The following is a 409010-nucleotide window of genomic DNA, read 5'->3' on the forward strand; positions in this document are numbered from 1 at the left end:
GGCGAGGGGGGAGGGGGGAGGGGGAGGGGGGAGCCCCGGCCCGCAGGCCCCTCCCCGCCGCGCCCCTGCAGAGGCTTGCGCAACAGGCGGCGGCCCCGGCGGGCGGAGGGCGGAGGGCGGGGAGGGGGAGCGGGAGGGGTGTGTCCCCGCGGTGTGCGGGCGCCGGGGGCGGGGCGGGGCGGGGCGGGGCGGGGCGGGGCGGGCGCGGGGGCGGGGCCGCGGCGCCTATAAAGCCTCCGGCCGCCGGGGCATAAACAAACCTCGCCTGGCCCCGCGCCGCCGCCTCGGAGCGCGCCCCGCCTCGCCCGCAGCCCGGCTCCGGCCCCGCTCGCCCGTGCGCCCGGCACCTTCGGTAAGCGCGGCCCCGCCGGGCGGCCGGGCGGGGAGGAGTCGATTTCCACCGCCCGTGGGTGCTGCTGCAGCCCCTGGACCGCCCTTTGTGGCCCTCGGAGCTGCAAGTGCGGGGCGCCCCTGCGGCGGGGCGCGAGGAGGGGCTTTGGGGGCGCGGCCGGAGTGGAGAGGGGAGAGGGCGGGGGCTCAAGCGGAGGAAGCGCAGGTCCCCGCTCACCTTTCCGCAGCCGGGAAGGCGGGATCCGGGGAGCGGGGTGCAGAGCCGGCGGGGGAACACCTCCAGACACACCCCTGGAGTCACAGCTGGCGCCTGGGGCCCGAGAGCGCCTGGAAGCGGGAGCCCCGGGGAGGGCCTGGGAGCGCGCGCGCGCGTGTGTGTGTGCGTGTGTGTGTGCACGCGTGTGTGTGCGTGTGTGTGTGCGTGTGTGTGTGCGTGTGTGTGTGCACGCGTGTGTGTGTGCGTGTGTGTGTGCACGCGTGTGTGTGTGTGTGTGCACGCGTGTGTGTGTGTGCACGCGTGTGTGTGTGCGTGTGTGTGTGCGTGTGTGTGTGCACGCGTGTCGGGTCGGGTGTATCCCCGGCGGCGCGGGCTGCGTGGGGAAGGCGGGCGTGAGCGCGCGTGTGTAGAAAGGAGGTGGGCAGGAGAGCGCGGCGAGCTGAGGCTGGAGAAAGGCGCGTGGGTGTGTCCGCTTCCCACCCCCAGCGATACGCATCTCAGGGGCGGGGGCCGCCTCAGCCTGGAAGCGGGGTGGGGTGTGTGTGTGTGTGTGTAAGGGGGAGGGTCCCCCCGCGCGTGCCATCCGCGCGCGCCCCTGCGCAGGGTGCGCCCCCCGACTGGCCCGGTCCCCAGGGCTCGCGCGGGCAAGTGCCGGCCCAGCGCTGGCCCCCGCCGCCAGTGGCGTCATTCCGGCCTCCGCCCACCTCCCCCGCTCGCCGGTCTCCCTGCCTCCGGGGCCCGCCTCTCCTGCCCTCCCGGGGGAACAGCAGCTGGAATTGCTGCGCCCTGCCCGGGCCCTCCGCCGTCTCCGATTCAGCCCCCGGGCGGCGGGGTGGGGAGTGGAGGGCCGCGGTGGGGAGGGAGCGCGCGGGCACCAACGCTGTCACTTTAGGGGCTGAAGCTGGGATTTAGTGGATCTGCGCCTTAACCGCACCCGCCCCCGCCCCCCAGCCACTCTCCCGTCTGTCGCCTCTGCTGTCAGATGTCCCTGTGGGTCAGGGGCAGCACCTGGGCTGTGGCTGGGGAGGGGGAAGGTGCCTGGTAGCCAGTGGGGGGGGGGATCTGGCTGGGGGACATTCAGGCTCAGGTCTTCTTCACCGTTGGGCCAGGACTTCAGTTTCTTTGCTTCCTTTAAGTTACTGGGAAAAGGTTGAAGACGGGAAGCCAGTGCAGCCCCTGGCGGCACAGGGGAGCCCTAGTCTCTTCCTAATGTCCACCGGCCGCCCTTCCCGTTCTCAGCCACCTCCAATGAACCAAATACTGAAATGTAAACGGAGCTCCTGCTGTGAAAATGCGATTTGAAAGCAACCCCGCCAGCCCCGCCTGCTGTACCGAAATTCTGAGTCTTTACTGACTTTGGCAAATGTGTATTGAAATAAGCAAGGTGCAGAGAGTGCACACCCCAGCCTCTGCCTTTGGGGGTTCACCAGCTCAGGGAAGAAATGCAGGCGAAGGTGGTGAGTGCTGGTGCGGGCCTCGGGGTGAGGGCCGAGGGGTGGGGGGTAGGGGATGTAGTGATGATGCGGAACAGTGGCCTGGTGTAAGCCGTGAAACCCAGGGTGTCCCCTGACCTGTGACCTCTTAGTTTTGTGGGATCTTGTCCCCCACAAGAGGGTGAGAAGGAAGGCTTTGCTTGCCTCACCCCGTTACCTGGTACTTGGCCCAGGGCCTGACACTTGAGAGGAGTTAAACACATGCATTGAATGAATGGAAAGGGAAAGGCTCCTTCCCTCTGCCCCCCATTACCCTATAATCTCTTGAGTGGAGTTGACCGTTGGGGTGGTATGTTTGATTTGGCTTTCCAGGGAGACCTTCCAACACCTTTTCTGGGGTCTTCTCGCCCCATAGGGGGATCCCCTGGATCAGCAAGCAAATCCAGGATTATTAGCAATTGGTCTGATCACTTGGAATAGAATTAAAAACTCACAGAAGTTCTGAATGCACCTTCTTCCCCATTTTACGGATGGAAACTGAGGCCCAGAGACAGGGTGTGACTTGCCAAGGCTGAGCCAGAGCTGGAACTTGGCCCTCCAGACCCCTCTGGTTGGCATTGAAGGTGGTCAAGGGGCTTCTTGGTCTTGACTCTTGGCCCTGACTGTGGCTTTGAGAAGGGCAAACACACATTGGCTCTTCGCTGAGTTTCTCGGTGAGGCCACTTTCCAGGCAGGACGTGGTGACTATTTAGGGTCAATGAGGTGTTCTTGAGAACTTAGCAGGGTCAGTCCAGTAAGCAAGGGCTGTAGGCCTGCTGAGGGGTGGTTGGCTGGACTCTGGCTGCCCTCACCAGGTTGGAGCTTAGATCCCAACAGAGTGGGGGGCTCCCCACCGGGCTCGCTGAACCCGTCCTGGCCTGAGCTTGCCCTGGCATGGATGGGGAAGAAAGATCTCATTGTGTGTTTTCTTGGTGGCCTGAAGCTGCAGTTCTTCCTTGAGACCCAACTCCAGAGAATCTCGTCCAAGGCGTGACTCAAAGTCCCTGTGCCTCAGAAAGGAAGCCAGGGTGATGAGTCAGCATCTAAGACTCTGGCGGGCAGGAGGCCTGACTCAGGCTGGGAGGGGGCAGGGAGGGGCAGGACACCCTCCCTCCTAGTCAGCTGCTGCATCCCCCACCCCCTGTCATCCTGGCCAGAGCTCTGCCAGAATTGTGTTGGCTCCATTGGATAGATGGAAAAAACGAGGCCGAGGGAGTTGAAGAGACTTGCTCGTGGCCGTGTGGCTAAAGATGGGAGAGCCAGGCTCTGAAACCCGAGAGTCAGACACCCAAGCCTTTGTTCCTTTTCCTGATGGTGAGAAAAGCCCAGAGAGGCTATCGGGGGCGCCGTGCCTCAGTTTCCTCTCCAGTAAAGTGGGAATAACAGATACTGGCTCACGGGGACATGCAAATATTAACTGAGTTAATTCCTGCAAAGAGCGGAGAACAGTGCCTGGCACGTGGGAACACCGCCTAGGTGTTTGCTGTCCATGATTCCCACGAATTGCATTTCTCAAGGCATTCCCTTGGCAGTCAGTGTCACGGACTTCTATCCTAAGTGCGCACATGCCGGTGAAAGCCCCTGCCAGGGCTGGGCTCCAGTTTTGCTTCTTGAAGTTCTTCCAAAAGGCTAAGCCTATGCAGACCGCCTAAAAATGTAATGAGAACCTTGTCTGAAATGCAGGTTTCCAGCCCCAGGAGGTCCGGGGTGGGGGATCCTGGGAATCTGTACCATTTCGGAGCTTTCTGGGGTGGATCAGGGCAGATAGCGTTGAGGTCATCCTCTCCAGATTGATGGGGGAGAGGGAAAGGACAGGAGAGGCCAGAGTAGCCCATGCTCCTATATTACCAGAACCTGGTGCTCTGTAAGCGGCTCTTCCGTGGCTAAGATGCCTTGTGGTTTCAGAGCATCACTTCCTGCAGTGGAGATAGGAGACCTTCTTGCCATTTCCCAGCTCAGAAAACTGAGTCATGGGCAGGTGACTTGCTTGTCTAGAATCAGGTGAATGGGGTCCTGTTCCAGGTGAGCCACCCTGGACCTTTCCCTCTAGTGTCAACCTTTGAGGCCTCCCAGACCCTTTTGGACCTGTCTTTGAAGCAAGAACTTGGTTTCCTGGATGCGTTTCATGCCGCCCTTCTACCTCCCTGGCCCCAGTCTGGTCCCAGGCCTGCCATTCTATTTTCTCTTTCTGTCTGGAGACAAGAGATGGATGGAAGGCAGAGTCTGCTGCGGAGCCGGAGGTGAGTTTCCTAACACCCTCTTGGCCTCCTGCCCAGCCAGCCCAGGCTTGTTGGAGGTGGTGTCCTGAGGGATGAGATGTGCTCCCCTCGGGGAGATTCGGGGCAGGCTCTGTATCTAGGCTTCCCCAGTCCAATGGTGTTCCTTCAGCTGAGGTGGTGGGAGGTGAAGCTCGTTCGCATCTGGGGTTCATCTCTTATTTTACAGTTTTTCTCCTTTTAAATCTGTGGCGACCTCAGTCCAAGTGTGAATTTTACACCTCCGTGCAGCTCTGCCTGAAGGGGCAGATGGGGACCAGGGCTTCATCCTGTTCTCTGTCTCAAGCCCAGCTTCACTCCCTTGGCTTTGAGAAGATTCTGGGCCACTCTCTGGGCACCACCCAGATGTGGGTATGAGCTTCAGACGTACGCGGTTCTGAGGACCCCCAGCTGGGAACCCTGGTCTCCTCTGCGCTCTCCTTTCCAAGCACTGAACTGGCCTCCTTTCTGCACAAAGCCCTCTCTGGCTCTTCTTTCCAGGCTGGCCTGCCAGGGTGAGTGCCCTCCTTAGATCATTCTGGGTTGAATCTCTGTTTACCCTTTTCCTGTAGACCAGAGGGCCTGGCACTCAGTAGGTGCTCAATTAATGTTGCTCAGAAGACACCCTCCATTTATTAAGTTATTTCCTTAATAGGAAAACGATCGGAAGGCCATCCAGAGGGTGGAAGCAGCCAGGCGAGGATCCTGTCAGTGTGGCAGTCGTCCCATCTCTGGGACAAAGGGTTTTGTAGGAAGAATCTATTTCCATGTCCCGCGCTAACACTGGCTCCATTTGTATGCTTTCAACAAATTATCTCACAGACCATCCAGTGCAGCTCATGCTTGCCCTGCAGATTTGCAGAAACATCCTTGAATCCCACCAGTGCCCTCCTTCGGACTCCCCATTATTCCGCTTGTCCCCTCAGATGGTCTTCTGTCTGCCAAACAAATTGATTGGGCTGCCAGAACTGCACTGAGAACCTTCAGGAAGCTCCCTGAGTGGCGTTGCAGAGAGAGGGTGGGCGGCCCTTCCCTCTTCCTGCTCTGTGTCCTGGACCCCCTGGCGAGTTCAGTGCTCTGCTTGGCCACAGAGATGTCCCATTTCAGCTCCGGCCCTGTACCCAGGGAATGAGCGCAGCTGGGGTTCGCTTTCTTTTGGGAGGTTCCTTTTCCATTCTTTTGGCTTCAAGCAATTCCTTGAATGCTGCTGAGTAGCAGGCTCCAGGCAAAGCAGGAAGGGGGCCCTCCGGGAATTTTCTAGTCTGGCTGGCCCCTCTGGAGGCATTTGTACCATTTTATTGACCATTTATCTCTCCAAGAGGGCTCTGTTCTCCACTTCCATTCCCCTGAACCGGAGAACTTTCTTGACAGTCCAGTAGGTTCATCCATATTGTTTACTAGGTTGATTACAGAAGGAAAATAGGGAGATAAGACCACCAGCTTCTTCACCCTCCCCAGCGCCTTGAGTTTCAAAAGGTCCAGAAGACATCAAGAGACCCCATGAACTGTCTTGTAGCTTGACATCACAATGTCCTTGACGAAAAAAAAAAAGGCAGAAGCAAGTATGTGGAGTAAGGCAGGGGGGTATCCAAGGCATACATACCCCATGGCCACTGTCCTTGAGGTTAATGCAGACATGGGGCTGTTCTGGAACCTTCCGGGATTGCTGTATCCCGGGATGATGCTATGCCAATCAGCAGCAGCACACATTGATTTCAACTCCCCTCTTCCGCCACCCCCCTCCCCCCTTTTAAATTCTGTTCTATAAAGAGCCCAGTGTGCTGGAAAGAACACCACTTTCATGTGGCTTTGAAACCAGGCGTGCTATGGAGGGGACAAAATCTGGGCCAGTTGCTGACAATCGCAATCGATGAAGCTTGTCCACAATGCCTCCTGGTCAGCCTCTTCCTCCGCCGTCTGCCCGCCGCCTCTCTCCACACTCGTAGTACCCACATCGAAGGAGTGGGACTCGGCCTCGAAGGTGTCATGTGGGTCTTTGCTTTTAACCCTCAGGTTACCGTCTGCTCGCTGGGATGCTAATACCCACCTCCTGCTGGGGATCCTGGCAAGGGACAAATAGCAGGATGCGGTCAACACTTTTTTCGAAGCCTAGAAACTGCTGTATTAGGAAGGTGTCTGAGGGCACCTGGGTGGCTCAGTTAAGTGTCTGACTCTCGATCCCAGCTCAGGTCTTGATCTCATGGTGGTGGGTTTGAGCCCCGCAATAGGTGTGGAGCCTACTTTAAAAAAAGAAGAAGGAAAATTAAAAAAAAAGGAAGGGGCTTTGCAGGGAGAGCTAAAAACAGAAGCCTTTGTGGGCACTATGAGGGAGAGTAGGAAAGAGTAGGACATGGACTCTGTGCAGAGCTTGGGGACCCTGTGGGACTGTGTGAGGGAGACGAAGAGCATGTGCCTCCCTCCGCTGACCCACACAGGACAAGCCTCCTGGTCACAGGCAGCTCATCCCTAGAACGTCCTACATGGACAAAGGGTGTGCGTACATGTAGACTGAGCTGATTTCATGGTCAGCTAAGGTTGCTTGAACCCGTGCTACCTCGATGCTTGGTGACTTGGGGCACATTTCTTCCCTGTGCCTCAGTTTCCCTGTCTATCAAGTGGTGAACATGATGGTGCCTGCCTCTGGGTCCTGTGAAGCTCAGAGGATGAATGGAATTTGGAGTCCAATAAATGCCAGAACTGCACTGAGAACCTTCATTGTCGTGGTGGGTCTGTGTGGGGTCTCATTGCGGCCTGCCCTTGGCCACTTGGGCCGGGCTGGGTGCATCCCGGAGCCCCCAGGACACATCATGGATGTTTCAAGGCTGTACACCCCCGCTGCCCCACCTCCTGGCAGTTTGGAGGGCTCAGGAGAACTTGCTCACTAGTGTGTGCAGACCCTGGGTGGAGAGCCAGAGCCGGAGGGAGGCTCTCGGTCTTCCAGACAGGGAGAGATCTGAGACTTCTCAGTTCCCTGGGTGGATCCGCACAGGCCGGAGATGGGTAGGAGGACCCTTTCATCTTTGGGTCCAGCACGTTCCCCCCGGGCTCCCATCTGCCCCACGTTGCTCGTGGATCATGTGATGTCCACGCAGTGCATGCCGCATCTTTTGCAGATGGGGAAACCAAGGCCTCCAGGGTGGAGATGGATGACTTGGTCAAAGCCACGTGACAGCAGAGTGGCAGGCCTTCCCCGCTCTGACTCCTCAGCCAGCGTTACTGTTGCTCCATCAAGGCTTTTGAGAGTCCCAGACTCTGAGTGTCCCTTCCCTGTCCCCGTGACTGGTTAACAATTTTCTAGAGGCTTCACATGCCCAACATACCTCTACCCACTGCACTCCCAGATCCCTGGGGTCACGTTCTTCCCTTCTCTGGGCAAATACCAGTGTTGGTTTCCCTTGGAAGCCAGGAGGTCCAGCTAATTGCTGACTGTCTCCTGGGTCTGTCTGTTGAACTGGAAAGGTATTTGCCCAACTCTCCTTGGGCCCTCGTTACTCATTGACCGACGCTGCTAACGGCAGGAAGACCCGACCCCCATGGTGGCACATTGGGTCCGATCTCTGGAAACCCCGGTGGCACTTGCTGAACTTCTATGAGCATCCCCCCTCCTTGCTGGGCTGACTCTGACGCTCATGGTGTATATAAAACACCGTCTGTGTCCTCACATCTGTCCCTGGGTCTCTCTGAGGCCACCAGGGAAGGACAATGCACTGATTACTTAGACAGCTACCCCTGTGAATCCGCGGTTTCAGTTCCCCTTGGTCAACCAAGGTCCAGAAGCAGATGATCCTCCCTCTGACACGTCGTCAGAAGGTCATCAGTAGCCTGCCACCATGACACATGCCTGGGCACGTCACCTCGCATCCTCCCAGGAAGGGTGAGCACAGCACAGTGAGATACTTTGAGAGAAGGAGAGACCACACTCACGTAGCTTCGGTTACAGCGTGTTGTGATAACTGCTCTATTTTATTACGAGTTATTGTCATTCATCTCTTGCTGTGCCTTTAGTACAGGTGTGTGTGTGTGTGTGTGTGTGTGTGTGTGTGTGTGTAGGAGCAAAGGGTGTGTATGGTGTTTGGAACTATCTCAGTTCCAGGCATCTACTGAGGGTCTTGGAACATATTCCTGGTGGCTAAGGTGCACGGGGACCATGCTTTGTGCCAGATTCTGTGTTCCAGGCTTTAATTTAAGCCATGCGGCTGCTTACTGGGAGCAGGAGTTGTGCCCATTTTACAGATGAGCAAACCGAATATAAGGCTATGAGGCTAGATAACTCGGTAGGGGGTGCGGAGCTCATAAATGATGATGCCCCCACCTGACCCTCAAGCCTTCCCCCAGCTCCAGGTGACCTTCTACTTTTCTGCCATGAGTTTCCTCTGAATTCCTTCTGCAGAGAGCAGGTGGGAAAAGAGGAGGTGGTGCTGTGAACCGGTCTGGCAGCTGGAATTGGGACCCGGAGCCCAGTTTTGGCCCTGGTTGGAGTTTTAGCCGGTCCTGTCCTGCCCCAGTTCCCTGTCTGGAGGAACTTTGGTCTGTGCTTCTTAGAGACGCGGTTGGCAGATACTGCACATCCATCGTCATGTGACGTGGCGCCAGAGGGCTCCCACCCACTATGCCCGGTGTGTCCTTGCCCTGTCACTCTGTCCCACTGAAAGGTCACCTTGGCCCTTTGCAACCTGATGTTCTGTGTTGGGACTTTCCAGGAGGTGGCCTCAAGCCCAGGGAGAGGATCTGCTGAGCCAAGTTGGGACCTGGGGTAGAGGACCCCCGATCTTGGGCCCTGAGTGGTGAGCAGCTCCTGGTGGGTGGGCAGGAGTGAGGGCACCAGCCAGAGCTCCCCAAACCCGGCTACCCCCCCACCCGTCCCTCCCTCCTGGTGAAGGAAATCACGGTCGCCTACAGAGCAGCGTGCCCAGTGCTGCTGGAACTGCTTCCTTGAATGAGCTGTGTGGTCTTGCTGCTGTGGATCTGAAACCCACAGAAAAAACTTTTTAAGGAAAAGTGTGATAAAGAAGTAACTGTGAGCATCGGAGCCCTCTCCATCCCTGACACTCCATCTGCGCTGGCTCTGGGTCATTTCAGGATGGTCCCTCAACCCCTGGGGCTTCCACTTCCTCCTTGATAGAGTGATGGTGGTGGCGGTGCTGGTACCTGGGGCTGTGTGACTCCCGGAGAGTGCGGCCTGGTGGGGGAGACGGGGCGGCCGTGACTGGGCCTAGTGGGCAAGCGGGTCTGCAAGCTCAATGGGCCAGGGCTGGGTCTGCTCATGACCAGGTCCCCAACTTGCTACCTAGTGAGGTCTGGTCAGCAGAGCTGTTCCAGGTACTGTCACACTTGGCTTGGTGCTGGGCAGGAGAACCTAGTACAGGAAGCAACCTCTGAATGAATCACTGTTTCAGTCTGTGCTTCTAGGAACTCAGAAGGGGTTTGAGGGTGGGCATGGAGGCAGGGGCGGTGGGGGCCCGTGGTGGGGTGGGGAGGACGAGGGGCTGCTGGGGGATCCAGCCGTTCGGCCCTTTCCCTGGCTTCGTCCAAAGCATGTGAGCTTTTTGGATTTTTTTGTTTGTTTGTTTTTGTTTTTGTTTTTTTGTAAATTTGTTCTTCTATATTGAGCTTCCTTCTAAGATTTCTTTTAGACAAACAGGTTCTAAGAGAAAAGTTTGCAACGTGTTTTGATTCAGGCAAGGGAGAGCAAACAGGGCGAGGGCTGGCCCTGGACTGGCCCAAGTCAGCAGAATTGGGCTGGAAGCAGTCAACTGTCTTCCAGGCCCTGGCAGGCTGACCACCAGCGGTCGGGGGTGGGGGGGGGTGGGGGGTAGGGTTCAAAGTGCAAGGAGCATCTCAGCAGCCTTGGTTAGCGAAGGGCAGTGACCCGGCTGGAGGTCCTGGCGGAGTCCTCCCTTGCCGGGCAGTTTGCATCCATTAACCACAGGCTGCCCTGGACCCCCAGCACCCCCACTCTCCCGGGGGACAAATAGTACAGAAGCTTCTTCTGCTCTATCCAATCTCTCTGCAGACCTCAGAGTCCCAGGACGCTTATGGAAGCTTCTCGGTCTACACCAGTGTGTCTCAGCCTCGGCGCTATTGATGATTGTGCTCTGGGTACCATCCCGTGCGGTGTAGGAAGATTTGCAGCCTACCTGCCCCCTCCCCCCACGAGATACCAGTAGCATCCCCCAGTCATGACCATCACAGACGTCTCTGGACATAGCTGTATGTCCCCCGGGGACAGAATCACCTGTTTGTCCAGAGAAACACTGCCATAGTTCTCGGGGGCCTCACCTGAGTCTCCTCATGGCCCTCCAGGGCTTCCAAAAAAAAAAAAAAATCAGTGATTCTCAAGTATTTGATATTTAAGAGAGAGACTGGCCAGTGTTTGGCCTGCTGCCCCATGTGGGCTGGGAAGCTGGGTTGCAGGGAGGAAGAGGAGGTGTGTGTGTGTGTGGGGGGGGTGGTAAGAGGCTTCAGAAAAGAGATCAAACTCTTTTCTGTTCTGAAGGAGAATGGGGGAGCCGGGGGAGGCTGCGATGCTAGCGTGATCGTGATCCCGGCGGCGGCGGGGAGCCAGGAGGGACCCCACCGGGCTGAACCATGGCGTGTGCTTGCGTCCGTGTAAACCTAACCCCATTTAAGGCCCTTTCACTCTTGTGGTTTAGTGATGATTTAAGAGTGAATTCAAACACAAGCATTGCTGTTCAGCTGCTTAAAACCCGTTGATGTGTTCCGCAAGCCAGCCGTGGCCCAACTTGCGGAGCAAGACAGATGGGCTCCCTGTCCCGGGGAGCCTGCAGGTGGGGCTGCCCTCCCTGTGGGGACCCCCACCCACCTTCCATCCCCAGCGTGAAGGGCGGCGTTGCCGGAGCCCTGGGCTTCTGGAAGGCTCCTTAGGCTGTGTAGGCGAGGTGTCCCACGGCCAGGGTCTCGGGACCATGAACACGCTGAGTTAGCAAGGCCGACAGACCTCTGCTTTTCATGCCTCCTGCCTCCGAGCTGGCAGCTGCCCAGGAATGCTCACAAACATAAAACCGACTTTGTTTTCAGAATGTTCTCGAGCATAGACTCCAAAGGCTGCATAAAGGCATTCTTGTGGGGCTAGTTATCTACCGGGGAAAATCGTGCTGGGGCCCCAGACCAGAGCATCCCAGGGGATCTGCCCACGGAATGCCATGTGTTGGCACCGGCGGGGGTGGGGGCGGTTTCAGGGTGGCCCCAGGTCTGTTGTCCGCTCACCTCTGAGAGGTGCCTCACCACGAGGATTCTCCCAGGTTCCAGGGGCTGCGTCTCCAGAGGGCCCTGGGCTGGAATTTTAACAGGCTCCGGAGAGTTCCACATCGCGGGGCCACCATCCCGCCCTGGAAAGTAGTCATGTGAGGGGTTTAGTTTAGTCAGGCTCTTTTTCACCAAATTTCCTGATTCTGAAGGCCTGTGTCTTTGATCTGGTGCCTCTTCTGGGGGGGCTTTGCCCCCCACTCTGGCTTCGGTGGGCACATCATTCTTCTAGTTTGATTATCAGGCTCTGAGAATAAATGATGGCAACTCCCGCTTCCAGATTAAGTTCCCAGGAGCAGGCTCAGTACATGTCACCCCCGAAGCTTCCCCCGCTCCAGAGCTCTGCTCCTGCCCGGCTCTGTGGCCCATCCCTGCTCACAGTCCTGCTTCCCCACCACTGCTGTCACCCTCCATCCCTGTCACCCCTGCCCCCTGCCCTCCTCCCACCTCCCCTGCTCCCCATCATTGCTCTTACCTCCCTCCCCCTGGCCCCACTCCTGCTCCCCAGCCTTCCCCACCACTGCTGTCACCCTCCATCCCTGTCACCCCTGCCCCCTGCCCTCCTCCCACCTCCCTTGCTCCCTCTCACTGCTCTTACCTCCCTCCCCCTGACCCCACACCTGCTCTCCCACTCCTGCTCTTCATCCTGCTTCCCCATCACTGCTCTCACCCTCCATCCCCCTCACTCCTGCCCCCCTCCCACCACTCCTGCTTCCCCATCCCCATTCTCACCTTCTATCCCCTCACCTTTCACCTCCCCCCCACCTTGCTCTTCCCACACCCTCTCGCCCACCCCCTGCTGCCTTGAAAATCCTTTTATTTTCAGAATCCCTCTGAGTGTTTAGTCCTATCAGACCTCTTGAGCTTGAGGTATCCCCTCTCCTGGCCTGGTCCTTACGAGCACCAGCACGGAGCAGGGAGCCCTGCACACAGGCAGACGTGGGGTATCTGTATGATCACCCCTCTGTTAGGGCTACTTTGAGGACCAAGGGGGATGAAGCTCGTGCCAAGCCTGTGCATGGGGAGCCTCCTGTAACTTTCCATCCCCTCTGGTTGTCAACCTGGGACTGCCTGACTTTAGGATCAGTGGTGTGGATCTCCTAAAATGCAGCTAGATATAGTCTTGTTTATTTTTGCTTTTGTTGCCCTTGCCTGAGAAGACACCCCAAAATATTGCTTAGATCATCATCACAGGGCTTACTGCCTACGTTTTCTATAGCAGCACAGGGACAGGTCAGTAGTATTGTAATCACTTGGTATGGTGGCCAAACCTGCTGTGGTGATGGTGATCATTTCATTTTTTTTTTTTAAAGATTTTATTTATTCATGAAAGACACACACAGAGAGAGGCAGAGACATAGGCCGAGGGAGAAGCAGGCTCCCTGCAGGGAACCTGATGTTGGACTTGATCCCAGGACCTCGGGATCACAACCTGAGCCAAAGGCAGATGCTCTCCCACTTAGCCACCCACATCATTTCATAATGTGTAAAACCATCCACCCGCCCTCCTACTGTATACCTGAAACAAATGGAATATTGTATGCCAATTATAATTTAATTAAAAAAATGCCATGAGGAACATCCTGGATGTGGCGGTTGGGCCTGGGGACTGTGTGAGGACCTGCTTTGAATGTTCATCAGAAAGGTAGTTGTGTCCGTGAGCCTTGGTTTCCTCTTCCAGAAAATCTACCTCTTGCCCTCCCAACCTCCGATCCAAGAATGGCCAGTGGGATGGGGGGGCCTTGTACTGTAATATGCTGCCCACAGAGGGGGGATCATCCCCGGGCCTCAGATTTGCTTCCTTGGGGCAACATCTCTCATTGGGAAGTGCTGACCTGTGGCCTTTGTCCCTTCGCAGGCAGGTGACAGCAGGGACATGTCTCGGGAGCTGCAGGACGTGGACCTCGCCGAGGTGAAGCCTTTGGTGGAGAAAGGGGAGGTGAGTGGACAACACTCCTGGCTCCCTCCGCTCACGTGCACGCTCGTAGGCAGACACATGCGTACACACTTGCACGTGTCCACTGCTTCCTAATTTCCAAGAATGCAGAAGGACAAGAGGTTCCTTGTCCTTGTGGTCAGAACTTCCATGCCAAGGAGGCCTCCCTGTGGGAAACAGAGGTGCCTGTCCTCCAGCTGGGGCTGGCCTGGAGAAAGCCTTCACGTTTGCGCCCTCGGCATTGTGTTTTAAACCACATTCACCTCCTGGTTCTTACTGGGCTGTGTAACTGCCTGTGACGATACATCTTGTTGAAAACGGAAGGCTCAGCCTCAAAAGTGAAGTTATTCGAAGGCCAACCGGATGCTTTCAAAAATAAGGATTAACAGGCCTGAAGCGCGTCGTCGCGCCTGCTTGCCGCTGGGCTGTATCTCAGGGTTAGGACGTGCCGAACGACGGAATAAGACTGTGACTGGTTAGGTGCTGGGTTCTGTGATTGTTCCCATTTTACAGAAGGGAAAGTGAAGCCTCCGGAAGTTAATTTGTCCTCCGTCACATAGTTGCAAAACATGAGGCATGGGGCCAAACCCAGGCCAGCCAGCTGCCTTCGGTCAATGGACTGTTCTTCTGGTTCTTTTGTGGCCTCGCCTGTCGCTGCTGCATCTTAGGCCCATTATTTCATGGGCTTCTCATTATGAATGTGTGAGGCCATCATCTCTGTCCCCATCGTGCAGATACAGACACTGGTCTGTGATGGGAAGGGGATCACCCAAGTTCATTCAGATCAGTGGCCCAACGAGGAGTAGAAGCCAGGCCCGGGGCGGGTGGCGCTTTAGAATCCCTGTTACCGTTCTGCTCTGGGGCTCTGCCCATGTTCTCTGTAAAGGGCCAACTATGAATAGGGCAGGCTTTGCCCGCCGTTCAGTCTGTTGCAACCACTCAGCTTTACGGTTACGACACGCGAGCGGCCAGCGACAGTCTGTGAGCAAACGGGTTTGTCATGTTCCAATAAAACTTTATTTACAAAGATCGGGGAGGGCCGTCCTTCGCCGATCCACACTGTGGGCTGCACAGGCTCCGAATCCAGTTCCTCTTCCAGTTGGGCTCTGTGACAGAGTCTTCAAAAACAAACAAGGAAACAAACTCCGGGGGATACAAATACACGTTCTTATTTCTTGCTTTTAAAGGCCGTGAGAAGTAGCATCGCACGCTTTGCTTTACTCACTTTAGCGAACTCTCTTGGAGACCTCTATCCAGCAGCAGTCTGCAGCATGCTCTTCCCTTCCAGCTTCACAGCATCCCACCAGGTTTCCTTTCTAAAATTTTATTTTTTAAGATTTTATTTATTTATTCATGAGACAGAGAGAGAGAGAGAGAGAGAGAGAGAGAGAGGCAGAGACACAGGCAGAGGGAGAAGCAGGCTCCCTGCAAGGAGCTCGATGTGGGACTCGATCCCAGGACCCCGGGATCACGCCCTAAGCCAAAGGCAGACAGACGCTCAGCCACTGAGCCACTCAGGCATCTCTCCCATCGGGTTTAATCGAGCAGCGCCTTGTCTGTGGACGTGTGGGTCATGCCAGCCCTTCACAATTGCCAACAGCGCTTCAGCGTATTTGCACCATTTGGACCTTGGATGTACGTCATTCGTACATTTGCAGGTGCAACTCCAGCGTAAATTCTCAGGAGCGGCATCTCTGGGTCCAAGGGTAAATGTGTTTTTAAACATAGTATTTATACTTTTCAGGCAGCCTGCTGGTATCTTTGGAAAATTTTGTTTTCGAAACCCAACACCTAAGAGATTATCAGTTGCAGGTTGCATGTCTATCTCAAAGTGAATATTTGCCTTTTCCTTCCAAGGTTTTCTATGGTAATAAACCTTCCAATTCCTTACACTGACTCCACAGAGCATTTTTAATCAGACTTCCCTCGGACAGTTCCTCCTGACGTCTGTTCTCAATCCCCCCATCCGGCTGCCACGGCACTTTGAAGATTGGGCTTGTGCAGAATGGATTTTCCGCTCCTTCCTACCAACACACTCATGCACAGTGGGCATCGGCCACCTTTGCTTCTCCCAGAATTTACCACACTCCCTGATGTCCTTAACGCAGTCCAGGATGCGTGAAGCCATTTCAACCTCCAGCAGCAGGGCCTCTGTGGCAATCTGGTCTTCCAGCTCTGGCTGTCCCAAGGGGCTTCCCTGCACACTTCCTTCCCCTCGTTTGCATTTTGCTCGGCGGCGGAGCTGTCTTCTCTCCTGGTGCTTGGTGATGGGGTCTGGCTGGGGCTTAGTTTTCAGAGGACTTTGGACTCCCATGCCAGCAACATCTCTTGGGAATGTTGCAGCTCCTCCCCAGAGCCACATTTCCAGTGCTTACCCCGCCCTGTCCCCAGTGACCGGGACCCCTCATGATGGACAACCAAGGCAGAAATGTAAGGCGAGTGACAGGATCAGGTTTGAGTTGAAAAGTGGGCAGAGGCAGGGAAACTGGTTAATAGGCAATTACATTCCTGTATCTTTCAAGCTTGTGGTCAGCTTAGACCTTCAGATCTTTTTTTTCACCAAGGCTATACGCAAAAATAAACAAACAAACAAATAAACAAACAAATAAATAAATAAAATAAAAATAAAAATGTCTAGCTAATGTGTCTACTTTTCTGCTGGACGGCTATTCTTCAAGACAAAAAATAAAAGTCTTTTTTTTTGTAGGAAATTAGAGAGGCCCCACAGAGGAGGGAGGGTAGGTATAAACTAGACTCAGGTCTTGGGGAGAGACCCATGTGTTCCAGTATTTTTTTTTTTTTCTCCAAGAAACTGACACAATTGACCATCTTTCTCGTCTCTCCACAGACCATCACCGGCCTCCTGCAAGAGTTTGATGTTCAGGCAAGTAGAGGGGGTGACTTCCCTTCCCCCTTCCCTGCTCTGTCTTCTCTCATTCCTCTTCTTTCCACTGGTTGAAGATCATTGTTCGGACATGGGGGGGGGCGGGGGGCAAGGGGAGGGAAGGAAGTTGAGCCAGCTGGTTCTCCACATTCCGCTCCTTCTCCCCGGAAAGAAGCTGGTTTGAGTGGGGGCCAAAGAAGCAAGAGCCCATCGCTCCCTGCAAAGGCGGGAAGGGGATGCTGAGGTGTGGGGCGTGTGCGGGGGAGGGAAATGGGGAGACGTTGGGTGGGCTTGGGACCCTGTGATGGGTGGCCGCCGAGCAAAGGCGTGATGTTCTTGGCTCTGCTTGGGAACGTGGGCCCAGCCTTCTCTGTGGTTTCCTGGCTTCATCTCCGCTCAGGATTGGCGCGGGCGAGGGGGTGGTGTGTGTCTGGAGCTTTGTCCAAGAACAAGTTTTCAGAAGAGCGGGCTGGCTGGTCCTGGCGGAGGGCAGGGTCAGAACCTCAGGAACCGTAAGGCCTGGACTCATTATCTCAAAGCTGGCACGGCTCCCACGCTGTGGGGGACCCTGATGTGATGTGTCCCGGGCAGTGTTGGGTCAGTAACACACCCTGACTCGCGAGCGAGGCTTTTTTTTACCCCCAATTTTTTTTTTGGTGGCGAAATACACATTACATAAAATTTACCACCCTAACCATTTTTACTGCATGCTTCATTGGCATGAAGTACATTTCTGTTGTTGTGCAACCATCTCCACAACGCTTTCGTCTTGCAAAACTGAAACCCTGCCCCCAGTAAATGCAAATTCCCCCATTGTTGCCTCCCCAGGGCCCCTGTGGCCACCACTGTCCCGCCTTCTGTCCCTGAATCTGACGAGGACTCGATGGACCTCACATAAGTGGCATCGGGCAGCGTTTGTCTTTGTCATTAGCTTCTTTCACTGAACGCAGTATCCTCAAGGCTCCCCCGTGCTGCAGCAGGTGTCGGAATTCCCTTTTTCTTCTCTAAGGCTGAAGACTCTTCCACTGTAGGCACAGACCACGTTTTGTTTATTCGTTCGTGTCTCCGTGGGCGCCTGGGGCTGCTTCCACGTTTTGGCTCTCGTGCAGAGTGCTGCTGTGAACATGGGTGTGCGGGGATCTGTTCGGGAACCCCTGCTTTCCATCCTTTTGCGTACGCGGCCAGAAACAGAATTGTTGGATCACAGGATTACTGTAGATTTTTTTCTTAAATATTTATTTATTTGTTCATGAGAGACATACAGAGAGAGGCAGAGACACAGGCAGAGGGAGAAGCAGGCTCCCTGCGGGGAGCCCGGTGTGGGATTCGACCCCACGACCCTGGGATCACGCCCTGAGCTGAAGCAGACGCTCAACTGCTGAGCCACCCAGAGGCCCCCATTGTAGATCTTTTAAACCTTCGTTATTAATTCAGAGAGACCTTGAGAGCGTAGTTTATCTGTTTCCCGTGAAGATAACTCCCCCCGTTTGCATCGCTCTTGGCAGCTGGCAAAGCACTGTTAGGTGCTCCGACCTCCAGGCGGAGGTAGCTGGGAGAGCAGAGAACAGCACCTCGGGCCCCACCTGCCTGCCCAGACCCCCCACCTAGCCTTGAAGTTTGCCCAGGCTGGACTGGGCAGGGGTGCTGCATCCCCAGGACGTCAGCCTAGCGGGGACCACGAAGGGAAGCTGGACCAGGGCCTGGGAGGGATGGGGTGAGGCCTACCACGGTGTGCCCCCCCAGCCGGGCTGGGCCCTTGGGACTAATCCCAGAGCTGTCCCGTGAGGTGGGAACCTTTTTCTGACCGTGCATCCCTTTATTCGGAGCCTTTTTCTGATTATGCATCCCTTTATTCCTTTAACAAATGCCTGCTTTGTGCCTGGCATTGTCTTAGGTGCTGGGCACACAGTGGGGAGCGTGACAGGCAGTGATCCTTGTTTTCAGGGACTCAGATTCCAAACCGATCGCTCAGCACTATGGAGCACTGAATATGTGCCAGGCATCGCTCTGAGTGCGGCGCGTGTTTTGCTCAGGGCGTGCTCACAGCCATCCCTTCCACTGTGTTGCAGCCGGAGACCCCGCAGCACAGAGAAACTGAGTAACTTGCCTGAAGTCTCAGGGCCGGAAGGGGGTCAGGAGGGGGTTTGAACTCACCCAGTGTGTTTCCACAGCCCCTGTTTGGAACCACTGCTTCTGACTCCCTAGCAGTGGGGGGAATGGGATCAAGCCAGCACGCCAGTGCCAGCTACTGGAGGGGCTCTGAGGACAGCAGCTCCCACTGTGGGGGTGGGACACTGTCTTAGGCTGAGGGGTCCGGGATGGCTGTCGGAGCAGGTGACATGACGCTGAACTGGGACCCGAAGGACAGATGGAGCCGGTCATGTGGCCACGGGAAGCTTAGGGACCTATCATGCCACGCAGAGGCAACATCACAGGCACTGGCCCCTCTGACTTGGATTCTGAGCCTTCCGAGGGGAGCTGAGATCTTCTCAAAGCTAATAGGCTCGATCTTAACCATCGAATCCCAACGTTTGAGCCGACGCTGAGTGCTGAGTGACGCTCTGGCAAGGTTGTTTGCAAGAATCTATCTGTTTGTGTGAAACTATAATGATCTGGACTTGGCTCCTAGGCCTGATTGGCTCATGATGTTTATGAAGGTTTCCCTCCGATCTCTAGCAGTCTCCACCAAAATCGTGGCTGTGGGCTGCTGTCAGATGTTCCTTCAGAAGATGCGCTGCAGGGTGATGCTGTCTGTGTCCTGAAGAGTTACTGACCACAGGGCCAGAGGCGGAGAATGACAGAGCCTTGGTCAAGGGTCGCTGCAGGGCGTCCCTGTACCAGCACTCCCTGACCTCAGGCAAAGTGTCTCCTGCCTGCTGCCGGCACCTTGTCCTCTGTGGGTCCAGGCCAGGGCCCCCGGGCTTCCCATGCGACCTTGCTGATTCCTCCGGGGACTTTTATCATCATCCCTACTTGGCAGATTGGGACACTGAGGCTTTCCCGTGGCTTTCCTAAGGGGCCGCATCCAACCTGGTCTGACCCCGACCAGGGGTCTCACCCACAGTGTATTACTGCAGTGACAGCCTAGAAGAGCCAATCCAGACACGATGCCAGCATATCTTTGCGATTCCCGTCGGAAAACAATTTCCCTGGGCAAATAATCCAAACAGTACCGTGGTGGGCCAACGTTTAGCCCGTCGAGGGTAAGCGGAGGCGGGGCTCAGGAGCCCGTGTGCCTCGGTGGCAAACTGCTTTCGTCTCTCCATTTAGTTGGTTCCTTGCTACTCATTGAAATGGGGCCCCAGCTGGGCCGTTCCTTGGGGGTCACATCTAAGGACTCCGAGCAGCCTTACTGTGTGTGTCCGAAAGCAGCCAGTGTTATTTCTTGAAAAATATTTGGTGCTTCAGCGTTTTGAGTAACTCAAGCAGATGCTTTGTTCTTTTCCCAAAGAAGTCAAGAGTTTTTGTTTTTTTTTTTTTTTTTTTTTTTTTCCCCCCTTTCTGAATCAAAACACTCACCGTAGCCCAGGGCTCAGCGGTAAGAAGCTGCTGGAGGGTCTGGTGCCCAAGCCGCCGGGCTGCCTGCCTTAGGAGACAGCTCAGCTGCCAGAGCGGATGGCATCGTGGCTTTATCTCTTCCTGGCTCACACTGCCTTAGGCCGGGCGGTTTGTTTTGGCCTGGGTGATGTTTTTGGGCCAGTGACTTGGTACCCAGGCATGGGAGGTTCTGTGACTTGCTCTTGGGACATTTCTTTACATGCCTTTTCTGGAGACCCTCTGGGACCCTCCGAGCACAGGGCTGGGTGGGCTTGCTTGGCTGAGGTGCCGTGGCTGCAGGAAGGATGTGGTTTGATAGCTTTGCAGAGAAGGTTCTGGCATCAGGAACTAGGCAGTTGTATTTTGCAAATTTGATGAGTGGGGTTGGTGGGGGGGAAGTATTTTGGGTTCCAGCTTACTTTCTTTGGCTACAATCCTAGAATCCAAGAATATCCGACCTGGCAGGTGCTTTGTGATCTAGCCCTTCCTCTTCTGCTCCAGGTGGGGAGGCTTCCTGGAAGGCCACAAGAGGGGAGGAGGGTTAGGGAGAAGGTAGCAAATGCATATTTGCACACCCACTTAATCATCGCAGGGCTTCCGTGCCTGGGTGGGAATGTGACTCCCTTTTGCAGAGGAGAAACCAGTCTGGAGATTTTTTTAAAAAAATTATTTATTTATTCATATGAGAGGGTGGGGGGCAGAGAGAGGCAGAGACACAGGCAGAGGGAGAAGCAGGCTCCATGCAGGGAGCCCGATGTGGGACTCGATCCCGGGACTCCAGGTGCTCAACTGCTGAGCCACCCAGGTGTCCCAGGCTGGAGATGTTAAGAAACTCCCCAAAGGTTACTATAAAGATACCCCTACATTTTGGCCCATGTGACTCTGAGATATGTGATAATCACAAGGGTCATAATCACCAACGTCCTGAATACTAACTACCCCGGAAACTGCGCTGGCCTCTTCTGCATGATGCCCTCAATCCTCACATCAGCCCTTTAGGAGAGGGGCTAGTTCCACCCTTGTTTCGTAGTTGAGGAGACAAGGCCCAGAGAAGGTTTAAGGGATTTGCCCTGCACGGCTCAGTGATGAGCTACATGACCAAGCCTGACCCAGTCCCCACATTCTGGAGCTTTAGGTCCATGTCACCGGTGGGAGGGGTTGGGTCTGCAGAGTCGCGCACTGCCCCTCGCTCCACCTGCCCTGAGGTGGGACACCTGCTCTGGCCCCAAATGGCCTCTCCTGTTGGATTGGCTATTTCTCATCTCTTCCACCTGGATCTTTAGTGATTCAGATGATTTGATTTGATTCGGTTTCCATGGGAATCTGCATCTGTGTGCTTACCAGGGCTCCCTGGGCTGTGAGCTAATGTCACCCTCCCACCCCGACCCTGGGGTCTCTGGGTGCGGGTGTGGGTCTGGGGCGGCGGGAACTGGGGCACAGGAGGCAGTGGGCAGCGTCTCCTGGGGTCCGGCTCCCACTCTGGAGCCCAGTCTGATCCTGAGGGAGGGCGAGGGTGTGGGCAGAGGTGATGATATTTCCCCTTTCCTTGGAAGCAGATCAACTTCTAGGGAAAATGGAAACAGTGACCTTTTGCTAATTTCTTTCTTTCCACACATTGCTGCTTGTTTTCATGCTCCCCGACTGAAGGTGGGCGGAACTCAGAGGCTTGGAAGTCCTCGACCCACCATTTCCCATCCTCGAGCTTCCCCGGCCCCACCTCCCAGCAAGGCCACTGGGGCTTAGAGGCAACCCTGAGTGACAGATGGCAGGAGCGCTCATCTGGGTCACGGAGAAATGAGGCTTGCCTCCTGTGTCTCCTCTGTGGGTTTCCTGGGAGTGCCCTCCTGGGCGTGGGGGGCACCTCGCCCATGCAGCACCCCCCGTGGTGGGCCTCAGCTCCCCTTCGGTCTGCGCAGCCCAGGCTGTCAGGCTCACCGAGTGTAGACCCCCATCTCCTGGTGTCACAGGGTGGGTGCAGGGGACTGAATCAGGTTCCAATCAGCTCAGTCTTTGCTAGCTGTGTGTCCTTGGCCTGTGGCCCGACCTCCCAGGGGCTGAGTCTTCTGATCTGTAATCTGGGGGAGTATCGCCATCCCCGAGGGTGTTGTGAACGTGATAAACACAGCATAGGCCTCAGCACACAAGCCTCCCACTTCTGCTCCATGGATGGACGGCCCGTTGGATGGATGGCCGGCCCTCCTCCTCCTCTTTTCTCTGATTCCGACAAAGACTTTCCTCCTAATTCTTTCTTCCTCCGAGAATTGCGGTCTTTGGTGTGGGTTCCGGCTTCACTCTGTATTCCCAGGCTGACGCCCGTCTGCCCACAGCAGCTGGTTTCCTAACTCTGGAGCTTTTCTCTTCCATGATGTGATGACAGCGTTAAAGAAACCAGCGGAATGGGAGCAGCCGCAGGTTCAGCTGGGCCTCCTTGAGGTCTTCTTATCTTTGAGGGGGGCCTGGTGTGCCTCCTGCAGCCCTGGGGTTTGGCCAGCAGTCAGGACACAGGGGGGCCCAAGGGCTTGTCCTGGATCTTGACTCGTCCGGCCACCTGTGGGTGTGTGTGCTGGTGTGCACGGATGCTGGCGTTTCCCATCTGTGAAATGGCTGTCATATAGTGTTTGCTCAGTAAACAGATGACTGTCCTTATTTTTTTTTTTTTAAGATTTTATTTATTTATTCATGAGAGGCACAGAGAGAGAGGCAGAGACATAGGCAGAGGGAGAAGCAGGCTCCATGCAGGAAGCCTGATGTAGGACTCGATCCTGGGACTCCGGGATCACTCCCTGAGCCCAAGGCAGATGCTTAACCACCGAGCCACCCAGATGTCCCAAGATGACTGTCCTTAAATGCAAATCAACTGTTTCTTGCACACACGCACCCTTCCCTGGCCTCCCTCATTCCTTATCTGCTTCTTAATGGAAAGGAGATGGGTGGCCTAGCTGGGCCCCCCCCCCCCCCCGCCCCACCGCTGGGGGCACTGGAGATGAATCAGGAGGATGCGGGGGTGGGGGGTGGGGGTGTTATTTACAAAAAGATGGTGGTGGGGCAAGCCCTTGCCATTTCCTCCCAAGCCCTTGTCACGATTTGCCTTTCTTGACACAACAAGGCTGGACTTAATGCTGCGTCTGGCCAGCCCTAAATCAGGTTTCTTTGCCTCTTGTTCCACAGAGCGCCCTCCGCCCTTGGCCATGCCTGGACCAAGGCTCGCTAGACTGAGGGGAGGGGCAGCCCAGCGCACCAGCTGACTTGGTGTCTGGCTAACTGTGTCATCCTTTAGAGTCCAGATCATTCAGTGTCTCCCCAGGGCCCACTGGAAAGGAGGGGATTACGGAGGAGGGCGGCAGCTGGTCTCAGAGCTCCCCTGGATCATTCAGCCAGTTGACTTAAGCCATTGGGACCCCCTTGTGGCTTCATAGGGATTCTCTTTGGGATAGGCCTCCTTAACAGCCAGCATGGAGCCAAATGCTACAGTTTGCAAAGCACTTCCCGGTGCATACCACGGATTTAGGCTTGGGAGCAGCTCCATGCGCAGATGGACTTATTACTGCCCTCGGTTTACAGCTGAAGGGATTCCCAGTCTAGTCTGATAACTTGGCCAACGGCACATGATAAATGCAGCATTAGGGTTAATATCTCTCAACAGATAACTGCTCTAAATGAGGAAATGTCTGTTGTTCTACTGACCTGGAGGACCTATGAATGTCACCCAGTCCCAGACCCCTTCCAGCGTCCTGAGCATATCGTTTTTTTGTCCTCATGCTCATGAGATGGCTCCTGCACCTCCAAGCACCTCATTCATATTCCAGGGAGGAAGCAGGTGGAAGGGTGAAAGGAAAACAAATCAAAAGGCAAATTTTGAGCCTTACAACAACAGCAACAGCAACAACACCTCTCCTCAAAGCTCCAGCAAGTTCTGCTGACATCTCATGAGCCAGAAAAGACTCTCTGGACCACCTTCGGCTACCAGGGAGATGGGGGAGGGGAGGATTTTATCAGGCGCAGTGCTGGGAATTCTTCCTAAGGGAGGCCGTAACAAATGTTTGAGGGGCCAACCAACACAGGCAGCCAGAGTTTATAAAGCTCGGAAGCCAGGATTGGCGGCCAAAATGAAATCTTTAAGGAATGCTGAGTGGTAGCTGCTGCTTTCACCACCTGCCGTCTCGCAAGCCAGCGCGTAGGCAGTAGGAATAGGATGGGGGCCGTTTCTGCCCCTTACCAGCTTACAGGTGGTGTGGACTATGTGAATCTCGGTGTCCTTTTGGGGCCGGACCATGTCTGGGGCAGAGCCGGCCTTTCCCTCTGGGAATTGGCTGGCAGGTGGGAGGTGGCGATTAAGCATCTTTGCCCTGCGGTGGGTGATACAGATAAAAGAACCGTCGTGAGGCCAGAGGGCCAGCCTGGGACGGTGATGTCTATGCGGAGGCCCTTCCAGGTGGGGTCCTGGTCCAGCCATCAGTGTGGAGACAGGCGCATGCCCGGGGAAGGATGGGAGGAGCCGGTTATTCCTCTATTCCACACTCCAGGGTAGCCTAGCAGGTGGCTGCGGATGGCGGGTCCCTGCAGATGCTGGGGAGATGGAAAGCCATCTGCAGTCACACATCAGTGGGCGGGCTGATGTAGAGTCACTGTGCACGTTCTGTGTTAAAGGTTTCTATTCTTCATGTAACATCTGGTACACAGAGAGACTAAAAGAGATGTCACTGAGCACACACGGGCCTTGGGACTCGGGCTGTCTTGGGTTCCCTTCCAGCTGGGTGACCTCGGGTAGATTGCTTGCCCTCTCTTAGCCTGTCTCCACTTCTGTAAAAGAGCACGGTTGTTACCCGGTAGGGTTGTGTGCATCCCACGAGAGGACACTTGTAAATGCTCAGGCAGGGCCTGAGTGCGGTCGGAGGGCTGACTTGATGCTTGTTGCACCGTATTGCCATCTCCTCTATACCCTGAGAGAGTGGCTGTCTACCTTTTCCAGAGGAGGGGAGAGGAGAACTCCTGCAGCCTGGGTTTTTCTCAGTTGCATGCCCCTGGCTGGGTCAGACCCCCATGTGCAGGGACTTCTGAGGTCCGGCTCTGAACTGGGGTAGAGCTGAGGTTGGAGAGCTGGCTGATGGAGGAATCGTGCGTGGCTTTCCGGACACCGTCGTAGCCAGAGAGAGGAACCTTAGTGAGCCCCAGGACAGGGGACTTCCCCCCGTCAGGCAAGGGGACATGAAGTGCGCTGGGCACTGGCTTTCTTTGGGAGCATGTGGGGGATGGGAGGTAGGTCCGTCCCTACAGGATACTGCATAGTGATTCATCCCCATGGAGACAGGAGGACAGAATGTTCCTGTGGGTCCAAAGAGGACAAAGGCATGTGTTTGTGAGTGATTTCCTCCATCCAGTCTCAGGTATGGTCTTGATTTTGGCTGGTGGAGAGAGAGCACCAGGGCTGGGGGGGTTGGGTATGTGTGTGTGTGTGCAGATGTGTGTGAGTATATGTGCACATCTGTGTGCACGTGTGTGCATGCATATGCATGTATGCACCTGTACTTGCGTGTGTGGGGGTGTGTGCATGCATCTGTGAGGTAAAGGAATGGGGCTCGCACGAGAAAGGTCACACTTGCCTTTCCTCCTCCTCCTACCTGTGTGGGCTGGTGGGCACAGAAGTCAGCGGACGCCTTCTGGGGGCCCCTGCACCAGCGTGAGGACCCAGAAGCTCCGGTTCTGATCCTGCTTCTACCGCTACAAGCTGTGTGACCTTGGGGAGGTCTCCGCAGTTTCTTCATCTGTGAGATGAGGGTAGAGAGGCTTGCCTGGGGCCGCGGGGGTCGGGCGCCCTGCCTGACGCTTGGCGGGCGCTTAGCACGCCTTAATTCCTCACCTGAGCACCCCCAGCCCCGGGAGACAAGTGCCTGAGCACCTTGGCTGCGTGGCTTCCACTTTCTCAGACTGGAGGCCTTATCCTTCCTAGTAAGGCGAGCCACGGCTAATACCGCTCCTGGCTGCGCTGAAGTTCGGGCCAGGGGTGAGGCGGCGGGCCTCGGGCACCACGCCTGCCTGGGTCCTCCAGAGGCTGAAGCTCAGTGGGGCTCATGCCATCCTGGGAGGTTTGACCCCACTCCTGGGAAATTTCACGCCCATCCTGGAATTTTCCGAGAGGAGCTGGCCAAGAATCTTATAACCAATTAAGGGACGGAGTAGAGCCTGAACCCAGAATAGTTGGTGGACTCCCTAGAGAAGTTGTGGGACTCTGATCATTTATTCTGAGGTCTTCATCCAACAGCTCAGGAGGACCTACTGTGAGCACTGAGGCCTGGGGGTAGGAAAGTAAGTGACGCAGGAGCAGCCCCTTCCTTCGTGGACGCGTGTAGCCCTGGTTCCGTGGTTATATAACGTGAAGGCCTCCACAAAGATGAGTCAGCGTCTGTCACACATGCCCCGCCCCTGGGGGCTGCCAGGGACACCCTAGGTGCCAGCCAGGGCTGGGCATCCCGTAGACTCTGCCACCGAGGTGGTGCCTGGGCACCGTGTCGAAACGCTCCGCTCCCTGTACCCAGGATCCCCTTTCCTCCTGGCGCTGTGTTTCGGACCACAGGGTGGCCTCCTCTCCTGTCTTCCAGGTAGTGACCCAGGGCTCGAGGGCTTGGGGAAGGGCAGAGCTGGGATTTGGAGCCTGGTGACCCCAGGCTGGGGGGGGCTGCTGCCTGGCCTGGCCTATTTTTAGAGGGCGCCTTGTGGGTCAGCAGGCGAGACAATGGAGACTGTGGCCCTCTCAATGAGCTATTGTTCCCAGTTGGCTCCAAGGCCTGGGCTGGGCCCAGCAGATGACCGTGGCCCCCACTGGGGGGCCAGGCCGTTGCTTCATCGTCTGTGGATTTTTCCAGTGTTTGTACAGGCAGCCGCGGAGTGCCGGGTGCGGAGGGGAAAAGAGATGGTGGCCTCCGTGTTGGGGGGTGATGAGGCACGTGGCTTCGAAGGACCCTTGTGATGGGGGGTGGGCCTGGGGCTGATGGGGAGTGGGGGTCCCTTCCATGCTGTGGCCTGTTTGGGCGCATCCACCTCACCTGGCAAGCACGCACACGCCCTTGTGAGGCTCCACGGTTCTCCCCATTCCGCAGGTGTGATGGCAGCCTGGGACCCCCCTCCGGTAGGCAGCACCCCACCTGCTTGCTTCAGGGGTCTTCAGAGCGAGGGCTGGAAGCCCTGCGTCGCTCTGCTTGGGATGGGGAGGGGAGCAACTTCTTGCTATAAACGTGCAAACACTGTGCTCCCCTGTTCTGGAGGCAGAGGCTGAAAATTGGGGTGTATTTCTTTATTCGTGAGCCAAGTTTCTCAGATTGATAACCATTGACTTCAGAGGATGGGGTGCCTACCCTGCTCCCCCTTTCCCCCTGCCCCTGCTGCCCAGTGGGTGAAATCCTCTTTTCTTTTTTCCTTTCCTTTCCTTTCCTTTCCTTTCCTTTCCTTTCCTTTCCTTTCCTTTCTTTCCTTTCTTTCTTTTCTTTTTTTCCTTTTCTTTTTCTCTTTTCTTTTCTCTTCTTTTCTTTTTTCTTTTCTCTTCTTTTCCTTTTCTTTTCTTTTCTTTTCTTTTCTTTTCTTTTCTTTTCTTTTTTCTTTTCCTTTCCTTTCTTTTTTCTTTTCTTTTCTTTTCTTTTCTTTTCTTTTCTTTTCTTTTTTCTTTTCTTTTCCTCTCCTTTTCTTTCCTTTTCTTTCCTTTCCTTTCCTTTCCTTTCCTTTCCTTTCCTTTCCTTTCCTTTCCTTTCCTTTCCTTCTTTTCTTTTTTTAAAGATTTTATTTATTTTTTCATGAGACACACAGAGAGAGGCAGAGACATAGGCAGAGGGAGAAGCAGCCTCCCTATGGGGAGCCGGATGCAGGACTCGATCCCAAGACCCCAGGATCATGCCCGGAGCCGAAGGCAGATGCTCAACCACTGAGGCTCCCAGGCATCCCTTAAATCCTCCTTCTTGCTGTTCCCAGAATCCCTACAGCATGTCTACAGCAAGCTCTTGGGGCCCACCCCACCACCCCACTGCTAGCTTATGAGTTCTTACTTCCTCTTTTCTGTATATGCATATTGTAGGTGCTTAATAAATGTTTTTGGCTAAAGTTGAACTGACTTCAGTGGAGAAGGAGCTGTGGTGGGATTTGGTCCCCTGCCTGGTAGACAGTATGCATGTGGCTGCATCACACTGCCTCAGGAGCGACCCTTCACAGGTCTGGGATGGAGGGGCTACAGGCACGGTCCCTCCTGCTGTGTCCTAGGGGCCTCCTGGCATCCCTGGAGCCCACGGGTCCTAGGTCTGTTGCCACTGTGCAAGTTGGGGGAAGGGACAGCTTGCCCAGGTCCACAAGGCTCCTAACTAGGGGTTCCGGCCTGTTTCTTCTTCTTGTCCCTGAGGGGTATATATCGACCTCCTCCCTCCTGCCATTAGTGAGTGACCAGTAGGGTTCACATTTAGGCTGGCGTTTGGGAGCAGGTGTAGATTGGCATCTGGAGTGTTCCCTCTTGGGAAATAAATGTCAAGTGCCAACCTAAGGTGGCCTCCTGCGGCCTGAACGTGGTTTGACTCTTGGAGCTTCTCGGAGTGTGAGGGAGTGAGAAGCATGTGGGGAACCCAAAGTTGTGTCTCTCGGTGGGTCCTGAGTGTGACTCGGGGCAGCTGGATTGGTTTCCCTGAGCCAGAGTGTCACCGGCCACCAGCTCAGGAGTGCGCTGACGAGGATGTGGAGGCGGGTCGTTCAAGAGGTGAAGGCTTTGATCACCTCAGTTTCCCGGATGGGGAAAACCAGGTCCTGTGCAGAGCGGGGCTGGGGCCAGTGCCTTCCCCAAGGTTAATGCAGTGGGTGGCACAGTATGAGCCCAGGATTCTGTCCTCTGCCTCCCAACTGGCTTCCCCTTCCCTCCCTGGTCCTTGGAGTGGTTTCTCTGGCCGGAGAGATCTGCTGCCCAAAGGCCAGGGCTCTCCTGACCAAGTGAGGAACAGACTCGGAGCCTCCTTAAAACACAGCTGGAAACACACTGTGCACCTGCAGTCAGTAGTCGTGGCCGCCCCCATCACAGGCCCCTCTGTCTCCTGTCTGTCCTCAGGAGCAGGACATCGAGACCGTGCATGGCTCCATCCACGTCACGCTGTGCGGGACCCCCAAGGGCAACCGGCCCGTCATCCTCACCTACCACGACATTGGCATGAACCGTAAGTTTCCGCAGGGGGTGGGGGTGGGAGAGGACGGGGAGGAAGGGCTGGTGGGGGCGAGTCCAGCTGTTTCTCTTCCGCTGGCACTTCCTGGAGCTGTTGTGGGAAGAGCACTTGCCCCAGACTGGAATGCACTAGGCAGGGCACAGAGCTGTGTCTGTGCTGGGTGTGCTGGCTGTGCTGGGAGCGCCACTGTCTGTGTGTGACAGTGACATCTTTTGATTCGTCTGTACCGTTGTTTTTATTATTTTCACTGAGTTGTACAGCCATCAGCACCATCCATGTGAGAACAGCTTCCTCACTCTGTACCCCCATCTCCCTTACCCCCAGCTCAGCCCCCGGCAGCCTCTAGTCCACTTTCCATCTCTAAGGACATGCGTATCCCCGATGTTTTTTTTATAAACGGAATCCTACCATCTGTGGTCTTTTGGGACTGGCTCCTTTCATCACGGCTTCAGAGTTGACGAGTAGGCTCTACTGCGTCCTCCCTCTTGGTGGCTGGCTGGTATTCCATTGAGCGCATCGGCCCCGGTCTGCTCATCTGTTCTTCAGTTGATGAACGTGTGGATGGTTCTTGCTGTGTGGCCCTTGCGAACAGCACTGCCATGAAGGTTTACCCTGTGGTCTCGAGGTTCCCGGGAGTGTCACCCTATGTGGGTTCCCCATATTGCACAGATGGTGAAGGAGTAAGATCTGCTGATGGTAAAATCACAGACGACAGAAGGGGGTCTTCCCGTGGCGACTGTGACAGCCCTTGTGTCCAGTCACCTCCGCAAGCCGGACGATGGCTTGATTTGTGATTGGCAGCCTGCTGCCTTGCGTGTTTTTCCTCCAGCTCATGAGTGCCTTGAGGCAGGGATGTCAGTCACTGGAAACCATTTTCTCCTTTATCTTCCCTTCTCTTTTGTTCCTCTTCCTCACCTGTGTGCTCCCCTCATGTCCAGCAGGTACCAGCTCCCCATGCTAGCTACGTGGAAGTCTGTTACCTTATTTTTTTTTTTAAGATTTTATTTATTTATTTATTTATTTATTTATCCAAGAGAGACACAGAATGAGAGAGAGAGGCAGAGACACAGGCAGAGGGAGAAGCAGGCTCCATGCAGGGAGCCCGATGCGGGACTCGATCCCGGGACTCCAGGATCACGCCCTGGACCAAACCCATTACCAGTTATTTTGGTGCTGCAGGTAGAATAGCATGTGGTGAAAAATACCAAGTATTGGCTTGTCGGGTGACACTTGATGGAAAGGTGCAGTATCTTGTGGAATGGGAAGGAGCAACTGCATCCTGACTGTAGGACTGTACATTATGTTCACTGCACTCTCATTTTTTGTAGGTACAGTTCAAAGCCCTAAAGGATAAAGGAGTCTGGCTTTTACTATCTTTCTTAAAAAAAAAAAAAAAAGTCAAAAAATTTCACAAAAGGAGATGATACTAGCCTTAACATGTACCTGTCAATGTTATGGATATTGTCATAAAAAGATATCTTTTAAAAATCAGAACAGAGACTTAATTTTTTAAAATCTTAAGATTTGTAGAATGTTTCTAGGATAGGGTATTAAAAATGATTCAAATCCATGCATGGTGTTAGATAATTTTTCTAATTATTCCATTGAGTCAGTTTTTGTGATTAGTGGTTATCAGATCAAACAGATCATGTAGATGGATAGCACAGGTATTTGGAGAAGCGTCTGTTTTGTTACCAAAATGTTGGAAAAAATTTATTTCAATACCTTTCAGATTTCATAAAGTGCAGTGTATATAATGCCTCCTAAAAGACTGTAAAATATTGAAATTTTCTTTCAAGCAAAGTGTAAAAAATATATTGAGCTTGTAAAAAAAAAAAAAAAAAAAAACAATGGTGCCAAACCGCTGAGCCACCCTGGGACCCCCCTGTTACCTTATTTTACCAGACTCTGGTGAGGAAGGGAAATGCGTGTGGTGGTGTTACACGCCCCCATTGCAGAGGCTCACTCTTCTAGAAAGCCAGGTCCAGAAACAAAAGATCCCCAGACCTCGGTGGCTGCACACAGTCTACATTTCTCTCACCCTCGTGTAACACGTCTGGGCGTCCTGTAGGAAATCTTGCGCACGGTGATTCCAAGACCCAGGCTCCTGCCAGCTGTGGCTCCTCCATCCCCGGGGCCCTCAGTGCCTTCGACATCTGGCTTATGACAGCAGAGAGAGAAACCTAGAAGAGTGGGTGGCAGGTGTTAACAACAACCTGTGAGCTTCAGGTGCTGTTGGCCAGAACCCGGTCACATAGCTGCCTTGCACTGCAAGGGAGTCTGGGAAATGTAGTCCCGCTGTGTAGCCAGGAAGGAAAGGGGGGGTGCTTTGGTGACCAACTGCCATCTCTTTGCCCCAGACCTGAGCATCTGGGATACTCATCCAAGGCCACATAAGAAGTGAGAGGGTCCATGCTTTATCTCCTATGCTCCTCCTTGGTTGAGAATCGTGTGCCCTGACCATTACTTCCAATGTGGGGGTTCAGGGGACCCACACAGAGAGAGGGCATGAGTGTGGCAAGCTCACTCACGCCGGGGCCATTGCATCCACGATGGATGGAGAAGATGCAGGAGCCGGGACGGGCGTCTCCTCCCAGCGCCGGCTCCAGGTGTGAGCTTCAGCCGCCAGCACGCACAGCAGAGTTGACTGGCCGTTTCCACCTCCGTGCCCGCTGCCTTTTATCACCAGAGGGGAGTGGGATGGGGCAAGAAGGTGGGCGTGCTTTCTCGAATGTTCCTGGGAGTGACATCAACAAAAAGGCATCACGTGCCGCCGAGCACCCAGATGTATTCTTGCCCTACTTGTGCCTCTTCTCTCTCTCTCCCTGGCCTGTTCTCCAGACAAAACCTGCTACAACCCCCTCTTCAACTCCGAGGACATGCAGGAGATCACACAGCACTTCGCCGTCTGCCACGTGGATGCCCCTGGCCAGCAGGACGGTGCTGCCTCCTTCCCCGTGGGGTAAGACCCGGAGCCTTGTGCCCCAGGTGGGGGACGGGAAAGCCACGCGGGTGGACTGGGGGTGGGGGGGGCGAAGGCAGGCATCACACTGGGTTTTTGTTTGTTTAATTGTAGTAAGATATACATAACCTAAGGTTTACCATCTTAACCATTATTGAGTGTGGAGTTGAGTAGCATTAAGTGCATTCACGCTGGTGTGCAGCCGTCCCCACCGCCCATCTCCAGGACTTACTCACCATCCTAAACCAGAACCCCATCCCTGCTAAACACCACGTCCTGATTCCCTGCCACCCAGGGAGCTAGTTCTTTCATAGGTGTGGGTGCCCCTATGCACACCTCTGCGTGGGACTGAGTGGGAGAGGACTTTGACAAGAAAAATCGTTAGGAGAGAGTTCTAGAAAGGTTGGAGGAAAAAGAGAGGGAACAACAGGAAATAATATTGATGGAGTACTTCCTGTGGTCCAGGCTTAGTTTTTTTTTTTTTTTTTTTTAAGGTTTATTTATTAACCTTATTTATTTGAGAGAGAGAGAGACAGAGAGTGAGAGAGAATCTGGAGTGTAGGAGGAGAAGCGGAGGCAGAGGGAGAGACAGTCCAAGCAGACTCACTGCCCAGCACAGAGCCCAAACTGGGGCTCGATCCCATGACCCTGAGATCATGACCTGAGCCGAGATCAAGACTCAAATGGTCGACTGACTCAGCCACCCAGGAGCCCATCACCACTCCCCCCCGCCCCCGCCATCCCCACCTCGGCTTAGTTTTTATGAACACAAGTCACTTGCACTTGTCCGATGGCTAGTATACGTGCCTGGCATTAGAGCTCCATTTCCTGGATGAAGAAACTGAGGGGCAGAGGGCTGAGTAGCTTACCCTTCGAGGTTGCACAGCTGGTTTAACTGGGGGAGTCGGAGAGTGTGCTGGCTCTAAGGATCATGTCCTCTTTAGGGCGTCAGGGTCCCTCGTCTGGGTGTTTAGCTGCATGCTCCTCCTCGGGGTGCAGTCAGGGCAGCCTTCCGGTCTCCCCTGTGAGCCTCAGGACAGGCTACTCTCAGTGTGCCCGGTGCGGAGGGGAGGCCGACCTCTTAGAGGTACCCCCTGCCCCCCATCCCGAGGTTGTCATTAAACCAGGGGGTGGTGGCATCAGGCTCTTGGGTTTCAAGTCTCCCAGATGGGGCCTTCTAGACATTCACAGATAGATTTCCTTTTTTTTTTTTTAATTTCTTAGTTTTTGTTGGTGTTGAGAATTATCCTTAAAAATTAACCTTTATCAGAGAAGGGAAAGGATACGCAGTCCCATGGAGCGACAACCAAACCTTAAAAGCTTCCTAACACAGCAGACACAGTTAACTGTCTACTAGCAGATTAAACCAGATTAAACAAATTCATCTTTGTTTGGGACAACTGTTTGAAAGACTTGAGGTGACCGAGGGGCTCTTAGGTCCCCAGGGGGAGATTTAAGAAAACGTCCTGAGGTTTGGGCCCCGGCTTCTGGAATCTTCACTAAGTTGACCTGGAGGTCACGATGCAGGGTACGTGCTCCCCCAGTTAGCAGGTGATTTCAGTGCGTGGTTGGTGACATCTATGGCATGGATGGCCCCCGCCTTATTTCTGCCTCCTGTAGTTGGGGGGCTCCCAGTCCCTCTAGGGTACACCCCCTCTGTCCCGAGGCTGAGGTAGCAAGGCAGGGATGGGCACCCCAGCTCTGGAGTCGGCTTTCTACAGATGGTGGGGGGCTGGTGATAGAATCTTGTTACCTCTTGGCTATGCACCCAACCCTAGGAACAGCGAGAAAAGATGCCGATGGGTGTTAAGTGGCTTCCCCAGAATCACCTTTTGGAGGCTGCTGGCTGTTAACTGAGTCACGGCCACTGTGAAAGGACACTGGCTCCATTTATGCATAGACATACCACCCAGGGTCTTTCTGGCTCTTTCTGGAGCATTTGTACACGCTGGTTCCCCCCACTTAGAATATGTATCCTATACTCTACGCTCCTCGAACCCCAATGCCCTCCTTCAGTGTCACTGCTCCAGGAAGCCCCCCCTAACCACCTGACCAGAACAGGGCTCCCTGTTTCGGCCGCCCTTCTGCACACGCCCACCTCCCTCGTGGTCACCTTTGTCCTCACTCTCCCTTGTTCCACCCGGCCCGTGTGCTGGACCGGGTCTGCTGTGCTCCCGCGGTCTCCCCGTGGCCTCTCCAGGAGCCTGGCATGAGTGAGCACCAGTCACTCCTTCGCGAAAGAACTCCTTTGTGTGTATTCTGAGTCCTCCTCCCTGAGGCCAGCCTGTGGGTGCCTCCCAGCCAAGGCTGTCCCTGTTTCCCGCAGCACCCTAGCCCATCCGCTGGTCTTGTGAGGCCTCTTGCCAGCTCCCCCAGGGACCTGTCTAGAGTATCATGGGATGCCCAGAGGAGCTTGCTCCTAACACGGTGTGCTGTGTGGACTTGCTTTTGATAAAAAAGGCCAGGCTCTCTGATGGCACCTAAGGTCTTGGTGAAAGGGATGATTCTTGGAGTCCTTCCAGAGAAGACGGGAAAGAAAATGTGCAGAACTCTGGCTGGGGTTGTTAGCTCCTGGTGGGACAGAGGTCCCTGACCTTTCTGGAGATTCCGGGGAGGTGAGCACACAGTCTCTTGCGAGGAGGCAGAGGGAGCAGCAGGTGCAAAGGCCAGGAAGAGAGCACGCCTAGAAATGCTCCAAGAGACACCAGGAGCAGGGTTGCTGTTAGTCGAGAGGAAGGAACCACCCCGGACAGTGTCTGGGGTTGGCAACGGGTACGCTTGGCCCAGCGGGTACCCCATGCGGGCCCTGCTAAGGACTTGGTGACAGGAGACTGTTGTTCCCTACCCTCTGGGAAGGGGAAGCGTCTGCCTGAATGCACAGGCTCAGGGCAGCCTGCAGACTCCATCGTCACCCATCCTGAGTCCTCAGCGCTCCCACTGTCCTCGATACCCGCTGTGGTGATCCAGCTTTGACAGAGGGGAGCCTCCCAGCCCTGCAGTAACAGGAACCAGGGGCCCAGCAGATGTGTGGCATCCCCGTGCCTTAAAATCCCCCTGGGTTCTCTGTCTCCCCAAACCCACTGGGTGCAGCTCTCCGGGGTGGCCCGCCTCTTTGTACCCTCTCCAAGCTCCTTCCAGAGCTTGGGGGCAGCGGGGGGGACTTCCCTGCTGCCAGGAATGTTTTATGGGAGAGCGGCCTGCGGGCCCCCTTCTGGGACGTGACTGAGGAATCCCAGAGCCCAGGTGAGATGCCACACTAAGGGCCTGCCTGGCCACGAAGTCAAGTGGCTCTTCCCGGCGTCAGTGCTGTGTAATCCCACTGGAACCTCGCAGACTTGTTGTAGGGATTAGATGAGCTTCTGATGCTCCTCAGAGGCTTGGTGGGGGACCTGGAGCATAGGAAGCAATCCGTCCAGGGTCAGTTTACAAACAGGGGGAGCATTGGGATGGGGCACGGCCTTGCACCGTGGAGCAGGCTCGTGCTTGCTGCCGGGAAGGAGGGCTGCAGGGGCCTGGGCGGGGATGGGGGCTCGTGATCGGGCATACAGGTCGTGGGTGGGCCCAGCCCATCAAGTGTGTTCCCGTTTGAGGATTCATTTCCTCCGGGGTCTCGCTCTCACTAACGGCCTCTGCGTGGCTTCTCCCGAAGGTACATGTACCCCTCCATGGACCAGCTGGCCGAGATGCTTCCTGGAGTCCTCCACCAGTTTGGGTAAGAGTGAGGGATCTGCTCCCCCAGCAGCCTGCAGAGAAGGGTGGCTTCTAGCTTCCGCCTTCCCCTGGCCTTGATCTAGCCTGTCCCCCCTGCAACGTAGGAGAGAAATTAGCTGTCATGCGTTGTGACCTGTTTTCCCACAGTCTCTAGTCGGGTCCCACTGGGCTCTTCCCTGGATGCAGACACATCACCCATCCTTTCCCTGCCTCCCCTTCTTTCATTGCTTTCTCTTATCGGCGGAACATTCTGGAAGCGGGTAGCCCGAGCCCTCAACTTCTCCCTCTGTGCCCTATTTCCCCAGTGCTCAGGTCTCTCTTACTCAAGCCTTCGGTGTGAAGATAATACCCCAGAGTTCTTGCCCAATTTATCTTCATTCCAAGTTTCAGAGTCTAAAAAAAAAGCTTGAGAGTGGGAAGAATCGGTGCCGTAACGGGCCTGCCCGTAATGGTCAGACGGTCTCTCAGAGCCTGGGCTGCAGTCGGGAGAGAAGTAAGGAAAAGAGACGAGTCTCTCCAAGGTCACGGCCTCCTGTCAGGCTGCAAAGCATGATGCATTTCGGGTCCTCGAGGCACGTCACAGCCGCGTGTCCCCACTGTGTCTAGCTTGCCAGCCACGCTCAGCGATGAGCGGGACCGATGCTGGAGGAGGCGACGTTCCTTAGGGACCAGGACAGGGGCAGGTTTTAAGAGGGTCATTAGGGCCCCCATCGCTCATTCCTTCTGTCACATGAGTTTTCATTTCTGCTTCCAGGCTGAAAAGCATCATTGGCATGGGAACTGGAGCAGGCGCCTACATCCTCACTCGGTTTGCTGTGAGTTCCTTGGCATTTTTTTTTTGTTTGATTTTTAAAACCATGTTTTAAGTAGAATTAAGATTAAGGAAGACAATTGGAAGACCATCAAAAACCCTGAAACAAAGAGAGAAATGATCCATCACTTCATTTCCGAAGGGAGAACCGCAGTTCACACGGGGGGGTGTGGTCTGGGGTCGTGCGTGCGTGTGTGTGTGTGTGCACGTGTGTGTGTTCTCACGTACGTATGAACCACCTTTCTTTTCCTTCAAGGGACACTCTTTGATCATTGGTTTTGCTCACTTTGCACTTGATTGTGGGTGGGTCCTCACGTCCCTGCACGTGTCACGGGCCGTCTTTACGATAACCCCACGCCTTTTGGATCCTGACTGATGCTAAACTAGAATCTGAGACACATATGTCACCATGACATGGGCCCAAGTGCTACTGGATCGTTCGTGTCCTCACCAAGCAATTGTCTTGAAAATGCAGCGGTGCTTGTTTTATTCACACAGTTGTGTATTCTGACTGCCTGTTATTTGCTGGACTTTGTCAGAAGTTAGAAATGCTGGCAGGAATAAAAAACGGCCTGACTGAGGCTCTGAGCAGATAAAGGAAGGTACACACTAGATCTGAGATGGATGCACGGATGACTCTTCCGGGAGGAGTTGCTAAAGAGCATCCACGTGCCCTTCCTGACTCGGAGCGGGCCGTCTGACGTGCCTGCTTGGCAGGTGGGGGAGAGGAGGTGCAGGGAGGAGAAGTGACTTGCCTAAGGCAGGTCTGCCAAGCACGCACGTTCTACGTCTCCTGCTTCCTGTCCCCACTCTGTCAGGGGCTCAGTCCTGTGTCAGCTGAGCTGGAACCTCAGTTCTGCATGGGGGGTGGGGGTTGAAGGCTCTTGAGGGCAGCGGCCTGCTCTGGCCCCCATGCAGGCCCTTCTCTGGCACTTTGCTCAACCTTCAGTTTGGCCTTTGAAGTCTATAGTATCAGATTGTGGGATTGCCTCTCACCTTATGTCTCGAATTGCAGCTGAACAACCCCGAGATGGTGGAGGGCCTCGTCCTTATCAACGTGAACCCTTGTGCAGAAGGCTGGATGGATTGGGCTGCATCCAAGGTGAGGCTGGGGGTCAGGGACAGGGTCATGGCCAGGATCAGAGTCAGGATCAAGAGTCCGGGCCAGATCAGGGTCCAGGGTCAGGGTCCAGGTCAGGGTCCAATGTCAAGATCAGGGCCAGGGTCAGGGCCAGGATCAGAGCCAGGGTCAGAGTCAGGACTTGGACCAGGGCTGGATCAGGGTCCAGGGTCAGGGTCCAGGTCAAGGTCCAAGGTCAAGATCAGGGCCAGGGTCAGGGGCCAGGGTCAGGGCCAGGCTCCAGGATCAGGTTCAGGGCTAGGACCACGGCTGTATCAGGGCCAGGTTCAGAGTCAGGGCCAGATCAGGGTCCAGGGTCAGGGCCAGAATTAGGGTCAGGATCCAGGGTCAGAGTCAGGACCAGGGTCAGGGTCCATGGTCAGGGCCAAAATCAGGGCCAGAATCAGGGTCAGGGCCAGGATCAGGTTCAGGGCCAGAGTCAGATTCAGGGCCAGGATCAGGGTCAGGCAAGTGGAACAGGTGTGCTTGCTGAGACCCCTCCTAACCTCCTATGCCCCACCCCTGCAAAGAAAGCAGGTTTCCTTTGCTTTGCTTAGAATAGTAAACATGACCTCAGCTATTTGCCGTGCAGAAGATTTCAGTAGGACACTGTGGTCTAAACCAGACATCCCATGGGGATGTGCGTCCTCGAGCCAGCTTTGATAAGCGTAGCTTGGGTTAAGACGTGTTTGCTGAGGATCTAACACGTACTGGGCTTTGCCTGAGACACTGGAAATAAAAAGAAGGACAAGACAAAGGCCTCTCATGTCAGGAACCCACATATTATTGATGAAAAAGCAGGGTGTGTTTCGGACCAGCACTGCCACTCAGTTTGATGACAGTAATGATTAGCTAATGTGTCCTGAGGATTTACCAGGCGCTATTTGTACCCTCTGACCACACTTAATCCTCACACTGACTCCAGGGACTGTTAGAGCCATGTTCCAGAAAAGGAATATCCGAGACTGCGAGTGGCGAGGGAAGCTGTCCAGGGTCCCACAAAGCTAGGCAGTGGGGCTGAACACAGATCCCGTGGACTCTGGTCCTTGAGCCTCCCCTCCTGCCTCCCTCCCTAGTCTCATCCAGCAGGTGTTGGACGGCCCCTCGGCCCAAGCAGTGTGGGTCTGGCAATACAGAGGGCGCAGGGCACAGGCCTGCCTGGAGGAGGGGGCGACCCGTGCTGTCTCGGGAATCTCCGCCCTGGCTGGTGTCCTAGGGTTCCTAGTTGACCTTTTAAAAATGATTATTGTGTTTTTTCATAAAGGCGCTCGTATTTGCCAAGGAGCGGGGAGGCCGTTCCAATTGAAACAGGACCAAACCTTTCAAGCCGGGGTGATCCCGGCCTTTCGTTTTGGAAGTATGTTTTTGCCAAGTGTCGGGTGGCGGTCGCAGACGGAGGTTTGAAGGGCTCGTGCCCCTCCCTGCTGCCTCCCACCCCTGTCTCGGCTTCTCTGATGCTGCATTTTCTTGAATGTTCTACTAGAACGCAGGAGTTCATCTCTCCCATCTGCGTGATATTCAGGAGCGGAGAACACTCCCTGTTTTTTATTTTATTTTCCAGGAAAGGAAGTGAGATCCCAGTCAGCCAGTTTGGCTCCTCGGTTAACTATTCTGAGCCAGACGTGGACAGTGACCATTGGCTAAAAAGGAGCCTGAGGAATGTCCGTGTGGCTTTAGTATCTGCACCATATCCTTCCTTTCCAACCCCAAGAGAAAAAAAAAAAAAAAAAACCCTATATCAAGAGTAATCTACTGTGTGTCAGGCACTGGTGTCAGATCCTGTGACATGTGCGGTTGCCTCCTTTATCCGCACCTTGGCCTCATGACTTGGAAGCTCCTGGCACTGCTGCTTATAGATGAAAGGCCTGAGCTTCAGAGGCTCTGCACCCCCCAGGACCACACAGCAGGGGTCCAGAGCTTCTCTGTCCTGCCGGCCCTTGCCTGACACTGAAGTTGGTCAGCACACATGTATGGAGCTCCCGATGGATGCCTAGCATTTATAGAGCTCCTGCTGTGTACCTAGCATTTGTGGAGCTCCTGCTGTATACCTAGCATTTATGGAGCTCCTACGTTATATCCAGCATTATGTCGGGGAGAGGTATTAGAGGAGAAGGTTGGCAGTGTCTTTAGTGACCTCAGTCTATGCAAAGAGAGGATACTGGCTTGAGGGAGGAGATCTAGAGGATGCTATAGGAAGGCTAGTTCAAGGCAAGCAGATCCTTGCTATCCAGGAGATTGCTCCTTCCTGCTTTGGAAAAAGAAAGTTTATTTTATAGATAAAGCACCCATTCGTATTTAATATTAGGAAAAAATATTGCCATTTCCTTCCTCAAATTCTTTTATTAGAAAAAGATTTTGTTTCTTACTTATTTGACAGAGAGAGGAGAGATAGAGATAAAAATAGAGATAGAGATAGAGATAGAGAGAGAGAACAAGCAGGTGAGGTATAGACCGGCCGAGCTCAGCGTGTGTTTAGAAGACACGGATGGGGGCCCCCCTTGTGAGGACCTAGTGTGCTAGGGCACAGGAAAGGCTGGGAGCAGGTCGGGTCTCTGTTCGGCACGTGTTAGCTGTGCATCTTCTGTGCGTGGGGTCTGAGAATAAGCAGTTGACGGAGGCTCAGGCCCCACCTTCTGGGGTGGGGGGAGGCGGGAGCCCCAGGTCCCACAGGCAACTGGAGCAGGCAAGCAAGTTCCCACGAGGAGGCTGCCCGCAGACCTGAGTGCCGGGGAGCCAGCCTGTGTCCCGCGGGCCGGGAGGCTTGGCTGACCTCGCGTCTCTACCGCAAACACCTGTTCTAATCACGCCTCTTCTCGCCGTCCCCAGATCTCCGGGTGGACCCAAGCCCTTCCAGACATGGTGGTGTCCCACCTCTTTGGGAAGGTGAGTAGCGCGGCCTGGCACCTCTGTCATTCACGCTGAGCGACCACGTAGGGCACGGACACGAGTGGGACCCGAGGCAGCAGGGCCGCCTGCGGGTGCCCACCCCGTCCCCAGCGCGATGTGACTGCTTTACCATTAGGTCGCAGCTCGCTCTCCTTTTACTGTCAGCCTTCTTAAACCAGCCTTGTTGCGGTACGAGACCCTGCACGTCCTGGAAATACAACATTTAACAAACGTTGACGCATGCATCCGCCCATAAAACCACACTGAAATTGAGATAATGACCACATCCATTGCCCCCAGGAGCCCACTGTGCCCCGTGCTAACCCTTCCCCTCCCTGCTCCTTGGACAACCTCAGATCTGCTCTCCGTCACTAGAGATTAGTTTGTCTTTCCTAGATTTTTTAAATTTTTTTTTTAATTTTTTATTTATTTATGATAGTCACAGAGAGAGAGAGAGAGGCAGAGACACAGGCGGAGGGAGAAGCAGGCTCCATGCACCGGGAGCCTGATGTGGGATTCGATCCCGGGTCTCCAGGATCGCGCCCTGGGCCAAAGGCAGGCGCCAAACCTTTGCGCCACCCAGGGATCCCCTGTCTTTCCTAGATTTTTATATTAATGGCATCATGTGGTATGGACCCTGCTTAAAAAAAAAAAAAATTAGTAACCTGGCTTCTTTCACTCATCACAGTTGAGATCCACCTCTGTTGTAGGGTTTTTCAGTAGTTCACTCCTTTTTAGCGCTGGCTGGTGTTGTGCGGTGCGGATGATGTGCTACATACAGTTTGTTTTTCCATTCACTCGTTGATGGACATTTGGGTTATTTCCAGTTGCGGCTGTTACCGATCAGACCTACAGGAAACACATCCACGGAGTTTGCTATATGCTCTGCTCGGTCCTAAGGATTTTATAAATATGAAAATATGAATCCCTCCAAGAGCGGTTTGAGCCATGTAAAAAGTGTTTATTCCCAGTTTATGGATGAGACCAGAGAGGTCGATTGATTGCTGTGAGGTTGCACAGTCAGGGCGAGGTGAGGCTGGGATTGGAACCGATGTGTCCGGCTCCAGAGCGTGTTCCCATATCCAGAGCAGGACACTGGCCATCTGTGCTTCTGCTGTGGTCTGTGCTCTCCGACGGGTTATTCTGAAGTCCCCCCAGCCGTCCCCTGGCCGGCCAGCAGGGCCCCCGACTGGCCGACAGCCCCAGGGGAGCGTGTGCAGGGGCTCCTGGCACAGGCCCAGACACCGACCCAGCTCGAGGTGTTTGCTCTGTGTTCTGTGTGGCCCGCTCACCGCTGTCTGTCGCCAAGCAAGAGCGTGACCCTCCAAGATGTGACCAGATGTTGTGCGTTGGGCTTGGCCAGGTGTGCCCACTGTGTTTGGTCCTCGTGTTATTTTCCTGGGGCTGTTCTAACAAGCACCCCACACCGGGCGGCTTAAAACAACAGCAACTCATCTGTCAGGGTGCGGAGGCCAGCACACCCTGGACGTGTCGGCCGGGCCACACTCCCTCCAGTGGCCCAGTGCAGGTGGAGGATCCCTCTTTGCCTTTCCAGCTTCTGGGAGCTTCAGAATCCCTTGGCTTGTGTCTGAGCACTCCAGGCTCTGACTCTATCTTGATGACCCCTCCGTGTGGGCTTCAAACCTCCCTCTGGGGGCACCTGGGTGGCTCAGTCCGTTGAGCATCTGACTCTTGATTTTGGCTCAGGTCCTGATCTCAGGGTTGTGAGATGGAGCCTTGCATGGGCTTCCGAGCTCAGCGTGGAGCCTGCCTCTCCCTCTCCCTCTGCTCCTCCCCTCCCCCACATTCTCTCTAAATAAACAAAATCTTAAAAAAAAAAAAATCTCCTTCAGCCTTTCACCTGCCATTAGATTTAGGACCTACTGGGACAATCTAGAATGATCTCATCTCAGGATGACATCTACAAAGTCCTCTTTTCTGAATAAGTTAGCATTCGCGGTGTCCGGGGGTTTGATATGGGGACGTAGCCTTTGCGGCCACCCTGCAGCCCACAGGAGCCTGTGTCCCCCCGACCTGTGCACCGTCTGGTTTGTGATACGTTTTCTCCATCCCGAGTGTATAATCGAACCTCGAGGAATATGGAAAAAATTAAAGCCAGTTCCTGTATTTCCTTGCAGGAGGGGGTATCAAGTATATAGGGTGAGAGTCTGGCCTGCTTGTACCCCACATTACTTGAGGTATCTCTTGGAGTCCCTAAATCGCTATAGTTTGTGTGTGTTTTCATTTTCGTTTTTGTTTTGATCTGAAACCCCAGCACCATGAATTCCTCACATGGTTTTTTTCTCCCCCCGATTTTCTATTTAACAGCATGTTGGCTTCTTTGTTGCTTCGGTGATCAGGGACTATTTAGACAATCGCTCGGGCCGGACACAGGGCCCCCTTTGCTCCCTCTCTGTCCTGCTCTGGTCGCCACTGATCACATCAGGCCTTTTTGTGGAACCTACACATCCGCTCTCTTACAAATGAGAAACAGAGCAAGCTCGTCACTTGTTTGTTTGTCCCAAATCACATTCAGAAAGGAACCAGGGAGAGGGAGGCTGGAGGCTCCTGCAGGGCTCTGGCTGCCCCCCTCCCCCCGGGGCCCAGAACCTCCCCTGGGAATTGAGATGGCCCTTCTTTCCAGAAACTTCCCGGGAGTTGCATGACTTCGTTTTGTGTTTCCAGCATGAAAAACTTCTCGGCTTCCCCCTTAAAAATATTAATTGCTAGCAGTTGCTTATCAGTTTTTACTGTGTATGTACAAAGGGCTTTTGTGCGCACAGCCCCTGTTAAATCCCACAACCTGACGAAAGAGGTAAGAGCCACCTCCTGCTTTATTTTTGGGAGGACTAAGGCTCAGGGACATTAAGATGCTTGCCCCCAGGAAAGAAAGGGCAGTGCCCGAGCCAAGCTCTAGATTCAGGAGGACTGACTTCAGATAACGACTCCCCCAGTTAGGAGCCCGGAAGGGGCTGCTTTGCCCTTTGCAGGTTTGCATCCTTTCCTGCTATCAGCCCATGTGCAAAATCAGGCTGCATTTTTTGGGGTTTCCTCAGCTCCCCTCCCCACCCCGGCAGTCAAGTGGGTTACGCATGGTTATCTCTGTGCCTGTGTAACCTGAAGAGTGGAGACACTCAGGAGTGGCCCGGGGCGGCGGGCGCAGTGAAGGGTCTCTCTCCCCCCACCCCGAATGCAGGAGGAAATGCAGAACAACGTGGAGGTCGTCCACACTTACCGCCAGCACATCGTGAATGACATGAACCCCGGCAACCTGCACCTGTTCATCAACGCCTACAACAGGTACTGGGCCGCAGCTCGGCCACGCCGAGTTCCTTGTGTTGGTCTGGAGCGTGGGCTAAGGTGGAGGGGGCTCCTCAACTTAGAAGGAGATGCAGCCCCTGACTTGCAGCAGATAGATTACTGGGACAGGGACAAGGTGCCTTGGTGTTTCGGGCACTTTGCAAGGAGCTCAGCTACCGCGCCAGACCACGGGGAAGGGGGCAAGCACGAGGGGGACACGGTGAAGCCCTCACGGGGTTTGGAGTCAGCACTTTGCTCAGGCTGAGCCCCAGGACAGGCCAGGTGGGGGGAGAGCGAAGAGAGCATCCGCAGAGCCCTGGAGGCAGACGGGAGGAGTCCAGGGGGGCTGCTGGGAGGGGAGTCCTGCTGAGGATAAGGAGCCCATCCTGCCAGTCTTTGGTGAGGGCAGAGGTGGGGTGGCCCTCTTGCTGATAGCTAGCTGCTAGCCTGGACCTCAGCTAAGGGAGGGGATAGGGCGGGGACATGGTGTCAGCCGGGGGGCTGTAAACCCCAGTGGATGCAGTCTGCCCTGGCCACGCTCCCATGAGAGGGACGGGAAAGAGCCTCATGGGGTGTCTGGCCTCGCCCTTGATAGCTTCACGAAGGGCATTCCCATCTGTAGCAAGTTCTAGTGTCCATGTCCTCTTAACCGTCCACCCAGCCTCCCGCCGGGAGGGAGAGGTCACATCCCTAGTGGGTAACAGAAGGCCTGGGGCCCAGCAGGGCGTTTCGTTCTCGGAACTCCCCGAGAGCTGGAGCTGTCAGGCTGTCGGCTAAGGCGGTGGGTGGACACACACACAGAGGCCAGGACAGTCCCCAAGCCCCACCCACCACCTTGGCTTCACGATGCCCTTAGGAATCCAGTGATTCCTCTTAAAAATCCTGGACGCCGTTACCATCATCGTTTCCCGCTGAGGAAGCACAGGCACAGAGGGGTTCAGTGTTCTGCCCAAAGTCACACAGCTGGGAAGTCGGAGGGGCGCGTGATCTGAATCCAGTCCATCTGGCTGCAGGCCATACGTCTGGCGGTGGGAGCTGCCGGGAGACGAGGGGCTGGATTGACGTCTGCAGGGGCGAGCCGTGGGGCTGGCCCGGGCCCACGTGGGGCATGACGCAGCACCTGTGGGAAACCGTGGGAGGCTTTGGAACGAGGAGTCCAAAGCCTCCCACGAGGGAGAGGGGTCGGGCCTGAGATCTCAAGGAGATTGTGTAGAGGACTCAGAGTCGGGGGCTAGAGAGACACAGGCCAACAGTGGAGGCCGGTGCTCCGTGGGGGGCGGGGGGATAGGAACCCTCTGTGGTGGAGGACGTGGCTTGTACTCCTATTAAAAATAAATGTTAGGGACAAGGAGGCGGGCCGTACAGGGGAAATGCACGAGTCTTGCTACCCCTGAAACCATTTATATGGACCCCCAGAGGCTGTGATGTCCTGAGAGCCAGGCGGGTTGGGACATGAGTGGTTTTGCCAGCACGGCCAAGGGCAGGACCTCCCGGGGTGTAACCATGCCTTCCTTGTCTGCAGCCGACGGGACCTGGAGATCGAGCGGCCGATGCCCGGAGCCCACACAGTCACCCTGCAGTGAGTGGCTTTTCTCCCCGTCTCGACTGCGTAGCCTTGCTCAGCCACTGGCAGGGCCTTCTTCCCGTGCTTGGCGGGAGGGCCCCTCTGTGCCAGGGCATCGGTGTCGGTGAGCCCCGGGTGCATTCTTCCCAGGAGTCAGGCACTACCCGGTCTCAGTCACCTCCTTATGCAGGTGGTGGGGTTCCTGGGGTGTCCCCGAGACCTGGGTGGGAGCCGTGGATCTCAGAATGCTGCGTGTGCTTCGGATAGAATTGATTAAGCACCTACTCTGTGTTGCATACGGGGTTAGGCTTTGCTTTCACAGAGCCTGGAGATGACTAAGACACAAGTCCCACCCTCAAGTGCCCTAGGGGGGCAAAGACCGTCATGGGGACCACTAGCTGGGTTCCCCCAGTAACGCCTGTCTTCTGTAGTCCCTCAAGCGAACCCGTATTATTTGACACCTGAACTTGGCACATGCCATTTCCTTTGCCGGGCCTGTCCTCTCGGTCTCTGAGCCTGATGGCTGGCAACGTCCTACTTATCCTGCCTTGAAGGAGAGGATGCTTGAAACTAAAAACATCAGGGCACAGAAATTCTCCGGCTGAAATTAATACTAAGGTGTAAATGACTTCCACCCCCCACCTTCCCCGGGGTGTATCCTAAGAACAAAGCAGAGGATGGAAGGAGAAGGAAAAGAAAAACAGCAAAGGGTACTGGGGAAATCAAAATAAAATATTTTCATTTTTTCAAATTTTTTTAGAACTCTGGTCCCAGCCTAGCAGGCCTGGGAGCATGTAAATCTTTAGATGAACTTTGTGTTAACTCTCCCTTCTCTCCCTGCCTCCAGGTGTCCTGCTTTGTTGGTGGTTGGGGACAGTTCTCCTGCTGTGGACGCTGTGGTAGGTAGAAATCGTCCACTCGTTTCTGTGCTTAAGTCAACAGCCCATATCTGGTTGGCCTTGGGGCGGGGGTTGGGGGGACCCCAGACACGAGCCTCTTTCCCTGCCTTTTCTCACTGGCCCCACAGACCACTTCCCATTGGTTGGTTTAGATGGATTTGTCCCCTGGCTTGCTGGTCCAAGAGACTGTCCTCTCCTTTGGGAATTGGGTAGAGTTTTCAGACCCAGTTGGTGCCCGAATGTCTGATGGGGCAGAGAGGCATCTGGGGAGTGAGGCTCAGACAAGGCTCTGTGGGGCATTTCACCCCTTAATTCCCACCTGTGATGTTGGAGAGGAAAAGCTCAGACTCTACCCTTCCATCATCCCTGTAGCTGGAGACAGGGAGACGTAGGGGTGATTGAGCAGAGTCCTAGAGAGGTGACATGCCTTGTGCGGTGGGCTACAGAGTGGGATTTGCAAATGTTCATAGAATAAAGACCTGAAATGTCTTAAGGGGCCGTGAGTTTCCTGTGATCTAACCCACTGGACGTAATCCTAGGATGCATCAGTAGAGATCTCTTATTCACATCAAGGGAGGTGATAGTTCTCCTATAGGCACTTTGAACATCACGGGTCACGTGTGGGTTATTTTGCCCAGACGATTTGAAGAGAGAAACCTGGCTTAGCAAACATCATTTTGTATGAAGAACAGTTGTCTGGACTAGAGATGCTGAGCTTGCACAATCGCTGGCAGCAGCTGGCTACAGAAGGCCATTCATTTAGCAGCTTTCTGGGGCACCCGCTAGATTGGAGCTCATCTCCCTAACAACCCTTTGAGAAAGATATTATTCCCGTCTTATTGATAAAAAAAAAAAAAAAAAAAAAAAACCGAGGCTCAAAGACAGGAAGTACCTCGCCCGAGGTCGCCCGGCTAGCGATGGCAGGGCTGGAATTTATGGCCACGTTGCTTAACCTTGAAGCCCCTGTTCTTTCCTCCAGGCTGGCGGGGGCACTAGTGCTGCTGCCAATGGTGGCCGCGTCACCGGGAAGGGGGAAAAGATGAGGACTTTGGCCCCAGAGAGAAAATTAACAGATTTTTTCCCCTTTCCTTGTGAAGGTGGAGTGCAACTCGAAATTGGACCCAACCAAGACCACTCTCCTCAAGGTACAGGCGAAATGATCCCAGTTTGCATTTGTTCTTTCTCAGAGACCCCTGGTTTGCTGCAGAAAGGAGTAGTCTAGTGCCTGCTTAGAGACCAGAGAAAGAATTATTTTCTTTTTAAAATTATTTTTATTTTTATTTTTAAAGATGTTTATTTATCTATTTAAGAGAGAGACAGCGAGAGAGGCAGGGACACAGGCAGAGGGAGAAGCAGGCTCCCTTCGGGGAGCCCGAGGCAGGACTCGATCCCAGGACCCCAGGATCATGACCTGAGCCAAAAGCAGATGCTCAACCGCTGAGACACCAGGGGCCCAAAAAAGAATTCTTTAATGTTTGCATTAAAGACACAAACGTCTGTGTGTCAGGCCACCGTGGGTCACCCTCAGCCACAAAGATGGAGGGAACCTTCTCTGGGACCCCAAGACCTTGGGGGGCTACTGGCTGTGATGATCTGATGAGGAATGGACCAGGGATGGTGCAAGCAGGGCTCTCCCAGGGGTGGGTGGAGAGTGAGGCGGGGGCTGGGGTGTTCCCCCAAGGGGGCTGTGCCATGGGAAGGCAGGACCATGTCTAGAAGGCTCGTCTGGACACTTGAGATGCTCGCTGTCCCCGAGGCCAGGGTGAGGGTCCGCGCCCTCGCTGACCATGCAATCCGGCCACCCTGGCGTTTGGGGCCGCATTGCCCCAAAGATACAATGGACGTGAAGAATCTTTCTGGCTATTCTCCCGGGAGGGCAGGGGACCCAGGAAGGGCCCATGTGAAATGAGGGGGCATGAGGAGTTGAGGGGCTGTGGGTCGCTGTGAAAGAGGAACACATTTGAAAGGCATCGGGGAGGACGCCTGGGTGACTCAGGGGCTGAGTGTCTGCCTTTGGCTCAGGGCCTGATCCCAGGGTCCTGGGATCGCTCCCTGCATGGAGCCTGCTTCTCCCTCTGCCTCCCTCTCTGCCTCTCTCTCTGCGTCTCTCATGAATAAATGAAAGGCCCCAGGAGGCATCTGACACTTACCCAGGAGGGGTGGCTGGTCCCCAGAACTGGCTCTTTGACCTACATTTTCTTTCAAGATTTCCTTACAAGGAAATTGCGAGACTGGAAGATGCTGGGCTTTGGGCCTGAGGGGGCTGCTGATTGGCCAACCCGGGGGCTCCTTTGTCTCAATCGTCCTAACACATCTGTGTCTGGGCTCCGGCGGCATCGGGGCTGCCGTCCCAGGGGGAAGGTGGACAGGCCACAGTTACTGCTGCTAGGGAGGGGAGGAAGGAGCATTCGGGAAGGGGGTCAGTCCCCTCTTCTCCCTAACAAGCACCCAAGCTGGGTGGCCTAAAGGCACAGGAGTCTGTTTTCTTCACCATCTGGAGGCTGTCAGTCCCAAGTCAGGTGTGGCCAGGGCCACGCTCCCTCTGAAGGCTCCAGGAGCCTCCTTCCTTGCTCTTCCCACTTCTGGTAGTGGCCAGTCCCGAGTTCCCTGGTTTGTGGCCTTATCCCTCCTGTCTCTGCCTCCACGCCACCCAACCTTCTCCCTGGTGTCCCTGAGCCAAAATTACCCTCTAGTTTTAAGTCATTGGACTTAGAATCCAAGTCACTGGATTTAGGGTCCCCACTCATCCAGTACAGGTCTCATCTGAACCCATTACATGTGCAGAGGGTAGGTGATGACCTAAGAGCAAGTGGCTTTGATGGTGGATGGGATCTTACCCATTTCAGCCTGATTCGGGTTGGCCCCTGGAGTGGAATTCTGGCTTCGTGTCACCAGGATCCCAGACCCAGGATGGCCCCGTGAGCGTGGCCCTGAGGCGAGACTCTGGGCCGTGGGATGGCCCGGCCTCAGCTGCTGTCACTCCCGCCTGCCAGTCCCATGTCTCTCCAAGCCATCCTCAGCCCGTCCCAGCCTGCCGCCTGGGGTCTCCCGAGCCCTGGGTCTGGGTCCTAGTCCCATGTGCCTATAGCTGCCCTGACGAAGAAGCAGTGGCCTTAGGGTGGGTGATTCAGTAGGAACTTTGGGAGCTACAGCATTTATACCAGGGTGGCCAGTGAAGAGACCATGAGGCCTGAAGTCTCGGGTGGGGCAGTTTCTGTCTGAGGGGGTGTTTAAAGAAAATGTGTGTGTACAGGGCCTCATGCAGTGAAGGCTTTCTGGTCAGATGGACCCTGCCGGAGGCCTGCAGTTCCTTCAAAGTCTCAGGTCCCTCTTCTGCAGCGGGGGACAGTCACACCCCCTGGTTCCTGAGGAACTGAGGGAAATTTCTTTTAGGGTCTAGCAGAGCACCGAGCATCTGGTTTGTCAAGAAGGCACACATCGGTGCCAAGGTGGGTGGTGACAAGAGCAGCCTTGCTAGGTGGAGATGGGTGATTCCCCACCCATAGGTGCCCACTTCCCCCCAAAGGGGACAGAACAGGGGCAGGGCAGCGGCAGGGCAGTGCCAGGTGGAGGGACGCCTCTGCTGCTGTGTTTGGCACTAACCAGCTTCCCTCTCCCCCAGATGGCAGATTGTGGTGGCCTCCCGCAGATCTCCCAGGTGAGTCCCACCTGTCACCACTCCCCAGCTGGAGGGCAGGTGCCTCTGTGTCCTGTTACCACCTATCCCCCCCCCCTTTCTGCTCCTCCCCTACCTCACTGTGACATCTGATGACACTGCAGACACCTCACCGTTTATGAAAGGTGCTTGCAGGTCAGGACTTGATCACCTAGGAACCCCAGTGGGGTAGATGACACGGGGGTCTTCTGTGTGGGGTCGCAGAGTATTTCACTGGAGGGATCTGAAGAAGAGACCCTCCCGAGAAGCAGATTTCTGCATCAGGTGGATCCTGGACCTTGACTTATTGCTCTGGATCTTTGCTCACTACAGCCTCCCCCTCCAGAGCTCCGTAGAGAGGTGTAGGCACAAGTGGCCTTTGGTGGTCCTAGGCCCTCTGCGGGGTCTCCCTCTGCTCCCACTGGAAAGGGACAAAATCCTTTCAGTGTTTTATCTGCTGTTGTGTTAACGCCCGTTTGACAGGTGGGAGAAGCCAGGGAAGGATGGGATGTCCCAGCCTCTGGGGGGAACAGATGGGCTCCCCGTAGAGCCCTGCTTAGACATAAGCGTGAGCTAATACCTGCACGTTACTGGTGGAGCCTTTATCCATCCATCTCACTCCTGAGACTCCTCCTGAGACAGTAGGACTCCAGAGCCCCCCTCACGGCCTCCCTCCGTCCTCTCCCTCCCCCCCCTTTCCCTTTTCCCTTTTCTGTATTTGGAATGAGAACAGATGCAGCCCTGACCATAATTAAAATGCGTTGTTGATGCGTGGCAGCAGCTGGACTAGCCCAGGCTTCCAGGAGCCCAGTCCAAGGAATCAGTCTCCCCCTTTTGGCCCTTACGGGTAGGGTGTATGTTTACAGAGGGCGTTCCCACCCCTCATTCCATTGGCAAGGGCAGCAGTCCTTAGAGATGAGAAGAGCAAGTGTTTATTGCAGTGTCATAAGGGGAAGAGAGGCTGAAAGATGGTTTCTGCTGTCATGCTGGCAAGGGTGCCCCTGGCTCCCTGCACCCCCAACCGGCAACTCTTTCTTATGATTGTCACAGGAACCCCAGAGGGCAACTTGACGACAGCCTCTATGTCATGTGGCTCTTTGTAGAATAGTGGCAGGAGTTGGTGGGGAAGGGCAGGAACACTGCGTCTGCCGATGACTTCTCACTGGGACAGAAAGAGTATGAGGAGAATAGAGCCAGGGCATTGCTTTTGAGAGTGGCAGTTAATTAGACTGTGGATATGGCCTTTACCTGAGAGCATTCACCTGCCAGGGCAGATTGATTTGAATTTGGGAGGAGTAATTGATAGAACTGGGTGTGTTCCCAGCATTCCCAACTCATTTCACTTAAAGTAGCCCCATTGGTTTGGTTAATTGGCTTATCCAACTATACATATGTCCATCCATCCATCCATCCATCCAACCATCCATCCATCCATCCATCCAACCATCCATCCATCCATCCATCCATCCATTCAACCATCCATCCATCCATCCATCCATCCATCCATCCATCCAACCATCCATCCATCCATCCAACCATCCATCCATCCATCCATCCATCCATCCATCCAACCATCCATCCATCCATCCATCCATCCAACCATCCATCCATCCATCCAACCATCCATCCATCCATCCATCCATCCATCCATCCAACCATCCATCCATCCATCCATCCATCCAACCATCCATCCATCCATCCATGCATACATGCATCTATGCATCCATGCATCCATCCATCCATGCATTCATCCACCCACCATCCATCCATCCATGCTTCTTCTAATTTTTCTTTCCCTCCGTCCACCCTTTATTTTCATCCACCCGTCCATCCTCCTTACTTCTATCCATCCATCTTATTTCCTTTTTATCTGTCCACCATCCTTTCTTCCTTCCATCCATCCAGTCAGCCAGCCTGCTCTTGAGGCTGAGAGTGAATTGTCTTAAAAGCATAGAATTTAGAAAGCCCTGGATTAATCTGTAGGACCCCTCATGAATTAGCTGTATGACCTTGGATGGATTATTTACCTCTCTGTTCAGCAATGAAATGTATGCAGATATAGCACCCACCTCATAAGGTTGTTGTCAAGAGAAAATAAGACAATGCTGCAAAGCCCTTAGCACAATGGGTGGTGCCGTTACATTCTAGATGCGGAGTTGGACACATCACTCTACCAGTATAGTCTTCTTTACAGAAACCCTCAGGAGTTAGCGTGGCTCTCTGTCCATGTTTCACAAGGGGAGGTTATGTAACTTGAACAAACTCACCCAGCTAGGAAGTGAATTTGAATTTTTTCTCTCGAGCCAAAGTGAATTTTGCTCCCGATGGTGACCTCATAGCCTTTCCTTTACTTTTGTGCATTGTCCTGTCAACATGTGGTGCCCTTCTCCCTTGAGCCAAGGTCTTTAGTGAAGGTGACCAAGGGCACAGCTCCACGTGGCCATTCAGGAACTGGACCTCCGACGACTGACCGTACTGTCCTCTTTTTCTCTTGCAGCCAGCCAAGCTTGCCGAGGCCTTCAAGTACTTCGTGCAGGGCATGGGATACAGTAAGTGTGGCCTTTCCAAGCAGGTAGTGGGGCGAGGGGCAGGCGCGGGGCTTGAAAATGCAGTGACCTGAACTGGGCTTGAGTGAGTTATCCTGTATCACCTTGGCCAGCCTCAGCTTTTTGCAAAGTGGGAAGGTCAAGGGAAGAAATACGTAGGTGTGTGGTGGTGGATGGGTGGCAGTGCAAAGGTTCTAGCATCTCCTTTGTACCACGGTGGCTCCCTGCACTGATGAACAGGAGGTGTTTCATACCAGGTAATTTTCTTCAGACTTAGATGAAGACTAATTCTTTAAGCCCCAAAAAGACGATGGCGGAACTATGAAAATCTTTTACATTTTGATTATGTGCTTTCTCTTTTTCACTATCTAATTCAATTTAATTAACATAGAGTGTATTATAAGTTTCAGAGGTAAATTTTAGTGATGCATCAGTTGCATATATAGGATTACGTACTTTCTTAAGAGACTTCCAGTTTCCATGATGCTGGTGGTAGTGGCGGTGATGGTAATGATGGAAGATTATTAGTAAATCCTTCATTTTTTTTTCTCGTTTAACCATCACAATAATCCTATTCTATACTCTTTTTTTTTTTTTTTTGAGAGAGAGCATGAGAGTGCTTATGGATGTGAATGGGGGCAAGCGTAAGCCAGGAGCACAGTGGAGATCTCTGCAAAATTCTTTGAAAACTGTAAAGCTCTGCGTAAGCGGGTGATAAAAAGTCACTTATGTTCAAGACCGTGCGTCTTTGCCAAATCACTGGGTTTGGGAATTGAGGGATAAATAGAAGCATAATTCAAGAACTTAATGCATCCGATGTGATGCTTATAGTTTATTCGTTAGACACCTACGGCCCCTTTTCAGAAATGCAGTCCCATGAGCAGGACAGAGAATGCCAAGTGTAAGCACTCTTGGGTGGCAGCCACAGATGGTACCGGTTGATGTGTGAGCCATGACGTGGTTCTTCTGGCTCTTTCTGCCTACTGCTTAGAATTATAATTTATGTGCCCATCTTAACTAGGAAGTCTGAATGTCTAATCTCTTCTGTTTTTGTTGTGTTTTTTTTCTTTTTTCCTGAGACTGAAACAATTTTCCCACCCATTTAAAATAGTAATGGTATATTTGGTAAACTGACCGCAGTGTTAAGATTGGCCTCAGCCATGGTCAGTTTCTAGAGAGGCCAGGAGAGCCAGGGAGCCTGATTTATGTGCTTCGGGCAGAGTCGGTGGCCCTGGGTGCCCGATTCCAGCAGAAAACATCTGTCTGTGGGTCTGCTGCCTTTTGAGCTGCCTTCCCGATGGGAAAGTGTTCAGCCAGAGGCAGTGGCCGGAGAACACCGATGGGATGGACAGACTTCATTAACCTTGCGGGGCACACGTCATGACTCGTTTGTCTTGGACCTGCCCTGGGTTTGGATTTCTGCCTTGAAAGTGTATTCTGGGGAGTAAGGAAGTAAAAGGCAGGCCTTGTTCCCTCCGACACACACACACACACACACACACACACACACACACGCTTCTATTTCCAGAAAGCTGAAGCATCCGGCAGGTTATAGGGGAAGACAGCAGGAAGAGCCTTAGTCCAGAGGCATGAACCACAGAGAAAGCAAATAGTCCTCTATCGAGCGTCTGTTCAAGCTGGGGCGGGCAGGACTAGCTCTTTGCCTCTGTGACACCATTCTGTGGTCACCAGAGCCCCGAGAGTTCGGTTAAACTCTCAGATCTGAGGTTGAGCAACAGGGGCTCAGAAGAAATAGGTGAGCGACAGATGTGGGAGGGAGGCCGACTCTCTGAGAGAGCTCGTTTAGACACCAGCTCTCCGAGAAGGGAATTCAGTACAGCCAGGGCTTGTTTTGTTGTGTTTGTGGATATGTGTCACAGCCAGCCCGCCCCCGTGCCCCCCAAGCGGAAGGTGTGACCCTGCACATTTGCGTTTCTATGGGCTGGCTCAGATTGTGATGTGGATTGTTCAGGGGGGCCTTGGCGGTGATGCCTGTTTGGGTGGTGGGCTAGTTTCCTGGAGCAGCCGTCACCAGTCTCCACAAACTGGTTGGCTTAAGAAGGAAACTAGAAACCATGGTTCGTTTCTTTGACTGCACTGCGGTTCTAGAAGCTAGAAGTCCAAAGTCAAGATGTATACAAGGTCACGCTCCCCTCAGAGGCTCTCGGAGATCTTTCCTTACCTCATCTCGGCTACTGGTGGGAGCTGGCAATCTGTGGTGTCCCTTGGCTTGCAGCCACATTACGCCCATCTCTGCTCTGTGTTCACGCGGCCTTCTTCCCTGTGTGTGTGTGTGTGTGTCCTATTATGAGCCACCAGCCATTGCATTAGAGCCCACCCTAATCCAGGATGACCTCATCTTAACAAAATATATTGGCAAGCACCCTATGTCCATTGTTAGATTCTGGTGGATATGACTTGGGGCTGGTGGCTCTGAATTTGAGGGTGGGGAGGACAGGATTCAGCCCAGGGCAGCGCGCGGGGGTGGGGTGGGGCAGGCAGGGATTGCTTTGTCTTTATTTCACTTTCTCAGCCGTCTGCTATGTGCAAGGGCGTTTTAAGTCCTGAAGGATGGGCAGGCAGTGCCATTCATAGTTCCTGGGAACTCGCAGGCTTCTCTGGAGGAGATGACAAGTGACCTGGGCCACAGACTTGCTATGTGGCCTCAGTTTCCCCCACTTGTGGCAGGGAGAGATTAGCCCAGCTGATGCCCTCGAGAGCCTGTAGACAGCAGGGGCTTATGCCACTCGGGTGCACACATGGGTGCCAATACTAGGGGATCGGGATTCCCACCTTCTTGACTGGGATGGGGGCTCCGAGAGGGATGCCTCCAGAGTCACACAACAGTTAAGGAAGTTGCAGATGTGGGCTTCAGACCAACCTCTGGTTTCAAGCCACTGTGTGATTGCAAGGCCTTACCCCTTATCGGGGCCTTGTTCTCATCCTCTGGGAGCAGATACAGAGAGGACCGGAAGCCTGGTGGCGGGATGGCCGCAGGGATGGACGGGTCAGGCAGGAGGCACCGTTGCTGGCATGCAGGTGCATCTGGTGCTCTCTGTCTCTAACCGGTGCCTCTTCTCTCCCTCTCTCTCTCTCTCTCTCTCTCCCCACAGTGCCCTCAGCCAGCATGACCCGCCTGATGCGCTCCCGCACGGCCTCTGGCTCCAGTGTCACATCCCTGGAGGGTGCCCGCAGCCGCTCCCACACCAGCGAGGGCGCCCGCAGCCGCTCCCACACCAGTGAGGGTGCTCGCCTGGACATCACCCCCAACTCTGGAGCCACCGGCAACAATGCCGGGCCCAAGTCCATGGAGGTGTCCTGCTAGACGGCCTGCACCTTGGCCGCCCCTGGACTCTGGGCTCACGCAGCTGCCCTTCCTCCGGCCCTTCCCGCCCCCGCCTGCCACACCACACATAACTCGTATTAACCCAAAGCTTATGGTGTAAGAGATCTCTGGGGGGGACACTTAGACTGGGTTTGTCAGGGGCACCTTTCCCAGCAGGGCAGGGTGGGCGGACCAAAGGAAAAGAAGCATCTCGGTGTCCTGTGCTCGTTGACACGTGGCCCACTGGGCCACCCTCTTACCCTCCCTCAGAGACACCAAACTGCCAAAAACAAGACCCGCCGCCCTAAACACTTCCTAAGCCCAGGCCTAGGCTGACCCCGGCATCCTGGTCCTAGAGGGCGTTGTGTCGGGAGCCCAGCCTCTCTACTTCCTGTTTTCCTCTCCAACTAAAGAAGTGACCCAGTTTCTGGAAACAGAATCTGTTCTGATTTGGGGAGGGGGAGACCTGCGGGTTTGGGGGCAGCTCCTTTAGCTCCGCGGCATGGAGAGCGGGGTGCAGGTGGAATTTATGTGGAGGCTGGACTGCCTGGGAAACCAAATCTGCGTAGTTGAGTTGACCCGAAGACATAGATTTTTCAAGTTCGCGTATATAGCCACTTTTTAATGCCGAAACAACACGAGCCTATTTTTTTCTGGCGTCCTTTCAATGGACAGTGAAAGCGGGCAGCAGATTCTCCAGGCTTTCCAGAGATGCGGCCTCAGCCAATGTTGGTTATCATGGCCTTCGAGCCTTGGGCTCTGCAGGCTGTCTCCTCCTCCACGGCCCCGACTTTCTACCCCAAAGATGTGAGCGATGATTCTGTTCATGGGGAAGACCACTGAGGTCCCTGCTTGCTGGCTTTGCAACGGAGGGAAACATTCCAAGCAGCTGTACCTGGCTGTGATGAGTCTCCTTGCAGTGGGGGTGGGGGGTGGGGGTGGGGGACCGGGGGTGGGTGGGGGTGGCGGGGTATCTGGGCTATTCGATGTAAGGGATTTCTGTGGTTGTGATGGGATCCAGTGCAGTCGTGATTTCAGTCCATCCTGAAATTTGGTTCCCAGGAATCTTGTGTGATTGAGTTAAATCCAGCTTCCGATCTTTGACAAGCGGGGTCGAATCTGAACTTGACGGCCGAACGTTTCTGACCCGGTAACGTCGCTGCATCTCTGGGTAGAACTGTTCGCTCTTGCAGGGGGGCGTGGGGGACTCCCACGGGGAGCGTTGGCTGAGAAGATGAAAGGATTCTGGAATATCCCACGGGATTTCCTTCCCTCTCCTGCCTGCCTTCCCCTCTTCCCTGCCCCTCTAACCTTTTGCTGAGTGGGGCCGCACCACTGACATTTCTGGGCAACGTCGGCGTCGCTGTCAAGTTCCTGTACTACTGGCTTTTGATTTTCATTTTGGCTAACCATGGATCTTCTTATAGGAAGTTTGATCTGAGGGGATGAATCATTGTGAATCAGCCGCTGGGGCCTGGTGCTTTCCGGGACCCTCGAGTTGGGAGGAGGACGTAGTCAAGGCTTCCAGGTAGCTGAAGGGGCAGTGACTCAGTTGACTGCTCCTACCACCTGGACGCCTCCCCTGACCCGTGCCAAAGGGTCGGGGGTCAGGGCAGGAGTGGCTGAATCGAGACAGGAAAACTGTTGTGTACAAGTCTTTCCAGAGAAGTTTCTTAATCAGATATTTGTATTTATTTCCAGACCAATAAATTTGTAACTTTGCAGTGGCTTGTGTCTTTTTCCTCCGAGGGGCCGTGCATGCTGCCCCCACAGTCGAGGGAGGGGTCCTTCCTTACCTGGGGCCTCCTGACACCTGCCTTAGAGCACCCCTGTCCCCTAGGAATATGATATGAGCCACCGATGTGAGTCTTCTAACAGCAGTAATTAATTAATTAATTAATTAATTAATTTTTAAAAAGATTTTATGTATTTATTTATTCATGAGAGACACAGAGAGAGAGAGAGAGAGAGAGGCAGAGACACAGGTAGAGAGAGAAGCAGGCTCCATGCAGGGAGCCCGACACGGACTCGATCCCAGGACTCCAGGATCACATCCTGGGCTGAAGGTGGCACTAAACCGCTGAGCCACCGGGGCTGTCCTAACAGCAGTATTTTAAAAGGTAGAAATGACATTCATTTTAATAATCTATCTCCCTTCACCCAACATATCCAAAATATCACCGCTTCAACATAGAATCAATGTCACAGCTATTAAGATAATTCACCTTCTTTTCTTTATGCAAAGAACACCAGTGAGTATTTCACACCAAGGCATGTGAAAATAGGCCTGGGCACCACTAGGCCGGGCAGCAGAGTGACAAAGGGTTAAAGCGTTTCAACCTGTATTTAGAAGGAAACATTTTTTTTTTTTTTTTACATTTTATTTTTATTACAGGAAAGCATGTGATAAAACCACTCCCTTTCTCACACCCAGTGGCAACCACTACAGTGCAGGGTTTCTACTGTACTGAAAATAAGATGTAACATGGCATGTTTTAGTACGACCTCCTAGGATTTCCATTTGGGCCTCCTAGGATTTCAAAATGTAGAGAACAACTGCCAAGAGTTTCTCCTATTAGGACTATCTCATGTTGCTATGGTGTGCTTGGTCACAAGAAGAGGTGAACATCGGTCCATGACTACTAACGAAGCTCCCTACTTTATGAGAATGTCACTAGTTTGTCCCGGGGTCCCATCCAAGATGCCACATTACGCGTGGTCCTCATGTCTCAACTTCCTCTGGCCTATAACGATGTCTCCAACTTTTCTTGCTTTTTTTTTTTTTTTTTTTTTTAATTTATTTATGATAGTCACAGAGAGAGAGAGAGAGGCAGAGACATAGGCAGAGGGAGAAGCAGGCTCCATGCACCAGGAGCCCGATGTGGGATTCGATCCCGGGTCTCCAGGATTGCGCCCTGGGCCAAAGGCAGGCGCCAAACCGCTGCGCCACCCAGGGATCCCCAACTTTTCTTGCTTTTGATGACAAGTTTTGGGAAGCACTAGTCTGGCCTTTTGTAGGATGTCCCCCAATTGAGGTTTCAACCATCCTTACCTCATGGCTCAACTGGCATGATGGGTTTTTGGAAGAAAGATCACGGAGGGGAAGTGCCGTGCCCTAAGCAAGATGGGTCATCGGGAGTTGCCACGGATGCGGTTGACCTTGATCACCTGGCTGGGGCAGGGATTGCCGGGGTTCTCCACCGCCCTGTTACTTTTTCCGCTTTCCCCCATTTGTTCTTTGGAAGGAAGTCACTAAATGCAGCCCCCCACTCAAGCCTGCCCTCCGTTTTAAATAACTCCCGTGCTGTTATTTATACTGGATTTTCTTCGCTTAACACGGAAGAGTTTCTTAGAGCGTGGAATTCGCTGTAACACTTGGGAGTGTGCATTATGGTGCAGCGAGTGGATCTGCTGTAGTTTCAGACATAGATTTGGAAAGGCAAGGGGGGGTGAGCACAGCACAGAAGGGTAGGAAGACCTTCCTAGCCGCGGGGCCAGTGTGGACTCGGTGCGGAGGAGGGATGATGTGCGCCTTTGTGAGGAGCCTGTAGTATAGACGGGGAGGGTGACCCTGAGTGCTGTGAGTGGCAGGCAGTGAGGCAGGAAGTTTTATATGTGTAAAATAAAATACCTATGATTACAAAAAACCCTACTTAGAGTGACACGTAATTATCCAAATGTTGCAACTGTGTGACGTAATAGCTTGTGCCTCTTTTTTAAGTTGGATAACATCGAGGCAGATCTCACCGTAACTTCAGGGTAGTGATAAGCATCCGAATATCTGGAGATGTCCACCGTGATTTCAACTGGTGATAGTGGGTGTGTCGCCTGCACTTAAACGGAAGGGTACGCTAAACAGCAATTAGACATCAGTAAACACAAAGATTCGTTTTACCCTCATCCCGGTAGGCAGGCCCTGAATTCTAAACATGGACCACTGGTTGGAGGACCCCAGGTTAGGGAGACCCGCTTTAGATGCAGGGGGAGGAGCTTTTCCCACACTCACTAGTAAGCACCTTTAGTGTGTCAGGAGCTGTGTGGGGTGCAGAACAAAGGGCACGTGATGAAGAGGCAGGAAGCAAGCCGTTGCAGTGGGTGCATACAGCAGCTTTGGGAGTGGAGGTGTGGCAGATGCCCACTGGACCGGCCACGCTTAGCTCCTTGGGGCTCGGGCTTCCAGCAGACTTTACAGGTGTTTGCACGCACCAGGTGCTATTGAGAGTTAGAGTACCCAGAGGCCTTCTGTTCTCCTAACTGCTTGTTTCGGTTTCTGTCCCCTGACCCTTGGGTTTCAGTGGTAGTCTGGAGAGCAAGCACGGCCTGAGATGAACCATGTGCAGGGCCTGTCGTGACAGCTGGGGCCTTCACATGCCGCCTTCTTCAGTGTCCCTTCCCAGACACAACCTCACTGTTTGTCATCGGATTGGTCCCTTGATGTAGCCTCCCTAATCCATCTGGATACATACTTGTCTTAGGCTACTTAGGCTACATGGAAATCCTTCAACCGTGCCCCACGTGGAACCCAAGGGCAGAAGGGAAAACCTGGCCTTGTGATGTTGGAGACCAGATGCAGGAGGGGACCTGGGGAGTACATCAACTTTGTCCTTTCCAAGGCTGGGTTTCTTTGTATCTCAAAGCATGAAGTGGTGGTCTGAACCCAAAGGCTATGACCTTCAGGGTGTTGGACATGGAGCAAATCAGGTCTTTGTGTCTCCTAAGGGAAAGAATATTACCGACTCAGCTTCACTTAGGTGTTCACTTGCTGTCTAATCAACTACAACTGGGTTCACACCCCCCCCCCCCCGCATAAGTGCATCAGGGGCTCCAAGCAATTGATGCAGTGGTAACAGGTGATTGTGTCCTCTGCATGGTTAAATTCATTTGACAGTTGAACTCACTGTTGCAGGATAGACTCTTCCTCACCCCTGCTCTGAGAAGTGTTTTCTTAATGCCTCACCCTCTGCAGGAAACACCTGCCATGTGACAAGGGTGCCCTGCAGAGCCAGGCCCAGTAGTACCTGCAGTATTTGCAATGTGGATTACCTTAGGCATTGTTTTCTCTGACCCCAGCATTTCTTTTGTATTCCCAGGGCCACCACAGATGCCCAGCACATAACAGGAGGTTTTTGTTAAATAGATAAACACTTCCTGGGACGCCTGGGTGGCTCAGTGGTTGAGCATCTGCCTTTGGCTCAGGTCATGATCCCTGGGTCCTGGAATCGAGTTCTGCGTCAGGCTCCCTGCAGGGAACCTGTTTCTCCCTCTGCCTGTGTCTCTGCCTCTCTCTTTGTGTTTCTCATGAATAATTAAATTTAAATATCTTAAAAAAATAAACACTTCCTCTAATAAGAGTAATATTTAACAATCTTCCTGTTTCTTGCCCCCTTTATATTCTTTATCTGTGAGGATGAGTTATCCTTGCTTCACAGATAAGAAAGTCAAGGCTCAGAGATATTCAATGGCTTGTCCAGTCATTACTAAAATAGACCATGTCCCTTGCTGCCTTTTAAAACAGTTCACTGAGCATATGACTGACCAATGCAACCACTTATTGATGTCTTGGGATTGAAGCTACAAATGCCCTTTAGGCTTTTATTGCTTGTGGGAATGTTTGTCTCTGTTAAATAGTCCCGCCCAGGCTCAGGCGACCTATGTTTTACTGTATCTTCTATCTGGGATTTAATTCCTCTGTATCCTCCGCTGGCCGACTAATGTTTCCTCATTGCTATCAATAAGCCTGCTTTTAGCTGCTTCCTCTCCCTTTAGATGGGACGGACCAAGAAATCCACTTTGTTAGTATTGTGTGAAAACCAAGAGTAGTCCGGTTTAGCATGGAAATCTGGAAACATTCTTTGCAGAATATAATACATCAAAACATACATGGGCTTGGTACCAGCTTTTTCATCTCCTAGGAAGTCATTTTCGGTCAGTTCTATATTGGGAAAGACCCCAGATTCAGCTGGATCTTAGGCTTCTGAATATGTAGGATGCTTTGGCATTTTCATTTCATCAGGGAAGGGATTGGGAACGTTGGCATGTCTGCCATATGCTTTTTTACCTGCATAGTAAAGTGCTCTGGCCATTTTCCCCAAATCTTATTTTCCCCAAATTTCACCCACCTGTTATCATCAGAAATCTCTCCCAAAATCTACACATTTATCTTACTCTGGGGCATTTATAGGACTCCACGATCTAACTTCCAGTTTTGAAAAAGCTATGCTTCAGGATAGAAGTGTTCTTGGAAATAATTCATGTGGCAATTATACTTTTATTGGAATTGACTCGCCCCCTACTTTACTGTAATAGCATAATGTGTTTGGGGGGTAGTGGATGAGGGGGATTTGACCAGAAGGCATCAAACATGTTTTTCACTCCATGCATTTAGCCATATGCACATCTGTTTACTTAGTCGAGTATGTGCTATGTGCTGCACTGGGTTTGAGAGACAGAAGAGTATGGTACCTTTCTTGCCTTAGAGAAGCAGGGTGTTTAATCAAATTATAGCATGTAGCAAAGACATAAAATAAAAAATTTAAGGGATTAAGTAGCATATGATTAAAGTAAAAAAGCATTCAACTGAACATTGATGACACTTTTTCTTTATATTTGCTGCCGTGAAATAATAATCTAAATAAGTAAAATATACTGACACATATGCAGACTCCAATTTTTACTATACTGTTGCTGATTATCCTCCATTCATAAGGACACTGAAAATCAACCAGTAATAACCGGTTTTGTTAAGCACTGGCGGTGTGCCAAGCTCTGTTGTAGAATTTTGCACACCATCTGCATTTTACTCATCCCATCATCACCACCACCAAATAGATATTATCATTTTCTGCAATTCACGGCTGAGGAAATTGAGGCTCTGATGAGTTCAGGGAGGAATTCCAGTAAGGAATAGAGTATAAAAAGATCCACTTGACTCCCAAAGTCAGAGCCGTTTCCATTTTATCCCACAACCTTCCTTACACTCCTCTCTATTCCCACTGGTTCCTAAGGGAGCTGGTAATAGATACCCACCCTATCCATCGCTGGATGCTTATCCAGCCCCTGACATGTGCCACGCACTCTGCTGGGCCCAGGGCATGCAGTCATATTCCCTGACCTCAAGGTACCCACAGTCTAGCTGGAGACGGAGGAAGGCATTGAATCAATGAGTGAATGAACCAACAAACGCGTGAATGCTAAAGTCTCCATTTTATATTTATGGGCGGTGTCTCCCAGCCTGGACCCACTTGTAGTGCTGATCTTCTGTGAATCCCAGAATTCATACTTCTGAGCTCATCTCCACACTTCTAGCTATTTTTATTACCGTACGTAAAATATCTAGGGCCTACTTTCCACCATCTGCACATTGATTGTACGTACTCAACGCCCCATCATCGCGCATCATGACTGAATGTGCGAGAAAATCCACCAAATCCAGGGAGTGATTTTGCTGATGATTTATTGCTTGAAGGAGAAAAGCATAAACAGGGAATTTGAGCAATGAAAATCCTTCACATTGAACAAACATGGTCCACACTACACAAATCATGAGAAAAATGAGGGATGTTGTAAAACACGACAGATTGCCCAAGTGCTCTTTTCCCTCTATTGGGAAATTCCAAGACATTCCTTCTTTTGTATTTTTTTAGTCACTTGCAAAAATGGCTGTAGGAATACTTAAATAGGAAGTCACAGTCTGAAAGTAGATATAGACACACACACACACACACACACACACACACACATACGTATATGTGCAGAGATACACAGTTGACCATTCCGACCATTCATGAGTCCCAGCTGTGCAGGCTTATTGCAGTTACTTTGGATCAAGATAAGTCTTTTAAAAATCAGTGACCTAATTCGATATAATAGTCAGAGGCTACATTGCTTCCCCATTATCTCTAACACAGTACAATGTTAATGAAATTATGTCAATCATGTCATTCAAATGTGCCTTCTTTGCTCACTCTCTGAGTCACTTTGAAATTAACGTTGCAGTTAGTTTATTGTTATTGTTATTGTTTTGTTGTCAGTAAAGCATCTCTTGTACCTTTTGATTGAGGGGGGCATGTTGACTGGGCTTAGGGTCAGGAAAGACGGCTCAGGCGTAAGACTGACCCTGGTTTGCAATCCTGGTCTGCAGTTCACTAGCTGGTAAGACACTGAGCAAATAACCTCACCAAGCCCCAGGGTCTTATCTCTAAAACGGGGAAAGGATTATAATGCCATATCTCACAGGCTTGCTATGAGGAATAAATAAGGCACAGCAGTGAAGCACCTAGCTCTGACCTGGCACTCAGTGATGCTGCCAAAATGCTGAGGGTAAAGGTGCAACAAGAAGCAGTGGTTTGGTGAATGCGGGTTTCCTCTCTCTCCCCATCTAAGCCCGCCAGAGAAATTTCACTCTCAGCACTAACGTGAATTTCTTCACCAAAGGTTAACAAATCTTTGGCATGTCTTTCCCTCGTCTGGGAACATGGAGTTACAGAGCCCTGGAGAGACCATCGATCTCATCTACTCGGTGCCTCTGCCAAGGAGACACTCTGTTGGGGGTCATTCAGGCTCTGCCTGGAGGCCTCCCCAAGAACAAGGCCCAGTGAAGTAAGCTGGGATTTGGGCTCCGACTTGTTTGGGCTCATTTCTGAGCCTCTTCGAATCTCAAAGCTTTCCACATACGAAATGGGGATGAGAGGCTTATTCACAGTTGTCGTGATAATTAATAAGATGGTTTAAAAGTTAGCAAACAGGATGACACCAATCAATAAAGGGACATTTTTGGGACGCCTGGGTGGCTCAGCAGGTTAATTGTCTGCCTTTGGCTCAAGGCGTGGTCCCGGGGTCCTGGGATGGAGTCCCATATTGGGCTCCCTGTGAGGACCCTGCTTCTCCCTCTGCCTGTGTCTCTGCCTCTCTCTCTCTGTGTCTCTCATGAGTAAATAAGTAAAATCTTTTAAAGAAGTAATAAAGGGACATTTTTGCCTTGATTATTATTCTTAACTTTTACAGAAGTAGAGTCACACCACTGCAGAGCGATTGTGGCTGCTAGAAAGATCTTCCTTACATTGGTCCCAAACCTCCTGCCCCTTGACTTCAAAACATGGAGCTAAGACTTCCCCTGCAAAGGACAGGTCCCTTTCTCAAAACGAATACCAACTGGGACCACCCCGGCCCAGTCACTCCCAGGGTAATCCCAGATTCCTCCCACCCGGCTTCCTAGGATCTTGGAAGCTATGCTTCCAAATTGGGATGCAAACTCAGTAAGAACCCAGGAGCTCCTGGGTTTCTGCTGTATATCAAATGCAGTTAGCTGTCATCTGGTCCTCGTCATTTATAGACTTCAGGTAATTTCACTTCTAGGAAATCTAACATAGATCCACACACAGGCTTATAGGAGAGCCTATTCTTGGGCTGAATGCTCTATACACAGGAATTTTTTTTTTCAGTGAAAATATACATTTCTTTAAATATTAAATGTCTCGTTCCCTATGGCACTTAAAATAAGACTTGGCTGATGAGAATTAGATTGGCACCTATCTTTGGAAGAAGAGCGCCTCTGAGTAAAAGTAGGAAACCATACACAGCTTCTTTTATTCATCAAACGCATGTTGAGCACCACTGTATGCCTTGTTCTGGACCAGACACGTGGGAGGATATAGTCAGGAGGGCACATTTCCAATCCTCTTGTCCTATTCTAGAATCCCTTTGCACACCACACAGAATTCCCCCAGGAAGAGCCCACGCATCCCTCATCTGCAGCGTTGGGTAGACAAAAATCATCTTTTAAATGTACGATGAGAGCTGCTTCTGATTTGAGGGAGGGGAGGATCCACAGGAGATTCGTGGGTTTTTGTCTAACCCATATATTTATGGGTGCTGGGGCACCTAAATTATCTGAAAGTCAGATCCTCTTCTCTTGGGAAAGGAGCCAGAGACACAGTAAAAAGAGTGACAAACAAGAGTGGGAAGTCAGTTGTGCGACATTATTTTCCTGCTTGACACGTTTGGAAGCTCTAAGAGTAGGGACCGTACAGTGGGTTAGAAAGTCAGCCCGACTTGGGTTAGAATCCGCACTTGCCCGGTCACCAGCCGAGTGGCTTTGGTCAAGGCTCCATACCGCTCTGAGCTTCCATCGCACATTTGTAAGAACAGAAGTAATAACAGGTGCTTTTCAACATGATTGCAACGTTTCTCCACGAGCTAATGCGTGTAAAGCACTGAGAACGATGTCTGGTACACAAAAGGTACTAAATAAAAGAATTACAACAGTAAATATTTATATGCTACTAATAAGATAAATAATAGCCTCATTTCCACTCATCACAACTTTCTGTTCCTTTTAGGCTCCAACCCCTTTTGTCTTTTAATCCCTGTTAAATATGTTTCTGTTTCTAAACAACTGGTGAGCCTCTATCTTCACACCAGAATTGGGTCGACTGGGTCGACAGACCCGAAGTCTGTAGAAAGGGTCTGAGGTGTCCTGGGCCTGGGATGTGACCCTACCCTGCTGTCCCAGGGTGATGCCGAGTGGATCCACTTCTTGGTTTGACACACATACAGCCTGCAACCTGGTTTGTTATTTCAAGTGGGTCTGGCCCGGACAACAGCTGGGTCTCCAAAGGCTCTGCAAGAGCAGAGGAATGTCCCTGGATGCCATGCTCCGGGGTCAGAGGGACCATCCTAGGGTCTTCACCAACTCCCATGAACCCCCAAGCAGGGGAAGGATCTGGATGAGCGGCAGAGCCGGCCAGTGGCTGGGTGTCCTGTTGGCCCCAGCAGACCCATGCTATGGTCCCTCACTTCTTCTGAAATTTGGCTGACCCTGCTCTGACCCTGGAGTATTGACGGGAAGCTTTTCCCATGAATAAGAATCAAAGTTATCAAATTGCATTTGTGAGCGGAACGAACCCAATTTGTACCCTTTATAGTGCAGGGATGAACCACGAAGCCTGGGCTAATGAACACAATTTTCTACCAAAAATCAAAACCAGGCAACCATTCACCTCACTTGGCAAATATTTGGTGACCTTAGGGTGCACAGATCCTTGGAATCAGAGATGCTTGGGTGTGCTGTGGTCAGAACTGTCGATTAGCGTGCCCCTTGGCACGGCCCAGACTGTTCCAGTATCCTAGATCCCATATGTCCTTCCGAATGGAGCCGAAGAGTCTTGTGGTTTGGCATCTAGAACACGAATGAGTGATACTAAAGGCCTAGCTGATTCTGCTCCTCGGGACTCGGGCGACATCCAGCAGGATTTCCAGTGACTTGGACAGGCGTGGGTTTTGTCCAGAGCAGCTGGAGACAGGCACTTTCTCCGGAGCATATGCAGAATGCTGCTAAGGTGGGGCCTCATAGTCTGGGCCCCAGCAGCACCGTAATGAGTCATTCGGGGGGGTTGGAGACAGGACAGGGGCCAAGGATCTGGATCAGAATGGTTAGAAGTCGGTGGAAAGTGGACAGAGAAGGCTCAGCGGTGGGCCTCGGAGGACTGGCTGCTTTGCAAACGCTGGGCCAGGCCCCACGCCCTGTGTTTTGTGCCTGCCTAATCGGCAATTTCTGAGAAGTCAGGGTAGGATTCTAGGTCAGCGAAGATATCGTTGGGATTCCTACAACTCAGGTTGCAAAAGCAAGCATTAATCCACAGGATCTGGCGGGAGAAGCCGGGCCCATCGGGACACTGGAAGGAGACATCGATGGTCTTGGACTTGTAGGGGATGCAGCACCTGTCGTCCGTGCAGACCCCGCAGTACTTCGGCCGGTAGGAGCGCGTGCTGCTGCAGCCGGCGAGGGTGAAGTTCGTGGGTGCCTCTGGCTGGTACACGGCCAAACACTTCTTCCCTTCCTGCGGGAGAGGAGGTTTCAGTTGGGATGCTCAGAGGGTGAACAGCCACCTCCCCTCCCTCCAAGCCCTCAATTCTCCCTTTGCACTCACCATGCGAGACCACCCCAACTTTCCTTCAGGGCCGTGGCATATTCAAGCTCGGAGGGAGCTCCCCAAACGCGGTGCCCCCCAGCCACACTACGGAGGAGTAATTGCAGACCTCACAGGGCACTGCCCTGCCTAGGTGGTTCCTCGCACCCCGCAAAGTCCTCTTGCCTACATTTTCTGCCTTGACAATGCCCGGGCCTCTGTCCCAGTCTTACCAACACAGATGCCTGGGTGGCTTCTCCAGTCCACCCAGCTAGTGAGTGGCACAGCCATGACGGAGCTCCATGATTGGGAGATGTGCCTTCTCTAACCTGCTCCTCCTTCTCCACCTCCCCTCACCCCAAAACCTCTCACACTCACCCTCCTCATGCAACTTGTTCAATCAGAGTGCATTCTGTAGAGCTAGCTCTGTCTCTCCAGGAGGATACAGGCCCGTCAAGAGCAAGGCCCTTTCTGCAACTCTACAGTCTTTCTGTGCCTGGTACACAGTAGGCACTCACTAAACCCATTGCTCAAATGGCTCTACTATGTACCGGTGCCACCAGCACTGGGGGTAGAGCAGATCCAGGCTACATGGGGCCCGAGGCTCAAACAGTTTGAGGAGCCAGCTCAGGTTCATGAAAACAAACCCAACATTGGAGTGGGAAGCATAGGCCAACAGCCAGGACTTGAGTTGGCTTTGAGGTAGACCCACATCTACCTCGGGTGTCCCGGGCATTCACCCGGCTTAGGACCCTTATGCTCCTATTTCTCCCGCTGCTGGGGACTTTTCCATTCACGCTCTCACATCTGCACCAAGCACCAAGAGGGCCAGCACAGCAGAGGTCACTGATCAGAGAGGGAGCCGAAGAGAGAAGGGAAGAAGGAGAAGGAGGAGGTGGAAGGATCCAGTTGGTTGGGACAGAGATACTCGGAGAAGGGGCAGGGGACAGCAAGCGAGGAGGACTCGTGGGAAGCTGAGATGTCTTGTCTACCAGGCACCCCTCTCCTCAGCAACCCCAAGAAACCATCAGTGCTCCAAAAATGGAGTCAGCACTGAGTTTGTCTTTTCTTTTCTGTGCAAAGCATATGACCGGTGCCGAAACAGAAGCAAGGGGGCCTTGAGACAGGCAACTCGGACCCATTTTTGACTACGATATGCTGGATCCTCTGTTTTATGGCCTTGGACTCCCCGAAGCTGGAGGAGATGTCTGAGACCCAGCCCACATTTTACTGATGGGGGGCCTGGGGCTCAGAGATGTGGAGATTGGCCACTGTCTTGTGCAGTTAGCGGCAGTCGGGCATTTGACGCCAGCTGTCCTGAGCCCTATTTAGAGCTCCCCGACTGGCCAGTGCATCTGTGACCTCTGTACCTGTGGGTGTGGATGGGGACAGGAGCAGACGGGGGTGACAGTCGGTGGGGGGGTCCCTCAGCATCACCACAGGAGAGTGCTTCGTCCCATTTTACAAATGGCCCCAACGGGGACATTCAGGGACCAGGTTTCAAGCTGGGCCTGTCCGTCGGTAAGTCCAACATGCCTACCCCACCCCGGAAGGCAGACTGACCTTGATGTGTAGACGGATGTCCACGTCACAGGGCCGCAGGTTGCAGAGGCGGCTCTCTTGCTCAGGCCAGCACCGGCTGTTGGCGTTGGAGATACGCGTAGAGACCCCCAGGCCGCAAGTGGTGGAGCAGGGGCTCCAGGGGCTCGTGTAGGCTATGCAGTTCCTGTGCCAGGGCTCCACCTCACCGGTGGCCGCTGTGGATAGGGACCAGACTCCCCGTGAGTTTCCAGCCACTGTCAGCCACTCTCTTCCCCACCTTCAGCACACACAGGGTCAGGGATCCTGAAGCTCCAAGAGGAGGCAGGTGGGCTGTCCCCATCCCCAAAAGGGCGGGTTAGCTTCTAAGCAGCATGGGTTCCCCAGGGAGAGGAGGCCTCTACTTCTCCAGAGGAGAGACCATCTTTACAGACAGGTGGACCTGAGTGCAAATCCTGCTCGACCACCTATAAGCTGTATGGTTCCAGATAACTCCCTCCTGGGCCTCAGTGTCCTCGCTGGAACGAAACATCTGTCTTCCACGGCTGGTGTGACAATGAAAGGACCTGTTTATTGAGTATATAACAGGCATCTGCAAAGGTGCTGGGATTTGAAGAGGGGAAGGTACTGTCCCTGCCCCTGTAGAGCTCAAGTTTATTTGGAGAAAATCCGAGGGAGTGTCTATACTCTAGTACCTGATACCTAACCTGGGTGATGCTGAGGGCTTGATGGTTAAGGACACACACAGGCTTTAGGGTCATGTTGCCTGGTTCAACTCTGAGCACCACCATCTAGTAGCTGGGCAACTTCCAATAGCCCCCAGCTCCATGCCTCAGTCTTCCCACCTGCAAGGGGGGTTGGCAAGAGCATCTCCCTCTGAGGGCTGTGGACGGAAGAGATGGGTTCACGCACATGAAAGCCACAAGCCATCCCTGGTGCTTAGTAAGTTCTCGGGCCTTGCATAGTTTCTTGACTGTCAACTAAGCACCAAGTCTTGGATGGTTCTATTACTATACATGTCCCAGCTTCTAGAATGTGGTGAGTGCTCAAGTATTCTCTGAGTAATGGAAACATGGATGGAGCTACAGACAGAGGCAGGTAAAAAGCCAGTAAGACAAGGGACAGATCCCACAGAAAGATGGCACAAGACAGCTAAGGGAAGGATCCGAACAGGACGCCAGGCCTACCCTGACACACATGCACACATGCACGCAGGCAGGCAGGCCGGCAGGCGCACCCGGGAGACAGAGAAAGGAAGAGGGGGAGAGGAGGAGAAACAGATGGTGGGGCAGGGGAGAAGGAAGGGGGGGAGGGAAGTAATGGGGGAGGGGCAGAGAGGAGGAAAGAGTAAAGTAGGAAAGAAGAGACACCTAATAGAATCCAAAGGAGGACGGAAGGGGATGGGTCAGCGCTGGATCGCCTGCGCCCCCAAGTTAGCAGGTGTGCAGGGAACAGGGGTGGATGAAGGCCGAAATGAGTGGGTGGGAGAGGGGAGCTCTGAGAGACAGGAGAAAACAGGGCAGAGGAGAGTGGGGCTGGGATGAGCTGGGGGGAGGGGTGTGAGCGTGGAGGAGGGAGGGATTTGCCTAGGAGGATAAAAGGGCTTTGGTTTCTGGGTCGCCCACTCGCAGGTGGCGGCTCTGCTTATACTGGGTCAGAATGGGGTCACTGGGCCAAGTACAATCTGAGGACAGCCACTGCCCCATCCCCCGTGACCCTCGAGTGGCTTTGCCAGTTGGGGGGTGTGGTGGACCTGCTGCCTTGGGGACAGAGCTTTCCTTGCCACCCCCTCCGTGGACACGGGATTGCTTCTTCATGGGGCCGGCTCAGCCCCTGGGGGCCACCCAAGTGCCTCCGGAGAGGCTGTGCACCCCTGAACTGTGGGGAGGGGCAGGACCACCCTCCTCCCTGGCCTGGGCAGACCCACTGCGGACACAGAGCCTGGGGGCAGGTCTCCTTGCACCCCCTCCTTTCCTGAAACACTTCTTCACTTGGCTTCTGCACAACCTCTTTCTCCTGCTGCCATCCTGCCTCTTGGATTCATCTTTCTCAGCTTTTTTCTCTCCCTCACCTTAAATGGTGGTGTCTCCAGGGCCACACTTGTGGCTCCCGGTGATTCTGTTCCCCCAGGGTACAAATGGCAACGTCTGGGGGTATTTTGGGTTGTTACTACTTGGAGGGCAGGTGCCACTGGCATCTAAGTAGGTAAAGGCCAGGGGTGCCGCTAAACAACCCACAATGCACAGGGCAGCCCTCCCCACAGAGTCCTCTCTGGTTTGAGATGTTGCCTATACCAAGGCCGAGAAACACTGCTCCACAGGGTCTCCCCGAGCAATCTCACACACTTACAATTAAAAAAAAATTACCAGTACCCTTAGAACTCCCAAACTCCATTGCTATCTCTTTACTCCTTCATGTCCACTTTCCCTCTAGAACCATCCTCATTGCTCCTGGTTTTCCTCTTCCATTCCCCACCTTCTGTCTCTGTTACCCCTCAAATGTTAGCCCTCCCGGAACTCTGTTGCACTCTACCTATCATCCCTGGGCCATCCTACTCACCATCAGCAGCCCCAGGTGCATGACTTCCAGACTTCTCTCTGCCCCACCTCCCCCTCCAATGCTGCCCCATTGGATGCTCCTCTGAGTGATGCCAGGGCTGGGCCCCTGACCTCAAACTCAACCTGTTTCAAACAATGCAGATGTCCTTCACCCCCAGCTTGTGCTCCTCTTGTTTTCTCTCCCAGGTCATGATGAGCCCTGGGAATCACTGTCTACCCCTTTCTCTCCTTTACTCTATGCAGTGGATTAATGCTATGACCTCAGTTTTACTCCTCATCCAGTGCCTCTAGCATCTGTCCCTTCCTTGCCACCTCCACTGCCACTTCCCTAGATCAGATCCTTATCGACCCAACCACCCACCCACCCGTCCATCCATCCATCCGCTTATCCATCCATTTGCCCATCCATCCATCCATCCATCCATCCATCCATCCATCCACCAACCATTCATCTGCCCATCCATCATCCATCCATTCATCCATCCATCCATTCATCTGCCCATCCCTATCCACTCATCCATCTATTTGCCCATCCATTCACCTGCCCATCCATCCATCCATCCATCCATCCATCCATCCATCCATCTGCCTATCCATCAATATGACGAGCACTGATTTGGTATCTCCTAAGTGGCTGGCATTGGGCTACTCCAGTAAGCGGAGGTAAAAAACAAATGGGCCTGTCCCTGTCCTCCCTTTCCAGGGCCTGGTTTACCTGGCTATAGCCTCACCTGTCCACCTAACCTCCATAGTAAGGAGGAAAGCACCTACTTCCTCTCCCACCTTGCACCTTGCTTCCCATCCTCTGCGACCTGCACATTCACCCTTCCCGCATCTCCCCACCCCTCCCCCACTGCCTAATCCCTTAAGTAGGATAACAATGAATCCCATGTATCTGGCTTTGTTCTTTATAAAGCTTTTCCTCATTTTATGTTGGGAAGACCTCATAGAACAGTTGGAGTAGATGGAGAAATAGGGTCCCTTAGGGCAGGTAGCTTTGCCGAGGTCACCAGCTAGTTGGTGGTGGTCTGGGGGCTGGGACTCATCGTATGAGGCAATCACAGAGGGTCAAGGCCCTGCCCTCCCCCCTCTCCACCCCATCCCCCACACCCACCGAGAGCACCAGTATGGCGCTGTGCTGTCTTGCGTGGCCTCCTGGCATCGTGGTCACACACCCACTGTTGGCAGCAGCGGCCAGGGATGCTCACTCGTCGGGGGCGATGGCACCAGAGGCGCGGAGGGCGCACACGCAGGCACAGGGGTGTGCAGCCCACCGCACCGTCCACACACGTGCAGTTGTACTTGCAGTTGGGCTGGAAGGACTGGCCATTGGTGTAGCGCACCCCGTCCAGGACGCAGCCCACGCCGACCACCTCTGCAAACACACGCGCCGCTCGGGTCAGGCCCAGGGACATGGTGCCCATGCAGGGACACCTCCCGCCTCTGGACCTGGCCCAGACCCTGGGAGCACCCACCGTGGGGGACAGGGGTGCAGGCAGGACCAAGCAGGGCCCAGCCAGCCTCTGGGAGTGTGGGGACACTTGAGTGTGGGCAGTGTGGGAGTGTGGGGTAGAGCTCAGCCACCACCCATCAAGTGACTCCCAGGCCCAGAGACTGGCAGGGGTGAGAAGATAAAGCGTGTTCAAGCCACTAGTCTTGTCCTACCCCCGGCACATGGCACAGAGCTCAGTACTGACAGATACCCCCAGGGCCATGGTTCTGAGAGGCGCAGCATAAAAGCAATCAGAATACTTAGGAACAAAGATTCCATTCATTCGGTACATATATTTATGGAAGGTTCTAGGCACTGGAGATTCAGTGGTGGACAAGATAGACAAAACTATGCTCTCATGGAGTTTCCATTGTGGGGGGGGGGGAGCAGAGGAAAGATGAACAGATCATAGAGCGGTGAAGGATACCAGTGCCAAGGAGAACCACAAAGAGGAGGGGCTTCCGGGAGGGGGGGCAGTTGGTGATTAAGGCGGGCACCTCACCCAGCTGATGCCACTTCAGCCAAGGTGGAAGGAGGTGAGGAGGTTAGCTAGCACTGGTGTTGAGTGGTGGGGAGGGGGATCTTCCAGGCAGAGAGGGGCTGTGGGTGTAAAGGCCCAGGTGGGAGCAGGCCTGGGAGGTTGGGGGGCGATGGGAGATGAGGGCTTCCTTGGTGGCTCAGAGGAAGGCGCAAAGCTGTTGGCACCTAGACCCACAGTGTGGGCTCAACAAGTAACTGTTGATTCAACTATAGGAATCATGCTTCCCTAGAGCATATGACGTGCTGCACAGAACAGGGGGTAAGACAGTGTCAGGAGGCCACCCCCTGATGCAGGCGAGAGGTGGCCATGCTTGGAGCCTGGAGGGCCCAGGAACCCTGAGGAGGGCTCAGCTTCTGGGTATGTTTGGAAAGATCGGCTGCCTGATGGGACGTGGGGAGCAGAGGAGAGGAGTCAGGAGCGACTCTTCGTTCTATGACCTGAGCCCTGGCAGGGAAGAGATGGCTGCTCTGTCCTCAAGGGAACTGGTTTTGGGGTGAGTGGCCTCAAGAGGTCTTCATCAGACATGAGATCAGGGAGTCACAGGAGGGATCTGAGGCTGCTGGGCCTGACCAGAGCTGGCCCCTGGGTGCCATGTCCTGCCTTGAGGACTGTCTGGAAGCGTAGGCAGAGAGCTCCCAGGCAGCAAGGGTGCCCACCCAAGGAGGGCTAGTTCGGAATCCACAGTCTGCTGATAGCTCCAGCGTCTCTCCTGGATTTGCCAGCATTGATAATAATAATAATCCCAGTATCTAGCAGAAGTGAGGGCTCTCTAAGCGCTGTCACTGTTTTTGGTCACCTGACCTGCTGCGTGCCAGACATCCATGCATTGCTGATTTCATCCTATAGGGAAACACCATCCCATTTTCAAATACAGCAAAACTGAGTCTCAGCGAAGTTAAGTCACGTGCCGAAGGCGACATAGCTGGACGCAGAGTCTCAGCCTCTGGGAATGTTGGCATGACCGCTGTTTTTCCTGGGAGGTGATCGTGCAGGGAGGAGGCGCAGAAAGGAAAGGCGCTACCGCTCACTGGCCATCTGATCTTGTGCCAGGCACCATCTGATATGTTATCTCATTCAGTTCTCCCAGTGACTTCACGAGGAGAGTTTTATTTTCCCCATTTGGCAGCAAGGGAGGTCGAGTGATTCATTAGCTCAAGGTCACCCAGCTGGTGAATGATAGATCTGCACCTCGCTCCCGGGGGATCTCACTCCACAGCCCATTTCCTTCCACCAGACACCAGTAAAGGAGGGGAAATTGGAGAAAAACAAACCAAACCAAAACAAAACAAAGCAGAGGAAGCACTGGGTGAATCACTCATCCTTTCGTCGTGAGTCACCCCCTGACCGCGCCCTTGCTCTGGGAAGGTGTGAGCACGTGTGCGTGCATGTGTGTGCGTGTGCATGCTGATGGAGGAGGAGATGAGAGTGTGCTGAAGCCTGGTGCCTCTCTGCCCCTGTGTGGGGGAACTTTGGATGGACAAGGTGGTACTGGGTGCCTGGGAGCTCTTGGGCACAGTGGCACTACGTGGGGAGCTTTCAAAAATCCTGGTGCCTGCACTGTGCCCCAGAATATGGGACTGGACCCAGGACTTGGTATTTTTGTTACTATTATTTTTTTGGCCTTTGATATTTTTTAAAGTTCCCCAGGTGAATATAGTTTGCAGCAGTGGCAACCACTGCTTCTGAAACCTACTCCCAGTCTCCTGGGAGTTTGGGGCAGGTGGAGGGAACGGTGGTGGTGCTAGTGGCTCTGAGCAGCCTGGCCACCACAGGCTAGAGCGAGAGTCGGGCATATGATAGGCACAATGGCTGGGCCCGCAGCAGAGTCTAACATCCCTTCCTCATTCACTTTCCAACGAATGGAAGGACCGGCTCCTAGTGAAGTTCACCATCTCCAGTCTAATCTCAAACTTCCTCTTACTGAAGGATCTGTAGGAACTCAACTCCTCAGGTCCACCATCCAGATCCTCACTTGCCTCACTCACCTCCCAATGGACTATCAGCTGTGTAGAAGCTATGACAGTGGATCATAGCCTTCTAATAGCCCAACTGTTGCATTGTAGGATGGATGGATGGATGGATGGATGGATGGATGGATGGATGGTTGGATGGATGGGAGGTAAGCTCTCATCTGTATTAGGCTCCCACATCAGGTTCTTGGCATCCCAACCACCCAAAGAAGTAGGTATTATTTGCCACATTTTCCTTGATGACAAAACTGACACTTAAAAGGTTAAGTAGCTTGCCCAAGGCCACCCTATTAGTTAGTTATGGGACTGGGATTCGAACTTAGATTGTCTAGTGCCAAAGACCATACATGACCTGTCTACTCCCTCCCTCTTCACACTGGGGAGTCTGAGCCTGGCAGGAGATTGGCCTCCTCCTCTGAGGATGACCGTGGACAAAGCTGAGATAATTTCTACAAGGGAAAGTTAAAACAAAGCAAGAAAACAATGACCCAGAACAGCCGGTCACATTAGAGTCGTTAATGTGGTCCCTTGTTTATTCTCTACAACTGCTTGGGGTTGGTTTGATCAAGCTCCTTAAGTGATGTGCCCAAGGTCACGTAGCCAGCAAATGGCAGAGCCAGCATTCAAAACCCAGGTTTGTCTGCCTGTAAATTGCACGATCCTTCCAGCAAACCACACTGCTCCCAGGCCTGGCCCAGCTGTATTAAATGCAGAGTAATGTTTGTACAACCAAAATAGCCAAAGAGTGTAATTCAGAGGTCACTCTCTGCCCATAGAAGTATTTAGCTTGGCCCACAGAATGTTTTGAAATACATTCTTGGAACATGTTGCCAACATTTACAAATCATACTCAAATCTGGAATTTTAGATTCTCTTGAAAACTGAGCAGAATGGACAAGACCAAGCTCACTTTTCTGCTTGGCCATGGTGGCTGGTGCCCAGGACCTCTGGTAGCCAAAGCTTGCATTCACTAATTTGCCATAGTTCCACCTTTCCCTGAGTTACATGTGCCAGGGTTGTGGCTGCTCATTTTTATGACCTGTCTTGTCTTGGCCTCATTACATACCCATCTTCAAGGACAGGTTTAACCTTTCTTGGGGGAATATCCAGCAGTTGAGTTGACCATTTGCCACAAGACTGTCTAAAGAGGGTCTCTTCTTTCCCTTTCCCCTGCTGGACCCAAGGTGCCTTCCTCTCTGTGGCCATCAGACCCTAGCCTCTCCTCTTTCTTGCCTTAGAGTCTCATGAACCCATATACCCTGGCAGCATTTCTAGGAAGATGTTTGGTAGGATACCAGTGAGTTGTGTGTTTGTGTGTATGTGTGTACTCACATATGCATGTGGTGTGTGTATCTGTGAGAGTGCACATGTGTGGTGGGGTGGTTGAGTGGTAAAAATCTGCCTGAACAAAACAATTCCCTGTGCAAATAAGTCTCAAAAATAAGAGCTTCTTGTGATATCTCCCATTTTGGAATTTTACGGTGGACGTGAAAATATAAAATCTCACAGAAGTTCTATATACTTGCTTAACTTCGTTTATTCCAGGGTCTGCAAATCTATGGGACCAGGGAACCATCGGCAAGTGTAATACCTATTAATGTCTGTGGACCAGATTTCTTTCCAGATAAAAGGAAAGGGTTTAGTGCCACCTTCAGCCTAGGGCCTGATCCTGGAGACCTGGGATCCTGGAGACCTTCTCTGCATGGAGCCTGCTTCTCCCTCTGCCTGTGTCTCTGCCTCTCTCTCCTTCTGTGTCTCTCATGAATAAATAAATAAAATCTTAAAAAAAAAAAAAAAAAGGAAAGGGAATACACAAGGGCTCATAGTGAGGGGAAGCTAAGAGGCTGGGGCGAGTGAAAGCAGGACCCAAGATACAAAGAGATAAGGGGTGTAGATAGATTGGGAAGGTGGTTTCCCAGGCCTTTGGTGGGGAAGGGCAGGCAGGAGAGGTAGTTTCAGGGTCTGCACAATCTCTGGGTTCATGAGAGAATATCTATAAAGACATGGTGCCAAGCACATAGTAAGATGTCAGTACAGCTTTAGAGATTGACTAGTATGATCACAGTGAACTGAGTTACCTTTTTAATGGCCTTGAAGAACAGCTGTAAAAGGGGAAAGAAATGATGAGACAGTCTCATATAACAAAGGGATTCTAGCGTAGGAAGGCTTAGCCGGATTTCGTCACCTGGGTATGGGGAGAGATTATATGACTACATATATATGTATGCAGTCAGTCTCAAACCTGGGTGTGTGCGTGAGAATCACCTGGGAAGCTTGTTAAAGGTGTAGATACCCACCTTCACTTCTAGAGAATTTTCCTCAGTGAGTCTGGGGTGGGGTTCAAGGATAACATTTTTCACCAACACGTCAGAGGACTCTATGCCGGTGGTGAGGCAAGTTCTCTTTGAGCACACTCTTTTGTGGGGCTAATAGTGAGTCTGAATAAAAGGGAAAAAATAGATGGATGGCAGAGTCAAGGGTGGTTACTTGGAAAGCTAAAGACAGACTTGGTAGGAAAGCTGAAGCATGAATCAATGATTAAAGAGCAGAAAAGTGCTTATGATTAACTGTGAGACACAGGTAGGATTGTCTGACTTGGAATTATGGTCATAACCCTCATCAACCACCCACCTCAGGAGACATAATAGGCCAGCTGAGGATAAGAGACGATGCTCTGTGTGAACATGTCATTGGGTGCATATGGAGTCATAGTTATGGAGAAGTCTTGTCTCAGCACTAGGGGAAGAAAGGCGTTGCTGGGTTTATGAGGCTTTGTGTACTTTTTCAGGAGTTGGGCTACTGTGTCATGAGGCCTCGTTACCTCTCTTTATCATGCTGGGTCATGTATTTTGGGTAAATGCTTAGACGATTCAAGCAAAGTGACTACCATTCCAGATAGAAACACGAGATCAGAAAACCCCTGAAAGGAAGTCTCTGGGAACAAAAAAAGGACATGATAAGGCTCTTGAAGAGCAAAGAAACGATAACAATAGTTGTCCCCCGCAAGCATGAGGATATTATAAAGACTAAGAGTAAAGAAAAAGCAAAGGCAATTGGAACACTTGGAAAAACAAAAAGCTTCATAAGAAAGAAAATTCAGATATACTATCTGATGCTTCGGTAACATTATTTGCATAGTCATATTTTAAGTACTGATTATTGTATAACAAAAAATTATGAAAATAATATTGCAAGTTAGGTGATGTGTCCAGTGGTATTGAGGAGTTAGGTCATCGGCTGTCATATAGGAATACTGATAGATAAAATTGATATTTTAAGCCAATCAAGTTATATTAGAAGACATATATTGTACAGTGATAACTACCAGAAGAAAGGGCTAAAAAAAGTGTCTGTGGTAACTAAAGGAACATGGGAGTGTAGGAAGGGATGATTGTAGCCTGCTGATTTTATTCTTTTAAGGTTACTGGATTAAAAAAAAAAAAAACTATTTTATTTAAATTTAGAATATTACTAAAATATCTGGAGTTCGATGAGTTTTGGTGCCCCTGAAAGGCATAGGCATCCACGCTTAGAATGAATCCGTGCTTAGGTCTTTCCCCAGTCCCTTTTCCCCAGTCAACCATGGATATGCCTCCAGGACGGAGAAGAGAGCAGGAAGCCAGGCTCTGGAGGCAAGAAGAATGTAGGTATCCCTCCCTCTTCGGGAAGTTCTCAGCTTCTGACCTGTAATCATGGACTGGAGTAGGGGAGGGGCAGGAGACCGGCCAGGGGAAGGGCTATGGGTGAGGGCTGGAGCTGGAGGTGCGGGGGCTGGCCAGAAGGTAGGGAGGGTCTCACTTACGTGCACACACTCCTATTGCGTACCTCGGGCGGTCCCCACTGTAATCGCAGTAGAGGCCCCGGTGGGGGTCACAGATGGCTGCCTCTGTGCAGTTGTCCCCCAGCTGCTGAGCACACATTTTACAGCATTCACAACCGTCTGTGATGAGGCTGACCCCCAGCGGGCAGCGGGGTGGGGACGGCGGGCACTCACATGGCCACTTGCAGAATTGGGGGCGTGAAGACGTATCCTCCAGTGGCACGGGGGTGAAGGCCATGGCCGTGGGGGCTGGAGAGAAGGCCTGTGGGGGAACAGCAGAGATAAAGTGCTGCCAGGCAGGGGTTTCAAAGCCCAAAGAGGGCTGGCAATCACCTTCTCATCTTCCTGGTGTTAGGGGTGGACATGAAATTGTTTTCCTATCATGTTTTTGATAACTGGACATCTCCTTTCTCTTCAGTAAAAAGGACCAAGGAGCCAGGAGGTCAGATAAGATAAGCCAATTTCCCCAGTCCCCCTGCTGGAGGTGGCAGGGGCCCAGATTCTCTGTCAGAACCCTGGCCACACTAGGCCTCATGTGTGTTTCCTTCCGTCCTGGAACATCCCACAACGGGGGAGGGCACCGAGGTGGTCCCATTTCACAGATGCGGGAGCTGAGGTTTTGTGCAGCAAATGTCTCCTGATGAGTCATGTTTCGAGGTGTGGTTTGTATCCCATCACCTTTCCTCTGCACGGCCCAGAAGAGCCACCCTCTTCACTCCAGGTCCTCGGGAGCTTGCAGAGCCAGGTGATTCATATTTGGCAGCAGGTTTTAGCCAGCTGACCTATCGTCATCATCATCATCATTATTATTATTGCCATTGTTGTTCTTATTATATCTCCTCTGAGCCCCAGGAAAGGCTGCGGTGGGGTGGCAGCAGGTATACAACCTCAGAGCCCCCTGCCACCGGCTCTCCCTGACCCTGTAAAGGGGAGTTGGGCCTAAAGAGCCATCCCTGCACGGAGGAACAGGTAGACAGAATGGGAGGGTGCTCTGGGGTGTCTGTGAGTTTATGAGTTTCAAGCCACCTGTATCTCTGGGAGCCAGTCACCTTCCCACCCCGTCTGGCTGCCTCCCTGAACCCCTATCCTGGACCCTCGCTTTTTGCTCGGGAGAAATGGAATTGCCTGAGGACAGGGAGTGTGCAGCCCGCTTCCAGCCACTGACTCATCCACAGTGTGGTCCCTGCTGGGGAGCATCCTGTCCAGGGCTTCTCGACCGCGACTCCAGAATTCCAAGGTCAGCAGAGGTGGGGCCAGGGCTTCTCGAGGGCCCAAGGAGGAGCCACCTCCTCCATCTCGAACCTGAGAAGCCCTGCTCCGCGGAGCTCAGAGATCTGCATTTGATCCCTGGAATGACACATGCTGACATATGCTGGTTCTTCTTCCCTTTTGTCTGAGGAGGAAGCTGAGACCCAAGGAGGCAGAGGGACACGTCCAGGATGACACAATATGTGTCAGGACCTCGACACGACGACTCTCGTAACTCTCATTTCTACACCCGTTACCTTCGCCCTCTGTTAGCTGCACAACAAACGATGGCTGGCCTAGCTCAGAGTCTCTCTCAGGTTCTAGGCATTTGACAAAGAGTTTAAAAATTCTCTGATTTTGGAGAACCCACAGCTTATGGGAGAGACAGACCTTTTAAATCAGAATGCAAAAATTACGCAGGGGGCTGGGCATCCCGGGGGAGCCCCTGGAGCTCCCTGAAAGTCAGCGCAGGAATCCCTGTGCCTCAAGGGGAGTAGAGTCCACCCCTGCACACTTGGCAGTGAGGACCAGCAGCCAGGAGGCATGATCCAGGTTGAGGGGTTGGAGTCCTTGGGCTCTCGGTTATGAGTCTGGCACATGATATGCACCGTAAATACTGATTTAACAAATGAAAGGCCCTTGAAAATCAAACAGGCAAACCTTGATTTGAAGCTTTTGTCACCTCTGGGCTTGGTTTCAGGGCTCCATCAGTGCCCACGTCTTTCTTACCGCAGGATCTCTGGCGTGAGATTCTCTGTGGCCAAAATGTCCTTCCCGCGTCCCTTCATCTGGGCAGGGCCACTCAGGCTGCACCTTAGAGACCTCCCCAACCCTCCCAGCCCCGGAGCACATACTCCTGGCTGCTGCCCCGAGAGCACATGGCATGTGCTGGTCACATTCTGCACACTTGGCAATCAGACCTTCGGGAGACTAATGCAGCCCATGGGGATGAGGACGGGGGCGGGGGCCCACACAGTGTCTGGCCCACAGCATGGGGGCCTCTCCCCTCCTTCCCGCCTTACCCTCTCCTCACTGGGGGCTTCTCTGCGAGGCTGGAGTCAGAGACCCGGGCCGGCCAAGGGAATCATGCCTGTGGTCCCTTCCATTGGTCATGGGTGACATGGCTTGGCAAAGCCCTGCTTGTAGGGACCCAAGAGCTCTGGAGTTGGCAGTGCTGGCCCATGTTCACCTGGGGCATGAGCTTCCTGCCCTGCTCGCTTTTCCTCAGATATACAATGCGACGCAACAAAACCCTAGGCCCTTAATCAATAAAACCAGCCCGATGCACACACTCATGCACACCTCTTCCTGACTCTGTGGAGAGAACTTTCCTCATCATTCTGTGACACTAGGAGGCTGAGTTTCCTGAGCACCCATGGACTGTCTCTGACTGGTCCCCGGGCCCTCAGCATATATATATTCTTGGCAGAGGAAATAAAAAAGCCCTGTCCTCCAGGAAGCCTCCCATGCCTGCCCCAGGGTGTGTTAGAGGGGCTCCCTCTCTCTACGTTGTGAACTGTGGAGGCCTTACTTCTGCCTGTGGGCCTGACACACGGCCCCCAGCCCTCACCGGGACTCTGTAAGTGTTTCCTAGTGGAATGGCTGCAGGGGGATTGCCGACTCCAAGGGGCTATGTATGGTGTCACTTGGTACTCAGGACCTCCCATCCTGGAACCTCTCCTCTCAGCTCGGATTGAATTTGAGCGGAAAAAAAAAAAAACCAAAACAAAAAAACATGGGACCTGAGACAGTCAGCGGTGTGTTCCTTCTGTGTGGCCTTAGACAAGCCTCCTAACCTTGCTGGGCCTCGATATCCCCATCTGTGATAGGGCTGCAATAATGTTCCCCTCTAGAAGCTGTGGGCTTCTAGTGATGGGCTCCGTGTGCGGACACACTAGCAGGCCGGGCACATGGCAGGTTCTCCAAAGCATGACTTGTCCCTTGCATTTCTTTGTGTGTGTGTGTGGGGGAGGGGGGTTGGGGGGGTCCTCCTCCACCCCCACAGGGCTCAGCACAGGGCTCTTGGGTTTGGGCCCTTTGAGCTGAGCTGGGATGGGCTGTAACCAGCCAACCCAGCAGGGACCCCGTGGTCACCATCTATCCTGGGGTCTCCAAGTTAAAGCTCCCCAGAAGGAAGCCTCCTTTCCAGCACCTTCTGGGAGCTCCTTAGGGGGAGCTGGGGCAGCCAGGAACCGGCTCTGGGCGGTCAGCGGGGCCTGGCCCTTGCTGTTGCCGCCACCTGCTGGTGGGAAGCCTCCTAGACCTCCGCCCAGAGAAGAAGGCAGTGGGGGCTGGTGCAGGGGGCACCAGGGATTCCTGGGCTTGATGTGAGACCCTTGAATCCTTGCTGCCTTGGCCTGCGTTGTCGCCACGAGGGATAGGACTGCAGCTTATTTCAGGGGCGGACAAGTGTAGTTGGAGAGATGCGCCTCGACTCTTTCATGCATTCTTTGGACAGATGCTTAGTGAACCCCTACCCCGTGCCAGGCTTTGTGCAAGGCTTGGAGGAAGCAAGGGTGCAGGAGATGCAACCAACAGGCCTCGTGAGCATGGTAGTCGTGACTCAGTATGACCAGTGCTATAAGGATGGCGCCGCACATTCATGCAGCCCCTTTCATTTGTTCACTGGGTCCCTCAACACACCTCTAATCAGCTCTCCCTTTGTGCCAGGTGCTTTACTAGGTGCTGGGCAGGCAGTGAGGGGGGGGTAAAGTGGGGAAACGAAGCCAACCTGTAGGAGCACAAAGGAGGGGTGGCCATGTCTGCTGGGATTGGAGACGGCTTCTCAGGAGGGTGCTGTGGGAGGAATAGAATAGTGAAGGGCGAGCAGGAATAGGGCAGCGAGGAAGGGCACAAGCGGAGGGACCAGCAGGTGCAAAGTCCATGAGCAGGGCACACGTGCTTGTGTCTGGGGGCACGGGGAGAATCGTGGTGAGCTGGTGCAGGGTGCAGGCCAGAGGTGGGAGGAGCTGGAGGCTGGAATAGGCCGCAATGAGGCCGTTGGCAGATAGGTCAGAGAGGGCCCGGAATGCCTGGCTGGGGTCTCAGGCTTTGGGCTGGGGTCTGCGGTGATCATTCGTTGAAGGATTTTAGCAGAACGATCAGGGCAGATTTGTGTTTTAGAAACATCACACCGTGTCAAGTGTAGTCGTCGCCACCTACTGTCCAAGTGACTCTGGAAGTTCACTTTCTGAGCCTTGGTTTTCTCTGTCGTGAAGTGGTGTTCCTACTGCTACATACCCCCACCCTGCCAAGGTTCTGGAGCAAGCCCTGAATGAGATCATGGCTACAACTTCTAGCTTGTTCTAGCCAGTTCATTCTGTTGCAGACTGTAGCTCGGGCGTGACCACCAGGCACCAGTCTGAGCTGGATCTCGGTTACCGTGGCCCATCCTGCGTCCTGCCCACAGCCTGTTGGTTGGTATCATGAGCTCCACTTTATAGATGGGCTAACGGGCTTGTTCACGGTCAACGTGTCGTACGTGATAGAATTTGGACACAATCCCAAACCTGTGGGGTTCATGCTTTTCCCACTACTGTACACGAAGGAGAATTTTCTAATGGAGGGGACTGAGTTGTTCGATAGTGAGTGCACCATCAGTGGAGGTAATCAAGGAGTAGCTGGACAATCATCTGGGCTGGGAGCTGTAGAAGGGGTGCCTGGCCTCAAATCCTATCGCATAGCAGGTGTCAAGAAGCATCCGTTAATAGAATGAATGAGGAGCACCTATTCATTCAGTGGTTGAGTATCCTGCCTTTGGCTCAGGGCGTGATCCCAGGGTCCTGGGATCGAGTCTGACATCAGGGTCCCCGCAGGGAGCCTGCTTCTCCCTCTGCCTATGTCTCTACCTCTCTCTGTGTCTCTCATGAATAAATAAATAAAATCTTAAAAAAAATAGAATGAATGAAAGAGTCCAGGGATATTTCCCCCATGACACTGATCCCCCTTGAGGGCAGGAGCCACGTGCCGTGCATTTCCCTGTGCACGTGCACACACACACACGCGCGCGCACACATGCCCTTACATCATGGCTGGCATCTACTCAAGGAGCTAGTTTCCGAAGCTCCTGTGGCTGATATTGGAGTGTTCGTTATATAGGGAGAGCTTTTATGCCCCGTCCCATACAGATCCCGAGCAAATCACAAGGCAGGCCTACTAATTTACCCCAGGGAGGAGGAAACAGAGGTTCAGAGAGGTTGAGTGACGGCGGTACATGGCCACACAGCTAGTCCGGGATGGGGGTGTGTGGGGGTGCACAGCCAGGATGGAACCAAGCTCGGCCTCGTGCACGAGCCTCAGCCCCTAACTCTTCTGCCGTCTCTGGTCACCCTCCCAGGGTGCTCCCATCACACCCGACCAAAGCCAATGTCCAGAGGCCGGGGGGCTCCGGGAGAGGCTGTAGGATCCTTGAGTGTCGTGTGTGCCCCCTCAAGATCACATTTCATGACCGGTGGGGACCGTAGGCACTCAGGTCCCTGCAGAGGCCAAGGCCCAGCAGCCCAGAGCCCCGTTTCGGGGTCCGTCCTCCTCCATAAACTCCGGCCTGAGCTACGGTCCTGGGGTTGAGTGGACGGGAGAGAACAGGAGCCCATGAGTGGGGCGCCTTGTCCTGCGGGGTCCTTGAGTTTTCCAGCTGGGGGGCATCTCAGCCCTCCTCTTGGAACAACCTGCGGGGCCAAGGAGAACGGGAAGCCCGCGGTTTCCCTTCTGCGGAGTATTTGCCGGTGGGCCCCGTGCTGGACGTGCTTGGAGCAGCGGGCCCAGAGGACTCGCCGTCCTCCCAGAGCTCACTCTCGCTGTGCCGCCTTCCCGGGCTCCTCATTCCCAGAACTTGGATTTCCCTTCCAGGAGCTTCTACAGCCGATATGGGGCCGGGCAGGCGGATGTGTTCACTAACGCCACGAAATGTGCCAGATATGGTGCATTCAGGTGATGAATCCTCATACCAAGTCTTGGAATAACCACCCCAGCCCCACTTAAGCAGTGGGGAAACTGAGGCTCGGGCAGTCTAGGAAGTGGCCCAGAGGCCTGGGCTGTGACGGGTAGAAGGATCTGACTCCACGCTCTGTGCTGGAAGCCTCCGGTTTCCCTTCGAATCACCAGCAAAGCCACAGTCGCCCTCCTACTCCACACCAAAGCCATCCCCCGAGGTGCATGGTGCCGATGACGTTTGCACCATGTGGCCGCTCCCCAGGCAGGGGACGCTCGATGACATCAGCTTCTGGTAAAACGGCCCGTCTAGGAAACCCAGAAGGCAGCTGGGATGTGGGGTGGTGATGCTGACTTCCTAGGGGGCCCAGTCGGTCTCGGAGCCTCCTTTCCAGTGTAACCCCTGCACCTGTGTCCCCAAGGGGCCGAGCCAGCCCACTGTGGGTGTCTCTCGTAGGTTCCTCACCGGGGCACCGGCTCCCTGAGAAGCCAGATAAGGCTGCATCTGTTTGTCTGTCTCATGCACATTTTTTTTCTCTTGTATATACTCTTACACACACACACACGCCTGCAGGAGACGGGCCACCTTGAACGTCCAGGTTAGCATGGCATGTCCACCTGCCCTTTGCCATGACGATGCGTGGGCCACTGACATAAAGATATTGGTTCTCCTTTTCCATCCAGAACATGAGTGGGGCAAGTGCCTCAGCCAGAGAGCAGAGGCAAGAGGCTCTCCAGACCTTCTGTTCACTGGCTTCCTGAGGAACTCACCCGCATCCCAGGGCACAGCACCCTTGCCCTTCCCGTGACCGGGGACCGGCCGTCCTCACCGTAGCACCATCCTCATCATGGGTTCGGGGCACAGCAGTAGTGTGTACTCATGCTGAGCTCGAGTGGATGGTCAGGGCTACTTTGGGAGCGCATCCCTGGCCACTCCTGAACACCACGTGTGGCCCGAGGAAACGTCTGGAGCCCCTGTGTCCCAGCTGCGCACTATGGGCCTTTGTCCTGGGCTCTGCTGCCTGACCGGGCTGCGCCCCCGGCCCCCACCAACCCCACCCCATGCCCCAGCCTGTGCTGCTGGACTGAGTGCAGGAACCAGGGAGCTTGGGCCCCTCGCCCGTGTTGGGCCCTTGTCTCTGTGGACAACGAGCACAGGACTTCTGTGATGCTTCATTTTTAAGCTAAAACCTTGTCATTCTGTTCTTACGCCCATTCCCAGCCATAGGTGCTTGGGCAAACCCCACAGAGCACAGAGGGTAGTTCAGGCAACTGGCGAAATGGGAAGGTCTGGAGGCAGCCCTGTGTCTGCCCAGAGAGCCCTCTAGGATCGCTGGAAAGGGACTTTCCTCCTGGGGCCGAGGCTCTTCCGGGAACCCCTGGATGCTTGGCTGACCCTTGGGACACCCTGAGGCTCGTACCAGGCTCCCACTTTCTCTTCTGGTTTTGGAGCCTCTCCCTGCATTCCCCAGCACAGACCGGAGCTGGGCCCAAGCCCTGTCCCCCGCCCCAGGCAGCTCTGCTGGGGTCCTTCCATCCGCCTTGAGCTATCCGAGCCCGGGTGGCTGGGCCCATTCTACAGATGGGAAACTGATCTTTGCCAACGCACTATCATATGGGGCCCATGCTGGGTTTTCTAACAGCGGAAGCTAAGAGGGGAAAACGAAACAACCGTTGTTTTGCTTCCCTAGGTGGGTGCCCAGTGCTCCCTCGGCCACAGCCTGGTCTTGGCCAGTCCCAGCTGCTCAAGCCCTGACACCAGCCTCACCAGCTGAACCCCCACCCAGTGACCTCTGCTGACAACCAGGGCAGCCTCTACAAATAGAACCACTTCCCTTGGGGGTTCCCACATCAGAACCACCTCAAGGCCTTAGTAAACACTGATGTGTGGCAGCGGACCCCAGATAGCCTGACTTCGATGCTTCGGGCAGGGTGTGCAGAGGTCGGGAACAGCTGGCCTACCTGTTAGGACACAGGTTCCCGACCCCCCACTTCGAATACTCGCCTTCGGTTCTTCTGAGAGGGGCTGAGAATCTGTATCGGGGCCTGCACCTCTGGTGAGTCTCTGGAATGGGAAGCCTGTCTTCGAGCGCGGGGCAGGGGAAGGAAAGCTGTGGGGACTCCAGGCTGTCCTCCTCTTCAAACATGTGACTTCCGTGGGTCACCTGCTGACGCCCTGCCCCGCCTCCCACAGCACCATCCACGCGGACCCGCAGGACGCGCGGCATTCCCTGACTTCACACGGATGCTCTGCTGGGGATCCAGGCTTCGTGCAGCTCATTGAACATGATGGCTTTGCCCTTAGTGTTTTATGAAAGTCACTGGAAGACTTGGAGAAGTAAAAAGGGAGCAGCTCCTCATGATAGGTCCCTAAGGGTCTGCTGTGGTCTGCAGGTGTGTGGCTCCCTCTGCCCCCCAAGTTCATGTGTTGAGGTGCTGACCTCTAAAGGTGACCGTCATGGGCGGCGGGACTCTGGGAGGAGGGGAGGCCATGAGGTGCAGCCCTGGTGAATGGTGGGGGATAGAGCCCTTATGAAAGAGACCCCAGAGAGCCCCCGCACCCCTTCCTCCATGTGAGGACACAGGGACAGGACACCAGCTGCGAGCCAGGAAGAGGCTCCTCATCAGAACATGACCACGCGGGCACCACGATCTCCGTCTTCCCGTCTCCAGAATCTGGGAGAAATACATTCCGGTTGTTCATAAGCACCCCTGGGTCTGTGGTATTTCGTTACAGCTGTCCCTAAGCGGATTAAGACAGCGCCAGACACTTGCCCCTCTGGACAGGGACGGTGATCTCGGGGTAAAAGAAACGAATTGATCCCTTCAACTGTACTTCCTAAGAAGCAAGTGAAAATTAGGGGATGGGGGTGGGTGGGAAATTAAAGCCCCTGTAGGAAATGTTGCTAATGTAGTTTGGGAGATGCTGTTTAAAGATGAGCGGTAACTGGATTTTAGGGTGTCTCGCAGCCCCTCGGAAAACGGACCCGGGGACAAGGGAGTTTAACAATTTGACTTGCATTATCGGTTTTCCCAAGAGCACATGGCAGCAGGCAGAGGAGCAGAAAGGGGGAAGCTGGCCGTGGCGGGTAGGGGGCACCCGGGGAACTGAGATGTTGTGCTTGATGATGAAGATGGAGCCCAGCGTGTGGGTGCTTCATCGGGGACAGGGGCGCTCGGGTGAGAGGCGCAGCATCAAGACCACGATGCTGGGTGTCGAGGATTGTAATGGGGTTGAGCCCAAGCTGCCCAGGACCCCGGGAGAGGAGATGGGAACCTTTCAGGGAGGGGGTTGTTTTTAGGGAAAGGCTGTTCCCCCGCCTCCTCGAGGCCTGTACTGAGCATGGTTCGCCCCTGGAGGCAAGTGCTCAGTGCCTGGAACGGATGGTCCTAGAGCCTGGCTCCTCCGCGTTCGGGAGGCCACACCTAGATGCCCCACAAGGGGGCATCCTTGAGACAGAAATGGTCGGCGGGGACCCCGAACTGTGTTCTAGGGCCTGCAGGAAAGAGCTGTCTTGCCTCTTCACCCCGTTACTGAAATGAGGGCCCTGGGGGGAGTGGAAGCATGAGCTCTGGCCCCAGAGCTGTGGGGCCCCCGTGGCCCAGCTGCCTTCCCCACCACTGTGACTCAGGGGAGTCACAGTGTAAGCAGGGGGGGGGACCCATATTTCCTGAGCTCCTCGTAGGACAGCACCCCTAGGGACCTGTACCCGTGATCCCGGTGGGGGCTGCCCTTCAGGCGGGAAGGTCTGAGCTCCCTTACCCCTAAAGTCAGCAGGTCTGAGTGTGGGGAGGACCCAGCACCGCCCAGACCCTTCCCTGTCTGTCTCTGGCCGTCCCCAGGCTGGACTTCCCAGGGACCAGAGGCCCCGCAGCTGACGCAGCGTTGGCCATGGTGCAGGTCATGGGGTGTGCAAGAGTTTTTGGGATTTTCTGCTAATTGGCTTTATAAGCATGCAGTCTTGTGAGCTTCTGGCAGGGGAGGAGGACTCCACTGTAGAGGACAAGGATCGAAGGGTCAGGAAGCCAGACTTCTTTCCAAATAAGGAGAACCTTGTGTGTCTCTTCATTTGCTCATTCGTTCGTTCATTCATTCATTCATTCATTCATTCATCAACTATAGGAAGCATCTCTTCGATTCCAAGTACAAAGCTTCTGGGAGCACCCAGCCTTCTGAGGGGAGTAACTGCATCCCGAGCAAGGGTTGCAATCTGCTGCCCAGCAACCACAACTGGCCCACTGCGTCTTGTAAAAAATGGATTTCCCATTTTCAAAAAGTTGGAAAAAAAAAACAACCACAATAAGGCAGGAGACCCCGTAGCCCACAAAGCCTCTCCTCTCTGCCATCTGATCTTCTATGGTTTGCTATGGGAGGGTTTGCGGGTCCCGGGACAGCGCCAGCCCGGCGTACAACCGCTGACCCCTGCGGCGCCCGCACCAAGCGGCAGGGCTCTGTGCCCGCGCTGCACGTGTCAGCAGCTTCAAGACCTGTTCGCTCTTCCCTCGAGACAGGCGTCATATTCACCGAAGTCCCACCTCTTGCGCCTTTCACCAGCGTCAGCGATCACCCAGCTTCCTGGAGCTTGCTTTATCCGTTACTCCCACCTACTCGCATTTTTTCCTTCCCCTGAGGATTTCAGAGCACATCCCAGACACCGCGCGTGATTGCACCCGAAATTCTGGAGCACGCGCAAAAGCAGGAGAAATTCTTAGAACAGGCCACCCCCATACAACGATTCCCCCCAATGAGATTAGTTACGACATTGTAATTTCCTCCAGTTAGTGCTCAGTCTTTGGTCCTTATTCGAATTTCACAGATTGTCTCCAAGATTTTTTTTTTTTTTTAATCAGATGGTTTTCTCTGAATCAAGATGATGCAAGGTCTACAAGTGGTTCTGTATTTTGCCGTTCGGGCCTCTCTTACTTGTTTTCACTCTACCTAAGTCATTTCATCCTTGTGACAACCCTAAGAGGCAGATGGCTTTTACAATCAGCTTCCCCCCATGTGCAGATGGGTAAACTGAGTCACAGATAATTTGCCCAAGGCCACCAGCATATGGAGGAGGTGGGATTTGAACCCAGTGGCCACTCTGCACAGCGTTTCAGCAGAGTCTAAATAAAGGGCTGTGAGAGCAAGACAAGAAGGCAAGGGCCGGGGCAGAGGAGTGGGGAGTGCTTCTTGGAGGAGGCATCATTTGCCTTGTGTCCTGAGGGGTGATGACTGAGGATTGACCAGAAGGCCAGGAAGAGCATGGGGCAGAGGAACCGCATGAGCAAAGGCAGGCAGGTAGCAGTGATGCAGCACGGCACGGGAGTGACCAGTGCTCAGTGTTGGGGCCTAGGGTTCGGGGTAAGGAGACGGTAGGCTGAGGCCATGGTCAGGAGACCTAAAGGGCCATACCTGGGACATGTGCGTCCCCCGAGTCAGCCAATCCATTGTGCCGGGTGATGATCAAAACCACTCTGTGAGGTCAGCCCTCATGGTCTTGATTTGACAGATGGGGAAACTGAGGCCCCCCCAAGGTTAAGAGACGTAGCAAGAAAATCATGCGCTCTGCTCTTCTGCCTCTGGTCTCCTAAACCTCCGAGGACCTCTAAGGGGCCCTTCTCTTGCCCAATTATCAATACCTTGATATTTATTTGCTCCCCTGCTTGCGGCTGCCCAGTCTCCTGCACACGCGCTCAGCACCTCCTCTGCCCTCTCTCTCTGGGTCACAGGGGCTCTGTGAGCCGGACTTTCAAAGTCCACTTGACAGTCATCATGTAGTTCATCAAAAGGAACTGGGGGCTTTCCATGCACCAGGGCTGGAGGTGGCGGTGGCTATAGGGCGACCAGGCTGGAGCTGGCTCTGGAACAACAGCCAATATAGACAAGGGTGGAAAAAATCACCATCTGCTGAGGTTAGGCCTCTTCTTCCACCAGGGACGAGGGAGCAGCTGCCTGTTGGGGCTGAGAGAACCATCTTCAGCTCCTAGACCCACACCTGGATGTGGGAAGCCTTGGGTCCCAGACCCCTGGGGCTGTGACTGTGGCCTTGATGAGCCACTTGCTCGCCCACTGGGCAGGTTGGGATGAGGCAATCCTCTGGCGCCTCCAGGCACTGCTGGCAGGCTGAGCAGCCTCCGATCGCGCAGGACCTTCCTCCACCATCCTGAGCCTGACCTCAGCCCCCTTCCCTTCTCCTGGATCAAGTCTGACTCAGTCTGCGAGGGTGGATGTGGGCCAGGGCCCAGCACACAAGGACACCCCCAGGGACAGGTCCCATCAGCCATGTATGGAGAACAAGGTGGTGATTTTGATGCTCCGATGGCAAGAAGATCATTGGTAAAACCCTGCCTCAGTTTCCTCCTCTGCAGAATGAGGACGATAAGACCCCCTGCTGCAGACAGCCCTCCTGTTAGACTAAGTGAGGTACGTGTGTCCCCAGCTCACAGTGGGGATCCCACAGTGGGTGGTGCTTCCCGTTGTTTAAAAGCAGGAGTTTGCAAGGGTCAGGATGAGGCTCCCTGGAGCTCAGGGCCGGGAGCAGCTGTCAAGGAAGTCGACAGGTGTGTGCATGTGTGCATGAGTGTGTGTGCACACTCGTGTATGCCAATGTGTGTGTATGCCTGTGTGTGTGCACATGTATGCCTGTGCCTCACTATGTATGCCTGTGTGTGTATGTATGTGTGTGCACATGTATGCCTGTATCTCTCTGTGTGTATGCCTGTGCACACGCATGTGTGTCTGTGTCTCTGCGTGTGTAAGCCTGGGCATGTGCACGTGTATGCCTGTGTCCGTGTGTGTATGCCTGTGTGTGCACATATGTATGCCTGCGTGTGTGCATGTGTGTGTGCACACGTGTATGCCTGTGTCTCTGTGTGTGTGTATATGCCTCGGTGTGTGTGTGTAAGAGGAAGGTTTAAAGGGCAGTGGCCACTGGACAGATAGACAGCTGTAGCCCCCAATCCATGAGGTCCCCCGCCCTCCAGCTTTGCCTCGAAGACAATCCCCTGCTAACACCAGAGCACCTTGATATTTATTTGCTCCCCCGCTTGCGGCTGCCCAGTCTCCTGCACACGCGCTCAGCACCTCCTCTGCCCTCTCTCTCTGGGTCACAGGGGCTCTGTGAGCCGGACTTTCAAAGTCCACTTGACAGACGAAAGGCTGAGGCCCAGCTGGGAGGTGGCTGAGCGGGCTCTGGCCCTGGGCCGTGCGCTCCACCTGCCCTGCCTTGCCACGCCGTCCAGCATGGGCAGGATGGGTTTCCTGCCTGCATTTCAGATGGAGAAACCGGGGCCCAAAGACTGAATCAGGGCCTGACTAGCACGGGGCCTTCGGACCCCTTGTCTGGGCTGTGGAGGGCAGCCCGTGAGTTCCTGCTCACCGTTCAGCCCTCTTAGCCATCAGGCCCGGTCTCTACCGTCAGATCCCCCATCCTCTTCCCTGGCACAACGTCTCCACTAGAAAGGTCAGTGTTGTGCCTTCCCTCCCTCCCCATCCCCTCTACACCCAACCTGCCCTGCCCTTCTGGTTTTGTTCATTCACTCACTCATTCATTCGTTCAGCCAACACCTATAATGTGCACCCACAGTGACTGCTGAGCTGCATATGGCAGGTGTCAGGTCCAGAGGGGGGAAAGCACAAGCAAGGCCAAGGGTAGGGCACAGCAGGTGCCAGGGCCTGGGGCTGTGTCCTTGTGGGAGGTAGGAGTGTGAGGCAGGGTGGCTCATCCATGGGGCGAGGTCAGCGGAGAGCTGCGCAGTGACCTGTGTCCTTCTACCTGGGCAAGAACCAGCACCTGTGGGCACCCGCTGGCAGCTCCTCCTGGTGGAAGCCAAGGGAAGCTTCCTGGACGATTCCAGTTACAGCAGCATGGATTCCATGAGCAGAGAAGTGGGGGAGAAGGCATGGGGCAGAGGAAACAGCGGGAGCATCTGCATCACTGGGAGGACACTTGCATATTTGGGACAACAGCCCTTGTATTGGGAAGAAGGTGACAGAAGACATTTCCAAAGGCTGAGGCTGGAAGGCAGGCTTGGCCAGACTCAGAGCGAGGAGCCTGGTGGGACTTGTGGCGCGCCCAGCTGCCCCGGGCTCTGTGTTGCCCCAGCTCCTTCTCTGGCACGGTGACATTTAGTCAATCCCTGTGTCACAGGAAACTGAGACTCTAATGGGCTAAGTGAGGTGCTCAAGATGATCCCCTTCCTAAATTCAAATTCCTTGGTTTCCTCCCAATCATCCTGTCAGCAGAATTCACGCTCTTCTCTCCAAGCTCCACGCGTGGGCTTGAGCCTCCACGTCGGAGGGCACCTGGAGGGGATCCAGGAGGAGGTGCTGGATGGAGGGCCCTGCTGAAGGTCCCAGTGCTCTCACCGGCAGCTGGGAGGAGTGGGGAGCCCGAGATAAGGGTGGATGATGGCCCCAGGTTTCCGACAGGGGCAGATGGAGCCATTCTCCCCAAGATGGGGAGGCAACTGGGGACTTAAGTGCTCCAAAGGCACCGTTACCTTCAAGGGTGTCTCCCAAACTTGCAAGACCTCAAGGTTCCTCTGTGCTGGGAAGTGTTAAAACTCTGGAGTCCTGGACCCCTGTCCAGCCCGACGCAGTAGGCCTGGGGGTGCCTGAGATTGCTCTTTGGAGGTAGTACTTGAGAACCCTCAGGACCAGGCCTGACTGGGGAAGCCCTCGGACGGTGGGACTCGGTGGAGATTAAGCTGGTGGAGTGCTTTTTGGCTTTATGAGACCTGCGATACACTCTGAGGGCTGAAAGACGAGACAGGAAGTCATCTTTGAACACCTCGAGGGGAGGACGCATGTCTGGAGGGTCATCCAGAGCATGGGACACCCATTTCAGTGCCAGGGCCAGTGATGTGTGCCCGTCCTAGAGCAACAGCATGGGAAGCACAGCCCAGGAGCCCTGCTGCTGGTGCCATGTTGGGTCGCCCAGTGAGTGGGTGAATGGACCCTAGACTCTGGATGCTCCAGTTGGAAGCAAGTTTAGGAGTCAAGTCCAACCTCCTCATTTTTAAAACCAGAAAACAAACACTGAGAAGGCAAGCATCCAGGCCAGTCCACCATCTGCCCCAAGGACAGGGTGGCACGTCCTTGCTCTCTCAGAATATTCCTCCAATCTTCACCCCGTGACCCATCCTGCCCCAGGCAGGCTCATAGCACACACCCCTTTCTATCACTTCCAAGACTCAATGCAAGATTCTGGGAAGGACAGGGCTGGACCCCTCCCTTCCTCTTCTTGGGGCCCCAGGTTCTCATTTCCTCTCCCTCCTCCCGCCCACTCCTATCGGGGTTAACAGATCCACAGTCAGTGTCTCAAGCCTGGACTTGCCTCCAGACCGGGGGCCTTGGGGTGGGTGGGCACAGATGATATCACATCCCCTGGAATGTCCATTATTCATGCTTTGAGAGGCATGGTTCCTTCTCATCTGGTTCTGTCTCCCTTTCCCCTCCACCTCCCCCTTTCACAGAGAGGAGGAACAGGACGACAGTCGGTGGATTAGCAGAATGTCAAGGCTGGGCGAGAGACAGAAGTGATTTTTGAAATCCAGTGTGTGTTAAGAATCACCAGGTTGCCCGCTGACATGCATGTACCTGGGGCCTCTCCCAAGGAATTCAGGCTCAGAGTCTTGGAATTAGTATTTTTTCTCCTGAAGCTCTCTGAGCTTCCTTTTGGATTCCTCAACATGCTCCTCTCTGATAGTGTAAAAATCTACCTCCAACACATGAGCCATTCTTGACAGCGGAACAGAGATGACCATGTATCATCATTTCTCTAGAAATAAGAAGGGCCTGGGTGCACAGCAAGGCTGTCAGCATCCATGGAACGAGCAAGTGGGTGGGCTATGAAACCGCAGATGGCATCAAGGGACTCAGGGTTGTAAGACCCAACTCTCAACTACAAGCACCCTCATTTATCATTACCACCACCACCATCAGCACCATCATCACCACCACTGTCATCTTTACCACCTCACCACCACCACCACCACCACCGCTATCATCATAACCACCACCGCCACCACCATCATTATCACCACCTCCATCATCATCACCTTTATCACAGCACCACTATCATCATCACCATCACCACCATTATCACCACCACCACCATCAGTACCATCATCACTACCACTGTCATGTTTACCACCATCATCACCATCACACCACCACCATCATCACCACTGCCACCAACATCACCACTACCACCATCATCACCACCACCACCACCATCAGCACCATCTTCACCACCACTGTTATCTTTACCACCATCATTACCAACATCACCACCACCACCACCACCACCACTACCACTAATATAATAACCACCACTGCCACCACCATCATTAACACCACCTCCATCATCATCCCCTTTATCACAGCACCACTGTCATCATCACAACCACCACCACCATCATCATCACCACCACCACCATCAGCACCATAATCACCACCATTGTCATCTTTACCACCATCACCACCACCACCACCATCATCATCATCATCACCATCACCACCACCACCACCATCATCATCATCACCACCACCACCATCAGCACCATCACCACCACCACCACCACCATCATTATCACCAGCTTCATCATCACCTTCACAGCACCACCATCATCTTCACCACAGCCACCATCAGTATTTTTCTCTCCTATGTGATAATCCAACCATGTCCATTGACTCCTTCAAAATGTGCTAAGAAGCTGGCAGGATGTAGAAATCTTGGGAGCTTTAGGAGACCAACTCAGCCCTGAGCCCAGCACAGTCCACCAGTAAGTCTACCCCTCCTCTCGCCCACCTGGTGTTGGGTCTGGGGTCTTTTTGAACCCCTGCTCATTTGTTCAGACCTGGCACTTGCCTGCAGCCAGTGCTTCCACTCAAGCTGGGGCCCCCAACCCTGCTATTGGAGTGAAGTGAATCACGTCCCCACTTCCCCTTGGCTACGCTGGGGCTTCCCATGCTATATCTGTGTTTCATTCCTTAATCTTCTCAATAACCCAAGGAAACAAGTACTAATATTACATCTTTTCACAGATGACAAAACTGGCTCAGTGGACGAGCTGGGATTAGAATCCTTAATATCTGGCCCCCTCCACCTATTAAAACCCATCTATGGACACTTGGCGTCTTCCCAGGCCAACACGGTCTAGTAATACACTACGTGAACCAGATATAGAATCTTACATTTCCTAGTAGCCAGAAAACTAGTAAGAAACCAGTGAAAGTCAGTTTCGTGTTCTATTTAAACATATTAAAAATATTCTTATTTCAACACGGAGTCAATAGAAAAATCACAGAGAGCCTGTGGTGCTCCTGTACTCGTACTGAATCTTTGAAATCTGGTTCTACATCTCCCTTGGGACGGAGCCTCATTTCAGGCACCCAGTGGCCTCCTGTGGCACGTGGCCACGAGGGACAGTGCCAGTATGAGGATGCTGGTGGCTTCATAGGTGTGGCCTCCAAGTGAGCTGCTGTACGTAGAGTTCTTGGGATACAGTGAACACTTCATCCGTGTTTACCTTCATTCTCATCAGCGTTACTGAGTCACCGGGAGCTCCAGGGGTGTTGAGTGAATGTACCATGTGCCAAAGCCTCGCTCTTAGACATTCACAGTATTGTATGGTTTGAGCTCGAAACTTCCTTCCTTGCTCTGCTTCCCCGGCTGTGGTTGGCAGGCCTCCCAGCCCCTCCTGGGACTCCAGCCTGGCCCATTGCTGTCTTGCTTCCCTGTCTCCCATGTGGAGCTCACAGTATGTGTAACGGCCCCTCCCTGCTGCCCCGAGAGATGGCCAAGTCTCCTGGGAGGAATCCCAGGCGCAAATCCTCGTACAAAGCCAAAGGCAGCCTCCTGGCATTTGGCTGCTTTGCTGGCCTGGGGCAGGGGCCTCTTCTAAAAGCTGGAGGGGAGGTGAGTCCGCCGTCGGGCCGGAGGTGCGGCCTCACCCACAGTCAGGGTCTGGTTCTCCAAGGAGCCCATCCCAGAGGGTGAAGCTTTGCCAAGAGCCGTGCCAGGTGGAAAGCTCCTGGTGGTGCCGCACTCCCGCCAGCATCCCCCGGACAGACGGCAAGTGGGGCAAGCCGCGGCCCCGAGCCGACCAGCAGAGTGTCTAAGTTGCAGGAAGAGGCTCCAAGCAGGGGCCTGGGGTGGGGTTTGAAATGTTGGCTCAGATCCAAAGCCGTGGACCGGGGGTGTAGAGGAGGCACCGCGTTTATGTTATGTTCTCACATTTTTAAAAGGGCTGCGCCGCACGCCGGGCCACACCACCCCGTGGTCGGTCCCGGGAGCGGAGAATGAGCTTGCATCTCATATACCCTACACGTGCATCCGTGTGCCGTCACACACACCGTGGCGATTTACACACTCAGACGAGCCGCGATCTCTGACACACGTGCGCACGCACGCCCGTGCATATCCCCCCATGCGTTTATATGGCAGACGGGACGTGGGTCTCACCTACACACTGATGACCACAGACCTAACGTGTGCCCGGGGACTTACTGGCACGTAGTTTGCTTCCCCCAGTCCCAGGCTTCTGAGAGCCTTCAGCAGGGAGCTAGTAGGGCCGAGGTGGTGAGCCTCGATGAACGAGAGAAGACGGCGAGACCCAGAGCCCGTAAGGGACCTGCTGAAGCTGGCCCAGCCCTGGCAGAGCTTGCACCCAGCCTCTCTGTCCTGGACACCTCCACCCCCCGCCACCCGTCTTCCCCACGGGCGGGGGTGGCTGTTGTGTCTCTCTGGCCTCTACGTGCTGTAGGAGCAGAAACCATGGGCCTCTCATTTCTATATGGCTACGTGGGCCAGCTAGGCTGCAGGCTGTGCGGCACAGAGCAGCACCTAGGTTCAAAATTGCCAGCTGTGTGACCTCGGGCAAATGACTGAACCTCTCTGACCTTCAAGTTTCTGCATCGGCAAAGAGGGGTCATCACGTCTGCTTCGTAGTATTGCTATGAGGGCTTTAGGGGGTGCTCAGTATATGCTAGTGAGTGTCTGCTGGGTGACCCTAGGAAGGTCTCATATGCACAGGCCCTTGGCCCCGGGCCGTTGGTTGCACCCACTAAATGTAGCCCCTTTCTCCTAGCGCAGGGTGGGTAGTGTCCATGTAGAAGGAACAGAAGAATAAAGAGATGGAAAAACCAGTCAAATCTGTAAAATCCCGTCACGCCTTGATCACAGATCACATTCCCAAGGAGGCTCCGTGGAGTTTCTGAGCTCGCTGCCCTGTCCTGCTCAATTTCTCTCTTCCTGGTTGGCATCTTGCTCCTTCAATTCCAGAACGTTCAGATGGCATTTCACTATCTGATAGGGCAAGTCTTCCCTCAGAACTCCGCTTCCTCAACATGTTTCCCTCGGCACGTCTCACAGGCCGTTCCTTCCATATGAACATCTATAATCATTTTTCCATGAAAATCCCCCGGGGCCCCCGGAGGAGCTTGCATTCCTGTTCTATGTTAGTTAGCAGAGGAAGGCCATGTATGGCGTTTGGCTAGAGAGCAAAGCCCTGGTCGCCATCTGTCTCACAGGCCTCACGGGGGGGCGTTAGGATGCTCCAAGAGCTCTCATGCTGGGCTTTGTCTGGGAGCCTCTGGATCTGGACGCCAATGTGGGCTGGGTCGTGTTGGGGGCCCAGAAAAGGTCCCCGAGTGGGGGCTGCACAGAGGAGAGGAGCCCCACTGCCTCCTAGGAGCCTCCCCTCCATCCTGCTCTTCGAGTCTCTCTGGATTCTGGGGTCCCATGCTGCAGGTTCCCTAGGGATCTAGACCCCTCTCCTCCCCAGCACCCCCCATCCTGGGAGGTAACGGGCTCCAATGTACTTGGACCTGCCTACAGCTTCTTTCCTCCTCGTCACTCAGACTCCTGCGACCCTGCCCCTCTCACCTCTTCTCCATCCACGCCTTGTCCTCCCAACCCTAGTAACCCCCAATAAAGGCTGCTTTGGCTCTCCGTGGTTTGCTCCAGTCTGTAGGAAATGCTCAGTTGCCCCTAAGCTAGGAAATCTCTGGAAGAAAGAGCAGGATTTGGCAGGCGGGGGAAGATCTCAATTTGAGCCCTGGCCACTTACGAATCGTGAGACCCTGGGCAAGTCCCTTGCTTGCCCTAAGCATCTGTTTCTTTCTTCCGTAAAATGAAGTTAGCATCGCTTTTTGCAGCACGGCTTGGCACCAACCATGGGTGGGCCCCATGAAAGCTTTAAAGGATTTCGCAAAAAAATAAATTAATTAAAATAAAGGATTGCACAACCAACCACGCAGATGCACCCCTGCCTCCTCAAACGTACTACGGCGGCGCCTGGAGAAGCATCCATTCCCCCAGCTCCAGAGGCAACTGGGCTGGGTCGGCTCTCAGCCTCAGATCTGGTTAAATCAGAGCCCGGGACTCTGAGCCCGTGGGTGAGTAGCTCTACCTTAAGCCTCAGCTTCCTCATCCACAAATGGGGCACATTGATCACCAAAGAAGCTGCCAGGGCTCGTGGGTAATGAAACCCTTCTTGCCACCTTCCCTCTGTCTCTTGGCGTCACCACGGGCAGCAGACGCTGGCCGGGGCTGTGGGATCTTGGATTCAGGAGCTCTTCCCCGCTGCCCACCTCCTGCCCGCCCTGGGCCTGCGTCTACACCCGCAGCCAGCAGGCTGGCTGTGTGCTGCCACGTGTCTTGCTCCCCTGGCTTCTCAGAGAGACCCTCTTCCTTGGCTTTGAAGGAGAGCCCTGGGGCAGGGAGAGGAGAGAGAGCACGCGCAGGATCCCCCGAAACAGCCGACTTCATGTCCGGGGCCCCAATGTGCATGTGCCCTGCGCTGTAGGTGGCTGTGCCAGCCCGAGGCACCCGAGGTTGGGGTTCGAAAGCGTCCACAGTGTTTGCCCAAAAGCAGCACTTTTGTGGAAAGCTGACCTTCTCGGGTGTCTTCTGACTTCCCTACTTGTAGTATGTCCAGCACCTGGAGCCTTATTTTCCAAACCCAAAACTTGACAAGCCTCCTGCCGACTTCTTTGCTATTCAGGGAGGAGTGACTGGCCCAAGGTCACACAGCCAGCCCGGGCGCAGCTGGGACTGGGGTCCAGGGCCCCGACTCCCCGATCCACCAAGTGCCCCCTTTCTGCTGAGTTTCAGGTGCGAAAGGCGGGGGTGGAGCACCTGTTTGCTTTGTGCACCCCCTGCCCACCCCCGCCCACCCCCCCGCCACCGCGGGGGCTGCCCCCCTCCCCCTGCACAGCCCTGTCCTCCCCCTGGGCTTGGCCCTGGCCCCTCCGTGGGGGCCAGTCACTTCCAGCTCGCCCCCACGCTCCCAGCCCCCCTGGATCTGCCCACCCACGTAGCAGAACCGGTGGGAGAAGGGATCTGGGTTCCTTCTCTGAGCCCCTCCAGGCGGGACTCACCGCGGCGGCTGCTGCTGTCACTGCTGCCAGCGTCCAGGGCAGGAACCACCTCATGCCTGGAAGTCAGCGGCAACGGCATCGACGGAGCAGCCCAGAGGATCCGGCCACCTCTCGGGGGAGCTGGGCAGAGAGACTGGCCTGGCCCATCAGGAGCACCAGATATGCCTCTTCCCACAGCCTTGGGGGGGGTTTTATTAAAGCAAGATCTGACGTCAGAGTTAAGGATAAACCCTGCATTTTCCTCTGAAAAAACTTTTCCTGCCTCTCTCTCTCTCTCTCTCTCTCTCTCTCTCTCTCTTTTTCTCCTTTCTTCCCTCTGTCCCCACCTCCTGCCCAAGCTTGGCCAGCCTCTCTGGCTCTGACAGCTCTTAAAGGGAAAGTCACAGGGCTGTGATTTCACACTGGGGCAGTACATTCTCATGGAAGGGGCTGGGGTCATCCCGCCCAGGTATTTCCCAAAGGTGGGGAGGAGTAAACTAGGGGAGGGTGCCAGGTGGAGGGGGGGATAGGGTTACCCGGCAGGCCAGGGGAGGGGGGCTTTGAACGTGCTCCCAGAGGAGGCGAATAAGCTCCCTCCCATTTCTTCAGGCTGCTCCTACTTCTGGTTTTCATTTGCCATCATTCACTCTTCTCTCCCTGGCTGCGCTCAGAGGAGGATGGCTCTGAGCTGCAGCCATCTAGAAATGATAGGAATTTGCGAATGAACTCAGCTCCGGGGCCCAGGTTCTCATCAGCCCTCCCGACAAGTTAAAGCCACGGTGGCCAGTTTGCAGGCGCTGACTTTCTCTATCATCAGCCCGAGAGGGCCTTCGGGTGCTGGTGCTGTGTCCCCCCCATCCAGGCACTTGTTATCACGGTGGGTTTGGGTGCCTCGCCTTGTCCGTGCCGGATGCCGCCACACGGGGGAGGGTCCCCACTGGGGGCCCCGCCTACCCTCAATCCAGCCTCCTCATCCCTGCGTGGATCTCAGCAACCGCCTCCTGACTGGCCCTGAGCCTCCCCTCTGGACGTCCGTCCTCTGTGTCCTCTACTGCTTCCCAGAGTCATCAGAGCGAACCTCGGAAAACAGAACTGAGATCTCTCCTGGCCACAGCCTCCCAGGAGCCTGCCCACGGACTGAGACCTCCCTGCACGCTTCTCTTACCACTCGGCCTTGCTGCTTCTCTCACATCCCAGTGAGGTCCCATCTCTGGGCCTCAGGGAGGCTCCCTACCCTGCAGTTCCCGTAGCAGTCACTCCCCCTCTTCTCTTTTCCTCCAGCCTATTCAAGGGGACATGGAGCGTGCATGCCTGCTCGGTGGTGGTGTAGGTTTGCGTCATGGAGAGTGACTTTGTGACCATTGACATGACCCCACAAGAGGTGATCCTGACGGTCTTTCCATTTACTGACCTGGGGCGGAGTCTCCTGCCTGATTCAGTCCTGCGACACATAAAGAGAGATCTTCTGGGGGCTCCTAGAGAAGATTGCATCCCTTGAGAGGAGAAAAAAATTTCTCGACTCATTATCTCTCTCTTTTTAAAAAAGATTTTGGAGATTTTATTTATTTATTTGTGAGAGACACAGAGACAGGCAGAGACATAGGCAGACGCAGAAGAAGGCTCCCTGTGGGGAGCCCGATGCGAGACTCGATCCCAGGACCGGGATCATGACCTGAGCCGAAGGCAGATGCTCAACCACAGAGCCACCCAGGTGCTCTACTCATTCTCTTTTTACCTTGTGTGTGACATTGATGGCTGGAGCCGCAGCAGTCATATTGGTTACTTGAGGCACAAGCTGGAGGATGAAAAGTCAACATGCTGAGGATGGTAGAGCAGAAAGAGGAAAAAAGCCTGGTTCTTTAGGCTATGATGGTGATACTGAACCAAACCTGGAACAGCCTTCCTGTCACATTAGCTCACTCAGTGACTTACTGCTTAAGCCGTGGTTAGCTATTTTATTCCTTGGCATCGAACGCATCCTAACTGCTCCATGGGGCTTTATGAAAATCACGCATGTCAAGTGGCCAAGGAGGGGTGGGTATGGTACATGGAGGCTGCTCAGTAAGTGTGAATCCTTGCTTCCTTCTCATGGACTTACTTGCTGCTCTTAAAAATAAGCCCATGAAGCAAGCACTGCCAACAGGTGTCATTAAAGGAGTCACACAAGGTATTAGGTGCCACTCCAGGTCCAATGACCCTTGGATGAACACCAAGTACAGATCAGTCCTGTGCTAAGAGAGATCTGATGACTATAAAGGAGACAGAGTGGAAGCTCAGAGTTGCTTGCTGATTTGGGGACATACATGAAGTTAATGGCAGGCCCAGGGCTCCAACCAAAGACCTTGACAAGGTAGAGTCAGGATCGGACACTTCCAAGCAAGTGAGCTTGACCTCCCAAAGCCTCTCGATATTCTCTGATAGGAGCCAAGCAGAACCCAGAGAGTCCTGGGCCATTTTGGAAAATCTGATGGTGGGACGCCTGGGTGCTTCAGTGGTTGAGCGTCTGCCTTTGGCTCAGGGCATGATTCCGGATTCCCAAGATCGAGTCCCGCCTTAGGCTCCTTGCCTGGAGCCTGCTTCTCCTCCCTCTGCCTGTGTCTCTGCCTCTTTATCTGTGTCTCTCATGAATAAATAAATAAAATCTTAAGAAAAAAAAAAAAGGAAAATCTGATAGCGACGAGCAATGGGAACAAGGTACCCACAGCATGCTACAGTGCTGAGCACTTGCACCTGCTGGTGAAGTCTCAGAGGGCTCAGCTGGTCCCACTGGAAGCCACCGTTCTTCAACACCAATGACACCCCGAGAGAGGTGACGTGGTGACTCAGGAGGCGGACACCCCGGGTGCCACCGCAGTTCTGCTGCCTAGTGGAGGGCCTCGGACATTCAACAGTCTCTCTGTACTTCAGTTTCCTTTGCGTAAAGAAACAGGGTTGCATTAGTGCCAACCCCATGGGGTCGTCAGGAGGCCTGAACGGGACAGGTAGGTATGTCCCAGAATATGAGAAGGGAGGAGTCCGAATGGACCAGTATGACCGTGTCGTCGTCCTCTGTCCATCCTGTCTCAGGGGTTTTGTGTCTTGAAAGAGCTCATGGTGCAGCCTGGGGTGTGGCTGAGGTCAGCCTTGGTGGGTGGGGGTCCAGGACCAGGTGCTTCCCCCACACAAGCTGGACAAACTCTAAGTGACTGGCCAGTGGTGACGGGAACTGTAGCTGCCATTTATGGAGCATCCACCACATTCCAGTGACACCCGCTGTCGCACGGAATCCTCCTCTCAGTTCTGCACACAGCCTCCATCTCTCTGTCCCCATCCCCATCCTGCAGATGAGGAAGCCGAGGCCCCGGAGGATCAAGAACAGCTGGCGCACGGCAGAACCAGGATGGAACTCACAACCGAGTGGCTTCAAAACAGAGCTTTCTTCAAGCAGACCAAGTGTTGAACAAATAAATGATTCAATGCAGGAACGAATGAACACGGGAGACGGACAGATGGCTGGGCAGATGGATGGATGCGTGTGGAGGTGAATCTACTATCTGGAATGTTCCAGTTCCCAGGCCCTCCCAGGCTGGGCTCCACATCTTTGCTTTCTGCATCCACGTGGCCCTTTCCCCTGACCGCCGTGCCCACCTAGGCCCTGGTGGGTCTCCTAGATGGTGAGGTCCAAGGTGAGACCAGCCCACAGCATCCTCTCTGCGCTGAACACACGGCAGCCGCACAGAACCTCATCCCATTGCCCCCAGGAGAGGGGCCCTCATGTGACCCCCAACTCCCGCCCAGGGGGCCCAGACATCATCCATAAGGAATGTTCTCACTTGGTCTCTGCTGAGGGCACAGGCAGGGTCCGGACAAGGTCATCTCTTTGACCTGCACCCACACTTGCTGCACAGGAGGTGCCCAAGGTGCGTGGTGTGTGGCTGAAGGGGAGGCTGCACGGGGCAGCATCTGGCTGGAGCCTCATTTCCAGAAGCCTTGGCTTCCGCCTCCCCCAGGTCCCTGCCTCCAGCTGTTTGCATGTTCTCTCCCAGCCTGAGCACAGCTTCTAGGAGCTTCCTCCAGCAGACCTCCCAGAGGCTGTAAATAAATTCCAAAGAGGGGCTGGAGGAGGGGGTTCAAGAACAGAGGCCACTTGAGAGCATTCCTCTGACAAAGAGTAAGGCCGCCTTGACCAGAACCAGATGCACAGAAGATTCCAGAGACTCTGGGGACCAGGCACCCAGGAGGCCCAGATCTGCTCACGGGCTATTTGTCATTTGTCCTGCGAATGAGCAGCGAGCCATGTTGTGCAGGCTGCACGATGCCAGTTCCTGGGGCCACTGAGACCCACACAGCTCACCCCTGCCTGGCAGACACAGCTGGTCTCCTGGTCCAGCCTGGCCACTTCAGAAGGCAGGGGAGGCGGACGTGGGTCCGCTTCTGCTCTCCTCCTGGGGCCCAAGCAAGGATGGAAGGACCCTTGAAGGGGTGACCCCAGACTCCAGGTCTGCCCGGACTCCAAGGGGTCCAGGTCATGATCCCTCATGCTTGGCGGGACATCTGGGTTCCAGGCAGCCCCTGGATGGCTGCCCTGCTTCCCACTCAGTTCTAGAGCAAAAGAGCACTGCTAGTGTCATCCTTGGCCACACATGGGGACCCTCGGGACCCCTCACTTCTCATCTGGGAAGGTGGAGAGGAAAAGCCAGGGCATTGGGGTCAGGCTGGTCTATATCAAACTCTTCCCTTTGTTACGTACCAGGTGACAGATCTTGGGGAAGCCACTTCTGGTCTCTGAGCCTGTTTTTCTGCCTGTAAATGGGGGTAACGATCATATCCACTTCCTAGGCCGTGATGGTGACTAAACTAGTGCTCAGCTTGTGGTAGATGCTGAATACGTAATTACAATTAATATGCTATTTTGCTCTTCATCACAGAGACTCTGTCTGTGTCCCCTCTGGGTCACCCTGAGCAACCCATGAGTCTCCTCACTCTGGCTGGGGGGTGGTACCCAATGTCCCCACTTCGTCTCTGTCCCTGACTCCTCTAGGGAAACCCCACAGTCCTCCCAGTCCTCAGGGCCTGGGTGTCTGCTGGTCTCTTTGATGAAACTGAGTAGGGGTGGATGCAAACGAGGAAAGAGAAATGGAAAAGTAAGACAGGGACAGGGACCACAGTGCCACTGAGGCTGACTGGCTCCGGACTGTCCCTGGTGGCATTTGGAGGTTTCTCCTAAAGGGGTGGCAGGGTCTCCTCGCCTGAGACCCTTGAATGCAAACGTAAAGGTGCCTGAACTTGTCCACCCCGAGACTCCTTCCAGCCTGGACCCACAGGGTCTCTGGGGGCCCCTGACCTGGAGCATCCGCGGCGTCTCCCACCTTCCAAACCAGGGCACAGGTCCTGCAGGGCTCAGCCTGCCCGATGGGCAGTCCTGGAGACCGGCAGACAGTTAGGCTTATTCTTCTTTTAAAAACTTTTTATTAAAGTAGAGCTTGTGTGAAAATCCACACACCTTTAAGGGTACAGCTTGGCACATTTTATAAAAATTTGGAGAACACCCGGGTGCCCCTCACCCAGACCACTGTAAGAAGGTTCCCTCATGCTTCATCTCCCTAGTTGACACCCATCCGTAAACATCATAATTATGACTCTGTCACTGTGGCTTCATCTTGTCTGTTCTGGAGCTCCACATAAACGGACGTGCACCTGTTCATGGTCTTCTGCATTTGGTTTCTTTGGGTCAACATCGTGTCTCCAAGATTCACCCACGTGGTAGGCTGCTGTTGTTTAGGGGTGCAGGGCTGTGGAGGTGGCCCCTGTGTCCCTGCTGTGCACTCTGGGTCTGTGCACAGCCGCAGAGCCTAGCTTTGGGACCTGGCCCTTGCCTCTGCCCTGCAGGACCCAGCTGGGAAACGCAGTCTCTGGGTCCAGCTTTCACCCCCCCTTGCCCTGGACCCAGGACCTGGGACTCCCCACTGGCTGGGAGGCAGCTGCTGTGGGTGGAAGTAGGGACACTCTCCTGACACCACACCACACCTTTCCCTCTCTGCCCCTTCAGAGCCAACTCTGTGCCTTGCACGCAACACTGATTCCCATAGATGTTGGTGATAAAAATAAACCTCCTTCACCCTCTGCTAAAGGACGATGTTGTCTACCTCGTGGGATTTTAGTGAGTATTAAAGAAAACGTGCACCTCTCTGTGTCGCAGATCCCTGTTAACAGTTGGCGACATGGGTTATTTCTCTGTGCCCAAGCCCTTTCCGTGTTTTTTTTTTTTTTAAGACTAGTGTTTTGTTTTTTAAGATTTTATTTATTTATTCATGAGAGACACGAAGAGAGGCAGAGACACAGGCAGAGGGAGAAGCAGGCTCCATGCAGGGACCCTGATGCGGGACTTGATCCCAAGACCCCAGGATCATGCCCTGAGCCGAAGGCAGATGCTCAACCACTGAGCCACCCAGGCGTCCCAAGACTTTAGTTTTAGGTTTTATTTTTTATTTTTATTTTATTTTATTTTATTTTACGTTTTATTTTTAAAATTTAAGATCTTATTTATTTATTTGAGAGAGAGAGAAAGAGGGTGCACAAGTGGCCGGGGGGGGGCGACGCAGAGGGAGAGAGAGAAACAGGGTGCACAAGTGGCCGGGGGGGGGGGGCGACGCAGAGGGAGAGAGAGAAACAGACTCCCCTCTGAGTAGGAACCTGATGTGGGGCTCGATCCCAGGACCCTGAGATCATAACCTGAGCCGAGGACAGATGCTTACCCGACTGAGCCACCCAGCCACCTCTAGTTTTAGGTTTAAAATAAAGTTGAGAGAAAGGCACTGCGATTTCCCATATGCCCACTGCTCGTACACAGACACAGCCTCCCCACTATCACTGTCACCCACCCAAATCGCACATTTTCTAGCCAGGGGTGATCCTACACTGACTCATGATCATCACCCAGAGTCCACAGGCACATTAGGGCTCATCCTTGGGGTTGTACACTCCATAGTGGACTGTTGTACAATGACACGCATCCGTTAAAATATCATAGAGTATTTCCACTGCCCTAAAACCCTCTGTGCTCCGTCCATTCATCTCCCCTCACTCCAGCCCTCAGCAAGCACTGACCTTTTTACTGTGTCCATGGTTTTGCCTTTTTCAGAGCGATATAGAATTGGAATCGTGCAGGATGTAGCCTTTTCAGATTGGTTCCTTCCACCTGGCGTTATGTTTTCTGAAGCTTCCTCCATGTCTCTTTATGCCTTCACAGCTCGTATCTTGTTAGCGCTGAATAAAATTCCATTTTCTGTATATACCACAGGTTACTTGTCCTTTCACCTCCTGGAGGATGTCTTGGTTGCTTCCAAGTTTGGCAGCTACGAATAAAGCTGCGATGAACGTCTGCATGCGGGTTTCTGTGGGGACATAAGTTCCCTGCTCCTTTGGGTGAATACCAAGGGGCACGATTGTTGGATCTATGGTAAGAGTACATTTATTCTTGTAAGACACCCCCAAATTGTCTGCCACAGTGGCTGCTCTGGTCTGCAGCCTCACCATCAGTGAACGAGAGCTCCTGTTGGTTCACATCCTCACCAGCGTTGGGTGTCGTCAGTGTCCCAGATCTGGGCCCTTCTAGTAGGTGCACAGCCGTCCTTCACTATTGTTTGAATCTTTCCCTGGTTTCATTCATTCTCTCAGAGGCACTGGAGGAAGCTGGTATTGACATCTCCCCCATTTCACTGAAGCAGAAACTCAGGTTCGCAGAGGTGAGTAATGGGGTCAAAGTCATGAGAAAGGGGATCCCTGGGTGGCGCAGCGGTTTAGCACCTGCCTTTGGCCCAGGGCGCGATCCTGGAGACCCGGGATCGAATCCCACGGTGGGCTCCCGGTGCATGGAGCCTGCTTCTCCCTCTGCCTATGTCTCTGCCTCTCTCTCTCTCTCTCTCTCTGTGTGTGTGACTATTATAAATAAATAAAAATTAAAAAAAAAAGTCATGAGAAGGGTGGAGCTGGGGCTCAGACCCCAGAATCCCTAGGGGGCCCTTACCCACGTTTATGCCTCTCTGAGCAAGGGGCACGTAAAGCTCCAGGGTTCTTGCATGTTTTCGAGGAGGAAAGGAGAGTGTGTTCCGGAGTCCTGGGCAAGCTTGGTGGAAAAGGTGGGTGCACGTTGAGTGGTGGAGGCCGTGCGGGTGTGGCTGGCAGTCAGCAGGATGGGTGCAGGGTTCCAGCCCTGGGAGCCATGAGCAACCTGATTATGGAAAGGAGCTTGATATCACCCTGGTCCTCCGCACTGAGGCTTTTCAAAAGACTCATGGGGGGACCCTCAGAGAAGCAGGTTCAAAGCCAGCCTGCAGGAGACACCCCAGCATCTGTGCCGTGCCGGCGGGCTGCATTAGGCCAGCAATGGGCCGGTCTGTCTCCATTTTTGAGCTGCTGGGCGTCTGGCCAGCCTCAGATACAGCCCAGTGTGGCCTGGACATTCTCAAAAGTGATTGTGCATGGAATTCACTTTTAAAATGTACCGATTCCCAGGACTGCAACTCAGAGGTTCTGAGTCAGTGTGTCTGGGAAAGGTTGCAAATTTGCTTTTAAACAAACACTTCCCAGTAAGTGTGAGGGAGGGCTTCCCTGGAGCCTGCTTTGAGTTGTAGGGCAGAGTAAGCAAGCATGTGCCTGTGGTGCAAGCAGGCCTGAATTGGATTCAGTTCCTGCCAGCATTTCATCTTGGAAGAGCTGTTTACACTCTCCGAGCCTCTTATTTCTCATCCATAAAATGGGCTGATGACATGTTGTTGGGTGTTATGAGCTTGGAACGGAATATGTGTGGTACTGTGATAGGCTCCCCTAAAAATGACCATAGCCTGGGTAGCTGAAATCAGCAGATGCTTATCCTGTCCTAGTTCTAGAGGTCAGAAACCAGAAATCAAGGAGTTGGTCAGGCTGTAGTCCCCCCCCCCCAGAGTTTCTAGGGGAGAATCCTTCCTTGCCTCTTCTGGCTTCTGACGGCCTCAGGCATCCCTTGGCTTGTGACTATATAACCTCAATGTGCGCCTCGACATTCGCAGGGCTTCTCCTCTGTCTGTGTCTCTATAGGGATATTTATTTTTGGATTCAGGGCCCACTGAAAGAAAGAGTCCAGGCTGATCTCATCTCAAGATCTTTAACTTAATTTACATTTGTAAAGACCCCTTTCCCAAATAGGGTCACATCCTCAGGCTCTGGAGGTTAGGACATGGACATAGCTTCTTGGCAGTCACTATTCAACCCTGCACAGTGTGTCACTTATGAAAACTAGGTGCGATGCTTAGGACCTAACAGAGGCTCCAAAATCATGGATCTCCTCCTCTCACTCTGTCTTGTCTTTCTCTTGGTAAATCTTGTCATCTCCACCTTCTAGACATTGTGCAACTTGATTTCTCGCCACCACCACAGCCACCACGCTGGTCCTGTAACCAGAGCTCACCAGGGACAGCATCACCTTTGGAGAGTGGCCATCCTGAGAAGCTCTGGGTGACCACTCTGATGGCTGAGGCTGGACACATAGGTGCAGGGCAATGGCCTTGGTGGAACTCAGGGCCTCTCCAGGTATGGTGGTAGTGGTAGGGGTGCCCTGGCTGGTCCTCAGGGGAACTAGGGCTTCCAGAGTCAACCCAGCTGCTAAACATTTCCTGGAGAGTGGTGGGCAGACCAGTTCCCTCTCCATCCCCTTCCAGGAGGCCTCCTATCTGCAGCTTTCAGGCTCCATGGCTTTGTATCCAGCAGCCCATCTCTGCTATGCAGGCTGTTTTTGTTCAAAGGGAAGGGAGATTACCAAGGGCCTCAGCAGAAAGTGGGGTTTTCTAGATGGGAAAGACCAAAGTCCTTGATCTTGTGCTCAGGACTGCCCCTGACTACCTTCCAGCCACATCTTGCACCATACGCCCCTCCCCTTCCCTCAGCTCAGGCCAGGCTGGAAATAATGGGTTCCATTGATTGTACACGGGACTTTTTAAAATGGATTTTTGGGCATTAAGGCTCACACACGCAAGTACTGAGCTGGGCCATGCAGATTTAGGAGGAAAGAGTGGGGAGGAGTCAGAGAATCATCCCTGCTAAGTCCACAAGGTTTTGATTTTGACCCTGCTGCCTGTTATGACAGGCAGGGTGCAGGGTTCCAGCTCTGGGAGCCACGAGCAACCTGATGGTCTCTGGCAGTTGCCACTCTAGATCTTCCTCATCCTCATCGAATTCAGGGAACCCATTTGCTGGCAGCAGCTTCCACTCAGCTGTGGCCTGCAGAAGATATTCACGTGAGGGTCTTTCTCATCACAGCTGCATTTCCAAAGCCTTGGAGAAGTGGGTATCCCAGGGACCCTCCTGGGGGTATAACTCAGGGTAAGTGAGCAGATGTATTAAAAAAACCCATCTCAGTAATCCAGTCCTCCTAAGTCCATTGTAGAACACCAGGAAAGTTCTGGTATGTCAATTTCATTCCATATTGGCCACCTTTGGGTAGGGATTTCAGTAACTCTACCAAACTGACTGTTAGAACAACTCTCAGTTGTCTGAGATGACACATCAACCCCGGAGCTCTGGATCATGAGCTCCTGTTAATAAATAAGACTTGATCCAATATCACATTTCTTTCACTCTAATCCAACATCCTTATGAATCATATAAACACACACATGATTCAAGTACCTGTTGATATAAATTAGCAAAACTTTGTAGGTGACAGATTGTGTCCCCTTGTGCTGTTAGAAGTTGCACGTGGCTGTAGATCTGGAAGCCATGAGAGGCAGTAGAAACAGGTCTTGGGGAGGACCAGCCCTTCCCACATGCAGTTACCTCGGAACATTTCTTAGTGGGTTCTACAGACAGGGGAGATTACCCTCTTGGATGGGGAGGGAGGGTTATTCCAACTGGAAAAGGAAGGTTACAGAATTAGGGAGTCCATGGACCTCAGATTCACTGAAAATGCCCATCTCTCCTCATCTCAATATTGAGGGTACCACTCTCTCTATTCCTCTTCCCTTGAAAGGCTGTGAATTCATTTGCATTATAACTCAGTCACCCCAGGATTTGGTGTTGGGTTTGGCTTTCAGAAATCTCAACCCTTTGACTACAAAAGATAAGGATTCCTTTTTTTTAAAGATTATCTTATTTTATTTGAGAGAGAGAGAGAGAAAGAGCGAGAGAATACAAGCAGGAGGGGCAGAGGGGGAGAGAATCCCAAGAAGACTCTGTACTGAGAGCAGAGACTAGCACGGGGCTCGATCTCATGACCCTGAGATCATGACCTGAGCCGAAATGAAGAGTTAGTCATTTAACCTACTGTGCCACCCAAGCATTCCAAGACAAGGATTTCTTCAGAACCATGACAGAAACCCAGGCATGCGCATGCGCGCGCGCGCACACACACACACACACACACACACACACACACCCCTACTGGTTTATACATCCCGGCTGTAGGGAGAAAAACATTCCAGATGCCTGACTTTCTGCTCACTTTCTTCTCACTTCTCCCAAGCTCCAGCTGGGGAATGGGGGTGTCTGCCCTGGTGGTCTTGTCTGTCAGCTGCTGGATGCTTGAGACCAAGGATTGGGAGTCAATGCCTCCTTAAAGCACATCCACTCACTCCCCCTGCTTCCTGAAAATGATCTGCAGAAGATGAAGCCTGCATGCCCCACACCCCTCCCAGTGTAAGCTGGGGTAGCTGTTCTGCAGAGCAATCTACACTGCTTACTAAAATAAAATGAAACAAGAGTATACCCTATGGCCCTGCAACCCCACTGCTGTGTATAGGCCTTGAGACATCTCCCTGAGGACCATACATGGGATATGAAAAGATACTCATCCAGGATTTGCTTATGGTGATGAAGAGCTAGAGGCAAACTTGTGTCCACCTTGGGGAAATGGAGAGGTGAACTGTTGATGATGCATACTGCCGAGTTCCATGTGGCCATTAGAAGCAATAGACAGATGTGCACAGAGCAACAGGCAGTGAATTGCAGCCTAGAGCTGAAGGAGGGATGTGAGATGGGCATGAGGTGTCCAGGCAGCACCACTGGCGTGAATCAAAGTCAGATGCACAGTCCCTTCCTACAAGTGTATGTATGTGTTCAAGGGTTCTGGCTGGAGATGTTGCCAGTGGCCATGAATGGGTAGCCCTGGGGGAAGGGGAGCAGAACGGACCAGGAGGAGAGTTTTGAGAGTGCTCCTGATGTTGGACCATGGACTGCGAGGTGCAGTTCATTTTCCCCATCTGTACCCAGGCAACCAAATGTATTTAAGGGAAAAACAAGAAGGAGAGGAACAGAAAAATAAGGGAAAGGAGAGCAAGAGGAAGGAGGAGCAGGAGACGGCAGGGGATTGAAGGAGAAGGAGAAGAGGGGAGAGGAAGGAAAACGTGTGTTGGCACAAAAAGAGGTGCAGGCTTGCTCACGTGGCTTTCTTTGTAACAGTCCCGAACTGGGAATAACCAAAGTGTCCTTCAACAGGTGAATGTCTAAACCCACAAGGATGATCGTACTGTGGAATATTATTATGCAATAAAAAAGAACAAAGGAAATTGGTCCCAGAAAGGACAGGGAGGGGAAGTGAATCTCCTATGGTGCAGGTGCTTCTAAGTTCAAGGCTCATTCTATTCCCACAGTAGCCTTGTGACGCCGGGCAGTATAATGCCCACTCACAGCCCAGGGAAGTGAGGCTCGGGGAGATCACACAGTATATTAGGCTGCCCTTAAAAAGTACCATGGCCGGACAGCCCCAGTGGCACAGCGGCTTAGTGCCACCTGCAACTCAGGGTGTGATCCTGGAGACCCGGGATCGAGTCCCACGTCAGGCTCCCTGCATGCAACCTGCTTCTTCTCACTCTGCCTGTGTCTCTGCCTCTCTCTCTCTCTGTGCCTCTCATGAACAAATAAATAAAATCTTTTTAAAAAAGTACCATAGCCTGGGTGGCTTAAAGAATAAAAAAATCATGTTTCTGGAGCCAGAAGCCTGAGATCAGGGTGTGAGCAGGGCTGGCTTCTTTGAGGCCTCTCTCCTGGGCTTGTAGACGGCCGGCTTCCGGGTGTCTTCTCATGATCTTCCCTCTGTGCATGTCTGTGTCCTAATCCCCTCTTCTTACAAGGACACTATTTATACTGGATCAGGGTCCACTCTAGGGACCTCATTTTCCCATAATCACCTCTTTAAAGACCCCCATCTCCAAATGCAGCCACATTCTGAAGTTCTGGGGGGAAGGATTTCAGCATCTGAATTTTGAAAGGAGACACAATTCAGTCCCAGACATACTGCTGGTATTCAACAGAGCTGGACTTGAACCCAGACCTTTCTCCACCCACAGAGGGCCCTGGTCTAGAGCACACAGAGTGAAGCACTCAGCCTGGACTCACACCCTCATAAACTTGTCTGCTTTGACCATGTCTGAGTGGTGGCTGGGCTGGGCTGGGCCCCGGCTCCTGTGTGTGCCCTGGCCCAAATTCTTGAATCCATCATCAGTGAAAATTCTCCAGGGATAGGCAAGTGGACGTGGTGAGAGGCAGGGCCCAGGCCACCACTCTGTGACTCAGCTGAGCAGACTGTGGGCCGAGGTATTGGAAGCCAGCCGCTACCACGTTTACTCTCCCTCCACAGAGCATGGAGATGAACAGCTGGGCTGTGGTGGGGCTGAAGGAATCACTCTCTCCCCGGGAGAGACACTCAGCTTGCTGCAGTAGAGGGCCAGCCAGCTGGAATGTGACCCTATTCCCTGGAGTTTTGAATGCTTGGGAGGTTCTAGGAGTCAGACAACATCCCCTGCTTAGTGCCTTTTTCTGCCAAGACCGTCTGGAACATTTGGAGATGGTGGTGGCTTCTTGCCTCTGCAAAGTGATGCTACTCCCTGAGTGTTGTTGAGTGCTGGATGGTCTCAAAGTTCTTCCGGGTTCTGTGCCCAGCTTCCAAGTCACAGATGGAGACTCAGATATTGCTGTGGTGAAGCAATGTGGCCACTTGTGCTCTGCACCAGTCCAGCTGTCACCCTGTACTGCCGAGTCTCTCCCTGGCAAGGGTAGTTGCTCTGGGTAAAGCAAGCCAAGAGTCTGCAGACCCAACCGTGAGCCAGGCCTATGCTCACAGAGGGACCCCAAGGTGGACAAGGGGACAAGCCAAGGTCCTGGCCACTGCAGGGCCATGACTCCGCATGGCAGGCCCACATGCAGCTTCCCCATGAAGCAGATTAGGGTAGTCTGTGCTATGGACAAGGAGAGCAAACATGGCAAATCCATGGACAGGTCATAAAGGGCACATTGAGGCTGAATAGGATTCTGGTCACCATACAGGGGATAGAGGGGGACTCAAATTGTGAAGGTGATGCACACCTTCACAATGCAATCTAACATTTACTGAGATCTTTGTGCCATTTAAGGCACTTTACACGTATTTACTCATTAATCTTCACTATAAAACAAAACACACCTGTCCTTTCACCCAGCTCTATTTTATATGTGAGTAAACAGAGGCGTGGGTAAATTAAATCACATGCTCCAAATTTCACGGCTAAGTAGCAGAGATGGGATTGGAACCCACAGAGGGTGACTCTTGTTTAACACTGTTGTAGTCTTGCTGTCTATAGTACCAATTGTGATTTCCCAGTGCCAGACACTGGAAGGAGCTAGGGTTATGGTGGTCACCACATCTGTGACCCCAAAGACAATATACAAGAAAATAGTTAAGTTCAATACTATGCGATAGAAACACAATGGGGATAAATGCAAGGAACTATGGAAATGCTGAGGAGACGGATCATTCAGCCTGTGGTGGAGTGGGATGTAGGGCCAGAGGTGGGTGGGAGCTTGCGGGTGGGTGAAGCTGAGATGGGAAAGGCATATTTCCATGAGGTAGAGATAGGGAACGTGGCTTTCTGGGTAGAATGAAGAGCAAGTAGCCCAGTTGTGGTAAAGGCCACTGCATGTTTGTGGGGCTGTGAGTTCAGCCTAGTAGGTCAGAAAACTCTGAGGATGAGTGGTTGGGAGAACCTGCAGAGGGGCCAGATCCCCCAAATCCTTGTGGCCCTGCATGTCCTTTGAAGGCTGTGGGAGCCACTTAAAAAGCGTTACAGGGCAGATGTGGTCAGAACTTCTAGACTGTTCTCTATGACTGCTATAGGGCAGGTGCATGGTGGAAAGAGTGTTGGGGGTGGGGAGTCCAGTTAGGAGTCTGTTGGGCTTTGTGGCAGAGGCAGCTGGGCTCAGGCCACACAAGACAAGTAGCAACAGCAGAGCTTGATGCTGAATGAAGAGCGGTCAAAACAGAAGTGACTTCACCTTCCAGGTAAAGGGAGCTCCCATGGCTGCTGAGCAGGGCTGATGTGATGAGGGATGGGTGAATGGACAAAGGAAGGAAGGAATGGATGGGTTGGTAGTGGCATGGAGAAAGGTGTGAGACCTTTGCCACATCCATATCCCTGGGGCGCTAGGGACTGACTTTAGAATATGAGTTCCCAGCACACCGAGGCTCCACTTTTAGGAGAAAAGCAGGTGTGAGTGGAGGTGACAGGAGGGGTGAGCAGTCCATTCAACCATCCAGCAGCATCCTAGGCTCAGCCTGCCATAGTTCGTGTACATGCAGAATGCACAGTGTTGAAGCAATGATAGAGAGCAGAGAGTCTACACTGCAATCAAAGGCAGAGTTGCAGACCAGATGATACCTATTTAGCCACCATTTCTTCTGCTTTGAATGCTTTTAGGGCTTCCCACCTCAAATGGTCTCCTCCTTGCAGGTTTCCCTAAACCCTCAACTACAGCTCTCTCTCTCTCTCTCTCTCTCTCTCTCTCTCTCTTTCTCTCTCATTTTTGTAACATTTGTTTTTCTCTCTGCAGTTCAAATGACAGTTTTAGATTTTACACATAAAATATATGTGTCCTATGGGTAGTGTAATTATTTGGATATATTTTGAACTCCCTCATCAGATTCTGAGATGTTTATAAAGGGCAGAAGTAGGTCTTCATTTAGCTATGTATGCCCTCGTGTTTGACCTGTGATCAGTTAAGGGTTTACAGGAAGGAAGGGAGGAATGGAAAGAGAAAGAGAGGGAGCAAAGAGAAAAGAAGAAAAGGAAAAGAAAGCATAAAAAATGTAAACAATAGACAAAGATGACTGAATTGGGAAAATGTGGGTGGATGGATGGACAGATGGAAGGGTGGATGGATAGGTATATGAGTGGATGGATAGAGAGATGGACAGAAGAACAGAAGGGTGAATGGAAGTATGGGGCAAGAATGGGTGGATGCATGAAAGGATGAATAGACGGATGGATAGATGAGTGGATAGATGAATGGATGGATGGATGGATGGATGGATGGATGAATGTGTCGATAGATGGATGGATGGATGAATGGGAAAGAAGGATGGATAGATGGATGGAAGGATGGATAGATGTATGGATGGGAGAATGGATGAGTGTATGGGAAGGATGGATAGATGGATGATGGATAGACCTGAATGGATGGATTAAATGGATGACTAATGAACAAAGAAACAGGAAATGTAGGAGAACTGAAGATCAATTTGAGGTTTTGCAAACCATAGGCTGGCACTGCCATCCCTATAGACTATGGCATGGTGGTCTCAGAGAATGGAGGTCTCCGGGATGGTTGTTGGAGGAACAGGACCTAAAGACCTGATCCCCAGCTCTGAATTTAGGGCCGTTTCTGCTTATGAATCTGTGTGTGTGTATAAGCGGTAAGGGAGACCTCAAATATTCCTGCTTAGACGGTCTTGAGGCAAGTTGGTCAATCACTCAGCACTCAGTTTCCCCTTCTGTTACATGGGTATACGGTGCTTATCTCTTGGGTGTGTGACTTCCATGCAGCAGTGAGTTTGCGTACTTTGCCCCCTGCTGCCCTGTGACGGAGGCAGAGTCAGCGTGCCTTCCCTTTGGGTCCAGCTGTGCGGTGTTGGCTCCTACGGCACTCAGGGACTACCTCAGAGTAAGTCCCCAGGCTGGTCCCTCTCCTCTCTGGGCCTCAGTTCCCGACTTTATAGAATGAATGACATCGGAGAGAAACCTCCACCTCTGACTCTCCCTGAGTTGCCCAGAGACCCTCAGTCTCTTCCTCAGGTCGAGGGGAATCGAGGACAGCCCCCTGGCCTGGTCGGCTGGCAGTCCCTGGCCGGGTTGGCACCCAATTCATTTGTGGAATACAGGGGCATCTCTGGCTCTGCGTGGGCAGCCTTGCCCAGAGGGCGCCTGGTCCCATTGTCCTCAGCCTACGGGCCTCTCCGGGGCACAATGCCGCCTCTCTTCTCTCTTCAAGATCTGGGTTAGATAAACCATCTGCTTTCTTCTTTTTTTCCTTCTTTTCTATGAGTCTCAGCAAATTCTGCCTCCGAGAAAGCTGCCAAATCAGTGGGAACCTGGTGTTTGTCAAAAGTGAGCTCAATGTGATCTTCTACAGGAAAAACAGCCCGGACTGGTTTCCAAAACAACTCACCCCAACCCCAGATACAGCAGGTTTCTGGGGTGCGGGGAGGGCACTGGGGCTCAGGGCTCCTTGAAGAAGAACCAATGTGAAACCAAGACTTTGCTGCTCACTTTGCAAGGTATCTTTGAACAAGTCACTTAACCTTCCCACTTAGTCTTCTGCAGATGAAAACTACTAATAATTGACCAGAAGGGCTTTTATAAGAATTAGAATAGAATCTTTATAAAGAATCTGGCCAAATGTCTGGTATGTGGAGAAATGCTGGCTATTTTTAATACCAATTTGTAGGTGTGTGTATCCTTGTGTGTGTGTGTGTGTGTGTGTGTGTGTATACATGTAATTTATATATTTTTACAATAATATTTGTTTATCACATAAACTTTTTTTAAGATTATTTATTTATTTATTCATGAGAGACACACACAGAAAGAGGTAGAGACACAGGCAGAGGGAGAAGCAGGCTCCACGCAGGGAGCCTGATATGGGACTTGATCCCGGGACTCTAGGATCACGCCCTGGGCTGAAGGCAAGCACTCAACCACTGAGCCACAAGGGATCCTCCTAGAATTTTTCTTTTAATAAAGATTTTATTTATTTATTCATGAGAGACACACACAGAGAGAGAGAGAGACAGAGACACAGGCAGAGGGAGAAGCAGGCTCCATGCAGGGAGCCCGACGTGGGACTCGATCCCAGGGTCCCCAGGATCAGGCCCTGGGCTGAAGTCCTCACTAAACCATTGAGCCACCTGGGATAGCCTCACATAGACTTTTTAAAGAAGAAAGTCGAAAGGCACATACAGATTCACTCCCAGAGATAAGCACTGCTACCATTTTGAGTGACTTTCAGTTTTTTTTTTCTATACAGACACATATATTACATGTATGCTTAGAAACTGAAGTCATGCTACTTTTATTTATTTAGCTTTTTTATATATATATTATAAACGAAATTTTTTTGTGCCTTCAGAATCCTGAGGGCCTGGTCTGAAATGGCTGCATGACACCTCTTATACAGACCCACTGTGATTTATGTGAGCAATCCCCTTTCATTGGACACTTAGCTTGTTTCTAGCTTTGTACCACTCTAGCCACACAGGCTCAGGATTTGAACCGGAGTCTACCTGAGACCAAAGCCCAGGATGATTGTGTGACCCATCAGGCCTCCTAGAGGTTGAGGCTGCAATGCCTGCCGATCTCTGAAATTTCAAACCCCATACTGCCTACCTTGTGCTCCTCTTGGCTACCTCCTGGACCTCCCTCCAGAAACCCAGTAGCCTGGCTGCCCCTCACATCTCACTAAGGAGATACAAATGTGCCCCTATTAAAACCTATACCCGTTCACTTATTTTGTGGCCTGCCTGGTGGGGAGGGGGGTGGATAGGAGATTTAAGGGGAAGGGAGGTGAGGAGATACACTGAATGAACATGGACAGGAAGGGTGAAATTTTCTGAGAACGGTTTTGGCTTTTTTGCTTTTGGGGTTTGTTGTTGTTGTTGTTTTGTTTTTGTTTTGTTTTGTCCTTTAGGGCTTGGCCCAAAGCTTCAAAGCACAAGTTCAGAAGTTTTGTAAATCTGTTTTTGTTTTCCCAAGTGCAAGAGACATAGCACCATGTGTTTCTGGTCCTATTTACTCCACCTTAAGACAACATTGCGAGGGGTTGGGAGGAGTGCAAGGTCTAGATGGCAGTGTGTGTTGGATGCAGCCCCTCCTTCCTCCTGTGCATGCACGCATTCCTAAAACACTTCTCAGGAGTAGAGGAGGCACTAGAGGTCAGAGCATCCAACCTCCCACTTTATAGCAAATACCTCTTAGATCTCCCTGCAGCCGTCCTCCCCCACCTCCTCCTCTCCCATCTGCCAGAGCCACTGGCCTAAAATAGAAACCTGACCATTGCATTCTCTTTCCTTTTTTTAAAAAAAAATTTATTTATTTATGATAGTCACACACACACAGAGAGAGACACAAGCAGGCTCCATGCACTGGGAGCCCGACGTGGGATTCGATCCCGGGTCTCCAGGATCGCGCCCTGGGCCAAAGGCAGGTGCTAAGCTGCTGCGCCACCCAGGGATCTGCATTCTCTTTCCTTAATAAAGTTCTGCTTTTGTTCTTAAGGTAAGACCAAGGTCCAGAAGCCTAGGGATGCGTCCTCTCCTGACCCTCCACTCCCATGCCTTCCCACACTCTGCACCCGACCCAAGCAAGTGCCTAGAGTCTTCCAGATTCTCTCTCTTTTGTTCTGGACCTTGCTCATTCCATTCCCTTGGCCAGGAAGACTCATCTTTGATCTTACCTTCTTTCATAAAGCCCTTTATCTGGCCACCCCTGAAGGGGAGATCTCAATAGGGTAGGCTCTATCTAGGTCAGGCAGTCTGGGTTTTAATCCTGGCTCTGCCCCGTGTGGTGTTTGGCAAGTGACTGAATCTCTCTGAGCCCCACTTTTTACAAGTTAAAATGGAGCTAATCATTCTATCTCCTCAGAAGGTCGGGGAGTTGTTACATACACAGTGCTCAGCACAGGACCTGCCATGGAGTATGGGTTCAATAAATGTTAGTGTATCCTTGAGCTTCGGCATCACCACTTTTGGAATATTACTGATGGCTAGAAATTCTTTGATAATCTTTTAGGGGAAAGTAGGGTCAATCCCTACTCCTCTTGAATCTGGACTGATTCTATCACTATTTTGACCAATAAAGTACACTCAGTTTGCAGCCTAAACATTCTTTTTTAAAGATTTTATTTATTTATTCATGAGAGACACACAGAGAGAGACAGAGACACAGGTAGAAGGAGAAGCAGGGTCCATGCAGGGAACCCAATGTGGGACTCGATCCCAGGACCTTGGGATCATGACCTGAGCCAAAGGCAGACGCTCAACCACTGAGCCACCCAGGGACCTTGACTTTACAAGGTTTTAAAGGGAGAGAAACCTCCCCTGTGGTCTCTTGCAGTCTACCAGAGAGACCCTGAGACTACATGGAGAAGCAGAGGTGCCCTCCCAAGCCCAGCCTTCCAGCCATCCCTGCCAAGCAGCCATCTTGGAGGTGGGTGCTCCAGCTCCAGCTGACACCATGTGGCTCAGAGATGACCCACCTAACTGAGTCCTTCTTGTGGTCCCAAATCATAAAATTGTGAGCAAAATAAAATGGTTGTTTAATGGAGCCCAGAGCACTTGTTATGTAGTAATAGATAACTGAAATGTTTTTCCAGGAAGTTTCCTGGATTTTCCACGTTTGGGATTTGCAGGTCTTCTGTGTGCTGGGTCTGCTCACCTACATGAAGCTCAGTCTATGTGCTTTAACAATGTTAACAATTACTGCCGTTTAGCTGAGTGGGTCAGTCTACCTGATTCTGGGGGTGGAATGATCCATGGCATCCACGTGGAGAGCCGTGGGCTCAGAGAAGCAGAAAAGGGTACTTGCTCCACAGGAGGAGGGCTGGGGCTGCACCACTCCTGCTCACCAGGTGGGATGTGTGAGGGGCCGGGAGCACTGGGGAGCACATGCCAGCAGCATCGCTCTGCGCAGCGGGGAAGAGTCAGGAGCTCAGAAAGACTAATCTTCTACCAGAGGTCATCACCCCACTGTCACCACCTCCTGCTGCCTTTGCAGCTGGTCCTGGGTACACTCAGTCTCAGACTCAGCCCTCAGCTTCACATATGCGCATGCGCACACACATACACATGCCTATACACACCCACCCACACATATGTGCACACTCACTCATATACATGCCTACACACACACCCATACACGTCTATACACACACAAGTGCATACATATGTGCACACACATGCACATATGCCCAATACACACCCACACATATGTGCATACACCCATACACATGCCTACCTACACACCCACACATATGTGCACACATCCGTACGCATGCCTATACACACATCCACACATATGTGCACACACACCCATACACATGCCTACCTACACACTCACACACGTGCACACACCCATACACATGCCTATACACACATCCACACATATGTGCACACACCCATACACATGCCTACCCACACATATGTGCACACACCCGTACACATGCCTATACACACATCCACACATATGTGCACACACCCATACATACGCCTATGTGCACACATATGCATAGGTGCACACACAACACATGCACATGCACACGCCCATGCATAGGTGCACACACACAAACACCCATACATATCTGCACACACACACACACACATAGGTGCACACACACACATGCATAGGTGCACACACACATGCACATGCCCATGCATAGGTACACACACACACAGTCCCACACATGGGGCATCTGTATGTAGTAGACCTACCAGAAAGCTTCGAGGACATTCAGGGAAGTTTATTCATGGTAATACTAACAAAATAACCTAGAACTACAGCCATGTCTCATCTTCCTGGGTCCCTAGCTTCTCTGTCATATGGCCTCTCTCTTCTCTTTCTTCCTCACCCTTCCACCCTGAATTCATCTTTATTTCCAATACTTCTTGATTCCTGTCTTTACTCATTTACACCCACAAGGCCTCCCAACCAATCTCAAGCTGTTGATCGAAGTCACTCTCTGAACAAATGTCTGTGCTACAATGTCACCTTCAGAGAGAGACTTTTGGGACCATCTAGTTGAAAATGGCCAAGGCCCCTCCTTTACCAGTTTGCCCATCTTGATTTTATTCAAAGCATCCACCCCTACCTAATACTCTACATATTTTCTGTGTGTTATTGTCTCTGTCCCATCATTGTGTAAATTCAAGGAGGACAGAGACTTTGTTATCTTCACTGTTAAATCCAATCAGTCCAAAAAGGTGCAGGTACAGCGCAGGGGACCCGTAAATATTTTTGCCAGTATGAGTATGAAAAAATGAATCAATTAAGGTGTCAGCTATTCATATCTTTGGATTTTTAATTTTTATTATTTTTCGTTTTTTAAGTAGGCTCCATACCTAGCATGGACCCTAATGTGGGGCTTGAACTCACAACCCTCAGAATCAAGACCTGAACTGAGATCAAGAGTCAGGTGCTTAATTGACCCAGCCAGGGACCCCAGGGACCCCAGGGACCCCCCCCCCAACTATTAGTATCTTAAAAAAAAACTTTGTGCTGCATAATTAATGATCTGGAGCCTATCATTTTAGAAATTGGGTGTCCACAGATTGAGTCGAAAGACAGGTCAGAATTGGCAAGATCAGGCCTGGGCAAGGAACTCGAGTGAGGAGCAGGGCAGCCCATGGTATCCCTGCTTCCCTCAACCCTTTCCCACTGCTCCCCAAATTCTCTGATGAGATTCCCTTTTCTCCTCTCTTGCTGCCTTCCCTGTTTTCAGGCTAACCATGGCCAGTCCTGAGGTTTGGCTGATAATGCTTTAGAGCTAATATTTTCCAGGATTTGGCATCTTTATAACAAACCCATGGTCTAAGGTCATTCCATAGCCCTGGAAGAGGGAAGTTCTCTCTCACGGATAGACAATGTGCTGGAGCAATCTGAGCCAATCCCATGGTTCCCCCACTGCTCACCCACCATGAGTTCACCCGTGAGCTATGCTAGTGCCATAAATGTTGGTTGAGACAAGACTGCCTTAAGCTTGGGGTAGATTTGTGGTTGGTTAGAGGCACCCAAAGCCAGCATTCGACCTCAGACTTAAATCCCCCAACAGCCTCATGTAGTAGAGTTGTTGGTTTTGTTTGCCTGCCATGAGTAACTCTGAAAGAACAACCAGTCATTCTGCAAATGGTGTGAGAACCAGTGTCAGCTCCATGAGTCTGCACAGGTCCTGGGCAGTATCTAGACCATCTATTTATTTCAAATATGGGGAAACTAAGGCCAAGTGAAGCTAAGGTCAAACTAACTCGGAAAACTGGCTTAGGTCTCAGTCCCACAGGCCAAATATAAGATCCAGGCAAGATGAAGAGGAGGCCCAAGTTCTACTGTTAGCACTAGTAGGGTACAGAGTCATGTTCTGCTCTGCCACTTTCTACGTGTGACCTCCAATGAGTCAGTTAGTAGCCATGAGCTTCAACCTTCTGAAAAAATGGAACAAAAACACTTCCTGCGTAGTTAGCGACTGTTGGAAAGAATTGAAAGAACAGGCAGCATAAAAAAAAACTGTTGACCTTCTCAACACCAGTGACCTTTCCATCCTTTCCTCCTGGGAGGAAGGGCTGCTGTTTTCCTATATTGATAGCTCAGAGAGGTTAAGCAACCTAAACAAACCACACAGCTAACATGGACTGGACTCAGAAGTTTGGATTCTTGCAAAAATACCATGTTTCTCTGTACATGTGAGTGGTTGTTAAATTATAGCTCTCATCTTACTGTTAGTAGCCAGTCAACAAAGATTTATCAAGTGCATCCTATGTACCTCTTCACACTGAGGATACAGAAGTGTCAGAGGTGGACAGAGTCTAACCCTCAGCAAGGAAAGGTGAGTAATACATATATACCTAAATAAATAAGAAAATGTCAGATACTGGTAAGCGTTGTGATGGAGAAGAAATAAGGGAATATGGAAGAGAGTGACTTAGAAGCATCAAATTCCTTAGAAGCACCAAGTTCAGGGGAGACAAGAAAGCAACTATTCACTTTAACTGTGACCTGAATGATGAGAAAGAGGCAGAGATGTGACAATTTGGGGGAAGAGTGCTCTGGACAAAGAGAACAGAGAATGCAAAGTCCTCAAAATGAGCATGGGTTGTTTGAGGACAAAAGGGAGGTGGGTGTGGAGAACCACAGTGAAGAGAGGGAACATGGAGGGGGAAAAGAATGGAAAGGAAGGGAGGATCTGACCACAGAGCCCTGCTGGCCCTAGGGCTTGGGCGAAATCAGGGAAATCAGTTAATGGTTTTGTGCAAGGCTAAATGGCACTAATGGTGAGACGTGGTGAACTTGGGTGTATTTTGGAGGCAGAGTTGTTTGCATGTGGGTTAAGAGAGAATGAGAAAGTCATCGGGTCTTGGATTTGGGCCTTATCAGCTGTTGGAGGGAGAGGATACTTGAGGTCAAGAGTATGCTAAGTTTGAGATAGTTTTGGATACTAAAAAAAGGTGTTGAGTAAGAAAGGATGCCTGGTTTACAAATAACATAGGACGTCCTCAGCTTTTGGAGGGCATTTCAAGCCACAAGGAGATGGTGTTGGTAGAGGTGAGGTCCGAACCTGCGGAACAACTGTTACAATGGTGGCTCTTGGTCAACCACAATCCCTGGTCCTCGTGCCTCTGTACCCCTTTGTCACATTGATGCTGGGCTTAGTCATGTGACTAGCTTTGGTCAGTGGGATATTATCAAGCAGGGTACAAGTGAAAGCTTTTTAAGTGTTTGCCCTTTGGTGTTTACTCTCTTGGAATATTCACTCTTGGAACCTAGCTGCTACGCTGTGAGGAAACCCAAAGAGCCACATGGAGAGGTCCCCAACTAGCAATCAACATTGTCTGCCAATCATGTAAGTGAAGCCATTCTGGATCTTTCAAGTGTCCCAGTATCCCCAGGAGACACCACAGGAAGCAGAAAAATATGATGATCAACCAGAGAATTTTAAGATATAATAAACAGTTCTTTTGGGCCACCAAGATTTAGCGGTGGCTCTTATATAGTAGTGGATAATCAAAATATTCGCCCGACATTTATAGGTGTAAGTGGAAGGAGAAGAAGCAGCAAGGTGACTGAGGAGACACCAGTGAGGTAGGAGGGGAGCCAGGGGAGAAGTTATGCAGAAGATTTGTGAAGAAACAGAAGTGTTGAGAGGCTGACTGAGATGACAGTGATGGGCGTCAGTAGTGACCTTGTTCAGAGCCTACTCGTGAGACAATGGGGATAGGCACCCTACTGGAGGAGAGAATGGTGGGACGATGTCTATGCAGAGTTTTGCAATCCTGTCTTGGAATTTTGCTTATCATGGAGAGGAGAAGAATATGGCATTAAAGAGTGACTCAAAGTTAAGAAAGTGGGTTTAAAGTTCAAATGCTGATGGGGACTTTGTTGCTATTGCTACTGTTATAGTTTCCCCTTCTCTCTTTTCACTCTCAATCTTTTTTCTTGCTCTACACTTTTTTAAAATCATAGAACCTCTCACAGAATAAAATCATCTATAACTAGCTTATTCATTCATTCATTCATCTGATTATTATTATTGTCTCCTATTAGACTGGGATCTGGCTTTTTTGTTCCCTGATGTATTCTAAGCACTCAGAACTGTGCCTGGCATAGAGTGGTTGCTTAGTACATAATGAATGAATGATGAATAAATGAATGAGTAAGTGAATATGACTCTGTGTTTATGAGAACAGAATGACTGAAGAGAAGAAGATTCAAGAGTTGGTTAGGAACAAAATAAAGAGAATTGACATGACTTTCCTCTTGCACCACTGACCTAAAGATTCTAGAGCCTGAGTCTTGGATCTCCATTTTTCATATTAACCCCAAGAGGGCAGAAGGACAGGATGGGGCTTTGCAGGAGTTTTCTTCTGGCTATTCCAGTCACTTCAGATTCTCTGGAATTATCTGACTTTCCTACTGGACCCCAGGGATCCTTCTGTCTTAGCTTATTCTGCTTGGCCATATGTGCAGTCAGTAGAGAATGTTCTGTGGGCTTAGCAGGCAGGATCCCCAGAGCCCAGTACCCCATTTGGAGAGGTGCACATCTAGTAGAAACTGAGTGCTGCTTTTTTGAGACCCTTTTGAGGCACAGGTGGTCTCTTTGGGGGAAGTGCATTGTAGGTTATGGAGGTCACCTTCCCAGCATTCGTGGTCTTAGGAAATAAAAGAATGCATTAATTAATGATTTAATTAAGTAACACTTCCTCAATGGCAGGCCTGATTTTTAATTCTGGAGATGTGGCGATGAACTGTACATGGTTTATTAAGGAGCCTACAATCTCATGAGGAGGAGACAAGTAAACGCACAAGAATGACCTGAACCTCCTAATATCCACCAGCTGGTGTACAGCTTTCTCCAGGAGGCTCATCTTTTATGGACTCAGCTCTCAGTCCATCCCAGTAAAACTGTGTCCTCTACTGGCCTCTTTAGCAGAGGTGTGGTAATGTCTGCTGTTGCTTCATCTCTGGTACCTCCACATCCCTTCTTTACAACTCAATCAATTGTCCCTCCAATGATGTCAGTTTCAAGTCTCCTGTGAATGTGCTTTTATGTCCTACAGGGAGCTAGACTGATGCACATGCATGGATCTCGATCATTCTCTTGGGCAATACGCAATTTCCTCCTCTGTGGCAGGAGCTGGAAACACAAAGTCCAATAAGGTCCGGCTTCCATCTTCACAGAGAATGCAGATTGGTCAGGGAAGTAGCTAATGAACTTGAAGAACACAGCACAGTGTCAAGTGTCAAAACAACCTAATAATAGGACCTCAGAGGAAGAGGTTTCTCAGCGAGATGAGGAGAAGCAGGTGTAGGAGGAAGTCAGGAAAGGATGAGAAGGATGTAGGTGGGGGAAAAGGCATAAAGCAAGAGGAACAGAATGTGAGCATTAGAACTTCATGTACTTCGCTAAGACTGAGGCAATAGGTGTGAGAGGAAATTGGGGGAGGTAGATGGGGAGGTTGACAGTGGTCATGCCATTGACGCCATTGGATAGCTAAGGACCTTGGGATTCATCCTGAGGGAATAGGAGGACCCTGGCAGGGTTTTATGCTGGAGAACAAGAATGAGATTTGCAAATTAGATCGAGCAGCATGTGGGAGAGAGATCGTTGTGGTTAGGGGAGAATTAAGGTGGTGAGCCTCCTGGCAAGGAGAGACATGCAAGGATTGCTGGAGTGGATGCGGAGAGGATTGAAGAGCTATGAGCAACACGTCAGGGAGGCAGAGTCCACAAAATTCAGAGACTCCTTGACTGTGTGATGAGGAAAGGGACAGAATCTTGGTTGTTTTATTTTTAATTTCTTGTTCAAACAATTGGATGAATAATGATATCATTGACAGAAATTAGCAAAATTGAATGAGAGTCCGCTTCAGAGAAAAAAACATCAGGGATTTTGTTTTGGGTGTAGTAAATGAGAAGCCTGTAATACAACCTGCATGGAAATACCAAGCAGGCAGTTGGTGATGCAGGGGGAGGTGTCTGTTCTGGACACAAACTCGAGTGTGAAAGCAAGGCAGAAAGGGTTCTGGTTTTCTGCAGCCATATCCTACCTGATAAAGAAGCTCACACCCCTTCCTCCCTCTGCAGCAACCTCTACCTGCCCTGGTACTGGAGCCACCCCGAATTCTAGGTCTACCTTGCTAGACCCATTCATTCTGGTGCTGAGGCCTCCCCCAGACTGAACCCTACAGACCTGGCTTTCTCATATCCGTCCTAGACATGTGTGACTAATCTTAACTGAAGCTGTAGCATGTGAGAAAGAAGGCAAAACCTTGTTGTAAAATCCTTATAACTTTTCCAGAACTCTGAGACCGAAGTCTCATTATCTTGGAGCGGAGAGGGAGTGGAAGGAGTCGGGGGAGACAGAGGAAGTGGGATCACAGGGCCTGGCACCGGGAGAGCTGAAGGACACATGCTTTCCAAGCCGGCTTTGCACTGCGTGGGCCAGCCAAGGACGGGGGCCAGCAACATCAATCCTGCAGCCAAAGATGACTAGTGGAACCAAGCACCACGGAGGAAATCCTTCCAAGTATCATTTATTCTAAAAATCCTGAAGGATATGGGTATTTTGTTTGGAAATAACTGAGGTGGTTTTTGAACTGTTTAAGGGCCTCTTCTCTGTTACACTGTTGATGTCATCTATTCCAGTGCCTTGAAGTGCCAACCATATGCCAACAACCCCCGGATGTATACCTCCAGCCACGTCTTCTCCTCAGGACCCTAGACTCAAATGTCTAATGGAGCTGTCATAGACATCCCAAGGATGGCACGTCCCAAACCAAATTTTTGTGGGGACCTCCTAAATGTTCCTCCACACTCTTCCCACGTTGGGCAAAGTCACCACCATCCCCCCATTTGCTAATGTCAGAAAAATGGGATGTTTCCTTAACTCAGCTCTTAATAAATCCTCTTGATTTTACCACTTAAGTGGATCTTGAGTCTAGGGACTCCCCTCCCCCATTGTCACCGCTCTGGTTCAAGCTTTCTGCTTATGCCCCTGGATGGCGGGAGCAGCCCACTAACTGATCGTCAGAAGAAGGGACGGTGTAGAATCAGTACTTGAGAATTTGCCGAGACTTGGTTAGAAGGGTAGGAACCTCTTTTGAAGTTTATTTGGACCCAGGATGTACTTGATATATGGAATTATATCCCCGTTAATTTCAAATGGCTCTCGAAATATGTACAGTTTGAGTGACGGGCTTTGCAGTTCCAGAATATTGGGGATATGGCATATTCTAGTCATTTGAAAATGCTGGTTAATTAGGAGGTGCAATATTTATCAACTCTTAGATAATGATATCTCTCACCCTTTCTCTTTAAGAAACTAGAAAATTAATTATATAACTTTAAGCAAAAAAAAAAAAAAAAAAAAAAAAAAAGTAGGGCAGCCCAGTCGTTTAGTGCCTGCCTTTGGCCCAGGGGCGTGATCCTGGAAACCCGGGATCGAGTCCCACGTCGGGCTCCCTGCATGGAGCCTGCTTCCCCCTCTGCCTGTGTCTCTGCCTCTCTCTCTCTCTCTCTTTCTGTGTGTGTGTGTGTCTCATGAATAAATAAATAAAATCTTTTTTAAAAAGTAGAATACAGTTTATTTATGTCACATGGTCTCAACGACAGGGAAAAGCCTAGAAACACATCTTAGTCAACAGATGCCAGGTATGGTATGGGATCTTGGCTCAGTTTTTTCATTCTACTTTGTATTTCAAAATTTTCTATAATAAACTTCTATTTCTTTTATAATCATGAAATAAAACAATTTACAAATTATTTTCTAAAATAATAAAACAGTCTGAGCATTGAAACACCCTGGAGCATACCGTGCCATAAGGATTTCAGGATGATGCTTCTGAACATGGACTCGCACTGGCCATTCCTTGGCTGTGGTCATAGAAGATGGAGGAGTGAGCTGAACCAGACACAGCTTTTGGAATCAGTTCTAGAAGATACCCTATCTATTTGCCATTGTTATCATGGCGAATCTTCATGTTTCACTTATTTTCTTTCACTAGTGTTGCTCTGTCCACTTTATAACACATTGATTTATTTTTTTAAAAAAATCTTCAGGAGCATGAATTCACAGGGAGATAAAAATCCAAACCACATAAGAAGCTCACACACTGGAAATCACTCTTCGACTTTTTTGTTCACAGTTCCCATAATAAATAATTCCATAACATTAAGTAATACGTCCATACTCCATACTTAGAAATGTTAAAACGTCTATATCATCTCCTCCCACCTCATCTTTCCCTTCTCTCATTCTACTCTTATCACACTGCCTTCTTGATGATTCTAGAACATTCTGGGCTTTCCAGACTCAGGGCTCACGCACGTGGTGGCTCCTCTGCCTGGACTCTTCTCCTCTCAGGTATCCACAGGGAGTGTGACCTGTCCTCACTCAGCCCCTCCCCACTGTCACCTCCCAAGGAGACTTCCCCACCACATGTTCCATGACAGCTACTCACCTTGCACACTCTGCCCCATCCTTCACTCCCATCACCATGAAGCTTCCTCGCTCATCCGAGTGTGTCATTTGTCTGTCTCCTTCGCGACCATGAAAACCCCACAGATTAGAGCTTTTTAAATTTTTTTTTTTTTGTTTTAATTCTGTACCTTCCCTCCCAGGGCAATGCCTGGCACATGACAGGTGCTAAATAAGTATCGACTGAGTGAATTGTTGAGATCACTAACTCCATAACACCACTCCCCTTCCTCTCCCTCACTTACTTTTTTATTGGTTGTATTTTGCTTCTTAATTATTCCTGATGTTACATTTACATGAGAGCTATTCATTTTCTTCTGTTTGGGATGAGAAAACCACCCACCCTTGAACTCCCTACACTTTCCTTCATTCCTCATGCCTCTCCTGCCTCTGGCATCTCATGACTTCTCTTGACCATTCCACTACACAGGAAAAGGGTATCCCCCTACTGTGATGCTGATGACACCCCTGCTGTCATTTCCCCCATGATCTGCTCTGCTGCCACTCTGGGGCTCATCACTCCAGGCCAGGTGCATGCCATGCACATTTACTTTGCATCTGCTCCTCCTTGGGGGGGACAGTCTCTGCTGCAAGCCACCAAGAGCTCAAGTCCCACTCATTAGTATTCTCACTTTAGTTATTACTTTCAACAATGTACAGGGGCCTTCCGTGAAGTCAGTAGGTTATGCATCTAACAGAACCTTTATTTTTCCTGACTCTCTTGATGCATTTAGACATGCAGACATACACAGGGTCATATTGCATGTGCTTTGGTCCCACAGCCCTGCTCCTTCTTCTTTTCCCTTCTACCTTCCTCGCCCTCCTCCTTACCCCTTGACCCACCGCACCCCCAACCCTGAGCAATTGCTGTTATCAGCCTGGAGTGCACACTGTCTTGCTGTCCACCCTGCTTGTTCAATCATCTGCATTTGGAGGCATCCACGTATGGGCTTTTTCATTTTAATCATGTTTGCTTTACCAAAACGACATAGTATAATATAAACACACCTCCTTGCCTCTTACTTTTATCACTTAATAATATGTCATAGATTCAACTGATACAATTCAAATATATTCTTTAAATAATCCCACAACGTTCCGTGGCCTATCAAGCATTATTTATTTAAACATTCATTTTACTGTGTGTGCGTGTGTGTGATGCTTTCATCTCTATGGAGTTGGATCCTAAAAGTGGGATCACAAGATTAAAGAACATATGGTTCAAAGCTTGAGTAGAAGTTGCCTTGTTGCTTTGTAAAATTGCTACGACAATTTGCATTTCCATCAGTAATGTGTGCAAGCTCTGTTTCCAGGGCATTCCCCCCAGCAAGAGGTGTTACTATTTTTAGACATGCCAATCAGATGGCTGTAGAGTCATGTCTCATCATTATGTTAGCTTTTATCTCCCCGAAGTCTAGTAAATTTAGGGACCCTTTAACTTGTTTATTGTTCATTTAGATTGATTTATTTTATAGTTTTACCCATTTTTAAATTGGGTAGTTTGTGTTTTTTTTCTTACCAGTTTACAGTAGAGATCTCTGTATATTATAGATATTCATCCTCAACCTGTCATCTTTATTCTTGCTGCAGTCAAGTTTTGTGAATTAGATCAAATTAATACTCTAATGGGTATTGGTTAGCCCAAAGAAAAATGCTCTAAGTCTCAAATCTCTAATTCCTTTTCACCTCTCTACCTGCACTGGCTTTATCTTCTCTCATTCTCCAGGAAGTAGCTGGATAGGGAGAAAGGAGGACATAGACATTTAGAAGCATATTCTATCTGCCTTATGCAGCCTACATAATTTGAATGTTACCTTATTTAATTAAATGAGATTTTTAAAAATGTAATCTCCACTTTACTGATAAAGAAACAGAGGGTCAGAGAGGTTAATTCACTTCTCAATGTCATAGAAATGGCAGAGTCGAGATCTGAACCTCTGTCTGTCTGGTTCTACAACCTGTTCTTTCAAGTGTTCTCCAATGACTCCTGGGCTCCTTTGAGGTTCATAGCTGTCGTGTGAGATGGTGAGGCAAGCTCTGGCATCCTCTTTCTCAGATTCAGAGAAGTGGGTTTCTGTTATCAAATCTAGAAGTGCTTCAACTATGGTACCTGCCCACCTCTTTTCTCTGGAGCTGGGAGCATTGGGGCAGGATGGAGGGGCAGCCATTGGGTGATCTAGGGTCTTTCAGTGAATTCTCCATTTTCCAGAGGAGCAGAGGTGTCTCCTGTTTCGCCAAGGTTATAAGAACTCCACCGTCTCTTCAGTAGATCTGAAGGCTCGGTGGCTCGGGTGGCAGGGGCTCAGGTGGGCGGGAGGGAGACAAGAGACGTGCATAAAGGGAGACACCTTGAAATCCCCAGGACAAAAATAACTTCATTTTCCCCCACCTCCACTCCCATCCTCCATCCAAGGGGAGGAACGGCAAAGTTTCAGAAACTCTGAGATGACTAGAAGCAAAAGAAGAGTATTCTGGTTGCCCAGTATTTACATAAGAAGCTGCTTACATTTTCCTTTCCTGTTTTTAACTTATGAGTTGGCCCACAGACATGGACATCCACCCACATGCACACAGGGATGTGTGCCCAGATACACGTGTCTCACACATGCATCCTCAGCATGCATGGGAACCCAGCCCCCCACAGCAAGGATGGCAGCAGCCGCTGGGACACATCTATTTTCCTTCCCAGGCCTGTGTCTTTGTTCTTTGTACAAAGAAGTCTGCATTTGGGTTTCTCCAGAAGCCCCCTGAGATAAGAATTCAAGTGCAAGGGATTTATTTGGAGGGGGAGGGGGTGACTTGGAAACTACCACTATGACAATGGTCAAGTGAGGCAGACACTATGAGGAACATTATCAATCCACAGTGATGACTGGGGCTGACGGGGGCCCAACTCTACTGTAGAATCTGAGAATTATCCCAGAATTCGCTCACCCAAGAGGGAAAAAAGCTCTTGGTTTTTTTCCCAAGATGGGGTGTGTATCCCAGTCAGCTCCCTTTCTGTTGTGGTTGACAGCTACTGTAGCAAGAGAAATGCCAACTTCCCTGTTGGCATGTCTGATGTGCAGGTGAGGACATAGCCAGGCCAAGAAGCTTACCCATACAGCACCCATTAAGAGGCTTCAATCGGGATCCCTGGGTGGCGCAGTGGTTTGGTGCCTGCCTTTGGCCCAGGGCGCGATCCTGGAGACCCGGGATCGAATCCCACATCGGGCTTCCGGTGCATGGAGCCTGCTTCTCCCTCTGCCTGTGTGTCTCTGTCTCTCTCTCTCTCTGTGACTATCATAAATAATAAATAAATAAATTAGTTAAAAAAAAAATAAGAGGCTTCAATCCCAGCTTTGTTCTTCCTTACTCAATACCTGGGACAATTCCTTTCTTCTCTCTGGACCCCAGTTTCCCTCATCTGTAACATGGGGAGAACATGGTTTCTGCAAGATTGGAGTAGAGACTCCAGAATTGACAATCTGCTGAGTGGGCCCCCAAAAGAGATTGGTTTTCTGTCTCACCACCTGCACTCTTAGTCCCTTTCCAACCTCTACTTGTCAAAGCGGCCCGAGGCTCAGGTCCTGGGCCTTGCTCATCTCTAGGTCTCACACAGCCTCTGGGTAATCTTGTCTAACCAGAAAGCCTTAAATATCATCTAGAGCGACACTCAGGGCGCCCCTACTCTTGTGTCCTCTCTGCCTCCTTCAAAACAGATCTGGAATCTGGTACCTCTCACCTTGCCTCCTGTCATCCTGGTCCAACTTTCCACTATCTTTTGATTGGATCCTTGGAATAGCTTCCTACAGCTGCTTTTTAGTTTTTATCCCTCTTCCCTATAAAGTTTTTCTCCACATAAAACCAGAGAAATTCTTTTATAATGTGAGCTGGATTATGTCACTCTGCTCAGAATCTTCTAATGCCTTCCCAACCTGTAAAAAGGAAAAATCCAGTCTTTACATTGGCCTCTAAGAGTGACTGGGACCCTGGCCTCAGATCAAAAATCTCATCTCCTCCCTGTCTCTCCCCTGAGGAGTTTACCTCAGCTGCTCCTCCCCATCGTCCAAGTACCCTCATTTCAGGGACTTTGCACATGCTGCTCCCTTTGCCTGGAAGTTCTCTGGCCCGCTCCTTCACCTCCTTCAACACTTTGCTCAAATATTGTCTCACAGTGAGGTCTACCTTAAGCATCTCATTTCAAATTGCGATGTCATCCCATCTTACCTCCTCTCCCTTCTGCTGTGCTATTCTTCATAGCACTTACAACCATTTACTACACTGCAAAATGTTTGTATTCATTTTATTTGTTGTCCATTTTCAACCCGCTGACCCCCAATAGAATGTGACCCCGCGCAGACTTCACTTTTTGCCCATTTTGATCGTTGAGATTGATCAGATCAATTGAAAGAGTTCATGGTATGATAGCAGATGTAGGAAAACAAACACACAGCAAAAACAGGATGCAAAGTAGATGTAAAGAATTTGCATAATTATGTAACTTTACATATACCCACTCAGGAGACAGAAGACCAGAAGAAAATACCTCAAAATATTTATGATTGTTATTTCTGGGATTCCTGAAGAGATTATGGATGACTTTCAATTTTTTTTTAAATTTATACAATTTTTTTACATTTAAAATGGTTTCCATAATGAATCCATGTGACTTGGGAACTAAAAAAGCAATGAACATTTTAAAAGAAAAAAAAAATGGAAAAAAAATTGGGCCCTCAGTAAAATGTGGTTGTTTTCTCAAGCTCTTTTCAACCCTGATTCATTATCTCAGGCCAGAATGTTTCTTTTTCTTTTTCTTTCTTTTTCTTTCTTTTTTTTTTTTTACAACTTATTTATTTTAGCGAGTGAGAATGTGAGCAGGGATGGAGAGGGGAGAGAAGGGGCAGATGGAGAGAGAGGGAGAGAGAAGTAGACTCCTCACTGAGTGCAGAGCCTGACACAGTTCTTGATCCCAGGACCCAGAGATGATGACCTGAGCTGAAATCAAGAGTCAGGTGCTTAACTGACTGAGCCACCCAGGTGCCCCTTAGGAGACACAGAGAGAGGCAGAGACACAGGCAGAGGGAGAAGCATGCTCCCTGCGGGGAGCCCAATGCGGGATTCGATCCCAAGACCCTGGGATCAGGACCTGAGCCGAAGGCAGATGCTCAACCACTGAGCCACCCAGGGGCCCCAAGGAAGAATGGGCCTGGTCACATTTTAATTTTTGTGTCAGAAAGTTCACCCTTGGGCAGCCCAGGTGGCTCAGCGGTTTAGCGAAGCCTTCAGCCCAGGGTGTGATCCTGGAGACCCGGGATCGAGTCCCACGTCGGGCTCCCTGCATGGAGCCTGCTTCTCCCTCTGCCTGTGTCTCTGTCTTTCTCTCTCTCTGCCTCTCTCATGAGTAAATAAATAAAATCTTAAAAAAAAAAGTTCACCCTCTTATTTGCAAATATACATCTGTCTTGTCTTCTCCAAAGCCCATAGTCCAACTATGTATCAGGGTAGCAGCTTCTATATTTTGAAGCAAAGTCTTCTCCAGTAACTTCCTATAAATTGGCTGTAATACCGTTAGGGATTAAAATGTAGAGCAGCCAAAAATAACATGTAGGGTGTACTCCAAATCAAATGACTGATCACTTTCTTTTCTTACAACAGCCAAAGGATGGCGGGTAAGGCCAGCGAGCTCTGTCTCATGCCTTGAACAAAACTTGCCCTGCCACTGCTTTCCTGAGACTCCGACACCCAAAGACCAAGCCCTGGAGGAGAACCTTTACATCCGGCGGGTGTCCTTAGGGGACATATGGGTACATGAACCAGATGTACAACCCCCACCAACACCTTGAGCCTCAGATGTCACCTGAGAGGAGCGGCGGAAGCATCTTCTGACTGTTCACTCCAGAGACATGGCACATGGACTTGTAGTGACTCAATTTGTTAAGAGATGGCCAACCTGTGTTTTCTGTTCCCTGACAAAACCTGGGGGGCTCAACACAGACTTTAAAGTAAGAAGATGTGGTCTATGTACACAATGGACTATTACTCAGCCATTAGAAACAATGATCCACTTGCTTCAATGTGGTTGGAACTGGAGGGTATGATGCTGAGTGAAGTAAGTCAATCGGAGAAGGACAATCATCATATGGTTTCACTCATATGTAGAATATAAGAAATAGTGAAAGGGATCTTGGCAAAAGGAGAGAAAATGAGTGGGAAAAAATCAGAGAGGGTGACAAACCAGGAGAGACACCTAACTTTGGGAAACGAACAAGGGGTGGTGGAAGGGGAGGTGGGTGGGGGGGATGGGGTGACTGGGTGATGGGCACTGAGGGGGGTACTGGAGGGAATGAGCACTGGGTGTTATGCTATATGTTGGCAAATCGAACTCCAATAAAAAAAATACAAAAAAAATAAAAATAAAAACGAAGTGACATTTTGTTCATCCGCTCTGGTGGCAGTGCAATATGTAATCCACCGAATTAATCACCGGAGGTCTCTTCAGGTGGTAATGAGCTTCCCGTCTGCGGGCTTCTTGAGCGAGAGTGACACAACCAGAAAGCAGTCACATCTGTGTTCTCTGGGCACAGCTTTGCTTTCATGAGGCAGCGTCTTCTGGGGCCACGTGGAGGTCCCTGCACCATGGCCCTGGTCACTCCACAGGGCATCTTTTGAAGCAGGCAGCAAATGGGCTTTCTGCAGAAATCGAGGACAGATAAGGAAAGGAGAGATTAGATAGTGGAAGAGCAGAGGGCCTAGGAGAGGGGATCTGGGGAGATAAGAGGGCTGTGTGGTTTCCCCCGGGCTCTGCTCATGATCTGCTGATTCCTGGGATCTCGGGCGGGGAGGTGGAGGGGTTTGGGCCTACAGGCAGAAACAGGCAAGGTGGCTCACCTGGAAGAAATGGCTAGTCTGGCGGCCAGGTGCTCTTTGGGTGTCTTAAGGGCAGCAGAGGCAGGCAGGTGCGGGTGGGTGGTGGGTGGGAGGGGTTCCCCCGTGGGAGGGGTTCCACCCAGGGGAGAATATTTAACAACAGGCAGGGCAGGAGCACCGACCAGTCGGCAGATGCTGCCCCTTGGCATGCGTGCTGCCTATAAATGCCAGCACTGTGCTGTCCACACATTCCAGCCACCTGCAGGCTGTGCCAGGAGGGCTGGGTGTGAATGTACCAGGCCGGCCTGTCCTGCTGGTGAACGGTGAACCTACTCCACAAATATTCCCAGGCTCGCCCCCTGCCCACCCACCTGGAGTCTCATGCAGAGTGAGGGAAGGTTCTGGAAGGGGGGGAGTGTCTGGGGCGCACATCTGTGGTATGAGAAAGAATGTTTGCATGGGTTCTGTTGGACACAGTGTCAGTGCTCCCTTCTCAGCAGAGACGATGTTGAGTCATGCGGCTGTGGCTCTGGGATGGCAGGTCCCCCCAGGGAGTGCCAGTGGCAGAAGAAGGAAGGGATGGCACAGTAGACCTGGTCACTTGGACCTGGGACTTGGAAGGGCCTCCAGGCGCTCCCGGGAAGAGCAGGGCAGCTGTAGTTGGGGAGACGTTGAACTCAATTCTGCAGAAACAGCAGAGGGGGTGGGCTCTGGGAGAGAGGACGGGTAGGGGGGAAGGCGTTGAGGTGACACAGATGATAAGGCCTTTCATGCAGACCCTCTGAACTCTTGGGAAGGAGCATGGGTCCTCAGGGGCCCCACCTGAAGGCAGGGGTGAGTGGGTCGGACAGAGCGTGAGGGCCTGGTCGTCATGAGCAGCAAGCCCGCAGGCTTTCAGAATGAGTCAGGGATTGGCTGCCGACAGCGATATTTTCCACCCCAGACCATATGGGCTGGTTCTGAGCCTCAGAGGAAACCACTTGGCAAGAAGCAGCCTGAGAAATCTCAAATCATATACAAATTTCTCCCCGTCCCACACCCCACTCGACCTCCGGCTCTAGTATATGCAAGCACCACACCTCACCTCCAGGACCAGCACATGCGTGCTCACGTGTGCACACCTACCCCACCTCCAGCCCCGGCACATGTGTGCACATGCGTGTGCATGCACCCCACCTCCAGCCCCAGCCTCAGTACATGTGTGCTCACATGTGCACACACACACACACACACACACCCCTTCCAGCCCCAACATACTATTTATTTTCCCCATACACATGAACAGAGTGTTTTCTCACTCATCCACACTATGCTAGTGTGGAAGGAAGAAGTCACCCAGACCAGAGCCAGTGGGGGACCCCACTGGACAAGGCAGTTTGTATTCACAGTATGGCTGGGAGGGGCAGCGTGCGAACCCGCTGAAGTGCTTGCTAAGGAACTCCTGTAACTGCAAAGCCTCTAAAATGTCTTAAGGTGGCCAAAGACAGGAAAGACAGAAAGGATGGTGTCACCAGAGATGGCGGGTGGCTCCTGCCTTAGAAAGATGCCATAGGGGGCCTTTTGTGACTAAGAGAACAAGCTTCTCCCCTTCTCCCTGCCCCGGGGCCTCAGGACAGGAGCACAGGCTGGCTATAGATGGAGATGACCTAGCTGGCAACATAAGAGGAATTTCAGAGGTTTTCTGATGGGCAGAGAGAGAATCCAGACTCTAGAAGAACAAAGGCGACAGAAAGCCTTCTCACTAGGCCTGCTACTCACCCCCGAGCAGGCGCCAGCACGGCAAGGGCATAAGCTAGGATTCCACAGATAAACCAGCAGAGAGGGAGGTTCTGAGGGAGAGGAGAGGCCAGAGGCCCCACTGCTGGGGGGCAGGCAGGCTCTGCAGGGAAGGGCCCGGGAGGCAGGTGGAAGGGAGAAGGAACCCATCAGTGACAAGAGAGGAGAGCCTTGCAGACCAAGGAGGACACCCTATGAGCCAAGGCTGGGAGACGTGACCCCACCTGACCCGAGGGCTTGGTTGACCTCCTAGAGCAGCAGCTCCACAACCCTGTTCTTTCCTGACCTTCCCCGCAAGCTCCTGATAGGATGGACAAGTCCACGGATGATTCAGTGGCCTGTGGTCCCCACTGTCTTCTCCAATGTTCCTGGCAGGGTTGAGTTGGGGGTTGCTTAGCCTAGAAGAAAGTCTGCATCTTTAAAGCTTGGACTAGGAATCAAGGAGGAAAACTATGACTCCCACAAACACGTGCCCAGCCAGGGAGTTAGGGATCTGCAGTGATCAGGAGAGAACTGGCTTGAGCCAGCAGGGACAAGCCATCTGGGGACGTGGTGTCCGAGACGATGGCATCAGCTTGGTTCCTGGCGGGCACAGTAGAGGGGCTGAAACCCACCTCTTGTCTGTCCCCAAACCATGAACTGACAGGCGCCTCCCCAGACAGAGATGCTCTATATGGACCCACAAAGGTCCCAAGAACCCAAGCCTGGAGTGAGGAGCTCTGTGTTTCGATCCCACCATGGCTGCTAGTAGGTTCTGCTCCAACCACATCCAGAGAACAGGTTCTCTTTCCCCACGGTCTCATGAAGCAAGGCATGATGCGGTTGTTCAGAGGAGGAACACCGTGATGAAAAGTGCCCTGGAGCTGCTGGTTAGGTAAATGGGTCACCGGAGGCCTCCAGGAACTGGCTCGGTGACCATTCATCTATTCTGAGCCTGAGTTTCTCCTGTGAAATGCAGGTGACAATCTGCCCTCCAGCCTCCTCACCAGATTTGTTGTGAGGATCAGTCAAGTTACACACATCCATGGATGCTGAACACTCATGACGTGATAGTATTAAGTGGAAAAGTTGAGCGTGGAAGTCTGGAACCCACCTGGCCACCAACAGAACGTATATGCCAAGCTATTTGGTAGAGCCATGTGACATGGTCCCCAGGTCCCCGCCAGCCCTGCCAGGAGGCCCTGGTAGCATGTGACCCAGCCACTGTTGACTTGCTGGGGGTCCCTTCCCCTCTCCAAGCCTCAACTTCCACCCAGAAAATGGCAGAGGGGATGGGATGAGTCTAAATGTCCCTTCAAGCTCTGATGCTCCGGAGGCCTGTGGTTCCGGATGGCATCTCTGTGGCAGGACTGTTTGCGACTCTCGGAGTATCTCAGTCCTCAGCGAGGAGGCCAAAGTGGCACTAAGGAATGTCCAGCAGAGTAGAATATGGTAAAGTTGCATCCTGGCTGCATTAGCATCTAAGTCTTTAACTCTATGCCCTGGACCATAATGGTATGGTACAAATTTAAAAAAAATTTTTTTTTTTTAAATCGAGTGTCTCTAAATGGAAGCCATCTACTTCTCTTTTGGGATCAACCCAAGAAACAGAGACCTGATCCCACGTCAGAGAAAATGCTGACCGTTAGACTTACTAGGGCACACTCTATACCACAACCCTCCCTTGTGGGCGTCACTGGAGATTTTGACTGTACATGATTTTTACTCAAGAGCCTAACGTCCCTCCAACAATGCAAGATAGTGGGGTAATACTAAAACCAGTGCCAGCACTAGATTTAGTACTAGTGTAATGTGCCAGGGTTAGAAATTCCTTAGAATAGGGGGCACCTGGGTGGCTCAGTCACTTAAGCATCTGCCTTCGGCTCAGGTCATGATCTCAGGGTCCGGGGATCAAGCCCTGTGTCGGGCTCCCCACCCTCCGTGGGGAATCTGCTTGTTCCTCTGCCTCTGCCCCTACTCATGTTCTCTCTCTCTCTGTGTCTCTCTCAAATAAATAAATATCTTTAAAAAAATTATTTAGAATAACAAATGAGACACTAAATATCCACATTTGATTAAAGTGTTTTTTAGAAAGTGCATGCAAAATAATATGTAATATATGGGATTTTATCATTTAGATGTGCATTATGGGGGCACCTGGGTGGTTCAGTCATTGAGCGTCAGCCTTCGGCTCAGGTTGTGATCCTGGGGTCCCGGGATCGAGTCCCGTGTCAGGCTCCCTGCAGGGAACCTGCTTCTCCCTCTGTTTGTGTCTCTGCCCCTCTCTCTGTGTCTCTCATGAATAAATAAATAAAATCTTTAATAAAACAAAATAAGTAAACGTGCATTATGTTATAGGAATATGTTTCTAAAAGCACAAAGTGGAAGGATATATACTCCAAATGTCACAAAGGACTCTCTGGGTATTGGGGTTGGGGTAATTACATTTCTCTCCCTTTAGCCGGTCTGCTTTTAGTAATGATTTTCATGCCTCTGTAATCAGTCGTAAGGTCTCTAATTGATCCAAGAAGCAGCTGGGAAAGAATCCCCAGAGGGTTTCCAGCAGTGGCTGGCAGTGGAGGCCCATGTGACCCTGCTCGCTTGCTGCTAACACATGTTGGAGCTATTTGGGGCCTGTGATGTCACCCGGCAGGCCAGACCATGGCTGTGGTTATGATGTCATCTGCTGTCTGGCTGGGCGGCTCTGTGGCCGGTGAAGTCACTGGGGATACAGAGTCCCTGGAGGCCGCCTTGTCCCCTACACAGGGAGCCCATCTCCTCTGGACTCAGCCCACAGGAATGTGGCCAGATAGCCCAACAAGTGCTAGCCCTGCAAAAGCGGCAGCTGGCTGGGCCTGGGGGCAGGAGGAGATATTTGCAGCCTTCAGCTCATGTCCTCCAGTCCTGCCCAGCCTGCTCCCCCACTGCCACCCCACTGCTGAGAGCGCCCGTACCGTAACTGTACCTACTGGACTCTGCAGGAGCTTTTCAAGTTCAAGTCCGACTATCTTCGGCCACCCCTGGCACACTGACCGCTAACTTTGCCTCATGGTGGGCCCTCGGCCTGATGGCAGCTCCCCACTGCCCCTGCATGGTTAACATCCACTCACCCTTCAAAGAGCTGGCCTGCCAGTCCCTCCCTGGCACTGCACACAGGCAGTGTGGTGGGACACCTGCGGCTGGACTCCCAAGTCACACTTCCAGATCCAGATCCCTCTTCCTGGGTGTGGCCCCGGGCGGGGTGTCTCAGGCCTCTGGATTTGGGTGGAAGGGATTATTCATCCCTCATTTCATGTGAGAAGGGAATGAGGAATTCTCTGAGCAGCACAGGAAGATGCCTGACGGGGTTGGCCTCCATCAGGGTTATTATACGTGACAAAGAACCGTCCCTGCCCTTGTGTCTCACAGAAGTCTCCTTCCAGACATTTCTGAACACCTGGAAACGCACATAATCCTGCTAAGTTCACTTCCCCATCAGTAAGAGTGGGGTAGCCATAATTCTTCCATCTGCACAGATATCTAATTTGAAAACTGGAGATAAACTCAGAAGGAAACATTCTGGTCTCCCTTGGAGCCCAGACACTCTGGAGATCTTTAAAGAGGAAGTCACCGGCCCAGCTGACTGTGTTTACTACGTCTCTGTCTTAACCATCATGCACCCAAATCTTTGACCCAGTCTCAGTCCCTGTGAGCAAGAAGAGGGGCAAGGAAGGAAAGTGACAGCTTTTATGTTTATTTTTGCCCCGTACATGGGCATGACCAACTTGAGATATTGTGGTTCAAGATGGAAGAAGCAACAAGCTCTCTCTCCAGTAAAGTTTTCTCCACCTGCTCCCTATAGCCCCACCACTCCTCCCATGACCATCAAATCGATGTAAGGTGTTACACAGTTGTGAGGAGATGTCTGCAGTGGGAAGGGATGCAGGGCACGAGTGAAAAGACAGGGCTTATGGAATCTGGGGGGAAGATCTTGACTTCGTTTGGAATATTATTAGATTCCCATTGCATGGGATAGTCCCAAAGGAATTCCCCCAAGATGTTCCCAGCTAAAATTTATTTGTTTTAAATTACCCTGCCTGGCACCCTAGGGGCCAAGGCCTCATGGGTCATGGGCCTAGGAAGCCATACAGTGAGAGATCTTGAAGGTTGGCATGACATTTAGAGAAGAGAAGAATGTGAGAACCACAAGCATGGTGCCTGGCTCTCAGTAAACACCCACAAATGGGGTAATGGTGACACTTCCGCTGTGCTTGGTAAATGTATATATGAGCCAAAGGGCTTGATGGTTCAGACTTCAGAATCTGGAGGCTCTGTGTGTTGGTTGCTTATTGCTAGCGTGACGAGTTGGCTGAAAGCAACACAAATGTATTCGATCACAGATTCTGTGGGTCAGGACTGAGGTCCCATTTCCTTGCTGGCTGTCAGCTCGGGGTCACCTTTAGCTCCTAGAAGCTGCTGTCTGGTCCTTGTAACCCCCACATCGTGGAGTCAGCAACAGCATGATGAATCCTTCTTCTGTTTGGAATCTCCATACCCTCCCTTTCAGCCACATCTCTTCTGCCTCGGCCAGAGAAGGTGCTCCACTTTTAAGGGACCATGTGATGAGATTGGGCCCTCAAGAAGACACTCCAGAAATCTTCTCATATTAAAGACCCTGACTGTAATCTTACCTGCAAAGTCCCTTCTATCATGTGACGGCTTGTCCACAGGTTCTAGGCAGGCACCAGGGCAGAGACATCTTTATGAGGCCATTACACTGTCTACCACACTCCACGGCGAATTCTGTCCCATGATGCAAATGCCATTAATGATTCTGAGAGACTCCAAGCTGGAGAAATCTGAACTCTCCTTCATTCTTTAAAAAAAAGGCCTTCCTTGAGTGCTCGTTGTGTGCCAAGAACTTCCTAAGAACCTGGGATACATACTGGAAAATGATACGCTAAGAGAAAAGAGAAGGAGGAGGAAGAAAAAGAGAAACTGCTTTTGTTGCACATCTCCTATGTGTCAGGTGCACTTCCTGCATCTTCTCTAACGTTCAAGGGCAGCCCACCGAACAGATGCGAAAACTGGGGGCTGGGGGTCTGATCACGTGCCCAAGATCATCCAATTCATTCACTGCACAGTCAAGACACACATCCTCTCTCCCCTCTGCCCCTCCTGGTTTGAGACACCCAAGACACCTCCAGCCCACAGAGGGGAACAGAACACCCTTGGGGACCAAGCCACCAGGGGTCACTGCCCTCTTCCACCAGGAGGTGAGGGACCCCTGGGTGGGGGTTCCTGAGGCAGCTGGAGGGGTCGCTGGCTGACCTGCAGTCCCTGACCTGGATGCTGAGGCTTCTTCTGCAGAAGCCAGGGGAACTGTGATGACTGGGGTGGCTGGGGGGTGGTGGGCAGGGGAAGCTCTGGGCTCTGAAGTCTCCTCCGGCCGAATTTACATGCTCTTGGTTGTCCAGGTGCACTCCTTCCTCTTTTTAATGACATGGTGTATTTACAGCTCATCCCCACAGGGTAATGAGCTGTAGGCTTCAGTCTGCAGACTTGTAGAGAACTGGGAAGAAATTAGGTGCTTCATACATGCTGCTGGGCAAAGCAAGAAGGGCCCTGACAGAGAACCAGAAACCTCTAAGTAAAAAGCGCTGCTTCCCAAGAGAAACTCACCTCCCGTCCTGGAATTGCTCTTAATTATGACAATTCACCTCTTGGACAGTTACAGTGTGCCGGATGCTGTCCTGGCCATCGTTGGGTGTTTATTTATTTACTCCTCACAGCATCCTGGGGAGGTGGGGATATAGCCCTTGCTTCCTAACTCGGGAGGTGCTCAGAGACATGAAGGTGCTCAGAGATGTGAAGTAGCATGGGCCAGGACACCGGCGCTGGCCAGCCTAGGTTCAAAGGCAGGTGTGGCCTCTGCCAACTTGCAGCCAAGTCCCTCCCACCGGCCATGCTCAGAGGCCAGCAGTGCCTCCAAGCCCTTCCATGATTTTGTTGTGCCCACAGCAACTCTGCAGTTGCATGTTTTCTTCTCCTGTTTTCCAGGTAATCAAACCAAGCTTCAGAAAGGCCAAGAGTTGGGAGGGACACCAGAAGGAGGAAGAAACGGTGGCTTGGGAACCTGAGGCCGAGCTCCGGCATTTCCGCGCTGTGTCATCTCACCCTGTTTCATATTGCCCTGGGACCACACAGGTCGGGACACCTGCACTGTTGTGTGAGGTCACACGGACTTGCCACCTAATGGAACGGATCTGGGACTCCCAGGTCTCTGCTCTGTCTGTGGTGCATGGGGGTGGCAAGGTCCTCTTATTTGTCCTTGTTTGCTATTTCTTCTACCCGGAACTCCGTGCCCCCAGGTCTCCCATGACCATCTCCAGCTGATCAATCAGACACACACAGATGTCATCTCCTCCTGAAAGGGATCAGAGTGCCCCTTCTTTCCCTCACCTGCAGCCCGGCATACAACTGGATTCAAGGATGTTCATGACAGCTGGGTGAGGGCTGGGGAGGAAGGTGGCAAAAGTCATTCAGAGGGAGGGAAGACCTCATGAGCCCCAGTTTAAATAAGAAGGAAAAAGGGATATGAAGGGACCCCAGGGTCATGGTGGAAAGGACCAGCAAAGGCCTTAGGTAGACACCAGGCCCCATTTCCCCTTACAAAGGAGACTCTGGCCCAGGCCAGCCGGCACTTTGGGAGAGATGCCTGAGGGTCATGGCCCCAAGTCTGCTGGTTAGATCCCTTGTCTCTTTCTTCATTGTGACCATCGCTCACTTTCCAACATGGAATGGCCCAGAATGTTTGTCTCCCATGGGCACAGTCGGGATGGGGTACCCCGGGCACAGCAGTGGACTTGGTAGTCTTGCTCTGGGGGCAGAACGCAGAGCACCTGGTTGGTTGCAGGCAGGTCCACAGAAAGAAAGGAGAGTGAGCAGGGCCCCAGGAACCCCAGAAGGACGGGGACTGATGGACAGGAACTCAGAAGGGACCTAGCTCCCCCTTCCCCGCCCAGCAAGTGGGGGTGGCCTGGGTATGACCACGGCAGCTCCTGAACATGTGGAGGCTTTCCAGTCTTTATCATACCCTCGGAGCTCCTGTAAGATGCTGGAAACAAGTGTTATTTTCTCTTGTGCAGTAGGGTGGGGGTGGGGGGGCCTAGAATGCCATCTCCACATGACTAAGCTTTCTTTCTTTTTTTTTTAAGATTTATTTTTTTATTCATGAGAGATAAACACACACACACACACACACAGAGAGGCAGAGACATAGGCAGAGGGAAAAGCAGGCTTCTCGCAGGGAGCCTGATGCGGGACTCGATCCCAGATCTCAGGATCACGCCTGAGCCTAAGGCAGACGCCGAACCACTGAGCCACCCAAGTGTCCCCAGATGCCTAAGCTTTCTATGTCATGTTTAGTTTTATTGTCCTTTGTACACAGCTCCGGTCACCTTGTGGAGAACACTCTCTGGTTTGACTTAGGTGCTCCTCATATGGCTCCCGAAACGTCTGCTTTGCCCTCACCACTGCACTTAGTCCACTGCACTGTGACCAGCTTCTTACTTGTTGGAGCAGGATCACTCATCTTTGTACTTTTACCACCAAGTCGAGGGCCTGGCCTGAAGTGGGGAATGAGCTGGATGAAATCTATATTGGCAGAGAAAACATCTAATTATTGTTCATCAAATTCTAATTATGCAGGGCCTTCATTTCTCTTGCCCCATAGGTATTTCACAGCAAAGTGAGGAGAGTGATGAGTTGTCCAGATTTCCAGCCAGAGCTAATGCCCAGATTGGTCAAGGGGTTTGTTCTGGGTCATTCAGTTCGGTGAGTGGCTGAGTCAGAACTCAAACTTCTGTCTGATTCCAAAAACCAAATACTTGAAAACCTCTATCTCGGAAACCTTAAGGCCGTGATTCCCAAACCTGGCTGAGATTGACCAGGGGTGGTGTAAAAACACACATGTTCTCCAAGAGAGGGTGGCAGCATAGAGTTCAAGGGGAAAAGAGGGTGAGAAGGAAGGGAGGGAGAAAGAAAGCAATTATAAATGCTAGATGAAATGAGAAGCTTCACCATAATATTATGGTCTAAACAGAAATTTCTCTAGACTGCAGCATGATCTTAAGCAACTGGTAAAGTATCATACAAGAGAATCTATTTGCTCTTAAGGCTAGACACATGGCTGTGCAAGTGACCTGAGGTTACGTCATGAACCAAGAGAAGAGAGAGCGTGATCCTAGCACACTGCTTGGCCAGTGACATATAAATAAAGTCTTAATATGGTAAATGAAGTTAATAGGTCTTCAGTTGTCAGAATTACCCTATAAAACAAAGCATGGAAGGCTCAGGTGAGGTTGCAGGACAAAGTAAACCCAAGGACAAGGACAGTGAAAACAAAAAGGAAAAGAAGAGGAGGTTTAGGGATGCCAACAGACTCATCAGCCAGAAATTGTTGGGACATTGATGGAATAAGAAAAATACATTAAGAATCATAAAAGTAGGGGCACCTGGGTGGCTCAGTTCATCAAGACTCTGACTTTTGATTTCAGCTCAGGTTGTGATTTCAGAGTCGTGAGATCAAGGCCTGTTTGGGCTTCATGCTGGGCATAGAGTCTACTTTAGATCCTCTCTCTCCCCCTCCCTCGTCCCCTTGCCCACCTCATTCACTGTTTCTCAAAAGAAAGAGGAAGAAGATGAAGACAAAGATGAAGAAGGAGGAAGAGGAGGAGGAGGAGAAGGAGGAGGAAGAAGAAGAAGGGAGGAGGGAGGAAGAGGAAGAGGAGAAGAATTACAAAAGTAACCAAAAAAAAGGAAATAAGAATTATGCTGTCATCTTGCTTTTGGAGATATGTGTGAAGAGCCTGAGTGGGATTAAGTGGGCAAAACCCTCATCTATGTCAGCAGGGAATCAACAGGTCTGGTGTGAAGTTGATAAATCCCAGAAATAGGTAAACTCACACTGTCTGAAGTCATGGGGATGACCGGCAGAGGGGATGATGGCAGATGGAGGTCACGAGAGGTAATTCCTCAGATCCAGGTGTTGTCTATTTGAAAATATAGTTTAACAAACCCTGCCCTAGACCTCTTCATTCTGAAAAGATTGGCATCTCTGATTCCAAAACTGGGAATCTCACATTTTTCACGTGGTCACTCCTGCTTGGAACCACTGCCTGAGGGTCTTGGATGGTCTGAGAGGAGTTGTCCTTGTCTTCTGAGCTCCAGCAGGGACGGTGGGGGACGCTGAGCTCTGGCCACCCGGCGGTGTCTGTGTAGGGCCCTGGGAGGCGGAGGCCCTTGCAGGCTGATGTTATAATTTCCCTTTGAAAAATTCATTGGCCTCCTTCTTTGTCCTTCAGGGTGGCTTCCAGTTCAAGAGGAAGCTGATTCAGATTAATGACTGGATTTAAGGCAAATTTTTTCACTTCCTTTCTTAATTCCTCTTTTAGCTAATCCTTAAGGTCACTCTGGTTCCCACTGTGAGGTGCTGCCCTGTTCACCTCCTGACTTCTCAGTGACCCTGACTTTGGTGCTGGGTGTCCTGTGCCCTTTCTGATCTTTGCCGAAGGAAAAAGAGTTTGTGATGTCTCCTGGCTGCCCTGGTGCCCATCAGGCTGGCCTGTCCCATCTGGGCATGGACAAGGACTTCCAGGGGAATCTCTGTGGTGCAGGAGAGAGTGGTGGTGTGGGAACCTGGGGCCACCCTTCTTTTTTTTTTTAAGATTATATTTATTTATTCATGAGAAACAGAAAGAGAGGCAGAGACATAGGCAGAGGGAGAAGCAGGCTCTCCACAGGGAGCCTGATGCGGGACTTGATTCCTGGACCCCGGGATTACATCCTAAGCTGAAGGAAGATGCTCAATGCTGAGCTACCCAAGTGTTCCTAGGGGCCACCTGAAACCAGTCCTGGCAGGGGCTGGCAGGGGCTGGCTGTGGGAGCCTGGCATGCCCTTCTCCCTGGCTCACTTCTTCATAAGGATATGCATTCAGGCCCCCTTCAGCTCAAACAGTCTAACTATGGTGTGTTGCCTCTTTGGTCACTCTTTTCTGTGAGCTGTTCCAGGCAGGGGCACAGACGGCCTGACCTTTGGGTCCCCCCAGGTTGCCCATCTATAGCTTTCTTGTGCCTTGAAAGGACTGTTAACTATATGGCTTGTGAACACCGCCTCACTGTTTTCTGTTCACATACATTAGCACCCTTCATCAGCAGTGCAGATTTGCAAAGTAGGCATTATTATTATTATAACAGGATGTTAAAATGGGATGTTTTCTAGCTCAATCTTCAAAGGCTGAGAACAAATAGCAGGTGCCATCTGGTACTAGACCTAAGTGTAGTGCAGAGCTGACAAAGGGGGTGACCCAACCTGATTCCACCAACATTAGACCATCATCCACTCCAGCCATGTTAAAGAATGTGGATGATCCATTTTTAGGGCTCCTGGTGTTGGATTGGGGATTTTGATATTGGTCTGGAGCAGATGTTTTATTATTAGGAAAATGATGAGCTATGCCTGAGGTTTGATCCAGGGGTAGGACACACTATGCCTATGAATAAGGATAACAATATATTAGTTTTCTAGGGAGATTGTAACAAATTATCACTAATTTATGGGCTTAAAAATACACATATATTATCTCCCAGTTCTATAGGTCAGAAATCCAACAGAAAGCTCAGTGGGCTAAAATCAAGGTGTAGGAAGACTGCAATCCTTCTTAGAGGTTTGAGGGGAGAGTGCATTTCTTTGCTTTTTCCGCCTTCTAGAGGCCACTCAATCCCTCCTCCATATCCAGCACCAGCAGCTTTGGGCTGAGTCCTTCTCACACTGCATCTCTCCAGTCCCCGCACCTGCCTCCCTCCTCTACTTCCGAGGATCTACCTGGTGATTGTTACTACACTGTTGTTCATCGGACCCATGTGGGTAATCACAGATACTTTCCCTATCCTAAGGTCAGCTCATTAGCAAGTTTAACTTCATCTTTGACCTACTGCCCCCTTTCAGTGTAGCCTCAGTTATTCACAGGTACTAAGAATTGGGGGAGGGCCATTACTCTTCCTATAACAAACGGATACTAGGCCGAAATTAAAAAGCTTCCAGCATACCCCTTGCAAAGCATGCTTCACCCAGTAAACTTAATGGAATCCATTCTACAAGGAAGGAAAAGAAAGATCAGAGAAGAGCAGGATCCATTCTTAACTGTGCATTGGAATTCCCTGATGCCTGGTCCCCACCCACCCCCTCCAGGAGTCCGATCTAATTGATCTGGGATGTGGCATTGGTACTGCAATTTCGTGAAAGGATCCTGATGATTCTAGCCAATGGCCAAGGCTGGGAATCACTGAGCTAAAGGAATTAGTCCAAGTCATCCCACTACCATGAACACCTGGCAGAGCATGGTACCATGCCCAGATCTATCTATTTCAAAGCCCCTGCTAAGGTGTGGTGGATGGAAACTCCTATGCTTCTACCCAGTAAGTGTCTCCCCATTCATCTCTGCTAACTACACTCCAGCTTTGTTGGGACAACAATATGTCTAGGGAATATACTCTAGGGAATAAGTCATGTTTGTCTAATCGGATCATGGTGAGCCCATTCCCTGTTGTCAGTGACTCGTCTAAAAGTAGGGACACAACACCGTTATGGCCAATGAGATGTAAAGGGAATTTTGCCCAGAATTTCTGGGAAAGAGATTTTTCCAAGAAAAGAAGGAGACACTTGAAGGGAAGGCCCTTTGGGCCATGTCCTGGCTTGCTTCAGCACGGATGCCATCAGGAGCAAAGTGATGTCTGGAACTGTGGCGGCCCTATTGTGTCAGCGAAGTGAGGCATCATCCATGTGCTGAAGACAGCAAAGAGGAGGGCCAGAAAGAGGCTGGGACCCTGAGTAATCCTAGGACCACCTCCCTCTTCCATTTAGGCACTTGAGTTGAGTGTTTAGTACTTGTACTGAATAATCTTGGTTGATCCTCTAAGCAGGTGAGAGGTTACCTGAGGTCTTCAGTGCTTACAGTAGGTTCTGCACAACACAGTGTGGCTGTAGACCCATCCGAAGTCCAGGAAGTGCAAGGAAATAGAGAAATCAGAAGACCTGAGTTAAACTCCAATTCTCCCCCTCCTTCCAGTATGAATAGCAGCACATCACAAGCCTTTCTGAGACTGACCTTCCACATCTGCAAATGGGGGTGATGGTCCCAACATATGAACCATCCCTGAGTTTGGTCTGTGCTCAAATCAGGTGATGTGTGTAAACATATCTTCTGACATGCCTTATAAATGACAGACTGTTAATTGGCTCCATCTGCTTTTACTTTGGGTTCAGTGTGTGTGTGTGTGTGTGTGTGTGTGTGTGTGTGTGTGATTGAGGGAGAGAGTTTTAAACAGATTTGCCTTCATAAGTATGTCCCTTAAGGGAGTAAATGATCAAATCTGTTGCTCATCTGGGAACCCAAAGAAACCATAATTGGGATAATAATTCTATCTCCTTGCCCCAACTCCCTCTCACATTCAATCAAGTCCTATCAATTCTGCTTCAAAAGAATCCTTCAGGATCCCTGGGTGGCGCAGTGGTTTAGCGCCTGTCTTTGGCTCAGGGCGCGATCCTGGAGACCCGGGATTGAATCCCACATCGGGCTCCCGGTGCATGGAGTCTGCTTCTTCCTCTGCCTGTGTCTCTGCCTCTCTCTGTGTGTGACTATCATAAATAAATTAAAAAAAAAAAAAAAGAATCCTTCAAAAGAGGTTGGCCTTTGTCAACCTCTCCCCTCATCTCCTGGATTCAGACCTCATTGTCTTTCTTTGAATATCGCACCAGCCTCATTGGTCTCCCACCTCTATTCTGGAACCTTCACAAGAGGATCCTTTCTAACATGCAGGTGGTACTGTATCACTCTGGGGACTTCCCTCAATGCATCCTCATTTCTTGTGTTACTGTTCACGTCTGTTCACCTGCCTTTCTCTCCAGCTAGAGGGCAGGATCTCTGCCTCCCTGGCAATCAGCATAGGGCCTGGTGTACACAGAATGTTCCATAGATGTTGATTGGAAGGAAACAGCAACCTGGGATTCAAGCCTCAGGAAGGTTATTAAGACATAGTTTGGTGTTGGGGTGCCTGGGTGGCTCAGTTGGTTGTGTCTGCCTTCAGCTCAGGTCATGATCCCAGAGTCCTGGGATGGAGCCCCACATTGGGCCCAATGCTTAGCACGGAGTCTGCTTGTCCCTCTCCCTCTGCCTCTGTGTTCTCTCTCTCTCTCAAATAAACAAATAAAATCATTTTTTAAAAAGAGATGTAGTTCATTGTTTCCCAAGGACTGTCTTGAATTTACAAATCTGAGTCACCAATGGTTTACTGCATGAACTTTATTGAAAATTAGTGGCTATTTTAGGGAATAAGATGCCCTTGGTGGCAGGCTGAGGTGGGGCTGGCAGGCTGGGCAGGAGGGTCTTAGGAGATGGTCACTTGCTGTAGCTCTTGGAGCCTGGCTCTCCTATCAGCCCGGAGTCAGCTGGCTCGTCGTCCTCTTCACTCTCTGCTGACAGCTCTTGTTTGGCTTCATCTGAAAGAGGAGGGGCGAGGCTCATCCAGGTGGGTCAGGACTCCTCCCTCATCTCTTCCCCTCTGGCCCTAAGAGACCCCAGCCTCTGAAGGACCTTCCCTGTGAATGCTCAACAGAGGGGCATTTCCAGAGGTCAGGCACCAGGTTCATCACCAGGCTCTCGGGGCATCATAAGGGTACAATAGGACTTGGGTTCAACAGAGAGCCACTTGGCCTTGGAGGCTAAATGCAGTGTTGAGGGTCTCAAAGATGTTGGGCAAGGTGACATTGCTGCTGAATGTTGCACTCCTGTCATTCTGAAAATCTTCAGCCCTGCCATTCACCTCCCCGGAAGCCTTCTCAGACCCTCCCTCCGCTGGGCTCCCACTGGCTTGGGCACAGACTTCCACTGGGCAGGGACAGCTGAGGGTCATTTTGCTGGGTTACATCACTCACTTTCCCCCTCTACTGGAAGCTTCTTAAGGGCATCGTATTATTCTGTATTCCCAGTGCCCTCAGTATGACTCAGTGCCTCTCCTTAACGCTTACTCTGTAGGAAGTGCTCGTAAGAGGTGATGATATTAGCCCACTTCTCTCCTGGCTAGACATCCCACTCCTGGGGCCCTGGGGTCCTCCTTGCCCCATGCCTCTCTCTCTCTCATTTTCCCTCCAGGCGCCCCATCAGAATAGGAGGTCCCCAGACTGGGAGCTCTTCATGAAGAAGGGCCGTGCTGATGACTTTCCATGACTCAGTGGCTCCAGGACGTTCAGCCCAGGCCTGGAGCCACTGAGTTCATTAGATGCTACAGCCGAACTGCCCGCCTGTCCACTTACTGCCTAGCCCCCCCGCCGCTCCTGCTTCCCCACCTGCCGCCGCCTTCAGAGACTGGATGTACTTGGCCCAGAAGGAGCAGTCAGCGCTTTTCAGGCCCTGGCGATTGGGGAGCAGGACACTGAACTCCTTGTAGCTCTCCCCGCCAGCGCGTGGGACGAAGTCAGGCCAGGGGGCTGCGAGCTCAGAGGCTTTCCTTGAGAACTCATGCGGGTAGTTGGGATTTCTGGGAAAACAAGAAGGAAACACCCATGAAAGAAACACGTCTTTCCTTTTATCACTTGGGATCACTTTCCACTTGGGCTTGGTGTCTAAGGTCGTCACGCATCTTTAGGCAGCCAAGCAGGGTTTGGACCTGCCCGATCTCATTTCCTGGGCTGTGTTCTAACCTGTCCCATTACACACCATTACAGGTGGAAAGGCCCGTTTCTGGAAGAGGAAAGACAGGAGGTCATGACTCAGAAGCATTCCTCAGGAGCACACGTTGCCCTTCTGGCTCTTTGAATGCTTATGAGGCCACCGTGTCCCCTTCTATCCTGGTAGCCTTTTATCAGCCAGTGCTTGGAGTGCCTTCATCTGTCCAAGGCCTGGGCAGGAAGGTGGGGCCCCGAGCCAGGCACACTGGCCTGACCCCATAAGCCATCTTCCCTATGAAGTGGATGCCATAACCTGTCATGCCCACGTGCCCCCTCCACATCTGCCACCAGGCCCGCCTCCCAACGCCCACCCCCACCCTGACCTCCTGACATTCACCAAGCAAGGTACATTTCTCATCCCTTCCACCCAAGGGTGCCTTTGCTTATACCCTCCCCTCCTGGGCACCTTCTGCTTGGCACCTTGGGTCTGAATGTCCTGTTGTCCTTCAGAGCCCCTGCTTCGATGTCACTTCCCCAGTGAAACATTTTCTAAATCTGAATGAAAAGAAAGGTCTTTCCATGCAATTCCTACAACTAACTATATAAAGTTCTACTTTGCCCTGCTTTTATTTTTTTTAATTTTTATTTTTTAAAGATTTTATTTATTTATTCATGAGAGACACGGAGAGAAGCAGAGACACAGGCAGAGGGAGAAGCCTCCTCTCCTGCGGGGAGCCTGATAAGGGACTCAATCCCAGGACCCTGGGATCATGATCTGAGCCAAAGGCAGATGCTCAACTGCTAAGCCACCCAGGTGTCCCTTTGTGCTGCTTTTAATTATGGTTGGATTTAATAATTCCGACTGTCAGTAGGTTACGGATGAAACATGATGACTTTTTCTTGAATGTTTTAACTGAATTCTATCCTCTAAGACCATGGTCTCAACTTGGGGTGATTGTGCTTCCTGGGGGGCATCTGGCACCATCTGAGACATTTTGTTCTTACACCTGGAGTGAGGTGCTACTGGCATCTAGTGGGTGGAGACCAGAGAAGCTGCTGAACAGCCAGGGATACACAGGACGCCCTCACCACAAAGACTTTCCTGCCCTCACGTCTGTAGCACTGAGGTTCAGGGAACCTGATCGAGAGCCAGCGAATGGGGCTGAATGAAGGGGTGTGTGGCAGGAGCCTGCCTTTGCCGAGCTGAATCTACACAGAGGTCACTTGGGCCAGAAGAGGGGGCTCAAGACAGGGAGACCGGTGGCAGGTGACCACAGCTTCTAAGAGGGGGATAGGGTGAGTCCATCAACACAACATGTGGCCTCTGCGTTCAGAGGGAGGGCGGCAGGCGTGAGGGTGGCAGCGGGCACACACGTCCACTCACCCAGATCGGATAAAGTTGGAAAAGAACTGCATGATTTTCAACGACAGGCTCTTCTCCTCCAGAGTAAACTGCCCCTCGTAGACAGGATAGAAGGGAAGCCCGAAGGCATACTGAACATCTGCCAGCAATTCCAGGCTGAGGAAACACGTGGAAATAAGAAGAAGCAAATGTTAAAGGAATAATAAACTTCTAGAAAAGCCAAACGAGCCCCGAACCCAATATTTCTTCCCCAAATGAAGACTTTTCTTTCTTTACGTTTAGGATGCTGGTTTAGGGCTTTGTTTGCTTCGTTGAGATTGGGTTTGGCCTTTAATCCAACGGCCCCCTTGGAGCAGATCCGAGACACATCTGTTGGTTGAGGTGTCCCCAGCGTGGAGCACTTACCTCCCTGGAAACAATGCCCACAAGCAACTTTCCAGGAGAATGTTCTTTTGATTGCAACCATGATTCTTGCATTGTCGATGGAACATTGTCGAAATAGCCTGTGTTATGAGCCCTGCTCTGTGTTAGCCCTTGTTCCTACGACTTACACTCTCGCACCTGCTCAAGGGTGGCATTCATCCACATAGTCTGGTGCCCGGCTCATCATTGCTGGTCCATAAACACATGCTATGATTGAACTGAATAGCCGGTAAGCAGCAGGCAGGGGGGTTGGAAATGAGGACTTAGAGGCCAGACAAGTGGTTTGAGTGAACTGGGCTGGAGCTGGTACCAGGGGGACCAGCCCAGGAGTCCCAGGGGCCATGGGGAGGAATGCTGGGAGTGTCACAGCGAAAAAGCTGGAAGGGACTTCACAAATGTGTAGTAAGGAATTTGACTTTTCCCAAACAGAAGCCTGGCCTTTGCACCCTGCAGCTAATACCTTTGTTTAGGGCAGAGGCTCAGCTCGTTGGATTTTCCATAAATGTGGTCACACTCTGGAGCCTTAGAGTGGAGGCTGATCAGGCCAAAAGGCCATGTGACTTAGGGTCACATGGTATCAGTGGGTCTGGAGGCTGAGATTAGCCGTGGGACGATCAATCAACTAATCAGTCATGCCTATGTAGCAGGGCGCTAATAAAACCTCTGACCACCAGGTGTGGGTGAGCCTCCCTGGCTGGTGCTACTCCGCATCTGCTATCACACTCCAGTGCCGACATAGTAACCCCTCCTGAGTCCACAGGGAATGGACTGGGGGGCTCTGCATTGAGAACTCTTTGGGGTCTCTGCTGTGCCACTCTTCCTTTGTCTGGTCTTAATCGACATCCTTTTCTTGTATAACTTTAACCGTGACTATAGCAGCTTTCACTGAGGTCTGTGAGTCTTTCTAGAGGGTGGTCAAGCCTGAGGATGGTTTGGGGAAACCCCTGAATTTGCACTTGCTGTCAGAAGTGAGTGGGGTCTAGTGTGGAGACTGCACTCTCCAACCTTGTGGTTGGCCCCAACTTATGGCAAGAGCCAACTCTAATTGGACAAACGAGGGCAGCAAAGTCCAGAGAGGTTTCCTGACTTACCCAGAGGCGTGCAGGGGGTGGGATCAGGAGCACGGCTCAGGTGACTTAATGGGAGGCGCCCAGCCCAGAGGCACCATCCGGGTCTTAGTGGAGAGGTCCATTTACAAGCTGGTGACCTCTGGCGAGCTATGTGGCCTCCCTGATTCCCTGCTTCACCACCTGTGCAGCAGGTACCTAATTAAATACTGGCTTCTGGTCGTCATGAAGACAAGAATAAGATGGTGAATGTATGTAGCAGGCGCTCATAAGGTAAGGGGAGTGCCCTTTCTCGTCCATCCTTCTACTTCCCATGTAATCAACTGTCACCAGGCTAACAGCAGTGTCTTGGGTCAGGGGTGCTCAGGGGTTGTTGTCTGTGCTGGGACAGAGGGCAGAGACACCAAGGTGCTGGGAAAGGGCACAGGCTAGCTGGATTTCTGAGGGGCACAGGGGCCAAAATCCCTCCTGAGACCATAAGCATGATCACCAGGCAACTGTTAACAGGGCATAGAGGGAGAGGCCTGGGCCTAAGTCATGAGGCTGAGTCAGCTCAGTCACTCACTGCTGGCATAACCCTAGATGAGTCACTTGACTGAGGTCTTAGTTCGTTCATCATGAAACACCGGGCTGAAGCAGCCACGGCATGTGCAAGCTGGTTACGGGTGCTTTTCCTAAGTGCCAGGTGGTATTAGGATCATGGTTATTGTGCGTCGACACGGCTCCACGCTGGGAGGTATCGTAGAAGGAATGGGAGACCGGTGGGAATGGGAGATAAACAGGACTAAAGGCACCGGGTTAGGAGGGGAATTTCAATCACAGATGGTGGCATCTCTTTGCAACCAGTGTCAGGCACCCTGCATCCATTTAGGGAAGGTTTATACTTTATTTCTGAAAGCAGAGCAAGAAGTGGCAGTGGCATTGAAATTTGCACCCGAAGAACTAAGCCCTATGTCCGGTTTGCCAGAAGTATCTGTGGTCAGGCCCAGACAAGAGCCTAAAGGATCCAGAGCTGAGTCCCCCAGACCCCACATCCTGTTCTCTGCTTAGCTGTGGGCAGAGGGCGAGGATCACTTAAAAGGACTAGTGACCCGGCTTCTCAGTGATGTTGTAAGACTCAGAGGGAAAAGGAACACAGAACACAAAACGACAGGAAGATAGAAGTCATAGGGGCAATAAAAATCAGCCCTCACAGACCCGCTCTGTGTGGCTGACAAGCCCCCTTCACCACGGTTATCTCTGGGGCCTGAGAGTAGATATTCTTGGAGGGATCCGTAGAGAATTTACGCTGGAGGAGGGTGGCTCAGAGAGGCCATTTTCTCGCCAAGGCCCCACACCAGGAAGCGGCGACGCCAGACCCACGCCAGGTGTGTGATCCCAAGGCTGGCGGAGCCCCCGGCCTCACCCCACCCCTCGGGGGCTGCGGGGGATCCAGGGCAGCCTGGTCTCCTTCCTCTGCCCACCCCCCAACCCCAGGCCTTGCTCCTTGCTCAGCCGTGTGGAGTTCGAAGGCGGCCCTCCGCTCAGAGTTTTCAGGGCAAGTGACCACATGAGTTTTCCACCGCTGCCCTCAGAAATGACCACAAAATGGCTCATATCAACCCAAACATACTGTCTCACAGTTTCCGGAGTTCAAAGGTCTCCCTGTGCTAAAATCCAGGCGTGAGCAGATGCTGTGCCTTCTGGAGGGAGAATGCGCCTCCTGCTCATGGGTTGTGATAGAACTCGGTTCCTTGACGTGGAGGATCCAGGTTCCTGTTTCCTCCCCAGAAACGTGTGAGCTGAAGGCCGCTGCCCGCTCCCGGAGGCTACTGTTGGTGGCTCCCCTCCTCTGCCCTCAAAGCCAGCACACCGCGGCTCTGACACGCTTCTCTCCCTCCCTCTGGCACTTTGAAGGACTCATGTCCTTAGGTTGGGCCCCCCTGGATAATCCTGAATAATCCCCCATCTCGAGTCTGAACCACATGTGCCAAGTCCCTTTACCACATAAGGTAACCTGTCCCTTCATTGTGGGCTTGGGGGGTTAGGACAGGGACCTTTTGAGGGGCCACCGTTCTGTCTACCACAGTGGTCTTGTCTGCCATTTCTCCCAAAGAAAGAAATGGTGTGGTGAACAGAGTGCAAACCCTAGCTCGATCTCAGTATCTGTTAAGTTGTGGACAAGATGCATAGTCTTCTTGGGCCTCGGTGTTCTCATGTGTGCAAGAGTGACACACTCATGGTTCCAAACAGCGAGCGAGGTGTAGCCATAAAACATGCCAAATCTCTCACTCAGGTTTCCAGCTCATACAAGCATTCCTTTTTCCTCATCACCCATGAGAAACACCTGAAAACTTATGAACGGGGAGGCTGTTCCACTCTCTAATCGAGAGTTCCACTATAGGGTTCCAGAGGGCCAAGAGTTATATGGGAACTTGTATGTGAAATGGTGTGACACTGTGTATCGACACTTTCTTGGGAGAGCCTTCAGAGCTTTTCTCACATTCTCAAGAAGATCTGTGCCAACCGTGTGCCCGTTAATATCATCATTCTGGGGAGCCTGGGAGGCCCAGTTGGTGAAGCATCTGACTCTTGACTTTGGTTCAGGACATGATCTCAAGGTCGGGAGCTTGAGCCCCACGATGGGCTCCACAGTGAGTGGGGAGTCTGCTTGAGATTCTCTCTTTCTCTCCCTCTCCCTCTGTTCCTATTCGTCTCCAATAAATAAATAAATAATAAATAAAACAATTGCCTTTTGCCAATTTCCATGGTGTAAGTTTTCCTGCCACAGAGAATTTCAAACTACCAAGGTGACATCACGGAGCATGGGGTTTGGGGAAAGATAGCTCTTGTGAATGGGTGTGGGTCACCGCCAGCTGTCACAGAGACCCCAGCAGGTCACAGAGCACTGCTTTTGGGAGAAGGCCTGTCCTTCCAGCCCATCCCATCTGTTTAATCTGAGAGCCTGTTGTGTACGAGGACCTCTGCTTTGTTTTTTTCCCTAGCAGGGCTGATCTTTATCAGGATGCTGGAGTTATTTTGAGCAGTTTAAGGCAGACATTTGGAGGAAGGGCAGACAGTGTGAGCCATGGAAGACAGCATGTGGGATCAGAGAACCCTGGGCCCCAGCTGAGAGAGTTCCAGGGCATTTGGATTCGGTGTCAGCAGAGCGAGACGACAAAGAACACTCCAGGGATGGACAAGGTAAAGGGAGAAATTTGGTAGCTGACTGGCCGCGGTGCTGGCAGGTTGGGGCTGATAGTTCACACGTGTCGATTTGGCTTCTTTGTTCTGTGCTGGGGGTGATCACATACATCCAGACCTGCGGTGGTCACGTGGGCATGTGGTCAAGCTGGTGTTACTTAGCTTTTAGTTGTCATTTGCTGCCTTTGGTAAGAACACTCCAGTCAACCTTTCCCTCATCTGACAGCTACTCACTTGTCCCAGGCTGTGGCCGGGTCTGGATCTCCTCATCGTCACAGGTGGACATGGGGATGATGAGAGCTCCCTGCCTGAGCCAGCTCCAACCCCATTCTTGGTTTTCCTGTCTGTAAACACGGTCTGATCACCTCTGTTTAGCCTTCCACATAGCATCCCTGGATGGTCCTCAACTGTTATGAATGGAAATCCCTCTAAAAATGACAAATTGTTATCCCAGGAAGAGCTATTGTTGCTGATGCTGGTGATGCTATGTTGAGCCGGGAAGAGTGGACCAGCCACGTGTCTCAGGGATGACTTTGTGTGTGTGTTTGAATACAGCTCAGTGAGGATAGGGCCAACACACTGGACAGTCAGAGCAAGACCCTACCAAGCCATGTGTGCCCAGGGCCTGCTGCATGTGGTGCTCTGAACAGGTGCTGGGGAGAAGAGAGGTGTAAGCCAGCCATCTAGCACAGCTCTCGGTCTAACAGGCAATGCAGAGAAGCTGATATTTTTTCATTTTTTAAGATGTAGGATAGATAGATATCAAAGGGTGAGATTATTTACAACACCTACAAGAAGAGAGAGAGAAGTGATGCCACCTGTTTCAGGGAAAGGCACGAAGAGGAGTTCAGGGAAAGACAGAGAGAGGAAATCCTCAGGGTTGGCCTGCACCTTGAAAAACAAGTAGAGGTTTAGGGAGTGGGTGAGGCGCGGAAGGGCTTTTCGAGGGGAGTCATGGGGTGGCTTCTATGAGCAAAGCCAGGGAAGTGTGGCAGGGCAGGGACCTGCTGCAGTAGGTAACAGATTCCCAAAGCTCTGGGTCTTGTCTATTGTCCTGAGAAGCACATCACACTGAAAAGTAAAATTGGGATTTTTCCTGGTCCAGGAAATCCCCGAGTTTGGGGTCGACTACACTGCAGGTCCCTCAGGTCCTTCAGCTCAGGTTCTGTGGAAGGTGTGAGTACCGAGGCTGGAGGAATCGAAGGCCACATCTTCAAGGAGATGGGGGGAACATCGGCGGCTTCTAAGCAAGTGAGCTGCAAGCTGTGTTTCTTCTAGAATCATCCCTGGAGTGGCGTGGGGAGAGAGGCTTGAACTGAGATATCATGGGCTTGCTGCATTTGTCCAGGGCAGGCGGCAGGTTAGTTCTGTTTACATCATGCTCCCCAGCCTTCCTGTTTGGCCATCCTCATCATCTGAGATCCCTCTGGTGTGCGCTGCAGGGAGGCCAGGCTGCATTCTGGTCAGCCACTAGCCACATTTCAGAGACAAGCTCCTGACTTGAGCTCTGCTTCTGGCGGAGTCCATGACCATTTGGGGCTGATTAGGGAGCATGAGGAGCTAGGCGGTGTCCCCAGAGGGAATGACCCTGGCTGGGCTCCCTTCAAGGTGAGGAGAGCCAGGGGGTAGGTTGTTCGTGTCACAACCACTGACCACAGGTTGAAGAGGCTTGTGCTGTAGAGAGGCTCCCTGCTCCAGCCCATCTGATCCACTGATATGAGAGCCTGTTTTTCCAGACATCTATCCCCGTTGTCCTATCTGCAGGAGGAAGTTTGTTGACCTCATCCCCATAAAATATACTCCCTTTCTTATCTCTAGCCGGTATCTCTAAATAACTTCCTCCAACGGAAACTCCAAAACTCAGGAGGGAGCAAGAAGGAATGGAAATCCATTTGCTTCCCAGGCTTTTTATTTTTATTTTTATTTTTATTTTATTTTTATTTTTTATTTTAAGGAGTTGAGACAGTGTTAACTAACTTAAAATTAGAAGCCTGGGACTGTGCTTCTCTTGGGGCCAATCTAATATGCAAAAGTTTAGTTCTGCCTATAAATTATCAGGAGGCAATTGCGTACTTTACAAATGGCTTTTGTTTTGCAAAAAGGTTCAGCATGCATTCTTTAAAAAAAAAAAAAAAAGGAGCTCTCTGATTTACTTTAAGTAATACAACCCTACCCTCAGCCCCAAATGAAATACTTGAATATTTTCAGCCCCCAAAGCCCAGCAAAGCTGAGTGATAACACCGGTTTGTGGTAGAGGCAAAGCTTTCGGTGGACCTGGTATGTGAACCTGGACATTTTGTTTGTTTTAAATTATTTTAAAAATAAACTCTACAGCCAATGTGGGGCTCAAACTCATGACCCCAAGATCAAAAGTCTCATGCTTTACTGACTGAGCCAGTCAAGCGCCCCAGAACTTGGACATTTTATCTCCCACATAAAGCATAAAGACCACTGCTCAGAAAAGGCTGAATTTTCCAGGCCCGACGCATTCCTTCTCACCAGGAAGTTCTGTGTTTACCAAGAGCCAACGGTGTTTGTCTCAAACCTGTTTATGCCAGTTGTATTTGTCTTTGTAATTATAGAACTTAATTAATTAAATATCACGTGGGTACCCCATTTTCAAGAAACCAAAGCTGGAAATCATAGGCCATGCATTACGTTCATGGTTTTGCAAGAATTTCAAAGGGAGCACTTTCTGACTCGAGCTTCCCACCCTGCCCTGACAGATTACTAGATGAATCCACTTTTTTGTGCACCGAGAGACAGTAGTGTATTTAAGGTATATCCCTACCTTCACCATTTCTCATCAGTTTTCATCTTAACTGACTTTTCTGATTAACCAACTGATCATCACACTGAACAACAGGATTCCTATTCTATGTTCTATTAAAAAACACACCTGGTTTTCATTGAGCTGTGTTTTCAGTGAGAAAGAAAAGACCAATGTGCACTTCATAGGGCAGTTTTTTGAACTTACTCTGCTTACTGTGTGTGCATTGTCTGTTCTCTGCACCTCATCCCGAGGTGTTCATCAGTCTCACCCCCTAATTATAATGTTCACCCCAAGGGGACAGCCTCTCTCTATCCATCTCTAGGATCTGGGTCACAGGCAAACATTTGTTGAATCCATGTTGAAAAGGACACATGGCACCAGCCCTTCGATATCACCAGGTTGGAGAGGTCAGTTCTAGAAAATGATTTACCTCCATCTTTACTGGTAAACCATCGTGTTAATCACACCAGATGTAGCCAGGCCAATGGACTCAATTCAAGAATCCAGCCACTTAATATTTTCGTTGGTTTGCTAATTCCCGCAAACTCAACAAGACAGTCAACTAAAAAGATAATATTTTGAATCTGGAATGTTAAAGGCCTCTGGAATGCACACACATGTCTAGCATGCAAATGTAGTGGCGTACAAAATGTCTTGAGTCTAGAATTTATGACTTTGTTTTCTAGGGTTGGGACAATTTGTAAAGGAAGAACATTACTGCCTCTTAAGTCATTTTGATTTTTTTTTTTTTCTTCTTAGGGTCTTATTTTTCCAGAGGCAAAAGTAACCTTAATATTGAACATTTAGAATAGGCCAGGTTTTTGACATACATTGACTTGAATCTTCATACTAGGAGGTAGATGTATCTATACCCATTTTGTAGGTGGGGAAACTGAGAAAAATCTTGCTCAAATGCAGGTAGTTAATGAACGAAAGAGATGGAATCAAAACCCCAGTTGATCTAACATCAAAGGATGAGTTCTTCCATTATGCTGAACTGCTTCTCCCCAAGTTAAAGAATTGTCCGGCATCCTACATGGATGTGTAATCCCAAGAGCCCTACCCCATTCCCATTCAAAGAGATGTCAATACCCATCTCTCTGAACTGCCTTCTGCACTGTTAAAGTGTGGGAATGATATCTCGGGACTCTGGGACTAAAGACTTTGAAACAAGGCCTTGACCGCAGCACACAATTCAAGCACGACAGCCCACACACAGCCCCACAGTGAATTTCCATGGAAACTCTGAACTGGCATCAGGGATCTTATGATGAAGGGCCCCCATATGGCCTCTGAAGTGGCCACAGCTCCTCTCTCAGTGGCTGGTACCCAGAAACCACCTCCTCTGTGGTTGTTTTCTCTGGGACCTGTTCATCTGCAATGTGGATTCTTTCAGCATAACCCATTAAACAGTGTTGGAAGTCACCTGACACGAGCACCAAGTTTATGCCGGGCAGTTAGCTGGGCAGTCTGCACACACTGCCTTACTTAATCCTGACACACTCCTACAGTTGTGTTATTACTAGCTCCATCACATAAATGAGGAAGTGGAAGCGTCTAGAGGTTGTTACCAGCCCAGAGGTATGCAGTAAGTGGTGCACCTAGGTAGAGCCATCTAAGGACGGGCAACGTCAGAGAGTCATTCAGGGTCCCCTTGCACACTTGCTGGGACCTGGCTCCCAGAATAGGCTTGTAGGAAGGGTCCCCCAGACCCGGGCTGGCCACGGGGTCTGGAGGTCCTTTGGCCAAGGGCTGCAGAGAATGGAGTGAGGGCTCTTCCTAAGAAGACACTTGGACCACTGTGTCCTTCGGAAGGGGCTGGTTCAAGAGAAGGAAGTCAACTGAGAATCCACAAGTTGGCAAAGCAGGAGACTGGCAGGGAGGGAAGCATCCTAGCTGAGTTCGGGAAGTGGCACCTGGAGACAGAGCCAGCCTGGAGATCCCCCTTGGCCTCTGACTTGGGAGGGGACAGTTCACAGCCCTGCGGGTGTGAACAGGGGAAAGAGGCCTGTCAGCCTTCCAGGTCAGCTGGGTAACAGCAGCACCAGTCACGCTCCATCCCCCTGGTGCACCACGGTCTGCCTGGACGGGCTCCCATGGGGCCAGGGGCAGCGTGTGTGGGTGGATGAGTCCGGCACTGATGAGGGACAAGTCTGGGAAAGGGGCTGCCTCTTCCCTCAGGTGCTGTTAGTAATAACTTCCACTTTGGTGGAATCCACCAGTAGTTTTCCACAGGGAGATTTTGCCTCCCTGGGAGACATCGGCCATGTCTGGGGACATTTTTGGCTGTTCCAACTATGGAGGTGCTTCTGGTATTGAGTGATGGAGGTTGGAGATGCTGCCAAACATCACACACAATGCACAGGATAGCCTGTCCCGACAAATCATTAGCCACCTAAAATGCCAATAGTGCCAGGTCGAGAATTCCCGGATTATAGTCAGCGTTGAAAATCCCTCTTCCTGATACAGAGGGCGCTACAGATAGTAACCATGGAGGAAACTGGCCCCAAATCTCCCCAGTGAACAGAGCTCAGCAAAAGAAAACTGGTAAGTTTTATCCTCATGTCAATAGCCTTGGAAACCAAAGCTGCCCAGTATTCCTTGCACACATACACACAACCATACACAGACACACACACACACACCCTAAATGCAGGCACTGTTCCTCTGAACCCTTCTAGCCATGTTATGGGACAAGAGCTATTACTTTCCCCTTGTATAAGAGAGTATGCATTGAGGCCCAGAGAGGTTAAGCAGCTTACCCAAGGTCACACAGCTAGTAAGTGGACTTAGCCATGGTAGACACTCAAAGGGTATAATTGAAGAAAAAAAACAAACTGGAGAGAGGGCAAGGGACAAGGTTTGGGTCTAGACGGCCACTGACTGGCCCTTTATCTCAAACTTTTTTTGTCTCTTTATCTATAAAACGAAGGAGTCAGGTGAAACCATCTTCCATATTCTGTGATTCTTTGAATCTAACCCTTAAAATGGAACCTTCTCGCACACTACAGGTTTTAGTGTCTTTGCGTCCTCTCCCATCCACTCCACCTACCCTTTCCTCGCAGAGGCTGGCCCTCAATCTCAAGGATGAAAATCTCATCTAGAGTCCAGGTGCAGTGACAGGACCATGCTATCTATGCTGGGATCAATTAACAAGAGTCTTAAGAAAGTGGTAATTTATTGCGTTTTTGTGCACTTGCTATGCCAGGAAAGCTAATATATGCTCACAGAAATGGAGCTACAAGACAGATGGCTGAAAATGTACGGCAGGCACATATATTTTAAGTCCGTAGGTTTGAGCCAGAAATAAATGAGAGGTGTGACAGCTCCAGGGAAGAGTGAGAGAGACGTCTTTTCAGGCAAAAAGGATACACTTGCCAACGATTAAATGGGCTAGTTTCCATGATTCATTCATTGGTTTCAGCGTCTACTATGTGGATGGCATCTTCCCATGACCGTGGTGGGGGAGATGCCATAGACACAGAGGGCCGTCAAGAAGGCGCTCTGAAGGGTCCGGATAATAGGATGACCTCAGTGCTTGCAGTTTGCCAGACCTCATTCTGTGTGCAAATTCATTATCACAGTGACCCTCCGAAGCAGGTGCCATTATCATGCTGGGCGAAGAAACGGGGTCACCAAGGAGGCTAAGTGACTTGCGTTGGGTTTCTAACTGAGTCAGTTGGCCCAGAGAGTCTGCTGTCTCCAGGATACCTCCTGCCTCCAAACACATAGCAACAGCTCTGCCTGAGAAATGTCTGAGTGCCTCTGAGCATCACTGTCCTCCCAAATGGTAGATTGTGACAGCTGCAAGTCACTTACCGGTGACTGAACTTAGTGCGGCTTCATAAACTTGACGCTTTACTTGGAGCTCAGGCTCTAAGGTATAGAGGATGTTGCTCTCCACCTGCCACGGCCCTGGGGCCAGGGTGCCACTGAGCCCAGTGACGAGTTAGTGTTCCTGATCTCGCCTACCTCCCTTGTTCCCATTTTGTAGATGGCAAAACTGATCCCGAAGGAACCTCCAGAGCAGAGTGGAAAGGATTCATTCCTCACCTGCCATATGAGGTGGTTGGATTGGCTTCAGCATGACTTTCTGAGCACCTGCTACTCTGTGCCAGGAGGGTCCTTGGGTCCCCAGGCACAGCGACTGTGAGGACCCAAGAGGCACTTTGGGAGGGTCTGGCTCATGAGTGTGGCTTCTTTTCATGGGGCGGTGGGGGCCGGTGGGGACCCTGGATCGGCACAATGGAGCCGTGTCTGTGGAGCCCCGGAGGAGTGCAAGGATGCTCTTCAGCAGCAGAGAAACCCAAACCAGCCATGAGAGACTGGACACATGATTTGGAGAATGTTCCAGGAGCCCGCTTCCGAGGACCACTCTATTCCCAGGTCTGAGACAGACCACTCTGGGCCCTTGCCATGCACAGGAGCCTCACCAGCAGGACTCTTACTTTAGAGAGAAGGGCGATGCTATGGGTTGAATATCCCTTAAAAAAAAATATGCTGGAGCTCTAACCTTGGGACCTCAGAACATGGCCTTCTTTAAAAATAAGTTAAAATGAGGACTTAGGGTGGGCCTCAATCCAATATCACTGGTGTTGGGATGAAAGGGGGAGATGTGGACACAGACACAGAGGGAAGACGGCCATCCACAAGCCAAGGAGTGCCACAGGCTACCAGAAGCTAGGAGAGCGGCCTGGAACAGGTCCTTCCCTAGGGCCTGCACAGGGAGCATGACCCTGCTGACACCTTGATTTCAGACTTCTGGCCTCCAGAACTGTGAGACAATTCATTCCTGTTGCTCTAAACCACCAGGCAAGGGGTAGGTCACTACGGCAGCCCCAGGAGACTAATACGGGTGGCACATAAAGCATTATTGATCCTGGCTGGAATCACATGGATCCTTCTGTCTTGTTTTGCTTTGATCATTCTTGTCCTCAGGGAGCAGATAGATGCCTTTCCGGGTTTGCCACTGTATACTGTGGAGGCCACCAGCATGTGAACAGTTTTTAAGGCTTTTGAGGGACTTACTACAAGAGCATCAGACCTATTGGAATCTGTGCCTTAAAATGGAGGAAGGGGGAGAACCAGAATCCTGTGCTGGGTGTGAATCCTGGGAGCCCTGGCATTCGGGATACAAGGCTGAGGCTTACTCTACAAACAACTCCCCATGCCGAGCCTCCGGGCCGTGGGTGCCACTGGGTGACTAGGGCTCCTTTCATCTCCACCCAAACCATTGCTCTCTTCACTGTCCCTTCTCTCCAAATACCTTCTTACCAGAACCTTCACCTGTCACTTATTTTCCTTCTGACAATGTGGGGACAGTTGCTTGGATCTGGGAAGTGAATGGGGTTGGAATTAGAAATAGTTCTAAGCAGAGAGACAGAAAGATTGTACGGTTTAGTGGAAAGAGAGTTCGGGGGCTCAGAGAAGGTGTGAGTGGGTCATTGCTCTACAACTAACTGTTGCTCGTCCTTGGGGAAATCACATGGAACTCCTCGAGCCCCAGACTCTTCAACTGTCCCATAGCAATGACCATTTCAAGCCTGCCAACCTCACTAGGGTTCTAGATTTTTTTGTTCTTGCAAGTGTTATATGAACTGATTAATCCATCGGGGGGAACCAGGTAAATACTGGGTGCTGAGGGGCACTAGAATGCCTTAGGACTGTCTTAGTTTGCTATAGCTGCTGTAACAAACTACCACAAACTTGGGGGCTTCAAACCACAGATATTTACTATCTCACACTTCTGGGAGCCAGAAGCCCCAGATCGGTTTCCTGAAGCCTAAACCAAGATGTCGACAGGGCTGTGCTCCCTCGGGAGACTCTATGGGAGAGGCCATTTCTTGCTCCTCTTGTAGATTCTTCTGCGAAATCTGGTGGAGTTAGTGGATTCTTGGCTGGTGTTTCTTGGCTTACGGGTGCATCACTCCAACGTCTGCCTCCATGGTCTTGTGGCCTTCCCCTACTTTTAAGTATATTCCCCAGCTTCTCTCTTGTAGAAACACTTGTGATTGCATTTAGGGCCCACCAGGAGAATCTTCCCGGGTCAAGGTCTTTAATGTAATCACATCCGCAAAGCCCCCTTATTGGTAACATTTATAGACCCCCAGGGTTGGGATGTGGCATCTTAGGCATATTCAGCCCATTATAGGGATGTTGCTCAATTATAATGAGAGGTTATATAGGTTTGCAAGAGTTCCCTTGATGCCATTGCAGAGTAACACAGGCTAAAGCCCTGTAACAGCCAGATAATTTATGTGCCAGATATTATTAATGCCAACCCTGCGAAGGGAAACTATTATCCTCGTTTAGGAGATGAGGAGACTGAGGATCAGAGAGGCAAAGGAGCCTGCCCAACTCTGCACAGCCTGCAGGCAGTGGGGCTCTAAAGTTGGCATTCTCACACCCATCTCCCTGTTGCCCGAAAAACAGACCACACATGTAGGGGATTGATAGTCTTGCTCAACACAACAGGCCTGGCTTCCAGTCTCAGAAACAAGGGAAATAGCTCTGGCATCTTTTGGAGACCTGACCCCTGACCTTCTGTAATCTAAGCATGCTTAACCATCAGGACACCACATAATCTTCCACCCTTGGCTGGGCATTAGGTCTTGCCAAAGGAGCTCCAATCCGAAGTAACTAATCTGATGGGATTTATGGGACTCACACCAGATTATGTGGGAAGTCGCTGGCTCGGCTGGGAAGGGGCCTGGCTCAGGACTGGAAGGTCATGACAAAGTAGAGCACATGATCCCACAGTGCTCTCTAACGGCCCTGACATCCACCTGCCCCACTACCCTCCTGGCCCTGCTCTCCCCCTGTCAGACATCAGACGTGTCCCCCACCACCCAGCCTCTCTGTTTCCATTGTTCTTTATTTTTTACTCTTGTCCTTGGCTTCTGGAACAAGCAGAGCTACCTTCTGTGCCCACTGGCTGCCCCTTTGCTTATCATGGGCTCTCTTTCACTTGCTTATTATTTCTATTTCCATTGTGATTATGTTTTTTGCACCTGAGACTTTTATTGTAAAGCACATAGCGTGTATTTTGGAAGTAGGGATGGTGTATAGATTAGAGGTCAACAAAACTTTCCTTTTGTTGAAAAAAAAAAACCCTTTTATACTTTGAAAAAGCCATTTTCCTAAGTGAAGTGAAGTGCTCAGGTTTTGGAGGCGTAAATATGTAGGATTAATAAAGAAGCCTCCTCCCCGAGCCAGGTCAATCCATTAACAGCTAATGTTAGAATTCCAAAGTGCCCCCTCTATCTGCTATTTTGCCCACCCTCCCAACAACACTGTGAGAGGGGGTGGCTATCACTATTCACCCATTTCTCAGACACTACAGGCCAAGTCCAATGTCACTGAGCCAGCACTTGGACCTCAGTCCTGCCCTCTGTCCTCTGCCTCCCTGAGGGTCACAGAATTCACATGGAGCCCTGCCTGACGCCCTTCGCCTGCCAACACCCGCTGTGGCCACACAGCCACCTTACCTGCGGTGGTCATAGCTTTCGGGAGCATGGTACATGAAGACATTTCCTCGGGCTCTCCTTGCCCAGTGGCTGGCCATGTCGATTACGGGACAGGTGATAAAGTAATCTCTGGTCAAATGAGGACAGAGGAGGGAGTTTTGTTATGCATAGTTCTAGAGACAACTGTCCCGGGTATATGCTTCTTCCAGGCGAGGGTCTCCCGGACCACCAGGCCCCTCCGCACGGGCCTGCAGAGAACACAAACTCCTTGCACTGCCTAGTGTCCCTCTCACCACAGCTGGCTCCGCTGCTGGCACACAGTCCAGTCTGGTTTATGGCCAGCCCAGATCACACAAGAGACCTGTGGAGGCAAGCACCTTCCCAGAACATCAATTTTAAAGACTCGGGAGCAAAACACTTTCTAGTAAAATAATTGCAATGTACCGTGGCGCAGGACATAAAATGATTGTACATTGTGAAGGGAGGCAGAGGAAATACCCTCCAGGATATTTCATGCATATGATGCCTTTAGACCAATGGCTCTCAACTGGGAACACCCCCACCTGCAGCGGACATTTGACAATGGTTATCACAGCTGGAGAGGAAAAGGTTCTTACTGGCATCTAAGGGGGTAGGGACCGGGAGTGCTGCTGAACATCTGACAATGCCCGGGACGGACCCCACCGCAAGGAATTATCTACCTGGAATGTCAATAGTGAGGAGGATGAGATCCCTGTTCTAGATTCTCAAAGCTCCACGTTTGTTCCCCGTCTAGGGGTGACAGGAACACGTTTCAGAAGCACCAGCTTGCAACCGTGGGTCGTGCGTGGGCTGCTGCTGTAGGAGACGCCAGGCCTTGTCAGAACCTCAGGCGGCCTGGAGCCCATCAGGTTCTGGATCCCAGCCAGTGGTCCCCGCATCTCCTTGACCCTCCTTCCCCTCATCTGAGAAATGAGGCCCAGGGGACCCACCCCAGAGGGATTTTGTAACAACTGCGGTTGCTAACAGCTGTGGAGGTCCCTTGGTGAGAGAGACTGTGCACCCCTCTTTTCTGGCTGTTGAGATGAGCTCCTTTGTTGAGTCTGGAGGGCAGCTAGAGTGTTTCTGGGAAGGTCTCTAAGGTGGGGTGGGGCCAGCCACTGGGGTCTGGAAGGGCACATGAGGCCGCCAGGCTTCCTCTCATGAAGAGGAAGGATGGTGAGCAGGACCGGGGTGGGATCAGACCTACAGGGAAGAGTCACGCACTGGCAGCCAGGTGGAGGCAGGGAGGCCACTGTCTGAGCCTGGCTGGGAGGCAATGAGGGCCTGAGCTAAGTGAGGGGGACTGGAGTCCGCCTCCTCGGTGAAGCCTTCCTTGGTTACTTGCCCTCCCTCACACTTCAGCCCTTGCACCCGGGCACAGGTGTCTTCAAAGCCAAAGTTGGGGCACGATGTAGGTTTCTGAACCTCAAACCTACATTCAAACGTCAACCCTGAGCTCTCTCAACAGCTCAGATCTGAGCTAGTCCTTGCTGGGGTATGAGGCTCTCAGGGTCCAGAACTTAGACATCTGTGAGCTCTTAGAGTCCAGTCTGGGGCTGGGCCTCTAGGAATAGCTGTTGTCTGTATGATTACAAACAGCTCTCTGTTCAAGGGAAAATTGAAACCTTTCTGGTCCCCAAGATCCCAGGGGACAGGACCAAGTTTTATTCTGAGTTAGTGACTCTGTGATTGGAAACCACAGATTCTCGGGTGGGGAGACCAAGCCAGGCAGGGGGTGTCTCAATGCCCCTCAGGCCATCATCCCTTCCCGGCACAGGCCAGTGTGCGTCTGTGACCTGAGCCTCACTGTGGCCAGCACCCGTCTGGCCCCGGGAACCTGCACCCTCTCCTGCTTACCGGGTGGCGTTCTCCAGGGCCCGGGAGAAGGAGGCGTAGTCGTCAGTGGAGTGCTCCAGGGAGTAGTACCACGTGGCAGCCGCCCGGACACCTGCGTCTGCGTCCTCACCACCTAGTGAGTTCTGCAGCGCCTGGTAAAAGGCCGTTTTGCTACTGGAACGGCCTTGACTTTCCTCAAATTGCTTAAAAAAAAAAAAAAAAAAGGAAATGCTCAGTCAGATTCTAAAAGGCTGGATTCAGTTATCCCTGAAACCCTTGGTCTAGAAGTTTCTCTCTGGGAAGTGGTGGGATGTGGTGTGAAGCACAGGGGTGCTGGAGCCAGCCAGGCTTCCCCGGGTTTGAATCTCAGCTCCACTTGACTTAGCTGTGTGACCTCCAGCAGGTGGCTGTGCCTAGGAAACCGACACAACAGAGCATCCTCCATGTCGGGACACGGTGAAGACCAAAAGGGCAAACATGGGTCAAGTACCCAAAGCGGTGCCTTGCACTCAGTAGGTGCTCAATAAGTTCGAGCCACCAGGGCCAGTTGGTACAGGTCACATTGTGCTTGGTCCCTTTATTCCCTTGCCAGCTTGTCATCTGGTTTTGTTAGGAGAGCTAACTCCAGTTCCATCCACCGACTGGGGCCATCAACATTCAAATGCTTCCTGCACACATTTCCACTGACGAGCATCCGTGTCGTCCCCAGCCAGCTGCGTGTGGGCCTGGGAAACAGCAGGGCACCTGCTGCCATAGCTCCCTGCTCTCATGGCCTCATGTTCTGACGGGCAGAGGTGGGAAAGGAGCAAATAACTGTACAGTTTACCAGGGTCCACGTGCTACCAAGAGAAATAGAGGCGGTTGACAGGGATAGGGCGGGGGCTAGTTTCTACAGAGTGGTCAGGGAAGGTTCTCGGCTCTCTGGGGATACGTGTCCACGTGGAGCTAGCTAGCTTGCTTGCTTTCCCTCTCTCTCTCTGTCCCTTCCTTCTTCCTTCCCTCCTTCCTTCCCTGTTCCCACATTCCTGCTCTCTGCATCTGGGCATTCTGGGACCACCTGCTTCCCCCAGGACTGTTTCCCCATTTCTGAAGACAAGAGGTAGCAGCAGGTCAGAGAGGTCTCAGGTGTGAGGTCCAGACCCCTGGGCCCTTGCTTGGTCCTGTGATGCATGTTTATATATTTCCAGGCTTATCAAGACACCCTGGCATGTTTAAACCGTTTTCCGAAACATTTCCAAGCATACAGGACCTGCGATTAGAATTCCAGGTGTGGCCACAACCAGGAAGCACCCCTTCCCATCTGAGCCATTCTTTCAGCTGATCTCAGTGGGGCTAACCTCACCCTGGCTCACCCCGGAGAAGCTGGACCGGGTGGGGGAAGAACTGATCAGAGCCTTGTCCATCGTCCATTGACTCAGGAGAGGTGAGGGAAGGAGAGGGGAGAGGCAGGCAAGGCCAGCATCGTTTTAATTCTATCTATAACATGTGTTTCTTGGGAAAAGAACTGAAGCACATATGGCAAGATATTAATATCTGTTAAAAACGAATAGGGAATACAACAGTATTCGTTGTATCAATGACTTTCAAGTATTTTGGACCATGATCTATAGTAAGAAAGACATTTTTTAGATCAGAACACATGCCCACACACACACAGGAGCCTGAAAAAATGTTCGTGAAGGACATTCATGCTCGTGGCTCTTCTTGTATGTGCCAGGGCAGACAGTTTCCATTCTACCCTGTTCTAGTCAAAACTGTAAAACTGTTCAAAATGCTTGCCTGCAATCTCTTGACCTGACTTCACAACCTACTGGTAGTCCAGGGGAGAAACCGTTGCATTATATTATTCTCTGTCCTTTTCTGAGTGTTTGGGATATTTTATAACAGAAATACAAGTAATCATGCACCTACCTCCAATTATTGCCAAACACTTCACACGCCTGTTTCACCGAAGTATCAGAATCACCACTCGAATTGGGAAATTGCATAGAATAAGTGTCAAATTCCAAGACAGCAAACATCGAAAGGGCTTCGCACAGTTCTGGGCACATGGGCAACGGATGCCGAGTACTCTTAACCCCTGTTCCCGGGAGGGCAGGGGGCCCTGCACACCCTCGAGATGCTATGCTCCATCCCACATGCTGTTCATGTTTGCCTGTCGACTGCTCTAGGATGATCATGCAATAGGGGCGTGCAGGGTTCAGTATGGTGCCAGGCACCCAGTCACAGGTGGTGCTCATAAACATGTCGGAGAGATGATTAGTCAAGACACTGGCCTTCATGGAGATGATACAGGCCTGAGGCCACAAGGAGACTCTAGAGTCAAAGCTCTTGGGTTCTGATCCCAGCGTTGAAGAGACCTGGCCTGGATGCTAGCTTTGCCTCCTCATTAGTTGTGTGACCTTGGGCAAGTGACTGAGTCTCCCTTGTGCCTTAATTTCCTCCTCTGTAAAATGGGCACAGTAATCTTACCCTCTTCATAAAAGCATCATGAAGGTAAATGAAATTATATCTACACATTATTCAGCCTGCGTGTTACCATTGCCAGACACTCGTAGACTCGATCCTGTGCCGAGCCCAGAAGCGTGAGGGAAGCCCTGTCCTGGAGCCCTCATCAATGTGGGTCCCATTGGTCATAGGGCCAAACCCTGGGCACCCCTTTTCCCTACCACGGCTGCAAAATGACTGGCCCCACCTAATGGGTAGAGCCCCTACGTGAGCACTTTGGAAACTCTCCACCACGAGGCACCCAGCCCTGGCCCTGCTAGAAGAGGCGCCTCTAACATAGAATAGTCTAAGCAGTTCCCGCAGCCAGGGAGCCAGAGGGAAGGGCCCCAGTTTGTGCTCCCATGAGACTGTGATTGCTTTCACATTTTCAGGGGCTCTGAGCCGGCTGAGACCGGCCGGGGCGAGGCCCTGCTGGCGGGTCAACGTTCTAGACACGGCTGGCGTGTGGTCCCCGGCCCCAGGGAGCACGTGGGAATGTGAAGGGGGCCCGTTTCCAGCAAGAGCCACATCTCTTCATTCTTGGCCAGGACCGAGGCGCAGATGCTGTTGCTGGTTTAATTAGAGTCAGCAGGAGGGACGCGGGCCGCCACGTGACTCCAAGGCCCGACTTCCGCAAGCTGTAATTACAGGCGCGATCCGTACGCCCCGCAGAAAAGTTAGAGCCTGCAGGACACCCCCCAGACCGGGAGGGCTTCACCGTGGCCCGGACCTAGGACCACCGCGGCCTAGTGCATGGAGCTTGGGGTCTGTATTTGAGAGACGCAGGTCTGAGCCTGGCCCTGGTGTGTGACCTCAGGAGACTCAACTGCCGTCAGTAAACTTGCTCAGTGAATATTCCTCTCTGTGGCTGCGGCTGACATGAGAATCCAATGAATGAATGATCGCCAAGTGGCTGACACACAGGTGACCATAGCATATTCCTTCCCGCTCTCCTCTAGCAAGTCAATTATTGGAAATAAATGCCCTTATGTTCCCTGCAGGGTTGACGGTCATGATGAAAAACGCTTTACCTTCAATTCCCTCTTCATGCAACAAATTTTGATCGAGTGTCTACCCCTGCCAGGAGCAAGTCTAGGCATTTGGGATGCATCAGGGAACGATACGAGTTCAATTCTCTGCCCTCTGGGGCTTCCAGTTGAGCTGAGAGCCTGACGGACACATGATGGGTTTTGACATAAAGACAGTTTGGGGCAGCCTGGGTGGCTCAGCGGTTTAGCACCACCTTCAGCCCAGGGCCTGATCCTGGAGACCAGGGATCAAGTCCCACATTGGGCTCCCTGCATGGAGCCTGCTTCTCCCTCTGTCTGTCTATGTTTTTCTGTCTCGTCTCTCTCTCTGTGTGTCTCTCATGAGTAAATAAATAAAATCTAAAAAAAAAAACCAAAAAAAGACAAAAAACAAAAAAAAACCAGTTTGGTGGTGGTAAGGATATGACATGGGCAAGACCAGCAGGGCAGGAACGAGGACTGGGGGTGCTGGTTGGTGAGGGTTGGAATTGTAAATGGGGTCATCGGGGTGGGCCTCATGGAGGCAAGCTGAGCCAAGACTCAGGGACATGAGTGTTAGGGTGTGGGAAGCCGGGTGAAGAGGAGCGGAGGCCTGCATGGCCAGTGCAGTGGGTGAGGATGGAGGAGCCAGAGATGAAGCAGAGGGGATGAAGTGTGGAGAGGCTGGTGTGGTCTCGCCCTGCTTTTGCTTCAGAAACGGCCAGGAGAAGGGTCCTCCACTGTGGCTTGCCAGTGCCACCTGCCAAAGTGGGGGTCCAGGTGGGGGAGAGGCAGAGCAGTCATCTGCCAGGTGTCTTTGAGTTGGCGACCCTGCTCTGGGGCCCCAGTAAAGAGCCCACTAGTCACTGTTTCCTACTGGCTCCTTCTCCTGCCACTCCAACTCCATGATGCGGCTTCAAACCCCAAGGTGATCCTTAGAGCTCTCCCCAAACCCATAGGTCTGGTCCTCTTATTCTTAGGGAAATGCCTATCTGGAGCCCTTCCCAAATCCTCTCCCTCTTCTTGGACTGAGGGACCCTCCTCCTCCCCCTGAGGCCAAGGCCTCACAGCCCAGGCCTCTGGGGACCCTCCCCTCCATGTCTTCACTGGAGTCCCTGGGCAAATCCTCTCTTGTAGGACCGTCAATGTACCATTCTCTAGAACTCCTCCCCCAGCCAGAGCTAAATGCCAATGGGCACACCCCCCATGGATAGTTGCTGTCAGCCTCACCTTGCCGTTGCTGACTCTGGGATGCACACTGAGCAAGCATGTCCCCACAGACGGTCACCCCTCCAGGGTCACTGATGGCATCTCTTGACCCACCCCAGCCAATGCCGGCACTGTCCACCATGCCCATCCTGGCACTCTTCCGCCCTCGGCTCAACGATCCTCCATTTCCTTTTCCCTAACCTGCTCTGCTTCAGGCTCATTTCTGGACCCTTTCTGCTATCTTGCCCACTTTCAAATGCTGAGGTCCCTCAGGTGCCATCCCCGCCCCCTCCCCTTCCTCTTCCATCCAGGCATGCTGATAGGTGGGACCATTTCTTCCCTCTGCTTTGACAATGACTGGTTGGTTAATGATGCCCCAAATCTCTGTCCAGCCTGCACCTCGGACCCGCTTATCCAAGCATCTCCTAGAAACCTCTCAGGTCCCTCAAACTCAACATGAGCACAACTGAACTTCATCGTCTACATGGGTTCTTCCTCACTTTCAGAACCTTCCCCTGCTATTTTCCTATCGTCAATCACTAAGACCAGTAGCCAGTCGCCTGATTGAAAAAGAGATGATTGTGGACCCCTCCTTCTCCCCCATCTTCCTCCACATGCTGTGGTACCCCAGTCCTGAGGCTTCTCCTCCTGGTATGTCCTAACCATGGTCCTATCCACTCCTCCTGCCCTATTCTTGCTCATGCCTTCATCAGCTTCTACCCCATCCTGGGGCAGAAACACCAACACTATCCCTGGCAGGTGGGGATTTGGGGAGAAGTGTACACAGAAGGTCTTAAGGAATTTTTGTACACTGGTTACTCTTGAAGTTGTGCGGCATGGTTATGACATCATAAGTTTGAGAAGAGACCCAGCGGAGAATCCCCAAAGGAAAGCTAGCCGGCCTTTCAGGGTCTCCAGATGCCGGCAAGCCTGTGAATTCATGAATTAATGAATGTCCCCAGGATTCTCTAGAGCTCTGAGATAGGCAGAGACAAACACTCATTTGTTCATTTAATGCACATGAATGAAAGTCCTCCTTGGTCAGCCACTGGGGATCCAATGTGGGCAGGACACAGTTCGTGCCTTGGAACAGAGCTGCTCAACCCAGAGAGGCAACTCATCAGTGAGAAGACTGCCCCACGAAAACCGGTTGAGGATTTGCCTCTGGTGCAGAGGGTGTGGGAGGCACAGCGGCTACTTCCTCACTCCCCAGGCTCCCCAGCCCGATCAGCCTTCCCTCCCCCTCGCTGCACTGAGATGGCCCTCATCATCACCCATGCCCTGGCAGACCCAGTGGCCCCACCTCTGCTCACAGCCACTCTCAATGACATCCCACACTTGACCTCTGCTTGCCTTCAGAAATACGCTTTTCCTGGCTTTTGTGACATCAAATCTTCCTGGTTATCTTCTAGATCTGTATCTATTGCTCTGACCTTTCTCCTGAACTCCCACCATGCTCCTGCCAATCCAAGGTTTATACCAAATCTGGTTATTTCTCACCATTACCATGACTGCAATCCTTCTTTAATGTATCAACTTGCTCCCTGGACCTCCCAATGCAGGGCAGTCTGGTCTCTACATTCTTTGTTATCTCTTCATAGTCAACTCCATGTTGCCAGAATGCTCTTTAAAAAAAAAAAGATAGGGATCCCTGGGTGGCACAGCGGTTTGGCGCCTGCCTTTGGCCCAGGGCGCGATCCTGGAGACCCGGGATCGAATCCCACGTCGGGCTCCCGGTGTATGGAGCCTGCTTCTCCCTCTGCCTGAGTCTCTGCCTCTCTCTCTCTCTCTGTGACTATCATAAATAAAAAAAAAAGATGAATCAGTACAATCACTCTCTAGTGTAAAACATTCCAGTGACTGCCCACTGCAAGTAGAACAGAATCACTCTCCTAATGCTTATGAGATCTCATCTAACATATCCCACTTCCTCTGCTACACCTTCCTCTGTTATCCACAGCATTTCTTAGTCTTCCAGCCTCCTATGTCTCCACAAACAAGCCCTGACACAGGGCCTTTGCACTAGCTCTTTACTCAGATCTCCCCCGAGCCGGCCCCACCTCATCATTCAAGTCTCCGTCCTCCCTGCCAAGATAGCTTGGATTCACATTTCCATTTTATTCAGCACTTTTCAAGATTTGAAAGTCTTTTTTTTTTTTTAAAGATTTATCTATTTATTTGGGGAGGAGGTAGGGAGGGGGAGACTTTCAAGCAGACTCTGCCCTGATCACAAAGCCCTATGCGGGGCTTGATCCTAGGACCCTGAGATCAAAACCAAGAATTGGGCGATTGACCAAATGAGCCACCCATATGCCCTTCAAGATCTAAAATTCTTGGGCATTTCCAGTGGCTTAGCAGTTTAGCGCCTACCTTTAGCCCAGGGCCTGATCCTGGAGACTCAGGATCGGGTCCCATGTCGGGCTCCCTGCATGGAGCCTGCTTCTCCCTCTGCCTGTGTCTCTGCCTCTCTCTCATTCTCTCTCTCTGTGTCTCTCATGCATAGATAAATAAAATCTTAAAAAAAAAAGATCTAAAATTCTTAATTTGCCCACACATCATTGCCTGTGTCCTCTCACTCACACATGAACTCCATAAGCCAGGAGCCTCATCTACTGGGGTTATGACTTTCCCCCTGCAGCCTAGAGGAGAGCCCCTTTGTAAGTATACATTGGACGTGGTCAAGTATTAGTGCATGGACCGTCCCTGCCTCTTCCACCCACTGTAGATGTCCAGGGACAAGGGGCCGCTTCTCCATCAAGCACAGCAGGCCCAGTGCCTAGGGCCCGCCGTGACTTTAGGGCCCACGAGAAAAATGTTCCTTTCAATTTCTTTTAAGACCAGAAGAAAAAAAAAATAAATGGATCATAATGAATATGTAATAACGAATCCAGCACGGCTCACATTCATCTTTACCAGTGCAGTCATAAAATATTTTTACTAGTTTGGGGGGATAAGCCAACCCCGCCGATCTCCAGCTTTCTCTGAACAGAACCTGATAATCCCACCTGGTGGGGATGCTGGCAGGACGGAGGACACTTAGACGAGGTGCCCTGCGTGAGCCCGGGACCCACGGCGTGGGCGTGGAAGGCTTGCAGTGCTGCCCTGCGGCGCAGAGCCTGGGACCCAACAGGGCTCCCTGGTGTTGAGAGCTGTCTCCTTTGCCTGGAAGCCTCTAGATCACACTGCAGGGGACAGGCAGGGCTGGTCTCACTGTGCCCACCGAAGGATAAAGGAACTGAGCTCAGACTGGGTAATCAACTTGCCTGAATTGTGTGACCGAAGCCAAGAACTGAGACCCATTTTTCTGCTTCCAGGTCGTGGGGCTCTCGACAGCGCCCCGCCATGCACCCCGCCATGCACCCCGCCATGCACCCTGCCATGCGGGGGTCGGGTGCAGACTCTAACACCCACCCACTCAAATGCCGCTTTTCAGGAAGTGCTGTGCACCCGTTGGGACTCCTGCATGCTCCTCTGCTATAATCTGTCACCAAAGGCTTGATTTTCCTGTGCTGGGGCTGGTGCCAGCGCCTCGGGCTGCCAGGTGCTGCTTCCAACTCTCAGACGGGCTGCTTTCCCCTCCTCGCTCCCCGAAGGGCCCCCACTCCACCTGCTCCTGGACGGGGCCAGCTCCTGCCCAAGCTCGGGGCACGGTGGCGGCGCTGTTTCTGATTTTTCTCGCCTTCCTTGGAGATGCTTGTGCTTGGAGGGGAAGAGAGAACAGTGCATCTTGGAACAAATCTGCTTTTGATCATGCAAATTAATGCCCGGTTAATGTAGGCAGACTGTCAATTTCACCAGTTAGAGAGAGAGAGAGAGAGAGAGAGAGAGAAGAGGGAAAAAATCCCTACCACAGCGACTGATGAATTTCAACAGAAAGCTGCTACTTCAGAAAATAAGATCATTCTCCGAGAGCGGAGGCTTTCCAGGCATCTCAGGCAGCCGTGATGCTCCACGGGTATGTGTTAACTTTGCTGGTGTCATTAGGACTCTCTGTGTGGCCCATGGCTGGCCTGGGGTGGTAGGTGGGTGAGGGTCTTCACACGGACTTGCTGGCAGCCCTGCCCACCCACCCCTCCATGGTCTGTCGGATTTGGTGGGTCTCTGCTGAAGCGATGGGTGGGTCCAGGGGCTCACTTGGGGTGGGAGGGGTGCCTCCCGCTCCTGTGACTTCCCCCGGGAAGCCGGACCGTGTGGGTTTGTGGGTTGGGCTCTGGATGGTATGAATGCAGGGCTGGCATAAGGAAAAAGCATGTGTGGGTGTCTACCACGATTTGGAAAACTGGCTCGGGTCAGGCGAGGTGATTCAGTGGTTGTGTGTCCTTTGTATTCCTGCTTTCTCTGGAGAATTCTCTGGATCAGGGAAAATAGCTCTGGATACTAATCCTAATCATACAACTGAAGAATTAGGTGAAAAACTAATATTTATTGAGCACGTACTACCTGCAAGATATGGATGCAGAGGTGATTTCATTCAACATCTTAGTGAGGATATTGACTAGTAATCTCCCAGTTTTTACAGATAAGAAAACTATGGCTCAGGTGTTGGGGAACCCAAATGCTCCTCCTGCTGGCCTGGGGGACAGGGTCGTGGTCAGGTCTTTGACATTCCTGCTGGTGACCACTGTGGCTCCAGTGGCCCCCTCCTCCGGCCCCAGCACCTCTTGAGGCCCCGCACTAGGATGTCCATCTCTCTATCTAGTGCGTATCAAACTGGATTTTTGCTATATATTTCTGCTCATTTTCTCTATCTCCTTACTTGACTGTGAGCTCCTTGAGGGCAGGGATTGGATGCATACTTGTACCCCAAACACCCACACAGCATCTGGCACATAGTAAATGGCCTCCCTGAGTGGGGCATGACTAAACAAACAGGTCTCTGTGTTGGGAAAACATGCCTGACACCTGCTCTAGGCTGTGGTGGTTTTCTGCAATGTTCTGCTTCTCAGCCCAGATGGGCGGGAGGAGCTGGGCTGACGTAGAAGGATTCAGGAGAAGGAATTGCTGGGATTGAGGCTCTCGGGAACATGCCAACCTGGGGTTCCCCTCAGCTAATGGTAGCTGGACCCAGGTCCTATGGAACCTTCTGGGTGAAATGGAGAAACCCACAAACTGAAGTCTGAATGAGGGTCATGAGCAGGCTGAGGCAAGGAAAGGCAACCCAGGGGCTTGCGTGAGCAGGATATTTTGAGATAAAAGAGTAACTTATACTGTGTGTAGAGGGCAGCCGGTAGCTGGGTTCCGCTTGTGTGTCCACACTACAGTGTTGCGGTCCTGTTGTTGGTCAGGATTCTGAGGATTCCTCTGGGCTGTGAGTGTCTGGGAGGGTACAGGTGGTGCTGGTGCATTTGCCCTCCCTGCCCTAGAGTTTAGCATACATGGGGTTGGGCACAGAGTTCCCCATTTGGAGCCAGAGATCTGCAGTGGAGACTTGGCTTTTGCAAATGCAAGTTCAATGACCTTGGGACAATCATTAAATCTCTGGAAGCCTTTTTCCTCAGTCAAACCATGTTAAATATCAGTTCGTGGGCCTCTACGTCACAGGGTCTTGGTTGAGGTACAGTGAGAATGGAGGTGGGACTGCGAGGCCCTTTGCACATGGCAGCCCTTGGTCTAGCTGTGTTTGTGTCCATTGGTGGGTGGGGAGCCCTTAGAGGGAGGACCTGGCTTTTCCCAGAGTGCTGTAACAGGAAGGGGATGCCTTTGGACTCAGATCTGGATTTGAATTTTGCTCTCTCTCTGAACTGCTCTCCTGTCTGAAAAGATAACAAATCGTAGATCATAAGGTTGTTAGAAGGTGGATTATTCCCTAGAAGGCTCCTAGGTTAGCTTCTGGCACATTGTCAGGCCTCCCTAATTTCATTCTCTCAATCTAAGGAGGAGTCATTGAGCCCTCACTGTATACCAGGTACTTTCTTAGCACTGGAGATAAAGCAGAAAGCAACACTAATAAAGTTTCAGTGCTCATATTCTAGTTGGGGAAGAAACACAATAGACAAATAAAGTATGTCAAGGGGTGGAAGTGCTGAGGATGGGGAACAGGATAAGAGGGAGAAAGAACGCTGGAGATATGGCTGCCTTTTCCATCTGGGTGGTCAAGCAAGTACTCTGAAGAAGTGAGGAAGTGAGTTATCTGGAGAACATTCTAGAAGAGGGAAGGGCACATGTCAAGACACTAAGATGGGAGCATGCTTGGCATATTTGAGGAACACCAAAGCGATTAGTTGGGATTAAGTGCAGTGAGCAAGGGGAGGCAGCAGGAGGTGGGGTCAGAGAGGAGATGGGGGCCCCATTGGGTTGTGGTCATTGTAAGGACCACGGTTTTCCTCTGCAGGAATTGAGGCCACTAGAAGGCTTTGACTGGGGTTAGGGGGCGGGGATAGGATCTGACATTATGTAGAGGGATGGCTCCGGCCACTGTGGTCCTCACAGATCACAGGGGATGCAGGGAGCTAGTTGGGGGCTATTACAAAAGTCCTGGAGAAAGTTGATGGCATGGTTCAGGATGAGGGCGGAAGAGGTGGTGTGGGGTGGTTGGATCCTGGGTGCACTTGGAAGATAGAGCCAGCTGGGTTTGCTGACGCGGTGCTGGTAGGATGGAGAGGAGCAGAGTCATGATGAATGTTAGCCTGCAGCCCTGCATGCAAAAGCTGGAGTCACTGTTTACTGAGATGCATTCAGCAGCACATGCTCACTGAGGCAGGCCACAGAGGAGTCAGCAGATCCTTCTGGATGTGTTCAGGGCTGGAAGCTATGAGACATCTCAGTGGAGATGGCAAATAGACTCTGGGCCAAACCAATCTCGAGTCCAAAGGAAAAGGCCAGGCTGGAGGTATAAGGCTGGGCTGGAGGGACCCATTCCAGAAACATCAGCACCTAATGGCATCGGAAGGGTGGTGCTGGCCTCAAACCCGACCATCACTATTCCTCACCCTCTCTCAGTTCCCCAGATGAATTCTTGGCAGGACTCAGGCTCACGAAACCACTCAGTGGCCAGATTGGCACATGTTCAGAAGAGAAGGAGCAGAGAAGTGAAGCAAGAGAGGAAGGCTCTGGCCAGGAGTAAATGTGCCCAGGACAGCTCTGGCCCAGGACTGGCTGGGGTTTGGATAATCAATTGTGAAACAGGGCTGCCCGGTGCTTAGCCCTGCCCTCCAGCACCCTCCTTATGCTGGTGCCCGCACATGAGGGCACACTTGCCCAGCCAGGCCCTGTGGGCAGGGAGTTCCTGTTGGCAGACACCATCTTTCTTCGCAAGTGCCCCAAGGAAACATCTTGAAAGCCTCAGTGGGAGAGTCAATGGGAGGGATGGAGATACATTGCTAAGGAGGGATCCCAGTCATCTGGATCCAGACGCCTGGCTGGGGTGGGATCGGGGGCTCAGAGATTCAGGACAGAGCCAGGAGACTCCCAAACATACTGCAGGAGAAGAGGAAGCCAGAGGCGGCCTCATGGCTACACAACCCTCTTACAGTGGCCTGGCATAATCAGATCATCAGACTGGGGCTGCCCTCTGGCCCACCGCAGCCCCAAATCTGCTGGTAAGAGCCCCCCGCCCTCAGACCTGCAGGCAGAGGGGTATAGGAGCTAGCTGCCAGGGCCTGTATCCTCCCACCCGTCTAGAATGATTCCCAGACTCCTGGGCACAGAAAAGTCGTTCTTCTCTCTAGAGTCAGAGACGGCTAAGATAAATTTTCAGGACATGGTCCAAAGAACGAGAGCTGTGAGGATATAGTCTCTTCTGCACAAGGATCCCCACATCCCCATGGGGCAACATAAAATGAGATGTTGCATGGAGAAGGGTCCAGGGAGAGTGGCTATTTCCTTTCCCTGGTGCCCATGCCACAGGGCATCGTCTCCGGCAAGGAGCGCTAGAGGGTGCAGCATACATCTAAAAACATTCATTTCTTTCTCAGGCTTTAAATTTGTTATGTTTTCATGAATCTTTTATAGCAGTTCAGCATACTAGTGCAGCAGTACACATGTATATGATTTATACTTGCATTATAAAGGGGTAGATCAAAAGCCATTCAAAGACCCACTACTGGGGAGAAGAAAGGCCCAGGGCTTGTGGTGGAGAAGGGGCATCTTTTCAATGCTTCCCAAGCGTCAGCCCAGCTCAATAATTAAGTCACAGCCCCTTGAAGTAAGGGCTGTGTTATATGTAGGGTGCTCGGCAGGAAAACGTGGAGATGGAGCAGATGCAAAAGTTCTTTCTCGACTGGACAGGAGCTAATGGTGACTAAGTTCTGGTCTACACCGAGTGCCCCCAGCACACACATACACAAAACACTCTCCCAGCACTCTCTATGTGTCTATACAAACACACAGGGCACCTGGGTGGCTCAGGGGTTGAGCACCTGCCTTTGGCTCAGGTCGTGATCCCGAGCTCCCTGCATGGAGCCTGCTTCTCCCCCTGCCCGTGTCTCTGCCCCTCTCTCTGTGTCTCTCATGAATAAATAGATAAAATCTTATACAAATACACACACACACACATATATTTTACATGTAACACACATGCGTATATGTAGTAATATTAGTAATATTAAATTCATCCTATCCCTTTTCACTCTGCTACACCTCCTGAGGTAACCGATACTAACGCTGGCTGTTTAACTTCCCACACTCCAACCCTCTCACAAAGAAACATAAAATTATGCACATTTACTTATTTACAGATGGATACAGGCTGGTTATTTTAACAGATATGGATGCTACCTTAATTACACAATTCCTCTGCATTCTGGCTTTTTTGTTTTCCATTTAACAACATGTCACTGGCATCCCTCAAGCCAGTAGAGATGAATCTGGTTCATCCCTTTCGCCATCTGCATAATATTTAACAGTTTGCGTGTAGCCTAACTTTGTCCACCATTGCTCTGTTAATGCGCACTTGGGCTGCTTCCAACCTTTTGCAACCATAATTCATGCTGTGATAAATACTCTTGTACATAGAGATCATGTCAAAGTGGTGTTTTTATTGCTGTAAGACAGAGTCCCCCAAGTGAGACATGTTACCGGAGGGAATCGAATAATCCAAGGCAATGCAGGATCCCATGAGGTGGCATGAATGATTTTTTTTTTTTTAATTCCGGTTAGGCTGCCTTATATTCAACGGAGCCAGACACAGCCCCATGCTGAGTGTGTCTGTGTCTGTTCACTGTGTTTCTCACATGGCGACCACCATCCCAGACCTGACAACTTAAAGGATCTTTTCAGAGTGGCCTGGGATGTCTGGGTGGCTCAGTGGTTGGGCATCTGCCTTTGGCTCAGGCCATGATCTCGGGGTCCTGGGATTAAGACCCATGTCAGGATCCCTGTGAGGAGCCTGCTTCTCCCTTTGCCTATGTCTCTCTCTCTCTCTCTCTCTCTCTCTCTCTCTGTGACTCTCGTGAACAGATAAATAAAATCTTAAAAAAAAAAAAAAAAAGCAGCCTGACAAGGATGGGAGGGCAGGCTGGAGGAGAGCATGCTTGGCCTCTTCTAAGGCAAGTCACATCCTAGTGAGGCATGAGGGCATCTGGTCAGAGCAGGAAGTGGGTGTTCAAACAGAAGACTATGACTTTTTCCCACTTCACCATGTCTCCAAGCAGCCAAGCGAAGTCGCCTTTGCCAGGTACATGGTACAACACCCCCCTGCATGCCCAGTTTTCCCAGGGAAGAAAATCAGAAGGGGGTTGGGGCTTTCCTTGCCAGGACTGGGAGAGGGTGCCCTTTTGGCCACCCACCTCTGCTCCTTCAGTTCCTCAGTGGGACAAACCTCCTTCAGGGGGCAGGGGGATCCACCGCCTAGAACCCCGAAGCTCACAGATCTCCTTGGTCAGCCTCTGCTCACTGCTTCCCCCAGTGATTCACTCACAGATGGAATCTGTGAATGTGGGGGTGAAGGTGTCTGTGTTGCTCACAACCCTGCATCTGTCTTAGGTCTGAAACAATTCCCCCCATTATCATCTCCCAAGCTCCTTACAGGGCCTTTGCACAGAGTGGTATTTTAGAGATTATTTCATAAATGAGTGAGTAAGTCAGTGACTCTGGCCCAAAGTCAGACTTTGAGGTCCAGAGCCACGGGGGCACAGCCAACGGGGGACCTCTGAGGCTCCTCTCTGCCTACCTTCACGGCTTTCGCTCTGTTGATGAGCCCGTCATCTTGAGAACTCCCAATTAGCAGATCCACCTTTGCCCGCAGAGTCCTCTGAAGTGCTCTGGCTGGAGCCTCTCGGAGGTACTGGCCATCAACCACAGGACCCCAGTAGTGGAAAGGGCCACTCACGGCCAGGAGCTACATTGGGTGCAAAGGGATGCCATTATGTGTATGGATTTTATCCTTCTTTTAAAACAGGGTTCTAGAAAAATCAGTTGGATTGCTTTTCTTAATCATGCTTTAACTGTAGTGAATGCTGGTGCTGGTTATCCATCTGGGGCTATGTTGGGAAATCAGAGTCAAATTACAAGAAAAACAGGCAGGAGGGATACCAGGCAAGGAGCTGGAAGGCAAATCTCACTCTGAGCAATGGGTGGTTCCAAGGGGACTTTCCTGGAGTTTCCCCACTGAAGTGATTATAGATCCACAGGAAGGAATGTCTAAGCCTGAACCTATAGGTGTGTAAGTGAGTGGGAGTAGACATTCATGGAGGAGGAGGTGGTGGCCAAAGCCAGGATCCAACAGAGAACTTCATCAGCTGTAGCCACTCTCTCATTGGTCCATACTTGGGGGAGCTGTGGTTCAGACCTGCTCTGGGTCTATGAGTCCAGGCCCCTTGCTGAAGGCATCAAGCCCTTGGCTCTGAGGACAATAGTTCTTCCCACTAGTGTCACCTTCATCAATGTCAGGGATACCCAGAGACTGTGGGCTGTGAGCAGGATCTTCTGAGGTGGAAAAAGGGAGCACATAAGGGGACAAGATGACCCAAGTCCACTGCAGTTATGACCATAATGCTCGATCTGTGTGGCTGTGACTTGATAGAGTGCCTCCATGGTCCTGGCACAGTTAGGATCCACCCTTTACATGTGTCCCTTCATCATACCCTCCTACCCTATAAGGTCCACATTATATTTTACAGATAAAATCCAATGTGCAGAGAGATATGCCCACCTTCAGAACCTATGCCTGGTCTATTACAAGCTAGGTCCACCCACGGTGCCTGGGGGTCAGGTTGTGCACATTCTAACTCCTGCTAGTCATCCACCTGCTGTGTGGTCTTGGGTGGGTCAGGTCTCCTTTCTAGGCCTGGTTTCCCATTTGGAAAAGATCAGAGAGTGTCGCTCCCCAGTCAACTCATATACAAGTGCCCACCTTGGTCTGGGCATCATTGAGGATGCTGGCAGGCTTCTGGCGGAGACAGGACACCATTTCCTGGGTGGACGAGGTGGGGCAGCCGATCTCCTCTGCCAGAGCAGCTGCCTGCTGCTGAGCCCTCCCCTGGCTGATGACAGCAGCTGGGGAGAATGCAGAGCCACCCTGGAAGAAAACGCAGACTCAGGACAAATAGTCTAGATTGTCTCCTCCCCCATCACCTCCTACTCAGCCCAGAGATCTCCGGGCCACAGTAGGACTCTGCATCATTCATCCACACTTGGAAGTCCCAGGACCCTTCCCGGAGATGCCCACAGGCATTTGGGAGGGCAGGACTTATCAATATCCTATCAACATCGAGTGTGATCTTGAATGAGTATCTCTCTTGGCCTCATTTTCCTTACCTGGGAAATACAGGCACTAGACAGAAGGATCATTGACTAAATTTGTATATTGAGGCCAAGAGCCAGTAGTGGTTGACAGGGACAAAGACGAGAATTGTCCTGTGAGCAGAGAACCCTGACAGGTGGGGCCACTTCCCCCACCCTCATCTCCTGGGTCTCCTTAAATAGTAAGTTTCCTGGCTCAGTTAAGACAGAGTTAGACTTTCGAACATATGCCCACCTAGAAGGTGATGGAAACACAGTCATTGCGCAAGTACATTTTTCCAGCAGAGTCAATGCAAGTCTCTGTCAAATGCTGGCTGGCTGGGAGCCTTTCCACTCCAGGAATGCAGGTGGTGGGAACGCCAGGAGGTCCATCTCCAGGCCTGGGCTGTTGGTGGGATTGGTCATCTGCCCAGGGTGGGGGAGGTGGGCTGAGTGCCTTGGCTAGGGTACAACGCCAGGGCTTTCTGTCTGCAGACCACCCCGCAGCTCAGACACTGTTGCCCACTATGGCATCAGGAACAATGCAGGGTGGGGGGAAGGTTGTTCAGCAAGACCACCAGCACCATACTGGTGTTCTGTGGGACTACCAGCACCATACTATTACTAGTGCCACTGCCACTGGTAACATACAGCAAGGGCCATTGATTGAGGGCTTCGGCTATTAACACAAGAGCTTCCCCCACGTCCTCTCATTTATCCTCACAAAAGCTATACAAGTTGGCTGCTGTCACTGTTCCCATTGTCACAAATATGAAAATGAAGACATCGAGAAATTCAGTAACTTGTGCAAAGCCACAAATGCTGCCAGGGTCTGACCCAGCCTACAGATGCAGGCAGCTGGGCTCCAGAGTTTATTGGGCCCCAGGACCCTGAGCAGGAAGTAGGAGGTTCTAGTTCTCTGACCAAGCTCTGTAGTAAGGGGCCTGGGCTGGAAAGTCCTGTGTACTGCCCACCTACAACCACCTGCCAGGTACTCACCCTCGCAGGAAATTTGTGTCTCGTGCAATATTTGCAGCAGTGAGGGGAAGTAGGTACAATTGCCACCCCATTTTGCAGGGAGGCAAACTGAGGCCCAAGTGGAAAAAGAAATTCTCATTTATGGTGTATCTAAAATGTACCTGGACCTAGAAGCTTGGCAACAACAAAAACTAATAATGATAGTTAATATTTACTGAGTAGTTGCAAAGTTTCAGGTATAGTTGTAAGGACTCCATACATATAAACTCATTAAATCCTCTCTACAACTCTCAGAGGTAAATGTTATTTGACCCTTTATCTTAGAGAGGAGGATACTAAGGTACAGAAAGGTTCAGGACCTTGCCCAACATCACTCAGCGGGTGACTGGCAGAGCCAGGACCCCAATCCAAGCAGCTCATCTTGGCCATGCTCTCAACCTCTACATTATGACATATGTGTTTTTATACCCAGAACAAGATGCCATGTTCTTGAGCTGAACTGTACCCTCTTACTCCAATGTAAAGAGAGCACCGATTGGGCTGACTCCATAGAATATGTTTCCATCCTAGCCCTTACCCTGAGCTAAACCATCAGAAACTGGTAAAAATACCAGAAATTCTGCAATGGGTATACCAGAGGGTGCCGCTCTCACTGGGTCTTTGAGAAGATTCCTTGAAGCATTGCAGAGGAAAGCATTCTGGAAACTGTAAAGCAAAGTGCACCTGAGTCACTGCTGCTGTTATCCATTGTGTAAAGCAGACAAAAGACAGATGCCCAGAGGGGAGGAGATCCATCCTCCTGAGATCCGAACTGGACATATTTCCTAAAGTAAGGGAGCACATTCTGACACTGCTTCCAGAAAGTTCCAGTGGTCTTTGTGCCTCACAGTCAGGATGGAGGGTCACGGGCAAAGCAAAGGCACTGCAATGAGGTTAGGCCATCCTGAAGGTAGGGCTGAGCTGAGGGCAGCACTGGGTGAGGCATATACCAAAAGTTGCAGAGAGGGCCAGGGACCGTTGCCGGTTCTGGCTCCAAGTAGGGCTGAGGCTCTGAATCTCAGCATCTAAATACAGCCAGATGCCCCTGAACACAGCGCCCGACCTGGCTTCCAACTCCACATAGTGACTTCACACCTTAGCTAGCACCTTCCCCTCCTGAGTCACGTGGACACAGTGCTATCAGCTCCATGTGCTTCCTCTGAGGGTGAGATGCCTAAGAATCGAAAGACAGAACCTCGGTGGAGTGTTCCTCATGTGTCCTCAGCATTTTGCAGATAGTACTTTGTGCCTCACGACCATCACATGAGGCAGATGATATTATCATCCCATTGTATAGATAAGGGGCTCAAGACACAGAAAGGCAAATGACTCGCCCAGGACCACAGGATTGGGTGGAGGCCAAACCACAGTCTGAACGCAGGTGACCAGGCTCCAAGGCCGAGCCCTCAGCCACCGGGTCAGCCTTCCATATGCACTGGGCAGGTTCTTGAAGAAAGATGGTGGCATTATTACCATCTCTTCTGTACTTAGCTGTCAGGACCAAAGAGGAACCTTGTGGCCAGAGTCAGAGGGGAGGCTAGCTGCAACCCAAGCCCAGAGAGAGGAGAGAGCATGTAGGGTGTGGATCCTGACAGCAGCAATATTGTTATCCTGGGGCCTGGAAGCCCTTTCTGATGGCTCCAAGCCACTAGAGTGGGGCTGGCTGCTTGGTCCACAGATGCAACAGGGCGGGGGGCAGGGAGGTGGTCATCTACATTGGTTTTCTGTCCTCATACCATTTAGAAAAGCTCAGAGTCTCCCGCTGTTGGTGGAGTTTGCTATAAAACTCACAAGGTGAGGTTCCTGCACCACTGAGCTCCAGCCAGGGGCTTGCTCTGAGCTTCAGTATCCATAGCGCATGGAGTCCTAATGCCTGAGCTCGTGGTGAGAATAAGCAGCCGCGAAAGTAAAATACCCAGGCAGCCCAGAGCCAGGAATTCAACCATGGTAACAATCTACAAGGGACAAGATGATTTAGCTCACGGGCTTCTTTCTAATGAGGGGCCCAGCTTTTCTGAGAACCATTGGATCTGCTCTGTCTTAAGAGAACACACACATGCGCGTGCACACATACGCTCAAAGTACTCAAGGTCAAAGTATCATGTTCTAAATTGCAAATCGAGTTGGCAAACTGCAGGCTGCTGAAGTGGGGCCTTTGAGCCCAGCTTCACCCACAGGTAGACTACGGGGACCCGGACCTCGGGAAGGGGCCCTCTGATGTTTTTATCACTGGGTACAGCTATAAAAAGCAAGAGCTCCCGATACCGTGAGGAAGTGGTTAAAGGCGTGGGTTACAGCGATACTGCACGATGGCTTAGAGAACTTTCCTCTCCCTCAAGTATGTTGTTTTAATCGATCTTGCTGAAGGAAATGTCTTTCTCCATGGAAAATTGGTGGTTAAAGCAAGTCAACGGCCGGCTCAGCCCTCACTTGAAAGCACTTGGACAGAGACAAAAGAATGGGGCCGGAGGAGGGTGTGTCATAGAGCAGGGGCTTTGGGGATAGAACTGTCTATGCAGCCTGGGCCTGTAGACCAGGCCGTCAGCCCTGTAGAACTGAACCTGGCAGAAGGAAGGACCAGGTTCACGCTCTAGCCCTGTTACTCGCTGATAAAGGGACTCAGGGCAGGTGACCGACTTCTGGAGCTTTGATGTCCTCATCTGTGAATGGGAATAACAAACCGTCCTCTAAGGGTCATCATAAAGACACACAGAAGATGGTGGGTGTCCTGTGCATGGTGGGTGGTATATTCATAATGCAGGTGGCACCATGGGGGCTAACAGGACCTCTGCAGAGTTTAGAGGCAGCAGGGTCTTCAGCCTGCCTGGGCACACAGCGGTCTCTTGGTTGGCCCTGGGCCTGGACTTATCTAAATCTGACCTAGCTATTAATCGGCAATGAGTTTCCGCCTGTTGTGTGTGTGTCTTTTTTTTAACTTCAAAAATAATGTGAGATAAAACCACAATTGCTGACCACTGCTTTTTCTCCCTGAAGCTTCTGAACATCAGTCAGTCAGCCACCCTAGTCACCTCTGAAGCAGGACCTGCCCCCATCTAAGCATGCATATAGACACAGATCATCACAGATGAAAGATACACCCACGGTACAGGCACACACAGAGACATACACACTCAGAAACACACAGTCGCAGACAGAAACACACAGTATACACAGACATACTTAGATACACGCAGACGTACAATAACACACCAGAATTTCTTGAAAGGGACAGCCACTCCCGGGGAGGTGGGGGAGGGGTGGCAGATGGGTTCAGGGGACTGATTACTCACATGAGCTAGAGAGGAAAGGAACAGGGTCCTAAGTATCCCAGCATCCTCAGAACAGGGCCCAGGACTCAGAAAAGCAGGTTTTGAATGAGTGAACCAGTGACTGTATGAGTGAGGGCAAGGAAGAATGGATGGATGGACAAATGGATGGATGGATGGATGGATGGATGGATGGATGGACAAATGGATGGATGGATGGGTCCTACTTATTATCCTGGGTGAAAAGGGGCATTTGCATGAAAGAATAGTGAGAAATAAAGTTGAGACGATTTTGAATCCAGCCTAAGCAAGAGAGAAAATTCAGAGGGTGGTAAACCATAGCATACAGGATAGTGATGGGGAGTCAGGAAAGGCTTTTGACCAGGGTGTTGCAGAGAGGATTTGAGGAAAGTCATTGATCATTGGTTCCTTGCTTCCTTGGCACTGAGAACAGTGCATAGCACCCAATAGGCTCTCAGTAAATGACTGAGCCCCAAAGCCTCCTGAAGAGGCACTTCTGATGGCAGAGGTGCAGATGGTTATCCCTTTGCCCCCAGAGCCTAGCACAGCACGTGTGCACGAGAGGCCTTCACTAGACATGGATCCAGCAGAATGGCACTAGAACGAGTGGCTGGATGGTCAGCTCTCAGATTGAGCGGGACGAGTGTGAGGGAGCAGTGCTGAAGCGGGGAGCTCAGCAGAGGCTGGCAGGGGCTGGGGAGAAAGGATGAGGTGGAACCAGGCGTCCCTTCCACAGCTCTGCACCAGCCGCTCTCTTGGGAAGGGGCCTGGCCTGGAGGCCGCCCGCAGAGTACTTGAGACAGTTGAACTGGGGGATATTACTGAGCTGCCCAGACAGCTCAGAGAAAACTCGGGACGTTAAGTCAGACAGACTTTTTTTTTAAAGCCATGATACATCCACATTCATGTTAGTATTGTCTTTAGTGTTTTCTACACTGAAACCATCTTCTTGATGCCCCAAAGCACGAGTTTTACCCTAACTCATGGCACCGGAGTTGTGGCAAAACTTCATGCAAACGGATGATAATGAACACAACTTTTATATCGAAACTCTAGTCTCTGGGCATCAGAGCACAATTCTCCCTCCTCTTCCTCCTCCCTAGGAGTCAGCAGGTCTAGGTTTTAGTTGGCGAAAGCACAGAGCGTTTGAACAAGGAAAACAAGGGTATGACTCAGCCCTTGCTAACGCCCTCCCCATATCGCCAGCTCAGGTGTCGCTCTTGCCTCAGAGGGCTTAACATCAGCGCCGGGTCCGGAAGCCCAGCCTAGAAGAGCATGTAAAGGAGACTCAGTGGACGGCCTCCTTCTTTTGTGAAGAAGTGGGCACATGTGCAAAACCTCAGCCCCCCGCAGCCAGCCTTCCTCCCTGACCTGTTGTCAGGTGTTCATGGAACACGCTGTGTACTGAACTGGGCGCAGAGAAAATGCTCTCCTGGCTTCCGGACTGTTGCCCTCAGTTCTGTTAGTACTATTGGAAGACAACTGCACGCCAGCAACTTCACTGGCTAATTCTAGGCCGCCACTCTTTTTTTAAACCTTCGAAATAGACTTTCAGTGTAGAAAAGTGGGGTGGTCCTTCATGAATCTCATCAGATGGCAGAAGGTGACACCTGCAGGGAACACAAGCAGCCTGTTTTCTCTGTGGTTCAGGGAAGGGAACGGGAGGTAAGACTTCACATCTGGAGTCTCTCTCCTCCTCCGTGGGGTACCTGTGGAGCCCTACTGGGCCTGTCAATGTCCCCCTGCTTCCATCTTTCCATCTTTAAATTATATCAACTCTTCAAAGGAAGCAGAAGAGAAGAAAACATTGATAAAGTCCCTTTTAAGAGCCAGGTCAGGTATTATGCTGAGTGAAATAAGTCAATCGGAGAAGGACAAACATTATATGGTCTCATTCATTTGAGGAATATAAAAAATAGTGAAAGGGAATAAAGGGGAAAGGAGAAAAAAATGAGTGGGAAATATCAGAAAGGGAGACAGAACATGAGAGACTCCTAACTCTGGGAAATGAACTAGGGGTGGTGGAAGGGGAGGTGGGTAGGGGATGGGGTGACTGGGTGATGGGCACTGAGGTGGGCACTTGACGGGATGAGCACTGGGTATTATTCTATATATTGGCAAATTGAACTCCAATAAAAATTAAATTTATTAAAAAAAAAAAAAAAAGAGCCAGGTCAGGGATGCCTGGGTGGCTCAGTGGTTGAGCATCTGCCTTAGGCTCAGGGAGTGATCCTGGGGTCCTGGGATCAAGTTCCACATCGAGCCCCCTGCAGGGAGTCTGCTTCTCCCTCTGCCTATGTCTCTGCCTCTCTCTCTCTCTCTCTCTTTCTCTCTGTGTCTCACATGAATACATAAATAAGATCTTAAAAAAGAAAAAGAGCCAGGTCATTCATGTGCATTTTCTCATGTGATCCCTACTATAACCTTCTAAGTACCGTCGTCTCCATGTTACAAATGGGGAGACCGAGACCCAGAGTGGCTAGATAATTTGTTCAAGGCCTTGGGACCGAATGTTGCAGAACTGGGATTATAAGGCTTGCTGTTTCGCCCTTCACTGCACTGCCTACCATGAACAACAATGACAACCAAACATATCCCAGACCCTTATTTCCCACCCCACTCATGAGAGCCTGGCAGCTGGTGACTCAGAAACAAGATCTTTGCGGGGGTGGCCGGGACAGTGAAAGCGGGGACAGTCTGCTTCTCCCATGACAGGAGTAAGTTGCTTTGACTGAGTTGTTTTGACATGCATTTACAACCGCACCACGGTCTGCTTTATGTCGAGCTCTCGTTTACATTGTCTTAAATACTCACAGCCATTGTGGGTATTTAAATACCCACTCCATTCCTATGAAGTAGAAAGAACCAATATTATCTAAAAAGAAACTATAAGACTTATTTCATCATTCTTTTGTACATTCCCCGCTTTATTCCGAGAAGAATTGGGCCTATACTCAGGAAAGACTGTCAAAGAATTTTAGTAACCTGCTCATGCCAGGTGAGAGAGGTAAAGAGCCCAACTCTTTGACCCTAAAATGCTGTGGCTTTCTCATGATGCCATGCTGCCTCAGTTGATGGCAGAGGTCATGAGAAATTCTCGGGCATCTTCTGTCCCTCATCCATTGCGTATCGCCTCACCAGCTGCTTGGGACAGTTGAACTTTATCAATTCCCAGAGTCCCCTATTAATTCAAGTCAAGGGAGCGATAGAGGAGTTTTATTGGCTTTTTGTATTTTTCAGAGTATTCTTACTTTTTTCCAATTAGTGTATGTTAAATTTGTAATTAGAAAAAAAAATTAGAAAAAAAAAAAAAAAGAAAGAAAGAAAAAAAAATTAAGGGCATCCCGGGTGGCTCAGTGGTTTAGTGCCGCCTTTAGCCCGGGGTGTGATCCTGGGGTCCCGGGATCGAGTCCCACGTCTGGCTCCCTGCGTGGAGCCTGCTTCTCCCTCTGCCTATGTCTCTGCCTCTTTCTCTCTCTGTGTCTCTCATGAATAAATGAATAAATAAAATCTTTTTTTTTTTAAATTAAATTACATTTGAAAGACCAATTCCGTACTAAAATATAACTGACTCTTGTCAAGGAGAAAGCACTCATTATCACTTGTCGTATAAGCTGATCCGTGGGCAAATGGCATGGCAAAGGCCTCTTATGAAAGCTCTGCAGGGGTATTGAGCGTGGGACAGAAGGAGGACCCCGTAAGGGAGAAGGGAGGTGTTCCTGACTGTGAGAGGTGGTCCCAACGACCAGCCTGCTTGCCATCACAGTCTTGCCAAAATGCCAATCCTCTTCACGCCCCAGAGAAAGGCTGGAGTGTATTGTCCTCCAACCATTGATGTTACCTTAGTTTATTTAAAGGGTAAACAGAATAACTTTTGGAATTTTTAGAGGAAAAATCTATCATAGAAAATCTAGGTGAGCAAAACAAAGAAAATTAAAATAATACATAATCCTCCCAACAAAGGAAGACCACTGTTAAATACCATTAGTGTGTATGTGTGCATATATTTATAGATATATGTATATTTATACTGATATATTTATATGCAGGAAATAAGTGAAATCATATTGGTGCTAAACCTGTTTTGTTTTGTTTTTTGCACAGTCAATTGTGAATATCATTCTGCGCTGTTACCTATTCAGTTCCAAGGCTGTTTCTAAAGCCAGTGTGCAATCGGGTACTTAGGCTGCTGAGGAGAGTCACAGAGGGGGTTAGGAGCACCTGCAGGCTGTGGAATGTGATGACTCGGATGCAAATCCCAGCTCTGCTTTGTCCATATTTGATTAGAGACTCTTTTTCAACTGTCAGAAGGACTATAATGGGGGCCCCTGGGTAGCTCATTGGTTAAGTGTCTGCCTTTGGCTCAGGTCGTGATCCCAGGATCTTGGGATCGAGTCCCACATCAGGCTCTTTGCAGGAACCCTGCTTTTCCTCTGCCTATGTCTCTGCCTGCCTGTGTGTGTCTCTCAAGAATAAATAAATAAATAAAACCTTAAAAAAAAAAGGACTATAATGATACTGTTAGTTTCCCCCATAAGATTGTTATAGGGGAAGAAATGAGATGATTCTCATGTAATGGTGTGGTGTGCTGCAACTTGTAAGTATGCAATAAATAATAGCCATTATTGCTTCCAGTTTTATGTAGGTGCTGGATAACCCTGCAATGTACCCACACCTTTATAGCGAAATCTATTCACATATCATAGCCATGACGATTTCCTGATATAAAGGTATTACTAGCTCAGAAAGCATACTTTTATTTTTCTGACAGATGATGAACAATGTGTTGAATGAGCTGCTTGTGTAACATTTTATTGGTTTCTCATTAAAGACATACCATGTGAAAATATGAAAGGAAAATATTTTTGTATCATATATGCATGGTGAATGTTTATATAGGTTTTAAAACTGTGTTTCTTGGCATTTCGAGCTAACTTGAGAAAATGTTTTTTTTTCAAATGTAACTCACGTATCGTATAGTTCACTCACTTAAAGCATACGGTTCAATGGTTTTTAGTTATATTCACAGAGTCATGCAACCATCACCACGATCCAATTTTAGAACATTTTCAGCATCCCACAAAGAAACCATGAACCCATTAGCAGTCATTTCCCAGTCCCACCCCCATGCCCAGCCCCAGGCAACCACTAATCTACTTTCTGTCTCTGCAGATTTGTCTGTTCTGAACATTTCTTATAAATGCAATCATGCAATATGTGGCCTTTTCTGTCTGGATCCTTCCACTTCATCCGTGTAGTAGGGCTCCATTCCGTTTTATTGCTGAATCATATTCTATTGTCTAGATCCACTATATTTAACTTATCTGTTCATCAGTTGGTGGATATTTGGGTTCTTTCCACTTTTTGCTGATTGTAAATAATGCTGCTATGAACACATCTGTTCAGTTGTGTGTGTGTGTGTGTTTTCAGCTCTTTTAGTTGTCTATGTAGGAGTAGGATTGCATGGTTACGTGCCTACTCTCTGTTTAATCTCCTGAAAAGCTGCCAAAATGTTTCCTCAAGCAGCTGCACCATTTTATTCCCATAAGCAGTGTATGAATGCTCTGATTTCTCCTCATGCTCACCAGTTGTTGTTGTCTCTTTAAAAAATTATTAGTTGCATAGCAGTCCTAGCGAGTATCAAGTGGTATCTCATGGGGGTGTTGATTTTCACTTCCCTAGCGTCTAATAATGTTGAGCATCTTTCCCTGTGCTTATGGGCCATTTGCAGATCTTTGGAGAAATTCCCTATTCAGACCCTTTGCTCATTTTTAAATGGGGTTGTTTGTCTTTCTGCTCTTGAGTTAGAAGTGTTCTTCATATATTCCAGAGACAAATCCCTTATCAAATATATGGTTTGCAAACATTTCCCCCTTTTGTCTTTTTTACTTTATTTTATTTTCTACCTTCTAAAAAATATTTTATTTACTTATTCATGAGAGGCACAGAGAGAGGCAGAGACACGGGCAGAGGGAGAAACAGGCTCCCTGTGGGAAGCCCAATGCGGAACTCAATCCCGGGGCCCCAGGATGGCGACCTGACCCAAAGGCAGATGCTCAACCACTGAGCCACTCAGGCATCCTTCTTTTTCACTTTCTTGATGGTACTTTTGGCACCTCAAAGTTTTTAACACTGAGGAAGTCCAGTCCAGGAAACTCTTTGCTGTGGGTGCTTTTGGAGTCACAGCTGAGAAACCATCATTTAACCCCTGCATTCTACATGGAAATATTTTTAAAACCTTTTTTTTTTTTCACAATGTGCTGCCAACTGCCCTCCGAGGTGGTTGAGCTTTTTCGTATTTTATCTGCAAGCTTAAATTACCCACCAACTGTTTGTGCCCGTGGAGGAGAATGAAGAAAGGTAGGAGCAGGTAGTGGCAGCCCTCTGTGTTCTCTGACCTTGACACGCTGTTCTCAGTGTGGGCTTGCTAAACCTCTGACCTGAGGAACGATGACTGTGCCCCTCTTGTGAAAGAATGGCAGAGGCTCAGAGAGGATAAGTGATCTGCCCCCATCACCCACTGCTTGGGAGCTGGATTCAGTGTGTTGCTCTCCAAAGCCAGTGCTCTGCCCAGCCTCCATGTGCCAAAGGGAACAGGGACGGAGGCAAATTTCTGTACTCTTCCTCCCTACTCCAGACACGTTGGGAAACACTACTCTCCACGTGGCCCAGCCACACAACTGTCCTCTTTACCTCTGGAGGCACAGTGTGGAGGCCTGGCCTGGGTATTCGTGGCGGGCGGTGGGGGGGAGCAGGGCTCCAAGGAGGAGCACCTCCCAGGCACTTCAGCTTGGGGAGTAGAGAGGAGCCAGGCTTTGGCTCTGCCCTTGAGAATGGAGCTTGCTCTCCTAGTTTTTCCTCCAGGTTCCCGCAGACTTGACAAAATGCCTTTTTCCATCTGTCACCAACATTACATCTAATTGTCTCAGCCACCTTCTGACTGTCAGAAACTATTTAAACGTTTGCCACGTGAAGAGTACTGGCTTCTCAGGCAAAGCTATCACCCATTAAGAGTGACAAGCTGAGTGATGACTGAAGCAAAGACAGGCCCCTTATTTCAATGGAATTTATGAAATGCGTGGAGTCTTTCCCTTCGTTCTCAATCAACAATTCACACACACACATCGGGTACAGGTTGCCTTTTAAAAATAATTTCATAATTAGAGCTTGCAAAAGTGCCCGGGTGTTTCTTTCCAGTCATTTATGCCTGTAGCTTTGTTTCAGGGACCTGCTGGCCCAGAAAAAAGGAAGAGTGCACCTGTATAGGGGAGAAGGAAAGCATTGGCCTTTGAGGATTACAGCCTGGGGTTGAGTCGTGGTTTTGCCACCTTCTTTTTCTTTGGCCTTCAACAAATTATGTCTTTACACCCCAGCTCCTCAGCTATAGAGCACATGACTCACAGTATTGTTGCAAGGGGTACAAGAAATGTGTCATGTGAGGAACGCTGCATGCTGCCTGGTTTCTATGACTTCTGGCAGTCTTAGTTCTGTTGGGTATGACCAGCAGGACACCTGCACAGCAGGATTTCATTGACTAATGCCACCTTCACTCTCCTACAATGTTGGAAACAACTCCCAGTGTAGAAACGTGGTAAGAACATGAATTGAGAAATCAGAAAGGCACATTCGAATCTCTGCTCTGTCGCTTAGTGGCTTTGTCATTTGAGGCAAATCAAACAACCTCATCAAGTCCATTTTGCAAAGGTGGGATTTTATCTATACCTCTGAGATTGGTTGTGCGGCTTAGTGAAGTGGACACATGCAAGGCACCCAAGGGCAGCCCTTGCCCAGCACTCTGTCCTTGAACCTCATTTTGAGGCACCCCTTAGTGTCCCAGCTGGAGAGAGAGCTGGCCCAGAATGGAAGCCTTGTTGCTTCAAGTCTACGCCACAGGAGAGACTGAGCCATTTATTTTCCCTGGAGGTTTGATCCCTGCAGTCAAGCATAGTGTATGAAGAACTACCCCAACAAACAGGAGAGTCTGGGAGTGCCTGGATGGCTCAGCCAGGTAAGCATCTGCCTTTAGCTCAAGTCATGATCCCAGGGTCCTGGGATAAAGCCCCATGTCCGGCTCACTGCTCAGCAGGGAGTATGCTTCTCCCTTTCCCTCTGCCATTCTCCCCAGCTTGTGCTCCATAATAGATAAAAATACAATCTTAAAAAAAAAGGAGGGTTTACAATGTTGTCAAAGCTAGCAAAGACTGCTAGAAGTAAGAAAGCCATGTCCAATTATTGTTTTCTTCCCAATCATCTCCAGACAGCACACAGGGTGTATGACCCGGCTTCCTGGACGTGATCAGCAGTGACTGTGCAGAGAACACAATCCTGGGATCTGTGTCTTCAGGCCTAGCCTCATATACCAACCCTCCCTGACTAGGCCCTATGTGCTCACGTAGGGCTCAGTCTTAGCCACTGCAGTGACTCCTTGCTTTGCTTGTATTAGCCCCAGTGGGAAGTGAGGTACGAGCCCAGCCCCCACCTGGTGCAGAGGACAGCCCTGGAAACCCCTGGCCCATAATTCGAGGAACCTCTCTCTCCAAACTTTCCCATGAAGACACTGCCAGTGATGCTCACTAAGGTGCCAATGCCTCTCTATGGACTAAATAAGTATGCATTATTTGCAACACCATCCCCTTTAAATGTGTCAGGTGGAAACAGGTATACATTATTATAGTCGTAGAAAATATGGACACAACATGGGCCTCGGGATCCGAGAAATCTTACTGAATCTTGTGCTGACAATTTGGCAAGCGCCTTTACTCTCAGGGTATCCCCATCTATAAAATGGGCCCATTATGCCTCAAGAGCATGGGCCATGCGGCCTATTGGTCCAGGTCCAAGTCTGGCAATCCTTCTTACTCGCTGTGTGTGTCCTTAGAGAAGTGATTTAAGTTCCCTGTGCCTCAGTTTCCTCAATGCAAAACAAGGATAAGAATAGTATTCAGGCTTGTTCATTTGTTGAGGCGAATTCAGGAGACAAATGCGTACATGCACTAAGTTTCTAGTAAGTAGAAGTAATCATTAAAATCATGAAGGATATTTCTAGGAGTTCTTCCCCAAGTGAAATCAACTAAAGCACCATGCAGAGTGCAGCTGTTATTATTTACAATAGTTATTATTTACAATATGAGTGCTACGCAAACTAAAATAACAAATAGTGAAATATCCCGCAGACAAAAGAAGGCTGGCGGGGTTGAATTTTGTTCCAGCCAAGGGTATTTTAAGCTGCTGAGCTGGTCTGTCCCCCCCTCATCATCCTCGGCTGCCACCCGCCGCTGGTGTAATTAGTTGTGGCTCGGCGGCAATGAAGGAGACGCCGCCTAGCAATTTCCCACTTATGAATGCATGACACCACTTTAAAAGCATATCACAGCCGGTTCTGAGCTTGCTCCTCTTTAGGTACAGGATGCAGGACCTAGTCGTGGGTACAAAAGCACATCTCCCAGGAGCTAGGGCAGCACAGAATGAGAGCGCGGGAGGGGACGCCAGCAAAAGCCATAATCTTTCTGTCACAGTTCTTAACCCCATTTGTGCTACTAAAGCACTTTTAGAGGTGACTGGGCCAGGGTCTTTGTTGTCGTTTTAGGAGATGAGGATAGCAGGGCAAAGCACTGAGGAGGCCTGACTTGGTTCGTGTTGGGAAGCTAATCAGAGAGGCCTGATTGCTACATGGCCAGCCGGCTGTGTCGGCTGTCCCCTGGCTGTCCCCGGATGTAGGCTGCCCTGCTGTAGTGAGCTAGCCTAGTATCAGGACAATCCCATGCCCACCTTGATATGGTAGCTGCTTCAGGGAATCAGATAGCGATTAAGGCCTTGAAGAAGTTTGTAATCTACAGGGATGGGAGGTTTTTGTTTTTATTTTTGTCTTAAACCTGTTCCCTAGAGCACCTGGGTGGTTTAGTCTGTTAAGCATCTGCCTTCAGTTCAGGTCATGATCCTAGAGTCCTGGGATTGAGCCCCACATCAGGCTCCCTGCTCAGCGAGGAGTCTGCTTCTCCCTCTGCCCCTCCCCTAGCTCATGCTCTCTCCCCCCCCCCCACCCGCCTCATCTCACTCAGCGTTGATATCTCAAATAAATAAATAAAATCTTAAAAAAAAATTGGGACACCTGAGTGGCTCAGTGGTTGAGCGTTTGCCTTTGGTTCAAGGCGTGATCCCAGGATGTGGGATCAATCCCATATCAGGCTCCCTGCGAGGAGCCTGCTTCTTCCTCTGCCTATGTCTCTGCCTCTCTCTCTCTGTGTCTCGAATGAATGAATGAATGAATGAATGAATCAATCAATCAATGAATAAATAAATAAATAAATCTTTAAAAAAATAAAATAAAAAAATATCCAAATCCTGTTCCCTCTGTCCCCTTCTGTGCTCCCTCCCTTCCTTCCAGTAATGTGGGACAGGCACTGGGGCTGTAAGAGGTCCTAGTGCTAGGTGTCAATCACTTACAAAACAGGTGGGCTCTCTGCCTTCGTGGAACTTACAGCTTTTGGAAGACAGACCAGCAGAGAGATGGAAACATGAAGGTGTTAATGAGAGACTTTTGATCAAATTCTCTTCCTGGAGCCTGATGCCACCTTTCTCTTGCACTGACTCTTTCTCATGGGAAGACTCACTCTGGTCTTTGTTCTTAAGCAGAGTTCACAAGAACCTCTGTGCTCTTTCCAGAAGCTGGACTATATATGTATTTGCCCTGGGGTAGATAACATGCAGGCTTTCAAAATTCCTTGTTAAAATCCCTCTTCGTTTAGCCATGATGCCTGTCTCCTTTGTTTCTGTTAAGAGTCTCGGTCTCCCAAAGGAAGTTCACAAGATAATCCACTGAAACACAGCAAGAAAATTCTAGGATATATTATTTAACTAGTCTTATATTTCAAAAATATTTTTATATTTATAATGTATATATTAGCAGAGTCATCTGCTTATGTAATTAATGACTGTGAATATATGGGGGTGCTTACTCAACACTCTTACTGTCTGGGTGCATAATTGAAAGTTTGGAGATGATTATTTAGACAACAGGAAGAGACCCTTTTCTCTGTGAGCTGAAGAAAGGCGAGTCCAGATGGGACATCATCATAGACTCACAGTGACTGCTCTGTTCATGGGAATAAAAATGATCAGCCAAACTTCTTGCTTCTGAGACAGCTGCAGGCCTTTTGGGCAAGGCTCAGCTGCAGACAGATGGCACCATATCTGCCATCCCTCCTCCCCATCAATGCCACATGACATGAGTCATTTTGGGGTACCGGCCATTTACATAATCAAAGAACTCTGCCTCTGGGCAGAGGACAAGAGCAGAAGGGACGCAGCTTAGCTTCACCTTTTGCAGGAAGTGAAGGGAACATGAACCCTTTGACCAGACTCTGACTCAGTAAGATGAAAGTCTCATCAAACCCCTGGCTGGCCCCAAAAGGAGATTCAGCCCTGATTCTGTAAGATCCTAAAATGAGGGGAAGGCCATTCTAGGTCAGTGGAACAACAGGAGTAAGTTCAGAGGCAAAAGCAAGCAGAGCCTGTCAAGGGAACAGGAGAAAGGGGAAGGTCACAGGGAAGGCAGGTTGGGGCAGGGAGGACCAGGTGAGGATCTGTACAAGGCCAAGGATGATGGGGGGGGGTGGGGGAGTGCAGTGGAAGGCTGCAGCAGGACAGCACTGGGACTGAACCGATTTGAGGAGGGGCAATTCATCAGCCTATCCCAGCTGCATTTGAGAGGTGCCAGGAGATCACAGGAGGCAGGATGACAGACAAGTGGCAGATACTGAAGTCACTTCCACCTCCAGACAAGATGCAACTAAAGTTATCGCATAATGAAAATCAAAATGAGAAGGCACAAAATGAACATCCTGGCTGGCCCTGCCAAATGTCTAGTTTTGATGGATAATTCTCATGTTCAAGGTTGAGCTGAACATCACCTCTCCATTGAGCCTTGGCTCCCCTGCAAGCACCAGTCATTTCTCTGGTTTCCCTCATCTCTGGAGCCCCCATCATGCTGCCCTGTCATCATGGCTCTTTCCTGGCCCCTGTTCAGCTCACAATGAGCTCTTGGGTGGCAGGGTGCGTGTCACTGTCACCCTTGTCCCCCTAGAGCTTAGCCTCACGGCTGGCCTGATGTTAATATCCATGTAATACAATCCTCATTTGAATAATGAGTGGCTCAGTTAGATCTAAGAAATTAAAGAGTTTGTACATTGGTGCATGAGAGGAAGTTTGTAAGCCAAGCAAAGTCACAAAGACTGAATTTGGGACCCACTCGAGAACTTCCTGAGCTCTGAGAAATCCGGAGACCTTTTTTTATCAACCTTCACAAAGCTGGGAAGAGATGAGGTCTCCCTTGGAGTGGGGTTAGTGTGTTCAGTTGAGCAATGACCAAAGAGAACAAGCCCAGTGAATCAACACATTTGTGCAACTCATCACAGCGGAGGACAGTGGGAACAAAGCTTTCACTTTTCTCTTTCCTGAGAACAGTGTTGTGTTAAGAGGCCTCTTGAAGAAGCACACAGATTCTGAGGATCCACACAGATCCTGCTGGAGGATTTAGCCCATCCAGATGGACCACTTACCCATCTCTGGGGATGGTTCCAGAAATATAAACAACTGCCATCTCTAGAGAAACAAGAGGGTCTGATCTCTCCTAGATGATGTCCATGGTTAGCTTACTGTCCTCCCCAGAGGTGAAAAGTCAATATTCACAGTGTACATGCTTTTGTTCAAAATACAGATGCATAATCCTCATTATTCATTTAATTAGTGGATAACTAATTAAACTAATGAATCATCTCTTCTCAGGTAGGCTCAGGGCAAGGAACAATGGTCATGTGTTGGACACGCACCTGCCTTCCCAGGCACGCGCTCCACTTTGAAGGGCAAGGGAGACATTCATATACGTGCCTTGCACTGTGCTAGGTGGTCTATACACATTGTCCTGTGGACTCTCAGTCCTAGGAGGGCCTAGTAACACCTGCGCAAGGTCACACAGCTCCCAAGTATCTTGAACTCTCTTTCTTGTTCTTGACTCCCATATGCATGTGTCCTAGTCCTGTAAGCAGGTAATACTCCAAGGGGTAGAGGAGTTACCTTCGGTTGGGGGACGTCTGGAAATATCAGTTAATAAGGTGAGCTCTGGGTTGGGTTTTGCACGAGGGAGGGGATCCCACACAGGAAGGGGAAGGGCAGTGACAAAGTATGTGATGAAGAGGTGGGAGGCCTGCCTCAAGTGCAGAGGGCCACAGAAGTTTCTAGTAGTGAGAGGAGCATGGGGGGTGTCTGGGGGGCTCCGTTGGTGAAGCATCTGCCTTCGACTCAGGTCATGATCTCAGGATCTTGGGATGGAGCCCCACATCGGTCTCCCTGCTCAGCGGGGAGTTTGCTTCTCCCTCTCCCTCTGCTACTCCCCCTGCTTACGCACTCGGGATGAAGTTGGTCCTGTGGGAAACAGGAGTCTTCAGCCAATGCTGGGGGAGGACATGGGCTGGAAAGGATGTTGAAGCCCCTCTAGGAGGCCAGCATAAAAGTGACAGTGAGCTCACCTCCAGAGGCTCTTGAGCTAGCCTGGCTGGGGTCCCTCATCAGCTGGTTAATGTAGAGCAAGCAAGTTAAAGCCTAGGAACTTCCATCTCTTCAGGTGGGGTCTAGACATACAGACCGATTTGAATGAATAAATAGGTACCGTAAAAAGAGCCAAGTCTCTTTCCTGGTACCTCCCAAACATCAGTTCCCTTCCCGTCCCTGAACACTGCGAGCATTCCCTGTCCCATGCTTTCCCCAACCACCCTACCTCCTGAGCTTCACATTGATGTCATTCTGGGCTCCTTTCACAATTCTCTTCCCAGGCTGGAGTTCCCCTTACTGTCACCATCCCTCCAGATGCTTTCTACACCATTCACCATTCACCACACTCACTCAGCCCCCAGAGCAATGTCTACCACACAGAAAGTGCTCGACAAAGATTTGTTAAATAGATGGTTGAGTGAATGAATGAGTCACTTAGCCAGCTACGGGAGGGGCATACGCTTGGCTCTCAGACAACTTGTAGTTTTTGGGATAGCTTCAAGGTCAGATGGTTTAACCCTTTGCCATACGAGAATCCCCTCAACAGTCTTAGGGCACTGAGTGTAACATGCTCCTACAACAGCCCTACTAGCATCTGCTAGCCTACACAATGCCAGCCTACACTTGACCTTCTCCACCAAGTAGGAGCTTAGGAGTCCCCTTCTTCTCCTCAAGCTTTTCGTGTATGTGGAAAGAAGGAGAATCTCCTTCGAGAAGAACCAAGTGTCTACTAATACTGGACCAAGCTGTAAAGCGTGGGGCTTCCTCATCCTGCTTCTACCATACGACGCTGAGTTGCCTTAACTTTCCAGAACCTGAACCCCCTCTGCAACCAGAAGCTGGAGAAATGGGTTCCTTAGTGCTTGGGCCGGGAGGCCTGCCAGTGTCCCAATTGGCAGATGCAACAGCCAGCTCCTGACAACGGTAAGAGCGTAAAGCTGGTTGTTGACACAGCGCAACATTCTACTTCAGTAAGGCGATGGCTGCATCCTTACACGTAATTGAACCATCATCGACCTGTGAGGGCATCTTGCTAATCTGCCTGGGGCCATTAGCTTGGGATGTAATAGTTAATTCACTGGCAAACCCTTCCAGACACCAGGTGCTTTCTACATACATGGGGTCAAGCATCCTTCAGAGCCCTGAAGTGTGGCCTCCTGACATGCTGACACTGGGCCAGGGATGACCCTATAACCCTATACTTGCACTTGAGATGCTCGGTGGGGGCATCCTCTTGCCAAGGGTTTTTATGTCTTTATTTCTTGCACTGACTCAGAACATCAGTGACCTCGAACCCCAACAATCTGATCTGGTCCTGCCATGCTTTCCTGCCAGGTTCCTGTGTGGAACCAGGACTCCATGCCTCTCTGGGCTCCTCTCCTATCCTTCTTATATTCCCTTGTGGTTTTGACAGCCTGTCTGTTTCCTCCACTAGATCCTGAATTCCTTGAGGGCAGGGAGGGATGGAAGCTCACTTATACTTTTTAAGCATAAGGGGACACCCTCCCTGCCTGTGTTGGCAATACGGCTGATACAACATGAGAACTTGGCTGCAATTGCCTTCAGTTTACTAAACTCAGTAATTCCGTAAGCATTCTGTAAGCACTTTGTGTGGCGCTGGGCTGGACAAACAAGGATCCGGGTATTTGGCTGTGAGCTCCTTGAGGGTAAAGCTTTGTCAAGCCTGACACATGGCACATTTCAGGTACAGTGCCTGGTGCGTGCAGAGAGCTAAGGTTTGTGGGACAAGTGGACAGTTTGATCATAGAATTCATGCCTGAAAAAATGAATAAATGACAACATCTTTGCACTCGAGGACTCCTTCCTTCAGGGATCGGGTGAGAGACATGTGAATTAGTAAGGTGCAGTGTGGAATGCCTGGGAGAGGGGGTGCAGCATGATGTGGGGGCAGTGGGAAGCCTCCTGGCAACATAGAAATACAATTCCCCTTTCCTGGCCTCTGCTGTGAGTTTACCTCCTGCTCCCCTCCCCACAGGCCCAGGTCCTGTGGTGCCAGAGCTCTTGTACCCTCTGCCCTGCTCCCCCCTCTACCAAAGCAGGCTCTCCACACAGATGCAGGGAATGCAATGCCCATCCTGCAGCTCCTCCCAGGACTCCCCACTGAGCCACGTACGGTTCTACCTCTCAGGTTGGAGGAGGCAGGTGGAAGAGCCACCCCACAGGGAGCCTCGTGGTCTGGCGTGTGCACCAGGGACCATGGGTGACCTACTGCAGGGCTGAGTCTATGTGAAAGCAAGGGAACTGACCACAGAGCGGCACTTGCAATTCATGAGAGAACATCGCTCAGGCTGACTTACTTAACGCTCCCAGTGCCTCTGTGGGACAGCTGTAATCCACTGGTTCCCAGTCCGGGACACTTTTGGTCCCTAGAGTACATCTAATGACGCCTGGGGCATTCTGGTCGTCATATCTCGGCAGGGGTCATGCAACAGGTGTCAGGGAAGTAGGGGCCAGATGCTATGGTACATCCTATAGCACAGCACCCCCACCCCGTACCCTCTGCCACTAACACACACAGCCAAGAACATTCTGGCTAGAATGTCCATAGAGCCGATGTTGAGAACCCACTGGGAAGCTGGAAGCAGAGATCTAAAGTCGGGGTCACCTGCATAGACTCACACAGAGACGTGTGGCTGCCCTGGCTTCACCCCTGCTCCTGCTGATACTGGCCTCTGGGCTCTTACCCACACACCCCGCTGCTTAAGCCACAGATCAGCTCCCCCCGCCCTGCCCAGCACAGTTGGTGGTTTTAGGAACATTTTCTCAATCTTCCTCTGTTTCCTGGCAGTTACCCCCAGAGTGAAAGGGAGATAAAGGAACAGCAAAGTCAGAGGAAGTAGCAGGACCTCCTGTCCCCCCCCCACCCCCAACCCAGTTACCCACTAGAAACAGGCAGAGCAGATACTCCAGGCCTAGCCACTGGGGGCTCCAAATTCTGAGCTTCTCCTTCTGCAGCGGCTTCTCCTGTTCATGGACTATGCTCTCTGATGAGACCCTGTCTGTCATCTGTCTCTGCCATCAGACTTGGAGCTTCCCTGAAACCCTCCGAAGTCTGTGTCAAGCCAGTAGTTCCTCCTGCTTCTCCTGTCCTGGCTTGTCCCAGGTCGGCTCTCTTTCGTCCTGCGGGTCTCTCAGCCAAGGGCCCCTCCCCAGACAGGCCATCCCCCTGCCACTGGCCACTTGTGGGAAGAACTCCCCTGCTCCAGCCCGTCTATCACACTGACCACATCGTTTTTATATAGCAGCCACCACCCCTGAGATAGGTGGATTTAGGCCCCTATCCACAGCGCTCCCCCAGAGAAGGCGAAGTCAGCGAGGGCAGGTTTGTCGGGTTCTGTGCATGGCTGAGTTCCAGTGCTTGGAAAAGGCCCAGTCAAATTTTACTGAATAAATGATTGGATGGAGCAATGAATTCAGAGTCCTCTTCACAGGAGATTCTCAGGGAATATCGTTTGAAAAGTTGCCACAAAGCTCATGCCTTCTGACAATCGATCCAAACCTCTTCGACTCCTCCATGTGAATTTGGGGGGAAGACTCCACTTTTGGGTGTATTTCTGCTCATCTGTTCTTCCCCATCTGAATCTTTCTCAACATTTCCTTTGCGCCTTCCTGGGGTGCCCTAGAGACATTGGGTATTTTCACAAATTGCCTAAGGAAGCAACTATCTAGTACAACGTTCCTTTCAAGTTCAGAAGTGGCCCTAATGTTTTCAATAGTGTTGACAACTACATGGAAAGGGGTTTCTAAATGACTGTCCCTGGGTGGCCGTGTCGATCCTGCTGGGTTGGGGCAGCACATCACCTGCCCTGAACACTGGCCCTGGCTCTGCGTTGGGACCAGCTGTGTGATTCTGGGACAGTCACAGGATGTCCTGTTCTGTTGCCTCTGGGGAGTGGGGCTTCAGCTGGGGCTCTCAGAGGGTCATCCTAGCTCTAGCAGGTAATCCCCCAGCAGCCCTGCCTCCAACAAACCCTTAGCCCTCATGCGCCTGAGCTTTCCCACATCCTATGAAAAGGCACATATACAATGAATGGGGACACACATACTATAAGTGGGGAGCTATATATTATTTTGTAAATTTATTTTATTATTTTGAAAGATTGTATCTATTTATTCATGAGAGACATGGAGAAAGGCAGAGACACAGGCAGAGGGAGAAGCAGGCTCCCTGCGGGGACCCCAATGAGGGACTTGATCCCTGGACTGGGATCCCACCCTGAGCCAAAGGCAGATGCTCAACCTCTGAGCCACTCAGGCATCCCTGTTACTATTTTTAAATGTTAAATCCATCAGAAAGTTGAAATAGTACAAGGTATGTAGATCCTTCACCTGGATTCAGCAAATGTTAGCATTGTGCCACATTTGCTTTCTGCTTCTCTCATTGTCTTTCTCTTTATTTATATCTATTTACACTGATTTTTTATATTTCTTTTTCTTTTAGCAAACCATTTGAAAGTTGCAGACATGATGACATTCGACCTCCAAATACATCAGCACGTATCTCCTTGAGAACCAGTGCATTTCCCCACATAACTGCAATGTGATTATCACACCCCCAAGGGTTAACATTGACCCAATATTATCTACATTGCAGTATCTATGTGAATACCCCCACCTCCATCCCAAGAATGTTCTTTCTAGGTCTTTTCCTTCCATCCAGGAGCCAGCCAAGCATCACACGCCGTATCCAGTCACCATGTTTTCTTAGCCACTTGTAATCTAGAACCTGGGGGAAGCTGACTACATTTCATATCCTTTCTAGCTTCTTCTGGTTGTAACACAGCAGAGGGGTTGCATGCCTTGTCCCAGAAGGCTGGTGGGCAGCTTCTTTCTGTAGCAGGCTTTGATGCCTACTATTTTACACCTCCACCAATTAAACACTATCTGTGGCAGAAGCTCTGCTCTGGGGCCCATTTGCAGGGACATAAAAACAAAAACAAAAACAAAACAGTGATAACTGGGAAACTGAGAAAAGATAAGCTGCATGCCTGAGCCCCAGCCTCCTTGGATCCAGTGAGCTCTGGGGATGTGTGAGAGCAGCCTCTCAGCATCTTCTGCCTTTTAATTAGAGAAAAAGTTCCCAGCCTCTGAAAGTCTGAGCATGGCCCAGGCATTTAGAATCAAGCTGCACATATTCCCAAGCACTTTGTAAAAAAAAAAAAAAAAAAATTAATAATGCCACTGTCTTCCCTATCCTTACAGAGAGAAGCCTGCTCAGAGTGGTTACTAAAAACAGGAACCTACCCTTCTGCAAGTCCCGCGTGCCTTCCTCATTTCTAGCAGAGGAAGTGTGTGGCTGGTTTAGCAACTGCTGTTCTTCTTGATAGCCTGGGCTTCTCTACACCCGCGGAGGCCTGGCCACCTGCTCACTCTGTGCAAGCAGCAGCAGCAGCTGATGGAGAGGCGGTGACAGCACTCCTGGAAGTCCCTCCTCAACAACTCCCAGGGGAGACCATGCCCAGCTTTTGAAGGTATCATAGGGGACATGGCAGGGGCTGGGTGGGAAGGAACATCAGACTCCTAGACACACAACTGGCAGAGCGTTAACTTTCTGGAGACAGAAAGGCGCTCTGTGAGAACAGGCAGGGCAGCATCTCAAGTGAGGCTGACACCTAACCCAGTGTCCAGCACATGGCAGCTGTTCAGTGAATATCTGATGCTTGATGTAGAATTATATATGGCAAGATAGGTTGGGAATCTTGGGCCAGTGACACTCCTGCCAGAGGAGATTTTCTAGCTGAGCAATAGCTGGGCACATAGAAGGCTTCTTACTGAGGGCAACTAATACTTGCTCTCAGTCTTCCTAGCTGTATGACCTTGGGCAAGATGTTTAAACCTCTCCAAGCCTTCATCTTCTCCCCTGTCGAGTGAGAATAAAGGTACCCAATTCAACAGATATTGGGCGGATTAAATGAGCTAACATATGCAAAGCACCCAGGCTAGTTTCAGACACATAGCAGGTGTTCAGTAAGTGCTATCCACTCGGAGTCATGACATCTAAAGGTGCATGGAGCCCAGGTAGGCTGACTGATCACAGTAGTCCATCCAGGAGTTTGGGTGTGTGGATCTTTGGGGAGATGCCAATGATAACCAATAGTAATAAGCATCAACAAGCAGAGTAGGTGGTATGCTTATGGGGGCAGGGGTAGGATTAAAGGGAAAGCAAATAGGTGAGGTATATACATTCTGAAAACACAGAATGTTAGAATTAAAAGAGATTTTGGAGGGTTAGAATTCCCTAAGGAATGTGGCACATTCTGCATTCTTTTAGGTGCCAACATATCCAGAGAGCCTTAATGATGGGAAAATGACCTGGGCTCTGGCCTCAGAGTGTCCTAAATTGAGGCCATGCATGTGGATGCAAAAGGATGGTGTCTGCCCCGCTGAGTAGCAGGGGAGGGGGGCTGCATGCAGAGTTATCTTCCTGCAGTTTCTCGGAACAATCCCACAAGATTATGATTATTACGTGCTTTGACAAATGAGAAAGTGAGGCTCAGAGAGACTGAGTAATTTGTATAAGTCACACAGCTGGTGAGAGGCTCTAAGGGCTCCAAGGGCTGAGGTGGGGGAGGGGAGAGTCTAAAGCGCATGAAGGACAAAAGTGTATACTAAAGCAATGCTCTTTAAAAGAAATATATCCCATAGTCTGCAAATTGTCATTTTGTGGTTTGCCATGAGACACTGCACCACAAACCTACAAGCTGGGCTATAAGTCTTTTATAACTGGAAGGTAAGCCCTAATCAAAGTTTTGGCAAAATCCTTCGCAAATGATTTTCCCCGTTTAGAAGAAGGCCATTCAAGAGTGTTTAATATGTCCTGGAAAGCAGAATAGTAATAATACTATGAAAAAAACCTATGAAATAGACCGAAATCTGTTTAGACGTCTGGGTCTTAAACAGGTCTCAGAGTCAGGGCAGCAAGATGGCTTTGTGGAAAGTTACTGATGTCATTGGCTGTACCTGCGTCAAAATTTTGGGTCAGCCGCCAAGGAGCTATGTGACTCTGAACATGCCACTCTGCCTCTCTGAGTCTCATTTTCCTCCTCATAAAAGGAAGACTTTGTATGTTTGTAAGAAGTTGAAATTATCTGTATCATATCTGGAAGATGCTGAATACGAAGCAGCAGCTAGTGATAGCATTCCTAACCCAGACACGGAGAGGACCTCAGGTCGCTCGTAATAGATGGGTTATCAGGCAGTGTGACATACAATGAACCAAAGAGCACAGCTGCTGAGCAGGACTCTTCTCGATTTTTCTGAATGCTTATTTCTGCTTGTTTCCCCATGTGCTGTATAACTGAAAGAGACAGGGGTTGGTTTGAGTTGTAGCAAACTGAACTCATTTTCCTAAAACAGAACCAAAAAACGTCCTCTCTTTTGGGTTTTGGGAAGTGGCTATGTCTTTTCCAAGGGGAGTCTGTCTTTTTAAAGACTTACTAAGTGGCCATTGGGGTAAACCTTAATCCGCCTCGTGCATTCATAGATGGTGCTGGTCTTTTCAGTTTTCATTTGACATCCAGCAAGAATTTATTTCCCCTGGTTGTGACAGAGGCTGGAGCTTAAGATTCTCATTACGGCTTTCCAGCCTGTCAGGCTGGACCATTTGGTTCTTGTCAGCACGCTGAGGGAGGGCCCTGTGAGTACATCTATCCATTCCTCCATCCTTCCCTTCCCTTAATAAATATGCATTGAGGCCATACCATGTGACTGACTTCCTCCCTCTCAGCTCCCCAGGCGTTCTGAGGGAAATAAGTACCCTGCGTCCAAACCACTTCCTCCCATCTGAGAACCACCAAGGGAGGGGGCTTATTTCATTATGGTAACTGAGCTACAGACTGAAACCATGGGGCCTCGCAGGTTCCATGGCTCACTTTTGTTGTCAAACAGCTTTGCAAACTCATACTTTTCTCCATGGTGCCCCCCAGGGCAGCAGGGACCATGGCTGGAGGGCTTGGGGTGTGGCAGGTGGGAAAGAGTAAGAGCATCAGAAGAAAATGGGTAGAGAATTCCCCTGGGCTGTACCAGGCACTTAGCAGATAATCCCTTCAGCCCCTCAACCAAACGAAGTGAGCGCTTACTATGTGCCAGGCACCTGCTAGGTAATTTTTTTTTTTTTTCATTGAGGAATATACTAGACGGGGACCATGTTCTCAGGAAGTTTACAGTTGGGGTGGGGGTGGGTAAAACACTTATAGAAACAAATGCGTTATGGTGTGTGCCGTGAGGGGAGCAGACAGGGCCAAGGACAGAGGGCAGGGGGGACTGTTTGTTGGTGAAGCTTGTGCAATTTAATTCACATTTCCCTGGGCAGTAACCATGCTCCTTCCCAATTTACAGGCTCACCAGCCTCCCCACTCCTCCCCCAACCCCAGCCGAGGACTCCAAGTCACAGGGACAATCACTTATTGCTTAACACTCTCTGAATGCAAACTCCTAGTGTCCAGTGTCAGGACTCACTTCTTGATCTAGGCTCTATCAACACATATCTGGATCCGTCTATGGAATGCCTGTTACGTACATGACCCTCTAGCACACCAGAAGATAGCAGCCCTCAATCTTCTCATAAAAAAGGGTGGATCCAGCTTTATACGACCCTGCATCCATTCTCTTATACCTGCCAGCACACAGTTAAGAGCCTCACTCTAGAGCCAGATGCCCGGATTCACATACTGCCTCTACCTCTTACCAACTGGGTGACCTCCAACAGGTTGTAGAAATGCTCTGGCTTTGGATTCCCCAGTTGTACAAAAGGTATAATGACAGTGATGTGTAGATTCGTTGTGGGGGGTCAACAGGAGAGTACCTATAAAACACTTCCTCAACACACATTAAGCTCCTGTTTTACTCCTGTTGCTGTATACTCAGGCCCATGGGGAGCTGGCATGGATCTGTGATGAACACAGGGAGCCCTCTCTCTGGTCTACTTGCTATTTATAGGGGAGCAAACTGACATCCAAAGAAGCAAAGTAGTTTGCTAGTTTGCCCCAATTCTCTGAGACGTTAATGGGCCCACTGTGGGTTCTAAAGATATAATGTATGGGAAGTAAAAATTAAGGAAAATTAGGGGAATGGGGAGAATGGGTTCACTTTCCCTCTTCCCAGTGGTGGAGTCATCCATTCAAATGATTTTATGACTCAAAGTTGAAAGTTTACCCTCAGTTCCTCAGGGCTCAGAGCAAAGGGGAAGAGTTGGACAGCTGGCTCTTTGGCCGGCCACTATCCATGACCAGCAGTGGCTTCACAATGGCCAGAAGCAAGGGGACTTGAGGACATGGGCAGGGAACATGCAGATTCCCAGGCCCGTTTGCCTTCTCTGGTTTCCCTAGCAATCCTAGCTCTCAGAGAGTTTGTCCAAGGATTTAAAATGTATTGTACTGGGATGAGGGTAGTGGAAGGAACCAGGGTTGGTAGTAAAAAAAATCAGGGTTTGAAAGCTGGCCAGCCACTGAATGAGCTGTGTGAGCCTGAGCAACCTCAGAGGTACTCAACCTCTCTGAAACTCCGTTTCCTTGTCTGTAAGATGGCAGGCTCTTTGGGGCACTAGACAAGCCAGTGTAGTTCAAATATCTAATTTAGACTTCCACATAGTGGATGCTCATGGAGATTAGTGAAGACAATGGAGAAGTCTTTAGGTATCTGTTCCAAATAAGGAGGATTGTCAGGAGTAAGTCTATTCCTGCCACTGGTGCCTGGAACCAGCGGCTACTGGTGTTGAGGGCCCTTGGAAGACATCACTTCCTGGCTCCACATTTGGTGATGTCACATTGCAAGCTTGAAATCAGCCACGGTGGGAATATTTACACCACAGAAGTGAGCAAATGCTGCAAATCGGAGTCCTCTCCCCCTACCCCTCATCACTGTTTGTTAAACATTTACGGGCACATCACACTCCTAATTCACTCTCTCTCTCCCCGGCACATGTTTTTTCCACTTTGTACCCATCCGTTCTGTTTCCCCCATGGAACAGCTTCTGTGTTCCCATCCATGAGTAAAAGCAGGTCTGACCACTGTCTTTACGGCACTTACAGCCATTCCTTGAACAACCACACAAGTAACTGTTAGAATTATAATCCACTGTGAGGGCAATGCAGGGTTCCTGGGGACGTAAAAAAAAAAAAAAAGAGAGAGAGAGAGAGAGAGAGAGAGGAAGGAAAAAAAGGGTAGCTCAGTGCTTCACCCCTGGCAACACATGCAAACATCCTGGAGTCTTTGTAGAAAGACCAATGCCCAAGCCCCACTAGGGGGACCGTCTGAGAACCCTGGTGTAGGACCCTCATTTTGGTGTTGGAATGAGTGATCCACAGTGAGGAGTGAGCACCCTGGAGCAGGTGGCTCAGCATATGCAAATAATACTATTAGCAAACTATCAATTTCCATCTCGCTCGATAAGGTTATGAGCCACACTCTTGATGCGTGTGTGTGAATAAAAAGCAACACTAAGTCTTGCTGTGAAACGTGATATAGGAAAGAAGTCCCTAACTTTACATCCTGGGGCCCACATGTCCAGATGACCTTTAGCATCTGCACTCAAGTCTGCCTCAACCTCCTCCTTCTGATGAAACCTGCATTTCCCACGTATGCATATTTGGAAGGGAAAGAAGAAGCCTGTTTGTATTTTCCCATTCTGTGTAATTGTGTATGTGCATAATCCCATTTCAAAATAATTGTCTTTAGCACGGTTTTTCTCACTGCCAGTGTTTATGATGTCAGCTTATGGGTTATATGTATTTATACCAGCTCTGGGTACTGGTGGCCTCTGTGTATGAAAAGCTGATCCAGGGGCACTGGGGTGGCTCAGTCAGTTGAGCGTCTGGCTCTTGGTTTTGGCTCAGGTCATGATCTCAGGGTCGTGAGATGGAGCCCTGCCTTGGGCCCACACTCTGCATGGAGTCTGCTTCTCTTCCTCTCCCTCTGTTCTTCCTCCCATTTGTGTGTGTATCTGTATCTATTGTGCTCTCTCTGTATCTTAAATAAATAAAATCTTTAAAAAAAAAAAAGCTGATCTAGAAAAAAACAATGAGAGGGAGGTTCTCTTCTTTTTATTTAGTAAAGTATGAAAGCTCCTATCCACCTCTCCATGCTGGACCCCACGCCACACGGGCTGCCACGGAATCTGGACACAAAATCACTTGCTTGCTTGTGGCACACTTGCTATCAGCAGAGAGGCGAGCCACACACACCCCATGGTGTGCACGTCCTACAATACCTCCTCTCTCTAATCCTTACTTGTGAAAACCCAGCAGATGTGGCTACGTTCATTTTTAAAATGGAAACAAACAAACAATAGAAAGAGGCTTAGTGATGTAATAAGGGGTGAGATAGAAATTTGCTTCAGTACCAACTGGCCCCAAATCCAGCTTCTTCCCATGACATCCTAAAATGAGCATGAAATGTTTGATAGGATGCATCCATCCTTGTCTTAGGATAAAGCTAAGTCTCCCTCTTAGCCTGAGAGTATTTGAGATTGTCTTCCAGGCACGCAAGTACAGAAGGGGCCAGAACACAGGCCCACGGACACATGGGGCAGGCAAAGTGGTGGACTGAGAGCTGGACAAGGAATCACGGTGCTTGTCTAACTTCCTGAGTGATCTTGAGCAGGTTGTTGCCCTCTCTGAGCCTTTTCTTTGTAATAGGAGGGCACCGAACTGCTAGTTTTTAATTGGTGCTTTAGGATATCCTGGGATTGAGTTGTCCCATCAGGAGGAGTAGAGAACCCCAAGTCCCTCAACCAGCAGCTTGCTTTTATACATTTTACAAATTAAGTTTCTGGGGGAAACTCTTAAAACAGATTTCAACCAACAGGTTTGGGATATCCTGGATGAGAGGATACCAAAGTCTCCTTCAAATGCCAAAGTAAAGCCTCTGATTTTGAGTCAAGTGGGAGGAGGACATGGGAGCATGAGGGCACTTCTCTGAGTTGGCTGCCTACCCCGGCCAGTGTCTCTGGAGCCTCCTTCACCACGCAGGAAAAGAGAACAAGGTGGGGTTGGAGGGGCAGGGGGGACAGGCTGTGGGTGCACCTGCCCCGCGAGGAGAGCAGGGAACAATGTGGGTCACCAGGCAGGCGCACCTGTTGAGGTCAGGATGTGGTGGGGTGCCCGCGGAAATCCTGCGAGATCCTTGGCAGGGAGACCAACCAATGCCAGGCTCCCAGTCTAGCTCTGGTTCCTGGCACATGGCCTCAGACCATAGGCAGGACCGAGCAAGTCTCACATCAACTGGCCAGGTGCCAAGTGCCGGTGACAGTGGATGGATAATTGAGGCAAAAGGGCCATGAGTCACTCGTCTGTCCCGACCCTTTTCCTATCGTATTTGAGAACACTGAAGCCCAAGAAGGTGAAGAGAGTTGTTCAACCTTCTTCAAGTACTTAGTCGGCCCTCCAATACCACTAAGGGATCCAGCTTTGGGAAGTTTTTAACTATTTGATTTTACCAAACAGAACTCTTTTTCTGATAAGACCTTTAATTCAGTCCTCGAAACAACTCTGCAGGGCCTGTATTCGTATCCTAAATTTATGTATTAAAAAAAAAAAATCAAGGCTCAGTAGAGTGCCTGGGTGGCTCAGATGGTTGAGCATCTGTTTTTGGCTCAGGTCATGATCCCAGGGTCCTGGGATCGAGTCCTGCTTCGGGGTCCCTGCTCAGCGGGCAGCCTGCTTCTCCCTCTGCTACTCCCCCTGCTTGTGTTCTCTCTCTCTCTCTCTGTCAAATAAATAAATAAAATCTTTTTAAAAAGTAAAAGATAAAAAAACAAAACAAAACAAAAAACCAAAAAAAAAAAAAAAAAAAAAACAGAACCCAAGGCTCAGAGAAGTGCAGTAACTTGCCAAAGGACACAAAGCCAGAAAGCCAGGAGGTTGGGAGCTGGAATCTGAACTCAGGCTTGCCCTACCTTAAAAACTCTTCCTTATTCTTTCCAAATTCTGCTTTGGATTGTAAAAGCAATTCATGCATGTGGGAAAACATCTGGAGATTTTACATCTGAAGGTGTAACTAAGAAACCAGTCCATTAACCTTATAAAAATCACTACCCAGAGAGAGCCCTCGAAAACATCTCGGAAATAACTTCCTTTAATATTTTTCTATACATATTTGCATACACATGCTAATTTTTTTTATTACGAAATTGGGATAGTATAAGCACAGCTAGTTTTTCTTGCTTCTTTTCTCCTGCCCTCACAGCATTTATCATTTCTTTACATTAATGCTGTGAAAGGGTGGAAAACATGCCACATGACTCATCCCAGCTCTTCTGACCACATTGGGCCACTAAGAGGGGCTGTGCCAGCTGAGACCTGAGCACACCTTACCCGCCTCTCTCTGTCCTGTCCCTTCAGCTCCCCTGCAGCCAGGTCCCCAGACAGGGCTTCTCCAAACATAGCCACCTGACCTCCCAGAGACCCTTCCAGACTTTCCTGTCTCTTGCATTTAAGTCCCCCCCCCCGCCAAATTGATGATCTCAGAAGTATACTTCGATAATTTTTTTAAAAATCATTTTTCTGTGAACCAGAGGGCAGAAAAGCAGGACAGCATCTCATGGAGGTTGAGAGCAACAGCTTTTGGAATCTGATGGAGCTGGTTTGAAGCCCAGGCCTTCCTCTTACTAGTCATATAACCTTGGACAAGTTACAAAATTTATCTCGCTGTTGAAGGAGAGTTGTTGTGAGGAGCGAGGGTATGACGACTAGAAAATGCTCAGCCCAGTGCCCGGCACAGAGTAAGAGCTGGTCAGAGTGGTGGTGGTGCTGGTGGTGCTTCTGGTTATACCGCCACCGTTGGGGTTCAGATACGGTGGATGGTGAGGTCCCCACTGGTGGCATCATGCTTCCCTGCCTTAGAAGCAGGTCCTATGAGTGGACTTACAGCCGTCACTCTTTGTGGGGGGCATTTTCTAAGGCCAAAGGGTAAGCTGCATCCCTGAATAGATATTTATGTTAATTAAACCTTGTCATTGAGGTTTTCCAGTGCTTTTTGGTTTAATCACAAAGTCTAGACCCACCTTCCTTTGACTAGGGTTCCTCAACTCCCTGCCCATCAGCACGCCATGTCGGGGTTCATGACGCCCTTCCAACAGTGAGGCTCGGGCATCAGAAGCCCAAGGTGGATAAAGTCCACAGGACTGTCCTGGGGTGCCATCCGGGAATGGAAGGTTCTGAGAACCTTGACAGCTGTATTTCTAAGATAATGCAGAACACACAGTGAAAGGATCCCTGGTCACAAACTGTCTGCCCTGCCCAGAGGTCCCTCCACCCTGGAAAGACACCCAGCACGGCCCCTTGGGTGCTGAAGGCAGGACAGGTAGGTGTGCCTCCTGCAGCCCCGCCTCGCACCTTTCCAGCTCTCGGGGTGTAGACAGGATAGCTCACCAGCTGACCTCCACGCCCAGAAGGTGGAAGAGGAAGTCGGCCTCCCGGGGAGGTTGGGTGGGTTCAAGGCAATTTCCCACCAGAAGGTAGAGCTCACAGGAACCGCCTGACCTTGACCCTGAAGAGGGTCACATACACAGAGAGGTTTTGGCTTCTGTGATGGGACTTGATAAGAGAGGTGATGATGGTTCTTTTATCAATAGTCTTCAAAAGCTCCCTTGATTCCTAGAATTAAAAGGGGCTAAGTGGCTCTGTCTTTGGAGACCATCTTTTCCACTCCAACCCTTTCTCGGAAGAGTGAACTCAGGCCCAAGTTCACGCAAAGGAAACAGCATCGGTCCAAGACTAAGGGGAAGCTGAGAGGCAAGTACCAACTCTGATCCTTGACATCACCGAGAAAAGGCAGAGCGAAAGCCAACGTTCGGAGCTCATGTTAATTAACTCATTTCTCTTTTGCCCTTTCTTTATTGTTCCTAGAAGCAATTACGTGTCTCCTACCCTCTCTCCCACCTCCAGCATAAAACTGCATAAAACTGTCACAGATGAAATCAGATTGCTCAGCCATTTCATTAGGGAGACTCTGGCTCTCGGTCTCTGGGGGCATCTTTGCTCAAATGGAAGCCTCTCTCAGGAAGTTAACCCCTTCCTGGAGGCTACAGGAAGCCAGCGAGCAGACCACGGAGGGCGGAGGGCGGCTGAGGCCTCTTCCTGAACAGCTCGGGATACAGTGGTCTGGCAGGTGCATGCCTAGGGGTGCGCGAGGTAGAGAGAGAGAGAGAGAGAGGAGGCTGGAGTGCAGGGAACAGGGGAGAGAGAGTGTCAGACCTCTGGGACCTGTCCAACCTTTCACATGTTGCCACCTGGGTACGTTTCTTTTCTTGGATGGACCTCATTTTTCTCACCTGAAAAATGCAAGTCTCAAGCCTTATTATTATTATTATTATTATTATTATTATTATTTATTATTATTATTTCTGTACCCAATTCCATCAGTCCCCCCCAAATCACACAGGAGTCCTTGAGAAGACTTACAAAGTTGATGGGAGGGAGCGTGGTCAGAATGCACTTTGGTAGATAACAAAGTCTTTCTCCCTGTGACTTTTCTGGAGTTAATGTGAAGGAAGGAAAGAGTGAGACATAAAGACTGGACGCTGTTGCCAGAAGGGGCGCCGAGGGAGAAGATGGAGCAGGAGGGAAGGGCCGCTGGGCTGTCTGCAGGCTGGGAGTTGACACCCAACGTAGAGGTGGGGCCGAGTGTCAGGCCGCAGGGAACAGAATGGCATTGCTGGGGGAGTCAAGTGACGGCACGGTGCACTGTGGTGTGGGGACATGTGGGAGAGTAAGAGGGATGAGGCCAGCGTACATGCTTCAGAGTTGTCCCCAAAAGGGAGGCCTGCCAAGACCTCTCCCCAGCCTGTCCTGCCTGAGAGCTCTCTCCAGGCCTCGGTAATGACAGACAGGGAAGCCGAAGGTCTAGGGTAACTGGTGGGCCCCAGGAAAGCACTGGGAGCAGCATGGAGGTGGCAGGGGCCTCTGGGGGACATCTATCTATGCACACAGGTGCAGTGCTCCATGGGGGACAGCCAGCTCCTCAGAGTCAGAGGCCACTTTCTTTGCTCCTTCCCTGGACTAGACTGTCTAAGGTGGGGGTGGGGGGACCTCAGACGTGGCACCTTTCTCCAGGTGCTGGCTCAGGGTTCAGGATCGAGCTGCAAGGAGGGAGGCCCCCAGCCGTGGAAATGGCATGGTTTTTTGAGTACTTTTTAGAAGCACATTTTCTTTCTTTTCTTTTTCTTTTCTTTCTTTTCTTTTCTTTTCTTCTTTTCTTTCTTTTCTTTTCTTTCTTTTCTTTTTTTCTTTTCTCTTCCCTTTCCTTCTTTCTTTTCTTTCTTTCTTTCAGATTTTATTTAATTATTTGAGAGAGAGAGAGAGAGAGAGTGCATACATAGAGGGAGAGGGACAAGCAGACTCCTCGTTGAGCGGAAAGCCCAATGCAGGGCTGCATCCCAGGACCCTGGGACCATGACCTGAGCCGAAGGCAGATGCTTAACCGACTGAGCCCCACAAGTGCCCCTAGGAGCACATTTTCCTGAGTGTCTACACCAGGCTAAGAACTGGGGACAAAGTCAACTGGTCTCTGCCTCCTGGTGCCAGGGCGATGCTGTTAAAACCTGCGTGACTTGCAGAAAGGGCCCTGCCAAGGTCAAAGGCGTCCCTTTGGCTAGATGGGTCCAGCAGGGTGGTGGCCAGATGGGGAAAGGAGGGACTTAACATCCGGAGGAGCTCATCATTTTCAGTCACAAAACAGGATCAGAAGATGGGGTGCTCAACTTTGAATGCGTGTCTCATTCCAGCCGCACTTTCCGTGGTGCGTTATGAGCTTACAGTTCTTGCAAGCTTGTGGTTATCTTAGGAAGAGCACTGGCATGCTATGAAGTATCTGAGTGAGGACTGACGAACCATTCATGTAAATATTTAAAGTGTGCTAACTCTCGAACAAAGCGCATTTGGGTTTTTCTTATTTCCTAGTCCACTAGGTATCCCATCTTCTCCTCAACTAAATGAAGAAGTGATACAGATCCCACCCCACCCCACCCCCACCTCTGGAAGGTCTTGCTGAGAGCATAGATCTTTCTAGAATCTGAATATGCAAGGCACAGAGGAAGGATTTAAGGCAAGGGTGGGGACTGGGCTGGCTGACTTCTGGACCCTTTCAAGCTACTCAGTTCTCCATCCGAAACTGCAGACAAAGAGAGGGGTGGAGAGTTAGATTGCAGATGGGCCAGGCAGCAGCTGGGGGGACCCTGCACTAAGATTCTCCTCTCTACCCCCAGGAGACAATGGGTGGGGACCTTCTTCGCTATGCTTCAAGGATCCCGGGAAGACACATTTTCTGAAATCGCTTAAGCTCCCTTCTAAAATGCTCGTAGGAGAGCCCAGCATTTGGGTGGACAACCAGAAAATACACACTATAAATAGCAACAATTAACAGGGATTTTAGGCCAGGCCGGGTACTAGGTGCTTCTTGTGTTTTATCTCTGAATTCTGCAGCCACGACCCAATGTCATCATCATTCCCGGCAACAGGCAGGCAGAGGTCAATAACTTGCCCAAGGTCACCGAGCTTGCACGTGCAGAGCCACCAGGCGAGCCCATTTGGAATAAACGGCGGGCCTAGCACTAGCAGTTCAGATCCGTGCTGAGTGACTTTTAGACAAGATCTTAGCCTCCTGGGGACTCAGTTGCCTCCACCGCAAAATGGGGTGAGGAATGCAGGGACTTTTCCATCATCAGAAGTGCCAGCGGATGTCTGACATGTGGCAGAGCGTGCGAATGGAGCACACCACAGACACACAGCATTGGGGTGCAGTTTCCCTTCTTCACCGTGGGTTAGAGCGTGTGGAGAAACGCACGCAGGAGAAAGTTGAGGCTGAAGGTTGCTTGCCCCCTCTGGTTGTAAAGCTGGCACCTCCTGGGTTTTAGGCACTCTCAACCCCCATGCATGGGTCGGGGTGGTGGTGGACAGGGTCCTGAGTGGGGTTTCTGGGGGGCTGCAGTCCATCTGAAACCCCCCACACCTTGCACACAAGACACCGCTGGCTGCTTTCCGACAGCCAGGGTGCGGAGGAGTGGAAACTTCTGTCACCAACAGCACTTGCTGGCAACTTCCCTCTCTGCGGTTTTCTCTGTCATTCCCTTGATAAAAGACCCAAGGCTGAGCAAATGTAACCAACATTTACGAATCTCATCTTCACATGAAAACACCCGCCCCTCAAGAAGTGAGCTGCTGAAAAATGATGCACGATGTACTCTAAACTGGGTCATTCCTCACCCAGGGGGTTCGGCGCGTGGCTGACTTGCTGTGTGTGTCCCCTGTACCATAGGCTTCGAGCATCTTCGACAGCCCGGGGAGAGAGAGCGATGGGAAACAGTATGCGATCCACCCCAGCACCTCCTGAGAGGCCTGTGCCCAGCCCAGATGGTAAGTCTGGATTCTGGGGTCCTGGGTGTGATGCTTAACTCCATCGCTCGAGAGCCAGGGCCAAGACTGAGCACGCCGGGGGTGCTGACAGTTGTTGAAACAGGGTACTGGGTGCCTCGGTGCTCACGATACCTGCTTCTCTCACTCTGCTTGTGGTTAACGTTTCATAACTACATGTTAAAAAAGATAGAGCAGTGGTGCCCTGAGTGGCTGCTGGGCGGCTGGCATTGCGTGGTGGACCCCTGAGAGCAGCTCGGTCCACCTTTATTTTCCAGGTGGGGAAACTGAGGCCCATTAAGGAAATGGAATCAGCTTTTGGAAGAGTCAGATTTCCAGCTCAGGCCAGTCTGATTCTGCAACCTCGGCTCTTGCCTACCACACCCCGCCAGCCCACGATATACTATTATCATGGGTTTAATATTATCACAGCTCTGCAAAAGCTTCTGTGGTGCAACTTGATGCAGCTAGACGTTAGCTCGAGGAAATCTTCCTGGAAAGGAAGGAATCCTGTGTCCCATTGGTAGGATCACAGGGCCAGCCGTCCTAGGGGGAGGGCACAATGTCACAGGTTAGGCTTCCCATGGCGCTGGCGGACTCCAGAAGCCAGGGAGCCCTTCAGAGACGGCCAGAGAGCCATCGGAGGATGTCAGCGAGCAGAAGGCAAAGGCTGAGAGTAAAACCCCTGGAGCCCTAGGTGGGCTGGTGGTGACTCACTGTGTGAGTCCGCTAGGGGCTTGGGAGGGGATGGTCCAGAGGTCGGGCGATCCATCAGTGTCCCCAGGGTGAGTCCCCTTGGGACATTTCCACCCCCTATCTGATGTCACAACACTAGTGGTTGGTCTCCCTCTGCTAATGCCCTGAGTCCCCCATGTCCCCTGCAGCTGTGCACCCAGCAAAGCTCCCACACAGATGCCCACCATCCCACTGAGAGCGGACAGTGCCAGGTGCCCTGACTCTACTGCTCATTCCGTGACTCTTGTGGCCCCTTCAGAAAGGAGGCGCCTTCTCATTTCTTCCACAATGGAGATACCCAAGTTATACATGGTCTCATGATCCCTCAGATGCTCCCAAGTGAGTGTGCCAAGACCCTGCAGCCCAGCCCTCCACCCTAGCCAGATGCATGGCAACTCTAGTGGTTGTTTGTTTCAACTCCCCTCCTTAAACCTAAAGGGGGAAAAGACTAAAAGAATGTTCTCCTGGACAAAGGAGATGGAACCATGTGATGAGGTGGGGCAGCTGGTGTGCATTCTGGGCCCCTTGACCTCCCATGCAAAGCTCAGAGCTCTGTGCTGCTATACTGAGCAGCCGTGCCTGCGGCTGCGAGGAGACAGCCTGGGTCCTTCTCCCACCTTCTCCAAACCACCACAAGTCACAGCTTCCTCTTCTAGTCATGGCTACTTGTAGGAAACACCCAGGGCCCCATCTGTTCTGGGAGGCAGGCACCCACCCACCGAGGCCATTTTGCAGGGCTACCTTTCAAGCTAGGGCAGGGGGGCGGCATGCTTGAGCAAACCCCATGAAAACATGGGTCTCCAAGGCCTTGCTCATTTGCTTTTATTTTTTTTAATGCAAATTCTTGTGAAATAAGTTTCTCTTTTTCCACCATGTGGGTGGGAGGTCACCTCGTAAAAAGAGGTGGAGGGGTCTCCCCAGCCCAACGCCCACTGGTTAAGAGAATTCCCCAGATCAGACCCAGGGTGTGATCCAGGCAACCACATCAATCACTACCAGCTGGCTTCTCCATCGCCCACCCCTGAAAAGTTTCCCTTGTGATTGGCCCAAATTTGATTTTCTCTTTTTTCTCCGACATCCCCTTGAAGAAAGGAGAGGAAAGTGGTTGCAGTGGATGCTGCATTAATGAGTTTCTAGCCAATGGATGCAGAGGGTTCGGGTTTTCACAAAACAGGCACCGACTCAGCTAACACCCATGCTTACTCATTTGGTGATGCTCCAATACCGAGGAAGTAGTGTGGGGAGCTGATTGATTTAGGCCAACATACAAGTGGAGCTTCCTCTGATGTTAGCTTGAGTGCTGGAGAATTAAAATCACCCAAAACCCCAGGCCCTACGAAGGGCTCTGCAGAGGGGGCCAGCCTGTAAACTGCTAAACAGATGTGTTTTCTGAGCTTTCAGGAGCATTTTCTTTCCTCCAATCCAGGGCTGTGAATGCCTTGGAACGTGGCTTTGTCCATCTGTTGGCTTCTGAACTAAGCTTTCCAGAACATTCATGATTACTCTAGTTCCCAGAGACTAATGTCACAAAACCCCCAGAGGTAGTGGGACTTGATGGAAACGGGTAGGTCTCAGAGACAAATGACCTTGCTGAGCTTCTAGTGTTGCCCCTGTTGGTCAGTCATTTGGCGTTGGGTAAGTCCCTTAGCCACCCAGAAGGGCAGGGCTCGGCTTGGCTCTCCGATGGAGACCAGGACAATCCCCTTCTGATAGCAATGACAGCACAAAGTAGCTACCCGATAAATATGGGGGAAATCACTTTTTCAAACTGCACTTGGGGCCACCTGATTGCACTAGACTAAGTCCAAATGCCCATTTAAAGCAGTCACATTGGGAGTTCCATGACTTGTTTCCCAAACATTCCAAATAACTCATTTTCTCTACAATTCTATTCTTTTTTTAGACTCTTCCTCTGTGCCAGACACAGACAGTACAGAACTGAGTAAGACCTAGGGAACTCCCATGTAGCTGAGAAATGACATATTTCTACCTTAAAGAAAATCTTAAGGTACAATTTCCCCACCACCACCTTGCTTTCTTTTTTTTTTTGTTTCCTCTCCTCACCTTTTGTCACCTTGACTTAAAGCAAGATCTCATTGACAGAGGGAGTATTGCAAACCCAGACACTGTTCAGACCCCTTTTTGTGCAAGTGTGGAAATCACACTAAACCAGGGCATTTACATAGCATGGAGGGTGCTGCCCCATGGAAAGAGGAGATGGGAGGGGCTCAGAGCAAGAAGAAGGGGGCAGGGAGGTCTCTGACCCAGCCTGGCACTTCTCAGTGAATGATTCTCAGACCACCTGCATCAGAGCCTCTGGAAAGTTGTCAAAAATGCAGATCGTGGGCCCTGCCCCAGATCTGCTCATCAGAATTCGATGCTGGTGCATTTCTTCCAAGGCCCTTGGCTTAAACCGAAAGCTGGCATCCCCAGACCCAGATTTCAGCCCTGCTTCTGCTCTTAACACACAGTGAGAGATGAGAGAAGAAGTCAGCTTGTCTCCTTAGGGTCCCTCTGGCCTCACTTGTAAAACACGATGATGGGAGTTCCTCTGCTTATAACGTGCCAGACGTGATCCCGAGTGCTTTACGCACATCCCGTCTCCCTCCTCTCATCAGCCACAGGAAGCGATCACCGTCACAGGCAGTCCAGTGCCACGGAAGGCAACCTGTGTCAGATCTTTGAATAGACCCACATTGCCCACCTGGGTCTTACTCATCCCACTTCTGGCCCATCAGACGGTTCTAGGTGGAATGTGATTGTTCAACTCTTACACTGAATGCACAACTTCCGTTCTTGCAATGACCACACAAAATATACCTAGTCCATCAAAACATGATTTCACAGTGCATGGGATGGGGCTAAAGTTTTTTTTTTTTTTTTTAAAGTAACTTAACATAAAGAAAGACACTGTTAGGTGAATGGTGGTGCAGGTGGTATTCAGTAGCATTAGGAGAAGAGCAGGTGGCCAAGAGCAAGAGTTTGCACCCTCTGAGGCTGGGTGGCTGGGTTTTGAGACCGGGCCCTCAGCTTGCCATCCTGTGCTCCCAAGCAAGTCTTTACAACTCGCTGTGCCGTCGGAGAGCCTCAGGGCCTACTCGGTCCCCATCCACCCCATCTCAGAGATGGGGCAGCCAAGATGTTGGACAGAAAAGAACTTGAGAGCCACTATGTCTCACTTTTCAACCCACAATACAGGACCCACAGGTACAACCTACGGTTGGTGGTGATCTGCAGAACTCAGTAGATTTCCTATCAGGCCAGGCTGCCCAGTCCTGTCTGATTGGTTACTTGTGTGTATTTCCTGTAAAGGATGCTCAAAGTAAGGCCTGCTTTGACCCTCTGGAGGCCACGGACTGGGGCATGATTCAAGCAAGTGCAAAACCAGAAGCTGAGAGCACTGGCTTGTTTAGCTCCTTGCCAACCAACTGCACTCAGCTGCTGGTGCCAACTTGGAAGCCTCATTTGGAGTCAGCCTTTGTCCCAACCTGTCAAGGAGCAAGTGTTAACTGGGGAGAGCCTGGTAATTACATGCCAGGGAGAGCTCAGTGGCCTAGGGACACGACCATGAGCTTAACAAGCCGCATGCTCTCCCTGGCACAAGCCGCATGCTCTCCCTGGCACGCTACTAAAACTCTCCCAGCCTTTGTTTCTTCACTTTTTAAATAAGAATGTACATTCCCTAGGGTTGTAGGGAGCATTGGGAGTAATGACAGGCTGGTTTTGCTAGAATAATAAATGGAATCTACTGAAAGGTTTTTAGCATTTAAAAAGAAATGGTAATGATTCTACAAGGAATAATAATGCAAAAAAGGGGGGGGGGGCCTGTCCTCCTTTGACCAAGTAATATCTGTGGCTAGTAAATTCTGTCTGGGTCCCTTTCTGTTTTTGGATTCATTTCCTGTTTTAGACTTTTGTACATTTGGTTCGATATGATGAACCATCAGTAAATATTTGGTCTTCTGGATTTCATCTTCTGTTCTCACCAAGTGGAGTTTGCTCTTAGAAGAATAGAATAGTTTCAAATTTACACATCCAGAGGCTTTTCAAAATTTAGGACACTGTCAGCTGAAATCGGTCTTGGACTATGTAACGCTCATCTCAACCGTCCCATAAACATGATATCAACGTGCTCCTGCCCACCCCGTAGAGGCAGGTTCTATACATAAGCTGCATCATGCATCTGATCTCAATCATATAGGGTAGATTTCAATATTTCCCATTTTTATACATGAAGAAATCAAGTTCAGATTGGTTAAAAATAAATCTCTCCCCAAATCGCAGAACAATTAAGTGGTGGAGGTGGAATTTAAGCCAGGTCTGATTGATTCCGAAGCCCATTCTCTCTTCTGAAAATCCTCTCTGGATTTCTCCCTTATGCACGGCACATTTCTTCACTCACTTTGTTTCCTTATCTTAAATCTGCGATAATCCCGTCCATGCCTCTCCTTGGGACCAATCCCTTCTCTGATTTAATTCTAGGGCTCAGCTCTCCACAAAACTTGGGCCTGCAGGAGGACCTGACAGTGTGTTTGAGCTTTATGAGCAAACTTGACTTTCCCCCTTTGCATGAACTCTACTATAGGGACCTGGTGAGACAGGTGGCAGGGATGGGCCTGAAATCCCCGCAAAGGACCAGGCCAGGGGCATTATTTTTAAGCAAAAGTCCCAAAGCCAGGCTTTCTCAGCGACGTTGAAGTGTTACAGCTATAAAAACATCGTTATTACGGAAATTCCACAGGAAACTCCACACTGTTATTGTGAAATTGAAACCCTCTAGTCCCTGAAGCCTCTTTCCACTATTGAGACAATTGTTTTTATTATGGGATTGTGTTTTTTGTTTCTGTTTTTAAAGTAAGGAAAGGCGGTTGTTCTGTTTCACAGTCTTCGACGGGGAATCAGACATGAAAGCCCCAACCCCTGCACAGACAGAAGGTCTATTTCAAGGTTCTGTGATGGGCTCAGATAACAAACGCTGTGCGCCTCCTTCCGACACTTGTTTTTCACAAGGGGTTGGGTCTGTGATGACCGCCATCACGCTGCTGCCACAAATCAAGTTTCCTTCTCTTGGGCCGCTTTAGGCAGCAGGATGGGAACTTTGAAGAGCCCTGTAGCACAAGCATGTCTCCTTGTTTTCATGTCAGGAACCTGCTCTGAAGATCTGAGATGGGGCAGCGGGTGCTGGAGAGGACTGCAGGGCAGCTCCTCCTGGAGTTCACACTCATTCCCCCCGAATCACGCAAACTCCCGAATACAACCTGGATAATTGCATCAAAGGAAAAGCCTAGGGACCCAGATGGGAGGTCAGAGCAGAGGCACTAGGCAAATCTCCTGGGGGTGGAAGGGTTGAGAAAAGGGAGAGCAGATGCTTTCCTGGCAGAAGGAGCAGCCTGTTTGCAAGCCCTGAGGATGGGGCATCCTGGCAAATTGAGAACACGATGGCTCATCCTCATCATTCACTGTTCCTGAGGCAGTGAAGAGACCATGTTAATAAGTGGCCCCTTCATTTTTGGGGTCATTAGCCCGGATTTCCATTATGAAGATGTTTTCTAATCTCTCATTTTCCAGACTAATGCGGGCCCAAGAGAGGGAGGCTGCAGCCCCACTCAGAGTGCAGAGTCAGTCTCAGAATCAGGGCCACTCTACGGGGAAGCTAACCAAGTCCTCTGCATTAGGCCCTCCTTCACTGTCACCCCATCTTCCTAGGGACTGTACCGGGTTCTGCATTTGCAATTTCTTTTCTGTTCTTTTTCTTAAAGAGGATTTCCACATTTGCATGGGCTTCATGCCTCACAAAATCTGGATCCACCCTTTATCAGAACTCAGGACTTCTGGCTTCAAGCCCAACAGCAGGGCTGCCTTCCTACTACTGAGCTGGGTCTGGGCTACATGGGGAAAGAATCCTTTAATTCAGCAAAGCAGCACGTGAGGGAAGTGTCCCCATAGGCTCAGGGGAAGCTCCACTGGGTCAGCCACTCCCTGGCCAGGCACAGCTCCTTCTCATGAGGCCTGACTCCTTTCGGTGATCTTGGCCAGCACGAATCACTTTTGGTTTCCATTTCACGCCTACAAATGATTGCTTCTGGCTGCATTATTGTCTGCAGCTCAGCTTCCCCAAATGAACAATCCACTGGAATGTGCGGTTCCATGGTGATAACTGGCTTCTGATTCACTCTTACACGTTCTACTACTGAAGCTATCTTTGGGTTTACTCTATCTGGGCCCTTGTGAGCTGCAGGGTCCCCAATATAGGAATTATAAGAGGCAGGGTCTGTACCCCACAAAATGGCCAGTTTGGGCCACCAAACCTGCCGTGCCCGAGTGCTGGGATTTCTCCAGGTTTTTCTGGGGTGCAAGGGGCAGGTGATGACTCTTCCCACAATTACTTATAGACTCTCTAGAATGTGAGCTCCATTAGATGCAGGGAGACTTGGCTTGCTTTTGTTCACATGTTTGGCCCACAGTAGGTGCTCTGAACAATCGCTGAGCAAGTGAATACATGGTAAGTCACCCAGAATTGTGAGTGCAGATGCCCAGCCAGCCGACAGAGCAATAAACCATAGCAAATGGTACTGAACCTGCCCATTCATAAGGTGTATTATTTTCCAAAAATGCACCCCAATATTACTTTGCCTCTAATGCACCTGAATTCCAGAAAACTGCTAAGGCTGTGAAACAAGCAGTTTTGCTGAGCACCAAAAAGTGAATTCACATGTTATCATTCCTTCTCTGGCTGACAGTAAACTGTACTCACATGAACCAAACAGCACGCTTTCCTTTTCAAGACGTCACCAGAATTACACCAGAATTACTTTCAATGTACATATGAAGAAAAGTACTTTTCCTTCCACCCCTACTCCAACATTCCTCTTAAATAGATCCCCAGCATGGTGCCTTATATTCGATAAGGAAGAAGTGCTTTGTGGAGCTTCAGAGTTAGAGTCTTTGGGTCCCAGTGGTTCCTCAGGACTCATGTAGCCCAACCAGACAGCCTATCCCAAAATGTGACAGATGGGAACCTGCAAGCCCTAGGCCACGTAATAATAATAATAATAATAATAATAATAATAATAATAATGCTTTTATGGTCTCTTATCATTCATGGGGTGCTGCTAACTACTTTCACCTCATCTCAGACAGAAACTGGAATGAAGTATTATTAGCCTCACTTTAAAGATGGGGAAACCAAGGCTAGGATCAGTAGACACAGTGGCAAACCTTGAAGCCAGATCTTGTGACTTCAGCTCAAGGACCTCAGGATCCCCACTTCTCTAAGAAGAACATCAGAGCCAAGGCAGGCTTGGGAATGGGAGTTAGGGCACCGACCTTGGGGTCCCTTCGAGCTCCTTGAGCCACCCTCCCTGAAGAGAGGAGGGCCTGTTTTGCACTGCTGTTCCAAAGCAAGCCACCTATCTCCAGCCAAGAAGTCCGAGGAGGGGCTCGTGTCGGCTCATCCCCTTCCTGGGGCTGGTCACCTTTCACTTCCCTCTGAAGGAGAACACCCCTTGCCTTTGTTTCCCTAGGACTGGACAGCGACTTCTTGGCTGTACTGAGTGATTACCCATCTCCTGACATCAGCCCGCCCATATTCCGCCGGGGGGAGAAACTGCGAGTGATTTCTGAGTGAGTTGGTTTTCCAAATGTTTCACAATCCCTTAAAATGGGTGAACTCGATTTAAGCGGGAATCGTCAGATTTTAGCAATAGTTGTCCAACTCCACTCGGGCCTTGGTCCAATTATGAGATGAGAAATTTAACCTGTACAGCAGATCCTAGTGCTTAAACCTTAATACCGCCAGTGCTCTAAAACCTTCAGTGGCTCCACGTTGCCTGGAGGATTAAATTTAAATTCCTTAACTTGACTTTTGAGGCCCTTTATCATCCAACTTCTCATGTTGGTCTCACCTTCCATCCTTCCTAGACCAGTGCAGTATGACCTCAGGCAGGAGGACCCAGGGGGTCTGAGAAAGCTTCTGATGAGAAACAAAAAGCATTGCCTTCCATCCTGTTGTCTCTCCATGACTCAGAATGGGCTATGGAACAAATAGAGGGCTCTAAGCTTCCTTTATTTAGGTTCCCATTGATACAGACAGAACTATCTTGGTTATATTGTAGGGTGTAATTCTGCGTAGTGAACATTTATTTTTAAAAAGCCTCTAATTCTGACCCATCAGCTGCGGATCCCCAAAAGATGGTTAGTGCCAGCATGTGGGAATGGCTCCTGCTTAACTCGGGATGAGGGATATACTTAAAAACCATATTTGCATATGGAGAAATGTGATCACTGGTGGGTTTTAAAAAAGAAACAGCCTTACGTGCCCGAAGTTAAATCTGATTACTCTGTTCACTCACTCGCTTTGCCACTCACTCATCCACCCTTTCCTATCTGTTCTTGTTCTTCCAGTGAAGGGGGCTGGTGGAAAGCCATTTCCCTTAGCACTGGTCGGGAGAGCTACATCCCTGGGATGTGTGTGGCCAGAGTTTACCACGGGTGAGTACATTTCTGAAGTGGCATCTCTAAAGCATGATACTGATGCTAGGGACATGGAGATTCCAGCCTGGCGTTGTGGAAAGAAAGTCTCAAGAGGGTTATGCTTACTCTCACTCAGTCCACAAGGTTTGCCAAGTGTCACTTTGTCAACCCAGCAAAAAACAGTCAAGAGCTGTGACCAGTGGAGCACAGCTGCTCAAAGTCAGCCTGTCTGTGTTGCCATCCTGCCTCTGTCACCTGCAGGCTGTGACAGTGGGCAAGCTACTTGACATCTCCTGTCCCAGCTTCCTTTCCTCATCTGTCAAACAGAGATCACGATGCAGAAAGGCAGGTACCATAATCGATAGTAAGAGCAAAGTGCAGGCTGTGAGGCCTGTGAAGTGGGGTAACCTGTGGATAGTCCCTGGAACAATGCCTGGCATTACAGTAAGCACTTGGTACATATTAGCTATACTCTTATCAAACCCTACCCAGAACACCGAGAACACTTATTGCCCAAAATGCTTACTTACCCAACCTGACAAATGGAGAAGTCAAGCAGAAAAGGAGAAATTCTCATCTGCGTGGCAGATGAGCAACCAAGTGCACTGCTTTTCCCTGCAGTTGTAGAGACAGGTGGCTCTGGAGCCCAGCACCCCTGGGTTGGCATAGGCAGGGCTCAGTTCCCCAGCTTCCACAGTAGGAGCTCCCCACAAGCTCCCCACCTCCTTGACCCACGGTCTCCTCATCTGTCAAGCTACCAAAGCCAGAGCTTGGCATAGAGGAAAGAAGAACGAAAAGCATCATTTTTTATTTGGAGGGATTCAGAAATAACTGCTTTATATGCTCACACCTGGCAAAGTAGAGTTATGTGCCTACATAGTTTGCAGAATGTAATTCCATGCACTTAATTGCAGCATCATGGATTTTTGATTTTGATCATATCCAAAGTCATTCCTGAGCCTAGGATGATGAAGGGAAACAGCAGTAGGACAGGAGCTGCTATGACAGCCATATTCTGAAATGTCAGTCACGCAACCCTTCCGAGTCAGCTGTGCGTCCCTGACCCATCCGCTCCTTTGGCAGACATGCATCAAAGCCTTCATGTGGAAGACGTGGTACTGTGCGCTGCTGGGGGGTCGGGTGGTGGGGAGCCCAGATGAGTAAGAGGTAATTACAGCCCCACGGAGCTTCTGATCTAGCAGATGCAACAGATGTCTTTAAAATATCGAATAGGAAGAGGCGGTGCAGGAGAATGGTTACGGAGTTCGAGGTCCCAGGAAAATGCATTGCAATTCTAGCTTTACTAGTTGCTGACAGAGAGCAACTTGGACAAATTACTTACTCACTCTGACCTTCAGTATCCTCATTGGTGAAGGAGACACAATACTACCTGTCTTAAGGGGTTCATATGAGGGTGAGATTTCAATGCCCATAGGGGCACCTGGGTGGCTCAGTCAGTTAGGCATCTGCCTTCAGCTCAGGTCATGATCTCAGGGTCCTGGGATTGAGGCCCACATGTCAGGCTCCCTGCTCAGTGGAAAGCCTGCTTCTCTCTCTCCCTCTGCCTCTCTCTGTCTCTGCTCATGCTCTCTCTCTTTCTCTCAAATAAATAAAATCTTAAAAAAAAAGATATTTCAAAGCCCATAATTTGCATTATGCCTATGATTAGTATTCATACATGACTGTCACTATTATTTTTATTGTATTCGTTCCCATGAGTGGAATTTCCTGGAGGGATAGGGAAGGATGAATGTTTGTCGCAGACACTAAAATAATTAATACACCATACATTGTGCAGAACTAAGGGGGTAGTTAAAATATGAGGCTGAATCATCATCTTAACAACAAAAGTGCTCTCCGAGGCCAGTATATAAATAAACAGTATCTGATTATATGTCTATGGTCTTCTAAGAGTCTCCCAGCCACGGTGCTAAAATGACTCGCTTGCGTGCCTTGGGGATGCCAAAAGGGTACGATGCAGTGAAGCATTGATACTTGCCACGGCATGTGCTAATTCAGAACTGTGGATTAAAAGCCAGGGGTTACCCCCTGAAATACAGAGACTGTTAAAAGGGATGTATAATTGCTTCTGAGCACACCCCAGCCAAGTGTTAACAAAGCATTTCCTTCCACTCTGGGATCTGGCTGGGGCCGCTCTGCAAAATGAGGAAGTGCCTGCTTCCTTAGAACATAGATTCCTTTGTGCACGAAGCTGCTTTCTAAAGCATATTCAGGAGTGTTGGCTCTTCTATGGAAGGTGAACAGTCTGTTGGACACCACAGTATTACAACTGGACCACAGTATTAGAACTGCCTTTTTTTTTTATTCTTAAGTAAAAAAAAAAAAAAAAGAAAGAAAATTAAAAAAAAACCACAGAAACGTGTCAATGCACCGTGCAAGCAATGACAACTTGACAACTTTCTTTAAAATTAGTTGAACAAGAGAAGACAGGACGGAAATATGATGAATGCCAAGGGGGGCTTGTTAAGTTGGTGGAATTATGCACCACCGTGTCTGTCTTTCTTGTGCCCGTGTCATCTACTCATTCACAAAAATCAAGGTATCAAGCTTGATAATGTGGACGCAAAGATGAAGCCCAAACAGACAGACGCAGTCGCTGCCCTGGTGGGGTGGTGAGGGAGCGACAGGGTCACTAGGGGTTAAGACAGAGACCTCAAGCAACATGCCACCAGGTACCTTATCGTGGTTTAGAATGCTCCGTTGAAAGATCAAAAGTAGGGAGGAAGGGAGGAAGGAAAGAAGAACCGATTGCCCACCTTTTTTCATATGCACTGGACTTTGTTCTTAATCTCGGTACCACCTGCCTGTTGGGGGAGGGTGTGCTCGGGGTACTCATGCCATCCTTCTATTTCCCAGCTGGCTGTTCGAAGGGCTAGGTAGAGACAAGGCAGAGGAGCTGCTACAGTTGCCAGACACGAAGATGGGGTCTTTCATGATCCGAGAAAGTGAGACAAAGAAAGGTGAGTGGCTTCTGAGTCCCCTTTCCGTGCCAGGGCTGAGCTGAGCAGCTTTTGTTCCAGGCTGACTCGTGACACGGGTCATTTTACCTCCTCCCATGACACATGTAAACCCATCTGATCTGGTGAGGTCCCTGCAGCCCACCCCCAGCCTCCCCAAGAGGCCAGCATCAAAGCTAGGGACCCGGGGTGCCTGGAGGGCTCAATTGGTTAAGCATCTGCCTGCAGCTCAGGTCATGATGTCAGGGTCCTGGGATCGAGTTCTGTATCAGGCTCCCTGCTCAGTGGGGAGTCTGCTTCTCTCTCTCTCCCTCTTCCTCTGTGCTCACTCTCTCTCTCAAATAAATAAAATCTTAAAAAAAAAAAAAAAAAGGACCTAGAGACAGGGAGCAGGGACCTGGCAGGACAGGGTCACAGGTGGACTCAATGAGTCCCGCAGGCTCCTCCTGGGAAACGTCCTATCAACGGGGAAGGAAAGCAAATAGCAGGTGTAGGCAACACTGGGCCGGAATGAACAGGCTTCAGACTCGGCCTGGCCCATGCTCTCAAGCTCTGTGCCGTGGGTGGGACATTGGCTCCTCCGAGGGCAGTGGTCTCATCCGTGGTGCCACTCGAAAATAATCGTATTTATAGTGCTCTTGCTACACAGGAGACTGGCGACATTGGTCTCCCCCGTGCCCTACAATGAATTCACACAGCTTAGAGAATCAGGTCAGGCAGGTTTACCTTCTTACCTACTCACCGCGATCATTATCGCCATGACTTCCTTACATCTTACACATAAAGAAATTCAGCGAAAACAAAATCGCAGGGCTCTTTGTCACACACTGTTCAGAGCCAGGGATCTGGCTCTGAGATCTGGTTTTGGCTGCATGCATTGCTGAGAAGGCACCTGTGTCACTAAGTCTGGGTGCCCCTTCCTATAACCTGGGGTTGACAACAGGAAGGTGCTTCGAACAGTATCCAGAACATAGAAGCACTTTAACCACCAGGAGCAAGACCCTTACCAGAGAGGGCTTTCCCAGACTCATGAAAAGGAGCATCATTTTAGAAACAGAGGATCCATTCAAGTTCTTAGCCTGCTTCTTGTATCCTCGATAGCAAAGAAGAGAAAATGTGATTATCTGAGAGTATTTCCCCACATACCTACTAAGGGCCAGTGTGATTTGGAGCTAGAGCCCTTCATCAAAATGAGCATCAGCCTTACCTTGGAGAAGAAAGGACCAGATATAGGAGATTTAAAAAAATATATATAAGAACAACTTTTCTCTCAAAAACTCGAATGTGCTAGGGGAAAACAAGATCAAAGCAAAGACCAAACTTCCTGTGCACATCCTGGCAGTCCCCGGAGGCGGGAGACCCAGGCTCACATAGAACTTCTAAGCTGGCATGGCCAAGCGAGGGAAGAACCCAGCTTGAGGAGCCAGAGCTGATCTAAAAATAGAGGATGCTGTCAGGCAGATCTGCAGCTGAGCTGGGGCTGGGGCTGGGGCTGGGGCTGGGCTGGAGGCGGGAGGGTAGCGGGCTCGGCTCCCTTGGGTATGCAAAGTTTTGATAATTTTCCACCTGCCACCTTTGACCTGCTCACCCTACTTCCAGTTCCTGTCAATGTTACAGGAAGATGCATGTTGGGCTTCAGAGGGCAGACCCAGGGCAAGGGTAGGAAGGCCCATCAGCATGCTCGGGGAAGCCTGTTCGGGACAGAGTCAGACCCATCTCCCAGCTGCCTGCCTCCGGCCACGGCACGCAGGGGCCCCGAGCCTCATGGCTCCATCTATAAACTATCTCGTTTCACCATCTAGGGAGTGATTTCACTCCTGGGACCCTGGGGACAGAGAGGCGGGGCTCTCGAACATGACCTAGGTCTAAGTCTCCCACTTGCCACTTGGTGGACAACTAGCATAGGAGAGCACAAGGTGCCTTGCCCAAAGTCCTGCTCTTCTTCTTCTTCTTTTTAAAAGATTTTATGTGTTTATTCATGAGAGACACAGAGAGAGAGGCAGAGACACAGGCAGAGGGAGAAGCAGGCTCTTCATAGGGAGCTCAACACGGGACTCGATCCTGGGACTCCAGGATCAGGTCCTGAGCCAAAGGCAGATGCTCAACCGCTGAGCCACCCAGGCGTCCCCAGTCCTGCTCTTCCTAACTCACCCTGAATTGCTACCTTCATGGTACTTAAGGAGAAACAGCACCTTTTACACATTTCTTGGGGATGTCCAAAAAAAGTCTTCGCTGCCACTTTTTTCCAAATTTTCAAGAAAACCAAGTGTAAGGCAGCACCAAGAAGGAGCAGGGATGGGGAAGTGGTATGATGTGGAGGCCTTCCAGAAAAGTGACCCCGGAAGCTCACCGAGCAAAGACTAAGCGGGAGCCCCTGAAAATCTGTTTGCAGTTCGGCTCATGCAGCAGGGCTGCTAAACGAGTGGTCTCTGCAGGGTGAGCATGATCCCCGAAGACGGGGCCCTAGAGGCTGCCCCTCCAAATGCAGGAGGGGTGCCCGTCTGGGTGTTCTGGTTGTCTCCCAAGGCTGAGGAGGCGTCTCAGCCGCCGTGGTGGGGGGCCCCCTCCAGCAGGCCGCCCTCAAGGGGCCATGAGGGACGCCTCTGACCTGTCCTCCATCTCTTGCAGGATTTTACTCCCTCTCCGTGAGACACAGGCAGGTGAAGCACTACCGCATCTTCCGCCTGCCTAACAACTGGTATTACATCTCCCCGAGGCTCACCTTCCAGTGCCTGGAGGACCTGGTGAATCACTATTCCGGTAAGAAACACCCCGTGGGGACAGATCAGTGAAGCCCCCTCTGTGCTCACTGCCCCGCGGTGCCTGCGGCTAGGCCGTGCGCGGGTCCCCGGTACCTGACGGGTGACCCACCTGGCTCTCAGCCCGCTCCCTTACCCCGCTCTTCCTCTTGCTAATGCAGACTATAGGTTTCAAGCTAGAACAGGCTGCCTGTGGAGGCTGCGTAAGTAAGTAAAACGCAGCAGATCTCAACCTCACCCTCTTCCTACCTGCAGATGGAGAGAAATAGGATGGCCCGATATTTGCAACCCCAAACAGGTGGCACTTCCTCTAGGGGACCACAGGTTTAGGGGCCGCTGAGGCTTTGTTCTGCAATGCCACTCATTTCCCTTCGTGCCTAGTAAAATCCTCCTCTGCCTCCAAGGTGGCAGGAAGCCACGTCCTTGCTACTCGTTAGGAGTCAGGTTGACGGCCTATCCTCCGGGCTCCCATGGGTGCCGGCGTTTCCCCAGAACGGGGTCCCTCTGCCTTGTGACCTGGTGAACCATGTCCTAGTCTGGCATTCCCAAGCACTTTGCTCATTTGGATATGCTTCCCCGTGGCCCAGGAGGGAGGTCCCCGTTTTCCACACTGGCCAGGATGGGGAGCACCCTCCAAGATGGCAGCAGCAGAGCGGATTTTGATGGAGGTGACGGGGAAGAGTAGAGTCAGAAGCAGAGACCAGAGTCAGACTGTGACAGGCCTGAATGCCGGCCCAGGAGGTGACATTTTACCCCATGGGAAAGGGAGGGAGAGTTAAAAGTTGGTTCTGGAACCTCTGTTCACACCCCAGATCTTATGGGCAACCTGGGTTGGTTGTTCGCCTTCCCGCCTTATTTTTCTTCTCCATGTAAGGTCCTTATTCCTTGGGGTGCTGTGAGGAATCCTCAGGGTAGGGCAGGGAAAGCACTGAGGGGAGGGCCTGACACGTGAAAGGGGGCTCCTGCTCACTAACATTGGCCTCTGTCCCTCGGCCAGGACCTCTCCTACCTCCTCCCTTCCCCTGCCTACTGGAGGGAGGAAGAAAGAAGCTGCTCTTACTTTGTAGGCGTCTTCCCACTTCCGGGTTCCGGAAAGACACCCCTGGGTGTCTTTGCTAGCGTTCTATAGGGTGTGCGGTCGTGGAGGGCGTTTCTCAGTGAAAAGGAGCCCACAGGGGCTGGGTTATGACACCTGGCTGGTGAGAAGGGGACAGGGCATGGAGGAAGCATGGCCTCTTGGGAGACACAGGCCCACACTTGGATCTGGGATCTCTGAGATCTTAAGAAGAGACCTTGCCTCTCTCAGAGCCTCAGCGCCCCGTTCATGGAAGGTGGTTGGGAACAGCCCCCTTGCAGGTGGTTGCAGTGACTGGATGGTTCATGTAATGCGCACCCTGATGTAATATGATGTGTCCATCATCACAGCCTGGAGCAAGGCGGATGCAAAATAAGTGATACCAAATGTTACTTCTGTGATACCTGGAAACCTAGCAGCTTTGTTAAAAATGAAAGAGGAAGGGAGTCCTGGAGATAGTCAACTTTTACTGATTATGAGTAAAGGTTGGTTGTGGTATTGGGCTTTTAATAACAATCATCGAGAGGTGAGGAGACCATAAGTTTTGCATAAACAAAAGCAAACATGAAAAGGATGCTGCCCCAGCAAAGGTTTTACAGACCGGGAGACCCGCGAGGCTTCCAGGCCAAGAGAACCCAAGGGGCTGGCACCGGTGCAGGAGCAGAGTCTTCCAGAAATAAGTCCCTGGCCACTGTGTCAGTTCGTGGATCACACTCATCAGTTCACTGCTGCCCGGGATCTGAAACCCTGAAATGCTTCCTGAGCCCCTGGGGACCCTGGAGTGGAAACAACGTGGCCAATTTTTACCTCTTTCCAGATTCTACCTAGAGACAGAGAAGCAGAAAAATTGTGCGCTAAGCGGTCTGAAAAGACGCCTTTCTGTTCCCGATGGCTTATATTTATTACCTGGTGCCTTGGGAATGTTCATTAACATCTCAGAGTCTCAGTTTCTTCATCTGTAAAATGGGGATTTTAGTCCGCATGCCTCTTATGAGACCATTGTTGGGACCAAAGGCAAAAACAGGAGTGTAAAGGTCTGGCCCTAAAGGATACTGCGTATGGTGGTGACTAAGAGGACAGAGCGGGTGGGACACAAGTCCCCAGATATGGCCAGGAAAGCAAAGGGCTGAAAAGGGGGACCATTGAAGGTAGGGTGGTTGGAAGTCCAGGAGCGTGAGAAGAATGAGCGTTCTGGAAAATTCTGTAGAGTAGAGAGAGTGAGGTGAGCATGTCCAGACCCCTGAGGCATGTAGGACCTCTCTGTCTCCCTGTTTCAGTGTCTGGTTCCGAGTCAATGGGGCAGGTTTCATTCATATTTCCGTGACCCTGATCAAGTGACCTGACCCCAGGGCTCCTCCCTGAAGTGGGTGTAACAACACTGGCCACTCGGAGCCAACGGGGCCTCGCTGAGAGGCGTTGGGCCGAGCTCAGTGCTGCGCTCAGGTTGGGTGCTAGAAAGTCAGTTCTTTGACTCATTGCAGGGAATCCTGCTCACCTTCAGGGTTAATGGCTCACAACACCCCTGCCCGTGCTGTCTACTGGCCCTGGTGGCTTCAGCCTGTGTCTGGCTCCATCTCCTCACCTCCTAACCTGGGAGGCCATTTCAATTTCCAGCCCATGACAGGTCATTATTTCACATGCACATCCAATTAAGCTCCCCTCATTCTCAGGATCCAGTCTCACATTTCTCGGGGAGGGGGGACAGTGTAGGTGGACATTTGAGTTCACGGTGGAAGTCAGATTGGACACCAAGAAACAAGGCGTTACTGGCCGCCACACTCTGCTCCTTGGTAGGAACACCCAGAGCTCCATCAATTAGGTTGGAGGTGGAGGAGGCCAGAGGTGTCATGTGCTCCCTAAAACCTGGTGATGGATCAGCCCCAGGACAGGGGGTTCCTTCCTGCTGCAAGCCAGCAGTGTCTCATGTCCTCAGCCACGTCACGTCCCCTGTGCCAGGGTCTGCAGCCTGAATTAGGCCATGCAGGTTGCAAGAACATCTGAGCACAGCAAGAACCAAGGCTTTCCCACAACCACGGGAGGTGGAATCTAGAATCTAATGCTCCTGGAGAGATCAGCAATTCTGGAAGCTCAGATAGTCCACACTAGCTGGGGCAGCGGGCAGTGGCTTATTTAATTTTCCTTCTCTTTGTGTGTGAACATCCAGGCTAGAGAAGAGAGGTTTTTCTTCATTTTTCCCCATCTGTCCACCTTCTCTTGTTTGCTTTTATCTTTGTCTTCTTCCTCCTTTATTTCTGGTGTCTTTTTTTTTGTTGTTGTTCTGTTTTTACTCCTTCTACCTTCCTGTATTCCCACCCTCCTGCTCTCTCCTTCTTCCTTCCTGTCTTGGTTCCGAGTGTGTTCTATCTTCCTGTCTTCCTGCACCTGTCTCAGCTGCCTGTGTGGAGGAAGTGCTGCTCCAAGGACCTGGACCCCGTGTTGATCACAGCGCACTTGACCGAACCATGCTTGAGCATGAAACCCTTGAGGCTGGGCCTCCTGAGGGTGCTCTGCTAGCTGTTCCCACTTGTTAGCCTGTTCCAGGAAACTGAGGCTCAGAGAGTTTCAAGGGGATTCACTATCAGGGGCGAAGCTGAAATCCAAACCCAAGGGTAGTTGATTCTGGATCCTAATCTTAATGTTCCACCTGCGTTGGGTTAAGTAAAGTGCGTATTCAGGGCACAGTAACATTTCTTAAACAACTGGACGTGTGACTCTCCATCCTGCCACGCCTCTTTCCTGTCTTGGCCTCAGTTTCCTCATGTGAACAACTGGGGAGCTGTACTGGATGGCCCCTCAGGCCCCACTGCCCACACTGGCTAGGGCAGCCCGGAGTCACTGACCAGTTGTCTGCTTCCCTCCTTAGAGGTGGCCGATGGCCTCTGCTGTGTGCTGACCACACCCTGCCTCACTCAGAGCACAGCTGCCCCGGCGTTGAGGGCCCCTGACTCACCCGTCACCTTGCGCCAGAAGACCTTTGACTGGAAGAGAGTGCCCAGGTGAGACATCTATGTGTGTGCGTGTCCTGCATGGATGTATGATCCCCAAACCCGTGTGTGAGCCTGACAGGCAGGCTAGAGCCAGCCCTATGGAAAGCTGGAGGGGGCGGAGACACTGAGCAGATGCACACCCACAGAATCCCCCTGTCCCCTGGGAGGCAGACCCAGCTCCAAGCCTCACAGTCATTGCATGTTAAGAGATATCTGTAGTTAGGAATTGTTGAGTTACCTTGATCAAACACTCATCCAGACATTCCACTGGCAAATTTAAGGAAAATCAGAAATCCGAATTGCCTGGGAGATGAAAAAAGCTGTTCTTCCTTGTAAATAACATAAAGAAATATTCGTTCAAATTTGCACGTGGAAGTTAGAGCCATTCAAAGAAATGGTGGTTCAGAGAGATTAAGTGATTTCTCCAAAATCCCACAGCCATAAATGTAAGAAGCAGGATTAGAACCGTAAATTAGAGAACCATAAGTTAACCAGTATTTTTTTTCCCCCTTTTTTCCTTCTCCCATTTTCTTGTTCTCTATCTTTCTATGCCCCTCTCTTCTCTCCCTTCTTCTGTCCCATTCTTCCCATGCACAGACTGCAAGAGGACCCTGAGGGAGCTGGGAACCCACTTGGCGTGGATGAGTCCCTTTTCAGCTATGGCCTTCGGGAAAGCATCGCTTCCTACCTGTCCCTGACCAGCGATGACAACACCTCCTTTGATCGAAAGAAGAAAAGCATGTCCTTGATATACAGCGGGAGCAAGAGGAAGAGCTCCTTCTTCTCATCACCACCATATTTTGAGGACTAGCCTGAGAACAGACACCATCATGTGCACCCAAATTAACAGAGGTTGGAACTGTCACCCGGGATTTGGCAGAGAAGCCTAGTTCCCTGGTCCCTGGGGAACTGCACATCTTCCAGAAGCCAAGAGAAGACATGTGGAGACATGAACTCACATCTTCTCTGTCCACATCATGACAAAGGGAGCCCCTCCCTAGTGTCCGATCAGCAGTGAGAGATCACAAAATGTTGAATCATGACATGATCGAGCAACATTTCAGAAGAGCCCTGTGTATGTGTGTATGTTCGTCGTGTTTGTGGGAAAGATAAAGACATTGTCTCACAAGAAAGTGCACAAGACCGTTCTCCAAAGAACTGTCCAGAGGGTCACACTCTGAGCTCATCAGAGAGAACTTCGCAAAAAAAAAAAAAAAAAAAGCCTGAGAAGATAAGCCGAAAAGCTGTGGCCTGGCTGGTCTAGGTTTGCAAATTGATCCCTCGCAATGAACTTTTCTCACCAACCCCTCAAGAGACCTTTGGTATGCAGCTCCTCTCTTTTGAAGGGACCTCAGTGACACTAAACGTTAATCTTCCTTATCTTCCCTGAATCAGGAGATCCTGGTGGCCTGCTGGTGCCAGAGCCACATGTGCAGGATTCAGACAGCCTCCTTGCTTCTGCAGAGGGCAAGGCAAAGGGGAGAGAGGGAGGCTGCTTGTGGGAAAATGAGAGGGTAGCTCTGGAGCCCTGCAAGCTTTCCTGGTGTCCCCGGCCGTGGCTTCATGGCACAGAAAAGCTTTCTGACATGCTGAGACTCTTGCCAGTAATAATGCACCAGTTGTTCACTCATGATTGCGGGAATAGGTAACTGTGTTAAGTCCCATGTCAGGTGAAAAATAAGAAAAAGAAAGAAGAGAAAAGGAAAGGAAGGAAGGAAGGAAGGAAGGAAGGAAGGAAGGAAGGAAGGAAAGAAAGAAGGAAAGAAGGAAAAACAGATCAGCAAAGGCAATCACAGTATAGACAGGAAGAAAAATGTACAAACAAATATCGTGAAAGTGGAGTGTAAAGGGAGAAATCAGCTCATGGCTCCAGGGAGACTGGGTCAGTAAGGGTGGCCCGTGAGCTCACGTCTCAGCTGGACCTTCACAGAGGCTAAGTGTGGCTGGATTGAGTAGGTGAGAATGGTTGACTTTCTTGGAAAAAAAAAAGAAAAAAGCAAATTGATTAAATTCTGAAGAATTAATTCTAAGTCTAAAGAATTAATTCATTAACGTGATTTTTCTGTATCATCAGTGTTTTATTCTAAGAAGGGCCTGGCAGCCACATGAAGAAAACTGCTGAGCTCCAGGAAAGAAGGGCGTCAGAGTGGCTTTAAATCTGTCATACTCATTTTAAGAGATGTGAGAGAGCACGGCAAAGTTCTAGGAAAGGGAAGTATTTATCTTGAGGCTGCCCATTGGGATCTTGTTAGGAAGGGGGCTGCAGATGCACCCATGACTCATTTTATCCTGTTGGAAAAGGATTCAGGGGGAAGAGGGGGGCCTGTGGAACCCCTCACTGCCTGATATGAGATGTCTGTCTGTTCACCACATGCGTTCCATAGATCTGAGATCACTGTGTTGGTGGTATGTGTATATGCATTTATGTGATTTTCTGTATCATCACATTCTGGTGTGTTTATACAAGAAGACATTTACAGTTTCCCCAAGAATCGCTAAAGGCAGTTTCAAGGGACCAGCCGATGTGTGGGAAATGAATATAACACTGTGGACGCTGACTTCCACCACAAGGCAGGGTGACCTCGCAAATGCCAGATGTTTGTACAATGTCTTATGCATTGTTTTCCGTTGTAACTAGTGTGCTGGGAACTTTTGGGGAGCACTCAGAGGTATTTCTAAGTGGGAAGCATTACCCTTTGCTAAATCATGTATTTATTTCTGATTAAAATATAGCTAATAAATATTTAACCCTTGGAATTCGGGGAGAGCTTTTTGGGTGAGGTGGGTGGGTGGCTCATTCAGAAGCTTTTTTGGCCTTTGAATTTTCAGACAAAGCTGGCCCTGGAGAGAGATGAGAGCAAGGAACATCAAGAAGAACTGCACTGGTTAGCAGCCCAGCTTTTCCTTGGAGTGCAGCCTTAAGAAAACTGGCTTTTGTGAATTTGGAGGGTGTCTTATGAAACTTGAAGATGGACATGGGGCTGGGGGGGGTCAGGGGAGAGAACAACTTCTTAATGATTGCTATGAACATCCTACCTCACCTGGATGACTTCTGCAGATCACTTGTGATACCTCTGCTTTCTGTTTTTCCAAGAATTTATCTCTACTCATTTTTTTTTCTACTCATTTTTTTTGACAAATTACATACTAGACTTCGATCCAGGCCCTAGGACTGTAGCAGTGAAAACCAGATGAGACCTCTGATATCACAGAGCTTGAGATCATAAATAAACAAGAAACTTTGTGACGGTGGGGGATGTAGCACAGAAAGTGGCACAGGCTGCTAGACCTGAGCATGACAGGGCAAAGAATCATTTAACTGGATGCTTGCTTAGGAAAGGCCTCTCTTCCAGTGGATACATTTGAGCTCCCATTCTAGCTGAGGCCTGAAAGATGAACAGCCAACAGCCAGGCAAATATCTAGGAGGAAAACCAGAGGCAGTAGAGTTAAGCAAGGCAATTCCTGTGGGCACGGACAAGGCTATCTGAGAAAGAAGAGCCTGGGTGGCTAGGCTGAGTGAGCTGGAGCAAGGGGCAGAGGGCTGCCTGCAGGGAAGCAGTTCCCATGGGGTTCTGGATGGGAGTATAGGGATTTCCGGCCTATTCTAGGAAAAAGACACAACCAAGGGAAGGATCAAATCAGGGAAATGCTATCATTTAATCCACATGTTTTAGAGAGCATGCTAGTTGCTATAAAGAGAACAGACTTTTCAAAGTCTGGTGTTGTATTACCTATTTGACACATAGTGAAAATGTGCAAGCTCTGAGGCCTAAGAATGCAGAATTTCAAAATAAAGGGATGGAAAGTTTTTTATGCAAAAATGATCAAAGGAAAGGCATTGAATTTTGAGACAAAGTGTAATTTAAGGCAAGAATAAGCTAAGGGCAAAGAGAGATGTTACAAAAGGAGCAAGACATTAAGAAGATATAATGACCGAACCTGTCTTAATCTAACAATACAGTTTCAAAAGATATTAAGCAACTGTTATAGGGAAAAATAGGTAAATGGATCATTTTATTTGGAGACTTAAACACACAATTCTCAGAAATGGAGAGATCAAGCAAAGATAAATAGGTAGATAGAGGGTTTCTATAATACTATATAACTTGTTTGCCAACCAGTGAAGAATATATTAGGTCACAGAGGATGTCCTAATAAATTTCAGAGTCAGCCTTCTCCAAGTCATGCTCCATGATAATAATGAAATAAAATTAGAAGTCAACTTGCAAAAGAATGGGTTAAAATCCTATGAATCTAAAAGCTTTTAAAGGAAGAAAAGAAAAAAAAATAATGGAAAAAAGGATACATCTCCTGTGGTTAAGAAGAGCATAATACAAGAAATAAAGACATAGAAATATAGGACACATCGCTACTTCTCCAAATGTCCAGGGCAGGCTGATATAATAGCAAGAGGGACATTATTGCTAGAAACCCATTGACCAGAAAACAAAGAACAACATGTAACGAGCTCAGATCTCAACTCAAGAAGCTTAAAGAACAACTGATGGTAAAGGAAACGAGGAGAAAGGAAAAGATGACAAAAGTAAACAAAGATGAAATAAGAACTTTAAAAAATAGAGTAGTAAAGGAAGATTCAGAAAGCAGGGCATTGTTTAAATAGTAAGACTGATATGATGAAGAAACACAGGAGCGAGAATGACCATGTCAAAGGAGAAGAAAGGCCAATGAGCTGCAGTGTTGTATAGAAGGAGACCTCTGGGGGGAGGGTATCCTTCTCTCCCTCAGTCAGCAAGGCTGACCCCCCCTCCCCTGTCCCCTCCCTGCTGTCCCAGCTGCCCAGACTCAGCCCTACAGATGGGATCCAGGCCCTCATATGGCAGGGAAACACCTAGAAAAAACCCATGCCTCAAGAGATCATGAGATATCTTGGGAAATATTATGATTAAGGAGAACAGAAAGAAGAAAAAAACATATTATTAACACTCCTCAAGTGTTGGATCTTTTTGCTAGAGCAGCTGTGTATTTTTGTCCAAAGGGTACAGAAATCAACCTGCCGAAATTTACAGATAATGAATTAACGTCATAGAAAATCCAGTAGGGCCAATAGACCAAGTATTGGAAGTGCTAAGAAGGCTCAGCAAATCTGGAGCTGACTTTATTCCCCTATGCCAGTACTGACCAGCTGGAAAGTACAATAAAAAAAAAAAAATACGACGTCATTCGTAATGCCAACCGAACTAGGACACGAGTAGAGACTTGCCTATGGTGATTTCACAAAACTTCTGTGGAGACAAGTTCAAAACTCTATGAAAAGACTTGAGAAGACAAAAATCCCATTTGTGGTAATGGTGTCAACCAGATTCATGGATGTGAGATTTCATGTCACAAAAACAGATATTTTTTTTAAATTAATTGAAAAACCCCATGAAAATATACTCAAATTCCTTAGGACTATTTAAAGAAAATCAGTACATTTATCTTAAAATATAGACTGAGCACATTGGAGCCCACGAATAGCTCAATCAATTCTGAAGAGAAACAGAGAAGAAAGCGCTCGAGCTATGAGGTTTGCATGGAAACAGGATAAAACAGTGCTCGGGCCCCTCTGCTAATTTAATGGAACTCAGCATGGCCTTTGGTACCTCCTTCCACCCAGGACTGTGCTAAGCATTAAGGACACGCGAAGACAAAAAGCTCACCTGCCCTGCCACGCTCTCAGTTTAGCAGAATTGGAATCAGATACGTTAGAAAAACAACAAGTATGTAAGAAGAGGCAGGATTCCTAAAAATTGCCAAATAGAAGTCTCTTCAAGGTGAGAATGATTCTGTTCTGGAAGGCTTAGAGGGGCCTGTTTCAGCCAAGCCACGTCCAGGTGGAGAAGTGGACATGCCGACCACAGCACAGCTTACGAAAAGGGAGAAGGCATGGCATTTTCTAGGAATGTTGATACTAGTGAGCCTGGAGTCCAGGGTTCCTGCAGGAATGGAGCAGGAAAGGACACGGGAAAATGCAGCCTGTGTCCAACTCATGAGGCCTGGCGCTCCCTCTGAGGAATGCAGAATTGGGGCACTGGTGTAGGAGCGCAATGGAAATCTCTTCTGGGTCCTGTGAATCATGCTGTGGAGGACACGACCTCCTCTTGTCTTTCTTAAAACTGGCCAGGGCACCAGAGCCACAAAGGGCATGTTTGTAGCATGTCACCTCCTCTTCCTTCTTCAACCCGAGTCCCAGGAGCAGGTGCAAATGCCCCAGACCTGCTTTGGTTTGGATTGGCCCTAACTTTGCGAGGCAAGGGGGAACCTGGATTTCTTGAGTTCCTGTGGTGCCCGGGACCCTCTACAAACCTCATATGATGACAACTTCTTGAGCCCCTGGGAGACAGAACTAACCATACTGATTTTATCCCTGAAGAATGCAAAAGTGAAGGGTTTTTGCCCAAGGGCAGGATCTTAGGCCAGGCCTGGGCTCTTTCTCTTAGACCTTAAGATCCTGGAAGAGTCCCCAGGAGAAGCTGCTTCATAGGGTGGGGAAAACACAGGACGTGGCTTTAAGTTTCAGCTCTGAATGTGGCTCCTCCTTTTCTGTGTGTTCTTTCTCAAGTCACTAGACCTCTCTAAGCCTCAGACCTCCTGTCTCCAGATTGCAAATAATATAAAGACCCCCATGCCAATCAATAAGAGCAATCTATGAGATAATATATTGGAAGTGCCTTGTGGCCCCAAATATGCTAAACAAAGTTATTAATTATCCCAGGAGCCTGTCTTGCCGGGTGTTTCAACAGCTCTGGCCTCAAGATTTGCAGAAAGACTTAAGATTTTATCTAAGAATATATCACCAAGTCACATCCATTCCCCCAAACATCTGTTGGTAAAGAACATGTTTAAGAACCGCTAATGTATTGAAGTATTTTCGTTCTCTCGATTCCAAATACCAAATAATTTCACATGCATCCCAAAGACTGCTGGGAGCAGTTGTAAAAGCTGCTTCTAAATGACTAAACCAGATGGAGAGTTTATTTTTAAATACACTACCATTTGCTAAAACAGATTAGTTTTTGAAATTCCCCAAACACCTAAAGTCTCCAGAATTTTCAAAAACAGAACTCTGCCTTCTGGGCCTACTGGAAGGCATTTTTTTGGTGTCTTCCAGGTCCCACTGAGTATCTGGTCTCTGAGAGGCCTCTGGGGAAATCCCTTCAGGAGCAACTCAAAGTGGGGAAGTTCTGTTTTCAATACCAAGAATTGAAAGATGTTTGGGCTCAGACCTCCTGCCTTCTGGACCTACTGGAAGGCATTTTTTTGGTGTCTTCCAGGTCCCACTGAGTATCTGGTCTCTGAGAGGCCTCTGGGGAAATCCCTTCAGGAGCAACTCAAAGTGGGGAAGTTCTGTTTTCAATACCAAGAATTGAAAGATGTTTGGGCTCAGACCTCCTGCCACTGAGATGGTCCCACCGCAGAGGGAGAGATTAAAGAATATCTGCAACAACGGACAAGAAATCAAAGAAAGAGAGGGAAGGGACCAGCCTGTGGGACCCTGGGCATATCTACCCATTACTCTGTTCATTCATTATCTGGACATGCACCATGGAGCATCTGTTCCAGGACAGCTGTGTTGGGTGCTTGTGGCCCTATGACAGCAAGGCACAGCGGCCCCCTGCGCTCCCAGAGCTCACAGTCTTATGAGGGCGAGACTTGGCAGTGGGAATATTTTTTTTTAAGATTTTATTTATTCATGAAAGACACACAGAGAGAGGCAGAGATAGAGGCAGAGGGAGAAGCAGGATCTCTGTGGGGAGGCTGATGTGGGACTCAATCCCAGGACCCCAGGATCACAACCTGAGCCAAAGGCAGATGCTCAACCACTGAGCCACCCAGGGGCTCCGGGAATAATTATTTACAGGTAGGAAATCGTGGTAAATTCTGTGCAGAGAAGTATAGGCAGCATAAACTGTATAAAGGAGTCTGGTTCTGGGCTAAAAAGTCTAGAAGGATTCCTTGAAGGACAAATAGAAAAGGCAAAGGGGAAGACAGGATAAAAGTGTTCCACACAGAGGGAACTTCCTGTATGAAGCAGAATAGAGCACGGACCCTTCAAGGAACACTGGAAGGCTCCTATGGCAGACGGAGGGAGGCAGAGTGGCAGGTGATACTGCTTCCTGTTGGGAATGGTGACAATGTGGTCTCAGCATCATATCTGCCCAACATTGTCACTCCTACCCTCCTCCTGGCAGTCGAGGGTTCGGATCCCAGGAAGGCTGGACAATGCTGGAATGTGGTGATATGACCTGAGAATTGCTAGCGGGGCCATGGCATTGGTCTTGACGGCGCTCTATTTTTTCCTTAATTTGGCTACTTGATAGTCTCATCATTGCTTTCTCTGGTTCCAGTATTGTCCCTCTTAAATGCATCCTCAGCTCAGCTTTAAGACAAGTCTTCGTGAGGGGAAGCCAGTTCCTTACTTGCCTAAAACCCCTCGGATGACACACCAATGTTCACTGCAGCACTATTCACAATAAGGCAGAAATAACCCCAGTGTCAGCAGATGAACATGAACAAAACGTGGTCTATGAGTGCAATGGAATATCATTCAACCTAGAGAGGATGGAAATTCTGATTTAAGCTACACTATGGATGAGCCTTTATGAAGACATTATGCTAAGTGGAATAAACCAGACACACACACACACACACACACACACACACACACACGCATGTTGTGCATGATTCCACTGCTGTGAGGTACCTAAAATAGGTAAATTCATAGAGACAGAGGTAGAACAGAGGTTCTCAGGGGTTGGGGAGCAGGGGAGGTGGGGAGTTATTGTGTAATAGGGACAGAGTTTCTGTTTGGGATGATGGAAAGTTCTGGAAATGATTAGCGGTGATGATTGCACCACTTTGTGAATGTGCTTAATGCCACCGAACTGTACACTTAAAAACGGTTAAAATGGGAAACCAAGCCAAACCAAATACAACTCTTCAACGGCTCCCATCGCTGAGGTTGAAAGCTGAGGTGCTCGGTGCAGGCCGGCCGCTCTCTGCCTCCCACCCTTCATGACTGCCACCATGAAGATCCTGTCCCCCACCGCGTCGTAGGATGGCAGACGTCAGGGAGGAGCCAAGCTGTCCCTTAGTGCCAGAACTCTGCCCGCAGTTAAATGCCTACACAGTCTGCGGCATTTCGCTCAGACGTGCCTTCTCCTGGGAAGTGTTCCTGGATGCTCCCTCTTCCCTTGTGCTTAGCTGGGGGCTTTTCTCTGAGCTGCCCTAAGACCCTCTTTTAAATATCTGCTGGAAGTGTTTCTCCCTTGCCCCTCAGTAAACTACAAGTTCCCCATGAACTGGGCCATAAATTATTTAGCGCGACATTTCCAGCACATACCATGGCATCTGGCATAAACCAGTCACCATAAAATTAGAAGCTAATCAATGACAATAACCATCAGAGCTTATGCTGTGATCAACAGATTATTTCTTCCATAACAGTTACTGTCATGATCAAAATCACTGTATCATCATCATCAGTATGATTATATCACTACCATTATCATCACCATCATCATCATCATCATCATCATCATCTAGCAGGAAGTTCAGATCATCCAGGAGACTTGTGGGTGCCGAGTTCTATTCTTTGCCTTCATTCAACAGTCAGTGACTCAGTTGGCCAAGCCTTGGGAACTCCGTGACTCACCCTGTGGCTGCTGACTCAGCTTCCCGCCACTGCTTGATCAGCCATGTGGGTAAGCTCTGGGGTCCCCTGTCTCCCCTCCCACCTCAGGCAAAGGAAACAGCAATGAGGTGGAAGGGGTCAGAGAGAGGAATGAATCACCCAATAGTGCTCTACGAAGAAATGCCACCAGAACTGAATGGCACCCAGGAGACGGAGCACAGGCTGTTGAAGAAACCAGATGAGGTTTCTGAAAAAACCAGATTTTTTTTTTTTTTCCCACAAGGCAGCCCTGGTTATTTTCCCCATATTACAGATGAGGAAAACAGGTTTAGGGAAGATGAGTGACTAGTCTAAGGCCACGCAGTTTGCAAGCAGCAAAGCCATATTTGAAATGTGGGGTGCCTCTTTTTTCTAGGTGGTCCTTTGTTTTGTTTCTTCCCCTAAACCCTACATGTCATTCTTGGCATGATCGCCCTCTTCATATCCAATATAGATATCGAAAGAAGGGAAGATTTTAAGTTCAAACCCCCAGAAGGTCAGGGAAGCAACACTGGAAAGCAGACGAGAGTTCTCTTGTTCTTTCTCTCCTGCTGCCGGCAGGAATGTCAGGTGCAGCTGGCATCATGTTGGCTAAACTGTGCCCTCATCATTAGCTTACCTTCCGCCAGAAAGTCCTCATCCTACACTCCATTCCCTTGGGTTTGTCTATTGACAAGAGAGGCCTTCAAGAGTTCAGCCCATTAAACCCGAGCCGGGCAATCTCCCAAAACAGAAACACTTCCCAACCTCGAATTTTTGTCACTTTAGAATGATGGACAGTCGTCAGGGGAGGCCCTCAGCATCCTGGAATCACACGTACATGGAAACATGGCCATGAGCAAGACACAGCCTCAGAACATAGGATAAAAGAAACCTAAGCGATCAAAGCCAACTGGTCTCAAGAGGTAAGTTAGGTGCCCTCACCTCCTCAGTGTCTAAAAAGAGGCTGAGACTGAACAGGCGACTCACCATCAGTATGGCTCTCCAGAACAGTCTGGAGTCAGCAGCCCTGGTGGTTAGAAGGTGGATGCTGGCCACATCAGCTCCGCCACGGTCTGCTGCCAGGGTCACGCGCCGAGGGTCCCCACCGAACACTCCGATGTGGGTCTGCACCCAGGTCAGAGCCGCCAGCTGGTCCAGCAGCCCCCAGTTGCCACTCAACTCGCCAGAACCTGCAGAGAGAGGAAAGCCTTTTACTCTTCATGACCCTATAACCTGGAGTTGACTCAGCCCTGTGCTGTCTGGGGTGCCTCTGGGGGACCTGGACTCCTGTCTGTGCAGGCCGGGATGGTGGCAACAGCATGGGCCTTACAAGCAGACCCATCCAACCTTTCCTGAGTCAAACTCGCCCCTGACATGGTCATCCTACGTCTCCGGGCCACAGCTTTCCCACTGTAGGCGAGGGTACTCGCGAGGGCAGCCCCTCACACCAGCGGCAGGGCACGTTCAGACCACCACCTGGCGTGGCACATCAGCGGGGAGGCCCCTCGTCCTGGCCCGCCCTGGTGGCTCTCCATGCCTCTTCTTCCCTGACGAGGACCAGGCCTGGCTGGGCCTCTCCATCTACTTCCCGCTGTCCCTTCTCCCATGATCTTCAGTAGCATTCAGCTGACTTGATCTCTCTATTCTTTTTTTCATAGAATCCAGTAAATATTTATTGAAAGCTCGGCACTATTTTTTAATGAAGTGACTCAGACACATACAAATACACGCACACGCAACGTATACATAGTACAGCAAAAGGATGCTCTTCTCCTCGGCAATGGGGACACTCTGTGCCCACCATGTCCCCTGGCCAGCTTCTGGATCCAGCAGCTCTTCCTTGTCAGTCTACACAGCTAACTACCTTGAAATACCTGGCTTGTTCCAGGCCCAAGCTGAGACTCACCCACTTTGCCCCAGGAAATTCCAGCAGACCCCATGCCTTCAACCACCACCCACATGCTACTCACTGTGGAGTGTCAGGGGCACAGAGCCCTCTCCCAGCACCAGCCCCTCACGTCTCCAGGAAGCTACCTCACTAAAGGCACTTCAAGAGCACTGAGTCTCAAAGGGAATCGATTCCAAGTCCCCTGAGCATGCAGCCAGCAGCCTTTGCAGAATTTCTTATATTCTCCTTCTAATGCAGCACCCCCCTCCCAGTTTGCTCCTGCACGGCCTCGAAGTCCTCCTTGACACCTGCTGTGCTGCACCCTGACCCTTACTCTTCCCCAAATGCTCCAGGCTCTCTCTCCACTGAGCTCCTCAGTGCTTCTCTTTATCCACGAGTTTCTCCCTCCGATGAATTCTCCATGCCACATCCCAAGAGGTACTTTATTTTTCTTAAGATTTTATTTATTTATTTGTGAGAGACACAGAGAGAGGCAGAGACACAGGCAGAGGGAGAAGCAGGCTCCATGCAGGGATCCTGATATGGGACTCGATCCCAGGACCCCGGGATCACACCCTGGGCCGAAGGCAGATGCTCCACCACTGAGCCACCCAGGTGCCCCCCTCCCCCCCAGAAGTATTTTAAATGCATAATTTTGATCATGTCTCTCCCCCCCACACACACACACACACACAGTGTCATCCTATCTAAAATCCCTCATCTCATCCCATTAGGACATGATCTCAGTTTTCCCAGTGTTTTCAAGGCTCCATGGGACCAGGGCGCTGTCTTTTGGGCCCTATTTCCCTTCCTCCCTTTGTGTCTATGCTACCACCACCCGGCTTCTTACTGGTTGCTCAAACACACCGATCCATCCTCTTCCAAGACAGTGCTTGGCACATGTGATCTCCGCTGCCCAGAGCCCTCGGCCTCCCCCTGGCCTTCCTCCTCTTCCTCTTCTGGCCCAGCAGGCCTGCAAGTTTTAGCTATGTTGTTAATTCAGAGGCAGCCCTTAGGTGAAGTAAAGTTCCCCTTTCAGGGCATTTGTCACCCTGGGTATTGCCTTCCTGGCTAGCCCATGCCCCCCACTAAATCTAGTGGCACATAGCAGGTCCTTAGTAAGTGTCAGGTGAATGAGTGACCATAGTTATGAGTAACAGGATTCAGTATCCAGCAGGAAACAGTCAATTAGACTCCATATTCTCAAACAGAAAAGTAGGAAAATCTTGCATCCCAATTCCCCAACCTGCCGTTCACCAGGCTGATGAGAACGCCCACTCAGAATACATAACAGTACAAATTACTCTTCCAGCTGGCAAGACTCTCAGGATTTCTTCAAATGCACTTTGTGTTCTGGGTTTGGTGAAGACATTAGCACAGTCCTCACCGTGGACGTTTCTGGATTGCGTTTCTGTTCTGCTTGTTGGGATGAATGCGTTTGTTTCTGAGGTCTTGGGCAGGGCAGGAAAGCTGGGTGCCAGCTCAGCGGGACCCAGACTTGCACATCTGGGAAGTGACATCCACAGCCTGCATTTCCTGTGACAATGGAGGAGGGTTGAGGGGCAACTGTCCCTGCCTCTGAACTTCCCATATATCAGCTTCCCAAGTAGAGTGCTGATGTTGGGGGGTCTACAGACCCCCAGGAAGTCAGAGGTAAGGGTCCTTCAAGGGCTGCTCTTCAGACAAGTCTGAATTGGGCTTCGCCTGGTGCCAGGTGCTGTGGTGTGTTCCGTGGAGAGCAAGACAGGCACAGTGCTGGCCCTCGGGACACACAGCCTCGGCCACGTGCACAGGGGCAGCGAGCCAGCCAGTCTCAAGCAGCCTGCTCCAAGCCCCTCCTTCACTGAGGAGGAACCTGAGACTCGAGAGGAATGTTTGCTTCGGTGCAAGCAGCAAATCTAAGGTAAAGTCCAGACCTAGGTCCCAATGCACAGTCGGAACTCTATGTTCCAACACTCCATCCAACTCAATAAACACTGCTTGGAAAATCAATGATGTGCAAGGCATTATGTTATTTTCATTTAAAAAAAATCTAAGCGCTCCATTTACGGAACCTTCTGTGTTCAAAAGCTCTCTTAACTCCTCCATCCCTACTATGTCAAGTCTAAACATCTTCCTGGCTTTTGCAATCCTCTATGAATGGCCTTGGCCCATCCATCCCAGCAGTCTGGGTTTTCTCCACTTTCTAGCACCGGCCCTCACCCAGTCATCATGGCCACATTTGTCCCCTGCTGCCTGGCTGTGGCCGAGTCCCCAAAGCTTCCTGGGACCTCCCAGCTCCATCCTGACACACACAGGAGCTGTGCCTTGCCCCTGGGGCATGACACAGGACAGGCGCTCCCTGCTGGCCGCACACAGAGTCCAGCGGGAGACAGATGTGAGCAGGTGTCCGCCCCTGTCCACTTCCCCTAGCGGCCCTGCCCTGCCCTGCCCCACCATTTCCACCATCCTGCCGCTCCGGTCAGAACCACCCCAGCAAACATCCAGCTGTTCCCATTCCCTGACTGGTGCTCGCTTGCTCATTCGATGTCTTCAACTATCCCTCTGAAGCTCCCTGGTGCAATTCTGGGCTGACGGCGGTCCCTCACCCGGTCTTGGTGGCCGTCAATAAGAGGCAGCAGGGGAGGTGGCCGAGCACAGAGGTTACAGAGTCAGACCAGCTGGGTGCAGCCCTAGGAGCACTGTGGGGCCCTGGACAGGTTACTTAATGCGACTTGATTTTCCCTGGTCTGTAAAATGGAAATGATAACCACACTTATCTCTTTGGGTTGTTAGGATGATTTGATTAGTTGATCTTGAAAAGGAAACAGAACAGGGCCAGGCACAAAGCACAAGAGAAATTGTTTAGTCTTCCTTGAATAAAATGAAACAAATTTAGGGGATCTGGGCATTATCTCCCAGATGCCCCTTGCGGCGTGTGCCTTGGCGTTGGTAGCAGCAATTGCACTTGGGGAGGAGCAGCCGCTGAGACAGGACTCTGTGCCCATTCTGGTTGAAGGGTAGCAGACCCTCCCCGAAGGCCTCAGAATACCCCAGGGAAGATGAGGCATGCCTGGCCTTCCATCTGAGTCCCTGGCCAGACCCTCTCCTCTGCCCCCACACTCTGCAGCAGGCCTCCGGGCTGACCCACCCACTGCCCTGAGCCTGCCTGCCACGTGCCCCTGTTCCCCTCCTTGCACTGCTGTGCCAGAGACAGAATAGTCCCTGTGCCCTGTGCCCCCTGGGCTCTGTCCCTAGGCAGGATCCAGGCTGCGGAAATGGCCTCCCCTGGCCCATCACCAACCCCGTCACTTTCTTTCCAACTGCTCCGACCACCAGGAACCAGGGCTCCCCTTTCTCCCCCCACCCCCCACCCAGAGAACACAAATTTGTCTCATCAGCCACAGGACTGGCATGAGCTTCTGTTTTCATCCCCCCATTCCTTTTGGAAAGATGCCTCTAGAGTCTGGAGCTCTTAGAGGACCACTTCCCTGTGAGCTCCGACAGCAGATGCCACCCACGCAGATCACAGGAGCAAAGGTGCAGAGACTTCTCAGCCAGACACAGCTGATTCCAGGGGCTGTTGCCACCGCTGTGGTCCAGGGGCAGCTCTGTGCCAGCTTCTGGCCACGTGCAGGGTCGGGTCATGACCACGACCCAGCCATGCTCTGAAGGAGCCCCATCCAGGGAGAGAAAAGGGGCATTAACCCCTGTGAGCCCCTGCTGGGTCCTAGCGAGGTTCCACACACCTTCCACATGCTTTCCCCCATCACCTGCCCACGTGTCTTAGTGTCACCTGAGAGATGCGCGGCATGTGAGCGGATGCAGGGAAAGGAACTGCCTAGAGCCCTCGGGCCCTCAGAGCCTGTTCTGCTCCGATGCAAAACCTGCGTGCCCTGCAGGACAGTGGGCTCTGGCTGGTGCTCAGAGTAGCCTGTCTCTTTCCAGAACTGTGTTCTGAACTGCAGTGTCCAACTGTTGAAAATGGCAAAGGAGGGACACCTGGGTGGCTCAGTGGTTGAGCGCCTGCCTTCAGCTCAGGTCATGAACCCGGCGTCCTAGGATCGAGTCCCTCATCAGGCTCCCCTCAGGGAACCCGCTTCTCCCTTGCTTATGTCTCTGCCTCTCTCTCTGTGTCTCTCATGAATAAAATAAAACTCAAAAACTCTAATGGAAAAGGAGAAAGACGAACAGGTGCAGCAAAACCATATGACACAATGTTGGACACATGTCATTATACACTTAATGGAAACCATAGAATGTACAACACAAAGAGTGAACCCTCCTGGAAACTGTGGGCCTTTAGTCAATAATAACCTATCACTGTTGCCCCATCGATTGTAACAGAGGTGCCACATCACACACGGTGTCAATAGTAGGGGAAACTGAGGTGGGGGGAGTCTATGGGAACCCTCTATACTTTCTGTTCAATTATTCTGTAAACTTCAAACTGCTCTAAATGGTAAAATCTGTCATATATTTGTTAAATGGTAAAGGGGCTGGTGTGCATGTGTCACAAATTTACTGGGGGGTTACAGACTCACACACCCATGCCCTTCCCCTTCCTGACCATCCCCCGGGGCCCACATCCTCTGTGCAGCAGCTCTTCTCAGCGGAGCCTTGTCAGGGGATGCGCTGTGGCAGGCCAGTGGGCTCTGCGGTCAGGAGGGCTGCATCCCAGCATCTTGTGTCTCGGTGTCTCCACGGGGATACATTGCTCCCCTCTCCTCGTGGAATTGCAAGGAGGCTCAATTAAGGCTCAATTAAGGCAGGTAAAAGCCCAGGGATGTGGGGGAAGCTAGGAAGCCTAGCAAATAAAGCTAAGAAAAACCATCCCGCTCTGTACACAGAACAATAGGGGATCCAAAGGGCATTTCTAAACATCCAAGGGCACGAGCCACAATATTTTCTCCTTGCTGTTTGACTGACAGGATTTAAGCCCCTGAATGCACTCCTAACTGGGTCATGGAGCTCCTTGGTCTCCCCAAGTGTCGCTGATTCACCTGCAAAACAGCCGCTTGGCACTGGCCTCACCGAGCCGTCGCGAGAATGAGGTGAGGTGACCCAGGAGAAATGTCTGGGGAAGGCTGGCACTCTTCTTTTTTTTTTTTTAAAGCTGGCACTCTTGAGGGTAACCTTCCTCCCCTCTCGCTGACAGGTTTGCTCGAAGCACAATGAATGGGCAGCATTTCAGGTCAGGAATGAGAAGGGCTGGAGGTTCTAGAAATTTCCTTTGCCTCTCCTGACACTGCCTCCACCAGCAGCAGAAAGGAGTTTGCCTTCCCCAAAGCACACAAATTCTCAATAAGATTACACGCCATGAACCCCCCCCCCCCCAACCCCTCAGGCATGGGCGACATATGGAAATAAGCTCTCCTCTGTCTGGAGAGGCGCTGAGCCAAGGAGTTGGCCATGTCTACGGCAAGCACCACCTGACCATGTTCTGAGCTTCTCCTGCCTCTCCAGAGACAGGAGCTGCTGACTTACCAAATCATTGTCAGTCCCATGTTGTTGGGAAAGAGAAAAGAAAACCCAGGTAGGGTTGTAGTGCTCCAGCAGCTGACCCTGCTCGCTCCGAAGGAAAATCTAAAATCTGTTTATCATGCACATCTCCCTCATTGGCATCTGGTCGTATTTGGCCTTAACTTGGTGTCTGCTTTGCAGTGGTTGTACAGGCCTAGAATCTTCTTCATGGCAACCAAGGCCTCATGCCACGTGGTGCACCCAGCACTCCAGAGTTTCTGCCCATGCTGGATGCCTACCCACTCACGCACATTCTAGATGAGTCCATCATTCTCACCATGTTACCTTCCACCCGCCCATCCTGACTCAGCACTGGTCAGGCACTGGGGTCTTAAGTGAGATCCTCAGAGAACAGAGATGAAGTTGTGTGCCTACCTGGAAGGCCCCCTACAGGATCTGAAGCCCTTTCAAACACATCCGACCTCACTGGAGCCTCTCACGTAACCACGGAAGTTGGGTAAAATTATTCCCATTTTATAGAGGAGAAAACTGAGAGTCGGGCATGAAGGGTTTCATCCAAGGTCACAGACAATGAATGGCGGAGCTGGCCCTTGGTTCTGCAGGTTCCCAGACCTGTGTGTCTACAGGCTGTTTGACAAGTGCCCTACTGCTGTCAGGGGCCGGACATGGGGAAAAAAGCATGCGTGGAGCACGATGGGACTCTCCAGGCCTCAATTTTGCCCTGGGCTCTGCTGGCAAAGGTGGAGGATGTGACCAGGGTGACAAACAGTCCTGTGACTGGATAGGGGACAGACTGATGTTCACGAGTGAGGCTGGGATTAAAGAAGAAACGAGAAGCATCACTGATGCAGCCCTCATGTGGGGTCAACTGGCATCCCTATGGGCCCAGGACGGATAATCCATTCCTATGGTTCTCTAGGGCAAGTCAACCCCAGCGGTAAATCCTGGCTCTGCTCTTTCCTGACTATTGATGTTAGCAAGTGTCTAACCTTCTGAGATCTCAGTATACACACACACACACACACACACACACACACACACACACACACACTGTAAGATAAAACACATCATGTACTCGGAACAGCTTCAGCCCCCAGTAAGATCGATCAACAGCAACTATTACTCTCACACATGGGGGTAGACATCACTGGAGGGTCTCTTGGGCGTGCGGGACATCCCACAGAGTGCCCTGTTGGGCTCGAGGAGGACTTGGGGCCGTGAAAGCATGGGGCTTAGGAAAAAGGGGTTGAACACACACAGAGACCCTCAGCTCTGAGAGTCCACAATCCCCAGCCATGCCAGCGACTCACCAGAACTCAGGAAGCCGAAGATGCCCACTCGGTAGCCAGCAGTGACAACAATGAGGTTGCCAATGGCAGCCAGGTAGGAACCATCGATGGCCAGCGGTCCTTCACTGCCCCTGCCCTCTAGGGTATTGTGGAAGAACACGAGCACAGATGCATTGGGGGCCTGTGGCAAGTGGAGAAAGATGAGGCTGAGGGTTGGCCCCTTCTCACTCACCAGAGCACCTTTCCCAAGAAGGTGCCAGATTCTGAGCCTACCCACGACTCTCCCTGTCAGGTCTGCCATGTAGGCACACCCTGGCCCATTTACAGGCTGAACCGTGTCCTCCTCAAATTGAATCCCTGACTCGATGACCCCAGAATGTGATTGTAGTTGAAGAGGGTCCTATAAGGAGGTGACTAAGCCTGTGGGCCCTAATCCAATATGACGGTATCTTCAGAAGAGGGGAAATTTAGACAGAGACCCATGTAGAGAGGATATCATATGGGGACAGAGGGAGGAAAAGATGACCGTCCATGGGCCAAGGAGAGCAGCCTCAGAAGAAGCCAACCCTGATGATCCCTGGATCTTGGGCCTCTGGTCTTCAGAATCTTAAAAAATTATATTTCAGTTGTTTGCACCTCCCAGTCAGTGGTGCTCTATTAGAGCAGACCTAGCACATGAACAAGCCTGATGTCACAGGTAAGGAAGTTGAGGGGGAGAAGGTGGATGATCATCGCATACCTGCAATGCTGGATTAAGGTCTGGCTCCCAACTGGGTGCTGTGCTCACATTGCAAAGTGCACAGGTGGCAGAAATGGCAGCCCAGTGCAGACCTGGAGCCCGTCACTTGGAGATACGTGGTCCTCCAACACCCCAGTTCTGGCCTTAGTTTATTCTGGAAGACTGTCTGGGTCCTCCTTGGTGAGTCCTTTCAGTTTGGCCACATGCCTGAGACCCCACCCTGGCAACACAGAGCTACCTTTTATCACGCATGGAATGAGAGCAAAGTGCCATGCTCAGCATTCACGTGTGTCACCCATTCGGTCCTCAACCAGATCCAAGAGCTAGGCCTATTATTATCATTCCCACTTTACAGATGAGGGAGCCTGGGCCTGGCAGTCTGGAATAGCCTGTCTACAACCACACAGCTAGGACGTGGCAAAGCAGACTTGAAACCCAAGCTGACCCTATATAAGAATATACTTAGAATACACTGTTAGAATATAATGTTCCATCTGGGGGCTCGACACTGACTCCAGGCTGTGATGTATGCAGGGCCCCAGGTGTGTCTTGCTCACTCAGTCCTGTCTGGGCTGTGACAGGTCCATCCATGTGCCATGGGCTCTGACACGCATGCCTTCCTCACTAACAGCAAACACTGGCTGAGGACCCACCCTGATGGATGCTGTGCCAAGTGTGCTCACCTTGGATGTCTCATTAGAGCTTCCGCCCCACAGTTAGATGGTCTAATGGCTGTAAGCCCTTCTATTCCACAGACATGAACACAGGAGCTCAGAGTGGTGAAAAACGTTTTAAAACATGTACAAAGAGGAAGGCACCTTCCCACAGTTCCATCCTCAGCCTCCCTCCCAGCACACTCTCCTAGGCTCTTTCGTCTGTGACACTGGGTCTCTTAGGTTAGAGACGAGTAGCTCTATATCACCAGGATGGGTTTCAGGCACGTGGGCAAACTGAAAGGACTCACCAAGGAGGACACAGACTATCATCCAGAATAAACTAGAGACCAGAACTAGGGTGTTGGAAGACTGACTAGTTCCAAGCGATGGGCTCCAGGTCTCCCATCACTTCCAGGTGGAGTGCCCCTCATTCTGTGAGGTGTCCCTCTGTCCCACTCATGGTCATTCTTCTGGCCCCCACCAGCCATCTATTGACTCATTGGTTTCCGCAGTGTTTTATGTAACTCTTACAAGAACTTTATGAACTAGATGCTATTTCTCTCCCACTTTCAGAACCAGTAAGTGGAGCACAGAGGACATGATTACCTTCTCCAGACCAGAGAGGCAGTGGTCAGTGACAGACCAGCTTGGTAGGCGGACCTTAACCCAACATGGTAGGTATGGGGTGACCAGTGCTGGGCAGAGGGGACTCATGGTCTTCCTCACTCTAGACTCCATGCTCATAGTAGTACCATCTATGAGAGCCTTCACATCTAGGGGGACCTTGTGACCCAGCTCACTCAGACCAGCTTGCTGAGGTCAAGCATCCAAAGTGCAGTGGATTCTCACTGCTGTTGGCTAGGGGACCAGGAAGCTGTGGCATGGTCCTGGTACCATAACCTCTATTGACACCAGGCTGGCATCCCTACAAACTCGTGTTTCCTAAAACTCATCACTTCCTTTTTCTCTTGTGCCCGCTGACCCTTTCCTGCCAAACAAGAAACTCAAACATGGAACATGAAGATCATAGCTGGTACTTAGGAAGATTCAGCATTCAAAACAGGGCATAATCTTTCAGGGTTACAGCCCCAAAGCTCACCCTCTGGAACAGCCCCCAATTAAGAGTCCATGTGGAAACACCTCCAGGGGTCTCTCTGAGGGTCTTTCAAGGACAATAGTTGGTCTCCTCATTGACAGATGGGCTGCCATCAGGCTCTGCCCTCCCCAGCTGGGATTCTCTCACCCTCTCAGAAACCTTGAATCACTGCCCCTCACCCACCACTGGCCTCACAACTCCCTTCTCCTGCCTCATTCAAGCGCCAACCCCTAACCACCACCCAACACCTCCTCTCACTGCATCCCCACCTTTGGATTTCTCCTCAGGGTCTCATCAACATCACAGTTGTTCAGGACTTGATTGTGTCTCTGTTTCTGCTCTGCCCCCTAAAAATATAACTCCCTGGGCACAGCAAGTCTGTTTGCTTCACCTCTCTGTCCCATCTGGGGCAGCACCCCCCAACACAAGCCCTTTATGAATATTGCTTAGAGAACTGAAGCAGGATAAGTGTGCCCTATTGGGGAGGTCTGAGGATGTGGAGAGGTTGAGGGAGGGCAGGTAGAAACCAGGAGGACCCTCTGCTTACTCTTGGCCCCTCAGGCTTTCACAAGGTCAAGAACCAGTGAAGACAGTGCTGGGGGAGCAAAAGCTAAGCAGGCCATGGAGGAGAGGAGTGATTTGGCAGCTCTCGGGACAGGTGCAGTTTTCTAACAGGGCAGTTTGCAGGGCAGACGATCAAGGGCTTCAGAACTTACCACGTTCTGAGGGACAAACACATTAAGATATAAGCAGTCTTCGTCGACTCCAGGAGACTCGAGCGTTCTAGTGCCTGGCTGCCAGCAGCTGGCCCTGGGGATACAGACTCATGACTTCTGGGGCAACCATCAAGGATGCATGCCTCATCCTCCCCTCTCGCCCACCACCAATGACCAGGACCCACTGCCCTGTCCAAAGGCCCAGTGGCCCAATAGCTCTGCAGCTATTAGCAGCTTTGGGCAATGGGTAGAGGGAGTGGTGAGGACGTGGAAGGAAGGGCAGGATGCCCCCCACCCTCTCTGCCACAGGCCGTGGAGGAACTCTTCCAGGGACAAGGTGCTAACTCAGAGAAAGGATGCTCAAGACAGAGAAGGGGAAGGTGCATGTTGCTGGGGACCTTGACCCTTCCTTGCTCCACATGTACAGCACCACTGCTGCCTGTGGAGTCAGACCTGCTTTCTGCATCAGTACAGAGTCCAGGTGTGCCAGGCGGAGTGTGTCTGGGCACAAGAGCTGAGACCACATCACCACAACTGGGACACGCCCAGTGGCAGCATGATGGTACCTGCCCCAGGGATGACTTTACATGTTCCCCGAGCCTTGTTTGTGCTAGACTCTGAGAAGGCAAGTTCTTTAACTGTGCTGCACTCAGAGCCCCACCTGTCACATGGCTCTGCCCCACATGCTAAAGCACTCTGATTAGGGCATGTTTATTCCTCTAGTGTCTCCATGCTGGAGACCTACAGTGGCTTTCTTCACTTTCCCATCACTGCCTGCATTCAAGACTCTGATGCCCCTTGCCTGGAGTATTGAAGAGCTCCCAGGCCTTCACTCTTTCTGGTCCCGGCCTGTGGACCTGCCTACCAGTCAGTCATGGATGGTGAGGGACAGCACAGGTGCAGCTGCCTCAGGAGCCAGAGGGGTCTGTCAAAGCTGGGAAGGGGAGAGATTAGAGAATGGTGCCCTTTCCCTGGGTACTGTGAACACACACTGGTCAGAAAAATGGTAAAATCTCTAAAGTGTCAATTGTTTAAAGTGGTGTATGCCATGGGAGGGGAAAGTGAAATGGAACATGGTTGATGAGGGAGGAAGATAGAATTTGAATGTTTTTCCCTCTTTTTAAAGGCTCCTTTTAATATTGTTCCTTTGGGGGGGCAAAGTCCTTTTAAAATGTTTTTCTGGGGTGCCTGGGTGGCTCAGTCAGTGAAGTGTCTGCCTTCAGCTCAGGTCATGATCCCAGAGTCCTAGGATCTAGTCCTGCATCCAGCTCCCTGTTCAGTGGGGATCTGCTTCTCCTTCTCCCTCTGCTCCTCCTCTACCTTGCTCATGCTCTCTTGCTTACTTGCTCTTTCAAATAAATAAATAAAGCCTTTTAAAAAGGTAAATAAATACAATGTTTTCCATTAGCTCAGGTGCCTTTCTCTGTCTGCTGTATTTCTCAGCCCCATCAAAGTCAGCTGTGGCCAGGAGGCTGACTTCCAGCTACTGTCAAACCGGTGCATGTCACGTAGGCACCCAAGCTACCTGCATCCATGGCCCATAGAGGTCTCCCATGTAGACCCTTCCAAAGTGTCTCTTTCCTGGATTCAAAGTCAAGGAATGTTCATGCTGAAGAAGGAGGAGCCTACAGAGCCTGGGTCCCTGAATCACCGCATGGAGCAGAAACACATCGACCCCTCTATCACTAAATGCACTTTATAGGGACAAGATAATGATATTTGGAGGGGTTCGTCTGTTAGAGCACTTAATGCCACCTTAAGCAATTTGCTGCCCACCCCCACTCACTACTCACACTGAAACTCACTGCCCTGCTACCAAGTCTCACTCTGACAGATTCGAATGGGAGAGGAATTCTCTGGGAATTCACTAATATGATTCACTAGATCCTCACCGTGGCTTGGTGGCATCCCAGGACCCTGTCCAGTTCAAGGGCTCTGGTGCCCGGAAGCGGTTCTCTGCCAGGGGTGGGGTGGCATATGGAACTCCCAGGAACTGATCCACTTGCTTCCACGAGGTGCCCACCTGGATGGCCTGGGACCTGCCCATCAGCTGGCCATGGGGCGTGATGGTCACAGAAGGTACAGATGTCCCAAAGCTGAGCAGAGGGATGTCTGTGGGGAAGGGGTCCATGGGGGAGAGGGGAACAGACAACAGTGGGTACTCTGTTCAAACAAAACACTGCTTTCTGCACCTTAAAAACATCAGTAGTTCATTCAGACCCCAGAAACCCAAGTCGAGCCAGGTTACTTTTCAATGTGAAAAAACAATTAATAGCAAATACAGCTGATGTTTAGCAGGCACTGAATGTCCGCAGAGCATGGCACTAATCCCTTCTGTACATGTGCTGCCTCACTGATTTCTTCCCAGCCAGAGGCTAGGCAGGGCTTAACCCAGGCCTGGGACCCCTTACTTATCACTCGGGGGCCAGATGTGAGCTTCATTCAAAAGTACTTGGACGTTTAAAACCACAGAGGAGCACAGAAAGTGTGATGCTCAGCCAATGCCCCCGGAGGGTCTGGAGTCAGGCTCCACCATCAAACACATCGCTAACTTCTGGCTACTGATAAGGTAAGGTATGAATCATTCATAATAACAGAGATGAATATGATTTCTTCAGTCACTTGAGGTCAGATTTTGCACCAAATAAGTGTGCTGCAAACTCACAAAAAAAAATTTTTTTTTTCAAAGTCTTAAAACTCTGGGATTCCCGAATTGCAATGGAAGAGCTATGAGCCTGTGCTCGTGTATCGCTGGTAAGAAAACAGATTTAAGGGCCAAGGGTGAGTAGCCACCAGGACTTCCAAGTGTCAGATTCAAAAGATTTCTGTACCCCGACTGAGGCCATGGCCTATTCACATGGGTCAAGGGACAGCTTGGGGCCCCTGCCCCTCCCCTCAACACCCTCCCTCTTTTTCTTCACACCCCACCCCGTTCCATCTAACCTGTTAAGCCAAAGCTTGCAAAGCTTGTGCCACCTGCCAGCCTGCCCAGGCTGCTCTGCCTCCAAAACCTCCCATCCCGTCCTTGTAATGCTAATCACCACATGCGTCAGGCTCTCTCTCTCTCTCTCTCTCTCTCTCTCTCTGCAGTTTCTTATCTCCTGGATCACATTTTCTTCCATTTAGTTATTGAGTCAATCAACTGTTGTTGGGACCCTGGCTCCATGCCAGGTACCATTTTCAGGGATTTGGAACTGGCCTACGTCTGATTGCCCACAGGGTTCAGAGCCCTGCACAAAGGAAGCACTGAATGCTGGTGAAGAGATGTTCTCTCTCTTTCTCAAGCTTGCTCTCTCTCTCTCTCTCTCTCTGCCTGTGTGTGTGTGGCGGGGGGGGGGGGGTGGCACCTATCATTTCCTGCAGGTGTGTTTGGTTTGCTCGGCTCCACTGTTGGCTGCAAGAGCTCTGCCACTTGCTCTGCAGCTCTGTGTACATCTCCTATGCACATGAGCACAAACCAGGAGTACAGGAGAAGAGGCAGATGGACACGCAGAAGTCCACCCATTCCTCAAATTTGGTGCAGTGCAGTGGTTCAACTGGAGGTGATTCTGATCCCAGGGGAAGGGGACATTTGATAATGTCCGGAGACAGTTTTGGTTGTCATCAGGGTTGCAAGAGATGCTAGCTACTGACATCTAGTGAGTAGAGGCCAGGTATGCTGCTAAACATCCCACAATAAAGAGCACAGGCCCCACAGCAAAGAAGCATCTGGCCCTGGATATCAACGGTGTGAGGCCTGAGTACACTGGGGATGGTGTGGGCTTAGAACTCCCAGGCCACTGAGGAGCATCATGGGGAGGAACCAATGCACAGTCCCGGGAGGCAAGCAGGCCTATGTTTTACCTTATGCCCCAGCTACTTTGGGGGAAACTTCCTAATTCTTCAGATGCTTAATTTCCTCCTATGAAACAGGAAGGGTAGCAGGCCCTACAGCACAGACATGTTGGGGATAAATACAGGGTACCTGTGATGCTCCAAGCCCAGTGCCTACACGTGGTAGGGGCTCAACACGTGAGTGAATGAATGAATGGAAGGGAGGGAGGAAGGGAGAGATACAGGGAAGGTTCAGAAATGAAGAAAAAGAAAAAAGAAAAGAAAAAAAAGAAGGAAGGAAGGAAGGAAGGAAGGAAGGAAGGAAGGAAGGAAGGAAGGAAGGAAGGAAAGAAGGAAGGAAGGAAAGAAGGAAAGAAGGAAGGTTGGAAATAGTGAAGAAAACTCTCTCTGTTGCAAAAAACCTGCAGTGCTGGTTAACCCAGCATGGAAGGAAAGAGTCGCACGTTCTAATCTGGCCTCAGTCACAAGTCACAGCTGATCTCGGCCCGCAGTTCCTTCTCACAAGATTTCCTGCTTCAGTAGTAAATCACAGGACCTCGGGCAAGTAAGTATTCAGGACCGCGGGTGCTAAAGGGCCAGAACCTTTGGACTCTGTCCGTCTGCTCCACAGGGAAAGGAGTCACATTTCGTGAACATGGCACCCTCTGAAAGAGGGAGCAAAGACGCAAAATACAAATGCTAAAGAATTTTGAAGGAATGCAAGCCTGCTTTCCCACGGACAGTGGTGTTTGGTATGTAGCCCTCCCTCCAGAGGCTGCCCAATGAATCCCAGACTGAATGAGATCCAACACGGGGAAAATGTGCAGTCCTCCCTTTTGAAATGTTTTCCAGAAAATCATGGGTTTGCCCCACATTTAGGCCACATGACTACATAAGTGAAGGAAATGATCAGTAGCCATGTGTGTACACAAGATGCAGACCGTGTCCATGCACCTACACATGGGCACGCGTCTTCAGTTGGAGGTGAGCCTTTCACACTGAGCTGGAGTTCCACGGAACTAAGAGAGAAACAGTCTAATTTTTTTGTTTTTAATGGAAACTAAACCCCAAGGCCAGGTATCTGTCCTCAGCAGGATTACCATGCAGATCAGCTACACGATGGGGGAAATGTCCTACTGAAATCCAACTTGACCAAATAATATAAATGTCTACGTCAAGATGAGACTTGGGATTGTAGGCCGGAGACCACAGCATACAGGAATCAAAGTATCCCGAGTCCTGGGGAGCACTCTTACGGTCTAAAGGCTGAGGTGGAGGAGGGGGCACAAGAGGAGGATACCACTGGATCAAGACAGGCCTGGGGATACCTGCACTCTAAGGCCAGGGACCAAATCCAACTGCTTCTTGGTTTTGTGAATAAAATTTCATTGGCACCCAACCATACCCACTGATTTTTGTATCTTCTGTGGCTGCTTCCTTGCCAGAGTGGCAAAAATGAGCAGTTGTAACTGATACATAGAGTCTAAAATATTTATTTGGCCCTTTACAGAGAAAGGGCCCACCTCTTGTGTTCTAGAAGATAAGATGGCTGAAGTAGGCAACATTTCAAAAAGTCACAAATTTCATCTCCTAAGCATGTTTAACAGGGGAATGGCTTCCCCCAGGCCTCCAGTTCCCAGGCCCCAAATTATACGGGTTGTACTGGTTTCACTTAGTGATGGATTTCTATTTTGTTCTCCTCTGGCTGGTTTCATCTTTGTCTCCCCGGCACCTAACACAACATCTGAAACATAACAACGCCTTCCTGAATGTGGTCAAATAAAACGGAGCCGAGAGCAGCTGCCCTCTCCACGGTAACCATGATATGGTAGTTAGATGATGTGGTTTTGTGCAAGTGGATTGCATCTAGAGATAGGAGACCTGCCTCCAAGCTCCCATTCTGTCATCACTGGCTGGGCAAAAATCAAAGAAGTAACTTCTCTGGGCCAGAGTCTCTCAATCTCTAAGCTGGGGATAAAACCCTCCTTATCTTGCTACCTCAGAGGATTGGAGTGAGGACCAATTGAGATAAGGCAGGGGACAGGGATCCCTGGGTGGCGCAGTGGTTTGGCATCTGCCTTTGGCCCAGGGCACGGTCCTGGAGACCTGGGATCGAGTCCCACATCGGGCTCCCAGTGCATGGAGCCTGCTTCTCCCTCTGCCTGTGTCTCTGCCTCTCTCTCTCTCTCTCTCTCTCTGTGACTATCATAAATAAATAAGTTGAAAAAAAATTTTAAAAAGAGATAAGGCAGGGGACAGAACTTTTTAAACTAAAATGGTAATAAAAAATGGCCTATTTAATTATTTTACTAAGAAACTCAAAGGTTCAAATGGCTTCCATAACTCAAATAAATGAATAAAAGTGGCACAGAGAAGCTCTAGCTTAGAAGTAGGGTTTTCACCTTCCTTTAGTCACTCTCAAATGAATGTCACCTAACCCAAGAGAACTTTGGCCGATTTTTCCTTAAGAACCTCAAAAGCCACTGCCCGCAAGTCACCACACACTTGGATAGTCCCTTCCAGCTATATCCAGGCTCTCTGGAAGAGCCTCAGAGGCATAGGCTGGGACTCACTCAGCTTCCGGTAGATGTGGGTGGCCTCCTCACGGAGCAGAAGTTGGCAGTTCTGGGCCTGCAGGCTATGTGTGCAGATCTGGGCATCGGCGTAGAATACACACCTCACGGCACCAGGTTGGGCTTGCAGAGTGGTGACAAGGCAGGCCTGGTGACGGGAACATTCTACAGAGTAAGAGAACAACAATGAGGCTTGGGCTTCAGAGAAGGCACCTTAGCCATGCATCCATCCAGTCATGCATCCTTGAATCCAGGCGTCATCTATTCATCCACCAGCCCACCCATTCATCCAGTCATGCATCTATAAATCCTGCAACTATCAATCTATCCATCTAATCATGTATCTGTGCATTCATCCCTCTATCCACCCATGCATGCAAGCATCCATGTCTCCATCCAACCATCCATCCATCCATCCATCCATCCATCCATCCATCCATCCATCCATCCCTCCATGCATCCATGTATCCATCCATCCATCCATCCATCCATCCATCCATCCATCCAACATCCATCCATCCATCATCCATCCATCCATCCATCATCCATCCATCCATCCATCATCCATCCATCCATCATCCATCCATCCATCATCCATCCATCCATCCATCATCCATCCATCCATCCATCCATCATCCATCCATCCATCATCCATCCATCCATCATCCATCCATCCATCCATCATCCATCCATCCATCATCCATCCATCCATCCATCATCCATCCATCCATCCATCCATCATCCATCCATCCATCCATCCATCCATCATCCATCCATCCATCATCCATCCATCCATCATCCATCCATCCATCATCCATCCATCCATCATCCATCCATCCATCATCCATCCATCCATCATCCATCCATCCATCCATGCATCCATCCATCCATCCATCCATCCATCCATCCATCCATCCATCCATCCATCCATCTATCCATCCATCCACTCATCCATCTATCTATGCATCCATCCATCTACCCAACCATGCGTCCATCTATACATCCACACATTCATCCAGCCATGCATACATGCATTCATCCATGCAATCACTTACTTATTCATCAGAACACCTACTATACATCCCTGACACTGTGCCAGGAGCTGGGACTAGAATTGTGTTTGGGGGGAACCTAACTCTCCCATCAATCTATTTTCCACACAAAAGTCAAGCTTTTGAGAGTTTAATTCACAAATGTGCTCTTGTCACTGCCTTGTTTGAAGCAACTCCATGCCTTCTCATTGGCCTTGGATTAAGTCATACCAGACAAGGCTCTCCATGTTCCAGCCCTTGCCTTCTTCTTTAGCCTCAGCTTCCTTTCTAGCTTCCCTATTATATCCACTATTTTCCACCAGGGATTATGTCCTTTCCCACGTTGTACCACCATCCATCCATCCATCCATCCATCATCCATCCATCCATCCATCATCCATCCATCCATCCATCCATCATCCATCCATCCATCATCCATCCATCCATCATCCATCCATCCATCCATCCATCCATCATCCATCCATCCATCCATCATCCATCCATCCATCCATCATCCATCCATCCATCATCCATCCATCCATCATCCATCCATCCATCCATCATCCATCCATCCATCATCCATCCATCCATCATCCATCCATCCATCATCCATCCATCCATCCATCATCCATCCATCCATCCATCATCCATCCATCCATCATCCATCCATCCATCCATCCATCCATCATCCATCCATCCATCCATCATCCATCCATCCATCCATCATCCATCCATCCATCCATCCATCATCCATCCATCCATCATCCATCCATCCATCATCCATCCATCCATCCATCCATCCATCATCCATCCATCCATCCATCATCCATCCATCCATCATCCATCCATCCATCCATCCATCATCCATCCATCCATCATCCATCCATCCATCATCCATCCATCCATCATCCATCCATCCATCCATCCATCCATCATCCATCCATCCATCATCCATCCATCCATCATCCATCCATCCATCATCCATCCATCCATCCATCATCCATCCATCCATCATCCATCCATCCATCATCCATCCATCCATCATCCATCCATCCATCATCCATCCATCCATCATCCATCCATCCATCATCCATCCATCCATCCATCATCCATCCATCCATCATCCATCCATCCATCCATCATCCATCCATCCATCCATCATCCATCCATCCATCATCCATCCATCCATCATCCATCCATCCATCATCCATCCATCCATCCATCATCCATCCATCCATCATCCATCCATCCATCCATCATCCATCCATCCATCCATCATCCATCCATCCATCATCCATCCATCCATCATCCATCCATCCATCATCCATCCATCCATCCATCATCCATCCATGCAGTGCTGACGTGAGCAACATCAAAGTTCCTGATGGATGAGTCAATAACTACAGCAGAGGGAGCCAGGGACTGCCAGGAGCCCAGAGCGACTAGGAGAGAGAGCAGGGACATTAGTCGCACACAGCCTCCACCTGTGCTCTGATGATGAAGACAAGGGGGTGCCACCTGGTGCCTTCAGAAAGCAGCCCCAGGGCATCCTCCTTGCAGCCTCCATTCTCATGTGACCTCATCCTTGAAACAGTTTCCCATTTTACAGTGATTTATCAAGAGTTTTTATGAGCCATGTTCTGTGCTCAAGCCTACAGATAGGTAAAAAACCTACAGAAAGGTAAAAAACAAAGGATAACAAAAGCATGGCTGTTTCTATCAAGCAGCTCACAGTAGAACTCAAGAGACTAAAAAAAAAAAATGGCAAGGTGAGCATCATAATGCAGGCGTTACAAGGCAATCATCAGAATGAGGTAAGGGACAGTGATAATCACAGATGTGTCAGGGTTGTTGTGTGATGCTGTGTGGAGTGCTTCCCACACACCAGAATCCTCCCCAAGCCTTGGATGGAGAGAAGACCACTGTCCTCCATAGCGGAGCTGTGGTGTGCTGTCCCAGGACCCAGCCTCTCATTTCCCCAGTGTCAGGAAGCTGGTGTCTGGAGGCTCCCAGCCAAGTCCCCTCCAGGAACTGCCTGTGGTCTTGGCGAGATGCCTCCCCTCCCAGGGTCAGTGTGTGTCTCAAAACTAGTCCATGTGGGTATGCAAAGGCCGAGCCACCTGCCTCAAGATGGGACAACAGTGCAGGGCCAGCGCCGCTTAAGAGCTCGCCATGGGATCCACGGGGCCGTGTGGTTTGCTGGGCCTGGAAGTCCTACCTCTCCCCCTGCTCATTCCCACCCCCGCACTTCCTTACTGGGGCCACTCCCATGAGCCCCCCACGCATGAAACTTCCTGCATGCAAATTTCCATCACTGAGCTTGTTTCCAGGAAAACAGCAGCTAAGACATCCTCTTTAAAGATGAACGAGATGAAGCACAGAGAGGTTAACTGGGCTTGCCACAGCCCCCTACCCGTCCCCCAAGAGTGCCATTCTTTGGGGGCGGAGCAACCTGTGAAACCTGGTCCTTGCATGCACCCAGGCCATGCCCTCCTGGCTCAGTGGGGTTGCTCCCACGATCTGTACATCTGGTCCACCAACAGGGTGGGACGTCCAGGTGCTGCTGCCCGACAGATGGCTTGGCACAGGTACAGAGTCCTGCCAGAGCACCAGCGTCCCTGTGAGGACAGAGGTATCCTCAACAGGGACCTGGAGCTTCTACTCTGAGAAGGGACCGTGGGTGGAGGTAGACGGGCACATCCTCTGTCCACAGAGAGCATGAAAGGGGGCAAAACGCTGCCTCCCGTCATAGGCCTGTGTGATCACCCAGAGTGCTGGTCCTGGCACCTTCACGATCTGTTCAGTGGGTGCATCCTTAGAGTTACTGGAGAAAAATCTAGGTATGTACTTACTTTTTCCTTTCTCTCTTTCTCTCTTTCTCTCTTTCTCTCTCTTTCTCTCTCTCTCTTTCTCTCTCTCTCTCTCTCTCTCTCTCTCTCTCTCTCTCTTCCTTTCTTTCTTTCTTCTTTCTTTTCTTTCTTTTTTAGAAGACCCCAGCAGCGTATGCTTCTAACAAATATCTGTGAGTAGTTCCTTTGTGCCAGGAGAGCAGCAGGGTGAACACTGGTGTAGGTGTAGCACTTTACAGTTTACAAAGTGCTGCCACTCATCAGCTAAGTGCTTTAAGGGTGTCACTCCACTGTGTTAGGGTCTTCAGTCAAATGCAAACCGGCATTACATCTGATCCCCATGGAGGGAGCTTCAAGATCCAAGCACTGAATGAGCGGTGGGGTAGGGGCTGTAAGGCCTCCTCCACAAACCTATAGTCAGAAGCTGGGAGAGGTTACGTGGCTTTCCAAGAACACAGAGCTGGCCATGACCAAGCCAGAGAGACAGAACCTGGCCTCTTGGTTCCCAGCCAGTGCTCCTTTCATCCCCTCCAAGCTTCCTAAACAGCTGAGTGCCCTTTCTGGAAAATTCTCCCCAGGTAGGAAGAGGTCTTTGTCTTGGACAGTATCATGCTCTTAGCTATATGAGGAAGCCTGTCATTTTTATCTCAAAACTGCCTTTGACACCCAGAACACTAAATTTAGAACGGCAAATAAAGTAGCAAAACAACCTAGCACCGTGCTTTTTTCTTCTTAATTTGAAAAAAAAAAAAAAAAAAAAAAAGAAAAGAAAAGAAAAAGAAGGGCGCCTGGGTGGCTCAATCCGTGAAGCATCTGTCTTCGGCCCAGGTCATGATCCCAGGGCCCTGGGATTGAGCCCCGCCTTGGGCTCCCTGGGGAACATGCTTCTCCCTCTCCCTCTGCCTGCCACTCCCCATTTGTGTGTGCTCTCTCTCTCTCTCTCTCTCTCTGTGTCAAATAAATAAATAACATCTTTTAAAAATCAAAATTAAAAAAAGAAAGTAACAAGAAAGACAAAAGGGGTTTATCCAAAGAAAGTGCCAAATACTGTTGCCAGACTTCTGATGGACCCAGCCGGAGAAGGTGAACCCCCATACTTGTCCTGGAACGGCGGGGCCTGTCCTCAGAATCCAGAGCCACGTCTTTCTGACCTTGGGGTCTGGCTTCCCTGCAATAGACGCTGGGCTTTCATTATCTTTAAGCATCCTCCACGCATTACTATTTTCATGGTCAGTACAAGTGGCATTTCTGCAGCGTGACCAAACGGAGCTGCGTATTTTTAGATGGTGGGGACACTGCAATTTCACAGAAGATGTATGATGGGGTTTTAGGACCAAACTTGCCAATTATGGTCTTAAAATGGAAGCCTTGGCCGCACTCCGTGCTTAGCTTGATGTCTGGGGGGAAAGCGCTATAATTGATGGGTGAATTTCGTCTCCAAAGTGAGAGCTCGTCTGTCGCCATCCTGGGGCCTGGAGCCAAGTCTCTGCCACACCCTCTTCCTGTCCCCTTCCCCCAGCTGGCAGGGACCCAGGACCAGCCACTGCTGTTGTGCAGAATCCAACATCTGGGGTTCACGCAGCTCATGCAAATTCTGAGACCAGGCTCTTTGTGAATGCAAAAGATGATGAAGCAGGAGAGCTAGGGGGTCTTGGTGGCATTTCGAGGGACTTTACTATTTGCCAAGAACCGGGCAGCACCAGTGCATTTAACATTCACGAGATCCAGGAACAGCCCCAGAGGGCTTAGCTGATAAGAGGCAATGCCTGGGCTCGAGCCCAGCTCCTTCAGGTTCAGAAACCATGCTCCACCCCACTGCCAGCCCTCCTCTCCAGATGAGCGCGGTGGTAGTTGCTTTCGGGCCCGCCCAAGGGCTGCTCTCTGTGCCATATTCATTAGCGTTCATTTTTCTCTTTGGTTTAAAATATATTTGACAGATAGCAATGCCAGCATCGCTTACTTTGGAAAAAATCATCTCCCCTGGAATTTGAAATGCCACGTTCATCAAATTAAATACTTCTGTAAGTGAATTTTGTCAACCTTTTGTTTTTCTTTTTTTTTTTTAATATTTTATGTATTTATTTATCTGACACAGAGAAAGAGAGAGAGAAAGTGCCTGCACAAGCAGGGGGAGGGGAAGAGGGAGAGGGAGAAGCAGACTCCCCACTGAGCAGAGAGCCCAGACTCGGTGCTCAATCCCAGGACCCAAGAGCTGAAGGCGACACTTCACCGACTGAGCCACCCAGGTGCCCCAACCTTGTGTTCTTCACTCATTTCTTTGTAAATTCTAGCTCGACCCTCCCGTTGCTTAAACTAGTCACCGTGTAATACATTTTACCAACAAATGGGAAAAGCCTTCCCATGTTATTTCTCTTCATAAAATATCCCTTGGTTATTTGGGGTTATTTATTCAACTCGATGAAATTCAGAGCCATCTTATCAAGTTTCCTAAAAGCTCCTTTGGGATATTGATTGGAATGGCCTTAAAGTCAAAAACTAACTTGAGAAAAGGATTTTGGATTTTATTATGTTTAATGTTTGATGTCACGAAGGACGGAGTGGAATATCTTTCCCCTGTTATATTTTTAAAAGGGCTACTGTTGGAGTAAAGGAAAGCTATTTGCGTGTGTTTATTTTCCAACAGGATCCTGAACTCACTCAGTGGAACCCGCAGACCTGGTTGAGAGGCAGGCTCTTCTCCGTGTGGCTCTTTTGGCAACGGGGCCCAATCTAGAGCACAGGTACAGCAGGGACCTGCCTGGGCAGGTGAGGCTGGCTTGGCAGTCCTCTGCAGTAACCGATTTAGTTCTGTATTTATCCATTCAGTCAACAACTCCCCCTACATTCCAGACACTGTGCCTGATAGCAAAACAGAGGAATCCTGGAAAAATAAGTTAATTGGGTAAAACGCTTAGGATCCTTCCTATTTACCATCAATAATTCTCAAATTCTGGCAAATATCAGAATGGCTCAAAGAACTTGGTACGGATTCCAAAGCCCAGGCAGTGTCCCCACGTCAACGAGCCTAGGTCTCTGTGCCCCTTATTAGCTTTCCGGATGACTCTGACCTCTGACACATGACCACGTTGAGAACAATGGCCCTACATGGCCTCTGAAATATTCCTTTTGGTTTCTTCTGATGTGGCCATAATGGATGGAAAAAACAGCTTAGGCTCCTGAAAAGGGACCGTTCTGGGTTCAAACCTCACTTGGCAAGCTCCTTAAACACTTTGAGAAACTCAATTCTTTAATAATCACACCTTTGTGTTAAACACCGCCCTTAGTCCCACTCTCAGGGAAACACAATGCCTCTGAGTGAATGACACATGACCGCTGACATCCTCAGCCCCCTTTACTCTGAGCCCTTCGACTCAGACCTTGGGAAACTAGTCCTTTCCTCCAGAGCAGGGAGAAAGGGGAGCAGGAGGGGGAACGAACCAGAGAAGAGGATGGGTGGCACCTCTAAAAGGACTGTCCAGCCTGGTAAGAACGGTTGCCTCCTGAAACCAGAGGATGAGTGAACACATCAAGGAGCTGTAAGGAATGGTGGCCCTGAGCGTAGGTCATATGTGAGCCCTACATGATGAAGCAGCCAGTTCCTGGAGTTTATCCCAAGCTCCCAAGCCCACAGCTCTGCGACTTTGAGCGACCCCCTCTGAGCCTCCGTTTCCTCATCAGCAAAATGGGAATACCATGAGCTCCTCCCCGTCCTGGCGTGGTAGCCAGAAACGAGTCACTTGTGATCCGGGACTGGCAGGCACGGGGCACAGAGCTTGGTGAACGCAGCCACCCCCCAACTCCCTGACCTCTGCTCTCGCTGTGGCTTCTCGTGGCAGGACTGTCACTGTTTTCTCAGAGCTATGGAGGCTGAGCCTGACCCAAGTACTGGGGGGGGGGGGGTCGGGGTTGAGGGGAGCTCCCTAAGTGGTATAGGAGCCAGTGATACCCTGACTTCACCGCCACGCCTGACTCCCCTTGCCCCACCAGCCTGGTCCCAGGGCACCTTGCTGCCCGCCCATCGGCCCCTCACCCCTGCCCTCTGGCCCCCTGAGTCCTCGATCTGGTCCTAGGCACAGTGGAACCGGACAGTGTGCCTGCCTGACTAGCTGCTGGGCCTCAGTTTCCACAGCAGACCTGCTGCTGAGTATAGAGACAAGGTTTTATGAGCTCAGCACAACCCCACATGAAACCCTCACGGCCCCTGGTCCTACTGTTATCCCCACCCCCATGTTCTTCCTCCTTGCCCTGCCACCACCATGTCCTACCCAGAAACCCTGGCCTCCCATGGCCTCACCTTGTCCTGTCCCCCTTCTTCCTTCCTGGGCCCTCTGAGAACTGTCCCTTCTTTTCCATCCAGATTCTGGCCTTGCCAATTCCACTGCACCTGCCTATACCCCAGTAACTGAGACCCAGATGGGTCTCCCTCCTGCCAGTCTCGCCCCTTTCAGGCCGCTGTCACACTAGGGCCGGGGTCACCTCCCAATCTGATGGCCACGCTCACTGACTGGCATCCTCCAGGAAACAGGCAAAGCTGTGGTGGGCAGGGCACGTCCACTAGGTGTCCAGCATTATCGTGCCCCCTGCTTTTATACAGTGGGCCTGGGTGCTCTCCACTCTCACCCAGACCCCTATCTCAGATAGGGAGCATGGAGCCACAGGGAAGGAAGGTCACAGGGCATTCCTCCCAGTCACGGGGGAAGGGTCGGGGCTGTGCTGTCTTCCCCCCTGGGCCCTCCGCCCCAGCACCAAATGCACTCTCTCCCACTCTCTACCCACACCCCTCATGGTGGTGGGAAGGAGTCCAGGCAACTCTTTCATATATAAAGAGCTAAATATCACATGGCTCAGGTGGTAAGGCCACAGAGAACATGCTCTTGGAGGTAAGTGATGCTGCTAGTCCATTAGCCACGGGGAAAAAGTGGCCCTGCAGGGAATGTCACATGGCCTCTGTCCTCTGTGATGGCACATAGCAGCAACAAGTGCTACCAGCTAGTGGGCAGGCATTACGTGTTTATAAATGCAAGATGATCTGATTCCATCTTACGATACTTTCCAGAGATGAGCAATATTATCCCTATTTTACAGGGGAGAAAAGTGAGTCTCAGAGAAGGCCAATGACGTGCCCAAGGCCACAGAGCTAAGGGGCAACTAGTCAGCATTTGACCCCAGCTCAGCCCTGCGGCCTTGTATTCCACTGTGCATCGCAGAGCTGTGGAGGGTGGGTGAGGGCAGAGCAGAGGGAGGGCCTGAGGGCAGCCGAGAAGCAGGTGCCAGGGTGGGTGGCAGGGTGGGTCCCCCCATGACTCTTGGGCAGTGTGGCTGCAATCCCTGACATAGGTCAGCTTCTGAGAATATCGAAAGTACTTCTGCTCCCTTCTGGAGAGCACTGTATTCCTACTTAACGTAGACTAAGTAAAACCAAAATCACTAGACTATTTTCAAATACATGGAAATCATACTTCATTCTTTTTCTTCTTTTTCTTTTTTTCTTCTCTTCCTCCCCTTCCTGTCTTTCTTTCCAGATACCAATTAAAGGTGGAAATATGGATTTTGAATTCAAGGTTTAGAGGGTTTTTTTTTTAAACCAATAAAAATAGCTTTAACCCTAGTCCAACCCCCAATGAGACACACACACACACACACACACACACACACACACGACTGCAGACCTACACGGCTACAGGAGAGATAGGTCTGTGGTTGGCTGGCTGAGTAACCGAAGTTTCTGCTCTGGTCGTCTTTTTTTTTTTTTTTTTTTTTTTTTCTCACTTGAAACCTGGGAAAGTGCTTCCTGGTGTTTCGGAAGCACATCCCAGTGCAGAAATGTCAAACCAGTAGCAAACACCTCTCCAACATTCGAATAATCACAGACCCATTTTTAACGTGAAAAGATCTTAGGATTTTCTGAAGAATCACCAAGAGTAAAGATAATGATGAGCGCAAGCTCTAAAGCATCCCAAGGCTCACAGGATCCTTCCTATTTTTTGTGCAATCAGAATGAGAAAGAATTCCTTCCAGCTCCTTGGCACGTATCAAAGAGCTGGGTGCAGAAAATGGAGAAAGCGTGAGGGATGTTGGAGATGGTTCCCGAGCCCAGGCTGGCTGGCTGGGGCCAAACATGCACGGTGGAAGCTTTTGAGCAGGAGGGGCGGAGTGCTTCAGTCCCCAGCAAGCTGCTATGACCTTGAACGTGAGAAGAATGTAACAGACTCTCTGGTCCTGCTTTCACAGCTTCACGGCCATGAGTACTCACTGGTGGGAAGATCCCCATGTGCCATCATTATGGGACGGGACTCACAGTCAGACTTCCTGATTTCTCAGCAGACACTGTCTTTCGAGTGGGAACCACGTCACACTGAGCTGTTCTTGCCCTTGTTAGCACTCAGAAAAAAAATAGATGTCCTTTTGATAACAGAGAGAGGGAGAGAGAGAGAGCCATGCTATCTTGTGATCAGTTGAAAGATGAAAATGGGCCCAGAGCCGCCTGTTGGTCCAGCGTTTCTGCAGAGAGAAACGCCTTACACTTACAGCAGACCCTACTGGGCCTCTTTTGGCATTTTTAACACTAGAAAAATACCTAGAGACACATTCACTTCTGTTCAGCCTCCAAATACCTATTTTTGGTTTTATTTTAGCTTTCCAGCAAGCACGCCTTCATCTTTCCCTTTGCATCTCAAGAGCTTAGCCAAAGGATTACAGTGAGTCCTGTGGGTTGAAATGTGTCCCCTCAAGATTCGTACTTTGAAGTCCTAAGCCCTAGGAGTTAATAATGTGACCTTATTTGGAAATAGGGTCTTTGCAGAGGTCTTCAAGTTAATTGAGATCATTCGAATGGTCCCTAATCCCAAACTACTGGTGCCCTTATAAAAAGGGGGAAGTGTGGACACAGAGTGGCACGTCAAAGAAGGCAATGTGAAGACACAGGGAGGAGATGCCTGTCTATAAGCCAAGGAGATGGTTCTGGAACAGAGCCATCCCTTGTGGCCCTCTGACCAAACCAACCCTGCCAACACCTTGATCTTGGACTTCCAGCCTCCAAAGCTACAAGAGAATAAATTCCCATTGCTTGAGCCCCCGGTTCATGGTATTTTGCTATGGCAGCCCTAGCCGAGGAATACAGTAAGCGAATGGTCAGTAAGAAACATCCTTTCCTTGAGTCACGGAGAGCCTGCTGTGCCTCACTCTTGTGCTCTGACACGGAAATGCCAATCCTGATAATTCTTACCATGTAAAGTCGTCCCTATTCCAACGGCTAATATTAATATGAAGCATCTCCTATTTACTAGGCACACTACAAGGTGCTACATGGATTGTTCTATTTCTTCCACTATCAGCCATGTACTCGGAGGTGAACCAGAGGGGTGGCCCTGCACGCTCTAGAGAGGGATCATTCTGGAACCCCTCCATCTGACTGAATCTCACTCCTGCCAGCTGCCAGCTCTGGCTTTGGGCACATTACACTCTCAGTTTTAAATATTATCTTGTTTCCATGTATATATTGGAAGAGTCGTGTCACCTGTGTCCCAGGGCAGAGCTTCCCTTATGTTAAGGGTCTCAGTTTACTCCAGATGCTTCTAGCCCTCCTGGGGGCGAGGAGCGGAGGCAGCCAGGGCTGGTCTTCTCACCGGGTTTTTCCACATGGAGATGTCATCATCCCTCATGTAATCATGGCGTGAAGAAGTCAGTGGGCACTGGACACAGGGTGGGGGCTGAACGGATCAATCCCTACAAAATGCTTGGTGCACAGTAAGTGCTCCATAACACGTATTAGAGATTTGACGCCCTGTGTCTCAGCCTCCAAAGCCAGAGCTCCTACCTCTGGGCCATGTTGCTCGATACATGAGGGCATATAAGCTTTCGCTTCCAAAATAGGGCATTTTCAACCAAATCATAAGCAGTAATAGTACTGATATGACACTGCCACCACCTCACCTCCCTGGTCCAGACAGTCACACAGCAGGGCATGGTTTCAGGCATGTGGCCCAGGTGGACCAGAAAAGATCCACTGAAGTAATTCAAGGACTTGGGATAAAGCCCACAGAAGACAACAGATCTTCAGGCCAGGCCAGGGGCCAGCAAGATTTTTCTGTTAAAGTTCAGATAATAAATATTTTAGGCTTCGTTGGCTACATTGGTTGTCTAGTGCGCATTCTCTCTATATTTTTATACAGTCCTTTAAAAATGTCCAAGGCCCTTCTGGGCTCATGGGTCATACAAAAATAGGCTGCAGGCTATGGCTTGCCAGCACTGGTCTAGAAGGGTCATGGGTTGCAGTTGTATGTGACATGATGGACTGGGGTGGGGAGGGGGTAGGTTGGGGGGGTGTTCTACATTCTGGGGACCAAAAGCTGCAACAGGCTACTTGAGAGGGAGTTTTGTACTTTCTCCAGAGATGAGGATTACCCTAGAGACACCGTCTGGAAGGCAAAATATCACGCTTTTTGGTTTGTTGTCAGTCGTGCTTCCTGACTTGGCAAGTTCAAGTCCTTTTACAAAATGATGATGATCCATTTGCTTTTGTTTTATAAAAATCATCCTTATTTGGTAGAACAAAAAATTGGCGACCATGAGCTGTCCCAGAGTACAATGTAAGCCTCCAATCCAGTAGTAGAATGTAAGCCCACCTGTCTTCTTCACATCCACGTGGCCTTATCCTGCTCCAGGTCCAGCTTCCTGCTGCTCCCAGATCCCGGAAATTATGTCACTGCTGTCACAGCTGATGCTTGACCCTGCCTCTTCCCTCTCCAGTACTGTGGCCTGAAAACATGGGCCCTTACCACGGCCATAATGGCTCCTTCCCCTGCTTTGGGTCACAACCTCCTGAGTATGGAAAGTTCTAGTCTTTTTCATTAACCACCCTCAACTGGAGATGCCTGGTCATTCTCCCACATTCTTCAAATTCTTTTCTATAATTTTCAGTTCCACCCCAACCCCTGCTAAAATCTTGGGTGGCCTTACCATCTACAAGGGTCTGCTCATCACTCTGGTCTCAGCTTCCTGTCCTCTTCAGTCCCGGAGACATTTATGTCTACTTACTCCAGCCAAGAATCTCCACAACCAACCCTAATCCTGCCATGGCGCTGGATGCCAAGGCCATTTAAATCTTGTTTTTTCTAAGCAAAACTTGCTGTTCAATCCATGATCCCCTTTCTGTCCAACGGTTTTACACTTGATCCCACCTAAACCAGCTCCTGGCTTTCCCTGGGATTCCATTCTCTTCCCCACTCCTCATTATCCCCTTTCATTGGTCTATTGTGAGCCAGGCCACCCATTGGTCCATCTTGTCACCTTCTCTTTTGCCACTGCCCTCAACTGTCTCTCCTCCCAGTTAGATTAATCCAAGGAGCTGCTTTCTCTGCAGCTTTGTTTGGTCAGCTGAGCATGACCAGAGACACTTCCACAGACAGACTGGCACCTTCCCAACATTTGGCTCTCTAGCCTCACTTGAACCCTCTACATCTTGGAACCTTAGTCCGTGCCCCCTTCCAGTCTCTACAATCACTGCCCCCAGTGCTTGCTGCTCCATCCAGCAAGGGGCCCAGTGTCATCAAGGACAGGGCATGCTCAGCAGGTACCCAGCTTCTTGCCTTTTAGAAAAAAGAGGGATTGTCATCAACATTGGCCTCAACTCTGCGTCTCCCTCTCCACTCTCTATGAACCACCCCATCTTTCTCTCTTTCTCCTAAATGGAGGAAGGATGGCCAGTTCCCTAATCTGTGCTCTAGAGCTAGTTCTTTTTCACCCCCTCAGGGGCAACCACAACCAAGTACACCCCCAGTCCAGCCTCATTCCCTTCCCTCCTCTGCCTTCAGCCTATCCCTAGAAACTGACACTTTACTCCTAGCATAGAAACATACTCAAATGCGGCCCCCAAACAACATGTTACTCTAACCCACATCTCTTAACTCAGGGTTTGGATTTTAGGGGCTGATTTCCCTGCAAATATAGACCAAATCTGTTATGCATGGGCGGGGATTCTGTTTCAATACATCATCAGGGGTGGCTCATGACCTAGAAATGGATGGGTACCACCGAATGCATCACCTTCTTTCTTAGCTGTCAATGTCATTCTTTCTTTTTCTTCAGAGCCAACATTCTTAGGAAAAGTTTATAGGTTCCACTTTCTCAAACCACTATCATTTTTTCCCTCATCATCCCACTACATTTGCAAAGTGTTTTCCATGGCTAACCCAAGGAATGTCTGCGGTCCATCCCCATTTTCCTAGAAATTGCTGGTCACATCTCCTTCCCCTGGTTTCCATGACATCCCGCACCACCAGCAAGCCTCCTCTGGCTTCTCTTCTGCTCTTCCCTTCAATGCTGCTGTTCTGTCCTTGATCTTTACTATTGATATCTAACACACTTTCCACGGGCGATCTCACTCTCCCCATGATTTAAAATACTGACACATTGATGATTATCAGATTATCTCCAGGCCAGAGGCTTCACCCAAGCCCTATGCTGAGACAGTCCATGCTTACCGGACCCCTCCCAGCAGATGTCCCCAAGGGATCCTGAGGTCAGCATGTTGAAAGCACGAAGGCTTACTCTTACATCCTCACCCACACTCTTCATCTGGTTCCCTTCTTGCATTTTCTGTCTCAAGAACTAGCACCACTACCCATGGGACTCCCCAGCCTGAAATGTTAAACATTGTCCCTGATGGATATCCAATAGACCGAATGTCTGTCTAGAAAGGACATCATAGAAGGAAAGTTAAGATAAATTTTCTTTCATGTCTAAATTTCAGGTTCTACCATTATAAGCCAATACTCTTCCAACACATGCCTTTTGAATTTCTAGCAAAAACATGGCCCCTAAATTAATAAATAATAAAAAAAAACATGGCCCCTGAAGTTCCTTGCAATCCTACCCACCCCTTCAGCTACATCTCGCATCAGTCCATTCCCTACCATCCCAAACTCACATCTGGAAGTCTAGCAAATCACTCTATGTTGTAGGACTGTTCACTACTCCTTTCATTCAACATGCACTTACAAGATGAAGTGAGTTTAACCTTATAATGAACTCATATCATCCTTCAAGACACAATTCGGAAAAAAAAAAAAAAAAAAGACACAATTCGGATGTCACTTCCTTTACAATCCTTCAAAGGCTCCCACCTCCACCATGACCCCCAACCCATCCGACTAATATGTCTACTCTTCCAGTAACACACTACATTGCAATTTCCTTGTTTTCTATCTCTGTTAAAGGATAAGCTCCTGGAGATCAAAAACTCTGCCTCAGTTTTTCATTGCTGCTCCAAGACCAATCATAATAGTATATAAAACTATTAACAATACAAATAATAATATAATGGTAGGTGGCATTTATTAAGCATCCCATGTGCTACATAAGAATAATGTCACTATTTTGTATGAACTGCCCAATTCATAAATATGTATTTAATGAACTAATGAAGTTCCTTGATTAATAAAGAAGAAATGGGACACCAATTTTTTTTATCTCTATAAATATTAATACTATAATTATTCACCATAAGACCTCAGTAAATAATTATTAAAAGAGTAGATATGTGATCAACTAATCACCTACGAAACAAATAATGGCCCACCAATTTAATAACATCTCACTTTATGTGGTGCACTCCAGTTTATGAAGCATTTACACTGCAAGATTAATCACTTCATCAAATGAGTCCATCAGTTGTATCACTATTACTATTTTCAAGGGGCTGAATGGAAGTTCAGAAGTGGTAATGAATGACACAGCCACAATCACAGTTCATGGATGGCAAACCAAAGACTTGACCAAGAACACCTCCTCCCAGGTCCTACTTCCCCACAGTTACCCCTTTCTCCTCATGACTCAACGTCAGACATAAAGTGGTTCCCTTTAGTGGCATGCTCTTTGCAGGCCAATATTTCCAGAGGCATCTAAAATGGTCCAGCATCTGTTGAGGTTATGAGCTGCGGGTTGATGAATAATCATCGTTTACACCATTAACTTCAAAGACACGGCTAGAGAAAAATTTTAAGTAAGAAAAAGACACACATGAAACCAGACTTGGAGCAACCCTCCCTGCATGTCCTCCTAACAAATTACTGAGTTCATCACAAGCAAAATTCCTACTGGAAATTCAAAGCCTCGGGATGCAGCTGATTTCTAAGAAGTGCAACTCCTATCAGGTGGACCCCCTCAAATCCTCCCACATACAAAGGCGACCTGGAAGATAGAACGATGATGGGGTTTTCTGAGAGCACGTGAACTCCTCTTTCTTGAGATCATTGCGTGTGATCCTGGGTGTTGGGTCAAACTGCAGAAGGTCAGAGACATAAATGCATATGGAGAACCAATAGGAGCTGAGCAAAGTAGTTCCAATAATGCAGAAGTCTCTCTCTGGAAGCTGAACAACAGCTTCAGGCAGGCTAGCCTGACCTCAGTGGACTGTGGGTAACTCACTCTGGGTCATGCAGCTGGTCTGGACCCCAGAAGTCAGACTCCTGAGACTTCACTCAGACCTTCTGGCCCTCCAGGTGTGGAAGCAGTAAGGGCAGCTGTGGCTGTCACCACTATCAGTCACATATTACGTGTGTCGGGCTTTGTGCTGGGTGCTTCCCTCCGTGATTCCATTCAAATCCCCCAGTCACTAGTGGATGCTGGGATATTAAGAAATCTGCCTTCAGGACACTCAGGCTCAGAGCAGTGACGTGACTTGCCCCAGGTCATACAGAGTAAGAACAGAACTAGAATTGAAACCCAGATTCGCCCAAAGCCAAAGTCTCTCTGCTTCACTGCTTCTACTTCTACAAACATCTGCCAAAAACCTGCTGGCCTATGTGTAAGTTATCACAAAAACAGAAAAACAAAAGCCACACCTTAAAGCATAACTGGGCCAATCATTAGAATTACAGAAATAGAAAACCCAAAGGGAAACTTAGAGGTCATTTAAGCTACCTCCTCACACAGCAAAGGCATCTCCAACATGCTTGAATACTCCAGTGGCAGGAAGTTCATCACCTCAATCTCCATCACAGTAAGACCACCGAGGCCTTCTCCTTCCATTCTCTGACCTCATCCCCTTCTCACCTCATCCCTCACTGGTCCCTTCATGACGCTAGACACCTCATACATACTGAGGCCTTCCCTTGGTCCCGCCTGAGCTGGGCTCTCTCACCTCCTGGACTTTGCACACATAGGAGAGAAGGTGACTGCTTCCTTCATAAATCAAATCCAGATCCTCCAAGGAGGTCAGGGAATTGAGCAGAGACTCACCAGTGGGAAGAATAAATGAGGAATGACCAAAGGATCATTAAAACAAAACTTACATAACACCAGCCATGTATAACATGAAATTACTATTTTTAATCAAGTTAATATTATTATAATCCATGAAACGAGAGGAAATCTCCCATTGTTGATGGACTGCATTCAGGGATGGTTTAATTCATAGTTGGCCACATAGAATGACTTGAAGGGCTCTAGGAAAGGCAAACTATCCAAAATATTTCCTCCCAATACTTGTCAAATGGTCTGAGGGATAATTTTTTTCTGGTTTATCCACTTGTTAAAACGTGAAAACTCTTGTAGAAAATATCATAAAAATAATATTCATCATTTTCACCTTAGGGTGAATTATTCTGTTAACTCCGTCAGGTTTGACAAGAGTTCTCTCGCAGAGCCCTAGGAAATGAAACAGTAAATAAGCAAGAAGCTTCTACTAATGATGGCTAGCTAAGTAAGACTGATTTGGGAGTAGGAAAAAGAAACTACTTCTTTCATCATAGAGCCCTGCCTTGAGATGGAAGTTCCGGAGGGGAGGCATAGTGCTGAGGAGCATAAAGTTATGAGTTTCCCAGAGTGGGCTGAAGGCCAGGAATAGCAAAAAATAGTAAGGGGTAGAACATTGGGTAAAACCAAAAGTCAGTTCCCTCCACCTCACATTTTTTATCATGTGGTATCTGATTGATTCCAGGCTAAAAAATAAAAATAAAAATAAATACCTCCTATAGCTAAGCAAGAGACTTGAAAAAAAAATCTTTTAAGCTGAAGTCTGAGTGACCAAACCCAAAAGGTAGGTGCTAAGTTGGCATATTTTCTTTTCGGCTCTATCTCCCTTAAATTTGAGCGAATCTTTGATAGGCCAGGTACAAAACTGGTCCTGAGGAAGAAGTTTCTAAAGAAAATCTTAAGTCTTCTCCATCCCCTAAGATCCAACAAGGACTTAAGACACAATCATTCAGCAAACATTCAACAAGTGCCTCCCAGGCTGACTATGTACAACTGCTCGGGTTTTACACTATAATCTCAGTATCGCATGAGGCAACATTCATAAATATTACCTGTGAAAGGGATCCCCTTGAGCTGGCAATACTTGAAGTAATTTAGGAATTCCAACAAAGCCAACCTTCACCAGACACTGGATGAAGGAATTTTCCATATAATGTCTCTTTCAAGCCTAATAACAACACCTTTGAGAGTAGGCATCACCATCTCCATGTTACAGGTGAGGCAGCTGAGATTCAGAAAGGTTCTTAAATTGGTCAAGATCATACATCTAAGGAGTGCAAAGAAAGGATTCCCATCTCCTGGCAGCTTCCGATACCCCACCGTTTATCCTGCCTTCCAACAAACATTAATTGAATCACTATTGGCTTTATATACTGACCCAGGGCAAACTGAACAGACACACAGTAAACCTGACAATTATAAGTGAAATAATATTGAGCATCTACTGCGTACCAGACACTGAGCGCCTGGTGTGAAAGATCAAGCCATAAGTTACAAATTCAGTTTCAGGGAGTGCAAAATCTGGCAAGCAAGAACCAGTACGGCTCATTCATTCAGTAAATACCACATGATTGCTAACTGGGTGCCGGGCAAGCTTCTAGAAGCTAAGACGACAGCAATGAGTAAGACAGATGAAGCCCCTGCCCTGCGCTGTTTCCCTTCTGGAGGAAAGGGCAGACAGATATTTGAGAAGTAAACAGGTGCAAAGCTTTCACAGCTGACAACAAAGCAGGGTGAGGGGTGGAGAGGCACAGGTGGTGACGTTAGCTCAGAGCGGAGGACAAGTGAGCCCCATAGAGGTTCACTAGGAGGAGGCCCCGCCGTTTTCCTGCCATCTGCCATTGCTGTGGGCCCAGTTTGCTAGCTGTGTCCTTCTGCGTCCCAGCCCCTGGGTCTCAGAGGAGAGGTCCGGACAGGCTGCTGGTTCTGAAGCTGTGCCCAGAGCAGCTGCCTGGGCAGTGGAGCATCCCAAGCCCTGCTGGGAGACAGAAGTGGGTCCCTGGGATTCAGGACTCATCCCCAGACAGCAGGTCTCATGCAGTAGCTGCAAGCTATGTGCCGTGAGCCCCCTCGACAGGGCGCACGTGCACGGAAACTCTGCGTATTTGGAAAGATGTAAGTGACACAAGCTTTTGGAGTTGACGCCTGACCACCTGGGCCTTTCTGCTCCAGGACCAAAAGGATTACGAAGTAGCCTTTGTGGGGGTCACTGTGTCACCCATTGGTCTAATGGCTCATAGGAAGGTGACAATGCACCTGCACAGTCTGTACTAGCACTTACTGTGCCCTCAAATGCACCCTCAGGGAGACTATTAATGTCTGCCGCCCCTGGGGTGCACGCTTGATGTCAGGAATGAACCCGTCTGCCCAGCAGCTGAGAGAGCTGCTGGCAGGCTGGACCTGTTGTCAGCCCCTGTGAGGACACCAGCCCCCAGAGGGTCATGCCTACATCCACGTGTGACCTACATGATGGCGGAGACATTTCGAAGATCATCTTAGCATCCCTGAAAGGGCAACTGAGGCCACCCTGCAGCTGACCTTCTCCTCCTTCCGGCCAGTCGTGCACCTTCCCGTTCCCCCTCCCACCCCTGTGGGTACCATTCCCTAGACAACGACCCACAGAGTCTGATTCCTGAGGAACTCAACCGACAACAGTCAGCAGATTCAGTGGGGAGACTCGATCTGAATTTGAACTGGGTTTGAATCCAAGTTCTCCCATTTACTAGTTGTGTGACCTTGGACCTCTCTGACCCTGAGCTTCCAAATCTGTAAGATGGACACAACCACGCACACCTCATAGGGCAGTTGTGAGGGTTAAAATATGGAAAACACTTAGCACAGTGATTGACACAATAACCCAATAAAGAGGAATTTTTAAAGTTAGGGTGCCTGGGTGGCTCAGTCAGCTGAGCATCTGACTGGTTTTGGCTCTGGTTGTGATCTCAGGGTCATGGGATCAAGCTCCACATCAGGCTCCACACTCAGCAAGGAGTCTGCTTGAGATTCTCTGTGTCTCTCCCTCTGTCTCTCTGCCACTGCCCCGGCTTGCCTTCTCTCTCTCTCTCTCTCTCTCTCTCTCTCTCTCTCTCTCTCTCTCTCTCTATATATATATATATATATATATATATATATTATAAGTTTATAGCTTTAGGGGCACCAGAGTGGCTCAGTGGTTGAGCGTCTGCCTTCGGCTCAGGGCGTGATCCCGGGGTCCTGGAATCGAGTTCCACATTGGGCTCCCCACAGGGACTTGAGGCACAGATGGAGCCTACTTCTCCCTCTGCCTACATCTCTGTCTTTCTCTCTGTGTCTCTCATGGATAAATAAATAAAGTCTTTTTAAAAAAGTTTATAGCTTTGCCCATTAAGCCAGTTAATGGCTGTGACTTACTAGTCATTCTTTTCTCTCTGCCTGTTTCTTCTTCCACAGAAAGATGGGTTTAGATTCGTGAATTATCGCTGATATTTCTTAAATACTCACTCTGCATCAGGTTCTGTGCAGAGCATGGCACTTCACTTAGCGTTCAACACAAGCCTACTAGATTTATCTCTTATTTTCTACCATCATCTCCATTTCAAAGAGGCAAGCAGAGGCATCGCAAGGCTGAGAAACATGGCCCCAGGCATTGGTGGGTGAGAGCTGGAATAGGACTGGAAGCTGAGTGGATTGACTTCAAAGCTGGTGGCTGCGCCATGTCCTGTTGTTTCCCTCAATTAGATGATGTGCATGCTCCTTGCCAGCACTGACATTTTTTGGGATCACACAACTCTCCAGCTTAATGGAAAACATTTGCAGAAAAGATCAACTGAATTCCATCAACCCACTGGCACAGCCGACGGTAAAGGATGGAGGTGAGGCAGACAACGTTGATGGATCATAATTGTGTGATCCAAAAGACCATATGTGCAACCACTTCCATCACCTGGAATTGGGGCTGGTGGCTGTCCCTGGGCTCCAGGAGGCCGTACAGAGAGGGCCCACCGGAAGGAGGCATGTTTCTCAGCACCACCTACACCCTCCTAGCTGCGAGGGCACTCACAGACCTCCCGCACCTGCTGCTCTGAGGGGCCTCACGCTCAAAGGCTGGAGCATTTTCCAAGGGGCAGTTGCCTCAGGTGAATGAACTTAGAACACAGATACAGATTTCCAAAGACTCATATTCCGTGTTTTCCTCTGATTTGCACTCCAAATACCCCATGTTTGGGCATGCAGGAGAGGGGGGAGACAGGGGCCATCCTACAGCAGGTTCCAAGGCCTGAGAAGATGATTCCTGCTAACCATGAGCATCCTCTCTGGATTGGTCATTGTGGGTCTTTTAAGAAGCATCGGATGTTGTTCTCTTATAAAGAAATAACACCATTACTGTTTCATTGGTTTTTAAAAAGATACAATTATTTTCCCCAAAGAGTAAAATGGTACTGTGTACACAGATGACACAACTGCCCACATTTTCTCGAAATCGAGCTTGTCCATCCACGAATGCATCCTCCTCACATCCCCAAAGGAGAGCTTTCAAATAGTTTTAAAGCTCCCCGTGCAACTGCGTAAAGCAGTTCACGGATGTGTGGTACCTGAAACACTCTATTTAGTGGCCCCTGTACCCCAGCTAGCCTCTCCCTGCTGCTTGCTGGCTCCGTGATCCTGAGGGACTTGCCTTTGTCTGCATATACGGTGCCGATGCACACGCCTGGCCTTTTCTTCATGCACCGCCCTCTACCCAGGACACGTCCTATTCCCACCTTGGCGTCTGACAAATGCACCCTCCTTCTTTACAACCCAGTATGGCCGACCCACACCTGCGGTGCTTTCCCTGCCTGTCTGCAGTGAATTTGAGGGAACCTTCCTGAGGCCTCCCCACTGTGGTAAGTGGCTCATCTAACATTCTGACTTCCTGTGCCTTCCTCCTGACCAGCAGGCGGGCTCCTATCTTTGCAATCAAGACCTCTGACCCCCAGCACAGGGCCTTTTCTGGAATGTAAGTGAAAATTCAGAACCCATTACCCAAAAGGTGGCTGCCTTACACATATTCGCTGAATTGAACTACACTGAAGTGTTTTGCCCTAACGCATTTGTCTGACTTGGTCACCCTTGAGCTCACTACCACTTTCCTCCTCACGCATCACCCCAAGAGAGACTACCAAGGTTGAGTGCCAAACCCAATACAGAGTCTCCTGCCGGCTCCATGCTCAAACGAAAGCTTTTTTCTACTGTTCATCTACCTGCCTCACCTCATCGATGGCACTACGCCCACCATATGGGAAGGTCTCCAATGTCTGAACGCCCCAGGCTATTTTGTGCCCCTGGGCCTTTGCACACACAAAGCACTCTGTCTGAAGGAAAGGCTTTCTGAAACTTGGCCTTTTGACAAACTCCTGCCATCTTCAAGCTGGCTAGTGTGTTAGACACCTCCGTGAAGCAACATAAACGAAGTGCCCTAGTACAGAGTATGTACCGCAGACAGATGTGTGAGAGTTCAGAAGTCAACTTCCCCTTCACGCCATCCCCACTGGCCAATCAGGGTCTGAGAATCCCCTCCTCAAAGAGGCTTTGAATGTGTGGCTTTATTCGTACCGACTCATCACAAGAAACAAGGCCAAGCATTAGATGTCCAGATAAGTCTAGGACTGGAAGTCTATCTCTGGCACTCTTTCCAAAAACTCCAACCAGATATTCTCATCTAACTCGGAGGGAGGCCAGATGCCTGGGGATTCAAATCCCAGGTGTTCATTTAACCTCAAAGACCCTCCGCACCCTTATTTGAAAGTCAGACCTTGCTACCATCCAAAGGTCTTAAGAGCGCTAAAGGATTCGTGAAATGTTTGGTGTTTGATAAATATTTCCTTTTCTCCCCCGACAGAAAGTGCATAAAGATGAGCATTTGACACATACGGGGTGTGTACACACACGCGTGCACGCGCACACACTCCCACGCACACACAATCCATGTACATGACATATCAGTACCATGGAGGCAGAAATGTGCCCCCACACCTTCCACCGATTCCCAGCCAAGGAAGACGCCCAGACGCCTAATTCCAATTTGGGAACTCGAGGCACAGATGGAGCGCCGGCTCTGACATCCCTCCTGATTTTACATCACACTTGTCAAAATCACACTTGTTTAAAAATACCGTGACATGTCATTCTGCCTTGGAAAGTTCCACTCAGATCTGCGGTCCACATGCATGAAGGGGGAAGCAAAATTCCACGTCCTTTCCCGAGATGGTAACTCAAGTCCCAGAAATACACACGATCACAAAAACAGAGCGGGAGCACTGGGGTCACCTGAAGGTGACTGTGCCCTGGTTGGTTCAGCTCTCACGGGACACCTTCCACAGTCAGATGGTAAAACTCCCTCAACGGCTAGCGAGGATGCCACGAGGAACAACTGCTGGCGACTAATGTGGCAACACAAACCCAGAGTCTTAAAATATAAAATATAAAGTTGTCAAACCCGGTAATTCTGCTTTGGAGAATGTGACCCCCCAACCCCCACCCCCACCCCCCAGTAACCTAGACTTTGGGAAGAGCTTTATGTACTCAGGGATTCATCATGGCATTTCCAGAAAGGTGAAGAGTCATAAACAATCAAGAGTCCGAAACGAGAGGAACGAGTTGGTGAAGGGCCGTGTGCCTACCTGATGGAATAGAACAGAAACCATCGCTGGTACGGACGTGACCTGTCTATACCTGCTTCATCCTCACCAGATGGGGAGCATCATGACAGTAGGAATGTGGACAGAGGAAGAAAGGAAGGAAGGAAGGAAGGAAGGAAGGAAGGAAGGAAGGAAGGAAGGAAGGAAGGGAGGGAGATATGCATGCACCGATGCATGATTTAGAGAGATCTACAACAATTTGGAAATATACACATGATGCTCTATTAGGTAAACATAAAAGAGCAATGTTGTAGAGAGATTACAACTACTTCAGACCACAGAATAAGCCTAAGGAGATGAGAGGCAAATACAGCAATATTTAAGGTGACATGACTTCTTAGAAACCCTGTGATTGGGATCCCTGGGTAGCTCAGTGGTTTGGCGCCTGCCTTTGGCCCAGGGCGCAATCCTGGAGACCCGGGATCGAGTCCCACGTCAGGCTCCTGGCATGGATCCTGCTTCTCCCTCCTCCTGCCTCTCTCTCTCTATCATAAATAAATAAATCTTTTTTTAAAAAAAAGAAAGAAACCCTGTGATTTACTTTTCTTCTATGTTTCTGCATTGTTTGAATTTTCTGCAACTAACAGATACTAAAAGAGGACCTGTCTCTTGAGGTTTGTGTGAAGATCAAATGCTTAGTGCAGAGCAGGGGACAAAATGGAGTTTTCTTGAAATGCTGAAAAGTTTTGAAAAAGAATGTGTAGGAAACCACAAATGTTGGAGAGGATGCGGAGAAAAGGGAACCCTCCTGCACTGTTGGTGGGCATGTGAACTGGTGCAGCCACTCTGGAAAACTGTGTGGAGGTTCCTCAAAGAGTTAAAAATAGATCTGCCCTATGACCCAGCAATTGCACTGCTAGGGATCTACCCCAAAGGTATAGATGCAGTGAAACGCCGGGACACCTGCACCCCGATGTTTCTAGCAGCAATGTCCACAATAGCCAAACTGTGGAAGGAGCCTCGGTATCCATCAACAGATGAAGATAAAGAAGATGTGGTTTATGTATACACTGGAATATTCCTCAGCCATTAGATATGATGAATACCCACCATTTGCTTCGACGTGGATGGAACTGGAGGGTATTATGCTGAGTGAAGTAAGTCAATCGGAGAAGGACAAACATTATATGGTCTCATTCATTTGGGGAATATAAAAAATGGTGAAAGAGAATAAAGGGGAAAGGAGAAAAAATGAGTGGGAAATATCAGAAAGGGAGACAGAACATGAGAGACTCCTAACTCTGGAAAACGAACTAGGGGTGGTGGAAGGGGAGGAGGGCGGGGGGTGGGAGTGACTGGGTGACGGGCACTGAGGTGGGCACTTGATGGGATGAGCACTGGGTGTTATTCTGTATGTTGGCAAATTGAACACCAATAAAAATTAAATTTATTAAAAAAATAAAAGTCCCATTGAACAAAAAAAAAAGAAAACGAATGTTATTTCCCATTTAGTTAGATACGGCACATTTCTCCTCTCTCCCTCCTACAAAATGAGGTAGAGGAATTTGAAACGACTAGACCCACAGAGATAACAAGAGGAAACAAGAATGAGCAAAGAGCAGATAAGGGAATTCAACAAATTTTTCAGTGAGGGGAAGGAGAGGGAGGCGTGCTGAGGGACACGTCAGCGTGGAGGAGCTAATGATGCAGGTGCCTGCAGAGCAGAGTATGGACTTGACCTGTCTGTTCCACAGGCGCCCCGGGAAGCCCAAGAAGGATGAGGTCCTGTGGAAGGCTGGTGTGGGACGTGGGGCGGAAACAGAGGGTCAGCTGCCCACACACAGTGATGGGTAATGGTAACAGGAGGTGGTTCTTGTTTTGAGGGGCTCCCCAGGGAGCCATATATACGTGGATGGAACAAATAACACTCACTCTGGTTTTGACCCCAAGTCTAACATGAACTACATGTTGCAGATGCAGGGGTAAAATTGGAGACGGTGATAAAAAAAAAAAAAAAAAAAAAAAAAAAAAAAAAAAAAAAACAAGTCCTCCCCCATCAAGGCGGGAAGACAGTTGCTTCCAAGACGGACAAATCAAAGAATGGCAGGATCTCTATGTTATTTAGAAACAGAGAGGCCAGAGGGAGAAAAAAAAAAATCTAAGAGTTAACAGTTCCAGAGGCTTCTGGAAATAGAAATGGTAGGCAGTAGAGGCGAGACCAGGGACCAGTTGGGTTTCTTTAAACCATAAATCTTTGGAGACAATTTGGTTATTTCATTTGCCTTTATAGGATCTTGATAAAAATTGACATCAACCTTGACCAAAGTCTGGCTGGGATATATATTCCCTGCTTGGCCCTGGGTATGTTGACATTCCCTAAGCGCCCCGGTCCACCATGCGTTTCTTGGCCAATGGTGACTCCTACCTGATGGTACTTCTAAAAGCTGACACCAGATCGTACACGTGTGGTGTTTGCACCCCAAGTCCTGGACAGAAGGTCTTCAGGTGCTGAGACACAGATGTAATTCCATATAGAATGTGAAGGGGAAAAAATATATGTGTGTGCACGTGATCCCCAAAGTTAGCTCTTTGAACTGGGTGGAAGAAACTCACAACCTGGGTTGAGGACGTTTATACTTTTAGCCACAGCCTCGGCTAAATGGTTCCCTCCTACACAAGCTATATTCTGACTCTTTAGGCAGGACCATAATGACAGATGTCTGGAGCTCCTCAGACATCATGTCACAGGACAGGAATTAATGTCGCTTGGGCCCTGGGAGTCATTTCCCGACTTAGGGAGGTGTAGAATAAGGACGTGCATCGAGGCCCACGCTCACCTGCCCTGCTCCCAGCTCACCACCCTCTGGGATGGCTCCACTGCGCCCACTCCCCACGCTTTCTGCGGCCTGATGACTAGATGGGACATGTGGTGCTGGGGCTGTGTGCAACATGCAGGTAGGGGCAGCAGCTTCAGTCTGGGCCATACTCCCAGGCTTGGTGCCCTGCCTTAGATGTCACCGGGCCACCCGGTGGGCTGAGGGCTGTGAGCCCCCACTCCTCTGCACTGATAGCTAGTCCTTCCCCTTTGGGGACATAAGTGCCACCATTCTTAACACTGCCCCAGGATGGTACAGGTCCAGTCATTCCTTGGCTGGATAAAAACAATCATTGAGATGAAAAGTATGGGAACTGGGGATCCCTGGGTGGCACAGTGGTTTAGCACCTGGACTAACCCCTCCTCTGCTTCCAACGGGTGGCACCATTTGGTCAAGGAAGGCATTTCTTCTCTGGGAGCTGGTTCCCTCAACTGTGAAATGGGCGTGGTGCTGGCATGGCCCTATCTACGCTTGTGCACACTTGACAGGAGCTCAAATAAATGGCTATAAGAGGGCCCCGTGAGCTATCCGCCACTGGGTGAAACTAAGGGAAGAGGAAAAGAAGGGAAAGTGAGATGGCTCTCTCATCAGGGAGGTGGAAAAGACAATGCACTTACCTTTCTCTGGAAGGGAAGGCGGAGTCACCACAGGGCAAAAACTGGGAGCATCATTCCGAGCAGCTGAAAAGAAGAAGAATCAGCCTTTTAGCTCCCCTATACCCTCAAAGGCATTAATAGAGGTTCATGGTGGTGATGGCAAAATCGGATCTGGAGGGCAGGCAGGAGGCGTTCAGCTCCTGGAGACACCCTGAATGGGTCAGGAGGGATTAGGTTGGGCCAAGGTGACAGTCCCATCTCAGCGGCTTAAAACCACCACCCAGATGGTCTGTGCCTCACACTGTGTCTGCTGAGGTGGCCTGGGGCTTGGCTCTGTGTCATCCCACCCGGACCCCAAGTGAAGGATGGGGTCCAGGTGGGATGCCCCTTGCTTCCATGACACTGCCACAGGGAAAGAGAACACAGCAAACTTCCCTCTTGTTCTATGGCTTCCGCCTAAGGGGACACACCCCATTTGCACACGTGTCACTGACCAAAGCCATCAGTGAGGCTGGGGGTGAGCAAGTGCAGTCCTGTCATGTCCCCGGGGAACAGGCTGGGGATAGCATACATGCTTACGGCCATCACTCTCTGACTCTGTTCACTTGGGCAAGGCACTTCATCCCTCTGAGCCTATTTCCACATGTGCACGATGAGGATAACACAATCTACCTTGAGAGTGACCGTGAGGATGACAGGAGATAACATGGTGCCAGGCATAGGGCAATAGCTCAGTAAGTGGCGGGTATTCATGGCACGTGGCATGGCGGGATGGACAGAGCATGGACTTTGAGCATAGACAGACCTGCACCTGGATCTCCATGTGCCACGTAGAAGCAGTGTGGAGGGACAAGTCACCTGACTTGTCTAGACCTGGTGTCAGCATTGATAAAATGAGGATGTTGTAAAAATTAAATGAGAAACCAGGCGCACTGAGTTGGTGATCCATAGTGTTAACTATCCTCTTCTCCCCCTGAACAGACCTCTCTCCCTCAACAGACCTAAAGCCCCATCAGAGTTCTCTCCCAGTGGCCTAAACTAGGAATGCATGAGGAATCCCCTGCCTTGCTCAGCTGCAGGGAGCATGGTAGGCAGTCAAGGGCGGGGCTCTGGGGTCAGCTGCCCAGGGCAAGACTGGCTTGGATGCTTCCCTCTGCGTGACCTGGACAAGTTACCTCATCTCCCTGTTCTCGATGTCCTTGTTTGTAAAATAGGCAGCTACCACCATAGCTGTCTGTAAGGTCTGTAAGGTTTAGATGAGCTGGTACATGTAAAGCTTTGGACATACAGTAGGCACTCAACAAATGCAGGTCATTATTCATTCTTAACACTGTCCTTCTACGGTGACACACTTTGGCACTGTCTGTTGTCCTTGTCTGCCTCCATGAATAGCCTCAGATGAGAGTCATCCTCCTTCTTCTGATCCCTAAAGTGCCTCCCCTCCCCTGCCTTCTTCACTTTGGGTCAGCTCACCCAGCCTCACTCCATTCTAGAACCTCCAGTTGTAGTATTTTGGGGGTTTTGTTGTCGTTATTGTTGTTGTTGTTTGCATGGCTCTACCTGCCTGGAAACACCTGCTCTCCCCTCAGTCATCATTCTAAGGCTCTGGTTCCCAGGCTTTGTAACACCACCAAGCCAGCCCCACTCCCACCATGTCTGATCTAGCAGATCCTGGGTGGGGCCTGTACTCTGGCATTTCTAACAGGTTCCCAGGTGATGCTGGTCCGAGGACACGGTCTGAGGACCACCGAGCTGTGGTTTTGGCCATCCTACGTTCTGTGAGCTGCTCAGGCTACACTCAGAGCTACTAACCACCGCCATGCACCACTACCCCCAGTGGGCCAGCCTGGTTTGTTTGTTGAAATATCTGTCTTTCCTGGAAGAGAGTGGTTCTCAGAGCAGAGCAAAGGTCCTGAGCATGACTGCAGTCTACAGAGAACAATTAGACCATCTGTATCAAGGCCATTCAAATGTTCCCACCCTTGGCCTCAGTAACTCTGCTTCTGGAAATGTAGCTTGAAATTTAGAATTCAAAAGAAACACAGCTTGCAAAGGCAACATCTCTATCATCGTATTGTATTGCATTGCGTTGTGTGGTATTGTGAAGAATGTATGTGGTACACATAGAGTATACAGTTAACTTTATTGTGCTAAGGGGTCACTGGAAACCACATAGGGAGCCCTACCATGCAGTTCATCTCAGCAGAGAACAGGTCACATAGCCCCACTGTTCTTGCTTTCTTTACCTCTTCTCATCCCCCAGGGCAGTATTTCCTAATAGGATCTTAATAGGATTCCTAATAGGATTTTGCCTTTAGGGAAAAATAGAAAGCAAGTTGGTAACCTAAAACAGTCATGATGGGGACGTTTACAGCCTGGCAAGTGGCAACCACTACAAAGCAGGGCTCCTGCTCACATTGCCACCTGTGAAACAGAATAGGGCCGGCAACAGGCCCTACCTCATCGGGTTGCTTGGGCACTAAATAAGATGTTATAGCAAAAAAAAAAAAAAAAAAAAATTGCCAGCCTGGTGTCTGGAGCCAGCTTGAGGCTGAGTACAAGGCAGGATCTGTCAACCGGAGGGGAGTGAGGACCAAGGGTGGACCGTTCACTAACCCTACCTACATGTGGCAGTTTCGATGTGGATTGCACGGAGGCGTAATTAGAAGGGTTTTTCATTTCCTTCCCAGGTTACGTTCCCGTATCTAGAACTGCTACAAGGTCCACGTACATTTGCTTAGCAGAAGACAGGAACCATGTGGCTTCGATTGGGTTTTTTTTTTTAGAAGCCACATTTGACTTTATAAACAAACCAAAGACCCTGCCCCACTTGCAGGCCATGCACAGCTGTGGAGAGAATGGCTCTAGCTCTCTTCAAAGAGCATAGGGAGGGTACAGAGGCCCCAGAGGCCCCCACCCCTTCCAGAAAACCCTGGGTTCTGGGGCACTGTCTGACCACAGAGCAGCGCCCACTACTGCCACCCAGGAGGCTAAGAATGCTTGCTCTCGGGCCCCACTGCCAGGAAGGGGCTACAAACAGCCTCCTTTGCATACACCCTTGCTCAGCATGAGCCTGGGTAGGCTCTGATCTGACACATGGAACTTTCTGTTCACTGTGGACAGCAAAATCAGATAGAGCATTGCCACGGGCTCTCTGGGGTCCCCTGTTGGGGCTCCGGGATCCCAGGAGGCTAAGCTCTCGCCTCTGCTCTGCAAACAGCCTGGTCCTGAGCTCATGGTGTGATGCTGTGCAGCTCTCTGAAGCCCTGAGGGCTGGGAGGACAGGACCATGGTGCACCCCTCCCACCAGGGCCTGCTGCCTGTCCCCACACAGTGGCCACTGCTCCCTTCAGCCCACTGGTCTTCACCTACATGCAGACTTTCCCTGGAGCCACTTGAGCACAATCCTTTTCACACTCCAGAAGCCCCCGTGGATCCCACCACAGGATCGTCAGCCACATCTCTGCATAACTCTCTGATTCCACAGGGAATAATTATCTCCTCACGAGGGGAGAGGAATAGAGAGCCAACCTCCCAGGGGGGTGGGAAATTAATACAGGAGACAAAGTGCTCTAGAGTTGCTTGTGACAAATAGTAATTGCTCAAGAAATGTTCCGTTTCTCTCATATCTGCCTCCCCGGCCCAGCTAAAGCCTCTGCAAGCAGGACCATCCACTTCCCAGGCTCCCATGGTGTTTGACATGTAGTAGGAACTCAGTGAGTATCACTTCCTTTCTCCTTTCTCAGGGGTAGTTCTTCGGAAATGGGACAGGTGTTACGCTTCTTGTCTCTGGCTCTCAGCCTGGAGCCCAATCAGAGGCCCGTGGTAAAGACTAAGTATAGATGTCAGCCCCCTAAATGGCCACGCCATGCATCTGAAGCTAGGGCAAGGTCTATTACGGAAATTCTTTGCAAGAATTTTTGCAGACAATGCACGCTTCGTGCACCAGAACTGATGGAGGTGGGAAGATCGGGGTCCTATGCTCCCTTCCTGGCTCGGGCAGGCAAATGACAGCCAGAGCTCAGACCTCGTTCTTTCTGATTGATTGAGTCATTATGTTATGTGGCTGGGTGACTCAGACACAATTCCTGTGTGACCGTGGGCAAGTGGTTTGACCTCCCTGGAGTTCCCTTTCCTCATCTGACAGTGGTTGTGAGGTTTAGATGAGATGATGCTTACAAATGCTTTCTCCAGCCAGCCCCACAGGAAGAGCTGGATTAGCAACACCGGAGGCCCTGGGCATGGCCGATGCTCAGTCAGTGTCCGCTGAAAGAGAGCACCGCTGGGAATTCTTAATTCCCTGGTCTCTGGTTTCTGGACAGAACTCTGAGTCCCCAGCCTGACCCCACAAAACATATGTTTGGAAAAAGCTAGTGGTCTGTGCTGTCAGATGAAAAGACACAGAACAGATGGAATCGAGTGGGGAAAATGAGCACCTTGGGTTCTCTGCCTTTCCAACTCCTGCCATGATGCTGTAATGCTCTGGTCTGATTCCCATGATATTTCTGAACAAATGACTTATTTCTTAAGCTTCTTTTTACCCGACTCTCCCCTGAGCAAGATGAGGATGGAAACTGATATTTTTCAGTCTTTGTTGGGGTGAGGAGATGGGAAGACGGACAGGAGGAGAGATGGGCAGGGAGGTTCTGAAGGGGAAGACTTGTTTCGAAGACCCCTCAAAACCCAGAGCTGGCCTTGGGTCTCCCGCAGGGGCCACTGTCCTCAGCGGGCACTCGCTTCTCTCCCATCCCTGCGAGTTAGTGGAAAGCCTATATGGAACATTCTTCTCTATATAGAAACCCAGTGAGGCTCTTTCATCCTACAACCCTGATGTTTTCCCTAAAATAAATCAAGATGTGAAAATAAAATGAAAAGCGTAACCCTGACCCTGAGTGAATTCAGATCAAGGATCAATCGCAGGATGCTCAAGGTAGACATCAGCAGGAAAGATTCCATTCAGTCTGCTAATGATTAACTCCAAATAAATCTGCCCTGAAGCCAAGGAATGCCTTGGAGATTAGTAGGCACATGAGCAAGATCCAAGGGCCGGATTCTGTCAAGGGGTCCCGGCCCCGGCCCCTCAAGCTGGAGATGGCTCTGGAACCAGAAGCCAAACCACTGACTGGTTTGGTCTGTTATTTTATTAGTTTTATTTTATTTTTTTCAATGTATTAGTTAATTGCTTATTAGTTAATTGAAGAGGGGAAAACCAGTCAAACAAAGCGTCTGGACATCTGTCCATCCAATCACTCCTGGGATACAGAAGACCCTCCAGGCAGCATGAAAATGGAGGAGGGTGAAGTTTAGAGTCATGAGCTGTGGGCTTGCAACTTGACTCCAGCTGTGTGGCTTGACTTGAGTAGCTTCAACTTTCTATGCCTTCATCTCAAGATGGAGGAAATAATGCCAATTCCAACGGGCACCAGGAGTATTGAATTATACGCCCATGTAGAAGCCCCAGCATGAGCAGGGATACAGCACACGTGTGGACACTCTGCAGCCCCATGAGCAACACAAAGTTTCCTCTCCTTCCCTCCTTAGGGCAGCGTGTTGTGTTGGGTGATGTGAAGAATGCAGAGATCAAAGTTATGGATCTCTAAGATTCCTCCAAACCACACATTCCATGACTCTCATTTCCAGGTGCCCCAGCAGGGCCAGTATCTGTCCAATAATCAACTCTGAAAACTAAACAGGAAGCCACTAGTAGGAGAGATTGGAGATAACGAACCTTGGCTCAGTCTCTCCATTGGACACCTACTCAGAGGCGGTTTTCAATCTTTTTGTATCTGGGACATGTCTATGAATTTGCTTCTGGGACACAGGGTGAGGATGTCCAGTTTCCATGCAGCTGCCTCCTGTTCCCCAGATGAATCCACACTCATGTACACCCGGAAGGTAGGAACCAAGAAGGCCAGAGTAAGTCTCACTCATTGTTTTACCCATGGGGAAACTGAGGAAAGGGAAGACTTTTCCAAAGACAAAGCTTCAGTAGATGGCAGAGTTGGGAAGACACTAATATCTCTTCATTTGAGTACAAGGGCTTCTCCATCACACCATGCATGTAGACCATTCATTCATTCATTCATTCACCAGTTTCAGACTGAGCTCCTAAAATGTGCTGGGATGTAATCAGCACATACATGTGAAGTGCCACCCTGGGGCAACAACTGCCTCAACCCTGAAATCCCAACTCCATGTATGTTGTCAAATACACACCAGTGTCCCCTTTTCTTGCCCCAAGACGACCATGAGTCTCCTTTGTCCTGATGAAGTGACAAGTTTCAAAAAACAAGGGAACTTGGCAGAGGGCACATCTGTTGGTTTCCCCTGCCCAGCAACAGCACCTTAACTATACTTTGGGGACCCTCCTCTCCCCTAACACATCCAGTCTTTCTGGGACCATCACTCAAGCCTCCCCACCCTCCCTCTGGCAGTGGGAGGACTCATAGCCCAAGCTGAGCCAAACTCTCTCCCTTGAATTTAAAGCTTGGCTATAGCCACCAAAACCCAATGATGGAGAAGTGTCCATCCATTCTTGCTGAATACATCCAAGAGACCTAGCAAGTATCTTTCTTTTGAGTCTATTAGCAGACTTTTAAAAATTTTATTTCCTGTTTAAGTAGAACAGACTCAGTTTCTGTCCCTTGTACCCAATGAATCCCAGCTAATCTACTTCCCAGCCCAAGGATGTCATCCTAATGGTTGGGAAATGGTCAACTAAAGATACCCACACAGCTGTTTGGGACAGGTCACTCACCAGGCTTCTGGTACCATCCGAAGGGATAGGTTCGGACCTCAGTGTCAGGGGAGCCACAGTCCAGAATGCGCCAGGCTCCCATGTTTTCTTCAGAGCATGTCTGAAGTCCCAAGCTGTTCAGAGTTAGGCACGTCACCTCTCCTCCTGGAGCAAACAGTAACCAGGACCAGGAAAATGTCAAGACAGTCGACTGTATGTGAATAAGAAAACTTCTGCAAACTTATTCTCTGGTAGATATTTGGGGTACTCTATTGCATTCCAGGTGTGATCCTAGTCACTGATGGAAAAACCGGGTACTGCAATGAGCTCCTGGTCTAAGAGGGCAGGGATGGAGGCAGCTAATCCTTACGGGGCACCCGTCACATGCCCATGTCTGTGCTTGGGCTCTGTCTGCATCTATCACTTGATCCTCATGCAATGCCAGGAGAGGGGTAGCGTTTGTATTCTTATTTGCAGATAAGGGATGCCAAGGCTCTATGATGCAGTGGCTTTTTTAGGATCACACCCCTAGGAAGCGACTGAATCAAGTTTTCAATTCATGTCATACAGATAGATCCAAAGCTCATCCCACCAAACTGCCTGAGCTGGGTCTGGAGAGATAATACAAGAGTATGGAGGGAGGTGATTCTAGCCTGGCAGTAGTGCTGTGTAAAGGTGCCCATGCAGTGAGCCAGAAGCCATGTCCAGGTATCCCAATTATGAACCACCCCCCCTGTCCCCGCCCCTACTTCCCATCTGGGAACAAAGATCACACCTCCCCACCCAGCATGAGACCAGAGGTGTGAGCATGCTCTCCAGGCTGCCAGGAGCTGCGTGCAGGCAGCCAGAGTTATTATCACGACTACCTGTTAACTGGGAAACATTGAGAAAACCAAAGCCAGTGCAGCACGGGTCCGCATCACACAGCCGTTCACATTCAAAGAAGCTGGAGTCGGAAGAGAGAGGGAAGAGGGTTTGTGTGGGTGGCCCAGGACCTACCGAATTACAGTCATTCCTACATCTAGGGGCTCTCTTCTTCATGACTTCTAAAAGTAGGGATGCTTTGGCTAATACACATAAGTGAATTCCTAGCTTTGAGGTTCCTTCTGAAAACAGAATTCTACTCTTTTCTCCTTCATTCGTTGGCTCATTCATTCATCGAGCATTTATTCTGTGTCTGTTATGTGCCCGTCTCTAAGCCATGTTCACCCAGTGTCCTGAACATGCCAATCCGTTCGGATTGGGAGAGTCCAGCTTTGGGCTATGGGACTAGGAAGCGATGGTAGGAAAGGTGAAAAGGCATCTTCAGAAATGGGGGATTCTATGGGCTTATGGATTTACTGACCCAACTAGGTGTCTATTGGAAATGACCTGCATTTGTCTCCCAACACAGCTTCCCTCCATGTCTGCTCTGCAATGTAGGATGATCACACTCCAAGAACAGGCCCCTATTTGCTGGGTCAGCACATCCAGGTCCCATCCCAGGACCTACTTTTCTTAATAATTCAGTGACTGCTAGACCCCACTTTCAGCTTCTAGGACCTGTCCTAGAGAAACAGTGGCTCCAAGCCAATGCTACTTTTTTTTTTAAGATTTTACTTATTTATTCATGAGAGATACAGAGGGAGGCAGAGACACAGACAGAGGGAGAAGCAGGCTCCCTCTAGGGATCCTGATGTGGGACTCGATCCCAGGACTCTAGGATCATGACCTGAGCCAAAGGCAGATGCTTAACCACTGAGCCACCTACGTGCCCCCAACCCAGTGCTCCTGGGCTCAGTTCTAGTATCTCTCACCCTAATCATGTGTCCCAGTTGTGATCACCCATTCTTGACTCCTGAGAGGTGGCTTGACTCCTCAGCTCCTTTTCAAGGTAGGGAGCCCTGCCATCTTCTTGCCATTCTCCTGCTCTGTCTTAAGAGCCCCCAAATCCAAGTCACATCCTTGTGGATAAAGCCTCCATGTCTTGGGCAGTTTTTCCAATGCTGACTGCATCTCTGCCCTGATGCATGTAGACCGTTTGTCCCACAGCTCCCTCTTCCAGAGTCCTGCCCCACCCAACTTGCCCACCCATCACTTTGTTCTTCTTCCATGGAAGCCCAATGCTGAGCTCCAGCCTGAATGAGGTGCTTTCCCATCGAACCACCCCTCTCTGTCCCCAGCACCAGAATCAAACTGATCCCTGGTTCTAACCATCCTTCTCTAACCCTGTCCCATCATCACAGGAGACACCCTACCAGATCTCAAGACAGTCTGCCCTGTAGCGTCCTTTTAATTCCATTTTTCAAAAGCTGATCTTCAACACCAGCAACATGACATAGTTTCAAAAATCAACAACACTTCATAGACCAACAGATCATAGATCAATGATTCTCCAATTCTAAAGTAGAAAAGAATCACTGGGAGGAGAATCTTACTTGAAATTCAGAGTCTTGAGCCCCACCCCAGGAAATGCTGACTCAGTAGGTCCAGGAAAGGACCCAGGAATGTGGTTTGTAAAAAGTTCTCTTGGGGGATGCCTGGGTGGTTCAGTGGTTGAGCATCTGCCTTAGGCTCAAGTCCTGATCCCAGGGTCCTCGATGGAGTCCTGCATTAGGCTCCCAGCAGGGAGCCTGCTTCTCCCTCTGCCTATGTCTCTGCCTCTCTCTCTGTATCTCTCACGAATAAATAAATAAAATTTATTTTTTAAAAAAGTCCTCTTGGTGATCCTGATGCATGAGATCCATAAACTAGGCTGACGGAAATGTCACCCTCAATTAAAACAACTAAATAATAGCTAACTAAATATATCACAACATACTTTTAAAAATAAGAAGTATAACAAATTCAAAGTCCTTATCATCTTGCGATCCTGTTAAAAGTTCCACTGCTTCTCCAGATTCTGCATACAGCACAGTGAGACTTTGCTCACCCGGTTCACTACAATACTTGGTAACTTTTGTTAATTGACAAGACATGGGTCAGTGTTTCCCTTTTGTGTCAGCTGACTGGGCGTTCAGGGCTCGATTTTGTGTTGACCTTGGCCACAGTTTTTAGGTATGGTCACCTCCTCATTACCTTTTCACTCTTCACTTTGGGCTTTACAGGTTTTTCTCTGTGTGCCTTTAACTGATATTAAGTCACTGTCTTTATGGCCATAGAAAAGCCTTAATGATAAACACTTGAAGGGACAGATGTAGCTTACCCATTGGAAATGGATTTTTCAGACATGAGCATTTTGTTTCTAATGGAAATCCCCATCAGTTTTTGGAATGGCAGGCGAGTATAAAAGTTCTTCACTTTATCTCTCAGTATAACTACACAGGGGGGAGAAAGAAATAACATTATTTAGGGACAGATCAGTTGCATCCATGAAAATATGAGGGTGAGGGTGTAGACACCAGGTCAAGAGCTTCCAATTAAAGATGGCCTATTAAACTCCCATGCTTATGCTCTGCTTTCATCCAGATCTCACAAAAATAACAGCAAGGAGATTCGTGTAAAGGCTCACACCCACAGGCATAAAGAGAATAGAAGAGGGGATGGAGCAACAAAGTTGTGAATGCCAGAAAGAACACAGAGGAGTACAAAGTTCACTTTGTAGACCTAAGAAAACCTAATCTGTGACTTTTCTGTGGGAAGAACAAGAAGAAATACTATACACCTTCTGGAATCCCAAAAAGTTTAAGTGTTGGTGTCACTGGGATGAAGGTGGGCTAAACCAGGATAGGCTGGAAATCTCTTTAAGAAGCAGTTAGGTCTCCAGATGGCTTCCTCTCTTTTGCACAGTAGATGAGTGTCCTCTCCCCACCATAGAAGAAGGTGGAAGGTTTATTCTCTGGAGAGGTCCAAAAAAAGAGTCTCTCTTGGGTGCATCAGGTGGAGTTCATGGTGGGAGTTTCACACTGAAACTAGGGGATTCCTTCAAGTTCATCCACATGGTGAAGGTTGAGACTCCCATCTTCCAACTGTATTTGGTATCCAAATGAATATCAGCCAGGCTCATAGCCCCAGGCCAGATATTACAAGATTCCTACATAGGGAAGGCCTAAAGATAATAACCAGAGGGATTTCCCAAAGGGTAGCCCAACTAGATTATCCTACAGGGAAACTTAAAAGTCAGTAAGCTCTCACCACATACTCTAAGCCTCCCAGTCAGCTTCTGGGTCCCTCTCTTACATTTGAGTGTGAAACCAAGGGTTGCCAGATCTCTGAGAAAGACCTCCAGCACTGATAGAACAGTAAATGAAGCATGATAACATCTTGGAAGAAATGGAGACTGCATGGCGGAGGGGGGGGGGAACTCCAAAAAAAGAAATGTCATTAATGTCCTCAGGGGAAAAAGCAACTTCTATCTTGTTAAAGCCACTGTTGGCATTTTCTGTGATATACAGCCAAATGGAATTTTAACTGATATGTGCATTAATGGTGGCTTTTTCTAAGGAGTGGGATTGCAGGACAGGATTGGTCTCTATAGTCAACATCCTGCATTTCTAAATGACTTCACATTACTGCAAGGAGCATGAGTAACTTCAATTTTAAAAGGAAGAATAAGTTAATCTGGATACTTCTAAAACCGCAGAGCCCGTAGACCACTGGAAATGCAGTTTGTGCAGATGCCCACCAAGCACTCACCTTTCTTCCGGAACAGGGTCTCTGGCCTGTGGGGCAGGATCAGTCTGCAGCCCTTGGGACTGGACTCCATGACGTTGTCACACACCCGGGCTTCTGGGTAGAGGGCGCAGGTGAAATACAAGGGTGCACTGTCTGTTATCTCCACCAGCTGACAGAAAGAGGGCTCCTGGACACAGCCTGCAGGCAAGGAAGCAATGGGTTTTAGCCCTTGGGAGGTCTGCAGGAAAGGAACCTCTACAGGTCCCTCTATACCTGATAGGGATTCCTCCTGGGAGGACAGAGGCCCAGGATAGTTGAGACTACCCAGTCCGGAAGGTCCAAGAAAAAAACAATGATGTTCTGCTAGCTGGGGAGGGGACTGTCCACCAAACAAGGAGTCCATGTGGCTCTGAATAAAAGCAGTCTAAGAAGGTGAAGAGTGCGGTGTAAACTCATAAATACAGGAGACGATAGGGCAGTATTCCATTGGATCTATGCAGACCATCTCAGAGGCAGTTGGGATCAGAGCCCACAGGACTATAAAAACTTTGAACTCTGTGAATGATCTCCTCTGCTCCCACTCCCATGTCAGAGTTTTCCACTGGAATATGGTAGCTCCCTCACAGGGAGGGGTCATAATTAATTCATCTTCTTCTGTTTTCTCATCCCCAAGGTCAAACCCAAGGCTTAGAACATAATGCATGGTAGACATAGCACATGCCTGTTGGGTAAAAGGATGGATGGATGGATGATGGGTAGATGGATGGATGGATGGAGGATGGGTGGATAGATGGATGGATGGATGATGGGTAGATGGATGGATGGATGATGGGTAGATGGATGGATGGATGGATGGATGGATGGATGGATGAATGGATGCGTGGATGGATAAATGGATGGATGAATGAGTGGATAAATGGGTGGATAGATGAAATAAGGATGATGGATGAATAGAGGGATGGATGGATGGATGATGGGTGAGTGGATGATGGGTGGGTGGATGCATAGATAGAAGGATGATAGGTTCTGAGAGTAGAGTAGAGATTATCTATACCATGAGCTTCTTGAAGATATGGGTTATATCCTGTCTTTCTTCTATATCACTGATTGTACTAACACTGAAGTGACCCCTGAGTTATGCCATTGAGTTTCATCATATCTATTTCTTGGGAGTTGTTAAACCAGGTTTGTGTTGCCTGACCAGTGGATCTAGAAGAGGAAGGATGGGGTCTAAGGATACTTACGAGACAGGCACCACAGGTTTGCCTGCTGAGGAGAAAACAGGTGTTTCAAAAGCCAGTGCTGCTGGCTGGGCAGGGATTGGCTTCCATTGACAATGACCTGGTCAAGGTCCACAGGGGAGAAAAGCTCTGTTGTCAAATCTAAAAAAGAAGGAGAGAATCAATATCCTTCGCTTTATCTCTACAACAGGCCTCTCTCTGTCCCCACCTCTCTGTTTATGTGTGTCTCTCACTGTCTCTCTCTCACACACACAAACACCACACACACACACACACACACACACACACACACACACACACACACACTGTTTTTTTTAGGCTATGTGAAGCCAGAGGAGGTCTGGAGGCCATGGGCCTGGGAGTCTAGCCAGGCAGAAAGGATTCAGAAGTTTTCAGAAACTCCTAAAAATTATAGAGTTGCAAAATCTTAGAATCTTAGTTTGGAAGAAACACTGGGAGCCATCTGGTTCAACTTTTCACCCAAGGCAGGAGTTTCCCCATAGTATTTCTGGTCGATGCCCCTGTACCCCTGCGTGACCTGTCTGGGTTGACCAGAGCACCCCACTCCACCATTCAGAAGTTGTGAAGTCAAATCTGTCACTTTGAACCACGGATGCTCCTATCTTTTGAAGCCACACAGAAATCCTGTCTCTTTCCCAAATGACAGCCTTCGTCTGTGAAGACAGCTTTCAGCTCTGCTCTGCCCCATCTGAAATCTCCAGCTTGACTGGTCTTTCTTTATATCTTCACATGCCATGACTGCTGGCTTAAGGCTCTTTCTGGTGCCCTGCTGCCCACAGGATGGAAGTCCAAGCTTTCTTCTTGGTCCAGGCTCTACCTATATTTTAAGCTTTATCTCTAGTCCTCAACTCACACTCCAGAAGTATTGCCATACTGCTTGCTGCCCCAGGACTGTTGTCCATGCTCTCCCCTCTTCCTCACCTCTCTAGTCCTCCTGAGCTTCAAGGCCAATGCTGTTCCCTCCTGCTCTGACATTCTGTTGCTCTATAAAGAGGTTCTCCAGGGAGGAGGACCCCAATGTCCCAGGCCCGGGGGGGGAGGAGCCTATTTAGGCCCTTCATGAGAGCTCTGACTTTGCAGAGATGCTTACACTGGGGGCATGAAGCAATTCATGGAGTTGAGCTGGAGCCTGTTTACAATGTATCTTAGCTCAGGGCTCTGGCATAAGGTGCATGACATGCCATATGGACTCCCATTTGCCTTGGGCTTGAGCATCCTCCCGGGAGCCCACTCTCCATGCTCCATAGAGCAGGCTCCTGAAGACTGACCTTTTTCACCAACAAAATCCACCACAAGAGATAAAAGCTTTACTAACATCTGCCAAGGCCAAAAGGCTAGCCTTGCCAGAGACCCCAAAGCCCATGTTGCTGTCCCTCCTGGGGCAGAAAACGGACAATCCCTCACCATGCTCTGAACTGGGGAGGCCATTCTCAGGGACATCGTGGAGCTCAGGCCAGGTAAACAAGGCATGGCGGTGGCTTTGGGCCCAGCTGCAGAGGAGCAGATCAAAGAGGTCTTTCCTGCAGGGGTGTTATCTTCCTAAGCCCAGGAATTTAATCAGCTCAGAAAGGGAAAACTAACCCGAGCTGGGTCTATTCACTCTGATTCTTTCCAAGGTCTTGGGCAGGGGGAAGGGGGAGTTCAGCTCCCCTGGTCGGGGGTGGGGGGAGTGAGGGGACTCCACTTCCTGTGGGAGTCCTATGATGGTTTTGTAGGTGTGGCCTGACACAGGGGATAATGATGGATTTTACAGACTATCTAGGATTGCTCCACCATCATTCACCTATACCTTGCCACGAGGTAAGGTACAGGGGGGTGGGCAGCCCAAACAAAAGTACCCCAAGAATGCCAGCAGGAGTGCCAGCAGGAGCCAGGCCCCTGATGGCAAGGGCAATTCAACTCAGCTCAGAGGATGGTCGCCAAGTGGGAATCTGAAGCCAGTACGCCCAGAGCTTTTCCTCTGTTTTCCTCTAAAGAAACTTGAAATCTCATTTTATATAAAACCTTCTCCTCTTCCTCATCCTCTTTTCTCTTCCTCTCCCTCTCTCCTCCCTGCTCCCACCCTGAGTTTTCACTCCACCTGAGAAATAACAATTGCAAATGCTAGGGATAGAGTGTCTCTGCACATACTTTCTGCCCCTGCTAATGTATGGCTTTAGATCTTCCACTGCATTAAATGACTCTCGAGAAATCTGTCTCCCCACACAATTCCAGAATCTGTACATTCTGTTTGCACTCACTGCCCGCAGTCGGATGAAGCTTGGTCTTTAAGAGTCTTTCGTTGCTATGGTTGTTTGCTTTTCCAGGAGCAGTGATGATTCTGCAATGATTTCACTTTCCTTTCTGTGCCCAATGCCCCCCTGAGGAGCTGCCTGTATTTGTGAAATGAATAACTGGTTGAAGAGCTAGAGAGTAGTCCCTAGCTACGGAGTGCAGTGATGCTAACAGGCTCATTCACTGATCAAATGCCTGGTGTCAGCCATCTTGTCTCCACAGCCAGACACCCAGGCATATAAAAGGGTTTGGGGACTGGTACCTGTTTCTGTTGGAGATGCTGGCCTTGGTTCCATGTCTCTTCTACATCCCATAGACTCAGACCGAGATCCCATGTCAGACTCTGGGAGGGCAAAAAAAAATAAAAGGATTGTTAGTCTTACATTGGGATGGAAAAAAGGAGATATTCTTCTCGTCAACAAAATGACAATGTGGGAAATCCTCACGGTCCACCGCCAGGTGTCCGAGATAGGGTCTGGGCTGAATCCAGTGGCAGAGGCCTGTACTCTTTGGCCTTTTGTGGAACATCAGCCAACCTCTCAATACCAGAATCATTATTGTCCTTGATACTAAAATGATTCATTGCAAAGGTGATGAAATGTATCCATAAATATTGGTTTTTAGAACACCCTGTGAAAAAGGAGTAAGATTCTCATTTTACTCCAGAGAAAACAGAGATGCATAGAGATGAAATAGTCTATCCCAGAATATGCAGGAGGAAAGTTGATGAACTAGAATTTGAAAAAAATTTTTAAAAATCTCCATGCTGGGAACTTGTCTCCATGAGAGCAGAGTGAGCCTATGGGGAGAAGCGGGTATCAGACAAGCCTTTGGGGGCTTCTGCTCCACGCGGCACATGTCCTCGGGAGAAGCTCTTCCTTAATTCTTCACCAGCCAGCAGCTTATTTATCAGAAATTTTGGGGGTGCCTGGGGCTCAGTCAGTTAAGCGTCTGCCTTTGGCTCAGGTCATGATCCCATGATCCTTAGGACTCAATCCCTGGGATTGAGTCTCGCATCAGCCTCTCTGCTCATCGGGAAGTCTACTTCTCCCTCTCCCTCTGCCCCTCCTCCACTCATATTCTCTCTCTCTCTCTCTCTCTCTCTCTCTCTCTCTCTCTCTCATAAATAAACTCTTTATTTTAAAAAAGAAATTTTTGATAACTAGGAAGCACTAAACTTGGAGCCAGAGTCTGGGCCCTCTGGTCCCCCACAGGGACCTCTGGGCATTTCACCAAACCTCTCCACACCTTATCTTGTCTGCAAAATGACTAAAATGTATCCCCTCAATCCCACCCCTCAGTCAGCCTCCTTATAGGGACAGCTAAATGCAAAAAAGAGGTGTATCATCTAGTGAAATCACTTTAGAATGAGCAAATGGTGGCCACTCTCTGTTTCTTTCTCTCCTGTCCCTCCTGTCCCTCCATCCAGCCTCGCCAACCCCAGTTTGAGTCAGCCACCCCATGCACCCGGCACAGCTCCCAGCACTGCACATGTGACCCTTGGGCCCACGCCCATGCGGCTCTGGGAGGCGAGCACTCATTCCTGTGCTTGCCCATGAGGAGACGGGGCTTGGAGGGTATGAATGGTGTGCACAAGGCTGCGAGGAGGTGACTCAACCAGAAATCATACACAGTGACTCTGCCCCACGCTCTGTGCTCCTTCCCATGAGGTCACTTCACAGGCACAAAAACAGGTCACCAGGGTCACCAATCGTGTCTCTACAGGGACCCAATATGGGTGAGGGAGGGATCCCGGGAAGAGGAGGGACATGATGTGGGGTGGGATCTGTCCTCCTCCTCCCACTGGCCCCATGGCCTGTATGGATCTGCTGCTCAGGCTGCCTCCTGAGGCTGGAGCCTCCTACAGGTGAAGGCCGTGCCTCACCTGACTCTTTTATCCCATGTCATTCAGACTCATCCCAAATATTTTGCCCTGCCCCAGCTCTGAGTAGGCACTTGGTCAATGCTCAGGAGATTCGGAGGAGGACAAACACAGCAGCAGGGAGATCCAAGTGTGGGTTTTATTTTATCTGCAGCCCCAGTGTGCTCCATGCACCTGCAATAGCACTACCTCCAAGCCGGGCTCATGCGTCCCTTGGCCATGAGACCAGCCCCCTGTGGCCGAGAGCCCTGGAGAAATGCCTCCCTGGTGTGCAGCGGCCTGGGAGCGCCCACCCCAGAGCAAGGGCAGCGAACTTGATCTCACAGGAAGCCCTGCTTCCTTCCCCCATCCTTCCTGGGGCTTCGACACTTGTCATGTTTCTCCTGGGGCTTGGTGTCTTATCTGATGAGGGTCAGGCCCATCTATGCCACACAGAGCACTCACTTGGAAAGCAAATCTCTACGATTGTTTCTTTCTGGGGAGCAAAGTGCCCTGTGAACGGGAGGTGGAGCCCAGCCGTCTGGTGTAATCAGCGTCTCCGCTCCCCCACTCCACCCCACATCTCACCTTTCCAGAGATAAACCCGCTGGAAGCTGGTAACGGTGCCCGAAGTTCCTCCAGGGCTGCCGGAACTGCAAGGAGAGATAATTATTTTTACGAGCTTGAATGGGCTTGTTCTCAAAGGGACCCGCATTGGCCACACTGACCCACCTCTCCCACACGGGCCACTCCTGGCCTGAGAACCCCATTTCCTATCAAGGTGCACCCCCACACAGAGAGCATCGTGGAGCTGTCCTCCGGATCCCCGGTACAAAACCAGAGCTGGTCAGACCCCAGGTGTCTTGTGCAGGGCAACAAAGAGATTTTCTTATGACACAGAACGAGTGAAGGTAATGGGGATCAGCTGAAAGGGAACTAAGCCTGTAGAGACTCCGGTACTATGTCAATTGTCCATGTCATGGATGCCCTCTGAGAATCTCACCACATAGGCAAGCAGGGATCATATTTGGGAGGGTGGGGATACTGTGAACTGTCTTCTGTGGCCCTAGACATTTGATATTCACTCTATGATGGGCAGCTGCCATTATTTGATTCATTATTAGTATTATTCAGTGTTCCTTTCTGCTGAGCTACATCCGCCTGGAATCATCCAGACGAGACTGGCTTTGCACACCATTCCTTGATGGTCAAATTTGCCTCTCTTGGGGCATCTGGGTGGCTCAGTGATTGAGTGTCTGCCTTCAGCTCAGAGCGTGATCCCAGGGTCCTGGGATCGAGTCCCACATTGGGCTCCCCACAGGGAGCCTGCTTCTCCCTCTGCCTATGTCTCTGCTTCTCTCTATGTATCTCTCATGAATAAATAAAATCATTAAAAAAAAAAAAAGGCCGCCTCTCTTGCCTCTGCTCAGCCCTAAGATCCTGCCTATCCTCCTGCGCTATGAAAGGCTGAGGAAAGAGCTCAGAAGACACAGGTTCTGGAGGCAAACATTCCGCACGTGGCAGGAAACGCCTGGTGCCCAACCTGAGACCTCAAGAAGTGATCACATGTTGCTCATTATCATCAAGAACCATATATTATTATAGTCAATTGTTATTAAGAGTCATTGCCACTTGCCCAACACTATGATGAGCACCTTCCAGATATTGCTTCACTTAAACCTCACAGATAGGTATTCTTGTCTCTAAATACCAGGTGAAGATCAAAATCCAGAGAAGTCAATGCCAGAATTCAAATCCCACCTGCTTGGCTCCATACCCCATGTTCTCAATCACAATTCTGTCCATCCAAAATGGCAAACATCTGCAGATGTGCTTCTGTTTAGAGAGGTGTTCAAGGAGGTTTAAAGAGTGAACGATTTGGAAAACTCAGCTATTAAAGTCATGAGCCCCTGCCCCTCCCAAGAATGACCATGCTCTATGCTAGGGGTGGGGGTGGGAGCCAACAATATTGAGTTGTGCTTCCATTTGGTTTTGCTTCTAAAATGGGAATACACAATAATTCTAGAACGTCTCATGCTGCCCAATATTGTGATTACGCATTTCCCTAAAAGACCTACTCGTAATTCTCTCATCACCCACTTCAGAGGGTGGATGTCACTTATAAAAATGAGGGGAAATTAAAACCTATGATACCTGGGAGATCTAGACTTGGATCTCTGACAATTTGAAACTCAGTCTACACACTCCCGAGGAGCCCATCGTATACTCCTCCAACACCAACACCGAGCAGGGTCATCTGCTCAATCTGCTCTGCTCTGCCATCTTTCTTGACCACATTTTCTTGTGACGAAGGGCAGGCGAGGGGACTTTGGGCCTTGTCTCAAAAGTAATTAGATAATTTGTTTCTTAAATCTTTTTACACCCAAATCTATGTGGTATACTGACTATGCCTCACTATGTGGGATGGATGAATGGATAGATAGATAGATGATAGATAGATAGATAGATAGATAGATAGATAGATAGATAGATATAGATACTTTTGGTAACATAGGTGTAAGTAAAATAAATAAATAAAGTAAAATTTTCAAAATAGTTTAAGCTTTGCATTAGGATTCTTATTTATCCTGTAAAAGGAGGAGAAATGATGTCTTACCTCTACGGTGCTTTAAATATAAGACTAAAATGAAAAAAAACTAAAAAAAAAAAAAAAAAAAGACTAAAATGAAGGACCACTTTATAAAGTAGTTTACCATGAGAGACTACTGAGCATTTTGATCATGGGCCCTCAATGAGCCTTCATCCACATCCCCATCGCTGTCTCTTCCCAAGAGCAACAATCCCTCAAAGATTTCTCCACCACTCAGTAGTCCTCATTCCTGACTTGGGTGAGTGGGTGAGCCTCTCACACGTTGTCTAGAACATCTTGAGGTGGTGTGTCCTGATTTTCATGGAGTAGCAAGGAAACTTAGAGATGCTCTCCATCACCCAGAGAAGAACAGGGGCTCCACACAGGTGCACACAGATCTAAGGCTGTGTTTGGGGCCAGAATGCACTAAACTGTGGTGGGGATGGAATTTCCTTACCCACTTTTTGTCCACCTTGAGGCAACAGAACCCTGGGGCTTCTAGCCTGGAAAAGGTGAGTCTTCACCTTATCCTTGGTGTTTGCTCACTTTGACACCATTCAATCCAATGGAATTCAGTTCACTTCTGCACTCGAAAAGTTGAGCATCTGGTAGATTCAGAAAGTCACCAACCGACATCTACAGACTGATGTGCAAATGTTTGTAAATCGCCACAGAGAAAGTTGTGAGACCTTGGGGGGCAACTGCCAGGTTTCCACAGGCATGCACAGAGGACATGGGAGTGGAAGGAATGGCACTGCCCTCTCTCTTATCTTCCCCATTTCCACATCCACACTCAGCTCCTCCTACTTCCCGAGTTGGTCAAGGGCACTCACTTCTCTCGGAGCCATCCTCCTCCCTGGCATCAACCTCCATATCCAACCAGCCTGTTTCCCAAACTGGTCTCAAACATACCCCGTCTGTGGGACCCTCCCTCTTGGCTTATCATAGTCTTTCATTGGTTCCCTAGACTCCTTCCCACCCCCAGCCACACAGCACCAGGGTATCCTTCCCGAAAGGCAATTCTACCCCCAGTCTTGTGACAGCTACCACACATTTCAGAATTCACTTCTCTGGGACTTCGTTCTTGGCAGCATGAGTGACCATGTGTCGTCTCCAAGGGGCTTGTCTTTGCAGGCTTCCAGGCTTCGGCATCACTGCCCAGATTTCCCCTCTCTGCCTCGAACTCTCACCCTCTTCCAACTGGTTAGCCTCTACTCATTCTTTAAAAATCAGAGTCAGCATCATCTCCTACTAGACAGCCCCCACGAACCCTCTGGCTGGGTTACATGCTCCTCCTCTGCATTTGTAGAGCACTCAACAAACACCTGGATCTTTAATCTCACACTTGACTGTCACTGTCCATTGACTGTACTAGAGCTTTCCAAGGTTGGGAACAGGCCCTGTTCCTCTCTATATCACCCACACCTGACATCATCCCTGCTGCAGAACTGCTGTTCGTACGTTAATAAACTCAAGGAGGGATGAATGAGGAAAACAATGTAATCAATGATACTCAGAGCCCACCGAGCAAACACAGAGCATTATCTTCCCAAGCACAGGAAGGCTGGACTTTCCTAACGCAGACTTCCAGCCCTTCACTCCATTCCCCAAAACTTTCCAGGCTCAATTTTGTTGATTGAGACGGGGCGCATAGAACTGGAGCAAATGTGATTCCTCCTCTTCCCTGTGAAGCAATATTTTAGGGGAAAACAGTTTTGACTGTCCAGATATTTGTTCCATTCCTTCCGTGACAGTTGAGTTAGAATATCCCTGTGACACAAACAGGCCTCCACACTCTGACTCATCACCTCTCTCTCCATAATCAAGGCAACAGGGACATATACACATTTAGAAGTTTTGGGGTTTGGCGTGGAGCCTTGATTCAGAGGGTTGGTGGGTGTTGTGTGGTCTTGATTTACTTCGGAACACTTCCGTAGAGAGGTCATGTGCTGTGTCTGGGGCGGTTAGTTTGCGTCTACTGCCTAGGAGTGGACAGCATCCCAAACTAGAAAGCCCGGGTTTCAGAGTCCACCTCATATTCCTTTCCCTTCCTAAATAAACTGCATTCCTAAATCCTTGTCTCAGGCTCTGCTTAGTGCAAAGCACATGACAACTATTGTAAATAACTATAACAGGGTCATCCTATTTGTAGCTGCCCAATGGATGGTCTGCTCCAAATGCATCTGGTGACGGTGGGCATCCCAGAGACATGGGAAATTTCTCCACCTAGCCCTCAGCACCCTGAGACAATGGCCCTCACTGATACAAAACAGACTCCTACGCAGGCAACGGATGCCAGCTATCAGCCTGAGTCTCACCACTGCCCAAAGCATGAAGCCTTTGGGATCCATAATAAACCCAGCAGTGTTCTTCGAAGGCCTGTTTTTCCTGTCAAATGTTAAGTCCCTATGGGCATTAAGGGACATTTAATCTGCCTATTTTGCATTCATTTGCACTTCAAGACATTCTCAGAAAGAAGGTATAAGCAGTTCCAGAGCCTTCTAAGCCTTTTCCCTTAGAAATGGGAAGATGGATCCAGCCAGCACCAAATAGTTGAAACACCCAGAGATGCCCATTGGCAATTTGGGAGATGCAGACTTTGGGTGGATTCCTCTCTTGGGAGAAGTGTCTAAACAGAAATCCGATGATTGGAAAAAGAAACCTCACAACCATGAAAAGCACTGGGCCTTCCTATTGGATAAAAGGGCCTCCAGGTAATTTGTAGGGTTGGTTGTTTGTGGTTATATTTGTTTGTTGGAAACTGATATTTGGTTGGCTTAAAAAATGAAGAGAAATGTACTGAAAGGGCATTTTGAGTTCCGCGAACCTTGGTCAGTCCACTCAGGCAGACAAATGAAGCACTACCTTTGAGTTCCTGGGGCACAGAGACCACTCTGCCCACTTGGACCCCAGTGTGGGCCCAGCACCCACACCCAGCAGGCTCTCAGGACGAGTGATGGATGCACGAGCCCAACAAATCCCTCCTCTACAGCTGTTCCTGCTCACCTCCACAGCCCACACCTGACCTTCCCACTTTCCCTGGGGCTTTCTGTCCCCTTCTCCCCTCAGCCCTTTAAAATCCTTGAAATCCTTGAAGTAGAATATGTGGTCTCTGACATGAACTACCCCATGTCTGGAGTAGAGCAAGGGAGGGGTGTCCACTACTGGACTCCTTAACTTGCTAGGACAACACAAGCAGGTGGCACCATGGGGTGGTGTGGGAGACACCTTCCACCGACGGCTCTGGCCTCTGACACCTAAGGTCTAGGATCCCAGCTATGGCCTTCATGCAAAGGCAGCTCCTCTAGGTAGGACATGCCACAGCTTGGAACTGTGCTCTCGTGGGTAAACCTGTGAGGTAACCAGCTGCCTCGCTCAAGTACCAAAGGACCAGGGTGCTGAGCGGGGTCAAAGTGCTTTGTACAATGCAACATGGGTACTGATGTGCTTCCTGTTTGAATTTAGTGTACTCTGTTGGGCTGCAATATCCTGCAAATGGCAAGCGAGTCACTTACACTTTATACATAAATCCTAATTCTCCATTAGCCAGGCCACCTGTTAGACCAGACTCTCAGAGGACCAGTGAGCTGGTCAATGAAAGCAGATGCCCAGACTGGAAATCCTACAAGGTGCCTCTGTGGGATGTGCCATCAAGGAAGCAGGGACTTGAAGTTCAGAAACGTTGCCTTAAACTACAGCCCGTAGAGCATGTTAGTGCTTCATTCTCTAATACACAAAAAAGTGGAAACTACATCTGAAACTAATGATGTACTATATGTTGGGTAATCAAATTTAAATTAAAAAAAAAAGTGAGCCCCCATTTTATAGATGGAGACCCTGAGGCTCAGAGAGGTTAAGTGCTTTGAGCAAGGCCACAGAGCTAGCAGAGAAAAGCAGAATCTGTCTCCAGGATTTTCAATGCAGGCCATTGCTCCATAATCTCTACTATCTACTGAGAGTGCCCACCTTGTTCCGGGCACTACTCCCAGTGCTTCACCACACATTCCTCCTTCAATCCTTCTAACCTCCCAAAGAGCCAAAGTCATCATTATCTGCATTTCATAACCAGGAAGGCCAAGGCCCAGAAAGGTCATATAAGGAGTAAGCATTTAAAATGGAATTTGAATCCCAGGGTGTGATTCCAGAATCTGCATTTTCATGAGCATCTAACCAATGGCTAAATGGGAAGGCAGAGGCTGGGACAGAGTTCTTTGTTATTGTCCCCAGATACTTCCTTTGTGCTTCAATCAGCTCTGTGGCCTCCCCTGCAGCTATCTGAATCCATGGAATCCTCACTCTCTCCCTCTATCAATATCTGTTGTTAGAAAAGGGAATCTATCAGCTACTCACATTTTAGTAAGAATTTAAACCATGTTTCTTTCCCAGGGACTCATTATACTCGAGGAGTGACCTATAACTGTGGCAGGGAGCATTTGTGCTCTATTATTCTCAATTGGAGAGGGTGTCCTGGTCAGTCTGCATCTAAGGCAACTCCCAGTTTGGAGCATCATGGATATACCTCAGAGTGCCTAAAATCCCCATCAAGGGGTACCCTTCTGTGGAGCCTGGTGGCTCAGTCAGTTAAGCATCTGCCTTCGGCTCAGGTCATGATCCCAGTGACCTGAGATCAAGCCCCACATTAGGCTTCCTGCTTGGTAGGGAGTCTTCTTCCCCCCTGCTCCTACCCTCTTATCATGCACGCACTCTCTCTCGCACGTACACATGCTCTATCTCACATAAATAAATAAAATATTTTTAAAAACAAAGCAAAAGGTATCCTTCTTAAAGCTTTGCCCAATACCCTAAAATACACACATACCCACAGGGCATTGAAAGAAACCAAAAACTTCAAAAGTCATTTGGTAATCACTCCTTCTCAGGGAGGCCAGACAAGGACACATTCTTTACTTCTTGGGCACCTACCAAGCACATGCTCCATGTTAAGCAATTTACTCTGGATTTATTGCCCATGAATATATCACACATCTTTCTGCAAATGCTTGTTTGCTCACCCTGGGCTACCTCTCAGAATAATGGATACCATATGTTTACTATCCATCATATAAATAAGCAATTTGATTTTATTTACCCCAAAAAAAACTAAGCCTCATGGAATCCCACCTAATTAGGCAATATATATTTTTTGGGGGGTCCAGGCTTTGGTAAATATTCATTCCACAGATATTATGTATATTCTCTATGCCAGGTTTCATGCTGGATGGTGTGAAGCTAGAAATTCTAAATATACGGTCTAGTTCTTAAAAATAACAAAAGACAATGACAAATTTTTGAAAACGATAATAATATTACCTAACAGTAATTCTATGTGTCAGACCCCCTACGAAGTTCGTCTCAGACCTATTACCTGTAAGTGCCAATAGCAAGAAGCAGGTAAGAACGTCAGCTTTGGAATCATACTACCTGGTTTCCAGTCCCAGGCTTTCTACCTAGAAGCTCTGAGCCCTTGAGAAGACTTTATTTATCCATGTACCTCAGTGTCTTCAGCTGTAAAATGGGGAGAATTAATAACAGTGCCTCCCTCCAAGGAAGCATTGTGGTGGGGCAGAGGGGGCGGTATGTGAGTTAGCAGCGGCGGGGGCCTAAGGGTAGTGGGTGGCTCATAGCCAGTGTGGTGGGGAACACATCTATGATACTTTCCACTATCTCCTCCCACCTCACCACAGCCCTGGGAGACAGGTCCTCCCACTAAGCCTTTTTGTAGACAAGCAATTAGGCCTGAAGATATTTCCTGACCTGCTCCAGGTCACACAAATGGTGTCCAAAATGGGGATTCTACACCACAGGCAAACTACCAGCTGGCAGGTTAGAGCAGCCGGCAGGCAAAGGCATGCTCTCAGGGCAGTGCCCTCCACACCGCCCAACAGAGGAATTTTCAGGAATTCGTGTGAAGTTTTTCACTGGAGGAAGCATTGAACTCTGCAGGGTAGTCAGGGAGGGCCCTTGGAGGTGACATTGAGCTCTCTGCCATTACAAACCTGAGAGTTGCCTTACACTGAGAAGCAGGCCCTGTAAACTTCTCCTAGTGGCTTCCAGCTCTTGAAGGACCAACGTCTTCGAGAGATGGAAGCCTCCAAGGGCTCTTTGAACTTCCCTTAGTCCTCTTCTGTGTCCTGTCAGGCTGCCACCTGCAATGCTTTCACCCCTCCCAAAGCAGAGGGTGGGTTGGAGCCACATGCTGGCAGAAAAACAGGTGAGGAGGTGAGATGGAGCCGGGCTTCGGCCAGCCTCACAGAGGAACCGGGAGTCAGGGATCTCCTGGGCCCTGTTCTCACCATAAACTCTGACATTTCAGGTTGGAAGGTGGAAGGAAACTTCCAGGCCACCTAGCTGATGCTTCTCAAACTTCCCAAACTCAGCAGACACAGCACTACCCAGACAGCTGGCTAGGACAGATTCCTGGGGCCACCTTGGGGGTCTGGGGTGGAACCCAAGAATCTGTATTTCTAATAAGCTTCTGGTGATGCAGGGCCCGCTGGTGCTGAGTCGTGCTGGTGTGGTCGGTCCCCAGCTCAGGACTCTTCCCCCATGGAGTCCTGATGCAAGGGCAGGGCTGGAGGAGGCAGAGAGGAGATGTGACGGGCCACCATGGGGCCTCAGGCACCGACGCCCATCCCTATAAAACGAGGGGATAGGCAGATGATCTTGGGGTGACTTCTAGATCGAATGCACATAAGTTTGTGGGAAATGTTGGAAGAGCTTCCGAAAGGAGGAGGAGGAGGATGGAACAGCTGAATAGTTATTTGCATCAACGGACCCTACGTGGTGGGGCTCACAGCCTCTTGCACCCCCATAATTAGGACGGGCAGTGCAGCTGGTATCATCAGCAACAGCCTACCTGCCCGGCTGCAAGCTCCCTCCAGCCTTGGGAGAGCTGCTGAGAAGCTCTGGTTGGGTTTTATGTAGCACCTTTGATACCATTATTTTTTTCAGAAGTATAACCTTCTCAGGGTACAAAGGGGGCTCACAGGAGAAGACCCCACTGGTGAGGAAAATTCATTTTTTTTTGCATTTAAATTCAATTAGCCAACATACAGTACATCATTAGTTTCAGATGTAATTTTCAAGAACCCTTCGGTTGCGTAGAACACCCAGGGCTCACCATTTTGAAAGAAGTCAGGCGGCAGGCAGAGACTTACCCCGGAACTCCTGGCCTCCCAGACGCAACGTCGCCTGGCGGCTCCCCCGGTCGTATGTCACACCAGGACAGGTGGCATTAGCCTGGGCTTCAGTGGGGTCCCTCCAGTCTTTGACATGGCAAAGTAGGACGTCGGGGGAGCTCAGCAACCCACAGATGATGGGCCCTGCAGAGTCACGAGAGGGAGGAGAGGGTGATGTGATGAAGAACAAGTAGGGCCCTTCTAGGGACCCACGTGGGTGCCCCGAGGGGCTTGGAGGGTGGGAACAGGTAACAACCCCACAGTAGCACACAGGGATGGAGCCTGGAACTCAGGAGCCTGGTTTTCAATTGGGTTCCTCTTGCCTGATAGCCCTGCACGTGTCATAGTGGCCAATTTGCAAAGGGAAGGCCACCCCCTTGCCTGCCCTGTTGAACCTCCTGCATTAAAGCTCTTCTTGATGGGTCACCAGCCATGACATCTTCAACAGCACCTGGGGTCTTAGTGTCAGAATCCTCTGGCCTCACTCTCTATCCACTACCCCACAGAGGGATCGTTTTGAGGCTTCTAGCACATAAACAGCAGCTTCTCTCCCCCCCCCCTTCTCATGCACACATGTACATGCACACCAACTTTGAAGGGGCTCAGAAAGGAGTACTCAGATTCCAAGTAAGGCTCTGTGAAAAACCACAAGCTCCGCAGCAATGGCCCAAGCTTCCCTATTAGGAAGTGAGCTCCTCGTCTCTGGATGCATTCAAGCAGAGGCTGTGGGACCATCTGTCCCCCACCCCAGGCCTGGGATGTGCAGAGAGAAATCTATAACTAGGGGAGGCACTAGACTATTTGTCTTGAATACATATCCTAAGTTTGGATACATGTCCCAACTGTTAAAAAGCTGCCCTGAAGTTACAGCTTTGCTTGGTGTCAGGAAGACCCAGCCTGAGCTTACAGCATTGGGCAGTGGTTTCAGGGAGGGAAGGCAGGTAACTCGGATGCTTCAGGGTCTGTAACGTGCCAGTCACTATGGTAAGTGCTTGAAGTATGTTAATCCCCTTGCAGATATTATTATTTCTGTTTTACTAGGGGGGAAACGGATTCTCAGATAAGTTAATTACCCATATTTACTGAGATCTAGAAATTAGGTCATTTATATAAGGTCGATAAATAATCCCATTACGTAGTATTGTAGATTCCCCAGAATCTGAACACCACTAAGTAGTATTTTTACTCAGATTTTCCATTTCAATAAATAATCTCATTCGGTAGTATAGTTGTTCAGATTCTCCAGAAAAAAAATAGGAAATCTGCCACCCATAACCCCTTCCCTTCTTTATCCTAATTTGTGCCCACGCCCAGAGAGAGTTTCTTTTTTTCAGATTTTATTTATTCATGGGAGACACAGATGGAGAGAGAGGCAGAGACACAGGCAGAGGGAGAAGCAGGCTCCATGCAGGGAGCCCAACGTGGGACTCATCCCGGGACCCCAGGATCACGCCCTGGGTTGAAAGCAGCATAAACCGCTGCGCCACAAGGGCTCCCCCATAGAGAGAGTTTCAAACTCATCTCTCACCAAAATTTCCCCAAAGTAGATGACTCAGATGTCTGGCTTATAAATCTGACATTTTGTCCTTCTCCCTCCCACTGGCCACTTTTAACCTCCAGGTGATAAAAAATATATATATATGTATTAGCAGCAGCAACAGCAGCAGCAGCAGCATCTCTGTGTAAAAAGTGACCTTACAGATCCTCCGATTGCTGGTTCTCAAACCAGCAGCTTGGACTGATTCGATCAACAACACGGGGAGGGCTTTAAAAATGCTCGCTCCTCGGCACCGACCACGGAGCTTCTGACTCAGTGGGTCGTAGGGCTGGGACGTGGTGACATGCGGGAGTTGGCCTTTATCAACAGCACCACAGTCCTGGTGCACACAGCTGGATTCCAGATTCCCCGACCTGGTGAGACCACTTCGTTTCATAATAAGGAAGCAGAAAAGGAGAAAGGCTTTCCTAGCTGAGATGAGAGGAGTGGCCAGCAGGCAGCGAGGGCCTGGTGGGGGGGGCTACCCCCTGCCCCCTACCCGGCTGAGCCTCAGCACCAGAGTAGCAGGGGCACCCGCTGAGAGCCCAGGGGAAGCCTGCCAGCCTGGGTCACACTCCCAGGTGCCGAGGGGCCTCCCGAGTCCCTCTGAACCTCACAAAAACGTAGGTCCGGGAGCCTCCAGAAGTGTCCTTAATAATCAGTAGAGACAAAGCCACTTAGGAGTTGAAGGTTGGTGAAGGCAGAGCAGGGAGGGGAAGGGAGGGGGGAATCTGCCAGAAAGTTAAATGACTTTCCAGACCCTGGTAAAAGGACCGAGCAGGAGTCTGTTCCTGGTCGGCGGCGGCGGATCTGGCCAAAGCTTGCTGGTTCCAAGCCCCGGGAAGACAAGCCTGGGAAAAACATCTGCCTGGTGTTTTAGGTGCGTCTCCAAGAGACCTTCAGTTTGTGAGGTGGTCGGTCAGCGCAACACAATTCACGGGTCGCAGGTTACACTTGGAGGGAAACGCCAGCGAGCTGCTAGCCAGGCACGTCATGGAAAGAAAAGGGATTTCGTGGGCTCCCCGTGTTCCATGGAACAAAATAATTCCTCCATATATGACTTTAAGGAAAACGAAATCAACCTTCCAGCTTGAAAAACCATATGGTTTGGTGAGTAATAGAGCACTTGGGGGGATCGTGGTGGCCTCACAAAAGGCATCCTGGATCCGAACCACCGCATTTCACACACGTATGCGTGTTTACATGGATGTGCATGGGTACGTGTGTGTATATCTCTATATATACGTATTTTTTCGCCTAACTAAACACTAACATCGATGCACAGCTTATAATCACAGAGCGTGAAATCTAAAAGGAATTTTAGGATTCAGCTCAGTCCTGGAGGGCACGTGGTGTGATGAGCACGGGGTGTTATATGCAACTGATAAATTATTGAGCTCTACATCTGAAACTAATGATGTACTCTAAGTTGGCTAAATGAATTTAAATAAAAAAAAAAAAAAAAGCAAGAGATGCTGGGGTGGCTCAGCCGTTGAGCGCCTGCCTTCGGCTCAGGTTGTGATTCTGGAGTCCTGGGATCGAGTCCCGCGTCGGGCTCCCTGCATGGAGCCTGCTTCTACCTCTGCCTGTGTCTCTGCCTCTCTCTCTCTCTCTCTCTGTGTGTGTCTCTCTTGAATAAATAAATAAAATATTTAAATAAATAAATAAAATAAAAATACACAGGAATTAACTCAGTCCAGCGCAGACTCCTGCCCCACCCCTCCAACAAACACACTCTCTTGCAGCCCCACCCCCTTTCAGTAAACACCTTGTTTGTGCTCTGAGCAGCATCAAATCTATTGACAAACTTCCTTCCTCTTTCCACGATGGACCTCCCTCCCCTCGCCGGCTCCTTCCAGCTGCCTGGCCGCTGGTTCTTCGCTAGTTTTCTGTCTTCTTCCCATTATGCAGGTGCTCACCAGAGATTGCCCGCTTCCCCCTACCTTCTCACCCTGAACCCTCTTCCCAGGAAATCCCACCCAGACACGCAGCCCTGATACCACCTGAACACCAGGAATTCATGCATTTCTATCTCCCGCCCGGACCCCGCCTCTGAGCTCTAGACCTTGGTACCCAAAAGCTTAATCCACATCTTGTGAATGTCTTAAAGGCACTGCACGCTTAGCACACTGTAAATGGGCCCATGACCCTCCCAAATCCTCCTCTCCCATCACCAAATTTGACATCTGGTATCTTCCATTATTTGCCACACAGGCAAGCTGTCCAACCAGGTGAACTAGTGGATCACCAAGAATGGTCTTGGACACCTCCTCCTTCTCCACTCCTCATATCCATGGAGTCCTGTGGGTTTTCTCTGCTAAGGATTCCTTGAATCTGACCCTTCATCTCCATTTCTACCACTGTCACCCTGCCCACGCTACCCACCCCCTCACCTGGACTATGGGCATAGCTCCTAACTGAACCCCACATCTACTCCAAATCCCTAACTGTTACCTTCTGCACACTCAAGCCACAGCTTGATCGTGGCATTCCCTCACTTAAAACTTTCAATAGCTTCCCACGATGCTTTGAATGAAAACCACCTTTGTGCGACATGCAGGGCTGCAGAAGCTCAGTGGTCACCTCATGCCCCCACCTCCCCACGCCGTCCCCACATTGTGAATCCTGGCTTCAGTGACCCTGCTCGTTCCTTTGTCAGACCATGAGTCCTGGTACCAGAAGGCCCTGGTCCTCACTGTCCCAGGCATTACCTCCTTGGAGCTCGGCAAGGATGAAGCCGTCACAGCATGAATCACGGTCACAGGCCAGCAGACAGAAGAGATGAGCCCCAGTCAGATCGGCTCCTGAGGCTGGGAACTCGACGGGCCGGTACAGTCCAGAGAGCGTGTTTTGGAAACCTGTTTGCTCAAAGCTCTTCTGACTTGTGGTGGTAAATTCTTGGCCTGGAGGAAAAGGCAGAAAAAAATTTTTTTAAAAATCCAAAAACCTTGCAGAGTTGACCGCAGTTTACTGGTCATATGATAGTGGACCCTCTGGTTGGGCGAAGGGCAGTGTGAAGTCCAAGATGAGACCCTCGCTGCACCATGAAACTTCTGGATCGCCCATGCATGAAGAGTATGGAGCTCACCAGGCCCATGGCCCCAAACCTGCAGACCTAGATAGACGCTCATCACACCTTTGAAGCACTGAAGGGGGTGTGTGGAGAGGTGACACGTATGAATATTTTTATTATTACCAGCAAACATTTCTTGTGCTCTACCTGTATACAAAGACATGGTGACTCATGCTCTGCCTATATGACCTCATTTCGTTTTCACTGCCCTGTGAGTTAGGTCCAGCCTACTCTGCTACCGACGTTTGTTCCTATGGTTCAAACTCATGGTGGGGGACCCCGCAGGGTGGCTCAGCGGTTGAGTGTCTGCCTTCAGCTCAGGTCATGACCCCGGGGTCCTGGGATGGAGTCTCGCATTGGACTCCCTGCAGGGAGCCTGCTTCTCCCTCTGCCTGTGTCCCTGCCTCTCTCTCTGTGTGTCTCTCATGAATAAATAAATAAATAAAATCTTGAAAAAGAACTCGTGGTGGGCAGGAAGCTTTGCTGCTGTAACGCTGAGGCCACACGGGTCCATCTACAGTTTTTCCAGCATGTCACTGCCTTGTGGCATCAACAACAGGTGACTGCAGCATGCACAAACAGCGGAGCGCGGGCAAGCCACAGGAAGCGCGGGACCGTACACAATGCCCTTCGGCCCACGTTCTTCCCCCTGCCCCAGACTGGCCACCTTCTTTGTCTTCAAGGTGGCACTTGCGATTTTCCCCTGCCCAGTTCAGCAGACCCCACCCTTCCGGCCTCCCTCCCACATCAAGCTGTGTGACTCTTGTGCATTTACTGTAGCATCTCTTTGTGCTGGATTCAATCTATTTAAAAATTCTGCTAGCATTTTAAACAGGGTTGTGATCACGTCTGCCAGTCCTCTGGTTAAAAATGGCGAGGCTTGGGTTTCGCCTGTCCCTAACTCTACTTTTCCCATAAGCCCTGTTATTTTTAGAGCATCATTTTGCAAAGAGGAGATTTTTGCAGGGAGATATATATAGAGAGATAAATCTATAGCCAAAATGTCTATCCTATTATTACGCCCATATCCCATGTGAGGAAAGAGAGTGAACACAGCTGATGGGGGGCAGAAAGGGATGTGGAGTCTGTGCTCTTTGCCACCCTGAGTCTGACCCCTCCACCCAGCTGTTCACCAGGGATTAACCCACACTTTCTCCTAGAAATTGTGGAGAGGCTTAAAATGTGGAACCCAAGCTGCAGAATGAGACAGGCTTGAGTGCAAATCCCTGAAGCATTCCAGAGCCTCAACTTCTCCATCTGTTCAATGGGGACAATAAAGTGTAGGCCTCATAGACACTGAGTAGATGAAAAGATAGTCCATACATTCAGAGGCTGAACAATGAGCCTGGCACTTAGTGATGCTCAGCAGACACTGTACAGTCTCCAGAAACTTCTCCTAGCAGGGGTTCCCACCACCCCCTCTGCCCGACTGCCCTGTCATGAACTCTGCCTGCAGAGCCCCAGCCCATCCTTCACCAAATCCAGCTTAATATCAAGGGTCTATCTCCCTGATTGATTTTTTACAGTTAGAATTCATTTCTCTCTCCCTAGATAGCAAGGCTCTATCATCTTTCACCCTGTCCTTAAGCTACTCAGGACAGTGTCTGCTTCCCCCACCAGCCTGAGAGTTCCCAGAGCCACTCGCCACCAGCCAACACTGTAGTAGTCGCCAGGCATATGTGACCATTTCAGTATCTGTTTCAGCTCACTGACGTTCGTGTTGCAGCAAGTGCTGGGTACCTGGGTGGCCACTGGGTATCATTTTGGACAGCAAAGGTTTATAGAATGTTCCCATCACTGCAGACAGTTCCACGGGACAGCCCTGGACTATAGGGCTCTCTCCCTCAGCAGCCCCTGGCAGCCTCCACATCGCTCAGCACGGAGAATCTCCTGCCCTGAGTTCTTTGCATGGCAGGAACCTCCTCTTCCTTCGGTCTCAGTTCCAACATCCCCTCCTCTGAAGCTCCTTCCCCAACCAACCGGCAGCAATGAATGTTCACCTTTTTTTCCCTCTTTAAATTGTGATAAAAATATATACAACACAAGATTTACCATTTTAACCCCGTTAAGTGGATAGTCCAATGGCATTTAACCCATTTGTGTTGTGGTGTAACCATCACTACCATCCATCTCTAGAATTTTTGCTTCATCCCAAAATAAAGCTCTGCACACCTGTCGAACCCCAGCTGTCCATCCCCTCCTAGCCCCTGCCCTCGTAACCCCTGTTCCACTTCCCATGGCCATGAATCTGACTGTTCCAGGAAGCCTACGTCCGTCTTCATCCCACTGTCCTGTTTCATTTCATCAAAGCACTTTGAACCCTCCGAAATGATCTTAATGCTGCATCGACGGCTGTATCAGTCAGCGATTATGTTTTGTCCCACAGCTACGTCCACAGGGCATACCACACCGCAGGACCTCAGTCAACATCTATGGGAAGTGCCAACACTGAGCAGATCCGCACAGCAGTCATGGCCTAGATAATGGGGCAGGTCTGGGGGATACCTCAGAGCTCGGGGAGGTTGTGTCCTGACGTCCCTGGTTCCACCTTGATGGAGTGGTGAGATGCCTCCTCTTTCTAGTCCTCATCTGTGAAACGAGGGGGTTGGGCTAGCCCACCTGGAAGGAGCCTTTGAGCACTGTCTTCCTTTGAGTCTGAAAAATCACAGGGCTGCTGCTCCATGCTCCAGGCCACAGATTTTAAGTGGGTGTCAACAGGACGGTACCAGAAGATGGATCAAGGGGCCCTGTGTTCCAGGTCACTAAAGGTCAGGTGCATGAATGGATGCACTTGCCTACCTATACCAGGTGCCACTGATGTGGGATATACTCAAAAAATATTCTCAAAAACTGTGTATATTCCTCCTCACCTGTGACTGTTTGTCCCTACTTTATGGCATAAAAACTAAAGAAGTGGTTCCTGAGCAGAGATAGTGCTCGTAGGCGAGGAGGCAGGAGTCTGAACGTCCCTTCGCTGTTTGCTATCTTAGGATGCAGAATGACTGTCTCTGTGTATTTTCTGCTTGGGGGAAAAAAAAGCAAAACAAAACAAAACAAAACAAGCAAAAAACAGGTCTGCCTTGATTTAGTTTGGCAGCAAGGAAGCTTCTCAATTTCCCTTGCAATCTTCTCCCAAGTATAAACTTTCAGGAGATGAGGACAAATAAGAACAAACATGAGAAAAAACTAGAGTTGCGTTTTTTTTTAATGTGGAAAAAAGGCCAAGGATTAGTTTTAAAGAACATTTTGGGATGGGTTGTTTGATTTTGGTTTTCCTTTTTTAGGGGAAAAAAATCTCTATGCTCTGTTATCTTCTTTTTTTTAACAGATAAAAAAAAATAATGATCATTGGAATAAACACTGGGGCAGGAATTCTCATCACCCTGACCCCAGATGAGAGAAATCCCAGCTCTGCTGGACTCCACTCTCCCATGGGAGCCCTCCCCTGAGACAGGATGGAGGGATTTGGGGACTTGAAGGTGCAGAGACAAAGAGCCACAGGCATTTGTCCCTGCCGTGGGCTGCGGACCGCTCCCAAGGTCAGCCGAGGCTCAGTGCCTGGGCCGTGGCACTGTCTCCGCGAGCTGCCAGCTGTCCAGTAGCTGCTGGGATCCAGGCTGCCAGAGCCAGGGACCTGGGAGGCTGCATGCCTGCCACCACCCTCCATGCCAACCCCTAGGTCTCAAGTCCGCCTCCTGGGCTGCCTTCTGGTCCGCAGCCTTACCCCAGGTCACCAGGAGACATGTCGGCAAGGATGAAAAGGATCTCAGAAATCTCCTGTACCTGCTATTTACCCGATGCCGTGCACTGTTCTAAAAGCACAGACCTCCTCACTCCAGACCTCCCAATCTCCTTGGTTCACTTGCGACTCCTATTTTACTAGCAAGGACAGGGAAGCCCAGAGAACGTCGAGGGCCTTGACCAGATTGGGGTTGGCCCAGGCCAGCCGGCTCCAGCACCTCACCCTGAACTGGCGGAAGGAGGGCCAGGAGAGCAGAGGAGAGTTCCCACTCTTGGGGAACCTAGCCGAGGCCCAGGGCTCACCCTCTGCAGGGCTGGCCCCTCTCTTGGCCCTGATGGAGAGACGGCAGGAGGCCAGCCGGAGGGCAGAGGAGGGAGGGCTTCCCTGTCTCCGCTCTGTGAAGCCATGCAGGGGAATTCAGGCACACTTAGGTTCAAACCCACCTCCCCCATTTATCAACAGCATGACCTTGCAAAAGTCTTCTAATCTCTCTGAGCCTCAGTTTCCTTATCTGTAAAACAGGGGCGAAGATCGGGATCATAGGATCTTGCCTTCCCCTGAGGATTTCTGTGAGGGTAGATGAAGGATGTTTGGGGGAATGAGCTGTAAATTGTGAGATAGGATAAACATCCTTGTTACTCAATGTGTGGGCCTGGGGCCAGCAGCTTTAGCATCCCCGAGAGGTTATTAGAAAGGCACATCTGGCCCAGCCCCGATGTACGGACTCAGCACCAGCATTTTTCAAGCTCCCTCCCCCCCCACCCCAGGTAATATGCATGCACAGTGCAGCTTCATGGAGGCTGGTGAGGGGCGAAGTGCCTGGAGGTTTGCACCCTTGTGAGAAGGTCTGATGACCCCCAGAGAGGCTGGAGAGCAAAGGGAGGGGAGTGCGAAGCTCCAGGAAGCAGCCCCAAACACCGGTCGGGTAGGTTAAGCCACTGCGGCCCCCAAGCATCCAGCTCCACCAACCTACCTTTCTTCAGATACACAGCCGGAGAGTCTTGAGCCCCACTCCTCACTGTCATTTGGCACCTGAGGCTTCCGAAGCCGGTGGCCTCTGAGTTCCCCAACGTGTCCTGATGCTGGAGGTGGAAAGAGGCTCATTACTATTACCTCACGATGGTCAATTCAATTCAACAGACATTTATCAAACTCTGATCGTGGCTGAGGCACTGGGGCAAGATTCCTGGCTGTGACTTTCTCCCAGTTTTGGAGCACACAGACATGTAAGCAGTGAATTCCAGCCCAGAGTGTCGGCTGCAAAGAACACAGCGGATTTGAGAGGAGGTAACTGTAGAAGAGGGAATGGTTGATTCTATGGAGAAGGGAGAGCAAGACCATTCTCCCAGGAAAAGTGAATCTGGGTGGGGTACTGACGTATGGGTAAGAGTTCGCCCATTGGAAATTTAAAAGGGGGGATTTTAAGCAAAGGCAACAGCAGAAGTGAAGCCAAGGAATTTGGTGGCGTTTTGAGGACTAGAGCCTGTGGTTCTCGGAGACAGTCAGTCCTGAGAGGTAGAGCGAGGGGAAGGACAGAGAGGCAGGGACAGCTCCTGGAAGTCCTTACAGGTGCAGCCTGTATCGGGTGAGGATCAAGGGAAGCTTCCTGGGCAGCCCAGGTGGCTCAGCGGTTTAGCGCCGCCTTCAGCCCAGGGCGTGATCCTGGAGACCCGCTCCCTGCAGGGAGCCTGCTTCTCCTCTGCCTATGCCTGTCTCTCTCTCTCTCTCTCTCTCTCTCTCTGTCTCGCATGATTCAATAAAATAAAATTAAAAAAAAAAAAAAAGGAAGATTCGTAAGGCAGGAAATGAGGCCAGACCTCCAAAGTCCTTGCCTTCCTCACTAATCTCCGATCTCTCTGACTCTTTCCAGCACTCCCAGTTCTTGGGGGCAGCAGGATAAGTCTGTTCTTATCCATTTGTGTTTTGTTCCCTGTGTCTCGCCCTCCCCTCAAGGTCGCCCAACCAGCAATCTTCAAAGGGTAGGGGCTAAAAGCAAAGCTATCTGAAGGCAACTGCTCTTCTTCCTTTTTAGAAGACCTGAGCTCAATGCAGGGATGATGGCCTGGGAGGGGAGAAGGAAGGGCCTCTGGAGGGGAGAGTCCTGCACTTCTGCATCTTTTTTTTTTTTTTTTTCAAAAGACATCAAACATGTGGGGTTGGGAGGGTGGTGGGAGAGGGAAAGAGAATCTTTTTTGTTTTTAAAGATTTTATTTTTATTTATTCACACAGACAGACACAGGCAGAGACACAGGCCGAGGGAGAAGCAGGCTCCCTGTGGGGAACCCGATGCGGGACTCGATCCCAGGACCCCGGGATCACGACCTGAGCTGAAGGCAGACACTCAACCTCTAAGCCACCCAGGTGTCCCAATGTTTAACTTTCTACATTTTTAAAATGAACCCTGTTCTTTTTAACAGCAGCATACCAATCCATTGTATGGAGGTACATAGTTTATTTCACATTTTCTTAAAAGATTTTATCTGTTTAGAGAAAGAGAAAGAGAGCATGAGAGAGAGGAGGGGCAGAGGGAAAGAGAGAGAGAGAGAAAGAGAGAGAGAGAGAGAGAGAATCTCAAGCAAACTCCCTGCTGGGCACAGGGCCCAACATGGGGCTCAAACTCATGACCCTGAGGTCATGACCTTAGCTGAAATCAAGAGTCAGATGCTCAACTAACTGAGCCACCCAGGCTCCCCTTTATTTCACATTTTTAAAGGACATGTAGCTGTGTTAGCTGTGTTTTGCAATATCACCAATACTGGTGGATTGCGTACCCATTGCACTTGCACCTGTGCAGAGGTGTGAGTGTGTGTTCACTGGCGACATCCCAGAAAGGGCATGGAAGGTGGGCCTCTGGATTTTAGGACCTGAGCCAGGGTCTGCAGGAGCTAGACAAGAGGTGGGATGGGGGTGTGTCTTGGACTGAATCCCAACCACGTGCAGCTTCCTGACCTCAGACTCCTCATCTGTAACATCAAGGCTTGATTTCACAGGCTTCTGGTGAGGGTTCGAGAAGCTAACAGAAGACACACAGTAGTCAAGGCAATGTTAGCTCTGCAAGTTTAAAGTTTAAAGCTTCCTCCCTCTGCTTCTCCCTCTGCGTATGTCTCTGCCTCTGTGTGTGTGTGTGTGTGTGTGTCTCGTGAATAAATAAATAAAATCTTAAAAAGAAAAAAACTTAAACATTATGTGAGAAAATCAGGGTAGAAAATATATAAGATATTAGCATGTAAACAAACCAAAAAAAAAATAAAAGACGCTTATAAACACTTAGAAGTTTTCCAGAAGTTTCCCTGAGAAACTGGAAGAGTAAAAATGAAGATTTTCATATGGTTAGGAGCTGGGAAGTTGGGACAACTGCTTTCCTCTGCATATTCTTCTGTCCTAATTCATGGTAACAGTGAAAATTGCCAGCTTTGACCTCCAGACCCAGCTATTCGTGTGGTTCAAACTAATATTTAACATTTTTCTTTTCAAGCTATAATCATATTTTACTTCTACCTTGGAAAGGAATGCCGGGGTCTGGGACTCAGACAGATGGTATTTAGGGCTCTGGACAATGTCCCATCATGCCCAGTGCCCACACTTCCTGGCGAGATAAGCTGGTGGGTACCAGACAGGAGTGCTCCTCATTGACATTCCCTCTGACTCATGTGTCAGGAAGCGATCCTTCTCAGATGGACACTCCTGCGGACAGCTGCGTCCTGAGCTATCCCCCAGGCCACTGTGGTCCCCATTTCCCAAAGCCTGACATCCAGACATCCAGAGCATATCTGAGACAGAAGGGACGAGATGCAGAAACCCCACACAGCTGCCAGGACTCACCTGTGCAGAAGTCGTGCAAGCGATGCTGTCACTTGTCCAGTCATAGAAATCACAGGAGACCTCGGATCCCGCCGTGGACACCGCGAGGAAGCTGCAGGTCTCATCCAAAGCACAGTCTGCGAGCACCATGGGCCGGTCAGCACCTGTCTCTCTCAGGTGATTCTGAGGACAGATGGACACACACCCCCCACCTCCTGCCCCCAACACACCCAAGCACACACTCATCCCTAACATGGACAACGGTAATCTTCCTCGACTGTAGGGTTATGAGATAATCCTTGTAAACATACACACTCAATAAACAGTGGTTGCTATGACCTGTCTCTAGCCCGGCTGGCTAAGTGGATTATACTTGTGACACTTAGAGTCATTTACGTGGTAGGTGGAACATACATTAAAATATTATATATTTTAATAAAAAAATATTAGATATTTTGCTTCTATAGATGTCACTCTAATAAAATAATCAATTTAATTTTTTAAAAAAAACGTTCACAGACATGCTCTCCTAACCTGGACTAGTAAGTCTACAAGGAACCGACGGCCTTCATTTCTGCACCCTTACATTGGGTGCTGCATTGTTCTTGGTACATGGCGGATGCATTACCAACTCTGAAGTGAAGCTAAGAGTTGGATGCACGTTTGGGGAATCAATTGATTTACCAAGTGTTTTGATACAGTGTGATTTTTCATTATGGTTTCAATGGTTTTGCTCGATTTCTCTTGCCCAGGTCGGCAGAGCCTATTTCTGCATGTGCCCACCTCCGCACCACCCCTTACCTGTCAAGCACTGCAGCAGGGCGGACCCAGAACCAGAAACTTTGGACCTTCCCACCGCAGTGACATTGGCACTGAAGACCACCTTAGAGTCTGGAGCCTTCTCAAATTTCTGCATCACTGAAAGGAAAGCAGATTGATCAAATCGGATTCTAAAGGGGAGAGGATCTCTACGGAGAAGCCAAGAGAGAGTCGGGTCAAGAAATCACTTCCCGTTCACAGCCCTTGGTCACACAAATGTCCCCAGGAGGGGAATTCCCTTTTAAAACAGTTCCAGCACGCTGCCTCATATCTGATTCAGAGAGCTACGTGTTATCATGTCTCCTTGTGCTCCCTCGTCGTCAGGAGGTAAGGAGAAAGTTTAACATTTACGTTCTTCCCTACAACTCATCTTTTCTCATTGATACTGATTTTCTACCTAAATTTATATTTTCTTGTCCTGATCTTTGAGTGCTAATTATCTTGTGATTATTTTGTTGAAAATTTTCTTTCCACGAAGCAATCTTTACTTCCTTCTGGAAAGAGGGAAGTTATCCTTTAAAAGACAAATAAAACAGGTGCATGTGGGTTCATGGAAATCTAAAGATGTGTCATGTGGCTCAAGCATGTTCATGATAGTATTTGTTTAAGTGATAGATCAGTATCTGTTTCTCTAGCTACTATTGACATGCCTGAGTTATTCTCTGGTAAGAATGAGAGTCCCACGCTGGGGGAGCCAACCAGGGGAGAAGAAATAAATATAAGATCTCAAGGTGCTGGGACTTGCAACTCATTCTTCACCAAGTGAAAAGAACTGTAGGTAACTCTCAAGGAATGAGACTCACTTCTGAAACCAAAGGTGCCCAGAGGTGTCAATGTTTTGCAAATAACTATCAAAAAGCACGCCCCAAAGTACACCAGGATTAGTTTTTTGCAGACGGAATTAGAAGCATGCACCTAAGCACCCGTTCTCATACACATCTCTTGCTTTATAAAAACAGACTTGTGTCTAGATTGGTTTTTATCAATGAATCCAAGACCACCCAGAGCAACCTCTTCTCCATTCTCACAATAAGCTCAGGAAAAAAAGTTTATTCCTTTTGGGATAAAATTGGGAGAGAGGATGTTAATAAGAGAGAAATAGCATGTGTGAAATGTTCACAAATTCTTATATAGAAAATATTCTAATTTTACAAGGGATTCCTTCCATGTTGATCACTGAAGTCGCCAAGATAATGTGCTTAGCCCACACTCAAATCTTGTGCTCCAATCTCTTTATCTCTCTTTTTTAAAAAATTTTACACCCCTTGCTATCTTGTTTGTAAAGACTGAAGGCTCCAGTCCAGCAAACACCAAGCTATATTCAACCCTTTGTCCCTGAAGTTTAATTGGTATAAACAGATGCTCCCGACACTGTAGTAGACTAAACAAAATTTGACTGGTCTTTCAGTTTCCAACTGAAGCCTTCCCAGAGGCTGAAAATGCAGTCAATTTAGCACTTCAGTTAGACAATCTGCTGGTTTTTGCAAAAGGGACACCTTGATAATGAAGATCTTCATTTTATAGCGTTCTGTGAAGGAAGCTCATTGCCAAACAGAACGGAAACAAACCATGCACTAAATTGCTGATAATTTCATAGAATATGGAGTTAGCTGGCAGATTTGTAGCCTATTGGCATAATTTCCTACATGCTAAATTTTTACTTAGCAGATATTTATAAATGTCTTGGGAAAGCGTAGAGGGTCAACATGAGCGCACATCATCATATTTGACCATGGCCATGTATGTGCCTGTCTCTTTTTTTTTTTTAATTTTAAATTTTTTTTAAAGATTTTACTTATTTATTCATGAGAGAGAGAGAGAGAGAGAGAGAGAGAGAGAGAGAGAGGCGGAGACACAGGCAAAGGGAGAAGCAAGCTCCATGCAGGGAGCTCAATGTGGGACTCAATCCTGGGTCTGCAGGATCACACTCCAGGCTGAAGGCAGCACTAAACCACTGGGGCACCGGGCCTGCCCACCTGTCTCTTTCATGGCAAGGACAATGTTCCAAGAATATTTGAACAGCCGCTAGCTAGCACAGTGACAGACACTAGTTCCTGCGTATTAGATGGATGCATTGAAGAATGAGTGACTGCCAAGATCGTCACAGCACCAGGAAGCTTGGAGAGAACATTTGCAAGACGGGGTGATCTCAGCAGCAGGCCTATACCTCTGGGCACCTGATGTGCTGTATGAAGTCTTGGGCCTGGGTTGGCAAAGAGCAGAATTACAGAACCAGATGTAGAATTAAAGGATTTTGAGCTCAATATATCCAGTGGCCAGGGTCGGTGAGTAAGCAACTCCCTCTTGGGTAACCTAAGGGTTTGCCATAGGCGCTACAGAGAAGATGTGGCGGGGACTGCCATGAGGGGGACACAGCAGGCAGTGGGGGAAGAGCCCAGCTCCAGAGTCGGCCCCCGTGCAAGCCCTGTCGCCGCCACCCTTCACCAGCTCTGCGACCTGGCATATATTTCAATCTCCAAGAGCCCCGGTGTTGTGATTGTGAGGATTAAACAGAAGAGCGTGGAAAAGCTGGTACGTAATAGCAATTCAGTAAGTGCAGAGTCCCTCTGCCCCCTGCGAGGACACCTGCCTAGCTGTCAGGGCCCCCAAACTGGCTGTGGGAATTGGGGTGGTGAGAGCCTCTCCTTGCCTGATGGCTTTTCGGAAATCATTCGGAAGAGGCCCAGATAACTACAGCATTTCATTCATTCTGAGGACAAGCACCAAGGACTGTGGAATAGAATAAAAGGTAAGATGCAGTCCTAGCCACAAAGGGTGATATTATCTAAGGAGGCTAGAACCCAGAGAGGAGGGTGAGGTATGCAATTTTACTTTATCCCAGGAACAGTGCGGAGCCACTGAAGAGTGGTAAAGGGCGCTGCATCAACAGATCTGCTTTGTAGAATAACTGTACTGAAGCATTGTAGAAAAATTGTTGAGGAGGGCCACACGGGAAAAGGAGGACAATCCCTGGGGGTGAAAACCCAGGCCTGGACACAGCAGGTGGGAAGGGGACAGATCTCCCTGCATGATTCAGTTGACCTCTACAGCCTGGGTTTTTTTCTGTGGGACAAAAGCCTCACAAATAGGACTGTAATCCTACTCCCAAAGAGGATGAAGCTCTATTGGATTCCAAGAAGAGGCTATTGATATCCCGGTAGGAACTCAGCTTCTTAACATGGAAATCCTCCTGAATATTCAGAGAGGGAAACCATAAATTCCTGAGCTTTGCATAAGAAGCCAGAGCCTCCCAGAGGCATCATCAGAGTTGACAAGGCTGAGCTGCTCCTCAAGGCTAAAGGCTTCTGGGACCAGGGATGAAGCTGTTCTTTTTGCTCTGGATAAACCCAGGGCTGAACGAAGCCTGAAATGCTTCGCCAAGTGCAGATTGCAATCCTGGCCACTGAGGCATTGACAGGGAAGCAGAGCAGAGTGCAGTTAAAAGGTAAGTGTTTAGGTGATAATCCCAGAATGGCCAGGAGTTGCCAGGGGCCGAGCAAACTGCTCCCGCTGAGGAAGGCCTCTCCCTCACCCGTGGAGGGCAGCTGAGATCAGCCTGCCTGATGTCCTACTGCACCTTCAGGCGTTAACTCCCCTGAGTGCTGTTTCTGCCCAAGAAGAGGAATACGGGAACAAAGAATTACACTTTCCTTGGATTTTCAGTTTATCCATGGGGACACACACACATACACACACACATACACACATCTTTGAGATTCACTAACACTTCCCTGGAGGAGGGAATGATTATTCTGAGCATTACAAAATGAAAACGTCTGAACTGGATTTTCTCAGGTGTCCTATGTGATCAGCTGTCCCCACTTCCAGAAAGTAGGTAGGCTGTGTGTGCAAGTATGTGTGTACAGGTGCATGTGTACATGTGCAGGTGTGTGCTTCCCAAGGAAGCAGATAGATCTAAGCAGAAGCAGATTGGTGTCATGGAAAGAGGTTTGGGGGTGGGACACACCTTGGTTCAAATTCGAGATATATGTCTTGACTAGTGATGAAGGTAAGTCACCTAGACGTTCCCTGCCTCAGTTTCTTCAGCTAAGTTCTCAGGGATAATAATATCTACCCCTCAGAAGCACTGGGAGGATCACCCATGACTGCCTGGCACGGGCCCTGGCACATAGTAAGCCCGTGAACATCAGGCCCTTGTCTTACACAGAAATCTGAGAGACGGGCAGCCAGCGCTGGCCCTGGCTGGCCAGGTGCGCGAAGGCCAGCCAGACCTCAGCCAGGAAGGCGACTCTGTGGAATGGGGGCCAATGTCCTGGAGACTTGCAGAGAGCAAAATTATAGGCACTTACAGATTGCCCCTGCCTGCTTCTTGATTAAACAGAGGAGGCAGGATTGTCCTAGAAACGTAGGACAAGTGGACTGTCCCATCATGTCGTTGAAGAGCTGTGCCTGGTGCACAGTGGTGCTCAATGATTGCTTACCGTCCTCATGGGATCCTATTAGCCCTTACAGGGTCAGGAGGCTGCGGGGGTGATGGAGGATCAGAGAAGTTAAACGATTTGCTCTGGGTCGCCCAGCACGTAAGCTATGAAACCAGGACTGGCTCTCAAGTCTTCCCACGACATCCAGGTGAGAGAGAAAAGCTGACCAGCTCTTCAGGGCACACAGCCCACAAGAAAGGGAAACTCGGCTCGTTAATTATTTTTAAACTCCCATCTCATACACACCGAAGTATCTGGGGCTGAAGTTTCATGATGTCTGGAAATTTACTTTCCGACGATCAAAAATAAAAGAGCGAAAGAATGAGAGAGAGGAAAATGCTAACAATTTTTGGATCTAGGTGGCAGGTGACTTGTTTCTCCCACTATTCTTTCGACTCCTATGTAGATTAAAAATTGCCAAAATAAAAAGCCGGGGACGAACGCAGCCCACACGTCTCTGCCCTTTCCAGGGAGCCCTGGAGAACACGTGCCCTCTCCCCAGGGCCGTGGCTGATTGCACCCCCAGCACGTACTCTGACACTGGGAGTCGGTGAGCGGAGCCTCCGTTTCCGACCAGGGCAGCCGCCGCCCCTCGCTGTCCACGCAGAAGGCCTTCCCGCCGGCCCCGTCCCTCTGGCTGGCTCGGTACTGGCCGTCCTGGTCACACCGCAGGCCTGCCTCACTCCTCTGACAGTCGGTGACACCTGGAACCGAGATGCAGACGGGACATCACCGACGGGACCTGGCTCCGCCCGGCTAACTCCACGCACACACCGTGTTCCCACGCTCCACACGGCATGCAGGGCCCCAGGGGGGCTCCTTCTCGGATGGGACACCGGGTCTCAATCACAGGCTCTGCTCACGTGGTTCCACCGTCAGGACCTCCTTCTGCTCTATCTTCAATGAGTTAACCCTTCATCGCCCATCAGCCCTCAGCTCAATTTTCACATCCTCAGGGAGGCCCCGAGCCCCTGACATCCGACTGTCACCCCCTCCCTCCATCCACACCTCTCTCCTCGTTGCCGGAGCACGGTGGTTTTTATTTCCATTTGTCTGTGTGAGTGAAAGGTTGACAACTGCCCGCCTCCCCCTCCCTAGAAGCTCTGAGCTGGCAGGGACCCGATCTGGTTTTGCTCCCTCCTGGATCTCAGTGTCTTGCTCAGTGTCTGACACATAGTACAGGCCACCCCCCACCCCATAAGATGCTGTGATTTTTAATAAGAAACGTATATCTGGGCTTCCTTTCCTTTCTGGCACCCAGCCCCTTAGCACGCCTGGTGTTTCCTAAGTGGCAAAAGCCATAAAGGTGTCTTTTGTCATGTTCCAGAGGTCACTTTTGGACTGCTCTTAAGGATGCAGGCTGGTTGCCAGGACAACCAACCATGTGATCAGAGTCCTGAAACTCTCAGCATCTCTCCCTGACCTCCACTCACCAGTGGCCAGTGATTTGGTCAGGCTTGCCTATATAATGAAATGCCCATAAAACCCCAAAAGGCTGGGGTTCTGAGAGCTTCCAGGTCAGTGAACACATGGAGATGTGGGGAGAGCAGAGTCCCTCGAGAGGCATGGAAGTTCCACACCTTTCCCTGTGCAACACCCTATGCCTCCCTTACCTGTCTGTTCCTGAGTTATATCCCGTAGAATAAACTACAATCTAGGAGTAAGACATTTTGTGAGTTGCTGTGAGCCGCTCTAGCAAATTAATCACACCCGAGGAGGAGGTAGTGGGAGCCTCTGATCTATACCCAGTTGGTGGGAAGTACACGTAACGATGCAGACATAGGGTCGGCGCCTGAGCTGAAGGGGTCTGGTGGAGCTTCCAACACGTAGATTGTCCACGAGAAGCTGGGGTAGTAGCCTGGGCTTTCAACTGGGGACAGGATGGGGGTGGTGAGATCAGTCTTATAGGGCTGAGGCCTCAACCTGTGGGATCTGGTACTGTCTCTGAGAGGATAGTGTCTAAACTGCTTGTGGTTGGTGTGGGGAGACCCCTCCTACACACACACACACACACTGGAATTGGGTCCAGAAACAACCCCCCCCCCCAACACAAAAAAAATACTCAATACATACGAGCTGAATCCATGGATAAATCCCTCTATTTGGGGGCTTAAATTATTTCTTCTGCCCAGAAGTCTCACCTCCACCTGCCCCACGGTTAGTCCCCACATGTCTCCCAAGACCTGGTGCTGAATGCTACAACAGCATATAACAATCACCTCCATTGTATTAGTAATTACACACATCCTATCTGTATACTTACACGCTTCTTTTCCTATCAGACTCTACACTCTCTGAGGACAGGGAACGTATCTCTACTTGTTTCATACAACCAATAAAAACTTAGCATTAAAAAGAAAGTGGTTAATACATTTTTGGTGAATGATCTTAAAAGAGAATACCTGGGCCTGGTTCTCCAGGCCCGGGAAGTAGGTGAAAAAATGTTCTTTCAAGGCAGTCCAGACCTTGAGAAGATCTAGTTTTCTATGTTTTAAGACTATTAGTCAGATGACTAACCGTGGATTAATCACAACTTTTTGGTGGAGAGATTACAAAGGCTTCTTTTTAAATAGAACGTTCCGCATGCCACACATGCTATGTATGAATTAAAGCATCAAGAAACAAACAAGTCAACAAATAAATAGCTACTCTGTTATCAACAGAAGCTCCAAAATCATCCAGTAGACTTGCAAGAGGAGCAAAGTATTTGTGGGTGAGAACAGTAATACAGATGTCAGCTACGCAGAGGAACTGAGATTCTAGAAGCTAGCCTAACAACAAAAAGAAAATCTTGTAATCACTTGACATCACTTAAAACTTGGCAGACCTTCCTTGGCAGAAGGCGGGAGGGGTCTTCTCTTCCATACGATTCCATCTAAGAACGTAAATCAGGCAAGATGACAGGCTGAATGGTGATGCTAATGAGTCATGGAGATATTCTTAGATACAAACATATACTCAGAGCGTAAACTCTACCCCTGACCCTGGAGACTTATCCACTGGAATCTATTCTGTGACTCAAGGAAGATACCCGGGAGAGTGGTAAGGCTATGACAGCCCTCCACTTCTGCACAGAGAGGCAATCAGAGCTCACCCTCCAAGCGGGATGGGCATGATACTTGTGGCTCGTCTTAAAATATCTTAATGGATTCCACTTAGTTGTGGACCAAATGTTTGCATTCCCTCAAATTCCTACATTGAAGCTTTAACCTTCCCTGTGGTGGTATTTGGAGGGAGGACCTTGGTGATTAGTCTAGAAGAGGTCATAAGAGTGGGGTCCCCATGATGGCATCAGTGCCCTTATGAAAGGAGGAAGACTCTGGAGATCCCCCACTCTATGCATGCACCAAGGAAAGGATGCATGAGGACACAGCCAGGAAGAGGACCCTCAGTAAGCATCTGACCAGACCAGTGCCCTGATGGTGGACTTCCTGCCTCTAGAACCATGAGAAATAAACGTCTGTTGCTGAAGCCACCCAGTCTAGGGTCATTTGTATGGAGCATCCCGAAGTGATTCAGACATGCTTCATAACCATCCTCTGAGCGAGGTATCATGGCTCCATCTAATAGATAAGGAAGCGGACATTCAGAGAAGACACGAGGTACGGCCTCAGTCACAGTGCCAATGGGAATGACTGAGGAACAGCCTGGGTATGACTGGGGCCAAGCCTCAGGCTTCTCCTCTGGCCCTTGTTATTTCTGTAGCAACCCCACTGCCACCCCATAAACATGGATCAGCACATTGCACTGCCCACTTTTCAAGAAAGCTTTCCTCTGGGGGCACTTGGGTGGCTCAGTCAGTTGAGTGTCTGCCTTTGGCACAGGTCATGGTCTCAGAGTCCTGGGGTTAAGCTCCATGTCGGGCTCCCTGCTCCTTGGGAAGTCTGCTTCTCCCTCTCCCTCTGCTCTCCCCTGCTCATGTTCTCTATCTCTCTCAAATCAATAAATAAAACCTTAACAAAAAAGCATTCCTCCAGCAATGTGATAACACTTCAAGTCATCTCATACGTGTGACTAAATCAATGTGTGCAAGCTGAGGGTGATGTCCAGATGTCAGGGACACTCAACCTTCCTGGAGAAGAGTGTAATCTCCAAGAGGAATATCAGACTCGTGGCCTATAAAAATCCCTTTGGTTTTCTTAGAAGTCCCCCTGCTCTCCTAAGGAAACTTACCAGGGAAGGTGGCTTAATCTCTTTTGATTAATTATTTCAACATTCTAAAATCTATTCAGATTTGAAGCATTAATGGCTTGCTTCACGTTAACACAACTTAAGACTAACATGGAAAGGTGCACACAGGGGCACCTAGGGGCTCAATGGTTGAGCATCTGCCTTCAGCTCAGGTCATAATCTCAGGGTCCTGAGACCGAGTCCCACATCGGGCTCCCCCGCAGGGAGCCTGCTTCTCCTTCTGTCTGTGTCTCTGTCTCTCTGTGTGTGTCTCTCATGAATAAAAAGATAAAATCTTTAAAAAAAAAAAAAAAAAAAGAAAGGAAGGAAGGAAGAAAGATGCACACAATAAGGCACGCTGTGGGTCCTAACTAGGAAAAACCCAACGATACCCAGGTGACTATTAGGTAAGTAGGCCAAGTGAAATCACATGACATATGGGAAAGCCACACATACACACGGTCCTGACAAATTTACAGGGCCTAAAAGGGAATATGAGCTACATACTTGTAATGACTGTGGGTGGAAAATATCTTCCATTTCTCAATCTGATAAGGTTGACTTACAAAAATCAGGAGTTTCAGAATCAGACAATGCCAAGATCAAACAAAGGCCAGTGACGTCACCTCCTAGTTAAGTGACTTTGGTTAAATGACTTCTCTGAGCCGTAGCCCTTCTAATCTGTAAACATGTGGCTAATAATATTTACCCAGAAGGGAATTTGATAGAATTTAATGCAATAACATTTATCTGTCTGGGGTCAGACAGATAAAACATCTTGCCGAGATGCTGGCCGAGTATAAGCATTGAGAGGTGGTGCCCCTTTGACTATGACGCTCTGTACCCAATGGTTCTCCACGGTAGGCAATTGTGTGTCCCATTCAAGAGACATTCAGCGATGTCTGGAGACGTGTTTGATTGTCACAAGTTGCGGGGAGGGTATGCTCCTGGCCTCTAATAGGTAAGGGTCAGTGATGTCACTAAATAAACATCCTGCCATGCACGAGGCAGTCCCCAAGATGAATGCTCTGTCCCCAAGCTTCAATAGTGGCAAGGTTGAGCCACTCTGCTATGTCCTCATTGCATTGTAGGGTTTCTCACACCAGGGCCCTGTAGAACTTACAGTGCGTGTGGCTGAAAGCTCCAGGGGAAATGGTCGTTCTGCCCACAGGACATGGGACACAATCCGTGCTCCCTGCCCGTTCTTGGTAGAATCCAACAGGACAGGGAATACAAATCTCCTTCTGAAAATAGCTTCCTTCGGGACACTTAACTAGAAGAGAGAAACACAGAAATGATGTTAAAGGGAAGCCTCTTGCTTTGTAGTTGTAGCCTCAGAACACACGGGGTATGCGAAACCCCAACAGAGCACAAGGGCTCATTCATGTAAACGGTGCCCATGGAGAATCTGCTACATGTCAGGCTCCAACAATTGAGGCCAAGCTGTGAGAATGGCAGGCAAGGTTCCTGCTCCCCAGGAGGTGACAGGTGAGTAGGATGAGAGGGTGTCGGACGATAACCTCAGGTATGTGAGGCAGGAGAGGAATACATGGAGTGAGGAAGCCCTCTGAAAGGTGATGCTTGACATCAAATGATGGGGAACACCCCAGGCAAGAGGTAGGCGAGAATTCCAAGCAGAGGGAAGAGTGAGGACAAAGGTCTTGAGGTAGGAATGAGTTTGGATTATACAAGGAATAATCATTCGAGGAATGGAAAGCCAGACAAAGCCAGCTACAAAGCCAGACAAAGCTTAGCAGACAAAGGGAAGAATGACATGAGATGAGGTTGGAGGACAACTCGAAAGATGAGGGTCTATGGCTCGGTTACCATGGGAACACTGCCCTTAGTGAAGGCATGGCGAAGCACAGCTGGGCAGGCAGATTTTGGGATCAGACAGATTGGCTCAAGTCCCTCTTCCCGGCCTACCCACAGGACTTTGGACTTCTTGGAGGCTCCATTTTCTCCTCCATGAAAGGTAAGAATAAACTATCCCATTGCAATGCACTGATGATGTGCAGACGGCACAGGCCATAATGCCAGACTCTTACACATGCTCAACAAATGGTCACTATTTTTTCAAGTTTTGGTTTTAATTCCAGTTGGTCAATATCTGGTGTTATATTAGTTTCAGGTGGATGGTATCGTGACTGGGCAAATCCATGCATCCCTCCACCCCCACTCCCCGGGCTCATGAGGACACATGCACTCTGTAATCCTCATCACCTATTGAACCCATCCTCCCACCCAACATTATTTTTATACTTGAGGGGGTCCTTCTTTGGAGTCAGCCTCCGTACCTATTCTGTCCGAATGGGGCAATTTCAGCAATTCAGCACCATCACATTTGACTCAGGTAGCCTCCCCCTGTGTTGCTCAGATCCGGGACCGCAGTGAGGTGGGACACCCAGCATGTGGGATTTATGGAGGCCCTCACTGTTGGGTTGTTGGGCCTCTGATTTATTCAGAAATGCCAAGTGTGACCCTGAGAGAGAAGCCTCCATGCATCTTGCCCCCAAGATGCCTCATTGGCCTCATCCCTCGCCTCCTTACACTCCCCTGTTAACCTGCAGATCCTCAGAGCTCTCTGTTCCTTTTACTCCCAGTCTTTCCTAACTTGCTTCCTCTAATATGACCTGGGCTGAGAAACCAGAAACTCCAACTGGAGACATGCCTATCTCACAAGAGTTCGAAGTTAGAGCCCAGGAGTTGTGCTCTGAGATTAGTACATGAACTTAGGGGCTCCTGGGTGGCTCAGTGAGTCTGCCTTTGGCTCAGGTCGTGATCCTGGGATCCTGGGATCGAGTCCCATATCGGGCTCCTCCCTCTGCCTATGTCTCTGTCTGTCTGTCTGTCTTTTGTGAATAAATAAATAAAATCTTTAGAAAAATAAGTATGTGAACTTGGCCACATTGATTCTAATAGCTCAGAGCAAGGGGTGGGGAAAGGGTAGTTCTGGGTTATATTCCCACGAGATTGCCAAATGACTTCCAGAAGTGACCTGCTGGCCAGTGAAGCTGGGAGCTGAAAGCTTGGCCACCCTCAGGATACTTCCTCTGTGCCTGGCACTCTGCTGGGTGCTTCATGGACATTTCCGGAAGTTGGCATTTAATCCTCACTTTGCAGATGAGGAAGCTGAGCCTTGGGACATTCGTGTGTGACTCCCTTGTAGGCTTTTCTGCACAGGGCAGTGGGGAAGTAAAATCAGAGGCTGTGCCAAGCGTGGTGCCAGACTGTTCCGATGTGTTATCTCCAGGTTCTATGAGAAAGGCACCATCTTCTTTCTAGACTGGAGATTACTGAAGCTCGAGGTCAAGGTGGACCATGTGGTAAGGTCAAAGAGGTGGGATTGAGCCCGGTTCTCTGCAAACCAAAGCCTTCCCTCCATCCGCCAGTCCCACTAGCTTCCCTCGACCAAGAAGCAAGCACGGGCATGTAGGACGGGGACCAGGGTTGATTTCACCACCGCTGCCTCCGGTACGTACACGTACTTGGCACTTGTGAGTAAATCAGAAACTCGAGACACATCTTGGAAACTGAATGATGTGTTTTCCGGCCTGCTCTGAGCGACCGACACCCCACCCTGCACCCCGCCAAGAGTGGGGTTTCATTACTCCTATGAGTCAGCTCGCCGGTCATCTCGAGTATTTCAATGCCAGGACGGTGACTGTAGTTTCGAGCAGTCTCCAAATTCATTGCTGAAGGAAAACGAAGCCTTCTCTGACAGCTCGAGGGGTCCTGCCTCCAAACCCGCCAGCCCGACGAAGCGAGCAGGGACCAACTTGGTTGTGAGCACAGAACTCCTAGGCCTCATGATTCTGCGCAAGGAACCTGTGTCCTGCTTCAAAGCCTTTCCACCTGTGGGAAGCTGTGTAGTCAGAATGAGGCCGAGGCTCCAATCCTCACCCCTGCCCTGGCAGGTGTGGACTCTCCCTGTCCTCACCCCTCCCCTGGCAGGTGTGGACTCTCCCTGTCCTCCCCCCTCCCCTAGCAGGTGTGGACTCTCCCTGTCCTCACCCCTCCCCTGCAGGTATGAACTCTCCCTGTCCTCACCCCTCCCCTGGCAGGTGTGGGCTCTCCCTGTCCTCCCCCTTCCCCGGCAGGTGTGGGCTCTCCCTCCGCACCCCTGCCCTGTGGGCTTTCCAAAACCCTTCTGTCCACAGCCCTAGGTTGGCACTTATGCTTCAATTAACTCCCTCCACGAAATTGTCAGAAGCCCCTTTGGTCTCAGGTCCTTCCTTCATAAAATGAGACAATTTGGCCGATTTGGGTTCAAGAGCCTCCCAAAGCCTCCGGATCATGCTACCCCCTTCCTACCAACCCGTCCCCACGGGCCCCAGCAATGACAGGCACGTCTTGGCTGATGGAAAACATCTGTGAGCAAGTATAACCAGTATCCTTGGCCTGCTTTGCTCAACCTCATGCCTGGCCCTGTCACCCTCCACCCCGAAATCCTCCCCTGGGAACCCCCAGCAGGGCCCTCCCTTGGCTAGCCCCAGGCCTCTCCCACCCCGGCTCCTGCCTATCTCTCTGGGCACACCTCCTGCCATATCCCCACACACCCCACTCTCCAGCCATATAAACCTCTGCACGAATCTCCATCTCCGGAATGCCCTCCAGCCTTGCAGCACCCAGCACATTGCAGCACCCAGCACAGGTGCACCCGTGCACACACACACACATGCACGCACATCCCCCTCCTTGTCATACACACACATGCACACACACCCCACTCCTTGCCTGCTCTAACCTGAGCAGCAATTCCAGCTCCCCTTTCAAGACTTCGTGCTGCCCCTGCCGCCCCAGCAAGCTTCCCCTGACCGCCCTGACTGTGAAGGAAAAGGCTTTCTCCCTGAGACTTAGCTGGCTTTTCGCTTACCTCTCCCCTACCAGACTGGGAGTTCTTTGAAAGCAGGCCTACGACCTTGTTTCCCGGAGTATGTCACCTGGTGTTTAACACATAATTATGCTTTGAAAGCTTGGATGGATAGACACACGCATAGATGGGAAGAAGGAAGGAAGGGGTGGGGGAGGAAACGAGACCTAACGTATTACTTTGGGGGGGGAACATGGAGAACTAGCTCAATTATAAGAAGTTGGAGTGAATGAGTGAAAGTAAATGCTGTCTGGAACAGAAAATGGAAAATCCAGACAATTTCTCTGAGATTCTCTTTAATGGACCAAACTGGTATGAAGGCTGCCAGCAGGTAATCCTAAAATAATCCTTTTTGACCTCAACAAAGCTGCCAGCAGAGCCCCTACCTCCCTGCAGCATCTGTTCCCTGGATAAAGCTGCCAGGCCTGAATGAGTCACGGGAGGTGGAGAGTCCCCCTCACCCCCTGAGTCACTGCCCTCCATGGGGATCGTACAGATTAGCCCCCCTGACATGACACCAGAAACCCTGCTTCAGTTCCACAGGACAATGCTCTGCTTGTAGCCTCACAGCTGCATTCCAGATGTGCCTCAGAAGGAAAAAAAGCCAATAAGAATAGATACAAGCATCCAAGGGCATGATTTCACGAGGAACCCCCTTGCTGAGAGGAGAGGTGTGTGATGCAGAGGACAGACAAGGAATCTGGAATCGGGAGAGCTGAGTTTGGATCCCAGTATGGCCAATTAACACGGCCATTTGTTTAGAGTTCGCCATGTGCGAAGGGATATACTTGTATTGATTATATGACGCTATGCAAACCACAACCCCCACGGAATAGGTATTATCATCCTGATGCCTAGTAAGGATAAGCAATGCCCGAAGGACCCACATCAAGAAGGCACTGGAGCTAGGACTTGAACCCACCTGGCTTCAAAGAGCAGTTTCCTACTATTCTTAAGCTGCGTATCCCTGGCTACCTCACCCACACTACAGGATTAATAATATCTGACCCACTGCACCAGAGAAATGCTAGGAAGGCCCATATTTGCAACAATAACAGGGACCCTGGGTGGCTCAGTGGTTGAGCATCTGCCTTTGGCTCAGGGCGAGATCTCAGAGTCCTGGGATCGAGTCCCATATCGGGCTCCCCATAGGGAGCCTGCTTCTTCCTCTGCCTATGTCTCTGCCTCGCTCTGTCTCTCATTAATAAATAAAATCTTTAAAAAATAGAAAATAACAAAGAGAAATTATCATTGATTCTGGAGAAAATAGAAAATTGGTGCTGCCTTTGTGAATTCCACTTCAGACCTTTCTATCTGGAGTAAGGAGGTGGGGCTGAATGGCACGATCAATGATTCTTTTGAGTCAATCAAAAGCCACAGCAGCTGCAAAATAGAATGAAGCTTTATCTAGAGCTAGGATTGGCCGATTTTGGTGCATGACCCAAATGCAACTCACCTTCTGCTTGGCAAATAAATCTTTATTAGAACACACCCATGCTTTTCTCCCTACAGTGGATGAGCTAAGTCATGGGTCAAAAACCGTACGGTCTACAAAGCCTAAAATACTTGCATTTCTGGCCCTTGATGGAACAAGGTTGCCAACTCCTGTCCTGTAGCCAGGCAAAGCCTTTTACTCCATCCCATTTCCAGGCCACCCTGTGGTCCCCACTCTCTCTGAAGCCCTGCCATCCTGGGTTCTGACACCCAGTGCCCCCACCACTTAACATCCTTCAGATGAGACTGTTGTGCCCCTGGCTTAGCTTCCCAGTGGAGCTGGGCTACTCATCTTGTTAGACATGAAATAATAGCCTGATAATCAATAGAGTTCCCTCGAAGGACCAGCGCTCTATTTTATATGAAGGGGATGGGCCATGGGAGGAAATGTAAAAGCAGAGCCAGTATAGGGTTTCTGACCTTGGCCCCTGACTAGCACGTGTCTCCAGCTCCTGCCCCTCCGTCTCTGGGCTCCACACTCCGGGGGGGCACCCAAGTAGGGTTCCAAGACCCCCTTCCCAGGATTCCCTGGGGTGACCATAAAAGCAGATTCTTGCCCTTGCTCTTGCAAATACAGCCCCCCAACATACCACCCCCCTGACACACACACACACACACACACACACACACACACACACACGGGAATAGAGCCTAGAGCCTAGGGCACTTCATGGTAAGTCTAAGAACACAATGGTGGGTGTTCTGAACACCTCCATCACTGTGACCCTGTTTCACCCACCCTGGCAGGAAATACCTTCCACTCCTGCTCCTACCTCTTATCCTTTTTATTGGGGCAGCTCTGTGAGGTAGAAAGAGCATGAGCTCTAGTCCCAGAAGACCTCAGGTTACACGCCCACAGATGAGTGGTTTTGTGAACCGGAGTCCCTCCTTTGAGTCAGCCTGGCTCTAGACATTATAGACGCATTATTTCATTTCATCTGGAGCCTCAACCTGATCATCTGTCAAATGGCGGAACAATGGATCACCATGAGCCAACATGAGGGGTAAATATTCGTGAAAGTACATTGCAAACCACAAAATCTGTAAATATTAGTGGGCGGTGTGTGCAGTGGGTGTGTTTCTGGGTCTCTGTGTTAAGATTTAGCTACATCTTAAATCCAATGTGGAGTTTAGAACTTGGCCTGGATCTCACGAAAGGAAAGGCCATGTAGTTCTTGTGTGGCAACCAACACAAATAATGGAAAAATAAATAACCCAGAAGCATCTTCCCTTCCTGCAGCTCAGCAACAATGCTGCTCTGTCTCATGCCTCAGGGAAGGAAGCCTTCTCGTCGTGAGCCTTGGAAGTAGGAGGCAGCAAAGATAGCCACATCCTGATCCATAGGAGCCACACGCACAATAGTTTATACGGCAAAGGGAAACTGAGTCTACAGATGGAACTCAGGTTGCTAGGCAGCTAACCCAAAGATAGGGAGAGTGTTCTGGATTTCCCAGCTGTGTGTGAGCACAAAGGTCCCTAGAAGAGAAAGACAGAGTCCAAGGGAGCTGTGACTGTGGAAGGGTGTCCAAAGAGCTATAGCACCACTGCTTCAAGGCTGAAGGAAGGAGGCCACAAGCCAAAACAGGTAGGCAACATCTAGACACTGGAAAATTCAAGGAAACAGATTCTCTCCAGTGGGAATGCAGCCCTGCTGACACCTCGGTTTTAGCCCAGTGAGACCCAATTAAGAAGTCAAACCTACAGAGCTGGAGGATGATAAATGTTGTCTTAAGGCACGGAGTCTGGGGTGACTTGTGATGGTGGCCACGGGGAATTCATGCTGCTTCCATTCTAGAAATTTGCAGGTACGTTCTTGAAAAAACTGCTTCCAAAGCCACAGAGGGTAAGGGTAAGGAAGGACAGCCCCGGTAAACCTTTGCCAGGAATCCCTTCCCCCAAGTGGTCATGCCCTGGGCTCATCGATGGCCGTTTGGACATGGAGCTAACACATTGCTATAACCAGACTAAGAAATGTCAGTGAACATGCAAGATGCACATCAGCCTTCTCCACAAAGACAGTACAGCCCAGACCCCAGAAGTGAGAAGAAGGATCGCTGTATCGTGTCACCTGTGCCTCTGTTTTCAGCTGCTACCAGAGGGGGTGAGGACCATGTGCCCCTGCACAGTGGATCACTGAATGACTCTGGCGGAACAGTGAAATGAATGATTCCCTACTCTGTATGTGCGGAGTGACCTGCCTCCAGTGCTCTTGGAGCCTTTTCCACAGCCTCAGTCCCAGGGGAGGGGAAGGACCTACCACACCCCCGTGGGTCCTGAGGGGCATTGCTGGGAGCCAAGACTTGATGGAATCCTTCCAAGCACCCGAACCATGTCCTGGGAGAGGTGCCGAAGCGGTCCCCCTGAAGGAAGTAGATGGAGGTGTCTGCTGGGAAAGTCTTGGAATCTAGGTGAAGCTGGAACCCTCCACTCTGGATCAGATCCGTGAAGCGTCCAATGAGATCCTTGCCAACTAAGGCCTCCTCTGTAAGACACAGGAGGCAGGAGTGTCAGCACTATTCTCTGCAAGGACCAGAACCACCTAGAAAGTCTACATGGAAGGAAGATATAAGCATTACCTGGTTTCTCGTTTTACAGAGGGAGAAACTGAGGCCCACAGAAGAGGACAGATTGGCCCAATCCTATACAGGAGTCAGAAGCACCACTAGGACTTTAACCCAGATCCCTGGATCCTGTCGTTTCTGTGGCATCACCATGAACCCCACTGGTCCAAGATATCATGTCTTCACCCACTATTGGAAGGTGCTCTGTGTAGATACACAACTATCCCAACGTTTGGCAAGCCACCATCTCTGCACCTCCATCTCCCCACCTGCAAAATGGGGCTGACAATGCCTCTCTTGCAGTGAGTGAGGATTATAAGAGCAAATATGGGTGACGGGACCACTCAAAGAGAAGGCTTAGCCTCCAGGAGGCAACACAGCCTTCCACGTCAGTGGTTGGTTAAACGCTGAAGAGGCCTCCAGCTGTGGTCCTGTATTTCCTAGGAAGAAACCAGAGGGGCGTCACATCTGGAGCTGGGACGGATTCCCTTAGACAATGAACTTTCATGCTACGGCAGGCCATCGTAGAGCCAGCCCAAGGCCTGAAACCATGGTCGTCAGCATGGACGCCAGGAATAAACATCTCCTCCTTTTGCAGATCAAACATCTCCTCCTTTTGCAGAATCACAGATTTTTTTGCAAATCAAAAATTTTGCAAATCTAGAGCCTGAATCTTCCAGGTTCTTTCCAGAGGAGGAAGAAAAGGACGCCTGATTCCTAATGCTGTTTGGGGGACACTATTGCCACGAGGACTGCAGAATGACAGAGATTCAGTTGGCCGCCTTCAGGGTCACACTCTGGCAGCATCTTCCAGATGCTCCCCCTCATAAAACAGAGGCCCAGCTGCAGCCAGCGCTGACCCTGGGTGTTTAGCTGCTGGATTGTAGAAGAGCAAAGGGGGCTCCCCACCCCCTGGTCAGCAATAGGGGTTATGTCTACACTGGCTCATGGCACAGCCACAACGTCCACACTGCTCATCCATCTTGCATCCTTCTACTCTCTCAATTCATCCACACACCTGCCCCACTTTACACGGTGTAATAATGGGGTTTAAATAGCTTAAGTGGTCTGAGACATTTTATAATTGCAAGGGTGTAGAGCATATATTATAAACCAATTCGGATCTGCCACTCGCCCCCACCCTCCCCTTCTTCACACCTGTCTCCCCCTCTGTGCCTGGGAAATCCAGAGAAGAATTAGAAATTATCCACAGAAAAGCAATCGGATGCTATTGCTTAACTCTCATAAGCTACTAGCAGGACACCATTGATTTTTATATACGTTTTTAACCATTGGCTTCTCTGACAGTCAGGGATGGAATTCGCTAGATCCTCACAAGGCATCACTGGCTCCCCCTGACAGATGGAGAAACAGAGCCTCAGAGAAGCTGCACAACCTACCAATGTCATGCAAATCAGGAAGAGAGGCCGGTGGGACATCCTCCAGGTGCAACTTCCACGTGACATTCACTCCTAAACGCTCTCCGGTCACACACTCCACCTGTACCGTGGAGCTGTCGCAGACAGGAATGGAAACAGGGGTCCCCAAAGTCTTTGCCTACATGGAGACAGGTGCCTTTAGCTCAAGAACACAGAGTGGCTGGGGCTCGGGGGTGCTCAGATGATTATGTGTCTGACTCTTTATTTTGGCTCAGGCTGTGATCTCAGGGTCATGAGACTGAGCCCCAACTTGGGCGCAGAGCCTGCTCAAGATTCTCCCCTTCCTCTGCCCCTCCCTGCTCTCTCTCAAACACACAAACAATAAAAAAAGAACAGAGTTGGAAGACAGCTTAGCTGAGCCCACACCAGGTTCCAGAACGTGCCCGTGCCTTATGTTACTCCCCCCAACCCTCCCTCCAATCCGACCCCAGGGGCCAAGGCTCTACTAACTCTCCTTACCCCTCAGAGGAACACGAGGGGGCCAGTCACCTGGGCACAAATCAAAGTTGAGTCCGGTTCAGGCGGGACTCCTCTTCCCTATTGCGTTAGTATATGATTACAATCTGTCCTGACCACCTTACTTGGCATCTGACTTTATCACTGACAGTGCTCAGTGCCTGCAACCATGCCTAGCCTGTGATAGGCACCCAAATGTTTGTTAAATGGGAGAATAAAGGAACGAATGAGCAAATTTGGTGTAATTAGAGTCCAAATCTAGATCTGGACTTAGCTCTGTGAAATCCTGGGCAACTTACTGAACCTCACTGGGCTTTAGTTCACACACTTATAAACCAAGAGCTACTGAGCTTCTAGCACGCACCAGGAACCCAGCCTGGGCTCGGTAATTAATACATATTACTGCTATTGTTGCCAAGTACATTTCTTTGGATAAAAGGGGGAAATATATGTTTCTATTTGTCTTAGAATCACAACTCTGTGCATTTAGTTTTGTGAAAAAGTATGTTCTCCAAAATTCTTAGCATAAGGTGCTAAAACTGGGCCACTCTTTGAGATGACAAGTTTGGGGCAGAACAAGAATTTGTTAAACTGAGTGGCTATTTTTTTGGGGGAGGGGGGGTTAAGATATGTTTATTTGAAAGAGAGAGAGAGGTAGCACATGAGCAGGGGAGGGGCAGAGGGAGAGGGAGAGAGAGAGAGAATCTCAAGTAGACTCTTTGCTGAGCGCAGAGCCTGATGCAGGGCTTGAGCTCTGGACCCTGAGGTCATGACCTGAGCCAAAATCAAGAGTTGGATGCTTAACCAACTGAGCCACCCAGGTGCCCCTAATTGAGGGACTTCTAAAGACTCCTCCCCTGAATACTTGTGACTTGGAATCACAGGAGCCTTTACCCACTCTATAGGAAAAAACTCTGATATTCATTATTCATGTTACTAGGCCTGTCTGCTGGCACACACTATCTTCCTTCCAGGGACGATCCGTAAGGCCTTCCAGTGGGTTTGTTAAAGACACGTCTGGCACAGTGGTTCAGGGAGTACATGCTGGCCTTTCAGTCTTCCTACACCCTGTTCCCGGGCTCTTCCTCTGAAGGTGGTGGTCGTACTACACAGGCGTGTCCAGCTCTGTCCTCAAGTCATCTGCTGAGCTCTACAATTCCCAGCTGTGTGACTCTGGACAGTTATGTTCATGCTCTGGGCTTCACCCCCCTTATCCACAAAACAGGAGTAACAATAGCGTCCCCATGAAGATCACTACTCCACGCCAACAGCGCACTGTGCCTGGCACATCATGGGTGCTCAGCGCATGTCTGGTTTAACATCTCTACATAGAAAGGATGGCCAGGGATGAGTACGGATTCCACCCCCACCACTACGCGACCAGCCTTGGCCAAAGTACTTTCTCGTTTGCCTATGGGTAAAACGAGTGAGAGCTGAACCCTAGGTCTATTTGAGCCCTGAGCCCAGCCCAAGCGCCCCACTCATGCAGAAGGTCAGCCACATACCTGGATCTGACAAAAACCACGGGCCTCGAGCTCGTCTGCTAGAAAGACCTGGAAGGCCGGCAGTAAGCCCGCGTAGTCGGCGCTGCACATCTTGCCTGGCGGGAGCCGGAGCTGGAACTGCCCTTGGGTCTGGAAGGTCTGCCACAGGTGGGGCCCTGCAGGCGAGCGCCAGAGGTCAGCAGACACAGGCAACAGACCCATGGGATTTTTTTTCCTCTGCACAAAGAATCCTCCTTCATGTAGCTTAGACCACACGAGCAGTACCGTCCACACCGTCGTGCTCGGAGTCTGAACACTTCCTGGCACGACGGCTTGTCTCTGAACGTACTTAGCACCCTCTCGGCAAGCTCAGTCCTGCCTCAGCCTCTAAACCAGGCTGCTCTACATTTTGGGGGTCCTGGACCTTCTTCTTGGAAAATCTTCCATCTTCTCTCACTTTCACACGGGGCCACTATCTATGATTTCGCCAGAGAAGCGGGGACACCACAGACTATACGAAAGACATACTCTAAGGTTGTTCAGTGCACAGCCTACACAGTCATACACAGCGGCCCTGCACACAACTTTAAGAGCTCAAGACCCATATCCCTCTTCTCCTAAGTGTCCTGCTCTAGATCTAGTCTTGACAAGCCTGGTCTTAGTCTCAGCTTAGGCCACTTCATCACAGGCAGGTGGACAGACCACTTATTTGTTCGAATCACATTGACCTTTCTCTGGATTACATTTTTTAGGGCAGGGGGGATGAGACAAAGGGAAAGAGAGAATCCTAAGTAGGCTCTATGCCCAGTACAGAGCCCAATGCAGGGCTCAATCCCACCACCCTGAGATCATGACCTGACCCAAAATCAAGAGTGAGATGCTTAAATAACTGAGCCACCCAGGTGGCTCTCTGGATACCATTTTCTATCCCAGAAAGCTTTGCCATAAATACTGTCTTTTGACAGCCACCCAGAGCCTTGTGACAGTCCCAGGATCTGGGTCTCTCTCTCAGATACCCCTCTCAGGGCCCTGGGAGGACCCAGTGCCGGGACCCAGCGCCCACCCCTGCCTTGCCAGGCTGTGAGTAACCATGGCCAGCCTCAGCCAAGGCAGCTGCAGTCAGAGCTCGAAGTTGCCTCACAGCCGTGTGGGCGTGCAAACAGGCACAGTGGGCGAGCAGGAGAGGAACTCGGCTGACATTCAGGCAGCCCAGACCCACAGCCACCAGAACTGATGTCCCCAGGAGCAGGGTCCATGCCCCAGCACTGCCAACCACTAGCCTGGAGCCCCAGATGGACCCGGGGGAGAGGCTGGTGAGTCGGCGTCACTCCCAGAGGCCAGGCAAACAGCTCCGAGCATCTCAACCCCACAGTGACCAATATGCCCATCGGAACACCTACCTCCTGAATATGCTCCTGGAGCCAAGCTATCCCAGGAGAGCCCAACATGAGGGCCGGTTCTCCCAAGGAGCAGATTGCTCCAGAGAAGCCCCAAATAAAGCTTAACCCGAGGAGTCTCTGAAGCACATCTGCTCCTTCTAGAAGAACGTGCTTCCCTGGGGCCTCTCTCCTGCTCCTGAGGCCACCTGGCTTACCACGGGAATGCTACCCTCGGGCAGGGAAGATGCAGGTGCTCAGGCCCTGAACCCCGGGAGAAAGCAGGGTGCTGGGGGGACACTCACGCTGGCAGGCCTGGGGCTGCGGCGGCTGTGACAGCCAGCGACCCTCCTTGAGGCTACACACCAGCGGCCCTGGCAGGAACGCACTCCAGTAGCCCCGGCGACACAGAAGCTGGCACTGCTGGATGGGGGCCCCTCCCAGGCCCGAGGCTCGCTCACACACAATCACTCCACCGGCCACATCCGACGTGTTGAACGGCAGTGGGCACCGCGGGCCTAGAAGGAAAGAGGGAACTGTAGGCACCACCTGTACAAGGGGGCTCTGACCCCTGCCCCCTCCACCTGCCCCTCTTCTTGGGCGACCCCATCCGCTCTGCTTTAACAGACTCCTGAGCAGGAACCACTCGCAGATCTCTGTCTCCTGCGTGGAGCCTCTGAGCTCCTTCCCACCTGCAAGTCCAGTTGCCAACTGGTCTTCTCCACCTCAAAGCCAGTGCGCCAGACCTCCTCGCCTGCAGCTGGGTCTGCTCCCGCCTCAGTGTCCCCAGCTCAACACGTGGCATCCCGAGCCTGGCACGTGGCAGTCTCCCAATGGTCCCATGCCCTCTGCCCAGAGCCAGCAAGGCCTGCTGATGACCCCTTCCTGATTTTCCATCCCCAGGGCACCCCCTTCATTTGGGCATCAGCCACCTGTTCCCAAACTGCTACCTACAGAAGCTTCCACAGCCACCTTTCTGCTCCTACAGCCAACACAGGCCCTGCTGCCAGCAGAGAAGCTTCGGGGAAGCTGGACATGGCTCTCAATTGCCCTGAGGACCCGCTGGCCCACCGTCCCCCTCTGGTCTTGTCCCCTCCAGCTCCTCTGCCTCCGCAGGACTGTTGAGCCCCGAACACAGCCGGCCTGCACACCCCGAGCCCTTCCCTCCTGGGATCGAGTCCCGCATCGGGCTCCCTGCCCAGCTGCCTACAGGGCTCCTGTTCTCACCCTCCATCATCAGCTCAGCATCTCCAGCTTTCTACCACCTTCCGTGGCCCTCGCAGGTGAGCGTAGCGAGCTCTCAGGCCTCCTGCTGTCTACCATCCAAGACTCATCATCCGCACACTGCTCTCCCCAGCGCGCGGAGCCATGGCAGGAAAGGGGGGCTCTCCTCTGTTCTCCCAGAACACAAGCTCTGGGAATATGTGTTAAATAAGTGGGCGAACAAGTAAATGAAAGGACACACTCGGTGGGACACTGTCATACTTGAGCAGGGGGTTAGTTCGGTCACTCTCGGGCACAGTCCTGCTGCCGGTGCTTGTCTGGTTTTGACATCTGCGATGTGATTCGAGGGGGCGTGGGGCCTCAGAGATGGAGAGCGACCCATTCTGACCTCCAGGGTACGGCCTGGCCTTCTTTTAATACCAACATGGGGCTCGGGCCGAGGCTTTGCAGTGATCAGCTGTGGGCTTATGGAGTTGGCTCTCACCAAGTGCTGGGTGTCTGTGGGCACGGCCAGAGTCAGCCTGTGGGCTCCGGGGCCAGCCTGCCAGGCTTTGAATCCTGGCTCAATCATTTCCCACCTGAGCATCCTACAGCATGTTAATTAACTCCTCTGTGACTCAGTTTCCTCACCCATAAAATGATGAGGGCAGCAATGATGCCCACCTCCTAAGGACGGTGTGAATCAAAATGAATTAAGGCATGTGAAGAGCTCAGAAGAGCCACCGGCATGTGTAATAAGTGGCCGTTACTGTTGGTTGTTATTATTATTAATAACCCCAAGAAGACTACATTAGTGCCTGCACTGGAAATTTTAGGGTGTGAATGAACCTTTTCAGAACAAAGAAAGAGCATTCTGCATGCCACAAGGGTAAGCCTCCCACAGCCATCCTGTCTGAGAGTCGCCAGGAATTTCCGAGGTCATGAGAAGACTCCATCATGGTCAATATTTTGTTGCACCAAGACAAGCCGTGAAGTAGGCAGCCCTGGTATTATCATCCCCCCTTTACAGATGAAGAAACTGAGTTTTGAGGGTTTGGAGGGACAGAGCCAGCCCTCGGGCACAGGTCCTCTGAATCTCACTGCCACCGCGGCAGGCAAGGGCCGCGCTTCCCCTTCCTGGGTGCTGCTGCTCAGAGATGGGAACCCCCCTCCACTGTCCCTTCCTCTGTGCTCCCCAGGCACCAGCATATCCCCTTCGGAGCCCTCCACACTGGTGTTACAATGGCCCGCCGACATCTCCAAGGGCCCGGCTCTATTCTGGCTCCGGCAGGGGTCATTTCAGAGGAGCTAAGTGACCTGCCCAGGGACACTCAGCTCGGTCACCGTGTGCTGGAGCTGCCGTGAGGGCCTCCCCTGAACTGATTTCACCTTCAAAGCAACTTTGTGAGGTGGGATTGTTGCCACTGTCGCCGCACAGGTGAGGCCACAGGTGAGCACGGGGAGGGTAATCCTTCTGCCCTGAGTCCTAGGGGCCTGAGTCCTAGTCCCCTGAGGCTGTGCTCCGAATCACCAGGCTGAGAAGTAGACAGAGACTATCTGAATGAATCCTGACAATGACTCGAGAAATTGCTACAGGGATCCCTGTCCACTGCACAGACTGGGAAACTGAGGCCAGAGAGGTTAAGGGACTAGCCCGAGGTCACCCAGCGAGGGGGTGGAAGCGTTGACGAACATTCAGGTCAGCCTGGCCCCCACACCCAAGTTTCCTCCTCCAGGCTCTGCAGATCTGCCCTTCTTGATGCTGACTGTCCGGCTTGCTAGCTGTGTGACTTTGGGCATGGTCACAAGTGTCCTCCATAATACAGGGAGACGGGACTGTTCTATCTATTTATCTACACCATTGGGAGGCAAAGCTGAAATGAGTGATGTGAAAAGCACCTCTTAGCAGGTAAATCTCTGCACGCACGAGCTGCTGTCATGGAATCCTGCAGGGCCACGTTGCATAGGGTCTTCCCCAAACCTTACAAGAGCTGTGCTCCCAGACCTGCTCCTGAAGAGGACCCATCGGTCTATTCCCTCAGTCCCAGACACTGAGGGCCACTCTCAGATGTGGATGGATGGATCCGTCCAAGCAGTCTGGATGCCGACCGCTTCCACCCCGACTAAGGCTACACTGCACCTCTGTGGGAAGCACAGGGCAAGGTGTCCTGCCCATAAAGACCCACAGAGCACCTCCTACAACCCGTGCATGGTGACAGGTGCTGAGGGCCACAGCGATGAGCCTCATGGGGTCCTGCCTTGTCCAGGCTCTGGGCAGAGGGACACACTGGGACCTGGGAGGAAAGGCATGTGGGTAAAGGCGTGGGCACACCACAGGAAGGGGAAGACACAAAAGGGAAGGAGGCCCACAAAGACTGGGGGCAGCTCTTCCTCCCCACTCTTCTTTCATGGGCTCCCCATTTCTTTATAAACATAAATAGAGGGGACATCTGTGTGTCTCTGTGGTTGAGCATCTCCCTTTGGTTCAGACCGTGATCCGGGGTCCTGGGGTCGAGTCCCACATTGGGTTCCCTGCGAGGAGCCTCCTTCTCCCTCTGCCTGTGTCTCTGCCTCTTTCTGTGTGTCTCTCATGAATAAATAAATAAAATCTTTAAAATGTATATACATAAACATATATATACATATATACATATATATATGTATATATATTTATATATAAATCCACAGGAATTCTTTTAACACATATAACCCACTATATATATATATATATATATATATGCCTAACGAAACATCTCCGCAGTCCCAGAATGTTGCTGACAGACTACGAAATTTTAAAATAAAGCAATCAACCAATAAGGACAGTGAAGGAAAGGCAACTGCACTAAAATCAGAATCACAGCGCAGTATTTCTCACTCCTACCAGACGCAATGCCCGAATTTGCAATAAATATTTTTGCAGCATCTCCCTTTACTGTCCTGAAATGGAATTCACCGAGTCTAAGCTACTTGCTCACATATAAATGTTAAGGTGGCTATAACGTCCTGCGGCTTGAGCATATAGGAGAAACAAAAGGTAAGTAACTGAGAATCAGGTAATATATTTTGATCTGTAATCATGCGTTTTAATATTCTAATATATAGCTATATGATATATATTTCAATATTTGATACCAAAAGAATCTTTTGAACTAAAAGTAAAAACAAATGAACGCCTCCACTAATTTCTGAAGCCTCCCTTCTGGGGTGGACCCACGGAGAGCCTGCCATCAGGCCCCATTCCCCACTAGAGGATGGGGAGCCAAGACCCAGAGCCCCCAGCAGGCCAGCACCCGAGCTTCTGAGGTGCCAGCTCCGGAGATCCCTGCACAGAGCCTCCCTTGACTTCAGCTCCAGGGCTGAGCACTTTTAGGAAGTAGACACAGGTTTTGGTATCATGAGAACCAAGGGCAACCACATCCCGCCAGCCCCTCCCTGTGCCCCCTCCCGCCACCACTCTTCTGGTGCCTTGGGAGGCCTCCTCAGCCTGAGCAAAGGAAGTGATGAGCGTCACCCCCGCCACCAGCCCCTCCAGGGGTCACAACTCACTCTCACAGGCCAGCTGGCTCCCGGCCACGCGGGTCCCAGGCACCTCCTCTCCGCTGTCCAGGACACACCAGCAGCTGCCCTGGGCCGGGTCACACTGCACGGGGGAAAATCCTCCGTCCTCTGCCCTGCAGGCTGGGCTATAGCCTGAGCTGGCTCTCCTGGAGAGGGTCCCACTCGAGAGCTCTTCACAGAGGCTCGGGCCTGGACATAAAGACAAGCCAAATGGGCCTTGGCCCACATACCTGCCACCACCCACCGCTCCCAACTGCCACCCAGCACCACCTGCTGCCACCACCTGCAGGGCCTTCCAGGCTCTGGGGCTGTCTTGTCTCCCCACTGGGTGAGGTGTTGGACTAGGACAGGGCCAAGACGGGGCCTTGGTCAGATCCCCACACCCCCTCCACACACACGCACACACACACACACGCACGTACTGCTCTCAAGGAGCTTAGTCTTTAAGGAGATTTAACAGTATACGATGGAATTATAGCTGAGCGTGAGAAGGGGACCACAGACGCTATGCAGGGTAGTCTGCGAGCCCACAGAAAAGCACTGCACTCGCTCTGGAAGGGAGGCCACGAAGACGTCCTGGAAGACCTGACGCGTGGTCTGAGTAGGAATTAGGTCGGGGGCAGGGGAGCGGGGTGGACACGTAGTGCAGGTGGCTGAGCTCAGAGGGTTGTGGGGGAAAAGTGTCCTTCTTGAAAAGTCTGACTATAGTTTATAACACCCGGGTCCCGAGAGCGAGAGATGGGAGAAAGAAGAGAAGCCAAGGAAGGTGCAGGAGCCAGAAACCCAGGGGCCGACGAGCCACGGGGAGCAGCTTGTCCCTAAGGATCCCAGGGATGCAGAGGAGGGACATCAGCACATTTGCACTTTAGGGACATCCTCTGGACGTCACCATGGAAACCAGAGGGCAGGGCCAGGCTGGAGGCCAGGGACCAGGCGGCACAGCTAGCGCCCCCAAGAAAGTCCCAGCACCAGGCTGGTCCAGGCTTCTTGGCTACAGAGCACGGCCCACCCCCTGCCACGCGTGTTTCTCTCGAGAACCCCCGGGGTGAGGGAACACGGCCCCTCTTGCACAGGTCAGGGTAGAGGCCCCCACTGCCCGGGGAGCCGCGGAGCTGGGACCTGGAGCTGGTGCTCACAGCAGGTGTTGGGGCAGGGGGAGGGCGAGGCAGGTACTCACACGGGGCGCTGCTGTCCGTGCCGGGGGGCCTGCCCTCCCCCGAGGCTGGGTCCACACACCAGGTGCCCCCCTCCGACTCCTGCCGCCGGGCAAACTCTCCTGTCTGAGACAAAGCCAAGGCCGCGTCACCCCAGGGAAGATGCTCTTGCAGCCCATGCAGGTCAGTGGACAGACATCCAGAACGTCCCTTTCGAAACAACTGGTGATGGTTTCTCCAGAAAAAAAGAGGTCAAGTGGGGAAGATGTGATCCTGCTCCAGACCTTTGACATCCCTTCTTTTTTTTTTTTTTTTTTTTTTTATTTATTTATGATAGTCACAGAGAGAGAGAGAGAGAGGCAGAGACATAAGCAGGCTCCATGCACCAGGAGCCCGGTGTGGGATTCGATCCCGGGTCTCCAGGATCGCACCCTGGGCCAAAGGCAGGCGCCAAACCGCTGCGCCACCCAGGGATCCCCTTGACATCCCTTCTTTGAACTGGTGGTTACCACGACCCCATGAGGCCAGGCCCACAGTTATCTCCTTTCAGGGTGCGGGAAACTGAGCATCAGAGAGGGGTCCTGTCAGAGAAACATCCCATAGGCAGAGAAGCAGAGCTGGGCTGGGACTAAACCTGTCTGGCCCCAGAGCCCAGCCACCATCCTGAACCAAGGTCCCCCCCGTTCCAGAGATGATTTTCCACAAGCACCTCGAGAAGAGAGGGGGTCTGGAACAACTGTAACAGAGAATAAAGAAATCAGGGGAAGGCCCAGATCATATCTGGTTGGGTCTTCCTCTCCCAAGCTGTCCTGGGACCAGCTGGGGAGCACTGTGCAAGGCCCTTCTATTCACTGGGACTCAATTTCTCAACTAAAAATAAAAGGAGGATGGGACACCTGGGTGGCTCAGCAGTTAAGCATCTGCCTTTGGCTCAGGTCATGATCCTGGAGTCCCCGGATCGAGTCCCGCATCGGGCTCCCTGCATGGAGCCTGCTTCTCCCTCTGCCTGTGTCTCTGCCTCTCTCTCTCTGTGTCTCTCATGAATAAATAAATAAAATCTTTTTTTAAAAAAAAAGAGGAGATAGGACTAGATTGATGCTTGCACATACTCCTTCTAGGAGCTCTTGATGGTAGAGAAATGTCATTTCTCCCACATCTGGAACACATAACTGTAAGAACCAGCAGGTGTACTGCAGCAAACCAGCTGTCTACCAGCTTCCTGGCTGTCCCTGAATGCTTCCCTGAGCTTCTGCTGGCCACTTTTTTTTTTTTTTAAGATTTTTCTTTATTCATTCATGAGAGACACAGAGAGGCAGAGACACAGGCAGAGGGAGAAGCAGGCTCCCTTCCAAGGGCCAATGTGGGCCCTGATCCCAGGACTCCGGGGATCATGCCCTGAGCTGAAGGCAGACACTCAGCCACTGACCCACCCGGGCATCCCTGGCCACTTTTCATTTCATTCTCTGCTGTGCCTCGTCCACGGGCAAGAAATGACAGTAATAACACCTGATATTCACAGAGAACATAACCATGGGGCCGCTCTGTGCCAATCACCCCCATGCCCGGAGTGTCACTCAGTCCCTAGGAGGTGGGGACCCTACTGTCCCCCATTCTACAGAGAGAGGCCCAGAGAGAGGTGCCTGTGGTTGTTGCATAGCTTGTAAGCTATACAGGCAAGATTCAAACCCAAGCAAAGGATGAAGAAAATTTTACAAAATAAAGGCTTAACATTGAGAACGTTCCAGTCACTAACTTAACTTTTCCTAGGGACTTGGGTCAAAGGCACAGCCATCCTGTTGGATCAGTAGAAGGTGTGGGTCCTGTTCCCCAGCCCCTGGGGCCTCCACAGGAGGCAGGGTGAGATACCACCCAATCAGAGCCTGCTCCGAATCGCTTCTCCCTCTGTCAGAAGCTGTGGTTGCTACCTCTCCTTCCCCATGGGCTGACCCTGGTACCCAGGATTGGAGCAGAATAGAAATTCCAGCAGGAGGAGGTTGTTACCCAAGATGAAAAGCTAAATAAGCTAATTTCTCTGTGAAGCTCAGTAGCCACTGGGATCCGTGTCCACATGCCAAACAGCAACAACAGTAAAAAATAATAATAAGGAAACTTCTGCTCATTGACTTGTAGTCTGAGGAACTTCTACAAGGCTGATTTCATCTGGCTTCCAGAAACCCCCCGGGGGGCTGAGTAGAGGCTGCCATCATCCAGCAAGGAAGTGGTTAAGACTCCAGCAAGAACCCTTTTTCTCGGGGAGCTTCACATCAGTTCCTGTGCTCATCCAGCCAACTGAGAAGGGCAATATTATAATATCTTCCATTTATATGAAGAAACAGATACGATGGGCACAGCAATGCAGCCAGGATGACTTTAGATAAAAGCGCAGCAACAACGACAAAAATGCAGATTGCTTTGCAGACAGTTTTCATGGGAGGTATTTCCTTGGGGCCCCAAAGCAATCCTAGCAGTAGGCAGGATAAAAACACGCCCCAGTCTTAGGACAAAATAAAGCAAAGTGGAGCACAGAGAAGGTAGGTAAATTGCCCCAGGTCACACAGCCAGGGGCCGCAGGGTGAAGACAAAAGCCCAGGCCTAGAACTACCTGTGAGTTTTTAACTAAAACAAGTCTACTGAAAACGAGAAAACTCATCCTCGATGTGTGGGAGAAAGCTCTGACTCCCATCATCTCAAACCTTCAGAGCCTTACCTCTAAGCAGGCTGGGATGAACAGGTCTTTTGGAGACGGGTTTCCCTGGGATCCAGCCTGTTTCCAGCTGGAAAGCAGCCCACTGGCTCGAGATTTCTCACAGGCAGTGGGGCCTGAGAGAGAGAGAGAAGCTCTGAACGGGCTGGCCGTGCGGGCCAGGCCCTGCACCTGCACCGGCGTAGATGGAGAGCTGGAACCTCGGCGGAGAAGCGGGCCATGGTTCAGGGACAGAGACCCTTGTGGGGCAGGGTCATCCTTGAGATGTGAAGTGGACCACTGAGGACATGGGTCTGAGCCCCAGGAGAGAGGCTGGCCTCTAGGGCACTTGTGGGATGGTTGTCAGACTGGCAGCCTGCAGAAGTGGACGAAGGTTCCCTGGGGGCTGGTGGGAAGGGGACTCCGGGCTCTTCATCATCGGGGAGTCTCTCCACCCAGGAAGCTGGGTGCACAGACCAGGCAGAGCCAAGATCATGAGAGTCTTCCCAGCTTGGGGATATGGGAAAATGTGGCCTGGCTGCCCTTGGGGGCTAGTCTGAGGGCACTCGGGTGCTGACCCACGAGCATCCCTAGGTTGGGTAACAGCTGTCACCGCCGGCCTAGAGTGCCCACCACCTGCCTCGGCGGGATTGCTCCTCCGGCCTCACTTACACTGCAGGATCCGTGGGGAGCGGGCAGTCAGCGAGGCAGGGACGTACTCTCCCTTGCCGTCCACACACCAGCAGTACCCTAGGACAGAGCCAGGGGTCAGAAGTTCAGGAAGTGCACTGAGGCACATGCCCCGAGGTGTCTCACCCACAACTTTCCTTCTATGCATTCATAGCAGTGCCAGCAAGCCCCCCTTCCATTCCCCCCTGCCCACCACTGTCCACAGTCACACACCCCGATCCATCCAGCAGTGACCCACTTGACCTTCAGGCTGGTAGGTCCCAACTCCCATCATGCAGATGGGAAAACCAAAGTCCATTAAGGGATTTGTCACCAGATGCCAAAGAGGGGCCTAGAGTCCAGCTCACTGGTCCCAGTGCAGAGTCCTCTGCCCCAAATGAAAAGGGAGGTGTCACTCCACGCTCTCCCCCGGTGCCCATCCCCACTCACCTGTCCTGGCATGGCACTGCACAGGCTCCCAGCCTCCCCACACGTCGCACTGGGGCACATAGGGGACAGGCCGCAGGAGGGCAGATGTCCGTGTGGAATCCCCCAAGAGAAAACCGCGTCTCTGATAGAAGTCAAGGGCTGGGGGTGGGAGAGAGGGGAGCAGAAATGTGAGCCCCCAACCTGGAAGGGCCTCGGCCATGTGGGCTCTGTCGCTGACAACGACCACTCACAGCTTTGTGCTGACATAAGGGGGCCTTCTTTTTGATGTGACAAAAATTGTCACCAAAATAGGACAGAGTCCTTAACAGTGGAAAGGCACTCATCAGGTTGTCATTTTTTTTTTTAAGATTTTATGTATTTATTCATGAGAGACACACAGAGAGAGACAGAGACACGGGCAGAGGGAGAAGCAGGCTCCCTGCAGGGAGCCCGATGGGAGACTTGATCCCAGGACCCTGGGATCACGCCCTGAGCCAAAGGCACATGTTCAACCACTGAGCCACCCAGGCGTCCCACATCAGATTGTCCTTTAAAAACAAAAAATATAGGCCACAGTTCAAAGGAGTCACTGTTGTCCTCTTGCAAATCGCTTTCATATGGAGCCGATTGGGTCAGCGACGTGTCCTCAGGCCCGTAAGACGGTGGTGATCACAGATGGCATTTATTTAACGTTCACTATGTACATGCCAAGCACAATCTAAATATGTTTTAGCTCACTGAATCCTCACAGCAACCCTCTATGAGAGGTGCTCTCATCCCACCCGACAAATGGTAAACTGAGGCGCAGGTGTGGGGCATAGCTTACCCCAGGCTCACGGGGGGGGGAAGTGGGGCAGGCTAAGTGACTCCCATGGGGTCCCCCTGCCACCAGATGGCACCATCGTCAGTGCTCAGAGTCCCCTGCCCTGCCTGGCTTCCCCCGCCGCACTCCCCACTATTGATATACTAGATATCGTACCTGTTACTGGGGCTCACAGCTCCCCGCCCTAATCTGATTTGTCCCCAGCACCATCTTCCTCCTAAGTAGACAAGAACTGTCCCCTAGACCCTTTCTCAAGTCGGTGCCTTCTCAACCTCCCCTCACTCCTGCTGGTACTCAGGGTAGATGGGGAGGGAGGGGGGTGCAGCCACAGGGTCACTTCGGGGCAGCCCAGTGAGCCATGGCCGGCCTCACATTGGAGCACATCTTCCCGACTTGCCTTCTGAGAAAGGGGATCATGGCTCCCAAGGGGAGACACCAGCAGCCCATGGTCAGAACCCCTCGAGGAGACCAGGACCCAGAAAGTGGCCTGGTGTGTGGGACACAACTCATGAGGCTGGCGAGCCTCTGCCTCAATCCTGACATGGCACCTCTTGGTTGTCATGAGTGATCTTAGAGGTTACGAGCAAGTGGGCCTTAGTTTCCCCATCGATAAAATGGCTTGAATACTTCCCCAACAGGGTAACTGTCACATTTATATCAAAAGAGCTTGAGCTCCAGGCTCATGCCAAGCAGAGCTGTGTAAAAGGACTCCCACGCCCCTCCCTCACCCTCCTTAGGTCCGAGGACACTGCTACCATGTGTTGTTGGCCAAAGACACCCTGTGATCCTTCATATCTTTTGGTCCTGGGCTCTCAGTCCCCAGACTCTGCAGGACCTGGAGGTCTACACACAAAGAGCTTCCTCTCCTCTGCAAGATTAGAGATGCCTCCTCTCATCCCGAAGGATTCCAGAGAAATGAGCTCCCCTGGTCCTTCTCTGTGGACCCTTCCTCTTTTCACTACCGCCTCAGACATGCAAAATCAGAGTGCACTGCGAGGGGGAGGTGAACTTCCTCAACTTGATTTCTGAAGAAAAATGCCATCATGCCGTTCAAAGACACCATCTCTACGGCACCGACAAGGGCTTCTCCCCTTCTTGTAAAATCTCCCTAATCAGTGCTCACAACTGCAGGAGCATCAGTCCCATGTGTCCCTCTGATGATATCCAAGCTTGCCCAGGGATAACAAAATTGGAATATAACTGGTTTCTTGCCAAAAGCAGAAATCTTTTTAAAAAAGGTGGGGGGCGGGGGACACCTGGGTGGCTCAACGGTTGAGCATCTACTTCTGGCTCAGGGCATGATCCCAGGATCTGGGATCGAGTCCTACATGAGGCTCCCTGTGAGGAGCCTGCTTCTCCCTCTGCCTGTGTCTCTGCCTCTCTCTCTCTCTGTGTCTCTCATAAATAAATAAATCTTAAAAAAAAAAAAAAAAAGCAGAAATCCCTGAGTCTCTGAGGAACAGAGACAAAAAGTGTCTGGGCGTAGGGGAGGGGAGGGGTGGGAAGAGAAAGGAAGTGGGGACAGAAGAAACAAGAAGCGTGGCTTAGCCACATTCACCAGGCTCCATTCACCATGCTATCTGTCAGGCATGGTGCTGGGCCCCATGGGATATAAAGATGAGCAAGACATGGTGCCCTCGTGTTCCAAAAGAGGCAACCGCATGCAGAGACACAAAAAAACAAAGATGGCACTTGGGAGATTCTCACTGGGGTTCACAGAGCAAAGACCCCTGAGTCCCCCTCCCCAGGTGGCAGTAGCAGACACCCCTGGGGGGAAAAGTAGGGAGGCCCTGGCCTGCAGGAGTAGAGGTCTCTCATCTTGGCACAGATGTCATCAGAGGGGGCACCACTTTACTGTTGTGTGACCTAAGCCCAAGGAACCCCAGACAAGGGATCTGCTGAGATCATCAGACAGGGAATTGGGGAACTCGGGATGCTCGCAGTAGAGGACGTCGCTGCCCAGTTGGTGTGGTGTCAGTGAGAGACCTGGGAGAGATATCAGACCTTCCTGCCACAGAGGCCATGGGTGGCGGAGGAAGAGTGGGGGCTCTGAGATGAGACAGCCCCAGGCTCTGGGCACAAGGGATCAGAGGCCCAGGGCCCCAACCATCCAGGCTCTGCTAGCTCTTAACTGGGTTACCTTGGGCATGTGACTGAACCCCAGTCTCTGTGTCTGAAAGAATCACAGATGGTGAGTGTGGCACTGCTCTCATGGAAGAAATGGAGCAGGAAATGCCAAGGCCTGATCATCCCCTGAGCACCGTCGGGGCCTGGCCAGGGGCAGGTTTCAAGTAACGTCGAGCTGCTATCATGGGCTAGAGCACTGTCAGCTCTCTGAGCACGATGCTCCTGCAGGTGGCTTACCACGCTCTCTGGGGTTACTGTCACGTTTAGAGGAGACCGCGTGTGGAAGGGGCCCGAAACCCAGTAGTTTCTCTGTAATAAAGGTTCCGCTCCTTTTTCCCCAGTGGAAGTAGGGGGAAGCTTCAGAATGGGCCATGAGCATTTCGGGCTGGGTCCCCTCACATTCTAAATTTTTTTTTAATTTTTATTTATTTATGATAGTCACAGAGAGATAGAGAGAGAGGCAGAGACACAGGCAGAGGGAGAAGCAGGCTCCATGCACCGGGAGCCCGACGTGGGATTCGATCCCGGGTCTCCAGGATCGCGCCCTGGGCCAAAGGCAGGCGCCAAACCGCTGCACCACCCAGGGATCCCGTCCTCTCACATTCTAGCGAGAATGTCTGGCTGCATGGTGGGCTGCGGGCACCATCTGCAATACGAAGGACCTGCCCCCCAGCAGCTGTGCTGGTGGACTTGGGAATATACTGGAGAGGTGCCATCTTCGACTGGCACCCAAAACCACCTTGTCTTTTCTTCCCCAGGGACCCACCAACCTGGGAAACCAAGGCCACAACGTCCTGAGGAGGACTGGAGAGCAACTGAACTCCAGCCCTTGCTTCCCCAACGAGATGGAACAAGAAACCAGATGTGCGTGACACTCACTAGACTGAGCTGCCAAACGAAGGGCATAATCGCCTCCACTCAGAAACTTCTCTGAGAAAGTCTCCCGGGATGGAGAGAGTCGAGGAAGGGAGAGCTCCTCATCCGTCAGCCAGATTCCTTTGGCCGCTAGGAAACTCTCTCCCAGAGGGAACCAAGAACTGTTGGAAGCCAGGACGATCTCTTCTGTTTCCTTAAGGAACTGCAGGACACGAAGCTTCACCTCCTCACAAGAACCAGGACCTAGGGGAATAAAGACAACACGGCTGGACACTTCGCCCCCTCTGAAGGGTATGCACATATGGGCATGCACACGTGTTTGCCAAGCTGTTTCCTTCACCCAGCTCTTTTTACAGCCTGGAATGTTCCTTCTGTCTCATCTCTACAGTTTCACTCATTCAACATTTACAGAGGACCTGCTATGTAAGGAGATGAGCTATGAAAGCTATGTCTGTGCCACACCAAACATTATCCCAAGCACATTTATACAAATAATCTAATTTAATCTATGCAATAGCCCAATAAGATAGTATTCTTATCTATGTGTTACAGATGAGAAACTGAGGCATGGAGAAGCCATATAACTTAAAGTCAGGTAGGCTCTGTCCTAGCTAGCAAGTAGTTGATTCAAAATTCTAGTCTAGTCAGTATGACTCTAGAACTAGAGATCCTGACCAGCTGCCTTCAATGGAAGGAAGGATGGATGGATGGATGGATGGATGGATGGATGGATGGATGGACGGCTAGATGGATGGGGGAGTGGATAAGCAGATGGATGGGTGGATATCAAAAGTTGAAGGGAAGCACTGTAGGTTAGAGAATTATTCTTGCAAAGAGAAGAGAGCATGGCTCTAAGAACATGGATTTAAATGTCAACTTGATCACAGATTAGCTGTGTAATTTTGGATAATGTGCTTAACTCTTCTGAGCTTCAGTCTTATGATCTGTGAAATGGGGATGACTGGGGCATCTTCTCCATAAGGTTTTTATAATTATTCTATGAGGTGTTGCAGCTGAAGAACTTGGCACAGGGTCTGGCACATGTTGTCTTTGAAAATGTCACTGTTAACAAAAGTCATGCTGGCCATATTCATTCACGACCAATCACTTTGTGAATTCAACAGTGAATGTGTTCAGTGAGTTCTTTTGACAGCACGGAATTAGTAGAAACCCCCGACTTCTGGAGTTTGAAGACATTACTGCTTTCTGTGGATGTTCTTGATCAAGTGATCTATTATACCAATGCCAAGGATTGGGAATCCCTGAAGCAAAAACCCCTATTTAGAAATCTATGCTTGCTATCCATTTCTTCCAGAGTAGAATGAAAATTCTGTAATTGGACATTGAAGATTGTTTTTTTAACAGGTAAGACCTCTTAAAATCTGGTCCAAATTTACCTGTACCTTCTTCTTCCATCACTCCCTCCCCAAACCCTCCTTCCTAAGACACTGACCTTTCCCATGAATGGAATGGGAATGACCTTGACCATTCCCAACACAGCAGACCCTTTTTCATCTACCCCGACTTGGCACATACTATTTCCTCTATGAGGAAGGGCCTGCCGTCCAGGTTTGGCTGGGCAAACATCCTTCACAATCCAGAAGCTGATGCCATGCAAATCTTTATCCAACTCCCCAACCAGTGAGTAGCCCCAATCTCTGGGCATATCCTCCATTGGTCTCCTGTGTTCATAGCCCTAGCATTTCTGTTTATTATTTACATGATGGCATGTCAGGTACCCCTACTGGTCTCTGAGCCCCTGTAGAGCAGACCCCATGCCTTTCTTACGACTATCTTCCCATCATACAGCACAGTGTTTACAGTAGTTGTCCATAGTTGCATATTAAATAAAGAAAGCAGGGTTTCAAACAGACTGGAGATTATGATATGGACAGGAGCTGACCTCATGCCCCTGGAGGCAGGTGCCCCCTGCCCTGTTTATGGATAGGAAGTTACCGGTCACTTCATTATTTATTGTCATTTGTACTATACAGCCATTTAGGAAGGACATTCTATGCACCAGACCTGGCACTTTACATCAATTACCTTTTACAAGGCTCACAATAAACTTTGAGGGAGTTAGTCAACCTAACGCAGACCTTACTGATTAAACCAAAATGGTGACTCTGGCCACAAAGTAGTAGGTGGTAGAAACAGGGCTGAAGTCCCTAGTAGAACTAGCACTGTGTCCTCCAGGCCAGTCCTTCTCAAGGTTTAGGGAGCACCAGAGCCTCCTGGGGAGCTTGGAGAGATGCAGGTGTCATCAGCAGGTTGGGTCCAAGATTCTAAATTTCTAACAACTTCCTGAAATGATGCTAATATTGCTGAACCACACCTGGGGTGCCAAAGCTCCCTGGTCATCAAACCCTTTGGATAACATGCCCTATCAAGAAGAGAGTTTGAGTGTATGCCCCCAAAATATGCCTATTTCTTATGTGGAAAGTGAATACAAGCATGACTATAATAATATACTAGGTACAGGGATCCCTGGGTGGCGCAGTGGCTTGGCGCCTGCCTTTGGCCCAGGGCATGATCCTGGAGACCTGGGATCGAATACCACATTGGGCTCCCAGTGCACGGAGCCTGCTTCTCCCTCTGCCCTCTCTCTCTCTCTCTCTCTCTCTCTCTCTCTCTCTCTCTGTGTGTGTGTGTGTGTGTGTGACTATCATAAATAAATAAAAACATTAAAAAAAATAATATACTAGGTACAGTTTGCTGTTAAAAATATGTAATTGCAAAATCAAAACCAGACCTTTAGAAGGAAAAGATAAAACACTGCCTACAGGTAGAAACTCTAATACTTGCTTCCCAGCGGATTGTCATGTGCCCCCGGGGTGGTCTACTCTCCATGCCTTGGTATTCCCCACGGGAAAGGCCAGCAGACTTTAAGCCTAGTTCAAATGCTGTGCCTGGCACTCAGGCCAGGGTGAGCAAACCTAGATACTAAAGTTACAAGGTGCTTTTGTTCTCAGCAATCTGGGCCTCAAAAATTGGATGCACAGAGGACTAGATTCAGTCTTAAAGCCCCTGAAATAATAGGAATGTCCTCGTGTAAGAGACCTGACCGTTGGTATAGAGAATCTCAAAAAAATGAATGCGGCTTTTTAGACAACAGGCATGCCGATGTCAATGTGTTCACTTGGAGGTTCAGCCTGTTACTGGGACTTGGCACTTCAATGGAGAATCCTAGCTGGGGGAAGCAGGGGTCTCCAGGCGTTGGATATGCCCAGGATACTACTGTTTTCAGCACATGTTCCTATGATCCAACATTCTAAAATTTCACTTGCTGCTGAAGCCTAAACTTTGGCGAATGTCAAAATCATCTGATTAATGTTAACGTTATCTGGAAAGGTGTGGACAGTGTTGAACATTGCAAAGAATGGATTGATAGATTTCTTTGGACTTGAACAGCTGTAATATTAACCATAATATTAGCAATGGCTATTTAGAGAGATTCTCATGTGATAATAAGTGTTGCATCTGTCTCATTATTCATTCAAGCTGCCAGCATGGCCACTTGGTAAGAAGACATTTTAATTTAAAGACAGAGTCAGCCTCATTCTGTTTATGCCTCAGATGCCACATCACAGCTTTCTTATGAGTCCACCTGCCACAAAGCTGAACTTATCAACCTCCTTCAGTTGCTCTGCAATCAGTCCTATGATTAAACCCCTCAAATTAAAGGCACTTTGAAGGCAGAAGCACTTCCTAAGGTCTGGGGCACCTAGCATGTCCTTGTGAATAGGATCATAATGTGTGCTGGCTAATCAAATGTTGCACCTAATTTATGAGCGATTACATAGGGCCAAGAGCCAGGCCATATCCACTTTAAGGCCTTCGTCACCCTAAGATCATGCTTTGCACACAGACGACATCCAGTTCAAATGAGAGGCTTTGATTCAACAAATCGATCATATGAACATTTAAAAATGAACTACGCTAACTTTGCTAACACCTGGCTGCAGAGATGTAGGGAAATCACTTTCTTCCTAGGAGCCTTGGTGTTGTGGTCCAAATGTTTGTGTCTGCCTAGCATTTATGTATTGAAGCCCCAACTCCTAAGGTGACGGATGGTACTTGAGGTGGGACCTTTGGGGGGTGACTAGGTTTAGAAGAGGTCGTGAAGGTGGGGCACTCTGGATGGGATTGGTGTCTTTTAAAAAGATGAAGAGACCAGAGCTCTTTCTATCTGCCATGTGAATACCCAGAGAGAAGGTGGTTTTCCGCAAGCTGGGAAGACGGTTCTCACTGGGAATGGGATCTGCAGGCACCCTGATCTTATATTTCCACCCTCACATTTTTCTGTAAGAAATGTCTGTTGATTAAGTCCCCCCCAGTCTATGATATTCTGTTACAGCAGCCAGAGCTAGGTGCTGGCTGCTGGGTGCCTTTGGGTGCCTCAACCACTGAAGACATGTAGCTGGCCATATCCAAACTCCATGCCAGTTCTGACACTAAATACGCCCCTACCAGACCTCCTCTGCATAAAAGCACAGACTCAGCTCTCCGCTGTGGCTTAACTCACATGCTGGGACCTTGCTCGGCTCTGTCCGGGTGCCTTCCAGTTCTCGACCAGCTTCAGAGACACACCAGCAGCTCCGAAGGTCGAAGTGTGCCAGAGGAGCGCTGAAGTCTGAGTAGGCCCCTGGGTATCGGCTGAGCTGGCCATTCAGGATCTGCCAAAAGAGGTAGGGCTCCAGGAGGATGTTCCCTCCAGGCTGGGTCCGGTTGCCTTCCATCACCGCCAGCGGAACATCTTCGAAAGATGGGTATCTCGCCAGCCCCGGGAAGATGCCCTGTTGGCCAGCCGCGTACAGACTTTGAATAAAGAGGCGAAAGCTTCCAGAAGCAGCTTCTCTATAGCTCATGATCTTCATGAGCAGCTCGGCAGGGGTCAGCTCCTGGCCACTGTTGTTCTGGGCCTCCCATCGCTCGTACCACTCAAAGGCCTGCTCGGGGGGCCCATCGCATTGCACGGGCCTCCACTGCCCAGTGGTGCTGCACTGTGGGATGTAGCTGCTCGAGAAGGTGGGCAGCATGCTGGAGTCCGAGCCCAGCGCTCGCACTATCCCCAGGAAGGCTTGCTCGGCCTGTAACTGACACGGCGTGGGGCCTGGAAGGAACACGGAACAGGCATATCAGGTGAAAAGGTCCCACAAGCCCAAAAGACCAAGATGAAAACCCCTGACCATCCATCCAAACCATACCTGAAAACTTAACAGCCACAGAAACCCCATCAACCACAATTTTGTAGGTGTTATCTACAACATTCTGTCTATCTAGACAGAGAATGTCCCGGTCACCGAATTGGCACTATTGTGACCAGCTATTGTCAGCCTACAGAAATCTTTGAGCTCCTAGAGGCCAAGGGAGTCTCTCTACTCACTCACAAGTATAGTTAACGGGATCAACCCTTTTCTGGACAATTTTTAAGTTAAGTGGCAAATTTTGCCACTGCGAAATCTGGGACTTAAGCTACAATGGAATCCACTTTTTCTGCAATGCTCAGTGTCGGGGCCCCAAGAGAGAATTGGGATTTGTAGACTGAATACTCAACAGACTCACATTGCTTGGGTTCTCCAGGCAGGCTTCGAGTTCCAGGAATAGCCTGACCATTGGTGTCCACGCAGTAGCACTCTGAGTTAAAGCACTGGACGGGTAGGAAATGCCCCTCACTGGTACAAGAAGGGACGAACAGGCTGGCCCCAGCAGGCAGGCTGCCCGAGAGGCTTCTCATGAGAGCCCTTTGCTTCTCACACTCTGTGGGGCACTGGGGTCGTCCACCTCTAACCCTGGAGCCAGCCAGTTCTTTGCCCCGGGAATCCACACACCAGCACTCTCCAGCAAAGCACTGGACATCCTCGTAGTCTCCTTCTGCTGAGCACTGTGGCACAAAAAGGTTGCCAGGTGTCTGCTCACAGCCTTGGGAGCTGAGTACCATTTCCATCACATCACCTAGATCCCTTGCTATGTCTTCTGGCACAGAAATAGCATGCTGCAAGAAGAGAAGAAATTCTGGAAGCTCCAGAAGAGATGCCAGGAATGTCAGGGCATTTTGGTTCTCTTGTAAGTTGATCTGGAAGCCAAAGCTGCCCACAACTGGCATATTCATAGCCGTTCCCTCCTTAGAGGCTTCAGGGGGTGCTGTGGCAGGCTGTGAATCTAATCCCACGGAGAGGGGCTGGGCTAGGTCTGTCTCGCTGTTCTGGAAGCCTGGGAGACCAAACTGCTGGAAAAATTGACTGAAGTTAAATGTGCCTCTGGTGCCAAGGGCTCCAGACAAGTTGAACCGGCCAACATTCACCAAAAATTTCCCTCCAAAGAGGTTTTGCTGGAGTCGTGTTGGGTCAGTGGTAAACTGGAGGGCAAGACGAGCCAGCTCCCGGGAGGGAAAGATTGCTCCAATGGCTTCTCTGAGGAGAGTTTCTGAGGCAGAAAACTGTTTATCCTGCCCTTCTACCATGGGGCGGAGAATCCCAGAGTCAACAAAGAGCTCCTTGATCAAGGGTGGGCAGGATGTGGCAAATCTGGCTACTCTCTGAGACACCTGTCTTCCATCGGGAGCCAGAAACAAGCTGTGCTGGCTGAAGTAGCCCGAGGGCCCAAAGAATAGTCTAGACAGGGCCTGCCTCCTCTCTGATGCACAGAGCTGGGTTTCAGCTGCACAAGACAGAACAAATGAGAGAAAAGGTTTTAACAGCAACAAGTAATCCTGAGACAACCCCAGAGACCTTTCTGGTAGTAAGAAGTCCAGGATGTCAATGAAGAACATCGACATTTTGTGCCTCTGTCTTCTCTCCTTTTATTTACTTTTTACTTTCCCCCTCCCCGAGCAGCATCAGTGGTGGCCATTCGGTGGGAGTGAGTATTCCAGTTGATGTGACTTCCTCTCTTACCTCTCATTAGCCGGTGACCCTCTTCTAAGGCAAGCCTCCCAGGCACCGGTCCACCTTCTGAAAACCTGACCACATACATGCACCAAATGTATGAGGCTGAGCCTCCCTGACTCCTCGGCCCAATATTCCTATCCACCCAGAACTTTAGAACATAACATCATATGGACGTAAGGTCTTTGCAGATGTAATTAGTTGAAATGAGGTCACATCAGATGAGTGAGTCCTAAATCCCATGATGGGTGTCCTCCTAAGTCCATGAAAAGACACAGACACATGGGGGAAAGGCCATGTGAAGATGAGGGCAGAATGCAGGTACAAGCTAAAGAAGGCCAAGGGGTGCTGGCAGCGCCACCCCACCCCACAGCTGGACAGGCCAAGGATGAATTCTTCCTGAGGGCCTTCAGAGGGAGCTCAGCCCTACTAACACCCCAATTATAGATTCCTGGCCTCCAGGCTGGGAAGGAATAAATTCTTGTTGTTTTAAGCCATCCAGTTTGCGGTAATCTGTTACGGGAGCCCTAGGAAACTAATACACCAACAAATTCCTATTTGTTTTTAATGAAATGGTCTTTTATTTTTTTTCAACATTCTCTTGTTGGAATTTTTAATGGACTTTAATGCTTCATTATATGCTCTTCGTATGGCTGCCTAATTCCTCCTTTCGGGTAGGCTTGTCTACTACTTTATAGTCTCTTGGAGGATAAGAACCATACCTTAAATGCTATTAGTAGTATTTACTATAATCAGAAATATTTTCCTATGTTGTAATATGTAATATGAGATTATATTATAGGAAATACCCTATCATAGGAAATACTCTGTATTATAAGAAATCGTGTATTTCCTATCATACAGAATAATAATGCGCATGCAGCAAACACACTTAGTACATTTTTCTAGGCTTGTTGCCCTTTCCTTGAAGTTATTAATTAAATAGTAGTCAGCCAGTCAACTCCATGCACAGTCAGGTCATTCTATCTGAATATTGACAGCAATTACATTAAGAAAAAAAAAGACTTTAAGTTCAAATTCCAAGCATCTCCATCACACAGGTGACAGTAAGCAGGCTCTGTTTCTCCATAAAACCATAAATCTTAGCAGTCCTTTTCAGCCACCCCCCCCCACTCACCCCCAACTTTTTAAAATAATTCTTTCCCTTCAATTCACATGGATGCCAAAAAGGAAGTCGGCCAATGTCCCTTTGTAACTAGGCAACAGAGGAAGAATTGGAACATGAGAAAACAGACTGAACACATCAGAACCCCTAACACATCCCTCAACCAGGTCATGGCTGCCTTTGATGGAAGGTATTGCAGGACGGTATGGAAGAAATAAAGTTCACCGCTTTGCTTATTCTGTTTCCAAATTAAGGGCATATCCCTTCCATTCGTTTGTTATGTAGTGTTACCAAGGCAAAAAAAAATTCAGACATTACTTCCATGTGGCATTCGTTTGCATTGAAATAGGGCCCATACACCAGAGAGGAGAAAGTAAAAATATATGAACCATGCATTTGGTAGCATCCTGGTTTTAATTTAGAAAACCATAGTTCTATATTTCCACCTGGGAACAGGAAGGCACACTATTCTCTAGGTTTTAAGAGAACAGCAATGGAATCATAAATACTTTTAAGGCAGAGCTTCAAAACATTCTTCTACATTCTCACACTTGGCAGATAGAACACTACCAAATACTGCACAGAAGACTCAAAATGTTAAGTTGGAGAAAATGGTGACTTCATAGGAATCATTGAATGAACATGAACACTGATCTATTTTGAGGCTAGAAAAAGGCCTGCCCGCCTCCTTCACTGTTTGTGATCTCGTGGAATCTATCCAGTTCCCCCAAGTGGGAAACCTACAAGGGCTCCTGGATTCCTCCCTCCCCCTCACCCCTAACTTCCTTCAGGATCTTACTGGTAAGACGGAATAGAGTCTTAATGGAGTGTCTTGTGACAGTTCTCAAGTTCACACCCCTCTCCCCAGACCATTGCTTCTACTCTCCTATTGGTCCCTGTGCTGGGTTGAAGTATCTCCTCCAAATTCACATCCTTCCTGGAACCTGAGAACATGATATTGTTTGGAGTTAGGGTCATTGTCGATGTGAGTAGTTAAGACAAGGTCATACTACAGGTAGAGTGGGCTCTTAATTTTATATTATTCGTGTCATTAAGAGAGAAAGGGGCACCTGGGTGGCTCAGTGGTTGAGCATCTGCCTTCAGCTCAGGTCATGATCCTGGGGTCCTGGGATCGAGTCCCACACCGGGGTCCCCACAGGGAGCCTGCTTCTCCCTCTGCCTATGTCTCTGCCTTTCTCTGTGTCTCTCATGAATAAATGAATACAATCTTTAAAAAATAAAAATAAAATAAAATAAAATAAAAATAAATAAAATAAAATAAAAATAAAAATAAAAATAAAATAAAATAAAACTCCTCGACGTCTTCACCTCCAGGATAAAGTCTCCGAGCCCCAGTTTTGGTATGAAAGACCCCACTGTCCCATCCCTCCCATTCCCTCTAGGCTTAAAGCATCAAGCCCCACCCTGATCATGTTCCAACAATGTGTTTCTCTCCCCTTCTTGCAGATTCGATGTCCAGTAGCATATCAATGCCTCTCATTTCTCTCTTAATAATCTAATTCTCTTGCTCTACAGAGCAAGTAAACATAATTCTTTTTGTTTTTCCTTCACCTATGAGGCCCCAACATCCTGTGAGCTCGCCTGAGGAAGCAACTGTGCCTGATGTAGAATGTGAAACATATTGGAAATGAATGACGATAAAGTTCATTTCCATCACGTTGGGCTCAGAGGGCCTCTGGGGTATCCTCTGAAGGCAGTGGAGTGATGGGTTCCCGAGCGGTTGGTCTGGAGAAGCAATGAGAGTCACATGACCCGACGGGAACAGAAGAGAAGGCCGCGGAGAGGAAACCCACCACAAGACGGCCGTTCCCCTGGCCGCCGAGTCCCGGGGATCTCCTTCCCTCGGGCGTCCACACACCAGCACGGCCCTCCCCTCTGGCACTGCACCGCCTGGAAGCCCCCGTCCCGGCGGCAGCTCGGGGTGTAGGGGTGACCGAAGCTGCTGGCCGTGAACTGCTCCACTTCACATCTTGTGGGGCCTAGGAGAGAGAGGAGAGGTCGGGCAGGAAAGGAGAGGACAGGGCGTGAACAAGGCTCCTGGGGTGACAGCACACACTCTGTGTGCTCTTACCAGGTTCTAAATCCTCCTTCTGCTTCAGAGGACCAGCCCCAGAGGCCACGGGGACTCTAAGGCCTAAGTGGTTTCCGCCAAGCAGAAGCACACCCATGAGTCATGGCTTAGGACTTACATCGGAAGCGGCCGGAGAGGACTAGCTGGACCGCTAGGAACCGTCTCTGCAATATCCGGTACAGGGTGGTTTCGGCGAAGGTGGAAGCAAGGTCCAGGCCAGCAAAAATGGTGTCATAAATTTCATCGAGCAACAGCTCCAAACCTGAGCAAAGACAGAAGCGTCTCAAGGGCTCAGTGCATTCCAAAAGGAAGCCTTGACCTTGTTGATCAAACAGGTATTAGGCCAGAGTCTTCATGGATCTGATCAAGAATTAATGGTCTCAGCGGCGCCCGGGTGGCTCAGTCTGTTGAGCATCCAACTCTTGATTTCAGCTCAGGTCATGATCTCAGGGTCGTGAGAACGAGCCCCACATGGGGCTCCACACTCAGCAAGGAGTCTGCTTAAGATTCTCTCTTTCCTTCTGCCCCCGCCCGTGAATAAATAAAGTCTTAAAACAAAAAGATGGTAATGGTTTCCAAAGTCAGGGCTGCTATATGGTTGCGCAGGTTGCTCACAGCACCAAGGAGCACAGTTTGCAAGAATGAGAGCAGATTAAAAGGCATCCTGTGTTCCACTCTCTGGGCTCAGAGCCGCACCTGCCCAAAGTGGGGCTCCTCTTTCCAGTGTGCACGAAGGCTCCATATGCACCAGCAGCTGTGTTCATAGCACCCGAGATGAACATTTGCAAACTGCGCCCTCTTCAACACCCATGGCAGCCTAGCAGGAGCGCAAACAGACACTGCTTTCTGTTTAGCAAGCTTTCAGGTTTGGGGAATGTCTCTCTCTCTCTCTCTCTCTCTCTCTCTCTCTCTCTCTCTCTCTCTCTCTCTTTCCATTTACCTGAGATGTGCTTACCTGTGCCGGACAGCTCCCGCCCTAGACTGTCTGCACAGTGACAATACCCAGACACGTCAGGGAACTTGCTCCGGAAGGCACTGAAGGTCACGAATGCATCTGGAAACCTAAGACAGAATGAGATTTATGGCCACTGTTTCCTAAAGCTCAAGTCTTCACAAGCCCTTCTAAAAGAAAGAAAGAAATGTGGCCTCATCTCATCTGAGGAGAAGGAATATCTACTTTTTTTTTTTTTTTTAATCTCATGCCATTCGCTCCATGTTTTTTGCAGTAAATATGTTTCTTTTCTAAACTGGTTTTACCTGGCGAGGGCCAGGCTGGACAAGTGAAAATGAATCCGCACTCAGCTGTCGCCTATGAATTAGTCATTTGCCTCCCTCGTGGAATTTCACCAATTTGCACCCAAACGTGTGCCTCGTAGGATTGGGAGGAAAAAGGATGATGGACATCACATCACTGGAGTGTAACGTTACTAGACTATAACGCTAGGGACTCAAGGCCAAGTTTGCTTGACAAACATATGGTCCATTGTAGATGATCTCATTTTGGGAGATCAAAAAACTCCGGAGCCCTTTACAACTTTTCCAGAGCTTGAAAAGAAGCCAGAATCCACCGTAGGAAATTCTTCAGGACGTTTCCCAGTTCCACAGTTGAGAACACATAAAATCAACATGACACCACCAAAAGGGCTATGCAATCCCTCTCCATAAGTACAGGGCAAGTGTGCCCAAGCCACGTCCAACCTGGCAATTGCTATCAGGAGCCAACTGGCAGGGTTCCCGATCCGGGAAGTAAGATGAAGCTAAGGTGATATAAAAGCATACCGAGGAGTTCTTCCCATGTGCAATGATTCAGCAACCAGAGAGGAATCGTTATGCAACATCAGGGGATTTGTTTTTTTGCCCTATAGGGCTAGCACATGAGAACCAACCATAATGTGTTTCTCCCTGTGTCGGGAAACATCCCCAGAGAGTAAGTTAGCAGAAGCAGCAGCTCTCGGCGCAGGGATCCACTGCTGTGTCATCTATTCCAGCAAAACACTGAAAACAACCTTAATATCCGGTGATAGGAAGAGTAAGAAGTAAATTACAGTAAACTTCCTAAATGGTTGCATCTACAACATTAGGTAAAAAGGGGAGAATACAAAATGGCCTGTATAGACACTGCAATTACCACAGTGCACATGAACCACTATTGGAAGGCAACAGATAACACAGCAATTGCTTGCAGCCTGAACTGGGGGTGCAACCGTAGTAGATAATTTGCGTGAGAATGAATATGCAACACAATGCCTATAAAAGCACTACAGGAGTATGGATTTTTTTTCCATGTTGTCGGTCTTTTATTGTGTATTCGTGAGTTAAATAAAAAGGAGCGTTATGGTAGGCAAGTTATGCATAGCAGAAACTAAAAACTCACTTTGCCCAGTTGCCACAGATTGGAGTATATATAATAAAAATTCATGAATTGAAAGCTGGGATTGGGATCCCTGGGTGGCGCAGCGGTTTGGCGCCTGCCTTTGGCCCAGGGCGCGATCCTGGAGACCCGGGATCGAATCCCACGTCGGGCTCCCGGTGCATGGAGCCTGCTTCTCCCTCTGCCTGTGTCTCTGCCTCTCTCTCTCTCTCTCTCTCTCTCTCTCTCTCTCTGTGACTATCATAAATAAATAAAAATTAAAAAAAAAAAGCTGGGATGATTCCATTCTAAAAGCACTAATACTAGGATAATAATCACTTCCACTTATTGAGCACTGTCCCGTACAAGACAATCTGCCAAATATTTAATATAGGTTGACTTATTTCATCCACTTAACACTCTTCTAAAAGGCAGGTGGTATTTTCTCGTACCCATTTTAGAGGTTAAGAAGGTAAGGTATGGGGACGCCTGAGTGGCTCAGTGGTTGAGTGTCTGACTTTGGCTCAGGATGTGATCCCAGAGTCCAGGGATTGAGTCCCATGTCGGGCTCCCTGCAAGGAGCCTGTTTCTCCCTCTGCCTATTTCTCTGCCTCTCTCTCTGTGTCTCTTATAAATAAATAAATAGATAGATAAATAAATAAATAAATAAATAAATAAATAAATAAATAATAATAAATAAATAAAATATTCTTTTTAAAAAAAGAAGGTAAGGTATGTTGGCCCCCATCTAGAAACAGCGGTGGGAGAGAGAGTTTATACCCAGGTCTTCCCCACCCCATGATGCCTACATCTGCCAGTGGTATCATTCAATGTATGTTGGCTGCACCTGCTTCCTGTCCTACATTCTGAAAGGCACGCAACTCTGTTTTGTTCTGGCAATTTCCTCTAGATACCTTTTCCCGATATCTAATAGGTATCTCCAGTGGGTGAAGATACACCCGCTGGAGAACGCATGGTCAGGGCACCTGGCTGGCCCCAGGTCCTGAAATGTATTTCAGCACAAGGCACTGGAAGTTTCAGTCACTCTAGCCCCATGTCCTTCCAACTCAACCCAAAGGCCCACTTCAGGGTCATGCCCCAGGACCAGTGCCAGCAGCAGGACTATTTTTTTTTTTTTACATTTTTCTTTTAATTTAAATTCAATTTGCCAACATATAGTATAACACCCAGTGCTCATCCCATCAACTGCAGGACTTTTGAGCCATCTTCATCCCTCTACTTTAGGGTCAAAGTCCTCCTCTCTGGGTTTACAGTCTTATGAGCTACCCAGTGTCTGGGCCTCTGTGTGCTTTTTACATGGACCTCACTCCTGATATCCCTCCTTCTTGCATATTGAAGATCACTGTGGGGGCGCCTGGGTAGCCCAGTCTGTTCAGCATCTGCCTTTGGCTCAGGTCATGATCTCGGGGTCCTGGGATCGAGCCGAGCATTGGGCTCCCTGCTCACCAGGGAGTCTACTTCTCCCTCTGCCCCTCTTTCTGCTCATGCTCTCTCTCTCTCTCTCTCTCTCTCTCTCTCTCAAATAAATAAATAAAATCTTAAAAAAAAAAAAAAAGAGACAACTATGGCTTCAGCTGGAAGCGGTCCTCCTGTTCCCTCAGGAAGATGACCTGAAGGCCTTCCTGGACTCTGCTTCCTCTGCTCACCTCTGGGACAGACCCCCTGCACTGTCACCTGTAATCCCTCCTTGCCAATTCTGTGTGCAGTGAAAAAAGCTCCGGGTCCGGAGCCAGATGTGTGAGAGCTCTGGCTCAGCCTAGCCACACGTGGTCATGGCCGTTAATTACTATTCATGAAAATAATAACAGGGGACATGCTCAGGATGATCAGACACTGCACCAGCACCCTCTAATCTCCTTAATCCTTACAACAACCCTTAAAAAGCTGCATTTCACAAATGAGAACCCTAGGATTCAGTGTGGTGAACTGACCAAGATCACCCAGCCCGGACCCGACACCAGGCATCTTGAGTCCACTCAGACCTCCCCTTGTCTCCCCACAGCAGCGGCTGGCAGGGTGGAGTGCTGCTTCTGAAACAGAGCCCAGTCCTCAGGGCACCTCACCCTGGCAGCGACAGGAAGCTCAAACTTTGAGTTTTACTTGATTCCCTTTGTTCCCAAAGTCTGATTTGATAAATCTGATTTTCGTGGCTGATTTCTGAAACGGTATCCACCACTATGAATTCTGGACTCTTCCTCCAGTATAGCAATAGGCACCAGGATGGTTTAGCTGCTGCTTCTCTATTGTCATTAGTGCTTTCCCATCGGCCAGGATGGGAAGTCTTCCGCCATGCTTTCAACCTCCTATTTACTAGATTCCCACCCTTCTCTGCCACCTCAACAAAAGTCTAATAACTACTGAGCCTGAACCTAAGGTTTAGACGAAAGGAGGGAAAGGCTCCCTCATAATAGTTGGGCCAGCTAGGTTTGGAACCTGGTGTACAGCCAAAGAATGCTCCCAGAGGAAGTGAGTCTGGAGTGGGATCCTGAAGCTAAGAACAAGGATTTGGCAAGAAGAGGACAGAGAACATGTCTAGAAGGATCATTAGCACATCGCCACGTTCAAAGTGAGGGCAGAGGATGAAAGTGTGGACAGGAGAACCTGAGAAGCTGGTCATCACTGGGGGAGATGTCCCCCCAAGTCTGGGGGGGGAGAGAGTCTCGAGACCCAACCATCTCTACCATGGACACACTGTTCCTGAAAGTTCCATGCCTACTGTCCTTCTAGGCTCAGGTCTTAGGAAACTGACTGTCTTGCTGGCAGCAGGACATGGGCAAGTCATATAGGACCTTATGGCATATGGCATCGTTCCTTTTATGGGGATAGAAGGAACAAAGGTTTTTCCACTTTTGACAGAAAAAAAAATTGTTTTCCTCTGAAAAACAGGTTTACTTTTATCTGGTGGAAACCAAATAACTGAGAGTATCTTTTCTTCCTTTGTTTGTAGGGCGCTCAGAGACAAATATGCACCTTTTTCTATTTGTTATAAGAAAACTTTTGGAACAAGTGGTACATACCAACTTTTCTTTGTCTTATTCTTATTTTCTACCCTTATTTTGCCTCCTCTAGGATCTCTTCTATTATCTATTTCTATCCCATTCGGGGTGTGTCAGAAGAAAGGAGGAAGAGAAAATCAGAACAAAACCTTAAAAATCAAAAGTAACATAGTTTATCTAATGGAAAAGGATGTGTCCCTTCTGTTGAATAAAAGCAAAACCTCAAAAGGATCCTAAGAAAGTTCTCATGAAAGAAAATTGTAGGATCCCTGGGTGGCGCAACGGTTTGGCGCCTGCCTTTGGCCCAGGGCGCGATCCTGGAGACCCGGGATCGAATCCCACATCGGGCTCCCGGTGCATGGAGCCTGCTTCTTCCTCAGCCTGTGTCTCTGCCTCTCTCTCTCTCTCTCTGTGACTATCATAAATAAATTTAAAAAAAAAAATTAAAAAAAAAAAAAAGAAAGAAAATTGTAGTGCAGGAGTAAAGGATGGCTGTCCTGAGTTTATGCTCAGATGGTGGCCAACCCAGAGTTACAGAAATCATGACACAGGCTCAGTGAAATACTAAATGTCAGGCCCTGCCAGGTACCCAATCCTGGTCTTGTGCAAAATGATATCCATGCCCTGGGCTCGGGTAGCCAACACCAGTACTCAGTCAGATTCTCCATGCCACCCACAGACAGTCCCTCCAGAAATCTAACCATTAATTTATAAATTAGCAATTTAGGTGCCAGAAGAGCACTTCTTCAAGTAGGAGCTGTGAGCTGGCATGGATGTCTCCTATGAGGGTAACTGGTGGTCAGTCCTCAAAGGATTTCTCTGTATGTTCTGTAATGATGTCTCTTTGCCACACATTATGATGCATGTAATCTTTCTCACTGGATTATCTGATCAGCACAGGTGGCCAAGGTTTGAAAGTTTGAGTTTACTTAGTCACTAAGGGCTAATAAACCGATTAACTGAATTTTAGGAGGGACCACTAAGGCCTGGCAATGGCACCAGCTCTTAGAACCTTTACCTGCAACCTGCTTAGCCAGAATGCATTTCCCCAGTTAGCAGTTGAGCGAGGGTAGTAGGAAAGGTGGGGAAGAGTTCGAAGAACTCATAAAGCTTACTCCACAGCACAGGGCGGTTTTCAAAGTCACCAGCCAAACAGGAGTCATCAGCTGTGGCCCTCAGGAAACAAAAGGACCTGCTTCAAATGGGTAAACGGGATGGCCGCATTCAAGTGCAAGTCATCACCTAGCACATGAAGAACCCACAGTAGATTGGCAAATAAGCTCCCCACAGCCTTCCAGCCTCCCCTCCAGGCCCCATGCAAATAAGTCAACTGCTTCATGCCCCTTCTCCACTGGAATGTCCCAAAGAAAGCCTCTCAGATTCAACATTCCAAATTGAAACTTGTGACTTTCCTTTTCCAAACTCATCCAAACTCATCCTGTACCATGCATCCAGAAACCAGACCTGGGCTTGACTCTTCCTCTTCTCACCCTCTACCTTCTGGATTCTACCTCAGACATGTTTCCCCAGCCATCCCGTCTCCTCACAGTGCTCTCCATCACATGCTCTTGGTCCACACCAATGTGGTCTCTCACCTGGACCCATGTAGGAGCCTCCAGACCCACAGAGCTGCCTCCCTGCACCTGCTCTGCTCTTCCCCAGCCAGTCCATTCTTTCCTAAATTCAAAATATACCCAATTTCCCCACAAGCTCAAAATTCTTGATGCCATATTGGGGACGTACTAATACTAAAAAATTACTCCTTGCTTATCTGAGCTTCAAATATAACTGGCCATTCTGTATTTTATCTGCAACCTTGGGTAGGAAATCTAGACTCTCTAGAGTGGCCTCTGGGGCTCCTGCCACCCTGCCCTGTGGAGCAGCTGGGCCTGGCACTGCCCAGGTCAGCTTATCAAGAAATCCCTGAATGCGGCTGGGCTTCCAGTAACCAACCACCCAACCCTTCCCATGACCTTTCTAAGTCGGAATTCCCCCCCAGAGACATGCTTGCTTACATAAAGGAAAGGATCCCATTTCAGGAATAAATTTTTCTGGTTGCATCTCTTAAACAATGGAGGCTTAGTCTTGAACTTTTGCGTTTAACTCGACTGCCCCCTCGTGGAGAGAGCTTGAACTGTGCCTCAAGCTGACACCCGCAAAATTCTTGAACGCATAGGTTGCAGGCCTGCTGTGCACCAAGCTCTGTGCTAGGTGCTGCAGGGAAAGAGTTGAATCAAAGGTGTGTGGGATGGTGAGTGGAGCCAGACAGCTCTAGCACCCACTAACCATGGCTCCCAGGGTGAGCTCCTTAGCTTCTATGTTTCAGACTCCTCATCCGTATCCCGGAGAACGTAATTATTTTTGTAACCATTAAAGCAGGCAGAAAGACACCCAATTGCCTGTATGTAGTAAGTACTCAGCTGAACTTGAAATAAGCACACATTAGTTTGCATCAGTGACAATCAGTGAATCGGGCTGTTTGGAAATTCTTATGTGCACACAGGTAGGCCATTCTCTAAGCCTCAGAGGGAAAAATGCAAAACAACCCCCCCCCCCCAAAAAAAAACCCTAATTTATGTTTGCTGCAGCTGGGGGATACGTCAGGAATCCCTACAGATGCATAACAATTGGCATCTGTCTCAGGTAGTTTCATAGACGAGGCCTCATCACATCCTCGCCATGACCTAGCGCGCAGGGAGTTGTCTCCATATTTCAGTTGGGGACACTGAGGCATAGGGATAAAGGGAAAGGAATAGGTCACTTTGCCAAGCAGTGGCCGAGTTAGAATCAGGGTCATGGAGGCTAGTGCTATGGGGCCAGGCAGGTCACACCGATGGAAGGAGCATCCACCGTGACCCAGGGGGACACAGAGCGCTGGACCACGTATGATCAGTCCAAAAAGAGCAGTTCAAGGCCAGCTTCTTCCTGCCAGGGGGGAATTCAGGAATCCAGAATCTGGGCTATTAAGTTAAACGTAAGAAATTGCTGATGTTCAACTGTTTTTTACCTACACAAACAGGAATTTCACGGAGTTGACCTGAAATGCTCTCGGTTTTTAAAATAACAAGCAGCTCGAATAAGACTTGTCGATGGGACAGTTCATGTGTCCAGGCTGCTAGGCTGCCACCCCTCCCGGCACAGCCCATGGGAACGCTCTCTCTCTCAGAGAGGGAAAGAAATGGGTTGTTTTGGAAGCCAGCCACAGAGAGGCTCAGGTTCTCCAAGAGAACTCCCATCAATATTCACAGACTAACGCGCTTACTGATTGCACTCAGGACGAGGCAACCACGTCTGAAGTCCATGCTGGCCCTTTGCAATGACAAAGTGGCCGTCTTGAATCACCAGAAGCAATCTGATTATTTGGGCAGAGATCTATCATGCATCTCCCTTCTTAGGCTTGTCACTTCAATCTTCAAAATCATTTATAGGTGCGTAGACACACGCGTAGACAAAACGGCATAAATACGGTGGTCCCCACGCTTGCCATCATGCCATCATTTTTCCTTCTCTGCTAATTCCCTTCTTCTCCTACCCCTGCTTCTCCATAGCAACTCGATCCTGCCGATGGCCATGATCACCACCCCGCGTATGCCGATCACAGACACAAGCGTAATCCTATCACCGTATATGTATGTGAAAGGACGTGTGTCTGTTTTGTAAGAAGCAAATCATACAAGCGCCTTGTGTCTTCTATCATAGCGTCATAATATGGGCTGCAGCACCCTCTCCACGTCAACTGGTAGAGTTCCAATGCGTTCTGTTTAACGGCTGCATGGATATTTCCGGTGGCGGCGCATTTATCCACCTTGACTTTCTCAGCCTCTCTGCTCTCAGTTTTCTGCTACAGTGAGAAACAATGCAGTAGACATCCCAATACATGCGTCTTCACTCTCCTGTACTTTCATTTCCTTGGGCTCCCTGGCCCAGGGCAGGCAGTGGGGGAAAGAGGGGCGTTAACTTATGTTTAATTCACCATCTTGCTTTGTTAAAAATAATGTTTTTGGGACACCTGGGTGGCTCAGTGGGTGAGCATCTGCCTTTGGCCCAGGGTGTGACCCCGGGGTCCTGGGATCGAGTCCCGCATCGGGCTTCCCACAGGGAGCCTGCTTCTCCCTCTGCCTGTGTCTCTGCCTCCCTCTCTATGTCTCTCGAGAATGAATGAATGAATGAATGAATGAATGAATGAATGAATAAATAAATAAATCAAAATAAAACAAAATAAAACAAAACAAAATAAAATAAAATAAAATAAAATAAAAATACTGTGTCCTTCGGATGCCCAGTCATGTATGAGAGTGAGGCCTCTCTCAACTCCCACCAGTGGGTACCTAGGGCACCTCAAAGCCCCCAGCCCCAGCGTGAGGCATGAGCCTCAGCAGGGATAGGAAGACACGGCCTGGGGTTGAGCAGACCCCAGAGGCAGGCTCCCCTTACCTGTTGTAGCTATGAACCAGGTCAAAGATCATCATGTCTGTGGTGTTGACAAACTTGCACTGGACAGGCATGAACCCCCCATCCGGAGAACACTGGGGTGGTGACTTGTCTCCCACCCCATGGAGGAGACGCCGGTTTCTTATCTCACAGCTCTGAGGACCTAAACATTTCAGAGGAAAAATGTTCAATTCTTCGGTCCTAGTAGGTGCCTGGGCTCCCGTGGTCCAGACGCAGACGTTCCCAGGAAACGCAGGACCCAGACCCACATGGAGACGAAGCCCTGCATGGGGCCCTGGCCAGTGCTCCCCGACGTCCTGCTTCTGCTCCCGACCACCAGCCAGCAGATGCTGACCATCCCCCATGGGGCAATGTTAGGAGGGGTGCAGCCTCCCTAAAATGCTCTCATTCTCTGCACTGGGGGCCAGGCTCTGTGCCTTTCATCAGGGAGACCTGACGAAGTCTTGGTGACGTGCAGGGAGCTGAGCCCATGGGGGATGTCAGGGGGCCGGGGCTCTGGAGACTTACAGCGGGCTGGCCTGCCCAGCTGGCGCGTCCCGTACACCTCCATCCCTTCGGCATCCACGCACCAGCACTGCTGCTGCCACAGGTCGCACTGCACGGGTGCGTAACCCCCCGACTCCTGGCACTGGGGGAGGTAGGATGTGGCAGTGCTGTTAAGGTAGCCGCTCAGCAGGATTTGCTGCCTCTGCAGCTGGCAGAATGACAGGCCTGAGGGTGCAAGGAGCAGCGTCAGAGCTTCAGGTTCCCCCTCACCCCCACCTGATGCCGGAGATAGGGACGTGTCCTTCCCACCCACAGTGAGGGGACCTCGGGCCCAGCCTGCAGGGCTCCTCAGCGCTGGCAGCAAGTTTGGGACCAGTGTGTCCACCGCCCGGCTCTACCCCAGATTTCTCCTGCATCCTGCACACCTGTCAGGGAAGGGCACACCCCACGGGACACCGCACAGCCTGCAGCCCAGGCGCTGCAGGGGGGAGGCGGCACAGCACTGCAGGCTGGCTGTGCGCAGCTCGTCCCATCGCTTCCCCACACCCCTGCCCACACCCTCACCGTGTATCCCTGGGGAGGCCCTGCAGCCTGCACTGCTCTGGGCCTCCCTCCTCCTCTGCAGGGCTGAAACTCCACCGCCTTCCTCAGCAATGAGGATTGGTGACCATGACAGTCACCGCCCCTGCTGAATACCTACTGTGTGCCCAGCGTTTCACATGCGCCTTAAAACCTGCAAGACGTGGGGCGCCTGAGGGCTCAGCGGTTGAGCATCTGCCTTAGAATCAGGTCGTGATCCCGAGGTCCTGGGATTGAGTCCCATGTCCGGCTCCCCGCAGGGAGCCTGCTTCTCCCTCTGCCTGTGTCTCTGCCTCTCTGCATGTATCTCTCATGAATAAATAAATAAAATCTAAAAAAAAGAAACAAACCTGGGAGCCTGGTCCTACATTCCTATTAATAGGCGAGCAATGACAGCTCAGTGAGGGCCCGGCCTGGCGGAGGGCATTCAGCAGGAGCCTGCTGGGAGCCAGCCTGCTCCGCCCCCACCACCCTCCACTAGCCAGGCTGGGGGCAAACAACCGGTGCCCAAAGCTGAGCTTTTCTCCTTAAAGAAGAGCTTTGGTTCCAGGCTGGATATCACCATTTAAAGATGACCAGCTTCCCCAACCTGTGTTCTAGGCTCAGCGCTGACATGCTTTACAGGGGAGGAGGGTGGAGGCTGTGTTCCTTTGACTACTCATGATGATAATTATTTTATCTTATTTTTTTTTTTCAAATAATTATTTTAACAGGGACGTTTTCACCTAAGCCTCAGATTTTACAAACAACTGAGGTGAGCGAACACTCGGTGTGTCCGGGGCCTCATTCTGCTTCCAGCAGCCCTGGGGGTCCGGCCCTGTGGCTTCCTCAGTGCCAGGCATGTGGCCGGCGAGCCAGGCCAGCTTGGCACCTGTTTGCTGAACAAATGGTGTGCTCAGCCCCCTGGATCTTCACGGCAGTCCCGCAGGAAGTAAGGCTTGGCGTGCACAATCGTCATCCTCATTGGAAGGGCAACCTCCGGCAGCCCGGGGCCCAGGGACCCTCCTTCCCTCCCTGCCCCCGTGCACACTTACAGGCCGCGGGCCGAGCAGGCTGCCTGCTGCCGGGCACCTCCACGCCGTCGGCACCCACACACCAGCAGGTGCGCCCGTCATTCTGGCACTGGACGGTCCTGCGGACAGGAGGGACACACCACAGGGACTGCGTTATAGGGGCCCCAAGCTGCAACCCAGCTGGCTGTCCCTCCTCTTTTCCGTTCATCCACTTTTTTTAAAGATTTTTTTATTTATTCATGAGACACACACACACACACAGAGAGAGAGACTGGGAGAGGCAGAGACACAGGCAGAGGGAGAAGCAGGCTCCATGCAGGGAGCCCGAAGCAGGACTCGATCCTGAGACTCCAGGATCAGGCCCTGAGCCCACGTCAAGCGCTAAACCGCTGAGCCACTCAGGGATCCCCTCTTCCATGTTTTAATTCCTTTAAATTAGGGAGACATGGAGGGGAGAGGGGTGGGCAACAGAGGCCAAAGCCAGCCTTTACCTGAATTGCTCATCCCTGTGACATCTCAGCCCTTCACCCTCCAGACATCTGGTCTACAAGGCCACCCTGTTGTGTGGCTGCCACACGGTCACCAATGTGGAGGGTAAAAGTGGTGCCAGGGCTGGGCTAAGTGTCCGGGGCCAGGAAAAACATCCGGTAAAGTCAGGGGTGTTGGAGAGCAGAGCCTCAGGCCAGGGTTACACGGAGAGGCACATCTGTGGGTGGCCTGCGGCAAGCAGTGGCCACAATGAGGCCAACAAGATGATCAAGCATCCTTCTAGGGGCAGAAGGTCACAGGTGCACCAGATGAAGAGAAAAGCTCCCTGAGGAGGACCAGGGTGCTTGGAACTGCAGATGGCATGGGAGGAGCCACGTGAACAAGGTGAGCACAGGTGAGCCACCTGCCACGTCCCGTGCCATTCCACATGTCCCCAAGGCCCCAGTAGTGGCCGGCCCATGGTGTCGCTGCCCTCCTGGGAGTGTGTAAGGGGGCTGCAAGGTGCATGGGGAGGACTCGGACCATGAAGGCAGGCAGGGATGCTTCACAGGGGGCTCCCAGAATGCAGCCACAGACCAGGCTCCCCTGGTCCAATGTGACTGGCACAGCACGGGGAAGTTAACATCCAAGGACTCCCATGCGTTCTGCTGGAGAGTCGAGATTATCACTGCACTCTTAGGGGCCAGTCTGGGACGCAAGTTCACATTAAGGCAGCCAGAAGCTCCCTCCAGAGAGGAGCTCACGGCGGGGACAGAGGTGCATAGCCCAGATCGCTGGCCCCAGCTGGGCTTGGAGGCGCGGCGGCAGCCTGAAGTCCAGGCAGCTCGTGCCTCCCCCGACCCCGGACCTCTCAAGGCTGCAGGTGAAGGGGCGGGCAGGCACTGAAGCCTCAATCCCCCACCCCTTTTATTAAAGCAGTTACAGGGCAGCCCAGGTGGCTCAGCGGTTTAGTGCCGCCTTCAGCCCAGGACGTGATCCTGGAGACCCGGGATCGAGTCCCACGTCGGGCTCCCTGCATGGAGCCTGCTTCTCCCTCTGCCTGTGTCTCTGCCTCTCTCTGTGTCTCTGTGTGTGTGTCTCATGAACAAATAAATAAAATCTTAAAAAAAAAAAAAAAAAGCAATCACGCTGAAAGTTTGGGCAGGAAATGAAGGGAAGTGCCTGGTCCTGGCTGGGATGACGAGGGACTGGGGTGCTTGGGTCAGATTATCCTGTGTCAATCAACCCCAGAGGTGGGCACCCCTCCCTCCAAGTGGCAGTGGCCACATGTCATGCATGTGGGGTGAGTGGGGGCACAGCGCAGGGGCTGGTGGGAATGAGATAAGCTTTAAGGTCTCTTAGGGCCCCAGGAGTCCACAGGGCTGAGGGAGCCTTACTGGTAGCTGCCGTCTTCCGCGCACTGAGGAACATACTCTGCTCCTTTCAGAAAGGCCCTCTCCCTCTGCAGCTCGCAGGGACGCAGAGGCTGGGCGTCCACCTGGTATTCTGGGGAAAGGGAAGCAGCTCATCAGGGAAGAGTATGGATGGGATTCCAGTAGCAAAGCACAGATCCTCTCCTGGGCTGTATTTCTGGCATCACCATCAACAATTAGGCTCTAATTTCCAGTTTGGTGGTTATTGATGCGTTTCTAAGTATGACATTGGCCCGTTTAACCCTCAGCCTCTCCTGGGAAGTGATGTCTGCCCTTCACCCTTGTGTCCCTGAGACGGTGAAAGTAACCCTGCTCAAGGTCACACAGCTGGCACCGAGCGGGCTCCGAAGTCAACCTTCAGACCCCGCCTTCTCCCGAGACTCTGGGGGTTAGGTCCGAACACCAGGAAGAAGGTGTCCTTGGATCTATCAAGCCGTCCCCATGAGCAGGGCACCTCCCTGGCACAGGTCAGGGATGCAGACTCATTAATAATTCCCCTGTGTCATTCTTTCCACTGAGAGCGCATGTGACATGCAGGAGCTTATCCGAAATCTCAACCATGTCAGAAGAGGAGTGTCACTGGCTTACTTTTCCAGCAAGAAAACCGAAGCTTAGACTTATCCAAAGTCACCCAGCAAGTGGCTGAGCCTCTGCTGGAACTTATGTCTATTTCACTGAACAGGTGGATTTTTTTTTTTTCCGCTACCTGTGGACTACTTCTCAAATGCCTCACATAGATTACCTCGGCCTGAGACAGCTAAGGGAATTAAAAAAAAAAAAGAAAGAAAGAAAGAAAGAAAGAAAAAAAAGAAAAAGAAAATAAATAAATAAATAAATAAATAAATAAATAAATAATAAATAAAATAAAATTAAAAAAGTTGATGCCAACATTCACAAAAAGGATGGGGTGGAGTGAGCTAAAATTGACTTAGGAAGATCTGATTTCCCTTCTACTCTCCATGAATCACAGGTCTGTGACCTGAAGGCAAATCAGTCCGCCTCTCTGAACCTCTGTCTCTTCATCTGAAAGCCATCCTCAGGACATTGTGGGCATTCAGTGAGACCACAAATGTCCTGAGGCATGGGGACAAGATCATCGGAGTTGTGGCCTGGAAGCCCCCTCCAGACCCTCTGCTCCCCAGTCTTGGGCTCATAACTCACCGAAGATGTTGGCTGACACCACGCAGGCTGAGCCCAGCAGACTGAAGACCCACAAGGCCAGGGTCATTTTGCAGGCCCTTCTGGGGATGAAGGGGTGGAAGCCACTGCCCACCCCAGGCTCTGGCCAGGGAGCCTTTATAGAGCTGCTCGGGCACCTGCTCCCCCGCCCACGGGCACTCAGCGAAGCGGCGCCTACCCTGTTTTCTCTGCAGGTCACAAGGGGCTCCTCCACCTGCATCTGCTCCCTTCTGAGGACACTCGTGTGGCCAGTGGGGGACGAGATCTTGTTGAGGCCCTGTGGAGCAGAACGGGGGTCAGGTGGCTTTGAAATCCGCCTTTACAAGTGAAGGCCAAAGCTCTATGGCTCTGTGGGCAATGGGCTCAGCCCTTCTGGGAGAAAAGCTTCCCTCCCTCCCTTCCTTCCTTCTTTCTTTTTCCTTTCCTTTCCTTCCCTTTCCTTTCCTTCCTTCCCTTCCTTTTTTTCCTTCCATCCTTCCCCTCCTTTCCCTTCCCTTTCCCTCCTCTCCCCACTGCCCTCTCCTCCTCCCTTCCCTCCCCTCCCTTCCCTCCCCTCCCTTCCTTCTTCTCCCCTCCCTTCCCTTTCCTTCCTTCCTTCCCTTTCATTCCCTTTCCTTCCCTTCCCTCCCCTCTCTTCCCTTCTTTCCCTTCCTTCCTTCTTTTCCTTCCTTCCTTCCTTCCTTCCTTCCTTCCTTCCTTCCTTCCTTCCCTTCCCTTCCTTTCCTTCCATCCTCCCCTCCCCTCCTCTCCCCTCCCCTCCCTTCCCTTCTCTTCCTTCTCTTCCTTCCTTCCATTTCCCAGAGAACCACAACAGTGGACTCCATTCTGGGCAATGAGAATATGGCAGGGAACAGGCAAAGCCAGGAGTATGGAATGTAAGAGTTTTAGTGAGGGAAGCCACACACACACACACACACACACTCACACACTCACACACACACACTCCTATCCATACTTGCTCTCCCCTCACCTCTGTCCCAGGACGTCAGGATCCCCCACCGAAAGGCAGCGGGCACTGTGTCGTCCACAGAGAGACTGTAAAGCAGTGTGTTGTCTCTTGGCAAAGCCAGGCTCCTTCCTTTTCTCCTTTCCCTGCATGACCATGGCAAAATCACCCTGTCCTCTCGAGCCCCTGTCTCCTTCTCTAGAAAACAGAAGTAAAAAGAGAATAATATTGTGTGTCTACTTGTTGCGGTTGCTAGAAGGGAATAAATGGGACACTGAAGAGTACGTGCTCCAGAGAAGCTAACAGTTAATACCACTGATTTTTCTCATTTTGCAAATGATACAGTGCCAGGCAGTGACGGATCCGCAGGGCACCCTGCAGGTGAGGGGCTGGTGACAGATGGGGGCAGGGGTGGTAGGCCCACAGGGAAGAACTCTCTGAGGATTTGGCACCTACGTGGGAGGAGGGCTGGGGAGAGTCTGGAGGGAGGTCATCCCAGGCCAGGGGAAGGGCAGGACAGGCTGGGAGGAGGAGCCTGCTCCATGCACCCAGGAGGAAGATGGAGGGTCCCAAGAGCAGAACAGTGGACACTACTACCCAGTAGAGGTGACCTGAATGTTACAAGAGTTAACATATGTGAAGTGCTTAAAACCTCGGTTCCCTTCATCTTTACTATATTCAGGATACAAAATACATAAAGTAACACTCAAGAGCCTCAGCTCCAGCTCTAGCAGCAGCCCCAGCCCCAGCCCCAACCCCAACCCCAGCACTAGTCCCAACCTCAGCCCTAGCCTAAGCCCCAGCCTCAGCCTCAGCCCCAGCTCCAGGCCCATTTCAAATTCAACATGTCCCAAAACAAGCTCCTGGACACTTCTTCCCACGCTGCGCCTCACCAGGCCTTGCTACGTCTCTCATGGCAAAGCCGAACGCCATCCCAACCTCTCCACTCGCCTCTCAGCAGCCTCCAAATCCTGTCATCAAACCATCATTCCCATGCCTTGGGCCTGAGCCCTCTTCACCATCTCCACCTCCTTGTGCCCCCAGCCCTGGACTAGCTACAGGCCTGGCCGCCCACCCCAGCCCTCAGCCAGCTGCTTCTCCAGCAGCAGGGGTGGCAATGGACAGTTGCAGCACAGGTGTTCTGTAGGTCAAGCCCACGGGCAGCTCCTGAAGACCCAGTAGGGGAGTGGGGGGGCGGGTAACTAAAACGAGACTTCGATTTCAGACAAAGATAAGGCGACAAAGTGTGTTGGTATTTACTGGAAAAGGAGATGTGACAAGAAAAACTCCCCTACCTGGCCCCCCTGACACGGGTCAAGGTACACCCCTCACTTGGGGGCCAGCAGCTCCTCTTCCCTATATAGAGGTGCCTCCTTATCCCCAGGGATCCATTCCAAGACCCCCAGGGGACAGCTGAACCTGCAGAGAGCACCACACCCTCTCTACTGCTCTCCCCTGTACTCACACACCCATGACAAAGTTTAGCTCCCAAATTAGGCACAGTAAGAGATTAACCAACAATAAAACAGTCACAGCAAAAGCCTGTGATAAGAATGTGTGAATGAGGGCAGCCCGGGGGGCTCAGCGGTAACAGGTCTGCCTTTGGCCCAGGGCGTGATCCTGGGGTCCCTGCATGGAGCCTGCCTCTCTCTCTCTTTGTCTCTCATGAATAAATAAAATCTTAAAAAAAAAAAAAAGTATTTGTGAATGTGGTGTGTCTCCCCAAAATATCTAATCGTGCTGTACTCTCACCCTTCTCATGAGGATGTGGGTGACAAGTGCCTACGGGATGGGGATGGGATGGAGTGGGTGACGCAGTGCTGTGACCCAGTGTCAGGCCGCTCCTGCCCCTCTGACAGTGCTCAGGAGGAGGGTCGTGCCTTCTGGAAGCACGGTCACCCTGCCCACCCGAACCCAACCCCACCAGCGGGGGAGGCTGAGAGGCTCCCTGGAGGCCCAGGGCGGGTGCTGAGTCACTGCCCACTGGCCCGGCCGCTGCCCCGCTCCACCGAGTCAGGTGCTGTGGGAGCAGCGGCAGCGCCCCGGAGCCCGGAATGCGGTGGGGGGAGAGCCTGGGGCGCCCAGAGGCTGCAGGGGTGCACGTGGGGGGCCCAGGAGAGGTGCTTCTCTCGGGCGGGCAGTAGAGCGCAGAACTGGGCGGGCGCCGGGCCCTGCGTGCTTCTCATCGTGACTCAGCGGGCCTCGCTGCGCCGGCCACGGGGACAGGTGGGGGACAGGTGGGGGGACAGGTGGCGACAGGTGGCGACAGGTGAGGGACAGGTGGCACAGGTGGGGACAGGTGGGGGGCAGGTGGGGGCACAGGTCGGGGGACACGCGGACCTCCACGGAGATGCCGGCTCGACTCCTCTCCAACCCTCGCCTGCTTCACGCCAGGGACCCTGGGACGCTCGGAACAGACCCCAAATGTGACCACAGAGCCTTTGTTGGGCTCCTCCTTGCCCTGATTCGAGGGGGGCTTACTGAAGATGGGGGGGATGGGGGTAACTGGGATACAGGAGGAAAGGCCTGGAAAGCCAGCATCCTCTCCAACTGGACCCCGAGACCTGACCTGTGCTGCCCACCTGCTGGTACCCAGACCCTCGAGCTGCGTTTTTCTTAGGCTCTTCTTCCCAGCTCATCTCTCCTCTTAGGCAGAAGACCCCAGGGGCAGAGCACCCCAAGATGGGAACAGACTGAGGAGCGCGTAGAGCATCCAGGCCTGTGTGAGCTCAAAGCGGGCCTCACGCCTGTGCAGGAGGACCCCAGAGTGCCTGGAGGGAGCTGTAGTTAGCGCCACTCATTATAATGCTAAAATCCCCGCCCACGGAGGAGCGCAGGCCTCATTAGGGTCGTACTAAGCAGGTGCAGGCAGGTTTCCTTAAGGCGCATGTGCAACCTAATGGGCTCCCTCCCTACCCTGGCGAGGCTTCCCTATCTAGATAATCATCCTAACCCTAATTAAAGGACCCCATTCACCCTTGCTGGGGAGTCACAGGTTTGGAAGTGATTCCCCAGGATCTCTGATCTCTAGTTGCCTTTGACGGCTCCACCTGGTGTCCTCTCTACCGGTAACTCACACCAAGGAGCAAACTGACCTGAGTTCAGTAACAAAATCAGGGGTCCCCATTTCTGACATCCCTCAGCTGCGGCCTCTCCCCTAGGCCAGTCTGCTGCCAAGCTGCTGGAAACCATGCCACCCCCACACCCAGTGACTCAGAGTCACCTCCCTCCTTCTGGGTTACCAGAGAATCATCAGAATTCCTGGTACCTGATGTCTGCTTCCGGAAGGATGGAATAGACCTACTTTCCCCTGTTTCTTCTGCTAAGCACAGCTGAAACACTTGGATATTAATATTAAAATGTAAAAGATGGGGGTACCTGAGTGGCTCAGTGGTTGAGCGTTTGCCTTCCACTCAGGGTGTGACCCCGGGGGTCCTGGGATCAAGTCCCACATCGGGCTCTCCCTTGTCAGAAAAGGGAGCCTGCTTCTCCCTCCACCTTTGTCTCTGCCTCTCTCTATGTGTCTCTTGAATAAATAAAGAAAATCTTTAAAAAAAAAATAAAATGTAAAAGATGGTGATGAAAATGACGATGTTGACAAGCAGAAAGAAGACAGCCAGCTAGCAACCTTAGGACAGAGGAACAATATGGAAGTAAGCTCCCTGGATTGTATTTTGCCTCGCATATCTCCAACTGGGTGTTGGAAAAGCCAGCAACTAGAGACGCCAAGAAGCACAGACCCCAAAAAAGCCACAAGAAAAGCTTCTTGAGCCAAAGGTCCAGAAAAGGGGCGGCCTAGCAAGATAATAACCTTTTCATAGTAATTGTTCAATTCCAACAAACCTCATGGAAAAAAAACGTGGCTTATCTCCTCCCGTGCTAGCAAAGGCCAGCTTGGGGACCCTAAGAATTCCACCTTTGTCAAACTGTGAGGAGGCTCCAAGCCCCTCTTACCAGGACAGGGACAGAACGGTCACGTGGGGTGTGGGAGTTTCACCCCGGCTGGGCAGTGATGAACCCCCTCCCTGTGGGGCCAGTGGTCCTGGACTGATGCTTCTGGTCCCGTCTTCTCACGTGTGTCTGGATTCTCCGCAGGCGTCCTATACAGCGGCCCGTTCAAGCGATGCGTCCCCCTCACTCTTAACGCGGGGCTCTCCATTTGTGGCTCTAGGATGGAACTTCTCAATAGTCCTGTGATCCTTAGCCCTCTCTTTGGAGAAATCCAACAAGAGAGCCAAGATCTGAGTGCAGCCTGGTCCAATCTTTTCAAGTCGGCTGCGATTTGGTAACCGTTGAGATGCTCTTGCTTTCTCTAGTGGCTCTTTTCAAAGCAATCGTATCTCCCATGCGGCTCCACTTCTGGACCTGATCACCTGCTCTGGTCTTCAAAGCCCCATTGTCCATTTGAAATCAGGCCTGCCTGCCCTTCTGAGAGCTCAGCCTTTCTCCCACACCATATTCTCTGGTTCTCCTATCTTCTAAAGTTAGTTTTCAATCTCCCAATCCTCAATCCTCCTGTGCTGATTTTATCAAAGTGTGTCTTTTTTTTTTTTTTTTAATGACTGCATTTCCTCCTTGATTTCCTGGGCAAGCCTGACTCCTAGAGACAGAGTATTTCAAGGATGGAACTTTAAATTGCCTGTAGGTTTGTAATAATTTCACTGAATTATTTTCTTTCTCAAACTACAAAGATAGCATATTGTAATTATCTCTTCACATTCTTTTCTCTTCAACCTCTTAAAAATTTATAATAGGCCTTACAATTTTAGATTTAAAGAAAAATTGAGTACAGAAAGTTGTCTTCCTTTCCACAGGTTCCCCTATTACTAACATCTTGCATTAGCGTGGTGCATTTGTTACAATTATTGGAGCAGTATTTGTACATTATGATTAACTAAGTCCATACTTTGCATTAAGTTTTATTCCTTCTGTCTTAATTTTTTTTTTTTTACTTTTTATTTTGAAACAGTTTTTCAACTTATCCAGAAGTTGGAACAGTGGTACAATTCCCCCTTTAATCGATTTCATGAATATTAACATCTTACCCAATCGTATCGCAATTATCACACCAAGCAATTGTCATCGATATATTATTCACTACAGACTTCAATGAATTTCACCAGCTTTTCACTAATATCCTTCTGTTGCTGTTGTTCCAGAATCCAATCCAGGTCTTACATTCCATGTATCTATGAAGTTTCCTTAGTCTCCTCGTCAGGAAATATTAAGGAATATGCAAAAATTCTAAGACTAATAAGTGAGTTTAACAAAGTCATAAGGATATTTTTAAAAATCAATTTTATTTATATTCTAGTAATTAAACATCTGAAAATAAAATTGAAAAAAAAAACAATTCCATTTACAGTATCAGGAAGAAAGAATTAAATATTTAGAAATTCAACAAAAAGTACAAAATCTAAACACTGAAAACTACAAAACATTGCTGAGAAAACAGTATGGAAATCTTGAACCAAAGAAGAACTACATCATGCTCTTGGATCAAAACACTCAAGTATTGACAGTAATTGATCCGTAGATTCAGGGCAATTCCTGCCAATATCCTGGCATGTTTTTAAAAGTTGAGTATCTGATTCTAAAACTTTTATGAAGATGCAAAAAACCTGGGATTGCCAAAAACAGTTAAGAAAGAACATAATTAGAGGACTTACACTGCTTGATTCCAAGACTTACAAGGTTGCAGTAATCAAGACCTGTGGTATTGCTTAAAGACAGACACATAGATCAATGGGAAGAGAAAGCAGACTATAGATATAAATCTGCATGATTACCTTCAACTGATTTTCAACAGAGGCAGCTGGGTAATTTAAAGGAAAAGAATATTTTCAACAAATGGTGCCAGAGGACCTACATGCAAATTAAAACGAGATAGCACTGTACCTCTATTGGAACAGATAGAGTCCCAAACACTGGCAAACACCAAATGCTGGCAAGGATGGGGAGCGACAGACCCTCAACTGCCCATAACTTTTTGGGTCTATTTCTGGTCTTTCTATTTTGTTCCATCAATTTACGTCTCTCTTTGCGATCTCTACACCGTGTGGATAACTAGCTTTATGACAAGCCCTCTGATGGGAAACTGTCCTGTGTTATCTCAAAATTGCTTAAGCTATTCTAGGTCCTTTACATTTCCATACAAATCAGTTGGCTAATTTGTGTTTCAAAAAAGTCTGTGGGGGAAAAAAAAATCAAAAAGTCTGTGGGGGATTTTACCTGGAATTGGATTCTATCTACTGGTCAGTTCTGGGAAAGCTAACATTTAACAATATTGCATCTTCCAATCCATGATCTTGGTGTATTTTTCTGTTCATTTATTTCATCTTTATTCTAGGAATTGCTTTGTTGGACTTTTCTGGGTACAGGTTCTCCATGTCTGTTTTTAGATTTACTCCTCAGTATTCACATTTTTGATGCTACTGAAAATATTTTTAAATTATTTTTTTTAAAGAATTATTTTTTCTTCCCTTATTGCTCAGTGACATATTATACTAGCAGGACCTCCAGAACAATGTTGGAGGACTTTTGATGATATATTACATTAATTTTTAAATATTAAACCAAATTTGTATTCCTGTGGAACACTCAACTTGGTTTTGATGTATTATCATTATGTGGATCACTGGATTGACATTGCTAAGATTTTTTGGAGGACTTTTGTGTCTGTTCAAGAGGACCGTGTCTTAGTCTGTAATTTCCTTTCTTTGCCGTGGCTTTTCCTGGTCTGGCATGAGGTCAAAGTTAAGTGTCTTCAAAAGTTAAGTGTTTCCTTCTTCTCTGTTTTATGTCCGTGCTTGTGCAACATTGAGATTTCTTTCTTAAATGTTTCATAGAATTTACTGTTCAAGCCTGGAGTCTTGAGGTAACATTTTAAATTACAAATCCAATGTATTTATTTCTGAGTCACTTTTGGTAACCTGTCTTTTGAGGAATTCTACTTCATGGAAGTTGTCAAATTTATTGGCGTATAATTTTTCATAAGATTTTTAAAAATTGTTTCTTGGACACATAGTAATGTTCCCTCTTCCATTCTAATTTTTGATCAGTCCATGTAGGGGTTAAACCAATTTTATTGGTTTGTTCAAAGAATTGTTTTGGTTCATATGGTTTCCCTATTGTTTGTGCAGTTAGTAGGTCATTTATTTCAGCACATATTTCCTTCCTCTTCTATTTATTTTAGTTGTAGTTTGTGTATTTTTCTAGTTTTAAAATCTTACATCAATGATTTTGTACCATTGTTAATTTCCAATTTTTTTTAAATTGAGGTATAATTTACAAATACTCATTACAGATATCCATGATTTCATATTTGTGCATATTGTGAAATAATCACAATAGGCCTAGTTAAAAACCTGTGTACCTTTCTAGTACAAGCCATTTCAACCTATAAATTTCCCTCTAATATTGCTTGAGTTGCAGCCCACAAATGTTAGCATGTTGTTTTTATTTTCATTTAATTAAAAAATGTCTTCAGATTCTACTTGTAACTTTCCTCTTTGACTCATGATTATTTACATGTTGATAATTTCCAATCATTTGGGGGGGTAGTGGTTTCCAGATATCTGGTATGTATTTCCAATTTAATTCCATTGTCATCAGTGAACATACTATGATTTCAATTATTTTATTTTAAAGACTTTGTTTATTCATGAGAGACACAGAGAGAGAGAGGCAGGGACACAGGCAAAGGGAGAAGCAGGCTCCTCACACGGAGCCCAATGCGGGACTCGATCCCAGGACTGGGATCATGACGTGAGCCAAAAGTAGTTGCTCAACCGCTGAGCCACCCAGGCGTCCCGATTTCAATTATTTTAAATGTATTGAGACCTGCTTTATAGCCTAGTATGCTGTCCATCTTTCTGAGTATCCCATATGCACTTGAAAAGGAAATTCCTGCTCTCTAGTTGTTGGGTATAATGTTGTAGGTCAGTTAGGTCAAACTAAGCGTTCACATTTGTTCGTGTTCTGTACCGATTTTCTACTTATTCTATCAATTAGTGTTAAAGGAGGGTTGAAATCCTGAATTCTTAATTGTAGATTTTCCTATTTTCTATTCAGTACAATTAGTGTTTGCTACATGCATTTTGATATTCTAGTAAGAAGCCTATACATTTTTATTTGTAATTTACTACTTAATTTTTTTGTGGACAAAAGGGAGAATTAGAGAGACCTGTAAATATAAAGGAAGACAACATTCTACTGGGAAGTGAAATGCAAAGGACAAAAAAAGAACATAAAAATATGTAAAAGTTCCAATGTCAAGAGCGAGCTTGCTTGTGTATTTTGAAAATAGATGTTGCTAAGTAGCAAAACAATTGGTTCTACTACATGTATTTAAAAATAGGTT

At 50.3% G+C, this 409010-nt stretch overlaps 4 protein-coding genes across 5 annotated transcripts; 2 read left to right on the top strand and 2 right to left on the bottom strand.

Annotated features, from left to right (window-relative positions):
- The first annotated feature begins 228 nt into the window (after positions 1-228).
- Positions 229-57600, top strand: NDRG1 (N-myc downstream regulated 1). The gene is made up of 16 exons (XM_041768475.1): positions 229-352; positions 13420-13500; positions 16346-16381; positions 28986-29091; positions 31939-32059; positions 35709-35771; positions 36525-36585; positions 37597-37683; positions 40528-40584; positions 43784-43887; positions 45410-45466; positions 46299-46350; positions 47448-47495; positions 49973-50008; positions 52503-52554; positions 55665-57600. Exons 2-16 carry the CDS (start codon positions 13438-13440, stop codon positions 55874-55876), a joined length of 1155 nt encoding a protein of 384 aa, XP_041624409.1. The 5' UTR covers positions 229-352; positions 13420-13437; the 3' UTR covers positions 55877-57600.
- Positions 57601-63312: 5712 nt separating this feature from the next.
- CCN4 (cellular communication network factor 4) lies at positions 63313-101521 on the bottom strand. The gene is made up of 5 exons (XM_041769591.1): positions 101256-101521; positions 79685-79964; positions 72994-73254; positions 69346-69539; positions 63313-67713 (listed from the first exon to the last, which is right to left on the bottom strand). Exons 1-5 carry the CDS (start codon positions 101307-101309, stop codon positions 67414-67416), a joined length of 1089 nt encoding a protein of 362 aa, XP_041625525.1. The 5' UTR covers positions 101310-101521; the 3' UTR covers positions 63313-67413.
- Positions 101522-153200: 51679 nt separating this feature from the next.
- On the bottom strand, positions 153201-399751 carry TG (thyroglobulin). The gene is made up of 49 exons (XM_041768575.1): positions 399685-399751; positions 398488-398596; positions 396644-396741; positions 395052-395255; positions 394527-394686; positions 385681-385787; positions 384844-384987; positions 384448-384633; positions 380186-381280; positions 379146-379733; positions 374624-374863; positions 370816-370953; positions 370369-370446; positions 369721-369833; positions 367037-367139; positions 365848-366048; positions 361404-361616; positions 359744-359898; positions 357744-357900; positions 356040-356264; positions 348539-348688; positions 343779-343949; positions 338786-338902; positions 338006-338121; positions 335157-335265; positions 330080-330271; positions 325811-325975; positions 316796-316820; positions 316652-316716; positions 314465-314545; positions 311911-312048; positions 310688-310864; positions 309258-309369; positions 306940-307019; positions 306095-306238; positions 299359-299421; positions 274506-274608; positions 272136-272344; positions 267642-267861; positions 265750-265843; positions 262564-262723; positions 254890-255092; positions 188659-188823; positions 187477-187644; positions 172687-172868; positions 170830-170937; positions 155918-156052; positions 154213-154403; positions 153201-153366 (listed from the first exon to the last, which is right to left on the bottom strand). The coding sequence occupies exons 1-49, from the start codon at positions 399749-399751 to the stop codon at positions 153266-153268; spliced, it is 8325 nt and encodes a 2774-aa protein (XP_041624509.1). The 3' UTR covers positions 153201-153265.
- Positions 160439-247003, top strand: SLA (Src like adaptor). Of its 2 annotated transcripts, XM_041768434.1 has the most exons (9): positions 160439-160569; positions 212099-212367; positions 225146-225243; positions 233499-233598; positions 234379-234465; positions 237325-237428; positions 240054-240185; positions 244123-244255; positions 244844-247003. In XM_041768434.1, the coding sequence occupies exons 3-9, from the start codon at positions 225183-225185 to the stop codon at positions 245055-245057; spliced, it is 831 nt and encodes a 276-aa protein (XP_041624368.1). In that variant the 5' UTR covers positions 160439-160569; positions 212099-212367; positions 225146-225182; the 3' UTR covers positions 245058-247003. The 2 variants fall into 2 exon arrangements, with proteins under 2 accessions (XP_041624368.1, XP_041624366.1); XM_041768432.1 differs by lacking the exons at positions 160439-160569; positions 212099-212367 and having other exon boundaries at positions 225066-225243.
- Positions 399752-409010: the final 9259 nt, after the last annotated feature.

Source organism: Vulpes lagopus, chromosome 9 (assembly GCF_018345385.1).
Source record: "Vulpes lagopus strain Blue_001 chromosome 9, ASM1834538v1, whole genome shotgun sequence".
Classification (NCBI taxonomy): Eukaryota; Metazoa; Chordata; class Mammalia; order Carnivora; family Canidae; genus Vulpes; species Vulpes lagopus.

Coding starts and splice junctions, on each gene's coding strand:
- NDRG1 (XM_041768475.1), top strand. CDS start 13,438: ATGTCTCGGGAGCTGCAGGACGTGGACCTCGCCGAGGTGAAGCCTTTG. Junction 16,382..28,985: donor TGCAAGAGTTTGATGTTCAG/GCAAGTAGAGGG, acceptor GTCTGTCCTCAG/GAGCAGGACATCGAGACCGT. Junction 52,555..55,664: donor CGTGCAGGGCATGGGATACA/GTAAGTGTGGCC, acceptor CTCTCCCCACAG/TGCCCTCAGCCAGCATGACC.
- CCN4 (XM_041769591.1), bottom strand. CDS start 101,309: ATGAGGTGGTTCCTGCCCTGGACGCTGGCAGCAGTGACAGCAGCAGCC. Junction 79,965..101,255: donor TGACAGCAGCAGCCGCCGCG/GTGAGTCCCGCC, acceptor GTTCCCCCACAG/GCCTTCTCTCCAGCCCCCAC. Junction 69,540..72,993: donor GCGCCATACTGGTGCTCTCG/GTGGGTGTGGGG, acceptor CCCTATCCACAG/CGGCCACCGGTGAGGTGGAG.
- SLA (XM_041768432.1), top strand. CDS start 225,066: ATGTACTCTAAACTGGGTCATTCCTCACCCAGGGGGTTCGGCGCGTGG. Junction 234,466..237,324: donor GTGGCCAGAGTTTACCACGG/GTGAGTACATTT, acceptor TCTATTTCCCAG/CTGGCTGTTCGAAGGGCTAG. Junction 240,186..244,122: donor CCTGGTGAATCACTATTCCG/GTAAGAAACACC, acceptor TTCCCTCCTTAG/AGGTGGCCGATGGCCTCTGC.
- TG (XM_041768575.1), bottom strand. CDS start 399,751: ATGACCCTGGCCTTGTGGGTCTTCAGTCTGCTGGGCTCAGCCTGCGTG. Junction 299,422..306,094: donor CGGATGGTACCAGAAGCCTG/GTGAGTGACCTG, acceptor TCTTCTTTTCAG/CTGCTCGGAATGATGCTCCC. Junction 156,053..170,829: donor GAAAGCTATGACCACCGCAG/GTAAGGTGGCTG, acceptor GTGTTTCCTCAG/CCTGGAATTGCTGGCAGATG.